Source organism: Schistocerca serialis, chromosome 5 (genome assembly GCF_023864345.2).
Source record: "Schistocerca serialis cubense isolate TAMUIC-IGC-003099 chromosome 5, iqSchSeri2.2, whole genome shotgun sequence".
Taxonomy (NCBI): Eukaryota; Metazoa; Arthropoda; class Insecta; order Orthoptera; family Acrididae; genus Schistocerca; species Schistocerca serialis.
The window spans coordinates 89,909,893-90,486,608 of record NC_064642.1 but is presented as its reverse complement, the minus strand read 5'-3'; the positions used below and the strand labels follow the sequence as shown (position 1 = coordinate 90,486,608).

Below are 576,716 nucleotides of genomic sequence, written 5' to 3'. Positions count from 1 at the left end.
CTGTAAGTTCCAAAAGCATTCGTAAAGCGAATATAAAATTATTCAATAATCGCACCGATACTTATCAACAGAAACAAATCTTCACTCAGTTATCGATTGCCGTAGATAAATTTCGTGTGAGAATATGCTATGCGCACAGCACTAGCGGTTTTCTTGGGGATTATGTCGACGATTCCAGACATCCTGTATCAACCCGCTATAGAAGGAAATTCTGTTATTTAGTACACTCCCCAGTTTTTGAAATCTGTAAGTTCCAAAAGTATTCGTAAAAGGAGTATAAAACATTCAATAATCGCACTGATACTTACCAACAGAAACAAATCTTCACTCACATACCGATTGCCGTATACAAATTTGGTGTGAGAATATGCTATGTGCGCAGGACTAGCGATTTTCTTGGGGAATATATCAACGATTGCAGACACCTGTATCAACCTGCTAAAGAAGGAAATGCTGTTAATTAGTACACTTCCCAGTTTTGGATATCTGTAAGTTCCATATGCATATATAATGGGAATTTAAAAATGTTCAATCATCGCACTGATACTTACCAACAGAAACAAATCTTCACTCAGTTATCGATTACCGTAGATAAGTTAGGTGTGAGAATATGCTATGTGCGCAGCACTAGCCATTTTCTTGGGGAATATGTCGACGATTCCAGACATCCTGTATCAACCTGTTGAAGAAGGAAATGCTGTTAATTAGTACACTTCCCAGTTTTTGAAATCTGTAAGTTCCAAAAGCATTCGTAAAGCGAATATAAAAATATTCAATAACCGCACTGATACTTACCAACAGAAACAAATCTTCACTCACATATCGATTGCCGTAAATAAATTTGGTGTGAGAATATGCTATGTGCGCAGGACTAGCGATTTTCTTGGGGAAATGTCAACGGTTCCAGACATCCTGTATGAACCTGCCAAAGAAGGAAATGCTGTTAATTAGTGCACTTCCCAGTTTTGGAAATCTGTAAGTTCCATATGCATTTATAAAGGGAATTTAAAAATATTCAATCATTGCACAGATACTTACCAACAGAAGCAAATTTTCACTCAGTTATCGATTACCGTATATAAGTTAGGTGTGAGAATATGCTATGAGCGCAGCACTAGCGATTTTCTTGGGGAATATGTCGACGATTCCAGACATCCTGTATCAAGCTGCAAAAGAAGGAAATGCTGTTAATTTTTACACTTCCCACTTTTAGAAATCTGTAAGTTCCAAAAGCATTCGTAAAGGGAGTATAAAAATATGCAATCATCGCACTGATACTTACCAACAGGAAAAAATATCTCAGTTATCGAATACCGTAGATAAGTTAGGTGTGAAAATATGATATGTGCACAGCACTAGCGATTTTCTTGGGGAATATGTCGACGATTCCAGACATCCTGTATCAACCTGCTAAAGAACGAAATGCTGTTAATTAGTACTCTTCCCAGTTTTTCTAATCTGTAAGTACCCAAACCATTCGGAAAGGGAATATTACAATATTCAATAATCGCACTGATACTTACTAACGGAAACGAATCTTCACTCACATATCGATTGCCGTAGATAAATTTGGTGTGAGAATATGCTAAGTGCGTAGGACTAGAGATTTTCTTGGGGAAATGTCAACGATTGCAGACATCCTATATGAACCTGCCAAACAAGGAAATGCTGTTAATTAGTACACTTCCCAGTTTTGGAAATCTGTAAGTTCCATATGCATTTATGAGGGGAATTTAAAAATAATCAATCATCGCACTACTACTTGCCAACAGAAACAAATCTTCACTCAGTAATCGATTACCGTAGATAAGTTAGGTGTGAGAATATGCTATGTGCATAGCACTAGCGATTTTCTTGGGGAATATGTCGACGATTCCAGACATCCTGTATCAACCTGCTAAAGAAGAAAATCCTATTAATTAGTACACATCCCAGTTTTTGAAATCTGTAAGTTCCAAAAGCATTCGTAAAGGGAGTATAAAAATATTCAATAATCGCACTGATACTTACCAACAGAAACAAGTCTTCACTCACATATCGATTGCCGTAGAAAAATTTGGTGTGAGAATATGCTATGTGCGCAGGACTAGCGATTTTCTTGGGGAAATGTCAACGATTGCAGACATCCTGTACCAACCTGCCAAAGAAGGAAATGCTGTTAATTAAACCACTTCGCAATTTTTGAAATCTGTAAGTTCCATATGCATTTATAAAGGGAATTTAAAAATATTCAATCATCGCACTAATAGTTGCCAACAGAAAGGAATCTTCATTCACTTATCCATTGCCGTTGTTAAATTGGGTGATAGAATATGCTATGTCAACAGCACTAGCGATTTTCTTGTAGATTATATCGACGCTACCACACAGCCTGTATGTTCCTGATAAAGAAGGAAATGCTACTAATTAGTACACTTCACTGTTTCTAAATCTGTAAGTTTCATAAGAATTCGTAAAGCAAAATAAAGAAATATTCAATCATCGCACTGATACTTACCGACAGAAACAAATCTACCCTCAGTTATCGATTACCGTAGATAAGTTAGGTGTGAGAATACGCTATGTGCGCAGCACTAGCGATTTTCTTGGGGAATATGTCAGCGATTCCGGACATCCTGTATCAACCTGCTAAAGAAGGAAATGCTGTTAAATAGTACACTTCTCTGTTTTTGAAATCTGTAAGTTCCAAAAGCATTCGTAAAGGGAATATAAAAATATTCAATAATCGCACTGATACTTACCAAAAGAAACAAATCTCCACTCACATATCGATTGCCGTAGATAAATTTGGTGTGAGAATATGTTATGTGCGCAGGACTAGCGATTTTCTTGGGGAAATGTCAACGATTGCAGACATCCTGTATCAATCTGCCAAAGAAGGAAATGCTGTTAATTAGTACACTTCCCAGTTTTTGAAATCTGTAAGTTCCATATGCATTTATAAACGGAATATAAAAATATTCAATCATCGCACTGATACTTACCAACAGAAACAAAATCTTCACTCAGTCATCAATTACCGTAGATAAGTTAGGTGTTAGAATATGCTATGTGCACAGCACTAGCGATTTTCTTGGGGAATATGTCGACGATTCCAGACATCCTGTATCAACCTGCTAAAGAAGGAAATGCTGTTAATTAGTACACTTCCCAGTTCTTGAAATCTGTAAGTTCCAAAAGCATTCGTAAAGGGAATATAAAATTATTCAATAATCGCACCGATACTTATCAACAGAAACAAATCTTCACTCAGTTATCGATTGCCGTAGATAAATTTCGTGTGAGAATATGCTATGTGCACAGCACTAGCGATTTTCTTGGGGATTATGTCGACGATTCCAGACATCCCGTATCAACCCGCTATAGAAGGAAATTCTGTTAATTAGTACATTCCCCAGTTTTTGAAATCTGTAAGTTCCAAAAGCATTCGTAAAGGAAATATAAAAATATTGAACCATCGGACTGATACTTGGCAACAGAAAGGAGTCTTCATTCACTTATCCATTGCCGTTGATAAATTGGGTGATAGAATATGCAATGTGCACATCACTAGTGATTTTCCTTTAGATTATATCGACGCTAACACACAGCCTGTATGTACCTGACAAAGAAGGAAATGCTACTAATTAGTACACTTCACTGTTTCTAAATCTGTAAGTTTCATAAGAATTCGTAAAGCTAAATATAAAAATATTCAATAATCGCACTGATACTTACCGACAGAAACAAAACTACACTCACATATCGATTGCCGTAGATAAATTTGGTGTGAGAATATGCTATGTGCGCAGGACTAGCGATTTTCTTGGGGAAATGTCAACGATTCCAGACATCCTGTATGAACCTGACAAAGAAGGAAATGCTGTTAATTAGTACACGTCCCAGTTTTGGAAATCTGTAAGTTCCATATGCATTTATAAAGGGAATTTAAAAATATTCAATCATTTCACAGATACTTACCAACAGAAGCAAATCTTCACTCAGTTATCGATTACCGTATATAAGTTAGGTGTGAGAATATGCTATGAGCGCAGCACTAGCGATTTTCTTGGGGAATATGTCGACGATTCCAGACATCCTGTATCAACCTGCTAAAGAAGGAATTGCTGTTAATTAGTACACTTCCCAGTTTTTGAAATCTGTAAGTTCCAAAAGCATTCGTAAAGGGAATATAAAAATATTGAATCATCGGACTGATACTTACCAACAGAAACAAATTCTCACTCAGTTATCCATTGCCGTAGATAAATTAGGTGTGAGAATATGCTATGTGCACAGCACTAGCGACTTTCCTGGGAAATATGTCGACAATTCCAGGCATCCTGTATGAACCTGCTAAAGAAGGAAATACTGTTAATTAGTACACTTCCCAGTTTTTGATATCTGTAAGTTCCAAATGCATTCTTAAAGGGAATATAAAAATATAGAATCATCGGACTGATACTTGCCAACAGAAAGAAATCTCCATTCACTTATCCATTGCCATTGATAAATTTGATGATAGAATGTGCTATGTGCACAGCACTAGCGATCTTGTTGTAGATTATACCGACGCTACCACGCAGCCTGTACGAACCTGATAAAGAAGGAAATGCTATTAATTAGTACACTTCACTGTTTCTAAATCTGTAAGTTTCATAAGAATTCGTAAAGCAAAATATAAAAATATTCAATCATCGCACTGATACTTACCGACAGAAACTAATCTACACTCAGTTATCGATTGACATAGATAAATTTGGTGTGAGAATATGCTACTTGCACAGCACTAGCCATTTTCTTGGGGAATATGTCGACGATTCCAGACATCCTGTATCAACCTGCTAAAGAAGGAAATGCTGTTAATTTTTACACTTTACAGTTTTAGAAATCTGTAAGTTCCAAAAGCATTCGTAAAGGGAATATAAAAATATTGAATCATCGGACTGATACTTACCAATAGAAACAAATTTCCACTCAGTTATCCATTGCTGTAGATAAATTAGGTGTGAGAATATGCTATGTGCAAAGCACTAGCGATTTTCTTGGGAAGTACGTCGACGATTCCAGACATCCTGTATCAACTTGCTAAAGAAATAAATGCTGTTAATTTATACACTTTCCAGTTTTAGAAATCTATAAGTTCCAAAAGCATTCGTAAAGGGAATATAAAAATATGCAATCATTGCACTGATACTTACCAACAGAACCAAATCTTCACTCAGTTATCGATTGCCGTAGATAAATTTGGTGTGTGAATATCCTATGTGCACATCACTAGCGATTTTCTTAAGGAACATGTCGACGACTCCAGACATCCTGTATCAACCTGCTAAAGAAGGATATGCTGTTAATTAGTACACTTCCCAGTTTTTGAAATCTGTAAGTTCCAAATGCATTCGTAAAGGGAATATAAAAATGTTGAATCATTGGACTGATACTTGCCAACAGAAAGGAATCTCCATTCACTTATCCATTGCCATTGATAAATTTGATGATAGAATATGCTATGTGCACAGCACTAGCGATTTTCTTGTAGAATATATCGACGCTACCACACAGCCTGTACGAACCTGATAAAGAAGGAAATGCTATTAATTAGTACAATTCACTGTTTCTAAATCTGAAAGTATCATACGATTTCGTATAGCAAAATATAAAAATATCCAACCATCGCACTGATACTTATCGACAGAAACAAATCTACATTCAGTTATCGATTGCCGTAGATAAATTTAGTGTGAGCATATGCTACTTGCACAGCACTAGCGATTTTCTTGGGGAATATGTCGACAATTCTAGACATTCTGTATCAACCTGCCAAATAAGGAAATGCTGTAAATTTGTACACTTCCCAGTTTTAGAGATCTATAAGTTCCAAAAGCATTCATAAAGGGAATATAAAAATATGCAATCATTGTACTGATACTTACCAACAGAAACAAATCTTCTTTCAGTTATCGAATATCTTGGATACGTTAGGTGTGAGAATATGCTATGTGCACAGCACTAACAATTTTCTTGGGGAATATGTCGATGATTCCAGACATCCTACATCAACCTCCTAAAGAAGGAAATGCTGTTAATTCTTACACTTCCCAGTTTTAGAAATATGTAAGTTCCAAAAGCATTCGTAAAAAGAAAACAAAAATATTCAATGATTGCACTGATACTTACCAACACAAACAAATCTTCACTCAGTTATCGATTGCCATAGATAAATTTGGTATGCGAATATGCTATGTGCACAGCACTAGCGATTTTCTTAAGGAACATGTCGACGATTCCATACATCCTGTGTCAACCTGCTGAAGAAGGAAATGCTGTTAATTAGTACACTTCCCAGTTTTTGAAATCTGTAAGTTCCCAAACCATTCGTAAAGGGAATATAATAATATTCAATCATTGCACTGATACTTACCAACAGAAACAAATCTTCACTCAGTTATCAATTGCCGTGGATAAATTTGGTGTGAGAATATGCTATGTGTACAGCACTAGCGATTTTCTTTGGGAATACGTCGACGATTCCAGACATCCTGTATCAACCTGCTAAAGATGGTAATGCTGTTAATTTTTACACTTCCCAGTTTTAGAAATCTGTAAGTTCCAAACGCATTCGTAAAGGGAATATAATAATATGCAATCATTGCACTGATACTTACCAACAGAAACAAATCTTCATTCAGTTATCGATTGCCGTAGATAAATTTGGTGTGAGAATATGCTATGTAAAGAGCACTAGCGATTTTCTTGGGGAATATGTCGATGATTCCAGACATCCTTTATCAACCTGCTAAAGAAGGAAATGCTGTTAATTTTTACACTTCCCAGTTTTAGAAATCTGTAAGTTCCAATAGCATTCGTAAAGGGAATATAAAAATATGCAATCATTGCACTGATACATACCGACAGAAACATATCTTCACTCAGTTCTCGATTGCCTTAGATAAATTTGGTGTGAGAATATGCTATGTGCACAGCACTAGCGATTTTCTTGGAGAATATGTCGATGATTCCAGACATCCTGTATCAACCTGCTAAAGAAGGAAATGCTGTTAATTAGTACACTTCTCAGTTTTAGAAATCTGTAAGCTCCAAAAGCATTCGTAAAGGGAATATAAAAATATGCAATCATTGCACTGATACTTACCGACAGAAACAAATCTTTACTCAGTTATCGATTGCCGTGGATAAATTTCGTGTGAAATATGCTACTTGCACAGCAGTAGCGTTTTTCTTGGGAAATATGTCGACGATTCCAGACATCCTGTATGAACTTGCATAAGAAGGAAATGCTGTTAATTTTTACACCTCCCACTTTTAGAAATCTGTAAGTTCCAAAAGCATTCGTAAAAGGAATATAAAATAATGCAATCATTGCATCGATACTTACCAACAGAAACAAATCTTCACTCAGTTATCGATTGCCGTAGATAAATTTGGTGTGAGAATATCCTATGTGCGCAGCACTAGCGATTTTCTTGGGGAATATGTCGACGATTCCAGACATCCTGTATCAACCTGCTAAAGAAGGAAATGCTGTTAATTAGTACACTTCCCAGTTTTTGAAATCTGTAAGTTCCCAAACCATTCGTAAAGGGAATATAAAAATATTCAATCATTGCACTGATACGTACCAACAGAAACAAATCTTCACTCAGTTATCGATTGCCGTGGATAAATCTGGTGTGAGAATATGCTATGTGTACAGCACTAGCGATTTTCTTGGGGAATATGTCGACGATTCCAGACATCCTGTATCAACCTGCTAAAGAAGGAATTGCTGTTAATTTTTACACATCCCAGTTTTAGAAATCTGTAAGTTCCAAACGCATTCGTAATGGGAATATAATAATATGCAATCATTGCACTGATACTTACCAACAGAAACAAATCTTCACTCAGTTATCGATTGCCGTAGATAAATTTGGTGTGAGAATATGCTATGTAAAAAGCACTAGCGATTTTCTTGGGGAATATGTCGATGATTCCAGACATCCTTTATCAACCTGCTAAAGAAGGAAATGCTGTTAATTTTTACACTTCCCAGTTTTAGAAATCTGTAAGTTCCAAAAGCATTCGTAAATGGAATATAAAAATATGCAATCATTGCACTGATACGTACCGACAGAAACATACCTTCACTCAGTTTTCGATTGCCTTAGATAAATTTGGTGTGAGAATATGCTATGTGCACAGCACTAGCGATTTTCTTGGGGAATATGTCGATGATTCCAGACATCCTGTATCAACCTGCTAAAGAAGGAAATGCTGTTAATTAGTACACTTCTAAGTTTTAGAAATCTGTAAGTTCCAAAATCATTCGTAAAGGGAATATAAAAATATGCAATCATTGCACTGATACCTACCGACAGAAACAAATCTTCACTCAGTTATCGATTGCCGTGGATAAATTTCGTGTGAGAATATGCTACTTGCACAGCAGTAGCGTTTTTCTTGGGAAGTATGTCGACGATTCCAGACATCCTGTATGAACCTGCCAAAGAAGGAAATACTGTTAATTAGTACACTTCCCAGTTTTTGAAATCTGTAAGTTCCAAATGCATTCGTAAAAGGAATATAAAAATATTGAATCATCGGACTGATACTTGCCAACAGAAACGAATCTCCATTCACTTATCCATTGCCGTTGATAAATTTGGTGATAGAATAAGCTATGTGTGCAGCACTAGCGATTTTCTTGTAGATTATATCGACGCTACCACACAGCCTGTACGATTCTGATAAAGAAGGAAATGCTATTATTAAGTACAATTCACTGTTTCTAAATCTGTAAGTTTCATAAGAATTCGTAAAGCAAAATATAAAAATATTCAATCATCGCACTGATACTTACCTACAGAAACTAATCTACACTCAGTTATCGATTGCCGTAGATAAATTTTGTGTGAGAATATGCTACTTGCACGGCACTAGCGATTTTCTTGGGGAATATGTCGACGATTCCAGACATCCTGTATCAACCTGCTAAAGAAGGAATTGCTGTTAATTTTTACACTTTCCAGTTTTAGAAATCTGTAAGTTCCAAAAGCATTCGTAAAGGGAGTATAATAATATTGAGTCATTGGACTGATACTTACCAATGGAAACAAATTTCCACTCAGTTATCCATTGCCGTAGATAAATTAGGTGTGAGAATATGCTATGTGCACAGCACTAGCGATTTTCTTGGGAAATATGTCGACGATTCCGGACATCCTGTATCAACCTGCTAAAGAAGGAAATGCTGTTAATTACTATACTGCCCAGTTCTTGAAATCTGTAAGTTCCAATGCATTTGTAAAGGGAATATAATAATATTCAACCATCACACTGATACTTGCCAACAGAGAGGAATCTTCATTTACTTATCCATTACCGGAGATAAATTTGGTGATAGAGTATGCTATGTGCACACCACTAGCGTTCTTCTTGTAGATTATATCGATGTTACCACACAGCCTGTATGTACCTGCTAAAGAAGAAAATTCTATTAATTAGTACACTTCACTGTTTCTAAATCTGTAAGTTTCATAAGAATTCGTAAGGCAATGTATAAAATTATTCAATCATCGCACTAATACTTAGCAACAGAAACAAATCTTCACTCACATATCGATTGCCGTAGATAAATTTGGTGTGAGAATATGCTATGTGCACAGCACTAACGATTTTCTTGGGGAATATGTCGATGATTCCAGAGATCCTGTATCAACCTGCTAAAGAAGGAAATGCTGTTAATTTTTACACTTCCCAGTTTTAGTAATCTGTAAGTTCCAAAAGCATTCGTAAAGGGAATATAAAAGTATTCAATCACTGCACTGATACTTACCAACAGAAACAAATCTACACTCAGTTATCGATTGCCATAGATAAATTTGGTGTGAGAATATGCTACTTGCACAGCACTAGCGATTTTCTTGTGGAATATGTCGACGATTCCAGACATCCTGTATCAACCTGCTAAAGAAGGAAATGCTGTTAATTTTTTCACTTCCCAGTTTCATAAATCTGTAAGTTCCAAAAGCATTCGTAAAGGTAATATAGAAATATGCAATCATTGCACTGACACTTACCATCAGCAACAAATCTTCACTCAGTTATCGATTACCGTAGATAAGTTAGGTGTGAGATTATGCTATGTGCACAGCACTAGCGATTTTCTTGGGGAATATGTCGATGATTCCAGACATCCTGTATCAACCTGCTAAAGAAGGAAATTCTGTTAAATTTTACACTTCCCAGTTTTAGAAATCTGTAAGTTCCAAAAGCATTCGTAAAAGGGAAACAAAAATATTCAATGATTGCACTGATACTTACCAACAGAAACAAATCTTCACTCAGTTATCGATTGCCGTAGATAAATTTGGAGTGCAAATATGCTATGTGCACAGCACTAGCGATTTTCTGAAGGAATATGTCGACGATTCCAGACATCCTGTATCAACCTGCTAAAGAAGGAAATGCTGTTAATTAGTACACTTCCCAGTTTTTGAAATCTGTAAGTTCCAAAAGCAATTGTAAAGGGAATATAAAAATATTGAATCATCGGACTGATACTTACCAATAGAAACAAATTTCCACTCAGTTATCCATTGCCGTAGATAGATTAGGTGTGAGAATATGCTATGTGCACAGCACTAGCGATTTTCTTGGGAAATATGTCGACGATTCTAGACATCCTGTATGAACCTGCTATAGAAGGAATTGCTGTTAATTACTATACTGCCCAGTTTTTGAACTCTGTAAGTTCCAAAAGCATTTGTAAAGGGAATATAATAATATTCATTCATCACACTGATACTTGCCAACAGAGAGGAATCTTCATTTACTTATCCATTACCGGAGATAAATTTGGTGATAGAGTATGCTATGTGCACACCACTAGCGTTTTTCTTGTAGATTATATCGATGCTACCACACAGCCTGTATGAACCTGCTAAAGAAGAAAATTCTATTAATTAGTACACTTCACTGTTTCTATATCTGTAAGTTTCATAAGAATTCGTAAGGCAATGTATAAAATTATTCAATCATCGCACTGATACTTAGCAACAGAAACAAATCTTCAATCAGTTATCCATTGCCAAAGATAAATTTGGAGTCAGAATATGCTATGGGCACCACACTAACAATTTATCTTGTAGAATATGTCGAAGCTTCCACACATCCTGTATGAATCTGCTATGTATGGAAGTGCTATTAATTAGTACTCTTCACAGTTTTTTGAAATCTGGATGTTCCAAAATAATTCGTAAATACTGAATCATTGCACTGATACATACCAACAGAATGAAATATTCACTCATTTAACCATTGCCGTTTATAAAGTTCGTGTGTGTATATGCAATGTGCACAGTGCTTGCCATTTTCTTGTAGAATATGTCGCCGCATCCACAGATGCCTTACAAGGTTGCTAACGATAGAAGTCATATTAATTAGTACAATTCACAGTTTCTCAATTCTGTAATTTTTAACAGAATTCCTATAGCAATCTATATAAAAATAATCATGCATCGCACTGATACTTACCAAAGGAAAGAAATATGCTCTCAGTTATCCATTGCCGTAGACATGTTTGTTGTGGGAATATGCTATGTGTAGAACATTTTCGATTGTCTTGTAGAATGTCTTGCTGCCTCCACACATCCCTTATGAACCTGCTAACGATGGAAACGATATTAATTAGTACTCTTCAAATTTTCTCAAATCTGTAAATTTCAGTAAATGAGTAAATCACAAAAAAGTTTTAGAAATCGATCTGTTACTTACCAAAGGAATGAAATATTCACTCAGTTATCCATTGCCGTAGTTAATTTTGGTGTGGGAATATGCTATGTGCACAGCACAATCGTTTTTCTTGTAGAATTATTTTGGAAACTACAGATTTCAGAAACTGTGAAGTGTACTAATTAATATCATTTTCTTCGCCGCTTCTACACATCCCTTATGAACCTGCTCACAAAGGAAATGATATTAATTAGTACACCCTACAATGTCTTAGATCTGTAAGTTTCAACAGAAATCGTAAAGCCTAATATAAAAATATTCAAAAATCGCACTGATACTTACCAAAAGAAAGAAATATTCAGTCACTTATCCATTGCCGTTGATAAATTGCGTGTGGGTATTTGCTATGTGCACAGCACTAGCGATTTTCTTGTAGAAGATGTCGCTGCTTCCACACACCCCTTATGAACCCGCTAACGAAGGAAATGAAATTAATTAGTACTCTCCACACTTTCTGGAATCTGTAATTTTTAACTGAATTCGTAAAGCCTTATATAAAAATATAGAAACATCGAGCTGTTATGTACCGTAAGAAAGATATATTCACTCAGTCATCGATTGCTGTAGATAAATTAGGTGTGGGAATATTCTTCTACAGTATGTCGCCGCTTCCACCCATCCTTTATTAACCTGGTAACAAAGAAATGATTCTATTTAGTACTGTCCACAGTTTCGTGAATCTGTAATTTTCAACTGAATTTGTAAGGCATAATGCATAATTATTCAAACATCGTGCTGTTACTTACCAAAATAAATAAATATTCACTCATTTATCGTTTGCACCGTGAAAAATTTGATGTGGGGAACATGCTCTCTGCGCATATAAGGATTCGCTATTTGAATATATTTCCATTTAACAACTCCCGTCATAATCTTCTAGTGATAAGAACGACATGTTTTAGTGTTTGCAGAGTATCGAAAATTGTAATTTTCATCCGATTACGCAAAGCGGAATATCAGATATTCGCACATCGAGCTATCACTTACGAAACGAAAGAAATTTTCACTCAGTTGTCAGTTACAAGTAGATAAATTTGTTGCGGCGAATATGCTTTCAGCAAAGCGAATTGGCTTAGCCATTATAATATACGCCTGCTTTAACGGATGCTATTTGAGCTGGGTGATGAGGGTAAAGACAAAATTAGCACTACGTAGATTTTCTGAAATGTGTAGTTTTTCATCTGACTACATAAAGCATAATATCAAATATTTAAACAACGTGATATTACTTACAATAGAATGAAATGTAGACTCAGTTCCCTACACTATGAAGCTAAATTTGGTGTGGGGAATATGCTTTGTGCAGAGAAACCTGATTCACTGGTAGAATATATCCTCGCTTTCAGACATGTAGTGTGAACCTGTCAATGTAAGAAAAGACAAAAATTAGTACTTTGCGGAGTATTGAAACCTGTTATTTTCGTCTGGATACGTAAAGTATAGTGCCAAATATTCCACCACAACGAGCTATTACTTTCCAAAAGAAAGAAATATGCACTCAGTTATCCATTGCACGTTGATAAATTTGGTGTGGTGAACATGCTTTCTGCACAGCATAAGGATTAGCCTGTAGAATATATCCCCGCTTAATGCATGCTATGTGAGCCCTCTAACGAAAGGAAAGACATATATTAGTCAATGTAGGGTTTCCGTAATCTGTAATCTGTGTTTGAATACGTCATGTATAATATCAAATATTCATTACTTACCAAATGGTAGAAATATAGACTCAGTTCGCTACTTTGCGATGCTAAATGTAAATTCCTACGTGGCAAACGTAAATTTGTAGTGGGAGACGTCTTATACACAGAACAAGTGGGATTTGATAGCAGAATAAATCGTAGTTTCAGTAATTCCCTTATGGACCGGCTAACGAAAGAAAAGAGAAAATTTTTTCATATGTTCAGTAGATAAAATCTGTAACTTTCAACGGAATAAGCAAACTCTGATTTCCAGTAATCAATCCATAAGCAGTTTCTTATCAAGACAAAGGCATATAATTTCAGTTTTCAATACCCAATTTTAAATCTGGCGTGGGGGATTTCTTATATGCAATGGAAAATGAATTCGATGGCAGAATGACTCGTCGCTTTAACACATCTCACACTAACGTCCTAATGAAGGAGAATAGAAAAGACCTGCTATTTCGTTCATTGCACGGAATCTGTAATCTTTATCTGAATAGGAAAACGTAATTTCAGATATTCGAACCGCATGTATTTTCTTACCGAACAAATATATGTCAGCTTTTGACATTCAGGGAGAACCTTCACATGGGGTGTAGTAGTGAGGAATTGGAAGTTCCCCCCACCTCTGGGCGGGTGTTTCCCCCCTTTTCTAGCCATCAGAAGTCAACTTTTACCGATATATAGACTTTTGCACAAAATGGATCGTTTTTGAAAAGCATTGTACTAACAAGAAACATTCATCGTGTAATCTACCCAAAAGTGTTCTTGTGCATATGTTAGGTCTGACATTAGTTTTAGAGATATAAAAGTTGTAAGAATAATATAGTAATAAATTTTTGCAGCCTTTTATGTAAATGAAAAGAATAAATAAGTCCATGTAAGTGTGTCGTATATTTTCATACTGATCTATGTTCTTGTGTGTTCAGTTTAGTTGATATCAGGATTATTTGCCCAACAATGAAAATGACACGTTCGTCTTGGCTCTCACTCACCGTTCCCTGCGACTGTCACTGGCATTTCTGCCTACACGTGTCCAGTTTAGTTGAGGTTATGTCGTTAACTTAATAAAGCCATACGGGACAGTTCAGTCTGCTGTGCTGTGTAGTGTTTCTGCTTACAATGTTTTCTCTTCCGTAGCACGAGAGAAGAATAATGCTGGATCCATCCACCTGTTCTATTTACTGTACGTCTGCTTCGAAACGAAAGACATCAAAAGTAAGGAAAAGGTTGGAAATTTTGAATCTTGGCAGCAAGGAACGGGAAAGTAAGTGTCGTACTCTTCTACAAAATATTCAAAAGACTGAAGTGCATAATGTATGTCGACGTAAATATAATAAGCAACGTAACGCAAACATACTAATTAACTGGAAAACTGCACAGGTATGTGATAGAAGCTTAAGATCGATTTTATATTATTCATTCAGTTTGAAAAAAGATAATTTTATTGTTGTTGTTGTGGTCTTCAGTCCTGAGACTGGTTTGATGCAGCTCTCCATGCTACTCTATCCTGTGCAAGCTTTTTCATCTCCCAGTACCTACTGCAACCTACATCCTTCTGAATCTGCTTAGTGTATTCATCTCTTGGTCTCCCCCAACGATTTTTACCCTCCACGCTGCCCTCCAATACTAAATTGGCGATCCCTTGATGCCTCAGAACATGTCCTACCAACCGATCCCTTCTTCTGGTCAAGTTGTGCCACAAACTTCTCTTCTCCCCAATCCTATTCAATACTTCTTCATTAGTTATGTGATCTACCCATCTAATCTTCAGCATTCTTCTGTAGCACCACATTTCGAAAGCTTCTATTCTCTTCTTGTCCAAACTATTTATCGTCCATGTTTCACTTCCATACATGGCTACACTCCATACAAATACTTTCAGAAATGACTTCCTGACACTCAAATCAATACTGGATGTTAACAAATTTTTCTTCTTCAGAAACGCTTTCCTTGCCATTGCCAGCCTACATTTTATATCCTCTCTACTTCGACCATCATCAGTTATTTTGCTCTCCAAATAGCAAAACTCCTTTACTACTTTAAGTGTCTCATTTCCTAATCTAATTCCCTCAGCATCACCCGACATAATTAGACTACATTCCATTATCCTTGTTTTGCTTTTGTTGATGTTCATCTTATATCCTCCTTTCAAGACACTGTCCATTCCATTCAACTGCTCTTCCAAGTCCTTTGCTGTCTCTGACAGAATTACAATGTCATCGGCGAACCTCAATGTTTTTATTACTTCTCCATGAATTTTAATACCTACTCCGAATTTTTCTTTTGTTTCCTTTACTGCTTGCTCAATATACAGATTGAACAACATCGGGGAGAGGCTACAACCCTGTCTTACTCCCTTCCCAACCACTGCTTCCCTTTCATGTCCCTCGACTCTTATAACTGCCATCTGGTTTCTGTACAAATTGTAAATAGCCTTTCGCTCCCTGTATTTTACCCCTGCCACCTTCAGAATTTGAAAGAGAGTATTCCAGTCAACATTGTCAAAAGCTTTCTCTAAGTCTACAAATGCTAGAAACGTAGGTTTGCCTTTCCTTAATCTTTCTTCTAAGATAAGTCGTAAGGTCAGTATTGCCTCACGTGTTCCAGTGTTTCTACGGAATCCAAACTGATCTTCCCCGAGGTTGGCTTCTACTAGTTTTTCCATTCGTCTGTAAAGAATTCGTGTTAGTATTTTGCAGCTGTGACTTATTAAGCTGATAGTTCGGTAATTTTCACATCTGTCAACACCTGCTTTCTTTGGGATTGGAATTATTATATTCTTCTTGAAGTCTGAGGGTATTTCGCCTGTTTCATACATCTTGCTCACCAGATGGTAGAGTTTTGTCAGGACTGGCTCTCCCACGGCCGTCAGTAGTTCCAATGGAATATTGTCTACTCCGGGGGCCTTGTTTCGACTCAGGTCTTTCAGTGCTCTGTCAAACTCTTCACGCAGTATCGTATCTCCCATTTCATCTTCATCTACATCCTCTTCCATTTCCATAATATTGTCCTCAAGTACATCGCCCTTGTATAGACCCTCTATATACTCCTTCCACCTTTCTGCTTTCCCTTCTTTGCTTAGAACTGGGTTTCCATCTGAGCTCTTGATATTCATACAAGTCGTTCTCTTATCTCCAAAGGTCTCTTTAATTTTCCTGTAGGCTGTATCTATCTTACCCCTAGTGAGATAGGCCTCTACATCCTTACATTTGTCCTCTAGCCATCCCTGCTTAGCCACTTTGCACTTCCTGTCGATCTCATTTTTGAGACGCTGGTATTCCTTTTTGCCTGTTTCACTTACTGCATTTTTATATTTTCTCCTTTCATCAATTAAATTCAATATTTCTTCTGTTACCCAAGGATTTCTACTAGCCCTCGTCTTTTTACCTACTTGATCCTCTGCTGCCTTCACTACTTCATCCCTCAAAGCTACCCATTCTTCTTCTACTGTATTTATTTCCCCCATTCCTGTCAATTGCTCCCTTATGCTCTCCCTGAATCTCTGTACAACCTCTGGTTCTTTTAGTTTATCCAGGTCCCATCTCCTTAAATTCCCACCTTTTTGCAATTTCTTCAGTTTTAATCTACAGGTCATAACCAATAGATTGTGGTCAGAGTCCACACCTGCCCCTGGAAATGTCTTACAATTTAAAACCTGGTTCCTAAATCTCTGTCTTACCATTATATAATCTATCTGATACCTTTTAGTATCTCCAGGGTTCTTCCATGTATACAACCTTCTTTCATGATTCTTAAACCAAGTGTTAGTTATGATTATGTTGTGCTCTGTGCAAAATTCTACCAGGCGGCTTCCTCTTTCATTTCTGTCCCCCAATCCATATTCACCTACTATGTTTCCTTCTCTCCCTTTTCCTACACTCGAATTCCAGTCACCCATGACTATTAAATTTTCGTCTCCCTTCACAATCTGAATAATTTCTTTTATTTCATCATACATTTCTTCAATTTCTTCGTCATCTGCAGAGCTAGTTGGCATATAAACTTGTACTACTGTAGTAGGTGCGGGCTTCGTATCTATCTTGGCCACAATAATGCGTTCACTATGCTGTTTGTAATTTTATATGTGCTGAAATATGTGATTTAGAGGTAGGAAACAAACACTCCAAAAGCGTCGCGAAATGTTTGAAGTTCGTTTTTAACTCTGAAACACACACTGCTTGAGAAACTAGAGAAACGGGATGATGATTTCGTTAGTAAGGTTGCAGAACACAAGAACAGTACTGTAGTTTGAGTTTAGTAGCTACCGAAATCCGTTATCACCAACACTGCTACGGTGAAGTAGCGTTGAACTGCTCCTCTGTTCCGAAAAGAGGCTGTCCTCATGGTGCCAACGTTGAGATTGTTTTCCACGAAGTATGCACTTTTATAGATTCTTCAGAGGAATGTCTATTTTTACTGATCGATTTACTGCAGAAAATCAGTGTATGTCTTCCAGAAGGAGATACACTGAAGATAAAAAATTTAAAAGAAAATTGGTGATGGAGTCCTGTCTGACACAATGACAATTCGACAATTCCTTCCTCCCCCCCCCCCCACACACACACAATTCCCCCCACCGCTATTCGTTTCCATGGTAGTGACCACAAACTGGTGAACCAACGGTACGGTGGACGGTGGTGGTGGTGGTGGTGGTTAGTGTTTAACGTCCCGTCGACAACGAGGTCATTAGAGACGGAGCGCAAGCTCGGGTTCAGGAAGGATTGGGAAGGAAATCGGCCGTGCCCTTTCAAAGGAACCATCCCGGCATTTGCCTGAAACGATTTAGGGAAATCACGGAAAACCTAAATCAGGATGGCCGGAGACGGGATTGAACCGTCGTCCTCCCGAATGCGAGTCCAGTGTGCTAACCACTGCGCCACCTCGCTCGGTACAGTGGACGAGAGGTGAATGAAAAAAGATGAGCGAATGAGGATACTGGAAGCCACTGGAGCCATCATTCGTGAAGGTATAAGAATGACTCCTCATCATACTCATGGTTACACAGATGCCACTGACTTCACTGAGAATGCTGACGTTACGGTTTCTGGAATTTTACAGGAATTTATAACGGTTCTGGTTGTCTCGAAAAAGAAACATAGTGAACAATCGCACTTGAGGAAACCTACAGCAGTATCCCAAAAGCTTGTGTCAGCTTCGAGGCTTCGTTCATTCACCTCCTCATTGCAACATGGGGCTTGCAGTGTACTTGTTTTGTAAAGTGGGATCAAAAAATATTGTTGAAACTGTCTAGAATATGGGTTTCTGCTCTTCCTATAATAGTGTGAATATCAGATTTCAGCATCTAAATGTTCTTGTGTTTCAGGCAAGCAATGCTGTCATAGTTTCTCGTTTGTCATACACTGCTGACGCAGTGTGCTTCCATTTCTGCTGAGTACATCTTCAATTGTAGCTGCGGTTGCAGAACAGCTTGGACCCAGAAAATGGGTTTGGCGGGAATCAAACTAGTCCCCCTGTGCAATTCACGTGAAACAACTGCCGCTCCGCACAGGATACGAGTATTACTACTGATTTCACACGGAACAATGTGGAAGAAAATGCAAGTGTGTGAGGGCTGACTTAAAAATGGTTCAAATGGCTCTGAGCACTATGGGACTTCACTTCTGAGGTCATCAGTCCCCTAGAACTTAGAACTACTTAAACCTAACTAACCTAAGGACATCACACACATCGATGTCCGAGGCAGGATTCGAACCTGCGACCGTAGCGGTCTCGTGGTTCCAGACTGTAGCGCCTAGAACCGCTCGGCCATTCCGGCCGGCAGGGCTGATTTACGCTGTGCAACAATGTGTAAAAGCTGCCGAGGGCGAACTCCATTTACGCACTCTCAGCGATTTGCCAGAAAATTTGGAGTGTGGTTTTCAGTAAATAACTGTACAATGTTCAATTTATATTGTGGCGTTTTAGTTGTGTAGTTGTTGTAAATATGATGATTTTAAACGTCTTATAAAGACTGTTACTGTTGATTAATTCTTCACTAATTCTTCATTCTCACGACCAGTGATTTAGATCGCAATATAAATACTTAGGTGCCACCATTGCTGAGTGGATAGTGCTGCTGACTACTATTCAGAGGACGCTGGCTCGATTCCCGCCTGGGTTCAGAGGTTGTTTCCGGTTAGAGACTGGGTGTTGAATTGTCGTTATTTTTTTTTTTTTTAGTATGAAACTGAACAAAGCCTTAAACGGAAACGCCAGCACGGTACTGTCGGCCTTTCTTTCACCGATGTCGAAACCGTTCCATTTTGATGAAATTATATCGAGTAACTGGCATCCGCTTACCAACGGAACTGTTTTTTGTACGACTGAGATTGTTTCTCGAACTTCTTCTATCTGTATAAATACATTTGTTTGTCGTTTTCAATCACTCACGTTTTACTGCGGACAAAAAAAAACGAAACGACAAGTTTAGCGGACCCGAGACAAGCACGTGTTATCGCACTGTTTACCATAAACGAAGAGAAGTCATTTTGAGAATAGTATTTTAGTTGATACTAATGCCCTCTGCGACACTACGTGAAACTAAGTGGACACGTCAGTAACTAATACAACATTGCATCGGTTGCATTCGAGCGCTCGGATTCGCCAGATCCTCACGCAGTAAATCGTTGTTTTGATATATTTTCGCATTTATGGAACACTCCACTTCGAATGAATATTAAAAATAGACTCTCTATGGAATATTTTTGGTAACTATAAATTAGGCTAAAAATTTTTTGCCCTAGTCTACCACCTCAATCGATGATAAAACAAGCATGTCATGTTTACGTATGACGAAAGGCATTTTGTGATCTGAACGCACAGCCTGACATAACATATACGTACACTGGGGTGACAAAAGTTATGGGATACGTCCTAACATCCTCTCAGGTTTCCTTTTGCTCGGCGTAGTGCAGCAACTCGGCGTGGCATGGACTCAAAAAGTCATTGACAAAAAAGTCATTGACAGTCGCCCGCAGAAGTACTGTAGCACGCTGCCTCTATAGCCGTCCATAACAGTGAAACTGTTGCCGGTATAAGATTTTGTGCACGAACTGACCTCTGGATCATGTCCCGCAAATGTTCGATGGTCGGGCGACCTGGGTGCCAAATCATTGGTTCAAATGGCTCTGAGCACTATGGCACTTAACTCCTGAGGTCATCAGTCCCCTAGAATTTAAGCCTAACTAACCTAAAGACAACACGCACATCCACGCCCGAGGCAGGATTCGAACCTGCGACCGTAGCGGTCACGCGGTTCCAGACTAAAGCGCCTAGAATCGCACGGCCACAACAGCCTGCGCCAAATAATTCCTGAATGTTCTTCAAAGCAGTCGTGAACAACTGTGGCCCAGTGACACGTATTATGTTCGACATAATGACTTCTCTGGAGACTAGAAATCTACTCTGTAGGAATCAGCATGGGTTTTGAAAAAAACGATCGTGGGAAACCCAGCTCGCGCTATTCGTCCACGAGACTCAGAGGGCCATAGACACGGGTTCCCAGGTAGATGCCGTGTTTCTTGACTTCCGCAAGGCGTTCGATACAGTTCCCCACAGTCGTTTAATGAACAAAGTAAGGGCATGTGGACTATCAGACCAATTGTGTGATTGGATTGAAGAGTTCCTAGATATATCAGAACGCAGCATGTCATTCTCAATGGAGAGAAGTCTTCCGAAGTGAGAGTGATTTCAGGTGTGCCGCAGGGGAGTGTCATAGGACCGTTGCTATTCACAATATATATAAATGACCTTGTGGATAACATAGGAAGTTCACTGAGGCTTTTTGCAGATGATGCTGTAGTATATCGAGAGGTTGTAACAATAGAAAATTGTACTGCAATGCAGGAGGATCTGCAACGAATTGACGCACTGTGCAGGGAATGGCATTTGAATCTCAATGCAGACAAGTGTAATGTGCTGCGAATACATAGAAAGAAAGATCCTTTATCGTTTAGCTACAATATAGCAGGTCAGCAACTGGAAGCGATTAATGCCATAAATTATCTGGGAGTAGGCATTAGGAGTGATTTAAAATGGAATGACCATATAAAATTAAACGTCGGTAAAGCAGATGCCAGACCGAGATTCATTGGAAGAATCCTAAGGAAATGCAATCCGAAAACAAAAGAAGTAGGTTACAGTACACTTGTTCACCCACTGCTTGAATTTTGCTCACCGGTGTGGGATCCGTACCAGATAGGGTTGATAGATAGAGGAGATCCAACGGAGAGCAGCGCGCTTCGTTAGAGGATCATTTAGTAATCGCGAAAGCGTTACGGAGATGATAAACCCCAGTGGAAGACTTTGCAAGAGAGACGCTCAGTAGCTCGGTACGGGCTTTTGTTAAAGTTTTGAGAACAGACCTTCACCGGGGAGTCAAGCAGTATATTGCTCCCTCCTACGTATATCTCGCGAAGAGACCATGAGGGTAAAATCAGAGAGATTAGAGCCCACACAGAGACATACCGACAATCTTTCTTTCCACGAACAATACGAGACTGGAACAGAAGGGAGAACCGATAGAGGTACTCAAAGTACCCTCCGCCACACACCGTCAGGTGGCTTGCGGAGTATGGATATAGATGTAGATGTAGATGCAGATGGCGCACTGTCATCAATAAAAATTCCACGATTGTTTGAGAACGTGAAGTCCATGAAGGTCTGCAAGTGGTCCCCAAGTAGCCGAACGTAACCATGTCCTGTCAATGATCAGTTCAGTTGAACCAGATGACCCTGTCTGAACCACGTAAACTCAACCCGCACCGTTAAGGAGCCACCACCAGCTTGCAGACCGCCTTGTTTACAACCTGGGTCCATGGCTTCGTGTGGCCTGCGCCACACTCTAAATCTACCATCAGCTCTTAAAAACTGAAATCGAAACTCATCTGACCCGGTCACAGTTTTCCAGTCGTCTGGAGTCCAACCGATTTGATCACGAGCCCAGAAGGGGCGCTGCAGGCGATGTTGTGATGCTAGCAAACGCACTCGTGTCGGTCGTCCGCCGTACTTCCCTGAAAGATATGGTAGTCGTACGTGCCACAGTGATTTCTGGGGTTATTTCACGCTCTGTCGCTTGTCTGTTAGCACTGACAAATCTACGCTTTCGATTGTTAGGTGAGGGCCGTCGGCAGCTATGTAGCCTGTGGCGAGAGTTAATGCCTGAAATTTGGTCTTCTCGCCACTCTCTTGACACTGTGGATTGCATGGGGGCTTAATTAAATATTGTTGAAAATACTTTTAGTTTTTTAGTAGCTGTTATGTCCGATTACGCAAGTCTCGTAAACGGTGGCCCTGACTAGTATTATTACGCTATCTGACTGCAAAGAACAACAACAAATAATGAAATGAAATTTTTCGTTAACACAGTTAATTAATTAAGTCCCCAGCAACTATGAAACCTACGAAACCAAAGCATAACTGTTCTGTATGTGGAAGTATGACTCAACGGACATCTGGCACGGTTCTTCTTCAACAAGACAAGAATTTTTAAATACCAATTTTACTGACGTGATAAAAGAAAATTAGAAATACGATAATTGCGTAAGGAAAGCAGAATTACACTCCAATACAAGAACACACGCCAGATGCTTTGTTGACTGAACCTGCAATGACGCATTATTTAGGACACTAAAATAAAAACAAACTGAGTTAATTACCTCATTTATATTGATGAAAATCATTCTAATCCTTACATTATATCTCAACCAGAACTCTCCAATATCACATCTCAGCAAGCACTGCCTAATAGCACATCTCAACAAACACTCTCTGCTACAACATCTCAGCACAGACTACCCCGAGTCCTCGACAGGCACTGACTACTACGAGCTCTCTCCAAGCACTGTGGAGGCGGCTTAATAATACTCTTTGGCGCAATCTCTGGCGCAGTGGCTCAGTGTAGCCACCTTTCAGGATCTCAGAAACTGAATTCCCTAACGGTTCCCAAAACGAAATGTCCCGTGCTTCTAGCTCCAACTGCCGTTCCGCGCTCAAAATCTGTTAATGCGGCCAATAATCAACTCAGAAACTTTTTCATATGAATAACTTGAGTAAAAATCGCTGCTCCTCCGTTGCACTGTCCTTTTATACCTTGTGTACGCGATACTACCGGCATCTGCGTATGTTCACATTGCTACCCTATGACTTTTGTCTCCTCAGGGTATATCGTGCAGAGAGTTTTCGCGCCATGGTGAACGTTGTAACACACGTGCACTATAGGACTGGTATTTCATAATGTCCTAAACTGCACGAAGTTCACTCACCAAAGGTCCCGCAGCAGTCTTCTTCACAGCCACCAGGAGCTGCCCCCACAAGGTGGCGACTGTTCTGTTTCCTCCCCACTAGCAGCGAGCGGGGCGGTCAGCATAACAGGGATGGGGCCCATCCCCTAAGGCACCGGCATCTCGGTCTCTAGGGCGGCTCCCGTAGCCCTGTTTCAGACAATTATCCCCCGTACAGTAAGTTAGATTTTACGATTGCGTAAGGTTATACAGGGTGGTCCATTGATAGTGACCGGGCCAAATATCTCATGAAATAAGCATCAGACGAAAAAACTACAAAGAACGAAACTCGTCTAGCTTGAAGGGGGAAACCAGATGGCGCTATGGTTGGCCCGCTAGATGCCGCTGCCATAGGTCAAACGGATATCAACTGCGTTTTTTTTAATAGGAACACCCATTTTTATTACATAGTCGTGTATAATGTAGTCAAATTAAATCGGGTGATGCTGAGGGGATTAGATTAGGAAATGAGACACTTAAAGTAGTAAAGGAGTTTTGCTATTTATGTAGTAAAGTAACTGATGATGGTCGAAGTAGGGAGGATATAAAATGTAGACTGGCAATGGCAAGGAAATCGTTTCTGAAGAAGAGAAATTTGTTAACATCGAGTATAGATTTAAGTGTCAGGAAGTCGTTTCTGAAAGTATTTGTATGGAGTGTAGCCATGTATGGAAGTGAAACATGGACGATAACCAGTTTGGACAAGAAGAGAATAGAAGCTTTCGAAATGTGGTGCTACAGAAGAATGCTGAAGATAAGGTGGGTAGATCACGTAACTAATGAGGAGGTATTGAATAGGATTGGGGAGAAGAGAAGTTTGTGGCACAACTTGACTAGAAGAAGGGATCGGTTGGTAGGACATGTTTTGAGGCATCAAGGGATCACAAATTTAGCATTGGAGGGCAGCGTGGAGGGTAAAAATCGTAGAGGGAGACCAAGAGATCAATACACTAAGCAGATTCAGAAGGATGTAGGTTGCAGTAGGTACTGGGAGATGAAGAAGCTTGCACAGGATAGAGTAGCATGGAGAGCTGCATCAAACCAGTCACAGGACTGAAGACCACAACAACAACAACAGTCGTGTAGTACACAAAGAAACGCTTATTTTGTGAGATATTTGGCCCGGTCACGATCCATAGACCACCCTATATAGCGGAAAGTGTTCTGTGATTGTACACCCGTGGGGACGTATTCGTTCCTGAAAGATCGCTGTTTCTTACACCGTCCCTTTCTTTTCTGCGATCTTGATTTACTTGGCTGCTTTTCACTCCGTCTGCTGTAAAGATGGGCGCTTCCATGTTTTCTGATAGCCTGCACAATACAGGTGATATTAAGAAACTCTTCTATGTACGTCAGGTCACATACAAGAAGGTTTGCTAGGATTGTGATCGACAAATATTGCGAACGGACGTCTTGCACTGTCTAGTAACTATCAGCGAACAGCAGCGCTCTGAACAGACTAAGAACTACTACTTGTTTTGGAAAGTTCAGGTATGGACTCTGCTGTGTCTGCATTAAAAGATTCAGTCTGGAATTTGGATATATATTTGAGTACCTTCTAAGAACGATTGTATGTGTCAGTGGGAAACTGCCAAGGAAAAGCGATCACTGAATCAGAATGATTAAACAGAGCAAGCAGAGTAGGCAGGTCTGGTGGAGCTAACGGAGATTTTGGGGGACAATGCTTCTTACCATGCGTTCTACAACTCGGCGTAAAAGAACTCACCTGCATATACACATTAACACACGTCGTCACATGAATGTTCGCAAAAAAGAAGTCGTGTACTATTTCTTACATTATGACACGAATTTATGCAACTGATGAAAACAAGCGTTATATTTGTGAGGCGAAACTTGCCATAAAGATAACCTAATATTTTATTTACGTGCCGCAGAAGATAAAGGCTATCTTACACTGAGAAGTGCGGAGTCACAAAATTAATATTCCGATCTCGAGAGAAACACACAAACACATACACTCTCTCCCTCTCTCTCTCTCTCTCTCTCTCTCTCTCTCTCTCTCTCTCTCCCTCTCTCTCTCTCTCACACACACACACACACACACACACACACACACACACACACACACACAAAGCGCACGCACGCGCGCTAATACACACTGCGAAAAATGCGGGCATGAGACATTACGCAACCTACTAACAAATATTTTAGATTTACTGCAGGTAGTGTCAAGGCAATGGAGGTCATGAGTACCAAGCAATTCTTTTACAGTTTTCAGTAAAATATACTAGTATTATTAATAACAACGATCAACGGTATATCCAAAACATAAAGTGAGTAGTAATCGGATTGATTAAACTCGTTCTATATAAAGTTGATTTAACGCATTCCATATAAAATGGTTCACAGATCTACTGCGCTAGTTAAGTGTTACTACATGGGGATAAGGCCTTTACTTCGGTCACCAGAATGTTTAGAAATTACAATCATAAGCTTGTCGCACAATAAATTATAAATGTAAAACTGACAGGAAACTTACTATGACTTTACTGCATTAATGACAGACAGCTAGCTTGTTATGTGTCACATGGCACTACCAACAAACATAAATACTATGAGTATTTCAGTTACCGTGTGGTTGCTGCCCATGGGCGATCAAGATGGAAATCACTATCGTGAAAGCGATATAGCACGAAAAATTGCATGCACATTGAGCACATAGTTGTTGACACATCCAGTACACTTAGCATAAGCGTTTCTTCATATTGCCGAAGAAGACACATCACAAACTTTCGCGACTACCTCTGAGCACAAACACTACTGACTACGCGTCAATCCCATACTGCGCCATGAAAGTTGAATTTGTCGTGCCTTTTGAAAGGGAAAACTTTCTGCTGGACGCTGGGAACCGAAAATAAAATCCTCTGCTGCTGATCTCTAACTGGATAAAATCCTCTGCTGCTGATCTCTAACTGGGAGTGTCGAACTCGCCTTGAATGTAACTGTCGAAGGCATATCAAATGTATCGTAAAGTGACAACCGTTCGTTTATACTCGTATATGCCATTCAGAGAGCGGTAATTTCCAAGAATGATTGCCTATCGAAGTCCATGGGTCCAAACGATACATATCGAGCGTGCGATCGTAAATCGATCATGTGACTCTGGTGGCGGGCGTTATGAGTACGTTTACGTTGGTCACTAGTGTAACGACAAAAGAAAAGCGTTACAAAAATACTTGTCACTGTAAAGGAGACGACTTACCTTACTCGTCGTCGGTGTTTTCGTCATGTGAAAGTCCATTACGGTGATCTGGATGGATAATTTGGATGAGTCGAACCATGTATTCTTCCTGAAACTCGTTTGTTTTCCGCACTGTCCGCAATGAAAGTGTAACGGTATTTCAGAATCGAAACTGTTCTTAAGAAGTTTTATACACTTCGCACCACCACAGTCTACACAGTCTCTTCTTTCCTCGTCTGGTAGTATTCCATATTAGCCACAAAAAGACGAACAATTTTCTACGCTGGATAAACACGGAATTAGATTCTTCCATGTGAGAGGATCCGCCTAAGAAACGTCAAGTACACCAGACATTCAACTCACTAACGACATAAATCGTCTCGGTTTCCCTAGCGACTCACGAATAAATCGCGGAGGCATGTAATTTAGAGCAACTAAGGGAATGATGCAAAACAGATTAAAATGACGATCACAAATAACTGATCAAAACGCCCGCCAGCGGAATCGCATGATCGATTTACGATCGCACGCTCGATATGTATCGTTCAGACCGCTGGACTTCGATAGGCAATCATTCTTGAAAATTACCCAAAGAACAATCATTTTTGTCACGGGAAAACAATCAGAGAGTAAATAATACGTGACGGGAAAAACAATCTCGCAGCGAAAGTATTAGTCGACCAGAATTTTGAGACGAGCTCAAAATAAAATATATAAACTGATATAATGTATTGTTCTACAAATAGCAGCTCCCATTGCCCAAGTCCTCTGTAAACCTGTATGTTTACAAAAAAATTCCGCAATTTTTTCCAGCCATTGATAAGACGCTTTTTAGAAATATCTGTTATTCAGTATTCTAACTTGTGATTCCTACGGAGGTTAAATTACGTACAACGTTTCACGTGCTGTGTTTCGTATACTGGCATAAGTAGTGTTTCAGCCGACCCACAACTGGAAAGCAAACAACGTTGATTCACATATACTGAACACACATGCTGCAGATTCTGACACCTACTTTTTTGAGTACGGAGTCGCTCTTTCATTTGCTCTATGGAGTTGATCTCCGCGTTAATACATCACACATGAGAGAGCAGCAAACTCTGCCTCTTCGTTGCCGCTATTCAGTTGCTTTTACGTTCAGCTTATTCAGTCCATTTGGTGACTGCTTCATGCTTGTGTGCCCTGTAAACATTTTACCGATAACAGGGGACTCGACACGAGAATACAGAATAAAGAACTTGACGGTGCTGTAGCTTAAAATTTGCAGCTTTACCTTTGTTGCAGTCCACATTTTTTCTGATTCGTTTACCCAGCTGCACCTCGATAAATTTACATGACACCATAGTGGCGGTCTAGTAATTGCTCTTATTGATTTCCTGTCCTTCATACTCAGAATATGTGCTCTGTTGCAGTCAGCTGACGTCTAAATCTATATCTACATCTGCAGACATAATCCACAAGCCACCGTTTCAGGGGTCCCACATCACCCCAACTGCACGCGCCCCACACCGTTACAGAGCTTCCACCAGCTTGAACAGTCCTCTAGTAATGGCTCTTACTGATTTCCCGTCCTTCATACTCAGAGTATGTGCTCTGTTGCAGCCAGCTGACGTCTAAATCTATATCTACATCTGCAGACATAACCCGCAAGCCACCGTATCAGGGGTCCCGTATCACTCCAACTGCACACGCCCCACACCATTACAGAGCGTCCAGCAGCTTGAACAGTCCCCTGCTGGCAAGCAGGGCCCATGGATTCATGGGGCTGTCTCCATACCCGTACACGCCCATCCGCACGATACAGTTTGAAACGAGACTCGTCCGACCAGGCAACATGTTTCCAGTCTTCAACGCTCCAGTATCGGTGTTGACGGGCCCAAGTGAGGCGTAAAGCTTTGTGTCGTGTAGTCATCAAGGGTACACGAGTAGGCCTTCGGCTCCGAAAACCCGTATCGATGATGTTTCGTTGAATGGTTCGTACACTGACACTTGCCGATGGCCCAGCATTGAAATCTGCAGCAAGGTTTGCACTTCTGTCACGTTAAACGATTCTCTTCAGTCGTCGTTGATCCCGTTCTTGCAGGATCTCTTTCCGGCCGCTGCGATGTCGGTTCGAGCTCACTTAAATCTTGATAATCTGTCATTGTAACAGCAGTAACCGACCTAACAACTGCGCCAGACACTTGTCCTGTGTAGGCGTTGCCGACCGCAGCGCCGTATTCTGCCTGTTTACATACCTCTGCATTTTAATATGCATGCCTTTACCAGTTTCTTTGGGGCTTCAGGTAATTAGACGAGTATTATTTTAAATTTCCGGTGCCTACTTTTTCCAGTGAGTTCAAAAACATTTCCATGCGGGATGGCGAACGCCGTCCCTGCCGAAATTAAGCACTGCATGAGAAGCGTGTGTTTCTGCCACTGTGAGTTCTTATTAAAATAGCCACTTCCCTGACACCAAAATTTTGTACGGAGTCCAATGATTCGCACTTTCTACACTACACTCGTCTTTCTAATATACGAATATTATCTAAATGTAATTATTTTTTCCTCAAAATATGACTGTGTTGAAGATTCTTGCCGTTTGTGGCCACAGAGACAGCAACAATTGCAATATAGGTTTCTTCTGTATTGGGGGAAACAGTTTGACTGCTTTTGACATTTTATTATCACGTCTGTATGGTTTCTTCTATATCAGTTGTGGTGGATGATTTGGTGGTTATTGCATTCCATACAAATTTCCTATGTTCCACATTCACTGATTTGGTTGGAAGTGTAGCGAACAAGATCATAAGAGGTTTTCTGCGCAAGGTCAGTTCTTCTGCTGTTTGGTGGCCATGTTATTCTTCAAAAAAGGCGTCTAACTATATAATATGTAAGTATCTGTACGTTACTAGAGATCGTAAATAAACCGGCCTCTGATGTACCGTTTCAAACTTCCCAGGATACTTAGAAAACTAAAGAAAGACAAATGCGGTCTAATTGTTTTGGTTAATGTCAGTTTCTATTCTACTATATTCGCTATCTTCTGAAAAAACTATGTTGCAAATCAGTATAGACGATACTGTTCGCGTTCATCCGATATCGTATTCAAAAGTGTAGCTTGCTGCCAGCTTGGAGCACTGCTGTGGCGGTGTGTATCAACAATGAGCACCGTGTCGTGACTGAATTTACCGTACAGACTAGACGTGAATTAGACTGTGGACAAACACATAGTAATTCTAGCTACGCCTTTTCGGCATAAGAGGTGAAGCCGAAGTTTCTAGTTTCCTTTTAAAGTGATCAGTAACATGAAATTTGAATTCCCGATTTCAGTGTCGACGAGGTAGTTTCCTTGGCGTAAAGGTAAGAATAACATACATTAGTCAGTAAGAGAGCAGTTATGATTGTGACCAGCAGCAGGTGCGAATCTTTGCGATGTGTTTTACCTCCTTCCAGATAAGTTGCGAAATGTGATTAAATGCCCACACCCAGTTAGTGGGACTTACATTACACTAGTTAATGTGTATGAATGAAACTTGTGCTGGAAATACAAACAGTTTTTACCGGTTTCTTTCTTTCACGGCAGTTGTTATGTACTAGAATGGCCCATAAGCTTAACCGAGAAAGTAACTGGAAGTGTGTTTCTGTTTATTAATTGTGCTTCACAACAGGTAAAATTTTGAAGCATTGCCATTAATGTCGTAAAAGCGTGGCCCTCCATTCATTTTGAAAAACTTCCGGTTTGCCAATGTGAGTCATGAAATACATGGAAAGATTTTAATTGTATCCACTTTGACGTTGACGTCAGTTCTATGATCACTATACACTACGTGACATGCTAATTAACTGAATTTGAAAACGCTGTGGTAAATGAAATGACTGTCTAGGAGTTTTACTGGTGATATCGAAGTGGTGCAATAGTACTGTGAACTATATTCTGTAGTGTGAATTTAGTCCGGCATGCTATTATTTGCGTTAGTTCTCTATACTAGAATATAACTCACCTATGCAAATGAATAGGCCAGTGCAATTAGTGACCTTCGATCGGAATTACTGCGATAGTTCTAGTCTTTTAAACTGTTATATGAACTTGTCCCCTGTTGTAAAATCGATGTTCTCGTCATTGGAGCCCATGTGTGTCCCCATGTCAAAGAAACCAGGCGAAATCACGGCAATCATTTGTCCCCCGTGTATCCCTTTCCTGATGGAAATTTCGGCTAAAGTAGCTTGAATACATTTTGAGGACCATAAAATTTGCCAAAAACCTCTGTTTATAATGTTTCTTCTACCTCTTATTTTGCACGGATAGGTTTGATTTGTCTGAAATAACTCGTCCCCAGCCCACGTTTGAGAAAAATTAACAAACAATTGACATAGCTTAAAAATTTGACGTAAGACTTGCATGTTCTGCATTTTATTGACCCTGTTCAAGCCGTACTGAGGTAATCCTGCGCGCTTGTCAGAACTGCTGTAGCTACTTCCTGTGTCTCCCCACCCCAAAAGAGAAAAGAGGGTCACGGGACAAGTGGGGTGGGGGTGGGGGGGGGGGAGCATGGTGACAGGAAATCCATCCGGCTATCTTATACCACTATCATCGAAATGCACATTAACATGCCGACCCCTCGAGATATGAGGTAACGGTCAGGAAAAAGAAGAGGAGATAATTTAATCTGAACACCACGTTAATTAATACGTTACAGTTTCCAACTGAAAACATTCCAAAACAAGGTTAATGCACTTCAGTGTTTGCTTTTTACGAGTATGTCAATATACGAAGTATTGCTAAACGTAGCAGATAATTTTTGAAAACATAAATTCCTGACATAGTGTCGTTAGAAAAACTATATGAAACTGCCATCTAATAACTAGCGCATTGTCGCCGACTGCAGACGATTATTGCTCGCGACAATGTCAGCGATATATCGCTCGTGAATGGGCAATTCATGAGCTCGTTGTCGACAGAACTACTAAAGCCAGATCACGAGTTATACAGATTCGTAGGAGGTCACGTATGAATCATGCTCACTGTTATAAGTTACGTATCACCGAAATGAAACACAAGCAACGACGACCGAAGTTGGCAGAGAAATGAATCAATGCATTACAGCTCAAATTCGAGCGACCTTTACCAATTTAGTACTACGGAGCTGAAAAGCAAAGAAAATGTGGGAGCACTGAACTGGTACTGAGGATATGAACTGACCTGACACAAAGATGACAATACAGACGAACCTTATTTGATGATACCCACGTAAGCAGAAAAATACATTTGCAAAACCCATTTCATTCCATAAACAACGCGCTTATGGTATAAAAGTCAGATCAGTCTCTTGTCAAAAGCAGAACTTAATGCTTGAAATCCATCTACAATCCGTTATAAATTCTTAGAAAAATGTATTATTTCTTACGATAAGGCTACGGAAAACATGTTTCAAGACACCATTTTGTTGTACTAAACTTGTCGAAAGAATATGGAAAGCACGAATAAGTTCTTTTGTCCGATTCCACCCGCCGGCTTTGATCAGTGACCTCATACCTAAGTCAAAGAAGGTACATGCAGGCGATATGAGGACAACGAGCGCAGTCGAAGCACAGTATTCAGACTCTGGCAACGAGGCTTATTCATAGACAAGAGGTTGTACCACCAGAAAAAAGACAGTACACATACATTTGGTAAAATACCATCGCAGTCCACCCGATTAATTACTAAGTCACAAGTTGTATAGTGGATAAATCTGAGGTAACGAAAAAGAAAGTAACAGCAGAAAAAAAAGAAATATACATGTGTGAAATAAATTATTATCATAGTTTGCTCGAGTAAGTGAAAGAACAACCGACGATTTTTAAAGTCCATTACAATATTACGCATGGTAAACTCGTAATATTATAGAATAGCGGTAATTCTTAATAATAAAACAGAATCTATATGATTAACCATTCGGCCGAAAGCTACAATTGTGAGAATCTTTTTGTTGTGCCTATCTGCCACTCAGCATCTCCTCTGATGAGTAACAACTTTCCTTCTCATAATATTGTTACATTCCATCCTGGATTTTCCATTGTTTGAATCTATAGGACTACCGCAGAAAAGTGGGGGTTTTGGGCGGGACCAAACTAAAATCTAAGACAACTACCCCAAAATTAAATAAAGAATAAGATATAGGAAACTTAAGAAGGACTTAAGCAGGAAATAAGGAGAAAGCAACGCAAAATTCTTAAAAGGAAATGCACTGTACAAGTAAGGAAAATTCACGAGAAAATAATAAATCTTGGAATCGATAACTGGAGTTGACTATATGGATCAATTATAGTTATCGATTTCAAGGTTCATAATTTTCAATGTTTTTGCTGTGGTGTGTGCAGTTCTTTGTTACAGGATTTCTATTTTGTTTTGCCTTCTGTACTACTGCGGTGAATAACAAATCTCGGAATGGATAACTACAATTGACTTATATACGTGACTTCTAGTTGTTGATTCCAATGTTAGTTATTTATCGCGTTTTTGCAGCAATAGAGGAAGCGATACCACACAGTTAAATCCTTACGGAATTAGCAACCCACACCTGATGAAAATGACATCATAAAAGAATGAGGAGTCGACAATTAGGGTGATACCACACCTGAAAATTCTAAAAGAAGGCAGAGTAGGTTCGTGCAGTGGTTTGTTACAGCAGTCGTGTTTTTGATGTTACTTTACGTACTATGCAGCGGTGTGTACTTGCGTTCTTTGCTAACTGTCATGCATGGAACCAATCTACTAATTGATTCCTAGTTCCGTTATTTTTCGCGATTTTTACTGGCTGTGAATTATATCGTTAAGTATTTAATTTTTTCGTATCGTTCTCTATGCTACTGCAAAAATATGAAAAATAACAAAACCTGGAAGTGACTTACAGGGCTCAAGTACAAAGATAAGAACCAACAAAATAAATCCTAGAAGTAATAAGAACATAAAATTAATGGAAAGTCGCAAAAAATAGTGAACCGTGGGATGGAGAACTGAAACTGACCTACATAGCTATCCTCTTAATTTCCTGCCTAACCTCGCTATCGGAAATCGTACCATATGCGAAAAAAAATTGCGAGCACCTAGATTATAAATATCATTGCAGATCGTCTAACATCCCCGTAAGCTGTGCTCTTAGGTTCCTGCTCAGCCTCATTTTCGAAAATAAGTAGCCAAATATTTTTGAGAAGCTATATGGTAAATACGAAAAATGGTTCAAATGGCCCTGAGCACTATGGGACTTAATATCTGAGGTCATCAGTCTCCTAGAACGTAGAACTACTTAAACCTAACTAACCTAAGGACATCACACACATCCATGCCCGAGGCAGGATTCGAACCTGCGACCGTAGCGGTCGCGCGGTTCCAGACTGTAGCGCTTAGAACCGCTCGGTCACACATGCCGGCGGTAAATACGACTGCTAATAGCTCTAGTCGCCGCGATTTAGGCTGCCCTCTCAAATTCTCAGTAACCGCGACATATTTGTAATAAGGAGCATAGTTTATATCAGTTACTAAGAAAACCACAGATGATATTTAGTAACAGGCCACTTACATCCTTCGCATCGTAAACTTGTGACGTTACACAGGACGTCACTCGTTAAAGCTGACAGGCGGAATCCGGATTGGCAGAAATCAGATGCTGGTTAGCAGTTTACCAAAGACCTCCATCGTTGCTGCGTGCAGCTCACGGTTTCTTACAATGTTGCTGAAAGGGGCACGAACATTCGTGTTGCTCGCCTTTCGACTCGATTCAGACTGTTTCTAAGCAACGGCACAGGGCGTTGAACAACAACTCCCGCAAATGTGACGTCATTTTGACGTCACGCGCAACATCGATGACCGCATGATCGGCTATCGACTTTGTTTCAACGAAGAATATGAATATTATTGCGCCTCGATTCACTCGCAGCAATTTAAGTTGCCCTATTAGGTTCCTGTCTAACCACACACTCGGAAGTCGCTACATATTCCGAAATAGACAAATATTTGTGAGGAAAAAAAGATAAAAATTATATTGCGGCTCGTTTTAGTCACGCCATTTAAAGCTGCACTCTTAGGTTCCAGACCAACCACTCGGAAATCGCCAAATATTCGGAAATAAAGTGCCAAATTTTAGAGGAAAGGCAGAATATGAATTTTACTTACTGCTAATTCCAGTCGCAGCAATCTAAGCTGTCCCCCTAGAGTCCTGCCTAACCACATGCTCGGAAATAGCTAAATATTTATTTCATCCTTCGTTCTCAAATCAAACTCAATGTGAATAACATCCAGTATTGCAGAACACACTTTTATTACGTTCATAAGAAAGTAATAGAACGCGTTAACAACGCCAACAAGAAAAAAATTGCATGTGACGGGATGCGAAACAACTTTCGGCTCCAGAAACCACGACGTTATTCATGTGATGTTTAATGTTTCCTTATTTCTTTCCTTTGGCCGCCAAGCCCATCTTATTCTCACCGTCATTGTCCCGGGCACCACAGCCTATTCACTTTTCGGTTATTATCAGCAGTGGATAGTTTCTTTAATTGTACGGCGATAATTGTCCGCATTTCCTCTTAGAGTAAACAACACAAATGACGACGTGACGCAACTTTTAACGAACAATACAGTGGTTCTCTACATCGGTAACACTCGGTTCACTAGCATTCCCCTCAAACGTAGCGTCATTTTGACATCGCAGACAATATCGACTCCCACATGATTGGCTATCGTCTTTCGTTAGCATTCGACACGGGCCTCTCACAAGATTTCCTGACCGCAGACCGCAGATTCACAAAAACGTCATTCTTGGAATGATTTATTACAATTATTGCTATAATCAGATGCCCTGTAATGATTTATCGACGGTTAATGTCTTCATATAAGAGTGCTCTCTTACGAGTGAGTTATTATCGGCAATAGTTTACAAATTAAGAATGAAACATACTTGTTTTATAATTTGCAGCCGGCCACGGTGGCCGAGCGGTTCTAGGCGCCTCGGTCCGGAACCGCGCAACTGCTACGGTCGCAGGTTCGAATCCTGCCTCGGGCATGGATGTGTGTGATATCCTTAGGTTATTTAGGTTTAAGTAGTTCTAAGTTCTAGGGGACTGATGACCGCCGATGTTAAGTCCCATAGTGCTCAGAGCCATTTGAACCATTTTATAATTTGCAGTATGTCATTTCAGCGTAATGGAGCATCGAAAATTTATCACAAACACATTATCATTAAATGTCACTTAATAATGCATCAACGATACAAGCCTTCAAGAAAGAATATGTTGACCAAGACCGTAGTTAAAATACGAAGGAAAAACAGTAAAATCTATCAGTCGAGACAAATCTTTCGGTATGTGAATGTAACCAAAGCTATTTATTTATTTTTATTTTATATGATAAGTCTAGTTCCATAGGACCAAATTGAGGAGCAAATCTCCCTAACCTTGGAGCGAGTCAGTACATGAAATTAACATCAGAAACGGTAGTAAAACATAAGAAAAAATTTACACGAAATGCGTGCAGATGACAAGATGCTGAGTAAAACTACAGCAATCGACAATATATTACGTGAACTTTCTTAATTTTTGTCCTGGAACTTTCCAGTAGTAAAGAAGGAGTGAGCCATGAGGAAATTCTTCAGTTTGGATTTGAAAGTACGTGGGTTATTGTTAAGATGTTTTAATTCTTGTGGCACCATATTGAAAATCGACCCAAAGGAATACTGCACGTTTTTCTGCACAAGAGTCAAGCAGGTGCTATTCAAACGCAGATTGGATTTCTGTCTAGTATTAACTGTCGGAAAGCTGCTAATACTCCGGAATAAGCTTTTATTGTTAACAATTAACGACACCAAACAAAATATAATTCGAGAGACTCATGTCAGAATTCCCAGACTCCTGGACAAAGGTCGAAAAGAGGCTCGCGATGTTACACCACATATTGCTGGAACCACATTTTTCTGAGTCAAAAATAGCCTTTGGTAATGGATGTAGTTACCTCAAAACATAATACCGTATGTGATAGGCGAATGAAAATAAGCAAAGTAAACTAGTTTCGGTATTGGGCTATCACTTACTTCAGGTATTGTTCTGACAGCAGTTACAGTAGCATTACGTTTCTGAAAAAGGTCCTGAACATGGTCTTCCCATTATAGTTTACCATCTACCTGAGCACCTAGGAATTTGAATTGCTCGGATTCACTAGTCACAGGCCCATTCTGTGTACTCAAAATGGCAGTTTTAGTTGAATTGTGTGTTAGAAATTATGAACAGTTAATATTATCGTGATTTAACATCAGTTCCTCCCCCTCCCCATATAACTTACCTGTGCTCCAGTCACTACGTTGTAGCCGATCTCATTGCTGTGGAGGAAGTCCAACTTCTGCAGTAATACTTTATGATCAACAAAACAAACGTCTTTGTTAAACCAAATACGAGGCGTGTTTTTTAAGTAAGTACCGTTTTGAAATTAAAAATAGACGTGCTAAGATATCTCAATAATTTTACTTTTACATGAAAGCCTGTACCTTGATCTACGCACTGACGCCATTACTGTCTGATTCTTCCTTGTTTACGGAGTGTACTGAGTGTTTACGATGCCTCCGATAATTGTGAGTCCCGCCGACTGTGAAGTAAGATTTCTTAGTGCTAAAGGCCTAAAAGCGATCGATATTCATCGTGAGATCTGTGCAGGTTACGGAGAAAACATTATGAGCGATGGAATGGTAAGAAAGTGGGTCAGAGCATTCAAAGATGGCCGCACAGATGTGCGTGATGAACAACGGAGCGGGCGTCCTTCGGTCATTAAAGAAAGTTTGATACAGGAAGTGGACGATAAGGTGAGAGAAAACAGTCGCTTTACGATTTCCTCCTTGCGGGATGACTTTCCTAATGTTTCATGTAATGTTTTTTATGGCATTGTGACCGAGCACTTGAATTACCGAAAATTGGTCGCACGTTAGGTACCGAAAATGTTGACGGATGTGCACAAAACCAAACGTTTACTCAGTGAATTGACTTTCCTTGAGCGGTACCACAACGATCGTGATGATTTCTTAAGCCAAATTGTTACGGGTGATGAAACATGAGTGGCCTACGACACACCAGAATCAAAGCAACAGTCCATGGAAGCTGAGCAAGAGCATCGTTTTACTGCAAGGCAATACCCGTCCGCATGTGGCGAATCAGACCAAAGATCTCATCACAACTGTTCGATGGGAAACTCTAGATCATCCCCCGTACAGCCCCGATCTTGCGCCCAGTGACTACCATCTGTTCCTGCACTTGAAGAAACACCTGGGCGGTCAGCATCTTCAAGACGATGACGAAGTCAAAACAGTGGTGATGCAGTGGGTAACAAGTCAGGCGGCAGACTTCTATGAGTTGGGTATTCAGAAACTGGTACAATGTTATGACAAGTGCCTCAATATTGACAGATCTATGTGGAAAAGTAGATTAAGGTACAGGCTTTCATGTAAAAATAAAATTATCGAGATATCTTAGCACGTCTTTTTTTAATTTCAAAACAGTACTTACTTAAAGAAACACGCCTCGTAATACATGTACTGCTCGACAGTTTTTATTTAATCCGTCCAGTGCCTCGCGGAGTAGAGAGAATATAGCATTTTCAGTTGTTAAACAATGTCTCAAAACAAACTGTATGTTGACAGCAATTTATGTAGATGAAGTGATCAATTACCTTTATATACACAGCCTTTTCAATAATTTTAGCAAACACCGATGGCGTAGAAATAAGTCTAAAATTTTGTACCATCTCCCTTCTCCTTTTTTACAAAGCCGTTTCACTATTGAGTACTTTAATCCTTCCATTCCTAAACGAAAAAGTACAAATATGGCTAAGTACTGAGCTAACAAACGCAGCACCGAGCTTTAGTGTTCTGCTACATACCCCGTCATCTCCATGATTCCCTTGGTCTTCAGTGACTGTAATTCAGTTTTCTACGCGTCATTATCACGGAAGTTCATTTCAGATAGCAGTCTTGTAACGCTATTTTCTAAGATTCCCTGTAGAACGAAGTTTGTTTTTTAATTCACCTCCTATATCGAGAAAGTGGTTGTTAAATTCTGTTCAAATACCTGACTTATCAATAACAAAAAGATTTTACTACGTATAGACTCGTTCTAGTGCTGCCGATTGGACTTCCTTCACTGTTGACATATGGTTTTTAATCTTATCTTGAGAATAGCTGTTCTGTTTCTATACCACATGCTTCTTGCGTTTCTTGCAACATTTTCAAGTCCCTTACAGTACCGTCTATAATGGGACACTGATGCTCGATTGTGACTACCTAAGTTACAGAATTCCCACCTCGCTCTACATGATATACTTACCCACTAACCAGCTACCAAGGTTACCTATTAGTGCCAGTAGCCTGTTTTGAACGTTCTAATGGAAAGCAGCTGTCAAAGGGCGTGTTCAGTGTGTTGAGGAAAGCAGGGCATTTATCGTCTACGTTATCAGCACTGTAAATATCATTCCACTCTTGTTCTGTAATGAGGTTTAAAAAATCTCGGTTGCCACAGGATTAATCTTTCGAAATACACTCACGGAGAAAAAATCGCAACACCGAAAAGGAGTTCAAAATGGTTCAAATGGTTCAAATGGCTCTGAGCACTATGGGACTTATCATCTGAGGTCATCAGCCCCCTAGACGTTAGAACTACTGAAACATAACTAACCTAAGGACATCACACACATCCATGCCCGAGGCAGGATTCGAACCTGCGACCGTAGCGGTCGCGCTCTTCCGGACTGAAGCGCCTAGAACCGCTCGGCCACAACGGCCGGGGAAAAGGAGTTGTGTGACTTAAACTAAAGTTGGTAGGCGCGTTCCTAAACCTGAAAACGATATCTATTCAACATTTCACTCCAGTTTCACATGGGTGGCCCTTGTAGCGCCAGTAGGAGCACGTGAATCAGGTTTGCTTTAAATACACGCTGTAACGGCCGTGAGCGTTAGTTACCTTTGATACTGGACGTGGTGAATTGATGTTAGTGAAGATTGATTTTAAGACGACAAGGACGACGTTATCAAAACGTCAGTGAGTTTGAATGAGGCCGTGTAAATAGGGTTACGATAAGCTGCTATAATGCTGGCAGCGGTGGTTACTAGAGTGTACAGTCGCAGGAAGACCGGGCTCCGGACGGGCACGTGGTACCACCGAGAGGGAAGATCATAGTGTTCGGTGTATGGCCGTGGGCATCGTACTGCATCTGCAGCGGCAATCTGAGCAGCAGTTGGCACCACAGTGACACAACAAACTGTTACTAATCGGTTATTTCAAGGACATCTCCGAGCCAGATGCTGTGTAGCGCGCATTCCACTGACCACAAAGTATGGCCATTTTTGACTTCAATGGTGTCAAGCGAGAGTTCATTGGAGGGCGCAGTGGAGGTATGCTTTGTTTTCTGATGAAAACCGGTTTTGCCTCGGTGTCAGTGATGGGCGTGTGTTGGTTAGAAGGAGGCCAGTTGACGGCATGAAACCAACTTGTCTGCGTGCTAGACACATAGGAACTACGTCTGGAGTTATGGTCTGGCGTGCGATTTCGTATAACAGCAAGGGCACTCTCTTGGTTATCCCACGCACGCTAGCTGCGAGATTGTGATTCGACCTGTTGTGCTGCCATTCATGAACAACATTACAGGGGATGTTTTCCAACAGGATAACGGTCGTCCATACACCACTGTTGTAACCCAAAAAAATCGGTTACTTGGTCTTCCTGGGAGTCTCTTGCCGATGTAAAGGTCCCATGTGGTAGCTCATGCCGTCCATCTGTCATCTTGCAGCCTCGCCATGTGGCCGCCCCGTTTCAAAAAAAGAAAATTAAAAAAAATGGTTCAAATGGCTCTGAGCACTATGGGACTTAACAGCTGAGGTCATCAGTCCCCTAGACTTAGAACTACTTAAACCTAAGGACATCATACACATCCATGCCCGAGGCAGGATTCGAACCAGCGACCGTAGCGGTTGCGCGGTTCCAGACTGAAGCGCCTAGAACCGCTCCACTCCGGCCGGCCCCTTTTTCCATTTGGTCTTCGTACCTTGTTGTGCTATGTCTATTGTTGCTGACATCTTGTTTATCAAGGTGTTCGATATTCTGTCTTTCAGAGAGATGCCAAGGACCTTCCTCTGCATTTTCCAAGGGCGTTCCTATATCGTGTTTCTCTCTTTGGCTTTGAGAACCCATGTCTCACATCCATATAATAACACTGGAAAAACGCAGCTTTCGAGTGCCTCCATTTTGAGCCTTCTATTCAGGTTTCTTTCTAGCAATATGAACTTTATGGGCCAGAAAGTTTTCCAAGCTAAAGAAACTCTTCGTTTTATTTTTTTCCATTATGTTGTCAAAGGAAATTATTTGGCCTACGTGTATGTAGTGTGATACATACATTAGTTCTGTTCCTTCAAGATATATTCGGGTTTCTAATCCATTTGTGATTACTTGCGTTCTAGATTTGTTCATTGTGAGTTCTGCCATCTTGTTTTGTATGTTAAGCTCCTGGAGCATGGATTGCTGTTCCTTTGCAGTTTTGGCGAAGAGGACTATGTCGTCAACGAACCTCAAATTTGTTAGTCTCTTGCCGTTAAGGCATATTCCGTCTTTCTTATTCCATTTTAGTTTCCTGAATATGTCCTCCAGTATGCAGGTAAATACACTCCTGGAAATTGAAATAAGAACACCGTGAATTCATTGTCCCAGGAAGGGGAAACTTTATTGACACATTCCTGGGGTCAGATACATCACATGATCACACTGACAGAACCACAGGCACATAGACACAGGCAACAGAGCATGCACAATGTCGGCACTAGTACAGTGTATATCCACCTTTCGCAGCAATGCAGGCTGCTATTCTCCCATGGAGACGATCGTAGAGATGCTGGATGTAGTCCTGTGGAACGGCTCGCCATGCCATTTCCACCTGGCGCCTCAGTTGGACCAGTGTTCGTGCTGGACGTGCAGACCGCGTGAGACGACGCTTCATCCAGTCCCAAACATGCTCAATGGGGGACAGATCCGGAGATCTTGCTGGCCAGGGTAGTTGACTTACACCTTCTAGAGCACGTTGGGTGGCACGGGATACATGCGGACGTGCATTGTCCTGTTGGAACAGCAAGTTCCCTTGCCGGTCTAGGAATGGTAGAACGATGGGTTCGATGACGGTTTGGATGTACCGTGCACTATTCAGTGTCCCCTCGACGATCACCAGTAGTGTACGGCCAGTGTAGCAGATCGCTCCCCGCACCATGATGCCGGGTGTTGGCCCTGTGTGCCTCGGTCGTATGCAGTCCTGATTGTGGCGCTCACCTGCACGGCGCCAAACACGCATACGACCATCATTGGCACCAAGGCAGAAGCGACTCTCATCGCTGAAGACGACACGTCTCCATTCGTCCCTCCATTCACGCCTGTCGCGACACCACTGGAGGCGGGCTGCACGATGTTGGGGCGTGAGCGGAAGACGGCCTAACGGTGTGCGGGACCGTAGCCCAGCTTCATGGAGACGGTTGCGAATGGTCCTCGCCGATACCCCAGGAGCAACAGTGTCCCTAATTTGCTGGGAAGTGGCGGTGCGGTCCCCTACGGCACTGCGTAGGATCCTACGGTCTTGGCGTGCATCCGTGCGTCGCTGCGGTCCGGTCCCAGGTCGACGGGCACGTGCACCTTCCGCCGACCACTGGCGACAACACCGATGTACTGTGGAGACCTCACGCCCCACGTGTTGAGCAATTCGGCGGTACGTCCACCCGGCCTCCCGCATGCCCACTATACGCCCTCGCTCAAAGTCCGTCAACTGCACATACGGTTCACGTCCACGCTGTCGCGGCATGCTACCAGTGTTAAAGACTGCGATGGAGATCCGTATGCCACGGCAAACTGGCTGACACTGACGGCGGCGGTGCACAAATGCTGCGCAGCTAGCGCCATTCGACGGCCAACACCGCGGTTCCTGGTGTGTCCGCTGTGTCGTGCGTGTGATCATTGCTTGTACAGCCCTCTCGCAGTGTCCGGAGCAAGTATGGTGGGTCTGACACACCGGTGTCAATGTGTTCTTTTTTCCATTTCCAGGAGTGTAGTTTTGTGGAGATGGGAGCCCCTTGTCTAACTCCTCTTTTCACACACGGAAAGATTGGCCTGTCGTTTCGGTTTTAACTGTAGCGAAGCTGTGGTTTTCAATGTTTCTTAGTAATTGGATGTATTTTGCTTCTACTTCTTGATTTCTTAGTGCTTGAAGTATTTTGCGTGTTCGATGGTATCGGATGCTTTGCTGTAATCAACAAAAGCAAGGTATATTTTGAGGTGGCGATCTTCCGACTTTTCTATTATCTGATTAATGGTTTGAATATGGTCTACTGTTCTAAATCCTTTGTGGATCCTGCCTCCTCTCAGGGTTGGTTCTCATCTAGTGTTTTTGTTAATCGCCTTGTTAGTACTTTCGTGAATAGTTCACATAGGTTGAATGTCAGGCTTATTAGGTCTATAATTGTTCATGTCATCTTTCGTACCTTTTTTGTGCAAAAGTACAATCGTACATGTTTTCCACTGATCGGGAATATCTCCAGTTGGTATGATTTTGTTGAACACTTCTGTGATGATTGGTGTTCGGAGATATTGGGCGTCTTGTAACTGCTCATTGTACGTGTTGTCTTCTCCAGGTGACTATCTATTTTTCAATTCAGTGATGGTTGTTCTAACCTCGCTGTGTATGATAGTGGGTATTATTTCAGTGGTGTTTGGGTCTGGATCGTCAGGGTTTCGGTCTGTGGCTTTGTTTGGTAGAGAACTCGTGTGTATTGCTTTGTAGAATTCCGTTGCTGATTTGTTTGTATCCTCTTTTGTGTTTAAATGTTCTCCCCCCTGATTCTTCGTTCCTAGTATCCATTTTTTTCCTCTCTGGGCGCTTATCCTCGCTTTTTTAATTGATTTGTTTGTTTCTAGTGTTTGTCTCGTTGTTGCTGATCGGTGCTTGGGGATATCTTTCCGTATTTCCCTTTTCGTTATTTTGTCTTGTTTTGCGTATTCTTCTTTATTCCTGTCTGAAATATCTCTAGTTTTTCACATTATCGATCTGTGGCTATATGGTACTCTGACTTAATTTGCTTCTACTTTTATTCATTTGCTCGTCTTTGCTTGTGTCCTTGTGAGCTTGGTATATGCATTTTTCTAGTGCATTTACATTTCTTGAGTGTTTTGTTTTGTATTGACATTTGCTTGATGTAGTTGCTTCTGTAGTTCTTATTTGAATTTGTCTCTGTTCAGTTTTTCTATTTCTGGTTTGCTTACTGTTCCTACGTTTCCTCGTTTCTTCGGAATTTTTATTTTTGTCCCCACCATTCTATGGTCTGTGCTAAATTTTAATTCTGAGATTACTTGTACGTTCTTTATTATGTTTTGTTCCTCCATTAGAATGTAATCTATTTCGTTTTTCGTCCTGCCACCTGGCGAGCGCCAAGTCCATCTTTGATTTTGATTTTTACTGAAGACGTGTTGGTTATTTTCAGTTTGTGTTCTTGAGCAAATTGTACCATTCTTTCCCCTCTCCTGTTTCTTGTTCCAAAGCCGTGTGATCCGACTGGGTTTTCGTCATCTTCCTTGTTCCAAAGCCATGTGGTCCGACTGGGTCTAAGTCATCGTTACTGAGGGGGGCGACTTTACTGTTGAAATCTCCAGTTATTAGGTTTATTGGTTAATGATGTCTCTCTAAGGTGTAACCTAGTTTCTCATACAAATCTTCTAATTCTTCGTAGGTACTCGTTCCTGTTGTGGTGTATATTTGTATGATGGTTATCTGATGCCTTTGTGTGGCAAGTTTCAAAGCTGATATTCATTCTGACACTCCCACTGCCTCTTGTATGGATGATTTAAGGTCGCTTTTGGAATAATTTCTTAAAATTTTCGTTTTACAGGTTTGATAAAGTTAAAATCATTATCGTTATTAATTTCACCTTCACATTTCTTGATAAGATCGATCGATTTACATTTTCTAAATTTAATGAAATATTTTATTTTTTCACTTTAGAGATTTGATGAAGTTCTTTTACAGAATTTTTACTCAATTCATTGTCTTTATGACATTTATTAATGTTGTCAACAGATTTACAATAAGATCAACTAATTGACTTTTTCAAAGTTTATGATAATTCTTCAGTTTTTCTGTTTTAGCAATTCATCAAAGATTCTTTAAAGTTTTGGATTTTAGTTTGCTCTTCTTTATTTCTTTGTTCATTTCTTCCCTACGAAAATAATCAATAAATTCAAACAGATCTTCTCTAGTTACATTTGAGTAACCATTTTCTTTATAATAATTTTCTAAATCTCAACAGCTCAATCCATACTTTCCTTTGCAATAAATAGCTCAGCTTTCTTTGCCATTTTTCCCATTGTATTTGTAAAGAAGGAAATTTAATTTTTAATTTTATTAAAATGTTTACTGTTATAGTACAACTTTGAGATTTTAGATTTTGAGGTTTTTATTTATAAATAATAAAATTTATTAGATTTTAAAATTTTAAAATAAGAAAACGATAATTTGGTTATTTTCTATATAGGCAAAGGCGATTTTTTGATTCTTATTTATAAAGAATAAAATTTATTACTTTTGAAGTTCTTTAAATGAGAAAATGAGAATTTGATTTTTTCCATGTAGGCAAATGAGATTTTTCATTTCTTATTTATGAAGAATAAAATTCATTAGGTTTGAAAATTTTTAAATGTGAAAATAAGAATTTCGTTTTTTGATAAAGGCAAATAAGATTTTTAAAATTTTTATATGTTTTTCTTTTAATTATATTAAGACCTCCTTTACTATAATTTTCTAAGTTATTTTAAGTAGCTCAGCTTTGTTCTCCATTTTTGTTTTCATTGTATTTATGCAAAATTTAATTTCTCAAAATTGGAAAATGAGATTTTTTGGTTTGGGGAAACTGACAAATTAGATTTTTGGGTGTCATCCTGGAAATTTAGACTTTTTGGTATAGGCAAATTAGATTTCTTGGGACCTGCTTCTCAAGTGGGTTAGATTTGAAAATTTTAACTGTGAAATTAGATTCTTGGTTGGCATCCTGTAACTCTGACTCGGAAATGCTCTTTGAGCCAGAAACGGCATGACATAACCAATAACGAAGCACTCGCTTTAAGAACAGTATAAGACAGAGATGTAGTCTTTCACTGCCACTATTCGTCTCTACATCAAAGGAACAATGACGGAAATCAAATTAAAGGGTATTAATGATAAAATTCACAGATGATGTTGCTACCCCCAGTGAAAGTGTGGAAAAACTGCAGGATCTATTGGATAGAATAAACAGTCTAATGAGTACAGAATATGGACTGAGAGTAAATCGGAGAAAGACGGAAGTAGCAGAATCGGGAACGGAGAGGAACCTAACATCAGAATTAGGGATAATGAAGTAGTAGAAGAAATTCTGTTACCTAGGTAGCAAAATCAATTGTGACGGGCAAAGCAAGCAGGATATAAAAAGCAGAACAGCACAAGCGAAGAGGTTGTTATTTCGCAGTGACACTTGAAACGGAGCGCGCATTCAACTACATTTGCGTCAGCCAGCAGCAGTACCAGCGAACTACGAAATATTCGCCTCATAGAAGGAAGGTTGAACGCCATTCATTAGAAAACGCCTTCCGTATCACTTAGCTTAACGCGTCTGTTCCTGGCGAGGTGCCAAGAGACTCTACACACAGGTTTCGTCTATCATAATCTTTGGCTACATAGCGCAAGTACGTCTATATGCTGCAGTTTGGACGTGGTAGCTGACTAATCAATTCTGTTTCAATGCGGTTGAGAATTAAACTAGCCGGCCAATGGACTGAGAGGCAAGGCGTCTTCTTTCCGGGATCGCCTGGGTTAGATACATTGCGCGGACGCTGACTGCTCTTTCATGATTCCTTGGTTCAAATTCTACGACTGTTTTTAATATTCCGTTTAGGTGGCCTTTTTTGCGCTACAACGTACAAGAATTTGTGCTGAGAGAGTTGCCTGCGTTTTGACGTAATATTCCAATTATTCTTCAGCATTATAAACGTACTGTCTTCCTAACCAAACCTAAATCCATTTTTCAAAGCAAGAGACTTTGTTCCATGTTCGAGGATCAATACTGGTCTTTCATTAACTACTCTGTGAATATGGATCATGGCTCACGTTACTATCCCACTTATGTAGGATTACTATAGGGATTAGGAAATAGTGTTCCTTTTCTTCTATTTTTGGTAATTTATGCCACTGTATTCCACGAGCCATTGTATTCCACGAAGGACTTAGGTAAATTCGTTGCTGAGATACCCTTTAATTTTTCTTGATAAACAATCAGCTGTTATTCCTAGTTCTCTTTAACTATTCATCATCCAGAAACCATTCACAATTTATCATGGTTTCTTGGTCAGCGTCCACGTGCTGATTCACTCTTTGTCCAAAGTCATGTTTACCCCAGCTGTCCACACGTAGATCATACAGTTATTTCTTTGCATCCAAATTACAGCGAGAATAAGGTAAGTATGAGATACATGGAAGCTCGAGACATGTGCTGATTCTGAATGTGTTGAGAATAATTTACTTGCTTAATGCTTGTTGTGAATAGGCGTTAATTTATGTAGTGTTAAATCTATATCTCCATCACGTGCATCTACATCAACATCTACATCCATACTCCGCAAGCCACCTGACGGTGTGTGGAGGAGGGTACCCTGAGTACCTCTATGGGTTCTCCCTTCTATTCCAGTCTCGTATTGTTCGTGAAAAGAAGGATTGTCGGTATGCTTCTGTGTGGGCTCTAATCTCTCTGATTTTATCCTCATGGTCCCTTCGCGAGATATACGTAGGAGGGAACAATATACTGCTTGACTCTTCGGTGAAGGTATGTTCTCGAAACTTTAACAAAAGCCCATACCGAGCTACTGAGCGTCTCTCCTGCAGGGTCTTCCACTGGAGTTTATCTATCATCCCCGTAACGCTTTCACGATTATTAAATGATCCTGTAACGAAGCGCGCTGCTCTCCTTTGGATCTTCTCTATCTCTTCTATCGACCCTATCTGTTACGGATCCCACACTGCTGAGCAGTATTCAAGCAGTGGGCGAGCAAGCGTACTGTAACCTCCTTCCTTTGTTTTCGGATTGCATTTCCTTAGGATTCTTCCAATGAATCTCCGTCTGGCATCTGCTTTACCGACGATCAACTTTATATGATCATTCCGTTTTAAATCACTCCTAATGCGTACTCCCAGATAATTTATGGAATTAACTGCTTCCAGTTGGTGACCTGGTATTTTGTAGCTAAATGATAAGGGATCTATCTTTCTATGTATTCGCAGCACATTACACTTGTCTACATTGAGATTGAATTGCCATTCCCTGCACCATGCGTCAATTCGCTGCAGATCTTCCTGCATTTCAATACAATTTTCCATTGTTACAACCTCTCGATACACCACAGCATCATCTGCAAAAAGCCTCAGTGAACTTCCGATGTCATCCACAAGGTCATTTATGTATATTGTGAATAGCAACGGTCCTATGGCACTCCCCTGCGGCACACCTGAAATCACTCTTACTTCGGAAGACTTCTCTCCATTGAGAATGACATGCTGCGTTCTGTTGTCTAGGAACTCTTCAATCCAATCACACAATTGGTCTGATAGTCCATATGCTCTTACTTTGTTCATTAAACGACTTGGGGAACTGTATCGAACGCCTTGCGGAAGTCAAGAAACACGGCATCTACCTGTGAACCCGTGTCTATGGCCCTCTGAGTCTCGTGGACGAATAGCGCGAGCTGGGTTTCACACGACCGTCTTTTTCGAAACCCATGCTGATTCCTACAGAGTAGATTTCTAGTCTCCAGAAAAGTCATTATACTCGAACATAATACGTGTTCCAAAATTCTACAACTGATCGACGTTAGAAATATAGGTCTATAGTTCTGCACATCTGTTCGACGTCCCTTCTTGAAAACGGGATAACCTGTGCCCTTTTCCAATCCTTTGGAATGCTACGCTCTTCTAGAGACCTACGGTACACCGCTGCAAGAAGGGGGGCAAGTTCCTTCGCGTACTCTGTGTAAAATCGAACTGGTATCCCATCAGGTCCAGCGGTCTTTCCTCTGTTGAGCGATTTTAATTGTTTCTCTGTTCCTCTGTCGTCTATTTCGATATCTACCATTTTGTAATCTGTGCGACAATCTAGAGAAGGAACTACAGTGCAGTCTTCCTCTGTGAAACAGCTTTGGAAAAAGACATTTAGCATTTCGGCCTTTAAGCATGATGCTTATAAGGGAGAATCCTATACACTTCAGATCGTGTTAGTAATGCTGCGACACAGAAAGATAAACTGGGCGAATCTAAAAATTTTTAAACTTTTCCCCAGTCAGCGTCGAGCCACACTAAGACAGGCTCAAGAGCCGTGTCATATCTGTAGTGACAAACAGGCAGGGGAGCTAACACTGCAATATCAAGGAACACAACCCAGGCCGTTGCCAAACATCACACAAGCGAGATGTCTGAATTGCCAGTTCAGCAAGATGGCATCCCTTTGGAAGGAACATAACGCCATTCTTATAGTGCGGCAAGACGCCATAAAGTACTAAATCTTGCACATGAACGCCTTTCAGCCCACTGATATTGCAGAAAAGCGCAGGCTGAAGAGTTGAAATCCAAAGTTGAGACACCGAAGCACGCTGAAGATTACTGGCGAGCTCAGAAAACCAGGTCACATTCAGTCATCCGCACCACGGCATAACGTAACTATTCTGACAGAGAATTATACATACTCGGGTTCCCGAGCCCTTATATCTTCCAGTTGCCTGATGCATTGTCACATTCTTGCTGTACTCGGGAGGTGTACTATTTGCTGTTGCCCCTGTTTCGAACCATTAAGCAGATATTGGCGTCCACAGGCTTCCTCCGGTGGAGAAGCCATGCCATAACTCTGTCTACCATCGCTGTCCATGTAGAGTAGCTGAAAGTTTACTGGGGCCCTCCTACGAGGTCCGAAAGGGTGGCGTGGTCAAAAGTGGCGACGAGCTGTTGGGTGTCATCGCCAGAGGAGTAACACCTGCTGCCAGGCGGGGCGCCTATCCTGCACGACATCATTCATGCTGAGTGAGCTGCCTTGATCTCACCGAAGACCTCAAGAGACTAACGAGCGAGCATGTCGGCGCATTTCATTCCATTTGTTGCGTCTGTAGCCCTCCTCGTTGCTGCCACAGAGAAGACGATTCAGTTGTAACCTAAAACTAATGGATGTATAGTTCAATAATACTGTCTCATGAGGGCTCAAGGCGATTGACTGGACCTCACCACTGTGCTCCATGCTTCGTCATGCTGTATACATAAGGATCACAGGCAACCGATCCTTACACTTGTAATAAGCTTAGAATACATTGCATATACTTTTGCTTGCTTAAATACGTTTTCAAAATCCTCCATATTTATCGCTGCGCTATTTAAGACTTTCCTGCCTCTGAATATCTCAGTAAAAAGTCAAATCGCATTAATATTAATTTGTAGGCCAAACTCTTGTTTACGAGGGGGATATTTTCAATGCATTGATACGGAAGTCACGCCAGTTACATACTCAGATTAAATTTTAAAAGGTGTGTACACAGTGTACAGAAGTGACGTACATCTAATCAAAGCAGAGTATCTTCAAAGAAATTCATCGTCTCTCTGAAGAACAAAAGAAAGTGCCAAGCAATGATTACAGTGATAACTTCCAAAACGTGTGGTGTTGGGCTAGTTCCCTGACCAACAGGTTCTCCAGATCCCTTACTCAGTGAAAACAACACGTTATGTGTTGCCAAAAGACATTGCCATGGAGCGACGATGGAGCAATAAACATAAGGCAGCAGCAGTGGATTCCAGGGACACTCAGCAAGTGGTGCTGCTAGCTGCCCCTCTTTCATTGCCTACCAGCAGGTTTCCCCTACATGGTTGGCCACAGCTTGAAATGTACCTAGTGGTTACAATTAACGTCAACGTTAATACCCATGTGAAATCCCAACTTCTGCAGGAAATGATTTGGGCTTCTGACTTTGACGTCTCACTGATTCAGGTGTTCCTGGGTACCATGCCAGATGTGACCAGTTACGCCCTTACGCCTCTTTTGGTGATGACAATGGACGCTCAGCAGACATGCATATTCGTAAGGGCATATCAGTTGAAGACATCATGTACCTGCCATCTGTGAGGGGTATCGCACTTCCTCTGATGGGTACCCACATTGGGTTAAGTGTGTTCGCCATACCAGGTTCTGGCAAGGCTCGATTTCACTCTGACGAGGTCACTCCCCTGTTTCTTCACTGCTGCGAATATTGTCTGCTTGGCAGCGTCTTCAATTGCGTTTTACATCGGAATGACCAACAGTCACATTTCAACTCCTACTAGGAACTAGGCTTTGTCATCCGCGACCTTTCTCTCTGTGACACATGGGAGATGGTTCTGCAAGACTAATGTACCAGATGGGCCACTCTGCGAGTCAACTGGATAGTATTTATTCTCCCTCTCAGACCACTGTGCATACATCAGCAGCATCCTGCTTCCACAGTAGGTGGTATGGCACAGTCACGTGTTGTGGAAATTAAATGCCAACACCTTACCAGTCCTGACTGCCAGCGGCATGTAGCAGAGGTTTGAACAGTGTACAGATGGCAGTGTCCAGCATAAATGACAACAATAGCTTGGTGGCTGAGTGCTCCAAGCCTGTGATATGGAGAGTCTTGATGCAGTTTGCCTGGACAGTGCCTGGGTGGAATCGCCATACAAAAGACTTCTACTTTGCATTACTTCGTTACCCTGATATGCAACCACCCGCTCCAACCATCCAGATGGATCGCAGCAGGATCAAGGCTCACCTAGTTGTGCTGACCCATTGTAGATTTCAGGGAGTGTTTGTGAGGACTCGCTGTTCAGATACAGTGTGGCAGGAAGGTCCCTCAGTGCACCATGTTGTGACTGACAGGAAGCACCAGCAGCAACAAATTGTCTCTGCACTCTCACTCGTGGGGGACATCTGGCCACCAATCAAGAGCTTTCATGGCTAGCTTAATAGAGAACTTTCGTCACATCTACCAGTACGAGCAACATGAAGTTCGTAATTTGGAGCCGGTGTTATCCTAAATCACTCGCACCATCTCAGGCATCGAAGTGGAAACTCTGATGGAGAACATCATCTGTGATGAGGTCAAGGATGCAATAGCGAAGGGTGCTCCAAGCAAGTGCCTGACTTCGATGGTATCCCTATGGGGTACCAGACCTTCCAGAATTTGGTGGTACCAAGGCTGACTGAGCTGTACCATGAACAGTTGACAACAGCCGCAGTGGTTCCGCGCCCATTTGTCGAAGGCATTATCATCCCAATCCACTAGCCATCAGAAAGGAATACAGTTGTCCATTACTACCCCCTAATCTTACTCAATGCTGACTTCAGGGTATTTGTACATATTTTGGCGACACAGTGCTGTTGGATCCTTCCGAGTGTAATATCCACACAAGAAACGACACCAGGTGAATCCATCAATGCTCAAATGGCCACTGGGGAATGTAGAAATGTGGTTGCTCTAGCAGCTACGTGCAATCTCCGTGCAGCACTGGTGGCCATTGAGTCTGATCAGGCGCAACTTCGTTCCCTCTTTGCTGTCATGGAGAAGATGGGCTTACCAGCCTTCTTCACTGGTACCTAGGTAGAAAAACAACACATGATGCACAGAGCAAGAGAACATGAAAAGCGAACTAGCGCTGACAAAGAAAGCATTCCTAGCCAAGAGAAGTCTACTAGTATCATCAAATGTTGGCCTTAATTTGACGATGACGTTTCTGAGAATGTGCATTTGGTGTACTGCATTGTATGGTAGTGAGAGGTGGACGATGAGGAAACCGGGACAAAGGAGAATCGAAGCATTTACGATATGATGCTACAGAAAATGCTGAAAATTAGGTGGACTGATAAGGAAAGAAATGAGGGAAGTTCTCTACAGAATCGTCGAGGAAAGGAATATATGGAAAACACTGACAAGAAGAAGGGGTAGGTTGACAGAACATCTTTTAAGATTCAGGGAATCACTTCCATCGTACTGGAGGGAGCTGTTAAGAGTAAAAACTGTAGAGGAAGACAGAGACACATCCAGCAAATAATCGAGGATGTAGGTTGCAATTGCTACTTCTAGATGAAAAGGTTGGCACAGTTGAGGAATTCTCGGTGGGTCACATCAAACCAGTCCAAAGACTGATGGCTCAAGGAAAACCGCTACTGTCAACAACAGCAGCGAAAAATTTCCGAAAGTGGAAAATTTTGCAGACTATTGGCTGCTATTAGGGATCAAACCAGTGACCTTGGATGCAGAACTACCTGTAGGCTGCAGTGATGAACCACTTGCGATGGGGTCAAACCTGTGGAATCAAGATCCTTTCAGTCTTGAGTCAATACACAAAGGTTGTATCCACCATCTGATTTAAGGGTTATGGGTTGGTTATAGAATATTTCCAAAGAATGAAAAAAATTATTGAAAACTGAAAAACTCCCATGTCTGAACTCCATCCCAGAATCTTCAAGGTATAATCCCTTTGTGAGGGGTGAGATAAATGAACTATTTTGAGATATCTGATGTTAGGAGGAGAAAATGAAGATAGGAGGTAGAGGTGAAAATGGGTGGTGGAGGGGAAACGTCACAAATTAAAAAAGGAAAGTAACTGTAAGGACCTGGCCTGAGATTGTTGCGCTTGCAGGTTGGATAAATATCAAGTGCACTGGTGTAGGTCAGTTGGTGCACTGTGTGCTAATGAAGTAGTATTAGCAACACATGCATACATTTATTCGATTTAAGTGTTACAGTTTAATCATCTTCTTTGTGGCCATAGGGAAGGCAGCGGACGCAACGTGCAGCCTTGGAATACACTGTCGTGTACTCCTCAGCAGATTCTCGAAACCATTCTTTGTGTCACGCCTGTTACATAACACATGGCACCATGCAGAGTGTAGGCGGCGGGTGTATCCCTTACAGTAGCGTCGGCCACCAGATCATTGACTGTTTTTTACTAGTAGATTCCTGTGGCCACAGAAGGGAAGTACCTGTGTAAACTCCAGCAGGTCTGTACCTGATGTAGATGGTCGTGCAGATTTATGGTGTGGCCTTTCCACCAAAGGATACAATGACAGTTTGGCAGAAGTCCCCAAGTATTCACATCAATGGACGATGTTGGCAGCTCACTGTGATGAGATTTGGTAACCAACTGGGCAACAGTCTCACAGGTAGAAGTCAACTGGCAAATGGCAGGCAGCACATCACAGCTACATTCTACATCTACATCTACATCCATACTCCGCAAGCCACCTTCTATTCCAGTCTCGTATTGTTCGTGGAAAGAAGGATTGTCGGTATGCTTCTGTGTGGGCTCTAATCTCTCTGATTTTATCCTCATGGTCTCTTCGCGAGATATACGTAGGAGGGAGCAATATACTGCTTGACTCTTTGGTGAAGGTATGTTCTCGAAACTTTAACAAAAGCCCGTACCGAGCTACTGAGCGTCTCTCCAGCAGAGTCTTCCACTGGAGTTTATCTATCAACTCCGTAACGCTTTCGCGATTACTAAATGATCCTGTAACGAAGCGCGCTGCTCTCCATTGGATCTTCTCTATCTCTTCTATCAACCCTATCCGGTATGGATCCCACACTGCTGAGCAGTATTCAAGCAACGGGCGAACAAGCGTACTGTAACTTACTTCCTTTGTTTTCGGATTGCATTTCCTTAGGATTCTTTCAATGAATCACAGTCTGGCATCTGCTTTACCGACGATCAACTTTATATGATCATTCCATTTTAAATCACTCTTAATGCCTACTCCCAGATAATTTATGGAATTAACTGCTTCCAGTTGCTGACCTGCTATATTGTAGCTAAATGATAAGGGATCTTTCTTTCTGTGTATTCGCAGCACATTAAACTGTAGCTAAATTACATTGTAGCTTGCTCACTGTAACTGAATCACGTATGGCTCGGAAGTCTGAGCATTTATTGCTGTCCATCTGAGGCGATAACATTATGTCTCGCTCAGGACAACTACATGTGTCCTCGTTTTCTGGGCTCATCAATGTTCTTCATCGGACTTTGGTGTCACAATAGTTGCTTTTAAGGCTTCAGTTTATGACTTTCTGCCATGGCAGTGGTTTGATAGGTGCACTTGTGGACCATTTACTCATTCTTGTAGCATTGTGCTGTGCTGTCAGAATGACGTTATTGTCCCTCTTCAGTGAGGTCATGTTACTGGATTAACGACTCAGACCGCTTGCTCAAGTGAGGTGGAGCAAAAGTTTCTGGTGTGTGTCATGTTGTTTGCAGTATCAGCTCTCTGCCTATTTATCATTGTGATTTCTACACAACGTTTTGGCCTGGTCTGACTTAACTTGGTGCTGGCTGGAGAAAACTCTCACAAAATTTTGCATTCGACCGTGATATCTTTTCGCAAAGCAACATAACCCTCTTCTTTAAAAAGAATTAGTGCTGAATTTTCCCTTAGTTTTCCTCTGGAACAATCTCATGACATGTATGTTACATGGATAATTACACATTCTACAATTTCTTGTTATTCAAATGTTTGTAAAAGCTTATTCAGAAAGGCTTTTTTTGTTTCTTAACATGTTGTCTCTGTTGAATTCTTATGCACTAACACAAGCTTGCAATCTTACTTTATGCTACACTTTTTTGTTTCTTATTAAGACAACGAGAGCATGCCGGAGAATAACGCCTCTGAATTTTTTAATCTGTAGTCAGTATCAGTTCAGATACTACAGTATGTAACGCGTATTACTCAGTTGACTCTCTTACTTCGCTGAAGCAAATTGCAACGCTCTGCTGATAGAGGGCTCCGAAATGTAGTATATAACATAACTGTGTTTAACATAACTTTGTGTCTGTGGAACAGCGTGCTGCTATGGAGATTCGAATCTGAAGAGTTTGTTCACACATGGAGCACACTTTACTTTAGCATGACAGTTCCAGACCACACACAAGTGCTGCTAAATCTGCAAAAATCTGACATCATAGGTTTGCAAAACTTAAAGAACACCTTCGAGGACTTTACTTTGATGGTGATGAAGCAGTGCAAGCAGAGGTGAAGTTGTGGCTCCATCAACAGGTCAAACGTCTACAGTGACAATATCAACAAACTGGTCTCTCGCAGAGAGAATGTGTTCATCACCAGGGTGACTCTGTTGAGAAATAAATATGTAGACATTGTTTTATTTAAAAAGCGTTCAGAATTTTCACATTAAAATTTCGGAGGATTTACTTTTCAGCACATCCTTGTATTTAACGACTCGACACGTAGGGTCCCATTTAATTTACTCGTATTGGTGATTCAGAGGGATGAGTGGTTTTACGTCTCAAGCAAAAGTAGAATACACAAACTGTTAGTAGAACCATGGCAGCAATGGTAGTGACCATGCCTGTAGCAGCGACGTCATACTGTTGTGTATGTCTGTAATGCTGAATATGATGAAATGCTTTTTCTCGAGGTAAATTCGTCAATTTTTTGACGCTGTCAGTTCGTCCAATGACAATAACAGGTCGGGGAGTAAGGTGTTGTTGAGGAACGAGGAACGTTGGGTTTTATGCTGGTTTTTCCGGTCAGTACAACGTAGGTTTTCGCAAGTTGATTGTGATCGTCCCGTTAATGGTAGTTGGAAGGCCAAATTGTGCTCCTGCTATATCGTAAGTTGTACCATTTATCAATATAACACTGTTTCATAGTTAGTTTTGATCATGTCCGTGGGTTTTCCAATTTTGTAATAGTTTATAATTACAACTTCTGGTGAAAAAAACTGAATAAATCTAATGTGCTCCCACACTTCGGAAACGTGGTTGTGGGGTCAACACTTCTCTTCATCCCTCTGATATACCGATTACCCTAAGAAAAACGGTATCTCAAATGCGTGTGCGTTAGTCTGCATCATTCTGGCTAGACAAATTGTGATGCTTGGTTACAGTTATTCTCCCGTCTAATGCTCTGAATGAGTCTTAATTCTTTATAAGTTGACATTTATTATCTACATAGTACTTCTAGTACCCTGCGCCAATTTCGAAATCAGTTCTCTTACCATTCTCGTGTTATTTAATACATTCTGTTCCACGTTTGATAGCTCCGTAATATAGTATTCTACTGTGGATTTATTAGTGCCCACTATTATCTGTATTTGCTCTACTATATTACTTATATTTTGTATATCTTCATTGCTTACCGTGCCAAATACAGTTTTCACTAACTTACCTCCAGCATCCAGCCATCCTCTTTTTCTTCGTATCAATACCTGTGGCATTATTTCCGTTAACTGATCCAGTTACACTCTTAATTTCTCGTATGACAGTCTCAGCTCCTGATATTCGTTTTGTACTTCTCGTAGGACTTTCTCTGTCTGCGCTTTTATCACTTCCCTCCCCCATCCCGCAAAGTGTGCACACACAAAAAATGAAAATAAAATAAACTTTACCCTATCTATTGACCAGTAACACCTAGTAAAAGCCTGTATCGTACATGGCACACCAATAAATTCATAGCACTACTTAAAGATAACGAATGTACAACTAACTCTTAAAGCAATATAAAAAAATTTGATCATAACTATATTTCTTGCGACTTGAGTTCATAAGGACATTTTGCATATCTGTTGATCGTCGTTAGCAATCCGTTTTCTAACTTCCTTAAGTGCTCTTTTCGATACTGGTGTAGCTGATGGGACTTACAGTAATGCATCAGTGGCTCCTTTGAGTGGTTTAACCTACTCACATGAGTAACTGATGTTCTTGCCAGCAACTGTAATTTAACATTTACTGGCGAAGTCATTTCAATGACTTGGTATGGACCATGGTATCTGATTTAAAACTTCTTGGTTTTACCTTTAGGTGTATATGTGTTTTCTAACAATACCCACTGGCGAACTCTGTATTGTGGTAGTTTCCCTACGCATAGCCCCGTCTGTTCCTGACACTCTAAGGCTCCAATGTTGGCTCGTTTCATTCTTTGCCAAAGGTCCTTAAACGTTTCGCAAGTTATTTTACTGATTCACTGTCAGCTCCAAGGTTAGATCTCATCATGTTAAAATGAGATGGTATCTTTCTGTCATGGACCATCTCGTATGGCGAAAGATTGGTACTGGCGTGGAATTTAGAGTCGTATATTGAAATTATGAATGCTAGGTACATGTTCTACTCATTGTGTATGCTACTGACATACTGGCTTACAAGTTTGGTAACCGTCCTTTGCACTCTCTCTGTACGCTCATTTTCTTGTGAAGAGGACTTGTTCATAACTGTCAAATGCGAATAAAATAACACAACTGCTTCATTAGGTCCGAAATGAAATTTGTACCCTGATCTGTAATTATGGTACCCAGTACTCCAAATACTGATGCGCTGAATAAAATAGATCAAATATTATTCAGTAAAGCATTTAGGGCAATGTAAAGATGTACCAACTACTCAAAAGATCGATTATCAATATCTCACTGAGGTTAACATTATACATGATAAAAAACTCCAAATGCATATGTTGCAGCTTTTCAGTAACATACCATGTAACTATAATTAAGTGCTACGTTAAACAGGCAAGGTACTAAAATAATTGTCAGATTTAACGATTTTATTCTTTAATATTTATTATTAAAATATGTGTCATATCTGGAAATGCAGTCATGGGAAAAAAGAAAAAAAATATGTAGTTTTCAGATGACAGTGCATGACATGACGATGTTATCTATATGATTAGTACCTACATTACTTTCAGAGTTGGTTAGACTGAAGCGTGCCCATCTGTATTTGCATTAATGTCATATAGTAACCATAAACTGCAAACGGTTTGTAATTGAGTTATTGGGGTGTAAAATACGCATTTGGAGTTGTGTAACGTTAACGTCACTGAGATATTCAGTAGTTTGTACATTTTTGATTTGTCCTAAATGCTTCATTGAATAATCTTTGACCTACATTGTTCAGTTCATGAATATCCAACACAAATATATCTATAAGGTTAGATGGACATAATGTTACCTGTTTACGACTAATATCAATGATGGAATAATGTACATCTGCTAACTATTATTCCAATTACGCAGATGCATAGCGAAGATGGTTTTGTAAGTACTTTGTTACAGTCAAGTAAAATGTGATGCAATTCTCCCCATAGTTGTGCAACCCTCAAGATCTGTTAACACATGGTCGTAGCCTTGTTGCAAAACTTCGTCCCTGAACGCTGCCGAAACCACTACATATGGTCTGCACTTTTCGATCTGCAGGAAAAGCCACCATACGTCATAAACTGTGGCTGCAGTCCAAATGCCTGTCAGTTCTTGCACTTTCTATCATTGAGCAACACTCCTACCCAGTGTTTGCAGTACTACGCTTTTTATGCTTAATGTATCCACATTTTCCACATTTGTATGCTCTTTCCCTGGTTTATGGACTACCTCATAATCAATACACTCAGTCTGAGTGTCCATCTTTGAGTCTATTAGAAGGATTCTTTAATCCCAACAACCATTTTAGCAATCTGTGGTCTGTTACTTCTTTAAATGTCTGATCATAAGTAAATAAGTCCATAAATGAATGCTATCAACTACTTTTCTATCATAGAGTTACTTTGTTCTGCTTTATGAAGTTGCTGAGAGTTATATGTCACTGGACATTCTTTATCATCTACAATTTGACTGAGAAAGCACCTACCACACTGTTACTGGCACCACAAGAATGAAAATCGCTGAAAGGGAATAACTGCGTTAGGTACATATATACTAACTACTAATGACATATGAAAATTTGTGCCAGTCTGGGACTCAAACCAGAATTTCTCACTTATCACAAGCAATCACATTAACAAACTAGGCTGCCTGTTAACAAATTAGGCTGTCTGTATATACATCCAGGCTGACCTAAACCTTCATATGTCTCACTGTTACATCCCTATAGCATCGTCTCCTACATTGTTCACTAAATTGTCGCAACTGTTACTAGCACCACAAGAATGAAAATCGCTGAATGGGAAAACTGCGTTAGGTACAGACATACTAACTACTAGTGACATATGAAAATTTGTGCCAGTCTCGGACTCGAACCACAATTTCTCACTTAGCACGAGCAATCACATTAACAAACTAGGCTGTCTGTTAACAAATTAGGCTGTCTGTATATAAACCCAGGCCTACCTAAATCTTCATATGTCACACTGTTACATCCCTATACCATCGTCTCCTACACTGTTCACTAAATTCCCGCAACTTCTACTTTGTACAAGGTCTGTTATAAGTATCCTACCTTTGGCTGAAAAAGAAAATGGCTTGCCTGCAGTGTTGGACAGCTAATATTGTGACTCCACGCACTTCTCCCAGCGGTGGCGCCATTGTTGGAAGCATGCTAAAAGAGCCTCTTTCGGAACGGAGTTTTGCTCGGTTGTCATTGCTGCCTCTCTTATCCGAAATAGCGTTCCTTTCAATGGCCTCTTGAGTTTGTGAAACAGTCAGAAGTCGCAGCGGGCTATATCAGGAGAGTAAGGAACCTGTTGAAGCACATAAATGTAGTTTTTTACCAAAAAAGTCTGAATCAAGTGGAAGAAATGTGCTGAAGCGTTGTCGTGATGGAGTCGCTAATTTCCTGTTGACCACAAGTCCCGTCGTATAGGCGACGGACGACATTCATAGAGTTCTCTCTTGTGATTGTTGGACCCTGTGGTATGTACTCGTGGTGTATCACACTGCGGAGTCAAAGAAAGCACTTTTACATTCCTCAGAACTTTGTTGGTCTTTGTTGTTGTTGTTATTGTGGTCTTCAGTCCTGAGACTGGTTTGATGCAGCTCTCCATGCTAATCTATCCTGTGCAAACTCCTTCACCTCCCAGTACCTACTGCAACCTACAGTCTTCTGAATCTGCTTAGTGTATTCATCTCTTGGTCTCGCTCTACGATTTTTACCCTCCACACTGCCCTCCAATGCTAAATTTGTGATCCCTTGATGCCTCAAAACATGTCCTACCAACCGATCCCTTCTTCTAGTCAAGTTGTGCCACAAACTTCTCTTCTCCCCAATCCTATTCAATACCTCCTCATTAGTTACGTGATCTACTCACCTAATCTTCAACATTCTTCTGTAGCACCACATTTCAAAAGCTTCTATTCTCTTCTTGTCAAAACTATTTATTGTCCATGTTTCACTTCCATACATGGCTACACTCCATACAAATACTTTCAGAAACGACTTCCTGACACTTAAATCTATACTCGATGTTAACAAATTTCTCTTCTTCATAAACGCTTTCCTTGCCATTGCCAGTCTACATTTTATATCCTCTCTACTTCGACCATCATCAGTTATTTTGCTCCCCAAATAGCAAAACTACTTTACTACTTTAACTGTCTCATTTCCTAATCTAATTCCCTCAGCATCACCCGACTTAATTGGACTACATTCCATTATCCTCGTTTTGCTTTTGTTGATGTTCATCTTATATCCTCCTTTCAAGACACTGTCCATTCCGTTCAACTGCTCTTCCAAGTCCTTTGTTGTCTCTGACAGAATTACAATGTCATCGGCGGACCTCAAAGTTTTTAATTCTTCTCCCTGGATTTTAATACCTACTCCAAATTTTTCTTTTGTTTCCCTTACTGCTTGCTCAATATACAGATTGAATAACATTGGGGAGAGGCTACAACCCTGTCTCACAAGTCTTAGTGACAAGGAATGCTTCCACTGTGACGACTGACATCTAGTTTCTGTGTTGTACCCGTACACCTATGACTCGTCACGAGTGATTTTGGTGTTCAGAAAATTGGGGTAGCTGTCTGTGGAATCCAGCATGTCCTGTGAGACTTCATCACGAAGTTGCTTTTGCTCCGCTGTCAGCAGCTTCGGCACGAATTTCGCCACCACTCTCTTCATGACCAAATCTTCGGTCACAATGGGATGTGTCGAAACAGTGCTAATGCCCGGACGCCGACTTATAAAAAATACTGGGCGGGGAGGGGGGCATACTCACAGTCCTGCTCTGAGAAATTTTCTAAATTTTAGATGAAAAATTGTGAGTTTTAAAGTTTTTTAAGCATTTTAGAGTCATATGATCAACATTAGAACCCCGAAAACTGGATTCTCGATAATTCGACACTCCAGGAAACTTGACAAGCCTGACCCATTTTTTGGCTTTGAAAAAAGAAACAAAGCATAAACATGCATGGTACTTTCATAAAAAGGTAGTTTAATTTACAATAATAATCATGCTTATAGACTATTACAGAGCAGTGAATATATAGCTCTGGAAAGACTGGAATTATATTTAAATAAATCCTAAACTATCAGTAAATGAATAAAACATAAAATATTGCTGTCGCACACTAACAGCACGTTGATTAATAAGTGAAATAGTTAATTTAAGCTTACTTTGAATAAGGCTCAGGGTTCATTAAATAAAAACAATATCTCAATATTAATACTTTAATACAGTTAATAAAATTAATACATTATGCCTAATACTTTCAGTCAAAAAGTATGTAAATAGCGGCTTTTAATTGGGTCTCACACCCTAAAAATATTTAAGTATTTGAAAATAACTAATATAGGACTATAGTAATATGGTAATACAGTACTAAACTAGCTGTAATATTTCGAAACGGAAAATGTAACATTATGTATGTATTTAATTCTCTATTTTATAAAGATTTTTAATATTGTCATTATTAGGGCTAGAGTGTCTTTAGAAAGGTGCAAATGGCGACCGTCTGTCTGGATTACTGAATATGAAGTCGTTGATGACTGGTCGGATATCCAATTCATCCAAAACATCTCGATGGGCATAAAAAACAGCCAAGTTGTTCAATCGCTTCTGTCCCATTGTTGATCGGAGATATAACTTCAGACGTCTAAGGGCGCTAAATCGCCGTTCTGCTGTTGCTGTCGTGATTGGAACTACTTGGAGAAGCTTAACGCACTTCACTACTTCACATAACATTTTTCCAACTGCAGGCTCTTGTGTAATGTATTTTCTTACATCACGCATGTTTTTTAAGACCAGTTGTTTTTTGTTAGCAATAATGGCTAACATATTCAAGTGTAAGCGCAGTTTCTCAATGTCTAGGTCATTTTTTAAAACCTCAGTCGATTTTTCCAAATTTGTTTCACCTCTGTTTACTAAATGCAAGCACTCTTGTTCAACTGCAATGACCTGTGTGAGCCCAGTTGAAGTAAACCGCTCAGCAATGCAAGATTGCACCGTTTCACTAACTTCAATGTAAATAGCTTAGTAGTATTCCTTTGGGGTTTTGAAAGTGTGCGGTGAGCTGGCTTCGTTGTTTTCATACTTCTTTAGTATACTTCGATTCCGAGGAAGCGAAGGATCATCAGCTTGTGAAGGTTTCTCTTCTAAACACAATTCCCAGAAGTGTTCAAAACTATCACGCCTACCATTCAATATACAAATCAAGCCCTCATATATTTTTTTCCAGATCAGCAACACTTAGATGAGGGCATTGGATTTTTTCATTGACTTCTCTACTGGGCAGCATGGCAATAAAGAAATAAGTCTGGAATTGTAACATTGGCTCAAGGTAGCCTGCGCATTTGTAACCTGCCTATGTTTTGTCCTCTGCAGAAAATGTTTCAAAAAAACTCTGGAAGTCCTTCAATGTTTTTCAGTATTCTCAAGATACTAGAAGCTCGCATAGTCCATCGAGTCGGGCAAAGGGGTCGTAGACCAGCTTGGTCCTTAGCGCTCTAACAACATATGTTTCTGAAAAGTCCCATCCTCTTGTTGTATTCCCCTACATCATTCATTAAGTCCTTGGCTAAAGCCATAATATCCCTCATAGACGTAAGATGGTGGAGACTGTCTACAACCGCCAAGTCTAAACTGTGAGCAGTGCAGTGCATAAAACGTGCTTTTGATTGTATATCCAAAACTAACTTTTTTAGTCCTTTGAACTCACCTCTCATATTCGAGGCACCATCATAGCACTGTCCTCAAGTTATTCAATGACAAATCAAGAGGAGCAAAAACGTCTTTTAAAATATTAAACAGAGTCTGTGATTCAGTGTTGTGGGTATCATATAAGCCAATAAAGTCTTCGTTGATGATTAAGGAATCATCGACAGTACGAACACAAAATGAGATTTGTTCGTGAATCGAAGAATCACTTGTTTCGTCAACCATAATAGAAAAATGTTCAGTCTTCTTGATTGAAGCCAATACCTTTCTCAACACAGACTTTCCTAGTAGATCAATGATCTCGTTTTGAATATCGTGGGACGTCCATTTATACCCCGAACGCCCTAACCAATCTTTAAACTCAGGTATGTCATTCTTTCGGAGTTCCAACAATTGAAAAACATTTGAGTTTACGTCTTCGTGCCTTCTAATTGCTAGTCCTCGTCGGCATGGAAATTGCACCGTAGTAAAAATTGTCTCAAGAGCTAAACGGCCTTTCCCTCATATCACTATCTAACTGTTAATTCAATTGGGAGGCCACACTTCGGTTAGTGATGGAAATTAGTTTCAGAACACCTTCTTTATGCGTAAACGTATTTTCATGAAAAGGGAATTTTGCCAAGCCTTTTTCCAGTTAGAAAACCCTACAGAAGTAAATGCATCTTCTTTTTTTGAAGAAAATTGTAATAAATTTTTTATCATCTGCCTATTTGCAGGTTTTGCAAAAAACTTTTTCGGTAGATGCTTCATATTCAAGCCATGCATATTTGATCAACCAAGACTTCTGAAATGATCTTCTCTTACCGGATTGTCCAAGTTTTGGCTGTGAATGGTTCTCGCCTGAAGACGACGAGCAACTGACGACACAATAATTGTTAGAGGTTTACTTGCAGTATCATCAACTTCCAAGCGCGCCTTTTTGGTAACAAATTTATCCATTGCAAACTTAATTCACAATACACTAAGAGACTAAAGTAAACGAATAAAATACACTCATATAAAACAGTCCACTAGACACTAAAGTCAGAACACTAAACACGTCTGCAGCATGCACTGAATGAAACTATCCACACTGAATGACTGCGACAGTAGGGTGGGCTTTCTATAGCCGCGGTGTCGTAATGTCTCGAAGCGTCCAGGCTACGCGAGGCGGAGGGTTCCAGGCTCTTCTGCTCCAGTCCTTTTAAGTAGCCGTGGCCGTACTGCTGGCTCTTCGGCGCCAGACTTTACCCGAAGGTTCGCACACCGAGACAAATTTTAAGTTTGTCCGCAGCACTATCATGATTCACACCAATCGTTTTCAGTTAGCCTGCTTACTACCGCAATAATTATTTGTTCTAACTTCTTACTGAATGTATTTTAAAAGGTAACTATCGTCAAACAAGGAAAATAGAAAATTCCAACATAATTTAGTGATTTTACGAAGCATAATACAGGGTGATTCAAAAAGAATACCACAACTTTAAAAATGTGTATTTGATGAAAGAAACATAATATAACCTTCTGTTCTACATCATTACAAAGAGTATTTAAAAAGGTTTTTTTTCACTCAAAAATAAGTTCAGAGATGTTCAATATGGCCCCCTCCAGACACACGAGCAATATCAACCCGATACTCCAACTCGTTCCACACTCTCTGTAGCATATCAGGCGTAACAGTTTGGATAGCTGCTGTTATTTCTCGTTTCAAATCATCAATGGTGGCTGGGAGAGGTGGCCGAAACACCATATCCTTGACATACCCCCATAAGAAAAAATCGCAGGAGGTAAGATCAGGGCTTCTTGGAGGCCAGTGATGAAGTGCTCTGTCACGGGCTGCCTGGCGGCCGATCCATAGCCTCGGGTAGTTGACGTTCAGGTTTCATAACTAACCTTTTTCGTAGGACTCTCCATACAGTTGATTGTGGAATTTGCAGCTCTCTGCTAGCTCTGCGAGTCGATTTTCCTGGGCTGCGAACAAATGCTTGCTGGATGCGTGCTACATTTTCATCACTCGTTCTCGGCCGTCCAGAACTTTTCCCTTTGCACAAACACCCATTCTCTGTAAACTGTTTATACCAACGTTTAATACACCACCTATCAGGAGGTTTAACACCATACTTCGTTCGAAATGCACGCTGAACAACTGTCGTCGATTCACTTCTGCCGTACTCAATAACACAAAAAGCTTTCTGTTGAGCGGTCGCCATCTTAGCATCAACTGACGCTGACGCCTAGTCAACAGCGCCTCAAGCGAACAAATGTACAACTAAATGAAACTTTATAGCTCCCTTAATTCGCCGACAGATAGTGCTTAGTTCTGCCTTTTGTCGTTGCAGAGTTTTAAATTCCTAAAGTTGTGGTATTCTTTTTGAATCACCCTGTATAACTAATAACTTTCTTATATTATTTGGGAGGGGGATCCGCCCCCCCAAACGAATTTTTGAGGGGTCTCGGACCCCCATGAGGCCCCAAGGGGTGGGGTCGGCGCCTGTGGCTAACGGCCACCTCTTCTGCAATTTCTCTGATAGTCACGTGATGGTCCCGCATGACCACAGTGTTCACTTTGGCAATGACCTGATCATTTTGTCATGTTGATTGCCGACTGCAGCGTGGCTAGCTCTCCACTAATGTGCAGCCATCTTTAAACTAGTTGTTCCACTCCTTAATGTGTGAGATGCCCATTGCATCATCACTGAAAGCTATCTGAATTTTGCGAATGGTTTCAACCTGCCTGTTGCCCGTTTTCTGGCAAAATTTGATGCAGCAATGCAGCTTCAGTCGTTCTGTCGTTTCCCTTGCAATGAAAAACCGATGCAGGCACTACTCACTACCTAACTCAACTGCTGCACTAACATTCAAATCCAGCAGGTGTAGGCAAAGAAAAAGGGGGAAAGGTCAGATACTGTTCCAGCAGACCTCATATTCCCACACCAGTGAGAATGAGACTATGAGAAATCGAGAGCTAAGGTATTATCATATTTTGTATACCATGACATATAATATTTACTTGCCTGTTTGGATGAAAAGACATTGTCGACAATAATTCGAACTAATTTTGGAGGGTTGTTTGTCGTCATCAATTTCTGTTCATCCAAACGGGCAAGTGAATATTATATGCCGTGGTTTGCAAAAGATGATAATATCATAGCTCTCCATATCTCACAGTCTAATTCATACTGGAGTGGGAATAGACAGCCATCCGAAATTAATTCGAATTAATTTTGGAGGGCTCTCTGCCGTCATCAGTATCTCTTCATCCAGACATGTAAATATATCACAAGAAAGGATGAATTCTTTTTCGTAATCGTGAGGGATCAGTACTGGATCTGATATCAACATTTTCTTCAACACCTCAAATGCTGTGACTCTTCAAGCTTTCCCGGCGGATGCGTTAAAAATAGTCTTGACGAGTTTGCAACTGCCTAAATGGCGGCAGCAGAAAGACTTGCACCTTACTGCTATAGATATGAAACGGAACAGCAAGCATACGCAAGAAATATATACTGGAGCTCCTGTTTAAGTAATATTTTGTATAGTATTCATGATTTATCATTAGAAACGAAAATGCAAAACCGTTCCGATGTGGTTCTGCGGTTTTGGCGGCTATGTCAAAGCTGCGCCCCCGTCCCTCCACCCGGCCCCAAGTCCTCCAATCGTAAAAATAACATTCGACAACTTTTAATACAGATTTAACAAATTATCATTTTATAAACAGATTTAATGAAAACTGAGCATTATTGAAAATTCTTGCTGGCATCACTTCCCATGCACAACAGTCTCTCGTTTCTGTTGTGCATTAACAATGATTAGATGTTCATCTGTCGAAATGCCGTGGTCGTCAAAGACATTACCCAGTTGTATTCGAGTACGCTATCTGAACGTCAGATACGGAAGGAGCTCACTTTTCAGAGTAATAGTACTGGCCGGAGGGACATATACACCCTCCGCCTTTTCTACATGCATCCTCCACTGTTGCGACTCGCTTCAGACATCACTCGGCAGAAATCGGGAAAAAAACTAGTAGCCTTCGGACATATAGTCTATGTTTCGACACCTGGACGCCAACCTTTGGAAACGTAATATATCGTTGCGAAGTAGCAGCAAGACCTCCACTGTCTAACAAAAGCGAGCTGTGTAGGTGGTAGTTGTATGAACTGACCGCAGTTTTTGCACTTAAACCAAGTTTGACGAAATGACACTGTAGAAGTGACACTGTAAAAATGACAATGTCACAACAGTGTGCGTTTACAGTCGCGCGCCGGGGGAAAGGCTTTCTCTCATAGCCAGAAGACAGGAACGTGAGATATGAAGATGGACTAACATAGCTCTCTTGGTTACTTCTTAATTCGTCTTTCTGTATTAGATTTCTTTCCCGTCAGTTATTTGCCCTCTCTTCGCCTGCGCATTTGGCACGAAGTCTATCTTAATGTGTCTACGGTTGGGCCCTGCAAGAATGTCTCAGGAAAAGGAATGTATATCTTTTATTTTGTTTTGAATTTAACCTATATTTAGCACGTATGATACGAAAACGTCGTATTCCAAAAATTATCCGCTCGGGGTAACCGCGGTCTGAGGTGTCTTGTCACGGTCCGTGAGGCGCCCCCCGACGGAGGTTCGAGTCCTCCCTTGGGAATGGGTGTGTGCCTTTGTCCTTAGCGTAAGTTATATTAAGTAGTGAGTATGCTTAGGGACCGATGACCTCAACAGTTTGATCCCATAAGACCTTACCACAAATTTTGAAAACATTTTCCAAAAATTAACAGTGAACAAAGGGTGATAATGCAAACAGAATTTGCAGGGTCCAATGTATCCACCCAAAACTGTAAATGATGTACACTGTCTGACAAAAAATATAAAGTACCCAGAATACATGGTTAGACGTCAATGTACACTACTGGCCATTAAAATTGCTACACCATGAAGATGACGTGCTACACACGCGAAATTTAACCGACAGGACGAAGATGCTGTGATATGCAAATGATTAGCTTTTCAGAGCATTCACACAAGGTTGGCGCCGGTGGCGACACCTACGACGTGATGACACCAGGAAAGTTTCCAACCGATTTCTCATACACAAGCAGCAGTTGACTAGCGTTGCCTGGTGAAACGTTGTTGTGATGCCTCGTGTAAGGAGGAGAAATGCGTACGATCACGTTTTCGACTTTGATAAAGGTCGGATTGTAGCCTATCGCGATTGCGGTTTATCGCATCGCGACACTGGTGCTTGCGTTGGTCGAGATCCAATGACTGTTAGCAGAATATGGAATCGGTGGGTTCAGGAGGTTAATACGCAACGCCGTGCTGGATCCCAATGGTCTCGTATCACTACCAGTCGAGATGACAGGCATCTTATCTGCATGGCTGTAACGGGTCGTGCAGTCACGTCTCGATCCCTGAGTCAACAAATGGGGACGTTTGCAACACAACAACCATCTGCGAGAACAGTTCGACGACGTTTGCAGCAGAGCATGGACTATCAGCTCGGAGACCATGGCTGCGGTTACCCTTGACGCTGCATCACAGACAGGAGCGCCTGCGATGGTGTACTCGACGACGAACCTAGGTGCACGAATGACAGAACGTCATTTTTTCGGAAGAATCCAGGTTCTGTTTACAGCATCATGATGGTCTCATCCGTGTTTGGCGACATCGCGGTGAACGCACATTGGAAGCGTGTAATCGTCATCGCCATATTGGCGTATCACCCGGCGTGATGGTATGGGGTGCCATTGGTTACACGTCTCGGTCACCTCTTGTTCGCATTGACGGCACTTTGAACAGTGGACGTTACATTTCAGATGTGTTACGACCCGTGGCTCTACCCTTCATTCGATCCCTGCGAAACCATACATTTCAGCAGGATAATGCACGACCGCATATTGCAGGTCCTGTACGGGCCTTTCTGGATACAGAAAATGTTCGACTGCTGCCGTGGCCAGCACATTCTCCAGATCTCTCACCAAAAGAAAACGTCTGGTCAATGGTGGCCGAGCAACTGGCTTGTTACAATACGCCAGTCACTACTCTTGATGAAGCTGCATGAGCAGCTGTACCTGTACACCCCATCCAAGCTCTGTTCGACTCAATGCCCAGGCGTATCAAGGCCGTTATTACGGACAGAGGTGGTTGCTCAGGGTACTGAGTTCTCAGGATCTATGCACCCAAACTGCGTAGAAATGTAATCACATGTCAGTTCTAGTATAATATATTTGTCCAATGAATACCCGTTTATCGTCTGCATTTCTTCTTGGTGTAGCAGTTTTAATGGCCAGTAGTGTACCTTCGTACACGTACACCATCGGCAGGTACGTAAATTATTAGAGCTGCATTTCTCTGTGAAAGGTTGAACACCACTCGAGTGTATTACCTTTTTCCGTGTTTAGTGTTGTCACCAGGACTGGTAGGGTATATAAGGGAAGTGAACAGTGTCAGGTGTTAATTGATCACTGCAAAGGACACGGAGATGTTAAGCACTCGTGTGAGACAGCGTTATCAGCATCTGTCAGAGCCTGAAAGGAGACTGATGGGGGGCTCCATTAGGCCAGTTGGCCGACTCGTGCAATACCCAGATTTGTGGGGCATTCAGGGATGGCAGTGGCCCAGTGTTGGGCTACATGGGCGTGTCAAAGCAGGCATACTCGTCGGCAAGGTTCCAGTCGATCACGTCTGACCACCTAAAGGGAGGATCGACGTGTTGTGCACCGAGCATGTCGTACCCTGCTTCACGTCGGCGACAGATAACACACTGCCTTCAACATTGTGTTTCATCCCACACCACTGGTTGGAGACTGCGACAGCCAAATTATCGTCCCATGTGTTAGCTCCAGTTAACAAATACACAAACGGCTGCGTTTGGAGTGGTGCCGTCACTGGGAAGCGTGGAATGCTGATTAATCGCGTCGCATCGTGTTTAGCGATGAATCGCGGTTCTACACTATCCCAGACTACCAACGTCAGCGACTATGGCGGCGACCTAGGGTGAGGTCCCATTCTTCCAACAATTTGTAGAAGCACAGCGTTGTTAATACTGGCGTCATGGTGTGGAAAGCCATCGGGTATGGCTTTAGGTCACAGCTGGTAGTGAATGAGGGAACTCTTGGCGGCACAAAAGTATGTCACGGATGTCTTGTGCCCTCACGTGTTAACCCTCATGCGACGGAATAGAGGGGCCAGGAGAATGCTGGTTCATAAATGGCAGTTGTTTCTGTGAGTGTGAGCTGTCTGCGTGATGATCTATCCCCGCGGCCTCAGATCACCTGATTTGCCCTTTGTAGACATATTGGGACCAACGCCAACTCCGTCACTGTGCCGGTATCAAAGCTATAGTCTTGTCGGTAAACTGAAAAGCGAGCGAGCGAGTCCCCACTCTGCCAACCCAGTTACGTCACAAGGCGCTTCTATAGGCTGTTTCACAACGTAGTACCGGCCCTGCCGCGGAGCGCGCTTCAAATCTGTGGTGAAGCCGTGTACTGATATGTCTCGGCTGCGTTTATTTTTAGACAAGTGCATTAAGCCCATAAGGAATGCAAAAATCGATAGCTTCTTCCGAAACACAACATTATAGAGCAAATAATATTAACATAAGAACGGAAGTAAGGATTCTACTACAAACATAGAACCGAATGCCTGTTCATGTGAATGTGTGTTCCTCTTTTGCTATTCGCAAAACAACGCCATATAATGCAATCAGTCTGTAGAATTTAAGGCTTGTTCTTTTTTTGTGTTTCTACTAAAAGGCAGAAGTTTTCTTTGAAGGACTGCATTGAAACTTAACAGTTCTTGCAACACAAAGAGTGTTTAAAAAGTAAGCAGAAATTCATAATTTTGTGTGTTGTATTAATCCGATTCGCACTACTTTTTTGTCACTGTCTTTGTAAACATGCCTCAAAAGTATGTGTTCAATGCTATGCATATTGGGTACTTACTCTGTTGTCACCTGTCAGAAAGGTTACATGTGCTTTGGTAGCAATCACGACTATTCGTTTTGCATAAAAATAAATTAGAGAATCTGTATTAAATTTTGTTATAAGAATGGAATAAAGTGTATGAAATTTTTAGAAATGGTAAATATTGCTTTTGGTGAGCCTGTTATGACTAAACCAAGAGCAGACAAGTGGTATAAACATTTCAAAGCAAGCCTTAAAGGACAGCGGTTTTACAAGCATGGATGAGATTAAAAATGCACAGTTCAGAGACCTATAAACTATCCAGAAGAAACAGTTCCTAAAGTGTTTTGGGAATTGGCATTAGTGTATAGTATGTAATGCGGAATATTTTTAAGAGGATAACATTGCTCTAGATTAACAAATAAAGTTCTTACCAAAAAATTAAAAGTAATATGTGAACGTACCTCGTATGTCAAGCTTTTTGCTTAGAAGTCCAGAATCGGTGTACATGTTTCGAAGGAAATTTCAGCAGTATTTAGCACAGCTATTGCGCACATATTTTAAGCAATATGTCTTAGAATCAGATCAACAGTAACCGAGATGGAGATTTTGTGTTCCATAAGCATCAAAGGTTGTACGTGATTTTGAAAGTATCTGTAACGATGGGTTTCCTCCCAAAATTATTAGTTTGCGTTCTTGGCGATTCCAGTAAACCACGCGGCTTATTTTTCCATTCCTTACTTATGCATCCTGCTAGGTGAGGCTGACGTTTGCATATATTGCAGCCCTTTGATTGGGACTGGTAATATTAGCCAACAGTTCTTTTTGGATCGCCTCTTTAATACACGCTGCAATAACATCAGAGACGATCGAACGCTCATTACTCCCCAAATACCTCCTCTTCTTCGTATTCTGCACATTTTCTTGCATTGCTAGACGATAATACATCACTTCCGGATATCGAAGTACATCAACAAGCATACAAAGTTAACTCACTGACACCGGCAACTAAGATCCCACGAACAGAAACGACCTATATCACTGCACGCCGATCTACACCGCTAGACAGATAACAGGCAACAGATTTTGGGTGACCCAGTAGGCCGGTGGCAGCGTTCTACCGGGAAAGACCACTTCCCCCACAAAAAGCGCTGCTCGCTCTTGAGTTTACAGACAGACTATACCACGCATCCAGCTGCTGCTGGTTGGAGAACGCAGTTGGACGCCGTCCCCCACCCCCCGCCACCCGTCCATTTTTTTTTTTTTTTTTTTTTTTTTCAGAGGGACCCCGCTGTACCATTTCTACTCTACATGGTGATCACTTTTTCATTTTCATTGTCTCTCTCTTAATTAAATTATTCTCAATGCTGAGTTGTAACTCACAGAACATATTAACTGTGAAGTTGAACGACCAATGATGGCTCAGACATACAACACAATAAAAAAAGAACAATGAACATGAGGTATGTGGGGTCGGGCATTGCCACTTCAGATACTCACATCGTGTAACATGTTCCGCGAAAATAAAATCTGACAACACTTATTCCCTTCTTCCTCACGATGATGTTATATTCTTTACTGCTGCAACCAAACTTGACTCCCGCCTGAAAACTAAGCTGTAAGACAAGATATTAATAAAAGAAAAACTTTTCGGCTTCCTCATACTGACATTGCATTCTTAAATGACGCAACAGCAAACTTCGGCGTTGCCTCTTGACTTGCCCCTCCACTTTGATATTATTATTATTATTATGATGCAGCAAACAGTAGACTTACTTATTATTTTCAGTCATTGTCGTGCCTTTCGTTTGTTCGTTTACAGTCCGACCGTTAAAAGCTTTAATCGTTAGATCAGGGCACGGCCTGCCGGGTATTTCGACTCAGTTGTCTTCTCGGTGAAGCTGTAGACGTTGTAGCCAACAACTATATTGGCTTATAAGATTCCGCGTATTAAATTTCTGCTTTAAAGCCTGGCATATTACTTTTGTAAGTGATAAGTGTATAAATTATTCTAGTAATTGGAAGATGTCATTTTTCAGTATGAAACTCAGTATAGACCCTAGCAGATTATTGCAGTAAATTTAGTTCCAATTTTCAACTACAGATGATAGTCTGGGTGGTTCAAAAGAACGTGAAACTGTTAGTGGCCTTTCTACGGTATATAGCGAATAGCAGCACTGGAACAGGAACTGTTCAAGATGCCAATCATGTGAAGTAATTCTCTTGTTATTCGGAATCCCAAATACATCTAATTATCTAGTTTGTTGAAACAACAGAACGTGGGGAAAATTTAAGATAAAATACGAGTGGTTGCTGTGTAGGAAAGGCACATTGTGGTGTTCAGGGCGTAAAGATGCGCAGGATATGAGTTAGTAAATCACAGGGAGTGTACATTTCTGAAGAATGAATAGTGGTCAAGTTCCTGAATGTTAACAGTCTCTGTTAACACCAATGAGAAGAAAGATGCATAAAAATAGTAATTCCGAGGCCCATTTAACTGCATGCAAACAAGGAAAAAAATACAAGACAATGTTCTAGAAAAAATTGTAGTTGAACAGCGGAAGCACATTGCTGGAAGTACAAGGAAAGTGTTTCAAATAGCTTATTTTGTAGTAAAAGATAACGAAACATATTTAGGCTTGCATAAGCTTGTGGATTTGCAAATTCAATGTGGTCTCCACGTAGGCAGAATACTGCATAGTAAACTCAGTTGTGCTAACATTATATACTGCATAACTAACACTATGAGGAACTGGCTCCGTTCACCCATTATATCCAAGAATTCCGAGATCTCTGTATTCATTCACAAGTCTACATCCGTGGCTTCATGGAAATGGAAACGAAATCCCACGCTTCTTGACATAACGTAGGGGAAAGATGCGGGAGACCCGCACCGCCGTACTAGGTAAGGTCCTAATGGAGGTGGTTTTCCGTTGCCTACCTCCGACCGTAATGGCGATGAATGACGGTGACGAAGACGACACAACAACGTCCAGTCATCTGGGGGCAGGTGAAAATCCCTGACCCCGCCAGGAATCGAACACGGGAAGCGAGAACGCTACCGCGAGACCACGAGCTGCGGACCGTGGCTTCATAGTCAATTTCAATAGCATATTTAGTTTTGAAATTAGTGATGATAATGTAAATATCGATCAACTTCAAAAAACAAATTTAAAATGTCTGTCGAAGCATGGTTTTTCTTCAAGTTATTTGAATGACAGTATCATTGGAACATGCAGTGATGGCGCTAGTTCAATGCTAGGTAGGAATTCAGGTGGTTTGGAACGACTTAGCAACAAGTACAACAAACTATTCAAATGGCATTTTTGTGTCACCTAACTGAATTAGCAGTTGCTGATGTAATTGTGAAATGTTCCTGGTGTTAATCATATGATCATTTATTAAGACGTAAACCCACATGGTGTTTGTAACGTATAGTGTATGTATGTGTGGTTGTTTAATGTTGTCTCTACAATGATTAAAACGACCCTCCCATTGACAACCTACACCTAGGGATGTCCATAAAACTAAGTATCATGTTGTGGTTTCATTTTAGCTTAACAAATCAAACCAATCATCCCTATCAGACTGGTACTGGAATGAATTGCACTTTGGATACCATAAATGATTTATTCTCAAAAAACATACAGAGTGCCAAAATCGTATAAATGTGAAGTGCATAATGTCAGATTCTATACTGAATGTAACTTTGAAATTGGCAGGATGTATGTTTGACTTTCCTTAAACCACGCCCCCCTTCATTAGATGTACACAAAGTTGGCTGTAACTGGTTAGCGATGAGAAACGGAAGATGTACATCATGGCTGGCAATTTCAGAAAGAATTCGGTAGACAAGCAAATGGAACTCAATGCATTTACTGAGAGTGTTTCCCCATCCGCCGAACCTTAGTGTGGATATCATCTACTGAAGTATGGACAGCAGCTACACTACATTGATGATCTGTTCGTTGGGGCACCGGCCACTGTGCAGATGATGTACGTGGCGTACTTGTGATTCTACTTCTACACAGTGGACACAATACGCTGTCCGCAAACTTCTAGAGCTGTAATTGCCTCAGTCAGAGACAGACTACGGATCGAGATTTGTGTTTGCACACTAACCAGGAACAGAAATTCGACTCAGATATTCTTCTGTAAATAAGCAACTCAGTGTGTGTCACACGCCATAGACAGGTAAACAATCGTAGCTTTAGCATACAGAATAACATCTCTGTTCACATACAAACGACTTCACGCACTCTTTGTGGCCAAATCAATACTCCTCAACATCTAAACGCCAGATTCTCCGCTGTGGGTCTCCCCTGCAAAGTCCCTAGGTCAATCCCAGGGGGGAAGTGTCTTCAGTCAATCCCCACAGAGAAGTGTGTCTCCATGCCATACTCCCCCTCTCTCCTGGACAAGCGACGTCTATGTTTGCGCTCAGCTGACGAATCACAGCTGCCATTACAAAAACATTACCTCCTCTACATGGTTCATAAATCTGCCAGTCAGTAGCCTGAAACTCATACTCGTTTCAGAAGATTTCCTGGAAATTTCCACTTCCCCTCCTACGTCTTTAGCACTCCACCAATGAAATACATATCTGTGCTACTTGATAGGAAGTGTGCCACGGCCCTTCGTTTGAAAATATTCCTCGAAGATCAGCTCATGATCATCGTTTGTAACCTTGCGCATTCCTTTACATTAAAAAGCATGTATTTTCATCTTGTTCCACCTCAACACTTCTCCGCAAAGTACACCATTCTGATTTTTTTTTCTCCCACAGAGTGCAATTTCAATACTGCACTGTCCGCATTAAGTGGGCTCTGTGGCCTCCAGCCTTGTAAACTGTCGCCTCCTTGCTCTGCTCCCTCTCAGGGCAGTAACTACCTGTCCTGCAGAACGCGAGAATGCTCTTTCCAGTCCCTCTTTAGCTAGTAGCGGCTTCTGGGGAACGCATTGTCCACCGCCCTTTCTGTCAGCGTTCAACTCTAATTAACTCCCAGACAAGCGTTACTACAGAAATTGTTACCACGTGACGCTAACCAATATCAACCAATGATATGATTAATGTCCACTGTAAACAGTGCTCTAATGTAAATATAAATCGAAAAGAATTTACAGATTATTAAATGTATGGTGGCAATATTTTGTCACCTTATAAATTAGCTGTCAGTGCTGTGCTGTAAGGGTCAGGGGTTCGGATCCTTACAGTTGTAGGATGATGAAGTGTGGAGTACAATGGTGAAGGCCAGCCAAGTGCTCTGTGTGCTAATGAAACAGCATTACCGAATCACACATTTATCAGCTCAGGTTATGCAATTAAATCATCTTCTCTGTGGCAGAGGTGAGGCAAGTGGACACAACATGCAAACTCTTCCTCGTCAGCAGTCTCTCGAAGCATCAGCCAGGCCCCAGTAGTTTATGTAGGAAGAGCGGTGCCATGCAGATAGGCGGTCCAGCAGACAGCAGGCATTCCTCCACCAGGCTGACGACTCCTCTTTATTAGGGCGCAGTCGTGGACGTCAGAGGAAGTACCCAAGTAAGCTCCCAGTAAGTCTGCATGGGACAGAGAGGTGGTGCACAGTTACACCATGGTTTCTCCAACAGACGAAAGCTCCAGACACCAGTGTCTGTTCACAGATGCAAGTTAGAGTCAGCAGCAGTTAGCACACCTCTCCATTACAGAGACAGATTGATGGTGTGCCAAACACAATCAGTTCAGCTCGCAGTAAGCAAGTGGTGAAAAACTCCAAGCCTTCACAGCCTGGATGAGAGGTCAGCAGCTCATGGTGGCGAAGTTCAGCAGACCAGACAAACTGCAGTCTTGAAGGTTGACGTCACCTGGCGAATGATAGGCAGCACATATTGGGCGCTGCATTCTGCTGGTTTGCCCAATTGAATACAAGAACTCAGAGGCCTTAGTATTCGTAGCTGTCCTTGCTGGCAACACTAGGCTTCCTACCTCTAGACCAAGTAGTAAGAAAGAGAGGTGTACGATATTGGCTCAAGAAGAGCAGATATGAGAAGGTAAATGAGAAACTGGGCACAGGAACCACATGAAATAATTAAATAAAGGTTTGAATCCATAGATAACAGCAACACATACGAGACAGGACAGAAACTGGGAGGAGAACTTACCAGTTGATTCCTGAAATAAAAGAAAGATCAAGAATGTCATACTTTCTTCTGAGACCTCAGATGTTAAGTCCCATAGTGCTCAGAGCCATCTGAACCCTTTCTTCTGACAAAGGGAGCTATACACTACCTGTTGGGACATGGTCCATATCCCAGATACTTACTGAAAATATGACGATGCACCACAAGACACTTTTGAATGTGGAGCAATCAGCACCATGAACCACATCATCTGGAAATGTGCCATTATACAAGATGTTATAGAACAGGATAGGGATGTTTTGATAATAAACAGTCTTTAACATAATAAGGAATGTGGAACTGTGGCGTAAGCAGAATCTGCCGACTAAAATATGAACTGGAAGCCTACATGGCGGAAAGAGCAGCAAGAAGAGGCCATCATGACAAAATCGCAGCAGAACATCCACCTGCCACAACCTATAGAAGCATGGGGGAGATGAGTCTCAGGGAGGACGAACAATGGTTTCCAGAGACCCTGACAGCCATCTTACAATCTCTACACCTTGGATAGCACAGCACTGTGAATCCTGAGTTGTTCCTCAGCACACAGCGGGGCTAATTATCAAGACAAATGAGAAATCTAGCTTGGTTCTGATACAAAGTACAGTAGTGTAGTGTAGTTTAGTGCTGTGCAGTGTATTCTTGTATAGTACTGTAGTTCAGAGTTGTAAATTACAACATTTGTGATCCTGAAATGCAGACCAGTAGCAGTGGGTTCCAGATGATGATTATACAGGGTGATTCAAAAAGAATACCACAACTTTAGGAATTTAAAACTCTGCAACGACAAAAGGCAGAGCTAAGCACTATCTGTTGGCGAATTAAGGGAGCTATAAAGTTTCATTTAGTTGTACATTTGTTCGCTTGAGGCGCTGTTGACTAGGCGTCAGCGTCAGTTGATGCTAAGATGGCGACCACTCAACAGAAAGCTTTTTGTGTTATTGAATACGGCAGAAGTGAATCGACGACAGTTGTTCAGCGTGTTTATACCAACGTTTAATATACCACCTATCAGGAGGTTTAACACCATACTTCGTTCGAAATGCACGCATCCAGCAAGCATTTGTTCGCAGCCCGTGACAGAGCACTTCATCACTGGCCTCCAAGAAGCCCTGATCTTAACCCCTGCGATTTTTTCTTATGGGGGTATGTTAAGGATATGGTGTTTCGGCCACCTCTCCCAGCCACCATTGATGATTTGAAACGAGAAATAACAGCAGCTATCCAAACTGTTACGCCTGATATGCTACAGAGAGTGTGGAACGAGTTGGAGCATCGGGTTGATATAGCTCGTGTGTCTGGAGGGGGCCATATTGAACATCTCTGAACTTGTTTTTGAGTGAAAAAAAACCTTTTTAAATACTCTTTGTAATGATGTATAACAGAAGGTTATATTATGTTTCTTTCATTAAATACACATTTTTAAAGTTGTGGTATTCTTTTTGAATCACCCTGTATATGTATGTGTGCCAGATCGGCAAATGGAGTAAATAGACATTTTTAATTACGTTTTTTTTTTCTTTAATGTAGATTTTTCCTTTAAACGCCACAATGCTGAGTTATACTAACATACTTGCAATTAAATTAAAATCTTATGTACTATATTCATGCTAATTCATGTGCAATATTTGGTCTATTCTTGTGTCTAAATAACAGACTAAAGGAAAAAGCAATTAAATAAATTTATCTGTCCTACAGAAGCAATGATGTTATGCCATGCCAGAGATGGGCAAATGTCACCCAGTTTTCTGGACTCATCAGCATTCTTCCCTGCAGCTCGGTGTCGCAGCTGTGGCGTTTATCACTGCAGCTTGGCACCTTCCACCATGTCAGCGAGCTGATAAGCGTTCTTGAGTGAGATTTACTCATAATTGCGGCGTCTTGCGGTTCTGGCGGAATGACTTTATGCACCATCACCAGTGAGGTCACGTTGCTGAATTGGCGATTCAGGCTTCTCACTCAAACAAGCTACAGTTGTGTACAACGTGGTTTGCAATGTCGGCCGTCTGCCTGCTTGTCATACCAATTGCAACATGGCGCTTGAACCAGCCTTGGCTTGGCTCAACGCTGGCTGGAGAAAACTTAAAAAAAAAATCAATTTGCCCAGGATAGCTTCCTGCGGCGCAAGGGTACCATCAGACCCCAAAGAATCAACATTAACAGTCAGCTGTTGCGTAATAGTTAGAGAGGAAGAACTTAAGAAGACATATTCTCTATGCCTAGAACTACCTCAAGCTTTAGAGCAGCACAGACAGTACGGAAGTCCTATCAGTCTTCGAGTGCTCTGTTTAATATGAATGACACGACTAGAAAATTCAAGGGGAGAGTTCAAGGGACTGGAGAAAATACTATCACGCCCTGGATTCGTGTGCAACAATGCACCGTTTTCTGACGTTCTTGAAGAGATTAGTATGCTCTCACAGTAGCTCCAAATGAACAACGCTAATGTTCCCTCATCATAAAAGGCAATTACGAGATCAATAAAACCATTGAACAATTAATGGAAATGCCTGATCGAAGGAAGTAGAGATAGCTATTTCAGAAGGGGGATTCAAAGACGTTTCACTGGTCCCCAGAAGAGAAACAAGCAGATTGACTACCCAAATTAACAGGAGACAATTCTGTCAGAGCGTTAGTGACAATAAGAGGCAAAGGACAATTTCGAACAACTATTCTGGGCAGTAACAAATGACACGATGACCCCATGGACAGAAAAGCGACAAAATCTAAAAAAAATGTGTGGTCGTTTTCTTCTTTCTTTTCCAAATGTAAGAGTAAGTTTCAGAGATTGCATAGACAGCAGTGGACAGAGCATTCCTGAAAACCTTAAAATTATTGTTTGTGTTGATACACTCCCAGTGAGCACATCAGACCGTGGAAGAGCCTTCAGCACAATGAATTTAGTTACGACAACACTCGCGGAATTCGCTTTCTGTTTGCCATCTCTCATCTTGAATGTTTATTTCAATTGTGGTACTTCCACTAAATCCATGGAACCCCGAGGATCAGATCAAAATATAAATCGAAACACATAGGCATCCTCGGGACAACCAGTGCAAGAAGATTACTCTACAGCAGTCTGAGCGATACTCCAACTGCTAAATGTAACATATTGCGCCTACATAGGAAAAGAAATTCATCACTGTACAGCTACGTCATTGATGACAAGTTGCTGGAAGCAGTATCTAACGTAAAATATCTAGGATTAGATATCCAGAGCGACCTTAAGGGGAGTGACCACATAAAACGAACAGTAGGACTGAAATTCACAGGCAGAATCTTAAGGAAACGTAACTCAGCCACGAAAGAAGTGGCGTATAAGACGATTGTTCGACCGATTCTTGAGTATGGTTTATCTGTCTGGGATCCTTACCAGATAGGGCTGATGGAAGGGAGAGAGAAGATCCAATGAAGAGAGGTGTGTTTCGTCACGGGTTCGTTTAGTTGGCGCTAGGGCGTTACAGAGATGGTCAACAAACTCCAGACGCAATAAGAGAGGCGTTAAACATTACGGAGAGGTTTACTACTGAGATTTCGGGAGGAACTTTCCGAGAAGAGTCGGACAACGTAGTTCTTCCATATTCGTCTCATAAAATGACCACGACGATATAATTCGATAAATTAGAGCTAACAGAGAGGCTTACCGAAAATCATTCTTCCCACGCGCCTTTCGCGAGTGGAACAGGGAAGGAGGCAGCGGTTAGTGATACCACAAGCACCCTCCGCCACAAACCGTTTGGTCACTTGCGGAGTACTGATGCAGATGGGACCTTCTTTACGTGAGCCCCCCAATATTTTTCTTAGGAATACGGCACTGCGTGGACAAGTAGCAACAGCTGTCTCGGGGAGGGTACAACGGCTTTATGACACCCTTCCAACCGAATCATTGCAAGCACCCAAGACAGAGGAGGTACAAAGTCATAGTGCTAAGACAAGTTATTTGTAAATTTGACTTAATTTTCTAATTGCTGAAGTGAAGTTACATTTCGTTTCCTCTTCTCTTCTGGAGCTAAGCTTTTTTTTTTCAGGCATTGTATTTTATAAACGAATTAGTTTCAAAACAACACCCATAATTTGCTTACAAACGAAATCAGTAATTTGTACGCAGATGTAAGGTGTTGTTTCAAAAACTTTCGTGTCTGGAACAGTGTGAGATATAAGAGAGACTATCTGCGACGTGGAGTGCCTTGTCACGCGATTACGGAGTCCCGTGTTACAAAATGAATCAACAAACACCGACTTTCGTCCAAAATACACTACTGGGAATTAAAATTGCTACAACAAGAAGAAACGCTGATGATAAACAAGTATTCATTGGACAAATATATTATACTAGAACTGACATGTGATTACATTTTCACGCAATTTGGGTGCATAGATCCTGAGAAATCAGTACCCAGAACAACCACCTCTGGCCGCAATAACGGCCTTGATACGCCTAGGCATTGAGTCAAACAGAGCTTGGATGGCGTGTACAGGTACAGCTGCCCATGCAGCTTCAACACGATACCACAGTTCATCAAGAGTAGTGACGCGTATTGTGACCAGCCAGTTGCTCGGCCACCATTGACCAGACGCTTTCAATTGGTGAGATATCTGGAGAATGTGCTGGCCAGGGCAGCAGTCGAACATTTTCTGTATCTACAAAGGCCCATACAGGACCTGCAACATGCGATCGTGCATTATCCTGCTGAAATATAGGGTTTCGCAGAGATCGAATAAAGGGTAGAGACACGGGTCGCAACACATCTGAAATGTTACGTTCACTGTTCAAAGTGCCGTCAATGCCAACAAGAGGCGACCGGGACGTGTTGTAAGTAGTCTGTTTAGGTTCTTATTGGTAACGCCACGTAGCGCTCTGTATGAAAATCACTGGCTGTGCTGTGTGCAGTCTGTGGCTAGTTTGCATTGTTGTCCGCCATTGTAGTGTTAGGCAGCTGAATGTGAACAGCGCGTAGCGTTGCGCAGTTGGAGGTGAGCCGCCAGCAGTGGTGGATGTGGGAAGAGAGATGGCAGAGTTTTGAAATTTGTAACACTGGATATCATGAACTGCTATATACGTTATGACTTTTGAACACTATTGAGGTAAATACATTGTTTGTTCTCTATCAAAATCTTTCATTTGCTAACTATGCCTATCAGTAGTTAGTGCCTTCCGTAGTTTGAATCTTTTATTTAGCTGGCAGTAGTGGCGTTTGCTGTATTGCAGTAGTTCGAGTAGCGAACATTTTTGTGAGGTAAGTGATTTGTGAAAGGTATAGGTTAATGTTAGTCAGGGCCATTCTTTTGTAGGGATTATTGAAAGTCAGATTGCGCTGCGCTAAAAAATATTGTGTGTCAGTTTAAGCACAGTCATGTATAATTCTTCTAAGGGGACGTTTCATATGTCGACCCTTAGCCGAGGATACCTCACTGGAATCTTCTGATTTTTTCTTGTAGTTTGTGTAATTAGTGTAGTTTTTGTTTATTGCTAGCGCGTAATTGTAGAGAGAATCTCCTTTGTAGCTGCAGTCTTTCATTGTTGTACAGTAAAACAGTTGTGGCATGCATGTAGATTTGCACCAAGTATTTCGCAGCTGCGCTTGCAATTAACTAGATATTATTTTCAGCGCTATGTTAATGCGTTTTCTTATTTTGTTCTTCAAATTGTGCTTTTCTGTGTTATCGTGTGAAATATTGTGACAATAATGGCGTGTGGAAAACGTAACACTAGGCTCCAAAGTAAACTGAGAAATAATAGTGACGAAGACCGTAGCTTACCAGCACCGCTGTGTAATGAATTAACAGACATTCAAAGTAGTAATTTGGTAACTGTGCATAGGGAAATGGAGCGGACGTCAAATAATGGTGTAGACAGTGAAACAGGTAGTGAACAGGGAAGCATTATCGATCGATCGGTCGGCAACAGCTCGCCTCAGGACTCCGAAATGACAGGACACAATCTTGCAAATACTGTAGATTCAGGTTTTGGGTCCTCACCTTTTTCTCAAATAAGTCAAGACACATTTTCTGCTGGTCAAAATGTGAATGTTGGCGGTGCAAATGCACTACCGAAAAGCATAGAGGAACAGATTCCAGACACAAATACATTATTATTGCAATTAATGCAACAAATGAAACAAAATCAGAGATAAACACTGCAACAGTTAGACACATTGGAGCAAAATCTTAAAAAGTTAGACACAATGGAACAAAATCTTCAAAAGTTAGACACCACGCTTGAACAAACACGTGAAGATTTAACTACTGAGTTACATAACATCGAATCGAAATGTCAAAAAGTCTGTAATGATGTAAAAACACAAATTTGTGAGCATTTCCAACCTATTTTTTCGCGGCATGAAAATGCATTACAGAATCACGAAGCAGCCATAAAAGAACTGCAAACTATTGTTCATGAAAATCATGAGACCTTGCAAGCTAAAATTGACTCAGTTGCATCTACCGATTCGGTTACGCAACTTGCGAAAACTCAGGAAAACTTAAAGGACACAGTAGATACTCTGAAAACTGGTTCAGAAAGACTCATGGAGGAAATTAGTTCATTATCAGAGAAAGTAGTTGAACTTTCAGATCAGCTAAATAATTTATCTACGAAGGTAGATGATAAATTGAATGACACAAAACCGGTAGTCTTTAATGACATAGAAGAGTGTGAACAAATTAGGAAATTCAAACAAAATCAGAATCAAATTAATACGCAACACCAAAGAGAAATCCGGGAAATACAAGATCAGTTGACACAAGTAATACAAGAATTACGTATTTCAGAGGACACTCGCGCTCCAATACGGGAAGAGGGACATAGAAATACGGAACAGCCACAAAATAATAACACAGCGCTTTTCGGAAATTATGAAAGAAATTGGCAAGGTGCAACGAATTTTGAAATGGAACCGCCGAAACGACGTAACAGTGACCGATATGCGACTCGCCGACATGATGATTTTGACTATAAGCTGTACATTACTACACGTAAATTCAAAACATTTAAGAATCTGACAACGACATTCATCCACAAGCATGGCTTCATCAATTCTCTCATTGTTTTCCTCCCAACTGGTCATTGGAGCACAGGTTAGAATTTATGTGTGGTTACTTGGAGAATGAACCAGCTGTAAGAATGCGATCGGTCATTCACGATTGTCACAGTGAAGGAGAATTTTATCATGCCTTCCTCTCAGCGTATTGGTCTCAAGCTACACAAGACCGAGTAAAACATAGCATCATAATGATGAAACGTTTCGAACAATCTGAATTTTCTAGTCTTATGAAATATTTTGAAGACATGTTGCATAAGAATCAGTATCTTTCAAACCCATACAACACCTCAGAACTCATCCGCATTTGCTTAATCAAACGGCCTGAACATTTACGACATATTATTTTAGCAGGACGTTGCAAAGACGACACTGAAGCTTTTCAGGGACTGTTACAAGAATTGGAAATTAACACTGACAATCGTGGAACGCGAAAACAGGAACACAACAATTGCAGGTCACATCCGTCGCAATTCCGCAATGAAAGAAATAGTAACTGGACACGACAAGGCTATTCTTACAATGCAAATCGTGGCCAAAACAGACACCACCCGCATGCCAACCGGTGGCAGAATAGTAGTTACAGAGAAAGATCGCATTTCCGTAGTAACGAATATGACAGAGATAAACATAGAAACAGACAATATGGGAACCAAAACAATTATTATCAAGGGAGACAGAATAACTTCAGACGCAACAGTTCATCGCGCAGTTACGATTCAGGGAGAAATTCTCCACCACGTGACCAACAAGAAAGAAATTATGGAACCTACCGACATGCCGACAGACGATATAATCGTAACGACAGACCTGAATTGCATCAGAACTGGCAGGATTCTAACAGAGCAGGGCACTCTCGACAAGGTGAATTTGTAGAAATTAGGTCTCCTAATCCTAACGATGCGCGCCAACAAGGAGACAGACAATGATCCGCACCGCAAGCAGCCACGTGCGCCAGCTGACTCAGAGAAAAATAACAAAGACGCTAATCTTGAGAAAAATTTTAGCATTCCTTACCGACGTACACAACATGATAATTGCCTTGCAATGAAACTCTGCGCTCTAGAAAGGGTAAAAGATTGCATCACATTTCACATGTAAAACCGTTTATTGAAAGATAATCTGCTTTTTAACTTTGTCTTTGCCATATAACTTTTCACTTTACATTACTAGTATGCTTTGTCAGACTTAGAATCTGTTAACATGCAACAATGTTTGAAGTTAAATATCCAGTCAAGAACCAAGAGAACTTATTTAAACAGAAATTACGAATGCATTGTTATTGTGAACAGATGACACAGTGTTATCGTGTGTGTACATTCTTGCTTGTTAGTTGCACGATTACGTAACGACTATGAGGCACACATACTTACAACATTTACCAGTACTGCTAATGAGATTTTAATGCAACATTTTGGTTTACTTGAAAATACATTCTGGATTTAAAGTACTTTCTGTGAGATACCAGATGACACAGTGGTTATTTCATGTTACAGCTACACGATTTTATCATGACGCTCCTAATGAGTGACAATTTACAGTGTTGCTTTTGCGGTGTTTCTGTTTCATACCTGCACAGTTTTTCTGAATTATTCTGGAAAGTAAAACATGTTTTAGTAGTAACTTTTGTGGTATAGCTACAATGAGACAGCCTTTTCCGTAGCACAACAATACGTTACAGCACAGTACTTTCTTCATAACGGCAATAAGCGTAATAACTAAGATATCTATACGCAAAGCATTTCACTTTTGTTTATCATGAGGTAAGTACATTGACTTCTGCAGAACTTAGCTTTCGGAGGACGATAACTACGACACTTCCACAGAGATTATCTTACAACAAGACGCACAGTTTAGCGCTACAGTACACGTATTTGAGTGATTAATTTTGTACTTAAAACATTTATTTTTAAAGATATTTGAAGTACAATGATACAAAGGTTTTCCGTGATACATTTCATTCCATTGCTGTAATCTGTAACACCTGAGGGTATTATTCATTAATCCTCAGCGGGGTACACGCCTACTATGTGTACCATGTGTTTGGCAAGCACAAGAAACCCTAGCTAATATGGTATTTGCTTATACAACTTTACACATTGGTACCATATTCGTCTAACGCATAAATTACACAGCTATCTGATCATTTAACTGAGAGATAAACTTTTTTTTACTACATCAGTGACACATGTTTACACAATTACACAGTTGGATAACTTCACAATTATGAAACTGTATTTTGTCTGTACTGTGTGAACTGTTCATATTTTTTCGGAACCATTGTGATACTGTGAGAGCTTTGAATGATGTATTTGGTATGAGATCATGATTTTTAAAGTACGTTTGAGGTAGATGACACTAATGAAATGAGCAGAGAATTTTCTTCAGGTTTTGAAATTATTGCAGAAAGCTACGACGTTTTTGAGATTTGACTGAGGTGTTACGATGTTATTATTACGACGACGATGTGTATTATGCTGCTGAAGTATGTTTATGATTAATAAGCTGATGCTATATGAGTTATTTGATTATGCTACGTATCTGTTATGATAAAATATTGAAGAAGTGTCGACGAATATGTATTTGTGTAATAAGGTAAGGAATAATGAGTAGTGGTTAGGGACTCTGACTTGTGAAAAAGGATGTTGGAAACCAAGAATCGTACTTTAAGAGTTATGAAATGTATGTATATGCGTAAATGTATCACAACGCCGACGAAAATTTTTTGGACAATGTTATATATATAGGATTTTGTTTCTATACATTTGTAACGCAAATTCTCGACCTGTGAAATATTTTATATGAGACTGCCACTGTAGCAGAAACTGCTGTCGTAAATATTTCAGTAAGAAAGGTAAGTGACCTTGACGTAATGCGTTTTGGGCGCCCAGCTGAGAGGTAGTCGTCTGACAAAAGAAAGCCATTAGGTGGAGAAAAAAAAGAGGCCATTATCCTCGCCATTGACATTCCTTTAGAGAAAGCATCGCAAATACGACACGTTCATTACTTGGAAAGATACTTACATCTGCACACCCGATTATGACAAGCGTCTTTCTATGAGAGTTGAGAGAATTTCTACTAACTGATGAAATGTCACATGACTATTGAATGATATTTTTATGCTTTGCCTTTCATAGTTGCTTATTTCATTTGATATCTACACTCCTGGAAATGGAAAAAAGAACACATTGACACCGGTGTGTCAGACCCACCATACTTGCTCCGGACACTGCGAGAGGGCTGTACAAGCAATGATCACACGCACGGCACAGCAGACACACCAGGAACCGCGGTGTTGGCCGTCGAATGGCGCTAGCTGCGCAGCATTTGTGCACCGCCGCCGTCAGGGTCAGCCAGTTTGCCATGGTATACGGAGCTCCATCGCAGTCTTTAACACTGGTAGCATGCCGCGACAACATGGACGTGAACCGTATGTGCAGTTGACGGACTTTGAGCGAGGGCGTATAGTGGGCATGCGGGAGGCCGGGTGGACGTACCGCCGAATTGCTCAACACGTGGGGCGTGAGGTCTCCACAGTACATCGATGTTGTCGCCAGTGGTCGGCGGAAGGTGCATGTGCCCGTCGACCTGGGACTGGACTGCAGCGACGCACGGATGCACGCCAAGACCGTAGGATCCTACGCAGTGCCGTAGGGGACCGCACCGCCACTTCCCAGCAAATTAGGGACACTGTTGCTCCTGGGGTATCGGCGAGGACCATTCGCAACCGTCTCCATGAAGCTGGGCTACGGTCCCGCACACCGTTAGGCCGTCTTCCGCTCACGCCCCAACATCGTGCAGCCCGCCTCCAGTGGTGTCGCGACAGGCGTGAATGGAGGGACGAATGGAGACGTGTCGTCTTCAGCGATGAGAGTCGCTTCTGCCTTGGTGCCAATGATGGTCGTATGCGTGTTTGGCGCCGTGCAGGTGAGCGCCACAATCAGGACTGCATACGACCGAGGCACACAGGGCCAACACCCGGCATCATGGTGTGGGGAGCGATCTCCTACACTGGCCGTACACCACTGGTGATCGTCGAGGGGACACTGAATAGTGCACGGTACATCCAAACCGTCATCGAACCCATCGTTCTACCATTCCTAGACCGGCAAGGGAACTTGCTGTTCCAACAGGACAATGCACGTCCGCATGTATCCCGTGCCACCCAACGTGCTCTAGAAGGTGTAAGTCAACTACCCTGGCCAGCAAGATCTCCGGATCTGTCCCCCATTGAGCATGTTTGGGACTGGATGAAGCGTCGTCTCACACGGTCTGCACGTCCAGCACGAACGCTGGTCCAACTGAGGCGCCAGGTGGAAATGGCATGGCAAGCCGTTCCACAGGACTACATCCAGCATCTCTACGATCGTCTCCATGGGAGAATAGCAGCCTGCATTGCTGCGAAAGGTGGATATACACTGTACTAGTGCCGACATTGTGCATGCTCTGTTGCCTGTGTCTATGTGCCTGTGGTTCTGTCAGTGTGATCATGTGATGTATCTGACCCCAGGAATGTGTCAATAAAGTTTCCCCTTCCTGGGACAATGAATTCACGGTGTTCTTATTTCAATTTCCAGGAGTGTAGTTTCCAGCTGTGTTGCAGCATTGGTTTTATAAAATAAAATAAAATGCATTTGCTAATGTGAACACTTTCTGGCAACAGATCTATTAAATAATAATTTAGTGATACACATTCTTCAAAAAAGGAGCACTTGGAAAGGAAAGAACAATAAGAAGGGACTAGTAACAGTAACTGCATACATAATTTTCTTTTCAAGTACATGGTAATATTTTTTTTTACAATAAGTTGTTATGGTGCACCACTTTAATTACATAGACACTAAGATGTGACATAGGTATTAGACATGGCTATCTTTACTGTGATATTTTTTCTGCTTGAGCTTTGTCATGTTTAGATATAAGTTATTGCACTTGCTGCTGCTCTTTGCCAGGCATAATGTTACTGAATTTGACTTTGTATTACTCTGTTAAGCCAGTTTTACTACTGATTTATTTTTATTGTTTGCTGCACATTGCCTTATATTAGTTGTAATATTGCAATTGCTTTGCTAATTTCTATAATGCTGCTTGCTTCGCCTGTTTCCATTTTTTTTGTCATTGCTGTTTGTGTTAATTGTTTTGTGCTGCTGCATTGCCTCGTTCCTTAGTTTAGCATCTAAGCTCAGTAGATTTAAGTTAGCTTAAGATGGGGTAGGCTATATAAGAGAACGAACTGTGATGAATTGGAACAAATGCATTGAGAAGCTATAGTAAAATGGTTTGGCCAAAAAAGTATTTTGAAAGAGGATATGAACAAAAAAGTAGGGTTTAGGGACAACAGGTTTAGGTAGGATTTTCTTGGAAATAAATGATGAGTTAAGATAATAAAAAATAATTAATGAGGTAAGAAATATGTGAACATATAAATACAGGAAGCATGCTTGGATGGGATTTTTTTGTTGGAAACAAATGTTGAAATAAGAGGAAAGATCTACAGAATGAAGTTTTCAGTTGGACTGCAGTACCAAATGTCACACTGAAAACAAACGCTGTCCTGTATTTTTTTGTTATTACACTATGTATATTTGTGTTTTTCCCATCTTTATGTGTTTAGCTGATATGAGTTATGTTGTGGAATTTTTCTAATAATATGTTATTTACTTTGTAAAGATGCTTAGACATTATTTATTCTGTTTTAATGCTCATGTGTGAAGTTGATGTTTCGAAAGTTATTCTGATCTTTTATGTATGTGCTCATGTCATAATTCCTGTAACACTGATGTATATGTTATTTCGATTCTTTTGTAAAGCCTGTACTACAAATTTTATCTGTATTGTTATATCCTTTAATGATGTATTTTGTACCTTTGTAATTGTATTCTTATGATATAAAATTGTAATTGACACCAGTTCATCATATTATTAACTTGTAAGTTACATTTCGCTGCTCACGTTTCTGTTGGTCACAGTATATGGACAATATGTGAGAAGTAGGGACTGTTAGTGTTTGCACGTGTGTTAATAATTCAGCAAGGGACTGGATAACAACATTGCTGGTTCTAAGGACAGTTCCAAAAACTTTGTGAATGCACAAGTGGTGGTTATGGACTTGCTACATTATCTGCAAAACTCTTCAGTGGTGATTGTGCACCTGCACAGTCACAACAGATGGCTGCTGGCCATCTCTACAAGGATTACAGTGGGTCTGCATCTTTGATGAGCCACCAATACCATTATTTCTACAAGGACTACAGTGGGTCTACACCTTTGCTGACTCACCAGTACCATTATTTCTACAAGGACTGCAGTGGGTCTGCACCTCTGGTGGCCCACCAATACCACAATCTCTACTGGGACTACAGTGGGTCTACTCTGTGATGACCTACCTACCAATATTCTTCAAAACTTCGAATGACTCTGCTGTGGGTTTGCTCTGTTGTGGCCCATTACCTGTCTGCATGTCGAGAGTCAGCACTGTCTTTCCGTTGGAAGGACAACACTACTTCTTCAGGACTGCATGGAAATCCACTACTTCTGTGTGCATTTTCTTTTACTGCTCAGACTTTGAGAAAAACACTGCAATTTTACTGTGATGAATGATCAGGACTGTCTTTATGGACTGTGAGAAAATTTTAGCTTTTGACCAACATTGTATCAATAAGTGTGTGCATTTGATTTCTTGGTTATTGTAATTATGAAAAAATTTTTCAAATCTGTATTGGCCACTGCCCAAAACAATTTGTAAAATTTTTTGTGAGGAGCATGGGGGCTATGTGAGTAGGCTGTTTAGGTTCTTATTGGTAACGCCACGTAGCGCTCTGTATGAAAATCACTGGCTGTGCTGTGTGCAGTCTGTAGCTAGTTTGCATTGTTGTCCGCCATTGTAGTGTTGGGCAGCTGGATGTGACCAGCGCGTAGCGTTGCGCAGTTGGAGGTGAGCCGCCAGCAGTGGTGGATGTGGGGAGAGAGATGGCGGAGTTTTGAAATTTGTAACACTGGATATCATGAACTGCTATATACATTATGACTTTTGAACACTATTGAGGTAAATACATTGTTTGTTCTCTATCAAAATCTTTCATTTGCTAACTATGCCTATCAGTAGTTAGTGCCTTCCGTAGTTTGAATCTTTTATTTAGCTGGCAGTAGTGGCGTTTGCTGTATTGCAGTAGTTCGAGTAACGAACATTTTTGTGAGGTAAGTGATTTGTGAAAGGTATAGGTTAATGTTAGTCAGGGCCATTCTTTTGTAGGGATTATTGAAAGTCAGATTGCGTTGCGCTAAAAAATATTGTGTGTCAGTTTAAGCACAGTCATGTATAATTGTTCAAAGGGGACGTTTCAGTGTAACCAGTGGCACCCCATACCATGACGCCGGTTGATAGTATGGCGATGACGAATACACGCTTCCAATGCGCGTTCACCGCGATGTCGCCAAACACGGATGCGACCATCATGATGCTGTAAACAGAACCTGGATTCATCCGAAAAAGTGACGTTTTGCCATTCGTTTACCCAGGTTCGTCGTTGAGTACACCATCGCAGACGCTCTTGTCTGTGATGCAGCGTAAAGGGTAACCGCAGCCATGCTCTCCGAGCTGATAGTCCATGCTGCTGCAAACGTCCTCGAACTGTTCGTGCAGATGGTTGTTGTCTTGGAAATGTCCCTATCTGTGGACTCAGGGATCGAGACGTGGCTGCACGATCCGTTACAGCCATGTGGATAAGATGCTTGTCATCTCGACTGCTAGTGATACGAGGCCGTTGGGATCCAGCACGGCTTTCCGTATTACCCACCTGAACCCACCGATTCCATATTCTGCTAACAGTCATTGGATCTCGACCAACGCGAGCAGCAATGTCGCGATACGATAAACCGCAGTCGCGATAGGATTCAATCCGACCTTAATCAAAGTCGGAAACGTGATGGTACGCATTTCTCCTCCGTACATGAGGCATCACAACAACGTTTAACCAGTCAACGCCGGTGAACTCCTGTTTGTGTACGAGAAATCGGTTGGAAACTTTCCTCATGTCAGCACGTTGTAGGTGTCGCCAGCGGTGCCTACCTTGTATGAATGCTCTGAAAAGCTAATCACTTGCATATCACAGCATCTTCTTCCTGTCGGTTAAATTTCGCGTCTGTAGCACGTCATCTTCATGGTGTAGCAGTTTTAATGGCCAGTAGCGTATATTTCGCGAAACGACCAGGGTGTGAAAAGTAGAAGAAATTCGGGTTCATACGGAGTAGTACCGACACTCTTTCTTCCGCCTTACTGTCTGTGAAACGAACAGAAAGGGACGAACTGAGGCTGGCGTCACCATGTACCCGTCTGCAGCGCACCGTACGTTGGTTTGCACAGCGCAGATGTAGATGTAGACGAAGGGCATTCCGGAGAATGGAAGCGTAAATTGTAATGCTGTATCCGCGTTAAAATGTCCCCGCAACTGCATCCGCCGTGTTCCTCGTAAGGACTAGGGGTCTGGAACGCGAGCCTCCCAGTGGTAATGCCGGTGCGTTACCAGCGCGACCAGGTTTTAATGCGTGTCGTAAACCTGCTGCCTGTTTACTGCGTCATAAAAGCCGTCACAGGTCGCAGCCGCCACCTCTGCCTCTATCACCATCAGCAGCGGACTCAGCTGACTAGGCCAGGTATCCTCCCACCATCTGTTGCTACTCATTTCATTTCTGTCCAGGTCGAGCCGGTAGCTCACACAGTTCGTTATTATTACACTCTAAGACAAAAAAAGACATCGCACGACCAAGGAATTATCCGAATGGGACGGATATCGGTAGAGGTGATGTACATGTACAGACAGATGTACATGTACATGTACTTCAGAAAAAATTGGATAGTTTATTAAAGAGAAAGATCTTCACTAATAGAGGAAATCAGTAATGCAGTGGTCCACCTCTGGCCGTGATGCATGAAATTATTCGGCTTCTCATTGACTGATACAGTTGTTGGATGCCTTCCTAAGGGATATTGTGCCAAATTCTATCCAATTGGCGAGTTAGATCGTCAAAATCCCGAGTTGGTTGGAGTGCCCTGCTCTTAATACTCCAAATGTTCTCAGTTGGGGAGGGGTGCGGTGACCTTGCTGATCAAGGTAGGATCTGGCAAGCACGAAGACTTTAGCCGTGTGCATGTGGTCACTGTTTTGCTAAAATGTAAGCCCAGGACGGCTTGGCATGAAGGGCAACAAAACGGACGTAGAATATCGTTAACGCACCGCTGTCCTGTAAGTGTGCTGCAGATGACAACCCAAGGGGTCCTGCTTCGAAAAGGAATCCCAGACCATCACACCTGGCTGTCGGGCCGTATTGCGTATTGCGGGCGACAGTCACGTTGGTATCAAACAGTTTCCTAGGGCATCTCCACACACGTCTTTGGCCTGGAATGTTGTGGCAGAAGTAGAACTGTCTTCAGTGATGAGTCCAGTTTCGAATAGAGCCAAGATGACCGGCTCGGATTTTTTTACCTTAGAGTGTATTATTTGAACCATTTCTTTGGCTGCTGTGATGATAGCCCTAATCCTGTCCAATCATGACTCGAGCTTTTATCTGTACATACCTACAACACCCAACATTGTCAATAAATTAGCTTGTATTTCAATTCTTTTCCTTTCACTCTTTCCTCTAAGCAAACTTTTCCTAATAGCCTGTTAACCTGTCGCTTCCTTTGCCAAGTATTTTCCCAGCGCCTTCTTTCTTCCCACGATAGTTTTAGAGTCTTCCGACCATATTAAATTCCTACTGTAGTGCGAATTCTTGCATTAAGATGGACACTGTATTTCTTTTAGAAGTCTCGAAGAGGCTCTTATCCAGCAGTGATGATGATGATGATGATGATGTCAGTTGGCCTTGAGAATTCCGTAACCCTTCGCGTCGCAAACAGTAATCTTCTCGAAGCCTTTCGATCGCCATTCCGTAACACTTTGAGTCCCAACAACACGAAAAAATTGGCCAGGTGCGAGTAGGACTGTCACTCTGAGAGTTCCGTGCAAATTCAGTTATATATGTAGGCAGTTCATCCATCGTAGGTATCGCGAATATCGGTGATTTTTGCCTGTTATCGACAGTGATACTGGCAAGATATAAGTCCCAGAATTCCAAGGCTTTCATGAATGTTTTAAGTTTAGAGTCGGACAGCAAATGACAAAAGAAATATTTTTTGTGATATAACTGCAAATTCACAATTTTCCGACTTTTTCTTTACCTTTAGTGAGAAACCTTACTTCTTGGAAAGTTTCACGTTTCTGGGTCAACAGGGAGTACCCTGCAGGTCTCAATTACGAGTTCGCGAATATCAAAATATGTGACATAAGTGGCCATATCTTTTGATTTCATTGACTTAGAAGCTTAACTTTTTACACCGTTGAAGAATCAGAAACCTTAGTACGTGACATAAATTTCAACTTGGTACGTCTACTCATTCCTGAGGAAAAGTGGTCTTAACAGACAGACAGACAGTCATATAATAAATGACAACTTTTTTGTGTGTGATGTACTGTGAAATCTTGCTTCTTGCTAAATTTCATAATTGCAGGTCAACGGGAAGTACTGTACAGGTTTTGATGAGTGAGTTTGCGAGTATGAAAATACGTGACGTAAATGTCCATATCTTTTGATTGCATTTACTTAGATGCTTAAATCTTTTACACTACCAAGGTATCGTAGGTCTTAGCATGTGGAATAAATTTCCGTTTATAGGTCTACCAGTTCCTGAGATAAATCGTTTTTAACTGTCGGAAAGACAGGCAAACAGACAGACGGATGGACAACAAAGTGGCCGGCCGGAGTGGCCGAGCGGTTCTAGGCACTTCAGTCTGGAACCACTCGACCGCTACGGTTGCAGGTTCGACTCCTGCCTCGGGCATGGATGTCTGTGCTGTCCTTAGGTTAGTTAGGTTTAAGTAGTTCTACGTTCTAGGGGACTGATGACCTCAGATGTTATGTCCTATAGTGCTTAGAGCCATTTGAGCCATTTTTGACAACAAAGAGGTCCTATAAGAGTTCCGTTTTTACCGACTGAGGTACGGAATTCTAAAAACATATGACTTTCAAAATTTTCATAAAATTTACTTTTACTATCAGAGTAAGCAACGAATACAAGAAGAAACTAGCAAAAAGTAAACAATCAATTGTTTTAAGGAGGTGGTTTCACATAGGAACCACTGAGACGTACAGTTTTACATAAAATACATTAGCAGGTGCGAATATGCACTATCATCGGCTGTATAACTGAATGACGACATTGAAAATTTGTGCCGGACCAGGAATCAAACCAGGATTTTCCTCTTATCGTGAGCGGTCTCAGTACCATTTTTTTGTAATTTTTTTTGTTTCTATTTTTTTCATGGCCTTTCGTGGGCAGTTACTCTACCGCCCTTTTAAAGAAAATAAAGGACAATGCTTCCTTGTGGAGAACAAAAACATAAATATCTACTGTATGAGAAAAATGTTGCAGGTAATGGGAAAACAAAAAAAAATCTCTATTGTCTGAAAATCAAAGACGACGCTCTTAATAAAATAAACAATATTTCTTGAACACGGAGATAAGCATACTTTCTGAACATATATATATATATTGCAGAGCGCATGAGAAAGAAAACAAATAAGCCTGCAGATGCAGAGCCATCCTTGATAAATATGTGTAAGGAAACAAAGAAAGGAAAGATGAAAAGGGAAGTTAAAGAAATTAGGAAGACTTGCTGCACCATACTCCACATCGTCGAGCCATCAAATCACCGTCCATTCTTTTTTGGATAACATGGTTGTGGAGATGAAGCAGCGATTAGTTTGATTAATCAATTATTCAAAAACAGTCTTGATCGCATTTATTATTATTATACCGCCAACCGGTTTCAACCCGACGTAGGGGATATCTTCTAGGCGTTTACACCATTGGTCGACTGCTGGTGGTATCACTTCCGTCTACATAACGGCAGGAAACTATGATAGTGTCCTGCCTTTATGTAGACAGGAGTGACACCACCAGCACTCGACCAATGGTGTAAACTGTCATAGTTTCCTGGCGTTATGTAGACAGGAGTGACACCACCAGCAGTCGACCAATGGTGTAAACGCCCAGAAGATGACCCCTTCGTCGGGTTGAAACCGGTTGGCGGTATAATAATAATAAATGCGATCATGACTGTTTTTGAATAACCGTCCATTCCATCGTTGGAAGGGGGACGTGGGATCGTCCTATCTTGGTTGGGTTAGCACGTTTCGTCGAGATTCCAGCTCCCAGGCGGGTTGACGAAAATGCTGGGTAAACAGTTCGCGAAAGTGGCCCGATAGTGTCAATGTCGGTGCAAGGTGTGGTGTTGTACTTAGAGACGTGACCAGCAGTCCACCGGATGGACGATGTCATCCCCGAAGGCATGTGATGGCCTGCCACTTACATGATCGAAAGTAGGTCGTGTCAGAGTATACCAGCTTGCTAGGAGAGACGTGATGTGGGGATACTTGGTGGTAGAAAGCCACGATCTTCTGTACAAGGGTCCAGACAGCTGCTGCTGGCCCACACTCAAAACGGTGTAAATCTGTAATTTCGACAGTGCACTTGAGGCACAGGGGTGAATCCACTGAAGCGATGCAATGCAATTTCTATCTTGTAACATATTTGCAGTTGACGAGAAGGTACCACGTCACGGTAGTGTCAGTGGTGTGATATGGTTGATGGATCATTTTCCAAACTGTATGCCATGAAACCTGGGGGTGACATGCTTCAACGGGGTTTCGGGGTGAGTGCGGTGAAAGAAGGCAGTAGATGTCGCGGGTGGTCGTCTTCCTGGTCCTGGAGAGTTCGATGCATATATAGGTATATTCCGAAAAGAACAGACCGATGTGAAACATCGAAGATGAGATATGTCCCAAAGACATCGGCGGGCGTCTCGAAACAGGCGCGAACTCGGTGGTCAACACTCCGATGAAACTCCCACAACCGGACCAGTATTGGTGTGAATTACTGTGGTCCTAGCTCTCATGTTAACCAGATTGAGGCCACCATCCCGCTTCGGTAAGGCGATGGCATCACACCGGACTTTGAAGATGTGTCTGGAACATATACTTGAAAGCCGCCTGTAGTCTGGCCGCCATCGTCGCAATGATTTGGAGAATCTGCACGATGTGGGGTATACGGGCTGCCAGATGGGTATTGGCGAAGGTGACTCTCTGGCACATATTCAGCGGACGTAGTAGGTAATTCTGCATGTTTGTCCGTATGCGTTGCAGTAGCACCCGAAAATTGATTGCCGAGATGCGGCCAATGTCTCGTGTGTACACCAATCCGAAACAGCGGAGGTTGTCTACCATTTGAAAGTTGAAAGGGGGCCACACTGTCTGTAGGAAGGCCACGGTCGATCTTCAAGGCGCATGATTTTGCGACGTTCATAGCGCTCTCTGCCCTGCACTGTAACAGGTAAGCCATTGCATCGTAGCTTGTACTTCGGCCGTTGAACGTACAACGAGGGCCAAGTCTTCCGTGTAGGCTCGGCAACAGAACACGTGGTCCCGGAGTAGAATACCCATCAAGCGTCGCCTTGGTGCCATCACAATAGCATAAAGCACGGTAGACTGTGGGAATTCCTGCCATACCGACCATTCGATCCGTATAGGTTCTGTAAGTCTGCCGTTGACGAGAAGTCTGGACATTGCCCCTCAAAGAAGCCCCATAATCACCTGCTTGAATGTCGGGGGAATCGCCTTCCAATCCTTCACGGCGTTGAAGAATACATCATTGACACTGTCAAAAGCTTGGCTGAAGTCGGCGGAGATTAAAACGCCTGGCAGTCGCGAGTGTGTTGTCACAGTGATCACATTTCGATATTCACTGAGGACAGTCTGGATGTTATTGTCACCGCCTAAGGATGTTTGTTCATGGGAAACAATTTCTCGTAATACGTGTTTAAGTCGCATAGCTAGAAGGCGTGTGAAAATCTTGAAACCGGAATTGAGTAACGTGCTCAGCCGATAACTATCAAGTTGTGTTCCTCCTGCAGGTTTCGGGATTGGTATGAGTAAGCCTACCATGAACGTTGGTGGCGGGAGTGCCATGCCAGACAAAAGTTCCCAGTACATGTCTCTCCATCGTGGCAATATCAAATCCTAGACGGTACTGTAAAACTCGATCGATAAACCATCCACACCAGGCCACAGCGCCAAGGACATCGTCGATGATCATTTCCACAGTAAGGAGGGTTGCTGCTGTGGCATCTAGTGTATGGTGGATATCCTGGGGAACCTCGACAAGAGCTTCTGTACTGGCTGGTACTTATTGGTACAGACGTATGTAGTGCACTGTGGAGGCATTAGAAATGGGAGATTGTGATGTCAGCCATCATCTGTTACGTAGGTCTAAAGCTGAAATTAAGGGCTGTCGGTGTCGAACATGTGAACGATGTGATCGACAGAAAACCAACACCGACAATGATAGTTCTGGGATACATGCCGACGTCGCAAGCTGAAGATGAAGACATAGAGAGAGTCATGAGAATATTGAAAGGGTAATGCAGTACGTAATGAGAGATGAAAATCTAATAGTCATGGGGGCTGGAATGCAGTTGTAGGAAAAGGAGTAGGAGGAAGGGTTACAGGAGAATATGGGCTTGGGACGAGGAATAATGAGAGAGGAGAAAGACTAATGGAGTCCTGTAATAAATTTCAGCTAGTAATAACGAATACTCTGTTCAAGAATCACAAGAGCAGGAGGTACACTTGGAAATGTCCGGGCGATACGGAAAGATTTCAGTTACATTATACCAAGGTCGACAAAGATTCCAAAATCAGATACTGGATTGTAAGGCGTACCCAGGTGCAGATGTAGACTCAGATCACAATATCGTAGTGCTGAAGAGTTGGCTGAAGTTTAAGACATTAGTCAGGAAGAATCAATACGAAAAGTAGTGGGATACGGAAGTACTAAGGAATGACGAAATATGCTTGAAGTTCTGTAAGGTTATAGATACAGCAATAAGGAATAGCTCAGTAGGCAGTAGGCTACAGTTGAAGAGGAATGGACATCTCTAAAAAGGGCAATCACGGAAGTTGGAAAGAAAAACATAGGTACAAAGAAGGTAACTGCGAAGAAATCATGAATAACAGAAGAAATACTTTAGTTGATAGATGAAAGGAGGAAGTACGAAAATATTCCGCGAAACTCAGGAATACAGAAATATAAGCCGCTGAGGAATGAAATAAATAGGAAGTGCAGGGCAGCTAACATCAAATGGCTGCATGAAGAATGTGAAGAAATCGAAAAAGAAATGATTGTCGCAAGGACTGACTCAGCATAAAGGAAAGTCAGTGACATAAAAGCAAGGGTGGTAACATCAAGAGTGCATCGGGAATTCCACTGTTAAATGCAGAGGAGAGAGCGGATAGGTGGAGAGAATACGTTGAAAGCCTCAATGAGGGGGAAGTTTTGTCTGATGTGATAGAAGAAGAGACAGGAGTCGATTTAGAAGAGATAAAGGATACAGCATTAAAATCAGTGTTTAAAAGAACTTTGGAGGACTTAAAATCAAATAAGGCAGAAGGTATGGATAACATTCCATCAGAATTTCTAAGATCATTGGGGGAAGTGGTGACAAAACGGGTATTCACGTTGGTGTGTAGAATGTATGAGTCTATTGACATACCATTTGACTTTCGAAAAAACATCATCCACACAATTCCGAAGACTGAAAGGGCTGACAAGTGCGAGAATTATCTCACAATCAGCTTAACAGCTCGTGCATCCAAGTTGCTGACAAGAATAATACACAGAAGCATAGAAAAGAAAAGAGAGGATGTGCTAGATGACGATCAGTTTGGCTTTAGGAAAGGTAAAGGCACCAGAGAGGCACTTCTGACATTGCGGTTGATAACGGAAGCAAGGCTAAAGACAAATCAGGACACGTTCATAGGATCTGTCGACCTGGAAAAAGCGTTCTATAATGTAAAATGGTGCAAGACATTCTAAATTCTGAGAAAAATAGGGGTAAGCTATAGTGAGAGACGGGTAATATACAATGTGTACAAGAGCCAATAGGGAATAATAAGGGTTGAAAGAGGTCCATGACTAAGGATTTTATTGCTAGTGCACTCGAGTAGATGTAACTTCGATGGATTGCTCACGCGCTGCCTGCGATATGTAAGCTACAATAGAATCGCAGACCAGAGAGCAGTGTCGGCAGCACTAAGAAGAGTAGCTCGCAGTCGAGCGGTTGGGTCAGGTCGCTCTTAGAGAGCAGTTGTCAAGTTGTATAGCGTATAGAGAACACTTGTGCCTTGTATGGAGTTGCGGGGCCACTCGTGGAGAGCGGCGGCGGTGCCTGAGCGATGTAGTATAAGGTAAAACCAAAAATTACTATTTATAGCCGCAAGCATGTGTAATTTGTAACAACTGATTCTGTACTATTGTTATATCAAATCCCATGTAAATGTTTTTTAAAAAATCTTTTAATAATAATCTTTCTTATAAAAATAACTTTTGACGATCATTCATGTGAATTTAAAGATTTTACTAATTTCTCCTATACATGGTCATCCCAATTATCGTAAAGAAAAATCAGTTGTTTCTTTTTATACATGACAAATCTAGCGGCCAGCATCCCACTGGGCTGTTCCACAAAAATTTCTTATAGGAGCAGATATATCCGCGTTATCCGGCGACTTAATTGAGGTAAGAATTCTCAGTTTATTCTGAATGACTTTTCAGGCCCATGACGCAGCATTGCTGACGTCCAGATTTACCAATTCAGGTTCCCAGTCACTTAATTATTGAAAGGTTATATATGAGTCACATTTTCATTGGGAGATTAGTCAGATTTTTTTATTCCGAGGTTAAGAGATTTAATGCGTTGGGAGGTTACAGGGTGGATGACCAACAACGAAGCGCTCGGATTAAGAAGGGTGTAAGACAGGGATGTAGTGTTTCACCCCTACTGTTCAACCTGTACATTGAACAAGCAATGATGGAAATAAAAGAAAACTTCAAGAGTGGAATTAAAATTCAAGGCGAAAGGATGTCAATGATACGGTTTGCTGGTGACATTACTATCCTGAGTGAAAGCGTAGGAGGATTAGATGATCTGCTGAATGGAAAGAACAATCTAATGAGTGCAGAATATGGATTGAGACTAAACCGAAAAAAGACGAAAGTAATGAGAAGTGGCAAAATTGAGAACAGAGAGAAACTTAACATCAGTATTGATGGTCACGAAGTAAATTAAGTTAACGGTTTCTGCTCTCTAGGCAGTAAAATAACCAATGACGGAGGACATCAAAAGCAGATTAGCACTGACATAAAGGGCATTCCTGGCCAAGAGAAGTCTACTAGTATCAAACATAGGCCTTAATGCGAGGAAGAAATTTCTGACAATGTACGTCTGGAGTTCAGCATTGTATGGGAAAACCGGAACAGAGGAGAATCGAAGCATTTGAGATGTAGTGCTACAGACGAATGCTGGAAATTAGGTGGACTCACAAGGTAAGGAATGAGGAGTTCTGCACAGAATCGGAAAGGAAATCACTGATAAGTAGATGATAGGACATCTGTTAAGGTATGAGGGAATGACTTCCATGGTACTGTAGAGGGAGCTGTAGAGGGCAAAAACTGTAGAGGAAGACAGAGATTCGGATACATCTAGCAAACAATGGAGGACGTAGGTTGCAAGTGCTACTCTGAGCTGAAGAGGTCGGCGCAGGAAAGGAATTCGTGGAGGGCCGCATCAAACCAATCATTAGACTGCTGACGCAAAAAAAAAAAAAAAAAAAAAAAAAAAAAAAAAAAAAAAAAAAAAAAAAATGCATAGGAAGTTCTTCACCGTTAATCCTCTCTTGGCCGCATACTCAGATAATTATTCCTTCCAGACAGCACCTTGATGCGTTGAGCTTCTTTTTTATGGTCTGGGGATGGGCGATGGTCCATGATCTCACATAGAGTGCTACAGCATAAATCTGGTGTGTGGCGACTCCACCTGGCTTTGTCTCTACCATATTGTGTCAAGGTGCGTCAGATGGCCGGCTTGGCGCACAGTATCAACCATTGCAGTGTGGTCTTGTAACACACGCTGCGTTTAACACAAGCGTGCCGTGTTATTAAAGAATACGCTAACTAGAATCGATTTGACAATGAAAATTTCAAGTTCAAGAAATCGTTCACACAGGAGAATCGTATAAGCGTACCGTCATTTGACCATTGGACCGACTCCCGTATGGACTATATGGTAATAAGCGTACCTGGCGTAGAGAAACAACTGAAGAATTTGAAATCAAATAAATCACCAGGTCCGGATGGAAACCCAGTTCGATTTTAGAAAGGATACTCTAATTCAGTGCCCCCTTACCTAGCCTGCATTTATCGTGAATCTCTCGCCCAGCGTAAAGTCCCACGTGACTGGAAAAAAGCGCAGGTGACTCCAGTATAAAAGAAAAGTAAAAGAACGGACCAGCAAAATTATAGACCAATATCCCTGACTTCTATTTGCTGCAGAACCCTTGAACATATTCTCACTTCGAATTTAATAAACTTATTGATACTGAGAAGCTTATATACACGAATCAGCGCGGTTTTGGAGAGCATGGCTTGTGCGAAACTCAGCTTGCCCTTTTCTCGCATGATATACTGAAAACTATGAGTGAAGCGCAACATGCAGATCCCAAATTTCTAGATCTCCGGAAACATTTGACACGGTACCCCATTGGAGCCTGTTAACGAAGGTACGAGCATATGGAATAAGTTCAGACTTATGTGAGTGGCTCGAAGACTTCTTAAATAATAGAGCCCAGTATGTCGTCATCGAAGGCGAGTGTTCATCAGAGACAAGGGTATCGTCAGGAGTGCACCAGAGAAGTGCGATAGGACCTCTGTTGTTCTCTATATACATAAACGATTTGGCTTACAGGGTGGGCAGCAATCTGCGGTTGTTTGCTGATGGTGTACGGCAAGGTGTCGAGATTGAGTGACTGTAGGAAGATACAAGACGATTTAGACAAAATTTCCAATTTGTGTGATGAATGGCAGCTAGCCCTAAATGTGGAAAAATGTAAGTTAATGCGGATGAGTGGAAAGATCAAACCTTGTAAAGTTCGGGTGCAGTATTACTAATGTCCTGTTTGACACAGTCAAGTCGTTTAAATATCTTGGCATGATGTTGCAAAGCGATATGAGATGGAACGAACATGCGAGAACCGTGGTAGGGAAGGTGAAAGGCCGACTTCGGTTTACTGGGAGAATTTTAGGAAAGAGTGGTTCACCTGCAAAGGAGACCACATCTAGGACGCTGGTGCGAACTATTCTTGAGCACTGCGAGTTCGAGTCTCAGTCGGGCTCACAGTTTTAATCTGCCAGGAAGTTTCATATCAGCGCACACTCCGCTGCAGATTGATAATCTCATTCTGGAAACATCCCCCAGGCTGTGGCTAAGCCATGTCTCCGCAATATCCTTTCTTTCAGGAGTGCTAGTTCTGCAAGGTTCGCAGGAGAGCTTCTGTAAAGTTTGGAAGGTAGGAGACGAGGTACTGGCAGAAGTGAAGCTGTGAGTACCGGGCCTGAGTCGTGCTTCGGTAACTCAGTTGGTAGAGCACTTGCCCGCGAAAGGCAAAGGTCCCGAGTTCGAGTCTCGGTCGGGCACACAGTTTTAATCCGCCAGGAAGTTTCATATCAGCGCACACTCCGCTGCAGATTGATAATCTCATTCTGGATACATCCCCCAGGCTGTGGCTAAGCCATGTCTCCGCAATATCCTTTCTTTCAGGTGTGCTAGTTCTGCAAGGTTCGCAGGAGAGCTTCTGTAAAGTTTGGAAGGTAGGAGACGAGGTACTGGCAGAAGTAAAGCTGTGAGTACCGGGCGTGAGTCGTGCTTCGGTAGCTCAGTTGGTAGAGCACTTGCCCGCGAAAGGCAAAGGTCCCGAGTTCGAGTCTCGGTCGGACACACAGTTTTAATCTGCCAGGAAGTTTCATATCAGCGCACACTCCGCTGCAGATTGAAAATCTCATTCTGGAAACATCCCCCAGGCTGTGGCTAAGCCATGTCTCCGCAATATCCTTTCTTTCAGGAGTGCTAGTTCTGCAAGGTTCGCAGGAGAGCTTCTGTAAAGTTTGGAAGGTAGGAGACGAGGTACTGGCAGAAGTAAAGCTGTGAGTACCGGGCGCGAGTCGTGCTTCGGTAGCTCAGTTGGTAGAGCACTTGCCCGCGAAAGGCAAAGGTCCCGAGTTCGAGTCTCGGTCGGACACACAGTTTTAATCTCCCAGGAAGTTTCATATCAGCACACACTCCGCTGCAGAGTGAAAATCTCATTCTGGGAACTGCTCAGATGTTTGGGATCTGTACCAAGTCGGATTGAGGGAAGACATCGAAGCAATTCAGGCTCGGGCCGCTAGATTTGTTACCGGTAGGTTCGAACAACATGTAAGTGTTACGGAGATGCTTCGGGAATTCAAATGGTAATCCCTGGAGGGAAGGCGATGTTCCTTTACAGAAACATTATTGAGAAAAGTTATAGGACCTGCATTATATGCTCATTGCCGAACGATTCTGTTGCCGCCAACATGCGTTCCGCATGAGGACCACGACGATAAGATACGAGAAATTAGCGCTCATACGGAGGCATACGGACAATCGTTTACCGCTCGCTCTATTTACGAGTGGAACAGGAAAGGAAGTGACAATTAGTGGTATAGGGTACCCTGTGCTACGCATCGTTCTGTGGCTTTTGGAGTATCTATTATTAAAATTGCTACACCACGAAGATGACGTGCTACAGACGCGAAATTTAACCGACTGGAAGAAGATGCTGTGGTATGCAAATGATTAGCTTTTCAGAGCATTCACACAAGGTTGGCGCCGGTGGCGACACCTACAACCTGCTGACATGAGGAAAGTTTACAACCGATTTCTCAAACACAAACAGCAGTTGACCGGCGTTGCCTGGCGAAACGTTGTTGTGATGCCTCGTGTAAGGAGGAGAAATGTGTACCATCACGTTTCCGGCTTTGATAAAGGTCAGATTGCAGCCGATCGCGATTGCGGTTTATCGTATCGCGACATTGCTGCTCGCGTTGGTCGAGATCCAATGACTGTCAAAAGAATATGGAATCGGTGGGTTCAGGACAGTAATACGGAACGCCGTGCTGGATCCCAACGGCCTCGTATCACTAGCAGTCGAAATGACAGGCATCTTATCCGCATGGCTGTAACGGATCATGCACCCACGTCTCGATCCCTGAGTCAACAGATAGGGACGTTTGCAAGACAACAACCATCTGCACGAACAGGTCGACGACGACTGCAGCAGCATGGACTATCAGCTCGGAGACCATGGCTGCGGTTACCCTTGACGCTGCATCACAGACAGGAGCGCCTCCGATTGTGTACTCATCGACGAACCTGGGTGCACGAATGGCGAAACGTCATTTTTCCGGATGAATCCAGGTTCTGTTTACAGCATCATGATGGACGCATCCGTTTTTGGCCACATCGCGGTGAACGCACATTGGAAGCGTGTATTCGTCATTCCCATACAGGCGCATCACCCGGCGTGATGGTATGGGGTGCCATTGGTTACACGTCTCGGTCACCTCTTGTTCGCAATTACGGCACTTTGAACAGTGGACGTTACATTTCAGATGTGTTACGACCCGTGGCTCTACCCTTCATTCGATCCCTCCGAAACCCTACATTTCAGCAGGATAATACACAACCGCATGTTGCAGGTCCTTCACGGGCCTCTCTGGATACAGAAAATGTTCGACTGCTGCCCTGGCCAGCACATTCTCTAGATCTCTCACCAACTGAAAAGGTCTGGTCAATGGTGGCCGAGCAACTGGCTCGTCACAATACGCCAGTCACTGCTCTTGATGAACTGTGGTATCGTGTTGAAGCTGCATGGGCTGCTGTACCTGTACACGCCATCCAAGCTCTGTTTGACTCAATGCCCAGGCGTATCAAGGCCGTTATTACGGCCAGAGGTGGTTGTTCTGAGTACTGATTTCTCAGGATCTATGCACCCAAATTGCGTGTAAATGTAATCACATGCCGGCCGAAGTGGCCGTGCGGTTAAAGGCGCTGCAGTCTGGAACCGCAAGACCGCTACGGTCGCAGGTTCGAATCCTGCCTCGGGCATGGATGTTTGTGATGTCCTTAGGTTAGTTAGGTTTAACTAGGGGACTAATGACCTCAGCAGTTGAGTCCCATAGTGCTCAGAGCCATTTGAACCATTTTTGTTATCACATGTCAGTTCTAGTATAAATATTTGTCCAATGAATACCCGTTTATCATCTGCGTATCTTTTTGGTGTAGCAATTTTAATGGCCAGTAGTGTATGTAGATGTAGTCGAAGCTGAGTTGTAATAGTCGGAATGACATGATTTTTATAGGTCACCGCCAACACGCTTGTATAGGCGTTCAGTGGTATGCGTTGCGTCGCCCGGCGGCACATTCGACGCTATGTGATCGATGGGCGGACCGTAACGAGTTTTCCGCCCGCCAGGAGACCTGTAGCGCGATCCTAGTTTTCGTTAGGCGTGAGTAACGGCTGGCCGTTGGGAAGCGGACGGAGTAAACACATCAGAAGCAGGCAAGACGGAGCAGGCGGCAGGGTCGCGCTGACGTTATGGCCGGTAAACACTTCATCTCCGGAGTAACGGCGGACGCGCTTGCTCCTGCTCTGGGGGCGAGCGCGCATATTTCCTCGGCAGATGCCGACCTGCGTGGGCAGTACCTGCTGTCCGTAATATATCGTGCTGAAGTGGTCGCCGGTCCCTTTGCGTTGACAAGTGGACGGTGATGGGTTCGCTAGTTATTGATAAAAATTCCATTCTGGCCGCGTGGCTCTAACAATCAACCAGACCCTGTGCAAAGGTTCGAGGAAAACAGCTCATAGTTATTTAAATAAAAACGAATTTTTATATGCCATTTCTTTATATCGGCTCAAAGGATATAAGAATTTCTCCTAGCCCCAGAGAGACTCCTAACCCCACACATATAGTCCTGAACACTGTGATTGTGGATTTTAAATAACTATGAAAACACCTTTAAGACTCAAAACGAGAAACGTGGGGTGCAAGCGAGAGATGATAGTAAGGAGATGAAGTGCTCATGCATCAATTATGCATTGTAAGCACCACATCTTACAAGTACTTCCATAGCTATCAAAAATTTCAGGGGATTAGGAATCTGCTTAGGGCTAGGAGAAATTATTTTATACTTTTTAACCCACTGAAGAAAGCTTAGTACATTAAAAATTCATTTTTATCGAAACAATTATTTTCTGTTGAATACATTGTGGGAGTGAACAGTGATCAATGTGTTACAAATATTTAGTATCAAAAAACAGTCTTGATCACAATTTATTTATTTTGGTGACTGGTTTCGACCACTACTGTGGTCATCTTCAGACCTACAAGGCTTTAATTAGAGGGCTACACACATTAAAGAAAATACATAAAGTTATAAAGCTATAAAACGAATGAATTACCAATGAATAAGAACCTCCTTCTGGTGGTAAATCACTACTGGAGAAACCAGTGCGCATCTTACTGTATATAATGGAGACTCCGCCCACTTCTGACGGAATGATGTCATCACTAACCAATGGGTTATAGGTCGAATAACAATTTAAAATAACTTAGTTAAAAGAACATTGTCAAGAAAGAAAATAAACACACACTAAACTTAGCTTGTTTAACAGCTATTGTCAATTAAGAAGCATTAAAATATTTAAACATGTAGGATAAATGAACTTAGTTTTGACAGTACATGGTTTGCCCTCTCAAGGCCTGTTAGTGAACCATTTGGAACTACTGGTTGCCACGCTGAAGTTGGACGCCATCCCAAAGATGTGGCAGCACGCTTCTTTCCGCTGAAGTTGTTGTAATGTCGATAGGCAACCTAGTGGTTGCCATGGTGAGGATAAACGCCAGTTCAAAGATGTTGCAGCAGGCTTCCTTCTAACGAAGTTGTTGCGAAAGTGGCAAAGACTGTCACGTAAGACGATGTACTATTCAGCAGCAACATGTCTTTATTGAAACGATTTTCAATGAGTAGGCTACAATAATCGTTAACTGACATGTATAGTACATGCTGCACGGATACGGTTTGCCGGTGTAATAAGATACTTCCATTTACATAGATTACATAATAATTCTTACAGATCAGTACTAAGAGAAAAAAAAAGAAAAAAATTCGAGAGGGCACAGTAGCTGTGCATATTTATGAAATATTGTCTATGATTGTCTATGAAGTTCATACGTAACATGTGACAATTTCTAAAACGCATTGCTATGTCTTATCTTGCATGCCAGTCTTATAAACAAATAAAAATAATGAAAATGGAAGGACTTTAAAATTATAATACTACGAGCAGTAGCGTAAAAAAAAAAAAGGATGTGAATTGGGCAATATGCAGTCTTAAATTGTATACGACTTGTAGGTCTGAAGATTACCACAGTAGTGGTCGAAACCGGTCCCCGTAATAAATAAATTGTGATCAAGATTGTTTTTTGATAGTAAATTATTTTCTGCTTTTTAATCTTGTATGTGAAATTTATCAATCGATTCCAAACATTTTGATGAGATTACAACAGAGACACGTGGTAAATTTCAGTTTCTCTTCAAAAGACCTCTAGAAGCAAAAAACTACAATAAACGTGGGCCCTAAGATGCATACCTCGAGAGGTATGAACACTTACTCATCTTCACTACTTCGCGTGCTAAAAAGTTATGCCCCGAATTTTGTATGTGAGTACTTTTCAAGCTTTCTTAATATACAAACGATGTTAACATTCCACACCTTTATTCTCCGTGTCTACATATTTATTTCTCAAAGTAATCAACCTGGCGACGAATGCATTTCTCCCAAAGAGAAATTTGTTGATACCGTCGCTGTAGAATGTTTAACTTTGTTGACGGAGCCACAATCTCACCTCTGCTTCCATCGCTTTACGACCATCAAAGTGAAGTCCTCGAAAATGTTCTTGAAGTTTTGGAAACAAATGAAAACGGGATGGCGCCAAATCGAGACTGTATGGGGAACGATCGATGACAGTGAACCCAAGGCAGACGAACTCTTCGAATTCGAAACTCGATTACAGCACGCCGTTCCTCATAGTGACGTTACACACCGCCATGGTACACGCTGTAATACGGGTCCCTCTAGCGGCAGAGAGTCGTAATTTGGCGTCAGTGAAGCGGGAAAGGCGACCGAGTAATATGCATGATATATAATACATCTACCGGTATCAAGAAAGGAAAAAAAAGAATTGGAAGCAAGATTCAACTTTATCCTGTCATTCGTCATATACATCTTACTTCGCTTGAAAAACCCAATATACGATGAAGATTCTCTAGCAGTTTCGAACAAGAACCTAATACTGAAGCTGGAACAGATAACCGCTCCCGTTACGTGATCGGTAGAGAGGTCTAGCGGAAAAAGTAAAATTTCAACCTACTGATTACGGAGCGGGGCCGTTTTTATCTTGGACATACTGTATAATAACTGGTAAGGTATACTGAACAGGAGCAGAGCAACTATTATGCTGCTACGAGTTGACTATGGTGCTTTGTTCATCTGAAGTAACACGTGCACATTACTCAAGAAAGATAACCTGAAAAGGTTATGTTCATTAATGTTGTTGCTGCGGTCTTCAATCCGAAGACCGGCACGATGCATCTCTCTATGTTAACCTATCCTGTGCAAGCCTCTTCATTACCGAATAACTGCTGTAACCTACTTTCCTCTGAATTCTCTCCCTCTACCGAACCCCCCCCCCCCCTCCCCTCTTCACACAACACTACGCTGGTGATTCCTTCATGTCTCTCCAGTTCAATACAGTACCTCCTCATTAGTTACGCGGTCTACCCATCTAATTTTCAGCATTCTTCTGTAGCTCCATATTTCAAAACCTACTGTTCTCTTCTTGTGTAAACCGTTTATCGTTCATGTTTTATTACTCTTAATGATAGAAAAATTATCCTCTGCGTGTGACCTATTGTCTCTTTAAAGCTTGTCGAAGAAGTCATTAATTATGCTGTCCACTAGAAAACGTTTTGTGAAGTGTGCCAAAGCAAACCATGTCTTCTCTCACACAGCAAGCTAAACCAGGACTTACTGTCGAAAACCACTATCATCCATTGATATGAGTTTATGAATTGGTGGTATGTCCGCTGCATTCTCCCCTCCTGCCGCCCCCACTTTGTGACGAGCAATGAACCATTAGTGCACGCCGCTTTCATTAAGTCTTCTGCATGCAGTAGACAAGAATACCGCCCTCTTTCTGATGAAAAAATGGTTCAAATGGCTCTGAGCACTATGGGACTTAACATCTGAGGTCATCAGTCCCCTAGAACTTAGAACTACTTAAACCTAACTAACCTAAGGACATCACACACATCCATGCCCGAGGCAGGATTCGAACCTGCGACCGTAGAGGTCGCGTGGTTCCAGACTGAAGCGCCTAGAACCGCTCGGCCACTCCGGCCAGCTCCTTCCGATGACACCAGTGACCTTTACTCGGAACCGTTCGCTGCTCTTCTAGAAAAGTAATGAAGTGCTGAATAAAAAAAAAATACCAGTACTTTCCTTTTGATTGTAATTTTTTGAAGTTCTGCTCAAAAACCAGGCTCTAACCACTATTTAGGCATTACAAATAATCAGTGCTGAAGGGTGAAAAGTCAGGTTGGGCAGCTCCTATTTGTCGTGTTAAATTGTCCACTTCGAAGGGCTACAAGCAGATCAGGCATATTACGTAGACATAGCAAATAAGCTACTTGTTATTTTCATTACAAACTATGAAAGAAAAGTTTTTAATTTATTTCTGTTGCCTATTTACTTTCTGTTTTATTATTTCAGAGAAATGGCATAGAAAAAATAAGTTTCTGTGTAAATGTTTTTTTTCACTTTAACGATTTAGAATGACGTTTTAACCAGGTGTGGGCAAGTCTCGCACACAACACTTGTACAAGCATCGTCTAACAGCCCACACTACACAGCAATAGGTACATCATTGTCTAAGCATTCCTTTACAGATTCTTACGTTTCGAGTTAGTCGCACGTTACTGTTGGGGTTGTTATTGGAAATGTCGTATGGCTAGGGCCTCCTGTCGGGTAGACCGTTCGCCTGGTGCAGGTCTTTCGATTTGACGCCACTTCGGCGACCTGCGCGTCGATGAGGATGAAATGATGATGATTAGGACAACACAACACCCAGTCCCTGAGCGGAGAAAATCTCCGACCCAGCCGGGAATCGAACCCGGGCCCTTAGGATTGACAGTCTGTCACGCTGACCACTCTGCTACCGGGGCGGACAGGGGGGGGGGGGGTTGTTACTGAAATAGGACTGATCGCTTTTTGCAATTTTATGAATAACGCAATATTTCAGTGCAATGCAAACTTTCGGAATAGACACCACTCGTTTCTAAAGAATGCTTTATTTTAAAACTAAAAATTCTAGCACTGCTACTATGGCAAATTGACGTACTGGTATTTCATTCGTTTTAGTAAAAAATAAAAACCTGTTACAACCTAGACCAAACAAACACCGCGAAAAGCCGGCTTTTCAGAACCAAAATCTCGGTATCTGTTTTCCCTATCCCTTGTTCAGCCGCCTAGCCCGGAAGGATTTTCTACTCCCAATAGCCGCTTTCCTTTCGGATATTCGAGCGCCCCAGGAGTAGACAGCATCCCATTAGAACTACTGACAGCCTTGAGAGAACCAGCCCTGACAAAACTCTACCAACTGGTGAGCAAGATGTATGAGACAGACGAAATACCCTCGGACTTCAGGAAGAATATAATAATTCCAATCCCAAAGAAAGCAGGTGTTGATAGATGTGAAAATTACCGAACTATCAGTTTAATAAGCCACGGGTCGCAAAATACTAACACGAATTCTTCACAGACGAATGGAAACACTGGTAGAAGACGACCTCGAGGAAGATCAGTTAGCCGGCCGAAGTAGCCGTGCGGATAAAGGCGCTGCAGTCAGGACCGCACGACCGCTTCGGTCGCAGGTTCGAATCCTGCCTCGGGCATGGATGTTTGTGATGTCCTTAGGTTAGTTAGGTTTAACTAGTTCTAAGTTCTAGGGGACTAATGACCTCAGCAGTTGAGTCCCATAGTGCTCAGAGCCATTTGAACCATTTTGAAGATCAGTTTGGATTACGTAGAAATGTGGGAACACGTGAGGCAATACTGACCTTACGACTTATCTTATAAAATAGATTAAGGAAAAGCAAACCTACGTTTCTGGCATTTGTAGACTTAGAGAAAACTTTTGACAGCGTTGACTGGAATACTCTCTTTCAAATTGTGGAGGTGGCAGGGGTAAAATACATGGAGTAAAACGCTATTTACAATTTGTACAGAAACCAGATGGCATTTCATAAGAGTCGAGGGACATGAAAGGGAAGCAGTGGTTGGGAAGGGAGTGAGACAGGGTTATAGCCTATCCCCGATGTTATTCAATCTGTATATTGAGCAAGCAGTAAAGGAAACAAAAGAAAAGTTCGGAGTAGGTATTAAAATCCAGGGAGAAGAAATAAAAACTTTGAGGTTCGCCGATGACATTGTAATTCTGTCAGAGACAGCAAAGGACCTGGAAGAGCAGCTGAACGGAATGGACTGTGTCTTGAAAGGACGATATAAGATGAACATCAACAAAATCAAAACGAGGATAATGGAATGTAGACGAATTAAGTCGGGTGATGCTGAGGGTATTAGATTAGGAAATGAAACATTTAAAGTAGTAAAGGAGTTTTGCTATTTGGGGAGCAAAATAACTGATGATGGTCGAAGTAGAGAGGATATAAAATGTAGGCTGGCAATGGCAAGGAAAGCGTTTCAGAAGAAGAGAAATTTGTTAACATCCAGTATTGTTTTAAGTGTCAGGAAGTCATTTCTGAAAGTATTTGTATGGAGTGTAGCCATGTATAGAAATGAAACATGGACGATAAATAGTTTGGACAAGAAGAGAATAGAAGCTTTCGAAATGTGGTGCTACAGAAGAATGTTGAAGATTAGATGGGTAGATCATATAACTAATGAGGAGGTATTGAATAGAATTGGGTAGAATAGGAGTTTGTGGCACAACTTGACTAGATGAAGGGATCGGTTGGTAGGACATGTTCTGAGGCATCAAGGGATCACCAATTTAGTATTGGAGGGCAGCGTGGAGGGTAAAAATCGTAGAGGGAGACCAAGAGATGAATACACTAAACAGATTCAGAAGGGTGTAGGTTGCAGTAGGTACTGGGAGATGAAGAAGCTTGCGCATGATAGAGTAGCATGGAGAGCTGCATCAAACCAGCCTCTGGACTGAAGACCACAACAACAATGTGAGAGTTGTGGCTTACCTCTATTTGTTGAAGGTAGCTGCGTATAATAGATATGTGTATAGCGTGGCATTATGTTTGTGTTGTATGACGATGATGAAGATGACCATAGAAGGGAAAGGGTTATACCCAGTGACGGCACATAGTCTAGTCCTCTCAGATAGCACCAAGCGGCTACCGAGCTTAACATCCCTATCCAACGGACGGAGAGGAATGGAATTTAACCCATGAGATTGGCTCAAAGACTGGTGAACATGAACTTTGCGTCATTAACTCTCCTCATCTTTTCAACCAAATACTGGCAGTGAAAATTACATCCACAACCCGGGTTCGAAACGGCTTACCTCGGAGTAGAACGCCACAGCACGGACACGCATTAGCGGTCTCCCCTACGGAGGTTGGTACCACCTCGTTATCTATGGATGACAATTTTTCAGGGCTAACGAGCTTACTTTCTATCGCACAACCACCTCAAAAAGCGGTCGTAAGCTTACCACTAGCAGAGCTTTAAAGAGCTTCTCTGCAAAACCGTGGTAATAGGCGCCACCAAGTGCAATGACATGATCGCCCGTCTAGCCGCGCGACTTCCGCCAGGTGCACCGGATTCTTCGCAGGGTACCAGCAGAAGGCTCTCGTCCGCCTGCGGCTCTTAAATCAGCCCTCCCCCACAGCCAAGCTCCCCCCCCCCCTCCCTCCTAACTCCCCTACCTGCACCATTCGTCACCACGAGCCCGCCACAAACTTCAACCGAGATGCCGCGCCACCTGAAATTTATTCATGGAAACTCGTAAACGGAATGGAAGAAATAATAACTCACATGGCCCATTCGTTTTGGCGCGCAAACGCACGCCGTCGGGTCGGCCATACAGCCACCAAGGCACGGGCGTATTTGATTACCGGTTCCGGCGTCCGCGGACGGCCTTACCATTTGAAGCCTTAAAGCGTTGTCACAACACGCCGCGTGGCGAGATTACACGCATCGTTAAGAGGGATGACGAGTGGGAGGACGGAATAGGGGGAGTGGAGGGGGCAAGGATGGTACTGGGGGAAGCGGGTTGCATGTATCAGGCTAATAACTTGACGCATACAAGTGAGACTTCTTAACAGTGTCGATGACACACGTGCTTCGCAAGTGCGATTCTTCCTTCCTGCCTAAGGAACGAACAGTATGTAGTGGGAAAGAGCGAAGCTGGCATTATTACTACTCTGCTGGAGACAGGGAGATTCTGAATGAAATGCAATTGACTGTCAAGTGGGCACTGCATGAAGCCGTTAAAGACTACCGTAGCAGAATTTCAAAAATGGCTCTGAGCACTATGGGACTCAACTGCTGAGGTCATTAGTCCCCTAGAACTTAGAACTAGTTAAACCTAACTAACCTAAGGACATCACAAACATCCACGCCCGAGGCAGGATTCGAACCTGCGACCGTAGCGGTCTTGCGGTTCCAGACTGCAGCGCCTTTAACCGCACGGCCACTTCGGCCGGCGTAGCAGAATTTCATCAAAGGATGGTTCACAACACACAAGGAAAATTGGAAGTCTGTGGTAAGGTCTTATGGTCTTATGGGACCAAACTGCTGAGGTCATCGGTCCCTAAGCCTACACACACACCTATACCCGAGGGAGGACTCGAACCTCCGACGGGGGGGGGGGGGGGGGGGGGGGGAGCCGTATGGACTGTGACAGAGCGCCTTAGACAGCGCGGCTACCCCGCGCGGCAAACAACACACAAAGAAATTCTGGACATATGTAAAGGCTGTCAGTAATATCGAAGGTAGCGATTTAGCGATAATGCATCCATGTAGGAGACAGGGACTGATGTTAGGGGCAGCAAAGCAAAAGCAGAAATGCTGAACTCTGTTTTCAAATTTATATTAAAAATGAAGAAATTCCTCCAGCTGTATTTGCACGTCCGTATCTCACCACTGACTTTTAGTATCAGACGCACGCAGTTGACGTCAATAAGTGTATGGGCCTGAAGATGACTTTGTTACAACGTTGGCCGGGGACTGATGACCTCAGATGTTAAGTCCCATAGTGCTTAGAGCCTTTTGAACCATTTGTGACACATGTGGGGATATGGAATGGAACGACCTCGCAGGCCCACTCGTAGGTAAAGCGGGTAGCAGCCTTCGGATTATTCGTAGAATAGTAGGTAAGTGCAATCAGTCTATAAAAGAGACTGCTTGTGAATCACTCGTGTGACCCATCCTACAATATTGCTCAAATATATGGGACCCATATCAGATAGGACCAACAGGGGATATTGAACGTATACAGAGGAGAACAGCACGACTGGTCACAGGTTTCTTTTTTACCTCTGAAAGAGTGTCACAAAGATGCTGAAGAAACTGAACTGACAGACACTTGAAGACAGGTGTAAACTGTCCCGAGACAGCCTACTCATATACACACATCAAAAAAAAGTTTTGCGTCACCCCAGTTCACTGAACTCCTGAAGATAAATGTTGACTGTTGTATCAGAGACGCAGTCCCTTTGATTGTTCAGAGGTGTCACTAAACCCGCCAAAGGATGTAAACAACCATGCATGAGCAGCGCCCATTAGACGGAGGGGGTGCGCAGCCGATCAGTTCCAGTCGTCTCACCAGGAAGGAGGTACATGGCTCATGTTGTCTGTAATTCAGCCATGTCTAGACGGTCAATATCGCGGTTAGATCGCGTCCGCATTGTTACTTTGTGCCAGGAAGAGCTCCCAAAAATGGAAGTGTCCAGGCGTCTCGGTGTGAACCAAAGCGATATTGTTCGGACATGGAGGAGATGCAGAGAGACAGGATCTGTCGATTACACGCCTCGCTCAGGCCGCCCAAGTGCTGCTACTGCAGTGGATGACCGCTACCTACGGATTATGGCTCGGAGGAACTCTGACAGCAACGCCAACATGTTGAACAATGCTTTTCGTGCAGCCACAGAACGACGTGTTAAGACTCAAACTGCCCGCAATAGGCTGCATATGCACAACTTCACTCACGACGTCCATGACGATCTTTGTAGCTACGACACTATGCAGCGCGGTACAGATGGACCCAACAACGTGCCGAATGGACCACTCAGGATTGGCATCACGTTCTCTTCACCGATGAGTGTCGCATAAGCCTTCAACCAGAAAATCGTTGGAGACGTGTTCCAAGGCAACCCGGTGAGGCTGAACGCCTTAGACACACTGTCCAGCGAGTGCAGCAAGGTGGAGGTTCTCCGCTGTTTTGGGGTGGCACTACGTGAGGCCGACGTACGCCGCTGGTGGTCATAGAAGGCGCCATAACGGCTGCACGATACGTGAATGCCATCCTCCGACCGATAGCGCAACCATATCAGCAGCATATTGTGGAGACATTGTCTTCATGGACGACAATTCGCGTCCCCACAGTGCACATCTTGTGAATGACTTCCTTCAGGATAATGACAGCCGGCCTGTGTGGCCGTGCGGTTCTAGGTGCTTTAGTTTGGAACCGCAAGACCGCTACGGTCGCAGCTTCGAATCCTGCCTCGGGCATGGATGTGTGTGATGTCCTTAGGTTAGTTAGGTTTAAGTATTTCTATGTTTTAGGGGACTGATGACCTCAGATGTTAAGTCCCATAGTGCTCAGAGCCATTTGAACCATTTTTTTGATAATAACATCGCTCGACTAGAGTGGCCAGCATGCTGTCCAGACATGAACTCTATCGAACATGCCTGGGATATGGAACTTCCTGGCAGATTAAAACTGTGTACCCAACCGAGACTCGAACTCTGGAACTTTGCCTTTCGCGGGCAAGTGCTCTACCTTCTGAGCTACCGAAGCACGACTCGCGCCCGGTCCTCACAGCTTTACTGCTTTACTGCTGCCAGTATCTCGTCTCCCACCTTCCAAACTTTACAGAAGCTCTCCTGCGAACCTTGCAGAACTAGCACTCCTGAAAGAAAGGATACTGTGGAGACATGGCTTAGCCACAGCCTGGGGGATGTTTCCAGAATGAGATTTTCATTCTGCAGCGGAGTGTGCGCTGATATGAAACTTCCTGGCAGATTAAAACTGTGTGCCCGACCGAGACTCGAACTCGGGACCTTCGCCTTTCTCGGTCCGGCACACAGTTTTAATCTTCCAGGAAGTTTCATATCAGCGCACACTCCGCTGTAGAGTGAAAATTTCATTCTTGTTCTACTTTGCTGCAAGTAGCAAAAAGTGGATGAAAAATTAGTTAAGGGAGCAGCAAAGATCAAATTCGAAAACTTATTGAGAGGATAGAGGTTGAACGAACTATAGATCATAACGTTTTATATGTTGACGGCACTTCAAAGAGGAATGCACTATTTCGCCTACGTTCTTCCGCCAGTGTGACCTGCCAGAATCATGGGGCTAAACCTACTACTGGCATCAATTTAACTTTCTCGAAGTTCTGTAGACATTTAACCATGTTACCAACTTGACTATCACTTTGTTTAATTTCCAAATGTCAAGCACTATCCTCACCAAACTGTTCTTTTTCTTTACTATGACTATCTGATTGTAATAGTTACTTCCACTTTGTTCTACGACATCCCATTTCAACATCTGATTCAGTCTCACCATTACTGCTTCCCTATCAGCAGTTGCTTTGTATGTATCGGTTCGTGCGATTTTACTTTGATAGCATTTTCCTGTCAGAGATGGTATTCTCCTACTGCCCCAGTGACTTGAAAAACTCGTCTTTCTTCTCACTAGTGGACTTTCTATCGGTTCCACCATATCTCTAATTTGTTCAATCATAGGTCCTGCTTTACTCCAACCACCCATTCTTTCCGTACGTGCAATTCGTAGCTCACCAGTGTGCATATTCTTGAGCCATACTCTATGTCTTGTATCCTCCAAAACAAACTCGAAAAACTTGCCCTCGTAGTTTCGCGACGACTTATACTTACGGTGAAAACCTGTACCTAAAACTACATTTTTCGTCAACCCATTTACAATGAAGCACGTCATCTTAATCTTATAAATGTTACAATTAAATTATAAAAGCATATCGTATTTCACTGGCTTACTGAACCCATCTAATACGGTTTTGATTTTCACTCCCGTCACTGGAAAAATTGTCAGTTTCTCGTTCTTGATTTCCTCTACAAAACTTTCCGCCATCGACGACATGTTACTCCATGAGTCTAAAAGAGTGCATACTATTTCTATATCCACTTCTATTCCTATAACACGCTGAACACTTTCAGTCCTTTCATTTTTTAAGCGCTTTCCCGACAATAAAATCAGTTTCAACATGTCTTCCCATCTCTCTCGCATCTGACACACAAGCTTCGCCTTCCACCCAGTCGTTACTATTTTCTACTCTTAATTCCTCAATTAAATCGCTAGCCCCTGGTTCGTCTTTCCTACTCTCCCACATAAATCAAAACTTCCTATACGCATGGCTACGGAATCTCCAATCATCCATAGCATAATTGTTCAAACATCTCGCCTTGTCATCACTAGCATCATCGTCAATATCTTCGGTTTCATTCTCATTACGGGTAGAAGCAACGCGAATAGCTTTCTTCACAGCGTCAGTACTACACCTGTTTACTCCTGACAACTCTTCTACCTGGCAGTCATCATTAAATAATTCATAAAATGCCTCTTCCGCTCCTAAATCATTTCTGCTTCTTTTAGCACTCTCGCCACTTTGATTTTCTCGCACTTTCCGAAATCAGGTAACTAGGTTTTTGTCACTAAGCGATATGATCTCCAGTCTTTACTATTTAATCACCTCGATCTTTAATGTAGCACTTCTTGTCCATATCCTTACCCAAAACCGAAGGTTTCTTAATGCAAGCACCTCTATTTTCATCATTTACCTCCAACATATTCATTATATCCTCATCCTCATCAGTTATCATTGGTTCACCTCCCTTAAAGGAATCAAATTTATAGATATCTTCCTCAAATGCATCATCTTCAGCCGTCACGTTATTTTCAGAATGAAAATCGCTGTCAACATCTCAATTTATAACTGAATCATCTACTTCCGCCACCACATTAATTCATAGCTCTCCAGCTGAAAAGTCAGTCGCAACATCACCTTCACAGACACAAATATTTACATTAACGTCCTCTACTTCCACCTAATTATTGCAATAGAGTGATTTTTCCTCTGAGTTCTCTACAAATTCACCTCCCAGCAAGACTGGTTCTACCGCTGACTGATATTGGCTCTACCATCTTTTCTACGTGATTTTCATTAAAATCATCTTTCTCTTCTGTGCGAAATAGATTATTTAGCCCCACATCACCTATGTCAATCACCTTGTTACTTGTAGGCTTTCCTCCTTTCCTCCTGTATTGCCTTCCGTTACCCCATGCCTTGAAACTTCCTGCCAGATTAAAACTGTGTGCCGGTCCGAAACTCGAACTCGGGACCTTTGTCTTTCCCGTGCAAGTGCTCTACCATCTGAGATACCCACGACCCGTCCTCACAGCTTTAATTCTGCCAGTGCCTCGTCCCCCACGTTCCAAACTTCACAGAAGCTCTCCTGCAAACGTTGCAAAACTAGCACTCCCGGAAAAAAGGAGTGCTAGTTCCCGGAGTGCTAGTTCTGCAAGGTTTGCATGAGAGCTTCTGTGAAGTTTGGCAGGTAGGAGACGAGGTGCTAGCAGAATTAAAGCTAAGAGGACGGGTCGTGAGTCGTGCCTGGGTAGCTCAGATGGACAGTCCAGCTCTCGCAGCCGAGCGAAGCAGACGTGCAGTGAGTGCTTTCCGCCGGCAGCGCGGGCCCGCGCGCCTCGTTTACTTCCTTCGGCCGACACTACGTGACGCCGTAGCGCTACAAGATCATGGCAAACCAATACAGAAGACCAACCTTGAAATTCTCCTTTCGGAACGACTTTACCACACCAAAGGCGCTCGAAGTCGAACGCTTTCTAAGACAGGAACCGAAAATCCCGGCTGCCGACATTGTCGGCGTCCACTTTTCGATCGTCAGTAGCACGGTTTGTGTAAAACTCATAGACGAAGCTACATGAGCCAAGGTGCTTCGTGAGATGAAACAAGAACTTCGTTTCTGCCACGCAGACGGAAATGTTGGCAACGTCGAGGTCGGCCATGTCGCACTGGGACTCTGGACTATCCGCATATTCGAACTACCATTTGAACTCCCTGCGGCAGACGTTGTAGCGGCGCTCCGCCCCTACGGCACGGTACACGAACACGTGCCTGAAAAGTGGACCCACTTTAAGACGTATCCAGTGCTCAATGGAGTACGCCAAGTGCGCATTGACCTCTAGCGACATGTACCGTCCTACCTACAAATAGGAAGGTGCCGGGCGATAGTTATTTACGACGGTCAGCCGAAAACATGTTCTCGATACGGAAAGGAAGGTCACCTTCGGTCCGAGTGCCTCCAGCTTCGGATCTTACAACTCCCACCGACTGACGTTGCACCTCCACCGACGAAGACTATTCACCCCGTGATTTACGCGGCGGCGCTCACGACGTTCTCAACAAGACAGACACAATCGACCGATTTAGCGGTACAGGAATCACCTTCCACGGACTAAAAAAATAAGTAGTTCTCGTAACATGCAAAGATCAGCACATTCCTCAAACTGGGGAACTATCAAGAATGGGGTTCCACAAGGGTCAGTCTTGGGTCCTTTGTTGTTCTTATTATATATTAATGACTTGCCATTCTATATTCATGAAGAGGCAAAGTTAGTTCTCTTTGCTGATGATACAAGTATAGTAATCACACCTGAGAAACAAGAATTAACTGATGAAATTGTCAATACTGTCTTTCAGAAAATTACTAAGTGGTTCCTTGTAAACGGACTCTCACTGAATTTTGATAAGACACAGTACATACAGTTCCGTACAGTGAATGGTATGACGCCATTAATAAATATAGACCTTAATCAGAAGCATATAGCTAAGGTAGAATATTCCAAATTTTTAGGTATGTCCATTGATGAGAGATTAAATTGGAAGAAACACATTGATGATCTGCTGAAACGTTTGAGTTCAGCTACTTATGCAATAAGGGTCATTGCAAATTTTGGTGATAAACATCTTAGTAAATTAGCTTACTACGCCTATTTTCACTCATTGCTTTCATATGGCATCATATTTTGGGGTAATTCATCACTGAGGAATAAAGTATTCATTGCACAGAAGCGTGTAATCAGAATAATAGCTGGAGTCCACCCAAGATCATCCTGCAGACATTTATTTAAGGATCTAGGAATATTCACAGTAGCTTCTCAGTATATATACTCTCTTATGAAATTTGTTATTAACAACCAAACCCAATTCAAAAGTAATAGCAGTGTGCATAACTACAATACTAGGAGAAAGGACGATCTTCACTATTCAAGATTAAATCTAACTTTGGCACAGAAAGGGGTGAATTATACTGGCACTAAAGTCTTTGGTCACTTACCAAATAGTATCAAAAGTCTGACAGATAACCAACAAGTATTTAAGAAGAAATTAAAAGAATTTCTGAATGACAACTCCTTCTACTCCATAGAGGAATTTTTAGATATAAATTAAGAAAAAAAAATATTAAAAAAATAAAAAAATAAATAAAAAAATAAAAATAAAAAACACAAAAAAAAATAAAGTTGTTATATTAACTTAAGTATGTTGTTAAATTAACCTAATTATATCATGTATTGGAAAATTCGACTCGTTCCACATCATTACGAAATATCGTATTCATGATCCATGGAACTAGTATTAATCTAATCTAATCTAATGATCAACCGGCCTGGTCAGTGGTGGAAAATAGTACGATGACGCTGGAGCTACCGAAGACGACAGACATTGACGACAGCAAGATGGCCGGACAGGGTGGCCGAGCGGTTCTAGGCGCTAGAGTCTGGAACCGCGCGACCGCTACGGTCGCAGGTACGAATCCTGCCTCGGGCATGGATGTGTGTGATGTCCTTAGGTTAGTTAGGGTTAAATAGTTCTAAGTTCTCGGGGACTGATGGCCTCAGAACCTAAGTCCCATAGTGCTCAGAGCCATTTTGAACAGCAAGATGGCAATTCCTTCACTTATCATACTGACCAAAGCATTTGTCCCAGCGAGGCGTGAGTCAGTGCCGTCTTCCGACAATGAAGGCCACGTACGGGAACACGGGAACAGCTATCACCGAAATGCCGAAAGCGCCGTCGTAGGACTGTGTCGGGACACGGCTGTTCCCGTTCGGCCGGGGAAGGACGACTGGCCACTCAAGAAGCCAACCGCGAGGCGGAGGCCGTTTCCACTGACTCCATCCTTGCTGAACAGAGAGAGAACATGCAGCGTTCGACTACCAGCCCCTTGAAATAAACAGTGAGCAGCAGGAACGTACCAGTGCAGGCAGCGAAGTCGCTCGGTCCCTTACTATCAAACATTCCGAGGCTATGGAACATGAACAGACATCCGCGCCCGCTTTGTGGACCGGGGACGTCGAGACACAAGGTGCCGATCCGGGGCCAGATGCGGCGCCGCCGGACCATGCAGCATAAGCAGCACAGGGAGGACCGCGTTCGGCAGGGGGTGACATCACTTCCGATTTTCGCTTCTCTCCAACATCGACATGGATAACCTCGCCCAACCAACGCGTCGCCAGGCTTACCGCCTGGCGACAATGAATATCAACATGATAAGTTCTCCTGTCAAGATCCATCTTCTGAAAGAAACAATACGAGCCACTGGAGTTGATTTCGCTTTCCTGCAAGAAGTGAAAACTACCGCACTCCCGAACTTTTATTGTTACGCAACATATGTGACGCCCAGTGGCCCTTCAGACACTCGAGTGGCGATGTTAGTGTGTGATGGTATTGAAGTTACTGACGTCACGTATTTCCCTCTGCTCGAGGAATAGCACTTACGGCCCTCAATACCCGATTCATTAGTGTTTACGCGCCGTCGCGTACCACCAGTCGTCACGACCGCGCCAGATTCTACTCCACGGTTGTCGCCCCCCTTATCCTCGGACGGTACGAAACCAATGTCTTCGCTGGCAATTTTAATTGCATACTTCACCCCAAGGACCAAATCCCACAGTACATGCCCTGTCCGGAACTGGGTGCGATGATCCAAGAACTTCACTTGTGCAACAGATGGGAAAAAGTCCACGGTAATCGCACTGGCCATCCTCATCTTCCCGGGTTCCCGGGTTCGATTCCCGGCGGGGTCAGGGATTTTCTCTGCCTCGTGATGACTGGGTGTTGTGTGATGTCCTTAGGTTAGTTAGGTTTAAGTAGTTCTAAGTTCTAGGGGACTGATGACCATAGATGTTAAGTCCCATAGTGCTCAGAGCCATTTGAACCATTTTGAACCCTCATCTTACCACTCATTCGCCCAACCGGCTAGATCGCTATATGTGTCGCAAGGCCTCACACAAGGAGTGGTGGCCGCCGAACTATGGCCTCAGCCCTTTACCGATCATAGTGCCTATATCTTGCGGGCTTTCCAACTATGATGAAATGAGGTGGCCCTCAACTACGTACCCTCCGACTCAGAGTTGCGATATTAAAAGTTTTGGCTGGTTTCGTTGTCTAGGGGCTGGGATTCGTAGTTGCCGCATTACAAGCCAAATACTGGCGAGTCTACAGTATACAATATGAATAGACACATGAATCGAATGGTCGAAGGTTCCTGTTACTCTGCAATTGCGAATTAATCTAGAAATTTATAAATGAAAGATTGCAATTAAATATAATCTGCAGGTACTATCTTAAAGACTTTAAATGATGAGTACGATAGTAGGTGAGAATGCGGTATATTTCTGCAAAACACTTATTGGTGTCGATGGTCCAGCAATTAAATAAAATATAAGTTGAATAACAGGGAAACAATAGATTCCTACTGCACGTAATTAGTTATGAACAACAACACAGCTCGCGAGATATTCACTTCTAAATGCACACTACGTCTTCACTGCAGAAGCCACGGAAATCACACAAGAGCACAGGTCGGCACTCGGAAATACTTCTATCCTCCGCGACCACGCGCAAACTGCTCCACTCCCAAGTCTTTCCCGCGACTGTGCGTCCGCCGCGCCACCCAGCACTTCCCGTGTCCTGTTCCGTCCTCTCCAGCACTGCATCGTATCCTCTCTCCCGAACTCGCTTCCATCCAGTCTCCCCATTTACGAGCGCTGTGATCGGCTAGAGCGCTCGCGCTGTCTTCAAGCCAACGCACCCACACACATACTTAAACACAAACGAATTATTGGAGTTACATTTAAATAACTTGAAATTAAATAAATATTACTACGACTGGACCATAAACACGCTCTAACACACATTATTAAATACATAAACAATTAAATAAACATATATCAAAAGAAAGGAAGCAAAAGGTAGCCCAGGAGCCTAATGGCTCTGGGCTTTCTAAAACACAGTAAATAATTGACCAGTTTCTTCATGAATAGCATATATCGGATATAAACAAAGACATAGATGAATAAATATATTTATAAGCATGCTGCTACCGTTTTATCGCGTAACTGTGGAGTACTTATGGCCTGACGCGATCGATGGTAATCGGCCACTTTCACCTCCAATAACACATGTACTATTCAAGTTACATGCCTGTAATTCATACCAATTTAGGTTTACACTAATAGCTTTCTAAAGACACGGTGATCTACAAAATCGGATTAAGCGTATAAATTTTGGAAATTTGTTGCTGGGTGTTACTTGCATAATTTACCGTCAGATACTAAACTTTAAACTAATAAAGATACTGAAAATATGATTACACCATTAGAATCAAATGGCTCAAATGGCTCTGAGCACTATGGGACTTAACTACTGTGGTCATCAGTCCCCTAGAACTTAGAACTACTTAAACCTAACTAACCTAAGGACATCACACACATCCATGCCCGAGGCAGGATTCGAACCTGCGACCGTAGCAGTCGCGCGGTTCCGGACTGCACGCCTAGAACCGCTAGACCAGCGCGGCCGGCCCATCAGAATCGTCGTGCAAATAATAGTAATGTACATGTTTCTTTCTGAGGTATCATGATTCATCTGGCTACTATTAATTTCTATACGAACTGTGAAATGTCTGCTATTATGGTTCACAAAGTCCGCCATCTTTGGCTCTTCCGGCATAGACATCTCCTACGACACAAAGTGCCGCACTCGTCACAGTGTCAACATGGAATTCCCAGCCACGTGGCCGATGGACCACGTGCTGCGGCCACCCCTCTCGTCCTGCTAACGTTAGCACCACGTGGTCGCCCAGCCGACCGGCCCGTGCGGTCACTACTTCCTCAGAATATTTTCAGGGCGCTTCGACTGGCCCGTCTCCTCACAATCTGCATTATACATCTCCTCCCCCGACAAGTCTGGGCAGCAATGGCTTCTGGAAGCTTAATGTAACTCACCTCCAGGACCTGAATTGCCGTCGGACAGTTGAAGCAACGTGGATTGCCTGTGAACGCCGTCACTCCCGATACACCTCAACTCTGTAATGGTGGCTCCTCTGTGCCAAACCGGCGATCCACAGGACACTTATGTAATTTGGCAAAGATGTGGCTGCATGGCATTGGCAGACCCTAGATTTTTACTACGCAGCACTCAGGGACCTCGATACCTTACCCCCTTCACCGGAGAGACAACATGACCAATGCAGAATCAAGGCTGACATATTATCATTGACGAAGCGCCGACTAGAAGGTGTCGTAGTCCGCTCACGACGACATGACCGAACGGGAGCAGAAGAACCCACTATGCACCACGTTGTGGCGGATATGCGCCGACATCGCCAACACTTCGTCACACAACATAGGACACAATACGGTCGCTCCTGTGAGACCCAATCAACCATAGTAAAGGTGGTGGAGGATCATTTTCGTCATCTCTACCTGGAAAGAACCGTAGATGACGAGACCACTACAGAAGTGAGACATCAGGGAACACGTACTATCGATGAGGCTACAGTGAATGCACTAGCGGAGGAAGTCTCACTCGAAGAAGTCGAAGACGCCCTGGACAAAGGTGCGGCCAATAAGTCTCCAGGGCCTGATGGATTGCCCATCGAATTGTACCGGACCTTCCGTGCCATCATGGTGCCTCGCTGGATTATAATGTCCCGCGAACTTATGTCCTCAGACTGTGTTGTGCCGCCAACGTTTGCAGAAGGACTTCTCATACCGGTACACAAGCCAGGTGGAGGGCGATCAATTAACGACTATCGCCCACTAACAATGCTGAACTCCGAGTACAAGATTTTCGCCAGGCTTATGGCGGGCCGTATTAAGACGACTTTGCCGTTGATTCTCGCCCCAGAACAGACGTCTCAGGGGGAAGAAGCCAGCATACACATGGCCACCGGTGACTGCAGGAACTTAATAGCGATCGCCTCTGCGTGCCGTCTGAGAGCGGCGATCGTCTCCGTCGATTTCAACCGCGCCTTCGATAGAGTGCACCATAACTACCTCCTACGAGTATGGGATTTCATCTGGCCCTCATTGACACTCTCTGGCGTCTTGGACCTCGACCAACACACAAGTCCAGGTCAATGGAAGGTCGGTAGGACCAGTACCCATTAAGAGGTCTCTACGACAAGGTTTTCCACTTTTACCCACCATTATGTAATCGCACTCGAGCCACTCCTCGGGGACCTTAACCACAGGCTATCAGGCATCACTCTGCGGGACGTCACCTTTCCCTATAGGGCATACGCCGACGACCTGCTACTGCTGGTTCGTTCCAATGACGGAGTTCGAAGCGTACTAACCTGGATCGAGCGATACGGAAAGGCTGCAGGCAGTCTTCTGAATATCAAGAAATCAGCGGCGTTGGATACTGGACGTGGTCTCGGACCGGAAGACCTCGCTCCCCTCCTACCAGTTTCTGATCTGCGATATTTGGGAATCACGTTCACGAAGGATATACGCAAAACAACTGCAGCAAACTATCGACGATTACTACAGATCATACGCGTGATGGTACTCTAGAACCTGCTCCATGACTTGAATCAGCTACAACGTGTCGAATACCTGAACCTCTACGCGGCATCAAAACTCAACCACGTGGCACAGGTCCTCCCACTACCGATGCAGATAGGTCGCCGGCTTCAGGCGGCCTTCAGTTACTACGTTTCCGCAGGTCATATATTTAAAGTACGATACGACACTCTTACCTTCCCAGTTCACAAGGGGGGGGGGGGGGGGGGCTGGGATTGGTCAACGTCAGGGCAAGAGCAGCTGACCTTTACATGAGAAACATGTGGAAACGATGGAAAAGGCAACATCCTTCTCTCACGTGTCGTTTACTGCAGGTTCTGATGCCAGTCTCTCCCGTCCCGCCGGTGTTGGTTGCCCACGTCGCCCGACAGCTCTCCTATGTGTCGACCTTCATTCTTGAATACAGCTATGTAAGCTCGAACCTCCCCGCTACGCGTCCACCACCACCACCACCGCAAACTTGACGGGACTTTCGTCCACTGAAATAGTGAAGGATCGCTCTGGGCCTGCCTTCAGAATGTAGAATAGGTTCGAAATGGCGTTTTTATAGGACAAGAACGATAGAAATAGGATAATGGACAGATCAAAATATCAGCAGAGACCCAACGGCGGTGAGACACGTCCACCAAAGGCGAAAGATTTTTCTACCAACCTTCTGCGGGCTGTTCCACATAACGTGGTGGAAACCAAGAATCCTACGGTTTATTGGTCAATAAGTCTCCTGGGCTTGATGGATTTCCCATCGAATTCTACCGGAGCTTCCGTGCCATTATGATGTGGAAAACGATACACCACAACTTTCTGTCGACCACCGTGCGTTCGAAGTGGTATCAGATCGTCAACAAAAAATATGCGACACGACAGCGGCTTCACGCTATTGGACTAACAAACTCCCCTTATTGCCCAGATTGTCACCTCTTGGACACCGAGGAACATCGTTTTACATGCGTGTCGTCGTCCGGAGTTTGTCGACTCCCACAGAAGATATTAGCTTGTTACCTCCGGATCATGCCTGATATGATTGACCCTCAGACCCTCCTCTGTCCAGATGCATCTTACTTTCCCGCCGCAACATATCATGCGCTGCTTACACGGATCAAAGGACTTACCGTAGCCTACATCTTTAGAAACGGAGAGAAAGACCAGCTTGATTACTGGTGGTTCCTACAAAATTCTCACAATGCCCTCGAACGCACACCGAGATACCGTACGCTCTTCGAAAATTATTACGCAGTGTTCTGTTAACCCCCACTCAACTGAGGAGTGCAAAAATATGTTCAACTGTATGTGAATTCCTAAGGAAGCAAACCGCTTAGGTCATCGGTCCCTAGACTTACACACTACTTAAACTAACTTAAACTAACCTATGCTAAGAACAACACACACAGCCATGCCCGAGGGAGGACTCGAACCTCCGGCGGGAGGGGCCGCGCAGTCCGCGACATGACGCCCCAAACCGCGCGGCCACTCCGCGCTGCTTGAGGAGTGCCAAGCTGCGGTTAATGTTCTTCAGTGCCGCATCACACTTACGGCTGAACGTCCTGCCTTGTCAGCAATGCGAGAAGAACGAGACGGGCTAATTCATGGATTGCTGTTTTCCTTGATGCACTAGCGAAGCAGAATGCCTCCGTTGCAGCTACTCTTCAACGGCGCTGTTGAAGATATCAGATACCGATGGCGATGTACCAAATGGAACCGGTTACATTAGTTGAAGAACTTTTTTTCGCTGGAATTGCATCAGTGAGTTTCATTTTTTTTGTTTATTCTTTGAATGCCACTTTTGTTGTTGTTACATTCTTTTTTCTAGAATTATCATTTGTACACATTTCCTAAATTTAAAAAAATCTAAAGCTCGTGGTTTCGATCCCCACAAGGGACGGGCAATTTTTAAAAATGTCTACCAATCACAACATATGGCATATAGGTAAAAAAAAAAAAGATGGTAGAGCACTTGCCCACGAAAGGCAAAAGCCCCAAGTTCGAATCTCGGTCCGCCACACAGTTTTAATCTGCCAGCAGGTTTCATATCAGCGCACACTCCACTGTAGAATGAAAATTTGACGCTGGACAGCATTCCTTATTTATACCTTTATTTAAATCCATCTGCATGACTCGAGCCCCGTTTCCCATTCTCCCAAACGCCCACTGATTTCCGTATCATTGCGCCTTCTTTCTCGCCCATTCAGACCGCCATCCCCAAACCTGAGATGTGGCGCTTCTATTTTTCTTTTTAATTTATGTCCAGAGTTTGTGGTCCATGCTGATTCGCCTTCTCAAATCCCTCCTCTCTTACATGATTTCGCATGTTCTCACCTTGGAACTTTCTCCTTTGAAAATCATTCCTACTCTTCCTATTAAGATTTTTATTCGTACTATTCTGCTTTTGTCCCTGAAAATCGACAAACCGCACCTCTCGGTATCCATCTCCCTGCCAATTATTGGAATTCTGCTGCGGCTTGTATCTGAATGTCTGCTCCAGCTTTTCAACAAAATCTAAAGACTCGTTGATGGATTTTGCAGTGTTATGTACCAGATTCCATTGCAACTATTCTGGTAACCTTCACTTAAGAGTAGTTATCTCTTTTAAGGTACCCAACAGCCTGTTTACGTGAACTTTTTTTCCATTTCCCATACACATAATTTCCGTATGGATAAACTTATAATATGGGCCAGTCAAGAATTCATTCTGTAGCTGGGTTTGTTTGTTTCGCTACAAAATTTACTCACGAACGCCTTTTCAGACACCTCATAATTAGTAAAAGTACTAATCTTAAGATTCGCCTAGGACTGTGCTCCCCCTTCTAAGAGTCTTTCCACAATTTTGATCTTTGCATTATCCGACATACCCGGCACGAAACCATCCTTACGTGCAGCATCAAAGTTCACCAGATCACATTTCCCATCTTTAGCGAAGCACTTGACATTACCTGCTCCGCCCTGTGGCACATTTTATGTATGTGCAACTAGGCCTGTTGCCACAGCATTTTTTAATGTGTTGTTCATACTGCTCTACCGCTGCTGTAATAACCTGAGCGACCGTGTTTTTACATTCGCTAACTCTCCCTGATAAAATGTTGAAAGCATTGCTACTCGCGACCTCAAGGTTGTTCTCCATTTTTACGCACTCCGCCACATTGCCTCCCAATTCATTCTGCAATTGACCTATTCTTGTATATATTGAACTAGCTATTGATTCCACTTTGCTTTGTACGGCATGCATTTCATCTGAAACTTTTCACATTTCCATTTCTTCAACAGTTTCTTTTCCATCGCGTTCTCCATCTCCGATCTAAGTTTTCCTAACTCATCTTTTAATTTAGACTGTCCCATCCCTACCTACATCTTGACACCATTGATGCAAGCACTCATATCCGTTCTTACATTTGAAATATTAACGTTCATATTAATCATTTCTGTCTTTAGATTTGAAAGGCTAGAGTTTAAATCCATGAATGCTTGCTTCAACCTTGACATCGTGTTTTCCCCACTTACAATTTCCCTGACAGATTTCGAACTTCCTGACGCACTTGCGTTCTCCAACCCACACAAGCTCGGCGATTGCTTAATCATTATAATCTCCAGTTCCGACGTTAGCCCTGCAAAGTCATACATGGTTGCACTAACGGCGTCATTCCACCTGTTGCTGCGATGCTGCTGTAGCCATAGGTATAAGTGCCAAAGTTGCTGCCATCGAATTCTGAAGCTGATGCCCCTACCAGCTGCTGGTTGCCGTCGGCGCTTGCGTACCACAACCGCGGTACCGCCTGTGAATATTTTGCAACGAGCCCCCACGCAATACTGCCAGCCACTTACTGGCTTCCGGATCTAGATTACTTCAATATCAGTCTCATTTGCGGTTGCAAATGGAGAAAACTGGTTTCGACGTCCCAGATGAGAAACCCCTACTTGCGACGTACTGTATCGTCCCAGCCTCTAACTTCTTGAAGTAATAATTGTTCTCCGCTCATTTCATCTGACAAGTATTGCTTAATAAAATCATTATTAATTTTTTTTATTGGGACTGGACAGTACGGTGAAAAGAGTGTAATGAATGTGAAAAGTTAAGGTTAAATGGTTCAAATGGCTCTGAGCACTATGGGACTCAACATCTGAGGTCATCAGTCCCCTAGAACTTAGAACTACTTAAACCTAACTAACCTAAGGACATCACACACATCCATGCCCGAGGCAGGATTCGAACTTGCGACCGTAGCGGTCACGCGATTCCAGACAGCAGATCCTAGAACCGCTCGGTCACACTGGCCGGCTGAAAAGTTAAGATCGCATTCGATTACTCCAGGTGAGACAAACCATTTGTGACTTACCCAGAAAGAAAATGATGAAGACCGATACCGGGCAATGTGTGGCTCAGATTAGATTTTTTGGCTCACTGTTGTCGTAGAGGTCGAGCCACACACGTCAGCTTTAACGCCCTGCAGTACCTTGATCGCGTAATATATGTCAACTGCCTGCGATCTCTCAACCTAATTTATCAGACATTGGCTAGTCATCGCGAATAATAACTACATAAAGTGCAACAGGTTGCATTAAATAAAATAAATATCACAGTTAAATTATGTAGTCGACCAAGAAATTGATAAATGAAATGATTGTTTTTTTTTTTCATTCAGTAGCTTTCTGAAATTATTGAAGGTGGTGGTCCTACATAAATTATCTAACTAATTAATAACAAAATAAATCACACAGTGAACCTTTCTGTAGTGCATTAATATAAACATATATCAGATTCTACAAGACTAACTTTTCCTAAAGCTCAACATAACAACACGTCTAAACTGCTGAATTTTTACTACGCGCCACATCACACGAATATTTTCAGAGTCCCTGTAATTGTTGATGTATCTAGCGCAGCCACATGCTACACAAGATAAATCATCACGTGTACACTCTTCTTACGACTCCCTGAACCTAACTTCTTCTTCGCTTGCGTAACGTGAACTCTCCTTTCCACCTTACACTGGCTACCAGCTAACCTCTGGACGCCCCACCAGCGCTTCTAAGAGCCAATCACTCGCGCGACTGCATATAGGTCCGTGCCAACGTGCTAGTCTGTCTCCCTTCCAGCTTACAATCTTACTTAAAACTAACGCTTAATAAAATAGAATGCTCAATAAATTGCCTTATACCATTAAAATAGAAGTATTTACGTTATATTAAAGTTCAATTCTTTTTTGTTCTGCCGGCCGTTGTGACCGAACGGTTCTAGGCACTTCAGTCCGGAACCTCGCAGCTGCTACGGTTGGAGGTTCGAATCCTGCCTCGGTCATGGATGTATGTGCTGTCCTTACGTTCGTTAGGTTTAAGTCGTTCTAGGTCTAGGGGACTGATGACCTCAGATGGTAAGTCCCATAGTGCTCAGAGCCATTTGAACCACTTTTTTCTTGTTCTGATGGTACCAGATTACATACTGAGCCGTGTCGGCTCGTTCTATGTACTTACATCTTTGCCTAATGGCGCGATCCGTTTCTGTCTGGTCGCCGGATGGCACTTCTGTCTCCTGTTAGTTGACTATTTGGTTGTAGTTTCTTGGAGCGGGTTGTTGACCACATGGGCAGGCAGTCGGCCGCTGTCAGTGAAAGAGAGAGAGGTAGAGAGAGAGAGAGAGAAGAGGTACATGTGACGTACGGTGAGCCTTTCGCGGAGTACGGGCGCACGATTGTCTAAGCAGCCGGTGGTCGGTAGAGTTTTGCTGGTCGGCAGTACTTACACCTAATGTCTCGACGCGGCCGGTTTACCCTTTATTAAGGAGGAATAATTGCAGATGTTGGTGCTGGAGTGCTGTCCATTTCCTGGTGCCATCTGCTCTGCTCTTTGGGTGTAAGGTGCTCGTTACTCGATTGACATATGTTCTCCCGTGTTGAAGTTGCTCCCGCTGCGCTGGGCTGCCTGTGGTCCTCCGTCACTCTGTCTCAAGTATTAAATTTACTTAGAAAGCATCGCTTCTGCGAAACGCAACTCGCCCTTTTTTCACATGATATCTTGCAAACCATGGATGAAGGGTATCAGACGGATGCCATATTCCCTGACTCCCGGAAAGCGTTTGATTCGGTGCCCCACTGCAGACTCCTAACTAAGGTACGAGCATATGGGATTGGTTCCCAAGTATGTGAGTGACTCGAAGACTTCTTAAGTAATAGAACCCAGTACGTTGTCCTCGGTGGTGAGTGTTCATCGGAGGTGAGGGTATCATCTGGAGTGCCCCAGGGAAGTGTGGTAGGTCCGCTGTTGTTTTCTATCTACATAAATGATCTTTTGGATAGGGTGGATAGCAATGTGCGGCTGTTTGCTGATGACGCTGTGGTGTACGGGAAGGTGTCGTCGTTGAGTGACTGTAGGATGATACAAGATGACTTGGACAGGATTTGTGATTGGTGTAAAGAATGGCAGCTAACTCTAAATATAGATAAATGTAAATTAATGCAGATGAATAGGAAAAATAATCCTGTAATGTTTGAATACTCCATTAGTGGTGTAGCGCTTGACACAGTCACGTCGATTAAATATTTGGGCGTAACATTGCAGAGCGATATGAAGTGGGACAAGCATGTAATGGCAATTGTGGGGAAGGCGGATAGTCGTCTTCGGTTCACTGGTAGAATTTTGGGAAGATGTGGTTCATCTGTAAAGGAGACCGCTTATAGAACGCTGCTGCGACCTATTCTTGAGTACTGCTCGAGCGTTTGGGATCCCTATCAGGTCGGATTGAGGGAGGACATAGAAGCAATTCAGAGGCGGGCTGCTAGATTTGTTACTGGTAGGTTTGATCATCACGCGAGTATTACGGAAATGCTTCAGGAACTCGGGTGGGAGTCTCTAGAGGAAAGGAGGCGTTTTTTTCGTGAATCGCTACTGAGGAAATTTAGAGAACCAGCATTTGAGGCTGACTGCAGTACAATTTTACTGCCGCCAACTTACATTTCGCGGAAAGACCACAAAGATAAGATAAGAGAGATTAGGGCTCGTACGGAGGCATATAGGCAGTCATTTTTCCCTCGTTCTGTTTGGGAGTGGAACAGGGAGAGAAGATGCTAGTTGTGGTACGAGGTAACCCTCCGCTACGCACCGTATGGTGGATTGCGGAGTATGTATGTAGGTGTAGATGTAGATGTACTTTCTTGTCCCTCTGTTTGAAATTATCAGAGTGCAATATTAGATGTTTTTTTTTAATTTCTTTTAATTGTAACTTGTTGAGTGTCTACCTATCTTGTCACTCGGGACTGAAGTTAATTGTCGTATGTTCTAGGCCGCCACGTGTATTAGTGACCGCTGAGGTCGAAACTGAGTCTTGACTTGTACTGGAAGCTGTTGCTTCCGTGGTCGAGTTAACGACTATAAAACTGTCTACGGCCGTGGTAAACAAATGCTAGCGGCCCAGTGAATCTTGGCTCAGTTGGGTAATTATGTTCCATAACAGTGGTGTGATTTTACCCCTTTCAAAAAAAAAAAATGATTTATTGTTCTAAATCAGGGTTGCCACAAGTTCCCCAAAGTGAAATTCCCTGATTTCCAGACGAGTTTTAGCATCTTTCCCTGACAAATTTTGAGATATCAAGGGTAAGTTAAGACGTTAGTTGCCAATCTGACTTTGCAGCTACGGTACAAGAGTCAAAAGGAAATATCTAAAAAAAACTTGCAAGCATATGGCGTTTCCTGATGTGAGCAAAAATCTTAAGTACTTACATCAACATGTTTTGTAATGAACTGTCTATTGATGGAGAAAGCAAGCCAAATAGTATATGTGTTTGACGAAGACCAGTGATGTTATTTTATTTCAATGAAACGAAAGACATCATTTGGTGAGAAAAGTACGCATTTCCTTGGAGTTTTGAAATACCTTCACTGATTTCAGAAATAAACCCAGGGAAAAGAAGGCGTCTTGAAAGAAGTGTATAAGGCGGGGAAGAATTGTTAAACCAACACTGTAGGTGACTGTTAAAAAAAAAAAAAAAAAAAGTTGGCCGCTCGGGATTTGCCGAGCGGTCTATGGCGCTGCAGTCACGGACTGTGCGGCTGGTCCCGGCGGAGGTTCGAGTTCTCCCTCGGGCATGGGTGTGTGTGCTTGTCCGTAGGATAATTTAGGTTAAGTAGTGTGTAAGCTTAGTGGGACTGATGACCTTAGCAGTTAAGTCCCATAAGATTTCACACACATTTGAACAAAAAAAAAAATGTTCGCTATTGTCGGTAATTACTCCTAGTGTTATATCTGTTTTTTTACAGGTATTGTATGATTTTTCTTTCGAGAAATGTATGAGTACATTGCGTACAAACTGCCAGTGACTGACAATTCCTTCTTCTTATCAGCCATACATTCTAACACATAAACTACTTTTGAAGTGTCAAAATGTACTAGAACGAATGAAATGTCTATAAAAGCCACATTGTACGATGTGCTTGTGATGAGATAGTCGCGATTCCTGAAATCCATCTCCCAGGGTCTCTGCCCTGCTGAGGCGCACTGCAGTCCTGGTTCCATGGATAACCTATGAAAATCCGCCGCATTACGCCACACACAAACAGACCTGGCCTGCGGGCTGGTCGGTGAGACTATTGATCCGATGGGCTGGGCCTGCACATCAGTGGGAACCGAATGGATTCAGATCGGCAGGTCCAATCCATTAGAGATACTCGCAGAAATGGCCTTTGGTTTTGGCCCGTCGTGAAAATACACTCGTGTGGACAGCTATTCACGAGCCACAGACAGTATGTTGATGAAATGAGACCATCGTGATCAATCCATGCAACAGATAACGTGTTCAGATACTCTGAGAATCAATAATATTGAGGATAGGTAGCAACTCACCGTAAAGATGATTGCTGAGCCGCAGACAGGCAAGTGGAAAAGACAATCACACTCACCACCAAATTTTCAGCCACAGCTTTTGTCAGAAAACGGGAGCACACACGCACATTCACACAATCACTCAGACACAATTCATGCACACATGACCACCGTCTCTGGGCGCTGCGTCTACAGCCTCTGAGAATCATATCCAGAAAAACCACTCCTCACGCCTCCTTGCCTCTCACCGGCAGCTGCTAGGCTGGTGGCAGAAAGCGGCAGCAGCACTGACAGCAATCTGAGAGGAGTGGTAGGAAGTGGAGAAGCAGTACGAATGAGGGAGTAGGAAAGCGCCGCACGTACTCAGCTGCAGCCAGCCAGCGATGATACATGGCGCCGCAGTAAACAAACCATTTCGTCTACTGAGACAAAAATGAGATTTTTCCAGTGATTTTTTTTCAAATTTCCCTGATATTTCTCTGATTTTCCCGACGCGTTTGAAGCTCCCTGATATTCCCTGATTTCCAGAACCTGTGGCAACCCTGTAAATACAATTACTATTGTAGTTGTCTGAGCGTTAGCCCTCAACATTTGTCTGTTGCCTTTTAAATCACTTAAGTTAACGTGTTTGAGTAGCTCTGTGATTTTCTGGTTATTAAATTAACTTGTTGTTATATTTCATTGTAAGATTAACCGGTCAATCGTCTGCTTGCTTGTTCTCAGCTTTCCGAGCTGTTCGTAGCGTTTTGAGGCGCTGCCCCGGGGTGTTATCTACACTACTGGCCATTAAAATTGCTACACCACGAAGATGTCGTGCTACAGAAGTGAAATGTAACCGACAGGAAGTGATGCTGTGGTACGCGAATGATTAGCTTTTCAGAACATTCACACAAGGTTGGCGCCGGTGGCGACACCTACAACGTGCTGACATGAAGAAAGTTTCAACCCGATTTCTCATACACAAACAGCAGTTGACCGGCGTTGCATGGTGAAACGTTGTTGTGATGCCTCGTGTAAGGAGAAGAAATGCGTACCATCACGTTTCCGACTTTGATAAATGTCAGATTGTAGCCTATCGCGATTGCGGGTAATCGTATCGCGACATTGGTACTCGCGTTGGTCGAGATACAATGACTGTTAGCAGAATATAGAACAGGTGAGTTCAGGACGGTAATACGCATCTTCGGCGGTAATCCGGTAGGATACCGCCCTTCGATTGACCATTCAGTTTAATCGAAGCGTTAGGTATTGCAGGTGCCAGCCAGCCAGCCAGCAGTCCAGCCAGCCAGCAGTCCAGTCAGCCAGCAGTCCAGCCAGCAGCAGCAGCAGCAGCAGCGGTCCCGGTCCCGGTCTGCAGCAGCGGTCCAGCCAGCAGCAGCCCACCAGTCCTCCTGCAGCAGCAGCAGCAGCAGCAGCAGCAGCGGTCCAGCCGGCAGCAGCCCACCAGTCCTCCTGCAGCAGCAGCAGCAGCAGCGGTCCAGCCAGCGGCAGCGGTCCAGCCAGCAGCAGCAGCAGCCGCCCCGGCCCCCTCCGCGGCAGCAGCAGCAGCAGCAGCTGCGGCGTTCCTGCCCCCCGCCGTCGCCGTCGCCGTCGCCGTCTCCGTCGCCGTCCGACCCTGGTCTTCGGCCGTCTTCGTCTTCCTCCGTCTTTGTCTGCGTCTGTCCTCAGTTTGTGTCCTTTCCTTTTCGTTCTGTGCGTTATTGTTTCTCCCTGTCGTCATGTCCGCCCCCACCACCACGGTCACTACTACCACAACCGCCATAGTTTACACTTCCCCTTCCGCCGCCTCCACCACTATAACGTGGTGTGCCCAGTCCCATCCCCCTCCTTCCATACCACCTCTTCTCACTCTCCCTTCGCCCTCGCTCTTTGTCGCCCCCTCTCCGGCTTCTTCCTCCTGATCCTTTCCCCCCCACTCCCCCAGCCTGTCACTGCAGCTCCGGCTAGGGTGGTGGCCCGTCGGGCCACTGTCCATGCCCAGCTCTCCCCGTCGCCTTCGCCATCACCGCCGTCACCGTCATCGTCATCGTCGCCGTCGCCTTCACCGTCACCGTCACCATCTCCGGCGCCGACTGCTGCGTCCACGCCGGGACCTGTTCCTTCCCACCACCTCCCTATAGCTCCCGTCCCTCATATCACCACCCGCCCTTCTGCCGCCATAAAACGCCCTAGTGGCAACACCACCTCCTCCGCCCCGCCCATCTTCACCCCCCCAGGGTGCCATGGATGTCTCCCCACCTGGCCCTGCTCCCTCCGCCTCCTCCTCCTCCTCCTCCTCCTCCTCCCCCCCCCTCTTTATACAAATACCTCCTCTCCCGTCCCGATCCTTCCCTTCTCGAGGCCCGGAATCTCTCCCTCCTCCTCCACCAACACTTCCCTGGTGCCCCCACCTCTCTCCTCACTCCCAGATGGGATTCTGTTCTCATCTCATCCCCCAGCCCAACCCTTCATACTGACATCCTCTCCCACCTCCCCATCACCTGTTTTGGCCCCAACCCCTCCCTCACCCCTGCTCCTTCTCCATCTCCTACCCGCCAACCCCAACCCCTGCGTCGCCCGCCGACCCTCACCGCCGATCACGGAAGAGGAGGTGTTGGCGGAGCTCAAGGCGCATCCCACGCTGGAGGTGCGGGCGGTCCGCCGCATTTTCAACTTGGCCGGCCCCACTCGCCTTATGCGGGTTTTCTCCGAGGACGCCCCCTCCATTGACCGTCTCCTGAAGGAGGGTGCCCTCCTCTTCTACCAGCGCTACAAGGTCGACCACTCCCGTTCCCCTCCTCAATCCCTGCGCTGCCAGAGGTGTCTGCGCTATAATGCACACCCAACAGCTGAGTGCCGCGAGGCCCCCACCTGCCCGCATTGTAGGAAAGCGCACTTCCTCCGGCAGTGCCCTAACCTTCAATCCCCACCCTCCTGCAATACCTGCAATCTCCCCCATCCCACCTACTCCCAAAAGTGTAAAGCCCGACCCCCTCTGACCACTCCTGAACTCACCGTCCCTGTCCGTCCCCTGGACGCCCCCACCCCTCATGGCAATTCCCTTCGTCCCCCCCCCCCCACTGAGGACATCATCAGGTTCCTCACCATCATCCTCCAAAATGTTCATCTCTTTCAGCGCCCCCACACCCTCCAGTAGATCTCCCTCGCCGCCCGTTCCATATTCCAACTCAAGATGTACGCCACCTACTCCAACAACCAGGCCCATTTCACCTTCTCCCATCTTGGTACCCTCATCTAAATCCCTGTCATGGCGTGACAGCAATGTATCCTTTTCAACAATATCCGCTCCCTCTCCGCCAACAAGAACCTCTTCCTGCACAGCCTTGCCACCCACCGCGTGGATGCCTTCCTCCTCAATGAAACCTTCCTCCAACCCCACCACTCCATCCACACCTCACCCTATCTCCTCCACCGCTCTGATAACCCCCTCCCAATTGTGCGTGGTGGAGTTGCCATTGGTCACCACCGCCAGATCCCCGTTCGTCTCCAACCTCTCCTTCCCGACCCCACCGAACACCTGATCCTTAGTCTCTTCTTCCCCGGCCTTACCGTTACTTGCGCCACTATCTATGGCTTCCCTAACGCCCCTATTCCCTTCGACTTCCTCTCCCACATTGACCATACCTTCTCCTCCTACGTGATCGCCGCCGACCTCAACATCCATAGTCGTTCCGCCGCCCAGTTACGGCGGTGGCATCGGTTCCTCTCCTCCCTTCAAGACGACCTCATCCCCATCCCCCAGCACACCCGTCCCGAATCCAATTCCACTCCTGATGTTATCCTCTCCTCCCCCAACCTCCTTGGCCGCATAATGGTGGATGTCCTGGAGCCTATTGGTAGCGACCATCTCCCTGTCACCGTTTCAGACGGTCGTCGCCCCCGCCCCAACCCTTGTAATGACCCTCCCCCTAAGTATGTCCATGACTGTTCCCGTGCTGACTGGAATGCCTACCGGGATACCCTTTCCACCCAGGTCGATAGCCACCCCTTCACCTACCACCACCCTGACGATGTCACCCATGCCGCCTCCTTTCTCCAGCAGACCTTGTCTGAGGCCGTGGAGGCCCACGTCCCTACTGTCACCATCCACCCCCACCGTCCTACCTTACCCCCACAGGCCATGCTCCTCCTCCGTGAATCCCGTCGTCTCTACCGTGCCTTCCTCCGCACGCATGACCCGGACACACTACGACGCCACCGGCAACTCCAGCAACACATTCGTAATTTGCTCGCGGCTAAGAAACGCCGGGACTGGAGACAGACATGCACCCGTTTAAATGCTACCCTACCAATCAACTCGTCCAAGTACTGGTCAGCCTTCCGTTGCCTTACCGGAACTAAACCCTCCCCCTATTATCCTCTTCTCCATGATGATCACCCTTTCCCTGACACCCTTAGTAAGGCCAATCACTTTGCCTCCTACCTCTCCGATGTATTTTCCATCCCCGATGATCCCCAGTTCGATTACTCCCTCTTCCCGGATATCCGCGATCGAACTGACACCTCTGTCCCTCCCCTCGCTCCTGGTTTCCAGTACTTGGACAACATTGCACACACGGAACTCAATGCCCCTATCACTACGCAGGATCTCATTGATACACTCCGCACAAAACGCAACACCGCTCCTGGTCAAGACCGTGTCACCTACCGTCACCTTCGTGAAGCTCCCGTCTCTTTCCTCTCCACCCTGGCCAGGCTCAACAATAGTCCTGTCCACCGGTTACTACCCCGACCTGTGGAAAACCTCCCGTATCCTCATGTTCCTTAAACCTGGCAAACCGCCGTCCGCCGTCTCCTCCTACCGTCCCATCAGCCTTACCTCGGTCTTCAGCAAGGTCCTGGAATCTATCCTCACCCGACGCCTCCACCAGCATCTCCGCCAGCACCGCCTCCTTCCCGTTACCCAGTGTGGCTTTCGGCCGTCCTTCTCTTCCGACGACCTTCTCCTTCACCTCACTCATCTCCTTTCCGAACAGCTTAATTCCCGTCGCTCCGCAATCTTCCTCTCCCTGGACCTCGAACGTGCATATGACCGCGTATGGCATTCCGGTCTCCTCTTCAAGCTCCAAACCTTCGCCCTTCCCATTAACTGCGTCCGTCTGATCGGCTCCTTTCTCTCCCGCCGTCCTTCCTATGTCACCATCCATAACACCGATTCCTACACCTTTTTCCCCTCTGCTGGTGTGCCCCAAGGCTCCGTCCTCTCCCCCCTTCTGTACCTTTTGTACACGGCGGACATGCTGCCGCCGTCAGCCCCCGTCCACCTTCTCCAGTTTGCCGATGACACCGCCTTCCTTGCCCTTGCCCCCACCCTACAGCGCTCCCAACACCTTCTCCAATCCCATCTTGACCGGTTCACCGCTTGGTGCAACCAGTGGTTGCTCAAGGTCAATCCCTCCAAAACCCAGGCGATCATTGTAGGCAAAGCCACCCCTTCCTTCCGCCTCCTTGATTTCTATCTCACCATCTATGGTTGTCCTATCGCCCTCACTCCCACCCTTACGTACCTTGGCGTCACCCTCGACCGTCGCCACTCCTGGACTCCCCACCTCTGGACAATCCAAGCCAAGGCACGCTCCCGCCTCAGTCTCCTCAAGCTCCTCTCCTGCCGTACGTGGGGTCTGGACCCCTCCACCATCCTCCACACCTATAAGTCCCTCATCCACCCTATCCTTTGTTATGCCCATCCGGCTTGGATCTCCGCCCCCCCTACCTTTTATAAATCCCTCCAAATCCTTGTACGTCATGCTCTCCGCCTTGCCTTTCGCATCCGTCTCCCCTCCCCCACGCGGCTCCTGTACGGTCTCATCCCCTTCCCCCACCTCCTCCTTTTCCTTGAAAGGCTACGGCTCCTGTACACCCCCCGCAAACTCGATCCTCCTCACCCACTCGTCTCCCCGATCCTCTCCCACCCCCGCCCGCTGCCGGGCCTGTATTCGCACATCCCACCCGGTCTCCATCTCTCCACCCTCCTTACCCTCTCCCAAGGTGGCTTCCGCCAGCTCCCCCTCCCTGATGATGCCCTCCTCCCCTCCATCTACCCCTCCTACCAACTTTGATCCTCCCGCCCTCCTCCTGTGCTTGCTCCTCTGGGCGCCCTCCCTCCCTTCTCTCCCTTTTCCCTCCCTCCTCCTTTTCTCCCCCCTCCTCCCCCAGGCCTCCCCTCCCCTGTCCCTCTCCTCCTGCCCCTGTCTCCTCAGCCATTGGCATCCTTTTTCTCCCCTCTCCCCCACCTCACCCCTGTTCCCCTCTTGGCAGGTCCCCGGACTCACACACGCTAAGTGGACATTCGCGCGCCGGAGATCACCGCCATCAGTGTTTCGTGTGTGCCGTCGTGTTTAGTGTTCAGTGTTCACCGTCACACTCCATCGTTCACCAGTGCCATCGTCATCTTCAGTGTTTGTGCGTCGTCTCATCAGTTAGCAGTGTGGATTATCGAAAAGTGTGAACGGCTCCGTGTTTGTCTCTATGTGTCTCCTGTTTTATTGCCCACCGTTCTGTAACTTATGTGTCTTCTCACTGTTTTTGCTCCTTGTCTATTCTATGGCTGAAGAGCAGCGTAGTGTGCTGCTGACAGCCTGCCTGTTGTACAGGTTTTAAAATAACAATAAAGTAAAAAAAAAAACGGTAATACGGAACGCCGTGCTGGATCCCAACGGCCTCGTATCACTAGCAGTCGAGATGACAGGTATCTTATCCACATGGCTGTAACGGATCGTGCAGCCACGTCTCGATCCCTGAGTCAGCAAATGGGGACGTTTGTAAGACAACAACCATCTGCACGACGTTTGCAGCAGCATGGACTATCAGCACGGAGACCATGGCTGCGGTTACCCTTGACGCTGCATCACAGACAGGGGCGCCTGTGATGGTGTACTCAACGACGAACCTGGGTGCGCGAATGGCAAAACGTCATTTTTTCGGATGAATCCAGATTCTGTTTACAGCATCATGATGGTCGCATCCATGTTTGGCGACATCGCGGTGAATGCACATTGGAAGCGTGTAATCGTCATTGTCATACTGGCATATAATCCGGCGTGATGGTATGGGGTGTCATTGGTTGCACGTCTCGGTCACCTCTTGTTCGCATTGACGGCACTTTGAAGAGTGGACGTTACATTTCAGATATGTTACGACCCGTGGCTCTACCCTTCATTCAATCCCTGCGAAACCCTACATTTCAGCAGGATAATGCACGACCGCATGTTGCAGGTCCTGTACGGACCTTTGTGGATACAGAAAACGATCGACTGCTGCCCTGCCCAGCACATTCTCCAGATCTATCACCAATTGAAAACGTCTGGTCAATGGTGGCGGAGCAACTGGCTTGTCACAATGCGCCAGTCACTACTCTTGATGAACTGTGGTATCGTGTTGAAGCTGCATGGGCAGCTGTGCCTGTACACGCCATCCAAGCTCTGTTTGACTCAATGTCCAGGCGTATCAAGGCCGTTATTACGGCCAGAGGTGGTTGTTCTGTGTACTGATTTCTCAGGATCTACGCACCCAAATTGCGTGAAAATGTAATAACATGTCAGTTCTAGTATAATATATTTCTCCTATGAGTACCCGTTTATCATCTGCATTTCTTCTTGGTGTAGGAATTTTAATGGCCAGTAGTGTATTGCCGTCCATCGTGCGTAGCCTGTCCCGTCGGCTGTGTGCTTGCGCGCCGCTGCCCGTCTCACCGTCGCCTCTGAGGCGTTGCGGCCTCCTGGCTTGCAACGACATCCTTCATAATTTGAGTTTCTGTCTCGTAGCAATCGGCCATTTATTTAATCTGAAGTGCCCGTTATTATAAACCATGTTACTAGGATATGGCCGGCCGTACCTGATCCTTCCATGTTTTCCCGTTTTGAAGTTTGGTTTAACGTAATAGTTTTATTGTTGATGTAAGACTCAATTTGTTAAATGTTATTTTATGATTTTTCCAAGTCAGTATCTTAATTATTCCCAAGGGCTTCTCTGATTATCAAATATTGCATATTTTGGTTGATAATTATTCCTGTGTTCGTTGCACAAAATATTAATACTTAACGGGCCTCAGTTCGTCAGATACCAGGCTTGTGAGCTATATTCTTTGATGTCAAGCACCCCCTTTGATCAGCGAAATGTTGGAATTGTAATCTTTAGCGTTACTGCTGGCATTGTATGCCCAGCGCTAAGCGCGTGTTTGAGTTATATTTGATTGTACTATTCGCTTATTAGTCGTTCCTAAATTGGTGCATTTTATTTGTTTAAATTAACTAATTAATTATCGATTGGTTTACCTGAAAAAATTTTCGAGTAGCTGCCTGAATGCCTTTCCTTAATTATTTCATCTAATATTCAGCCGGCCGGAGTGGCCGAGCGGTTAAAGGCGCTACAGTCTAGAACCGCACGACCACTGCTGTCGCAGGTTCGAATCCTGCCTCGGGCATGGATGTGTGTGATGTCCTTAGGTTAGTTAGGTTTAAGTAGTTCTAAGTTCTAGGGGACTTATGACCACAGCAGTTGAGTCCCATAGTGCTCAGAGCCAGCCAATCATCTAATATTCTGCTGAAATCTGAGCTGCTGCTAGCATTTCAAATCTGTTGCTAGCGCTGATTGTCACTCATTAGCTGCAGTTTCTTAGTTACGTTCATAACAAACAGCTATTATCATCTGTATTTTATTAGTGTTGTTTATATCTGTGCAATAAAATATTTTTAGACTCTTGGGAAGTAACAAATGACTTGTGATAAATGACCTGCACCTTTCCCATGCCCGTTTAGTTGTTTCTTTATCCTGGGGCGTCCACTGATATTTTACATATATTACAATCAATAATTTCATATAAATAATTAATAATGTTCTTATGCACAATGCAATATTAAAGAAATAATTAACAACCAGAAAATGTGGATGATTGATGATGAAAGTATCATGCTGGATTCACTGATTGTGTTCATGTGGAGAACATGAAGATCTGATCCTCATAGGCACTAAATCTATGTTCTAATTAAATACTAGATTGACTGTGTAGCTTTCATGACCGATATCTGCAGTGCAGTGCTGCAGTCTGATACAATATCTGTCGAGATACCGTGTAAAGATAGCGTGTGACGCTTACTCGTGATTATACTTTACATAATTCTCAACTGATTTGCTTGCATTTGCAGATATCAATGTTTCAATAGGAGCGTTATGACTGCCTGGTGATTCTGGTGTACTCAGATTAGTTCTACGATGATCAGTTGAATTATTTTTGAGCCTTTAATATTTGGATATTCCTTCACATTTAAAAGTAACAGAAGTATCAGTTCGTAGCACTGGCCGAGTATGCCATCCGTTGCTGCCGGTGCCACTCAAGCTGGTGGTCGGCCGTTGCCCATTACTTTTCTCTTTAGACGTTCATGCTATGTCGACTATTACCTCCCATTTCAAACATCACTTACATGCTGATCAATTTCAGTTATACCTAAGTGCTAGCCCAACAAATCTGTGCGCAGCTACCCAGAACGTAAATGCTTGACATGCTTGCTTTATCAGAATGGGCGCAGTAAGTAGGTTTGGAACTTGACCCATCTAAAACGCATCCAATCCTAGACGCTCACAAAAGATTTATAACTCCTCAGTTCAGAAAATCTCTTCCGCACTTAATCCTAAACAGCACACAAATCACCCTTTCTTCTTCTGCAAAGAGTATGGGGTAATTCTGTACTATCACCTAGACCAGTGAGGATGACCGGTTAAAATTCCTGGGATCTCTGAATGCCTTCTCCCTATTAAATTTCACATGATCGTATTCCGAATCCTGTGCCACTTTCCTTGATGTTGATCATGCCCTCATCGAAGGCCAGCTACACACATCTGTCCATATAAAACCTACTAACAAACAGCAGTACTTACATTTTGACAGTTGTCGTCCTTTCCATGAGAAACGTTCCCTTCCATACAGCCTTGGCATTCGAGACAAATGTATTCGTTAGGGTGAAGATAATCAGTCTTTCCTTCTCATTCCGTCCGCTAAGTCTTCCTTGACCCGCAGTTCTGGGTGACTTTCCCGTAATCTACCCCTTTTCCTAGACCTCTCCAGTCTTTTTCCTTCATCCCTCTTCCTTCCCCTCCTGCCTGAAGGAGCCATTGGCTCCGAAAGTTTGCCTAATTATAACTTTCATGAGTGTGTTCTGCCTCTGCTTTGTGAGTAGACTTTTTATCTATCCAGTTACCTTATTTTGCCAAAAATTGATTGTTTTCCTTGTTATATTTTATCATAATACGTCATAGTTCGGACAACTTTTGCCAAAAATGCACATATTTATCATATCTTAAGGACACAAGAATAAAAACATGAAAATGTTGCTCTCATGACAATGCTTCAAGTTATATTGTCACAAAGAGACCCAACAATCAATACTAGGCTTTATTTGTCAGGAGTGTAGGAAATAAGCAGGTAACACACTAGTCGGTTCACTGACATAAGACATTGTTGCACAGGGTCGGCAGAACGTCCTCGAGCCAACAAAGGCGGCTTCCGACACAATAAACATCGCACGTGTTGTCACACCCTTAATTTCCAATACAAACTCAGTCTGGCCCAACCTACTGTAAGTAAAATGCTTCGACAGTGCGAAGCAGCGAGGTTTTATTTTAGAGAAAAGTTCTTCCGCACTGAAATTGCTTTGAAAAGAACCTGAAGTTAAAGTTAGTATAGAATAGTGCTTTAATGTGAGACAACACTGTAATACTGCCAAACGCAGTAGCTGTGTGAAGATAAGTGCTGAAAATTACAGCAGACAATGATAAGATTCAGTGATGACATTGCTATCTTCAGCGAAAGTGAAGAAAAGGACCTGTTGAATGGAATGAACAGTCTGATAAATACAGAATATGGACTGAGAGTAAACTGTAAAAAAACAAACATAATGAGATGTAGCAGAAATGAGAATAGCGAGAAAATCAACACCAAAATTGGTGGTCACAAAGGAGATGAAGTTAAGGAGTTCTGCTACCTTGGAAGCGAGATTACCCATGACGGACGAAGCAAGGGGGACATAAAAAGCAGACTAGCACCGGGCAAGAGGACATTCCTGACCAAGGTAAGTCTACTGGTTTCAAACATAACCCTTAATTTGAGGAAGTAACTTCCAAGAATATACCTTTGGAGGCCAGCATTGTATGGTTGTGAAACGTCACTGTGGGAAAACCAGAATAGAAGAGAATCTAACCCAATGGCGGATTTAAAAATTTTGCGCCCCTAGGTACACAATATTATATGCCCCCCAAAAAAGATGTTTTAAATGATAACTATTACCCGATCACTTCACAATTGTCGTCTTGGGTGGGAGCACTGTGAGCTGTTTCCGTTCTCCGCTATTCGTTGTTCTAAAGGACGTGTCAGCGGTCTAGTCGCGCTCAGTCAAAATGTAATATGGTTCCTGAACTTGGTGTATGGCAGCGGATGAAAAAAACTTACAAGTCCATTGTGTTAGCACATTCTACTGTAGAAAGACAACAGAAACGAACACAAGGAAAATAACTTTTCTTTTATGGCTTAAAAGTTTAGCAGAGCCGGCCGTTGTGGCCGAGCGGTTCTAGGCGCTTCAGTCCGGAATAGCGCTGCTGCAACGGTCGCAGGTTCGAATCTTAGGTTTAAGTAGGTTTAAGTCTATGGGACTGATGACCTCAGTTGTTAAGTCCCATAGTGATTGGAGCCATTTTTTTAATTCACCAGAGCATATCGGAGACAACGGATTTTTGTTATACATTCACTTTTAATGTGTTCTTTTACACGAAACCGTTGAAAATGAAAAAAAGTTGTGTCACGATCTAAAAATTGAAGCGAACGTCTATAACATTAGAAATTAATATGTTTTTTTACGGAGATGCGTTCAAAATTAAAATTAAACTGTCGTTTTACGATCTAATAACTTGAATGTGTAACAACCAAAAAAAAAAAAAAAAAAAAAAAAAAAAAAAAAACACGTACGGTATTAATACGTGAATCTATAGGAAAGCGTAAGAAATGAAAATGAAATAGAGATTTCGGTGCACGAACTAATAACTAAATACAGACGCACAAACACAGAACTGGATTTGCTATTACATAATTTTACAGACTAGTGTGGAAAAATCTAATTTGTTTTATAATCTAATAGTTAACGTGTAAAGCATTAGGGTCTGTGTAGCTAGGTGCTGCATAATAGGTGCACACAACAACTTTAATCCATGTAAGGGCTTAACAGTTTTGTATTGCAGCTACTGCTCTCACCATAGCTCTTTCTAACGGTATTAGTAAAGCTTTTACGTGTTTATCGACAGAACTGAACTACGTTATCTATTAACACTTTTTCATCTGAGCATACTCTCCGATAACGTGTATTTCCGTAATAGCTACACATTTCAGCAGACATCAAGAATATGCATCAGCTGTAATATACTACAGTATCGGTACGACTTGACTGTATAGCGCCGAGCGGCCTGGGTCATTCGGCTATTGTTTCGTATTGTCGGGCGCCTTCGGTCACGTTGCACGTAAACGAGGTTTAGCTCCCAGTTCTGCCAAAGGCAATTGTAAAATAAACAGTTAATACGTACTTTGTAAATCCAATGAATGTGCTTTAAGTTATAATAAAAATCACATTATAATCTTAAATTTTTAAAACTAATATGAAAAAATAAGCAAACTCACCACTCGGCGAAGTTTGCGTCTGGTTTTGATGGCAGAAAACTCTTTGATCGTATCTTCATAGTTCAGACTGTTATCAGTTAGGAAGTCGGCTTCGATGTGAAGAATGGACAAGGCGTTCAATCCTTCCTCAGACAACGTAGAGCGTAGGTACTATTTCAGTCTTTTAAGAGCCGAAAACGAGCGTTCTTCTGAATAAGTGCCATACATAGACATATTCTAAGAGCAATGTCAACATTCGGAAACACGGACTGTAACCTCTCTTTTCGTAAAAATTTACTCGTTTCGACTGGTACGTCACTAATCTCAGATTTCAAAAGTTCCACGAAATGTACACATTCACTAGGGAAGGAAGGCTCAAAATCTGTGTCATATGACGCTTGGAGTTCTGCTGCACGTTAAGCAATATCGTCAGGTGGATTGTTCTTAAGGTTACTAAAAACTGTGAAGGAATCCAACAGTGTTCTATAGCTTTCCTTCCTCCTCACTAATTCGGCGTACAAGTTGTCAAGTACTGAGAGAAATGTTTTGACTCTAAATTTTTCCCTTCCAGTCAAAAAAACTTCTTCAGAGTTCGCTTCTTCGTCATCATGAAGTTTGCGTTTTACGTGATCTTTTACAGGCGCATTCATTGTCTATATCAGTCACAATCTCCATGGATCTATTTTCATAATATTCAAAAATACCTCAAATAGATGCAATAAATCCTGCAAGTGATCCATATAATTCATGCACTATTTTAGTATCAATATTTACACTTTGCAATTTCAGATTTACACTATTAAATCTCTGGAGTATGTCCTTCCAAACTGTCATCGTGAATACTGTTTTTAGTCTGCTGGGCTGATTCAATAAAGCTGAAGTTCATTTCGCACAAGTTGTTTTTCAAACGTATTATTGGCAATGTGTGTGAGGGCATTGATAACGCCCTCCCAGTGTTCATACAGACTTACACACGCATCCTCTCTTGCTGACCAACGTGTTTTTCATAAACTTTTTACCGTTTTGCTTCCTGGTTTCATGAAAGAAAGAAGTTCATCCCAGCACCGTGTAGAAACAGAGAAAAAATTACAAAGGTTTTGCACTACACTGAAAAATGAACATGCTTCCCGACAACAGCTTGCAGCACTAGTGCAGACTAAATTCAAAGAATGTGCTGCACAAGGCACATAATGCGCTTTCGGATTTCGTTCTTTAATGCATGCCTGCAAACCAGTGTAGGTTCCAAACATAATGCTTGTGTTGTCATATGACTGGCCTCTATAGTCAGTAATATCAATGGAATTTGTAGACAGGACTTTTAGTACGGGCTCAGCTGAGTTTTCGGACTTGTGTCCTGAGTTTGGTAAAAACAGAAGGAAACGTTAACAGGCTCACCATTCTCGTTCACATATCTTAATATGAAAGATAACTGATCAATATGTGAAATGTCCACACTTGTTGTTGTTGTTGTGGTCTTCAGTCCTGAGACTGGTTTGATGCAGCTCTCCATGCTAATCTATCCTGTGCAAGCTTCTTCATCTCCCAGTACCTACTGCAACCTACATCCTTCTGAATCTGCTTAGTGTATTCATCTCTTGGTCTCCCCCTACGATTTTTAATCTCCACGCTGCCATCCAATACTAAATTGGTGATCACTTGATGCCTCAGAACAAGTCCTACCAATCGATCCCTTCTTATAATCAGGTTGTGCCACAAACTCCTCTTCTCCCCAATTCTATTCAATACCTCCTCATTACTTATGTGATCTACCCATCTAATCCTCAGCATTCTTCTGTAGCACCACATTTCAAAAGCTTCTCTTCTCTTCTTGTCCAAACTATTTATCATCCATGTTTCACTTCCATACGTGGCTACACTCCATGCAGATACTTTCAGAAACGACACTCTGACACTTAAATCTATACTTGATGTTAACAAATTTCTCTCCTTTAGAGTCGATTTCCGTGCCATTGCCATTGCCATATCCTCTCTACTTCGACTATCATCAGTTATTTTGCTCCCCAAATAGCAAAATTCCTTTACTACTTTAAGTGTCTCATTTCCTAATCTAATTACCTCAGCATCAGCTCACTTAATTCGACTATATTCCATTATCCTCGTTTTGCTTTTGTTGATGTTCACCGTATATCCTCCTTTCAAGACACAGTCCATTCCGTTCAACTGCTCTTCCAAGTCCTTTGCTCTCTCTGACAGAATTACAATGTCATCGGCGAACCTCAAAGTTTTTATTTCTTCTCCATGAATTTTAATGCCTACTCCGAATTTTTTTTATTTCCTTTACTGCTTGCTCAATATACAGATTGAATAACATCGGGAAGAGGTTATAACCCTGTCTCACTCCCTTCCCAACCACTGCTTCCCTTTCATGCCCCTCGACTCTTATAACTCCCATTTGGTTTCTGTACAAATTGTAAATAGCCTTTCACTCCCTGTGTTTTACCCCTGCCACCTTTAGAATTTGAAAGAGAGTATTCCAGTAAACATTGTCAAAAGCTTTCTCTAAGTCTACAAATGCTGGAAATGTAGGTTTGCTTTCCTTAATCTTTCTTCTAAGATAAGTCGTAGGGTCAGTATTGCCTCACGTGTTCCCATATATCTACGGAATCCAAACTGATCTTCCCTGAGGTCGGCTTCTACCAGTTTTTCCATTCGTCTGTAAAGAGTTCGCGTTAGTATTTTGCAGGTGTGACTTATTAAACTAATAGTTCGGTAATTTTCACATCTGTCAACACCTGCTTTCTTTGGGTTTGGAATTATTATATTCTTCTTGAAGTCTGAGGGTATTTCGCCTGTCTCATACATCTTTCTCACCAGATGGTAGAGTTTTGTCAGGACTGGCTCTCCCAAGGATGTCAGTAGTTCTAATGGGATGTTGTCTACTCCTGGGGCCTTGTTTCGACTTAGATCTTTCAGTGCTGTGTCAAACTCTTCACGCAGTATCGTATCTCCCATTTCATCTTCATCTACATCCTCTTCCACTCCCATAATATTGTCCTCAAGAACATCGCCCCTGTATAGACCCTCTGTCTACCCCTTCCACCTTTCTGCTTTCCCTTCTTTGCTTAGAACTGGGTTTCCATCTGAGCTCTTGATAGTCATGCAAGTGGTTCTCTTTTCTCCAAAGGTCTCTTTGATTTTCCTGTAGGTAGTATCTATCTTACTCCTCGTGAGATAAGCCTCTACATCCTTACATTTGTCCTCTAGCCATCCCTGCGTAGCCATTTTGCACTTCCTGTCGATCTCATTTTTGAGACGTTTGTATGCCTTTTTGCCTGCTTCATTTACTGCATTTTTATATTTTCTCCCTTCATCAATTAAATTCAGTATTTCTTCTGTTACCCAAGGATTTCTACTATTCCTCGTCTTTTTAGCTACTTGATCCTCTGCTGCCTTCAGTATTTCATTCCTCAATGCTACCCATTCTTCTTCTACTGTATTTCTTTCCCCCATTCCTGTCAGTTGTTCCCTTATGCTCTCCCTGAAACTCTGTACAACCTCTGGTTCTTTCAGTTTATCCAGGTCCCATCTCCTTAAATTCCCACCTTTTTGCAGTTTCTTCAGTTTTAATCTACAGTTCATAACCAATAGATTGTGGTCAGAGTCCACATCTGCCCCTGGAACTGTCTTACAATTTAAAACCTGGTTCCTAAATCTCTGTCTTGCCATTATGTAATCTATCTGATACCTTCTAGTATCTCCAGGCTTCTTCCATGTACACAACCTTCTTTCATGATTCTTGAACCAAGTGTTAGCTATGATTACGTTATGCTCTGTGCAAAATTCTACCAGTCGGCTTCCTCTTTCATTTCTTACCCCCCAATCCATATTCACCTACTACGTTGCCTTCTCTTCCTTTTCCTACTATCGAATTCCAGTCACCCATGACTACTAAATTTTCGTCTCCCTTCACTATCTGAATAATTTCTTTTATCTCATCATACATTTCATCAATTTCTTCGTCATCTGCAGAGCTAGTTGGCAAATAAACTTGTGCTACTGTTGTAGGCGTGGGCTTCGTGTCTATTTTGGCCACAATAATACGTTCACTGTGCTGTTTGTAGTAGCTTACCCGCACTCCTATTTTTTTATTCATTATTAAACCTACTCCTGCATTACCCCTATTTGATTTTGTATTTATAACCCTGTATTCGCCTGACCAAAAGTCTGCCAACGAACTTCACTAATTCCCACTATATCTAAGTTTAACCTATCCATTTCCCTTTTTAAATCTTGTAACCTACCTACCCTATTAAGGGATTCGACATTCCAAACTCCGATCCGTAGAACGCCAGTTTACTTTATCCTGATAATGACGTCCTCTTGAGTAGTCCCCGCCCAAAGATCCGAATGGGGGACTATTTTACCTCCAGAATACTTTACCCAAGAGGACGCAATCATCGTTTAACCATACAACAAAGCTGCATGCCCTCGGGAAAAATTACAGCTGTAGTTTCCCCTTGCTTTCAGCCGCTCGCAGTACCAGCACAGCAAGGCTGTTTTCGGTTAGTGTTACAAGGCCAGATCAGTCAATCATCCAGACTGTTGCCCCTGCAACTACTGAAAAGGCTGCTGCCCGTCTTCAGGAACCACACATTTGTCTGGCCTCTCAACAGATACCCCTCCGTTGTGGTTGCACCTATGGTACGGCTGTCTGTATCGCTGAGGCACGCAAGCCTCCCCACCAGTGGCAAGGTCCATGGTTCATGGGGGGAATGTCCACAGTAGAATTTACTATTATAGGGAAATATTTGGTCCCTGCCCTGGATATCCATATCGTTCAATGTGCTCTGCGAGAAAAGGATCAAACTAGGTTATAAGTTCAAGAGACATCATAAATTGACCATTATGTAATGAATGGGATTTTTCAACATGTCCACGAAGGGAAGTCCACGACTTGTTAGCTTCTTCACTACTGCAAACACCCTTTTCAACACACTGCGCCAGTACATTTTTTCTGTCTCAACATATGACCCGAAATGGTTATCTATTGATCCAAGTGCGTTTTTTTTTCTTGTTAAGAGTGATATCTGTCCGCCCCCGGTAGCTGAGTGGTCAGCGCGACAGAATGTCAATCCTCAGGGCCCGGGTTCGATTGCCGGCTGGGTCGGATTCTTGCTCCGCTCACGGACTGGGTGTTGTGTTGTCCTAATCATCATCATTTCATCCCCATCGACGCGCAAGTCGCCGAAGTGGCGTCAAATCGAAAGACTTGCACACAGTGAACAGTCTACCCGACGGGAGGCCCCAGTCACACGACATTTATTTAAGAGTGATAACTCAGAATTTTTGTGTTCAAATAAATTCTCATAAGATAAAATATTAGAAATATTTTTCCAATCTGCAGCCTTATTTCCAAAAAATTTACATGGTGCACAAAAGACAACACCAGTGCTACTGGAGTATACTAGAATATTACGCAAAGTTGAGTCACCATTTAAAAGTTAGCGGTAAAATATAATTTTGTTCAAATATTTGGTTTTATCGCCTATTGAGTTTCTTGAATTAGAAATATCAACGTTACAATTTTGATTAATGCCACGTTGTAAGAGAATGTCGACTGTTGATTCATTGACACACCATTCTGCAGGATCAGCACTAACGAGGTTATTTCAGATTGTAATGTCTGACTCGACACTTAGTTTTTCGTGAGACTCGAAATCAGTAACTATTTGCTTTTCTTCATTTTTAACTTTTGTTTCTTCTGTATTTACTTCTTTTACAACAGCTGCAGTGCCAGAAATATCATCTGTACGACTTGAACTCGGAGTCGAACCAGCAACATTTTTTGCGAAAAATTTATCTACTCTGCCAAGCGTTTTTACAACATTGGCTTCTCGTTCTTGTCTTTCCTTATAATTTCCGAAATGCCGTCCCACTTAATATTGCACGTTTCCTTTTTTTCACTGTTATTCATGTTAAGGCACTCACAAAATTGTCAATCAATAGTCAAAACAAAAGAAAAAAATTTGTAAAAGGAGAGAAAGAAAGACAGTATCCAGTTACAATCGTACTACACCGCACATGAGCACAAAGATTTTTACTTTAAACACAGCACAAACACAAAGATTTTCCCTTTAAACACGTAGTGATCAACTGACCATCTCGGATTACTCGACGTCACTTTGCTATGAAAGAACGACAATTCAGAATAATTTAATTTCATTGTCGCCGGTTTCTCTGTTCTCAGTGAACAGAGTGAACAGTAGAAGCACACCTTCCGGCTGGAATTCGTCTCGTAAAGAAAACGGGACAGTCCCGTTTTTAGCTTCTGTTTCCCGCGTTGTCGGAATTTTAGCTGGGACGCAAATATGTTCTGAATATTCTTGACACTGTCTTTCTAATTTAAAAAGTAAATATTTTTTGCAATTTCTTGCAGTGAGTTGTGCTGGACCAACTCTTATCCCAATTATTCTTGTAACATTTTAGCGGTTTCTGTGGGCAGAGAAGACACCAGACTACAAAGTTTAAGTAGTCTTGTTGGCAGTTGGTGTGGTGTGTTGTTATTTGTATGAACAATGCTGTTAGGTCTATACGCAAATGCACCTTTTGTTCCAACATAAAATAAAAATAACCTTTCCTCAAAGAAAAAAAGCTTAGTTAAGAAGTTTAATATAAAATTTGCAATGCCACATACTATTCGATTGCACAGAGTGGGAACTTTGATATCGTGCAGTCTGTAGCACAATGAATGAGACAAACGAAAGTCGGTTTCTTCTTATTTTTTCGCCAAAAAAAGTAACTAAGTAAATAAATAAATAAAATTTTTAAACCGTTGTGAAGTGTATTTCACACATTATTAGATATTCTGCTTACGTTCTTTTTGTACATACGTGTGTTTAAGAATGTAAAACATTCCCAGTATCAACATGTATTGTTAAAAGGGTGTCATTAAATCAAAGCTCAGATATTGAAGACCGCAGAGCTTTCACATTAATTACAGTTATGGAGGGTTGACTTGATACTGCCCTGTAATTTCTACAAGATATTTAAGTAGAGTTGGGTTTTAAATACTGAGTTCCACACATCTTAAAGTACTTAAGAAACTGCTGATTAGTGTATCACAGCTTTTCAGGGGTCTCAGTATTTTCACGTGGAAAATACGGTAGGGTTAAGTATAGGCCGACAATATTCTCGGAATAACAACGTTTCAAACATTGTATTGTAGATTGCCGTCCTGACAGCTTACTTCAAAATATTTTGAGCACTCATGAAGATGATACCAGACAGAAACCCAATGTTAAATTTCCATTCAGTCACCAAGCAACCTATGTATATTTCCAAGCTTGTATTGTCGAATTTCATTCTTAAGGCTTATTTAAACTAGCAAGTTGTTTAACAATAGTAAAAATTTTGGTCGTTTGTAAGTGCAGTTATTTTAAAACGTAAAAGGTTAAAATGAGTACAGAGCAAAATATTCCGCCCCCCCTTATGATGCCACCCCTAGGCCCGTGCCTAGTGGGCCTATATGTAAATCCGCCACTGATCTAACCATTTGACATATGGTGCTATAGAAGTTGGAAACTGGGCGGCCTGATTAAGTATGGAATTAGGAGGTTCTCTGCAAAATCCGTTCAGAAAGGAACATATGGAAAAGAAGGAACAGAATTATAGGACATGTGTTAAAGCACCAAGGAATAACCTCCATGGTACTAGAGAGAACTGTAGAGGGTAAAAACTGTATGAGAAGACAGAAATAGGAATTCATCCAGCAGATAATTGAAGATTAAGGGTGCAAGTGCTACTCTGAGATGAAGAGGTTAGCGCAGGAGAGGAATTCGTGGTGGGTCACATCGAACCAGTTAGTCAGTATTGAGCAATTGGAGGGTGGGTGGGTGTTAGCACGTGTATTCACTACTCCAGTACTCACACACAAAGAGAAGCAATGTCAGCTTCAGTATATATATATACTGGCGGACTTTGCACCTTCCTTCGAGTAATTCGCCATGTTGCTCAGTGTTGGCCTGGCAGCCGTCAGAGATGGAAGTGTTGATCGCCGCTCCTGCCAAGTGTGAGGTTCGAGCAGTGATCCGGTTTTTCCATGCAAGGAAGTTACCGCCTGTGGAGAGTCATTGGAAACTCACTGAGGTTTATTGTGAAGAGTGCATGTCCGTTCAGCACGTCCGCAAATGGTGCAGGGCTCTTGCTGAGGGTCGCACATATATATTCTGTGCGACCCTCAGCAAGAGCCCTGCACCATTTGCGGACGTGCTGAACGGACATGCACTCTTCACAATAAACCCCAGTGAATTGCCAATGAATCTCCACAGGCGGTAACTTCCTTGCATGGAAAAACCGGATCACTGCTCGAACCTCACACTTGGCAGGAGCGGCGATCAACACTTCCATCTCTGACAGCTGCCAGGCCAACACTGAGCAACATGGCGAATTACTCGAAGGAAGGTGCTAAGTCCGCCAACAGTGCCATGTGCAGTGGTTCCCCCAGTCTCGAGCCCGCCCGTCCACGATTCGCTATGTCGCTCAGTGTTGGCTTGGCAGCTGTCAGAGATGGAAGTGTTGATCGCTGCTCCCGCCAAGTGCGCAGTTCGAGCAGTAATCCAGTTTCTCCATGGAAGAAGTTACCCCCCATGGAGATTCATGGGCAACTGACTGAGGTTTATGGTGAAGAGAGCATGTCCGTTCAGTACGTCCACAAATGGTGCAGAGCTTTTGCTAATGGTCACATGGACATTCACGATGAAGAACGGAGTGGAAGACCACTGGTTTCGGATGCGATTGTCCAGATGATCAACAGTGAGCTGCTCAAAGATCAGAGGCTCACTGTCTGTGAACTTGTTGAACGCATTTCTGAAGCTTCCCACAGCACAATTGAAAGAACTTTAACTGAAACATTGGGTTATCGCAAGGTGTGTGCTCGCTGGGTCCCCCAGATGCTGACTGACGGACACAAGGAGCAACGTCTTGACTGTGCTCGCAAGTTTCTTCAACAGTGGGGGGGGGGGGGGGGGGGGCAACAAGGAGAAGTTATTGGACTCTATCCTCATGGAAGATGAAACGTGGGTGTTTTATTACATCCCCAAAACAAAACAACAATCTCTTCAGTGGCGTCGCTCCAGTTCACTGCCTCCAAAGAAATTCAGACAAACGCAGTCAGCAGGAAAGATTATGGCGACTGTGTTTTGAGATCGGAAGGGGGTACTCCTCATTAATTGCATGCAACCTGGAACGACAATAAACACGAACAGATATTGTGGAACATTGACCAAACTCCGGCAAGCAATCCAGATTGGCTGGAGAGGACGACCGAAGGAGGGAGTAGGGCTTCTTCATGACAACGCTCGACCGCACATCGCTCGTCAAACACAGAAGCTTCTGAAAAAATTTGGGTGGACTGTTATGCCCCATCCACCATACAGGCCGGACTTAGCCCTTAGCGATTATCACCTCTTCCCCAACCTAAAGGAACACTTAGGTGGCAAACGCTTCAAGAGTGACGATGAAATCCGAGGAGAGGTCACACACGTCCTCAGTGGGTTGGCGGGAGACTTCTTCGACTTAGGAATACAAAAGCTGGAGCACCATCTTCAAAAGTGTGTCGAAAAAAATGGAGACTATGTTGAAAAATAGACAAAAGTGTAAGCTTTTCAACGATGTATAAATTAACCTTTTCAATGATGTATAATTTAACCATTTTGCAGTCAGCCAATTTAGAGTGGTGTGTGCTAAAAATGTTATGCTACATTCTGTTTAAATTGACATATATCACACAGTATTCACTTTAAAAATATGAAGAAATTACCACTTATCGATAAAAGTATGTAGAATATTATGGCTTACACAGATTATCATAATGTTCCAAACGTGTTTTATTGTGGCAGTACAAATAAAATATTTTTTTTAATATTATAAATTTGACTTTGATTTCATATATTCAACACCGTACTTCAATTTAAGAAGCCTAACTACAGTACATAGACTCTACACACATTTCTGAGTAAAATGACATGAGGGATATGCAATTTGTGTTATTATTTAGAAATATAATAATTATTTATTTGAAGAGTACATTACAGAATTTTCATGTCTACAGTATGACTTAGCACTTCTGTTTAGGACAACATTTACCATGCAATCCCTTATTACATCTATTACAAATAGTTCTTGACTTTCTTTTCCTTCTCTCACTGGTACACACACAGCATCTTGACTCTTTCTTCTCTGGAAGTTTTCTCAAACCCGGAGAACCACGAGGATCATCAGTTGCATTTTTTTCTTGCAGCCAGTCATCTGACAAGGCTTCAATTATCATTACAGTATATACAAATCTGGAAACAACTTTCCTTCCTTCATTATGCTCTTTGTATAATGTGTAAGGGTTCAGCACCATTCTTGACATTATGTTAAAAGCTACCTTCTTCCAGTAATGAAGAGTTCGCCTCTCATCCAAATACACATACAGCATCATATTGGATGTGTCTATTCTACCCATATACTGGCTGTACTGGTGCATTATTTCTGGGTTTTTTACTGTTTTATTTTTATTCTGAACTTCAATGTCACCAGCACCAACTTTACTTGACACTAAGAGAATGGTGGTATGCTGGGATTTTTTCTCTCGATATGCACATGCTAGTACCAGACCTGAATTGCAATACATCTTTTTCCATATTCCAAATTTCTTTCTAAATTGCTCTGACAAATATTTCCTGTTTTTTCTTACAGTGCCAGTAATATATGTACCTAATTTATAAAAACTTTTTACAAGTGGTACCGACATGATAAAATTGTCCACAAAGATATGATATCCTTTGTTCAAATAATTGCCCAAATGCAGTAACTTCTGGGCAACACAGTAACCTAAGCCATGTCTTGCAATCTCAGCCTTATCTTCTTGGCTTTTGGCACCTCTGTAGGTATAAAACTCAAGACAATAGTGCATTACAGAGTCACACAGCATCCAGAATTTGATTCCCCATTGGTGGTGGTGTTTGTTTGGCAAATACTGTAATAGGGAAGTGTGACTTTTAGTGCCAACTAGGCTCTTATCAACACTAAGTTGTTCATGAGGTGTGTAATGATGTCTAAATATATTATTAGCATGACCCACCAATTGCTGGTATCTGATACATGGGTCTCAGGATGGCCTATCCACAAGATGAAAGAATTCCATAAGATGCCTAAATTGGTGGGCAGAAAACATTTTACCAAACCACGGAAATGCCTGTGAAGGTTTTGTGCTCCAGTATGAGAACATTGTGGGCCTTTTATTGAGTCCCATATTTAGTAAGCAAGCAATAAAACCTCTTACCTCTTTCTTCCATTTCTTATAGGGTTTGGACAATGTAGCATGTTTAGCTATAAACTGTTTAGCAGAGTGATTTGTTTCAGTTTCCATAAGCTGTAGTAAATAATAGATTGAAATATTCTATCACAAGAGATCCTGCTGGCGGCATATGTTTTGGTACTGGCAGCTCTTGAAACCTATGTGGTAATGCCTGTAGTGCTTCAGTGTATTGTACATCTTCCATTTCGTCTTCACTTTCGTTCACAATATCGCCAAGTACATCACTGTCTCTTTCTGAACTGTTGCTACTTTCGCTAAAACACTCTGTATCACTAGTACATTCTAAAAGTTCACAAATTTCTTGGTCAGTAAGCTCTCGGCTGTGGCCTGGTGTAGGTCGCATTTTTCACAAAAAGCGGAGAAAATAAACAAACTGTAAACTCTTAACGTGAAGAAAAACACTCAGAAACAATGATAAATAACAGTACTGTGCAAAAGCAAGAACATAGAATGCAATAACAGAACGTAAACATGTACTGCGAAACACGACGTCAATAAACAAACGATGCAAAAGCGGAATAATCGAACGCTAATATTTCACCGAAACGATGCTCAATTGTCGATAGCTATCGACCTACACGTAGCTCTAGGCAAAGAGCATCTGCAATCAGCACGCCAACACCATTTAGCGTCCGATTCTGTAAGCTAAACAAGACGAAGCAGAGTACCGACGAATCGGCACCCGGACAATGTTAGCGTCGGTAGGGGGTGACGATAGATCGTTAACTTGACATCCAAAGGGTTAATAACAATAAACAATGTTTTCTATTTGTAAAAAATGGGGACCTTACTTTTGGTACAACGCTTACAAATTTTGAGGACGTGTAGAGGGAAGTGAGTACATAATATTTTGAATAGGAACCCATGTCCAGAAATGTACCGTTTCCGTTCTGTGGCGGTTTCGATTCAGGTGTGCAATACGTTCACATCTACTGAGGGAAGGAGAAAAGTATCAAAGGTGCTTGTCGTGGTATGCACTAGGGTAGACAGGATGATATGTACAATGTCTGTTAATAACATTGCTGGTCACTACATCGAGCCGCTGTTGTAATGAATCAATACTGTTCTGTACGTACAATATGCTTACTTCTTTTTGTTTTGTTTTGAAATAATATAAACACAAAACGTTCAAGTGTTAATACAGTACAAGCAAATGTGATTAAGTGATAAATGGCTGTTTTATTATGTTTCTTTTCGAATTGATGCCTGATCATTCTATTGCGTCACGCCTAATTCCTCAAAGAGAAGTGGATGAGTTAAACATCTGAACTGAAACTGTTGTAGAATGGAAGTGATGCATTTGCGGACTTGGGTTTCTTTTCATAATATTATGTACTCACTCCCTTCTACAAGTCCTTGAAGCCTGTAGCGAGAATTTCCGAGTACACTCATTTACTGAAATTTTTACAATATGGTAACAGAACCATGAAAGCACTGTTCCATTTGCAAGTAATGAGCTTTTAGTTAGGTGAGAGCTTGTCTGAAGTGTAGTGAGATGAAGTGGCTTTTCGGCAGAGACGTTTGTATCTCCTGCTAACATAAATATCCATGACTTTAATTAGATGTTTGTACAGTTCCTACAATTTTTTGAACTGTAGGTGATTTATCCTATTGATATCTGGTTCAGAGTTTTGAAATTGTATAGTGACATTCGTTAGCGGACAGATAATTATCAGTTGAACCCATACTTGTAACTCAAAATGGGACGTGATTATTAGTTGACAGAAAAAATTTTTCAAGACGTAGGGAAGGAAATATAGAGATTGAACAGCACTTGTCATCCTTAATTAATGACTTATGGAACCATCAATGAGACCACATGCCTGACATCAAGTGGTAGCCGGTGGTCACAGCAGAGCCTCACGCCTCACACCATGTGCCTGGCGTAGCCTGACGATGAGACATCCATCACTAACTATGTGGCAGTGAACGTGTTAAATATAAGTTCACGACCAGGCCGGACGTATTGGTTAGACAAAGGCTCACAAGCCCAAATGCTTTATAAGAAAGCTTAAAAATGATCTGTTATGGTATAAAAATCATTGGCTATTAATTTTCCTGTTATTCACCAAGTGTACAAATTTGTTACAAAAATAGTACGATACTGCACAAAGAAAAATGTATCCTACGAAGATGATGTTTCCATCAAAAATAAAAAGGGAGAAAGCTTCCTTAGATAGAAAAAATGGATATATGGAAGAGAGTAAAATCAGTCAGATTGGCAAGAGTTGTATATGGGTCCGGTCCCAGACTCCTACAGTCATCAGGAGAGATCTGGGTTGGATGTGATGGTGAGGTCCTAGTTAAGCTCGAACATCATTCTTCAAAGTAACTCGTTTATTAGGCAGTAACACAGGATTGTCTTCCAAAATGCTGCGCCACAGCTGGGTCAGTGGAGTAGTGCCTTGTCACTGGCGGGAGGCTGGCTTGCGCTCGTCTTGCAGAGTCGCCAGTGTACCTGCTACGTCACACGAGGCTGTCGATCGCGGAATCCGGTGGCCTCCAGCTCTGTGTATCGATCTCCTAAGCGCTCTCATGGACACTGAAGATTTGCACTCAGGAGTCTCGCCCCAGGTCCACCTGAAGTGCTCGTTGGCTCACAGAGTTTGGCTCTCAGCCTGCATTTAGGAAACAGAAGCCAGCAGCAGAGCCTCCTCTCTCGAAGGCAGATGACAGACAGCATCCAGGCCAAACCTCCAGCGGACCTGCAGGGTGACAGTGGTCTCCACGGACCATCAGTATGGCCTTGGAAACTGGTAGTGTAGCTGGCAGCAGCGCACCTTCCAGTTGGACAATGGGTTCCATAGACACTTGGAGACAGCTAGGCACGGCAAGGGTCGACCTTCATAGCTTTAGCTCTCACTGGATAGCTGCAGCTGACACGAGGGCTGAGACTACACACACGGCAGTCGACAATCAGCACTCATCAGATCAGATGTTTGTTAAGAAGGGTGAGGTGTTTACATTAGCATTTCCTGTGTACTCTGCAGTGGTGGTTCAAATGGCTCTGAGCACAATGTGACTTAACATCTGTGGTCATCAGTCCACTAGAACTTAGAACTACTTAAACCTAACTAACCTAAGGACATCATACACATCCACACCCGAGGCAAGATTCGAACCTGCGACCGTGGCAGTCGCGCGGTTCCAGACTGAAGCGCCTAGAACCGCACGGCCACACCGGCCGGCTCTGCAGTGGTGGGGATAGCTATGACATCATGTATCTTGGTTATGTGTCTTGGTTTTCTCTCGCTGTGAGCTCTCCTAGTGACTTCAAACTTTAACAACTTCACCTTTCAGAGGCTCTTTTGTACTGGCTCGACACCTGAATACTTAAAATTCCTTACCAAACTCTTCTTTGTCTCTAATACAACGGTATCTCTCAGCTTCCATGATGTCATTATACTTCTGTGCAGACCCGGGCGCTCGATCTTTCCCCCGTGCTGTGAAAGCTTCTGCTTGTGCTTCAACTCACTCAGCGTTTCTCACTAACTGCTGTCTACTGGTCATTGGTACAGGTGGTTCGCCTTATGGGAGCTGCCAAGGTAAAACTTTTTAGTGTCCACAGGGGATACTATCCTGGGGTGTAACAGTTTAATGGATTTTCATCTGCAGCCAAATTTATTTTAGTTTTGAAAATGCTGCAATACTAAGAAAGATGATTCAGAGATAATAAACAAGGCTAGCTTTGCGAATGTTCAATTTATTAATTATTTATTATTGTATGATCAAAACAAACACATACATACTACATTTGTGGACAAATGGGCACAACCACAATCCCATACAATCTTATATCTCCAGATCTAGTTCCTTGATGTATTTGATTGCTTCGAGCTAAGTGTAGTGAAGGTGCATTATCTTTTGTTTGCTTCCTCTAAGAGGACGTTACCGATATGTTGGGTTGGTTTTTTTTATTTTGTTTTGCTTTAAGTTGCAATAAACAACCGGGATCATAGCGCACCAAAGTCAAAACTATAGAACACGAAGGCAGAGAGGACTTAAGAAACGACAACTGAGAAAATAGAAGACAACTAAAAACAGGATCGTGGAAAAATGGCTAAAAAACACATCATATAGGAACGGAGATCCAAAGCTAAAAATTATATCGCGTTATTGCTTTGGCGGACAAAGAAGGAAAACGCAGTCGACAGCCCACGCGTCATTTGCTAAAACGGCTCAGACGGCAAACCCAAGTGGGAAAGTAAACGGTTAAAAAATGGGCATTCCATCAGGAAGGGGCGGACAGTTAAACCTTGGGCGCAATATGTACAAAGTGATGGGGTAGCACAACTTATCAAACGACGACGGCTAAAAAGGCCCAATACACGTTGTTGTTGTTGTGGTCTTCAGTCCTGAGACTGGTTTGATACAGCTCCCCATGCTACTCTATCCTGTGCAAGCTTCTTCATCTCCCAGTACCTACTGCCGCCTACATCCTTCTGAATCTGCTTAGTGTATTCATCCCTTGGTCTCCCTCTACGATTTTTACCCTCCACGCTGCCCTCCAATACTAAATTGGTGATCCCTCGATGTCTCAGAATGTGTCCTACCAACCGATCCCTTCTTCTAGTCAAGTTGTGCCACAAGCTCCTCTTCTCCCCAATTCTATTCAATACCTCCTCATTAGTTATGTGATCTACCCATCTAATCTTCAGCATTCTTCTGTAGCACCACATTTCGAAAGCTTCTATTCTCTTCTTGTCCAAACTATTTATCGTCCATGTTTCACTTCCATACATGGCTACACTCCATACAAATACTTTCAGAAACGGCTTCCTGGCATTTAAATCTATACTCGATGTTAACAAATTTCTCTTCTTCAGAAACGCTTTCTTTGCCATTGCTAGTCTACATTTTATATCCTCTCTACTTCGACCATTATCAGTTATTTTTCTCCCCAAATAGCAAAACTCATTTACTACTTTAAGTGTCATTTCCTAATCTAATTCCCTCAGCATCACTCGACTTAATTCGACATTTCATTATCCTCGTTTTGTTTTTGTTGATGTTCATCTTACATTCTCCTTTCAAGACACTGTCCATTCCGTTCAACTGCTCTTCCAAGTCCTTTGTTGTCTCTGACCGAATTACAATGTCATCGGCGAACCTCAAAGTTTTTATTTCTTCTCCATGGATTTTAATACCTACTCCGAACTTTTCTTTTGTTTCCTTTATTGCTTGCTCAATATACAGATTGAATAACGTCGGGGATAGGCTACAACTCTGTCTCACTCCCTTCCCAACCACTGCTTCCCTTTCATACCCCTCGACTCTTATAACTGCCATCTGATTTCTGTACAAATTGTAAATAGCCTTTCGCTCCCTGTAGCTTACCCCTGCCACCTTCGGAATTTGAAAGAGAGTATTCCAATCAACATTGTCAAAAGCTTTCTCTAAGTCTACAAATGCTATAAACGTAGGTTTGCCTTTTCTTAATATTTCTTCTAAGATAAGTCGTAGGGTCAGTATTGCCTCACGTGTTCCCACATTTCTACGGAATCCAAACTGATCTTCCCCAAGGCCAGCTTCAACCAGTTTTTCCATTCGTCTGTAAAGAATTCGCGTTAGTATTTTGCAGCTGTGACTTATTAAACTGATAGTTCGGTAATTTTCACATCTGTCAACACCTGCTTTCTTTGGGGTTGGAATTATTATGTTCTTCTTGAAGTCTGAGGGTATTTCGCCTGTCTCGTACATCTTTCTCACCCGATGGTAAAGTTTTGTCGGGACTGGCTCTCCCAAGGCCATCAGTAGTTCTAATGGAATGTTGTCTACTCCCGGAGCCTTGTTTCGACTCAGGTCTTTCAGTGCTCTGTCAAACTCTTCACACAGTATCGTATCTCCCATTTAATCTTCATCTACATCCTCCAATACACAGCCTAGTTAAAATGACCTCCTGCCGGCGGTAGGGCCGAGAGGAGGTCGTCCAAGCCGCTGCGAGAGGCTTAATAAGCCGGACCTTATTCCTGTGAAGGGAGGACCATTGGCGATGCCAAACAGACACCACTTCCTGACAGACGGCAACACAGAGATCATTGGAGGGAATATAGGAACTCGCAGGCTGAGGTATGAGGACCGTAGCCTTGGCAGCAGCCTCGTTTCCTGGCAGACTGACATTACCCACAGAAACATCACACTGGCTCCACCAAGAGTGAGCAGTTGACAGTTTCCCTGGACCTGCTGCACTAAGGGATGGGCGATGTACATTGCACATAGACTTTGAAGGCCGCTGAGTGAATCTGAGCAGAGGACACAATTGAAAAGGCTGTGTCCCCCGATGTATTCCGTGGCCTGATACAAGGTGAAGAGTGTGGCTGTGAATAATGAGCAGTGTGCTGGAAGCCGACATCGAAAGACATGGGTGCCAATGACGAAAGCACACTCGACCCCACGATCATAAGAGAGCCACCAGTGCATACAAAGGTACTATCGTGAAGTTCCATGCGAAGGTCGTGAAACTGAAGGCGATAGACCGAGGCTGGAGTAGTGCCCTTAGGAAGCGAATGATGACCAAGATTAACATGGGCCACTTCACGAAACAAAGGTGGTGAAGGGTTCACACCCACCAGGAAGGAAAGTCGCAGGTAGCGTGAAGTTAAGCTGCTGTAGCAAGTGCCAAAAGCAGACTCCAGGAGAAGAGGGATGTGCCCCATACTGACGATCAAATGAATCATCAAAGAAGGGGGCACATGATTGGTGACCACGCATGGCAGACAAATGGCATGCATACCTGCAGAGGAGAGTCTCGGCGGTAAGACAGTGGTAGTTCAGCAGCTTCAGCATACAGACTCTCAACTGGGCTAGTGTAAAAGGCGCCCATGGCCAAATGGATCCCACGATGGTGGATAGTGTTGAGACGGAGTAAGAGGGATTGACATGCAGACACATAAACAAAGCAGCCATTGTCGAGTTTCAAACGGACAAGGGATCAGTACAAACGGAGGAGGGTGGTTCGATCAGCACCCCAGGAAGTACCATTGAGGACACGTAGAACATTGAGGAACTGCATACAGGGGGGTGCCAGGTAAGACACATGGGAGAACCAAGAAAGTTTCCTATCGATCATGAAACCAGGAATTTCGTGGTTTCAACGAATGGAAGGACAACAGGCCCAAGATAGAAAGATGGTGGGAGAAACCATTTGCGTCGCCAGAAATTCAGATAGACAACTTTGTCAGCGTAAAAGCAAAAGTCACTGTCGATGCTCCTGGAGTAAAGACGATAAGACATTGCTGAAGACGCCGTTCAGTGAGACAGGTCCTTGAAGAACTGCAATAGATGGCAAAATCGTCAACAAAAAGGGAGCCAGAGATGCCCAGCGGGAGAGAGGCCGTTATAGGGTTAATGGCGATAGCAAAGAGGACAACGCTCAGAACAGAACCCTGAGGCACACCGTTTTCCTGGATAAATGTGTGCGACAAGGCAGAACCCACACGAAAAATTGAAAACTCGGTCTTTTAAAAAATGCCTGAAGGAAACAGGGCAGGTGGCCACAGAAGCCCAACATGTAAATAGTATGGAGGATACCAGTTCTCCAGTAGGTGTCATAGGCCTTCTCCTAATCGAAAAACACAGCCACAGTCTGGGATTTCGGAGGAAGCCACTCATGAGTAACGAGATGGTCAACTGGAGAACGCTGTGCTCGAAATCCACACTGTGCATTCGTCAGTAAATTGCGAGACTTGAGCCACCATACCAGCTGGGCATGAATCATATGCTCCATCACCTTGCAAATGCATCTGGTAAGAGAGATGGGGCAGTAGCTAGAAGGAAGGTTATTGTCCTTAGTGGGCTTAGGTATGGGTATGACAGTGGCTTCACGCCAGCATCCGGGATGTGTCCCCCTGCCCAGATGTGGTTGTACATGTTAAGCAGAAAGCGCTTGCCTGCAAGAGAAAGGTGTTGCAACATCTGAATGTGGATGGCGTCTGGCCCAGGGGCAGAGGATCAGGATGAGCTCAGAGCATGATCTAGCTCCCTCATAGTAAAGACAGCATTGTATCACCCGAGCCTCCTCCACTCGTTTCGTGTAGAGGAAGGCAGGGCGAGAATGGGAAGAGCTCGAAATTTCCGCAAAATGGCAGCCCAAGATGTTGGAGATAGCAATAAGGTCCATGATGACATCGTCTGCTACCATCAGGCCGGAAATTGGGGACTGGATCAAGGTCCCAGAAAGCCGTCGGAGGTTGGCCCACATGACAGAGGAAAGAGCGGAACTGTTAAAAGAACTATTGAATGAAATCCAGCTAGCTCTTTTGCTATCCCAGAGAACGTGACAACACTTTGCACGCATCTGTTTACAATAAATGCAGTTTGCCAGCATAGTATGGCTGTTATAAACGTGGAGAGCATGTCTCAATGTGCGAATTGCTTCGTGGCATGCCTCAGTCCACCAAAGGACTGGGATGCGACATGGTAAAGGGGAAGTGGGAGGAATGGAACGTTCTGCAGCAGTAAGGATAACGTTTGTGAGATATTCCACCTGGTCATCAAAACTGGGGATATCTTGCTCTTCGAAGGTCGCCAGGGAGGAGTAAAGCTGCCAGTCAGGTTTAGTAAGCTGCCATTTGGGCGTGCATGCAGATGAGGTAGGCGTCAGCAAACGGATACCACATGGAAAATGGTCACTCAAGTAGGTGTAAGAACGGATCACTCTAGGTGATGGGCAAGCTGGGCAGTGCAGAAGGATAGGTCCAAATGGGAATAGGTGTGCAAAAAGTTGGAAAGGAAAGTGGGTGCTGCGGTGTTAAGGCAGAAGAGGTGAAGTTGGTTAAGAAGGTCAGCCAAGAGGGCACCTCCCTGACAGGTCCTAGGAGAACCCCAGAGGGGATGGTGCACATTGAAGTCAGTGAGTAGCAAAATAAACTGAAGGAGGTCTCCCCGGGTGACATTGAATGACGGAGGGACATAAATGGTACAGAGGGAAAAAGTCAGGTGGGGAGGAAAAGGCGAACTGCAATAGCTTGAAGATGGGTAGTCAGGGAGATGAGCAGCATGACATTCCCATGAGATGGAACGCCGACCTTACAGGGAAGATCAAAACGAATCGGTAAGAAAAGTGAAAGCTCAAAGCAGTCGTGAGGGCGCAATCTCGTTTCCTGAAGGCAGAGTGCAAGGGGACACTGCGATGCTAAAAGCAGCCATAAATCCTCTTTGTGGGACCGAAGGCCATGATCATTCCATTTGAGGAAGAGATGTAGGGGTGTCACCTCGGCGGCTGCTGAGTGAAAGCCAGTGAAGAGTTGCTACTACAGGGCACAGAAGCAGAAGGATTCTGCTCCATGGGGTCCACAGAGGCATCGGCTTTCTTGTGTGGTCGGTCTGCAGAGTCCAATGTTGAAAAATGGTTGGAGTGTGCACCACTGACACAGAGACAGACCGGGCTAAGGTATCACACGGCGACACCATCGAAGAGGATCTTGGAGTTGGTGAAGGAGAAGATAGTTTGCCTTTGGTGGACTTCGAACCATTCTGGTTAGAGGAAGACTAGGGCGTTGTTTGGCTGGAGGGACAGAGGAAGTATTCATGGGCGTGTTCTTTCTGACCTCTTTCTGGGCTACCGGTTGTGCAGCTGGTGGCTTTTCCCCATGAGGTAAGAGTCTGATGGCTTGTTGCACAGCTGGACAGGGAAGGGTGGGGGGGTGGGGGTGGGGGGGATGGCGATGCTACCTTGACGCTGGGCGATTTCATAACCTCAGAGCTGAACTGGAGGTCACATGTCTGCTTGAACATGTCCTTCACGGAACGAGGCATAACAAGATCAGAACTATAGGTGCCATAAGGGAGAAAGCAGGGTTTGCCACTAGCCAGTAACTTGCGAGTGGCTGAGTAAGGCACGTTTCCTTTACCTGGAGCTCTTGGACAGCCCACTCATCAAGATATGCGACAATGCCGAGAGGAGGTGGCATGGCCGCCATTGCAGCTGATACAACAGGGAGAAGGAGGTGGACAATCGCCCTCGTGCCCATCCCTACCACAGGTTACACATTTGGCTGCGTGTCAACAAGACATTCTAGTGTAGTTGAAACAATGACACTGGTAGCAGCACATCGGCTTCGGAATGTATGGCCGGTCTGTGATAATTTCATATCCTGCTTTGATCTTTGACGGAAGCTCCACTCTATCAAAGGTGAGCAAAAGAGTGTGGTTGGGCACTAAGGGGGCATCTACCTTTTTATTACACAGTGGATGGCAATGACACCCTGATCAGAGAGGTGGGATTGGATTTTAGCCTTTGTTAGACTGTCAAGCAGCCTGGTGTAAATTACACCACAGGAAGAATTCAAAGTTCTATGGGCCTCGACATGAACATGATAGCCATGAAGAAGCAAGGCAGCAAGCAGTTGTTGCGCCTGAGAATCAGAAGTAGTCTCCAAAAGCAGAGTGCCATTCCGTAAACGAGAGCAGTATTTCACAGGGCTGGAAGTGCATCAACACCTTTCTGAATAATAAACAAATTTACCGTGGTGAAGGACTGACTATCTTCAGTATGTGAGACCACAAGGAACCGTGGTGCAATAGAAAGGATCTTTGAATCATTAACCTCACTATGCTTACGTTTTTTAGATGTTGATTGTGAAGATGATTGTCTCATTGCTAGGAAATCTCCTATAATTACCAGCATCTCTGATGGCGCTCTCCTTCCAACTGGGGCCCCCCTTCACAAGGGGGCGCTCCCACACTAAGTGATTGTTCACACCCAGGTCACACCTCCTGAACACCTGACAGAGGGACCAATCACGAATTTGGGAAGGTTGCAGCTCAGGCAATCACCCTTCCTTGGGCCTGGCCTATACCAGGGGGTACGTGCGAACCCTACCTGTTGACCTGGGCTGGGAATTCCGTATTACCCGGTCATCTGTCACACGTCTGACATGTGGACCGGCCTTCAGGAGGGCACAGGGAGGAAGAAAAGAAAAGAACCTCAAATGCTGAAGTGGAAGAATGAGAAGACAGGGGAAACAAAGGAACAAGGAACGAAAAACAATGGTGAAACTGTTCCCACGTCAGCGACAAACAATGCAGAACACTTCCAATAACGCCCCAACACCCCAGACATGTTCCCCATGGGAGGGGAAAAGGAATAGCAAGAGGATATATATGCAGTACGGAAGGCAAAAGATGTGGCTAAGGTTGGGGACCCGTGACAGCCAAGCACAAACCCGCCAAAGAGTGGTGAGTCCCCTGGGGGGGATTATGATGGCTTGACTGTAAGGAGGCGCCACAGTCGATTTGCTGAACTAGCCCATTCCCCTTGTGCATTAAGTAACCACATCTGCTTTGCTAGTTCATGATCCTCCAATGACATATGGGGACATCGAAGCCTTTCATCAGCACAGAATGATTCTGAACTAAAAGTTAATTATTTTTGACACTGACAATGGGGAGAGACAGGTGACCTGATGATTTAAAATGTGTGGATAAACATCCTACATCAAAATCGCAAATTTTCCTTACTGATTACTGGTTTTGGCTCATTACCGAGGCATCTTCAGATCAATCTAAAATGTTGTTAAGTGTGTGACACTCATTACACATCTCAGAATTTTTTCAGAGCTATGTCACTATAGTTAAATAAAAGAAAAAACATAGAAAGTGAAAATCTTGATCAGTTATGTAAATTAACAATGTTAGTCACAGATTAAATGTTGCTACAGTGCTCATTTTGCTACACACATCGATGGCAGGCAGTGAAAACCACGTAACTTCATTTTGTTAAATTTTGCAGGAGAAGTTAAAAACGGTTTCTTGAAAAATAATATAAAGCGCATGTGGCACAACTTCACTAGAAGAAGGGATCGGTTGGTAGGGCATGTTCTGAGACATCGAGTGATCACCAATTTAGCATTGGAGGGCAGCGTGGAGGGTAAAAATCATAGAGGGAGACCAAGAGATGAATACACTAAGCAGATTCAGAAGGATGCAGGCTTCAGTAGGTACTGGGAGATGAAGAAGCTTGCACAGGATAGAGTAGCATGGAGAGCTGCTTCAAACCAGTCTCAGGACTGAAGACTACAACAACAACAATATAAAGTGGGACAGAAAGTTGCTGCATGTGTAACATATAGTAGCCTAGTTACCGACAGATTAGAGAAATCCATGCACTTTCAAATCTCTCTTGATAATGGCAGTACTGGTTGGTGGAGTTACAAGGTTTTCATTGCCTATCATTGATATGTACAAATGATCAATAGAAATGATAATTGCATCACCCATGAGTGTATGTAAACACTATATCAATAACATCCACATCAGAAGTAAGGAAGTATCTGTGTGATATAAATATTAGAAATGATATTTTGTTGACATCCACTCATGGGCAAAGCAACTATCATCACTGTGGATCGTTTGTACATATGTGTAGCAAAATGGGCACTGTAACAACATTTGATTAGTCATTAATGTTATCAATTTCCATAACCAATGAAGAGTTTTCACTCTAAAAAAATTAATTACAATGATGTGTAATGAGTATCACACACTGAATGACATTTTAGACTGATCTGAAGATGGAACAGGAATGAGCTGAAACCTGTAATCAGTAAATAAAATATGTGATCTCAACATACGATTTTTATACAACATTTTAAAAGTTTGATGATTGCTGATGACTATTCCCACTGGATTTTGCAGCAAAGGGTGATACTAAGGGGGTCAACAATGTTGGTTGTTGGGCATCATGATGGTTTTCTTGATTTCAAGCATTTGTGTTCTGTTTGTACAATATCTTGATGAATCAGTAGCAGAGGATTGATTTGAGAGTTAATCTCAGAGCTGGCAGTCAGAAACTGCTGAGAATAGAAAGCCACAGGGTGTTGTACTTTGAATACATCTCAATTATTTCCATTGCCTGATTGAGTTACACACCTCTCTTCTTAGTGTCATCTGTTGATCCAGATAGAACAGCAGTATTCAGCAACAGAGTGTGATAAAGCTATGGCAGAGGATCTTAGAACATTAAGCATCACCTCCCCATGAGGTACCAGAAAGTTCCCGAGAATATTTCTAGTTTCAACTTTAGCGGCTACATTTGGCAGGAGCTGTCTGTAAGCTACAACTCTATATCTAATGTTAATTCCAGGTATTTTGGTGTACTGCAGTTTAGGAAGGCTTGACCTCTACATCTGATTTCTGGTTTGTAATTTGCCGGTCTGCTGTGTAGGTGAAATGCAGATATAATTTTGAGAATTTAGGTGGAGGTTCCATTTCTTGAAGTATACCTTCAAGATTTCCATGTCTGTAAATAAAGTGATTTCAGAATCAGAGAAGTTGGAGCTCTGGGTCACCAAATGTCAGCATAACATAAAAGAATTTTCTTGAAGATAATTTTGGTAGAGAGAGAAAGAGAGAAAGAGAGAGAGAGAGAGAGAGAGAGAGAGAGAGAGAGAGAGAGAGAGAGTGTGTGTGTGCATTGTTAAGTAGGTCCGTAAGTTTACAAAATGGGACAACACTCAGGAATGTCAAAAGACGTGTCTCAACAAACAGTGTCACAAACAACCCATAGAAGCTACACTTAAATTTATTATCAGACCCACTTTCAATCTAGAGAGGGAGGGGGAGAACATGACCATTGTAACTTCTGGTCTGAATCCTTCATGTTCTGTGGGGGGGGGGGGGGGGGGGGGGGAGGCTGTGTTGGTTACTTCAAACATTCTATTGTAGGTCAGACACTTAAGGAATTTGTATGTGACAATATATCACGGGATGACAGTTTTCTCCTTTGTTGGATCCAAGTGGTTTCAGTAGGGTTAATACTTTTGCTTCATTCGGAGGTGGAATATTTCGAGTTTGTAGGATATCAGAGAAGCTGGCAAGCCAATTTACTGTAGCTGGTCCACAGTGAGCTAGGAATTCAGAGTATACTCCAGCAAATGTAGCTGCTTCTTCAAGTTTCGTACTTTTTACTGCATCTTTAGTTTCATGTTCTTAAAATGGAATGGACAATTCAGAAATCTGCAGGGAGCTCTTTGTTTGGTGTTCAATTGTAATGTGATATCTTTCGGTTTCTTGACATTTTTATTCTGGAAACTGATACTAAGTGCTTACCAAATTCATTCGAAGTGTTGGCAACTTTTGATGCTTTGGGCACAGCGTTTGATAAATGAATGTTTAATAAAAATATCGAAAGCCAGATGTCTGTGCACAGGTCTTATGCATTCATGGAAGAAAAGGGGGGGGGGGGGGAGGGGGAAGAGTTTGAGAAAGAGATGGACTCACCTGGCAGTCAAGGTAGCCAGCATGGCTGAAGAGAAAACTCATTTCAGTGGTGCACTTGGTAGGAAAGGTGATAAAATAGCCAGGAATTAAATGGTAATAAACCCGCCTGGTACTTCTGGCCCTCATTCAGCTTCACCACGCTAAAGTGCACTACACTAAATGCCGTAATCCAGATGCTGTTAGCAGGGGGTGAACTGGTTGTCCGGCATCAGACTTCGTACAGTTGGAGTCAAGGAAGGTCCCTTGAGGAAACTCGGCTCAGGAAGGTGACATGGAAGAGACAGTAGCATTCCTCTTGTTAAATGGACCATGGAAAATCACAGAAGCAGAACACAGATGCAATATCCTGCTGTTAGCGTGAACTCTGACGAGGTGCAGCAACTGACAACATGAGCCATATGTCGCTGTTCAGGACGAACTACCAAATGCGTGGCCGCGAGTTTTACCTTGTCAAAGCAGCAGCAGAGCCTGGTTGAGCAATGGCTTGGTGTGCATGGCCCCTGGAAAGCATGGCAAGCTAAGGTCTACATCTGGCAGAAGTGACCAGCAAGGCTGCTGGGCAGATGCAATGATACCTTGACTGGCAGTTCACTGGTCGCTGGTTAGCATGTCTTTTTCTACACATGGAGTAGAATGGAAGGAGTTGCCCACAGTTCCCCCCTTCCAACAGGAATATGCTGATGCCAACTGTGCAGAAGGTATTTGTTGCCACAGCTGTGCTTATGCTGAAGTTTCTGGTGAGATGTGGGGCTCCTGTGTGTAGTGTTGAGAGCATGCATGTGCCCTCACTGCTCCAATGGTGGGGTGCTAGTGGCTGTATTGACAGCACTGCGTCAGGAGTAGCAGATGGGGGGGGGGGGGGGGGGGAGATGGGGCGAGCAGGGCAGCATCTGCATGGAATGGCAGCTGCAAAAAGGGGCATGCAATGGTGACATCAGAGTCCCAGACACTGGGAGCTATATTAGTCATGTAGTCAGACAGCGGCAGGCCAGAGGTGGCAGTGGAAGATGGCATCAGTTGGTGATGGGCTGGAGGCAGCATCGGCTGGTGGTGTGTCGGACTCTGCGTCGGGAATTGTAGCGGCTGGTAGCACATAGGGTACAGCAGATATAGTGGTGTTGGCCTGCTTCATATCAAAGGCAGTGCTGGTACCACGACTGGGGCCAGTGATAAGCAAGGCAACTTCACCTTGACAGTGCTGTGCTCGTTGGCTGGATGTGGCTCTAGGACATAGGCGAGATTGAGCCTATCTATGGAGACAGCTGATGTAGCCCCGTTCAGTTGGATGGGGAATGTCTTATCCCTGCATTGCAAAACCAAGTGTGAGCCTAATACTGTGAGCAGTGCGGTGGCTGGTATGCTTCCAGTCAAAGTGAGATGTATTTGCGTGTTGTAAAGTCATAGTGGATGAAGGTATGATTCTCTGCATCACGATGTGGAAACATTGGTCGCAGATGGGCCATGAAGCCTTGGAGCTGTTGCACACAGCTTGGGATGATGCTGTCTGGAGGGTGTAAGGTTGCTTCCAAAAAACTGCAGGGACTGGCAAGTTGTTACCTATATACCAGCTTGGCAGCCAGATATTCACATGTCAGCTTTTTGAGAGATCTGCAGGCCTAGATGTACCAGAAGAAGGGCAGCAGATCAGTGAGAAGAAAGACAGCTTCAAGTGTACAGTGGATCCATTGCACCACGCCATTAGCTGCAGAGTAATACATGATGGTATGGTGAAAATTGGAGCCACAAGTAACTGTTAGGTCAGAAGAGGGCAGAGGTGAACTGGCACCTGCCCTCTGAATTGATGTTGCAGCGCCATCCAAAGCGGGATACCCAGGCCCTAATAAAGACTGCAGCCATAGTTTTAGATGAAATGTCAGGGATCGGGGTGGTCTCTAGCCAGTGAGCAAATCTGTCAATAATTGTCAGCAGATATTGACAGACATTGGAGGAGAGTAATGGGCCAACAATGTCAATGTGTACAAGCATGAACGGATGTTATGTGGGGGTAAAGGTGGTCACAGAAGACTGAGCATACCATCTGACCTTTGAGTCAGGTGTGGATCTTAGCTGGAGACTGAGGCCAGAGTCAGCATTCTGAAGGGCTTAGGTTAGGTACCCGTCACCGTCTTGAGTAGCGGCCAGGGAATTGTACTCTAAGGGTTGGATGATGGCACAGGAGCAGCTAATGCAATCTACCACAATATTATCAATGCTAATAACATGCCAGATGTCAGTAGTGAACTGTGTGATTTACTCCTGTACCCTAAACTGTTGGGATGAGATCTGGTCTGTGTCTTTCCTGCGGAAACTGGAGGCAAGCATAGAGCATGGATAAAAGAAGGTGAGCAGTTGCCAGACACATTGGTGTAGGATGACCCCAATAGCCATATGTCTCACATCCACCACTATCACAAAGGGGGCACTAGGATGAGGGTATGCCAAAAGAGCTGCATTAGTGAGGTCCTGTTTTGTTTTCTCTAAGCTCCTGATCATGGCCTGGGTCCACCATGTAATGTTGTACTAAGGGGCTTCTGGGTGGCAGCAGCATCCATATGACGACAGATAACATTGACCTGGCCAAGGAAATGCTGAAGGCTTTTGGAGGTGGCAGGAAGTGGGATGTCCACTACTGCCTATACTGTCTCGAGTAGGGGTTGGGAGCCGGCAGCAGAGACTAGTGTCCAAGGAATTAGATCCCGCTTGCCCCAAAAATGCATTTTGCAGTGTTAATAATTGCTCCAGATTTCTATAGGCAGGAAAAAATTTATATGTGTTGGTGGTGTTTGGTAGGGCCCCTGGAATAGATGAGTGTATCATTTAGGTAGGCAAAACACCCCAATACACACTGGAGGACATTGTCCAAAAATTGCTGCCAAGTTTGTGTGACATTGTGGAGGCTCAATGCCACCAATGCTTGCTCAAACAGGCAGAAAGCTGTGATTATGGCTGTTTTCTCAATGTCATCTGGGGCAACTGGGATTTGTGTACAGGCTTTAGCGCAATCATATTACTGAATATGGCACTGATATAGGTGCAGAGTGGGATGGGATAGCAGTCAGGGATGGTGCAGGCAACAAGTTTACGGTAATCACTGCAAGGGCACCAGGAACTGTTCCCTTTGGAAGTGTCATTAGCTGAGGAACAAGCCAGAGGTGAGCAGCTCTTCAAACTCCTTTTGTGCAATTTTGCATTAGTGAGGGACGAAGTGGACAGCATAACAGAAAGCTGCGGGGCCAGGGGTAGTGGCGATGCACTGCACAGTGTCATACTGAACATTTCAGGGGGAAATGGGTGGCTGGATGACAAGTGGGGATTTTGCAAGCAGCTGATCATCATATGGGCCTGAAATCGCTAGCTGTTTCACAGACAAACCCATGGTGGAATGGAAGCTGCAGTGGACAGACCTACCAGAGGTGCTGTTGACAAAACAACACTTCCTTATGTCAGCCAGAGGATGGTAATGATTGAGGAAGTCGGCACTCAGAATGGGGTCGATAACTTCTGCGAATATGAAGGCCAATAGGAGTTTTTGCTGGAGGCTGAAATCGAGAGAGCGGGTATTCACACTGTAAATAGGTATGGCTGATTACTTGGTGGTGGTGAGGAGGGGAGAGGGTGCAGAGATTTAGTAGTAGTTTGAGTGGAAATCTGGACAAATTGGACCCAGTGTCGATAAGATAGAGGATAGGGGAACTAACATCCAAACCCCGTATGGATAGGTGCTGTAAAGTGGTACAGCAACTACGAGTTCTGCCTGGGTTTGGAGATCAGGTATGCAGTTGGCGACATTCTTGCCAAACCTCTGGTGGTACCAGCAAGCTGCACCTAGTTTGAGGTGGCCATCATGAGGTTAGTTAGAACCACACTGATGGTTGGGGGGGGGGGGGGCTGTTTTCACCTGGGCTGGCATTGCTTGGCTGAGGGCAGTCAGTACCTGGCAGCAGGTATGTGAATAGGCAGGTGTTGCTGGTGGTAAGGGCTGCCATCTCAGGGCTCAGGAGAGTCAGAATCTGGTAGAGGTTGGGGGGCCTGCACACTAGGCAGCTGCCAGCTAGAGCCACAGAGTGATAGCCAGTGTTCTGCACTGCAGCGACAGCCAGGAAGGAGTTCAGGGTTTCGGCCAAGATCACCGCTACATCTAACAGTAAATAGGTATGCAAGGTCAGGGCAGCCTGTATGGGGGCAGGAAGGCACACAAGCCAGCAATTTAGAAACAAGCCTTTCGTGTGGATGTGCAGTTTGGCGAGTGCTTTGGTGTGATCCGGCAACTGAGACAGGCACATGTCACTGCACTATTTGGATGACAAATTATGTGCCTATTGTAGCTCTGAAGATGCAAAGTGGAATAGGACATACTCTTAGTTTAGTGTAGCTGCTGGAAGACTGTGGGTGTGAAATAACACTCCAAACTTGGGCAGCAGTGGTTGGGTCGATGTGGCTGATTACCATTCGAAATTTCATTGCATTGCTCATGATAGAGCACCCTGTGAAAACTGCCTCCATGGAAGTAAACCACAGATGTGGGTCTCATGGGCTGAAAGGTGGCAAGTGGGCAGCCGTGCAGCTGCGGTAGGCTCAGTCGGCTTGTGCTGGGCACATTGCCCTGTTGGTTGGCAGTTCTGTAGTGCAGACAAATGTGTGTGAAATTTGCTCTTAGGTGTTGCGGAGGGTCGTGCAATGGGCAGCTGCCAGTTACAGAACCCATCGGGCACGGTCACTGCAAGTTTGGGAAAGTGTGACAACAACCTTGTAACTTAACTGTGTGAGCAGCATGTTGCGGTATGCTGGTTGATGTTGGCAGACAGTATTGGGGAAAAGGACGTAAGTGGGATGTGCATGGTGTGGACCACGCAACACAATCTCAAATGTGTGTTGTTGCAGAAAAGGGGGTTCAGTATTCCCCATGGTAAAATGTGACTTATCCATGAGCACGATACTGGAATGTATGATAGTGCACATCACCCACTTGGTGAGCAGTGAAGGTGGGCAGGGAGTTGTGCTGTCAGCTGTGGGTAGGGCACACAGGGGATTGGAGGGAAGTGGGGAGGGCGTGCATGGAGGGGTACAGGGAGGGAGGACATGCATGGAGGGGTACAGGTATTCTGCCAGTGCAGCACAATGTGTGATCTTCAAGCAGTACACAAGCTGTGTCACAATACCTGAAAATTCCATAGTCTAGCACTGTTTCAAGCAGCAGTAAAGCCACCTCAAGTGCAGTTCCAGGCTGTAGTGGATGCAGATGCTCGTCACATTGAGAAACATATGTAACTTTGAACTTAAACACTATACATTCATATGGAAATTAAAATATTTCTTTCAAAGTTTAATCATTATTTCCTCCTATACATGTCTTTGTAAGTGTTACCACAAAGTTTTTTTGTCCTATAATCTCTCTTGGGGAAACCCCTGAGTGTGAGGTAACAATTTCAAACTTCAGTAAGGCTCATTTGAAAGTGTTAATTATGTTAGGAAAAATATTAGCTGTAATGACTCACCATGTGCATCATGAGTACAACAAAATGAGTGTCCGGGAGGTGTCGACATCAACCTCCTTTCTGTAGGATGTATATATTACATATCATGAAATGAAGAACGACATTCAACAAATGTTCAAAACAGACCATTAACTTGCACCACAAACACCAAACAGAAAATGGTGCACCACAATGACCACAAAGGTTTGCATCACCAAGATTGAAGATAACTCCTTGCAAGTTACAAACTTGTTAGGATGTTCAGCTAGGTATTGTGGTGTTTCAAAATTCTAATCAGGAAACATCGTGTTTCTTTACCGCTTGAGCGACGCCAGGTAAGAAAAAATAAATAAATAAATAAAAAAAAGAAGTATATATATATAAAACAAAGATGAAAGCGCTGGCAGGTCGATAGAAAAACAAACAAACAAACACATACATACACACGAAATTCTTTGTTTTTAAATAAATATGTTTTTCCCGCATGGAGTGTTTCCCTAATATATATATATATCCGCTCCCGGGATTGGAATGACTCCATACCCTCTCCCTTAAAACCCACTTCCTTTCGTCTTTCCCTCTCCTTCCCTCTTTCCTGATGAGGCAACAGTTTGTTGCGAAAGCTAGAATTTTGTGTGTATGTATGTGTCTGTTTGTGTTTCTATCGACCAAAATAAGTTTTATGTTTTTTTATAAAAGGAAAGGGAGTTGAATGTGGAAGGATAAAGTTTATAATTGGATGTCACTTGGTTATCAACTGTTAAATAAACTTCAAGTTGGAAGTTTGAACAGTCAGTTGACTCTGTTGTTATGACATGCATCATAAATATTACTTATGTGTGAGATTTGCAAATTTTATTAAAATTCAGACTTCTTGAAGAGGTTCTGGCAGGGTTTTGTTGAGAGTGGACGATCTTCAATGGTTGACTGGTCTGAAGTTTTATTGGTGAGAGGTAGACATGTATTGATATTTTGAAAATAATCGATACTGTGAAGTGTGTTAGGATTCTGTTTTGAAACTTTATCGGAGATTGTGGTCGGGAGGATCGGATTTAAAGTGGAATATTTCATTGAATGAGAACAGGATTGTTTCTGTAGTGACATCAATTAATTATTTAAGGAAAAATCAGGAGAATTTCAATTTATTGTGGCAAAGATATCAAGGAGTGTCAGACCGCACAACGAATAAAACTTGTCTACAACAGGGACTGGTGAATTTTGCTGCGTCTATCCTTATCTTCTAGGTTGAATCTGCTACAGCTTAATGTTTTTCTTTATGGATTTTTCAAGTAACAGGGAAAAGAACTTATAATTTGATCTGCGGCGGACCGTCGATATTGGGTACACGGTTAGGCTGTTGTGAAGCCTGTTGGTTTGCAGATTGCCTTTCTTTCCCCTGCTGCAGACATTGTTGCTGCGACAGGATCGGCAGTTCAGCACAGTATCCACTCTTAAAGAATGCATCAAGAATCATATTGGTATAACGGGGTCATGAGAATTGATGGAATGTGATGGTATGCAACCAAATGCAAAACACTGTTGGGGGAGCTAATTGTGAAATTGGCTATCCTTTGAGGCATAACTAAAACGTCGAGGCTGAATTTGTTTAGTGGTTCCAGGTTGTAGGAATTGCAATGTCCACACATTTCAGGAGAGATAGTTTGCTCTCAAGCACTACAGTTTCTATACACAGATCAGGAATCAAGCCCTTGCAAGATCACACATGTGAGAAAAAAATCGTATGGAGCAGAGCACCCAACTTCTCACAGCACAGTAAATAACTTTCCAGCCAATTTACCACCTGTGTTAACAGTCGGCTTCATTGTAGACAAATGAATTAAAGCAATGATGTTAGTTTCCTCGACAAGTTCTTGGTTCTTCTAATTTCTAGGCTTCCTTTTATATGTATTTCCTCTTCAAATACCAACTGGTGATAGTTAAAAAAAAGTTCCTTACTGAATGACGGGATGGGTTGTTTATCTCATCTACAAATTTTTGGGCCAATTTCTGTCTGCTGCGTTTTGTCAAGTTCATGCTTTGTTTGAAATTTTATTATCTTATGTCTTCCAATTCTGTGGCATTGTTTGTGTTGTGCAATCACCCTCTGCTTCCCTTGAAATCGCTAATCTATTACACACAGTTTGATGCACATCCTGTAAATTGTATTGAGCTTACTTAAAATGTACAGACACCTATCTTTGCAACAAACGTGCCTTCACCTCCTTTGAACACCCATAGTTTTTCTTACACATTAGTCATACTGCTGCAGATTTATTAAAAATCTGTTCACAATTTTTCTTTACTCCGTATGGTTTGAATGATCTTCCATTTACGTAACTATGTTTAGTACCCACTCCTTGGACAACAATTGTTTACTATGTTTCACTGGAGATTGCATTTGTGGCTCCCTATGATGAACTATATGGCTCAACACTTATTTCAATATCACTTGGTAAGCACTTACCGTCATTCATCAGTCTTCCGACTGGTTTGATGCAGCCCACCACGAATTCCTCTCCTGCGCAAATCCTCTTCACCTCAAGAGTAGCATTTACAACCTACATCCTCAATTGTTTGCTGAATGTATTCCAGTCTGTCTTTCTCTACAGTTTTTTTCCATCTTTGTACTCGTGTATACTGTCCACAGTCATGGGTATATGATACCACATTCCACTGACTCATCTTGCAGAAATGCTTATATTATATCTGCCGCTTCGTTCTCACTGTGCGAAATTACTTGTTCCTTTCTGACAAAATGTCAAATCCAGCAACTATTGTAGATATAATGCAATATTTGCTTTGTTCATCATTGCCATTGCTCTGCTTTGTATCAACACCACTAGCACCGAGTTACTCGACTAAGCATTTCAACTACGCTCCCCAGCCTTGTGCTGTGTTCACCACCGGATACCTGAAATCCACCATCTGATACCATTACCAGCCAATATTGAGGTTGTGTGGTATGCAAGAAGTGGAGCATCGAATTCCTTAAACATCATTGGCCTATTGAGACCTTGCACTCAAGAGGTTCCTTGTCAGTCCTGGGGCCTCTTTCATGAAGCGGAGTTGTAACCTAGTCTATTCCAGTGTTACTCACTGCAGATTGCGATATTAGCTAACCAGGATTATTTCAATTTGTTTTCCAAAATACAGTGACCATGCATAAGGATATTCAACATCAATGGATTTTGGATTATCACCTCTACTTTCCTGGAATAATATGTTAAGGAAAGTGAAGCCTTTAATTGCAAGCTAAATAGCTCACCTCCACAAAAGCATAAAACATGTCTCACCTGACTGCAAACTGCACACGGTTTCACAAACGTCAAAGTGCCGAAGTATGTCATCCCATTAGAAACAACCTGAAATGTATAACAGGTTGTTTCTTTGATGTTCTTTTCCTTGGGAACAAACCTTACTGACCAAAATAATAATCTGGACATTCTTTACATGGCACTCCAGGCCTTCATTCCGTGAGATACGACTGCATGCACTTTGTTCTTTTAAATCTAATATGAGTAACATTTTCAAATATGATAAGGCTTACTTTTTCTTTTTTATTCCAGTGGCAGCTTTGCCACTGAAGAAAGGTGAAAAGAACACCTCAGCCATTTCAGCTCCATTACACCACGAGAATAAGCTGCAACTCCACTTACTCATAATCTACCATTTTCCCAGTATCACATTCCACTAATTTATGTATACCTCTTCATGAATTGCACATGTCAACCTGTGCTTCATAGTCTCAACAGTAAATTTAATAAAGATCAGAATTTCCATGTCTGTGAAAGAATTCTGTTTCATATTCCGTGGATCGTTTGCAGGAAAAATCTTGATGCAAACTAGTGTACACATTTGTAAATAGATCTACACGCTGGATTTTTGTTTTTCACACTTCTGCAAAACTGTACATGTAAGCTATAAAATTTCTATTGAAACCATGTAATAATTTGCTTGTCTTATGACTGTGCAGGACCTTTTTTTTTTTAGGAGGGAGATTTTGTCACAGTCGTGTCATTGTTCCTCTGAAATATTTTGTATGGTTTTAACTTGCCTTGTTTTGTCCAGTAATAAATTGGAAGACTGAAGTGGATATTCTGATGGGCAGCTTATGGATGATTCCTCTCAATATATGCCATAAGGTAAGTTCATCCCTTCAATTACGAATACTTCAGAAACGCAAGTAATCACCAGTAGAGCAGTGTCATGCTGTTCTAAAGATGTTACTGAAAAAATTTTAGGGTTTGCCACTGAATGTAGCCATTCTGTAAGTGCACATTCCTCTTTGTGAATCACATCCAGTTCCCAACTTTGTAGATGGTTTCACTGTGGGAATATTCGTTCTCATAACTAACAATTTCACTCCACTTTTCTCAAAAACTTCCTTTCATATGAGACCAGAATGTTCTATGCTATACTTTCAACAGCATAGCTTAGACCGAGTTAAAAACTTTTTTTAAGGCTGTGTTCTCAATTGTGTATCAACTGCTGAACAGCACAGGAAATAGACAATAACTCAAAGAGCATTGGTTACATGTGCTGGTAACTTAAGTATATGTTGCAGGTCCAGTGTGAATTTGCCCTTCTGGCCGTTGGCTATTAAGTAGTGCATGTAGGGGCATTTTAGAGTTGCTGAAAGTTATTTCACTTCACTGACTATTTTCAGCAAAACGTATCACCATTGCAATAACTCATGACATCGGTTTTAATGTCACATACAACATACAACAATCATCTAACAAGGGAAACTCCCATTTTACAACCCCCCTCCCAGATTTAGTGGTAAAATGGCCCCTGTGGATAGCCTGTCAAACAAAGATCAAGCATGATAACTGGAAGAAGTAAAATAGAAACAGTGGACAGGCAAGCTTAAGATGTGCAACATCAAGCAAATTGCAAGAACCATGCTGTGATGGTTGTGTGGTCAGTGTTGGATTACAAAGCAGGAGATCCATGTTCAAATCTCTCTTGTGCCCCAGTTTTTTTTTTCTTTTCACAAAGTTACAAACTTTCTGTTCTGTCACTGACGTGTCTGTTCTCGATCTGTAATCTTGGCAACTGTGATACAATACATTGGTTAAAGAATGAGTCATGTGGGAAGACTATTTTACTGTCTCCAGTAATTGTGATGAATAGCGAGAGCAGGCAAAGTGCCACATAGAGCTCTTGCAGAGATGAAAGCAACAGATGGACAGGTGCAAACTATGTTGTAACAAAGGCATTCAAGAGTAAAAACTTCCACAACTGAACACAAGTCTTAACTTCTGGTACTTATGTAGAACAAAGAGGAGGTATGTATGTCTGTGGGTCCCTTCCTTACCATATGATCATTGCAAACTGATGTTACACCATGTCGCAGACATAAAACCACTGTGGCTATTTAAATTTGCTCAATGTTGTGTATCTTATGCTTTGACTGCTCACTGTTTCTATTTTTCTTCTTGTTTCACAGTTCAATATATTTTCCTAATGTTTTCATGCTTTATCTGTATTCAGTTTTTGGCAGGTTATACACTGGGCCATCTTACCACTAAATCTGAGGGGTTGGGATGAGGAGTTTCCCCTTGAAAGCATCACTTTTGTTTTTTTACAAGCAAAAGGGACAGGAATATGGTCATCTAAGACTACTTTACTCAGCACATCAGCTGTTACTGCAGGAAATGACGAACTTCCAATTAAATTAGAATGAAAAAGCGGCGCTCAAGCCAAAACAAGGTAGAAAAAAGGTGCAAGGTGCAATGAAATACCATTTAACTTGGACACTTTGACAAAAACTTCTTTCAAACACAGATTCATAAGAAGCTATTACAATGTGCAATGGCTGCAAGTAATTTTGCATTTACATGGCAAATCGACTAACTCAGACGGAGGCTGGGCTTATTTGCTCTGCTCCTTTCTCTTCACACACACACACACACACACACACACACACACACACACACACACCCCTATTGATAACAAATCTCTTGTAATGAGTCCCACTTGTTAACAATGAATTATAACACAAACAATCTTTCGAAAATATTTATTGGATCAGCAGACTATTGGTCCATTAACAACTGACTGAAAAGGGGAAAATACTAATTTCAATTAATGCTTTAGGCACAATTTCTTCACTGCTCTGCATACAATGCAATATAGTATAAGAGTATCATTAAAATACTTATTGTAATCAAAATATTTTTCATGTCCAAACAAAGCTAAACTAGTTAACTACGAAAAATCAGTCAAGCCAACAAGTTCCAGAGAATATATATATATGATATGTTATGAAATACTATAATTTTAATAAAGTAGCAATTAAGTAGTTATTGTTGGCTGTAGATCATTATGTTTCACATCACATTTATTGTTTCAAAATCTTTGGTGTAACATTTTATAATAATCTGAGCACAACTAGCATGAAGCATTTTTAAGCTAGTCAACAAAGTTGAAAACCTATACACTTTCCGTTTATTTGGAACTGCCCTAAACACAGCAGCAAATAAAATTAACTTCGAAAGACAAATATTGAGACAGATACTTGCACAAAAATAAAAATAGAACACTGAAGACAAAAATGGTCACATCACTGCACTATTAGTGCAAGTGTTAGAGAAGCCTGCAAAACACTTATTCTGCAGCAGTAAGTGCTACTACTGTGAAATGGAGCTCATCAGGATCTCTTGCCATATATTGTTGGCACACTTTGGCAGCATCCTGTGGAAAAAATATTAGCATGTTAAAATAGTTATTTTAAGCTGCAGCAATCAACACCTCTTCTGCAGAAAATAAACTGAAAGCATATAATCAATATAAACTATACTAATTAAATAAAAAGCCAAATACAAACCTCCAAGAATGAGTCCTCAGTTGTTGGTCCATGGTTTATTGGAAATGACTTCCTTCCATCTGAAACCCAAAAAAATCAATCATTAACAGCAGGAGTTAAAAGCAAGGCATAGAATTCTTATCGTCTGAACTCGTGCACACCTGTTTCCAACCTAAACGACTGTTTTGATTTATTATGTTCGTATGTCAGGACAGTAACATGTACTTATTATTAAGAGTATGTACCAAGCCAATATTTACAGAAAATCACAAAACTCAGTACAACACCATACGTAACTGCCAACCCACTTTTGATGAACAGAGTAACTAAGACATACCGAAGGGATTAACCAAAAGCCTCTGAATATGGAGACAATAACACCAGTGAACTTCACTGTCTTGTTCTTTGGATGTCAAATAATGGTAACTGTGAGACAACACTGAATATAAGATTGACCTCCTTGAAGAGGCTCCAGACATTTGTATTTCTAACATTCTGACTAATCAAATTTATGAACTATTTTACTGACATGGAGTAACTTGAGATTTGAGGAAAAATATTAACACTATCATGAAGAACTGTAGTGTCTTCTTAGATTATGTGACATGTGACACTGATTTGCAAGCAGTTTTTCCTCTTCCTCAAAAGCAATCACAAAGCTATCAGTGTTCTGCATCTTAACATAAGCCCCACCCTCTCCATTACTGTCACACAACAGCTCCTACTTTTTCTGAATTTCAATAACACATGCTGTTTGGAAAATCTTATTACCTCCAGTGGCTTCACTCTAATAATTTGAGTAATAATGAAACCTTCAAGTGTGTCACATACTGAACCAATTTTCTGTTCCAATTCATGAAATCTCCCCCAAAAATCTGGTCCCCCGACAGTTTTACATGTAGAACTGGAGATCTGTAATTTATTTTGCATCTGACACTACCTAAAAACATTCACATCTGTGACAATTTTCTTCCCACACAGCATAGTTGTTTGTGGCTTCTGCATCATCAATAACCACTAACTTAAAACTAGTTTTTGCATTGGCAATTTAGGGCTATTTTTGCAAACCTGCCTTTAAAAACATGCATTAATTTACAGGAATTTTTAAATGACTGACTAGCAAATTTCACAGTTTTGGACGTTTCACTATAGTCTTTGCATATACATAAAATTTGGTAGTTTATAAACTGTTGGGAGTAAAAACACCTTTTCTTTTTCAGAACTCACTTTATGCTAAACCCAAATCACTGATAATTGAATATTTAATGCCTTTTTACATAAAAGTTTTAAAATATTATTTCTCTCTTCTACACGACTTCAGGCAACTCTTCAACCTCACAATCTTCATACTCCAACACTTTTAAGACAGTATATTGTTACATAAACTTGCAGCTTCATTTGGAATGGTAAAGTGCATTGGTTTCATTACAGCCTCTTCTGCACTCTCATTGTTTTTACTGTGAACAACAGCAGCATGTTTCATGGCTTTGAAAGAAGTAATGTTCTTCAAAACATCACAACATACTTCTCATTCAGAAAACTGCCCTTTTTAACAGCATATTTACTCTTATTATTGGTTTGGCTGTAAGTTGCTCATACATTCATAATTTTGAAGGCAATGCTGACTTAAACGAATTTCTAAAAAAATTTAGCAGTCCTACAAAAACATCTCCCCACACCAGCACCTTTTTAAACTTCAATAAAATATTTGTGTGTTCACAATGTAATATCTCTTCTGTCTTCTGATATTCCTTAACTAATGAATGCATGATTCAGTGGCACAAAACTATGTCCAAAAATGGGAAAATTATGGGTAGGTTCAGAGAACAGTAATGCCTTTCATAAAATGTGTCAGTATACAGGTCATATAGAATTCTTATTCAGCATCAGTCTGGAAAAGGCTCAATTTTCAATCTTCTCTTACCAACATATCTAGTCTCCTCCACAAAATGTGGAGGTGGTGTGATTTCATTTGCACCTCTTACAGATTCTCTTGCACACCAAATATAATGAAATAAATTATCAGTATCATTTTGGGTCATGTTATTACTGTAAGGTTATACAACCATAGATGTCATGTGAAAAACACTTCTCCAATAGAGAGCTTTAACAGATTGATTTTGTGGCATGTATGAGGCAACTTTCACAGTGTCTTGAAGAATAAGTTTTTATAATGCTGCAACCTTTATTTTCAGTTCAAGCTCCTGCACATTGGGCAGGTGTCACTGTGAGGGTTAGTAAGGGTGAGATCGAATATCTTATAAAACACTGTCAAATTTTGAAACAACAGCTTTCACCGATTGCTTGCCTTTGTTCTTTTCAAAAATTTTCCCACATTAAATGTAAATATAATGTGTTCCGTAATTTAAATTCTATTGTTGACTAGGACAAATGTAAATTCTGTAATAATGACACACATTTGGAAAAAGAGTCACTAGGATTCCTAAAGTATTTACTTGGCTCTATTTGAAAACATGTTATCAAATTAATTACAAAGTAATTACCAGTTTTGTCAGAAGTATTGTTTATGTAACTATATCTGTTAATTTCATCATTTAAACAAAAAATTCGGCTTAACCTTCCTAGTAGAAGAAAATGTTAAAAAGAACGAATTTTTTTATGCATTAAGTTAATTTAACGAGTTATGTTTTAGTTGTAATTTCTGTAAATTAAACATCACACAATGTATAGTTTCAGTACCTGTTATTGTGATGATATATAAATGCCTGGAATTTGGTCCAGAGACAGTCCATGGCTGAGTTTTAGAAACAACAACAACAACGCATCAACTTAACCGTGAAATAAGTAACACAAATAGGCCGTGTGTTAAAACAATGAATGTCTGTTCAATGCGCACTGTATTATTCTGCAAGAACTGTGTGGTTAGGTTTTTACTGCTCACAGATGTTCGACAGTGAACTATTGTAGCAGTATGCTGATGTTTACCTGCAAATTATTAATGAGACTTATTGTTGATGTTTACCTGCAAACTATTAATGAGACATTTATGTTTACCTGCAAACTATTAATGAGACTTATCAGAAGTTAACCAATAATGAACTAGCCTTATAACTCTGTGTTATTGAAGGGGGTTGTGAAAGTAAAGAACTATGAAATGCAAATGTGCAACTGTCAGCTACATCATTTAACATAGTGTTTAACTTCCCCCTATTTTCAGCCAGTATAACAATGCAGTATCTCAACCCCAAGGACCATCAGCAAAGAAATAAAGCAGGCAAATGTCACAAGCTCTACTGGCTTTCATGAGCACTTCAAACTCTGGCACTTTGTTGTGAATTCTTCGGTAGTTTACGATTAGTACTTTAATACTCTCGTTGGAGGTGCTCTTTTGATCTTACACTGACAGTCCCAGGTTTCTCTTACAGCTATGATTATCTGGATTGGATAGACATTAGGCTAATCTAAAAAACAACCTTGTGTGCTCCCCACACACAGTCAGCTACCTGCGTAGCAGCCTCTGAAGTGTAGTGCACACCCGATACATTTAGGGGGACCACACAGTTCTTAACCCTATGGCCCAAGTCCAGGAAGTCGCAGCCTGGCTTATCACAGAACTTTCGAAGTCTGATTCAGTGCCTCCACTCGACTGAGTCAAACTGCCATGATCAAATTGTGAGCTTAACTGAAACTCCATGCGCAGGGCTGGTCTTCTCAATCTTCTCTGGCAATTGCTGGAAAGACCCAAGAATGATCACTGAGCCCATACAGACATTTGTTCCAAAGTAGGCCACAACAATCTGCAGTTGGTTGCAACCTCCCCTCAATAGCTGCTGGAATAGCCTCTAACATGCTGAATGAAGCCCTGAGGCATACACACTGAGTACAGCTTGTGTCCTTTCCCATCCCTTGCTGCCATTTCCTTGAGGGGAATCTTATGGTATGTATGGTTGTTAGCAAAGACTCAGCATATTTCCTGAAGGAGGGGAATGGTTTATCAAGTTAAATGGAGGAAGACTTGTGTGGGACAGACTTTCAGTCCACATTATACTGAAAGAAAGGGGAAAAATGTGTGTGCATTAGCAGACAACACGTGTTCACTGCCATTTGCTTATCTGTGAAGATCTTTTACATTAGAGGGAACTGAAGAGAACACGAGACCATGGATGCAGCCCGCGATTGCTGCATTCTTGTTCTTGCTTTTCTGTGGTAACAATTGGCATGAAGCATGCAACACCTTAGTTACAGCTACAATGAAAAATTTTTATATTTAGAGGATTTACTTTGCACCAGTGAGCACATGGCTTTTGCAAAATCAAGTGAAAAATGGCATATAAAAGGAAGAATTTTGGGTGTCAATTTGTACACAAGTACACACTCTACACAAATCACACTTAACATTTAACTGTAACTCCAGCATTCCTTAGCATTAACCCAAAACTTAGCACATAGGTCAGCTGACAGTTTTCACTGGCTTCTCATTACAAATCAGGAAATTGAAAAGCAGAATATTACCCAGGACCATCATAATCTGAAGAGAGAGCAGTATTTGCACTATTACCAACTGTGAAGATTTATGTTAGTAATGGCTTCACATTTTAACAGCTGCTATAATGAAGACAGCATCAGTAACATATGATTAATGAAGTGTGAAATCTACATGTGACTGTTCACATAATGTAACATAAGAAATTATTACGAGTTATCTTGCATTGAAAGTGCAGCCTGCCATGGAGCCGGGAGGAGAGTAGATTTGGTTCTCAGACTGGCACAGCTGACAATGGCTACTGGGCCATGCAAACAGTGAGCTTGCTTAATGCTGCGTGCAACACACACACACACACACACACACACACACACACACACACACACACACAATGAATCTGAAGAAGCACTGTTCATTTCTAGAACACAACCTACGACCATCTCACAGACAGAAGTGATGACACTTTCTGCAAGACCTGACCATTTTGCAGGACAATGCTCAAGCACATACAGTGCAAGCTGTTACTGATTTGTTTGACTGATGGGGGTGCTAAGTGCTATACCACCTACTGCACTCCCCTGACTCAAGCCCTCTTGAGTTCAACTCTATTTCTAAACTGAAGGAAACGCTTCACATCATTCGCTTCAGAACTGCTACAAACTCGTCAGGCAATAGACTGCGCTGCTTAGACTGTCAACACAACTGGCACTGCTAAGAGTATCCTACGACTTCCACATCGCTGGCAACGGGTTATACACAATGCTGGTGAATACTTTGAAGGTCAGTAAAAGTGACACACACATATCTATTTTGTACGAGCTTAAATAGTTGCCACTATTAAACTTCCAACCCTCATATAAAGGTTGTTTCAGTGAAGTAATTTAGTAGGATTTTTCCATTATGAAATTTCTTTTTACAATGAAATTGGGGAAAGTCAAGTCTTAAGGTGAAGGTACATTGCAGAAAAATTTTAATAATTTTTGTCAAATGGATGTGTTTTGTTGAAAAGAATTAAAAACTAATTTTTTAGAAAACATTTTTGTAAATAATTTTGATGTATTGACATCAAGCTAAGCTGTAAAAATTCAATGTACTATTGCAACAGAGTTAAATGTTTAAATTTTCATTTTGCAATAGGCTTTTTGTAATTCAAAACTTTGGAAAATGTCTGAAGGTAATTTTTTTCATCTGTTTATTGGAAATTACGTTGTGGTAATAATTTGGCCATCATACGAACTACAAGTGTACTTTAAAGTAGTTCTTTGTTAATACAGGGTGTGTAACATAGCAAATTATTATGACTTTCATCTTGCATTGAAAGCATAGCCTGCCATGGAGCTGGGATGAGAGCAGATCTCGTTCTCAGACTGGCGCAGATGACTGGCTACTGGGCCGTGCGAGCAGTGTGCTTGCTTACTGCTACTTGCATTACATTGCACATACACTATAAATCTGAAGCATCACTAATAAATATAAATTTATCTTTTTCATACTTTGTATAAGAAGTTCTATGGATAACAACCATATTGTTCAAATTTCAAATCAATAACTTCAATACTTTTGGAGATATAAATTTTTATGTAAAACACACACCAACCATACTGGCATTGTTAAATTGAGTTAGGGATGCAATGTATTCATTTACAATATCAACTGAAACTGCAGCCAAGAGGATAGGTTCATACAATCTAATTTCCTGGAATTTTCTTTAGTTTCATTGCCAACAATTTTCTGACAAAGTACTTTGGAAAATAATTATTTCATCGCGTTTTTGGAGGGGGGGAGGGGGGGGGGGAAGAGAGAGAGAGAGAGAGAGAGAGAGAATGAATTCTAGTCTAACTTGTGGTAATCTGACTGGCTGACATCAGAAATCCCACAAGTATAGGTCGCCTCTGAGCTGATCTGCACTGTGCCTCAGACCTATGAGTCTGAGAAGTCTCAGGAATTGTCTTCTAGTAAACACCTAAGTCCAGATGCTAAAATTTGTACCTAAATGAAGAAACTTGTGTACCTGATCGGTTCTTGCGTTGGTGAAGAATGACTACAGCACTGAGTATTTCGTGAAATTTTGAGTGTTGCGAGCGGTTTACTTAAGGAGATATTTGATTGTGAGCACTTCATGTTGTCCATGAGCTCTGTGCGGCATGTTTCATGCAGATCACAAGACATTATGGCGAGCACATCTTTACAAGAGTATACTGAACTACTAAGTGTTAACTTATAGGTAGTCTTGGGTCAGTAACTAATAAATGTTTGTTGTTGTGGTCTTCAATCCTGAGACTGGTTTGATGCAGCTCTCCATGCTACACTATCCTGTACAAGCTTCTTCATCTCCCAGTACTTACTGCAACCTACATCCTTCTGAATCTGTTTAGTGTATCCATCTCTTGGTCTCCCTCTACGATTTTTACCCTCCACACTGCCCTCCAATGCTAAATTTATGATCTCTTGATGCTTCAGAACATGTCCTACCAACCGGTCCCCCCCTCCTCCTCAAGTTGTGCCACAAACTCCTCCCCAATTTTATTCAATACCTCCTCATTAGTTATGTGATCTACCCATCTAATCTTCAGCATTCTTCTGTAGCACCACATTTCGAAAGCTTCTATTCTCTTCTTGTCGAAACTATTTATCGTCCATGTTTCACTTCCATACATGGCTACACTCCATACAAATACTTTCAGAAACAACTTTCCAACACTTAAATCTATACTCTATGTTAAATTTTTCTTCAGAAACACTTTCCTTGCCATTGCCAGTCTACATTTTATATTCTCTCTACTTCGACCATCAGTTATTTTGCTCCCCAAATAGCAAAACTCCTTTACTACTTTTAGCGTTTCATTTCTTAATCTAATACCCTCAGCATCACCCGACGTAATTCGACTACATTCCATTACCATCGTTTTCCTTTTGTTGATGTTCATTTTATATTCTCCTTTCAAGAGACTGTCCATTCCGTTCAACTGCTCTTCCAAGTCCTTTGCTGTCTGACAGAATTACAATGTCATCGGTGAACCTCAAAGTTTTTATTTTTTCACCATGGATTTTAAAACCTACTCCGAATTTTTCTTTTGTTTCCTCTACTGCTTGCTCAATATACAGATTGAATAACATTGGGGAGATGCTACAACCCTGTCTCCCTCCCTCCCCAACCACTGCTTCCCTTGCATGTCCCTCGACTCTTAACTGCCATCTGGTTTCTGTACAAATTGTAAATAGGCTTTTGCTCCCTGTATTTTACCCCTACCACCTTTAGAATTTGAATGAGTATTCTGGTCAACATTGTCAAAAGCTTTCTCTAAGTCTACAAATGCTAGAAATATAGGTTTGTCTTTCCTTAGTCTTTCTTCTAAGATAAGTCGTAGAGTCAGTATTGCCTCACGTGTTCCAATATTTCTACAGAATCCAAACTGATCTTCCCCAAGGTCAGCTCCTACCAGTTTTTCCATTCGTCTGTAAAGAATTCGCGTTAGTATATTGCAGTCGTGACTTATTAAACTGATAGTTCGGTAATTTTCACATCTGTCAACACCTGCTTTCTTTGGGATTGGAATTATTATATTCTTCTTGAAGTCTGAGGGTATTTCGCCTGTCTCATACATCTTGCTCACCAGATGGTAGAGTTTTGTCAGGACTGGCTCTCACAAGGTCATCAGTAGTTCTAATGGAATGTTGTCTACTCGTGGGGCCTTGTTTCGACTCAGGTCTTTCAGTGCTCTCTCAATCTCTTCACGCAGTATTGTATCTCCCATTTCACCTTCATTTACGTCCTCTTCCATTTCCATAATATTGTCCTCGAGTACATCGCCCTTGTATAGACCCTCTATATACTCCTTCCACCTTTCTGTTTTCCCTTCTTTGCTTAGAACTGGGTTTCCATCTGAGCTCTTGATATTCATACAAGTGGCTCTCTTTTCTCCAAAGGTCTCTTTAATTTTCCTGTAGGCAGTATGTATCTTACCCCTAGTGAGATAAGCCTCTACAGCCTTACATTTGTCCTCTAGCCATCCCTGCTAGGCCATTTTACACTTCCTGTCTATCTCATTTTTGAGACGTCTGTATTCCTTTTTGACTGCTTCATTTACTGCATTTTTATATTTTCTCCTTTCATCAATTAAATTCAATATTTCTTCAGTTACCCAAGGATTTCTACTAGCCCTCGTCATATCTACTTGATACTCTGCTGCCTTCACTACTTCATTCCTCAGAGCTACCTATTCTTCTTCTACTGTATTTCTTTCCCCCATTCGTGACATTCTCCTTGAAACTCTGTACAACCTCTGGTTTAGGCAGTTTATCCAGGTCCCATCTCCATAAATACGAAGACAGTAACTTGTTCTCGAAAGAACAGTTACTGTTGATGACCGTGCAGCTTTTTCCTGGAATAAATGATAACTATGACAACCTCAGCTGCCGACAGGTGGTGGTGTTATACCTCGATGTGGGCAGCTGAAAATGTGTGCCCCGACCAGGACTCGAACCCGGGATCTCCTGCTTACATGGCAGACGCTCTATCCATCTGAGCTTCCCGTGAGACTCACATTCCCAACTGTCCACAATTCTACATATGTATTGTACCTTATAGACATTTGCCCATGAGTTTTAATCTACAGTTCATAATCAATAGATTGTCGTCAGAGTCAACATCTGCCCCCTGGAACTGTCTTAAAATTTAATACCTGGTTCCTAAATCTGTCTCTTACCACTATATATGTGATACCTTATAGTATCTCCAGGATTCTTCGATGTGTACAACCTTCTTTTATAATTCTTTAACCAAGTGTTAGCAGTAAGTTAGTAACTGTTTAGGATGTTTAAAATACTGGGTCGGATTAAATATTTTCTGGCTCTTTTTGTGTGTGAACTTGTTACAGAGAAAGAGAGACAGTCAGTAATAAATGTTGCGATATTAAAATACAGACTTGATAGCCATTTTCCTTGTTCTAGAGACAAACCAACTGAAAGGAAATTTTTCACGTTTTCAAGAAGTCCTACAATAATAGCTTAACTAACTTTCAGCTACTGCCCATGGAATGGGGTTATGTGACCTTTGCATGGTGGATATTTAGTTGAATTTTCTTCAAAGCTGCTTTTGTTGGCTAAAATAGTATCTGCCATCACAGAGAAAATGAGGGGGGGGGGCAGAGGGCAGCATACAACCTGAGGCCTATCCCAGTACATGGGCAGACTACTTAAAGGATAGTGTGAGTCCAACTCATCCCACTGTGATAGGCTACTTGAAGAAATCATCTATATACTCCGTATCAACAAAAATAATTTTTGAAAATATTATTGGATAGATACAAAATTTACTTATCAAGCAACAGTATGAGGAGAAAAACCCATATGAAAGCTATGGAGATGTGCAAACTTCCAGAGCCAGAGTGTCCTGGGAGATGGTTGAAGGGAAAGAAAGTGGGATGAAGGGGAAGAGCTGGCGAGATTTAAGAAATGAGAAGTTACAGGAAAGTCACTCAAAACTTAAGTGTCACTGGAGACATTCCTCATCACCCCTTTTTGGAGTGTCTCCCCTGACCCAGGGTATTGAGTTACTTTTCTCCAACTCCTCCCACTTTCTAAATGCAACCAATAATTTTCCTTCATTCCTATTCCTTTCTCTTCAACCCTTCAGCCACAATGAATGGATGGCTCAAACCTTTCACATTTCTGTAACTTGTGTGCATTTTCTCCTGCTGCCCCTTGGCTAGTGGATTTTTTTATCTATCTGCTATGTTGTTTTTATGAGGGCAGACAGTGCCATCTCAGGTAAACCATTTTATCATAAAAATCTAATGTAACAGAACCACATCAGCCCTTTAATTACAGCTATCACGAAAATAAATTATGATAATGATCAGGCTAACATATTTTCAATTTTAAACAGCAAATTAGGTACATGTATACTTTACTTTCAGGGGAATTTACAGTGCTTTCCATTTTTAATAAACTAATAACTTTAATAAGATTGTGCTTACTCATCCTGTCCCCACATGACAATCATTTAATTTGTTTTTCTCGCATCCTCAGGAGGACCTTTGAGTACTCCAACAATTTACCAATCTTGTTTATTTTCCTTTGGCATCTACACTGTTTATGGGAGTTCCGTACCAGGTATGATACTAGAATTATTCTGTCAGCAGTATACTCTTCAGACCACTCCATTACTCAGCCAACTTGACAGTGACAATGACAGACAAGACAGTACATGAAAGCTTTCTGTATTGCAAGTGCCTAAGCAGGGAGGATGCATACTTCCTTTGATGGTTCACAAATCTGACGACCAGCTGAACATGAGTGAACAAAAGCAAATATGAACTGAATGCTACCAAATACCATTTGCTCACCCACACCTAATGTGTATACCAGAGAGTTCTGTTTTACAGTCACCTGTGTTTACTATGGCTTGAAGGAGGCTTAACAGAATTGAGAATGTCATTAGCTTTTGAGCTGTAACACTGGGTTTGTACATATGCATTGAGGTGTACCATATACCAGAAGACTCAACTGACTTCTGTCTTACAGTGACTGGAGTGAGTAAGCATTAATAAAATGGCCCCTTATTAATGAATAATTTATGATTGATGAAGAGGATATAACTCATACATAATTCAAGGTTCCTATTTTGCAAATGGCTTGCAATAAGCATTTGAAAAAGGAAGGCAGGGTGAAAAAAGGGACGTGGACAAGGTGATGGTGGGAGCTTTAAATGGTTGACAGTATGTGCATTTATGTTTAGTTCTCTCTTTCGAAAGAACTTTCAGATTATCTACGCTCCAATCAGCATTAATAGCAAAAAGTGGATAGAAATTCATAAATTTATGTCACCTGAACCAACAAAATACGTAAAAATGTGGTTTTTAGTTTAGTGTACACCTTGTGGACATTATATAGAATGAATTGTTTTGCACTTTTGAAGTACATTCTAGAAAATTACAGCCAATATAATTAGTTCACTGAGATCACAAAGTAGGCTCGAATTCTGGACATACCAATGATAATATTAACACTAAAATTTGCGTCAAACTGAAATTTCTCCTACTCACATATGATGTTGCTTTATCAGGCTACAGAAAAGACAGATTAATTGTGTGTGTGTGTGTGTGTGTGTGTGTGTGTGTGTGTTTGTGTGTGTGTGTGTGTGTGTGTGTGTGTGTGTGTGTGTGTGTGTGGGGGGGGGGACCCTAAACAAATTCTCATTCACTAAGGCATGAACTATTTTTATGGTTCGCAGCATGAAAATGTGAACAACAGTTATGAAGTCAAAGTTTTTTTGTAAAACTAACAAGTACAGTTAATCTCTTCCAAACTGGAAGATTTGTTTCATTTCATAAATTGTGTGAAAATGTAATTTGTTTCAAAGATCAAAAACATCTCTGAAAAAATACAGTGCTCTTGTTAATACACTGATCCAATATGACAACTTTCAGTACTTTAATACAATAGCAAAGGTAACTATTTGTAACTGACATGGAGGCAACTTCTGAACAAAACTACTACATTACCTAATTCATAGAGACTCCCATCCTTGTGGATAAATGCCACGAAGTGGTAATTCACAGGTGTGCTGGAGTCTGGGGCCTGTGAATAATAAAAACTTCAATATTTCTGTTTCAAATATAAGACATGGAAACAAAAAGTAAAGAAAAATAATACCATGACTAGGTCAAGTTTTATTTCAATGTAACATGTGTGCTCTATGACAGTATTCTTGCCATTTAACTTAAAAACATTCAAATATACTTGTATCTAGAGTCACTTGTAGTTTTCAACACTTACACTAACTAGTCAGTTTTACAATTTTTACACTTACAAATGGCTTTCAATTATTGCAGCCAGCCAATTACTGTATACAGTTTGATCATCTAATCATGTGCACAAATAATGAACAAAGTTTTTAAATAAAAAATGATAAAGTAAAATTACGCAAGTATGAAGTAATATTTTGCAGCACCAATAAAAAGTCACTAGTTTCGAATGAGATCTATACTTTAATTAGGCAAAACATTTGAGTAAGTATCTATTATATTTGGCACCAAACAGGTCAATAACCTAAGTGAATTTGTATTCATTTACTAATGATCCAGGGAGTACTACACTACACTATCATGTTCCATGAAGAACACACTTCCAATAAGAATCTAAGTGGTGATCATTTCATGATACCTGAAACAACCTTTTCTATCTACTATATATCCAGATCCCACTCCAGCTACTGCTGGGTCTGGGTGCTGACTAGTCTTCTCCATTTGGCTCGGTCCTCCCACCACTTCCTCCACTTGCTGCCAGGTCACACCTCCTTTCCACAGATATTTTCACTCTTTTTCCACCATGTTCTTGGGCTCCCTGTAGGTCTCTTTCCACCTATCTTTAGTTCCTCCATAATTTTGGGGAGTCTCTGCCCATGCCACCTTAATCTCTTTTGATTCTCTCATACTTTCTTGTTTAAGGTCCTTTCTAATATCTACATTCCTTACTCTGTCCACTATTGTTTTTCCCATAACTTTTTTGCTCTGAGAAAATTAATTTCTCCTGACTGCAGTCTGCTCCAGTCCCTTTCTGTCACTGTTTCTCCTCCATAGATGACAATAGGAAAGTAGTAACTCATGTATAAGGAGTTTTGCTTTTTCTGAAACCACCTTATTCCAAATCAGGTGTTTTATTGTTTGGTAGAAATTGCTTCCCTTCTGTAACCTATTAATTTCATTGGTTATTCTTCCATCACTAAATATTTCACTCCCTACGTAAGTGAAACTGTCTATTGAGGGGTTCTCCATTCAAAGTAATATTCCCATTGATCCTTTTGTCTCTTCCAAATACCATTACTTCACTCTTATCTTTATTTTTAATCCATACCATCTATCTACTAAATTCCGCAAATGGTGTCTGAAGTCCATACTATACAGTCTCCCTTTGTAAATATGAGTAAGGATGGCACAATGTTCTATGCAATATGAAACCTTACAACTGTTGACAACTCACACAAAAATACAGGATTTTACAGAATCCTAAACTCAAGAAAATCTTGCTACCAGCACTATGAAAAGCAGATAAGTGAACAGCTGACTTAACTTGTCAAATTGAAACAGGTGACAACTCAAAGTTTATGAAATGAGTAACAGTGACAAGCTGCTATTTTTAGTTTCAGAAAAAATCTATTGTATATTCACATCCCATTGTCTCCAGCTTTGACATGAAGTCCTGTGCAGACCACTCCAATTGGCATTTTGTAGTTCATGAAAATTCTTTGCTTTTTCTTACTTTATTTTCTGTAATTTATCTGTGATAGTGAAGACTAGACTTACAACAAAGAGAGCAGCACACAGTTCCTGAACAAAAGCTCTTATCTGATCCCACAAATTTCATCTTTAGTTCTAAAATTGTTATCTAATCATGTAAGAAGGATAAAATTCTGTCCACAAGTTCATTGCAGTTTATTGTATTCAGCCAGACCAGTTTGATGCTGCTCTCCACACTTGCCTATGTTGAGCATGTTTCTTCATCTCTGCACAACTGTTACCATGTACATCTCAAGCCTTTGTGTTCTACAGATTTACACACAAGTTTTCCTCCATTACCAAACTGACAATGTCTTAATGCCAACTAGTTATGACATACATTCTTTTTTCTCCACTACAGAGTGCCTCTAATTAATAATCAGACCTACCCATCCAAACTTCAACGATCTCCCAAAACACCAAGACAAAAGCTTCTGTTCTCTCCTTCCTTAAGGGCAGATGTAGAGCAAAATAAAGTTTTTTATTGTGTATTTATTAGATCGATTCTTTATGAGTAACACTGCAAAGTCTCATAATCAACTTCTGGCTAGAAATAGTTTTTAAAATTTAGTTTGGGTGTCTGCACATGCCATACCCCCTCTTTCTACGCTGTGACCCACCTCTATGATAGAAATTTTTTGTGCATTAATTTTTCATTCACACAACCTAAATACACTGCAGTCAAGTCTAGAAGGTTGTGAGAAAGGTTATCTTTTTTCCTTTGTTTACATTTTTTAATAGTACGTGCTACAAACTTATTTCAGTTTTTAGTTTTGCATATATCAAGCTGCTTTGCTCGAAACAGGTCATAGTAGACGACACATAGTCAAAACGTGAGGAAATTTTGACTTTCTGAAAGGTACAGGAAATTTAAATAACTCTGTCAGAGAAGCGGCTTGTTAAGTGTGAAGGTCAAATTTTCAACAAAGTCACAGAGTTCTCCAAAGAAGAAAATTAGTGAAGGAAATGATGATGCTATGTACAGTGCCAAAGATGAGTTGTCCTGTGGATTTAGGTTAACTGATTAGAAACATTTGTACACTATTAATGTCATGTGCATGTCTGATTTTAGGTCAAAGGGGCTTAGACTGCATGAGACATCTGGTCCCTTGGGCTTTGTGGAAATTAGAATCAGATGAAGAGATCACTAGCCAGGTCTCTACCAAGCCATTAAACACTATTTAAGCCACTTAATCCTTAAATGACTGGAGATACTAGGCTTCCATCCAGGTGCACTCACACTGAAGATACTAAGACGCATTGGAACATGACTGGACAAAGCTCAGCTAACAGAAGAAAAAATGCAGAAGTTGTCTAGGCAAAGTAGACAGGGGAGGAGATTACAACAGGAAGACACAGAAGGGAAAGATTATGGATGTGGACAGCATTAATCAGTAGAGGTATAGCAGTACACTTAAAAATTGAAATAAAAACTGAATGCAAATTGCTGTAAACTGACTTTTTTGAGCTATTATGTAGCTTTTCTCAGGAACTATGAAAGCTAACATGCTAACATACCAAAATTTGGCATAGTTCTTAAGAATTATTGAATAAGCTTGTGCAGCACTTTTCCATTATCTATTCTCTGAGAAAAATTCCCCTTTAAAATATATGAGAAAAATAGAGCAGTCCCAGGTAACACAAAACTGAAAAATTAATTTCACAGCAACTATGACCTTAAAAAATCTGTTCCACACATTTTACTAGCCTCCTACACATATGTAAACTGTGAAATTCCAGTTTTATTGCTAGATTTGTTTCTATAAACAATGTAAACAATGGTAATTAAAAATTCAAAAATCGTTAAATGTATGTTGACACATTTTCAAACAAAAATTGCACAGAATATCAAGCATTATTTTGCACATAGTAGCCAAGTTTTACTGTTTCAGCTGTAATATCAGAAAAACATGTTTAAGTACTAGAATGCATGTGGCCTACATTTGTCCTTAAATGTTTATTATCTTTCATTTCCACACTCATTTACACTCAAATACTTTCAGGAAAGACTTCCTAAAATGTCTTGTCTGTGTTATTCCCTTTTCATGACAGTTTCCAAACTATTTCTTCCACCTTTCAGCATTCCTCCTTTTCACAATACTGGATTGCTATTCGAGCTCTTCATATTAACACGGCTTGCTTCTCTATCCAAAAAGTTCCATCAATAATGGTTAGTAACCACAATGAGACATGTGCTAATTCATGTGATTAATGTACAGTGTACAGTGTGCCAATGATAGTTCTTGAACAATGGAGAATGCGGGATGGAATGTAACAATATTTGTCATGCCTACCTGTGACTCGGCACCACTATATGGCGAGTGGCAAATATCCTTTTCATAATACAGTTCTTGATTAGAAATTGCTGTCTGACTTAGTCACGCAAGATCCTGTTTCAGAAATTTCAAGTCCATATTGAAATTTCTTTTTCAGTGATTCAGTTACTACCTCTTTCAAAGATGTATTTTTTTAAATAAAAATCTATCATGAACTGAGAAAAAGAACAAAAATGGTCGAGTGCCTCCGAAGCTTTGTCATTAATCACTTAATATTTGAGAGAATGACTTACACTCCCATTTAGGAAGATGAGACAGGTAGTGTATGTAGGCAGGAAGAAACCAGACAGATTAATACTACTTACATGAAGTAACAGTAAATTGGCGGGTGCATTTTGGTTCACCAACAGTTACAAGTTGATGAGATTGTTTTAGGGCACAAAAACTGAGGAAGTGTCATGTAAGTTGGTTCAGAATGCACAGAAAATTGTAACTGATAATTTTCTAAGACAACTAATGAACACACACAATAGTAAGTGCCAAAAAATTTGAACAGCAAGTGTATTAGCAGAGGCTGCTTTTATTAAGCACAAAAGGTCTAATAGTTATGAGCCTGTAACACACAATACATAAAGTACATGCATTTTCTAATGTGCTTTTGACTTCTGCAGATAAGTAAGACAATCTACAGTTAAGTGTGTCAACAGTTTAGTGAATTTTGGAAAGGAAAGTTGAAGTACATTCAAGTTTCCAAGTCAGATCAATGTCAGCACTGAGCCACAGACAGCTTCATTGAAAGGTACAACTTACGAATAAACTGCCAAAGAGTGATTAATATGTGGGCATACAAGTCAGAAACTAACATTTCCATTATGCGTTAGGAAGGCCGACGTATTCTATGTCTGCACCTATTTGAGGGATCAAGCTTTGAAAACTGCCTCCTGAGCACTGGTAGCTCTGACATGTTTCTGTAGGTCTAGAACAAGGGAAATTTAGGACTGTCTTTCTCAGAGTCAGCTAAAGACCGATGGAAACCACATATCCCACTTCTTATACTGATGTTCTATGAATCTTTATTATTAACAATATTATGGAAAGGATTGACTGCTTCTCACCATAGAAAGATGGTGTGTTGCAAACAGGCACAAAAAGACTACCATACATTTGACATTTTCCTGGCAGGAAATAATAGTGAGACTGGTTCTGGAACCAAGAACTTAAATTATTTTAACTGTTACTGCTCCCAGAAACACACAAGAGTTGCCACAAATTTCATGGGGCCAAATGAGTGCAGATACTGGACTGTATTGTTAGCTGTCAAATCAAGGGAATATACTGATGTCGTAGTATTGTGTGATACTATTTCATCTTACCGCAATTTTAATGGCTTTCACAAAAGACCTGGACCACACATGAACCACTACATCAATGACATACTGCCACTTAGGCCAAGCATTCTCAGTTGCTGAGTGATGTTTAAGTAAAGCAAGAATCCTCAAGATTTGACTATATGCTCCTTGCTGTTTCCCTCTCACTGACGACTCCAATTCCTAATTCTGATACATTCAGTTTCTTACATGTTTTACCCTCGCTTACTACTAAACCCACACAAAATTTACAACTGCAGTAGGGTATGAAAGCAAACATTTTGTACTTATACGATGGTTTAATAGCAATGTAACATCCCCACCCCCAGTGTTCTAGGGTTAAAAAAGGTAAGCAGTACGTAAAATTTTTCAGACAATACATGGAAAATTAATTAACAGGAAGTAATGAAGTAGAATTTAACTCCACAAATGAAAGAGTTGTTCAACATTTTCCTTTAAGTTCTTTGTTTTGTTCTTTGCCAAAGAAATTTTTTCAATCCTTTGTTTATCAAGAAAGGATCTTCAAGCTTTGTGATTAAAAGTTACCATACAGCGTCAGTTGCCATCAAATGGCAATTAATAAGTATTATCTACACATTTGTAAGCATTGACACATTTAACAGCTACACAAATTAATGTAGTCTACTTCCTCTACCTCAGTCTGGCCTTCCAAAGCAAGCTGCTTGTGTGTGTTAATTATTCCATCTGCCTTCTGCAAGAGTTCACCACGTTCATCAGGATTAAGGGCTTGAGCATCTTCCAAGAATTGTTTCAGATGGCCATCACCCAACTGGATCCTGCACGATAACATAGCATAAGTTTACACTGTCAGAAAATTTAGAGCTTCATGTATTACAAAAAATTGTACTTACTTATCAGTGTTGTTTGCAACACTGTGGATGAGAGCAATTGTACCACATGCATTTTCAACAACTTGTTTCAAATAAAATACATTTTCAGAAACAGTTTGTCCCTTCTCCTTAACTTCTTCCTCCTGCTGAGTCTTATGTTCTTCATACTAGAAACAAAAAGAATCTGATGAAACCACCTATAGCTATTTACTATACAAGGAAAAATCACATTTTACTCAACTGTAATTATTAACAATGTACACTTTATTAGAAGGAAGATCCATTGAAATGCCAATGACTTAATACTAAATCAGTACATGAAGAATGAAGGAAAATGTATATACGTCACAGTTGTTCGATACACATTTGGGCCATTACAGACAACCTAAAATGGGATTAAACACCATTCTTAGCAAAAGATTAAAACACTAATCACATCACCACCTCACTATAGTGGAATACTTATACAAAGAATATCACTTGTCAGTTAAAGTTATCAAGTCCATTCCGAACTACAGTTGAGAGTGCTTTGGCAGGTGAAGAATTATTGATAGACTTCATGATTTCAACAACAAATTTTCAAAATAAAAGCATACAGATGGTTAAGAACATTGTCCTGTCCTTCGTGAGAAATTATTAGTTAATCCAGAAGACTCCGCAATGTCCAATGGCAATATAAAAACTCTGAAGCAAATCTAAAAGGATATACTTTAGTTTTATTGTATTTTTAAAGAATCCAAAACCACTATAGTCCCCTAAAAACTTTCAATAATACCCATTCTAATTAGTTATCACTCAGCAGAGGCATGACAGGAGAAAAATTGTGAAAGCGGTCAGTCCACCAATCGGTGTGGAAATTTTTCAATTTGCAGACAATATTAATAGTAAAATCAAGGCCTTTTGCAGATAATTCAGTTGTCCATAATGAAGTACTACCTGAAAGAAGCTGCATAAATATCCAGTCAGATATTGGTAAGATTTCAACATGATGCAGAGAAATACCTTGGGGTAACACTTTGTAGGATTATGAAATGGAATTATCACATAGGCTCAGTCATGGGTAAAGCAGGTGTAGACACAACATTACTGGTAGAATACTGGGGACATGCCATCAGTTTACAAAGGTCATTACTTCCAAATCACTTCTGCAACTATTTCTAGAATATTGCTCAAGAGTGTGGGACCTGTACCAGATAGGACTAGCAGAAGATATTTAATGTATACAGAGAAGGGCAGCACAAGTTTCTTTGGTTCATGGGAGACGGATGCTGAAGAAATTGAACTGGAAGACAGACTGATGTCAATTATCATAAGAAAGTAATTAACAAAGTTTCAATAATTCAATCACATAGGGATTGTGAGAATAAGATTAATTACTGTGCACGCACACATGCATTCAAATATACATTAGCTAAGTGTGACTCTTCTTCCGTTCTCAATTCTGAGAACAAACAAAAGTCCCATGCCCAAGTCCCAGTCTGGCTCAAAGTTGGAAGTTTTTATCTTTATCTTCTTTAACAGTTTTACAACCACAATGTTTCGTTTTCCATTCCTCTGACTCACTGTTAGGCTATTCGAAGCATTTAATTAGCCCTATTTCACAACTGTGTTAGCCACAGTGTTTTTCAGTTGCTTCTTCACCCGCTGTGTATGTTTGAATTAAGTCATATTTCTTATTGTTGGTCCCAGTCACTTCCTGTAATAGTACAGTCTCACACTTTCCCTGCTCAGTCACTAGGATCCAAAACAATTACAGGTTAATATTTTTGGTGCCATTATTTCTAAAGATTTTTGAGAATGTGTGATAATGACGTTTCATTACACATTTTGCTGTTAGGCCTGCAGTCTGGCTTCACAGAATGAGCATTAAACATGCAATTCTTGAGCATAAGTCACTGTCAGTGCTAAATCTTCAGTTTGTGGCAGCAGTTATCTTTTAATTTAACAAATGCACTTAATTTGTTGACAACAATACTCTTGTGCAAGTTGGAACTTTACAGAATTAGCGTAACAGCCGAAGATCAGTTAATTTCATACATGGAAAACACAAAACAAAGTTGTCCACAAGCAAGAAAGATCAGGGAACAAACTTACATCTAATTGGAAAATGGCAGAACATGGGTGTTTTGGATCAGTTACTTATCTTAATACGTATGCAAGATCTGTCACTAAGCAATCAAGGTGATCCAAAGTCATTGCAGAAGAAGTGAAATAATGTAGTGAGGAGGACGGCATTAATTTGTGTATTACAGAAAACTCAGTGCAAGAACTGTAACCAACTACAGTGTGCATAGTTTCCGACACAAAGAACTAGTAAATGACTTCTCACATTGAGCACACCAGTGAGATGACAATTTTAAAAATAAATTTTGACAGTGAGAGATGAAAGCTCTTTGAAATATCACATTCAGGGCCTTTTGTGAGAACTATGCACTGTTCTCTTCACCATAAGAACAATACCTGGCACATGGCACTCAGAGGGTTTTTTACTCTACATGCTCTCCCATTTTCTGCAGTATATTTCAGAATAACTAAGAATAATAATACGTAAAAAAGAATAGTCAAGCCGTTCTGCAGTGTCAGTTCACAAACTTTATGTAAGTTCTTGTTCAAGCATATCTCAAATCTGACTGCTATACAGTAACTACCTCACAGGACTTCTTGTTACTATGGGTCCTCACAACACAAACTTCCACATTCATTCAGCAAATACTAAGCACAAAAATAATTGTCACTTTAATAAAACCAGATAACCTAGGTGTGCATTACTTACAGGTTTAACCAAAAGGACTGGAAAATTAGATATAGGCCTACTTGAAAAACCTGGGATTTTAAGAGCAAAGGCTAACCTGTGCCAAATTCCCTTTCAATCCATACACAAATTTCTTGCATTATTTTAGGGCCTTGCCCTGTATTTGTTCATGTTTCTGAAAATCTAATTTTTGTGACTACAGATTTTATCAGCAGTCTCCAGATCATGTAGTGACTATTTTTAACACTAAGTAGCTTAGCTCCAATTGCCCTCCAGAGAACCTGACTAATTTCATTTGACACTACCCATCTGCTTTAATACCATTTAAGTACCATCCATTCCTTTTGTTCAATTTTGATGATTAACAGCTAATAATTCTTAGTCAAATTTGAAATTCAGCAACTGGATAAACTCTGAAATTTTATTCTTTGCTGTCCATCCGTCAACACCACAGTCCCTGTATCCATCACCTCTTCAGCTGTCAAACCACCAACTTCAAAGCTGCAACTATTCAGCCAATAGCACCCCAAGGGTTAAGAGTTATGGCTTTCAGGTAGATCTATCTCATTTTTGTTAGGTTATGAATTCCCTTTCATGTTTTATAAATGCAGGTAATACAAGGGAACTAAGTAGGAAACATACTTAAAAGGCATGAAGGAAGTATCTTACTGGTACAAGATGAGAACAGGTTAAGAGTGTCACAAAATGACAGCCCAGCATTATTGCCTTTGGAAGTTTAATTTAAATTTAATTGCTCCAGGCAAATGCCAGGGTGGTTCCTTTGAAATGAGCAGGGTCAGTTTCCTTCCCCATCCTAAATTAAGTCAAGCTTCTGCTCTATCTAAAGACATTGTTGTCGATAGGACATTAAAACTAATGCTTCCTTGCTTCTTTTCTTCCAGTTTCAGTGGTGTCTCCTATTACACTAAATATGTTATACCCCAAGATAGCTGGCTTTATTGTGGGTGTGGACAAAGGCCACTGACCCACAATCAACATTTGTTAACGTTGAATAGTAGATGTGGCTGAATAACCAGATTTACAACTTTGAAGAAGACAGGAAAGTAAATCTTATGATCTGAAATGTAATTTTTGATAACTAATGCAAATTCACATTGATGTACTTTTTTGAGTAAAAAAGTTCTTAAAAAGGTACCACTAAATCAAATTTTAATGTAGCAGTGAAACCCAAGGCCCAACAGTAGCATTTATAATGAAGTAGCAATATTAGTTCTATAAAAACTTAGAAATATTTTGGAAACAATGTATTAATCAGGTAGCTGTACTTTAATCTATTTCAGCCTGATATGTTCATACCTAAACATCAGAAAAACCATTGAACAATTTAACTTATTCTAATTACCTTTGGTGATGTAGGAAACAGTAGAATAATTGCAAGAGCAGGGCGTGGCACAGAGGGTAGCAACTCTGGATCCAACCCAAGTACATCAACCATCTGCCATTTTGAAGGCATGCCCAGTTTCTGCAAATACTGAAACAAGAAGATGATTAATATCTAGTATTTCCAGATCCCCTCCCTATGAAAGAACTTTGGCCAAGCAAATTTGTCAGCTAACTTAGCTAAATAATTCAGCATTCCGGCCCAAGACGCTGGAATTTGTAGTAGTATTTTGCAACCATAACTTAGTAAACTGATCATCCAGTAATATTGACACACCTGCTTACTTTGGAATGGGAATTATTACATTCTTCTTGAATGTCTGAGGGTATTTAACTTGTCTCTCATCTCACACACCAGACTGAACAGTTGACAGGGCCATGTTTCTATTATATCTTTCAAGTGTTCTGTCTAATTCTTCACACAGTATCACATCTCCCATTTCATCTACATCCACCTCCATTTCCATAATATTGCCCCCAAGTGCATCTCCCTTGTATAGAAACAATTCCTTCCACATTTCTGCTTTCCCTTCTTGGCTTAGGTCTGGTTTTTCATCTGTGCACTTGTTACTCATACAGGTAGTTCCCTTTTCTCCAAGAGTAATTTTTCTGTAGGTAGCATCTATCTTCCACATAGAATAATATGTTTTGAAGTCCTTACACTTGTCCTCTAGCCATTCCTGCTTATCCATTGGGCAATTCTTATCAATCTTGTTTTAGAGATTTGTATTCCCTTTTGCCTGCTTCATTCGTTGCATTTTTATATTTCTGTCTTCCATCAATTAAATTCAGTATCTCCCGTGGTATCTATTGACTTCTACTAGGCCTCGTCTTTTCAGTTTTATGTTGCCTTTACTGTTTCTTCTCTCAAAAACCGATTTGTCTTCTGTATTCCTTTCCCCTGTTCTCACCAATTGTTCCCTGATGCTCCCACAAAAGCACACTGTAACCTCTGGTTCTATCAGTTTACCACAGTCTCATCTCAATTTCCTACCTTTTTGTGATTGCTTCAGTTTTAATCTACAGTCTATAACCAATAGACGTTTGCAGGGTCGACATCTGACACAGCAAATGTGTTGTGCTCTGTGGAAAATTCTACAGGACAGCTTTCACTTTCATACCATTTCCCCATTCTATACTCACCTACAAGTTTTCCTTCTATTCCTATTGCCAAATTATGGTCACCCATCACAATTTATCTTCTATCTGAACTACTCAAGCAGTTCTTATCTCTCTACATTATCTTAAACTACTGCTAATGTAGTGTGGGTTGTTGTGCAGGACAAAAACAACACTCGCACCGCAAACAGTAGTTGAATTAAATGGAAACTAGAGTAGTGTCTTATGCATTGTCCATGTCGGGTCAACATGGAAGTGAACTTCAACGGAGCAGACTGATTGGTTACTGGTTTCAGATTGCGTCGCTGCAGCACATTAATCCTAAGTAAACCTTTAAGCAGACGTCAGAAATTCATTAAAATGCATCGGCATGTATTACATAAACACAATACTGGAATGTAGTACCCTCTACAACAAAATGTGTTGCGCACTGCAGTTATTCCTTAAAGCAATTTGATTTATTACTATTCGAAAGCTAACATTTCTGAAAAACACGAACATTTAGTGGGCACCCGCATAATAGATTTGTACGTTACAAATGATTCACTAACTATACACTACCGCACACACATCTTTGTTTATTTCCAATTTCATACTATTCCCACAGAAAATTATTAGGCACAGCAGAAAATAGGAGTTTAGATGTATGGTATTAATGATTTATTACACAAACTTTCACTATACTTTACAAGCAATTATGATGTGAAATACTTCTTCCTGTCACGCAACAGTAGGCCTAATCGATTTTCCTATTCCGAACATAGTTGTGAAGAACTAACATTTTCAGTACTCAAGTATTTGCTGGCCGGCAGAACTTTTCGTGATACCACCATTTTTCGTAAATACCGGTACTGTTAAAGCAACTGGTTTCGAACTTAACCCAATCTACATGAACTTACCAGATCAGCAACAGTCGACATGCGCAATTTACTTACAACAGTGCGGGGGTTGGAAACTCACCTTATTCATCACCTAGAACAAAAAAAATTCTCCATAAGTGAAAAGTGTATGAAATAATTTGTTATCAGACAGATGCTGATATACTTACATCAGGATTTGATTCTAAGGGAACCCACGCCATTATTAATAACAGCTCGCAACAAACGACACCAGCACACAGAACAAACGCTGCAACTTCTAGGCGAACCTGTTCAATACTGACTCCGAGCCGGTGACAAACAACTTACGAACAGCGTCCTCTCACTGCATTGGTGGCTTTCGTTGGGGTTGACGTCACACATTGTCATTGATCCAACGTCCAAAGAGGAGTCAATAGCACAAGGAGATTCACGAAATTTACGTAAAGACAATTATGACGCATTATTTGTCAAAATTGGTCATCTGTTCTTTGATTCGAAATTAACCGAAGAAAAATTAATCACACTAAAATACAACGAAAAGTTACTATCAACAATATGTTGACCTTTGTTACCATAAAACTTTAGCCGTCAAGTATTTATGTCTGTGGAAATAGATCCGTCACACAGTTAACATACATGGAATTGCGAATTACTTTTGTAGTAGTAAATAGTTTAAAATTGTTGTAATCTCGGCATGTACTTAAATCGCGACCAAATTTCCAATGCGGCCCTATCAACAGACATATTTCTTGGTCAATAGCGCATGAAGCGTGTTTCAGACGCTCTACATAAAAAAATAAAATGACGTAGTTGTTATGAAAAGGCTCACATAAATCTGACATCTAATTTTTAAATTTCGCGCTTCTTGCCCAGCTGACAGAGTGGTCTGTTTCAACTTATAATGGCGTATTAGCAGTAGTTATGTGCACGCGTTATTTGTGATAGATGTGTGATCACCAACCCACTATTGCAGTTTTTCTGATTTTTGACAGAAGATCCCATGACCCGCTCTCACCTTTCATTGAAGGTATCATAGGGCTGCTTAAAAAAATTGGTTTCCATTAATGTATTGGAATTGCGCTTGGTGGCACACAGTTCGGTGGACTGTTTTGTACATTTCTCAGGCTCACAGTCATCGCGATGCGTTTCAACAAACAGGAGCTGACCACATTAGCCACGCAGCCTTCACAGAAATTTGACAAAGAAGGTGTTTTGTTCCTGCGCGAAAGGCAGGAAGGTTTCTTTCGGCGTTCCGAAAGTAAGTTCAGTTTTCCTTGTAATTTTGATACATTAGAGGTTACTTCATTGTTACAGTATCAATTACTAGAGCTAGCCTTATAACGAAAATAGAGCTAAAATTTCGTACCGTGTTTTTGGCACGTATTGTTTAATGTGTTATGACATTGTTTCCTATCAGTTTGCCCATAATTGTAATCACAAGGTGAACTAATTGAAAAATAAATTCTTTCGTCTTAATGTTGTAAATATGAAAAAATAAACATATTTTCCATCTGTTAATGGCGTGTTTTCACTAGTAAAGAAATTGTTATCGTCCGTAGTGGACACACAAAAAAGTGTGTAAAAATGGAAAAAGGAAATATACACATCACTTTGTCTGTTCGCTTCTTGATATACTAGTTATGTTGAGGTATCTGTCATTCAGTGAAGTGGGAAAAAGCACGTTATCTGTGACGTAAATCCGTATTGTTCTTGTCCTGCAGATTTTGCAATAGATTCACTGTCCGTTTGATTACACATAACGGGAATTTGTTTCACAGCACAGACAACCTATTTTCATAGTTTTCAACATTAAAATCTGCAGTTTTGCCACTTTTAGTGGCAACATTGGACAGCGGTGAATCTCATTCATTCTGATGGTACTGGACTCCAATCAGGTGTTGAAGCATCACAATGTTATTGGCAGAAAAACTGTGAAAGGATTAAAATTTATGAGACAATTACAGGTACAGTACCAGAGGCCAGGACAGGCTCGTGATTTAATTTCACTAAGAGGAAAGGTGTTGCATCTGAAAGGGAGTGATAGCGTAGATAAGGAGAAAAGTTATTGGAGAAGTATGTGGGGTTATATAAACCAACTGGACCATTGCCACCTACACCTCTGCTGTAGCACGGAATTTCCACTGGGAACAAGCCACGTGTGCACAAAAAACCATACATAGTGCCACATTATTTACAATGTGTGATGATCAACAACTTTGGGATGGAACTATAGAAGAAAGTACTGTTCTGCTCAGCACTGATAATAATTTTGTCAAAGAAGCCCTCAGATGGGAAAAGTGCTTCTAGGTTCTATTGTGATTAAAGATTTCTAAACCAATGAACAGTTTGACACCTACCTCATGCTCAGTATCACAGACACAGACCTTTGGTTTGCATAGCGGGTGTCACCAATTGGAAATAGCAGTGGAAGATCAGCCTAAAAGAGTGGTGTTGGTCCCACTTGGTCGCTTTCAGTAATATTGGATACCTTTCAGTTTAAAAAATGCATTGGTGGCTTTCCAACACTTGTCAGACACGATGCTGCAGTGCCTGAAACCAAAGCAATGCTCGCTGTACGTGAAGGACATAACAGTATTCTCCAAGGACATACAGGAGCACATAGTGGGTCTGAAAGAAGTATTTGAATGGTTGCATGCAGAAGGACTGACTCTCAAAAAATTGTCACTTCACATTGCAGTAGGTACACTTTTTAAACCACATTATTGGTCAGGATAGGGTGCATACCAAACTACAACTTGTGCAAGCCATAAAGGATTTTCCAATGCCTAATACAGTAAACGTAGTGCGCCATATCTTGGGATCGCCAATTTATGTTGAAAATGCATTCCAAAATTTGCGGAGGTAGCAACACCCCCTAAAACATTTGCTAACAAAAAGGAATAAAATCTCACTGGACTTGGGATCGTGATGAAGCTTTTATTATTGATCACTGATCCTGTCCTTATTTTTCCTGATTATTGAAAATAGTTTAACTTGTGTGACTGGAGCAGTCAGACTCTAGGCTATGTCCTAAGACCAGAGGTGGATGGGGTAGAACACACTATAGCATATGCTCCAGACAGATGAATAAAGCAGGAAGAAATTATTTAACTACAGAAAAAGAAATTCTAGTGCTAGCTTTTGGCATCACCTATTTCCCGTGCTATCTTATGGGGGGGGGGTCATTTTGTCAGAACAGACCACACAGCACTAAAGTGGCTTTAGGAACTAGAAGATCCAATGAGCCTTTTAACCTCCTGCTAAATGAATTTGATTTAGAGGTAGTGCATTATCCAATTAAAATTTCATAGCAATGGTTCAAATGGCTCTTGGGCACTATGCGACTTAACTTAGAACTAATTAAACCTAACTAACCTAAGGACATCACACACATCCATGCCCGAGGCAGGATTCGAACCTGCGACCGTAGCGGTCGCTCGGCTCCGGACTGTAGCACCTAGAACCGCACGGCCACTCCGGCCGGCTTCATAGCAATGCAGATAGGTTAAGTATCAAAGTATGTGCCATAGAATGCACTGGAGTAAGCACGGAAGAGTGGTGCAGAGCTCATGCTGCCATTCCCTATTGTCAGTGGCCTGCAAAACAAGCATAGTTCAACTCTGATGATGGAGTGCTTAACAAGCAAATATCATGTGGTCGCTGCATAGTTGTACCAGCCTGATTACGGGGTGAAATATTGAGGCAAGCCTATGATTCCATTGTAGCTGGACTTGAGCACTGGATTGCCTCATTGCAACAATTACTGATGGCCACAGAGGTTTGTGTAGTCTGGCATTGTCATGCTGCTGAAGGAGAGGGTGTTTCGTGTGTGGATGAACTCTTTGAATTCATGCTTTCTCTTTTCTGAGGATGTCTCAGTACCTTTCAGAGTTTATGGTGGTGCATTTAGGTGTGAATTCCAAATGCACCCAACTTTGAACAACCCAGAACACCGTGAACTTGACTTTGCTTGCTGATAGCATAGCCTGAACTTTTTTGGCATTGGCGATCCTTTCTAAAGGAATTATATTGTTGCTCACTTCTTTTTAAGGTCAAAATGGTGAACCAAAAATTCATCACTTGTCAGATCGTTGTTAAGAAAACTGTTGCCCTCACACTCAAAATGCAAAAAAATTGACGAGAGATGTCCAGTATCCTCTATTTCATGTTAGGATTGAACATTCAATGCACTTGCCATGCACACGGTTTCCTGTACCGCAGTTCTGCAGTGATGGCATATATGTGCAATTATGATATTCCCCACTTACATGGGAGCTGTGCTTTTTGTTATCCACCAGTTTTTTGTGGTAAGTTCCTCAACTCAGTTCTGATGAGTCTCATCGGATGCTGTCTGCGATCGCGATCATCCACTCTGAGGTCTGTCACACGTGTTGAGATTAACACCACTGTTTCTTTCATTAAAAGCCCAGACAATCCAATGTTACACATTACTGATGTTGATACAATTGTAATCGTACACAGCTTTCATTCGTCTCTTGTTTGTGTGGTGAGAAACTAGATTACAGCAAGCTGTTTCTCGTGAACTGCCTAGTTGCACAAAAAAATTCAGAGCCCTCTAGCATTGAGGCTGCAATTTGGATCAGCGAAGTGGAAAAGTTGATGGAGCCATATGCAAAACATACAATACCACAACTGATAGTGAGAGCAGAAAACAAATTGGGAGCCATTACTTTCCAGCACACTGTTTTACTGACCATAATTAATCATTTGTCACATTAATTGGCCTTGAACACTATACCAAACCAACAAGCAGAAAAAGTTGTGCGAGCTTTGACAAACCAATGGTTATCTAAATTTGGCATGCTATAACAACTGACCGGGGCATGAACTTCGTCAGAGCTATTGAAGTAGTTATGTCGACCATTACGCGTGAAGACGCTATGTACTAGTGTCCTGCGTGCACAAGCAAATGACAGAATGGAGAGTGTTCACAGGACATTGTGTAAAATACTAAGTTATTACATTAATAGTAGCCATAATTGGGATACCCTCCTCCAATTTGTTGTGTGCATACACAACTCAAAAATTCACTAAAAACACAGGCCTTTAGCCCTATGAAGTTATTTTTGGTTGGAAAATGCTCTCACCTTTTGAATTATGTCAACCTACTCTGGGTGAGGATACATTATCTGTCTGAACTTTGCTAAAAGGTTGTAAAAAGTATCTGGCATCAGATGAAAAAAGTGAATACAAAGGCTTTAGAACAAGAGGAAAGCACCCACATTAAAAAAAGCCACATTGCATAGCTGTCACATGGGGCCGTGGTTAATGCTAATTAAACTTCAAGTTCCAAAGGGAAAACTAAGAAATTTACTCCATGGTACCAAGTTCCTTGTCAGGTAGTCGAATCAACATTCTCAGTTAATGTTCAAATACAATTGCAGGCCCAAACCACAGTTGTTCATATAGGAAGATTTTGTTCATTCCTGGGTGAACTGTATGCACTGCCTCGATTACGGGCAGCCCTTCTGAAGGTGGATGGGATTCAGTCAGAGAGAACACGAGAAAGAAAGGTAGGACTTAACCATTGAATCAGGGTGTACCTACAATTTTTCGAACACCTCCATATGCCTTAAGATCATGAGGTAACTTTGCAGTTGGGCCATTCCATGTCAAGTCATCCAGGCCATGACACCCATTATCTAGTTTTGAACAGAGATTTTGTGTACTGCTTTTGTATCTAATATCATGAACTTTTGCCAATTTTTATTGCTTTATATACACTCTGTTGCTAGCAATTGCTGCAGGTTTGATGCAATGCATTACTTCAAAGCAAACTGTAAAAATTTGAAAATTGGATGCTGACAGTTTTTTCCATGACTATCCTTTTGGACATGTAGTTTCTGAAAACATGTTAGAATTATCCAATTAAATTTTTGTAAATTGATTTTATTTAATTTTCTTGTTAAATCTGGAAAAAAATATTTTGGACAATTGCCCCCCCCCCCTCTTGAAAACACTGAAAAAATTAAAGTGATCTACAAATAATAAACTTTTATCCAAATTGAACAAAAATTGCAATATATGAAACAAAATTACTCATTATGAAATAAAGGGCAACTTGTACATTACATGACGTATGAACACTTTTTTACCTTTGCCATAACTAAATTAACTCAATGTACAAACGCGTAGTATTTTGTCAAAAGCAAATATTGTCAACACTTCACAAAATGCTGGTGCTGCAATCTGCATTCAAGTTGATTCGGGACTACACATACGACAAGACACTTTGATGCTTAGGTAATATTTTTTTAGATGAAAACCATTTTCTTCCACCAACTTTGAGGTCTCTTTGTTCAGGGAATAAGTACGGCCTGTTACTGTGGTGATAGCAGCTTCACACAGAATATGAGAGAAAGAAACATCACAAACATCATTATCAGGCCAATAGAAGGATGAGGATGGTCTGTGAGGATGCATGAACCTTACTGTAACATCTCCTTCTTCACAATTCACCTTCTCAACAATTCCCAAATATCAAGAAGAGTCATTGCACATGCAGCATAGCATTTGGGCTGCTCAGTGCATTCTGGTATTAATGGTGGAAGTACACCTGAGAAATCGTGCGCGATACTAAAATCCGTATAACAGCTCAGCCTTTTTGCTCCAATTTTGGTTTGTGATATTGGTACAATGTGATGCATAGATCATGTTCCAAGGATTGTTTTTGCACCTGTGAAGCACTGAGAAAGATAATGTCTGACTTGTACCATTTCATCTTTTGAAACAAAGGGAACTGAAATGCCTTGTAGGTTCTCACGACAGAATTCAAGTACCTGTGAAGCTGTAAGTATTTGATCTGTATAAACTCTTTGTAAACTTGTTTTTGTGACAAATCTTTTAACAGTGCCACCAATACCATGACAGGGAGATTTGCCATGGCTGGTAGCAAAAAGGACCAGCTGCACTTTATGATGAAGTTGTGTTCATGGTAGCGAATATTTCTGAACTTGTTAGTTTTTATATTGTGCAGCACAGCCATCAGTGAAATATTCAACATGTGCAAGATGAATTTCTGGATATTCACACTTCAAAAAATTCAGTACAGTCTTCTGAGTCTGGTACACCAAGGCAACATCATGTTCTAGATCATCAGAAACAATACAAAGACTTTTGCATGTAACTGGTTTTTCCAATTTGTAATATATATGGACAGTGTGAAGAGTGCAGCTGCTGTTTTTCCAGTGGTACCCTGTACTTTATCATGAACAACAAAATTAAGATTTTCACTGAAGTCCATTAAAATTAACACAGATCATCAAGTGTTTCCTTCTTCATTTCAGATAATCAAATTGTGATTGAGAAATAAGAGTGTGGAGTAAGTTTTTCAATTTTCTTAATTAATGTCTCACAGAATTCTGATAGAGAAGTGATTTGAACACTTAGTCACTCTATCAGTTGATACCCATTCACCATACTGAAAACCATCTCATCAGGATCATAGTCTTCTATTTCATTTTCTAAGTGGGGTTTAAGCAATCAACTGGTGGGGCATTTTTCACACAGATGAAGCATACAGGCTCAGTTTTTTATATCACATGTTATTATTTTAATTAGATCTTGGTATGTTTCTTTAATAGAAATGGAATTTAGAAGCAATATAACGTTTTGGTGGCAAAAGCACAGACATACGGTATATGTTCCTGATGATCCTGCAACTTTCCGCTGTTTTGGTCGAAGAGAAGCAAATTTTGAGAATCCTACTTTTTCAGAATACTTATTTTTATAGAGAGAATACAGTTCAGTTAAATTACTTAAAACAAGACGCTTTTGTTCATTGGTATTTTTGCTGGTGCTCACTTTGTCTTTTTTCCCAGGCATTATTCTTGTGTTGTCATCATCCAAATAAAAACTCTTTACTTTTTACACTGTATCATGTGGCAATGTCTTTCCTCTTTTCTCCTCAGACATCAATAAAATACCCTTCTCCATTAAAAGAGCTCTTGCTTGTCATACCAAATATTCAGAAACCTGAAATTCGTAACTGACTTTCTGTCAAGACCAAGTTGGCGGAACAAGAGTAAGTAACTGAATTTTTTCTCGATTATTTGCATGTTCAATTTTCGGTTTGATTTTGTCCACGAGTTCATCATGATGTTTTGCCTTTTCTTCCAGTTCTGTTAAATCACTTTCAGGGATAGTGCTTGCATCAGCAGCCAGCTCAACTTGATATGTATGTGAAATTTTAGTTTTCAGAGCCCCAGCTCCTGATTCCAATTTTCATTTGGCTGCTGCATACAGACTATGCCAAGCAACTGAATGCAGCTTTGCAGGAGATACTCCTAAGCTAGTTAAGCTAGTATTGAGCACAGATTTTTCAGGAGTCTGTACCTTCACATTACTGTCATTTATATAGTCTGGTGATGAGTCGTCACTTGATTGTTCTCATTAATAAATTTGATACAGGTTGGACACATTTTCTCCCCAGGAATAACACTAAAGTCTCTAATTTTGAAGGTCTTTGCCTTTTCTAAGTTAATTTCACGCAATCCCGAAGAAACAGATCGTTTATGGGACTTGAAGGAATCACAGCAAATTTTCTTATGTAGAGAGAGGTGCCTATCTTTGCGTTTAACACACACAAAACAATTAAATCACTTTATGAGTGACTGTCACTTCACCATAATAAAAGTTTTTGTTCTTCACTGGTCGTTTCATTCACACAAGTCAGGTTATCACATATATCTTACAGATACTGTCCAAGAAAACACTGCCTACTTGTTCTTTCCATACTGCTTCAGTCATAAAACCAATATTTGTCATAAATAATTCAAAAGATGATTGGTGTAAACTAAAAAATAATTAAATAATGAAAAAATCATTCTATCCCGTTGTTTCATTACAAAAGTATTTCACATTATCATTGTAACATTAGGGGACTTACATTTGTTTTGGAATGAATAGTTAAAAACTGCAACAATTGAATTTTTAACCAATAATTGACTCTGGGTACAACTCAGTACAAGAGCGGAGAACTGCATGCTCAGTGAACACATGACTCAAAACAAAGAAACTGGATGATATAATACATGTAGTGGCAATAAAACAGTCATGAATTAGCAATTTCAATATTTCTTTTATAATAATGTTGTTTTTCACACTTAGCATTATTTCTACAAACTGATTCTTTTTGTGTGACATAATGGAATAGGCTGTTTTTAATAATATTGTAAATTTTTTAAATAAATCATTATGTCCATGCATGGATTTTGTTTAAAAGAAGTTATTTACAGTTGTTTCTGAGATGTAGATGATGGATATTCACTACAAGAAGCATGACTATAAAAATATAAAACTTCCTCTTTAACTAAAAAAAAATTCAGGCTTACATTGCAAAAAATGTAGGAATTATTGCACTTTTAAATTATAAAGGAGCTTGTGTATGAAAGCCTGAATTCCTGAATATATACAACATCTTTTTATCAGAAGAGAAAAAGTAATTGACCTGCAAGATTTACATTTTGGAAATGTGAATACATCTAGGTAAACTTCCACTATCCAAAATTTCAAGGATTTGCGTGACGATGGGTGTCATTTCCTTAAATTTCTGGATGATTTGATGTGGAATGACCCAACTGGATTTTTGTGTTTACTCAGTCATTATTGGGAATACTTGTAAGTAGGCTACAGAATATGGTTAAGCCTGTGGTTGTGTTGTTTAGTTAAGAAAGTCTCACAAGAAACATTTGTGTTAGGTTATAGAAGACTTTCCAGGTGAAATTTTACTTATAACATTAGTAGAACATTAGTGTGTCTAATTTTTAAGGGAAACATAAGTACTACATAGTGCAGTACATTTTTAGTTTGTTAAATATATGATTTCTGTAGAAGAATATAAGCAGATAGGAAGTACAGGGTGAGTCAAAACAGACTTTATACCTTGGAATGACATATAAATTTATGGAGAAAACATACAAAATTGGTAGATGTGACATTTTGTAGCAAACAACCTCAAGTTGCACATAAAAATGCCAAGTGTCATTTTAGTTCGATGTCACTACCATTTATGATGCCGCAAACATCCCACCGGTATTCACTTTCTTCCCACACTTGTAGCAGCAAATTCGGCATAATTTGTGCAATGGCAGGGTAGATTCGATTTTACATGTTTACTAAGTGGTTTGGTAGGGGAGGAACATACACATGGTCTTTAATGAAACCCCAGAGAAAGAAATGCAGTGGTGTCAAATCTGGGGAATGTGCTGGCCATGCAATTAGTCCGTCACAGCCTGAGAAGCAGTTATCGAGGAAACCTCGAACTTCCATGAGGAAATATGAGGTGGTCACCTTTTTGCTGGTAATAAACCATCCCATCTCAGTCACTTTCATTGATCTGTGGAATTAAAGAGTTTTCAAAGATATCTAGGTACACAATAACAATGACACTTTTCACCACGAAGAAGAAAGGACTGTACACTTTCAATTTGCTAAGGGCACAAAACACATTAACTCTGGGGCTGCTACGAATGTGTTCCAGGATTGCATCTGGATTTTCGCTGCCCCATTCTATGCAGTTGTGGCTGTTCATCATGCCACTGATACGAAATGTTGACTTATCGCTGAAGATTATTGTGTTCAAGAATGCCTCTTCAGCCTCTATCCGATGTAATATGTCCGCACTAAATTCCCCACAAGCAAACTAATTTGCATCACAGATGTTCTGTGCCATTTTGAATCTGTATGGTTTCAAGTACGTAAATGTCTAGGCAGTACCCACCAAACGTCTTTTGTGGAATGCTGGTCTTGCGAGACGCATGTCGTGTTTATTTTTGTGGACTGTGGGTAAAGCTTTACCTAACCTATTCGACATAATCATCAACATGTGGATGACCGGGTGATTCATCGTGTCTGAGTGAACAACTCGTCTCAGCAAAGTTCGTGTGCCAAGAGTAAATTGAAGGCATGCTTAGAGATTGTTTAGTGCAATTTACGCTGAACAGTTGTTGCAGAGTTCATTTCATGAAATCAAAAGCACAGCGAGCATGCTCTGCACCAGTGAAAGTAGTCATTTTAACAGTGCACTACTCTGGCACTCCAGGTTGCAGAATGGAGTAATGGTGCTCTAAGTGAATCAAACTTGAGGTCAGTTACTACACAGTGACAGATCTACTGATTATGTAAGTTCTTTCAATAAATTTCTACATCATTCCAAAGTTGTAAAGTTCTTTTTGTCTCACCTTCTTTGACAATAACCGAGTGAGTGTATGAGTGTCACACTTTGGCCTTTTACAGATATTTTATAGGTCAGTGTGGTCATTTGAGATGAGGGATTTGAGGAAGTATTAAGAACCTCTGATTTGACATGAAATTAATGTGGCTTGTGCACCTGAAAGACATGCAAACGAAGAGCATAAAATCATTGAATATTTTGAAATGCATCAGCAGAGAGGTGTGAATAGTTGACAGGTCCCGCTCTCTGCAGTTTTAGAAACATTTCTCAAATCATAATTAAAGTATGGCAGCAAGATTTCTGTTTTTGGGCCAACACATACCTCCTATCTTAAGATGTTAGAAGCTGTCCACCATGAGAGCATTTGGATCATACTAGACCAACCCAATTCAGGGCCTGTGAGCAGAGACTGGTGAACCTCCACTCAGAATTCATCGGTGCCCCTCCTTCTGGCTCAACAGGCACTCAAAATTTCGGAATTGCCCGTTATTAGCATTTGGTGCTTTGAGCTGCTGTTTAGGAATCGGCTCCAAGTGGGCGAAGCTGGTTGGGTACGTGTGGATCTGAATATATAAGTCTTCAGAATTTCCACCTTGGGCATCGACAGTGGCTCTAAGTGACCTAAGCTGGATGCAGCAGAAAGAACTTGTACTGCAGAATTCATGTTTACCGATCGGTTTTCTTCAGTTTTAGGTACATACCACAGTTTTATTGTTCCATATATGGGTGGCTTCTAGCAAAGGAATGCACTTCGTTGCTCAGCTGTTTTCCCTCATAGGGTTTTCCAAGTATCCCTTCCAGAACACGTTACAAATTATGATGTAGAGCTATATGGCATTATGAGGACACTGGAGTGGATTCAAAGGTAACACAGTTTGAAGTTTCTTGTCTGCCCTGATTCGCTCAGTGTGGTACAAGCAGTCCATCGCATGTACCCAGTAGACCAGTTGATTCAGATCATCCAGGACACCTTACAGCAGATTCAACACCAAGGCAAGGAGGTGGTCTTTTGCTGAATACTTGAAAACATCAAGATACAGGGAAGTGCGACAGTCAGTAAAACAGCCAAAGAAATGTGTAGAGATGGTGGTGAGAGCTGATGGGCCATCGTCTTGCATGCAGTCATCTCATTGTCCAACAGGTGAATTGTGTGTCAGTGTGAAACAAAATTGTATGAAGTGATGAACAACAAACAAACTGCAGTCACCCAAATCAACCATGCATGCATGCATGGGGAACTTCATGCCAACCACACCGCTAGAAGGAAGTGCTGCTTACCAGACTGTGCATAGAATCTTGCCAGTAGTACGTGACTTCCTCCTCCAGTGGGAGCATCCCTCTCTCTGTGACGTTTGTGACGTGCCGTTTTCAGTTCAGAATGTTTTGGCTACATGTATTTTATGTACTGATGTTAGGGCAACTATCATTTTGTCCACCAACTTCACGTAACACACTTCTGGCTTAATAGCTTATCCAGGCAGTTCAACAGTTTTATTAATCGGTTTTCATAGTAATAGCTTGATATATCGTGGTGGCAGCTTTTTCATAATTGTTAGGTGGAATTTCGTGCATAATAAGCAACTCCACCTGTGGAGACAGCCTTGCTGCTCCCCATCCCCCGTTCTCCTTTGCCTCCCTTCCCTCCTCCCCATCTTCACCAAATAAATGCCATGATGGTGTTTCCAAGGGAGCTGATGACCATGCCCCTTCCCCATATCCAACATCACCGTATTATCGTCATCAAACGTTTAATATGTTGTGTTGTTTAATGTTTTCTCAGTGTAGTAAATGTTGGCAATGCTTATGCTTGTTGACTGTAGGTGGAAGTCCCGAGGACACTAATTGTGGTGTGCGGCACCAAACGTATCTGGATACATTCTGCTAACAACCTCTGTTTGAATACAAAATGTAGCACAGGCACTGAACTATCCATATCTCGCTACTGCACCATCTTTCATGGACAGTGTTATCAAAGATTCCCTCAACGTTTGTACCGTTCATAATTTAGTTAGCAGAGACACTTAATATACCCTCATAGTTGTATCCAACACTGTCCATACTAAATTTTTTATTACAAATAACACGATAACACAATAGATCGAGAACTCTTCAGTTTGGGCCCCTTGTGTTTAACAGCATATCCTGTGACTTATTTTCACAACCAACCAACAGAACACACTGTACTCAGGTGCCAGGGTTAGTTGTTATTGAAGAGTGGGTATATTGTTCATTTAGGATTAGAGTTGGGCAATACACTGGTGTTAGCGACATGCAATAAGTCCACTGTCTGTATGCCCATGTTTCACCTTACACGAGTAATGTTTTGTAACTGATTGTACCTGCAACCCTCAAACTCTCAGTGATGACACAGTCTGTATGCTATCAGTCATGATTGTGTCTCACCTAAAGTTAAAACCTGAGATTAGTAGACAGCCCAATACTGCACTAGTAGACTGATGACATCACTAACATGGCAGATATATAAATATCAAATGACATAATTTACGATACAAAAACATTAGCAAAACTACACTTACATAGGACTGCATGGTTGTAACCATCTCCCCCCCTCACTGGATCACCATCTCCTCTAGACCTGTATAGGTCTAGTAAACAATGTAATCTAAGCTGCCACATGCAAAGCTTAAGGGATAAATTTAAGCAAAACACATTAATGATCTCTACAGCTGACGTATACACCACCGATCATTAAATTTGCAACACATCGAATTGGTATGAAGGACACTACATGCATGGATATGCAAATGGTTAGAATTTCAGCACAAACACAAAAAGTAGGTATGTATGATGCCATTTACATTCTGTAGCCAAAGAAAATTATTCAGAATTACATTTGGACTCGTGAAAGACATAGAAATGTGTACCGGGAAGGAACACGGTTTGTAGAGACAGCGGTTAATTGTTCCATGGTGTTGCCACTTGCATTGGTCGGGATCGCATGATTGTTGTCTGAATATGGAATCATTAGATTGAAGAGGGCTGTACTCAGTACCACACAGGAACTCAATGCTCCAAGCGACTGGAGCCTGAGATGACAGATACATTGTTTGTGCCTTGAGTTAAGAAATGCCCTCATTTGCAGTAAGACAATTACCGTACATAAAATATGATGATGTCTGAAGCAGCACATATGACAAAATCATTGTGTGGCTACTGTTGCTGGGGCTTTCCATAATGATGAAGGCAAAGACAGGCTTCCTGACAGTACTGTGCCCAATGACGGCACTGGATGCAGGAGTGATTCCACACATCTTTGCAGACAAGTCCCACTTCAGTACCGAGCGAGGTGGCGCAGTGGTTAGCACACTGGACTCGCATTCGGGAGGATGACGGTTCAATCCCGCGTCCGGCCATCCTGATTTAGGTTTTCCGTGATTTCCCTAAATCGCTCCAGGCAAATGCCGGGATGGTTCCTCTGAAAGGGCACGGCCGACTTCCTTCCCTGTCCTTCCCTAATCCGATGAGACCAATGACCTCGCTGTTTGGTCTCTTTCCCCAAAACCAACCAACCAACCAACCACTTCAGTATGCAACATCATATTGTAGGTATCCACTTCTGGAGGCTCAGAGGAGAACAAATGTAGCTATATTGCATTCGTCATTGTCATTCTGGCCCAGTACCTGGTGTGATAGTATGGAGTGCCATTGGCTACACAGTATGGTTACCTCATTTTGATAGCTGGTAATTTGGACCATATCTATTACATTTCTGATGTGTTATGGCTGTCGGCTGTGTCATATCTTTGGGTTTCCATTATTATATCTTCCAACATGATAACACAAAAGACTGCAGTTTGCCTGTGCCATCCTGACTTACCTCTGTGCGGAGTCCTGTTTGACTGTTGCCCTGGCCAGCAGGCTGTCGAGATCTCTTACCTACTGAAAACGTTCCGTCATAGTTTCCCGAGAAACTGGCATGTCACCTTCATGAGCCATTACATTTGATGATCTCTGACATATATTTGAAATATCTGGCACTCAAGCTCAGTTTGACTCAGTCCCCAGCTTGGTGAAAACCGGAAGTGGCAGCTCTTGTTCTCTAAATTTTTCACCATTTAGACCCCAAATCACCTAAGAATTTGTGTTCTTCTTACAATACTGCGTGTACATAAGAAGTAAAATTTAGTTATTTATTACTCTTGCTATTGTTGCAATTTTAATGGCAAACAGTGGAAAATAACGCTATCTGTGTACACATGATATTGTACTTCAAAGCATATATTGTTGGCTCACATAGTTTACTTTAAACCCTATATTTACAGTTTCTCAGTTACATTATAATGGCAATCCTTTCTGTGTTACCAGGAAAGTATAATAGTCAGTCACTACAGCATCAGATCAAAAATAGTATTGCACAAAAATTTTTGAATGATACACCACTTTTGAAAGGGTTACTTTCTCAGAAAAAATTTAATATAGTTTTCTTCTTGATGAAATTGATTTTTCGAATTATTATGGGTGCACAATATTGTTTTTATTGCCACTGACAGCACCAGGAAAAATATGACTTGCTCTTTCTCAAAGAAGTAAAATGGGGATTTTGGGGGGGGGGGGGGGGGGTATGAATTGCAAACACTCTCTGACATTAACTGCAATTTCTCAGCATATTTTTGGACATATTGTGCGCATGATTTATGATTGCCTAGTGGATCATTTATAATGCTGAACAGTGTTGTCTTTAAAATGCCCAGAGATTCTGATCTTAGAGAAATGGTCTCTGTGATCAGCACTGAGTGCCTGGTCTCCTACTCCGCACCTCGTTACAAGCAATTATCAAACATTCCCTAAGTTGATGACGAAATGCCTCACTTTTATGCATAATCTATTGAAGTAATTGTTTAATGCTTGTTCAGATGTCAGGAAAGAATACCTTAATGAGGCAATGGGTTGCTAAACAGTTGTTCCTCATCCCACATATAGGCTGAAATAGTCGTTATTTGGAAATTTGTATAGTTTTTCCATACATGTATTTTCTTCTTTCTAGATGACATTTCTAAAGTAACTCATTTACGCACTTACACGGATCAGCTAGTACATTATGACCACCTACCTAAGAGCCTTTATGTCCACCTTTGGCACAAATAACAGTGGTGATGCATCATGGCATGGAAGCAATGAGGCCTTGGTAGGTCGTTGGAGGGACGCAAGTCACTTAACTCTCGTAAATTCTGGGGAGGGGGAAATGAGCTCGTAAATTCTGGGGAGGGGGAAATGAGCTCTGATGTCACGTTCAATCACATCCCAGATGTGTTCGATCAGTTTTAAATCTGGTGAGTGGGAGAAGGAGGCAGCATGTCAATTGAAACTCACCACTGTCTTCCTCGAACCACTCCCTCACATTCCTATCCTGACATGGTGCATTATCTTGTGAAAAATGCCACTGCCATCAGGAAACATGATTGGCATGAAGGGGGGTGTATGTGGTCTGCAACCAGTGTATGATACTCCTTGGTCATCATGGTGCCTCGCACGAGCTGCACTGGACCAGTGAATGCCCCAGAGTATAATGGAGCTGCTGCCAGCTTGTCTCCATCCTGGAGTACAGGTGTCAAGAAACTGTTCCTCTGGAAGATAACAGATTCACACTCTCCCATTGGCATGTCAACGAAGGTGTCAGGATTCATCACACCGTGCAAAACTCTGCCACAACCCCAACATCCAGTGCTGATGGTCTTGTGCTCATTTCAGTTGTAGTTGCCGCTGTCGTGGTGTTAACATTGGCACATGCCCGGGTTTTTGCCTGTGGAGGCCCATTGTTAGGAGTGTTTGATGCACTGCTTGACTGTTCAGACATACTTGTACTGTGTCTAGCATTAACGTCCGATGACTGTGCCCAGCATTAACGCCTGATGTTAGTTCTGCCACAGTATAGTGCCTGTATTGTTTTATCATTCTGCCCAACTTCCAACATTTGACATCTGTGATGAGGAAATTTATTTTATTTTATTTATTTATTTTTTGTAAGGGCACAAGAAAATGTATAGATCTCCATAACTACTATAATTGATTCATCTATGCTTTGCACAGGATTTGATAGCATAATTCAGTTCATTCATTTCCCTTGACTCCAAAGAGTTTAGGATTATCATGTTCTGAAATTGTGAGTTAGGCACAAGGCTTACTTTCATATATACTCATTGGTGTGTGACACACAGAAACAAGCAATAGTCAGTGGGTAACCTCTTAGGAGATACTTCTCAGTGGACTATTATAGCTGATGATTATACATACTGTTCTTAGTGTTTCCAGTCAATCTGTTCAATTATCATCTGACTGGAAAATGCATGGTGTGCCATGTCATAACCATTTATGATAACTATCCTGGGTGGTGGTTTAAGAGATGTTTTCATATAGCAAAACTGCTTAGATTTTCAAAAATATATTTTAAGATGCTTCGTTGTGCCTTGAATCTGGTTCATCACTAGCTAATATTTTTGAGACCTCACGGAATGCAAGGTTTCTTCAGTTCCTTGAGAAGGAACTGCAGATTTTTGTGCCAGTGGTTACATTTGTGCCACCAAGTATTGTTTCAAATTAAACGGATTACTAGTACAAACAACATTTAAAGACAGTCATTGTGTTACATTGTGGGTAAAAAGTGATACTTCAAGAATTTAGATGTACTGTGAATGAATAGAAGGAAACAGGAGTTTAGTGTACAATTTTGCAAATCAGAACATATTACTAGGAGAACTTAAGATGAATGGAACAGGTCTTACAAGTGACAGTAGTTGTTCTTGTTGCTTTTTTAACTATTAAAAACCATATATTACATATGATACCCACATATCTTTCAGTAACAGTGCAAGCGGGAAGCATCCTATAATAAATCTATCTGCTTTGTAATGGCAGCTACTTCATCTATTTTTTTTTTTTATTTTTTTTTTTAAGACAAAGATCTATCAGAACAAACATTGTGTCCGTTTCCAGTCTAAATGCTGTGAAGGTGCTGTGAAACCTCTTGCCTTGCCTTTATGAAGTCAGTGTGTTGGTAAGAGCTAAAAGTTCCATTCGTAACTTACAGTTGCATGAGTGATTAATAGTAGACAAGGACTGGGTGATTTTGCCGTGGTATTTGGTATATTAACAATTTTACATCCGTAATACTGTGGGTTAGTGTAATAGAGAAGTTAATGATTTATGTTAGAAGGGTAACAAAATTTTTGAACATATTTTGCTGGCTAATTCCAGTAACAGTAATGTGTCTTTTTTGTTAATTGTTATTAATATTTTAGCATATAACCACTAATATTAGGAATATAATCCACAGCAATGCATTTCAGGAGTCAATGCAATTTAAAACCACTTGAATATAAAAGCAGGTAAAAGTGTTTGGACATTACATCCTCCTCTTACTATAAAAACAGCATTACCTGTGCACTGCTGACACACTACTCGGCGGCAGAAGGCTAACTGTGTAGATGCAGATGTAAAAACAGCATTACCAGATTCCCTGCTCCACTTATCAATGTTACTGCATATAGCACAAAGTGTTGCTTCTGTAAGGTGCTAAACACCCGTCACATCAGCTGCCTCTTCATGCATCATTAGTTTGTAAACACACGTACAGGTCTGACAGACTGCAGCTGGTGTGACCGGTGTTTATCGCCTTACAGAAGCAACACTTTTGGAGGATGTGCAGTAATACGGATAAGCAGAACAGTGAATCTGGTGTTGCCATTTTTATAGTGAGCCAAGGACTTCATGTCTGAATAATTTTATTTGTTTTTATATTTTGACCTTAAGTGCTCTTGAAGTTCATTTTACATAGGATTAACTTAGACAGCCGATGACAGGAGCTGGACTCCTGAAACACACTGCTAGTCAGTTACGTTCCTGATATTAATGGTTGTATGCTAAAATATTTATGATGATTACCCTAAAAAGTGCTCCCTCTGGCCCTTAAGATGGAAAATAGTAGAATGTGTCTTTTTTAATTTTTTGATTTTATGTTATTTTTTCATGGTTTACACAAAGTGGTATTAATAATCTTTTATTAGAACTAGTTTCAGTATTGCACCATCTTTGCAGTATGAAAAGATTTCAATTACTGACATGGAAAACCATATGGTAGGCCCTACATATAAGATCATTACAGCTGCGCACACACAGAAAGGCAGCAAGTGTCTTTTCACAGAAGGGGGTGTGACCCATTAGAACAACAGGTGATAACTGCAATTTACAGTTGTCTACTGTTTTAATAGGTCACGAACACTTATGTGTTAAAACACTTAGTGCCTTTTTGTTTGTGAGTAATTTTAATGGTTTTGTATGTTCATGGTTTCCTGTGTCAGTAATTGATATGACATATGAGAACTATTAATCTTTTTGTACCAAGATGATTGGTACAATACTGAAACCAGTTACAATAAAAGAATATTAATACAGCTCTGTCTTGTATTTCAAAAAATAATAAATTCTATTATACCACAAGAGGTACTTTAAAACACCACGGAACAGATGTAATGTGTAAAATTATTATGTAAAATTTCCTCTTTTTGCATCGAACCCATATAAGAAAGCGTGTATAAATGTGTTGCCCAGTATGCGAAGGGATATGGAAAAAAAGTATTCAGCATATTTAAATGTTAATGAATTTTAGTATACAGTCTCTTCTTTATTATGCTTTTAACATACAATCTAATGACTGTTACTGTATTTCACACAATATTTTCCCAAATTGTTTGATGTATATGACTAGTGACTTTTTATTGTCTTTTTTTGTCAAAATGTTCTTTTTTTGCTACATGAAGCCATAAGCGAAATAACAATAACAGCAATGCTCTCCTTAATGTTAAGTGGCCCATGCACTTTTGAAAGATCACTGTAAACTATATTTATACAAACAGTGGAAAGTCCAGGTTGAAATAACAATAATATTAGGAAAAGGATAGTGATACTCACCTCGTAGAGGTGGTGTTGAGTTCCAGGTATGTGTAGTGAAAAGACTGCCAAACATTTAGGCTTTCGAACAAAAAATTCTTTGAAAATTTCCGAAGGAGGACAGGGGTCAGAGACAGTGGTCATTTGTGTATGAATTGTGCTTGTGTAAATGTTACATGTGTTGTCTACTTTAGAAGAAAGCCTTTTCCCCGAAAGCTTAAATGTTTAGCAATCTTTTCATAGTGCCTGTCTGTGGTTCAGTGCCTCCTCTATGTGATGAGTAGCTATCTAACCTTTTTGTAATAGTGTTACTGTATTTATACTATATACTTGACAGGCTATTTCATGCATTTAGGACATTTCATATCAGATTTATGAATTGCATTTGATTGAATTTGTCTTATGGAACGTCTATTTGTTACAGCATGAAGTAATGAAAATTCTGAGTGTAGTTCAAATTTTATGACAAAAGATGATGATTATTCCCCATATATGAAGCCACTAACTAATATTATTGTGATGTACAAATGTAGTAATTTGCATGATAACTGTTATTAAAGATTTTTGCATGCATAATAAGCATTTGAAGTAATACTGCCTGTAATAGAATTTGTGTTAAAAGTACAATTCCTGTCCTTAGCTGCCTGTGGTTAATTATGCAGAAATTGTATTGAAATGAAAGAATGATTGTAGCATTTTTTTTATTTTTTATGCAGACTCATTAGCTTGCTTGTAATACAAATGAAACGTAACAGCTTATAAAAAAAATTACATAATCAAGTGTGGTGTGACTGACATACTCGGAAAACAAAATTCTTTTGGGATGTCCTTTCCACCATCTGGAGATAATAAGTCTAGGATAAACAAAAAGCATGGAAGAGTGACTCTTCCATGTGTTGTTATACATATTTACATCTACATCTAAACTCTGCAAACCACCATGAGGTGCATGACAGAGGGTAAATATCAGACATTTTGTGTTGGCTTGTCTTGTGCATACCACAGAAGTGAATAAAACTGACACAAGACATTGCTGTGGTTTGAAAATTCAGAACTGTATAACAAAAACAGGAAACATTAACAGCTGTTGACAGTATTCATAAACTGAAATATACCAATATAATTTGTGGGATAATTCACAGGTTTATGTTCCAAAATTTTGCATGATGATAAACATTTTAGTAAAGCAGAGAAAAGAGCGTCATTAAGTAATGAAATTGAGGACCATTCTACAGCTCCGAATTTATCAGTGAAAATATTATTTTTATTTTCAGGGGGGTAAATATTGTTTGTACATTTTTTACTTTATGCTTTGGATTTCCCATTGTTAAATAGATCTAACAGTTTGTAAAGTAAGTGTTAGTATCCAAAACATTCAAAATATATACCTTGCTAAGTTGCCTTGTTAAAAGATTCTGTGTAAGTGATCTATAAACTGTTTTCACCAAGACAAATTTTTTTTAAAATTCCTAAAACGTAAACCACGGCATTAATAACAAGAAAAAATTCAGATGCATTTCTAACAATGGGTAACAGGAAATAAGCAAACTGGAGATGGATAACTGTGTATCATTCAGCAAGCTGGCATGATGGTAACACAGGACTCTCATCTGAAAGGATTAGAGCTCAGTTTCCACATCAGAAGCCCTGCTATAGGTTTCTCAAGATTGCTTGAGGCAAGTGTTGAGATGGTATCTTTGAATAGAAAGCAGCTGATTTTCTTTCCTATCCCTCTCCAAATCAAGTTTTGTGCTCCATTTCGAATGACCTTGTCATTGATGGGATTTTAAACCCTAATCATTCAGTTGCCAGTCTTGACATTTCATTTTGAAAATGTTCCAGTGAAGACACACTGCAGATTGTTGTGTATCTTGTGTGTGTGTGGGCGCGCGCGCACGTGCACATGCGTGTGTGTGTGTGTGTGTGTGTGTGTGTGTGTGTGTGTGTGTGTGTGTGTGTGTGTGTGTGTGTGTGTGTGTGTGCGTGCGTGCGTGCGTGCGCAATTACCTGCAGTTTTTTTCCTTCTTTGAAGCATCTTCAAAATGAAATACAATGTAGAACAATCAGCTACACCCAGAAAAGAAATTCTCATGTAATTCACCAATTCCCCTGAAGATAAGGGTGTAAGCTCTTGAAATTAAATGTGTTGTTGAAGTGAATGAAACTGACTGATATAAATAATTGTTCCAATTTGTCTTTTATGTTCATAATCATCCTTTGTGCCTTTCAAGTAAGTGTGTTTACAACAGGGTACGTAACCATAAATTTAAATTACCATTACAATAATTTTGTTTTGACAATGAAGTCCTTAAACCATTTCAGATAACCATATTACACTCTTTTACCTTTTAATATTAACTAATTTTTAGTCAGAGAAAATTTATGCTGAAAAAGTAACTACTCACTTAAAGTGCTGAAACCAAAATGTTATTACTGTATCAAGTACAAATTATTGTATGTAAAGTCAAAAAGTGTCAGTCATAGAGTTTCACCTTTTTAATTGAAAAATGGAAATGTCGTGTGGCTAGGGCCTCCCGTCGGGTAGACCGTTCGCCTGGTGCAGGTCTTTCGATTTGACGCCACTTCGGCGACCTGCGCGTCGATTTAATTGAGAAAAACATAGAACCATTTACTGAGCAAGCAAACAACTTGGTGATCTCCTGTCCAAATCATAGGGGAGCTCCAAATAGATCACGTCAAGATCTCTGGGAGAAACAATCCAGAAATTATGAATGTTAAAGATAGAAAAGACATGATTGTGGCCTCAGATCGCCACATGTCAATAACAGAATTCAAGCTGATCCCCAAAAGGTCCTGAAACAAATCATGCCTTTTTGATAATGATAAACTTTGACCGAAAAGGCTAGACCAAGTGATTGCAACTGTAATAATGCTGAAAGGTGCCCTATTGAGGCGACCAAAGAAGTTGCAGAAGTCAAAAGAAACAAAAAATATGCCTGCTGGAATGACACTTGCAAATCAGTCCCCAAGGAGAAGCTGACTGCATGGAAACAGTATTATGCAAAAAAATGGGAAACTGATTAGGAAACCTACAAAATCCAAAAGGCCCAAACAGCTAGAGTAATCACAGCTGAGAAAAGTTAGTATGAAAAACCACCAGTTGAAAAGATAGACTAAAATCTTTTGAGAAATGAAACCAGAGAGTATTATAGAACCTGTAAATACGAACTCATGGGCTATAAGTTGCCATCATTATGGTTTCTGCAGGAGAACACTACATTAGTGACTTCAGATTAGGAAAATTGTAACATTCCACAAGATTATATTAAAAAAAACTACGGAACTGTTATAAACCAAAAAGCCCAGTTGAGATCAGCAGACACATTTTCTGGTGCCCAGAGTAGAGTACATCTAACAAAGACAAAACACAGTGTCACATCGCCCATCTCAAAAATAATAAAGCAGCTGGAGAATGCTCAATAGTTGCAGAACTGAGGGAATCTTGCAATGGGGGAGAGAGAGAGAGAGAGAGAGAGAGAGAGAGAGAGAGAGAGAGAGAGAGAGAGAGAGAGAGAGAGGGGGGGGGGGGGGGAAGGGAAGGAGGGAGGGAGGAAACTACCCAAAAACTGCAAAACAGCCCTAATATCCATTGCACCATAAAGGTGGCATGAAAAGCACCTACCACTATAGAGGAACATATCTGCCACCAAGAACCAACCCAATTCTGCATTCGGGAGGACGATGGTTCAATCCCACGTCCGGCCATCCTGAGTTAGGTTTTCCGTGATTTCCCTAAATCGCTCCAGGCAAATGCCGGGATGGTTCCTTTCAAAGGGCACGGCCGACTTCCTTCCCCGTCCTTCCCTAATCCAATGAGACCGATGACCTTGCTGTCTGGTCTCCTTCCCCAAACAACCAACCAACCCAATTCTCTCACTTTGTTCTGGAGCATTTAGAAGCCCAAGTCAAACACAAAATAGGGGAATACCCAAGGGGCTTCAGGAGAGGTTGTTCAATTGCCAAAGAGATCCACAATCTCAAAAGCATCATCAGATATTGTACTCTAAGGTCTAGGCAGTATGTGTCTGTTTTTGTGGACTTCAAGAAAGGCTACAATTCAGTAGACCATGAAGGCTTGTTAAGCACGCTTAATGAATTTAGGGCTGACCTTAAACTTGAGTGTTAATTAGAGCCACCCTGGTTAGGATGCCTTTCAGATAAATTGAGATAAAAACAGACGTCAGAAAGGCAATGGGCTGTCTCAAATGCTTTTCAGCTGTGTTTGTGAAAAATTTGTTAGGACAAGTCCAACAAGATAGATGGAAACAGAGTATAGAATTGGAACTAAATCCAAGGGAATCAGATCAATATGAAAAGGGGGCTGAGCAAGGAGGCATGTAAGGAACGAATGTACAAACTTGAAATTGCCTATCAGATGTCTTGCATGATGTACAACAAACAATGCATTCCACAAAATGCTAAGATACATCAATATGAAATAGTTCTGAAGCCAGTAATTATGTACGAGACCAAAACCCTTTCTATGAATTTAAATAAAGGTGTCCTCAAGAAACTGGAGAAAGAAAGAGTGCAGAATCATTAGGGCAGTCACGGACTCCAGTTAGAAGAATGATAACCACCAAAGAAGATCAAACTAGAAAGTTTATGATAAAATAAAAAAAATAAAAATTCAATCTCAATCTGCAAACAATGTGTTCAATTTTATGACCACCTCAAATGAAAGGATGGGAACAGTTTGCCCAAGAAAACCTTTCCCATTTTTATATTCAGACACCAAAACCACCATACCCTGGTATAGTAATGCCAAAGAAGACCTAAGCCTCCTACAAATCAGATCAAAAGATGCTTGTGACAGGGATGTCTTCCATAAGTATCCAGTGATGAATGAATGGGCTACACTGAGGTGAACAACTGAAAGAAGAGGCGGTGCACTTTGGATGGAGGAGTGGAAGCAAGCCCACTCACAAAGAATGCAGAAAATGTGGGCTTCAAAGAAAGCAAATTTTGCTGCCAAATGTTACATTATTATTATTATTATTATTATTATTATTCTCCAGATGGGATAAGGGAGCAAAGCTGTGGCAGGCTTTGGTTAAGCAAGTTACATTCACTCTGCTGATATTATTTAGCACAGCCATTACTTGCAAACAGAAAAACAGGTCAAAAGAAGCAGAACCTATTAGAGCTGATGCGCAAGCTGTCAACTAACCTATTTGTGTACGAAAGACCAGTAGTCACTGTGAATAGTCACAGACATAACCCACACCATCAGCACAACATCATGCTAAGTGCCTGCTTTGGAAAATATTGAGAACTTGAAGATATTGAAACTTGTTCCACTATTTCATTGATGGTATATTTTTCAACATTTGCTAAACCTTGCTAACCACCTGTTCCTGAATTAATAATCCACGTCTAGTTTTTCTTCTCTCTTACTTAGCCTTCCCCTCTCTCTCTATTTGACGTTTGAACTCTCTCCTCACTTCTATAGCTGTTATTTAATTATATTTTATCTTAAATTTCAACTGTCTTGACACAGGGTTTGTGGTGAAACACTGCAAATACTATATAAGAAAACACCTTTCTTTTTCTTTTAAGTTGTATGTCTGCAACTCAGAGTCAGATAGTTTCTGTTTCAATAGATGGAAACTGTGCAGGCACTCACCTCTAAGTGGTGTCTCCAATTTCTGCTCACAACTCCATTTTAGATTTACACCGGTTCTTGTTGGTAATTTAACAGTTGGGTGATATTTCTTAGAGACATGGGAATTCTTTTAATGTTGCAGAGACATTGACTGGTTCAATAAAGACTATGATAAAATGCTGGCATAATAAAAACTGTAGGATCTCAGCTGTGCATGTGTCCTTCACTGGACAGTTGCTAATAATGTGATACTTGCTGATAATGTAACCAAAATTATTATAAATGTGTAAAAGATACTTAATTTGTTTCTGTTTTAAGTATTATTTAATAAATTGTGTGAAAAACTGAGAGATTTCTGCTTACAGATGTTGTACATATTTTTGTACTGAAATTCATATAGCTATTTCAGAAACATATAACCAGATAAATTAAACTATAATTGTTATGGTTTTATTAATTTCATTTTAATATAGTTAATTGTTTGCTGTCTTGGTCTTTCCTCCACTGTTCAATATTCAGGTCATCTTCATGTTATTTAAATAACATGGTGAAGGAATGAATAATCTGTATTTGGTTGATTGGTTTACTAAACTCTTGCATATCCCTGGAAAAGAGAAGACTCATGTCAAATACTTTTTAAAGAACAGTTAGATTCTTGGGTCTTGTAAACTTTCCAGGGAAAGACAACAAAAGAGGGAAAAGATCAAAGAGTCTTCGAGAACTGAGCTGCTATAGTGGACCAAGCAAAGGTACTGGCAAAATAATAAGCACAAATAAGTCACTAGCACTTACTTTGGATTTCCCAGTTGGATTACACTAATTCGCTTATGTTGCAGGTTTAAGAGGAAGTCATTGGCATAGTTGGGTGCTTTCGGTAATAATCTTAGTGGTACATTGTATGTGCTATTCTGAATATTCCAAAGAGCATAGAGGGCTTGTTATTTCTCTATATACAGTGCTCTTCTTGTCTTTTGAACTACATTGGTGGGAGAAGGAAATGGAAACTTATGCTTTATCTGTGGCTTTCACATATGACAATTCTACCTTTCCATAGAGAGAGCCTATATGCCAATGACATTAACACACTTTACACACTGCACATGAAAACTAAATTTTCTGGTGTAATGGCTTTTCTTTCCTGTTCACTTGTTAATAATTTACTCTATTTCTAAGTAAGGAGCTTTTTGTGTCATAATGCATGCTCACTGTTCCGCAAAAATTTTTAATTTTCAGTTTTTTGTTATTAAGGAATATTCTTGAGCATCTAGTTTTCTTTCTGTGTTGTAAAGAATTTCAGAAGACCTATTGCAAAGATTTAATGACATAGCTTTTGCACTTAGCATATTTATAAATGACAGTCTGTTATCAGGGTAGAGTGATGATTTAAATGAATTTATATTAAGTGCTTTTTAAAGTCACTATGACTTTGTTCTTGCATGTATTTAAGTCTTTAGTTTGATTTAGAAGCAGCTAAAAGTGTTATAAGACCATAGCAAGGATTTTTCTTCTTTAATGTAGGTAATGCATGATTCTGAAGAAAACTGTTATTTGGGTAGAGAAGCATTAGTTTCTAATTGTTTGTTTGTTTTCTTAATTAGCTTTCAACTTTTTAAGTGTTAATACTGTGTATAAAGTATTTTTGTAAAGCATCACAATTTAAGTTCTTAAATTTTACTCTGAACTTGACTTCAGATGGCACTAGATTACTTAATTTTACGAGATAAGCATTACTTTTGTGGTACAAAATCTCATGAACTTGTAAAGTTTTAATGTGATGTTGTTAACAGTCAGCTTGGAACGCTGGTGTAGACTCCGTGGCAATCTTCTGTTTTACTTCAAATCCAGAGAACAGTGGTCCGAACCGCTTGGCGTTATAATTCTTGAACAGTGTTCCATAAAGGTTGATTCACCATCTGTTGAAGGGCCATATGGGTTCCACCTAGGTAAGTTATGCAGTCTCTCTCTCTCTCTCTCTCTCTCTCTCTCTGTCTCTCTCTGTGTGTGTGTGTGTGTGTGTGTGTGTGTGTGTGTGTGTGTGTGTGTGTGTGTAGTTGTTTGGTTCATATTCCATTAAATTGTTAAAATCGAAAAAAAAAAAATAAATAAATAAAAAACAAAATGACCTTATTCAGAATAAAATTACAGTATAATCTTAAAAAATAAAGCAGACATCAAACTTGAGGGTTGAATACCTTGGCATTTCATGTGGCCTTATAATATTTTAGGTATCACTCCCTTCACCTACCACCTTGAGAAACACATCACAGTTTACACATTGTCTTCCAGAGAAGCAACTACTGAGTATTCTTACACAAGAGGAAGTTAATCTGCAATATTATAAGATAGTCTGCAGTATCCTAAGTGCTGGTTTTATTTTATAGCCACACAGCCAGTGTGTCAGGTGTATTGAGAAAAGCAGCATCTTAGGTGATGACAGTATTTGGAGCTTTTTTGGGGGAAAAAATATGAGTGAAGAACAATAGTGAGTAAGAAGCAAGGCCAGATCACCAACTTTGTCAAATGTTTAAATTACAATAGAAAAAAAATGTTACTATGGAACTATTGTGATATAGATTACACCAGAACTTTTTTCATATCTTGAGGAAACAGTCTTTACAACATAGCATAAAGCAGCTGCACAAATCTGAACAGCCTTCAAACTCGGACCATCACTGAGAACCTTTTCATAAAATGGAAATGGTGCTTCAACTGTGTCATCTGAGCTGTGTTATTGAGGTACTCACAGAGTCATCCTGCATCTGTTGTTTTGACAGATATACAAAAAAGGCTATGCATTAAAATGCCGTGCTTAAACTGGTTAATTAAGAAGGGACAGAATGGCTGGCCAGTACTTAGCTACAGGAGATGAAGTTACAGAACTGTCATTACACATTTAAAAGTAAAAATGCCAGTACTAACTGTTGGGGCTATATATCCCGACCTCGGTAAGGAAAGAGGGATGTGTTGTGGAAGAATAGAAAGTAGTGGTAGTTCAATTCACTCCCAGAACAGGATGAGGGAAAAGAAAGATTTGTTAAACAGAAATTTCAAGAGTCTCGAAGTATAGGGACAGCCCCATTACTCAAGTGTTTGGTGGAGCAGTGGCTACAGTGTTTGCTTGCAGTTGTTTGAAAGTACCCAGAGGGGAAGGCACCAAGCAGGCAATGTGTTTCATAGCAATTAATTATTCTTAGCACTTGTCATCAATGCAGCTACTGAGGTAAGAGGCACTCTGGAAAGTTTGCAGACTTCCAGGCTTGCAGGTGAAAAGCTCTCGGGTTTCCAGTCAGGTGGTAGTGTTAAAATACCACGACATTTTGATGAGTGCTGTACTCATTATCTTTCAGTGAAGTGTTGAGATATGCATATGCTATGATATTTATGCTGCTGGAGTGCACCCCTCCACCTGGCTACAGGTGGCCATGTACTGATCAGCCAGTGGGGTGGAGGAGAGGGGGGGGGGGGGGGGGCAGGATGAAGCTGCAGTGATGGAGGTAGCCGATGCTCCTTTTGGATCTCTGTGTCAGCATTCCGGATATGTCTTGTAAGTTGGATGGTGCTTGTTGCGCTCTGTCACATTCCTGTTAATGTTGGATTCTATGCCACACTTAGTTGGTGTCCTTTGTCTCTGTTGACAAGATTTTTGTGTACCCATATATCAGTGGATTCCTTTATGATGCTATATCAGTTGCCTATTGCTTGACAAAGCACTTTGGTGCTCTGGAAGTCGAAGATGTGATCTTCCTGGAGGCTAGGCTTTGCTATTGCTGATTTTTTTCCATCTGTCCGTTCCACATGGCTGATGTGTTCCTTGCAGCATTTTGAAATATAGTGCTGCATTTGCTCAATGTTCGGTCAACGGTATTCACATGCGATACTGTATATTTCTGGTACATTCAGTTTTAGTGGGTCTTTCACATAGCTAAGCCACTCTTTTGTCTTTGGCAGTGGTCGGAAGACAGTTAAAATGTTGAATTTTTCGAGTGGAATGGGGCATGAAGGGTAGTGGGCACACTGCTAGGATAAATATTACAGCAGCCACATATCTTGATATTTTGCCAGAAGATGCTGAGTGTGACACTCATTAAAACATTGCAGTATTATAATACTGCCACCTGACTGAAAACCAGTGAGATCAATAACAGTAGATTCCGGGAGAGCCTATATTCACATTTCCTGGCTTACTGTTGGTGATATTTCATTTCAAAGAAGGGTCATCAGTTGTAGCATACATTATTAATAACTCACACAAGTTTTTCCCAGCATAATGGGAGGGTCTTAGCCCATCATTTGTTTCACTGTGTGCTTGATGTAGACTGAGCCAGCAATGGAGCTGAAATGAGATCGTGTCTGCATGCTGATCGTTTTATGGTCGTAGAGTAGACCATTTAAAATCAGTATTTCTAACATACACAGAAGGCTTTTGGTAACTCTTTGCCTTCGAAAAATGTGATTAGACACATGAGAAACTTGTGAAGACAAAAGTTGTCACAACAGCCGAGAGCAACTGCTTATCAAAACATCGGCTGCAGTATTGGGATCAGACTGGGAACAGTTCATAAGATCCTCGTTGAGGACCTTCAGATTGAAAAGATTTATAGTATTTGGATACAGCGCCTTTTAAATGCAGAGCTGAAATCTCTGGCTCTTGACTTCTGCCTGTACATTCTAGAAAAATGTGATTCTGGATGATCAAAAGCTGTAGTTAATACAATAGTTGGTGCAACTTGGCTGTACCGATTCTGCTCTGAAACAATCATCACGTGTTTGGCTCGTCCCAGAAGCATCCTGTCTAGCAAATGTGGAAAGAGCATGAAGTGTGGGAAAAAGGTTGCTTTGCATTTGCTTGTGGCATCACTACTGTCATTGTAACAAGATAGTAACTTAAGATTGCTGTTCTGGAGTTTACCTGCACATACACTTAAGTGTGCGGAAATGAGGAATATTCAAAATAAGGTACGTACAGGCTGTTGTTTTATCATGATAATATATCAGCTCACTGCACAATAAAAACAAGGTATCTGCTCGAGGAGCCTTAGGTCCAACAACTTCGTTATCCACCCTATGGAATTGATCAAGCTCTTTGTAGTTCCATACTGTTTCCCAAAGTGAAATAAATCAACTGCAGTCATTTTAGTCTGGAGAAGCAGTTGTGTCTGCATAAGGGGCCTACATATGAGCCTTGCAGAGGCAACCTACCTAGAAGTTTTCTCAGAAAATATATATATCTGACATTGTCAGAATAGGAAAAAGCTGTCTTAAGCAGGTAATCAATTATAAAATTATAACAGTTGTAAAAACTTTCTGTAAGACTTTATAAAATTTTCTGTATATTGTTTCAGTTGCATATAACATCAAAATTTTTTACAAAGTGATGAGCAGTTTTGGTAGCTTTACTACCATCTTCAGAGCTGAGAACAGACAAGCCAAAAGAAAAATTGCCTTAAACAACAAGTTGTGTAAAAATTGCTGTTGGTTTACTTCCAAAAAATTTAATTTACAAGGAATTAACATACTACACCCAGTTTTATAAATGCAACAAGCAGTGTGCAACACCATTGCATCACCCAGAACATTCTTATTTTAAAATCTTAACGTAAAACCTTTTATGTACAACCGAAAACTAACATAAGGGCAAATATATTAGGTCATGGCAAATACATAAGAATAAGAAATAATTATATAGAAGAAAGAAGGGTTCATCGAATGTACCATGCTATCTGTGACAGCAAATGAAACAAAGAGCCTATATAGCATCATAATTTCTTTACATTGAAATGTCTGTGTAATTATTTTCTTTACAATCAGTAACTGCACACACAGATATGTCTACAGAAAAGAAGCAACAGGCAGCAAATGTTTGGTTTAACATAGCATAAAAGTAATATGATTATCCAAAATAGTAAAATATTCATAGTGAAAATTCATGTATGCTGTACTTGAAGTAAAAAAGTGAAACATAAAATATATATACGACGTCACACTGAGTATCTTGTCCAGACAGTAAAGATACATATACTCTGGGGTGATACATGACCCCCACATACTCGTAGTTACAGCCATTCTAGACATTGTCTACATGAAAACGGCAAGTTAAGAGTTACAGAAATAGCAATATTTTGCATTTTTGTGTTAATTTTTTTTCTCATTTATGTACCAAAACACCAACTACCAGCACTTTCTATGACTGTTAACTTGCCATTTTTATGTAAACACAACCCTCACTATTGCTGTAACTGTGAGTACATGGGTGGTGGTGTAAAGGTCACCTGGTATAAATATATCTTTACTGTTTGGAGAAGTTACCCAGTGTGAGATATATATATTTATCAAAAAACAAAGATGATGTGACTTACCAGACGAAAGCGCTGGCAGCACTTTCGTTTGGTAAGTCATCATCATCATCTTTGTTTTTTGATAAATTTTTCCCACGTGGAATGTTTCCCTCTATTGTGTGTGTGTGTGTGTGTGTGTGTGTGTGTCTATATATATATATATATATATATATATATATATATATATATATATATATATATATATATATATATATATATATGTCTGCTTGTGTCTGTATATGTGTGGATGGATATGTGTGTGTGTGCGCGAGTGTATACCCGTCCTTTTTTCCCCCTAAGGTAAGTCTTTCCGCTCCCGGGATTGGAATGACTCCTTACCCTCTCCCTTAAAACCCACATCCTTTCGTCTTTCCCTCTCCTTCCCTCTTTCCTGATGAGGCAACAGTTTGTTGCGAAAGCTTGAATTTTGTGTGTATGTTTGTGTTTGTTTGTGTGTCTATCGACCTGCCAGCGCTTTTGTTCGGTAAGTCATCTCATCTTTGTTTTTATATATAATTTTTCCCACGTGGAATGTTTCCTTCCATTATATTGATATCATTAATTTGAATCCAACAATTACGTTTGTTATTGTCACTGTTGCATTTCGAAATCTTTTCTGTCGTCTTATTTTCCTCTTTCTGGTCTTTAAATATGTCTGCCTGTGTCTGTATGTGTGGATGGATATGTGCGTGTGTGCGAGTGTATACCTGTCCTTTTTTCCCCCTAAGGTAAGTCTTTCCGCTCCCGGGATTGGAATGACTCCTTACCCTCTCCCTTAAAACCCACTTCCTTTCGTCTTCCCCTCTCCTTCCCTCTTTCCTGATGAGGCAACAGTTTGTTGCGAAAGCTTGAATTTTGTGTGTATGTTTGTGTTTGTTTGTGTGTCTGTCGACCTGCCAGCACTTTCATTTGGTAAGTCACATCATCTTTGTTTTTAGATATATATATGTATATATATATATATATATATATATATATATATATATACGTGTGTGTGTGTGTGTGTGTGTGTGTGTGTGTGTGTGTGTGTGTGTGTGTGTGTGTATTTAATGCTTCAAGTACAGTTTACATGGTATGGTTCACTATGAATATTTTACTAGTTTGAATAATCATATTACTTTTCTGCTCTGTTAACTAAAAGCAAGCCTTTGCTGCTTGTGTCTTCTTTTCTGTAGGTAAAGCCAGTGTGCAGTTAATGACTGCAATGAAAATAATAGTGCAGGCATTTCAATGTAACAACATGTGATGTTGTTCAGGGTCTTCGTTTCAGTTGGTGTTACAGGTAGGTGGTACATCCAACAAACTCTTCTTTCTTCTAGAAAATTAGTTCTTACTCTTATTTGTTTGCAGTATGCAATATATTTGCTCTTACATTAGTTTTAGACTATACATACCAGATTTTACCTGAAGATTTTAAAATATTAGGTTAATGCATAAGTTTGTAGCATTTTTACATATGTTTAATAAAGACAACATATAGACGTAACAAAGGCTTTAGTCGTCAATAATGCATTCTCCTTCACTATTTATAACAGGCTGCCAGCGCAGGGGCTAACTTCTTGATTCTGTGATGTAGGTATCACATAGTTTTGAGGCAAAGAAATTGTCGAGTCATGTTTGGAGCGCTTTTTCATCTGGAAAGGAAGTCCCTTGTAGGTTGTCCAATAGAGAGCAGAGAAAGTTAAAATCTGAGGGAGCAAAATCAGGTGAATAATTTTGGTGAGGAATTACTTCCCAACCCATTGTTGTGTCCAGCAAGCCGTCTAGACTGGAGAAGATCCAATCATTCAGCTAAAGTGGAGATGGTTAACTGGAAGTTTGAAAGAGTTGCAGAACTCGGTTGGGAACTAATCAAACAAAGACAAGACTTGAATAACTACAATTGTTAATTGCTTGTCTGAGCAAAAAATTGGATGATGACTTAACTGAAAGTACACTACTCCTGATTGCAAAATTTCGTGGAGGGAGGTATTCACTTAGAGTGAATGCGAGTAGATCCAGAGGGAATACTAAAAGTCCAGGCCCCAGGCCGAACCTACGTGGGCATTCCTCCCGGGCCGCTATTTGTACTAAACTCTCTTGTGGGTTACGCCGCTGCTGCTGCCTTTTGTTTGTGTGGTAGACTGTGTCGCCCCTTCCCTGTTGGTGCTTCTTGCAATCACTCTTTGGTGCCTTGTATGTGACCATATATGGTACCCACCAGCACCTTGCCACACCTCATGGCTTCTCCACATGAGCTCACGTAACAGCTTTTGAATCCACATAACATTCGTCGGCCAATGCTAAAGCCACTGCCTTTCCTATGGCGCCACCTTTGTACTCTGAGTACTTTCTAGAAAAACAATGTTTCTGGCTTCTGTTCATTGAATTTTCTAAGCATGCGACACCTCACCTCCCTCTGCCTCCCTGAGGGAAAAATTTGTAGGTGCTTTATGTTTTCATTGGGGAGAGAGATATACGCGGGAATTATAGGTAAACCACGCCAAAAATTGTCTTCCCAGAAATGCATGCAGGTATAGTTGTATGCATGTTAAGAACGTTGCGGCAATCCTCAAACATTACTTGAATGTTAATTCCCATAGTTTTTGGTGTTTGGCTTGCAGGCTTTCACAAAAATAATGTGGCCCTCAACTATGTACCCTCAGACTCGGAGTTGAAATATTAAAAGTACTGGCTGGTTTCATTGTCTAGGGGCTCGGATATGTAATTGCCGCATTACAGGCCAAATACTGCTGAGTTTACAGTATACAATATGAATATACACATGAATCGAATGGTCGAAGGTTCCTATCACTCGGAAATTGCGAATTTTGAATGCAGCATAGAAATTTATAAATGAAAGATTGCAGTTTAAATAAAATCTGCAGTTACTATTTTTAACGACTTTAAATGATGAGTATGAGAGCAGAAGTATCTTTAAGAATGCCGTTTATTACTGCAAAACACTTATTGGTGTCGATGGTCCAGCAAATAACCAAACTACAAATTGAATAAGAGGAAAACAATAGATTCCTACTTCACGTAATTAGTTACGAGCAACAACAAAGCTCGTGAGATATTCGCTTCTAAATGCATACTACATCTTCACTGCAGAAGGTACGGAAATCTCACAAGTGCACAAGTCGGCACTACGAAATATTTCTATCTCCTGCGATAATGCGTAAACTGCTCAACACTCTTCAAGTATTTCCTGCAACCGTCCGTCTTGCCTTCGTGTCCAGCACCACCCACCCTCACCCCCGCCCCCTGCACCGTGTCCTGTCTACCCGATGCTCCTCCCCCACTTCCATACAGTCTCTCCATTGACTTCCGTAGTAACTAGTGCTGTGATTGGCTATAACGCTCACTCACAAACATATTGAAACACAAACGAAATACTGGCTTTACATTTTAATAACTTCGAATTAAATAGATATTCCCATGGCTGGATCATAAACACACTCGAACACACATTATTAAATACATAAACAAATTAAATAAATATATATCAAAGGAATAGAAACGGAAGTAGGCCAGTAGCCCAATGTCTCTGTGCTTTCTAAAACCCAGCAAATATTAGACCAACTTCTTCATGAATAGTATATATCGGATATAAACCAAAACTTAGCCAAATAAATACAATTATAAGCATGCTGCTATTGTTTTTTCGTGTAACTGTGGAGTACCTACAGCCTGATGCAATCAATAGTAATCAGCCACTTGGACCTCCAATAACTTGTGTACTGTTAAAGTTACATTCCTGTAATTCATACCAATTTAGGTTTACACTAATAGCTTTCTAAAGACACATCAATTGACAAATTCAGATGAACCGTTTACATTTTGGAAATTCATTGCTGGGTGTTATTTGTATAACGCTATACGCAGATACTAAACTTTAAACTAATAAACATATTGAAAATCTGATTACACCAGCAGAATCGTCGTGCAAATAATTGTAATGTACATGTTTCATTTTAAGGTATCATGATTCCTCTGGCTATTATTAATTTCTACATGAACTGAGAAATGTGTGCCATTATGGTTTCGCAAAGTCTCTCATCTTTGGCACTCCTGGCATACAAATCTACTTCGACACAAAGCCCATTCCTCGCCACAGTGTCAACACGGAATCCCCAGCCACACGGTTTGCCTGGACCACGTGCTGGGGCTACCCCTGTTGCTCCGGCTAACGTTCAGCAATACACAGTTGCTGATGAGCCACAGCTTGCCAAGCGGCCCATGCGGCCACACCAACTCCGAACTTAAAATATTTTCAGGGCGCCACAACTCGCCCGTTACCTCACACACCTCCACTTATTAACATTCTGGCGAGCCAGAATGTTTAGAAGTAACACCCTTCAGTTCATACAAATACATATAAAACAAATTACAAAGAACAGAGTTAAATGATTAAAACGCCAGGCCAATAGTGTTTACAAAATTTTTGTAGTGGTGCAGGAACAGCATGAATTTCGAAATAAACTTAAACCAATCCAAATTATTAACATAACGGCATATCAAATAAATGCCTGCATTTCAGTTATGCATAAACAATTTTTTGGACAAGAAATAATTTTTGTAAAATGCACTTTCACTAATGTGCGATTTTGTGCCACTCACTCAGCGCTGAAGTGCCTTCTTGCACTAATTTTTCCATCGCGCTACACATGCCCACACAGATTTTAGCACAGAGTATTGATCAACTCACATCCGTCTTTTGACCAAATGCCTCGCAGAAATCGTGTCTGCCCCTGAATTATGAGCTCCACCCTTTATCGTGACAGATCAAAACCAAAAGTAGAAACCTGTCAACAAACCATTTCCCAGACCCAACCAGGATCCTCACTAAAGATTTCCTCCAGTGGAAGACAATACTATAGGAACAAAGTCACAAGGCAAACGACTGAGTAACAGTAAACTCAAATTCCTACAAGTTCTATTTAATTGACTTTAATATATCCTTCCTACTGCCACGCACCAAAAAATGCATGCACATACAATTACAATTTTAATACCCTTCAAATTGACCACTAAATTCTTTCCACACTCTTATGCAAAGCATAAATCAATACATATTTTACTTAAATCCACACGGTCACCGACCTCCATGCACCGTCAGTGCATAAACTACCCCCTCTTGCACACATACATTGCCACAATAAACTAACAAATTACTAATGAATCCCCAAGTAAAACATATAAAACCACCCCTCCAAATCACTACCACTAATTACAAATTAGAACAGCTTTTCATTTCTCCCCTTTCTCTATATACAGCCTCAACTCCGTCATGTTTCTTAGACCCAAGACCCAAAGGTTTTCCTGAGACAGGGTATTTTAAACGGTATGCATTTGGGTCAGGCCACTCTGCCACAACAAATGGTCCATAATATACCTCTAATAATTTCGTAATCTCCCCGTCCACGTTGCTGGAATGCTCTTTGGTGCGTTCAAGCACTTTGTTCCCCACTTTGTACTTCATCGGTTTGTATCGTCCATGGTGTCGCATTTTCCTTTTAGCAGCTAAATAATTCTCCTTTAATAAATCATTTTCTACATCTTGCCCTTCTCTTCCAATTCTAGCGTACACACATCCTGTTCTATCCATCCCTCAATCTCATGTTCATCCCAAAATAATTCATTCAATATTTCCTTCGCCCCAAATTAATTCCTTCCCTTTTCTAAACCTTTAGCAATTTTAAACTTCTCCCGTTTCCACATATGCCATATGCCAATCAGTCACAGTAAAATCACACGCCTCCTTCGTATACCAATTCGTACAAACTTCATTACCCAAACTGTCCCCATGCACACTATTTACTTCAACCCCCTCTAAATTTTCTGTTAGTTCTTCCACACATTTTGCCGATTCACTACCCACAGCATGCACAACTTTACTGTTTTTCCCCTCCAAAATATCAACACTTGCAGCTTGAACAAAATTACACATCAATTCACTGTTAGACACTTTATCTTCCTGAAATAATGCATCGATGCCTAAGCCATCATCACCATAAATATTCATGTCAGCAACCTTATCTGCTTGTATGCCATTTAAATCACTACATAAATTCACATCAGAAACCTTACTTTCCTCCATCGACAAATTAATTTTACATGAATCATACACAACTTCATCCTTCGCTGCTACATTACACAAATTGCTACTACCTTGTTGTACAATTTTGGTACTTCCAGACTTGCTACATTCCTCTGTGATCGGACAAAGATCAGCACACACTGCCATTTCTACACACTTTTCATCCAGATTAATCCCCAATCATACTTTACACATGCATACTGTGACAAACATTCTAGATCCACATATTCATTAATAAGTTTTGTTTTGCCTTCATTCATGACTAGGAATGCGTAGATTCCTTCATCTGAAGTTTCAATACCAGTGGCTTTTACATCATTACATAAATTACGATTACTCTGTTCCTTCATCTGAAGTTTCAATACCAGTGGCTTTTACATCATTACATAAATTACGATTACTCTGTTCCTTCATCTGAAGTTTCAATACCAGTGGCTTTTACATCATTACATAAATTACGATTACTCTGTTCCTTTAAACAGAAATCATCTAACTCCGCTGATACATTTTAACTTCAGCTGCTGGCAAGACCAATGCTAAGCCTCCCTTAGTAACATTGACGTTTTCCACTGAAACACAATCACCCTCACTTACAGCTGTCAAGACCAAAGCTACGCCGCCTTCACTAACATCGATGCTTTTCGCCGACTCACAAATACTTGCTACTACAACACCTTCCTTACTGCAATTGCTACTGTTTGCTAATATCTCATCAGAACTCTCCACACAATTTGCTTTCTCAAAATGCATCTCCTCTTTAACTTCTTTTTGAACCCCTAAATCTTTCCATTCATCACCATTCACGCACTCATTCATTACACATCCATAACTTACATCATTCCCCGCAAATTTATTCCCATTACTTTAACTTAAATCTCTCACAAATCTATGCTTCCGCTGTTCATGCCTGCTTTTATTCAAAGAGCCACCGAGACAGCTTCCTCTTTAACGTGCTCCATATTACATATTTGTTGCCGTTCTCCAAACTTATCAACACTTGTACCATACCATTATCTCCAGTCCTTTTCATCGCCTGTTCAGATCGCCATCCCCAGACCTGAGATGTGGCGAACATCAGTTTCCCGACTGGTTGTTACGCTATTGCACTTCGCGCAAATTTCCCCCGTCAAATATGCGTTCTTTAGGCCGGTATTACACTATCAAAATTCTTTGTCAAAGATTCGATCAAAGATGTGATCCAATATTCCGTCCAATATATTTGACAAAGATTTCTGACGTAGCGCTACAAAGGGTATTACACTGTCATCAAATTTTTCGTCAAAGTTCAATATGGCTGACAACAACTTGTTATTAACCGCAGCAGTTCTACGTACTCCAATTGCATTGTGTGCACATGCGGAAAAGAAGTGGGGGGAAAAAATGGAACCATACATACGAGGTTGACAGTCTTAAAAGTCCTGGGATTACAACTTGATAGTAAATTCAATTGGGAGGAGCACACCACAGAACTGCAGAAAGGCCTTAACAAATCTGTATTTGCAATTCGAGTGTTAGCAGACATAGGCAACATAAAAATGAAAAAGCTTGCGTACTTTCATTCCATAATGTCATATGGGATAATATTTTGGGGTAAATCTTGAAGTCAAACAAAAGTTTTCAAGGTCCAAAAGCGTGTAATACGTATTATTTGTGGAGTAAATTCACGGACCTCCTGCAGAAACCTCTTCAAAGAACTGGGTATACTAACTACTGCTGCTCAGTATATTTACTTCTTAATGAAATTTGTCGTAAATAATATATCTCTTTTTCCAACAAACAACTCAGTTCATACATACAATACCAGGAACAAAAATGATCTGCACAAGGACTTAAAAGCACTTACTTTAGTTCAAAAAGGGGTCCACTACTCAGGAACACTCATCTTCAATAATTTGCCAGGAAACAAAAAATTTAGTTAGAAATAAAGATCAGTTTAAAAGGAGCCTGAAAGACTTACTACTGGCCAACTCCTACTCCATTGGCGAAATTTTTAATAGAAACAAATGATGTATTGTATTTATTCATACTATTAGTATTGTTATTTCAGCTTTAAAAAAATCGACATGTTCCACATCCACGAGGATCTCCTCAGCACGGATCTATGGAACGAAAAACTAATCTAATCTGGGTGAAGCCGTGGGTTTTACGACGACACGATAAAAGCATTCAACAAAACTTGTTACGTTAGCTTACAGTGGAAGACGTCAAGTCCTACATCAATTACTTAAGAATGGATGAGCATACATTTCTGTATGTGCTCAATGAAGTGTATCCTCATATCACAAAGCACAATATTCACTTAAGAACTGCTACATCTTCAGAAGACAGGCTCACTATAACACTCTGATTCCTTGCTACAGGAACGGATTATGTTAGGTTAGGTTAGGTTAGGTTAGGTCAGATCAGGTCAGGTCTGGTCAGGTCAGGTCAGGTCAGATTACGTCTCCAATCTTCTTAATCTATTTTTGTATTCAGAGTGCCTCACGTAGTAAAGCGCCTCACCAGCTTCAGGCATCTCTATTAATTTTGTAGTTGTCGGCACACACCAATTGTATTTACCGGCAATGGTTATAACAGAGTGCCTCACGTAGTAAAGCGCCTCATCAGCTTCAGGCATCTCTATTAATTTTGTAGTTGTCGGCACACACCAATTGTATTTACCGGCAATGGTTATAAAAACAATACAGAAGACAGAACGCTGCAGCGATGCTAGCGCTCCATGTGGTAACATGTCACATTGCAGTGAACAGAAGACAAGCGGTTTCTTTGATCAAATATACAGCGAGGCCCTAGATTTGATCAAATATTGGACGACATTTGACAAAGTCCCTATTACACTATCAAATATCTTTGACAAAGATATTGGACAAAGAAATTTGATAGTGTAATACCGGCCTTACTTGGGTCCCGTTCACGGAAGTTATCACTCCCGTTCATTCTCCGACCATTCTGCTCATTCCAACTACTATCTCCCTGAGAATTACTTTGATTTTTCTCATGATTATTATTTTGGTGATGATTATTTGGATTCCCATTTTGATAACTACCACCTGGTTTGCTCTGAGGTTTGAACTTCAAAGTCCTCTCTAATTTTTCTACAAATTTTAGAAATTTGTCCATGGAATCACATGGACTATGGACAAGACCCCACTGCAAATTTTTGGGTAATCGCCTTTGAAACTTTTCCATTAAAACCCCCAATGGATGTTTCACACGCATAGGCTTGCCAAGTTAGCACTTGCAAAATTCTCTCATCGTCCCATTACCATACCTGTAACTTGGTCCATTTAAAAATTCATATTAGATCCACGTCTGTTTTGCCTCACTCCAAAATTTAATCAAAATACACTTTTCGAACTCTTCGGACGATTTGCACAAACTACATTTAACATTTGCCCAGACTGTGGGTCTATCTCCAAATGCTGTGTAAGGCAATTTGCTTTGTCCGACATGCCGTGAACAAAAGCGTCCCTACATGCAGCCAAGAACTTTACTGGGTGTTATATTCCGTCATCTGTGTAACATTTCACAGATCCGGTATTTGCCCAAGGGTTCTTTTTAACCGGCTTGGCCTGTTGGGAGGCCAACGAATTTAAATCACTTTTTACCTCTTGCATTTGTTTTTTAAATTCATTTTCACTAGTGATACTGGGCTCTATTTTATCTTTAATTTCTTTCTCTCCCTTACCTAAACAATTGGCAGTGTCACTAATTGCTAAATTTATATCCCTTTTATGAGCATCTTGCACTTTTATACAGTCGCTTACCTTGCCCCCAAGCTCCGTCTGTATGTTATCTATTTTTTCCCCAAGATCTTTTTCCACTGATTCAATTTTAGATCTTACTATTACAACTTCGTCTGTAATTTTCCCCATATCCACTTGGACATATTTTAACTTATCATCAATTGATTTTTCAAGGTTACCCATGATTTTTTCAACTTCCTCTTTCATAACGGAACCTATTTCAGTTTGCATTGTACCCATATCAGTCCGAATTGTATCCGTAACTGTTTGTTTGCAATGTGCCCATATCTGTTCATGATGTACCCATATCTGTTCGAATTGTACTGATATTATTTGCCATTGTATTCATATTATTTCCCAATCGCTGGATCATTTGCATTAGCTGAGACATCGTATCTGCCCCACATTCATTCCCCTTGCCTGAATTCCTGCTAGTTACACTTTCGTGCTCTGATTTCAGACTAACTGGCTCACTTCCATTTTCAGAATTACACATACTAGGTGACTGTTCTATATTCCCGAGATCTATAAGTGGAGCTTGAACTTCAGAGTTAAACACTATCTCACTATATGCGTAAGCACTTATCTGATCTGAGATGGTTCCCTCTGCCATGGTAAAGCTGTTGGTTGTAGTAGAAGTCAACATTGAAGACTGCCCTGGAGTACTCAAAGACACTGCCGTCGTCCTGCTGTTGAACTGCGGGTGCCACTGGAGAAGTCGCCTGATGTTACTGTAGCTACATCCAGTTACCACGTGTTCCAACCGTTTCTGATACTGCTGTCCATTAAACACGCTAACTGCTACCGTTCCCTGCACTCAACTTATTTGGACTCTGAGCCCCCACGCAAATTGCCTTTAACATGATAGATTAGGACCGCTATCGATAGCATGTGTTAGTTTTGAAAATTACTGCATAATTTCACTATTTCCAGAAACCTACTATAGGAAGAAAAAGGATCTCACACTGTGGTTTGTGAGAGGTTGTCCACAGAAATCTCTACTGGCTTTGCAAAGGGTTTTACATTTTGCATAGTACACTGAATAACAGAGAGCAAAGGGATTACCACTTTGCAGGACACATATCCTGAACAAGCCCCCAGTTGCGGGCTTTCAAAAAAATAATGTGGCGCTCAGGTACGTACCCTCAGACTCGGAGTCGAAATATTAAAAGTTTTGGCTGGTTTCATAGTCTAGGTGTGCTGGGATACGTAGTTGCTGCATTACAGGCCAAATACTGCTGAGTCTACAGTATGCAATATGAATATACACATGAATCGAATGATGAGTATGATAGCAGAAGTACCTTTAAGAATGCCGTTTATTACTGCTAAACACTTATTGGTGTCGATGGTCCAGCAATTAAATAAAATATAAGTTGAATAACAGGGAAACAATAGATTCCTACTTCACGTAATTAGTTACGAGCAACAACATAGCTCGCAAGACATTCACTTCTAAACGCATACTACGTCTTCACTGCAGAAGGTACGGAAATCTCACAAGTGCACAAGTCGGCACTACGAAATATTCCTATCTCCCGCGACAATGCGCAAACTGCTCGACACTCTCCAAGTATTTCCTGCGACAGTCCATCGTGCCTTCTTGTCCAGCACCCCCCGTGTCCTGTCGACCCAGTGCTCCTCCCCACTTCCATACACTCTCTCCATTGACTTCGGTAATCGCCTATCATAGTAACAAGTGCTGTGATTGGCTAGAACGCTCCTGCCATGTCTCCAAGCCAACGCCCACTCACAAACATATTGAAACACATATGAAATACTGGATTTACATTTAACTAACCTAAAATTAAATAAATATTCCTATGGCTGGACCATAAACACACTCTTAACACACATGTTGCTCACGTTTTTTCATGTAGCTTTGGAGTAATTATGGCCTGACACGCAGTAGTAATTGGCTACTTTGATCTCCAATAACTCGTATACTATTAAAGTTTACATGCCTGTAATTCATACCAGTTTAGGTTTACACTAATAGCTTCTAAATACATGTCGATCGCCAAAATCGGATGAACCATTTAGATTTTGGAAATTCATTGCTGGGTGTTACTTGTACAATTTACAGTCAAGTACTAAACTTTAAACTAATAACGATATTTGCCGTGCAAATAATTGTAACATACGTGGTTCCTCTTGCTATTATTAATTTCTACATGAACTGTGAAATGCCTGCCATTATGGTTGCACAAAGTCCGCCATCTTTGGCACTCCTGGCATACAAATATCCTTCATTGACACACAGCCTGTTCCTCGACACGGCACCAACGTGGAATTCCCAGCCACGTGGTCGGCCTGGACCATGCGCTGGGGCTACCCCTCTTGCTCCGGTTAATATTCGGCACCACACAGTTGCTGACAAGCCCCAGCTTGCCTAGCGGCACGTGCAGCCACGCCAGCTCCGAACTTAGAATATTTTCAGGGCACCACACAACTCGCCCGTTACCTCACAGGCTTGGTATTTACCTTTACTTCCTGATGATGTTCAACAATGCCGGCATGGCTGCAGCAGCTATTCTTTCTTTAAGTTGGCTGCCTCTCCAAAGAGCTGAATTTTAAAATGCAAGTCCTCGTCACATCGGGAAAAGGAAGTTATGACATAGCTTGGTAGTAGAACGAAAAACTTGTGACTCCTGCATATTAGAACTTCTACTTAACACAGAACTGAGACCACTTGATTACATATGTTTTTCTTGCACCAGGTCAGTAGACTTACAGACGCCAAGATCGGTGAAAAAAGAAAACACAAAAGATGTACATAAAATAATTGCTATTTTTGTTCTTCAATTTTCTGTCAATGTACGTATAATCATACAACTCTATGGTGTCTTTGCCGTACAGAGACGGTGCGAATATTTATTTATGTATGTAGGCCATTTAAAGAATCTACACATGTCCTCAGTGACTACAGTTTTTGTACAAGATTTTTCACAAATTTTATTCCTTTTATGGGAAACAAACACATTTGCCTTACAATAATGTTCAAAAGACACACACAATTGCTTTACAATTGTCTGCGACAGAAATGCGTGTACTTGTACATCAGTCTTTTTCGTGCAAGGGAAATATTTATGTTTTTGCATTTCACACTTAATAATGTTATACCTGGAATAAAGATACATTTTATTTTAAAATACGAGACATTTCATATTAGCCCACCAATTCTCTTTTCTGGTAGGGTGGGTAGATATACTATTTTACCATCAACTTTGTGATGAATTAATGATATGAATATAATAGAGAGAAACATTCCACGTGGGAAAAATATATCTAAAAACAAAGATGATGTAACTTACCAAACGAAAGCGTTGGTATGTTGATAGAGACACTAACAAACAAAAACACACACACAAAATTCAAGCCTTCGCAACCCACGGTTGCTTCATCAGGAAAGAGGGAAGGAGAGGGAAAGACGAAAGGATGTGGGTTTTAAGGGAGAGGGTAAGGAGTCATTCCAATCCCAGGAGTGGAAAGACTTACCTTAGGGGGAAAAAAGGACAGGTATACACTCGCGCGCACACACACGTATCCATCCACATATATACAGGCACAAGCTTGTGTTGACAGATGTGAAAATTACCAAACAATCAGTTTAATAAGTCACAAATGCAAAATACTAATCCGAATTCTTTACAGACGAATGGAAAAACTGGTAGAAGCCGACCTCGGGGAAGATCAGTTTGGATTCAGTAGAAATATTGGAACACGTGAGACAATACTGACTCTACGACTTATCTTAGAAGCTAGATTAAGCAAAGGCAAACCTACGTTTCTAGCATTTGTAGACTTAGAGAAAGCTTTTGACAATGTTGACTGGAATACTCTCTTTCAAATTCTGAAGGTGGCAGGTGTAAAATACAGGGAGCGAAAGGCAATTTACAATTTATACATAAACCAGATGGCAGTTATAAGAGTAGAGGGACATGAAAGGGAAGCAGTGGTTGGGAAGGGAGTGAGACAGGATTGTAACCTCTCCCCGATGTTATTCAATCTGTATATTGAGCAAGCAGTGAAGGAAACAAAAGAAAAATTCGGAATAGGTATTAAAATCCATGGAGAAGAAATAAAAACTTTGAGGTTCGCCGATGACATTGTAAAATCTGTCAGAGACAGCAAAGGACTTGGAAGAGCAGTTGAACGGAATGGATAGTGTCTTGAAAGGAGGGTATAAGGTGAACATCAACAAAAGCAAAACAAGGATAATGGAATGTAGTCGAATTAAGTCGGGTGATGCTGAGGGAATTAGATTAGGAAATGAGACACTTGAAGTAGTAAAGGAGTTTTGCTATTTGGGGAGATAAATGTAGACTGGCAATGGTAAGGGAAGCGTTTCTGAAGAAGAGAAATTTGTTAACATCGAGTGTAGATTTAAGTGTCAGGAAGTCGTTTCTGAAAGTATTTGTATGGAGCGTAGCCATGTATGGAAGTGAAACATGGACGATAACTAGTTTGGACAAGAAGAGAATAGAAGCTTTCGAAAAGTGGTGCTACAGAAGAATGCTGAAGATAAGATGGGTAGATCATATAACTAATGAGGAGGTATTGAATAGGATTGGGGAGAAGATAAGTTTGTGGCATAACTTGACAAGAAGAAGGGATCGGTTGGTAGGACATGTTCTGAGGCATCAAGGGATCACCAGTTTAGGATTGGAGGGCAGCGTGGAGGGTAAAAATTGTAGAGGGAGACCAAGAGATGAATATACTAAACAGATTCAGAAGGATGTAGGCTGCAGTAGGTACTGGGAGATGAAGAAGCTTGCACAGGATAGAGTAGCATGGAGAGCTGCATCAAACCAGTCTCAGGACTGAAGATCACAACAACTTCTTAACATAGTTACAGTTTTAGTACTTGAAAGAGAAAACACTTCACACTAGTTTTTTAATTTTTTCTCACTTTCTAACAGTGTTATCATTCCTCAATATTTGTCAGTTTTTGTCTTAACACTTTGATAAACACCACTTCTAACTCACTTCTAACGAGTCTAGTAGGCACTAGAGATCTGTCAAAAATTCTCTCTTCACTATCTATAGATGTTCTTCTTGTAGAATGGTACATGACTGTATCTCTCTCATGGCACTGATTTACGATAGTGTTTTTAACGCACATTTTTCTACAGTATTTGCATGTTCATAGACATAATATTACTGTAAGTACTGCACCAGAGCCCTTGAAACTCCAGAAAGAGAAATGACTTAACGAGAAGTCGCTGAAGGCACTTCTCTCCTGGCATTCAATCTCACTTTGTAGCTCATCCAACTTATGTCCTGATGCTATTAGGTCATCTAACTGCCTAATTGCAGGTTGTATTGGCTGTTTCTGCATAATTTTGCTTTTCCTCTCATTATTTACTATTTCCATACTTGAGTTCAGCACAATATCACAACTGGGGACATTTGTTTGTATTACGGTATATGTTCAGACTGTATCATCATCTGAGCTGTATACCCACAACATTTAGCTAAAAATTTTATCTTCCCTGTGCCTCAGAGCATGATATCTGTGAGACTTCAATCATGACAGATGTACAGCTATTCATTATTGCTTAAAGTGGCCAATGACTTTTGTTTAACACTGTTAGCTTCTGCACACAGTCCTTCAGAACTTCTCACAGTGGTTTCTGCATCTTAGCCTCACACTATTCATGATGATCTGTGGACAAAAGTATAAATACTTGCTTGCTTATTGTGAGGCTCTGATCTGCCATCTTACACTAAAACTACTCGTTTAACTTCGCAGGCTGATGTTTCACATCACCAATTAGCAGTAGCTCTTTCTATGGGACAATATACATAAATAAATGTCTCTTTCCATCCACTTCTGATGGGAACAGTAGTATTTTGTAGAGGTTATACGTGTTGTCCTCTAGTAGTGGGAAATTTAACGTATAACTTAAGATGTTTCCAGCAATGAAAACCTTTCTAAGCATTGACAATCGCTGATATTAACGTACTGTTTTCGCATTCTAGCTCATCAAAAATGCCTGTCAGTTGTATCAGCTGTTTGTTAACGATGATCAAAATTACGGCTGTCTGTAACTTTTTGTCAGTACTGTCCTCAAATTCTACTATGTGCCGTCTTAATTGCTTCATTCCATTCATGATAATTTCTTCATTTTTCACTATGGAACTTACTATCTGATTGAAACTAGTCAAGATTGCTTTAACTATTACTGCTTGCTCCTTTGAAAGTCTACGTAGCTGTTTCTGTTTTGCTTCTAAGACATCTATCTTCGCCGTGAAGTACGTGGTGCCACCTTTTTCTAGTGTTCCAATCAGAATCTTAATGACCTCACCCATAAAGTTTAAGATTCTTCATTTCTTTATATGGGGTTCATGCCATGCTAATAGTCCAGTCACACCCAGTGCGTTTTCAATTTTTTGTAAATGCCTTTTTAATGCAAGTTTGGCACTGTTGCACTCGGTTGATTTCATATTCATTAATGCCAAACTGTCTTTACAATATGTGATTGCTCTCCTCACGAGAACCTCTGTGCGTTCAGATTTCTACCTCACTTCCATGAAGTTAAAATAACTCACAATTTTCCACGTTACATTCTAAATTTTTACTTGACCCATATTGTCATAATACGGTCCCAGTGATGACTGGGACTTTGTTACTTGCATGTACAATTCTTTTCTGGTGTGCTCAATCCTAATGAGCAGTAGGATAACACCAATGAAGCAGTACGACACTGGCATCTGGAATTAGAAAAATTCCTTCAATCTGTTTTGCATGAGATGTGAGATATTTATGTCATTCCAGACAGATTACAACAATATGCCCCTTTGTTCGTACCATCGAGTATGGTCTTCAGCATTATGTATCTAACTTATGTGATGTGCATCATTGTACGGTCTCGTCAAACAACAGAACCTTATCCCCACAATTCCCAATTCCTTTGTATTGTCAGTCCTATCATAGTATTCTGTATTTTTTATCTTATACTGTGCACTCTGTGTTCTTGCACATTGGTGCATTTCTTGCATGCACTCCTTTAGCTCTGCCACGTAATCATCAAAATTATACCTCAGTGCAGCCAGATCTTTCTGTAGTATCCCTGAAATGTTACACGTTCTTCCAAAGAGCAATTCATGTGGTGTATAGCCTGCTGCGCTACGTGGTGTTGTATTATACATAAAAACTGCAAATGTGTTCTATTTACATAGTGTTGCCACATCTCCATTAATGTTTGATGTGACTTCTGTAATGCTCCATTTGTTTGAGGGTGGTAACTTCTTGTCTGTATCTTCTCAATATGCAATAGTTTACACATTCTTTCTGTAGTCTTACTCATGAAATTACTTCCCACATAATTTAATGATACTGACTGTACTCCATACATCAGTATCATGTTCTCAACTAACAATCTCGCTACTGTGTCAGCATCTTGCCTTTCAGTGGGTTCATCTGCCATAAACCTAAGTATATGCGTGTTCCTTCTGTCCATCTGTTTTAATGGACCTACTATGTCAATGTTACACCTTTTGAAAACCTGCTTAGGCATGTTCCTGATGTCTAGAGGCATCTTTGTGTTTCCTAGTGAGCTTATTTTTTTGACAACTTTCGCATTTCCAGATATCTTCTTCTGTATCTTTCTTAACACCGTTCTGTACTCAGTATTTCTTTATTCATTCATAGGTTCTTCCTACACTCTGGTGTCCTCCAGTGGGAGAACCTTGAAACTGTTTTGATATTGAGCTTCTTCAGTCGCTCTTATTTCTTCTGTCCTTCACGACTCGGCTGTCTCTTGTTTCTGGATATGCTTTTCTGTTTCCTTGATGCAGTTTTTGCATTCCTGAATAATATCTTTTACTGTTCTCGGATCGGCTGTTTTGTGTCTTATGTCTTTGTCGGCTGCACCTGTTCACAAGCACCAACAGCCCTCTTGTCATCGCCTGCCAGTGGGTCCCTGACCTGTGTCACAGCTTCCATTTCCACCATGTCTTGACCTAGGCTAGTGTCACCTTCCAGTTACACACCAGCCACCGTGGCCTCTCTCACTAGCGAGAGTGCCTTGGTGCCTTCATTTCGTTTGCCACTGTTGTACAGGATATATTCCTCCATCTTTAACCCAAATTTCATCAATGTGAATGATGGATCTGATCTACTTAGTACCGACGTTAGGGGTTTATGATCAATACATATTAGGGACTTTCTTCCAAATACATATGATCTAAAATATTTCACTGCCCAGCTAATGGCCAATGTCTCCCTCTCAATCATGTATCCTCTTTATACCTTGTTCAATGTCCTTGAGGCGTACATGACAGGTAATGCACTTCTGATTTTTTCCTGAGTTCAAACCATTCCAACACTTGACTGGCTAGAGTCTCTGGTTATTATGAAGTGCTTTTCAAAGTCGGGGTACTGAAATATAGACGGACTGATCGGCTTGTGTTCCTATGGTGAAAGCATTCTCTTGCTCGACACCCCAGGTGTAAGGCATTTTTTTCTTTAATAATTCATGTAATGGCTTCATGATTTTGTTGAAGTTGCTTATAAAATGCCAATAGTATCCCACAAAGCCTAAGTACACCTTTAATTGCTTCATTGTTTCAGGCTGTGGATACAGCTTTTTTATCACCATGACCTTCTGTGGATCTGACCTCAAGCTCTAGGTTGATAAAATATGACACAGTTAGCACACTTCCTTTCGCAAAAGATCGCACTTGTCCACTTATAGCATTAAATTGTGGGTTCTAAGCCTTTCGAATACCTCCATCAGCCGCACATTATGTCCCTCTAAGGAGGAGCCAAATTACCACGTCATCCAAATAAATGAACAGTTTTTCACCTTGAAGCTCTGTCAAAACAGAGTTCATTTACTTCTGCAATTTACTAGGAGCTCTTTTAAGACCCATGGGCATTTGTTCGTACTTGTAATGCCCATATGGCATACTGAAAGCCATCTGTTCTCGAACCTGTTTGTCTAACAAGACTTCGTAATAGCCATTCACTAAGTCAGGAGTTGAGAAGTACTTTGCCTATCCTAGATCATCAAGAATTTTATCTGTTCTTGGCAGTGGATACACTGAATTTAGGAAGATGTCATTGAGACACCTATAGTCCACAACTATTTGCCACTTTTGCTTTCCACTGGCATCCACCGTTTTCAGAATTAAAATGAAAGGAAAATTCCAACCACTTTCATTTGGTACTGTAATGCCATCTAAAATGTTTTCAGTTTCCCGCTGGAGCACCTCGTTTTGTGTTTGCGGTATTCTGTACAGTCAAGAACATATCAGCCTACCTTCTGCTTCCAGAACCAGTTTAATTTTATGCCACTGTCTGTTGTCGCTGTTGCCATTACAACACCCCCATGGTGTCAGTGACCCCACACTGCCTGCTGCAGCTCTGCTGCTACTGGGTACCCTTGTGCTGTCTGCAGCCTGTGCCACTATCTCTAACTGTATCTGTCAGCTTATAAGGAGATGGTTAACTGGAAGTTTGAAAGAGTTGTAGAACTTGGTCAGGAATAATCGAACAAAGACAACACTTGAATAACTACAATCTTTAATTGCTCATCTCAGCAAGAATTTGATGATGACTTGAATGAAAGTACAACACTCCTGCTTGAAAAATCCCATGGAGGGAGGTATGCGGCCAAGAGCGAGTGCGAGCAGAGCCAGAGCGAATACTAAAAGTCCAGGCCCTGGGCCTGGCCTACACAGACATCCCTCCTGGACTGCTGTCAGCACTGTACTCTCTTGTGGGCTACATTTCCAATGCCTGTTGTCTGTGGAGCAAGCTGTGTTGCCCTTTCCACGTTGGTGCCTCTGACCATTGCCCTTCAGGGCTTCGTATGTGACCATATGTGATCCCTACCAATGGCTTGCCACTTCTTGTGGATTGTCCAAGTGAGATCATGTGGTATCTTGTTAGTCCACATAACATCGCCAGCCAACGCCCAAGCCACCGCCCTTTTTGTGGCGCTGTCTTTGTACTCCAAGAACTTTCTAGAAAAACTTTTTCTTTCTGGCTTAAGGTGTTTTCAGAGGAGGAATGGGTGGTTATATCGTGCAGCAGCAGCACTTCACACAGTCATCTTGGTCATTGTTCTTGCATTTTGTCTACAAGATGTCTCAGTTGTTGACAGTTAACTGTTAGTAGTGATGGTTACACCCCAGGGAAGCAATTCATAGTACATCATAATCATACCATAGTTGTTCCACCAGATGCATAACATTATTTTATATGGATGTATGCATGTCTTTGTGTGGGGAGTTGCTGCTGTGTTTGGGCTCAGCCATTCCTTTCTCTTCCTTAAGCTAGCACAAAGATACCATATCTCATTACCAGAATGGTACAGGATAGGAATGATTGGTGTTGACCCTGAGCCAATTGATGATGAACAAGCAAAGTTGCAGATATGGGCATCTGCTGATTTTTTGTGATTTTGGCTTAGAGCGTATGGTACCCACAAACCCAATTTCTGAACCTTCCCCGATGCATTCAGACATCGCATGATGGTGGAATGATCACAGTTCATCATGTTTGCCTGTTCTTGATTTTCATTAAACCCTGAAGCCTTTCATGAATGTGGATATTTATTTATTTATTAATTTTTTTTCGCCACAATGAATTCTTCTCCTGTGCCAATCTCTTCATCTCAGAGTAGCACTTGCAACATACTTTCTAAATTATGCACTGGATGTGTTCCAATCTCTGTCTTCCTTTACAGTATTTACTCTCTACAGCTGCATCTAGTATCATGGAAGTCATTCCTTGATGTTTTAACTGATGTCCTTTCATCCTCTCCCTTCTTCTTGTTAGTGTTTTCCTTGTATTCCTTTCCGATTCTTTGTAGAACCCCCTCATTCCTTATCTCCTCAGTCCACCTATCTTTCAACAACCTTCTGTAGCACCACATCTGAAATGCTTGGAGTCTGTTCTTTTCCAAGATATATGTTTGATACTAGTGTACTTTGTTTGCACAGGAATGCTTTTTTTTGCCAGTGGTAGTCAGCTTTTTATGTCCTCCTTGCTATGTCCATGATGGGTTGTTTTACTGCCATTAACTTCATTTACTTCTTGATCACCAATCCTGATGTTTAGTTTGCCAGTATTCTCGTTTCTGCTACTTCTCATTACTTTTGTCTTTCTTCGATTTACTCTCAGTCCATATTTATATGCCTTAGACTGATCGTTCCATTAAGCAGATCCTGTAATTCTTCATTTTCATTGAGGATAGCAATGTCATCTGTGAATCTTATCATTGATATCCTTTCACCTTGGATTCAACCCCACAAACCAACCAACCATCACCTGGGATTTCAGTTCCACTATTGAACCTTTCTTTCATTTCTGTCTTCAATGTATAGAGTCAACAGTTGGGCGGAAGGCTACATCCCTGCCTTACACCCTCTTTAATCCGAGCACTTTGTTCTTGGTCTTCCACTCTTCTTATTCCCTCGTGGTTTTTACGTTTGTTTATCTATGCTACCCATCTTTCCCTATAGCTTACACCAATTTTTCTCAAAATTTTTAACATCTCGCACCATTTTACAATGTTGAACACTTTTTCAAAGTTGAACATGTCTTGATTTTTCTCTAGTCCTCTCTGGTGTACCCTTCCTGAAGTCAAACTTTTCATCATCCAACACATCCTCAATTTCCTTTTCCACTCTTCTGTATATTATTCTTGTCAGCAAGACAAGACTTGTAGTCCAATTATGAGATAATTCTTGCACCTGTCAGCTCTTGCATTTTCAGAATTGTGTGGATGATATTTTTCCGGAAGTCAGTTGATATATTGCTAGACTTACACATTCAACATACCAGTGTGAATAGTCGTTTTGTTGCCACTTCCCCCAATGATTTTAGGAATTCTTGGGGGAATGTTGTATGTCCCTTCTGCCTTATTTGATTTTAAGTCTTCCAGAGGTCTTTTAAATCTTGATTCTAGTACTGGATCCCCTGTCTCTTCTATGTTGACTCCTGTTTCTTCTGCTGTCATGTTGTCAGACAATTCGTACCACTCCTAGAGTCCGTCAGTGTATTCTCTTTCCACTTACCTGTGCTCTCCTCTGCATTTAACAGTGCAGTTCGCATTTCACTGTTAATGTTATCGTCTTCGCTTTTAGTTTCAGCAAATGTTGTTTTGACTGTCCTATATACCAAGTCAGTCCTTCAGACACTCAATACCTTTTTGATTTTTTTACATTTTTCATGCAGCCATTCCACCTTAGCTTCTCCGAACTTCCTGTTTATTTCATTCCTAAGCGACTTGCATTTCTGTATTCATGAATTTCTGTGAACATATTCATACTTACTTCTTTAGTTGAACAACTGAAGTATTTCTTCTGTTACCCATGGCTTCTTTGCTGTTACCTTCTCTGTATCAGCAGTTTTCTTTCCAACTTCCATGGTTGCGTTTTTTAGAGATGCCCACTGCTCTTCAACTGAACTTCCTACTGCGTTATTCCTTACCACATTATCTATAGCCTCAGAGAACTTAAAGCATACTCTTCATTCATTAGTACTTCTGTGTCCCACTTCTTTGCACATTGATTCTTCCTGACTAGTCTCTTAAACTTCAGCCTACTCTTCATCACTGCTGAATTGTGATCTGAGTCTATATCTGCTCCTGGGTGTGCAGTACAATCCAGCATTTAATTTCAGGATTTCTGCCTGACTGTGATGTAATTTAATTGAAATCTTCCCGCATCTCCCAGCCTTTTCCAAGCATACCTTCTCATGTGGTTCTTGAACAGAGGATTCGTTGTCACAAGCTGAAATTAATTGCAGAATGCAATTAATCTTTCCCCTCTCATTCTTAGCACCAACCCCATATTCTCCCGTAACCCTTTCTTCTGCTCTTTCCCCTACAACACTACTAGATTTTCATCTCCCTTTACGTACTGAATTACCCATTCAATATTCTCATAAACTTTCTCTATCTCTTCATCCTTGGCTGGCAACATTGGCATGTATACCTGAACTATCGTTGTCAGTGTTGGTTTGCTGTTGATTGTGATGAGACCCTTCCTATGACTGAACTGTTCACAGTAACTCACTCTGTGTCCTACCTTCACGTTCACTGAACATCCTACTCCTTTTGTACCATTTTCTGCTGCTGTTAATATTCCTCTCCACTCATTTGGCAAGAAAAACTTGTCTTGTTTCCATTTAATTTCACTGACCTCCAGTATATCTACATTGAGCCATAGAATTTCTCTTTTCAGACTTCCTAGTTGCGTACCATGTTCAAACTTCTGACATTCCATGTCCCAACTGGTGGAACATTCTCCTTTCATTGGTCATTCAATCTGTTTTCACACAGTCACGTCCCTCTGGGCATTCCCGTCCTGGAGATCCAAAAGGGAGACTAGTCTGGAATCTTTTGCCCATGGCACTTTTTCATTTACAGGCCATATGTCCTGTGGATGCATATGATGTGTGTTTAATGCAATGGTTTCCATTGCCTTCTGCATCCTCATGCCGTTGATCATTGCTGATTCTTCCACCCTTAGAGGCTGTTTCACATTCCAAGACAAGGGAGTGCCCTGAACCTCTGTCCGCTCTTCCCCCCACTTTGACAAGGCTGTTGGCTGAATGAGGGGTTAATTATTGTGCTGGAAATCTTTGGCCAATACTGCTGATGATCTTTGTTGAAAATTCAAGCGATATTGGGGTTTGAATCCAGGACTGAGGACATTTTGATCACTAATCTCAGATGCTCCCCCTAGACCACAGGTGCTATGGAAAACAGTCCTCCTTAAAACAAGAAAACTGTTTTCCTGTTGTGCTCTGTACATTGGCATTATCCCCATATACAATGCTGATGTTTCTGGCCGCCTCCGTTGATGATGTTCTCTCTATTAAACTCAAAACGGAAGAATATGTCAGAAGTGTTTTGTTTTCCCAATGGGGTACTCCATTTTCTAGCATCCATAGCTTAACTATCTATCTCCAAATGACAAACTGACAATATATAAACTCAAATAGCAATGGTGAAGTATAAATAATAAATGACAGTCGATAAATAAACCCATAGCAAGTGGAATACCAATATGCAAAACAAAAACTCATCGAACTTATGCACTAATCCAGTAAGAATATTCTGGGCCATGCATTGATGTTGTACACTGCTAGTTGCACTTGTAATACTGTGTGTTGCATGTTGATTCACTGCCATTTTAATAGTAAGCCAATAGCAATATTTTTTATAAAAAAATCTGGGATGGAATGTAACAATATTATGCAAAGGAAAGTTGCCACTCACCATATAGCAGAGAGGCTCGTGGCAGATAGGCACAACAAAAAGACTGTCACAAATAAAGCTTTCGGCCCATAAGGCCTTCATCAAAAATAGACAACAGACACCAGCACACACTCGTGCAAATGCAACTCACACACACATGACCGCAGTCTCAGACAACTGTAGCTAATGTGGTCATGTGTATGTGAGAGTTGCATTTGCACGAGTGTGTGTGCATATGTCTGCTGACTATTTTTGACGAAGGCCTTATGGGCTGAAAGCTTTATTCGTGACAGTTTTTGTTGTGCCTGTCAAGACTCAGCATCTCCGCTATGTGGTGAGTGGCAACTTTTCCTTCTTTTCATAATATTGAAAAGGATGGATTGCTACTCACCATGTAGCAGAGATTCTGAGTTGCAGATAGGCACAACAAAAAGACTGTTGGAAAGTAAACTTTTGTCCAGCAATGCCTTCGTCAGAAATAAAAAAAAAAAAAAAAAAAAAAAAAAAAAAAAAAAAAAAAAAAAAAAACACACACACACACACACACACACACACACACACACACACACACACACACACAAGTATGTCCTAATTTGAGTCTCAGTCTGGCACACTGTTTTAATCTGCCAAAAAGTTTCATATCAGCTCTGCACCTCCACTGCAGAGTGAAAATTTCATTCTGGAAACTTCCTCTAGGCTGTGGCAAAGCCGTATCTCCACAGTATCCTCTCTTACAGAAGTACTAGTTTTGCATGGTTTGCAAGAGAGCTTCTGGGAAGTTTGGAAGGCAGGAGACAAGGTGCTGACAGAACTGAAGCTGGGAAGGCAGGTTGTGAGTTGTGCTTGTGTAGCTCAGTCGGTAGAGCACTTTCCTGCGAAAGGCAAAGGTCCCGAATTTTTTAATCTGCCAGGGAGCTTCAATTTTATGTACAATCTCAATACTTTCAAGAGTATCTCCCATATGGGATTAGTTTTTAAATTTCTTACCCTGAAGATCTATTTCTGCTTTGTGTTTCTGTTATTGTACATTGTTGCCATTTGCTGAACAGTAAGAACTGTGTTTGTCTGTATCTTTCACTGGACTGCAGCTATACCTCTAAGCAGTAGAGCTTCAGATACTGCTAGACTGATGAATGGTATGGAGAGAGAATGTGCCCAGAAAGATAGTGACTCCAGTTTTAATCATGTAATAAGCTTGCTGATTGAAATATTGGTCACCCCCTTAGAAGAGCACATTGGTTGTTTCGGAGCACTGTAGATGCTGTAGGAATGCTACTAGGCAGTCATAGGAGTGTATTGTAGTTTGTCAAGACACAGTTTTACCATTTTTCAAAGAGGGCAAAATGTTGAGTGCATTTAGAGCCCAATCAGGTGTTTACCCACAGTGTGTGAAATGTAAGGTTCAGTCTGGAGGCAGCTCTGTGATATTTCGGGGGTGTTTTCTAAACAGTGAATGGTGCCCACTCATTGAAATTGCCATGAACATGAACCAGGAAGTCTATTTCAACAATCGTGGTGGCCAGATATAGCTCTTACTTCATGATGAGTATGCTGATGAATTCTCCTGCGCAGCAGCCCTGTTCCATAGATGATCTCTGATATTATTTTGAACACTGAGTGAAACGCAGCAGTCAACATCATTGCAGTTTGGTAGCTCTACGAGATCTCATAAACAATGAGTGGCTTCAGCTGGTTCTCGTATACCTTAAGAAACTTGTGGACCCTCTTCTTCACTCACCTGGGGTCACTGTTAAGGTTAGAAGTGGTTTTATGTGGTATAAACATAATGTCTTCGGGTACTTAAGGTGTCTTCCAAGGAGGATTCTCCTGATGCGTCACTGGTCTCCACAGGTTTTGTACAAAAGTTAGTCGATGGCAGTCATTCCCATGATGAGTTCTTTCTTAGTAACTTTATAAATCAGTTACACATTCATATTTTCAAATTTACATCAAAGTTAGTTGTTTAGGTTATGCACCATTGTCATTGACTTTCATCTCCTGACCTTGGTAAATGCAACTGACATGTAAAGTACATAGGTGTGAAATATTGTGTTGAATCTGCCTTATATATCTGCAGCTCCTTTCATAATGCATATTTTAGCCACATGGCATACCCAATCTTGGGATTCTTTATTTAATGGAATAGGTCTCCTATCGTCTGTGATCAGCAAAATATCTGATCTAGCCAGATAGTGGCCAACATTAAAGGCATTCTGATGTCCTGTTTTTTCTTTCCTTGTTTAACTTCATCATGGTTTATCTTCCTTCTTAATACATTTTTGGTTTGCGTTTTGAAATTCTGTTTCTGCAGAATACTTCTCTCAAATTATGCAATTTGGTAGCCAGGTCATTTTTGTCATATATGGACTGGAATTTGATTTTGATTTGATTTGCACAGGGAGCCAAAACCAACAGTGGTCTTACCCCACTATTGCCCATACCAAAACTAAGTGTGTTGTGTAGTTTTGCTCCCTGTGATTCTAGTAAAACCAAGCAATACCCTTGAAGAGTATTAGGAGGTCATTCACTGGTTCCTTATTAGACATTATTTCTTCAAGAATTCATATCCCGAATATTCGTTCTTTTCACTTTCAGTGCTTCACATTGGAAAATTAGATGTGTTCTGGTTTCATCCCCCTCCCCTCACCACATTGTTTACACATATGGGTTCCTTTCTGCATACGCATTGTGTGTACATGTTTCTTAAAGGAACCATTGTCAGTCATTAGTCCTACTATTAGTTTAATCTGTCTCCTATCCAAGATTACAGAACTTACAGAACTTCTCTTGAAACATGGCTTTGGCATCATTAACTTGCCATATTTTTTTATTTTGGATCATAGTCTAATATTCTACATGCTGCCTCCTGATCCAGCTATGTAGTTTTGATTTCACCATCTCCATGTAACAGTTAGGACAGGTTCTGCTCCAGTGAATGGAGATTTCACTCCTGTCCTGGCCATCTTGTCAGCTTGTTCATTGTCATTAATTCACTGGTGACCGGGCATGGACACCAGGTTTACACTGTTGCTTTGCTCTAGTCTCACGGGGTCATTGTGGCATTCTGCTATGATCTCTGATCTCGTTGCAGGAGCTGATAGAGATTTCAGTGCTGCTTGGGTGTCTGAATAGATGTAGATGCTACAGTACTTGTAGCACCCATGCAAATTATCCTTTGTTCACTCTTTGATAGCAGGCACTTCTGCCGGGAATTCCATGGGCAACTTCCCAAGAGAGGTTGCTCTCTTTAGTTTACCGTAGGCTGTCTCCCATATGACCCGGCCCCAGTGCTTTCCTATCTTTTCTATCTGTCTGTAAATCAGACTTTGTCTCCTGAATGGTATTGTGGTTTGTTTTCCCACTGCTTCCTTCTTCCAGCTGTTGCATTGGAAGGTTTATTGAAGCAGCTGGAAGTTATTTTGGGTCAGCCAGCAGTTCTCTGACCGTTTCTGTATTTACAATACTCAGTATATTGGTGTGAGATTCTGGATATTCTAAAAGTATCCAGTTACTTCCAGTTTTTAACCTGTATGTTCCTGCCACCATCTCCACTGTAAATCAAAGGTGTAATGGGCGCATGTCCAGCAAAGTCTCTGTCCCAGCAGTAGGTGTGCTGCTAATTCCACCTGTTGCAGTTGTTCCTTGCGAAGTTCCTTAGCAGCCACCTTCTGTTTTACTTTATTCCACCATACTGTTGGCCTGCAACTTATCAAAGCTCTTATTACAGTGGTATATATCCAGTACTTAGTCCTGGAGTTTAGACCCCAGTTTTTAACACAGGCCCTTGTAGTTCTCATAAGAGTACCTTTTGCTTTGCCTTTTGTGAGGGATACGTGAAAGTTTTGTTACTGATAGTTTTTTTGAGAAGCTTGTGACACCAGTTTTTGTGAGACTGACCCTTAGATCCAATTTCCTGTGCCAGTTTTGCATAATGTTCAGTGCACATTGTGCCACTGTTCTAACAGCACTAGCAAATTTGCTTAGTATTACTTTGAGTAAATTGTCTGTTTATCCTTGGCAAAAGTAGCCTCTAGAATTTTCCTCTTCAATGAGTCCAGTCACCACTAGTTTCACAGTTCTATGGACAAAACTGCTTTTTGCGAGACATCCTCTGGTGGTGTTGATCACCATTTTCCTATTCATCGTGGTGGCGTCTACCTTTCTTCTATACAACATGGTATTAATCCACCTGCGTGTGGTTGTCTCAGTGCTGTGCCCTTCTGTAGCTCTAACCATGCATTTGAAAGTTGTATTGCTAAAAGCCCCTGCAATATCTAGGAAGACACGGAGAGCAATTTCCTGAAAATGTAGAGATTTTTCTCCACAAGTTGGTGCGACACTGGTTCATGTGATTTGCTTGGTCGATATACATATTGCTTTACATGTAGAGGAAACTCAGTTAAATTCTTTTCCCTAGTGTGCATTTAACCGGTTTTGTAATTTCTTTAGATGAAAGGTGGACAGACTAATCAGTCTCATATCCTTAGCCTTGATATGCTTACCGGTAGTTCTCCCTGGATTTGGGCAGAAAACAATCCTCACTGTTCTCCAAGCATTAAGAATGGTTTCTGGTGCTAATCTGACCATAAACAAGCTACACAGGAATCTAATCAATCCATCTCCTGCTTTTTGCAGTTGAGCTGGAAAGGGTCCATCTGGGCTTGGTGACTTGAATGGTTGAAACATTCCCACCGCTCACTGGAATTATTATTATTATTATTATTTTTTTAAGTTAACAGATTCTGCAACAGATTCCCCATTTCTCCCTTTAATTACTTGTAAACCAGTGTCTATCAGGGACTGACTCTTGGGCTCTGTTATCTGCCAGAGTACATTAAAGGAAGTGAGTCTTTAGGAGCACATCTAGCATCTCAATCGCTCTCCTTGTATACTTACCATACTTCTTCCTTTGAGTACCACTTCAATTAGTTGGGATTGCAGAAAGAACTTCACTTTGTCTGCCATTCCCTCAAGATCTACCAGATTTCATATCGAAGTTCTGATTCATGTAAGTGTGAGTTCTTTCCTATATGAATCCCAGTCTGTTTACCTAAGACTCCAATTTCAAACTCAGACTTAATATACACATGGTCTGGTAAGGATAGTGCCAACGCAGTGTGCTGTTGTTCGACACAACTATCAATTAGAATGGACCCAAAAGTTATGTAATTTTTCCCTTCTGTTCTTGAAAAATAGGTTTTCTATCCATATTCAAAATTTCCAAGTTACTTTCAATGTTGTGGGTATTGGCATGACAGTCAACTAACAGTTGTACAGTCAGCTGTTAGCAGGTGTCTACCAGTGTCCATTCTTGTAAGGAAGGTAAGCTGAGGCCAATACAGATTCTTCCTCACGCTGTTTCATCCTGATTGTCACCAAGTCCCTGTAACAAATGTCCACAGTCAGCATGAATGAAATTCCGTTGTTGACACAAATGCAAGTTTCTGTAGTTCTTTAGATTTCTAGCGCAAATCAATTTGCCTCAGTTCCTCCACGGCCTGAAACGCACCCTTCATACAGGTAGGGCTCCTGGATTAGTGCCACGTCCACCTCCTGTCTTACCAGAAGACAACTTGAAATGGCAATTGCCTGCTTACTTTGTTGTAGGTTTATCTGGAACACTAGACGTTTCTAAAATACCAACACGGTCATTTCTGATGTGTATGATTATCCTGATAGTAATCTGCGAGAACCCTAAGTACAATTGTAGACCCCGTTCTTGCATTGCTCTCAGGGATTTTTCACTGACTTCCACTGCAAGGGTTTGGCCATCAGATGCAGTCTCTTGGTTGATTATCTTACAGTTCTCTGTCAAGACCTTCTGGTTCTGCATCTGTACTTTCTTGAGCAGAATCATTGGAGGAGTATCTTTAATAGGTTTCAATGTGTTGCTGTTGTCTGCAGTTTTAAGACTAATTTGATGCAGCCCTCCAAGCAACTCTATTCTGTGCAAGCCTCTTCATCTTGGAATAACTACTGCAACCTACATCCTTTAGAATCTGTTTACTGTATTCATCTCTCAGTTCCCTCAGTCTAAACTGGTGATCACTTGATGTCTCAGAATGTGTCCTATTAACCAAACCCTTCTTTTAATCAAGTTATATACAAATTTCTTTTCTCCCCAATTCTATTCAATACCTCCTCTTTAGTTATACAATCTCCAGACAAATACCTCCAGAAAAGACTTCTAACACCTAAATATATATTTGATGTTAACAGAATTTCTGCTATTCAGAAATGCTTTTTCTTGCCATTAGCAGTCTACATTCTATATCCTCTCTACTTTGTCCAAATAACAAAAGTCATCCATTACTTTGTGTCTCATTCCTAAACTGCCTGCTTTAATTCACCTGCATTCCATTACCCTTGCTTATATCCTTTCCAGTTTCAGTGGCCAAATTGATATCTTTGCAGTCGTGAAGAGCAGGGCTGTTGTCTTGACCAGCAACTTTGCCTCGTTCCAGTGAGCTATCTGGGACACCATTTTCCTAAGCCAGTTCTCTCTTCCCATTCCATCACAGGCAAAGATAAGAGCACCTTTGTCCAGACCAACCCTCCTGAATTTGGGCCTGGAGTCCTCCCCAGTCTTCTCAAAGAAAAGAGTGAACTCCACCTTCTGTGAGGTTGTGTTGACCACTGGATATCCCTGTTGGCTAAGCTACATTCTGAAAACTGATATGATACTACAATAAGTCTGGTTTCCCGTTTCTTGCCTTTCCTTTTTCTGGATCCGATTACTGTGAGAAGTATGAGTATTAGACTCCTTCCTTGTCCCCTTGTTCTCTGTCTTAGAGGTAGGAGGGGTCTGTTTATCCCCTTTACTTTGGGAAAGTTGGTTTTTTGGAGGTCTTAGATTCAAGTTCTCCCTCTGTTTATGTTAGGAAGTCCCTCTGTTTGTGTTTAGGAATTCCCTCCATTTAGAATTTAGGGAGCCATTCTTTACCTTTCTTTTCTTTTTGTTCCTTGAGAAGTTTTTTTTTCTTCTAAACCACAGAAAAATATTTAATCATGACCTGGTCCAACTTCTCAGTGACAATTTCTACTTCTTGAACTGGTCTGTCATCCAATCCAGTTATGGAAATAGCTTCCATCGGTTCCAACCCCAATTTTTGGGTGTTTGAGGTTTAATCATGACCCTCAGTTTTTGTTGTATTTTGTTCTGTGCTTTCCTTTTTGGTCCCATGAGAGTTGGGGATTTATTTGGTTGACACCACAGTCCACCAAGCAGCACAAGACTTATTACTCAGGGAGGTTGCCCGATATCCCTAAGGTTTCATTAATGACATCATCCCTTGTACCACACACTTCTTGGCATGGATCGCATTCACACCTTGGGCTGGGTACCTGGGGGAACTGGAGGAGGACTATGGAAGTTGATATGCAAGAGATGGGGCATTGTAGGGCACTTCTCATGTGATTTGTCTGCTGAGACCAGTCTGACATGGGAGACCTCACCAGCAGTTGCAGTAAAGCTGGCATAGCCTTCAGCTTCTTGTGAACACCTAAGCCCCTTCACCTGCATGGTCAGTGCTACAACAAGGCGGTATCCACAAGAGAGGATGGTCTAGAATATTCACTAGTAGTGTGGTGAAGGGAATCTTGAATGCATTTAAAAGTAGATGTTTGTTTGATGTCCTATGTGATGCACCAACTGGTGATGTTCTGTTGTTCACTGTGTGCAGTTAATCCACCAGATTTATCAATAATATGTCCCTCCGTTAATACATCTAGCAGGATTACAATATCCCCCCCACCTTTAATGACCACACAGCGCTGAAAAAACACCTGCCTGATGCAGTGGGAGGATTGCCTGGCAGCAGCAAGCTAGTACCAAATGAAGTCCAAGCTGGTAGCTGGTACTTCAGGGGCATTGATGCTCTGGCCCATGACTGGAGGTGAACTAAACTAACAGGCTGGCTACTGAGGTTAAGTGCCAGAAGCACTGGTGACTCCACCAGTGGAATGTGGTTGAGCTCTATGAGAGCCTCCAGTGTTAGGCACAGAGGAGATGGAGAAACCAGATGGAAATATGCTGGAGGTCACAGTGCAGAGTAGCCTCTACTGCAGTAGCTTCTTGGATGGTACCGAGCGAGGTGGCGCAGTGGTTAGCACACTGGACTCGCATTCGGGAGGACGATGGTTCAATCCCGTCTCCGGCCATCCTGATTTAGGTTTTCCGTGATTTCCCTAAATCGCTGCAGGCAAATGCCGGGATGGTTCCTTTGAAAGGGCACGGCCGATTTCCTTCCCCATCCTTCCCTCACCCGAGCTTGCGCTCCGTCTCTAATGACCTCGTTGTCGACGGGACGTTAAACACTAATCTCCTCCTCCTCCTCTTGGATGGTGAGTTTGTCTAGCCTGGATGCTGCAACCAAAGCTGATTCCAATGCTTGTGGAGCAACGACCACACGCCCACAACCAGAACTAGTTGATGACCTTGTCGTTCCAAAATCGTCCCCCAAATCCAATCCAGAGTCTGCTCAGAGATACATGTCCAGACAAGAGGGCACACATCCAGCAAACTCTGCATGCAGATGGCACCATGGTTGAGTGGATTCTAGCAATTGGGGATAAGACTTTTGGAGATGCTGGTTGGTGTACCTGACAGGCTAACCAATCATCCAACATCTGTGTGATGTCATAGTCCATTCGTGGCCAGTACACATAATGGTGAAAGAGCTGTTGCATGTGGGAGGCTCCTAGACTGATGGTCTGATGGTCGAGCTGGAGCACCCAATTCGACAGTCTTGAACATCAGAAGCACAGTGCCTTGGTGAACCTGTGGAGGCCTGGGGATGCTAAGGCTGCATTATGCCTGGCCATCCTCTTCGTATATGTTGGAAAACGCCCTACATTACAGGATGCTGCCATGATGCCACTGTGACATTGCTAGAATTTATTGGATAGTTTTCCAAAGGCTTTTTAATGTGGGAAGCAACCTGAAAACATTCAGTTTCCTGTCTCTCAGATTCCAAGTCTTGACTCATAGGGATTCTGGAGAAGACATATGCTTCATGATGTTGATAAGGCAATAATTCGTGAAGTATTGGCCGTTGGATAAGTGTAAAGCTCAGCAATGAAGAGTGTGAGATGTTTATTTTGGTGGTCTAACTTCGGGCTCAGACAGAAACATTAAAGGCTAGTCGTTGGTAACCAAATGAAACATATTTCTGTAAATCTATGTACTCAGAAAATGATAGCCAGCTATTCCTCTCTATTTACAAATAATGACCTTGATCCTGATTTAAGGTAAGGAAATGAACACTATATGCTTTTCGCAGCTGTCAGGAAGTTTATGGAAAACGGCAGTTCCGATGCCAGGAGGGAAGCCATCAGTTGCCAAAACTGGTGTAACCTAGGCTGATGATACATAGTCAAATGGACTGCCTGCAGGCGAGTTTTCAGAGTTTGAAATGCTTGCTGTTAAGCTGTAGACCATTGGAAGCCAACATCATTGTGACGTAGTTGATTCTAAAGGTAGACAGTAGAAGTTGCCTGAGGTATAAAATGATCTCAATAGGTAATCTTATCAAGAAGCATGTGGAAGTCCTTTGGGAACTGTCATGTTTTCGATCTCCTTGATGTAGTCCCATGTGGGCTGTAACCCAGCTTTATGAAAGATGTTTCCTAGGTAAATTATTTGAGATTAAAAAAAAAAAAAAAATGAACATTTTATAAAATTGTACCCAAGATGCTATCCAGACAGTGTGTTTTATCAACTGCTCTAAAACCCTACGAAATATAGCAGTTGCACATGCAGTGCCAAACGGCAACTTATTATACTCGTAAAGACCAAAAGGAGTATTCAGGCCCAAGATTTTTCTCAACTCTTCCACCAATAGAACTCTTCCACCACACAGAGCTAAAGTGCTCCCAGGCCACTAAGGAAGAGACCCAGTGACAAAAGGGAACAAAGTGAAAGCACCTGTTATTGTTCCATACCTGTATAATTCCAGTTTCACTAAGGACCAATGGAATCTGGCTGGATTTAAAAAACGTGGCACTGTGGAAAGTTTTAAAACAGTGTGTGCCAGGAAAGTTCAAGGCTGGACTTAGACCAGTATGAAATAATTGGGTAAAATGGAAACCTAAGATGTCTTAAGTTTTTCACACGGCATTGAAGGCAGGGTAGTATTAACAGTATGCTGAATAGAAAAACCAAAAGCCAAATTGGTGTCAATTCCAAAAATATTTTCTGCAGACAAATTGACTAACATAAGGAAAGACAGTGTCCTGTTAACTTGGTTCTACTTCACAAAGAGCTTTGCTTGGCCTTAACAGTGGATTTTTATGATGCCCATAAGCCTAAAATTTGGGATACACCTTGTTCAAAAGTGGATGAACTGTTCTAAATTACGTTGATTCTCTCTCTCTCTCTCTCTCTCCCTCTCCCTCTCCCTCTCTCCCTCTCCCTCTCTCTCTTTACACACACACACACACACACACACACACACACACACACACACACACCTGTGTCAATAAGAATATAACATACATTCCTGATTTCTGCATATATAGTATTTTCCGAGAAGCCACTGCACAAGCACTATCCGCATTGTTGTTGATCTGGGTCATAGAAAAATCCAGCTGGCTGTGTGTTGCACTCTGATATTCTTCCACTGTGTCCCCTCTTAAAACACTGTCAGCACTTGGCATCATAATGACGGCAATCCCACTGCAGATATAATGTGAAACTAGTCAAGAAAACTTGGCAGTGACCGAAAAAAAAAAAAAAAAATGGGTTGGGCACCTATGGACCACATGAGGTGGAGCAGAATGGGGCTGGCGGGCCCTCACTGAATGGGTCACATTTACCGTCTTAGGCTCAGAAGAAAAGTCCTGTTGCACTTTGTTGATCCTTCTCAGGACCATCATGGACAATTGGAAAATGTTTGATGGGCAGCTTGAGAAATTTCAAAAATCTGACAGGCAAAAGGTCTTTGTTCATAGATTTGTAGTAGTGGCAAGAGGAATTGTAATGTCCGTAGTTAAACTTCCTGCAAACAATACACACAGGAACACACAAATTTGTGCTTCCTACTCAAAACTTGAAGATATGTGATCTGTGAAGCACAGCTGCGCGTGTCTGATTTACAGTGTAGCAAAATTTTTAGTTTAGCGGCAACCACAAGCATTTGAGTACAAAACCTTTGTGTTAGCAAAGCATAAATCTCCGAAAGAAGTAACACTGAAGTTTACAACATTGGGATCAATTTCTGCTCAGGTTAATACGACTGGGGGTTGGCAAATAGCAAAAGAGCCCACTGCCATTGTGGGCACTGAATGTCGTTTGATTGGAAATGTAGTGCTAACTCTGTGTGGTAAAAATCTCAGCCGTCTTGTGTGTTAATACCTGACTGGAAAGCCCAAATAGCTGGTAATGGTTGTGATTGCTGGTGAACCAAACTGGTCAGACATTTAACCAACTCATTGTATTGATTAACCTGCTGTTACCAAAGTAAAAAAATATCACAACCATGTTAGCTGTGCTCTCAGATTTCATTGGAAATTCCTTTTCATCAGTTTTGTTGTCCCCAGTTTAACTCACAAAAGCCATTTATTAAACACTTTGTGGCATATACTGAAGCAAAATAAATGACACATAGTTCATCTCAATTTTTCTGGACCACAAATGAAGAAAATTGGTAGTTAACACAACTTGAGTTATAGTGATGGAAACTTTTCATAGGTGAGACTAATAGCAATCGCTTGGTCCAGTGATAACACAAACCGCTGAAGTACAGCTTAACCCTTCGACTGCGGCTGACTGCTACAGCAGTCGGAGTGCGCCGTGCCCTGGGTGCGGCTGACTACCACAGCAGGTCAGCGCTGCTGTGCCCCAGGTGCTGCCGACTGCTGTAGAAGTTCTGAGATGTTCGCTCGCCTGTTGTTTAGCTTCACTTGAATAAGACGTCTGTTTGTTTGCAGCGCTACTAGCGGACTCTCGCCACATCTTATTGTTTGCTCTAACCGCAACAGATGGTGTTTCAGTATGCGAAAAACGACTACATTTGAAGTTGATGTCAGCACTTTTGGCAGGCCCTCACAGCTCTTGTACGAATGATTTGCTTTAGACACAACAGATAATGCTACTGAGATTTTTGGTGAACTGTAGTTTTGTGCCTTTCTGTGAGACTCTATTCTTGGTTCAAACATCAGTTGCCTATTATTCGCTTGTGTTTGTGTAGTGAAGTTATGGAATTTGATGGAATGTAAAAAGCTCCCCACCTTCGAAGAGATAATACAGATGTTGATGGAGAGTGACTCTGAAGAATCGCTGTGCTCACCAATAGACGGAGATTCAGATGAAGAAGATTCTCTTACAAATAGTTTACAATCTACAGATGTTTTTGATTTTCATTCATCTCCATGTGTAATTACTAGTGCAAAGCCTATGACATCGAGAGGAAGTCCACTACAGGTACTTCAATTCAGTGCTCATCATCTTCAAATAAAGACGCAAAGCGACCCACAAGGATGACAGAAAACAAAGGGAGTTGTGAAAACATAAATCCAAAGAAGCACAGTGAAAGTGAGAGCTGCCTCTCTTTCTTTAGACTTTTTGTAAATACAGGCATTGTTGAAATGATTTGCCAGAAAACAAATAAGTATTATATGTATTGATCAGCCAGCTGCAAACCAAAGACAAATTCTAGAATAAAAAAAGTGGAGTGACACAGACGTGTCAGAAATGTATGTTTTTACAGTGTCTTCCTTTCTGATGGCTGGAGTGAAAAAGGTAAAACTGAGTTAATATTGGTCTACAGATCCTTTGATGTTGAATTTACTGCAACACTTTGTCCCTAAATGGGGATTACTTGTCAAAAATTCAGCCTATTATAGAACATTTTCCGAAAATATTCAAGGAAACTTTCTATCCTTATGAGAAACTCTCTATAGACAAATCTCTGATGCTGTTCAAAGGACGTCTGAAAGTAAAGCAATATATTCCAGCAAAGAGAAGTAGGTTTGGAATTAAAATTCTCGTAATTCGTGATTGCGAGACAAATTATGTACTGGATTTTATCGTTTATGTTGGCACACAGACAGACAGTGATAATCATGGTATGGGAGGGTCTAGAAATACAGTAGCCAAATTACTCCAACCTTACCTGGAGAAAGGACATACACTGTTTGTCGGCAATTGGTCTACCAGCCCAGATCTGTTGTTGGTTGTATGATAGAGCTCCAAACTCATGTGGTACAGTTAGGCGAACACGGAAGGAAATGCGAGTAATGGAGGAGAAACGGAAGAAAGGAGAAATAACTTTCCAGTCTTCAGAATCAGGAAAGCTAATCACCCTGAAGTGGCATGACAAGAAGGAAGTCTGGAAGCTGTCAATGTACCACAAAGGTGAAATGCATCCAACTTCAGAAAGAGATCGGAAGAGTGATGATCCGAAAATGAAACCATGTGTGGTAATAGATTACAATAAATCAATGGGACTAGTCAACTGAAGCGACATGCTAATAAAAACAGTGGAAAATATGCGGAAGTCATCTAAGTGGTACAGTGTTCACTGCCTTTTGCTTATACCGGAAAGTGAAGTACTAAAAGTTTCATCTCAGTGTAATTAGAGAAAGTTTTGCAACTTTTTACGTAGATCGCAAGAGAGCAGGTGATGCTAAATGTCAAGAGTACCCTACAAGACTAAACGTGTCGACACATTTATCAGATCAGTGGGAAAAGTAAAAGACATGCATGGTCTGTGCTCGAAATGGTGTTGGGAAACAGACTAAGTTGTGCTGTAAGAAATGCAATGCAACTCTTTGTGCTTATCAGTGCTTCAAAACTTTTCACAAACAAATTAGCAATAAAAAACTGTTAAACCTAGTTTTGAGAGAATGTAGAAGTGTATCACCATTGCAAACATTTTTATTTTTATATACATTAAGAGGTGCATTCAAGTTCTAAGGCATCCGATTTTTTTTCTCCGGACTGGAAAGAGATAGGAACATGTAGAAACATGTGCATTGTTTTAAAATGAGGCCGTGTTCATTGTCAATACGTCCCAGAGATGGCAGCACCGTACGGCAGATGGAATTTTACCGCCAGCAGCGAGAATGCAGACTATTTTAAATACTTAAAATGGCGACGTTTTCCTTAGTTGAACAGCGTGCAATCATTCGTTTTCTGAGTGTGTGGTGTGAAACCAATTGAAATTCATCGACAGTTGAAGGAGACATGTGGTGATGGAGTTATGGATGTGCTGAAAGTGTGTTCGTGGGTGCGACAGTTTAATGAAGGCAGAACATCGTGTGACAACAAACCAAAACAACCTCGGGCTCGCACGAGCTGGTCTGACGACATGATTGAGAAAGTGGAGAGAATTGTTTGGGGGATCGCAGAATGACTGTTGAACATATCGGCTCCAGAGTTGGCATTTCTGTGGGTTCTGTGCACACAATCCTGCATGACGACCTGAAAATGCGAACAGTGTCATCCAGGTGGGTGCCACAAATGCTGACGGATGACCACATGGCTGCCCATGTGACATGTTGCCAAGCAATGTTGACGTGCAACGACAGCATGAATGGGACTTTTTTTTCGTCGGTTGTGACAATGGATGAGACATGGATGCCATTTTTCAATCCAGAAACAAAGCGCCAGTCAGCTCAATGGAAGCACACAGATTCACCGCCACCAAAAAAATTTCGGGTAATCGCCAGTGCTGAAAAAATGATGGTGTCCATGTTCTGGGACAGCGAGGGCGTAATCCTTATCCATTGCGTTCCAAAGGGCACTATGGTAACAGGTGCATCCTACGAAAAATGTTTTGAAGAACAAATTCCTTCCTGCATTGCAACAAAAACGTCCGGGAAGGTCTGCGCGTGTGCTGTTTCACCAAGACAACGCACCCGCACATCGAGCTAACGTTACGCAACAGTTTCTTCGTGATAACAACTTTGAAGTGATTCCTCATGCTCCCTACTCACCTGACCTGGCTCCTAGTCACTGTTGGCTTTTTCCAACAATAAAAGACACTCTCCGTGGCCGCACATTCACCAGCCGTGCTGCTATTGCCTCAGCGATTTTCCAGTGGTCAAAACAGACACCTAAAGAAGCCTTCGCCGCTGCCATGGAATCATGGCGTCAGCGTTGTGAAAAATGTGTACATCTGCAGGGCGATTACGTCAAGAAGTAACGCCAGTTTCATCGATTTCTGGTAAGTAGTTAATTAGAAAAAAAATCGGAGGCCTTAGAACTTGAATGCACCTCGTATGATAAAAATGCACCACCCAAGAAAATGAAGTGTAAATATTGTAAATAAATATCCCCAATTCTTCCAAAGACCAGAAAAAAATAGAAGGCTGAAAATCAGCGAGTGTGTTGTAAGCGTTGCGCGTGGTGAGTGTGCCAGAAGCATTCAGCACCCAGCACACGACGAGCGGCACAACAATGCAGCAAACGAGGTGTGACCGCCAGTGTTGCACATAGCAGTCAAAGGGTTAATAGGGGTAGACAGAAGTTACTATATTCAGACCCCAAGCAGCCCCTGTTGTAATACTATCAATCCAAAGAGTAACTACCCTAGTGCTGAATCTTCATCAATACTTCAGTCAGCTGTGGAGAGGAATGTAATAGCTACCAAACAGAAGTGAGCATCAAACTGAGGCTGCTTCACATTAAATTGCTCGGTTGATGGGCCATCACCCTGTGGCCAGAGCTGCTGTCTTTTTCGTAGCTTGCAGTAATCCCACCGAGCGTGTGTGTAATGAGATTTATTGACAGTGTGGTGTCTCCCATTGATACATCTCATAGGATTACAAGATCCATGGGAGAGGTCATTACCAGTCTTATTCAAAAGGTAGTGCTGAGAGTAGGGTGCCAAATAGTTAGGTTTTTAAGACAAACTTCATCACGTGTAAACTGCATCTTTCTTATGCAATGTTATCAGGAATGTATTACAGGTTATCAGGTTAAAGGTGCCCAGGCACATTTAAAGAGCTGCTGAGTCAACGTCTCTAATCAAATTCTTGTAATCATGTACAATACCACCCTAAGCTTTGATTACTTTCTTTCTGTACATCTGTTAAGTGAGTCAATATAATGGTTGTGTGAAAGTAATACCCATATTGTAGTGAAAGTATATCAAGTCCTAATCCTAGGGAACAATTTATACTGAGTGTTCAGCATCACTGTATTCCATACAAATATTCTTTAATATGTAATAATCTGCATGAAGAATTCACTTTTAAATATACTTATTAATCACAACTTCGCAGTGCTTCAAAACTAGGGATCCACCTCACTTTGTTACTATTCTTTGACACTCACAACTTTGACTTTTCATTCTTGCACATATTACTGATGTAGCAGTAAAGTATATCACCTTACCTTAATCACTTGGAACGCTGGTTGTTGTGCATATGGTACTTCTTGAATGTACTATCTGTATTACATTAGTGTATTAAAAAAATGCTCTTTCCACTATACAATGTTGTGTCTCAATGTTGACTGTGTTATATGCTCTCACAGAAGATAAAGAACCCTTTTATTGTTGTAGTATGACAACTTTCTGAGGTATGAAGTATTTGCCATTGAAAGTGAAGATTTATTTTTATATCCAGCAGCTACAAAAGATTCTGTATTATCCATGTCAAAGTAACCTCATCATCTAAGTAAGTTAACACTTACTGAAGGAAACAACAAAACTGATGTACTCTTGGCCATAGCCACTCCCCAACTTCTAATTGTTCCAAAACAACTGTTCAGTCATGAAAGGCAAGCCCCATGTAAATCCCCTGCTATTTCTTTGAAATCACTGCTACCCACTGCTGACATAATGTAAGTAACTTTATTGGGCTTACTGAAATGGCCTGAAAAAAGCATCACTGAAAAATGTTGTGTCATTGTATTGTACTTCCCTTATTAGCATCAATGAGAGGTTACATCATATTTTAGGAGAAACACATTAACCCTCACACCGTCTTCTTGTTCCTACCAGCACGTAACACCACTGTCGATATTAAATGTGTGAGGAGGAAGAAGTCATTATTGTGCGCTCGTAATGCACGTGTGATAAGCATATTTTCTGAGAAAGTTATAGGTAAAGAACTTTTAAATCTCTCCATGTATAACAAGGTGTTGTTATTATTATAATGAATCCTGTTGACAAAAGAAAAGATTTTACTGCTATGAGAGTCCTACAATTATGGTTCTTTACCTTTTGCAGCATGGGCTGCACATACTGACCTTTCTGAGTGAGTCAGATCTACTGTGCTAAAAAACTTCTAAAAACTTAACAAAGGAGTTGTGCCTGCGTCTGAGAATTATCCAATATGAGAGAGGAGATAATGTGGGAGATAATCACTTCCAACAACAGGAGTGTGTACTAAAATGAATACACCACACAAATTAACACTTTGAAGGACAGAGACACAAAAATAAGAATTTTCTTTCATAGTCCAGTGTACTAATTAAGTCTTTCCGCAGTAACTTTATCTCTGAAGGCTGTACTGTCGGGTTATTGTAACCAGCACAGTACATTTTCATTTGTTCCAATAGTCATTTTCTCAGTTCATCTGCAGACTCTATAGACTTTGTGTCTGTCATTTCCACCAAAAATTTTTGCTTCCTAAAGAATATGTTAATTTCCTCTTTGCTTTCTGTATCTGCTATCTTGGGTTGAGCTACTTTGAGATATTTTTGGACTTTGTAGATATATTGTCCTCCCATCTCCTTTCCAAGTTTCCTAATCACTGCTTGTTGTAAGATCCTGATTTTCAGCTGATGAAAGATGTGATATAATTACTACCTTTTTTTTTTTCCTTTGTACTAGTGACTGGGTCAACATTTCTGTAGACGCATTCATTGGGGAAGTTTCTTCAAACGTCATCAAACTATTTTTTTTATTTATGTAAGTTGTGGTATTCCTCCTTCCACTTTTGAGGAGTTGATCAGTTATTCTTCTTAAAAAAAAAAAAAATTGGAACAGTTTTGAAAGTGTAAGTAGCTTTGGGAAAGTGAAAGTTTTACAGAGTTGAATCTTAATATTTACTGACTGACAACCTTTCCTTGTTTTATGTTGACCGAATTAAAAATTGCCTGATGATTTCTCCCAAGTATTTAAATTGACAGAAGGAAAATGTAAAAAATTGCAACAAATTAAGCAGGCAAAAGGGAATAAAGTCATTCAAGAAATGAGACCTACAGAAAGTATAAAATTGCTAAGCAGGAATGGTTAGGTGACAAATGTGACACTGTAGGAACTGTAAAGTGGGATGACTTTGAACATTTTAAATTCATTTTTGGAAATTCAACAGAAACTTCTGAAGATATTGACATGAAACTTTTTGGGAAGTTGCAAGAGGTGTTGCGGAATATTATAAAACAGATTATACATTTTTATCCCCCATGCATAGTTTATTTTATTTTATTTTTTAAAATTTTTCGATGTTCAATTTCACACCATGGGTTGGGGTCACTTTGAATATGGAAACATTTGCCTATTCTGTGGGAGTCATGTCAATTACTGTTAAATGACATGACTATCATATGAAACAGCATAATATTTTGTATATAAATATAGTTTTGAAAGTAACTTATTTAGAAAAATTTGAGCATTTTTATGAGTTTTCTTTAATCACCTGAAACTGTTCATATGATTACGGTTAATGTTTCTAGTAATTGAAATGGGTACTGAGCTAGTTATGAAATAAGAAACTTAAAAACAATCTTTTCAAATCAGTCTGTATGACTTTAATAAAAGAAATGAAAAAAAAAAGTTATCACATTTTAAAGAATTGCATCTGTGAACACACTACAGCAAAGGAAGTTACCACAAAAGAGTGTCCACTCTAACAGATGTCATAGACATCAAATTGAAGCTCAAAATGAAGCCTTCCCCTTCTATCTACCTTAGAATCAGGTAGAATCCTACAAATGTCGTCTTTCTTAATATCTGTTACATTGGAAACATTAGGCCAGACAAAAAAACTCCATCTGATTCCATCTTGGAATGCCATTTCCTCATAAGTGTAATGTCATCATCAGTGATAATATGTCCAACACTAATTCACACTTTTCTTTGAAAAAAACTTCACTAACACATGTTTTCCATGGAGCTGATGTGTCAAAGAATAGGGAAGGTGCTGTTCAAAGTCACCCCTTGAAAGACAAGCCTTCATATCTTATTTTTTTATGTCACTAAAGAATAAATTTAACATTTTATGCTTTCCGTACATGTTCATTCAAGTGTAAACCTTGTCCATAAAAACTCGTTTCAAATTATAACCTCAAAAATGCTTCTAATAATAGGCAATTGTTTTTGCAGTTGTGAAGGAACTTACATTTCCAGAAAATTATTTCATTTTCTGGGATTGGTATACAATGTTATTTCATATCGACTGTCATATCATCTGAGAGTATCAGTTATTGGCAATATTTAACAACTCTGGCCTCAGTTCCATATTTACACACTAGAGTGCAGCATTTATTTTAAAAAAAGACGCTAAATTGCTGTTGTAAGTCGTCTCGCCGTTCAAAGTCACCCCGCTTTACGGTAACTGTATGAATGTCAAGAGCTCAGATGACAAGCCAGCACTGAGGTAAGAAGTGAAAGCTTAAAGTTGGAAGAAGGGCAATAAAAGGGAAATGAACTTTTAAGTCAGTATTATAGAAAGGGAAACGAACGTAGATGAATATGTGGTATTGTGAGGGGAATTTGACAGAGCAGTCAAAGGCCTAACCCAAAATAAGGTCTCTTTAGTAGACAACATTCTCTCAGATCTATTGAGGTCATTGAGAAAGCCAGCTATGAAAGAACATCCAACTGGTGTGCAAGATGTATGATACACAAAATACTTTCAAGCTTTGGGAATACAGTAATAATTGCAATGCAGAAAAGAGAAGTTTGTTAACATAGAACATAAATTTAAATATTAGGAAGTCTTTTTCCGGAGGTATTTGTATGGAGTATTTCATTGCACTAAAGTCAAATGACAATCGACACTTTACGCAGAAGAGCATAGATTATTTTGAAATTTGGACCTACAGAAGTATGCCAAAGATCAGATGGGTACAGAAGTATGCCAAAGATCAGATGGGTATATCTTTTAACTAGGTTCTGAATCAAATATGAGAGAAAAAAAGTAATTTATGGCCCAATTTGACTTAAGGAGGGATCAATTGATATGACATATACTGAAGCATCAAGAAGTGTCAGTTTGGTAATGGAACAAAGTGGGTGGGTGGGGGGTTAAATTGTAGAGGAAGATAAAGGCTTGAATATAATAAATAGATGCAGGCTGCAGTAGTTATTCGTAGATGAAGAGGCTTGCAAGGATAGATTAGTATGGAGAGACCACAACAAAAACACATTTAAATTGCAGTGCAATGTTTTTTTTTTGCTATTTATGGAGAATTGTTTCTACACTGGTGTTTCGTGGGCATAATCTCAGTTTTCTTGCAGTTTTTCTTATTCAGGGCTTTATTCCAGGTTTTACTTTCAGTGGATTTTCCTGTTCCTAAATCTTCACAAAGTAATTGATGGCTACATAGAAAAACAGTGAGGATAATCCATCACCCTTATCTGAGGGGTGTGTGTGTGTGTGTGTGTGTGTGTGTGTGTGTGTGTGTGTGTGTGTGAAGAAAGAACAGAGAAGGTTTTGAAATTAATATTTTCTACATTACGTGATTATATCAGCAGTACTAATAATTTCACTTATTGAAGGTAAATCATGGCTAACCATTCTCTCTCCTTGTAATATTTAGTTTTTCTTAGTCGACTTTTTGATTTCTTATACTCTGCATTCATTTTTATTGCAGTGTTTGACGGTGGCCTGAGTCAGCATCTAGCAGCATATTCTCAGGGAGAGAGAGATGCTTGGCTGCAAGCTATACAATTGGCCAGCTACGAGTGCATGCGTTCACAGTTGTTGGCTCTGCAACAACGAATGGAGCTGAGACGAGGACATGATCCTCACCTAGATATTCATATGTGGCGCATTCGACATGGTCATTCTGTAGGTGAGTATATGATGTTCGTTTTGTTTTGTCTTGTCTTGTCTTGTCTTGTCTTGTCTTGTTTGGCTTGAGTCTGTGAAAGGGACAAAACAGTAGGATATTCTCCTGTATCGGTATCACAAAAGATAAAGAATGCAGTTATAACATATTGTATGCTGCCGGCTAGAAGATTCATACAAGCAATAAGTCACTGGCTTGTGGGTAAGCATTTTTCCACAGTGTCCTTAGTCTAGGTGTGCTAATGACTACAGAACGACTTATGTGGAGTTTATAAAGCATCAGTGAGGCACTACAGATTAAAATTTTGAATTTGTCTGTGTGATAACTCAGTCATAATAGTGTATACACCTTTGGAATATTGTCTCAGTTTTTTTACTCGATTCTTGGTTTCCTGTGTGAAAGATAAAGATCACTGTTTGTATTAATTGTTCAGATAGTCCACCCCATGTAGGACAATCCACTTGTGCATGGAATGTGGTACACACCCAGCTTTTGGAGACCTAAACTTCCTTTAACATTGCAAAGAAAACCTTCTGTCTAAACAGAAGGGAGCAATACACAGTGGATTTCAAGTTTCCATAGGAGTCTACTAATCTTTCTGGACATTGGGCTTGCATAGGGTAGGTAAGTGATTTGTGGCCCCCCTTCCTCTGTCTCAGTCTCGACCTCTTTTCCCGATGTTCTTGATTTAGACTGCAGTGCCCTTTCAATTTGACAATCTTAGCACCCAGTCCTTTATAACACTGTTGACTGGTGTTGTAATTCTTCAGTGAGGCTTTCCTTTTTGGAAGTGGTAGAGCTCTATGGACCAGCCCTTAGCACCAAATTTTTTGTGATGAATGATGAAGGCTTGTGGTACGGAGGTGAGAGGTCAGAGGATGTAGGTTTTCTATGGGGTCCACCAGAATGAATATTAGGATTCAATTTACATAGTGTGGTGTCGCTGTTGCATTTGTGCAAACTGCTGATGTGGGGGCTGCATTGAAAATGGACAGCTATTTGTAATTATGACCTTGCGGAGATCACGGCATGGAGCATTCTCCTTGGAGGCATATTCCAAAAATTAATAAGCCTCACATCACAATTCAGTGACTCTTTCATTGCCGCTTCAAGTTGAGACAACATGAGAAAGTCCCTGATCATCAGACAATTGTGTGTTGGATACAAAAATTCATGAATAATGGATCTTGTGCAAAGAAAAAGTCGGGGGCAATGAAGGACACAGCTGACAGTGCAGCGAGTAGAGGAGGGGTATCAACCACTCATCCAAAGTCCTCAGCATTCTGCTGCCAGAGACACCTTGGTGGTAACAATGCCAGATCATTCCTTGCAGTGCATCCTCAATAAGAACCTGCACTTCCATCCATATGAATTGCAGGTTGTACAGGAACTAAACAGACAAGGTAAAGTTGCCCAGCAAACCCTCACCTTGCCACAGATGTGGCACAACTCATTGATGTCAGGTGAGTCCCATTTTCATCTAGCCGTGGTGTAGATAAACAGAATTAAGGTACAGGAAGCTATGTAACCAAAGTAACCCTTATTGGCTGTATGATAAATCTCTTCACTAAGAATATGCGACTGTGTGCTGCAGCACGGCATTGTTTGGCATCATTGATCCTTGTTATTTTGAGGACCTTCATGGTCGTACAGTTAGGGTTATTAGTGATCATTGTATCCAAATGTTAAATAACTTCCTCTTTCCAAGGTTGAACAACAGCAACATGATTCTTTTAACAGGGCAGTGCAACAGCTCATCTGCCCCACCAGTCAATGAATGTCTTGTGGCGTTATTTTCCTGGTTGATTGGTTTCCAATTTGGAGACATTTGTTGGCCTGCATGGGCACCCAATTTGACTTACTCTGACAACTTCTTGTGAGAATACTTGAGGACTCGCGTGTTTGCTACATGTCCTTACAGTGTGACTGAACTCGAGGAAAGCATTCGTATAGTTGCAGAGGAGATCCCATTGAACATGCAGAATTGAGTGATGGAAACTTTTGTGTGCTACTTGGAGAAATGCATGGTCATCTGTAAGGTGTTATGTTCAAAACCAAGAAAAGGGCATACGGTAAATGATATGTAATAGTGTGTATATTTTTTGGTTTTTTTGTTTTCAATGTGTTTTTCAATGAATTTGTCAGTTTGTTTTGATGTTTTGTCCTTTCTGTAACCTACTATTCATTATGCTGGATCATGTATGTACACTGTGACCCCAGGATCCATACATTCTTTTATCAACTAACACATCGAGGAAAGATAACTGGTGTGCTTTTTTAAGTTCTGTCATGAATTGTATAATGTGAGGGACAGAAGTTAAAATTCCAGGAACTCTTAAAGTTTTTCCGCTCTATGTAGCCGCACTACAAATGTGTCACCCACGTACCAAAAGAAATATGTTGGTTTCAACTTTGCAAATTGTAGTACCTTTGCTTCAAAGTGTTCCGTGTAGAGGTTCATTATGACAAGCGATTATGGACTGGCCAGTACCACGGTGTCGGTTTGATCATAATACTTTCTGTTCGACAAGAAATAAGTTAATGTCATAATGTGTCAAGAAAGTTCTATGAAACAATTGTCAGTCTTCTCTGCAATTAGTTTCAAGGAATCAGGAAATGGGAATCTTGTATAGAGGGAGATTATATCGAAACTGACCAAATTCCATATCCTGGATCCGCAGTCAACTGGAGTTGCGAATGTGGTGTTAGCACTTCTGCTCAGAATGCGATGTATTTTATCAGCCGCACCAATATTACTTACTATGGATTCTTAAAAGAATTCATTCCTTTTGTATCTTAGGCCATATAGTCATGATTGCATCAGCACTTGTGTTCTATGACCCTTAACCATGTTAAATGGCAAACCTGATTCATTGAGAAGTTTCATCATTTTCCTCTTGATTTTATTCTTATGATTGGCATCTGTCTGTCTGCAAGCAATGTCATTCAAAAGATAAATCATCTTATTGTAGTCCATGCATTACATTAGGACCATAGTGTTGCCCTTGTCGGCTAACAGAACTACAGTTCCTTGTCCTGTCACAGATTTCTCACTGTTTCACTTTCTTCCTTGGAGATACTGGATCTTAGCTGTGGGACCTCACAAGGGAAACTGCCCCTCAGATTTAGTGATAAAATGGCCCAGTGGGTAGCTCATTAAAAACTCAACATAGACACGGCATGAAAACAGGAAGTGCAAGTGTAGAACATAAAGGAGATATGTACATCTGGAGGTCCCTTCTTTACACATTGCTGTTGCAAGTGGACGTTACACCATGAAACAGACATAAATTTGAATACAGTGAGCAGATTCGTGAGTGCCGGGACGGACAGGTCATAATTTTAATTTTGTGGTGGTGGTGGTGGGGGGAATACAGAGCACAGGGGAGATTTGAACATGGATCTCCCTATCTACAGTCCAACACCGTGAACAGATAACCACAACGCCACAGCTATTTAAATGCATTCGATGTTCCACATCTTGAGCTTGGACTGTTTACTGTTCCGATTTTGCTGCTTTTTTCACAGGTCAGCACACCTTCCTGTTTTCATGTTTGATCTGTGTTCAGTTATTGATGGGCTATCCACTGGTTCCTCTTACCACTAAACCTGAGTGGGTGATATGGGGAGTTTCCTTTCTCAGTAAGTGCTCTATAGGTTTTGCAGTGAACCTCTTCTGCTGCTCCTGGTGCGAAAGACTTCAACAGTTCCATGCTCCATGGTGCTGATGTGTAATCTGTTACTGGTAGCATTTTCGGAGTGGGAACAAAATTTAGCCATTTAGCAAGGATCTTAACTGTATCCTCATACAGATATCTGTCGGTGAGATTAATTACAGTGTGGCTCCCTTCATCTTGTCTTGGCTTTTCATACAAGTGATCAAATTTCGCTTCCTGGCGTGCAAACATTTTCAACTGCAATGGTTTTGTTTGTGACCATGGTACATTGTCAACCCATTCTGAAGATTCTGCAGAGTGTAGCAGGTATGTAAAGACAGAGCTGAAGGACCTCTTTTTAAAGATGACTAGTACTTGTTGGGTGCCATAAATTCTGTCTCAGACTAACATTGGGTTTGCACAGCACATAATCCTATTCGCTGTTGGTGTGTTTATGGGATGTTTGATTTTGGCGCACATAGGTGCAGCTTGTTCATCTCGATATAACAGCAAAACTTGTAGCACTTGAAGAAGGTGGCTGGGGTGCTTGTTGAAATATTGTGCATAAAATGGAAACAACAACTCACCAGAACACCTGGAAGCACCATTAATCAAACACTCCAAGTTAACCTGAGAGAGCTCACATATTTTATCTTTCTTTTAGTCATGTGCACTTAAATAGCTTTCATTTCTCTTGTAGCCATTACTGTTTAGCCATTCAGCAGTTTGTGTTAATCTGTTCCCTTTTTTAATCTTTTCTTTCTGTTTCTTTTGCTACATTTTTATGGTTTGTTTTTGTCAATTAAATTCAATATCTAAGTGTTATGAAAGGATTTCTGTTGAGCTGTGCCTTTTTCAGGATTTCTGTTGAGCTGTGCCTTTTTCAGGATTTCTGTTGAGCTGTGCCTTTTTCAGGATTTCTGTTGAGCTGTGCCTTTTTCAGGATTTCTGTTGAGCTGTGCCTTTTTCAGGATTTCTGTTGAGCTGTGCCTTTTTCAGGATTTCTGTTGAGCTGTGCCTTTTTCAGGATTTCTGTTGAGCTGTGCCTTTTTCAGGATTTCTGTTGAGCTGTGCCTTTTTCAGGATTTCTGTTGAGCTGTACCTTGTTCAGGATTTCTGTTGAGCTGTGCCTTTTTCCTAGTTTTCCTCTGCTGATCTCATTGTTTCATCTTTCAAACCTACACATGTGCACATGTGTCTCCAAATTTATTCCTTTCCAAAGTTTCGCTCAGTATTTGCCTAATGCTCCCTTTGGAACACTCTACACTGATTTACCCTGGTCTCATCTCCTTAATTTCCTACTTTTCTGTGTTTTCTTAATTAATCTGCAGTTCATAACCTATAAATTGTGGCCAGAGTTCACATCTGTTCCCAGAAAGATTTTTCGGTTCAAATATCTGGTTTCAAAATCTCATCTTACCATTATAAGATCTGTATGAGACCAGAATTGGCTCCAGGTATCTTCTGTTTGTACAGTCTTCTTTCGTTAGTCTTCAACAAAGTGTTTACACTGATTAAATTGTGCTTTGTTCAGAATTCTACCAGACATCTTCCAGCCCCCGCGCCCCTCTCCACACAGTCTGTGTTGACCTACTGTACTATATTTCCTTCTCTTTCTTTTTCTACTGTTGAATTCCAGTCCCCCATAATAATTAAATTTTTGCCTCCTGTAACAAACTGGATAATTTCTTTTTTCCCCATCACACATACTCTCAATCTTCTTATTGTCTGTGGAGCTAGTGGGTATATATATTTATATTATTGTTGTGTCTCTTGATATTGTGTCTATCTCTGCTAAGATAAGTTCACTGTGCTGTTCATAGTAATTCACGTGTGTTAATATTTTCTTATTCATTACTAGTCCTACTTTTGCATTAACTCTATTTGGTTTTGTGTTTGTAACCTTGTTCTCACTGGACCAAAAATCCTGTTCTTCCTGCCACTGCTCTTCACAAAGCCTCATTATATCAAACTTCAGCCTATTGATTTCTTTTTTTTAAATTTTATAAACACCTACTCTGTAAAGGCATCTTAACATTCCGCATTTTCACTCATATAACACCAGATTTGTTTCATCTGATGACATTTTCCAATATAGAACTGTGTGATATTTCGCCCAAGATGATGATGTCATTTTTGAACAATACAGTAGAGCTGCATGTCTTTGGGGAAACATAACGGCACAAATTCCCCCATGTTTTCAGTCGTGCTGCAGTACAAACATAAGAAGACCATATTGGTTAATGTTTAAAGTCAGATCAGCCAGCAATCCTGGCTGTCACCTCTGCAACTTCTGAAAAGGAGGCTGACCTCCCAACAGACACCCTTCTGATGTAGTTGTACCAGAGGCACAGTTATCTGTGTAACTTAGGCCCGCAAGTCACCTCTTAAGGACATGGTAAGTGGTGTCTGAGGCTTACATATTTATTGTCACATAAAGGTAATATGGTAAAGGTAAGGAAAAATCATTATTTTATATACAAAAAGATAATGTGACAGTGTTCCTCCATGAACCATGGACCTTGTCAAGGTGGGGTGGCTGGCATGCCGGCACGCTTCAACAACTCATATTGCCGTACAGTAGTTCCATCCACAGTGGAGGGGTATCTGTGAAGAGCACAGACTAACCCATTGTTCCTCCATAGCCAACAATCAGGATGATTGACTGATTTGGTCTTGTAACATTAGTGAACATGAACTTGCTGTGCTGGTTCTGTGAATGGCTGAAAGCAAAGAAAAACTACAGCCATGTAATAATCCTCCTCCCCTCCTCCACTCCACATCCCAAAGCATGCATCTCTACTGTGCGGCTTAAGGTGGTGATGGCAAACTCTCGGGTAAAATATTCCGGAGGGGACTACTCTAGATGAGGTTGTCATCAGGAAAGGAAAATTGGTAATTTGTGGATTGTGACGTGAATGTTATCCCTTAATCAGGTCGGTAGGTTAGAAGATTTAAAGAGGGAAATGGATAGATTGAAGTTAGATATCATGGGAATTAATGAAGTGCATTGGGAGGAAGAACAGGACTTTAGCTCACGTCAGGTCAGTACATGGAAATCAAAATAAAATCAAATAGGGCTCATGCAGGAGTAGGCCCAACAATGAATAAGAAAATAGTGCTGTGGGTAAGCTATAATGAACAATGTAGTGAATGCATTATCATAGCCAAGCTAGGCATGAAGCAAACATCCATCATGGTATGACAAGATTATATGCCAATTAGTTCTGAAGATTATAAAGATATTAAAGGAATGTATAATGTATGATTAGATGATTTGGATAGTTAAGGCAGATGAAAACTGGTAAAGGCTGACTAGAATTTGATCTTAGGAACAGGAAGTGAAAGAAAAATAGTATGACATGGTGGACCGGGGGAAAGGAATGACAGAAGAATATTGTAGAGGTAGACCAAGGCTTTGCTACAGTAAGGAGGTGTAATGGACGTAGGTGCCATAATTACAAACATATGGAGAGGCTTGCACAGGAGTGACTAGCATGGAGACTTGCAACAAAACTGTCTTGGGACTGAAGACTGTGACAACAATGGTGTTGCCGTGTAGCCAAGGTACTACAGGCCAGCAAACATGGAGATTATCCTATTTCTGTAAAAAACATCCCTCAGTCAGAAAAGGAGTAGTCATATAGTGAGACCTCTCTCTGAAAATGGTCAAAAGATTGACTGCAGAGCACCTTAAACCGCTCGCTATTCATTAGCTTCCATTCCTTTGTAACTGTAACCTCTTTACAGGCTTCAGCGACTATAACACTGTGAGACAGTGGAATTTTGTGTATCACAGTGAGCCTGGATTGTGGGGTTGATGCAGACATTTATATAGAAAGACTAAACCTTGAGGTGTGCTATGTGCCAATGGGGAGCATGTTGTTGAGGTGAAATGGTCATTAGTACACTACCACTGTGGCACTTCTCCTAGCTGCTTGTGTAATGGCAATGGAACCAATTACAAAATTAAGAAATAGAACACAACTCCCATGGATTGACTGGACCAATGTTGAGCACTCACACCCAAAGAACAAAGAACAGACTAACCCTTCTTGCGTCAAAATATGTACTTAGTAATAAAAATAGAAAAGAAATTTGAGAAACTGTCCTTATTTTACATTTAGAAAGCATTTGAGCCATTGTTGAAAGACCTTAAGTATGTAAAAGGAATGGAACCCTTCTCATTAAAATATCAACATCCCTGCATGTTAACATCATACAGGGGGGGAGGGGGAGGGGGGGGATAATACATCTGTAAAGACGTTGATTTTAATCCGGTGACAACATATGCCACTTGAAGGTAGTAGTAAAATGTTGGAGCACAGCTGTGCTGGAAGCTGGATTTGTTGATGTTTTTGGTTGGCCAGACCTTTTCTTATGCACATACTGAGCAGTACCGTCGGCTTCAAATTTATCCCGAATCCGATAAATTGTTGTACATGTTGGTGGCTGATTTCCATACACACTACACCTTTGTTGTAGTCCCTACATCATATTCTCGTACTTCCAGTATGTCTTCAATATGACCTTGCTTTGCTGAAAAGACAATCTTATTTCATTCATTGCTGCAATGTCATCTGCTGGAAAATGTGCACCAAGATCTGTTAAGAAAATAGTGGAATACTCTACAGCACAAAATTGCAACTATTTGTCACTTTGTTCCAAAGATATTAACCATCAAAGAGTGTCTACATTTTTCTGGTCCCCCCTGTAGAAAAAGTGCTAAGGTGATTAACCACCAGATGGGCCGAATATATCATAATATCAACAGTAGCGGGAAATGATCTTGACATGGCATGAATTTGTCTCCTTTGTGACAACCTGTCATTTTAGGCTAGTACTTGCACCCAACATCCTCATTTAAATGTTTGATATGTTCCAGTCTCTGTCGTGCCCTTCAGTTTTTACCCTCTGCAGCTCCCACAAGTATCATGGAAGTTATTGAATGATGCATTAACACATACCATATCATTCCTGCCTCTTATTTGTGGCAATGTTTGCCACGTGTTTGTGTCCTCACAGATTCTCTGAAAAACCATCTCATTACTAATCTTATCAGTCCACTTAATTTTCACCATCCTACAACAGCAGCACATCTTAGACTTCAACAAAATCTTGGTTTACAAGCCACGTCCTTTCGAATAAAACACTCGAGCTTTTGGCAGCTGTCTCAGCCATTGGCATCAGGAGTTGAAATCACTGGCTGCCAGGGATGGCGTGCTGTTCTGCTTATATAGATGGAAGGGTAGTGTCTGCAATCTTCCAGAGAGGTCTGGAGTTGAGCACGCATGGAAGACAGGTTGGGCAGCTCCTAGCCACTCTGTTCTGCGGTTGGTAGAGTTGATAGGAGCTACCCAGCTTGCCTTCTGTGCATGTGTGACTCCAGGCCTCTCTGGATGGTTGCAGACACTGCCATTTAAGCCTAACATCATGCCAGCCCCGGCTGTCAGTGATTTCAACTCCTCATGATGATGGCGGAGACTGCTGTCAAAAGCTAGAGTTTTATTTGAAATGATGTGGATTGCGAACAGAGAAGATTTTGTTGAAGCTGAAGCATGCCGCTGCGAAAAACTCTGAGGAACAGATCTCAACTCTTAGATTCTCTTCTTATCCAGTTTTCCATTGCCAATGATTCACTTGCTGTGCTCCAAAAGGACATTCTCAGAAATCACTTCCTCAAATTAAGGCTGACCTTTGACACTGTTCAACTTCTTTTGGCCAGAAATACCCTCATTTCCTGAGGTATTCTACCTTCTTTTCTTCATATCCTCCTTGTTTCATCCATCAGCATTATTTCGTTTCAAGGTAGGGGAATTCCTTAACTTCACCTACTTCATGGTCCTCATTTCTGATGTTAAGTTTATCGATAATTTTGTTCCTGCTATCCTCATCACTAATGTTTTTCTTCAGTTTATGCTCAATATACATTCTGCACTTCTGAGACAGTTCATTCTGTTCATTTTTGCTGAGATTAGCTATATCATCAGAGAACCTTATCAGTGATGTCCTTTCACCCTGAATTGTAATCACACTTTTTAACATTCCTTTTATTTTCATCATTCTCCCAGAACTGATCATGGCCCTTTGGTTTCGAGTTGAGTGGAAGGGCTGAACCAGAGACTTCGAAACTGCTGTGACAAACTAGGCTGTGACTTCCTGGATTTGCGTCATAGGGTTGAGAATCGTAAGGACCCTGTAAAAGCGTCGGGCGTGCATTACACATCCGAGACTGCTATTCAGGTAGCTGACTGTGTGTGGGGTGCGCACAAGGTCTTTTTTAGATTGGGTGACTCTCAATTCAGTCCAGACAATGACAGCTGTAGGAAACCCAAAAGTATCAGTGTAAGATTGAAAGATATATCTCCCACAAGTGAGAGTATTAAAATCCTAATGTAAACTGCTAAAGTATTCACAACAAAGTGCCAGAGTTTGAAGTGCTCATACAAAGCAGTGAAGCTCGCATAATACCAGGTACAGTTAGCTGGCTGAAAGCTGAAATTGGTATCAGTGAGATTTTTGGGGAAAATTTAAGTGTATATTGAAAGGATAGGCAAATGGGAAATTGAGGTTGTGTATTTGTTGCAGTAGACAAGAAACTCAAATCCACAAAGGTAGAAATTGAAGCTACATGTGAGATTGTTTGGGCAACACTCACTGTCAGGAGTGGGCATAAAATGATAATTGGATCCTTGTATTGCCCACCAGCCCCATCTCCTGATGTAACCTAAAACTTTAGAGAAAATGTCGGTTCATTTGTATGTAAGTTCCCCATTCATACTGTAATCGTTGCTGGAGACTTTAATCACCCAACAATTAATGGGAAAATTACAGTTTTATTAGTGGTGGGTATAATAAGACATCCTGTGAAACTGTAGTAAATTCCTTCTCTGAGAACTACCTAGAACATATAGTTAGGAACCCCGCTCATGATAGAAATAAATTCGATCTAATGGCAATGAATAGACCTGACCTCATTGAGGATGTCCACATCAAAACTTGTATCAGCCATGACGTGGCTGTGGCAACAGTGACTGCCAAAGTACAAAGGACAACTAAAACAAACATAAAGATATATTTGTTCAGTAAATAGATAGAAAAATCAGTAGCATCATATCTCTATGAGGAACTTGAAACTTTCAGCACAGGGCAGGAACTTGTAGAGGAACTCTGGCTCAGTTTAAAAGAATAGTTGACTATGCAGTTGCTACATATGTACCCTGTAGAACAGCTCATAATGGGAGGGAACCTCCATGGTATACAGGCACTGTAAGAAAACGTCTAAAGGAACACAGGTTACTGCATAATAGGTTTAAAACAAAGCATAGGGCTATAGATAGAGAGATACAGAATGAATGGCTGTCTAGAGAGCAGTGCATAATGCCTTCAAAGACTAACATAGCAGAATATTGTCAAGTGATGTTTCACAGAATCCGAGGAATTATTGTCTAATGTAAAGGCTGTTAGTGAATGAGACAGGAACTGGAATTCAGGGTAGTACAGCAAAAGCTGAAATGCTTAACTCCATTTTCAAATGTTCCTTTACAAAGGAGAACTCAGGAGAATTGCCCCAATTTAATTGTTGTACTTCTGAAAAGATGAATGAAATAAGTATTAATGTCAGTGGTGTTGAGAAACAGCTGAAATTGTTAAAATTGTACAAAGCTCCAGGGCCTAGTGCATTCCTGTCAGATTCTATGCTGAATTTGTGACTGAGTTAGCCCCTCTTCTAGCTATAATCTTTTGTAGATCCTTCGAACAAAAAACCTTGCCCAGTTCTTCAAAAAAGGCAAAGGTCACGCCCGTCTACAAGAAGGACAGTAGATATGAGCCACTAACTACTGTGCAATGTCCTTGACATTGATTTGTTGTAGAATTTTAGAACATTTCCTGAGCTCAAACATAATGAGGTATCTTCAACAGAATGACCTCCTCAGTGCCAACAGCATGGATTCCAAAAACATTAATCGTGTAACCCAACTTGCACTTTTCTCACATGATGTACTGAAAGCTTTGGATCAAGGCAGCCAGGTAGATGCAGTATTTCTTGAGTTCTGAAAAGCATTTGACTCAGTACGACACCTATCCTTGTTGTCAAAATCTTTGTATGGGTATCACGTGAAATTTGTGATTGGACTGAGGACTTTTTGTGACTGGATTGAGGACTTTTTGTGACTGGATTGAGGACTTTTTGTGACTGGATTGAGGACTTTTTGTGACTGGATTGAGGACTTTTTGTGACTGGATTGAGGACTTTTTGTGACTGGATTGAGGACTTTTTGTGACTGGATTGAGGACTTTTTGTGACTGGATTGAGGACTTTTTGTGACTGGATTGAGGACTTTTTGTGACTGGATTGAGGACTTTTTGTGACTGGATTGAGGACTTTTTGTGACTGGATTGAGGACTTTTTGTGACTGGATTGAGGACTTTTTGTGACTGGATTGAGGACTTTTTGTGACTGGATTGAGGACTTTTTGTGACTGGATTGAGGACTTTTTGTGACTGGATTGAGGACTTTTTGTGACTGGATTGAGGACTTTTTGTGACTGGATTGAGGACTTTTTGTGACTGGATTGAGGACTTTTTGTGACTGGATTGAGGAATTTTTGGTAGGGAGCAGAGTCATTGTCAGATGTAGAAGTAACTTGAGGTATGCCTCAGGGAAGTGTGTTGGGACCGTTGCTATTCATGTTGTGTATGAAAAACCTTGCATACAATATTAATAGTAAAATCAGGCTTTTTGCAGATGACACAGTTATCCATAATGAAATACTATCTGAAAGAAGCTGCATAGATATTGTCAGATCTTTATAAGATTCCAAAGTGGTGCAGAGATTGGCAACTTGCTTTAAATGTTCAGAAATGTAAAATTTTGCACCTCGCAAAATGAAAAAAACATAATATCCTATGACCATAATATCATTGAGTCACTGTTGAGTTCGGCCAACTCATACAAATACCTGGGCGTAACACTTTGTGGGGATATGAAATGGAACAATCACTTAGGTTCAGTTGGGGGTAAAGCAGATGGTAGACTTTGATTTATTGGCAGAATATTGAGGAAGTTGAAACTCTCCCTATTAAATCCACCGTCATTGACTAGTGGATTATAGCCTAACAGTTTAGTGTGCAACTGATACAGGTTCATCGGTTAATATGTGCACGGGAATTGTTTCATATAGTATCCAACAAAGCTAATTAGGATGTCAGGTAGCAATAATCGGTACATACTTTGTTATTAATGTTCCATATTTTTTGTCTAAACAGCACGAATGAGGCAGTTACTCTCTTCGTCTGACAAAGTAATAATGGTTAACTCATCACAGGTCACCTGTAAATGTCGTTACATGCCAATATTCTTTGTGTGGCACTGAATACACAATCCTCACTGAATCCAAATTGTGGGTGTCCAGCATGTTCTCGCATAATCACAGTCCACAAAGGAACATGTAAACACATCAAACAAATCACTCAGTTAACGCCATTTACAAATTTGCTGGAGGTCAGTCCCATGGCTTTGTGTGACACGCTGAAATCTGCGCTGCTCACTTGGCAGCCAACAAATTACTTGCTCGGTGTTTCAACACTGACTACTCTGTGGTGCAATGTGTGCTCAACTATCAATAGTACCTACTGCGACCTGCATGAGGCAAAGGTATAGTGTTCTCAATACATAAGGGACAGTTGACCCTTTACAAAGTGCAATCAGTCTAAAAAGGAGATTACTTACAAATCACTCACGCGACCAGTTCTAGAATATTGCTCAACTAGATAGGACAAATGGGAATATTGAATGTATACAGAGAAGGGCACCACGAATGGTCACATGTTTGTTTAATCCCTGGGAGTGTGTCACAGAGGTACTGAAGGAACTGAACTGGAAGACTCTTGAAGACAGACGTAAACTATCACAAGAAAGTCTATTAATAAGTTTCAAGAGCTGGCTTTAAATGATTATTCTAGGATTATACTACAATCCTCTAATGGTCATTGAGATAAGATAAACTTAATTACTGCACACACACACACACACATAGGCATTCAAACAAACATTCTTCCCATGTTCCTTACGTGAATGGAACAGGAAGAAAACCTAATAACAGGTACAATGGGGCATACCCTCTGTCATGCACCTCATGGTGGTTTGCAGATTATAGTTGTAAATGTAGATTGCTTATTCGATGTATGGATTGTGAAAAGTAGGGGCAAAAAACTGCATCTGTATCTTATACTTTTTTTTAATCTGAGCGCGAACAGTCTTGAATATGTCGCACTTTTTGTATTGTTCAATGCAGTTTCTAGATTGCCAAATCTTATGATTGTGACTTGCTTCCATCATAAAGTGCAACATCAGAACTGCCCCTCTGGTGCCTTTATCTTTCCTAAAACCAAACTAATCATCACCTAACAATTACTCATTTTTTTCATTTCTTCTGTCTATTATCCTGGAGATACTAGAAGGTATCAGATAGATTATATTATGGTAAGACAGAGATTTAGGAACCAGGTTTTAAATTGTAAGGCATTTCCAGGGGCACATGTGGACTCTGACCACAATCTATTATTGGTTATGAACTGTAGATTAAAACTGATGAAACTGCAAATAGGTGGGAATTTAAGGAGATGGGACTTGGATAAACTGAAAGAACCAGAGGTTGTACAGAGTTTCAGGGAGAGCATAAGGGAACAATTGACAGGAATGGGGGAAAGAAATAAAGTAGAAGAAGAATGGGTAGCTTTGAGGGATGAAGTAGTGAAGGCCGCAGAGGATCAAGTAGGTAAAAAAACGAGGGCTAGTAGAAATCCTTGGGTAACAGAAGATATATTGAATTTAATTGATTAAAGGAGAAAATATAAAAATGCAGTGAATGAAGAAGGCAAAAAGGAATTCAAACGTCTCAGAAATGAGATCGACAGGAAGTGCAAAATGGCTAAGCAGGGATGGCTAGAGGACAAATGTAAGGATGTAGAGGCTGATCTCATGGGGGGGCAAGATAGATACTGCGTACAGGAAAATTAAAGAGACCTTTGGAGAAAAGAGAACCACTTGCATGAATATCAAGAGCTCAGATGGAAACCCAGTTCTAAGCAAAGAAGGGAAAGCAGAAAGGTGGAAGGAGAATATAGAGGGTCTATACAGGGGCGATGTTCTTGAGGACAATATCATGGAGATGGAAGAGGATGTAGATGAATATGAAATGGGAGATTTGATACTGTGTGAAGAGTTTGACAGAGCACTGAAAGACCTAAGTTGACAAAGGCCCCGGGAATAGACAACATTCCATTAGAACTACTGACAGCCTTGGGAGAGCCAGTCCTTACAGAACTCTACCGTCTGGTGAGCAAGATGTATGAAACAGGCGAAATTCCCTCAGACTTCAAGAAGAATATAATAATTCCAGTCCCAATGAAAGCAGGTGTTGACAGATGTGAAAATTACCAAACTATCAGTTTAATAAGTCACAGCTGCAAAATACTAATGTGAATTCTTTACAGACGAATGGAAAAACTAGTAGAAGCCGACCTCGGGGAAGATCAGTTTGGATTCTGTAGAAATGTTGGAACACGTGAGGCAATACTGACCCTACGACTTATCTTAGAAGAAAGATTAAGGAAAGGTAAACCTACATTTCTAGCATTTGTAGACTTAGAGAAAGCTTTTGACAATGTTGACTGGAATACTCTCTTTCAAATTCTGAAGGTGACAGGGGTAAAATACAGGGAGCGAAAGGCTATTTACAATTTGTACAGAAACCAGATGGCAGTTATAAGAGTCGAGGGACATGAAAGGGAAGCAGTGGTTGGGAAGGGAGTGAGACAGGGTTGTAGCCTCTCCCCGATGCTATTCAATCTGTATATTGAGCAAGCAGTAAAGGCAACAAAAGAAATGTCCAGATTAGGTATTAAAATCCATGGAGAAGAAATAAAAACTTTGATGTTCACCAATGACATTGTAATTCTGTCAGAAACAGCAAAGGACTTGGAAGAGCAGTTGAACGGAATGAATAGTGTCTTGAAAGGAGGGTATAAGATGAACATCAACAAAAGCAAAACAAGTATAATGGAATGTAGTCGAATTAAGTCGGGTGATGCTGAGGGAATTAGATTAGGAAATAAGACACTTAAAGTAGTAAACGAGTTTTGCTATTTGCGGGAGCAAAATAACTGATGATGGTCGAAGTAGAGAGGATATAAAATGTAGACTGGCAATGGAAACGAAAGTGTTTCTGAAGAAGAAAAATTTATTAACATCTAGTATAGATTTTAGTGTCAGGAAGTCGTTTCTGAATTGGGGAGAAGAGGAGTTTGTGGCACAACTTGACAAGAAGAAGGGACCGGTTGGTAGGACATGTTCTGAGGCACCAAGGGATCACCAATTTAGTACTGGAGGACAGCGTGGAGGGTAAAAATCGTAGAGGGAGACCAAGAGATGACTATACTAAACAGATTCAGAAGGATGTAGGCTGCAGTAGGTACTGGGAGATGAAGAAGCTTGCACAGGATAGAGTACCATGGAGAGCTGCATCAAACCAGTCTCAGGACTGAAGACCACAACAACAACAGTCTTTCAGAGATCTGTTTGACTTAATATTGAATCTGATGTCTCTTCCATATGAACTCCTATTTCTTCTTCTGTCACGTCATCAGACAAGCCCTCCCCCTTGTAGAGGCCTTTAGTGTACTCTTTCCACCTATCCACCCTCTCCTTTGCATTTAACAGTGGAATTCCCAAGGATTCATGGTATTGCTTCCCTTGCTTTTAATTTCACCAAAAACTGTTTTGATTTTTCCATATGTCTGAATCAATCCTTCAAATGATCACTTTCTTCTTTTGCCCAAGGTGCAACCTTAGAGAACTTAAAACACACATCAACATTCCTTAGTAATTCAGTGTCCTTCCCACACTGATTCCTTGGTATGACTCTATTAAACTTCTGTCTACTCTCCATCATTACTAAATTATGATCCGAGTTTATATCAGATTTCAGATTTCCGTCTGACAATGCTATAACCCGTCTGAAATCTTCCAGTGTCTCCTTTTCCAACTATACTTTCTTCTCTTGTTATTTTTGAACAGTGTATTCACTAGCAACAGCTGAAATTTGTTGCAGAACTTGGTTAGTATTTCTCCTCTTTCATTTCCACTACCGATCCCATTTTCTACCATAACTGTCTTCTGTTATTCTTTCCTCTACTAAAACATTCCAATCACTCATAATTGTTAGATTTTCACCTCCCTTTACCTACTGAAGTACACATTCGTCCACACATGTACTTTCTCTCTCTGTCCACCTTGCGTGTGTGACATCGGCATGCAAAACTGAACTATTGCTGTTCACATTGAGTAGCTGCTGATTCTGATGAAAATAACTCTGTCACTGAACTGTTGACAGTAAATCATTGTCTGTCCTGCCTTCCTGTTTGTGATGAATCCCATTCCCGTAATATCAATTTCTGCTGCTGTTGAACTTCAGGTATATTGGTTTGATGAGAAATCCCTATGAACATTTCCTATTTCAGTTCACTGCTGCCCACTACATCTAGACTGAGACTTTGTGCTTCCCTTCTCAGATTTTCTATTTTCCATACCAGTTGAGAATTCTGATATGTCATGCTCCAACTCATAGAATGTTACCATTTCATTGGTTATTCAGTCTTTTTTCTCATGGTCACCTCTTCCTTGCCAATTCTCTCCCAGAGCTCTGATTGGAGAACTAATCCAGAATCTTCTTCCAATGGAGAAATCATTGTGATACTTTTTCTGTTATAGTCTACCTGTCTTGTGGATACACATGATTTGCCTTTAATGTGATGGTTTTCCAGTAACTGGCTGTTTCTTATGTCAAGAGCATAGGGCGCCCCCCAAACCTCTTTGTGATCTCCTGCCCTCTTTGACAAACTGTTGACAGAGTAAATGCGATTTCTGATACCAGAAGCCTATGACTGCCATTGCTGATGATTTTTATTCAAAATTTAAGCATTGGTTGGGGTTGAACTCGGGATCCAGGACATTTTGATGACTAATCAGAAGTAATACCCCTGGGCTACAATAATGAAGTGTCGAATTTTTAAGGAAAGTAAAAGGACATTTTGTTTACCTCCAGCCAGTGTACAGTCTTTCAGGATAGAACCATTGTTGAGAGGAGTAGGTGGCTCTTTTGATCTAACATTGAGGAACTTTACAACTGCCCCTTATCCACGTGGGAACTGGATCCAACAACAAAGACATATATAATATGTGTGACAGCAGTGCTCATCACGCTAAATGTGTATGAAATATCATTCCTTCCCCTTGTCATTGGTCCTGACTGTTGTTAATCCCCAGTATTATTTTAAAACTACAGTGGAGGACTTCTCCAAATTACATTTTTAAAACCCTCCTTAATAATATTTTATAGCAATCTTGCAAATGTGCACAGCTACACTAGGGGTCTAACCAGGGAGAAAATATGGGCAGCACTGTGGTTGCCCTGATCATGTTCTCTAGGCACACTAACCAAATTATTTACTGTGTATGATGTAGAGGTACAAGAGCAGATGAGATGTACTCAACCTCTGACTCCATAAGGATACTGCCAAGGTGTCTACTGCATGTACTATGCAGAGGAAGCACTCCAGCATTTCCAGAACATATTCTTTCACTTACAAAACCCAGAGAAGGAGTTGATATTCTTCTGGGCACAACCCCCCCCCCCCCCCCCCAACCCATATCTTGCTACCCCCCCCCCCCCCCTCCCTGCCCCAGCCTGGTTGCCTCTCCCATAATACACTGCTGCTCGCATTTTGTGTCCAGCTGCAAGAGACTGTAGCTGCACATGTGCGTGTGCCTGCCTGCGTGCGTGCGTGCGTGCGTGCGTGCGTGCTGTCTATTGTTGACAAAGGCCTTGCTGGCCGAAAGCTAACTTTCCATGAGTCTTTTTGTTGTGCCTTTAACTCAGCATCTCCACTATATGGTGAGTAGCAACTACCCTTTTCATTCTATTATTAGTATGTTCTGTTTTCATAGATCATAGTTTATTTGCTGACAAGAAAGGAGCCCTACAGTTGAGGCTTTGTCGGGAACGATGACTTAACTGAAATATATTAAGATCAGGATACAGAGCATCAAATGTTATAAATAGTTTTTATTAATTTCAAACTTTTGTACGTGGACTAAATTTCAGTCAGATATAATGAAATATTCTGGTTTCAGAATGTATGATGTGCTAGTGCAATAAGTAAGAACCACAGACTGATTTGGATTTCAGTTAAAATGTTGTTCCAGAGGATGCCTCTATTGCCCATGAACCTGCTGTCTGTTATAGAGGATGACTGGAGGAGCATAACAAGGATTTTATGATTTTGTGAAAAAGCAGGTGTATAGATTTTAACAACATAGGATTTTTATTGCAGTCAGCAACAAGCATTTAAAAAAAATTTAAATGGTTTAATTTCACTACGTACTTCACTTTTTAGTATTTCAGCTTTTGACTAATACAGAGGATTTAAAACTGAGGTCATCTGTCTTTCATCTAATTTAATGTGTGTGTGTGTGTGTGTGTGTGTGTGTGTGTGTGTGTGTGTGTGTGGCATGAAGGGGGAGTGAGGGGACACCTTATTAATTAAAAGACATCTTGCTGTACATTGTGAGTTGCATTTAAAATATTTAATTGCTAGATTGGTATTCGGGCTTAAAGATTTCATACTCGATACAACCTTATTTGATATAGTCATACACAATATAAGCCACTGTTCAGCTATATGTCCAAATACCATTCTAATATATCAATTTTTCACAACATAATGTAATTGGATAGATAAAAAAACCTGTTCACCAAGTGATGGCAGGTGAGCACACATATAAAAGGTTTAACAATTTGCAGGATTTCGGAACCAGTGGCTCCTTCTTCTGGCAGAAGGCTCGGAGAGGAGGGAAGATGGGTGAAGGTAGACTGGTGAGGTTTAGGAATATCGTTAAAGTTCAAAAAACTCGCTCAGAACCGTGGGTCAGGGGAGATTTACTAGACGGGATTGGAAGGAAAACAGTTTAAATATCTTTACATGGAGCTCATGGTGTACAGCAAGGAGCCTTTTTTTAGTAGGATTAGTAGTAGTAGTAGTAGTAGTTGTTGTTGTTGTTGCTGCAGCTGCAGCTGCAGCAGCAGCTGCTGTTGTTGTTTTAATAAATGTGTAAGTAAGGTTTTACTAAGGTGTTTTTTTTTCTGCAGAGATGGGAAACTGTTGGGTTGACCGAAGTATAACGTAGTAGGAAGTGAGCACACAGAGAACTTCAAAATATGTTCTGTCGTGATGATTCTCAGTTTCAGTATGATAGAGTTGCCTCAGTATGTAAAAGCATATGTCCGCACTATAAACTCAAGTTTCAGTGCAGGCAATAGTGGGCGAAGAACATGGTTGTTTTTATCTCCCTGCTTGAATCATTGTAGAAGAATGGTATCTCTGCCTAAAAGAATGCCCCTCTGTTCCTAATGTGTTGCGCTATTTTCAGTGACAAGTGGTGTATCCTGTAAGTGAAAGGCTTTGTATCAATTTTATGGAAAGAACTCCCATAATCCTGGATCAAAATGTGTAACCCAGCTGCGCTGCTGAGTCGTTCAGGCGCACACCTGTTCTGCAGCAAAGATTGGTTTTTACATATGAATTACATGCTAAAGGCACTTTCCAGTATTTGCAGCTTCATTTGCTACGATTTTCCAGTAAACACCATTGACTGAAGTTAATTCGAAAATCTGTGACTGCGGCTCTTAGTGAAAAATTATATCTCTAAATACCAAATAAAGTGATACGATGCTACCAAATAACCTATGTGAAAAAATGAAAGCTAATACACAGAATAAATCCAACGCATCTTTCACATAATCACAAACAAATTCCTAAGACATGTAATTTAAGTAGAACTATGCCTGGTTGAAGTGGAGGTGGACATATTGCTGGATGACCCTTTAATTTTTTTTCAACCATTCCTTCATCATAACCATTGTGGTAAAGCTCTGACTGTGCTTCTGATTCAGTGCGAAATAAACTGTCTTCGGTCAGTTCTTTAATATGAAAATGCATTTTGAATCCTGTGATTTCATCTTGGGTTAGTTGCCGTTTGTATTCATAGCGTAATGTTACATTATATTTTGTTTATTTTGTTCTGTAAATATTTACAGGCACTGTTTTGTATGTGCTTATTTTCAGAAAAATTAAAATAATTCTTCTGAACACCATTTATCTGTTCATGACTGGCAGAGGAAACATATCACACTGCTTTCGGAATGTGATTATTCTGCCTATCTTCTTCTAATTTTATTTTTATCTAGATATCATCTTCCTTCTGTTTTGCTTTCACCTATGTCAACATAGTAAAACACCCTCGATGGAATGAAAAAGTCACATTACTCCTCTTCTCATCCCCAGTTCCCATCCAAGCGTGCTTATGTCCAGACTGTGGCTCAGAACTCTTAGTTGCTGTGTAACACTAATTATGGTTAACAAAATTTATTTTTTCATTTATTACACAAACACCAATAGTCAAAGGATGCACATTATTCTGGAAAATGCCTGTGTTCCACGGTATTCATTAAATACTTTCACACAGACATTTTAGATCACCAAAAAACTTAAGGCAGAGTATAAGTTTAATCTTTTGTGTTCTGTCAGAATTAATAATGACTTTGATGATTTAACATGGTGCACAACAACTCCAACAACACTGTATGAGAACTCACAACTAACACATCACATTCACAGTATAACATACAATGTTCACACTGTCCAAACAGCCGTGTAGTTTCACAAAGCATTGTTGTCAGACAAGGGCTCGCTTTTTTGGTTCCATGAACTACCAGAATAATTTAAGCATCTGTTGCATGGTGACTATAATATTTTACATCTTAATGTTCAGCCATATAAAACAATAAATAAATAAAAATATTAAAATTGACAACATACTAGGACAACAACAACAAAATTTCAGACTGGACATTTAGAGCAACCTAAAATTCCATTGTGAAACTGAGAAGGAAAAGGCAGGGGGCTTAAAACTACACAACAAAATAGTAAAATAATCAACTGAAATGTGTGAAGAAGTATGTGGGTACATGCAAGGCATTGTTCCACACCATACATGATCACAAATTAAAAGTTACACAAAAAATATTTATTGAAAGAAGAAATGAATACCCAGAAAATAAAAAATTCTTTTAAAAACTTGCAGTAAAACCTTGCAACTATTCAATAACAACACACCAATACTAAGTGAAATCTTCATAGTAAATTTACATGGAAAATAACTTGGATTAGTTTGTTATTTGCTTATTACATGGATCACAATTGTGACATCATACTGTGATATGGAATGAGTCATTTTTAAAATTGTAGTACACCTTCTCGGCAGAAAATATAGCAACTGTTGACCATTTACATGATTATGTACCAAGAGAATATTTAAAGATCCTTAGCTGTGTCACTTTTCAGAAAAGCATGTTATTATTTCACTAGTGTATTACTGAAGACAGATAAGTAAATATGAAATGAAGCAATTTATTAATGGGAGAACAGGTAAGAAATCACATTATGCCAAATTAATTTTCATGTTGATTACTCACAAAACACTCATATGACAGAATATTATGAACATAAAATATTCTTAATGCTTTCGTCATGTAAATAAACAGATGTACAGTATTTGCTGTACAGAAGAATAGGTGTCAGTCACGTAGTAACTATGGATCAGTAACTGAAAAGTTATTATCATGTAAATTTATGAACTTTAGAAAACATCTGTATCTGAGGAATATGTCTGTAGCCCATGAAAATTATATGTACATTAACCTAACAAAAAGTATGTTGTGACACAATAAATATTCTAAATGTGAATGTACATACATGTCTGAAGGTTAATTATGTATGCCAATATATTCAGAAAATGTTTGGATTGCATAGTTACATCATAAAAATTATTATATCAGATAGTATACTAAAAATGTGTGTCAAATAAATAATGTAATGATACATGTTGTTTATTATTAACCAACAAAAATTACATTAATCTTTGAAAAAGTAAACATTGTACAAAGAATGATATGGAGAAGATTTTGTGGCATATAATTCATGTAATGTAGTAGGTACAGACATAAATACAAGAGTGTGCAAAAAAGTTATGCCTCATAATTTTTTATTCTGTTCTGTGTGTCAGTTGAGGTATTATAAATTATTCATATTACTCAGTCGACTTTTCCACTTCACTGATTCAAGTTGCAACCCTCTGCCGCTAGAAGGTTCAGAATTGTAGTGGGTAAAGTGACTGTGGGTGTGTGAGAAATGGCATGCTGTTATCAGGTTTTTAATCACAGAAATCTTGCCTCCAATTAAAATCCACAGAAGAATGAAAGCTGTCTACGGTGATGATTGTATTAACATCAGCAATGTGATACATTGGGTTGTTATTGCTCATAAGGAAGAAAACTAAGCTTCTAACATCAGTATGTGTGACAGAGCTTGGAGTGGACAACCACATACAGCAATCGACAAGGCTCAGCGGTATCATGTTGATGCACTCATCAGAGAAAATATTCGAAAAACACAGACACAGCTCTCATGCAAGCTTAGCATATCTCGAGAGTGTGTACAAGCCATCATTACAGAGCTGTGGCACAGAAAACTGTTTGTATGGTGAGTGTGTCGAATGCTCACTCCTGACTTGAAACGGAGCGGATTGGACATCTGTCAAGAATTTCTTTTGTGTTTTGAGTGTGAGGGTGATGGACTCCTTAGCAACAATGTGACGTGTGATGAAAGCTAGTTTCACCATTTTGAGCCCAAAAACAAGAGGGCATCAGTGGAGTTTTGTTACAAAGGATCATTGATGCCAAAAAAATTAAAGATCATGACATCATTAGGCTATGTTATGCTCAGTGTTCTGGTTCAAGATGTGGTGCATTTAGAATTAATGCCTAAAGGCACCACCAGAAATGCAAGGTAGTGCAAGACCCTTGGAAGACTGAAAGCATGAATTTGAAGGGTTTGTCCACACATGGTGCATCCTTTCCTTCAGCATAACAATGCCAGACAGCACATGAGCAGTGTGACATCTGCAACAATCAGATCCCTGGGGTTCACTGTCATTGATCATCTTCCATACAGTTCTGACTTGGCCCCTTCTGATTATCATCTATTTCCAAAAATTAAAGAACACCTTCAAGGACTTCACTTTGATTGTGTTGAAGTGGTGCAAGCAGAGGTGAGGTTGTGGCTCTGTCAGCAAAGTCAAACTTTCTACAGTGATGATCAACAGACAGACACTCATGGGGAGAAATTTCTTCGCCGCCAGGTAACTGTGGTGATAAATAAATATGTAGACGTGAAGAATAAAGATGTGGAATGTTAATAAAGTTTGTTTTATTTTAAAAGCCTTAAGAGTTTTCACATAAAAAAATTGGAGGCATTACTTTCCTGCATGCCCTTTGTACAACATAATGATTTGTGATATCCCAAAATCAAATGATGATGATTTTTGTTTTCTCACACTTCATTATTTTACATTTCACCATGTCACTTCCGAGTACATTTGGCATTTGATTATTGACTCACTGCAGTGCAAGCACTCTAATCTCCCATCATGCATGCTCATATTTATCATCTGGCGATGTAGGCATAATGTTAACGAATACAAAGTACACTCCACACATCCTGACTTAAGGTGATGTATGTTGGCATGCCCAGATTGTTGTGGCTGATGGGACAGTACAGTGCTGCTCACATAATTGTTTTGCACCAATTCAGGACAGCGTCTGTTAGTACATCAAGACTGCAGTGGTTATTGATACTGCATCTGGTCCACATGTCAAGCAGGCTCGTGATGTAAATTTGACATACATTTACAAAAGGTCTCTGAATCACACCCTCATTGCTGCATTGCTTATTTGTCTAGACTCACAAATAGGTGCACACATTATTTCATTGCAATAAAACTGGGGTTGAGCAGGCTGTCGAACCTTTGTCTTGTAACTATATATTGAAATGGTTCTCACAAATACAATTTCAGATTGGCCTTTATATGGTACTGTTCTTTATTATCTAGTTTCTTCATTCGGTTCTGTCTCTTGTACAGTAGCACTTTTTCATTTTGACCTCCATTCTCACCAAGTGTCGTTCTTTACTCATGTTCTTAATATCAGAACCAGATAGTTCAGGGTTTGCCTGCATTGCCGGACCACATTCACCTCAAGATCCAGATTCACCTCTTTTATCGTCATGATTGGGGATTTTTTAAAATTTCTCTTTACTGCATTGGTTGGAAAACTCATCTTAGCAGCTCCTTTGACAGTTTTGCATTCTCGACCTGTATGATCAGTTACATCCAAAACTTCTCAATACATTTCCAGTTTGTTTATTACCCATCCTGTAAGACTCTCCAGTATTACTTTTGCCAATTGTTGTACAGCAACTGACAATGAAATTTCTTTTCTTAGTGGCCAGTATAAGTAACCATTCATGGAACATTAAATTTTTATAATAATTCTTATTGTCGTGTCATTCCCATGATACTTAGATACATTCAAGTAATTGAAAATGTATTTTGATTTTTGTCGTTGCTGGAAATGCTTGCTTGGACTGCTGGTGATTATTCATTTCATTTTATGCATGCACATTCCAATTTATTGCTTTACCACTCCAATGCTTCATTACAAAACTGATTTTATCTTCTTTTTTATTAATGTTTTTGGTCATTGCTGTGGTCAGCCAATTGTGCCCACAGTTTTACTGGCAACAGAATCAGTTCTTCCAGAACCCGTTTCTGCAAGTTCGTCAATTCTCTCCGTTACTGTTTCTTACTGACTAAGGTGACAAAATGGTTAATACACTGAATTTGTGTTTGGTAGGATCAGAGTGCAATATTTTTCTTGTCATACAAATTTAGGTTTCTTTGTTTTGCCTAATTCAATCAAGATCAACCATGAGATGAATCCTTCAACAGTGACATAACTAATTTCTTTTCCTATTCTTATTGTATCTGAGCATGTGCTTCATTTGCAGTTATCTCATGGATGTGATGTGGAAACCTAATATTCCTTCCTCCAACTTTTATTTCTTTAATTTACCCTCAGCAGCATTGAGACACAGTTCTAATTTCCTGTGCCTTTCTCCATATTTTTCATCATCCCTCATGACTGACATCCTCTATTTTTGCAGCCTTGTCTTTTCTTATGTTTGGATACCATTGTATTATATTCCTCTGCTGATTTTCTTTGTAAAATAGTTTCTGCTCTTCTAGCTTCTTGCATAATTGTGAATCTCATTTCACACTATTAGTTGCTGTGAAGAATTTCATTCCACCAATTCTCTCCCATTCCTTTTCTTTTTAAGCTGCTTCTTCCTCCAAATTCCATTCTTCTTTGCCGTGTGCCAATTTTTCTCTTGTTTTTGGGTTCAGATTTTGTACCTCTTGGATAATGCTTTAGTCTCACACCCTTATTAGAAATATGTAATTCTTCACACTCAGAAAGCATTTTCCCTGATCTTCTGGAAACTGTTAAAGTAATAAGTCTAGATAAGAAAGGAGACTCTCAGGAAATGTGAAGTTATATACTTGAAGCAGTATTATCTGGCTTTTCAAAAAATATTGAACATCTCTTTCTAGCTTGCCTAACAAAATTTTTCAGTCAGAATATATAGGGTGGTCCATTGATCGTGACCAGGCCAAATATCTCACGAAATAAGCGTCAAACGAAAAAACTATAAAGAACTAAACTTGTCTAGCTTGAAGGGGGAAACCAGATGGCGCTATGGTTTGCCCGCTAGATGGCGCTGCCATAGGTCAAACGGATATCAACTGCATTTTTTAAAATGGGAACCCCCATTTTTTTTATTACATATTCGTGTACTACATAAAGAAATACGAATGTTTCAGTTGGACCACTTTCTTCACTTTGTGATAGATGGCGCTGTAATAGTCACAAACCTATAAGTACGTGGCATCACGTAACATTCCGCCAGTGCGGATGGTATTTGCTTCGTGATACATTACCCGTGTTAAAATGGACCGTTTACCAATTGCGGAAAAAGTCGATATCGTGTTGATGTACGGCTGTTGTGATCAAAATGCCCAACGGGCGTGTGCTATGTATGCTGCTCGGTATCGTGGACATCATCATCCAAGTGTCAGGACCATTTGCCGGATAGTTCAGTTATTTAAGGAAACAGGAAGTGTTCAGCCATATGTGAAACTCAACCACAACCTGCAACAAATGATGATGCCCAAGTAAGTGTTTTAGCTGCTATCGCGGCTAATCCACACATCAGTAGCAGACAAACTGCATGACAATCGGGAATCTAAAAAAAGTTGGTGTTGAGAATGCTACATTAACATCAATTGCACCTGTACCATATTTCTATGCACCAGGAATTGCATGGCAACGACTTTGAACATCGTGTACAGTTCTGCCACTGGGCACAAGAGAAATTACGGGTCGATGACAGATTGTTTGGCGCTTATGTAGCAACGAAGCGTCATTCACCAACGTAAACTGGCATAATATGCACTATTGGGCAACAGAAAATCCACGATGGCTGCGACAAGTGGAACATCAGCGACCATGGCAAGTTAATGTATGGTGTGGCTTTATGGGAGGAAGGATAATTGGCCCCCATTTTATTGATGGCAATCTAAATGGTGCATTGTATGCTGATTTCCTACATAATGTTCTACTGATGTTACTACAAGATGTTTCACTGCATGACAGAATTGCGATGTACTTCCAACATGATGGATGTCCGGCACATAGCTCGCGTGAGGTTGAAGCGGTATTGAATAGCATATTTCATGAAAGGTGGATTGGTCATCGAAGCACCATACCATGGCCCACACGTTCACCGGATCTGACGTCCCCGGATTTCTTTCTGTGGGGAAAGTTGAAGGATATTTGCTATCGTGATCCACCGACAATGCCTGACAAAATGCGTCAGCGCATTGCCAATGCACGTGCGAACATTACGGGAGACAAACTGCTCACTGTTGAGAGGAATGTTGTTCCACGTATTGCCAAATGCGTTGAGGTTTACGGACATCATTTTGAGCATTTATTGCATTAATGTGGTATTTACAGGTAATCACACTGTAACAGCATGCGTTCTCAGAAATGGTAAGTTCACAAAGGTACATGTATCACATTGGAACAACCGAAATAAAATGTTCAAATGTACCTACATTCTGTACTTTAATTTAAAAAACCTACCTGTTACCAACTGTTCGTCTAAAATTGTGAGCCATATGTTAGTGACTATTACAGTGTCATCTATCACAAAGTGAAAAAAGTGGTCTAACTAAAAAATTCATATTTCTTTACGTATGACACGAATATGTAATAAAAAATGGGGGTTCCTGTTTAAAAAAACGCAGCTGATATCTGTTGACCTATGGCAGCATCTAGCAGGCCAACCAGAGCGCCATCTGGTTTACCCATTCAAGCTAGACAAGTTTCGTTCTTTGTAGTTTTTTTGTTTGGCGCTTATTTTGTGAGCTATTTGGCCCGGTCACGATCAATGGGCCACCCTGTATATCACTCTGTCAGCATGGTTTCAAAGTATTCCAGTGAGATTACTGCTTTTAATGTTATCAACCACATCTTAAATTCGGTCAACAAACATTTCAAAATTTGAGATATTTTCTTAGATCTGACAAAGACGTTTGATGTTACAGATAATTCAGTTCTCTTAATCAAAATTTACTGTTATGGTGCACGAGGTGTGCCAAATGAGTGGCTGAAGTAACAGATTTCAGATTAATGCAATAGCGCTACACAGAATTACCTTTCAGAGCCATCCTTAATTAGTCATGATGTACTACAGGACCTTTTTTTTGTAGTGTACGTTAATGACCTGCCCTCATACATAAAGAATACAGAAGCAGTACTATTTGCAGATGATACCAGTAGTCTGCTTAAAAAAACGAAACGAGGTCATCTTACCGTTCCTGTAGGTTCATTGCAGACGAATAGTTTCCTAATGGCTCTACAGAAAGAGGCTCATTTTAAACCAACAAAAACTGTAACTTCACAGTTTCAGGCCCAACAAAATGAAAATACAGAAGAGTCAGTAATTCACGTGAACAACCATGAAATTCAAAATGTCTCGCTGAACCAAGCTATCTAGGGTTTTACTGCAAAAAATCTAAAATCGAACTCTCTCACATATCAGCCTTAAATTCAGAAAGTGCCGAGTTAATTTATGTGCTCAGAGTGCTATAAAGCAATGTGACTCACGAAATTGAAAAAAAAAAAAAAAAAAAAAAAAAAATCCCCCCCCCCACACACTAAATGGTTATTAATGGGTGAATGGTTATCTGGAAAGTGATTTACAAACAGAAACTGGGGGACATTAGTCAAAGTGGAACTCTGCAGTCTACTGTAAGTTTTGTGCGCCACAAAATTTTTCTGTGTTGCCATCCAATTTAATTAAAATTGAGAAAATTTAATACAGGAACTGAATTAATCACTGAACTGGTAAGCATAAGTAATGTGCTAATGTTAATAAAAAAAAAATCAAAGCGAATATCTTAGGTACAAACAATAAATCAAATAATTCAGAACAAGCAGGACCTTAAAACATTAACAAAAAGTATTAGTTGATCAGACAAAAGTCAACAAATATAAGGCCTGCCTTTTGTGCTTTAGAAACGCCACTTGGGATGTATTAAAAATAATCTGAAAAAGAGGGACAGGTTTGTCTGAGAAACAGCCATCACAATTTAACATAGTTTATTAAAATAAAACATGTTAAAAATACATAAATTAATTCTAAACTTCGATCTGTCATTGCCTTTTATGTAACTAACTCACTTATTATTATATTGAGAACTGATGTACATTGTGGTGATAAATGTAAAGGAAATCTTAGGCGCAGATGGGAAAAATTCAAACAAACCTACCATATTCACACACTCAAGAATAGCTATAAAAAGAGTTTTTCCCATCACTGTAAGTCAAAGGCTCAGATGTTCATCCCTATCACTGTGATGGAATTATTGTGAATATGAATACTATGGAGCACTTTGGACAAATAATTTATCTGCATCACCTTGCACATGGAACAGCTACAGTGCCATGAAACACCCGCAGAATTACTAAAACTCATGAAAACTTCAAGAATGTAAATGTAAACCATATAGCAGCAATAAAATATCCCGCAGAATTAAGAAGAAAATGTCTCCAAGAGGGACCTGAAATTACACACATTGAAATTACCACCACATGGCATGAACAAAGCCACACAATCATAAAACTGAAATGAAATTAAAAGTAGAAGAAATAAAACAAGTACTGATGAGAAAAGTTCACATATACATTCCAATTTAAAAAAAGTCAAACAATTGAATTTTAATAAAGTAAGGATTGGAAAAAATTACTAAATACAGAAATTATACTTGTGATTACACTATAAAAATATAAGAATTCGATTATTGTACGTGAAAGTGAAAGTGAACTAGCAGATCAGTTGTGCACATCACTTGCAATAGCTCACACTATCACACATTAATACTCTCACCAGTGTCAAGTCGCACTGCAGAGTACTGTCTTCACTCACCATAGGTCCAGTCTCGAGTGGCGAGAGCATGCTCTCCCTGAAATGAACTTTCCCCAGTTAGCCACAGTATACCAAAGGGGTCCTTTCCACTACCATCTTAACTCCTGTTGAATGACTATTGAAATGGTGCAAATCTCTCTGCCTTGACTGAGAAAGCTACGTTGGCTTCACTGTTGCTACCGCATCAGACAGCCAGATGCTGCACTGCTACTGTATGTAAGACAGATTGAACGTACAAACTTACTAACTCATTCATACAGATGATAAAGAGAGAAAGGAAATTCGGTAGCAAAAAGTGCAGATAATGTACATGGGATTAGACGCTACTGGAAAAATTGATACTTTAATGTAATTGTGTACCACTGAATGAAGACAAACATGAAGTACAAAACTAAACTACAAATATGAATTAAATAGTATGGAACAAATCTAACAGAGATGTTTCATAAGCCTTATGTCCTGTGAAAAAGACTGTGCAGAGAATGTACTTGCCATGGTTGGGCATTATCAACCAGTCTTTCAAAAGAAAGGAGAAATAGAAAGAAAAAAATGAAAGAAAATAAAGGAACAAAATAACAGCCCTAAATGTAGACAAGTTATGAGTACATTAGTGAAACAGGCAACAAACATTAAAAAAAATAACAAACTACAAATACATATGTGTAAAATGAATCTACTCTGTGACACTGCAATATACTGATTTAAACAGGTACTTCATTTGGTCACCTAGATTAACATAATGTTCAGTTGACGATTTTAAAATCCGGAAAGGTGGATGTGATTTTCATGTCATGCCCAATCCAAGAGCCAACCCAAAATAGAACTATTTTATATGTGCAACTTGGGAACACAATGAGTTAAAAGTGAATGTGAAAGAATCACTGACAAAAAATTGAGTTTAGATATAACATGAATGGCAATTATAGTACATTACAGAATGCCACACATCAGAGTAAAAGTTTAGGCTAAGCAAACACATACGCAGATTGGTTATGAAAGATATCAATAAATTACAAAAAAATTTGACAAGTTCAAAGATTATTGAGAGTATTATAAAAATATGAATGAGAAAGAAATTTGTTTGTGGCACCATTGTGCACACTTCCATATTTCACATAGGTAATACATTATACATGAGAGATGATTGTAGCATGAATCATATCTTGGCCATACCCAAAGTGTCAATAAATCGACAAAGATGGAAAACATAATTATTTCAGTGATTCATTAAGTGTGATGTCTGTGGTCATCACTTTTAATGAAAATTTGTACATAGGTTTTGTTTAAGTCACACAGAAATGAGCAATACATATGCACTGTTTTCACACACAGTCATTGCACTTGCTGAAGTCCGAAGCAAGAGGATTGCATTGTTCTGGCAGTTTGTGAAGTATACATTAAGTTGCATCAATCATGCAACTCATGGTCACATGGTGTACCGCCTTCACACGTCATCAGTGACATCGAATTGTAATCTGCCTTCGATCATTTATGGTATCTCTTCGCAAGGGACACATGAACTGGCTCTGGCTCCCCTGTGTGTCATCCTCAGCAGCAGGGACACCTATCAAGATGCCGTCACCTGATGACGTAAGTCGCTGTTGAGCGGCACACCCCCTTGGCACAGAGCACGTTGAATTTGGATGGGCGCGTCTGACAGTTGACATCGCCTCCTGCGGACAAAGGCTTAGCCTTAGGCCTTTGCTTGTCAGGTAGACACAACCCTTTTGTCTGCCACCTTCATTTGATACTGTGAAGCAGGGGGTTGGGCTGAGTGCCCCCTTCTTGCAGATCTGCTTTTGTCGCTACTGGACGGAGCCGACCTGTTACTAGCACACCTGGGAAATCCATCATTAGGCGCAGATGGCATGCTCTTAACCACAGAATCTCTAGCAGATGCTGCCGGTTCACAAAGTTAATCTCAAATTGCGCGGAGAAACATCTGGCGATAACATCATATAGGTGTTACAGAATTTACAAAGGAAATTTCTACTGTTGACTTAAAACTAATACATGGAAAAACTGCCCCAAAAATTGCTTTACAGTGTGAACCTTAATAAAATGAAATGAAAGGAACAAGAAAAGTTATATGAATAAATTATAAAGATTTCAAAAATTTTTAAACGTGAAAAAGAAATGAATTTACTTCTCACAAGGTTACTTGTATGAGCAAAATGTTACCAAGATTCACACATAAGCTCTTTTAACATTATTGGAATGAGACTTAAAATTTAGACAATAAACTTAAGTCCTACACAGTAAAGATAAAGCATATTATTTATATTGAGAATTTGGTCAGGATATGTCTTGTACAAGGTATGGTAAGAAAATGGAGTGGATTCCGTGTTACTTCTACCTACAGAGACTGAGTGTTATTTACCACTAACTTTATTCCCATACACAAAGATCTACAGAGTTGGACAAATCTACTACAAACAGATGTAACTACTATAATACCCACATGCAAACAAAGATTTATTTTCATACCTAATAACAATGCTACCATGATTTGTTTGACTGTTCCTCTATGGTGTCCACATCTGCTGGTTTAAATGGAGGCCTTGCTACTTTTGTGTCTGGAGCATCTCCTTTTCCAGTGCATTTCCTTGTGGAGTGTGTTTAATACAATATGGACCACTGTACAAATTCAAAAATTTCTTGCACAGGGCAAATTGTTTGTTGGACAGTTTATGGTTCTGGATCCAAACCTTTTGACCAATATGAAACTGAATCTTTCAAATGTTCTTTTTGTGAGCTTTGATTCTTGTCTCAGCTGCATTTTTAATGTTTCACATTGCAAAGTCCACAATTTCAGTACGCTTAAATCCCGATTCAGCAAGCCAAGGAACCATGTCCTTTACTTTACTTGGCCCTCTTTGTTTTTGAGTACCAAAACAGGAGGAAGCGTAGTTGTCCCATTCAGCAACTCATTCAGTATGTCCTGAAATTGGTTTATATGTGTGTCTCACTACCGGTGGTCACGATTGCAGTATATTTAAAAGAGTTTCCCAATTTTCTTCATCCAGCGTTCGCTAGGGTTAGAGGAAGCGTGGTATAGTGAGATATACACTGGTTTAATTTTTCTGCTAGGTAGCATACGCTCCCAGAACTTCAACCTAAATAGTGGTCCATTAGCAGAGATGACTTTCTTCACTGAACCCACTGAATTGGAGAATGCACTTGCAACTGCCTTCCCCCATGGCTTTGCCCTAGTAGCATCAGGCACACACATTTCGATTTGAGCTCCACTGCAACAAAGACACATTTAAAACCTGTCTTAGAGCATACTAGAGGACCAAAAATATCTACTTCAGCTCAGAATAATGGGATGCAGTGATGCACCATATGACTCCATGGTCGATTGCTCTTGCTGGCAGTGCCTGCATGCGCTTAATTACTTTCTAAATACGACAAAGCATATTGTTAAAGTAGCAGGTTTCCACAGCCACAGGAAACATTTACATGCACCAAAGTGCCCATAGCTTAAATGCACATACCAGACCAGTTTTTTCACGAGTTCCTCTGGGATTACTAGCAGCCACTGGGGCTTGTCGTTTGAACAAGATCCCGTTCCAAACTAAATAAAGCAGGCGAATTGCCACATTATCTTCGTTGTGCCATTTCTCCTTTAAGTTTTTCAGTACATTGTCCTTATCCTGCTCCTGTCTGATGTTACTTAAGGATGTGAATGTGATGTTTTCCAAAGCAACATTTTTAAGGAAAAAACGCTGGAGTTGTTTTCTCCAAACTTCTCCTCTCCCGCATGGTCTAATCTTAATGGTGTGTGCAACAGTACATCTGTGATCCCATTCTTTTCTCTAGGAATGTATTTGATAGTAAATTTCTGGGAGAAATAAAAACCTGCGGGACAATCTTCCATACCCCAGTTTTGTGCTCATTAAAAACTGCAGAGTGCAGTGGTCCCTGAACATGCTAGTCATTTTACCAAACAAAAAACTCCGGAATTTCTTGCATGCCCAGATGATTGCAAGTGCCTTAAGTTCCATGACAGAATGGTTTTTCTCTGAATGCAAGAGCACTCTACTGCCACAGGAAATTGTCTTCCAAGAAAATGGGTCATCCTCACCATCTGCTTGAAAGAGAACTGCACCTAAGCCAGACAAAGAACTGTCTGTTGTGAGACAAAACTCCTTCATCAGATCATAAGTGACAGAAGGGATGCATTGGTTAGTGCATTCTTCATCTTGTTAAATTCCTTGTGTGTCTCCTGGTCCCAATTCCACAAGTTGTTTTTGCCTGTCAAGGTGCAAAGCTGAGGTGTGGAAAGTACACTCGTGTTTACAAACCACATATAGAAGTTGCAGAGGCATAAATATGCTGTCAACTGCTTCTTATTTGTCAGTGGTGCACACTCCGCTATTGCTGCAATTTTCTCAGCATCCAGTCGTATTCCATCGGCCAATACTGTATACCCTAGGAAGCAGTCATATTTGACTGGCCAATACTGTATACCCTAGGAACTTTATTTCTTTCTGTCCAAATTGAGACTTTCCTAAATTCATAGTAACACTTGCATTTTCTAAAACCTCCAACAGTCTACGTAACATTTCATTATGTTGTTCTCACGACTTTTCTGTGATGAGAATATCATAGACTTAAAGTGTTAGCTATGCCTGTAAATTGTCCAGCAAAATGCTGTTTAGCCCACTAATAAATGCTGCTGAAGATATGTTCAGCCTGAACGGAAGGTGCCGGAACTGGTAGCAATTACCGTAACAGAGTAGGGCGGCGTACTGTCTACATGATGGCTACAAAGCAATGTGCTAGAAGCTGGTGCAGATATTGATTGATGACAAAACTTTTACACCATGGTAACACTGCAACAACTCGTTAGCACTCTTCATTATTCTTGCTGTTTCTTTCCTTTGCATTCTAAATTGATCATGGTGTTCAGGTTTCCCAGAACATTTCCATTTCTTCCACTCTTTTGTTCTTTCTGTTACTGCTTCTTCATAGATTTCATTCTACCAGACTTTCATCTTCATTTTTGTTGTTCCAAATACATGTTTTGCTGCCTTGTTGATTTCTTTCGATATTTCTTCCCATTTCCCTTATTTAGTTACTTTAACTTCTTCCTGAAAATTTTTTATTATCCCTCTGATGATTTTGAGCCTGTCTGTATTATATTTAATTAATTTATTTAATTAATTTTTGCTGTCTCTTTTGGTTTTTATTAGGGAGAAGTTTAATTTTAATTTTAGTCAGGTAATGATCAGAATCAAATTCCCTGTTTCTTGCTACTTTTACATTCGTAATTTCTTTAAAATTGTATTTCGAAATAGCATTACTTTTAGCTGAAATGTTCTACAAAGACTGATTAGTCTTGTGCCATTTTTGTTTGTTCTTTTATGGGTTGGATAATATCATACTATTTTTTGAAATGATTTTTCCCTCCCTATTTGTGCATTAAAATCCCCCATTAGTATAACAACATTTGATTTTGGAATTTTTGATATTTCTTCCTCTAGAAGTTCCCAGAATGCTTCTACTTTACTTGGATTTTTCTTGTTGCCATCATTGATTGGGGCATGACAATTAACAAAGGTATGCTGTTTATTCTTGCATTTAACTGTGCGAAGGGATAGTCTTTCAGAACTGGATTTGAATTCTGTAATGTTATCTACTAAATTTTTATGAACATCGAAAGTGGTACCAAGTATTGGCATGCCTTTCGTGGTTTTTGTTGTTGGTTTACCCTAAAAAATTCTATGGTTTTTGCTTTCTGTAACATTTTCATACAAAAACCTTGTTCCTTGAACTGCTAAAATTTGCGTTTCATGCTTATCTAAGAGAATTTCAAGTTCTTTTTGTTTACCAATTTTTAATAATGAGTTTACGTTCAAGGTGCCTGCAAAGAATTTCCTTTTGAACTTGAGTTTGGAAGAATACCAAGGATGCTCCGACTCCTCCTTAAGGCAGACGTTGGGTCTCCCCAGAACCCTAGGTCCCGATGCATTGCATAAAGCAATGGTGGATTCCTCTTTCGAGTTGCCACCTGGGGTATTGCTTTCTTTTAGTGGGCTTTCCATTCTGCAGTTGAAATTGTACATTGTACATGGTAGGAAATAAATTCTAAAATAACATCGGATTGTTAGCCCGAAATGATTATTTTGCATGGTTTTCTCCATTAGGTTCTTCCGCTCTCTTTGCCATTGGGAGTTAGGATTCCTCTTCCACCTTTGAGACTGTTGACCGGGCTTCAACTGTAACTCTAGGCAGAGGCCCTCACAGGGTGCTACCATCTGGAGCCAGATAGACCCTGGTTTTTTTATGAGGTGTGACTCCTCCCCCTTCTCCTTCCTCATTGCTTGTGATTATTATTATTATTATTATTATTATTATTACATATTATTAAGCCAGTTCTGATATGGCTGATGTGTTTCATCCTCATATCGGTCTCACCTCCATGTGTGGTCCTGTCTCCTGTTTTCACTGCGGCCCCGACTATGGTCACAACCCATCTGTCTATCCGAATCTGATCCACGATGCTGTGCGCCATCACCTGCATTGTAGTGAAGTTCCTGTAGCATGGTTCTAAATCCCTCTGTTTCATCTTTGCGATAATAGTGTGGTGCAAGTTCATTGGTAAATTCGTATTGAAAATGTGATTCAGTTCTGCTGGTCTTTAAGGATCGTAAAAGAACTGACTTTTGTATAGCATATCTTTGAATATCTGAGCTGGGCTTGAAAAGCCTGGATGATGCAACTTTGGCATCATAATTATCCCATGTTTAATGCAGTCCTGGGCTGCCTCAGACCAGTCAACTGATAGAAAAATCTGTTGGAACTCCTTAACTGAGTTGCAGTTGCCTGACTGAGTTGCAGTAGCCTGCTGCCCCCCTCATGCATACAACTGGCTCACTTCCGAGGCACCCACACATCTATTCAATCCTGTGTGAGTTCAGCAAGATTGGAGGAAGGGAAAATTGGAAATGTTGTAACCAAGGCCTGGGATGAGTCCCATCTGGAGCATTCCAAAGCACTTCTAACTTTCTCACCAAGGGGAAATATTTAAAATCAAATCTGTGCATTTACTCTCATGGCGATCTCTCGCGAGTGCTCCCATTTCGCTTTATTCTCCCCTAGCCTCGTCCAGATCAGTACTGTGCCTGATCTGTACTCTCCCACCTGTGTTTACAGACACATTCACTGGCCTCTGCATTGTACCTAAGGTTCTCTAAGTGTGCTACACACTCACAAAATTCTGTCACAATGTCCCTATGTTGTATGTTTGCTACCCACTGACCACGTTGAGCTTTCAGTGGTGATCTCCTCCCTACCCTCTCAACTAAGCTGATCGGTGCATTCGTGTCACAAATGTTGCTAATGAACAAATCCCCTAACCTTCCGGCCTTGCTTGCAACCTCGGCTTCCAATATGTGGATCGCTTTGCTATTAGCATCCACTCGGTCACTAAAGCATTCCAGTACCTGTGCCGCTGGACTTTTCACAAGTGTATGCAGCTCCACATGTTCATGCTTACATGACTCAGCTGACACAGAAATCCTCCGTAAGACTCTCTTCCTGCAGCTTAAGTTGTTTACTAGTGTGCAGCTGCCCCTCTTCCAAATTGCAAACATGCTGTTTGAGAATTTGAATCTGCTCCTTAAATTCCTGCAACTATATCATTTTTCATCTTTACTGCAAAACCTGCCAGCTCCTGGTCCACTTCCTTAGATAATTTTTATGACTTTCTTCTACCACCTTATGATTCTCCTCAGATAACTTTTATTACTTTCTTCTGACGCCTTATGATTCTCCTCAGATAATTTTTATTACTTTCTTCTACCACCTTATGATTCTCCTCAGATAACTTTTATTACTTTCTTCTGACGCCTTATGATTCTCCTCAGATAATTTTTATTACTTTCTTCTGACGCCTTATGATTCTCCTCAGATAATTTTTTATTACTTTCTTCTGACGCCTTATGATTCTCCTCAGATAATTTTTTATTACTTTCTTCTGACGCCTTATGATTCTCCTCAGATAATTTTATATTTCTTTCTTCTATCACCTTATGATTCTCCTCGGATAATTTTTTATTACTTTCTTCTAATGCCTATGATTCTCTTCAGATAATATTCTTACTAGCTCTCTCATATCAAATTGATAGTTTACTACAGGGTTGATCAGGGATTGAGCTGTACTTTCACTGCTATTACTTAAGGTCTTCCCTGTACGTTCTGACATGAAAGTGGGTATTTTCTGTTTATTTTCAAAACTTACATGTGTGGTATTGTTGCTAACGTTTCCAGTCGAAAACTGTTCATTACCCTGCACTACATTAGAGAGGTACGGAGTCCCTGCTACTATACTTCTGGGTTTGCTCGACCTCTGCAGCTGAACAATTACTGTGTTCCATTGTGTCAACATTTTTGCTATTGTTATTGCTTTTGGACCAGGTACGAGACGCCATATGTAAAGCCTACTTCTGTAAAATGTCGCTATAAAAAATCTGCAGCCACAGAAATAAAAAAAAATATGGATGTCTAATTTCCTAAACAAGCAGTCAGAATATAAGTTTCGCACACAGTCTAAATACAAGTATCACACACAATCTGACACGTAGAATTGACACATGCAATATGTACCCACACACAATTAAACAAAAGAGTTCCAAAACTTACAAAATACATACATAAACGATACAGAACAGTGCAACTCTGAGTCAAGAACGAAGCTGTAAAATCATGAGAAGAAATGGTCTTGGAAAAATGCGTAAGTTGCAATTAATACATCCTACCTTCCGACTCTTTCTCTACAGCTTCAGTCATTGTTGCATACAGGGTTGCCATATAAATGGTTAGTAATGAGTGAATGGTTATCTGGAAAATGATTTGCAAACAGAAATTGGGGGAAATTAGCCAACATGGAACTCTGCAGTCTACTGTAAGATTCGTGTGCCACAATATTTTTCTAGGTCACCACCCAATTTAATTAAAATTGGGAAAATTTGATACAAGAACTGAATCAGTCACTGAATTGGTAAGCATAACTAACATGTTAATGTTAATAAAAAGATCCTAGTGAATATCTGGAAATAGGTTAAGTACAAATGATAAATCAAATAATTCAGAGCAAGCAGGAGCTTAAGCCTTGTCAAAAAGAATAAGATGAGCAGATAAAAATCTACAAATATAAGGTCTGCCTTTTGTGCTTCAGGAATGCCAGGTGGGATGTATTAAAAGTAATCTTACAAAAGGGGACAGGTTTGTCTGGGAAACTGTCATCACAGTTTAACATAGTTTATTAAAATAAAACATCATATTAAAAATATACAAATTAATTCTAAACTCTGATCTGATCTGAGGTGCATTGTGGTGATAAAAGTAAAGGAAATCTTAGGTGCTGATGGGAAAAAGTCAGACAAACCTATTATATTCACACACGCATTTTACCCGTCGCAGTAAGTCAAAGGCTCAGAGGTTCATCCACATCGCTGTGATGTTATTATTGTGAATATGCATACTATGGAACACTTTCCAAAAAGAAATTTATCTGCATCGCCTCGCACATGAGAATAAGCTACAGAGATGTGAAACACCTGCAAATACTGTTGAATATTCATGAACAAAGCAAAATTACAAAGATTCGTGAAAGTTAAAAGAAGACAAACATACACATCATAGACATAAATAGCAATAAAGTATCATATGCCATTAAGAATAAAACGTATCCAAGTTTCAGTAATTAAAACAGTAATTAATACTTCTCCCTGACGTTTCGTTGCCAGCTGCGGGCAACGAAACGTCAGGGAGAAGTATTTCTACTATTGGACCACGGCCTCTTAGCCCGGAAGTTTTAATTACTGAAGACGCCGGCCGTGAAAGCCTACACACTATGAGTATCCAAGTTTGTCCTGAATTAACACATGGTGAAATTACTACCACATTGCTTGAACAAAGCTACATAATCATAAAACTGAAACGAAATGAAAGGTGGAAGAAATGAAACACATACATACGAGCTGTGTGGCTGGATTGAAGAGTTTTTAGCAAACAGAACACAGCATGTTGTTATCAATGGAGAGACGTCTACAGACGTTAAAGTAACCTCTGGCGTGCCACAGGGGAGTGTTATGGGACCATTGCTTTTCACAATATATATAAATGACTTAGTAGATAGTGTCGGAAGTTCCATGCGGCTTTTCGCGGATGATGCTGTAGTATACAGAGAAGTTGCAGCATTAGAAAATTGTAGCGAAATGCAGGAAGATCTGCAGCGGATAGGCACTTGGTGCAGGGAGTGGCAACTGACCCTTAACATAGACAAATGTAATGTATTGCGAATACATAGAAAGAAGGATCCTTTATTGTATGATTATATGATAGCGGAACAAACACTGGTAGCAGTTACGTCTGTAAAATATCTGGGAGTATGCGTGCGGAACGATTTGAAGTGGAATGATCATATAAAATTAATTGTTGGTAAGGCGGGTACCAGGTTGAGATTCATTGGGAGAGTGCTTAGAAAATGTAGTCCATCAACAAAGGAGGTGGCTTACAAAACACTCGTTCGACCTATACTTGAGTATTGCTCATCAGTGTGGGATCCGTACCAGGTCGGGTTGACGGAAGAGATAGAGAAGATCCAAAGAAGAGCGGCGCGTTTCGTTACCGGGTTATTTGGTAACCGTGATAGCGTTACGGAGATGTTTAATAAACTCAAGTGGCAGACTCTGCAAGAGAGGCGCTCTGCATCGCGGTGTAACTTGCTCGCCAGGTTTCGAGAGGGTGCGTTTCTGGATGAGGTATCGAATATATTGCTTCCCCCTACTTATACCTCCCGAGGAGATCACGAATGTAAAATTAGAGAGATTAGAGCGCGCACGGAGGCTTTCAGACAGTCGTTCTTCCCGCGAACCATACGCGACTGGAACAGGAAAGGGAGGTAATGACAGTGGCACGTAAAGTGCCCTCCGCCACACACCGTTGGGTGGCTTGCGGAGTATCAATGTAGATGTAGATGAGGAAAGTTCACACATACATTCCAATTAAAAATCAGACAACTGAATTTTAAATCTGTGCTGGAGTAATGAACTACCTACATTGTGTATCTGGTTACATGAAACAAGGATCAGAAAAACTTACTAAATACAGAAAATATACTCGTGATTTCACTCTGAGAAATATGAGAGTTTGATTACCAAAATTTAGTAATGTCCTCAAATGCGTAAGCAAGCATGTTCTCTGCCAAAATTGAGACTAATTTAGACAAATGTGTAATGGAATTTCGGAAGTCAGTGTTGGCCACTAATCAGAACATGGGGATAAAAAACACTAAAAAGAAACCTTAAATTGGAAGGAGCAGAGGTAACAACTTGCTATGTGGTTGAGGAATTGAGTGGGCAACAGGCACCTAAATCTGATTGACAGTGTCAGTATGGTTTATGTGCCTGACCATTACTCATTTCCTCAACTGTATATTTATCTTTGCTCCTTCCATTTGGAGTGAGTGAGTGAGTGAGTGAGTTGCTTGCCGGTTAATTATATCTGCAGAGCAACATTGCTCTGCATTCTCACACAATTGAGACTCATGTAAGAAAATTACAGCTTAGTAGAATAATTATTGGTCTGATATTTTGTCGAGAAATGTCGCTGCCATAAATCTAGGTGCTGGTGTAGAGCTTTTTCTGTTGTATAAGTACTTCGATCTTATAAATGTGCCTGTACATTTGTACCATTTTACTTGACATGCAGACTTATCCTGCTAACATTTGTTTTCTTTTGTTTGCAGATCCTTCAGAATTGCCACTTTGCGAGATATCATTGGCCTGTGATAATTTGCTTTGTGATGGTCATGGGCGCTCACCTAACCCTGTGCTTGCTGTGCATGTTTTCATACCATCAGAAAGAGTCTGGATGAAATATGGGAAAACAGAAGTGGTTGAGAGGAGCAGTAATCCATGCTTCCTTAACACCATCAGCTTCCGTGCTAGTGACGGCTTGGGTACAGACACGAGAGTCCGTTTGACTGCTTTTGATGTTCGTGAACATGTGTCTCAAACAGCAATTCCCATTGGTTCAGCAATCGTCACTCTAGGGAAAATACAAGAAGCAGATCGTCTACGTATACCCCTACAATCAGCATCTGGTACTACTGTCGGTTTCCTGTCAATCAGTGTGTGGAACCTCGAACCTGAAGATAAGGGTGGGAGCACGGAGTCTACACCATGCCGTAGTGTGCCAGAGCATGAGGTTTCTGCGGTAAAGCATCTCATATTGCTTTATTTAATTAAAAAGTTGCAAGTGAAATGCAAGTTGAAATTAATGTTTACAGAAATAGCATGTAGCAGAAATCTAAGAAAAATTTTTCAGACTCACTACTTTTTACAACTAGAGTATCCAAAGAGAGAATTTCTAAAGCTCCCAGAAAAGAAAAGGGATTGTTGAGAACCAATAATGATTTATGACTGTTCGTCTGCTGTGTGATTTCTCTTCTTTTGTACTGTCTTTTGTTTATACTGCCCTTCCACTTTCAAGTTCTCTCTCTCTCTCTCTCTCTCTCTCTCTCTCTCTCTCTCTCTCTATCTATCTCTCTCTCTCCCTCCCTCCCCCCTCCCACCCTCTCGCCACTCCCTCCCTCTCCCCCCTCTCGCTCATCCCTCCCTCTCCCCCCTCCCGCCCCTCCCTCCCTCTCCCCCTCCCTCTCCCCCCTCCCGCCCCTCCCTCCCTCTCCCCCTCCCTCCCTCTCCCCCCTCCCTCCCTCTCCCCCCTCTCTCCCTCCCTCTCCCCATCCCCCTCCCTTCCCTACTACTACCTCTCTCCCTTCCTCCTCCTCCTCCTCCTCCTCCTCCTCCTCTCCTCCTGCCCCCTCCAAACATGACAACACTGTCTCCTAGATAAGTAATCTAAAATGTTCAGGATGCCTACTTCATTTTACAGAGGCAGCAAAATTTAATTTACTTCTGCTCCTCACTGGAGCAGGAATTTGGAAGGATTGATTAGGAGATGCTACATCCAAGGAGTAATATACGTTATATCATTTTATAACATGCTCGACACCAAAATCTTCTTGCATCTGCAGGAGTTACATGGTGGATGAAGAGCTGTAGTGCATAGCATTACTCAGTGAGCCATGTTGTTCCTTTCCATATCAGTCACTATTGTGTTGCATTTAACTATCTTCTTCAACATGAGATCATACTAGTGTGCAACACCGGTTTATTAAAAGTGATTGAAATTCTTTTGCTGATGTACAGCTGTATTTTTTGACATACTGTTGTTAAGCTTTTCATACATATATAAAAGTCTTTGTTGTTTCGCAGTACTATGTTTAAGAATTTATTAACGTCAAGTTCGAAGCCAGATTGAACACCATTTTGTTGGTAAGTGAAGCCCATCCTGTCTGTCTCTGACAGCAACACGATCCAATTTTTCTGCATGTCTAGATAAATGTGCCCCTCAATAGTCAGTTCGATTAAGCAAAAGTGGCCATAAATTGTAAGATGTCACAGAACATATTCACTTTCGTCAAGTCCAGAAGATACTGCATGATAGTGCACGTTTTCTTCATGCCAGTTTCCCACATAGAGACCATTCAGAAAAAGAGCTGTATCTTTCCCACTACACACAAGGTCCTTATGGTTATTGTAGTCTTATGTATAATGTTGGATACAAACTCAAGGCAATTTATTTTTTTTTCTTAGGCATCAAAACTTGTAGCAGTATTTAATTGAGAGTGCCAAGGTCCTCCAAATGGATTGATAGTGAGATATTCAGCTCTCTGCTTTCTCTGTTCACTAATTTGTATGAGATTCAAGTACGTTCTAGATGATCTGTTGATTCACCTTACAGAGACACTGTGAACTGGGCATAATGACTGAAGCTGCACTCAGGGCATTTAAAACTTTGTTATTATGTGTTGTTACAATATTTGTTTATTTGCTACATTGTTGCCAGTTTCCTGCAATTTAAACGCAGTTTGAGTTCATTCTCACTCAAATTATACTATCAACAGTTAATATTGTTTCCTATACATTGGCAGCTAATGGAAGTGCTTTTACTCCGACAATTAACATAACTTGGTTTACCATCACCATAAATATTTCTACAATCAATTAAGACCATCTACCTACCATACCTGACTATATCTACCACTCATATATTGCACTACAAACATTTTTCCTTTCTCTATCACATCTATTCACTATATCTATTTGAACTACTTTATGAATGGTAATATTGTAGTAGGATTTTTAACATACAATGTGTCCAAGCGTTATCAATCACTCCGAGGGAAATGATCTCTTGACACACAGTCAGCATGTACTCAAAAAACGTTGTTCCTGTGAAACACAACTTGCTCTTTATTCTCGCAATGTAATGAGTGCTATCGACAGGGGATCTTAAATTGATTCCGTATTTGTAGATGCCCAGAAGGCTTTTGACACAGTTCCTCACAAGTGACTTCTAATGAAATTGTGTGTCCATGGAGTATCTTCTCAGTTATACTACTGGATTTGTGATTTCCTGTCAGGAAGATCACAGTTTGTAGTAATTGATGGAAAGTCATCAAGTAAAATGGAAGTGAGATCTGGCGTTCCACAAGGAAGTGTTATCGGCACTCTGCTGTCCCTAATCTATGTGTAGCATTTAGGAGACAATCTGAGCAGCCACCCTGGATTACTTGCAGATGAAGCTGTCGTTTATCAACTAGTAAGATCACAAAAAGATCAAAATCAATTGCAAAATGATTTAGACAAGGTACCTGTATGGTGTAAAAAGTGGTAATTGGTCCTAAATAATGAAAAGTGTGAGATCATCCACATGGGTTCTAAAAAGAATCTATTAAACTTTGGTTACATGATAAATCACACAATTCTACAGGCTGTCAATTTGACTAACCACATAGGAATTACAATTACAAACAATTTAAATTGGAACAAACACATCAGTAATGTTGTGGGAAAGGCAAAACAAAGACTGTGTTTTATTCGCAATACACTTCAGAGATGCAACTGGTCTACTAAAGAGACTACCTACACTATGCTTGTCCATCCTCCGCCAGAGTACTGCTGTGCAGTATTGGATCATTACCAAATAGAATTGATGGAGGTCATTGAAAAAGCTCAAAAGTAGACAGCTCATCATTAAGCACGAGAGAGTGTCACTTGATGTGATACGCTAGCAGGAGTGACAGTAATTAAAACAAAGGTGTATTTTGTTGTGGCAAGATTTTTTGCAAAATTTCAATCTCCATTGTTCTCCTCTGAACATGAAAATATTTACATGACTGCTCTGCAGTTCACACTTAACATGCCTGGCAGAGGGTTCACTGAACCACTTTTACATTATTTTTCTATCGTTCCACTTTCTAGCAGTGCACGGAAAAATGAACTCTTCAAACCTTCCATGGAAGCTCTGACTTCTCTAATTTTATTACAATGATCACTTTTCCCTATGGTGGTACACCTATCACTTTTCCCTGTGTAGGTGGTACACCTACATAGGACGAAGTGATCATTGTAACAAAATTAGAGAAATCAGAGCTTGCATGGAAGGATTTAAGTGTTCATTTTTCCCGTGCACTGCTAGAAAGTGGAACGACAGAGAAATAATGTAAAAGTGGTTCAGTGAACCCTCTGCCAGGCACATTAAGTGTGAACTTCAGAGTAGTCATGTAAATGTAGATGTAGATCACCAGTTTTTGCCTGTAAGGCATTCAGTCGCTTCCCTGTCAGTAAGGCAACACTGCTGGTTCATTGGGCACTTATTGGCTTTTGTGATGGACTCTGCCTCTGTTTTTGTCTCTTGGCTCAATTGTTGTAGCAGTCTACTTCCATGATCAGAGGGGGGGGGGGGGGGGGGGGCATTGTTGTTAGCAATAGTGAGTAATGTTGCACATCCCAACCCACATCTCTTTGGTCCCAGTTCCTTGAATGATGAAAGCTGGGCCCATGATTGCACTACTGCTCTGATTTTGCAGCTATGTTAATTGTGTGTGTGCTGTTGCTTGTCTGTTTGCTGCAGCTGTTGACTTTTCTGTCTTTGAGGGAGTGCCTTCTGTGACAACCGTCCTTAGTGCAGCAGATGCAGTTGATAGTTGAGGTGTCATTCTACTAAAGCCTTTCATGAGATGGCAGTGGGAGAGTTGTTCATGATCTGCAATGTACATAGGTACCTCATCTCATTCCCAGGATCTCTTTTATGTTTGGAGGGAAACCATAGGTGCATCACACTGTGTGGGCATTGTCCCATAATTTCTGCAACAGGATGAGAGTCTCATTATGAACTTACTCTTTTTTCTTGTGATTTAATGCACATATCCCAAGTATTACCTACAATGCCTCAACTTAGCACCAAGTGCTCTTGTCAACTGAAAAAAGTGTTCTGCATTGCACCTGGTTAACTGTGGGCAGAAGTCTGTGTGACCAAGTACCTTCACAGTATACCATGATCACAGTTAGGGTTGGGTTATGATATATATTGTTTTTTTGCAATGGCAGTTTATAATCATAACTTGCAAGGGTACCTTTGTTGGTCTTTTCTTCTATACAAGCTTTAAAACTTTTTTCACTGATCTGAAAAGATGCCTACGTTTTTGGTTCTGAACTTTCTCTTTATGGACCTGTTGCTCAGTTTCATGATCAAATCTCTTAAAACATTTTCTTTTAATAACTTATATGTTCTTCTTTCAGGCACAACAAACCACTTATGTATGGTAATTATTGAGCAACTGTGTTACATCCTTTATCCAAGTAACTTGTCAGAGTTTCTTTTCATAAGAATCATCATGTCATTGACTATGAAAGTTTTGTTGTCTTGAAGCTTTTCTAATATCAGATACCAAGAGACAGGGCCACTTATGAATCCCTGTGAGCAGTTTTCTGAATTTTTTATAATGTCTCTAGACATCAAAGCATCGCTTCTATTTTTGGCAAAAGCTCCTAAAACGATTGTATAATACTTGTAGGCAGTCGAAGTCACCTCAGAATGGCATAAATTGATGGCCACCATAGGTTACTGAATGCCTGGTGATCACGGCAGCAATATAGTTATAAGTAGCAATTTTCTCTGGTTTTATTGCGTAATTTAAGGTGTGTTCCATTGACTTCCCACTAATGAGCTCATAGTGTAGGAAATTTACTATGAAGAAGTTGTTCCTTCTATTGTCTGTTACATAGCAGCTACTCTAGCTGTTTCCCCTAAGGTATCGAGAAGGAAAATTTGCCCATACAACTTTGGTTGCAAGGATTTCCGCTTCTGTTTGATGCCTCTCTGTTTAATTCCATGATTGTGTCGTATAGTACTGTGCCTCTTCCATGCTGCACTGAACTAAACTGTAATACAGTAGTAACATGACATTTGCACCCATGGTGGTAGAATAATGGCTCTCTTTGACTAAGATAACTTACATCTTTAAATTACTCTGCATAGCAGTCTATAGCATTATCTACGATATTGTGAGTTAGGATGATTTTGTTGAATACTGCAAACTGCCCCAGCTTCACATGGGTAGTACTAAGTATATACGATTGGACAACTTGGCTGCCATACCAGTAAATTTGTTTATAAGCCACTGCTCAGAGTTATCTATAAAGTGCTGAGAACAACGAGTCCGAACGAGTCCGGCCTCAGTGGCCGTGTGTGTGTGTGTGTGTGTGTGTGTGTGTGTGTGTGTGTGTGTGTGTGTGTGTGTGTGGCCACAAATAAAATAAAATGAAACAGAAAGAAACATGCCTGATCTAGATGTTTTGTCCATGACAAACCTTTGTACACAGTGATTCATTACTGAGATCCATTGCCGCAGTTCTTTGTGGCAGACGTATTTGCCCTACCATGTAAAGAACCATGTCTGCGTCTAGGTTTGATTCAAGGGAAGCAGAATGCCAAATGCTGAGTCATCTTCACTCTTGATAAAACTTTCTTTATGTAAACAAATCAGAGGTGCAGCCCTTGCTGATGTAGTTCTTCAGAAAGTGTTTTACTTTTTGCAATAAAATTAAAAGTCAATGATTTTTTATTCACATGTGTTTTTGTTGGGCAGTTTTTCTCAAGTGGTAGTTTATGATACTTCAAAGTTAAGTAACTGCTGCCCGTCGTTTGAGGAATTTACAATGAATTGGGCGAATTGCAATTGAAAATGTGAGGTAAGCAGAAATTGACAGACTGAAATTGTCATCTTTTTTCAAAATGCGTCATCTAACCATCTGTAGAAATGCTTCAAAATTTTGTACAGTCATCCACTGGGAGTTTCGGAATGCCATTCAATCATCTGTCTTTAAGGTGACAAGAAGATTATATCCATGTCTATTTCTTTCTTTAAGAAGCTCAAAAACTGGTTGGTACACTGTAGGTTATAGGTTGGTACACTTTAGGTTATAAAGTTATATATAAAATCAAAGATGAGGTGACTTACCGAACGAAAGCACTGGCAGGTCGATAGACACACAAACAAACACAAACATACACACAAAATTCAAGCTTTCGCAACAAACTGTTGCCTCATCAGGAAAGAGGGAAGGAGAGGGGAAGACGAAAGGAAGTGGGTTTTAAGGGAGAGGGTAAGGAGTCATTCCAATCCCGGGAGCGGAAAGACTTACCTTAGGGGGAAAAAAGGACAGGTATACACTCGCACACACGCACATATCCATCCACATGTAAGTCTTTCCGCTCCCGGGATTGGAATGACTCCTTACCCTCTCCCTTAAAACCCACTTCCTTTCGTCTTCCCCTCTCCTTCCCTCTTTCCTGATGAGGCAACAGTTTGTTGCGAAAGCTTGAATTTTGTGTGTGTGTTTTTGTTTGTTAGTGTCTCTATCAACATACCAACGCTTTCGTTCGGTAAGTCACCTCATCTTTGATTTTATATATAATTTTTCCCACGTGGAATGTTTCCTTCTATTATATTAGGTTATAAAGTGATGCACGTGAAATATATTTTGATTTCAAAGTGTCCAAACAAGTAATAACTGAATATGTTAAGTCGCAGCCACATTTACTGTGCCGTGCTTAACACGTTATGTCTATTGTTGGTACATCAAATGAAGCAGATCATTTTCACACACTCAGTTTGACCATATCTGCAGTGTGCTGCACAGAGCTGTCAATTGAAGTAGTGCTGCCATTGATCACAAGGAAACAGTAGCATTGTTTTCACACTGGCAGTTGATAAATTCATCATAGTTCAGCCAATTAACTTGAAACGCATTGCCGTAAAAGAAAATGATCAGTACACTTGGAAAGATGGTATCGATTTTGATTCAGTGATGGGTTATGCCGTCTGGAGGATAGTAGATGTACTGATGATGGTTTCAACATAGTCTGCCAATAGATAACATAGTGGCATAGCTACCAAGCACCATCTGTATCTACCCTTTAATGTTCAGAGCCAGAAGGTGTAGTATGGTCCCAACATGTGAAGCGAGCAGGCAACCATGCCGTGGAGATGCACTCATGTGTCCTGCAACCAACTGAGTGAGTTTGAAAATGGTCAAATTGTGGCCTTCCGAGTGGCAGGATGGTCCCCTTGGAGAACTGCTACACAAGTTAGATGTTCTACGTAAATTGTGCAGTGGTGCTGTTATCGGTTACCACATAATATTATCAGACTCGTAGGTGAGGCTCTGGATGTCCACCCACACAGGTGGCTGCCAGACCATCATATTTTAAGAGCAGCAGTGGTAGATCGTACAGCTACTGCATCATATATAAGAGGGCTTGTGAGCCCAAACGCGTCAACACAAACTGTTACAAGAGGGTTATTAGCAGTGGACTATGGGTATGCATAGCTCTAGCCCATCTTCCAGTCACACCACAGCATCAACGTGCACAGCTAGACTGGTCCCATCAGAGGATCACTTGGAAGATGGAACGGTGCACCACAGACTTCAGTAATGGAAGCAGATTTTGCCTGCACATAAGTGATGGTTGTTTGCGTGTACGACGTAGATCTGGTGAGTGCTGTCTTGTAGACTGCATTTGTCCGACAAGCTGGCCCTACCCTAGGCCTTATGGCCAGGGGTGCAATAAGCTGCAGGTCATGTACACTTGCGGTGTTTATGGAGGGGATGCTAACCAGTGCCCCAGTATCTGCAGAATGTTGTTAGAACCATTTTCTCGTTCTTGCAACAGGAAGGTGATGGTTTGTTCCAACACAATAATGCTCGCCCACACACTGTCAGTGAAACTCAACATGCTCTGCAAGATGTGCAGCAACTTCCTTGGCTAGCATGATCTATGAATTTGTCTCGAATCTTGCATGTTCGGGATATGATGAGACAAGAAGTGGCCCGTGCAACTCGTCGAGCAATAACTCTTACAGAACTATGTGAACAGGTTGTGCAGACGTGGCACAATGTATCTCAGGACAGAATTTGCCACTAATATAATTGACTGGAATCCAGAGTTAGTGCCAGCATTGTCAGCCATAGAGGCCACACCACATACTAATATTGGTATTGCAGCACTGGTTGATACCGCTTGTACTATTGATCTGTAAATGTAATCATTTCACGTGCTCCATATACACTGTGGCAACAATAAAACTTGAGTAAATTGGAAACTTCTAAAAAGGTCTTGTATTTTTTTCCAGCAGTGTATTTATAACCTACATACAAAAACCTTTCTCCTAAATTGGCTGGCATATTAGTAAAAACCATATCAAAATCCCTATGATAGTTCCTGAAAATAGCCGGGATATACAGAAAGAGGTGAGTAGGGAATTTGAATTTATGTGTGTAGAGATGACTATCACTGTCATTGGTTTTCAAACCTGTGTGATAACTTGCAGTGTGACAGCATTCCATGGATTTTCATGGGCTGAGGCAGGAGTCTCCAAAATGCAGCCTGTGGGCTGCACCTGTCTTGCGAAGGCATTTAATCCAGCTCACACTTGAGTGAAAGTTTTTTAAAGTAACACCTGATTCTTCCCACTTTTTTAAACTCTAATAGAGACCTCTAGGAGCCTTCCAGCTCTCAAAGCATGTCAAAATCAACCTCAGGAGTGCTCTGCCTGCAGGTGACTGTGACTTCTTGTTCCTGGCTGTGATTTGCTCAGATCACTGGTTTGTTTTCCCACCCTGTTTTATGTGTTAGTAGTCTGTTATTTCAAGTTTTTATTTGGAATCATGAGCGGTATGTCCATTGAAGCTAAAAAGAGAAAAATGGAAGCTAAAAAGAGAAAAATGGATAGTGAGTGTTGTATCTTCAATGAAATATGGACTGGGAAATTGCCACTAAAAAGGAAAGAGAGAGAGAGAGAGAGAGAGAGAGAGAGAGAGAAAATCATGGACAAGGTACGTGAAAGTGAATTGAAAATGAATTCGAAACATTGAAACGTAGACTTAGTTGTCAACAGAACATTTTTAGTAAGTATTTTCAGGAAAGTGAAGCCGTTATGAAAGTAAGTGTATAAATAGCACAAGAAATCACCAAACACGTGAGGATGTTCGTTGACGGTGCTTGCCTGAAGAACTGTCTAGTATAAATAGCACAAGAAATCACCAAACACGTGAGGATGTTCGTTGACGGTGCTTGCCAGAAGAACTGTTTTGTGACAAAACCAAACAATGTAAAGTGGTTCCTCTTTTAGCAAACACAGTGGTGCATCGAGTTGAAGATGAAGATTCTAATTTATCAAATCAATTGCAAGAAAAGGCATCAAAGTTTGCTTGGTACTTAATATCCCTGGACTAAAATATATATATATATATATATATATGCTGAAATGTATTACAACAGAACTTGTGAAAATACACTGCATTCTTCATCAGGAAACGTTTGTGCAAAGTCAGTTGATATGTCTTGTATGATGGAACTTGTAATTTCCATTGTCAATTTTATTTGAAGTCATAGCTCCAAATATCACCAACCCAAGTCTTGCCTAGAAGACATGGAAATGTCAAGTTACCTCCCATCCCACATAGCAGTAAGATGGTTAACCTGTGGCAGAATTTTGTCAAGCTTCTTTTCTTTTTGCTCAGAGAAAAGAAAAACAATCCTTTGGAAATGATTCACACAAAGAATGGCTATGGAAACTAGCTTGCATAACTTGCATATACATTCCTGGAAATTGAAATAAGAACACCGTGAATTCATTGTCCCAGGAAGGGGAAACTTTATTGACACATTCCTGGGGTCAGATACATCACATGATCACACTGACAGAACCACAGGCACATAGACACAGGCAACAGAGCATGCACAATGTCGGCACTAGTACAGTGGATATCCACCTTTCGCAGCAATGCAGGCTGCTATTCTCCCATGGAGACGATCGTAGAGATGCTGGATGTAGTCCTGTGGAACGGCTTGCCATGCCATTTCCACCTGGCGCCTCAGTTGAACCAGCGTTCGTGCTGGACGTGCAGACCGCGTGAGACGACGCTTCATCCAGTCCCAAACATGCTCAATGGGGGACAGATCTGGAGATCTTGCTGGCCAGGATAGTTGACCTACACCTTCTAGAGCACGTTGGGTGGCACGGGATACATGCGGACGTGCATTGTCCTGTTGGAACAGCAAGTTCCCTTGCCGGTCTAGGAATGGTAGAATGATGGGTTCGATGACGGTTTGGATGTACCGTGCACTATTCAGTGTCCCCTCGATGATCACCAGTGGTGTACGGCCAGTGTAGGAGATCGCTCCCCACACCATGATGCCGGGTGTTGGCCCTGTGTGCCTCGGTGGTATGCAGTCCTGATTGTGGCACTCACCTGCACGGCGCCAAACACGCATACGACCATCGTTGGCACCAAGGCAGAAGCGACTCTCATCGCTGAAGATGACACGTCTCCATTCGTCCCTCCATTCACGCCTGTCGCGACACCACTGGAGGCGGGCTGCACGATGTTGGGGCGTGAGCGGAAGACGGCCTAATGGTGTGCAGGACCGTAGCCCAGCTTCATGGAGACGGTTGCGAATGGTCCTCGCCGATACCCCAGGAGCAACAGTGTCCCTAATTTGCTGGGAAGTGGCGGTGCGGTCCCCTACGGCACTGCGTAGGATTCTACGGTCTTGGCGTGCATCCGTGCGTCGCTGCGGTCCGGTCCCAGGTCGACGGGCACGTGCTCCTTCCACCGACCACTGGCGACAACATCAATGTACTGTGGAGACCTCACGCCCCACGTGTTGAGCAATTCGGCGGTACGTCCACCCGGCCTCCCGCATGCCCACTATACGCCCTCGCTCAAAGTCCGTCAACTGCACATACGGTTCACGTCCACGCTGTCACGGCATGCTACCAGTGTTAAAGACCGCGATGGAGCTCCGTATGCCACGGCAAACTGGCTGACACTGACGGCGGCGGTGCACAAATGCTGCGCAGCTAGCGCCATTCGATGGCCAACACCGCGGTTCCTGGTGTGTCCGCTGTGCCGTGCGTGTGATCATTGCTTGTACAGCCCTCTCGCAGTGTCTGGAGCAAGTATGGTGGGTCTGACACACCAGTGTCAATGTGCTCTTTTTTCCATTTCCAGGAGTGTATATTGCACTCCATTTGAATGAAAAACTTCAAGAGGAGGACAATATTATCTGTGACTTTTACACACACGTTAAAGCTTTCAGACAGAAACCGATACTCTCTGAACAAAATGTCAGACAGGAAATTTTCTCACGCTTTGCCAATTGCCAGTCATTGAAGGGTGAATACGGTTCAGGTTTTCCACTGTCTTTTGCCATGGGATTACGTGGTGATGCAAAGAAAGAGTTCTCTTCCAAATTCTCAGATTGAGATGCTCATTCTGAGGAAATCTAGATTTACCAGAATTCGTTTTCATGTGAAGTGGAAGATGTTCAGGCAACACTGCAAATGGAAAACATTGATCTACAAGCTTACAGCACCATAAAGGACTAATTTAATGTGAGGTTCTGATCAAGACCAATGAGAAAATGGATTTTTTGTTTTACATAATTCATATTCATGAAGCATATAGATTATGCTTGCAAAAGAATTTTATGATTTTGAAAGTATTTTAGAATTTATAGCATGTTGAATGGAACTTTGCACCAGCCGAAATATAGGTGGTGGTGGTAGTAGGCACTCGATGAGTTAGTCCAAGAAAAGATTCAACCGGTATATGAATTCCTGTACGATGAAGATTTGTTTTGGAAATGCACTGTTGCCATTGCACGGAATGATAATGAGAACTTCAATGTGTGTGTTGGGTAACTGGTACCAAAACATCTTCATCGTGGGGCAAAAACTGCTGAAATAATGATATATTCAGTGAAGGTTATTCATCTATTCTGAAGACTGTGAATGTGTTAGAGATTGTCATGGAGATGCACAGATAAAATTTTGCAGAGTTGTCCGACAGGAAACGCATGTTTGCCGCATGTCAAGGAATCTCTCAGATTGTTAACTGAACCCAGGAATACAGCACCAAATTCAGAAGCAGGTCATGTTTGAGAAGGAAGAATGATGACTCAGTGGTCCTGGGATTGGAGATTCACTCGTCTCTCTTTTTCTCCTTTTTTTTTCCAAACTTAAAAACAGATTTTTCAGAGTGTGAAGTGCTCTAGAGCCTTGACAAATTAATCGATTCAATTGACATTTTTTTAAATGAAAGATAATTAAATTTAGATGCCCTTAGCGATGAGAAGTTTTTTAAAATTTGAATTATTATTATTATTATTGTTATTATTATTATTTTCATCATGTGAACCTAGGAAAACATGGCAAGAAATTGACATGTTTTTCAAATAGCTGCCCACTCACCCTTTTTCTTTTTGAGGTAGTTTTCAAAACCTCATTGTGATGCTCTCCCAGAATTCATTCAGATTTAAGAATTTTCTATTTCTATGGGTTTCAGTGATAGCCACGAGTCTGTAAAATGCTTCTTGCAAACCTGGACACGCTGGATGGTGCATACTTTGGGAAAGAGCCGCAACTGCTGTTTTTAATTTGTTATGGGTGTTTCCTTTTTCCTTCATACATGAAATATATGAGACGACAAAAGTCATGGAATAGTAGTATGTACGTATACAGATGGCAGTAGTATTGCGCACACAAAGTATAAAAGGGCAATGCATTGGCAGAGCTGTAATTTGTATTCAGATGATTCATATGACAAGATGTCTAATGGAATTATGGCCATGCAGTGGAAATTAACAGACTTTGAACCCAGAATTGTAGTTGGCGCTAGACACATGGGACATTCCATTTTGGAAATCGTTAGGTAAGTCATTATGCTAAGATCCACTGTGTGGAGGGTGACCGAGAATTCCAAATTTCAGGCATTAGCGCTCACCACTGATACTGCTGTAGCCAACAGCCTTCAGTTAATAACTGAGAACAGGGGTGTTTGCATAAAGTTGTCAGTGCTAACAAACAACACTGTGTGAAATAACAACCACAGAAATCGATGTGGGACGTATGACAAATGTATCCGTTTGGGACGTATGACAAATGTATCTGTTAGGACTGGGTGGCAAAATTTGGTATTAATGGCTATGGCAGCAGACAACTGACATGAGTGCCTTTGCTAACAGCATGACATCTCCTGCAGCACCTGTCCTCAACTTATGACCACATCGGTTGGACAGTAGATGATTGGAAAACTGAGGCCTTGTAAGATGAGTCATGATTTCAGTTGGTAAGAGGTGAAAGTAGGGTTCGTAGGTGGTGCAGACTTCATGAAACCATGGACCCAAGTTGTCAACAGGGCACTGTGCAAACTGGTGGCGGCTCCATAATGGTGTGGGCTGTGTTGACACAGAATGGACTGGTTCTTCTGGTCTAAATGAACAGCTCATTAATTGGAGATGGTTATGTTCAATTTCTTGAAGACTGTTTGCGGCCATTCAAGGACCTCATGTTCCTAAACAACAATTAAATTTTTATGGATGACAGTGCTCCATGTCACTGGCCCACAGCTGTTTGCACTTGCTTTGAAGGACATTCTGGACAGTTCAAATGATTAGTTTGGCCACCCTGATCATCCGACACGAATCCCATCGAACATTTATGGGATATAACCGTGAGATTGGTTCTTGCACAGAATCCTGCAGTGGCAACACTTTCACAATTATGGATGGTTATAGTGGCAGCGTGGCTCAGTATTTATGCAGGGGACTTCTAATGACTTACCAAGTCCATACCACATCGAGTTGCTGCAAAAGGAGGTCCAGCATGATATGAGGAGGTACCCCAAGACTTTCGTTGCCTCAGTGTACAGTAGTAAATTGCCCATTTAATAAAAGCAATGCCTGTATGAAAAAAAGTTCTAAACTTCACTTATTTTTTGAGTCTCTCAACCAGAACCTTCCTATAAGGAAGAAAGCCTTGTTCTGTTTTACAGGTTTCTTCCAGAAGAAAGCTGCTCCAAGATGAAAGACTTGGCATGAATTTTGTTGTCTTTATTTGGCACTACCCGTAGGTAGTTTACAAGATATTTGACTTACACAACAGACGAAGTTGGAGCCACAATTTGAGCAAATTTTGAATTCGAAATACAAATTTCATATCTCTCCCTAAGTTTACTAAAAAGTAGTTCCTGTGTTTGGTTAAACAACAATAATTTTTGTTACAGTTTCCTTCTTTATGATTCCACCCATCTGTTTTGACTCTAGATTTAACTGTGTTGTATGATACCATGGCGGTGTGATGTTTTTGAGTTATTTTATGTTTGTTGATGGTGTGTTGTAGTATTTGTTGGAGTTAAACATTTCAGATGTTATTTATGGTTTTTCCTTGAATGTAAATAGGGGTATCATGGTCACCATATTGTGTACGTTTGATATAGGTGTGTCTGCCATCTTGATGATGTCGCAAGTTGAAATAGATTGTTGGAATCACAACTTCGGTAATCCTGGTCATCGGTTGTTTCTACGATCACGTTCTTACAGTATCTGGAGGGACTGTGGAGTATATTGTGTGTGGATATGTATGTGTTTATGTGTGTGGCCTGCGAACCTAGATTTATGTGACGTTTGCTTTGGTTGGTAATTTTTTTGGTGGTTTTATTTATTTATAATTGTGTATGTATGGTATGCATGTTTATGTTTATTTGTTGATCTGTAGCAAAATTGGCAACGATGCAAGTTTTCATGAATCTTGGTTTTTTTCTCTTGTTGGTGTTTGGTAACTGTGTTGGATTGTGGTATTTTTGACTATCATGGATGTTGGTTTACGGTTGTTAGTTAGGTTACTTTTTCAGTATTAGTTAGGTGATGAGCTTTCGGTCGTACTGTGGTTTTTTTTTGATAGAGAGGGTAAGTGAAGATTTGGATTATGGATTTGATGACTTGAGTATGTTGGCTTTTTGTACTGTTGGCTTCATTTTAGCTACCGTATAGGACAAGTAAAATATATGATGTAGGGTTTTCAAGTTGGTTACGGTTTCATGGCATCGAAGGCTCATTTGAGCTGTGTGGGTCAATGGAGATTCGTGATACCAAGTTTTTCAGTCATGTGAGGATTCCTTGTTTTGAGGGCTTTTTTTGAACTATATTGGTCAGTCAAAATATGCAATACCACAACTTTTCATTTTTTCATTTTCTGGTTATGTTGAACGAGAAGAATTTAATGTGCTTGATTTTTTTTTTTTTTTTTAGCTTAATATTTTGTTTTCTAACGGTGTCGTTATTCTTATTGTTGTATATTTAATTTTACCCATCCAAAATCCCCTACTTCTTGTGGATACCCCATTAGTTTTATTCTGTTGCTGGAGTTAAATAATGTAGATCGTTATTTATGTTTGTTCATTGGTGTAATGAGTGACATCATGCTCACCATTTTGTATACGATTAAAATACGCATATGAAGATAGTAACTGTTCTCGAAAGAACAGATACCATTGATGACCGTGCAGCTTCTCTAGAATAAATGATAATTAATTGAAATCCTCACCTGCTGACAGGTGTTGTTGACATACCTTGATGGGGACAGCTGAAAATGTGTGCCCCGGCTGGGACTCGAGTCCGGAGGTCCCGGGTTCGAGTCCCGGTCGGGGCACACGTTTTCAGCTGCCCCCTTCAAGGTATGTCAACAACACCTGCCAGCAGCTGACGGTTTCAATTAATTATCATTTAAAATATGGGTATCCACCATCTTGATAATGTCATGGGTCAAAGCAGATGGGTGGAATCACAACTTTTGGCAAGCCCAAAATGTATTACTGGCCTCCCACTGAGATTCGAAACTTGACATGGGACCCTCATGGTTTAGTAATTTGGAGTTCCTTGTCCGAGGGCATCTTCACACCATTTATAGAGTTACTGCAAGTTTTTGCTGCATTGTAGGTAAGTTTCTCAGCTGTTACTTAATAGTTTTGCATCTGTCCCTTCACTGTCCATTTCACTCTCTGTTAAAGTTGTGCAGTGCTGTTTGTCCTGTCTGTAAGCTTATATACAAAGTCTTAACTGTACTGACTTGTATTTCAGTTTGTGGGTGACTCCTTTCCTTTTCCAGTATACGGCTACATTGGGATTGTGGTGTGTGATGTTCTCCACCTTCACTCGTTCTCCATGACTCATTACCAAATGTCGATACCTAATTTGGCTCAATGTTATTGTTTCTCATTATAAGATGCAATGCACGCGTCAGGATTAGGTAGAAGTTATACAGACTTCAGTCCTGTTTATGGTTCAGTTGTTACTGACTCTCCTTCATTTGATACCCATTTTTCAGCAACAAATGACATACCTCATCCACACTTCAGTTTCTCCACAGTGAAGCTTTATGCTGGCTACACATTCAGTAAGTTGCTTCTACCCCTGTGCTTTGTCATCAGGTATTATCAGCCTTTTACCCTAAATGATGTATTGGATTAGTCTGTCCAGAAGTATCTGATGTGTTAATCAGTCATTTCAATTTGCATTACATGACTTTCCTCTTGAGGTAAGAAGGAAATGACAAGTATTTTGGACAGGTCAGGAAAACTGCCGGTGAATCCTGTTGATGCCGTGGGCAAATGGAGGGAATATTTTGAAGAGTTGCTCAATGTAGGTGAAAATACAATCAGTAATGTTTCAGATTTCGATGTACAATGGGATAGGAATGATGATGGAGTTAGGATCACATTTGAGGAAGTGGAGAAAATGTTCAATAGATTTCAGTGCAATAAAATGGCTGGGGTGGATGAAATTAAGTCGGAACTCATCAAATAGAGTGGAATGTCAGGTCTTAAATGGCTACACAGGATAATTGAAATGGCGTGGGAGTCAGGACAGGTTCCATCAGACTGGACGAAAGCAGTAATCACACCAATCTTCAAACATGGAAACAGAAAAGATTGTAACAACTACAGGGGTATCTCTTTAATCAGCGTTGTGGGTTAAATCTTCTCAGGTATTGTTGAAAGGAAAGTGCGAGTAATAGTTGAGGACAAATTGGATGAATATCAGTGTGGGTTTAGGCCTCTTAGAGGTTGTCGGGACCAAATCTTTAGCTTACAGCAAATAATGAAATGTTACGAGTGGAACAGGGAATTGTATCTATGCTTTATAGATCTAGAAAAGGCATATGACCGGGTTCCTAGGAGGAAGTTATTGTCTGTTCTATGGGATTATGGAATAGGAGGCAAACTTTTGCAAGCAATTAAAGGTCTTTACATAGATAGTCGGGCAGCAGTTAGAGTTGACAGTAAATTGAGTTCATGGTTCAGAGTAGTTTCAGGGGTAAGACAAGGCTGCAACCTGTCTCCACTGTTGTTCATATTATTTACGGATCATATGTTGAAAACAATAGACTGGCTGGGTGAGATTAAGATATGTGAACACAAAATAAGCAGTCTCGCATATGCGGATGACTTAGTAGTGATGGCAGATTCGATCGAAAGTTTGCAAAGTAATATTTCAGAGCTAGATCAGAAATGTAAGGACTATGGTTTGAAGATTAGCATCTCCAAAATGAAAGTAACGTCAGTGGGAAAGAGATATAAACAGATTGAGTGCCAAATAGGAGGAACAAAGTTAGAATAGGTGGACGGTTTCAAGTACTTAGGATGCATATTCTCACAGGATGGCAACATAGTGAAAGAACTGGAAGCGAGGTGTAGCAAAGCTAATGCAGTGAGCACTCAGCTACGATCTACTCTCTTCTGCAAGAAGGAAGTCAGTACCAAGACTAAGTTATCTGTGCACTGTTCAATCTTTCGACCAACTTTGTTGTATGGGAGCGAAATTTGGGTGGATTCAGGTTACCTTATCAATAAGGTTGAGGTTACGGATATGAAAGTAGCTAGGATGATTGCAGGTAGTAGTAGATGGGAACAGTGGCAGGAGGGTGTCCACAATGAGGAAATCAAAGAAAAACTGTCAATGAACTCTATAGATGTAGCAGTCAGGGTGAACAGGCTTAGATGGTGGGGTCATGTTACACACATGGGAGAAGCAAGGTTACCCAAGAGATTCATGGGTTCAGCAGTAGAGGGTAGGAGTTGGGGTAGACCAAGGAGAAGGTACCTGGATTCGCTTAAGAATGATTTTGAAGTAATAGGCTTAACATCAGAAGAGGCACCAATGTTAGCACTGAATAGGGGATCGTAGAGGAATTTTATAACGGGGACTATGCTCCAGACTGAACGCTGAAAGGCATAATCACTCTTAAATGATGATGATGATGATGATGATGATGATGACGACTTTCCTCTTCTTGAACATGGTACACACATTAATCTCATTTTCCTCTGTCCACAATCTGTCTTTTTATGCCAACTTTGTTGTAGCATGCAAAAGTAATTTTGACTTTGATTTTTTCCCACACTGCCATAATCCTGACATTTATGGTCACAGGTTCCTACGTGGTAAACCTTCATTACTATAGCTTTGAAGCCAATGAAATGATTGAGAAGCTTTTCCTCGTGGCAGGTCCTTCTGTCACAATATGATTAACTGTTTTTCTTTCTTTCAGTTGAGTGTTAAACTGCAGAATAATCTCTTAAGTCAGAATGTTTCTTTTCATTTTCCGCTTTATCTTCCTCAAACAAAATCTCATTGAAATTATGTACCATCATGTCAGATGTGACCTTGTACATTATGAGCTGTTTCCACTTTCACATTAGTTTGTAAGGGAAGTTCTGCTGCAGGTTAGTATTATTCATTAATTTTGCAGTGTCAAAGTTTTGCTGCAGATTGGTATTATTCATTAATTTTGCAGTGTCATCTTCTGAAGCTGTTTCCACAATAACTGTGTTTTTCATTTTACACATGTTCCTTGTGCAGATTTTCTCATTTATAGTGCTGACAGTAACAGTTAATATCTATTGAATTACTTCTGCATTCCTAATTTGTATGAGACCATGTAAAAATAATTTCACTTTGTTTTTCAATTGCTGTATTAATTGTTTTGGCTACATTTGTTCATTTCCCCAATGAATTAATATGACTAGCCATTACACTTACTCAAGGAAGTGTCCTCATGTTTCTTTGTTTCCCTTTCAGGCTCTTATCCTCCCTTTCAAGTTGTTTCATTCTCCTTATTATCACAGTTTCTTGAATTGTCCAGTGCAACTTATTCCTCATTTGTGCTGCCTCGGCTGTCTTCTTAGGTCCAGAAAATTCCGTACCAACAAAGTTAGTTATTTTCTAAATTTTTTCTACTACACTTGGTATGTTAACTCTGTCTTACTCTTCTACCATGTTTCCAGATAGAAATCTCAGAATAGTGACTTTGCAGATTCGTCGGAAACAGTACAAAGCAAGTCGCAGGTCACATCAGCAGGGTCAAGCACTAGAGGCCTGAAGCAGAACGAGTTCGAGTATGATGTTCAGGTTGCATACTTCACAAATCGAAGTGCCTCTGTTACATCAGTGCTAACAGGCTTCCTTCATTCCCACTGTAGTTCCACGAGTATGATGAGTCTGAGATCTTTGGTGCTGAGGCCACTTCATACTCGTCAACTCATTCTCTCTTATGAAGTGTGCAGGAGTGTAAGGCTAGTCTTGACTTACTGTTCGTATGGAAGAGAGTACATGATCTTGCTGCTGTAAAGCAGCACTGACAAGGCAAAATGGATGATTGTTGAGATCAGATGGCCTTTAACGAAGCTGTTTTCTGTGAGCTTATGTAAGGTGTTAGATGAAAATTAATTAATACAAAGTATGTAACTGGAATTGTGTTCCAATAGAGGAGGAGTGATATGTAGAGTAAGTTTCACTCTACAGCCCACACTTCAGATAAGAAACATACAAATTTTGTCCAGTGCAGCCACAGTGGTTGTATCCTTGTTAATTATACCTCCATTTTAAGAAAATATATGTACCATGTCAAATGTAAACTGAGGATAGATCAATGTCACTGTTATACTTCTGTGATGAAAAAGTGTGCTGTTTCGATATTCATTCAGTTATGGAAATTTTCTTTTATGGGTTGTTATTGAGTTGCGAAGCTAATCATTCATTTCTGTAATTTATTTTAATAATTAGTCACCATTTAGAGATTACACTTCAACCTCATGTCGTGTTTTCCATTACCATCATTACAGAAATGGTAAGATCTTAAAATTGTGTGAATACATCAACATAATTGTTAAACAATGGAAAACCCAGGATGGAATGTAACTGTACTATGAAATGGAAAGTTGCTACTCACCATATAGCGGAGATGCTGAGTCGCAGATAGGCACAACAAAAAGACTGTCACAAAATAATGCTTTTGGCCATTAAGGCCTTCATCAACAATAGACCTAGACACACACACACACACACACACACACACACACACACACACACACAAAAAACTGCAGTCTCGGACAACTGAAACCACACTCAGTTATTTTGTTGTGCCTATCTGCGGCTAAGCATCTCCACTATATGGTGAGTAGCAACTTACCTTTTCATAATACTGCAACATAATTGTTAGACATTCTCTGAATAGATATTAAATATTAAAATAATTTTACAACAGTATTCGAAAAGATTTTGTTTATGTAAATGCGTGTATAAACAGAACAATATTCACTGCTATTATACTGGTATATAACTTGCTTCTGTCCTTTAGGCAGGTCAGACATTTTGAGACGTTTCAACTTGCACTCGAGAATGGCTATAAAGCTGAAATCATGATTCTGTGAAATAAATGAATAGTAGTGTAGTTTATGGTTTAATGGCATAAATTTCTTTCAGAATAATTCCTTATGTAGCAGGAATGCCGGGACTCCATGGTTATGGTTGCGAACTCAGGTGTTCACTCTCCTTTCTGAGAGAGCAGAATGCACTTGTACCCAACAACAGACTCAGTGACCAGTGGGCTGTGACTGAGGCTCATGAGTGGAGTCCATGGGCACATGAAGAGGCATGTTCAGAGATGTTGTCACAGGACTTGCTGGCGGATTTAAAGCGAGTATATGGAGCTCATTTCCGGTCTCTGCCAGGCACTGCCAGTGGCCAGGATGCTGCAGTCCAAACCAATGAAACAACTGGTGCTGTTGGCAAATGGAGACCATTTAGCTGTTGCTGATGCTGGACTCTGCTCCACAGTATTCTTAGCTTGAGGCACAGGTGCTTCCACAGCCACCAGTCATTTCTTAGAAGGTGCTATTACTTTAATTTTCATCTTCACTCTATTGTCTGTGTGTCACCAATCATAATTCAGTGGCTCCATAGCACTGATTCACTCTTAGCACTGAAAATATGTTATAACATTACTTTCAATCACCTATGTCAGAACTGATGTTACAGTGCAGCCGACCTAGCTGCCTTATTATATGTAGGTAGAATGCTGAGAATCATTGCGGCTGATCTGGCAGCCTTCAGTGTGACCACGTGCCTTCAGGCAAAAGGCCACACTGCAACTGACGCCCAATGAGGATAAGCCTACAGTGATAACCTTCATACCTTCATCCCATATGCCTGCAGGGGCAGTAGCAAGGAGAGGGGGGGCTAAGGGGGCTATAGCCCCCCACCCCTCCCAATGGAGTATTATATTACACTAGATAGAATGACTTCATAAATCAGCGAATATATTACTCCGACAGATTCAATCATTTTTTTTTATAATTATGTAGCAGTATAGGCTGCAATGTATTTCGAACACATTTTAACAAAAGAATAAGAGCAGCAAATAGCTTACTATCTAAACAAATAAATATCATTTAACTTAAAATGGGCGCCTTATTATTTATTAATGTACATTTTTTACCCTGAACTCCAGAACAGTTACCAAAAACTACTTTAAGCTAAACCAAATTTTACCAATTCATCAGTGGAGGACCCCAACACTCCCTTTGTTAAGCAATATTCCGTTCCTCCAAACCCATCCCCATTAGCCCCTGCCCCGCCTTGACAGACTTCTAGAATCGCACCTGTATGAAAGCAAGATGTCAGGAAAAATTTGCAGGATTGTACTCTGATATAGTAACAGATGCATGTACAGTCTGCTGGCCAAGGTGTAATCCCTTCTTGGGTTGGTAAAAATGAGCTGGGTTCAAAATGACTCTGAGCACTATGGGACTTAACATCTGAGGTCATCAGTCCCATAGAACTTAGAACTACTTAAACCTAACTAACCTAAGGACATCACACACATCCATGCCCAAGGCAGGATTCGAACCTGCGACCGTAGCGGTCTTGTGGTTCCAGACTGAAGCGCCTAGATCGGCCCGGCCACTCCAGCCGGCGAAAATGAGCTAGGACTTAGAAATCTGGTACATACAACATACCATGCAAATGTTAAAAGTATTTGTTGGGTAAACCATTCACCAAGTTCCATGGCTCAAAATCACAATAAACCTTATGATGTAGAAGATGTTAGCAGAACAAACATAAGAAGCTTATACAAACAACTTATGGCTGTAAAAAAGGAAAATAATTATAATAATATGTCTACATGCTGGTCATTTACAGGTTTTATTTTTAATGTCTAATTACCTTTATTCATGAGTTGCTCTGCATTGTCGAAGGAATTGTGATGAAGAAACATGTTTAATTTATATTTAAAACTGCCATCTGTCAGACATTTTATTTCTGTGTGTATATTTCAAAGAGTTTTGTAGCTGCGTGTTTCATCCCTTTCTGTGCCAAAGTGAAGATTCATCAGTGGTTAATACAGATCATTTTTCCTTTTGGTGTTGTACTTGTGAATATCTCTGTTGCTCACAAACTTAGTTGGATTGCTAAGGTCTGTGAGGTTGTCGTTAATATTTCCAGAAGCTTAATAAGATACTTGCAAGATGTACATGTGTGAACTCCCCTCGTTAACTTATTATTCCAGTTACTTTCTTCTGTAGTATGAATACTGTGCTTTTTGCCCAAGCAAGGAGTTACCCAAGAATATTATCCCATAGGACATCAGTGAATGAGAATATGCAAAATACGGAAACTTATTGACTTCTATACCCGTAAAGTTGACAATTATCCTTATACTGGAAGTAGCTGAATTTAAACAGTGTAGTAGTTCTACTATATGTTTTTTCCAGTTTGTTTTCATCAATATGCACTCATAAGAACTTACAATTTTCTACCTTGTTTATTATTTGTTGTTGGTATACTCGGTTAATTTGAGGTGGTATATTTTTGAAAGCACAAAACTGGATGAACTGCACTTTTTCAAAGTTTGAAGTTAGTCAGTTTGTGCAAAACTCTTCAGTAACTTTGATAAAAACATCATTTATTGTTTTTTCTGTTGATGCTTCTTTGCTGAACTTCACAGAACTGCTTGCATCATCTGCAAACAGGACTAATTCTTCTTCCTTATTCAGATAGATGGCTGATTGTTAACGTAAAACAAGAACAGTAGTGGGCCAGTGGCAAACCCTGTAGGACTCCCATTGTAAATTCTATCCGTGGAAGGGTCTAGGGTAACTTTCTACATTCAGTTTCTGAACTAAGAACTAAACCAGCATTGAATAACCCTCTGGCTGCACAGAGGATTTATTCCAAAAACTAGAAAATTTTCTCTCTCTTTTAACAGTAGTTCACTACTGATTTTATTTTATTATCTGATCTGTCAATATCAGACAAAATATGTGTACTGTTGGATTTTGTACAAATTTTCTTAATGTGGTAAAGTACTGTTCATAATGCGAAAGTATTTCTCGGTCATTACTTGTTTTAGTTACTTTGCAAAAGTGTTTTTTTGTTGTGAAGATACTCTGATACCTGTAATGATCCAAGGTTCTTTTAATGACTTACCATTACTACATTTAATTATCCTTTTAGGAAAACTACTTTCAAAAATTGATACAAACACATTAAGAAATATGTTGAATTTATATTTACCGTTAGGTTTATTGTAAACTTCAAGGCACACTAACCTCCAGCAGGCAAAGAAATCAGGTCAACCAAAACATATGGTACTGAGTCTCAGCCTTGACTTGTGATGTAATGATGTACATGTACACACATACTCCTCAAGCCAGTATATGGTGCATGGTAGAGGATACCTTGTACCATTATGAGTTGTTCCCTTTCCTGTTCCACTCACCAATGGAGCAGCTGTCTGTATACATCCATACAATCCCTAATTTGTCTTATCTTGTTTTGTGATCCTTACACAAAATGTTCATTGATGGTGGTAGAATTGTTCTACAATGAGCTGTAGATGCTGATTGTCCAAATTTTCTTAATAGTGTTCTGTGAAAAGTACATCATCTTTCCTCCAGGAATTCACAATTGAGTTCACAGAGCATTTCCATAATACGTGTTGATCAAGCCTACCAATAACAAATCTAGCATCATGCCTTTGAATTGATTCAATGTCTTCCTTTAATCCGACCAGGTGGAGATCCCAAACACTTGAGCTGTACTTAAAAATGAGTCACACCAGTGCTCTATAACCAGATTCTTTTATAGATGTGCTACACTTACGTAGAATTCTCCCAATAAACCAAAGACAACCATTTTTCTTCCCTACTACTGACCTCATATGCGTGTTCCATTTCATATTTCTGTGTAACATTTATTTATTTATTTTACATGTCCAGGAAATGAAATTATTACAATGCTGGTATATCATTAATACCAAACATACAGAGATTAACAACATACAGTGAATCAGTTACAGAGGAATTCCAATGAAATACAGGCACAAAAGAGTAATAACAAAAAAATACAGGGATTAATATGTACAACAAGAATTTGCAAAATACAGCAAGGATGATAAAAAAATTAACAAACAAGGTCCCGGTGTTCAGCGATGTTAACTGCCATTTTGTTAGTTGTAGCAAGATCGCTAGTAGTGCATGTATCCAGCAGAATCCCACAGACTAGCAGATTTTGTTGATCCTGTAGGTCACCACATTGTCAAACTTGATCATCACTGTTGAGGCCTCATTTCCTGAGGTTGACTTTGCATTGTGATGCCCCTTGTGTCTCCCATGTAACTTTATGCCTAGATATTTAACAGTGTGACTGTGTCAAGCAGTATATCAATAATATTGTATTCAAACATTTCAGTTTTTTATTCAGCTACAGGAACTTACATTTTTCTACATTTAGAGCAAGCTGCCATTTGTTGCACCAAATAAAATTTTTTTCTTAAGCCATCCTGTATCCTCCTACAGTCACTCAACAACACTTTCCAGTACACTACAGCACTGTCAGCAAACAGCGAAGATTGCGACTAATGTTATCTGTCTGGTAGTTTATGTAGATAGAGAACAAGAGTGGTCCTGTCACACTTCTCGCGAGCACTGCTCGTGATACCCCTGTGTCTGATGAACGCCCACCATCCAGGATAATATACTGTGTGCTTTTATTTAAGAAGTCTTAGAGGCACTTGCTTATTTGAGGACCTATGCTGTATGCTCAAACCTTTGTTACCTCTCTACAGTGGGGCACTGTGGCAAACACTTTCCGGAAATCTAGGCATATTGAATCTGCCTGGTGGCCTTCATTCAGGATTTGCAGGATATTCTAAGAGAAAGTGGCAAAGTGAGTTTCACATGAGTAATGCTTTCTAAATCTGTGCTGATTCATGGACAGAAGCTTTTCTGTCTCAAGGAAATTAATTATGTTCAAACTTAGAATATGCCCACAAATTTTGCAGAAAACCAGTGTTAAGGATAGTGGTTTGTATTTTGCAGGTCCTTTGTTTTACCCTTCTTATGTATAGGGGTCACTTACACTTTCTTTTTTTTCCCCAGCTGCATGGGGCTTTGTGCTGGGAGAGAGATTTGCAATAATTACAAGATAAGTAATGAACCAGTGCTAATAGGTAGTCTCTGTAAAGGCGAATTGGGATTCCATCCAGATCTGGTGACTTATTGGTTAGCAACACTTTCAGTTGCTTCTCAACACAGAAATGCCTATTTCTGTGTCCTCCATACAGCAATCTTTGTAACAGTTAAACAATGGTATGTCTGTACACTCCTCCTGTGTTAAGTATTTTTAAACGCAAAATTTAAAACTACAGCTTTCCTTTTGCTGTCTTCTATGACGTCTCCAGACTGATTTATGAGTGACTGAATAGAAGTCTTCAACTAACTTAGTGATTTTATATAGGACCAGAATTTTCTTGGGATCTCGGCAAGATCTTTTGCTAACATGACAGTGGAGGTAGTTGTTTGCATTGCACATCAGTCTTTTTATGGACACATAAATCTCTACTGGCTTTTGCGGTTTACATTTCTGTGTTCTTTTCTGAACCAAGGGTGCAGTAATCTCTGACATCAGCATTTTTTGAATTTTGTTATTAAAATGCTGTAGATCTTTTCCACACTTCGTCCAGTTACTCAGCACATTCTTCCCCAGAGCATGGTTTACAGTCAGTTTAAACTTCCCTCTTAATTCCTTATGTCCATCATATTGAAACCAAATGATGCCATTTATTGTCTAAGTGGGATGCTAACAACTGCTTATCTACTCATACCACGATGTTGTATTATTTTACATCATGCCTGGGTGCCGTATTTGAAATATGGCATGTTTGAAGGGGACTGAAAGACCTAAGTCGAAGCAAGACCCCGGGAATAGACAACATTCCATTAGAACTACTGACAGGCTTGGGAGAGCCAGGCCTAACAAAACTCTACCATCTAGTGAGCAAGATGTATGAGACAGGCGAAATACCCTCACACTTCAAGAAGAATACAATAATTCCAATCCCAAAGAAAGCTGGTGTTGACAAATATGAAAATTACCGAACTATCAGTTTAATAAGCCACGGCTGCAAAATACTAACACGAATTCTTTACAGATGAATGGAAAAACTGGTAGAAGCCGACCTCGGGGAAGATCAGTTTGGATTCCATAGAAATGTTAGAACATGTGAGGCAATACTGCCCTACGACTTATTTTAGAAGCTAGATTAAGAAAAGGCATACCTACGTTTCTAGCATTTGTAGACTTAGAGAAAGCTTTTGACAATGTTGACTGGAATACTCTCTTTCAAATTCTGAAGGTGGCAGGGGTAAAATACAGGGAGCGAAAGGCTATTTACAATTTGTACAGAAACCAGACTGCAATTATAAGAGTCGAGGGGCAGGAAAGGGAAGCAGTGGTTCGGAAGGGAGTGAAACAGGGTTGTAATCTCTCCCCGATGTTATTCGATCTGTGTATTGAGCAGGCAGTAAAGGAAACAAAAGAAAAATTCGGAATAGGAATTAAACTCCATGGAAAAGAAATAAAAACTTTGAGGTTCGCCAATGACATTGTAATTCTGTCAGAGATAGCAAAGGACCTGGAAGTGCAGTTGAACGGAATGGACAGTGTGTTGAAAGGAGGATATAAGATGAACATCAACAAAAGCAAAACGAGGATAATGGAATGTAGTCGAATTAAATTGGGTGATGCTGCGGGAATTAGATTAGGAAATGAGACGCTTAAAGTAGTAAATGAGTCTTGCTATTTGGGGAGCAAAATAACTGATGATGGTCGAAGTAGAGAGGATATAAAATGTAGACTGGCAATGGCAAGGAAAGTGTTTCTGAAGAAGAGGAAGTTGTTAACATCGAGTATAGATTTAAGTATCAGGCAGTCGTTTCTGAAAGTATTTGTATGGAGTGTAGCCATGTATGGAAGTGAAACTTGGACGATAAATAGTTTAGATAAAAAGAGAATAGAAGCTTTCCAAATGTGGTGCTACAGAAGAATGCTGAAAATTAGATGGGTAGATCACATACATAACTAATGAGGAGGTATTGAATAGAATTGGAGAGAAGAGAAACTTGTAGCAGAACTTGACTAGAAGAAGGGATCGGTTGGTGGGGCATATTCTGAGAGATCAAGGGATCACCAATTTAGTATTGGAGGGCAGTGTGGAGGGTAAAAACCGTAGAGGGAGACCAAGAGATGAATACACTAAACAGATTCAGAAGGATGTAGGTTGCAGTAGGTACTGGGAGATGAAGAAGCTTGCACAGGATAGAGTAGCATGGAGAGCTGCATCAAACCAGTCTCTGGACTGAAGACCACCACCACCACAAAAACAACAACAACAACAACAATGAAGGGGAAATTAAGTAATATGTGGTGGCCCTGTCAAGTGTTGAATTTCAGTGTTCTGAAACTTACTCGTCATGGTATTAGTGACTGGTTGCAATTGAAGGTATTGGTGGGTTCTTTGTTTTGTGGTCAGAATTGTTAATTGCTATGGATATGGCAAAGAAATTCAGTAGCTGTTCATTGACTGTTGCTGTGAATGAAGATATGGCCAGTACAATGAAATTTTTGCTGCTATATGGCTTCATGGCCAAATTTTTATAGGTTCACGAGTGTCAAGCACATATAAAGTTGACTGAAGTTGGTGCTTCATGTTATTTTATTCTTGTTCATTTCAAAAGAGTGTATGATGTAATGTGTGTTTGTTAATGAATCATGGTATTTTGTCTAAACTTAAGTGTTAGTCTGCATTGAAGGAAAGTCAGTTACACTAACTGGGGCCTGTAATAGGGAGTATTGCAAAGTCTGTACAAACAGGTGCCACAGACTCACAGACGTTGTGCCTCTGTTGGTAAATGTGTGAATTAACATCGAAGAAAAGTGGTTGTGCTGACGGACTGATCTGTAGTGTAGGCCATTGTCAAGATTAGGTAGGAATGTTAACAGTTTGGTTCTGAATTTACAAAGCTAATGAATGTGAATGGAGAAGAAATTAGCTGTGATGACAGACTGTTCTGCAATGTAGCCTCAGGTCTAGGTTGTGGAATGAGAAGTTAAGTCATTTTCTGGCTCCAGCCACATTTAAAATGATGTTATCAAAAACTTTGTGGGCTATTTTCAGAATGTCTTGTTTTCCGAAGTTGTTGGGGAGGGGTGATGTTCTGATAATCTTCATGAATACATAGAGGGCAGGCTGATCGTATACTGCCTGCGTCTACATCGCCCCCCCCCTCCCCCGTTGCCTTTAAATAAACAGTCCACAGTTCTGTTGCAGTTTCTTCAGGATACCCATGAGCTGTAATTTGTAGGTGGCAGTCATCAGGTGGTATTGTTGACTATGGATCGAAACTACAAGGCAGATCTTTGGTGTTTAATTTCACACGATATTAAATTTTTGTATGATGTTACCGTGGTGAATGCCAGTTTTGTGGGCAACTTTCTATGCGGACAACCCCCTCTTGCTGTAAACCGACTACACCTGCACAGTATAAACTTGATATGATCCTTCAAGGTATGTTGACAGACTGAGTGTACATAAGCCTTTTTGTATTGTTCACAATTGGATACACAGTGTGCTCTGCCGAACTGTACTGGGAATACAGGTGTACATTTACCTCCATTAACGCATCACAATGTGTAACGATTTCCTTTAAGCAATGTGCATAGACTATTTAACATTTTTTCAACATTAAATAGTACATATCACATGGCTTATGGGATAGCAATGCTTTTTTAAATTTTACGTAAAGAGTGAAACTTTATTATTATTGTTCATACTTTAACTGTTTTTACATAATTATTTATTAGTAAAAGAACCAGTGAATAACTGTTGCTGCTAAGGATACGAATTGAAATATGTGACAGGAGAAACAGTTTATTTTCACAGGTAAGCATCATTAAGTCATGCGACTTTTAGAGGCATTGTGTGTTGGTGACAAAAATTCAGTACTGCACATCAGAGTGGCTTACCCGATAGCTATTCCTAGTCTGTGGTCAGAAGTGGAGTGCAAAACCTTTTTAAAAGCTGTCTGTCTAGTATTTATTTTATCTGCTAGTTTTTTTATATCATTTGAATAAAATGTTTTTCCTACTGCACTGAAATCATCCAATTCTTCTTAATTTCTCACTGTTCTGTTATTTTAAATCTCATAAATTACTGTGTGTGAACGTTTCATTTTCATGAACAAGGTATGGAAGATTAAATTCTTGTGTTTTTTGGTGGAGCATACACTGAATTACTAATGTGGGACAGGTTAAAACTAAATTAACCAAACCTAGTTACCAGCTTTCCACAAGCTGTGTTCCACCAGCTATGCTCAACAGGCACACACCTTGGTTTCTGTTCCTATTCCATTCATTTAAAATGTTCTCTTGGAGTATTGAGGAACAGGAAAACTGACATTTGATAGAGCTTGACATTATTACATTCTCAACATGAAATTCATTCAAATTATTCGTGTCATTTAAATACACAATTGTAGCACATGAACACTTGCATGCACAAGAAGCAACATAATGTCAGAACTGGACTTCACAGTTTGAATGTCAGCATGAGATGACTGAAGTGTAGTTGACATGACAATGACAGATTGTAAACCCTGGAACATTGGAACACTGCTACAGCTGTGCTAATCCCATTGTTTTGTTAGAATTTACTCCTACTTTAACATAGACTGTGTGTGTGTGTGTGTGTACTTCCTATAGGCTTGTCAATATGGAGTATGGCATTGTGGCTTTTAATTTTTATTTTTCCCCACATCTGTCTTATTTTGGCGTAATCTGCTTGAACATTTATCAAGTATAATTGGGACAGTAGATCTGAATGCATCAGCCATTATCAAACATCATATCACATGAATGCCCAATGTGATGATGTAAAATTTTGGTAATGCGCTCCAAATTGTGACTGTTTCCTACAGGGATTACTACTGATTTGGCAAAGCTGTAGAGATTGGTTTGGTGTCATTTCTTCTGTACATACATGGAGTTGTATTTCATAAACACAGTATTCATCCATATAGTGCAAGGAATATTTAACACTTATATATAAAACAGGCACTGTTTCTTTTCTATTCTGCTGATCCATCTAACCTGTTGCTAATTGAATGAATGTGTGAGGTGTCCCTAGTCATTTACTAGCCCATGATAATCTTTCAGTTACCAGAGTGTTGACATCTGAACTTGGATGAAAACTGAATAGAATGAACTACTGCATGCATCTATTCGAATACGATGGATTCATCGTTGTGACATATTGATATACATAATAGCAAAGAATTTTTTCTTTGTATGTTCTTCTTTTTCATTACTCCTTCCAAGAGCCTTTACTGCTTTAAATCTGCCGTTCCATTGAGATGTCTGAAATAAAAAATTTTATTACACTTTTTTTTTTTTAATTTAATTTACCTCTTCACTCATTTCACAATCTAGCATCACTTACATATTAATTAATCTGTGAAAAATTAGATGATTGAAATAAAAATAGAGATGCTGTTATTGTAGTACATGGCACCTGCATTGAATATGTAATTTCGTTCTTTCTGTTGTTATTGGTCCTGTGTCAATAAAATTTAATTAATTTCTGGATGTTCCTTGATAATGTAGTACACTTCTAGTCAACTAATGTGTGAATACATCATCAAGATAATTAATAATTATTTCAGCTGCACATCGTTTAAATCTTAAATTACTTTTTAAAACTATATTAAGCCTCATATAAAGTGAAACAGGAAAAAGCTAACATGCAGAAGACAGCAGTGATGTATCATTGGAAGATCACTACTCATGAATGTAAATGTAGATAGTAAACAATTGTGCTTAGGTAGACAAAATGGAAGAGTAGCAAGAAATGACTTAGTATTATTCAGCACGTGAAGAATGGTGTGTGTCTTTCTGCCTCTCTCTCAGTGAGCATTCAGTAAATTCATGTGATGACAATATAATAAACAATTTTGGGAAAGTGTCTCACATTTCTGGTTGATTTCTTTGTTTTGTGCACCTCAGCCTTAACACACCTGTGAGAACTATATGTGTTTAGACTATGAGCAATTGTATAAACAGTATTACCTGTTACGTGTTTGGACATTGTGTCCATTTATGGCCATGCCATGTTAAAGTTCCATGGCCTGTGGTGTTTGTTGTGTATCTAGTCCTTGTATTATTGTGTGTTTAAGACGTTTAAGGGCACACAATTGATAATCATATGTTAAGATAGTAGCTGGAGAAAATTCAAAGTGAAGGAGGTAAGAGCAGTAATTTCAGTACCAAGTTTTTAGAAGACTAACCAATTTTAAGTTCAGGGTGATTCTTCACTTGCATTATCCCACATTTAATTTCAGTACATTTGTTCTACTGTCAATATAATTTACAAAACATCTCTGACTGGAGAGAAACATTTGAGGCTTCACAATAATAATAATAGAGAAAAATATTGAAGGATTATTAAGTATATACACTCAGAGGTGTAAAACAAATTATCGTAATTTGGTCAGTTACCACGCTAAGCAAGGACATTGAAAAACATTTCCTGTTTTTTAACAATTTACATTCTGACATTTACTCTTTTAGGAGGAGTATACACAGCACTGAATGTTTGTGACAGGTTGAAACAGTGTGCAAGTTTTTGACTCTAACACAGATAACTGGCACTTGCAGGTAGTGCAATTGATAGCACACTGTCCAGAAAGGCAGGTGTCAGGGTTTGTGTCTTGGTGCAATATGCAGTTTTAATATGTCACAAATGTTCAGTTTGCTTCATATTTTTTTCTTACTGTGATAAGCTTCAATTTCCAAACTGTTTGTATCTTAGTACCTTTGATTTTTTTTCTTCTATGAGTTGATAACACTTCTAACTTAAGCCTTTTATAAATATTTATATAGAGTTTACCAACTATATATTCACTGAATTGACACAATAAGGAACAATCACAATTCTTTCTCAGGCGGTTGCAGTACCAGTTTGTAGAATGGTTGAGAGATACTGAAAGTGATACCCACCACATAGTGAGGATTGCTTTGAGAAGAATCGTATCGTCTTTATAAGTAACGGAGAAGGAAAAGTTGTCGTCACATACTGATGTACCAAATGAACAGCCATCTCATATATGATTTTAGTTGTACATCTACCCCAAAATGCATCATGGGGTGTAAGTAACTGGGGGATACCTATCATTTATTTGATGTGTCATGTTATGTGTCACCTGAATCTGATTTTCATAATGTACGGCTGCTTCTTTTAATGGATTGTCCTTGTTTTCTGTCTGTATACAACAAGAAACAGCATACTTAATTCTTCTTTGAATCACATTGTTATAGATCTGCAAATTGAATTACGCTGGATTTTTCCCCTTTGAAAATTTGAGTTGTGATAAGAAATCCACACTCATATTTTCATTTCATTAATAAATTATTAAGACTATAAACAGTACAAACATTGCACTTGTGACTGATCTTAGAAACTTAAGAACATGTATCTATCTGCTGTGGTTAATGAGCAATGAGCCCCAATATTGCATGTGTAACAATTTTTCTGTACGATTGTTGCATATTTTTTCAATGAGTAGTGGAGGTAGCATTAAGGAATTTTTGTAGATGTATGTGTGAAAACTTTATCTGTAGAAAACTACTAAGTTGTGTCATTCTGTGTGTACTTTTAGTCCCATATACTTAAAACATTAAAAAGTGAGAAATGATTATGTAATTTGATATAATAATCAGATACTGAATTAGACATATTAACTTAAAATTCACTCGTGTTACATCGTCATGTGTTTTGTAAGACTACTCACAGTTAATTGTTACCTCCAAGCAACAGAATACATCATTCGATGCTATGCTGGAAGGTGATACCCAGTGATTTAATATGATTAATATAGACATTGTAAATCACTGTTCAGCATCAATTAGTTGTTAGTGATGGGTTTTGATTAATAGGTGGAGCTATGTTTCATTTTGTGACCTGTTTTGTGTGATATAAGAAGAAAAGGCAAGACAAAATTAGGGAAGTATCACACATGCAGCAGATTGTGGTAGAGAGCATCCTGCCTCTTATCTTATCAGCTCCGTTTCAGGTTCTGCCTACCAGTGAAGGAGAAAGTAATGTAAACAAATATTACCAGCCTGAGGCAAAGTGTAGTTGGTGTTGAAAGTTACTGTGCTAGGAGACCTCACTAACTTTTTCTCTTCATACTTTTATGTTCAGGATATTCATAGCTTTTATGTACAGGATATTCATAGCTGGGGATGTGTGGTCACATTATCATAACAGTTCCAAAAGCTTTCACAAATGCAGAGTCAGTTATTCAGTGTGAAATCTGTTAAATTTTTAATAATATTGTACTAGTAACCACATTTATTTTTGTCATACTTCAGTTGATCTGTGGCGTAGTGTCCTTTGGAAACCCCTTTCACCACCACCACCACCACCACCACCACCACCACGCCATTCTAGCTGACATGTTTTGAGTCCACTTATGAATGTATGGTAACCACAATACCTTATTTGTATTGTGTACATATTAAAAAAGCGTTCCATCCATGAAACTGATAATTTTGTGATGAGGAAAAAAGAGCTCTGATATACTATAAATGAAAAATATTAAGGCACAGATATGACATTACAAAAGAAGTAATAACTCCACAATGCTGTACTTGTGTCAGAGGAAGTTTTCATTTTAATAATTATGCTACTTTATTTCCTTTTTGTTTCCTTTATCTAGCAGAGCATTTAATGTGGCAAACAGATGTTGAATAAGAAGTTCCTTTTTTAAAAACTGTTTCAATAAATTATGTACTATGAATGGTTTTATCTCATGTGCATGCACAACACTTACTTTTCTTATTTGGTGTGTAGATAAAAATATAAAATACTTATTTTCTCATGTACTGCATGCAGAAGCTATTATTATTGTGTTCATGCTACTTTTGTTGCCCTTCAGTCACCACTGATTGTTGATGTAACATATAATAAGTTTCCTTGCGAACACTACAGATGTATTGGAAACTTGGGCATGTGGAAAGGAATTTCATATTCAGCAAAGATTATTTGATTAATATATTAATTAGTAATAAACCTTCTGCATTGCAATCACAATAAATAATGTTTTAACAGCCTAAGCCAAATGATTTCATAAAAAAAATGTCCAGTTGCTACAATATATTTATTGCTCTTATGTTGTCTGGGATATTTGAAAGATAAACTCCATTTTCAAGCCAAAATTAAAGTTTGAGCATTACATCTGTTTCAGTTTTTCGTCTTTTATTTGATTGCATTGTGCATCTCAGTATACTCAAATATAAAATACAACTTTTGAATTTTACATCATATGATTGACAGAAGCTGTGAGATTTCATTGTTTCATTCATTTCAGTTATATCTGCAGTCATCTATAATCTACTTTCCAAATTCAGACAGTGTCACTCTAGAAACATCATTTGTTAATCAAGACAACCTCAATAATTTTTGTCAGCACTTTCTGACAAACCATGATAGTAATTACTCTTTAAGAAGCATTAGGTGATACTCCATTGCTGTTGAAGATGTCTTAATGGTACCAGGAAAATTTATTGTTGTTTCATTTATTTAGCAGGTGTACTCACATAGACGGTCACAGTCACTGCCTCCTCGCCTTGGCACCAGAATGAAGCTGCCCAATCAGGGTCACCTTCCTCAACTCTTTGCTTCACCATATGTTCAGACATACCGATTCCATTCTGGACTTGGTGGTGACATTTGTGTACATGAATTAATGGCTGAGAGTCGTTTGTGCTTCCAGTTCCCTCAGCAACTGCTGTAAGTTACAAATTATTTTAATACAAGAATTTTTGTTCTTGGGGTATTTTTATACTTTATAACGAAGGGAAAAAAGGCCAACTAAAGCTATCAGTACCAGATATTACCTGTGCCCTGTAACATAATGATGATGTTGTGTATGGCAACATACATATACAAACAGAAAAGGAACAGAACAACAAACTGGCAATATCTCTTTTTGCATCTATACTATTTTTTGGAATGGAGGTTGTGGTGACAGATTGTTCTGTAGCATAGCCCGATGTGTAGGTGGTTGGAAAATGAGCGACTGGTAGTGAGTTGGTGGCATCAAACGCTGCAGTTAACCTGGAAGAAAAAGAGGACGTTCTAAAATTGTGGAAAGTGGATGAGACAAATAAAATGATAAACATTTCTAATAGATAAATTCAAGTCCTCTGCACTTCTTTCTGCATATTTGGGTTAATCTCAGGAGCTGCTTTAGGGATTTTGATAGGGTTTTTACTAATAGATGGACTGACTTATGAGGAAGGTTTGTGTATATAATTTATAAATATTTCAAACCAGTTGACTGAACTGTGTTGAATTTGTCAAACACAACCGTGAAAATGGTGCCATTGCCATCTATCAGTGAATGACAGAACTCCTTGGATCTACATTTTTCCACAACACAATAAAGCCACAGCCAAACTGAGTGCACATGAGCCCTCTGCTTTGTTTGATGTACCAGCAACAGGAAGTGTTTTGTGCTATGTGGTCAGTGTGGACGCAGCTTAACATATTCAGATATTTGTGACAGGGGCACAGTCTTCTTGACACCTTTGAACTGGAGAACTGAAAAACATTCAGGAATGAATAACTAAATTTTTGGGTGCTTCCATACATGTCTGGGAGATGCACTTCAAAAAAAGATGAAAATTTCTGCCTCCCTTCCATCTGCCATCGTAATTCATACAATTCACTGTAAATTCATTGAACTATGGGCAGTGAGTTACTTATCTTCGAAGTATTGTAAGCAGTGATTTTAGAACAGTTGCATAGCACAAAATAATGTGAATCCAAAACCTATAGTTTTTAATTTTTTTATGCAGAAAATAAAACATTTTCCGAAAAACTACTTCAGCAAGGGATGCACCTGTGAGTCATTTACATATAAGTTTTTTCAGCAGTGAAGCAGACGACTCAAATTTAAGTTTTCTGCTTCCCTTGAATCAAACCCAGATGTGGATGTGATTCCTTGCATGGCAGGGCATATAAGTCTGCCACGAAGAATTGTAGCAATGAGTATGAACAATAAATCAATGTGTACTAAGGTGTACAAGAGAAACACAGGTTATACATCTAGATCAAGAGTGTTTCTTTCTGTTTCATTTCCCTCTAATTGTGGCCTTCAGTCATGATCCAGTCAGCCAGCCTTCAGTGCATGATATGCTACAAGTTAAAGACATACCTAATCACACACAAAGATGCATCCACGGTTTGTATAGAATATGTGCATTGGTTGTAAACGTATTAATTAACTCATGATGTGCTCTCATCGTTGCCACGAGGCATCATTCCAGACACGGGTAGCATTCATGCCTCCTAGGTAATTTCATGGCGTGCACTATTTAAATCATTTCAGTTATATGACACTGATATTTTAAATACCAAACATTGTTCTCGGCATTTTATGGGTATCTCAATGTAATGGTCCATAAACAAATTTGCTGCTGCGCCAAACAGGTCATCTGACCTTAGATACTTACTGTTTAGTGGTGACTAGACGGCATTCAGTGCTGTAATTGATATGGAAAAAAGAGGACATGCAAAAATTGTGGAAAGTAAAGAAGACAAAGCCAGGGCAAGTTATCAGCAGACTTGGTGTTAGTTGTGCATTGTCTGAATTATAAAAGAAGGGCTATACCTCTTTCTCTTTTTGTAAATAGTTCTTTTCATCTCTTTGAATCACATGTGATAGGATGTTATGATTCCTCCAGCAAGCAGTGAGGCTATGTACTGAAGCATACGTTATCAAAGTGAGTCAATGGCCTGGTGTGAGGTGCACGAGGCACAGTCCCGGTGTTTCAACTGTTTGATGGTCTGTTTGCATTGTGGGATCCAGGTAAATGAAGTTGGTTTTATAGAATTCATTCAGTACTACTAAAATTGTGACTGTGTCGAGGATGAAGCACAGATTTTAATTTGTCACTGTGGCTTTGTGGTGGGAATTAATGGTGTATTTTAGAGAACAACACAGGCCGTACCCCATCCTTTCTGAGAATATGTCACAAGTACTCATCATCTTGGTGGAAGAACTAGCACTTTCCTGGGTTTCACTGCAGACTCACCTACCTTATTATCAAGAATATCTGTCACCAGTTGTGCATATTGTTGATTTGGTTTCTTCCCATGATTATGACCTTATTGAGGTGTACACAAATTGGTGTAGGACGTGAAAGCTGTTCTTCTATAAATTGTGAATATTAGCTAGTATGTTAGTGATACCAAAAATCATTGTACAAATATTGGTACAAGCCAGAAAGAGTATAGATCATTCTGAACATGTATGATCCCATTGAGTGGTAGCTGAAATTATTCTTCCATGAGTTGAATATTTGAGGAAAATGACCAGCTGCTTGCCAGGAAAATAACTCCTCCAGGAATCTCAGCAGGTAAATAACATATTAATGATGGATTTTGCATTGGTCACTGTCTTTTAGTTTCTGTAAATTTGCAGGGACCCATCAGATGTGAGGGCAGTAATGTGGGGATGTCAGAAGTGTTAGATGAAATGTGGTGGAGAACTGCTGTTCAGGCCTTTCAGTTGAACTCCTAGCACATCATTTGTGACAGTATATAGTGCAAGCTGTGCCTGTGAAAACTGAAGGGTGCTGTCAGCATGAAGAGGGATGTGGCCTTCGAAATTCTTGCTGGATCAGTGATGTATGACTATGGACATGACACTACTTATAGGACCTCAGACAAATCAGTTCATGAAAATCCAAAAGCATTAAAGAAATTCAGTCCATATATATTCATGACTCATTTTGAGTTATCTTCATGAACTTCAGCAGACACATGACTGATGTACACCTATCAGGTGCCCAAAGTCAGCTCTAGTGACTACCAGTGTGTGGCATATGTTACGCTGCATTTTGAAAGCAGTGCATCTCACATGCTGGTCGGTTGAGGCTACAAGGAATGTTGTTGTTGCTCTGGTGTCCAGCCAAAAATGTAATTAATGTCCGGCAGTGGTGCGGCTGTGACGTAACTTTCTGTCTGTGGGTATAACTGGTGGATGCACCTTGTGTGTGCGTATTCCATTCAGCCAAACACATGACATTATTCATTCTGTTACAGAATGTTGGTATGTGCTCAACACAGTGTTAATAAAGGCATGGCAAAATGGGTATTCTATTCCTTGATGCATTCTGGGAAATATAGCGGAGCATGGTAATATTGGGGATGCAGATAAGTGTGTATAGTTTGGTAAATAGGTGCTGTGGTAAGTGCACTGTCCTTTGTATTACATTTTCACAAGCCATTATGAACAATCAGGAAACTTCAAAGATGTCCTTAACTGATGAAGTATTCAAGTTGAGGGCTTTAACACATGATTGCAAAAGCCATATATTCTGCATTACACAATTTCATATGAGGCTGTGTGCATATGAGTAGCTACACCCCAAATTGAATCAGATGAAATGGCAACAATAATTTATGCCTTGTAATTCACAGACTGATTGCATATCAGATTATCCAGGTTGTTTCTTGCAATTTAATAAATCCAAGCACTTCGATACTACATGTATCATGTGTTAAAGGTACATACCTCTGTATGGTCTACAAGGTCCTGTGAGGAATGTTCCATTCAGATAAGAAACTTTCATGACAGTCAAAATATTTATGGATTGCACCAGGTCAGGCAGTAATTACCTTAATGCTTGGTCCGTGAAATGAGTTACCCCAGTCTCTCACAAAGTCTTTCCTGTCTTCACAGACACTATCAAATGCTGGGAATGTAACGAAGGCTGATGAGATCAAATATAGTTATCAGTTCTGCAGTTGCTACACCAGTTGCTTCTGTTGCTGCTGTAATTTTTAAAGTTGATGCTGTATGAGTTTCAAAGCGTCCTCTTTCATAAGAAAACTGGAATTCTTCTACATCCATTAGGATAGAAATAATAATACTACGTCATTCCAAAATCCTTATCACCATTTTTTCCCCTCTCAAAAACTGACCATACATAAAAGTTCAAGACACATTACGTGTTACAAGTTATATAAATAACATAGTTATATAAATAACATAGTGAATAAAACAGGTTTCAGCTATACAGTTAAAAAAAATAGTATCAGCCTGGGGCTCAGTGGAATTTAGTCAGTGCTAAAAGATCCTGCAAAACAACACAACAGAGTAAGTTCATGAACAATCTTATTAGCATACAGTACATAGCATGCAGGACATAGAAGCAATTCAGAGGCGGGCTGCTAGATTTGTTACTGGTAGGTTTGATCATCACGCGAGTGTTACGCAAATGCTTCAGGAACTTGGGTGGGAGTCTCTAGAGGAAAGGAGGCGTTCTTTTTGTGAATCGCTACTGAGGAAATTTAGAGAACCAGCATTTGAGGCTGACTGCAGTACAATTTTACTGCCGCTAACTTACATTTCACGGAAAGAACACAAAAATAAGATAAGAGAGATTAGGGCTCGTACAGAGGCATATAGGCAGTCATTTTTCCCTCGTTCTGTTTGGGAGTGGAACAGGGAGAGAAGATGCTACTTGTGGTACGAGGTACCCTCTGCCACACACCGTATGGTGGATTGCGGAGTATGTATGTAGATGTAGATGTGGACTAGACTACCAGTTACAGTTAATTGGCTCTGGGCAAATGGCCACCAGCTTATATTTACATTGAGGAAGAAGAGACTGCTCACAGTTCGAAATATAGAGTACTTGTATTGATTGACATTCTAGGCCAGTGACTCTTCTAGTGATTGAAGGTCGTGATATTAGAGCTTTGAATTAATTAGGCCTGAACAAAACTGCATCAGCCTTACAAAAAGTTTTGTTTTACTTTGTGCTGGGTAATATACATATATTACATGTGTAATCATTTTGACATTTTTGTATTATGTGTGTAATCATTTTGACAGTTTTATGTTACTGTATTCCTATACACACTATAAAACCTATACTTAAATTTGGGATATTTGCAACACCCAGGAAGAGTGGCCTAAATAAATGAAAACTTTGGAGATGTGTAAACAGTGCACCAAGAATAAGCAGTTGTAGATTGTAGAGAGGTATCATACACTTAGGCTGGGCAGCACCTTCACTTGTGTGATTGTAAAGACCTTTGAAGAACTGTCAAATGAAGTTGAAAAGCCAGTACCATCATCTCACGTTAATGTCAGAGGTTGCAATATCAGCATGTGTCAAATTAGGCAGAAGGATTGTAGTTGTGCTGCTGAAAGAATGTCTGTGGCAGTTGGCAACGCTGCTATGCATCTGTGATAAGTGCGTGAAATCAATGGATAGAAACTGTCCTGGCTGCCTGACTACGAATATCACACCAGAAAGTTGTAGAACCATTACAGTGCCATAGTGTTGAAGTGTGAATAAAACTAATAACCTCAGGGGATCAAAACATACTCTTTTCATAATGAAAAAGAAAAGTTTACTATCGTGTTGCTGTGTGAGCATCCATGGAGCCACCAGCAGCAGACAGATGGTGCTCTTTTCCTGAAGATGACTTCTACATGAAGTCGAAACTGGTCATTAATAAAATATTATTACACTGTTGACTGTTGTTTTAACCCAGTAAAAAGAAAAGGTTTGGAAATATATGTTGAGATAAAGTAAAGGTCATGATGTTTCAGTATTTCAATACGTATTTTAATACTTAGATGCGTTTCTTACCCAGATCTTATGGAAGAGGGTAGATGCCACAGTATTCAGTTTGTGTCATCATTAGCCACATCTCCTACATCACTATCACTGTCTTGGCAACTGCTGCTATCATCCCCTAATCTTGTCATCAACTCTTCCACTCTGTGTTCCAGTGCACTTCCTCATTGCCGTGCCTTTTGTAAAAGACATGCCTTGTGTGTGTGTGACTATTTTTCTATTTTATGAGAGTAATACTGCCTGAGCCCCACACTCTAAAAACGCAATGTCTTTTAATTATTCATGTGTGCAACATATGATTTCACCTGAGCCCACACTAGTTCTATTGCAATGCAATTGCAAAGGTACTCTGTGACAGACTCTTCTGCAATTTTGTCAATTTTGTAAATGATATGTGATTTCTGGTCTGCAGTGTGATTTTTTTTTAAAAAGGTATGTGTTATTCAACATCAGTTTGACAGATGAAATGGTCAGCTAGATACAGGAAACAAAAAAAGTAAAATAAGTATTTAAATGAAAAATATTCTAATAAATTATATACTGTGAATGGTTTTATGGTATATACATACACAAACATTCACTTTTCTTATTTGGTGTGTGAAAGTCATGAGTGGGTAGAGGACTTATGCAATATGCTCATAGCATGGCATGACCTCTATCTTGTCTTAGCAGCTCTGTGAGCTTCATCTACAATCTTGACTCAATGGTGAAGCCCACAGGTGTGAACCTGTCTGTGTCATTGGTTAAATATTGTCTGCTGTGTGCTGATCTGTTGCCATTAATGCCATTGTATTGATGTTCATTGTCCAGAAAACATAAAAAAAAGCCTCTAGACACAATGGTCAGGTAAACACCATCTTTGGCAAGCTGAGTTGCAAAAATAATGGTTTTGATGAGTCTTGCTACAAGCTGTTCTACAGTGATGGCTGCATACATGTTTGATCCTTCTGTAATGATAAATTTCTGGAAGACTTTGTTGTTGAACATCATAGCCATCAACAGTAAAGTTTAAGAGCTCAGTGCATCATTTTATGCAATTAACTGAAAATAATCAATTTTTGACAATACAGTGTAATTGAATAGATAAAAATCTACTCACCAAGTGGTGGCAGGAGAATATACACATAAAAAAGGTTTAGTTTATGGAAGCTTTCAGAGCCAGGGGCTCCTCCTTCCGGCAGATCGGTTGAGGGGGAAGGAAGAGGGGGTGAAGGGAAACAGACTGGAGAGGTTTAGGAAAAAGTGGTAGAGTTTGGAAAAGTCATCCAGAACCCCAGGTCAGGGGATACTTACCGAACAGGATGAGAAGGAAAGACTGATTGTTGGGTGCTGCACCAGGCAAGATTTGTAAACTTGAGATCTTAAACATGGAAGGCAGGGTAATATGCAAGATATAGATTACTGGTAAAGCATCATGCATGAGGTAATAAAAGTGAAAAGCTAAGAGGGATGGTGAAAAATAGAAAGATCAGAGAATGAAAGATATAGAAAATTAAAACAGAGTGACGAAAGGAGTAGTTACTATGAAGAAATGCTGTTATGGAAGACATTATCATAAATTAAGGCCAGATGGGTGGTGAGAACCAAGGACATGTCGTAGTGCTAGTTCCCACCTGCAGAGGTCTGAGAAACTGGTGTCTGGGAGATGAATCCAGATGGCACATGCGGTGAAACAGGCACTGAGGTCACGACTAGTGTTGTAGAGCATTCCCTGTAACAGGGTGTTCTGTGTTGCCAGTATACTCCCTCTGTTTATGCCAACCTTCTTAAAATCCCCTAGGCTTCACTGCTGCCTCCCAGTGCAATAATAGCTCATGGTTACAAGAACTAGTCACAGCAGTATAGTATTCTCAAACTCTCATCTAAGCCTTTCTTCCCTCCTAAATTATCCGTATTATCCAAGGGTCTCACTTGCTTCATCAGTAACATTTTAGAGCTCTTCTTCAGACAACTCCATGTGCCGTATTTTACCAGGACATTGACAGGCCACATATTCCTAGGAATGTGCAAGTGTTCACCTGAAATTGACAGGTACCACTAGCATGGCTTGCATGTTTGAGTGACATGTCACCCACCAAACAAGCATGGAACATGGTTGGCTGCTCCTTGATCTCTTCATTCCTGTCTCCATTTGCTCTGGTGCAGCAATGATTTTTCTAATAAATAAATAAATAATGAATCTTGTCACAGTGATGTGATTTGTATGCCTCAGACATATAGGTAGCTGCACCGTAAGTACAAACACATCGAAGATCTATCTGTGGAGAGGCTAGACTAATATCTGGTTCCTGAAAATGGGCAGCTGCCTTTTCAGTAGTTGAAGAGACAACAATTTGGATGATTGACTGATCTGGCATTGTAACATTACCCAACACAGCCTTGCTATGCTGGTACTGCAGCAAAGCTGAAAGTGAGGTGAAGCTACAGCCATTTATATATTCATGTGCTGGTCTTCATTTGCCTGGTGTAGCAATTGTACTCACTGCTGGTGACATGCAGGCATTGGTTTCATTCCTGCCTCCTGCAGTCATTTATTTTTTAATGTTTTGCATTTCTGATATGTTCTAAGACTTATGTTTTTACAAACCGTTGTAATTTTCTGTAAATTTTATGTACGAATAGAAGCATTCTCTGCTGATACAGCCAGTCCAGATCCAAGTGTATTCAGTGAATCTGCTTTCATTGTGTAGTGTTAGTTTTGTTGATGACCCAGTCTTGTAACTGACTCCAGATTCTACATTCTGCGTGACATAGTCTACTGGAGGGCACTGGGTGCTTTGGATATTGGTAACACCATGGCTCCAATAAGGTTACACAAAAGCCATTACCTCCATAGGCAGAAACCGGAATACAAACAGTACATTCCACTGATGGTACACATTGTCAAGGTATAAATGGATACAAAAGCTTTTGTTAGATGTAAGTCAGGCATCCAACGGTATTTTTGGGAGGCACTAGCCAGCATCTGACATAGTGGCTAAAGGAATTTGACCGTATCGCGAATATAACAGATGAATGCCATGTATTTCCAGTGTCTACTTTTACTTGGATGGTACAGCCAAGTTGTGGGATGAAAAACAAATAAGGAAATAACCAACAGGTGGCACAAATTTCAGGTGGAAATTAAGAACACCTTTGGCAACAACTAGAGCATGCCCTCATAGCCAGATAACTGGAAAATGAAAACCAATGCATGGGGGAGATGACATATTTGTACATGCAGAGTGATTTGGAGCTGTGTTAAACACCACACAGTGAACCCAAATATGATGTAACGTGACACATCTAATGAAGGGTGTGCCAGAGGACTTATGTCAGGTGCTCATTTTGGAGGGTGTAACCCCATCAGAGGAGTTATCAGTTGGTGCCAACACACTGAAGCAGTACACCATGAAAACAGTAAGTCGAAACACTTCTGACAGACTGTTAAATGTTATAATGATGGCCATCAGGACCTTGCATCAGAAATATGGGAAGCAGTGAGAGAATAAGTATGAGGGTTTATGACATCTGTTGATGTTAAACTCGGACAGCCAGGGGTAGGAGCATTGAATGTTTAATCCAGTCAAGAGGAGGTAATATCACCAATTCAAGATGATGTTCACTAATCATTGGTGCCAGTCTGTACAAGGCATACCAACTAGAAGGAGTGAAGCAAATATAGGACAAGATACAATTTTCTTGATGACAGAGATACAGCCAGTTGCAGACCAACCATAAGACAACATACTTGTTTCCTGATGACATAGATACAACCACGTGCTTCATTAACAACACGAGAGTGGGGGGAGAACAGAACAAAAATAAAGAGAATGTTTAATGACACATAGGTATATTTCCCCTGTGGATATGCTGGACATGTTAAACTATTATGCCACAAGACACTGAAAGAGTGCCATGCATGCCAAAGCTTTGAAAATGACTACAGCTGGCCTGTTATGACGTTCGCCTACTTTATTTCTTCATTGATTGTCCTTGGTGTCGACGTACTATGTTGCTACACTGGCTGAAAAATGGTGTAATTTCGACACTGACTACTGTAAATAAAGTAGCTGACAGGTGCCCAGTTGCGTTTCACATTTCTTTACTTTCACTGTTTACAACCCCCCCCCCTCTCCCCCCAATAATACACAGTTATATATGGCCAGTGCTCTATTGTTTAACTTTCGATAAGCCTCATTAATAAGTTGCAGGCGAACATCCTCATACTGCTACAATAGTTTACTGTTGAACATCTACGAGCAGTAAAAGCCTAACCGCACAGTTCACTGTTCTTGTAGAATAATAAGGTACGTATGGAACAGATACTATCATTGTTTTAACACACAGCCTATTGGTGTAACACTTACTTCACAGTTAAGTGGATGCATTGTTGTTGATCTAACCAGTACGGGTTCTCCATCTGAAAATTGGCCATGGACCCACTGTCTCGGGACCAAAAATTAGTGCCTTATACATCCTCACAATAATAGGTACTGAAACTACACATTGTTTGATGTTTAATTTACAGAAATTGCAATTAAAACATAACTCATTCGATCAACCGTATACATCGAAAAATTGATTCTTTTTAACAGTTTCCTTTACTACAAGAGTTAGGCCGAATTATTTGTTTAAATCATGAAATTGACGTATATATATATATAATAGAGGGAAACATTCCACGTGGGAAAAATATATCTAAAAACACAGAACATGTGACTTACCGAACGAAAGTGCTGGCAGGTCGATAGACGCACAAACAAACACAAACACACACATGAAATTCAAGCTTTCGCAACAAACTGTTGCCTCATCAGGAAAGAGGGAAGGAGAGGGAAAGACAAAAGGATGTGGGTTTTAAGGGAGAGGGTAAGGAGTCATTCCAATCCCGGGAGCGGAAAGACTTACCTTAGGGGGAAAAAAGGGGTATACACTCGCACATATTCATCCGCACATACACAGACATCATCGTGTCTGTGTATGTGCGGATGAATATGTGTGTGTGTGCAAGTGTATACCCCTTTTTTCCCCCTAAGGTAAGTCTTTCCGCTCTCAGGATTGGAATGACTCCTTACCCTCTCCCTTAAAACCCACAGCCTTTCGTCTTTCCCTCTCCTTCCCTCTTTCCTGATGAGGCAACAGTTTGTTGCGAAAGCTTGAATTTCATGTGTATGTTTGTGTTTGTTTGTGTGTCTATCAACCTGCCAGCACTTTCATTCGGTAAGTCACATCATCTGTGTTTTTAAATTAACATATATAGTTACACAAACAATACTTTTGATGAAACTGTTAATTAATCTGGAGTTAATTAAGGGCTGGCTTTGCTAACATGTTTTCGAATAGAGCCAAATAAATCTTTTAAAATACTATTAGTTGTTCCTCCAAATGTTTATAATTATTATAGAATTTATATTTGTTTATATGTCAACATTAGAATTTAAGTTACGAAACAATTACTGATTTTGCCCTATAATAAAAGATACTAAATAGGAATAGTCGAAATAAATTAGAAAATCAATTACATACATAAAATTAAGCACAAAATTAGATCTGGTGTTATATTCTTTAAAACTTAGGGCCAACGTTTCTCTTTTATGAAAGTGCAGATTATGCTCACTTATGTTAATGGTGATTAATTCAAAAATGAAAAAAAAAAGAGTTTTAAAGAGGAAGATGGCAAAACAAGATGGGAAGTAAAAGTATCCCAGCTGCTTCGTCACACTGAGTGACAAAGCCCCCTGCAGTATCCTGGTTGAGGTCACTCTCCAATGTTCCACAGTCATTCCTTGTCATCATACAGAGGTACCATCTGCCCATTCAGCTGCAAAATCTCAATAAAACTAAGTTAAGTGACCATCAAAGGAGAGGCTTTGGCAGACAAAAATCCTCAATGGATGACAGTTGCCAATTTACTAGAAAAGCTGTCGACATCATCACCTACAAGCAACATCTCCAGGCATTAGTCAACGTTCAGTTATATCAGATGCTTATAACCGAGAACTAAAGAAGATTATGCTAAGAGATTTTAAGGCCAATGTGCTGAATGCTGCAAATGGAAAATATTTCGAGCCTACAGTATTTTCTTTTGCAAGAATAACTGCTGAAGCCATTCACATATGTTGTTTTACCAGAATGCAGTTATAGTGTTATTCTTGGATGGACATCATTACAGGTGGCACAAATGGATTGTAGGTACAGATTGTCAAAGCTACCACAACAGGATGGTGCAACAATTTTTCTGGGTAGTTGTATATTTGTTTACCAGCGAAGACACACTTGTGTGACAGGTTCTTTGAGGGGCATAAAATAGTGAAAGAGTATATATATGTGTGTGTGTGTGTGTGTGTGTGTGTGTGTGTGAGAGAGAGAGAGAGAGAGAGAGAGAGAGAGAGAGAGACCTGTAAACTTGTGCCTTTATTTCAAAAGTATTTCCCAGCATCATTGACGCATCTTGTCCCACTGTGAAACCACGTGGTGAATGACTACCTTGAAAACTCCCTGTTGCCGTATTGTGAACTCTTTCCATATGGCTTGATTTCCTTGTCCAAGGTGAACTGTTTACTTCTCAGATCCTTCTTTAGCTCACCAAAAATGGCGTAATCCAAGGGAGACAGCTCTGGACCGTATGAAGCATAATTGAGGATCTTCCATTTGAATGCGTGCTAGAACTTCTTGGCTGCTTTTACTGTATGAGGCTTTGCATTTTTGTGGATCAGAATGACCCCACGGGGGATGTCAGTACAAGGAATCCCTTTTCATCGAAGAAGAAGGTGAGCATAACCTTTCATGCACTTGTGTGAATGTCATGGATAATGTGACCCTCCATGCTTCCACTGGAGACTTTGTGTTGACTCAACTTTAAAGTGATGAATTATTGTCTCATCTTTTGCGATCTCTCATGCCAGGACCTCATTCCTTTCCTTGGCATGGCACTGGAGATGTGAAAAGATAGAGTCCCGTTACACAAGCTTCCGGTGCTGTTTGAAGACTACAAGAAACCTGCCGGGTGCACACTTTGTGTGGAATTTCAATCTTTCCTTTCTGCTTAATGATGGTGGGAATACTTCTGATGTATAATGCAACCTCTGTGGCAATGGTTGCTACTGAAACTTGCTGGTCTTGGATAATGAGGATATCCACCTGCTGGACAAGGGGCACTCCAGACCATGCATCATCAGTCAACAACATCTGCCTGTCCTATGAATCTCTTGTGCATGGCTTGACCCTTGCAACAGACATGAAGTGCTCTCTGTATGCTAGTGCCATCCTTCTATGTATTTCCATTCCTTGCACTCTTTTTTGCTGTCAAAAAATACACTACACCCCTTTGCTCTGCTTTAGAAATGTCTGTTTTACTATTTCCATCACAACCAAATATAGTAAACAGTCAACATGTGTACCCATTCACTCTTTTGTCATGTGGGTGTGTGCTCTTATGTCTCTAGCAGTGAGTTTAGGACCTCAGCACTCTTACAGGGACTGCACATCCTTCCCCAGACAACAACAGTATGACCTTTTCAGCGATTTTTGTTTTGCAACCCTCAACTCATGTCTTTTTGAAAAGCAGCTTACAATCAGTAGTCTGGAAACTCAGTTAAACAGTGAAGCTGTGGTCGAATGAAAAATAGTACTCAGTTTTACCAAAGAATCTATGTGTCGGCAATGATCATATGATCCATCAGAAATGGACAATCAGAGATTTAATTCACCAGTTGTCAACAGCAACTCATCTTAAGGAAATGTGCATATGGACAACCAGACCAGTCCAGGAAGGTCACCTCTGTGCCATCAATAGAGAACCAAGTTGCACTACCATTACTGATTACACAGCGGAGGAATCTACTATCCAGCCACCAGCAGGCCACAGATTCACCGAGGAACAATGTTGGCCTTTCTGTGTCGGTTTGTGGCCGAATTAATGCAGCTAAATGACAGATAATTCAGGAAGACCTGGAGAAGATTCTATGAGACATCATTAGACTGTCAGAGAAATGTTAGTCCTTGTGGAGAAGAAAGATGGCATCTGGTATTTCTTCATCAGTTATAGGCGGCTGAAAAAACTACCAAAAATGGATTTATACCCATTCCTGTGAATTGATGACACCTTGACGTGTCTCGAGTGAGTGAAAGTATTTTAGCACTATGGATATGGAGCAGGTTACTGGCAGATCAAGGTTGACAAACTGAATGGGAAAAGACTGCTTTCATAACACCTGATGGCTTCTATGAGTTTGGATGTACGCTACTCAATATATGCAGCACTAGTGTTGCCTGCGAAAACTTGGACAACAGCATAATTCCTCATGACACAGAACTATCATATTGCCCTCAGCACAATTTCTTCCAATTGTTTCACCCCACAAACTCAAACTTTGTTATCCAGTTCAACCATTTAATTCTTACATTCTTCCTTCTCTTGTGACGTTTCACATCTTCTTAGCACCACCCCAGCCCAAATGGACCCGTGCTTCATTTGTCTGCATTAGTTCGGAAAAGTATCCCTGTCCGTAGCTAAAACCGAGTCCTACATCTGTTCCTTAAATGCTGCCAAAGCCATGGAATCTCCCCCAGCAGCTGAACAACAAAAATTCCTTTTTCTGGATCCTATCTCTCATTTAGTAACAACCTTCACCTTTTCAGATTCCTCCAGTTCCTAACCCTGAAAACCTTGTGCTGCAGAAACCCATCTCCAAGGCACAGGCAGCCCAGAACCATCCCTGCTTCCTCCACAAGATATTGTTACTGTGTAGCCCAAACTATACACACCACGTCTCCAAAAATCAAACCTCTTTGTTCTCAAACACCTGGAAGAGAATTCCAGACATCACCTCCATAAATTATCCAACCTTTTGGTATGCTACTCCCACCTTGTAGCTCCGCTACCCATTAACAGCTATCGTACTCACGGTGAACCCCCTACCCCTATCCCCACCCCTCCACCCTCCCGTCAACCACTCATAGCACCCTGACCCTGTCTAACTGACCTTTTCAATTTGCCACATCTTCCAGAACACCATGAAATCCAGAACGCAAACAAAACCAGAAACACCATTGTTAAGCTTCCATAAAACACCTCAATCCCACAGAAGTTTCATTTCTATCCAAAGGTCTCACCTTCAGCTGTACACCTAAGTTTAACCGTTTTGGACTTATCAAAGACTTACTTTCCTGCTCCCAATCCCTACAGTGAAACACTTCTTCACTACCATTCCCTTAAACAATAGCCAGTCTAATCCCAACATTGCCGGCCGCAGTGGCCGTGCGGTTAAAGGCGCTACAGTCTGGAACCGCAAGACCGCTACGGTCGCAGGTTCGAATCCTGCCTCGGGCGTGGATGTTTGTGATGACCTTAGGTTAGTTAGGTTTAACTAGTTCTAAGTTCTAGGGGACTAATGACCTCAGCAGTTGAGTCCCATAGTGCTCAGAGCCATTTGAACCAATCCCAACATTGAATCTTGTCTCTCACAGCTCATATCGTCATCTAAACATAACGTGTTCTCCCCATCCTACCATGCCAACCCCTGGCCATGCTCCAGGAATTCCTTACCTCCAGCTTGGCCTCACCACCCATACCCAGGTCCCTTCCTAAGAAAAACTAACTTCTCAACACAATAAAGGACAGCCAATCATAACCTCAAGCCAGATCCTGATCTTATCATCACTGCCATGATGGGTCACAGTGACTACCTGATAGATCTGAAGTGAGGTGGCTGATCAATTGAGTAGAGAGTTATCATTAACAAAAAGTCAAGTAAGGATAATGCAGGAGTGAATGTGATAATGAATAAGAAAATAGTAAAGTCTAGCAAACTAGTTTGTCAACACATTATCACAATACCAAAAGCCACCATAGTAGAAGTAGTATATAAGCCTAGTAGTTCTGTAGATAAAACAATATTCAATTCATTAAGGGAGATGAAAATTTAATTGTTATGTGGCACTGGAATTCAATAATAGGAAAATTAAGAGACGGAAAATAGTAGGCAAACAAAGTAGTGGACCAGAAAAATAAAAGGGGAAGCTTCCTGGTAGAATTTTGCACAGAGTACAATTTAATCATATTATTGTGGCAAGAATGTAAATAATTTAGGAGTAATGGCAGCGATTCACTAAATAACAGAAACAGTGAGTCATCACACACACACACACACACACAAAGTGAAAGTGCTGGTGTGTGGGAAATGCCGGATTGCATTTCAACAAGTGCACTAGGGTGGCATGGGGGCTGTGCAGGTGGTTTGGGAAGAAGGGGGGGAGAGGCTGGTGGCAGAAAGAGGGGTTAAGGTGAATAGGTAGTGGCTCGGAGGGAGGCTGCAGGTTAGGAACATTGAAGGGAGAGGTTAGCAGGTGCACAGGCTAAGCATGATATACATGGGTACCAGAGCCGGTGAGTTGCGGCACACGATAAATATGATGTGAAAGTGTGAATTGGTAGGGGGTGACAGGACAAAGGAAGGAGAGACTATTGTGTTGAGCTTTATGGGAGTGAAGAATGTAGTAATATTTGAGAACATTTCTTGCAAAGAAACAGCAGTCTGGCTAAAAGTACTTTAAAAATTGATTACAGCAGTCTCGGCCACAAAAACATTTATTTCAGTGGTAACCAGTTTCGGTCAGTATTTGACCACTCTCAGATTCATACCATGATGGTAGGAGGTATTGGTGAATGGAGTGAGTGTAGTGACTCCATGAATGTCAACCGACATTAGGAGGGTTGGGGAAGGATCTTGGGTAAAATGTCCCTTGTTTCTGGGCATGATGATATATAATCAAAACTTTGGTGAAGGATATAGTTTTGTTCCACCAGTCCAGAATGATAGTGGGATGTGTTTGGGGGATTATTTGTGTGTTATGGCACAGACTAGTTTTGGGGAGGGGGGAGTGTGTTTCTGTGAAGACCTTAGTGAGACCTTCAGGATACTGAGCAAAGGAGTTCTTGTCACTGCAGATACACTGTCTCCAGGGTCTTTGCTCTGTGGGAGTGGTATTTTGGTGTGGAAGGGGTGACTGCTGTCAAAGTGCATGTACCGTCAGTGATTAGTTGATTTAACATGGAAAGAGGTGTGGATGGAGCCATCAGAAACGTTGAGATCAGCATAGAGGGTGGTGGCACATTGAATTGGAGAAGTGGATGGAAGAAAAGATGTTGAGGTCATGGAGGAATAAGAATGTAATGTCTTGGCCCTGAGTTGTTATCAGTGAACGGTTTTGAAAATCTAGGAATGTTTCGTTTAGATGGTCCATAAAAAGGTTGGCTTAGGAGGGTGTGATGCATGTTCCCATGGCTGTGCTGCAGATTTGTTTATATACCTTCTTCTTAAAGGAGAAGTAGTTGTGTGCAAGGATATAATTGGTAATGTGTATGAGGAATGAAGTAGTGGTTCTGGAATTGGAAGGACTTCGGGAGAGGTAGTGTTCCATAGCGGCAAGGCCATGGGCTTGAGAGGTGTTTGTGTATAGAGAAGTGGTATCTACAGTGATTAATTGTGAAGTAACTTGACAACTTTGACACCACCAACTGCAGATGGTATGGATTTCAGAAAGGTATGTCCACAATTAAAGCTATATTCTCATTTACAACTGATACACAATAGACTCCTTAGACAGAGAGATGGTGTCAGTTGGCATATTTTGTGATCTAGCATGGAGATTTCAACTGTGTGAAACAAAATACTGCTTGACAAAGTGTATCACTAAAGAATCACAGCAACAGTGGTAACCTGGCTAAAATCCTATTTGTAAAATCTAAATTATCCAGTTCCATGCTGATCATTGAATACCACAGAAGATCCCTATTATACAATGTAGTAATCAGACAAACAAAAGTGTGTAACAAAGTTCATAGGCTTTCAAATAAATAGTAGTTTTGCCTGGGAATGTGGCATCCTCTAGACTTTAAATAGGTTAAGATGCAAAGGAATCATAGACATTGGCTGTGAGTGGACATTGAATGAAATCAATGAGGAAAGTTGAAAGTTTGTGCCAGATCGGGATTCGAATCCAGGTGTCCTGCTTACTAGGCAGATGCTCTGACCACTAAGCCATCCAGACACAATGGTCACTGCAACTGCATGGACTACCCAAGCACACCTTCTGTCTGACCCAAATTCCCAATTTATCCACAGACTATTAATGTAGTGCCCCTGTTATCCTTAATACTTGTGGCATTTTGCCAATTCCGATAAGAGTTTGAGCCTTGTGCAACTGCACTCAAAAGAACATTGGCCAAAACACACACACACACACACACACACACACATATGCACGGGGGGGGGGGGGGGGGGGGGGGGTATAAGATGAACGCCCCCCCCCCTTTTTTAAGAGACTTCTTGAGAAAAATTTATTTTCAACATATTCTGATTAATCAAAATTATAAACTTCTGTTGATGTAAGGTTGGTTGGTTGGTTTGTGGGATTAAAGGAACCAGACTGCTACGGTCATCGGTCCCTATTGATGTAAGGCATGTGCCTAAAATGTTACCATTACGCCAATCCTTAACTTAGGCCCTTTATTGGTTGTCTATGTTTTGATAATACAAGGAAAAATAAAATAAACAAAATGAAAGTGTTTACATTAATTTTTATCTTCACTACCTCTGTTGTTTAGCTTGTGTTTGTGGTACCACTGGTTTTAATCATCATCGTCATAAATCCTAACAGAGCACCAGTGAAACATATTGTCACAAATATTTGGCTGTTTCTGCCGAATATATAGCGATATTTTGAACACACAGCAGATTTTGCTTCTGTACTGTCATGAGAATGTTGCAATGTCTTTTACTACAAAAACATATCATCTGCCCATCACTCTCTCATTGATTGTGTGATTCCAGCAGTTGACACACCCCGTATTGTTTGTGTTGTACCTCATGGTGAACATGACAACAATGCTGCATGAACCACCAAAGTGTCCCCAGTCTAGACTTTTATCATCTCTTGCAGAAATGTATACTATTGTTGAATATTTGTCCAATTTTAAAGTCAATTTGATTCCTAGTACAAAATGATTTGTACAAACTGTAGTTTGTACTGGTATATGTTTATAAAAAGCCAAAGTATGCAACATATATTACCATTGTTAGCAGCAAGCTGAAATTTACTGCCTGCTCACCACTCCCCTACCCACACTTTTTATAGTTCTCAGCTAAGCTTGTACCGCTATTCCCCTTCCAAGCCTTCTTTAGTGCTGTGCTTGTCACAAGTGAATCAGGGACAGCTATATCTTCTAGGGTGCAGGTCATGTGTAAGAAGAGCAGCTAATATATAAATAAAAGATCACAATCCAGTCCAATTCTTGAACTTCCGCTCATGCCGTGATCTAGCGTTGTTTGTTGGTACTACCTCCACGATGGGTCTTTCTGCTGTAATTCTTTCTTTCAATAACGATTGCAGTCAGTTTAATGTGATCTGTTTCATTTGTTATGCATTTAAATTTGGATGAATTTCCTTCCTCATTTCATCTGAATGTCACCTCCTTCTTCTAAAGCTGACTGAAAGCTGGCAGCATTTTCCCCTGGTCTCTAATACATAAACAGCTACCAAACTTACATTTTCAACACACTTCGTAAATTATTAGTTTATCATAATCAAATAAAATACTGGCTTGGGTTCACAATAATGTGATGGTTTTAGAAGGACAAGATTTTCGCCTTTGAATGTGTACAATATCCATATATTAATATTTTTATACAATATCCATAATGTATGTATATGGTATCCATACATGTATGAGAACTTCTATTGCAAACCTACTCAAAGACAACAAAAGGTTGTGAGTTGATTGAATTTAATGCTATTTTCTCCTGTGTTTCACAAAATTGTCAATTTTTTATGAAGAGTATGAGATTGCTGTAGTGCCTAGTTCATAGTTTCTCATGTATCCATCTATTGCACTAGCATCGCAATTCAATTGTCATGTGATTGTTTGTGGAAGATCGATATCACTGTCTAAAATGTAAGACCGTGATCAATACTGTATAGAGAGATTATGCGTATCAGCAAATCTCGACTCTGGTTGAAATAAAGTAGAGGGTGAGCACAAAGTCTTGCCCTGATTATAAAAATTTGTAACAGAGTAACCGTTTGACATAATAAGTTACATGTGATGCCGTTACGTAGGTTAGTGTTACTAGTTGTTGTGACCAATAGATGGCGCTAGTGCTCCACAACATCAATGCGCTCTGTTAGGTCACGTTAGTTGCTGCCGAAATGGTGTCGAAGCAGGAGAATGCGCAATGTGTGCTTTGCTTTCACGAAACGAAACCGCCCATCAGTGTTCAGTGTAAATTTTGGGCCTCTTATGGACGCAGCCCTCCTGACGTTAAATCAATAAAAGCAATTGTATGCAAAGTTTAACAAAACAGGCAGCGTTGAAGATTGTCCTCAAAGTGGCAGGCCTCGTGTGAGTGATGCAACTGTTGATCATGTTCAGCAATTGTTTCAATGGAGTCCGTCTAAATTAACTTGTCAAGCATAACATGAACTTCAAATACTGCAAGCGAGTGTGGTGAAGATTCTCCATGAAAGGCTTAGGTTGCATGCTTACAAAGTGCAAATCATGCAGGTCTTGCAACCGAATGATTTGCTGACACGTGCTGAATTTGCAACTGAGATTCCCAACAGGATTGATGGCACTAATGAGTACTTAAATTGCATATACTTTACTGATGAATCCACCTTTCATGTCAGTGGAATGGTAAATAGACATAATGTCCATATATGAGGTTCAGAGTCTCCACATGATACTGTACAGTTACAGGGAGACAGCGAAAAAGTGAATGTTTGGTGCGGCCTCATGCATAACACGGTTTTTGGATCGTTTTTCTTCACGGAAAAAATCCATTTCCGCTAACATTTACTTAGACGTTTTGCAGTAGTTCATTGTCCCACAGTTAGAAGAATATCAGCCGTGGATAATTTTCCAGCATGATGGAGCGCCCCCCCTCCCCTCTGGGCTTTGAGAGTGCATGATTTCCTGGATGAAACATTTCCGAATCGGTGGATTGGAATGAATGGTCCAACACCCAAAACCCTGGACACCATTCTTTCCAGACATTACATCCCATGACCCCTTTTTCTGGGGCTATATCAAGGACAGAGTGTTCGTCACACCAGTTGCTGACGTCGACGAACTGAAGGCTAGGATACAAGCTGCTGTGAGTACTGTGACAGAACACATGTTACAAAACACCTGGCGGGAAATGGAATACCGCCTCAACATTCTCCGAGCTACCAAGGGAGCACATGTTGAGGTTTACTAACGTAAGTGGTTATAAAAAAAAACTAGTAACACTAACTTATGTAACTGCATCAAACGTAAATTATTATGTGAAACAGTTAGTCTGTAATAAATTGTTATAATCAGGCAAGACTTTGTGCTCTCCCTGTATTGTTTAAACTCAATAGCCAAAGTTTCATCTGTAAATGTAAGAGAACCCCCAATTAATTTATTAAATACTGTAAAAATGTTTACTTCAGCAGCAGTAGTTTAATCTGTGAATATAAGACAATCCAATATTTTCCGATTGCCAAATTTGCGAAAAACCTCATCTTACAGTCGAGTAAATATGTTACGCCCAAAAGAACAGACACTGCATATATACACTGAACAACCAGAACCTTATATGACCACCAATCTAATAGCCAGTATGTCCACCTTTGGCATGGATAACAGTGGTGATGTCATTGCAATTAAGCAACAAAGCCTTTGTAGGTCACTGGAGGGAGTGGGAACCACATCTGCACACTCAAATCACCTAGTTATGGAGGGAGAGTGATAAACTCTGGTGCAACACTCAATCACATCCCAGATGTGTTCGATCAGGTTCAGATCTGGCAAGTTGTAGGGGGGCAGCACATTAATTGGAACTCGCCACTGTGTTCCTTGAACTACTCCATCACACTCCTGGCCTTGTGATATGGTGCATTATCTCGCTGAAAAATACCACTGCCATCAAGAAATATGATAGTCATGAAGGCATGTACATGGTCTGCAACCAATTTACAGTACTACTTTGCCATCATATTGCCTTGCACGAGCTCCACTGGACCAGGAATGCCCACATGAATGTTCCCTGAAGTGTAATGGAGCCGCCGCCAGCTTCCCTCCATCCCGCAGTACAGGTGTCAAGGAGCTGTTCTCCTGTAAAGACAATGGATTCGTGCCCTCCCATCGGTATGCCGAAGAAGGTATTGAGTTTCATCGGACTGTGCAATAATCTGCCACTGTGCCAACATCCATTGCTGCTGGTGACGTTCCCATTTCAGTCGTAATCACCAATGTCGTGATGTTAACATTGGCACATGCATGGGTTGTCGTTTGCAGAAGCCTATTGTTAGTGTTCAGTACGCTGTGTGTTCAAGCACACGTGTCTTCCCCCCAGCATTAAAGTCAGATTTTAGTTCTGCCACAGTTTGCTGCCTATCCTGTTCGACATGGCTGCTCAACCTATAACATCCGACATCTGTAATAAGGGGTGGCCACCCAACTCCATGATGTCTGGACGTGGTTTCACCTTGGTTTCCCCATGTGGTGACGATGCTCACCAGAGCACTCCTTAAACACATGACAGGTCTTGCAGTTTCCAAAAGGCTCGTGGTGAGCCTTCGAGCCATTACAATCTCTTCTCAGTCCAAGTCAGATATTTAATGCACTTTCCCCATTCTACACAAAGACAGCACACTCAGTGATACTACATGCACCATACATTTGTCTAACTGGCAGTCATTCCTTGCCAGGTGATGCTGCTGTCAACTGGATTGGTTTATATAGATAGTAGTTCGGTGGGCATAATGTCCCGGCTGATTAGTGTATATAATTAAGGTGAGACAGCCAATAATCTTTTCAGTGTAGGTGCAGACTAGGCTTGAACTCTTACAGGAATCGGTGGTATGCTGCGATTAATGAGTGTAATCGGCAAGAGCCACTACATTAGTAGTATGTGGATAAGTTGAGAATGAGGGTTGGATGGGTGGCATATAGGTTAGTCAGTGCAGTTGCAATGACCACTGTGTCCAGATGACTTAGTGGTCAGAGCATCTGCCTAATAAGCAGGAGACCCAGGTTCAAATCCCAGTCCAGCACAAATTTTCAACTTTCCCCATTGATTTCAATTGATGCCCCACTTGCAGCCAGCCAACGTTTGCAACTCCTTTGTGTCTCAATTCATAATGAGTTTGAACGTGATATTATAGTTGGCACACGAGTGATGGGACACAGCATCTCTGAGGTAGCAATGAAGTGGGAATTTTCCCATATGATGATTTCACGAGTGTACCGTGAATATCAGGAATCCGGTAAAACATCAAACCTCCAACATCACTGCGGCCAGAAAAAGATCCTGCAAGAACAGGACAACAAACACTGAAGAGAATCGTTCAGCGTGACAGAAGTGCAACCCTTCCGCACATTGACGCAGATTTCAATGCTGGGTCGTCAACAAGTGTCAGTGTGCAAACCAATCAATGAAACATCATCAGTATGAGCTTTCGGAGCCGAAGGCCCACTCATGTATCCTTGATGGCTGCATGTCACAAAGCCTTACACCTAGTCTGGGCCCGTCGACACTGACATTGGACTGTTGATGACTGGAAACTTGTTGCCTGGTTGAACAAGTCTCATTTCAAATTATATCAAGTAGATGGACGTGTGCAGATATGGAGACAACTTCATGAATGCATGTCAGCAGGGGACTGTTCAAGCTGGTGGAGGCTCTGTAATGGCATGGTCTGTGTGCAGTTGGAGTGGTGTGCGACCCCTGACACATCTAGATACGACTCTGACAGGTGACACATATGTAAGCATCCTGTCTGATCACCTGCATCCACTCATGTCTGTTGTGCATTCCGACAGACTTGGGCAATTCCAGCAGGACAGTGCGACACCTCACACATCCAGAATTGCTACAGAGAGGTTCCAGAAATACTCTTCTGAGTTTGAATACTTCCACTGGCCACCAAACTACCCAGACATGAACGTTATTGAGCATATCTGGGATGCCTTGTAATGTGCTGTTCACAAGAGATCTCCACCCCCTCATGCACGTAAGGATTTATGGACAGTCCTGCAGGATTCATGGTGTCAGTTCCCTCCAGCACTACTTCAGACATTCGTCAAATCCATGCCACATCATGTTGCAGCACTTCTGCGTGCTCATAGGGGCCATATAGGATATTAGTCAGATGTACCAGTTTCTTTGGGTCTTCAGTGTGTGTGTGTGTGTGTGTGTGTGTGTGTGTGTAGATGTTATCCTGAGCCTCATTTACTGTTACAGTTAGCAGATCTCAAATATTGGAGACATAAGTGCTTGCTTTGAGTATTTCCAGCTGCCGTGTTTCATGAGATTTTACTATGGGGTTATTGGCGTTTGCCACGAGGTTCGTGGCTCTGGACTATGAAGTTAACGAAGTGTGCCATGATTATAAAACAAGAAGTTCAGCGGATCTGGATTGCAATGAGCGGATCTGAATTGCAATGCACATGCACATGCACTCTCATCAACAGAATATGTATCTAAATGAAATAAAATAATAACAAGAAATAAGTATCTGCAATTCAGTGGTTGAGTTGTTTTTGGGAACAGGTTGCATTTAAAACCGTAAATACTCAGTATGTTTTTGGTGAACTGTATGCTTTGAGAAATTTAGAAGATAGATGTTAATTTACTTTTTTTTTCTTTTTTTCTCAGATTCAGTTTGTTGAGAAGAACTGATGATAAAATTGAAATAAATGGTTCCCTGTAATACCTGTGCTGATTTACTCTTAGTAAATTAGAAATAACATTTTTATTTTTGCAGAGCGCTTTGGATCCAGGAAGAAAAAGAACTGCTCCAGGAGGTAGCGGGCATGGGAGAGTTACGTGAACCTTGGCACTCAAGACAAGTTGAACTGCTTGACAGGCATCTACAGCTGTTGCACCTTTACTCTCAAGCGAAGGAGAATCTGGCAGTCCATCGTGGTATTTATCTTTTTTTTTTCCGTGTGTTTGTTTTCATGATCAATGTAAATAGTACCTAGATTCTGACAGTTATTAAAGACCATTCTGTAATTGATTGTGCATTAACCGAGTGTGACAGGAAACTCTTGTTTTATTGTGTGTATATGGAACTACCTTTTATGCAGCTACTGTTAGTTCATTTATGTTTAGCTATGTTCTATAACTTTGCAAAAGGTATAAACAATACACCATAATCATCCTGATACAAGCCATAATTCCACTTTTTATCTGAGCTGCCTTAACACTGTGGTATCATATTTTGTTTTCCCTTTGTATTGTAATATAGCTGACATTGTTTTGAGTCTTGAGTAAGTTTGTGATCATTGTAATGTCATGTTGTTCTACTCTTATATAATATTTTGTAGACTTTCTATGAGAGCTAATTGTCAGTATACGCTTTGGCACGAATCTACCAGTTAGTTATGTGCAGTGTCATGATATCATTCAGTCTTCATGAAGAAAATTTGTCTGCTAAATACAATAGTGAAAGAAACTGTACACTTACTGTTAAAATCAGGTGATATTAATGAGGATAGCTTTTTCTAACAAGAAACTACTAACATGAAAGTGAGTGTTGTGCTTAAAGCACAGTGCCATTGAAAGAAGTGCAGTTTATCTATATAAATGAAAAATTATTGATAGAACTGCTGTTGATAAATCTCTTGTAAACCATTCAAATACAAAGAAGATGCTTCAGTGGTCCAAGAAGCACAGAACATGGATTACTGGCTAACAAGTAATGTGGTCTTACTGAGTCCATTGCTGCTTCACATACTAAAGTATGGAGAATGTCTAGGGGAGCATACAGATGAGACTGTTTTCTTCCAACTATAGAGCAAGAATGTTCTATATTGGTTTTAGGTGGTCATACCATGAGTTTCAGTGAATCCTATGTAACACTGTAAGCAAAAGTAACTGGTAAAGTTTATTACGCTATACAGGATGGCTACTGGGCACTGTGCACTGTTTTCTTTTAACCAACTGTCCAGAGTCTTTTGCACCATCCTGTGGAATGGACTGTTGCTCAGACGCACAGGCATTTATTTCAGCTTGTAATTGTGTCTTCAAACATAATTCCCCTTGTCAAAATACTGTAAATGTCCAAGATTGGTTTGATGAGCATTATGCTGATCTACATCTACATCTATATCTACATCCACATCCATACTCCGCAAGCCACCTGACGGTGTGTGGCGGAGGTTACCTTGAGTACCTCTATCGGTTTTCCTTTCTATTCCAGTCTCGTATTGTTCGTGGAAAGAAAGTTAGTCGGTATGCCTCTGTGTGGGCTCTAATCTCTCTGATTTTATCCTCATGGTCTCTTCGCGAGATATACGTAGGAGGGAGCAATATACTGCTTGACTCCTCGGTGAAGGTATGTTCTGGAAACTTCAACAAAAGCCCGTACCAAGCTACTGAGCGTCTCTCTTGCAGAGTCTTCCACTGTAGTTTATGTGTCATCTCTGTAATGCTTTCGCGATTTCTAAATGATCCTGTAATGAAGTGCGCTGATCTCCATTGGATCTTCTCTAACTCTTCTATCAACCCTATCTGGTACAGATACCACACCAGTGAGCAGTATTCAAGCAGTGGGCGAACAAGTGTACTGTAACCTACTTCCTTTGTTTTCGGACTACATTTCCTTAGGATTCTTCCAATGAATCTCAGTCTGGCATCTGCTTTACCGATGATTAATTTTATATGGTCATTCCATTTTAAATCACTCCTAATGCCTACTCCCAGATAATTTATGGAATTAACTGCTTCCAGTTGCTGACCCGCTATATTGTAGCTAAATGATAAATGATCTTTATTTCTGTGTATTTGCAGCACATTACACTTGTCTACATTGAGATTCAATTGCCATTCCCTGCACCATGCGTCAATTCGTTGCAGATCCTCCTGCATTTCAGTACAATTTTCCATTGTTACAACCTCTCGATATACTACAGCATCATCCGCAAAAAGCCTCAGTGAACTTCCAATGTTATCCACAAGGTCATTTATATGTATTGTGAGTAGCATCGGTCCTACAATACTCCCCTGCGGCACATCTGAAATCACTCTTAGTTCGGAAGACTTCTCTCCATTGAGAATGACATGCTGCGTTCTGATCTAATAGGTTTTGCCTGACCTTATTCCCTGACCTCCACAATCACTCGATGAGAATCCTGCAAAATATGTTATTACATTTCAACAGTTCCTTGTGCGGAATGGTATAATATCTCATTAACCAACATTCAGGATATATGTGTTTTGGTCCTTAGAAAAATTCAGGTTCTATTCGATGCCAAAGAGTGCCTACACCATAAGTGAGGGTTCATGTTATACTGTCCTGTTTTTTTACATTATTTTGTACAACATTATCAGGGTAGACATCTTAGTAAACATTGTGTTCCTTGATTTTATTGAATAGACCAATAGATGAAAAATACTAAAAAGGCGAACTACCCACAGACTTCCATCTTAGAAAATCTATTATCTATTTGAGGAAGTTTGTCATCTATTTGAGCAATAATTGAATGTTTCCTTCCTTTTGAGAAAATCTACAATTTGTTGGTGTGAAGCCTTGCAAAATTGATTCAGATGCTTCACTTCCTTGTGTGAGAACCATGTGACAATCTCCTAATGGATATTAATTTGCAAAGTCACAAAAAATTGGTATAGTAAACTAACTTAACTATAAGTGTTCACTTTTGTTTTGTTTTGCATCTTTTGTTAATCAGCTGTATTCCCTCAACTAGTTTTCTTCCCAAGTTGAACAGTTGCTGGCAAGTTGACTTCCTATCTAAATATTCACTTAACTATTTCACTTGATCCAGCGACAAAATTGATTGAAATTGAAAAAATGAATTCACAGTATATTTTGTTCTAATAGATCAGAACCCACCGGATTTTAATGTGATAGACTGTTTTTGGCAAAAACAACTGTAATAAAAAAAGTGACAGAGAAACAAGTTGCTTGCACTAGAGATGAACTTTAGGAGAAAAATTTGTGACATCTCCAAGCTGGACCAAGTACCAAACATCAACATAAGAGTCGCCATGGGTGTCGGCAAATCAATGATGGACACTATAGAGGTGAAACTGGTGTGTAAAGGTTGTCTGGGTAGAGTGGCTTGCACCTGTCATATTAGGTTTAGATGCCCCGAGGTGGATGGAGGAACTATGACGTTGTTGTTGTTATCTTCAGTCCTGAGACTGGTTTGTTGCAGCTCTTCATCCTACTCTATCCTGTGCAAGCTTCTTCATCTCCCAGTACTTGCTGCAACCTACATCCTTCTGAATCTGCTTAGTGTATTCATCTCTACGATTTTTACCCTCCACGCTGCCCTCCAATGCTAAATTTGTGATCCCTTGATGCCTCAGAACATGCCTACCAACCGGTCCCTTCTTCTTGTCAGGTTGTGCCACAAACTCCTCTTCTCCCCAATTCTATTCAATATCTCCTCATTAGTTATGTGATCTACCCATCTAATCTTCACAGAGTGCATACGACCCGGGACAACCGGGAGATCCGGGAAAAACCCGGGAATTTTTTCATCTGGGAGAAAACCGGGAAAAACCCAGGATATTTTTATAATTCTGGGAATTTTTCATTGTTTTCGTTTTCAGTTAAATTTTTGTAATTTTGACTGGATATTACTGCATCCCGCTACTGCAGAATAATACTTTAATGAGAGAAAAAAACGAAAATAACTTAAATTGCAAAGGAAACGCGCCATATACAACAACGACACACATTGCTCATGCAAGCGTCTGCCAGTTGAAAATGTGTCAAAGCCTTTAGGAAGACTATTCAGTGCTTCATAACAACAAATTGCCTCCAATGAGCGTGAAGCTGCAACTGTTTACATTCGATTTGTTTTAGCAGTTACGCGCAGGCTCATGTACATTTACAGTTGAGTCACGTTTGAGTAGTAGATTCTCCCGCTTCTGGCAACAGGAATGTGGCTGTTGGCTGTACAAGCAGTCGCAGCAAGCAGCTAGATGCTACCGGGAATTCGTATTCTTGAGGAAAAAAACTTGTTTCACAAAGCACCTAGCATCCAGCGCACGTTTGCCTATCGATTATTCATATGATTTTGAAATGCTTCCCTGTTGGTTTTTGAACATATTTTGATTTCAGCATGAATCAGGAGAGGCACCACGGGATATTTCAATTTCCACTCTCCTGAATATAGTTTGGACGTGGGGTAGAAAAACGCTTTATGAAGAGGCGTGGTGCTACACTTTGGCATACTTAAGACCAAATAATATGTCTTACATTTCCTCAAATATATATGTTTTATGTTTCAGACTTTTCAGAAAGATGTGCGCTACAAGATAAACATATTTTGAAAATTCGATGTTTTTTGGTATTGACCCGGTTCGCAAATGTCGTAGATCTGGGGCTGATGCGCAGAGCAGTCTGAGTTATAGTGGGTAGTCTCCACGTGACCCATGTTTACATTTAGTGATTTTGCTGTTTCTCCTTCGTTTACTCTCACGTCAAATGAAAACAAAACGGATATATGTGGCAGGGAGCTATCAAGTGAATTAAAACACATTCACATAATTACAGAAGGCTGAAATATATCATAAGTTTCAGATCTTATTTTATTTCCACCTTTCTGACAGTCAAGCATTAATAGCCTTGCGGAACAATGAAGCTATTTTTGTTTGTTTGCTAACGAAATTTGACTTTCGTTAACCTTTTCCATAGAGGCAGTCAATGTATTTGAAACGAAATGTTTAATTCCACAGTACTGGTTTGTTTCAACTGTTCGCTGCATTTCAAGTGCATGTTTTCATCTTCTAGCACTTATGGCATTATGCCATAATAAAGAACCAAACATGATATAATACAGTACTGGTGCTCCAAGAAAATTTGCATCCCAATAACCACACTGAAAAGCTTAATATCAGGTTGAGGTCTACTTAATTGGGAATCTGGACATACGAATGTGCCCTTTAAGTATGCACTTTAAATGTGAACATTTTAATATGGTTCACGAAGTTCCGATGCTTTTTCAGTATCCTCTGATGTGTTGTTTCTTTTATGACATAATGTATGATCTTTCAATGTCTTACACGTATGTACATACGGGCTTCCTACATCATGGTAGCTGCGCAAGCCCGCAGTGTCGCCTGTTACCTGCGCTCTCTGGCAACTGCTGAAACGAACCTATTTCTAACATTTTGCGGGAAAATATCGCAAATAGTGGTTTGAAAAGCGTTACTTTCAAACTAAATATCCTTTTACGAAAGTTATGTACAAGAATCTACCATGAATTTATTAAATCACAGAGCGCTTGACTCTCAATTAAAAATCAACTCTTTGATGACGAGCCATTTAGAAGAATTTCGAACCCTGAAGATAAGACATTTATGTCATCATTAAAAATTTTACTGGCACATTTATGTGATATAACTTAAAGTGTAACACGCGCAAAAAAAGATCAACATATATGTGAAAGCTTTGCTTTTCTTGTAGCAACACTATGTATATTAATTTAAACTATTAACTTTCCCTGTTTGTGTGTTCATGCTACTTAACAGTGATGTTGCCGTTGGCTGACTACATCACATGCCCTATGCTCTGAATATCCGCTGTCATTGACTGGCGAGGTCATGTGACATGAGCTACGAACGGCTTACAAAAGCGCATCGAAATCCCAGTTTCAATGATTCAGAAAGTAACATGCGGTGTTTGGTGGAATTCCAGTGTATGCTTTCGTAATACGAAAATACGCAGCGTACTTGTTGCTGCACATCAAAGATATTTCCAAATCGTGCCTTTTACCCTGAGTTTCGTTTTCTAAAGTAAATTGTACGCCCGTGTATAAAACCCCATTCAAAGGATTGATAAAGGAAAATATACTGTCACCCAGGAGAAAGTGTATTTTTAACCGGGAAATCCGGGAATTTTTTTTCCTTGTCCACGTATACACCCTGCTTCAGCATTCTTCTGTAGAACCACATTTAGAAAGCTTCTACTCTCTTCTTGTCCAAACTATTTAACGTCCAACTTTCACTTCCATACATGGCTACACTCCATACAAATACTTTCAGAAACGATTTCCTGACACTTAAATCTGTACTCGATGTTAACAAATATCTCTTCTTCAGAAACGCTTTCCTTGCCATTGCCAGTCTACATTTTATATCCTCTCTACTTCGACCATCATCAGTTATTTTGCTCCCCAAATAGCAAAACTACTTTAAGTGTCTCATTTCCTAATCTAATTCCCTCAGCATCACCTGACTTAATTTGACTACATTCCATTATCCTCGTTTTGCTTTTGTTGAGTTTCATCTTACATCCTCCTTTCAAGACACTGTCCATTCCGTTCAACTGCTCTTCCAAGTCCTTTGCTGTCACTGACAGAATTACAATGTCATCGGCGAACCTCAACGTTTTTATTTCTTCTCCATGGATTTTAATACCTACTCCAAATTTTTCTTTTGTTTCCTTTATTGCTTGCTCAATATACAGATTGAATAACATCGGGGAAAGGCTACAAACCTGTCTCACTCCCTTCCCAACTGCTGCTTCCCTTTCATGGCCCTCGACTCTTATAACTGCAGTTTGGTTTCTGTACAAATTGTAAATAGCCTTTCGCTCCCTGTATTTTACCCCTGCCACCTTCAGAATTTGAAAAAGAGTATTCCAGTCAACATTGCCAAAAGTTTTCTCTAAGTCTACAAATGCTAGAAATGTAGGTTTGCCTTTCCTTAATCTATTTTCTAAGATAAGTCGTAGGGTCAGTATTGCCTCATGTGTTCCAATATTTCTGCGGAATCCAAACTGATCTTTGCCGACATCGGCTTCTACCAGTTTGTCCATTCATCTGTAAAGAAATCGCGTTAGTATTTTGCAGCTGTGACTTATTAAACTGATAGTTCGGTAATTTTCACATCTGTCAACATCTGCTTTCTTTGGGATTGGAATTATTATATTCTTCTTGAAGTCTGTGGGTATTTCACCTGTCTCATACATCTTGCTCACCAGACGGCAGATTTCTGTAAGGACTGGCTCTCCCAAGGCTGTCAGTAGTTCTAATGGAATGTTGTCTATTCCCGGGGCCTTGTGTCAACTTAGGTCTTTCAGTGCTCTGTCAAACTCTTCACGCAGTATCATATCTCCCATTTCATCTTCATCTACATCCTCTTCCATTTCCATGATATAGTCCTCAAGAACATCGCCCCTGTATAGACCCTCTATATTCTCCTTCCACCTTTCTGCTTTCCCTTCTTTGCTTAGAACTGGGTTTCCATCTGAGCTCTTGATATTCATGCAAGTGGTTCTCTTTTCTCCAAAGGTCTCTTTAATTTCCCTGTGCGCAGTATCTATCTTACCCCTCGTGAGATAAGCCTCTACATCCTTACATTTGTCCTCTAGCCATCCCTGCTTAGCCATTTTGCACTTCCTGTCGATCTCATTTCTGAGACGTTTGTATTCCTTTTTGCCTGCTTCAATTACTGCATTTTTGTATTTTCTCCTTTCATCAATTAAATTCAGTATCTCTTCTGTTACCCAAGGATTTCTACTAGCCCTCGTCTTTTTACCTACTTGATCCTCTGCGGCCTTCACTACTTCATCCCTCAAAGCTATCCATTCTTTTTCTACTTTATTTCTTTCCCCCATTTCTGTCAATTGTTCCCTTATGCTCTCCCTGAAACTCTGTACAACCTCTGGTTCTTTCAGTTTATCCAGGTCCCATCTTCTTAAATTCCCACCTTTTTGCAGTTTCTTCAGTTTTAATCTACAGTTCATAACCAATAGACTGTGGTCAGAGTCCACATCTGCCCCTGGAAATGTCTTACAATTTAGAATCTGGTTCCTAAATCTCTGTCTTACCATTATATAATCTATCTGATACCTTCTAGTATCTCCAGGATTCTTCCATGTATACAACCTTCTTTTATGATTCTTGAACCAAGTGTTAGCTATGATTAAGTTATGCTCTGTGCAAAATTCTACGAGACGGCTTCCTCTTTCATTTCTCTCCCCGAATCCATATTCACCCCTTTTCCTACTCTCGAATTCCAGTCACCCATGACTATTAAATTTTCGTCTCCCTTCACTACCTAAATAATTTCTTTTATCTCATCATACATTTCATCAATTTCTTCATCATCTGCAGAACTAGTTGGCATATAAACTTGTACTACTGTAGTAGGCGTGGGCTTCGTGTCTATCTTGGCCACAATAATGCGTTCACTATGCTGTTGGTAGTAGCTTACCCGCACTCCTATTTTTTTATTCATTATTAAACCTACTCCTGCATTACCACTATTTGATTTTGTATTTATAACCCTGTATTCACCTGACAAAAAGTCTTGTTCCTCCTGCCACCGAACTTCACTAATTACCACTATATCTAACTCCAACCTATCCATTCCCTTTTTAAATTTTCTAACCTACCTGCCCGATTAAGGGATCTGACATTCCACTCTCCGATCCGTAGAACGCCAGTTTTCTTTCTCCTGATAACGATGTCCTCTTGAGTAGTCCCCGCCCTGAGATCCGAATGGGGGACTATTTTACCTCTAGAATATTTTACCCAAGAGGATGCCATCATCATTTAACCATACAGTAAAGCTGCATGCCCTTGTTAAAAATTACGGCTGTAGTTTCCCCTTGCTTTCAGCCGTTCGCAGTACCCACACATCAAGGCCGTTTTGGTTAGTGGTGCAAGGCCAGATCAGTCAATCATCCAGACTGTTGCCCCTGCAACTACTGAAAAGGCTGCTGCCCCTCTTCAGGAACCACACGATTGTCTGGCCTCTCAACAGATACCCCCCCGTTGTGGTTGCACCTACGGTACAGCCATCTGTATCGCTGAGGCATGCAAGCCTCCCCACCAACGGCAAGGTCCATGGTTCATGGGGGCAAAGTGCAAACAAATTAGTGACATACAAATATACACCTCATTGCACTGCGATATTTAACGTAAGTTCAACAGCATCTCACTGGATGTCCTTCGGGCAGATACAACTAAGTAGTGACCTGTCAAGAGCATGAAGCCCATTGCTGTCAGTGGCCGCTGCTTATCACAACACAGAAGTCCATCTCACTGGCAGCGGTGCGTAGATTGCGGATTGCGCCGCACTTGCGGTTGGCGGGGACCTTCAAAGTGCCATCCGGGGTGCCAGTCAGAAACTGTCTCAGTGTGCCAGCTTCAGTTGTGTCCATTGGCAAGGACACAACAGAAACATTTAAAATGGTATGGACATCTGGAAAGGATGATGGTAGCCAATGGCCAGAGAGAGTGTAGCACTGGACCTCAGCAGAAAGAAGAAAGCTTGGGCAACCAAGAGGAGCTGGAGTTGAGAGGTCAGGGACACACTGGGTGCCAGAGGACTACAAGAAGGAGATTGTCAGGATTGGAAGAAGGGGAAAAGAGAAAGTGGGAAGCAGTACCAGATATAGAATACTTAGAAGATGTTGATGATGATGATGATGATGATGATGATGATGGACTCTGAATTGATACATCATAATTGGCAGCTGTGTACTGTCCACTGCTGATGCCTCGCACCCCTGGTGGTAGCTGCTGCATGTCATCTGTGTTGCTGACTCACCCCTGGTTCCCATTGCTGTTTGTTGGCTCATTGCTCATAATTTAGCTGATGGGTGTTGCCTGACTGTGCCATGTGAAAATTGTTTATTGTGGGTTGCAGGCTGCCAGTCTTAGTCAAACTACTGTGTACTGTACCGTTTCTTCTTTGAACTAATCTTACCCCACATTCAGCTCGTGTCCGAAGAACTTTTAATGCATGTAAATCTTTTGTATTTCCTTGTCACGTGTAATGTACGAATAAAATCTTCTTGAGAAAAATGTAAAATTGTGGTCTTATATTTTAAATATTATTTATAATTCTTGTTTGTTGCCACAAGTCATTTGATAATGTATAGTGGAATATTAGTATTCTTGTGTATTTCCATGACAATAGCTTGTTAGTTTATGTTACGAAGAAAAATATACTTTTATATTGTAGATAATAAGTAATACTTAAAAATTATTTTTGGTTCAAATACGCAGCACATAATAACTTCTTGAAGTGTGGATTAAATATTTATAAAGCAGTAGCTGGGGTACCCGGCTTTGCTCAGGGTGCTCCTATGAAATTATATGAGAGTTGAAATTTTATAAAAAGTAAAAAAAAATTATTGAAAACATATTCTAACTATTTACAACACTTGTTCATAAATAACATTGTTCATTTTGTTATCTGGGGTATATTGTACAAATTTGTCCAATTTCCTACTTAGAGCAAGGTACATATAGTTGACCGTGTGAGGAGCGGCAGTCTTAGAGGATGGTGCCACAATATTTTAAAGTTTGTCCTTGCGCTATGTTAACGGTAAAACTGTAGGCTAATATGTTTGGAAATTGCAGTCTTCTAAACTGGAATGGCAATTCAGTGGAGATCAGTGGTATTCCTAGGATATATGGAGTATGTCCTTTGTACTTTCCAGTCATAAGTTCGGCCTCGATGATGTTATTCGATAGCTGTTTGGCGATCATCCTTGTTCCATCACATAGTTTTGGTGAGTTGAGATTTTTGAATAGTATTATTGGAGATCCAATTTTAAGTTGAAGGCAGTGTAAGGGCATTCCTGATACATGCAAAAAGTTTAGAAATTCTTCAACATTTACCATAATGTGAAGCGACTTCTATATTCTCTCTTCACCGGTGATATCATTGGCATTATTATTTTTAGTTGCCAAAGTTTCCTTTCAAATAGCCAGTCCAGATTGGTATGATTGTGAACAATGTTTGATGTATTTGGTTGATGAATTCATTTTCAGCAGTGGCTATGTTGCAGAAATCACTGTTGAATTTAATGAGGTTGGTCATTCTGGTCAGTAGGATATGTACCTTCATGTATTTGTAAAAGTTGTTGAGCAAAATGTACTGTTATTCCATCTTTCGATAGTTCAACTCTCATATATTTTGTTAGTCGCAGCATTTGTATGTGTGAGCAGAGATGTGATTTTTGTAGGGCAGAATGAGCAGTTTGCCATCGTTCCATAAGTGTGGCTGCAATGCCGGGTGATGCTGGTGCAAGTGCGATGTGTAGTTTAGCATGTATTTCTGCAAGCAATAGATATATGAGAAACATTTTCCCAGTACCAGCTGGTGCATCCAAGTAAGTAATCCCACCATTGTTGTTGTCGATCTGGTCCATGATAATGTTGTGAATTTCCTTTTGATTGTCATTGAGGAGTGGTTTTATTGTGAGCAGCAGTGTATTGAAGTAGTTCATTGATGTAGCTTTTCTCCTTTGTAATTTACCAGTTTATCACACTGGTAGCATCTTTTCAAGGTTCTTGAATCCCAAGCTGTACAAAGGTATGGTTGTTGATTGCTAAACATTTATCTTCTAGACGAATCAGTGTTTCATTGAAGATTTCATTGTTGAATTTGATGGTCAGTTGAGGGTCAGCTTGTTGGATTTACAGTATGTCATCACTCATCCTCTCTTTGAAGGAGTTGCATAGTTGTTTCAGATTCAATGGGTTATTTGTTGTTAGAATTATGGTGAATAAGTCTCTCATTTGTTCCCAGCTGAGGCTGTGAATGAGGCTTCTTGTAGTGTTAATTCCCAGTGGTTGTCATTTTCCAGTAGTCCTAAGCATTGGCATGCTTCTCTTTTTGTCTGACATAGGTAACAGTCAACAGTCTTGAGATCTGTGAAACTTGTTGGTCCTCATATTTCATGTAGCAACATCCGGGGAGAGAAACATTTGGCATTGTTTGGATGTGCAGAGTATACTCAGCCTTGTGCACCAATTTCCATGATTCCTTGGTGATCTTTTATTAGAATTCCTTGTTTTTGTCATTGAAAGATTTTTCTTGTTGTGTTCCACGTATAATACGTCGAGACATCGACATACACTAATATTTTCACAAGTGGATCCTTTTGGCACAGTTAGTAGAAAGCTGTTAATGTTGTGTTGTGAGGTGGTTCACTTTCAATTTTTCTGGTGGTGTTTTTTGTGAAGTAAACTCCCTATCCATTCTCCAGATGTACTGCTAGATGTTGCACAGTTGGTTCGCATTTGAGTTCAGGAAAACCAAAAATTCGCTTTGCATCTTCATTACCATTGAGTTTTTTTTTTTTTGACTAAAGTTCAGTCTTGATCACATGTTTTAATGATATAGATAACCGGTTTCGGTTCTTTCTACAAAACCATCATCAGACCCATGGCTCCCTTAGGATGGTAGGCGGAGCTCTCCTCGCTGCTACGCAGTTGATCAGTTGACTGCTTAGCAGCGAGGAGAGCTCCGCCTACCATCCTAAGGGAGCCATGGGTCTGATGATGGTTTTGTAGAAAGAACCGAAACCGGTTATCTATATCATTAAAACATGTGATCAAGACTGAACTTTAGTCAAAAATATAACAATTAATTGATCACTGCTTTCCAAAAATGTTTACCAAAATTACCATTGAGGTTTCTTCCCATTTGGTACATGACGATATCGTCATTTGTGTTTTGTTGTTCACTGTCTGTGGCTATTTGAAATATTGCCATGTCACTGCCTTTCTTCACATGGTTACAGACATATTTGATGGATTTCACTGAATTACAGTATTCTGTATTCATGTGTGCTTGGAACATTTTGGAAAGTAGTGTGTTATATGGTATTACCCACTGATTATCTATTTCCAATTTGGCACTGTCTTGTATTCGTATTTTTGATGCGAAGCCACCGTTTTTGGGTGATTGCCTCCTGTAATTGGGATAGCCATCAACTACAATTTGTGTATCATCTGAGCATGGTGTTGGGTAGTTTTTGTACAGTTTCTGTCACTCATTCATAGTGAATTGGAGTTTAATGGCCTGCATTGTCAATGAATCATGTTTTTTCACTACTACATCTTACAGTTTTGGTCTTATTGTGGATTGGGAAATTCAGCTTGGATGATTTTGTTGCTATCCGTGGGATGAATTCTGTCGTGCAGCTGTAGGAAATTTTGTGAGCGAGGCAGTTCTCATTTTTGCCATTTGATTGTGTACATCCAGCATCGAATTGTTTCAAAGAGCAGTATTTTGTGATGACTTCAATAAATGTCATTTATTTTTGTCGGAAAACTTGGGCTGTTATGCTGTGTCGATGCATGGAGGCTTGTCTGTAACTTTGTTGTTCTTCAATTTCTGGCCATGATGAGTTGCATGTGAACGTTATGAAGAGGCCAGGTCATCCATATGTGCTTACGTAGGTTATGGCATCTTTAGTGTATTCGTACATGTGTCTCGGACTTTCTATGTGTGTTGACTGTAAGGTTACCAGTGTTTCAATGTCGTCAGTGGTTCCGTCATTTATGATTGTGTCCCTAAGGTGGATGTATTCTTCCGTGTGTAGTTTTTTCTGATTCAGTCTTATGTAAGGCACCCATTCCACTTCTGTTTTTGCATACATATCTACCAGGAATTGTTGGAATAAACGGTGAGTGTTGAGAATGTGATTGTATGTTTCATTGTCTCTAATCATTAAGTGGTAAGCATAGAACTACTTGGAAGTGACTTTTTTGTTTGTTCATGTGCCTGTTTTGGGTTGGATTTGTTTCGCATTTAAATGATATCTGACCTCTCTGTGCACAAATATTAATGGATATTGGAGGGCATCATATGAACAGTGTGTCTCTTTAATGTGTTGTAGCCCTTCTCTTCTTTGTTGTACAATTATGTAACGGCATGTGTTTTCATTGTCCACAACTATGATGGTGACTTCATCTATCTGAGGAGCATCAAATCGATGTTCGTGTTCTCCAAGTGGTCTTTTGTCAGCTTGAATTATAACTTTATAGCATACTGGAGCCTCCTTATTATTCTTCATAAACATTATGAAATTTCCCAGTGGAGATCTGTTTACACTTACAATTTAAAGTTAACTATTTTTCGTTATTAATTCACACACACACGCACACACACACACACACACACACACACACACACACACACACACACTTCTATGTGCTGATCATTACAAAATCTACTTATCTCAAAATTTTTGAACTTTTGTTATGTCCTCCTTTTCCGTATTAATTCTACATGATTAAGATGCTAGAGTGTGCTGTTTTATATTTAATTTTTCTAACCATGTGGTTATACAGTTCTCACATTAGCACAGGATGTCTATCTTTTTAGAGCTGTCTAAGTTTTCTGAATGTATGGGAATCTCTTCTACCTCTTCTGTGCATTCTTAAGTATTAAGTGTGGCTTGTGATTGAACTATTCATCATTTCTTTAGGCCTATCTGTACTTACATATCCAGTCCACGCGGCTCCCCCTGTTGGAGATTCGAGTTCTCCCTCGGGCATGGATGTGTGTGTGTTGTCCTTAGTGTATGTTAATTCAAGTTAGATTAAGTAGTGTGTAAGCTTAGGGACCAATGACCTCAGCAGTTTGGTCCCATAAGACCTTACCATAAATTTCCAATTTTTTTCCTACAAATCACTTTGTGAACTAATGTGTGAAAGGTTAAAATTTTGCATTCATGGAAGAGGGAATTTTCCTTGTACGGTTGCTGATTCTAACTATGAAATATTATAGCTTACACACCTGTGCCTTATTGCCACATTCATTAATAGGATTGTAATAAGTGAAGAATTCATCCCTGCCTTCGAGGAAATTGACAGACTCTACTGCCTTGGCCAACTTGGTCGATGCGTCCGTCTATCTTTCCTCACTATGACTGGTCATTCAAATGCCACAAAAAAATAGCTGCCTGGCCTATATCTTCCACCTTTATTTGCCCAGTTGAGCCTATACATATTTCTACACTTAGCAAAACAGAATCTTTCTCACGTTTTCCACTAAAAAGCATTTGTTCAACTTTTGAACAGTGTTCCTAATGTATTTTCTTAATTTGGATACTATCAATCCTCTTCACCAAAATGCAGAGCTGATTGGACATTTCAGTCTATGATACAACAAAGCTTTAATGATTACATGAAATAAGTCACTGCCTACCTTATGCACTTCTTCATTGCTTTGTGGTTCCAATCAGCTTCCGCAACAACAGATGTCCTCTGTGAGACTCAGCAAGAGTGATGGTCAAAGTACCCTCCGCCACACACCGTCAGGTGGCTTGCGGAGTATGGATGTAGATGTAGATGTAGATGTAGATGGTCACTAAAGCCACTGAAAATCCAACTATAACTGTGAAGATTGGTTGCCAGCTCTGGTGGATCAAATGGTATTCAAAGTTTTTGAATAAAATGTGAATGTAATTACATTTTGAACTTGAACTTTTTTTAAATTCTTTGTCTTAAAGAAAATAACTTTACTTTTAGTGAAATGTTTGCATAATTTTATGTTAACTTTCTACAGACTGAGACACAAGATGGATAAGCTGACTTAAATTTAATTGTAGCACACTGGCAACCAATGCAAAGTTTCTAATGTTCAGTGGCCAAAAAAGTTATCATGTAAATAAACTCTTCAAAACAGTCCGCCATGAAAATTTACTGTAACTGAAACACATCCTCAGCAAATTTAAACAAGAAAGGCAACCAATGAATTTGTTCATTGTTCTCTAGCTCTTAGTGACAGTTCAGTGTCATATTCTTAGGATGTTTATGATGAGAAGAATTTGTCGTGATTGTAAACTTCTTAAAAGCACATTGATACAGTCAGATCATTACTTGAAGTTAGTAGAATAGTGGAAGCAGGAACTTGTTTAAGAAATATATTTGAAACCATTAGTTTGAATTACTCTAGTGTTCAATTCTGGATCATGTATTTGACGATACTGAATGAGCTCTTTGCACTTCTGATAGTGTGAAGAAATGGAAGATATTCCTTGCTTATTGAATTTGTAGACAGTGAGTTGTTGCTGTTGAGATGAGGTGGCAGATGAATGATATGTTCACGTCTCAGTGTGGGTACCCATTATTGCAAGAAGCCATTGTTTATTTATTTATTTATTTATTTCTTGTTCCGTAGATCCAGTTAGTGAGTCAATCACAAGGATATGGAACGTGAGAAATTGTACAGGTTTCAATTTAAACTTACAATAAATACAAGGGCAATTCAATGGCAAATTGTACATAGTTTAAGTAAGACATACTATAAATACAGTAACAGATACAATGCCAGCGAGATAACATAACAACCATTTAACAGAAAAAGGAGTTTCAAATAAAGGTTAAAGATAAGAGCACAAAGTTAAACCAGATATTAGGCCTACAAGAGTAAATACACGTACAGCCAATCTGTTGTTACAAAAAGTGTGCTAATGCCCAAATGCATAATAAAATCAATTGAACTACTTCTAGACACAATAAGTTTAGTGATGGTATACATTTTCTTTCAGATATTCATCCACAGTATAATAAGATTTCTCTGTCAGGTAATCTTTGAGAACTTGTTTAAATTTTGGCTCGCCGTCATTTTACCCTCTGTAGCTGCATCCAATGTTGCCATTAATATTAGTTCAGAAACTCTTGCATTCTTCAATTATAGAGATGATTTTTCCCAACATCTGCTACTGCCACTTCAGAATATTAGCAATGTATGCACTGATTCATGATTTTCAACATCACTGAAAATATGGAAAATTAATTTGCACCCACATCTTGTGCCCATCTGTCAGCAACTTTCTTTTCCTTCACTTTGTACATGGCTTGGCCATGCAAGGACGGCTTGTTTGCTGAAAGGAAAACCCAAAACGGATCCCCATTATAACTGCATCTGTTGCACACTATTAACTGAAAACTATTAAGCCTGAGATAGTATCAGTCAGTTTCTTTTATAAAATGACAATTAATAAACAATTTAAAACTACTAACAATTGTTGCATACCGTGTATCATTTAAATGTGTTGCATAATGTCACTTCCTAAGAGTCATGGCTTCACATGATAAAAGCATATTATTGGGTATAAGAAATTTCTCTCATGAAATATGATAATTTATGAAAAATACTGCACATAGATTCGAGTTATGTTATTTTACCACCTCCACTGTCAGCTTCGGTTCACTTGTAATTTGTACCAGAATTGTATCCTGCTCCACATTTCAAATTGGGGTAGATTCGCTCAACGGATTCTCTAAGCCACTTGCACTATGTATAGTTACTGTTAATGACATGTTCTCTATTTCTCATACTTTTTGAAGCAGACCGGAACTAGCTGCTAAAGTGTAATTCTGCCCTAATTTATATTCAGCCATCTTATGATTCATAGGTAAAGTCCCATCATGTACATTATGATGTGACGCCATTTCGTACTCTTCTTTATTATACATAACTGAAATTTTCATACAGTCAAGTATTACTTACTGAAATATTCTAAATGATTGTTTATTTACTGTTCTACAGGATTTGAACTATCTGCTTATCTCGATTCAGGTTTTCCATGCTTTCACTAAATAATTTCAGGTGAATAATGGGAACCTTAACTTCTTTTCCTTCAGGTGAGAACCACATGGAGAGGGTGGAGTGCCACACAATCATTTATACCTGACCATATTTGGAGGTATATTAACAAAATTAGTACCAAACAATGGTATACATTACTCTTTTACCATGCACTGAATGGTGCATTACAGACAGTAAACATCATGGAGCTTCCTGGCAGATTAAAACTGTGTATCGGACCGAGACTCAAACTCAGGACCTTTGCCTTCCGTGGGCAAGTACTCTACCGACCGAGCTACCCAAGCACTACTCACAACCCATCCTCACAGCTTTGATAAACATCATGTTTACCAGTACAGTCATTTCACTTATTTGGTGCAATAAACATTCATAGGCCTAATGATTTTTTGAGATGTGCTAAGTGCCATGAGAAAAACAGTAGCTGTTATGATGTGAGGAGTTGGACTTGAATACTTGTTAAACCATTTAAGTTTATGTGTATATTGAAAAAGTTGGAAGAAAGACAGCTCGTTTTGTATTATTGTGAAATAGGGAACAGAGTATCATGGGTAAGACACATGAGCTGCCATGGCAGTCATTAAACCAAAGGTATTTTTGATTATGGTGAGATCTTTTCACAAAATTTTGATCTTCAATGTTCCAAATTAGAAAATGTTTTGTTGACATGCACTTACCTAGGGAAAAATGATCGTCAGGCAAAAATAAGAGAAATTGGAACTTGCAACGAAAAATTTAAGTTTTCATTTTCCCTGCACGCTGTTTGGGAGTGGAACAATGGAGTAGTAATCTGAAGGTAGTTCGATGAGCCCTCTGCCAGGCATATAAATATGAATTGGAAAGTAGTCATGTAGATATTGATGTAGACACAATGATTTTCATAAATTCCTCCAGGCAAATGTTAATGCACGAGGGTGATTCAAATGAAAACCTTAAAAATGCTAAATATTTTTAATTGTAACAATGAACAAGCAACTTACATGTCACTTTTTGACGAGTCTCCCTGACATTAAAGGCACGTATCTCAACTGTCTTACTGGCTATGTGGGGTTGGTGTTTTCATGCTGTAGCAATACTCTTGAAGTCAGAATTCCTCATTGTTTTCTCCTGGTTGTAGGGGAAAGTTGATTTTTCAGCATCTCTGAATAAGAAACGTCAATGCAACACTCCAAAATTACTTCATTTGCATGCCAGAAGAGAATGAGCATGACTTCTCCAGCAGATGGTTGAGTTCGATATTTTTTTGATTTCATCAATGAGCTGTGGTGCCTTTCTTTGCTTGACATTTTAGTTTCTACTTGGTGATAGTGGACCCAAGTCTCATCGCCTGTAACACTTTCTCCTGCAAATGCATCATCTTCAATTTGAAAATAATGCACAAGTTCTTCACAGGCGTTGATGCGATGTTCTTCCAATTCAGCAGTCAAGTGTCGTGGCACCCGTCTCGCAGACACCTTATTGAATTGCAGTACCTTGCGAACAATATTCTGTGCTGAACCAATACTAATCTTCACATTTGTGCCCATTTTGTTCAGAGTTATGTCTTTGTTCTTCTCTACAAGCTTCTCCACTAATGCAATGTTCACGTCCGATACTATGCTGTGAGCCTGTCCTTGTCTTGGGGCATCCTCCACAGACATGAGACAGCTTTTAAACTCCCTACCTCACTTGTATGCTTGCTGAAATGACAAACATTAATCACTGTACCATGCTGTCATTCTGCAATGAATTTTGATTGGTTTGACACCTTCACTACACAAAAAATGCATCACAGATCGCTGCTCAGTCATGGCGCATGTTAACGGCAGGACGGCCTTCTTCTTGTGGATGCAGCTGCCTTCTCTGCATTGTAGCATTGCTCTGGCACCTGTTGGTCACCTTCTGAACCTCAACGAACACTAATGCCACCTACCAACTCTATCACACAACTATCAAGCAAAGGAGAAGCTGCTTGACAGTTTAGCCCCAATATTGTGCTAAAATTACAGCGTTTTATTTATTTTCATGTTTCATTAGGGACAGAATTTATGTAACAAAAGTGTTGCTGTGAATTTAGGCCCAGATTGACTGAATGTACTATAGTGGCAGTCCTACCACAAAGCACAACCGCTGTACACTGCCCTATCATTCGCCAATGAGTTAGTGCTTATTCTGTTGCAACTTTGACATCTAACCTTCTTTTTACACGTGGTGATTATTTCTTTTTTGCTGTCAGTTGTTACAGACTCATTGTGTTGCACTATGCATCTCTGAATAAACTGACAATTTGTTTATTGTGTGCTTCATAAAAACAAAATTAAATTTGAGTGTTTCATTTGAAACTCCATTTATAGCTGTCAGTGGTCATTACATCTGAAGTAACTTCCACTTCGGCTTCTTAGTAATTTGCTCTATTTGCTTTGGAAGTAGATTCCCCATGTTACAAGTCTACAACTAAGTTGTTACTCTTTTATCCGCCAATGAGAAGTTGTTGTTGCCACCAGTTACAGTTAACATAGTTCAGAAATGAGTGTAACAATGTGTGGAACATTCTTGGATATTACCAGCAGCTTTAGTGGTGATAGTGGAAAAAATAAGAAATTTCTGTTAATACTGTTAATGCAAAGTGGGAACCCCATCGACAGATCTTTCTTTCCATTTCATTATATTTAAGAATAATATCCAAAACTGTTTTGAAATCTGTAAACAATGTAGTGCACATGGTTAGAGATAAAGCCACAAAAATTACTCAGAGTATTACTACTACTACTACTACTATTATTATTATTATTATTATTATTATTATTATTATACATAGAACATGTTATATTTCATGACACAACAGTTACCCGTCAACAGGATTTGTGATATACAAACAAAAAACAGCAGCACTCAAACTGATCCAGAAATCAAGGGATATAAAGAATTCCATTATTTTACCGTCCAAAATGCAATGATAGAAGTGTTATGATGTTTTGCTGCACCAAAACTTAATATTATCATCAGACCATAGCAACTCTTTCATAAAGTGAGCAACATATGTAAAAACTCTTGTCTTTTGTTTCACAGAAACATTTATTCTGCATCTTGGAAAAATAAAATTCATGTTATATACCAGTAAATCGTGGCCAAAAACTTTGATTCTCTTTGCAAAAATAGTAGTCACTGCAATATATTGGCAAAATTACATTCAGTGTTAAGGATTCTGAACTAATGTTTCTGAGAAAGAAGCAGCAACCAAGTTGATCACAAGGAGCTGCATTATGCTTACTATGCTTGTTTGACTTAATTCTTCATCAAGGCACTTGCAATAGTGTGCCTCAAGTATTTATGCGCCTTCCTCATACAGTGTTGTTATGTGTGTTGTCAACTATGTGAGTAAAAGTTCTTTGAGCATGTCGCTGTTGTTGAATTTTAGGTCGCCAGGGAATGGTTTCAGTTGTTAAAAGAGGTGGAAGTAGGGTATGATCAGGGCTGTAAGGAGGGTGGTCAAACTGGCTCTAGCCAAAGTCCTGTAAGAGTTGTTGTGCTTTGTTCACAGTGTGATGTCAGGTATTGTAGAATGCCATTTTTATCTCCAAAGATTGTACACACAAATTTTTGAGGTGTCACAATTTGCTTGGCTTTAGCTTTTACTGATGATGCAGCATGCCTCCATTCTATTGGGTCCGCAGCTTGTGGTCTAGTGGCTAGCGTTGCTGTCTCTGGATCACGGTGTCCCAGGTTTGATTCGTGGCCAGGTTGGGGGTTTTCTCCACCCGGGTACTGGGTGTTTGTGTTGTCCTCATGATTTCATCATCATTCGTGAAAGTGTTGAGACTGGACTGTGTAAAGATTGGGAATTTGTACTGGTGCTAATAACCGCACAGTTGAGCACCCCACAAACCATTCATCATCCATTTCATTGCTAGTAACTTTGATTGAAAGGGTTTCATAAGTGACCCAAGTCTCATTTGCAGTTAGTGTCTTGCTTAGAGGATCTGCACTGTCATAACTATTTCATGAAGAGGTGATCTTAAAATTTGCAGAAAGTACGTAGAAAGATCCAGTATTGTAAATTAACAGTTTTCCTTTATGAGTTCTTCAGCTATACAAACCAATTCTTCATTTGATCACATCCTTCATTGAGGTGTCAGACCCATCTCCTTAACCAGTGAATCAGTCACTCATTGTATTTTCTTCATAAATCTCACAAATCTTTTGGTGAATGTCGGCTGGTTTAGTGTTCTTTTTATTCACAAAACAGATTGCAGATCTGATCTCACAAGCACCAGGATTTCCAATCAGTTGTTTCATTGTAAATAAGCAGAATAAACAACAAAAAGGGAACTTAAGTGGTGGCATCTTCTTCTCCTTGACTCAGAGCAACTATTGTGCATGAGCTGAACAAAAAGAAATTCACGCAGAACTATTTTCTGGGTGCACCTAATACTCATAACCTGGTAGGTGATATTAACAGTAACCCTAGATTTTTCACAGATCTATAGTGAAGTAACACCAGAAAAAAAATCTGCATGGGCATCATGGTTGCTTTTGAGAAGATTTCAGAATGGTGCAATTATTGGCAAGTTGCTCCAGATGTACAGAAATGTAAAATTATGTGCATCACAAATTGCAGTAAATTAATATCCTATGACTACAAAGATTTCCTAGAAACAATCACAGTATCAGTGAGCCAGGGTCAGAATCCATCAAATCCTTCAAGTATCTGGGTGTAACAGTTTGTACAGATCTGAAATGAAATAATCACATAGTCTTAGACTTGGGTAAAACAGGTAGCAAACTTTGGTTAATTGCCATAATGTTGAGAGAATGCAGTTAATCTGCAAAGGAAATTGTTTACAAAACGTTTGTGTGTCATATCTTTAAATATTGTTTAAGTGTTGTAGGCGTATACCATATCAGATTAACAGGGAATTTTGAACATTTTCAAAGTAAAGCATTATGAATGACCACAGGTGTGTTTGACTCACTGGAGAGTGTCACCAAAATACTGTCAAACCTGAATTGGCAGACACTGGACGACAGTGCAAACTACCTCACAACAGCATACCACCCAAGTTTCAGCAAACAGTATTAAGTAAAGAATCTTGAAATATACATCACCTTTTTAACCACACTCCTGTAGGGACCACGAAGAGAATAGTAGACTAATTACAGTGCACATAGTGGCATTTAAGCTAAACAGTCAATCTCCCCAGATTTTTGCAGAACATATAAGCAGATGTAGCTAGTGCTTTACTTCGTTATTGTTGTCAGCTTCCAACTACAGTTCTTCTTTGTTTTGCAGGAAGTTTCTTCAAGCCAAGTTCACGTAAAAATGATAGGACCCTGGAATTTGCACCAGTCAATCTACACTTGCAACGCATGTGGGTACAGAATGACACACTTCGGAAAAGTGGTTTCTATGACATCATCACAGTTGGCGCTTTCACTGCACATTCTCACAAATCAAAAAATGGAGGTCTCATTAAGTATGTATTGTAATTATGTCTTTATTTTTTAAAAATGTGTAGTTAATTTAATGTATTGAGATTGATGTGATTTTCTCCTTTAGGTTGTTACAGCAACTTAAGGAGTCACCTTCAAAACAGAATAGTAATTTACAAGGCCCCACTAAAATTTCCATGGCACATGATGCTATTCAGGTACAGTATTTCTTCTCTTTTTGCATCATGTTCCACCACTTTATACATTGAATTTTGTGTGTTTATGCAAAAGATTCACATGTTAAAATTAACTTCACTCTTTGCCATAACATAGGCGATTAAGCAACTGAGAAGAGAGGTTGTTGATGGGATGCGAGCTTTAATGAAACTGGCAAAAGAGAAACAGACTGCTGGTATGCTTCCTATATGTGAAGATATGATCACAAAGGTATGAAACATCTGTGTGAACATGTGATGATAATCCTCTACCACTCTGGAATTATAGATTTTGCTTAAAAAATGGCATTGATATGAGATATCATTTGTAACTGAGGCAGTAAGATTTTGAATAACTTTGAAGATGTGTTTGTAAATGCTTTTGTAGTTCAGAAGTTATCAAATGAAATTTGCGTACGTATGACTGCATTATATCTTCATTCTGGTGTTTGAATGTTAACAGCTATATCAAGTTCTTCATGGCATTTCACTGTTTTATATTATATGTAGACACCTTTTTTTTTGTAAAGGTCCTACCAGTTTTTGACAGACTATTTTAATTACAGAGTTTGACATGATAAAGAGAAAAATGCATTACAGTAAATATGTTGATGTTGCAATCATTGTAAGCTGTTTATCAGTAACACGAAGAATTTCACACACAGTTTGAAGTCAAATTTTAATTAATCATATTAAAATCAGTTTAAGTGTGTTTCAGTAATAAACTGAAGACAATTGTTGCAGATGTTGACATATTGGTGAAAAATGTGTTTGTTGATAATATAAGTGCTGCAACACTGTTTTCACCAATTTATAAAGTATTTAGATGTCCAGTGACTTTGCAGTTCATTATAATATGCAATTCTAATACGTAACTATTATTTTTCAGACCCGAATTCTCCTGAGCTTGTGGGATCCAGGTCTGGTTGAAGAAGCTCTGTCATTTATAGAGGAACATAAAGTGGCCCAACCTATTGTTAATGAATCTGCAGAAGGCGAAGATGGTCTCTGTAGTTTAGAGCTTCACCAGCAGCAACAGCAGACATTATCGCCATACCGACGAATTACTCAACAACTAAATTTTGATCTGAAATCACCGGATATAGATGATCTTGTGACACCTGATACTCCACAGTGTACAAGAACTTTCTGGAATATCCCTACTAGTAATAGTTCTGCTAAAATGTGCTCTACAAATTCCGCTGACAAAGAAGGTGGAACATCACAGAGCAATAGGGATTCTCAATTCATTATTTTTCCCGATGCAGAAGAGGACATTGATAGGGAAGCTAATGAACTGAAGGAGAAAGAAAATGATGACAGTGGTGTAGAAAATGAAGAGAACATTCATAGTAATGAAGCTTCAGGCACAGACGAAACTAAACAAATGATTCTTCCAAATGGGTATGATTCAGATATTGGGCGAAGATTCCTGGATACACAAGTGATGTGCAGTTCTCCATCTGCAAATTACTATAAACCAACTGATGAACCTGAGCCGTGGGATCTCACACAACTTAACATTGAAGCCAGTGTTATGTGCCTTGTCAGTAAAGTGAAATTTCTCTGTGGCCGTTGTGGAAGCCCAGCTGTACGTCTGAGATCTTCGCAACGTGGTGTTGGAAGATCTAGGAGCTTCAGAAGTGGGCTTTCAACAAAAGAAGTCAAAGACAGTGAAACTACCAAAACTGAGTCTGTCGTCACGGTCCAGCCAACAAGCAATACACCTCTGAGCAACGGGAAAGATGGTAATAGCCAAACTGAGAGCATCTGTTCTTCTTCCAAAGCAAAAAGTGAAAGTGACAAAGTAAACTCAGAAGACTCTTTAGGCTTTAATGCCAGTATGAGCAGTGACGATGTTCTAAACAAAACTGTGGACACAGTTCAGAAGGCTGTCAATGGGGCTACAAACAGAAACGGTGCCACCGTTCGAAATAAGTTCACTGAAGGTCTGGATTTTGCTTCCATTGTAGACTGGACATGTGAACTGAGGCCTAGTATGAGAAAACTAAGGCAAGCAATGGATGGACTTCTAAAGACTGCTCGTCTTACTCATAGTGTTTTTCGTGTGCAAGAAGATAGTAGGATTGCACAACGTGCATGTAACGTTCGTTACCGCAGGGATGTGTGTTTTTCACAGTCTGTAAGTTAATTTTAATTCTATTATTCTACATTCATTTGTGTCATTCGGACTTTTGTGCTCAGATTACTTTTAACACATCATTATATGTAGTATTTAGTCAAGTAATATTCTACCTTTAAATACTGTGTCTTAGAATAATAGTAAAAGTGTAGTTGTCTTGATTACCCTCTACAGAAACTGAACAAAACAATAGAAACATCATGATATAAAACTAGAAGTTTTCATGCTCATAAACTGGGGGGAAAAAAATCAAGATGTGTTGATGGAACGTATGTAAACCTCCTCCATATTACTGATGACATTGTAAAGTTAACCTCTAGTGCAGGAAGTTGTCCTGATGACATTGTAAAGTTAGCCTCTAGTGCAGGAAGTTGTCAACATCTAATGCAAGGACTTGATCAAGTAGAAGTGAAAGCAGGCCTGAAAATCGATTATCTACATTATTAAAACGCTGTCCCAGAACCAGGAAACAGTTGCAGTGTAGGAGCAACAAAAATTTGATTTTCAGTATCTCGTGTGATTATTGACTGAATTTAAAAAAATTAATATGCTGCCATAATTTATTGATTAAGAGGTATAATTTGATGTTTACACTTCAACACAATAAGACAATCGTTACAGTTAGAAACTGTGTGTTTGTGTTGAATTAATGTAACTGACAACGGGCAAATGTACAGGCGTCATTCACCCAGTATTTGAGAATGAGAGCACTTAGCAGCTTCTAACAAAATTTACACATAATTTCAACACCCCCTCCCCATTGCACTTACTACATTTTCGCTTTTTATGCAGTCAAACTTCAACATCAGACATGACACGTTAATTTACTACTTCTTTATTATTAACTCTATTTGTAACACACTTTGTTGACAGTATCTACATACATCACTGAAGGTACCTGCAAAATAATATCATTGTATGACACACTGCTCGCATTAGATTTGAACAGGGAGAGTAAAACAACAACGGTTTCAGCCCACAATTGCCCACACTGAAACAAGGCGTATTGTGCCGCTTCACTCTCTGTGATTCTAGCAACACCAACCAATACCCATAAAGAATCGTAGAAGACTCTTCTCTATTTCTTTATTAGACACAGTTTGTTCTAGACTTGATGACCTGAATATAAAAATTCTGATTCTTTTCATCTCCAGCACTTCACGTTGGAGGATTAGGTGGGGTGCAGTTTCATCATCCTTACCACACAGCCTATACTTATGGGTTTCTTTATCTATACCCGTAGGTGTTGTATGACGCACAGTTCAGGAAATGGCGATGTTGTAAACATTTAGAAGAGTGAAAAATTATCATTTGCTGAAAAATTATCATTTGCTTAAAATGGAGCATAAATTAACCAGTTTATATTCATCCAGTGTTTCATAAGAGCACTTGAAGCATATTTTCAAGCCTTTCCTAAACTTTTTTGTGCTTACACTCTTGAGGGCAAATATTTAGTACATTAAATCATTTATAAAGTAATCAGATGTTTAAATCTGTTTTATATACAGGAGTTTAATTCTTTAAAGAATTATGGGTTTACTGGTAATAAGAGGAATTTAATGTATAGCAATGATATTGAAAAAAAAAAATGAATGAATTAACAACGATGTCATAGGACCTGTTGATGAGTTTTTCTATCAAGTTAGTTGAAGACAATGACAGGTTGCCAAAAAGAAAAAAAAAAATATTTTCAAACCAAGTTTCCAATGTGTATATGACGGTCAATTTTGCGACAAGCAAGAATTTCCTGCTTTTACTTATGGCATGAGAAATGGACTTTCAGTTACACTGGAGAGCCAGAGAAACTGGTACATCTGCCTAATATCTTGTAGAGCCCCTGCGAGCATGCAGAAGTGCCATAACACGACGTGGAATGGACTTGACTAATATCTGAGGTAGTGCTGGAGGGAACTGACACCATGAAATCTGGACGCTGTTCATATATAGTATGAGGGAGTGGGGATCTCTTGTGAAAAGCACGTTGCAAGGCATCACAGATATGCTCAAAGATGTTCATGTCTGGAGAGTTTGGTGGCCAGCGGAAGTGTTTAAACTCAGAAGAGTGTTCCTGAAACTACTCTGTAGCAATTCTGGATGGGGGGGGGGGGTGTCACATTGTCCTGCTGGAATTGCCCAAGTCCATCGGAATGGGCTTGAATGGATGCAGGTGACCAGACAGGATGCTTACATATCTGTCACCTGTCAGAGTCATATCTAGACATATCAGGGGTCCCATATCACACCAACTGCGCACCATTACATAGCCTTCACCAGCTTGAACAGTCCCCTGCTGACATGCGGGGTCCACAGATTCATGAGGTTGTCTCCATACCTTTACACGTCCATCAGTTCAATACAATTTAAACCAGACTCATCTGACCAGGCAACATGTTTACAGTCATCAATAGTCTAATGTTGGTGTTGATGGGCCTAGGCGGGAGTAAAGTTTTGTGTTGTGCAGTCATCAAGGGTACATGAGTGGACCTTCGTCTCCGAAAGCCCATGTTGATAGTGTTACATTGAATGTTTCTTATGCTAACACTTGTTGATGGCCTAGGATTGAAATGTGCAGCATTATGCAGAAGGGTTGCACTTCTGTCACGTTGAACTATTCTCTTCAGCTGTCATTGGTCCCTTTGCTGCAGGATCTTTCTCCGGCCACAGCAATGTCAGAGATTTGATGTTTTATTGTTTTCCTGATATTCACAGTAAGCTCTTGAAATGGTCACACAGGAAAAGCCCCACTTCATTGCTACCTCAGAGATGCTGTGTCCCATTGCTGGTGTGCTGACTATAACATCATGTTCAAACTCATTTAAATCGTGGTAACCTACCATTGTAGTAGCTGTAGCTGATCTAACAACTGCACCAGATACTTGTCGTATAAAGGCATTGCCAACCACAGTGCCGTATTCTGCCTGTTTACACATCTCTGCATTTGAATATGCATGCCTGTGCCAGTTTCTTTGGTGCTTCAGCATAGAAACTATATTCAGACATAATTGTTGTAAGGAGTGTGACTAAATACAAGTTAATGTTTATTTGACACTACAACAGTGAAACCTTAGTCAGAGTACATAATTTTTTTTTCCTTAAAAAAGAGGGGTTACATTACCGATTTCAACGAACTACTTCGTCATTTTCAAATTTAAAACATCAGTTGGAGAATATATTATGGGATTTACGACCATACATCTGACAACAAATACAAGAAATAATGAGACCCCCACCGAGGCAATGGTGGCACAACTAAGTCACTACAAGTTATGCCCATGCTTGCCCAACTGTTCATTCCATTTCCTAATGTAGAATAGATAAAAACCAACCAGGGTAAAAATTGCCAAGGATTCTTGCAATGTGTCCTACTATGACACAACAGTCGTATGGCTGATACAGATTCATAAGCCATATGATCTTTGTGTCACAGCAGGACACACTGCAAGAATACTTGGCAATTTTACCCTGGTGTCACTTTTATCTATTCTACATTAGGACATGGAATGAATGGTTGGGCAAGTATGGCATAACTTGTAGTGTCTTGGTTGTGCCACCATTGCTCGGTTGTCTGGTCTCATTACGTCTTGTAATTGTTGTCAGATGTATGGTCATAATCCCCATTATACATTCTCTAACTGATGTTTTACATTTGAAAATGATGGCATAGTTCACTGAAACCGGTAATGTACCCCTCTTAAAAAAAAAAAAAAAAAAAAAAAAATACTGTGACAATGGTTTAACTGTTGTAGTGTAAAATAATCATTTAAATCCGTGTAGAAACCATTAAAAAACTGAGAGATACAGCGTAGAAATTACCATTAGAGACAGAAAACAAACAAAATTATCAAAGAACAACAAAATGATCAAGGAACGGACTATTGTGAGAGACATAATAATTATTGTAATGAAAATTAAATAACATTGGGTAGGACATGTAGCCAGGCGAGTAAATGGTAGATAAATGTAGGAAGTTCTTCGCTTGATTCCAGGGTACAGAAAAAGAAAAAGATGGTGGTGTAATGATATGTGACATTAGAAAGCATGCAAGAGAAACATGGCTGGAGCCTAATGTTTGGATAATACGAGAAAAGGAATTTATCTAATATGGACGTGGACCAACTGATCGCGATAATGAAGACCATCCCATTTTCAGAGCTTGGTTTCTGAATATGTTCTGAGCCTTTATTGTATCTGCTAGTGTTGTGATTTAAAGCTGATTTACTGTCATTTCTGACCTGGTAGGCATCCAAAAAGCACAAATTGTCAGTGCCAACTTAATATGTGACAGCAGTTGCTAATTTATAAGGGGTACATAGCTTTTTCTCATTTTTTGAGGGGGGAAATTCATTGTAAATACAACAGTGGAAGAAGCACTAAATCAACTGATAAAGACAAAAAGGCATCTGACAAGAAAACGCTGTCGTAAAAGTGACTCCTGAGGTTAGCGTGTGTGTAGAAGATGTAGTTGAAATGGAATTTTATGATAGAAACTGCATAATCAAAACATTTGTGGTGGAGTTGATATCACCAAAAATATTGTAACAGACCTAGAAGCTCACTTGCAGCAGTTGTGATATTACTGATATTCGAGAAAGTTCTGGACAGTAGAGCTTCGTGGCAATACCCAGGGATTCCCTAGTAGACTGCCAGCACTTTTAGCTAGTGGAGAGAGACAGTAGGTGGTCAGGTGTGATGGTGAGATTGCAGCTTCATTTCTGGCGCCCCCCCCCCCCCCCCACCCCATACATTTGCTAAATAACAAGATGTTTGAAATGAGTTATTGCATATTTTGTTCTGCACAAAAGTAGATTTCATCTATCTTGAAGCATTTCAGTGTGGCACTTAAGATGGGCACAATGAAAAGACTGTTACACATTAAGCTTTCAGTCACAGCCTTCATCAGAAAGGAAAACCACATGCATTCACACATACACAGGCCAGAGCAGAGATAGCAGTTGTGTGTGTGTGTGTGTGTGTGTGTGTGTGTGTGTGTGTGTGTGGGTGGGTGGGTGTGTGTGTGGGTGGCTGGGTGGTTGGTTTTTTTTCCCTGATGAAGGCTTTGGCTGAAAGCTTAATGTGTAACAGTCTGTCTGCTGTACTTTCCATTGATTGAAATATTCTAAAGAGGTAGCTAAATTAACTTATCCCTCGAGATCATTGTTATAATATACTACTGTGCTTTTAGAATGTGTGTTTATGAATGCATTTGTGTGTGTGTGTGTGTGTGTGTGTGTGTGTGTGTGTGTGTGTGTGTGTGTGTGTGTGTGAGACTTTATTTATATTGTGTCTGATTTATTGTTACAGCTCACGTCACTCGTTACTGGACTGATGGCAAAATTATGGTGCCAGAAGCCTGATCCAACATTTCTTCTAGTTCTCACTACACTCGGGCCGTTGGTATCATTTGAAGGCCTGCTCAGCTACTATGGTGATGAAATAGACATGTGGGGTGACATGACAGTGGCTGTGGAAGACCTTGTGACTGTGAAATTTACACTGACACGTTCTCCCAATAACTGTCGGTTAGTAATTATTTTATTCTCATTCAATTGTTTTCCCAAACACACTTGTGTGTGTGTGTGTGTGTGTGTGTGTGTGTGTGTGTGTGTGTGTGGGACACAACCATTTCTGCTCCTTTAAAATCTATGCCTGTCCCACTCCCTATCACACACCTTGAGTGTTACAATTGACGCCACCTCCCTCTGTACCGACATCCCCCATTTACAGGATTTGCATGGGTCGCTGAGAGGAGACTGTCCTGGGATCTGTAAGCCTTCAGCCCTTGGTTTGACTTAGATACCATTATCACATCTTTGTCATATGGATTCTTGGTGAGGCTGACCTGTTAAAAATTTTGGAATCTCTTCTCCCACATGGTCCTATTCTGAATTCCAAGCCACTTTCATTGATGCTGATCTCATCCTCATTGAAAGTCAGCTACACACTTCTGTTCACATTAAATGTACTAACAAACAACCCATTTTCCTACCACATGGCTATAAGTCTTGCCCTATGCACCCTCCTACCACCACCTATATCACCCCTATAACTGCCAAAATAAACTATCAAACGGAGAGCCACCTGTGAAATGACAACGTGATGTACCATCTGTTACATGAACACTGTTCAGCCTTCTGTATAGGTATGACTACCACAAAGTTAATAGTTAGGATGATTAGGCAAAGACAGAGGGTATATACTGGCAGCACACAATATCCATCAGTCGTGATGTTGGTGCTTGTTTCGCGACAAGTGCCATCTGGTTTCGTCTTCCAGACGCCAGTTTCTCAGAACTCTGCAGATGAGAACTGGGATTACAACATTTCCTTGGTTCTCACCATCCATTTCACCATAATTTATGTTAATTATTTTCTCTAATTTCCTTGGTCTCAACATTTCTTCTCAGTAACTATTCCTAGTTCTCTATGTCTTTTATTTTATGACCTATCTGTTTTCCCCCCACCTCTACCACACTTAATGCACTTAGCTTTCCACAGTTATTAACTCTTACATGATGTTTTGTGATCTCTGTAACGTTTATTACCTTATCTTCCACCTTTAAGCTCCAGGGTTTCAAATCTTGTACAGTGCAGCCCCCAACAATCATTCTTTCCCTTTCAACCCATTCACCAAGTCTCCTCTGACCTGGGATTCTGGGTGACTTTTGTGAACCCTCCATATTTCCTAAACGTCACCAGTCTTTTACTTAATCCGTCTTCCTTTCCCAGCAACCTTTCTGCCAGAAGAAGAGCTGCACATTTCTTTAACCTTTATGTAGGGTGTCAGAAAAAGTCTGAAAAAGATATAAAGGTGTTGCAGTGGAGGTTGTGCTGAGAAATGATTGCTAAGAAAAAAATTTGACACATTGTGCCACTTCCGAGTTGTTTAGCATTGAAGTTAGCCAGTCAGGTCTTTGTGTGTGCAAATTCAAGCAGCACTGCCGGAGACAGTATCACCAAATTTGTTCTTTGTTCGGTTTCCTTAAACTGAACCAACATAGCTTTTGCTCATCTAGCTTAAATTTATCACTTCTGAAAAAAAGCCACATTTTAACTATAGCCCGCGTCACATAGGACGGCGCTTCCGTGCATAGAGGCAAAGTGGTAAGAAAGCATGGGTGGATGAGAACTACGCATGTGCAGCAGCAGAGAGCAGGCAAATAAAGTCCACATTTCCGAACTGCATTGCTGCAGACAACAGTCAGGCTCATTTGCGTACGGTACATCGTGTTATACATTCAAATGTATGAGGGGAATTGTAAATATTAAAGACAATTTCAATCAGTCATCATGGGAGAAATATTAATTCACATCTTGGTGATGTTGCGTCCATTACTCCACAGATTTACTCTGTGCGAAGTCAGCAGGCAAGAATAGCTGACACAGCTTTGTGAAGATATGAAGTACAATTTTTCTTAAAATGACAGTTGTCTAATGAAAAGATCATTGGAACTGCTTGCAACAATTATTGCGATCTGAAGTGTATTATAAGTAAAAATGCAATACACAACAAAATTTAACTTCAAGCACAAACTGAAGTAATTATATTTGCTTGACAAGTGCTTCTACTCAATAGAATTTTTAAAAATGTGTATAACGTGTATGTCTTGTCTCTCTCTCTCTCTCTCTCTCTCTCTCTCTCTCTCTCTCTCTCTGTGTGTGTGTGTGTGTGTGTGTGTGTGTGTGTGTGTGTGTGTGTGTGTGTCACTGCGCGTAAAAAAGTATTAGTAGTAGAAAAGACTAATGTAAAAGTCAGTAAGTTGTCGTATTGTTCGCTGTTAACGGGCCCTGTGAGTGTAAACTAACTCATTCAAAATTATAGTGAGAGAAGTTTAAAATCCATTGAACAAGCAAACAATTAACCATCACCTATGAATAATTCCAGGGAATGCTGACCGATAACATTGGAAATCACTGATTTGTCAACTTCAGTTACAATGTCATTTTAGGACCTTATGCAGTTCATGCCTTGAAAATGACAGGGGTTTACACATGGAAATATCGGACTTTTGATGAATTTATCCAGCTGCCTTCTCGCATTTTATTAGAGCAAGCAACGTAGTGACAGAAGCTCAATTTCTCCTTGGGTAATATGTTGAACATCATAGTCTGCATTATTCAAATGATACAAAGTCCTAATCAAAAAGGCTAGGAAGTTCTCATTATTATGTATGCAACTGATATGTTGACAAACACATTTTTTAAACTACAGGTCTTTACAACTAAGAAATATTATTACTTTGTTCCAAAGTCTACATCATAATACCATCGTCATTTCTATTTGAGTGTGTTTCTGAACAATCTGATTGTAAATTCACAGTGATAGCTTCAAGGCTTGTATCCATCATCAGTTCCCTGTTAAATTCCTCTTTCTGTAGCTTTTCAGCATGAAACACAGACTGTGCCCGTGCTACAGGTGGGATGTTGTCTATTGTCTCATGCACAAGTGATTCGCTGTATGTCATCTTGAATGTTTTGTTTTTTCTTCCACATAGCGTTAACCTTTTGCCCAAATTAATTCCATGGGGCTACACTGACAGTGACATGTGGCTAATCACAAAACTGTGTGACCCCATTCACATGCAAGGAAGTCAAGTTTGTACATTCTGTCATGTGACTAGTATAAATTAGTGAGCTATAGGAAATCGACACAAGTCTGGTTTATACTGTGCTTAATAGTTTCATGTGTAAGCCAGATATAAATATCCACTTTTCTGTTGTTTGTACTTGTTGTTTTCTCTGTAACAGTTGCATTATAATTGGCAATGACCAACTTCGAAACAAGGCATGACAAAATTTGTCGATCATGTCAAGAAACTGACAGTGTTCATTTGCGAGTGGTAGTCACTGCTGTTTTTCTTACATGTAAATACAAGTTTATTCTCAGAAACAAAACCCGAAGAAGAGTCAGCACTGCAGAATACTTATCCAAGAACCTATTCCTATGAGAATTTTAAAACAGCCAGTACCATCACTCATTTTCCAGCAGATCTTCCTGGAATGATTCTAATTGGCTCATGTTTCATAAAAGTGATACACTATTGAACTACCTCCTCTTATATCATGAATCTTTATATGGGATTAGTTTTTGCTGCACCTATGTCACTTCTTTGAACTGAAAACTCTCTTCTTAACATATCTGGAACCAACATCTTTCAAAATTCTTTACATTGACAAAGTGCTTATCATTGAAGCCAGTTTTCTCTTGCATAACTGTAACACATTTTTGTGGATGTCGGGCATCCATCATTCACATGGAGCACTTTAAAACATCATTGTTAAAACCATCCATTTGTGTTACAGGTTTGTTGCAATTTCAATGCTTTCCAGGCGACACAAAACCATCTTTTTCTATGGTTTCTACAGTTCTGAATCTTTCATTTACAATTCTCTTTACAGTTCTTGTGTCTTCAAATGTCAACAGTAGGAGGCCCGCTTTCAAATTCATGTTTAAAAAATTTATTAATGTGGTAAGTAATTCACCTTAATGCCATCACCTGACCTTTTTTTTTTTTTTTAAAAATCACACTTGAAATGTTTACAGATACACATTCACTGCTATACTGCTACAAGGAAAAAAAGAAAACAAAAACAAACTGAAAGTTGAATAAGTAACTCAGCTGCCAGGAAGTATGGCAACAGTGCAGCATGTAGGAGCGAGATTCTCGTTGTCTAGTGTAACTCGCTGCTAGCCACTCGGAAAGAGAATGCACATTATTGGCTACCAGTAGATAGTGGACGGGGATGCGCAAAACGGCTGAAAATTGGGTCGCCATCCTACATGACGTGGACTTAAGTAATGACCATTTGAACAAATGGTAATACCCTGACCCACAGCTGTTTGTGCATTTCTGCATTTTAGCTTGTGTTGTGCAAGCGCTTGAATTTGAGTGTGCAGTGACAGGATCAGATAACTTCAGTGCTAAATAACCCAAAAACGGCACAATTTATTGAATTTTTTTCATAACAGTTTCTCAACACAACCTCTCATGCCACAAACACCCTGACAAGCATTTCAGACCGTTTAGGGCCACTCTCTGTATGTTTCCTCATACAACCCCATGATGGGTAGATTTTTTTTTTTTCCAATACAGTTACATGTATGATTTTCAGAAGCCAACGAATCTGGATTTTGTTACAACTGCAGAAACTATTGGGGGGGGGGGGACGACAGAAGTATGGAAACACCAAAAATGCAATGCATTACCATGCCTAATATGGTGTACAAAAACTATTGGCATTCAAAACAGCTTCCCGTCATTTCAAAGTGGATAAATACAGATGCTGTGTGGTTTTCAAGGGGATGTTAAACCATCATTCCTGCAAAATAATGGCAAGTTAAGTTAACTATGATCAAGTGAGAGAGTGAGCACTTATCCTTCCCTCCAAAGTAGACCACAAAGGCTTAATAATATTGAGATCTGATTTGATTATTGGAGGTGGAACACTCTATCCTCATGCTCCTGGACAATGTGATGAGTGTGAACAGGAGCGCTGTTGTCCTGGAACACAGCATCGCCATTGGGGAAAAAAATGGTACCAAGGGATGAACGTGATCAGCCACAATGGTCAGAAAATGCTTGACAGTAATGCAACCTTGCAGAGTAATCATGGGCCCTTGGAATTGAGGCGCCCATACTCGGCTGGCCCAGCTCTTAGAGAAAGGGGAAAAAAATAGTATAGCTAGGTGGTTTTCTTTCAAGAAAATGATCTAAAAGTTAGTATTGTGCAGGTTATAACAGAGTCTGAACTGTAAATTTTTTATGGCACTTACAAATCACTGTGTGTCCACCAAAATATTGAAAATACTCCATACTTCCAGGGGTTAGTCCCCCCCCCCCCCCCTCCGCCACCCCCCTTCCCGGCTAGGTCAGAAAATGGAAACAGTAACTTGGCAGAACACCTGGAAGCTCACTGTTAGTCAGTTGCACTGAGAAAACATGAGAGACCACAGAGTAAAAGTTGTCTTTGTATCAAAAGGAAAATTCTGTTTAGAAAACCATAAAATTATGAGTCAGAATTGCTGGCCGGTACTTTTCTCTTTTTTCACTGCTATCTTTCTGTTATTTCCTTTCCTCAGTAATTAAATACCCGCTAACCCCATTATCCACTTCTGTAGTTTAGTGGTCAGTGCCCGCCGACTGCTATGTGGATCTGGGGTGCTTTCACAGTACTACCAAGAGGCGAGAGGACTGGGAAGGGGGTATGCTCAGTCTAGTGTGACCAGTTGAGAAGGAGTGGGTCTGAGGTTTGGATAACCAACAATGGCTGGGAGAGCAATTTGCTAACCCCATGGACCTCCATATTTCATCCAAACCAATGCTGTAATGTAGAGGATGAAGTGGTGGCTGGGCAGAATCACATGCTTCTTGGACCCTGATCATGGAGTTACTTTGATAAATAAACTTTGTGATGTCTCTTTTACTGATACTTCATGAAAGTTGAAATTCATTCTGTCCCTTTTCAGCAGTATTGTAGATCATCATAAATCTATTGTTTGTTACAGCAGTAACCAGGCAGAGATGATAACTGAAATATGATTTGATATTCAGTTGTACTCATAAAACGGGAGGTGTGAGAGTAATAATACCCTGTTTTCTTCACTTACCTGTCACCTTATGCTCAACGTGCAGCAGGATATAAATTTTAATTATACATGGCATTATGGTGGGCATTAGGGATTTGATCTTTGGAATGTATTACCAAACAACCCCAACAGGCCACAAATTTTAAAATGTGTTGGAACTTTTATCTTAGTTATATATTTGTATTTGTAATAATTTTATTCTGTCAGTGATACTTTTGTCTTATAGGAATTAGGCTATGGTCCAAAGCATATTTCCCTGCCTAATGTCCATAAAACAAAAACCATTGACAGAAGTACCACACAGGAAAGCCTGCATTGTACGATAACTTTCATTGTTTATGTTCACCATATCATTCAGTTTAAACTAAGCTAGAAAGTTATGCTTACTTTTATAAAATAAGTGATCACTTAAAATAATGTAGTTATTTTTTGGAGATGTGGGTACTTATTAAACAATTTGTCATGTAAATATACTGCTTGACATGACAGAATATTTAAGGTTTCTTGTTGTGGATAAGTAAAGTAACATATGTGAGACCATGTCACAATGAAGGAAGGATTATTACTGTGTTCAGATCAGGTAGCCAGCAGCAAGAAGCAGGACAGCCACAGCTGCCAGCTCCCCGTGTGACAGGTTCCCGGACTGCTCTGACTGTGCTACTTCCTGTCCCCGATGCCGTCTATTCCATGCTACCACTGTCACACCCAGGGGCTGACACTGTTTCATTTAACATCACACCGGTTTATTTCAACATTGGAATTAATGAGATGGCAACTTTGGCTGAAAGCCTGGGCAGCACTCGGCCACAGGAGAAGAGCAATGTTGATAATTTTGACCGTTTAAATGAGTATTACCATCGTTTCCGCAAGTTAAATATACCAGCCGACATGGCAGGTCATAGAGGTAAGATTAGTATGAGGAATGCATGCTAGCTATAATTCTGTTATTTACTTATTCAAAACCAAATTAGTTTAGTAAACTACGTATGTTCATTGTATTGTTGGCTGGCTATACAAAAAAGTAAACTTCCTGTCTAATGTCCCAGTTGCTGATTAGACATGAAAACATAATAACTCTCTTTCTCTCTTCCTTGGGCTAGTAACAATAAGGATAATATTCTGCAAAAATAGTTGTCTGACACATAGAAGGATACAGTTATTAGAATTTTGTTTATTTCATGAGTGTTGGAAATTCGAGGATGGAATAAGAATAATATGAAAAAGAACACCCAGGTGTTGAGCTGCAGACAGGCAAAGTGAAAAAGACTGCTAAACACTTAAGATGTCAGACAAAAATCTTTCTTCCAAAATGGAAAATACTCATACAAACACAACTCACTCACTCATCAGGGGACTGAGGACCAGTGCCTAGAGATAGCAGTCATGTGCTTGTGTGTATGTGTTTTCTGTGTGAGACTTTTTAGTCTGAAAGCTGAAATGTGTGGCAGTCTTCTTCATTGTGTGTGTTAGCGAATCAACAGCCTCTATGTGGTAATGATTTTTCCTTTTCATAATGTTGTTATAAATGAAAATAATGATTTAATGTATATACTCACAACATTTGCAGCCGATCTTATTCATTATTCATTTTCAGGCCAGTCTTGTGCTCCATTACAAATGAATCTTGGAGATCTGGTGGAGAAACTTCGTCAAGCTGTTCATACGAGACAGAGCAAGAATGTTCAAGTCCTGCATTTATCATCTCACATCTGCCGAAGGATGAAAGGTAATGGCCATGTAAGAGATCATAGGGTTGGTTGCCTCATATTGTATGTTCAGATACTCTAAGCAGACAGCAATACAAACCAGAAACAAAAGCCACTTAAATGATAGCTTTCAGAAGAGGTGGTTTTTTTCATCACACAACAGAAGAGAGGAAAGGTTTGGAGGAAACATAACTGCTTGATAATAAATTAGGAAAGTCAACCATTAACCTAGGTTGTGGAAAATGCAGCAGGAAAGTGCAAGAGGCAGTTTAAATTCTCGTTGTGTCTGTTCTTCATTTTATCATGTCTTTTCCAGGATTTGCTTCTTTTTTCCTTCTATTCTTTATCTTTTTCATCTGTCTTGTAGACTGTCCTGTTTTCCATTTCTGTAGCTTTCAAACTTGTTTATTGTTAGTTCTACTCTTATCATGATTCACTTGATTCAAATTTGGGATTACTTTGCTTCGTTATCCTGGAATTGCCTTATTTCTCCATCTTGTCCTCTCTTTGTGATATGGAGGACAATCTATTTAGAAAGATTTTATGATTTAAATAATGAAAAGTGGGCCAGTTACTTATTTTTTCATGCTTAGCACAATGTATTTGAGAATTTATTCTCATTTTTAATTGCGTTTGTTTATATAAATATTTTATGTTACGTTTGCATGGAGACTATCTGCTTCTCTTGCACTGTGTCTTTTTTAGGTTATACTGCAATCAGAAAATCAGACAAAATAAATCTTGGAGTACTTTCTATATTCTAATGTTAGGGATAGTATTTTGTGATTTTTGAAATTTTCCCGGTGTAAAGAGTTTTTCATAAAGGTCTGGGACTGCAGCCAGATATTGTCGACTTTTTGCCATAACATTTCAACTGACAAACATTCAGCCACCTTAAGGTGAGTTTTTTGCACTGCAGATTGCTAGTTCACCTCACTAATTTTATCCCAGAAATTGTCACAAACACATGTGCAAAGGCAGCTGCTCATGAGTGACCTCTGTTGAATTGGCGTCACACATTCAGAAATCAGATAAGTTACGTAGTAAGTGAGTGAGATTGTTAGTTTCATTCTATTTTTTACTGAAATGCTGGAACAATGGCCTCACTCCGAAGTTTGCCAGAGTGACACATTTTATCAAGACCAGACAATCTTCAGAGTATGACTGCATGTCAGGAATTATTGCGAGAAGATGCTTTTTGATGCTCCATTGTTAATTTAATAGATAAGGTTTTGGACAATGTGTTGCTATCAGTGCACACGAATGGCAGGAACTTGCACCTACACCTACAACCTTGCCTTTAACTGATTTCATTAGTGTGGTGGAAGAAGCCTTTAGACCTCTTCCAGTGATGCTGCAGAAGAATTAAGATGTGAAATATGTCTTGCCCTTACAAGTACCCCACCTTAGAACCGTAATGTTTCCTAGAAGAGTAATGTCTGCTCCATGGAAAGGGTTACACCATGCAAACTGTGAGATGATTCTCACTTGATAGACCTTCCTGCAGATAAGAGAAACGTCATTGTGCTGTTGCCACTTGAGATATCTGACCAGAAACTTCATAACTTGTTAAGTGAACCAGTGTACCGGAAGACTGATAAAGACCCTACAGGTTGAGTAGAAAGAAAAATGACAGTGTTGCTGAATTCTTCTTCCCTTCTGCAAGAAGTTGTGAAAGGCATACAACCCCACAGCTCTGTTCCACCACAGTAATGTGGTCTTCCAAAGATACACAAAGGAGGTCTTCTATTACATCCTATTGTGAACAATATCAATGCTCCAACTTATGACTTAGCTGGACATCTAGCATCTTTACTGAGATATTTTGTGCTCACATCATGTTTGTACCTCCAGTGACTTTGTTAATAGACCAAAGTCATTTTGACTCAGTGAGTCACACTTACTGGTACCATTGATGTTGTCTCACTCTTCACTAGGATTCCTCATGTGGATTCACCGTCACTATCAGTAGTAAGTTGAAAACTGGTATAACAGCACTAGTCCACATACCCTTTCCTCAACCTACTTTTTATTCAACATTTAACATTTTGAGCAAATTGATGAGGTAGGCATGGGTAGTCCTCCCTCCCCTCCAGTAGCAAATTTTTTTAAGACTGAGGAGAGGGCACTTGATTTGATAGAACTTAAACCAAAAGTGTTCTGGTGGTGGATGATATGTTTGTAGTGGGGCCCCACAACATCATGCTTTTTGCAGCGTCAGAAGTCTACCGACGAGAATATCAAGTTTACAATGGAAGTGGAGAAGGGCAGCTGTTTATAATTTTTGAATGTTTTGGTCAGTCCAAAAATGGATGGATCATTAGGGCATTCCCTTCACCATATGCCTAACATATTGATCTGTATTTGCAGGCATTTAGCTGCCACCACCCATCACAAATTATGGGCATCCTTCAAACATTAGTGCACCAGACACATGCTGTGTCTGATTGAGGCAGAAGAAAGAAGCTGGAACACCTATAGCCAATGTGAAAATATAATGGATATTCTCCACATTAGATTAGCACAGCTTTAAGCAAGAAGAAACATGATCACCCACAAGACCAAGAGGAGAAGGGCCGCTTCAGATCCAGGGCATTCCTCCCTTACATTGGCAATATTTCATCAAAATTAGGCAGAACATTAAGGAAATGTCATGTCAGAGTAGTCTTCCACCCAACTACAGATACCAGTGCTCTTCTTGGTTTGGCAAAGAATGATCTGGGATTGTGGAGGGCTGGAATCTACAGTATACCTTGCCAGTGCAGCAAAGCCTATATTGGTCAGACAGTGTGCACAGTGCATGAAAGATGTGTTGAACATGGTTGTCACACTTGCCTTTCGCAGCCAAGTAAGTCAGCCATAGCTAAGAATTTTATCTTTACATTCTCTGGATTATTCTGCCATGGATATTTTGGCCTCAAAGAGATCCTTCTGGGATTCAATTAATAAGGAATTGGTGAAAATCCATTTATGGCAAGACCTTATTAATCATGACGATGGCTTTCAACTGGATAAGGCATGGGACCTGGTGATTTCTGTATCTTCAGAAAGAAAACATTTTGTGACCAATGACACTGCTAGCAGGAGAAACATTTTTAAAAAAATTAAATGATTTGTTATCTAGTTTGTCAGGAAATTTTTCTTCCTTGCCTTATGTGGTGTACAAAATTTCCAACTCTTCATTAAATCCATTGTAAGTGATTTGTGGAAGTGGTGGAATATCTTAATATCTTCCAGCAGTCAATAACGGTAAAGTAATTTTATAATTGACAACAGTGGAAAATTTAGGATGTAATAATGACAGTATTGTGAATCTGAACCAAAACAGAAAAGTTTCCTTATCCCTATCCAGAACCCAGTACTGTTCTTACATTGTTGCCTAGCTCATGGAATCCCCACAAATGGCTGTACCATCACCAGAAGCAACTCCTCCTTCCACAGTGTTCTCTGTCTGTTCAAATTCTGCCAGTCCATAGCCCTCAGCTACCAAGTCCTCCAAAACCATGTAAATCAGGCCCAAACCTCCTAGCAGTATGTTCTCTCCACCTGTAAAATCTCCTGCTGTGCAATCCCTAATTCCTGCATCCCATCTCTCATACTGAAACTCTTGCCCTCCAGGAGCTAGAGCAGCAAGCACAGTGCTACCTCAAAAAACTCCAACCGGTTCACCACCTTGGACTACCACTATCTGTGACCTATACAACAACCTCCAAATGTCTCCAGCATCCCCTGATAGCAACAAACCCAACCTCACTGACCTACTATTATATCACACCCTTAGAACCTCCTACTCACCACCATACAGAACCCAAACCATAAACAGACCCAAAAACAGTAATAAATCTTCCTCCAAAAGCCTTAGACCGACTGGAGTATCAGACCTTACAAAAGGCCCTTACCTTTTCCCCACTTACAAATTCAATCATTCTGAACGTGTTAAAGACCTCTTCATCAGCCGGTTCCTACAATGGAAAACTTTTTGCCACCACCCCTACCAATTAAACTCAACCTAGTGCCAATATTGATCCATGACCTACTCTGTTCACTCCTCCATCCAGCTGTGATCACCCCCACCGCCATCCAAATCACTCCCTGTTAACTTTCCAGAATTTCTTAACCTCAAACCTTGCCTCACCACCATTTCACATATCCCTTAACATGCAAACTAACCTTTCATCCACTGAAAGAACCACTATCCACCATCTTAAAACTGATCCCAATTTCATAATCCTACCTGCTGACAAAGGCTCCACCGCTGTTGTTTTAAACTGCAGATATTACCTGATGGAGGGGCTCGCCAGCTGTCAGATTCGTCCACCTACAACTGGCTACAGTGACCCCATTTCAGAAAGCCAACAGGATCTCCAGTCTCTCCTTAATAGGCCATTCCAGAATGTGTCCCCTGAGTCCCTCTCCCTCTTACCTATTACCACTTACCTCTACCTCCACCTGTACCTCTCCCCTCTTCCCTCTTCACTCTCCCCTCCCCCTCCCCTCTTCCCTCTTCACTCTCCCCTCCCCCTCCCCTCTTCCCTCTCCCCTCTTCCCTCTCCCCTCTCCCCTCTCCCTCTTTCCTCTACCTCTCCCTCTCCAGCCCCTCCCCTCACTCCTACCACTCGCTACACTCCTACCTTCTGCATGCTTCCTAGTTCTTAAACCCAATCGATTACAATGCCCCATTGTGGCTGGCTACTGTGACCCCACTGAGAGAATCTCTGCTCTGACCCACACCTTCAGCCTATTACCCTCCCCATTTGAGAGAATCTCTGCTCTGACCAACACCTTCAGCCTATTACCCTCCTGTATAAAAGACAGAAACCATTTCTTCCTCTGACTCTCTGGAGTTTCTATTCTTTTACCACACAACATCTTGCTTGTCACTACACCAATCCTTAATGCCCATGATCATGCCATTATTGAGCACCAACTTTCCCAATGCCTGACTCTCTTCAAACTTACAAGCTCCTTTCTGGTCATCATGACCAAATATATCCTCACTCACAATTACTTTGCATTTGCAGGCGTGATGTACAAACAAATCTGTGGTAACCATCATATGCCAACTTATCCATAAGTCATCTTGAGGAATCCTTCCTAACCACCCAGAGTCCCAAACCCATCATCTGTTTCAGTTAGTGAAGACATCTTCATGAACCGAATTGAGGGTGAGGACACCTATCCACATTCCTCGAAAATCTCAAACCCTCTCCCAAATTTGCTTCACCTGGTCCTCCTCAACCCATCAAACCACCTTTCTCTGTGTTAACCTTCACCTCAGATATGGCCAAATCAGTACCTCCATCCATATCAAACCTACCTCCACTTTGACAGCTGCCAGACATTCCATACCATGAAGTCCCTTCCTATAGCCATCCATAGCCATTGCATTTGTAGTACAAACAGTCCCTCCCCAAATATAACAAGGGTCTCATTGAGGCATTCACAGATCAAAATTACCCTCCAGACCTTGTACAGAAGCAGATCGCCAGTGCCTTGTCTCTCCAGTCATCACCTCCCACATTCCCACCATCCAGACACAAAGGAGTACTCCACTTGTGACTCAGTACCCCCGGGACTGGAGCAACTGAGTCACGTTCTCCACCAGGGTTTCGACTACCACTCATTGTGCACTGAAATGAGGAATATCCTACCCTGTATGCTTGCCGCCCCTCTCACAATGGTATTCTGGTGCCCACCAAACCTATGCAATATCCTTGTCCATCAGTACTCCAATCCTGCTCGTAATCCCATGCCTCGTGGCTCATATCCCAGCAATAGATCTAGATGTAATACCTGTCCCATACATCCTCCCACCACCACCTACTCTAGTCTGGTCAGAGGCATCACCTGTCCCATCAAAGGTAGAGCTACCTGTGAAAGCAGTCATGTGGTCTAAAAACTAATCTACAACCACTGCACTGCTTTCTGCATGGGCATGACGTCCTGTATCCACATGAATGGCTACTGACAAACTGTGGGCAAGAGACAGCTGGACCACCCAGTTGCTGAACATGTAAACAACAAAATTTGCTTCACGTCAGTGACTGCTTCACAGCCTGCACCATCTGGATCCTTTCTGCCAACACCACCTTTTCTGAATTGAGCAGGTGGGAACTCTCCCCGCAGTATATCATATATTCCCATAACTCCTTTGGTGCCAACCTTTGTTAGTCTCTGCCTTTCACCCACCTATCCCTTTCCCAACTCCCATTCCATCACTACACAGCCTTCTCTTCTACCAATACACCTGCTGGTCTTTTTCTCTTCCTCTACTTCTTCCCCTCCCCTGCCCCGAGTGCACCCAGCAGCTGTACCCTGACCCCACCACTTCCCTGCATTCCATAAGCATCACTACACCTTCCCCCATCGCTGTGCTATTATCCCCTCCCCCATCCCAGCCTTCTCCTTATTCCCATCAGGCACAGTTGCTGTTCACAGTCAGACCTCAGCAGTGAGAGACAGTGGTCAGGTCCATGAGTTGTGTGTGTGTGTGTGTGTGTGTGTGTGTGTGTGTGTGTGTGTGTGTTTTCCCCGTTTGAAGAAGGCCTTTTGGCAAAAAGTTCAAATGTATAGCTGTTTTTTTGTCATACCCCTCTGCAGCTCGACGTCTCTTTTATAACTAACAGCTTTATGTCAATGTAATCCAAAGAAAAGTAACACTTCAACTGCATACAAACTCTCTGCAAAATCATACTGTCATAATATCTCTTTAGAACATTGATTATAAAAACAAACAGTATGAATGATGATAGGCATGTGTGAGATATTCTGTGTAATGGAGGAGGCACAATCCTTGTAAGTAGACATCAGCATATCAAACAAAAAAGTACAAGATTTAATTTGTCTGATTCCAATTCCATTATGACCTCAAAAAGACAGTGAAATGAAAGATAGGCAGAAAATCCTATATCCAAATGTCACAAAAAATATTTATGTGAAGAAATCTGCTATGCTCTTGAAAATGAGAATAAATACTTCAAATGTATTGTGCTGAGCATGAAAAAATCAGTAACTGGTGCTATTTTTCATTATTTAAATCATGAATGACACACTTACAGGCTTTGCGAAAACATCATTTATGCTGAATGAAGTTAAATGTGTGACTTTTGTTAATGCATGTGTCTGCCAACACTTGGTAAGTAAAAGTACTTTTTATCTCTGTTGATATTTCACCTAGTAATACAAGTTGAATTGGGGGCATCCTAGGAGAGTTACACAAAATACCTGAGAACAGCCAGAGCAGTTACTTTTAAAATTTCACAATCATATTCATTTTTCAGTGTTTTATCTGGTAGTGCCATAGTTCTCTGGTTATTATTGCACCATGAAAGATATTTGTGTATTCTCAGACATTTGATGAGTAATATTTCATTAGATTACAGCATTCGAGAAAAATGCAATAATGATGATGGGCAGGTAACATTGTCAAACTCATTTTAGGGAAGTCTTTAAGCAACATACAAAACATTTCATTCTATTTACACCACAGTGAATCAAATAATGACAACCTTATGACCATGATGTTTGGAACCTGCAGCAAGCTATACATTTGACACAAGACACAAGATGAACATCCAAAAACATCCACTTCAGGCCTTTCATCCTATCAATGGTACCTGGAATAGGTGAGCCAGTATTATCCGTAGGATAGTAGGGCCATGGTTGATTGCTTGCAACACAATCAAATTTATTCTCATATGATAACTAAAGCAAAAACAAACTCATCAACCACTATACAGATAGCCACTGATCATCCAAAAAGTGATGACTATACACAAAATGCCATGTTGGTACACCTTTGGCATGAAAAACAGCTGCAAGTCATTATGATATAGATCCTAAAAGTTGTGGTGCGCAGTCAAAAAAAGATGCTGCAAAATGACCACACAAAAATAATATAATTTCTGTAGATTATAACCAGATGGTTAGTATGTTCATGACCTTGCACTTTCGATATTCGATATGGGTTTGAAGTCATTGGTACCACATCAGTTAGAATTCATTGTAAAGCTCCTTAAATTCAGCATAGTGATTTTTCAGTTTCTCTTTGTGTATTTCATAAGTAAATAATCCACAGGTGTACTGCCAGTTATTAATATCCAAATAGCACAATATTACAGCAATTGATCCCATCCATTCCCACAGAGGCACATCGACGAGTCAACTGACACAGTATCCGGGATTTGGAGACCATCCCCACTCCATGACATGAGTCACTGTGGTGGCAGCAATGGCTTCATTAATCCTAGGATTCAGTTCCCTGTGTTTGTTGAAAATTTTGCTCTTGGTCCTAATTAAATCGAGAGCAAAGTTTTCTTTGAGGGGACATTGTACAAGCTGTTAGTAGGGATTGCAATGGGCGGCCTCAACTTGCTGCTTCGGAGTATGTCAACAACACATTCATAATAGGGTACATGGAACAGAAGAGCTGCACAGATTCCTTGTGAATCTCAGCTCCATTCACCTGAATGTCAGATTGATGATAGAGATGCAATTGGATGGTGATCTGAATGTATTGGTGAAGAGGAAGGCAGATGGACCTTTGGGTCACAATATAAATACATCAAAAAAAGTTTTGCATCATCCCGGCTTCCAGAACTCCTGAAGATAGATGTTGACTATGGATATTGTATCACAGACACAGTTCATTTGACCGTTCAGAGATGTCACTAAACCCACCCAAAGATGTAAACAACCATGCATGAGTATTGCCTGTTAGATGGAGGAGGTCCGACAGCTGATCAGTTCCAGTCATTACACCAGGAAGGAGGTACACGGCTCTTGATATCTGTAGTTCAACCATGCCTAGACGGTCAGTCCGCAGTTCGATCGCATCCACTTTGTTACTTTGTGGCAGGAAGGGCTCTCAACAAGGGAAATGTTCAGGCATATCGGAGTGAACCAAAGCGATGTTGTTCGGACATGGAGGAGATATAGAGAGACAGGAACAGTCGATGACATGCCTCGCTCAGGCCACCCAAGGGCTACTACTGAAGTGGATGACCGCTGCCTACGGATTATGACTCGGGGGAACCCTGACAGCAATGCCACCATGTTGAATAATGCTTTTCGTGCAGCCACAGGATGTTGTGTTACGATTCAAACTGTGCGGAATGGGCTGCATGATGCGCTACTTCACTCCCAACATCCATTGCGAGGTCCATTTTTGCAACCATGACACCATGTAGCACCGTACAGATGGGCTCAACAACATGCCGAATGGACTGCTCAGGATTGGCATCACATTCTCTTCACCGATGAGTGTCGCATATGCCTTCAACCAGACAATCGTCGGAGACGTGTTCGGGGGCAACCCGGTCAGGCTGAACACCTTAGACACATTGTCCAGCAATTGTAGCAAGATGGAGGTTCCTTGCTGTTTTTGGGTGGCATTATGTGGGGCTGATGTATACCACTGGTGGTCATGGAAGGCGCCATAACGGCTGTACGATACGTGAATGCCATCCTCCGACAGATAGTGCAACCATATCAGCCGCATATTGATGAGGCATTCATCTTCATGGGTGACAATTCACACCCCCATTGTGCACGTCTTGTGAATGGCTTCCTCCAGGATAATGACATCACTCAACTAGAGTGGCCAGTATGTTCTCCAGACATGAACTCTATTGAACATTCCTGGGATAGATTGAAAGGGCTTTTTAAGGACGATGTGACTCACCAACCACTCTGAAGGATCTACGCCGAATTGCCGTTGAGGAGTGGGACAATCTGGACCAACAGTGTCTTGACGAATTAGTGGATAGTATGCCATGACAAATACAGGCATGCATTAATGCAAGGGGACATGCTACTAGGTATTAGCGGTACCGGTGTGTACAGCAGTTTCGATCACCACCTCTGAAGGGCTCACTCTATGGTGGTACAACATGCAGTGTGTGGTTTTCATGAGCAGTAAAAAAGGCAGAAATGATGTTTATGTTGATCTCTATACCAATTTTTTGAACAGGTCGCGGAACTCTCAGAACTGAGGCGATGCAAAACTTTTTTTGATGTGTGTGTCTTGCAATAAGACTCTCACAGATTGTACCTGTATGTTCAGAGCTGCGATCAGCTGGCACAGAAAACTGGTGTACTTAAAAACATAGTACATTCTGTGTACCAAAAAAAATCTCGACTAAAAATTAGAACACTTGAAGACAGCCTACAAGAAAGTGGCTACATTGGAAGGCAAATTCAGTGGTCACTACATATAACACCTACTTCACTATTGTCAAAGACTGTGGAGGAACAGGAACTAAGTGATGCCACTATATTTGTGCCATACACTGGGCATTATCGAGTGAAGCAGGATGCCTTGTCCAGAAACAAAATATTAAGACTATGTTCTGCCCACCCACTAAGGCATGAGCACTACAACAGAGTGTCATGGACGATCTTCCATTTCACAAAACTAGAGTATATGAAATGCTATCCAGTGTGCCAAATCATACATTGGATAGATCATGTGTACTATGAAAGATCACCACCAAGATCATCAGTGGTGTCATCATATGATACAGGGCAGTGGTTCACTTCTCTCAGAACATTGCCCTTCCAAAATACATGATGTGGGTTATGAATGCATCAGTCCTGGCTTCCACATCTCATTACTTGAACTGCATTGTTAAGGAATCTATTGAAATGTGAACCAGGGACTAACTTATCAACAATGACATTGGTTAGAACTTCAGTAAAGCTTGAAACCATGCTCCTCTTTTAATTGGGACCAGTAACAAAAAATTTTCAACAAACGTGGGAACTGACTCTTTGAACAAGCCGAGCTTCTGCTGCCACCGTGCAATGCATGTCATAGTGAGCAGGCTGCATGCAGAATTCCGGATACTACAGCAGTCAAATTAGATTAGATTAGATTAATACTAGTTCCATGGATCATAAATACGATATTTCGTAATGATGTGGAACGAGTCAAATTTTCCAATACATGACATAATTAAGTTAATTTAACAACATACTTAAGTTAATATAACAACTTTTTTATGTTATTTTATTTTATTTTTTTATTTTTTTTATATATATATTTTTTCTTAATTTATATCTAAAAATTCCTCTATGGAGTAGAAGGAGTCGTCATTCAGAAATTCTTTTAATTTCTTCTTAAATACTTGTTGGTTATCTGTCAGACTTTTGATACTATTTCGTAAGTGACCAAAGACTTTAGTGGCAGTATAATTCACCCCTTTCTGTGCCAAAGTTAGATTTAATCTTGAATAGTGAAGATCATCCTTTCTCCTAGTATTGTAGTTATGCACACTGCTATTACTTTTGAATTGGATTTGGTTGTTAATAACAAATTTCATAAGAGAGTATATATACTGAGACGCTACTGTGAATATCCCTAGATCCTTTAATAAATGTCTGCAGGATGATCTTGGGTGGACTCCAGCTATTATTCTGATTACACGCTTTTGTGCAATAAATACTTTATTCCTCAGTGATGAATTACCCCAAAATATGATGCCATACGAAAGCAATGAGTGAAAATAGGCGTAGTAAGCTAATTTACTAAGATGTTTATCACCAAAATTTGCAATGACCCTTATTGCATAAGTAGCTGAACTCAAACGTTTCAGCAGATCATCAATGTGTTTCTTCCAATTTAATCTCTCATCAATGGACACACAAAATTTGGAATATTCTACCTTAGCTATATGCTTCTGATTAAGGTCTATATGTATTAATGGCGTCATACCATTCACTGTATGGAACTGTATGTACAGTGTCTTATCAAAATTCAGTGAGACTCCATTTACAAGGAACCACTTAGTAATTTTCTGAAAGACAGTATTGACAATTTCATCAGTTAATTCTTGTTTGTCAGGTGTGATTACTATACTTGTATCATCAGCAAAGAGAACTAACTTTGCCTCTTCATGAATATAGAATGGCAAGTCATTAATATATATTAAGAACAACAAAGGACCCAAGACTAACCCTTGTGGAACCTCATTCTTGATAGTTCCCCAGTTTGAGGAATGTGCTGATCTTTGCATATTATGAGAACTGCTTATTTCAACTTTCTGCACTTGTCCAGTTAGGTACGAATTGAACCATTTGTGCACTGTCCCACTCGTGCCACAATATTTGAGCTTGTCTAGCAGAATTTCATGATTTACACAATCAAAAGCCTTTGAGAGATCACAAAAAATCCCAATGGGTGGTGTTTGGTTATTCAGATCATTCAAAATTTGATTGGTGAAGGCATATATGGCATTTTCTGTTGAAAAACCTTTCTGGAAACCAAACTGACATTTTGTTAGTACTTAATTTTTACAGATATGTGAAGCTACTCTTGAATGCATTACTTTCTCAAAAATTTTGGATAAAGCTGTTAGAAGGGAGATTGGACGGTAATTGTTGACATCAGATCTATCCCCCTTTTTATGCAAAGGTATAACAATAGCATATTTCAGTCTATCAGGGAAAATGCCCTGTTCCAGAGAGCTATTACACAGGTGGCTGAGAATCTTACTTATCTGTTGAGAACAAGCTTTTAGTATTTTGCTGGAAATGCCATCAATTCCATGTGAGTTTTTACTTTTAAGCAAGTTTATTATTTTCCTAATTTCAGAGGGAGAAGTGGGTGAGATTTCAATTGTATCAAATTGCATAGGTATGGCCTCTTCCATTAACAGCCTAGCATCTTCTAATGAACACCTGGATCCTACTATATCCACAACATTTAGAAAATGATTATTGAAAATATTTTCAACTTCTGACTTTTTGTTCGTAAAGTTTTCATTCAATTTGATGGTAATACTTTCTTCCTGTGCTCTTGGTTGACCTGTTTCTCTTTTAATAATATTCCAAATTGTTTTAATTTTATTATCAGAGTTGCTGATTTCAGACATGATATGCATACTTCAGGATTTTTTAATAACTTTTCTTAATATAACACAGTAGTTTTTATAATGTTTGATAGTTTCTGGGTCACTACTCTTTCTTGCTGTCAGATACATTTCCCTTTTCCGGTTACAAGATATTTTTATACCCTTAGTAAGCCATGGTTTGTTACAAGATTCCTTAAGAGTATATTTAACTATTTTCTTGGGGAAGCAGTTTTCAAATGCATTTACAAAAATGTCATGAAATAAATTATATTTTAAATTGGCATCAGGTTCACGGTACACCTCATCCCAGTCTAACTGCTGTAGGCTTTCCCTGAAATTTGCAATTGTTAAATTGTTGACTGAACGTACTACTTTGGAGGACTGTTTAGTATTGCTGAATGGAGCTATGTCATATATTGTAACTAGCTGTGCACCATGATCAGAAAGACCATTCTCAACAGGCTGAGCATTTATCTGGTTAAACTTATCTTGGTCTATAAAGAAATTATCTATCAGTGAGCTGCTATCCTTTACCACCCGAGTAGGAAAATCAATAACGGGTGTCAAATTGAAAGAACCAAGTAATACTTCAAGGTCATTTTTCCTATTACCCTCTTTCAGAGAATCTACATTGAAGTCCCCACAAATAATAATTTGATTCCCCCTGTCTGACAGATAGCACAACAAGGAGTCCAAATTTTTCAGAAATAGATGAAAATTTCCTGATGGGGACCGATATACAGTTACAATTATAAATGTGCCTTTATTTAATTTAAGCTCACAGGCACATGCTTCTATATGTTTCTCTACACAAAACTTTTTTGTTTCTATACTTTTTGCACAATGATAACTTTTGACATATATGGCAACTCCTCCTTACTCCATATTTTCTCTCATTACATGTGCAGAGAGCTTATATCCACTTACATTTACCTTATCCATATCAGTAACAATGTGATGCTCAGACAGGCATAGTATATCTATTTCATCCTCAGCTTCTAAATCTTCTAAACAAACCAGAAGCTCATCTATTTTATTTTTTAAACTCAAAATATTTTGATGAAATATACTTACATTATTTTTAATTATACTTTTATGAGAACCTTTCCTTATTCTAACATTTGCAGTACTCTCCTGTCTGAGTTTCTCATTGTGCTTAGGCCTAGTTCCTATACCAGTAGTCACATGGTGTTCACAGAGGCAGATTATGTCAGCTGGGTTGGGTGACTTTAATTCATCAATGCAATTACCCAGGACTGAGATACAACTTGGTGGAGATAAAATTTCTGGTGATTGGTGAAAATTTATAATTGACAGCTGTGATTGGTGATCCAATGTGCTAGAATTGTGCTGTTTAATTTCTTTCCTAAACTGAAGATTTGATTCAATCCTGACCTCTCGTAGAACTTGGCATCTTTCTGTCTTACCTATCCTAAAAAAGGTGCTGCTCCAACACCTGTAACCACTGGTATTTTACCATTCATGGCAGTGCCTCCCCCCTTTAAATTTCCTGCTATTACCCCAGCCAGTTTCCCCTTCCCTTTCCTGTTGAGATGTAGGCCGTGCCTGGTATAGTCCTACCTACTGAGAGAATCAACAGGAACCACACCAATATGAGCCCCCACACCTGACCCAAGCAGCCGTTCCAACTCCAAATTAACTCTCCCAACAGAAGAGTTCAAATGAGGCCGGTCATGGCGTCTCAGGACAGATACAAATTCAACATTGGTGTGTCTCGATGCCGACGCAATCTTTACCAGGTCACACTCTATACTGTACCCAGGATCTCTGTCGATGCTGTTCCCTGGCCCTCCCACAATAACCACGGTGTCTTCCCTGGTAAATCCTTTACAGAGTGAACCTAAATCCTCTGTCACCTGATCCAGACTAGCACTTGGTTTGAAAAAAATTGTGACCTGGTATTCTGGTCCTAATTCCTCCTGCAGAAGTTGGCCTACACCTCTGGCATGAGAACTGCCTAACAACAAAACTTTCTTCCTTTTCGATGACTTTCCTACATTCTTTTTCAAATTCCTATTAAAAGTTTGTTGTGTCCTGTCTACAGCTACCTCTGCTTGAGGCTCATCAGTTTCTAACTGAAGCAACAGGTCAAACTTATTTTTGACATTCACCACAAAACTGTCAGACTTAGTTCTAGGCCTGTTCCTTCTGTTACCTGCTGCCACTTCCCACCTCTCTTTGCCATTCTCCCTCCTTAACCTGTCCAGATCTTCCCTAGCCTGATCTAGCTCAGCCTGAAGGGCAGAAAATTTCCCCTCCTGTTCCACTATCTTCCTATCTCTGCTGCAAATCCTACATAACCACTGATGAGCCTGATCCACTTTCCCAACACTCACACCACTGCAGCGCCCCCCAGTGAAAAAAACTACTGCATCCATCACAACAAACCCCGGAACTAACAATTCTACGGCAAGTCAGGCACTTCTCGCTCATGGCAAAAATAATACTTTAGCTAGAATAAATCAATTAAATTATCGAAAATCAAAAAAGACGTTACAAGGATTAAGCCTATTCACAAATGTATATAAGCAAGTTTCTGATTTGAAACTCTGCTGTTTTTCTGAGATCTGTATTAAAACAATGAAGGTATACACTATTTATTATATATTTCACTCGATGGAAGGAAAGAAGGACAATTAAACGAGATACTTTAAGTTTGATTCTCCAAAAACGTTACGAGAATTAAGCCTATAAACAAATGTATATAAGCAAGTTTCTGATATAAAGTTATGCTGTTTTTCTGAAATCTGTATTAACACAATGAAGTTATACGCTATTTACGGTAGTTTACTTATTTGTTACCGAGAAACTAGTTAAATTACCGTGAAACAAGAAACAAACACGTTTACAAAATTTAAGCCTAAGCGCGACTTCACGAAGTTACGATCTTTTCGTGTTTTCTAAAAAAATACGCAAAGAAAAGTCAAACCTTTAACGGCAAGACTAAACGATACACTAATGCACGTATTTAATTTGTTGTTGGCGTTAAACTAAATTATATTCCTGTCTAAATCACTTAACTTTCTGGAACTAGTTTCTGGCGTCACTTACTCGGCGGCCATCTTGGAAACACTTGCTGCCACGCCTGTAGGAAGACTTGCAGATGGGACACAGGGTGGGAGTTACGTGGCATAGGGGTATAAGAACCCTCGAACCACAAGGTGTTCAGTTCATCAGCCACCTGATGTAATAAGTATAATTTTGCCACCACCTGCCTATTTACATTGTTCAGTGAATATAGGTATTAAACACTCTCTGTAAAGATGAGTTGTCATCACCATCTTCAGGCATTTGACACACACCCACATACCTAGATAAATCCCATTTCTAGACATTCCATCATCAACTCTGTGAATCTCTGCTTAGGAGATGCGTAATGATGACGAAGTCAAAAATCATCTTAAAACAACTAAGTTCAGTTATGTAGTCAAGAACAACAACAACAATAATAATAATAATAAATAAAAGTATGGCGAGATCAACAGGGTCACACACTTTAAGTACCCAGGTGAAGTTCCCGAACTGACGTGAAAGGAGAAAATTGCCCAGAACACTAGGTTATTGAAAATGAAGAGAGCTTTATCCAAAACTTGGGTATTTATAACAAAGAAATGTCTCTCCACCTGCACCAAAATTCGCCACTACAACACTATAATCAAACCTTAGGTGCTCTACGCCAGTGAGACACTGATGTTACACACAAAGGCCGACCTTGAGAACATTCTCACACAGGAAAGAAAAACCATTAGGAAAATTATTGGGCCAAGACTCACAGATGATGGATATAGGCTTCACTCCAGGGACACTACAGAAAAGTTCAACATTAGAAAGAAGCGACTAAAATTTTATGACGTATAAGCAGACTCCCACAGACCAGACTCACCAACAGAATCCTCAGGTACATCCAGAGAATCAAGACCACCATCCCTTGGATGACACAAGTCAAAATTGATCTGGAAAGAGCTCAGATAGATTCAGCGGACGTCATGGACAAAGACGTCTGTAGACACAAGGTGAACAAGTGGGAAGTGATGTCAGTTAAAACAGCACCTAAAGCCCAAAGGCCAAAGTGGACGGAAGTAAGGAAGAGAGCCTTTAGTGAACGAATGAAGGAGTACTGGAAGAACAGGAAGAACAAATAGTCATGAATTTTTCGTGTGGTCTGATAAAAGGCCTGTAACGTGTGTAATAATAATAATAATTATTATTATTATTATTGCTGCTTGTGGTAGGGACAAATCTTCCCAGTGACATATAAAAAGAGAATATTTATTGTTAAAATCTTATTTTAATCTACATTTCCTTCAGTGCACTCTCTCCAGCATTCACACCTTTGTGCTAACATTAGTCTAAACATTTCTGTAACCCTATGTGAGAAATTGCCTTCATCTGTTGCCTCACATTGTGGATCAGTTCTCTAAATGTTGTCCTTTCTGTCTTGTTTTTAGCCGTAAGAGCCAGTAGAAGTTGATAGTATGTTGAATCTTAAACTTAAGTAAAAGTGTTGGTAAAACAATTTTAAATCATTTTCAGTGGTTACTGACTAATGAGCAGGGATGTTTCCTTAAAATTCGTGGTTGCTTCCGTGTAATAGCATCTTGTAGGCAGCTGAAGACATTCTTATAGATATCTGGCCTTTGAACATGAATATCAAAATATATTTGTGTCTTCTGTAATACTCTTGTCTTGTTCATTGTCTTACCTGGGGAATTTTAAAAATAAAAGTAAGCTGATATTATTTCTTCTTAATGTCTTTTTCTGTACCACAGGCCACTATTTCAATAGTACCAAAAGTTCCAAACCTTAAGGGACACTATTTACTATTCACTGCTTTCAATTTAGTTTCATTTCTGCGGAGTTGTTTGTTAATGTGGCTGGCTATTCTCCATTGTGAAGATGCTCACATGCCTTTAACACCATAATATTTTGATTTCTCTGATAGAATTCAGCTATTACCACATTCAAAGGCATTAGCAAGGTCACTGAAACTGCCAACAGGATAACTTTTCTTGTTTAGTTCTACCAAAACAGAGTAGAACCATATATTGCTTTCTACAGATAGAACTGTACTGAGCAGTTGAACACCTGCTTTTTCTTACTATGTTCTTGTTACTCTTGTTGGGAATATTATTGGGGGAACAAAACAGGGTGGTACATCAGTATGCCTGTGTGTCCCAAATCACTGTTATCTAAGCTGGAGTCACCACATACAAAAACTTCCAGTGTTGGTGTTGTTGTGGTCTTAAGTCCATGCTAGTCTGTCCTGTGCAATGCTCTTCAGTACTTGAGAGCACTTCCTTTAATTGCATTTGAGGTTTAAGAAAACTTCTCATTCAGGCCTGTACACAATGGGAACTTGAGTCTTTTACATGATCTCCCAGGTTTTCTCAGTGCAATTGATTAATAGTGTGCTTCTGGGTGTTCTGCCAAGTTGTTGTTTACATTTTAGGCATAATGTTTTGATGATTGATTGAGCTATCTTCTTCAGGTGCTGCGAGTTTTGCTGTTATAAGTACTTGCTGCCTGGGCTCCAACCAGACTGTGAGCTGTTGCTGCTCACAGGCCACTATTTATAGCAGCGTTCAATCCTTGATGCCCATTACACCATTTCATGTAATGTTAAAGAAAATCTAGGTCTCTCAAAGTTAGGTGTGCATCACATTCCACATGAACGTGGCATGTTTGACATATGGCAGCCTATCAGAATAGTCAAGGAGAAATGCTAGGAACATCGATGTCGTACCTCACTAAAACAACGAAGCAAATCATCTGTTGCAAAGCACTGCCTTGAATATAATCATGAAATGAAATATGTTGAGACCAGTACCATAGTGCAAATGCCAAGTTTCTGGGACTGCATAATTAAGGTGTGCATCAAAATAAAAATCTCAGAAAATGTAATAAACAGGGCTGGCAGTTTCAATTTAAATAATGCTTGTGGTTCATCACTCAGTTTATTAAAATCTGACCTGCCATCACATCCGCCAAAGTTGGAAAACTCGGAGAGAATTTGAATTTCAAGGAATACCAGTGCAAGCTCTGAAAAGCAAAGGAGCATCAACAATGCTTCACCCAGAGCATGTCTTTATTACTCAAAGAGTGACACATCTTCACATTTGTTTTGAGGAATTTCTCAGTTATGTGCCCTATGATGCCATTCTCAGTTGTAGTGTTGAGTTTACAGTCACCCTCTCCTCCCCAATAATCACTGCACGATCTTTATCAACATATTTCCCCAGGAAGCTTAAATTACAGGTTAAAAATGCCATTTGCTTTGTATCACTACCAATGGAGTTATGTATTGGTTCTGACATTCTCCTCATGACTGCGCGCTAACATAAGGACTGCCTAGGTATTTTTAATTACTTCTGGTTTACTCCTGCTGAAACAGCCCTTTTAAACAAAGGCCTAAAATGTAATTTAAAGCTTACTCTAAATGATGTAAACATCAAATGCATAATAGCCGATGTTGAAATTGCAATGAAATGTTCCCATTTGAATATCAGTTGTTCGCAAAATTGGCTTAGAAACACAAAAGTAAAAGAGGTAATGAATCCCAAATAGTTAAAAAAATGTTAATGTCAAGCTTACAATTAATAAAGCAATTGTAACAATGCCAGATAAATGTAATATGTTGGTCCTTGTTAATGAAAGTGATGATATATCAAAGGCTTTAATGTTTTTCAGTGGAAATGGCACTTCCGAAATTAACAAAGATCCAACTCCAAAATTTCAAAATACAGTTAAAAGACTGATTGATGATAATAGTCTCCTTGTTTTACCGATAGAAAAATCTTCATTGAAGACAATGAATCAGCAGTTACCTAAATTAAGATCCCAATTAAAGCTATATAAGCCTAATATGTCAATTTGTCCAATTGTTAGCAATATGAACTATCCATTGAACAACCTAAAGAAAAAACTGAATGATATTTTGAAAGCTTTTTAGGTTTTTAAAGAGAATTTTATAATAAAGAACAGCTATGAATTGGCACAGTAAATCTACAACGTTGAAATTCCCGACAATGCACGATTTGTCTCATTAGGCAGTACGAACCTGTAAACTAACATACCAGTTAGTCAGTTAGTTCGTGTTCCATTGATTAATCTCATGGCAACCTTTATGATGTGGAACGTGTCAAGTGCATAAGAAATGCACACATGAACGAAGGCTTTTTTATTCTTTTTTTCTTTTTTTTTAAGTCTTAAAATTTTTATTACCTACCCCATTTCCTTAAATGGCACAAAATGCATATATTATACCTATAGATTTATTTATTCCTGTTCAAGAATTTGTCTGTGGTATAGAAGGAGTTGTCAAGAGGTATGATTTCAGTTTATTTTTAAAACTGTTACTGCTATCTGTCAGATGTTTTACATCATTTGGTAATTTATGGAAAAGTTTTACAGCTACGTATTTTACCCCTTTCTTTGCCAAAGATAGGTTAAGTAGGGGAAAGTGTAAGTCTTCCTTTCTTCTGGTATTATAATCATGAATGTCACTGTTGTTTTTAAACTGGTCCTTGTTGTTGAGAACAAATTTCATTATTGAGTAAATGTACTGTGGGGCTGTTCTAAGAATTCCTAATCTTTTAAAGAGATGCCTACAAGATGTGCGACTATGAGCCCCATACATTATTCTAACCACTTTCTTTTGAGCAGTGAATACTTTTTGGCTAAGTGTTGAGTTACCCCAAAATATTATTCCGTATGACATCAGAGAGTGAAAGTATGCAAAGTATGTTTGCTTGCTAATTTCTATCCCCTCAAAATTCACAATTATTCTGATTGCAAAAATTGCTGAACCTAGTCACTTCAGGAGATCCAAAATATAAATTTTCCAGTTCATGTTCCAGTCACTGAAACAATAGCCATTATTAAAAATAATTTACTTCAAAATAAGATTATTAGTACAGAAGAAATAACAGAGGTCATTGAGTTACTTGAATGTGCTGTTGCTTTCAACTACGTGTCATTCAATGGCAAAATCTATTACCAGAAAGATGGATTAGCAGTGGGCAATTCACTATCAGGCACCATAGTTGACATCTTTGTTAATCATGCAGAATTGCAATTTTTCAAAGATAATCCACAGATCATGAATAAAATTTTACATTATAAGAGATACATTGATGATACTCCATTGCTATATAAAAGTTCCACAGAGGGGCTGGACTCACTGACATTTTAAATAATGTTCAGTCTGATATGGCTTGTACAATAGAACATGAAAACAACAGAACCATTAATTTGTTAGGTCTAACTGTTTCACATTGCAGTATAACTTTTGTTTTACCATTTACAGGAAGCCGAGTGCCACTGATGTAATTATTAGAGCAAATTCATGTCATACAGCTAAATACAGAAAAGCCTTTATAAGATCAATAAGTTACAGAATAGTTAAATTATGTCTGGAACCAGATGCTATCCAAAACAAACTAAATACTGTAAAGCAGTTTGCCGAAGCTAGCTGTTGTAACCCCAGTGAAGTTGATAATTTGCTTCATAAATTGCAAAAATCTTATAACAGTCATACAACTCCCAATAGCAAATTTACCAGAATTACATACATGAGCTTAATTTCTGGCAAAATTAATAACTTGTTCAAGAACACTGATTTGACAATAGCCGTTACTACCAGTTACCTTTTGCAGAATCGGCTGAAGCATATAATTCGAAACTGCAATAATAACTATCTAAATTCTGGTGTTTGTGTTTAAATATTATGTAAAGATTGCGACAACCAATACATTGGCCAGATAGGTAGAAACTTCACTACTCATTATAAGGAACACACTTCAGGTACGTCTCGTAATAAGCCAGTATTGGGCCAATACCTAATGCATCACAATCACGCAGAAGGATGTATAACAAATAGTTTAAAAGTTAAAGAATTGTTGCTTAACACATTAGAAGAGATAAAAATTTATACTCACTACAAAAATAAACCCTCATGCATACTCAATGAGCAACTAGACTTCAGAGAAAAATATTTCCATAATATAGAATGGTTCTGCCCTTGTGTTCCTCTTTTATTCTTTCTTTTATTTTTTATGGCATCGTTTCATGTTAGTAATAAACTGTGTGCAATTAATTTTAATTTCCTTTTTTTAAAAAAAAAAAAAATCAAAAAATTCCTGACTCTTAATAGGCCCAGTTTGTCTTAAGTGCCACCCTTCATGCTGCATGATGATTTTGCTGTATGCTAACTAAAGAACCCTATTTTACTTCTGTTCATATTTATTCCACTTTTATTTCTCTAAGTAACAATTGTTACATCGTGATCACTGCTATTTTACGGACGTTTTGTGAGTATTGACAACTGCAGTCACAGTATCTTTTAACTTTTGACTGATTATGTATTTGTTTTACATTTATGAGTGCTTAGATGGGTCCTTAGTGTATTGTATCATAATGACAATAACTTGTGTTTCTATACTTCCAACATTTTGCATGCCTATTTCGTGGAGTAATTGTAAACAGACATGTTCAGTCTTGGTTCAAACTTCAGTTTTCTTATGCTCATTGTTTTATGTGTGTGATTGCCTCGATGCGTTGGTGAGATTTTGTGCTGTTGTTCTTTTGATGTAACTAATAAACACATCAAAAAAAGTTTTGCATCACCTTGTTTCCCAGAATGCCTCCGTCGTCGTTTTCTTGCGCTCCTCGAATCGTTTACGGGCTGTGAGCCTGTCTACACTAATGGTTCCCTGGTTGATGGTCGCACTGCCTACGCTTTTGCTCACGCTGCCCATGTTGAGCAACGCTCCTTGCCGGCTGGCTGCAGTATTTTTACTGCAGAGCTGGTGGCCATCTTGCGCGCTCTTGAGCATATGCGTTTCTGCTCAGGTAGGTCCATCGTCATCTGCAGTGACTCCCTGAGCAGCCTTCAGGCCATCGACCGCTGCTATCCCTCTTCTCCTCTGGTGTCCTCTATTCAGGAGTCTGTTTCCGCCATTGCCCGTTCTGGACGTTCGGTGGTCTTGGTTTGGACGCCAGGTCATGTTGGCATCCCGGGGAACGAACGTGTTGACAGGCTGGCCAAAGGGGCGCTCGATGCCCCAGCTTTGGAGATCGGCCTCACGGCTCCCGATCAGCAGCTGGTGTTGCGCCGTAAGGTGCTTGGGATGTGGTCTGCTGAGTGGCGAGGCTTGACAATGCCTAATAAACTGCGGGCTGTCAAGGAGACGACCGATGTGTGGCGCTCCTCCCTGCGGTCTTCTCGCAGGGACTCTGTTATCCTGTGTCGGCTCCGCATCGACCATACATACCTGACGCACGGCCATCTTTTGCGTCAGGAGGATCCCCCCCTGTGTCGGTGTGGGTCCCGGCTGACGGTCGCCCACATTTTATTGGAGTGTCCCCGACTGCGCACCCTTCGGCAGTCTTTTAATTTCCCGGGCACCTTGCCTTTGATTTTATGCGACGATGCCTCCATGGCTGACAATGTTTTACATTTTATCCGTGCTAGTCCTTTTTATGGATCAATTTAGGGGGTTCCTGCACTTTTCAGTTTCTGTGTCTTTTGTCCTCACGTCTCTCCATATTTGTTGCTGTTTTGGTGTCTCATCGGATGGTTGACTCTTTCCCTTTTTTGTTGTCGTGGTCAGTCAACCAGTCTCCGGCTATCTTCTTTTCTTCTATTTCTTTCTGTCTGGTGTTCGTCTGTACTCTTCTTTTCTGTAGTGTTCGTTGCCTAATTTGTGTTCTTTAGCACCTGGGGGGGGGGGGGGGGGCGGCAGTCTCCTTCCCCTTGGGGTTTTATCTGCTCTGCAACTTTGTCTCGCTTGTTTTTGGAATGGGGGACTGATGACCTTAGCTGTTTAGTCCCCCTTAAACATCCCAACAACCACCACCAGAATGCCTGAAGATAGACATTGACTGTGGATATTATATCACAGATGCAGTCCCTTTGACTGTTCAGAGATGCCACTAAATCCACCCAAAGATGTAAACAACCATGCATGAGCAGCGCCTATTTGATGGAGGGGGTCCGATAGCTGATCAGTTCCAGTCATTCCACTAGGAAGGATGTACATGGCTCGTGTTGTCTGTAGTTCAACCATGCCTAGACAGTAAACACCGCGGTTTGGTTGCATCTGCATTGTTACTTTGTGCCAGAAAGGGGTCTCAACAAGGGTAGTGTCCAAGTGTCTCAGAGTGAACCAAAGTGATGTCGATAACATGCCTCACTCAGGCCACCCAAGGGCTACTACTGAAGTGGATGACTGCTACCTATGGATTATGGCTCGGAGGAACCCTGACAGCACTGCCACCATTTTGCATAATCCTTTCGTGCTGCCACAGGATGTCATGTTACAACTCAAACTGTGCGGAATGGGCTGCATGATGCGCAACTTCACTCCCGACGTCCATTGCGAGGTCCATCTTCGAAACAACGACACCATGCAGCGCGGTATAGATAAGCCCAGCAGTATGCCGAATGGACTGCTCAGGATTGGCATCATGTTCTCTTCACTGATGAGTGTCGCATATCCCTTCAACCAGACAATCATCACAGACATGTTTGGAGGCAACCCGGTCAGTCTGAATGCCTTAGACACACTGTACAGCGAGTGCAGCTAGGTGGAGGTTCCCTGCTGTTTTGGGGTGGCATTATGTGGGGCTGACGTACGCCGCTGGTGGTCAAGGTAGGCACCATAACGGCTGTACGATTCGTGAATGCCATTCTCTGACTGATAGTTAAACCATATCGGCAGCACATTGACGAGGCATTTGTCGTCATGGATGACAATTTGTGCCCCCATCGTGCACATCTAGTGAATGACATCCTCTAGGATAATGACTTCGCTCGTCTAGAGTGGCCAGCGTGTTCTCCAGACATGAAACCTATTGAAGATGCATGGGATAGATTGAAAAGAGCTTTTTGTGGACGACATTACCCACAAAATATTCTGAGGGTTCTAAGCCGAATCACCATTGAGGAGTGGAACAATCTGGACCCACAGTGCCTTGATGAACTGGTGGATAATATGCCACAACGAATACAGGCATGCATCAATGCAAGAAGATATGCCATTGGGTATTAGAGGTACCAGTGTGTATAGCAATCTGGACCACCACCTCTGAAGGTCTTGCTGTATGGTCGTGCAACATGCAATGTGTGGTTTAAATGAGCAATAAATTTCCTGTACAGGTTCGGGAACTCTTGGAACCGAGGTAAAGCAAAACTTTTTTTGATGTGTGTATTTTTTCATGCTTTAGGTATCATGTATCCTACTTTACTTGTTACCATGTTGTTTACTTGGTGAAAGTCATCTAGAGGATCTGACACATAGCACGACACTAATCATACTTGCACAACAATATTTTGTAAAAACAAGTCACTGTTGCAACTTTGCAATCTGCATCTGTGAAACGTGAATTCCGTGTGTTGATGATAAGCAACGGTGTCAGTCAAGCTGTATTTCCACTGCCACTATGATCTAGGAGGAATATGCAATACCTGGCATGCATTTCTACATGTCGATCTGCATGCAGTATGTTTTTGACATCCAGCTGTGGTCACAGCTCTGAAATCCACTTCTGCTGGAAGGTGCACATCAATATGGCCATGCCATCTCCATGGGGGCCAGTATCATTGCTTAACCACAATTTTTACTGCTATACAATGTATAAGTGTGCAGTAAATCCCCACAGATGGCTGTCGGTGTTCTCACAACTGATTATGATTGGTTCCCTCTTTTTAACACATATTTTTATCACAGACTGATGAAATACTGTTTATAGCAGTTACTTTATATAATATAAGGGGGCCAGCCGGTGTGGCCGAGCGGTTCTAGGCCCTTCAGTCTGGAACCACACGACTGCAATGGTCGCAGTTTCAAATCCTGCCTTGGGCAAGGCTGTGTGTGATGTCCTTAGGTTAGTTAGGTTTAAGTAGTTTTAAGTTCTAGGGGACTGGTGACCTCAGATGTCCCATAGTGCTCAGAGCCATTTGAACCATTTTATAACATAAGGAACCTATTTCTTATAATATAAGACACCTATTTCTTCACTTGTTATTAGTTTTTTGTGTAATCATTCTGTATAAACCTTATTGTAAAAACTGTTTTACATCCTGTATGCCTGATTGGCTATCGATGATGTGATTCAGTGTAGAGCGGGTGGAGCATCATGTATTTAAATAACAGCTGCATTGCTCCCCTTAACAGTTGACATTCGTGGAATTCATAACATCTGATCCATTCACCGCCACTGCCCCCCACCATGGGTATAATTTACTTTTTTTATTATTTATTATATAAGATCTGTTTTATTTGTTACTACTGTTTGTACACATCCCTCTTAATTCTTTGCATGTTCATATTTCAATATGATGTCTGAAGATGGTCAGTAACTGACTTTGTAATTTTTATAAAAGCATGATTTTAGGTTTGCAGTTCATGTACCCACACATTATGCAAACTTAAATAAATATTTGTTCTTCAAGTCAGGGGAAGTGGGGGGGGGGGGGGGGGCAGCAGCAGAGATATTTTCTTTTTTTCCCCAAAAGCATCAGGAGTCCTAAATATGACCTGATTATAACTGAGGCATTTCATGTAAGCTCGTGTTATGCTTGCATGCTATATGATAATGTACAAAATTGTTAATACTTCTGTATTCATGATATTTTTAGATTTTTCTTTCATGGTACTTACTGAATATTACTGTGTTGTTAAACACAGGTTTACGCTTCACTAGCTGCAAGAGTGCCAAAGATCGCACTGGAATGTCTGTAACTTTAGAACAATGCCAGATTCTTGTCACGGAGTATGATTTGGCAGAACATGAATTCCGCAGAGCTTTGGACTGCATGAGGAGGTCAGTATGTATGCATATATAGTGTTTTCTGTAATTGCAGTAATGATTCAAAAGAAAGTAATAGGAAGTGACTTAGTAAAGATGGTAGTATGAATCTGTGCTAATTGACACTGTTTGATTACCACAAATTCATACAGTTCATGTGAATTTCAGTCACATTATGTCATTTTACAATGAAAATCCGTACCATAGGTAGTACTTCGAACATATCAAGATTTTTATGTAAGGAAAAGTTGTGCTGTACATATATTGAAACTGTATGAATGTGCAAAACAAGAAGAGAAATAACAGGCCTAGCATTCAGGAAAAGAGACTATTTGTAGCACATGGATAGAAGTCAGCTGGGAAATTTTCATTTTTCAGTTATTCACAGCTACTCGCAATAACTGAAGAATAATATCCGTAGATTTGATTATTATACAGGCACTTGGAGTATTGAAAGGAATTATTTTCTCAAATGATGATTTGTGATTATGTTCAGTTTCGTACACTATTAATGCATCCAAGTGCTAATCCATGCAGTGGCCTCATTCAGGTTTAAAAACCAGAAAATTTCAACCTATCACAATCAACACGGAATATCGTGGCAACTGTGTTTTCAGCCAAAAATATGTTTATGATGGTTTCCATGGAGCTAGTAACTTCAGAAGTATATCAGCTCTCACTTTTGAAATGTACTATCCAGTGCAAATAATACAACATGCTGAGTTATTGACTTGCCTTGTGCCACTGTAATTAATATCTGTGCATTATTGTGAACATTGCCCAACTTCAGCTGCGTATTTCTTGAATGCCTGATCTCACACTTCATTTTATCATCTTCTCTTACATCTCATCAGATTAGTTACTTATCATTTTGAGGTTTCTGTTGTTAATTTTTGACACAAAGGCAAAAGAATTCCATGCAGAAGCTTAAAAAAGCGTTTTCTATTATATCAAAACAGCTTGTACAATGAAGGTGCTTACAAATAAAAATGATTATTAGTACATAAGTATATGTATAAGTCACAGAACAAATTATTAGCATACATCTTTTGAAATCCTAACAAAGTGTTTTTCAAGCACTTTCAATACACTATATCTCATAGCTATAGTTTGGATTAAATGACTTTTCCTTATGGAAGTCTTCTGAAAGGTAATCTATTTTTCTGTGCCCTTTTTAAGGCAGCCATTGGTGTTATATGTTAGGCACCATAATTCATATAGTAACACAATGCACTGAAATCTTTCTGCCTCTGACAACATACAGAATATGACCTACCAAAATCAGTTGTTTACATGTTGATAGTATATGGCCCAAGAATATTTGTGGGTTTCCTGGATTTGTAGAACCAACTTAATCATTAACTCACACAATAACGAGGAAGAGGGGGATGGGTGAAGGGAAATTTGTGCACACGTTTTTGAAGTATTGTAATCTGGTCTGGTACTTTATGTTTTAAAATTTTGAAAAATTGTTTTGTTTTTAACTACTTCTTATATCAGGTTCTGCAACTGTTTTAAATTTCTAAGTAAAACTTAATGCTACAATTTAAGTCTTAGTGGTGAAAGTGACTTTAACAAGAGCAGGAATTGTCTGCTGGGGGAGCGACTCTTAAAACAAAGTTTTTGGAAACAAACAATGGAAAACCCAGGATGGAATAATGACAGTATTATGAAAAGGATAGATTGCTACTCACCATATAGCGGATATGTGGAGTCGCAGATAGGAACAACAAAAGGACTGTCAAACAATAAGTGTTGTGTGTGTGTGTGTGTGTGTGTGTGAGAGAGAGAGAGAGAGAGAGAGAGAGAGAGAGAGAGAGAGAGGGAGAGAGAGAGAGTGCTAATTCAGATGGAGATAATACGGAAAACTTATATTGGCGTGACGTAAAGTACATATTCTATTTCCGATATGGTATGTTACACTCATATAGAAAGGCCCTATAACAGACCATATTGCAAGACGTTTCCCAAGACAGAAAGTTAAATATGTGTTTTGAACTAGCTAGAAGTGGACTAATACACAAAGTAAGTGCATGTAAGGACAAGTGCAGTAATGCAGAAGTATATAAAATGAATTTCCAAAATTGTCAAAACACGTACACTGACCAAATTGGGAGAGCGTTTAAAATATGTTACAAGGAACATTGCAGTTTAAATTCAAATCGCACAGCATTGGATGAACAGTTGAGAACAAATAAACATACACTAGGTGAGATTTAAGATAGCATGAAAATTATCCACACTGTGGATAAAGGCCCTCCCTTAAATGTTTTGAAAGAGTTGGAAATTTTTGCTGAAAACTAGAAAAGTCCACAAAATTTATTAAACGAACAAAACTAATTTAAGTTAAATGGGTTATTTGACAAAGTACTGTAGATAAGCAACCAAAATATAATGCCTGCCATATTATCCTAACAGTGATATTTTTATAAACGATAATTTTGGACACACATTTGTAAAGACATTTTAAGCATGTATATTTTTTATTTATTTATTGTTCCGTGAGACCACATTAAGGAGAAGTCTCCATGGTCATGGAATGAGTCAATACATTAAATTATAACACGATTGTAGAAACAGATAAAATGAAATATAAGAAACATATTCAGTTGTAGATTGTAGAAACAGATAAAATGAAATATAAGAAACATATTCAGGCGACACGTCGTTAGTTTAAATAAAGAAAATCAAGAATGTAACACTGGAATTTGCTTAATTTTTTAGCTCTTCCAGGAGCTCCTCGACAGAATAGAAGGAGTGAGCCATGAGGCAACTCTTCAGTTTAGACTTAAAAGCGTTTGGGCTACTGCTAAGATTTTTGAGTTCTTGTGGTAGCTTATTGAAAATGGATGCAGCAGAATACTGCACTCCTTTCTGCACAAGAGTCAAGGAAGTGCATTCCACATGCAGATTTGATTTCTGCCTAGTATTAACTGAGTGAAAGCTGCTAACTCTTGGGAATAAGCTAATATTGCTAACAACAAACGACATTAAAGAAAATATATATAATATATATTTGAAAATGTCTGCTTGTGTCTGTGTATGTGCGGATGGATGTGTGTGTGTGTGTGTGTGTGTGTGTGTGTGTGTGTGTGTGTGTGTGTGTGTGCGCGAGTGTATACCCGTCCTTTTTTCCCCCTAAGGTAAGTCTTTCCACTCCCGGGATTGGAATGACTCCTTACCCTCTCCCTTAAAACCCACATCCTTTCGTCTTTCCCTCTCCTTCCCTCTTTCCTGACAAAGCAACAGTTGGTTGCGAAAGCTAGAATTTTGTGTGTATGTTTGTGTGCCTATTGACCTGCCAGCGCTTTTGTTTGGTAAGTCTCATCATCTTTGTTTATATATATATATATATATATATATATATATATATATATATATATGTCTAAAAAGAAAGATGATGAAACTTACCAAACAAAAGCGCTGGCAGGTCGATAGACACACAAACAAACACAAACATACACACAAAATTCAAGCTTTCGCAACAAACTGTTGCCTCATCAGGAAAGAGGGAAGGAGAGGGAAAGACGAAAGGAAGTGGGTTTTAAGGGAGAGGGTAAGGAGTCATTCCAATCCCGGGAGCGGAAAGACTTACCTTAGGGGGAAAAAAGGACAGGTATACACTCGCACACACACACATATCCATCCACACATACACAGACACAAGCAGACATTTGTAAATATATATATAAATATATATATATATAAATATATATATATATATATATAAAACAAAGATGAGGTGACTTACCGAACAAAAGCGCTGGCAGGTCGATAGACACACAAACAAACACAAACATACACACAAAATTCAAGCTTTCGCAACATACTGTTGCCTCATCAGGAAAGAGGGAAGGAGAGGGAAAGACGAAAGGAAGTGGGTTTTAAGGGAGAGGGTAAGGAGTCATTCCAATCCCGGGAGCGGAAAGACTTACCTTAGGGGGAAAAAAGGACAGGTATACACTTGCACACACACACACACACACACATATCCATCCACACATACAGACGCAAGTAGACATATTTAAAGACATGGACATCTTTAAATATGTCTGCTTGTGTCTGTATGTGTGGATGGATATGTGTGTGTGCGAGTGTATACCTGTCCTTTTTTCCCCCTAAGGTAAGTCTTTCCACTCCCGGGATTGGAATGACTCCTTACCCTCTCCCTTAAAACCCACTTCCTTTCGTCTTTCCCTCTCCTTCTCTCTTTCCTGATGAGGCAACAGTTTGTTGCAAAAGCTTGAATTTTGTGTGTATGTTTGTGTTTGTTTGTGTGTCTATCGACATTGAAAGATACTTTAACTTTTACAGATGTGTTTTTTGAAAGATCAGCAATATGTACAGATATGAGATGTCTATACACACATCTGTAAAAGTGGCAATTAAAATGTAAATTTCATTTTCTATAGTTGTAAATTATATTTGGATACACTATACCATGGACATTACAAATACTGTTTTATAGTCAATTTAACCTGTGTCGCTGTCAGTGTCATCATGTAATTACTATAGTGCTGCCAGTTTAATCTTTAGTGCTGTCAGCTAACTTTAAAAATAAGTCACCATACTGGAAATGAATATGTACTTTATGCAACGTAAGTGTAAGTTTTCCATTTTATCTCAATTTGTATCTTTTACAGCGTATATTCTGATGATGCTCTTATTCATTTAAAGAGTGTAATTGGTAAATAAAAAATTGTAACAGCGACTCGTGGCTGTTTACAAAAACTTAGTGAATATGACTTTTCGCAACAAATTTCATATTCATAATTTCAGGTTCAGGACCCTTCTTACACATCCATATAATTTTAAAAAGTGTGTTCTGAATGAAAATCATTGACAGTTAATGAAATTTGTATTTTTTTAAAAATTTTTTCAGTGTTCATAAAGTATCCCTCCACTTGCTGTAAACATTACTGAAAATGCGTTGATGTTGATAAGATTGTGCTAAAAGATAATTTCAGGTTCTTTACCCCACTTATATATCAGAACCTATTTAAAATGTATGGTGTTAATAAAATTTAAAGACATTTAATGATTTTTTGTGGGCACAAAAGTACACTCCTCTCTCCCAATGGTATTATGTGTTATGGAAAATGCATTGGTATTCTAGGATCAGTGGTGTAGGAAAGTTCTTGTAGAATGTAATTACTTCATCATTAAAGGAGACCACTCACCAAAAAGCAGAAACATTGGGCTGCCAATAAACTTTCCTCCCGAACAGGCCAGAAGGCCCAAAGGTACTGACCAGCCGCCGTGTCATCCTCAACCCACAGGCACCACTGGATTAGGATATGGAGGGTCATGTGGTCAGCACACCGCTCTCCCGGCCATATGTCAGTTTCTGAGATGGGAGCCACAACTTCTCAATCAAGTAACTCCTCAGTTTGCCTCACAAGGGCTGAGTGCACCCCGCTTGCCAACAGCGCTCGGCAGACCAGATGGTCTGTGCTAGCTCACCCCAGCACTTAACTTCGGTGATCTGACAGGAACCAGTGTTATCCCTGCAGCAAGGCCGTTGGCAGGCTGTCAGTAGGCACACACAAAAGAAGAAAAATTTTGCTATCATTTGACAAGTTGGGGCACACACACACACACACACACACACACACCTATTATACCAATACATGGTGCTGCACTGTGTGTGTGTGTGTGTGTGTGTGTGTGTGTGTGTGTGTGTGTGAGAGAGAGAGAGAGAGAGAGAGAGAGAGAGAGAATTTGTGTAATCCAGCACATCAAAGGATAACTGTAAAAGCTGGTAAGTTTTCTCCCTTTTGTGTGTGCTTATCGACAAATCAGACTTTTTGGTGAGTGGTCTCTTTTAATCCTAAAAAAAATTTGCAACTTTATCATTATTATTATTATTCAAAGCAAGGCTTTATAACTTTAATGTCTAAAAATGTTTGAAGTACCAATATTAACAGAAATGGTTTTGTTGTGTTTTAGTGAAGGTAGCCGTAGAGAGAATACTAACAAGAACACAGGTGTTCGCAAATATGCTTTCAATAGCCTTCAATTGCTCACTCTGCCTAAGGAGTACAGGCCACCTGCTGGTACTTATGGATCTGCACAAACGTGATGTGACTGTTGTGTCTTCCAGTCAAGTTCCTATATAGTGTTGTTGGTGCTCTTTGGTTCTCATGAACTTCAACCAGAAAATTACAAGAAGTGTTAGTGAGCTGCAGTTACCTGATTCTTAAATGTCCCAAAATTCATTAAAATTTATGTGGCGTGTGTTTGCTCTAAGAGCTTATTGATGATACAGTGATGCTTTGTAAAAGATTACTCAGCATCTGATACATTTACTGAATCTACATAAAGTAGCTTCATAAGCTGTTCAGCTTCAGAAAACAATAAACAAATGAAATCTGCAAAATATATACAGCCAAGTGATGTCTGTTCCTGCCTTTAGCAGGCAGCTTTAATAAGTACATTGTTGACAGAAATCTGTGTGCACTAAGAAAATATTCACCTTACCTAGACAGTACAAATTTTACACTGGGTGATTTCTGTACATAGCAAAAGTATTATGTAATACTTCAAATTCTAAACACATATTTATCTTTTATTTGCTACTTATTCTGCACAAAATGTAACAATATAAGAAAATCAGTATTAATGGTAACACTATACTGGAATCACAATTTTTTGTTGATCTGGAAATGAGGGTGATAGATTTGTTTTGTAAAGATGTTGAAGTTTATTGATTATTGTAATGGTTGTTACTGAATTATTATTTTTGTGTAAATATATGTTTTTCATTTTTATAGTAATATTTATTTTTACTTGTTTTGTTATTTGTATTATTCAGCTGATAATGCTACAGATTTGAAATGCTCTAAAAGCATTTTTTTTTTTTTTTTTTTTTTTTTTTTTTTTTTTTTTTTTTTTTTTCAAATCTTACCTTGATAGCACAATTTCCACTCTGGTATGAGAGGCAAGATTTGAAGTACTGAATCACTGTAATGCTGTCTTGATGAGAGACTTCAGTGTCATTTTAATCTTGTACCATTTGCAGTTTTTAGATCTGAGGTATACTTTCTACATGTAACTACTGAACTGTACAGAATGGTGCCTGGCGACCAGTGCCAGTACTGAAACACTGCTTTATGTCATACCTCTGCAAGCAGAAGTATTCCGACAATAGGGCTTACAGCTGAAGTAAAATATTTGTTTTGATGTTTAACACAGTGAGTGAACAGCTTGTGTGAAATTAAAATTCTGGTTAAATTCTGTAAGACAAGTACTCCTCCCAGTAGATACCTATGAAAGTAAAAGTGATGACGTTACCCTAGCTTTTTGAACTATTAGTTCCTTCCCATGGGTGGAGAGATGGGTAGATTGGAGAAGGGTGAAGAGGGAGGACAGGTCACTCACACATCAGGATGAGAGAGGCCCGCCTGTAATGAGGACAGTAGCATTAACAGTTTGAGTGATGTCCTCAGTATTGAAGTTAAGCTCGTGCTGCTTGTGGTTGTTTCTATATTTGCTGAAATCGATCACATACCTTGATCTTCTTCATACTCACAATCTTTCAGTGTACTAACAGTCCTAACGTACAAGTAAATTTCAGTCCAAGACCCAATGCTTCCTTCTTTAACTGTGATAATCTCACTGCCTGTAGGACATAACATAATTGTGATTGGTAACTATCAGTTGCTCTAATGACTGCTATATTACCAAGCTATGTGTGATCCTCCATCTGGTCTACAGTTGTAAAATCACATTCAGGAGGGCGATGGTTGAGACCCACATCCTGACATCTAGGCTTAGGTTTTTCGTGATTTCCCTAAATCACTCCAGGAAAATGCTAGGATGTTTCCTTTGAAGAGAACAAAGCTGATTTCCTGCCTCATCCTTTCGTAGTCCCAACTTGTGCTCTGTCTCTAATGATCTCACTGCTGACAGGATGTCAATGTTTAAATCTTCCATAATGTAGGAAAAGACAGCTTTCGACCACAGCCTTCGTAAGAGAGAGATAAGTACGATTCATACACACAAGCAAGCACATCTCATACACGCTGTCTCTCTCTTACTGATGAAGGCTGTGGCCAAAGCTTTATGTAAGTGTCTTTTAATTGTGCCTGCAGCTTCACATGTCATCTTTACAGTAAGTAGCTATCTGTCTTACCGTACATGGTTGATGTTGCTACTGGGGTTCCCATTGTTTAAATCTGCCATCCTTTTTACAGCTTTAAATCAACATTTACTTATCCTGTTTGAAGTGTCAGCATTTTTCAATCCATTTTTCCCTTTCTGCTTGTTTCTAATACCACACTGTTTCATACTTTAAGTGAAAGATTATATTTATGTCTTCTTGCACCACATTTCAGATGCTTACAGTTTCTTCTTAGATTTTCCATTGTTGTGCTGTTGAAAGACTAGGCAGTTCTATGCCCCAAATGTACAATTTGATGAAACCTTATTTTTATTTAGAGAATGGGTGAATTTTAATAGATTTCACTCACATAATTATAAAATAAAAATGATTTATTCTTTGATGTCCTCATCTTGTGTAATCATACTTCTTAAATGGCAGAACTCTTTCACTTATTTTACAATGACTTTTCCAGTTTACATGTTCAGAAATTCATTCTCTCTTTCTTTCACAAATCATTTTAATATTTTTTACAATGCAAATTTTCTACAGGTTGCACTTTACTTTCCCATACAGCCTCCCCACTTTCAGCCTAATGAATTGTTGTGTCACTCAGTCTTAAACATGGTATGCATTCTCCTCTCGCTCTCATTCCTGCTTTACGTTACTCTTTTACCCGTTTCAGTGATTTTTTGTGTCAGTTGTAATGATAGGAACATGAAGACAATACAACACCCAGTCCTCAAGTGGAGATGATCTCTAACCCGGCCTGGAATCAAATCCAGGCGGCCTCGGTTTGCAATCTGTTACGCTGACTGCACAGCTACTGAAGCTGACTAGACTTTTTAGTTTCACAATTTTTGTATTGTTTGCTACTGGTGGGATTATCATGGCAGAATTAAGATACACAGAATATATTGTAAATGGCATCAGGTATTGTGCTGCAATGATTGACTTCTGGATCAAAGCGAAGTTAACTGTCATTGAAAAGGAATTCCTGATATGTACAACAGTAATCGATAGACGAGATTTTTAAATCCAAATGCATTCACTTGTATTTCATTTTGAAGTGACAGCTGTCTCCATTTTATATTGCACTAACATATGTTAGTCACTGTTACATTGTAAATTATGAAAGGTATCAGGTTAATTTCTTTTTAATCATTTACTCTAGGTGCAGGTAGAGAATTACAAAAATGATACATTTAATATTTAACATTCTGGTACCAACATGATTGTTGGAGATGGTACTGCAGTGTTTGTCTTGAATATATTTTGATTTATGTCATGAATAACTTTGTCTTTTATTACCAGTGTGCTAGTTGTGCATTCATATGTAACTAATATGGGAGACAATTTGGGAAGACCATCAGTGTGTTACAGTCTAAGTGCTTTGCTGGAGGCAGTCCAACTACTTAAACACTTTATTGAAGCATCAAGCATTCTCTGTGATAATCATATAGCTGAGACATTCTCCACAACAGGTAAAGAAGTCATGTTGTTAAACTGTTACCATTGCAACAAAGATTATTTCTACGTACAACAATAGTACTAAATATAAATGTACCGGTGAACAAAAGAATAAATGTTATTTAAAAGATAATCTGTTCTGATCTTAGTAAATAAAACTTGTGTTTATTAACCAACAAGTGGAATGTGCAATTACACATAGCTTTTACTTCTAGGGAGAAGAATATAACATGTACAGTGCACTTATTTTGTCTTTTTATTTATTGCTAAATCTTTCTTGTTTCAACCATTTAGATGAACTGGTATGGAATCTCTATTATGACGTACAGTGTACATACCAACTTCTAAATTTAAAGTTGTATATATATTGTTATGTGATTTAATATTGAGATGTTAATTCACATGCAGTAGCCTCGGTGTTATGAAACCTAAGAACTTTCATAAATTTAAAGAAAATCTCAAGTTTTTTGTTACTTACAGGTATTTGTAGCCATTAACTATAACCAAAGATTATATGATGCCCATAGATGCACTTTGCCTGTTATGTACAGTGTAGAATGTAGTTAAAAGTACAGTGTACATATAAATGTTATTTTAGATAGTGCCTCATGTGATACATTTAGTGAACAACTTATTTTAATGTATTGTACCTAATAACTAAATGTTTTAAAATGCAAACATTCCTAAGGTGCTGGTGACCAGGTTTGTTTTATGATACTGGTGGGATATTTAATAATATTTATTGTATTTATTTTTAGTTAAAATACAATGTATGAAGCATCTGAGTGGTTGTCTGTGACAGCATCATAGTTACTTTTAGAAAAGAAATGGGGAGGGATTGATTGTATACAGTCACATCTGAAATCTATCATGTTGGATAGTAAAAGCACATAAACAAATTATATCCTACCACTAGACACATTTTTATGAATGAAATTCATATTGTGTGTTCTAAGGTTTAAAATATTGTCTAGTACAAACAAAAATATCTCCTTGTAAGATGGTGTTGAGTGATGGAGTACACTGTATCAAAGCATTGTAATGTATGTAATTCACTATCTTTGTTCTGCAACTTCTGTAGTCAGATAGGCATCTCTGTTTTAAAAGTGACAAGTAATGACAAGGAACTGAATTTATCAGCAAAGGGTAAAGAAATGGTTTGGGGAGGAGGGATGGGGAATGGGGACTTGGACAAGTAAAGAGGTTAGCAAGAATCTTATACAGTGGATGCTACCTCAGGAATTACCTACTGCAATTTCAACAAACAGTAGTGAGATTTGGTATCTATAACAATAAAAATCATCTTATCCACAGCAAAATGTAAGAGGAGAAGAGATTTTTCAGTTTCTTCTTACATCACATCTCTGGTGATTTGGAGGCCTAGATCTGTGTGTTATTGTTACTGATAACAATATTCTTTGTTTGTGCTGCTAGTACTTTCATATATTGTTTTTTAGCTCTCATATTTTTTGTTGTCCTTGCTTTTATTTATCCTCCAAGGCATGTGCCAGTCTTTTTCCTATTTTACTTAACTGCCTTTCATCTTTTCATTACCCATTTTCCTCTTGCTCACAGAATATGTTAATCAAATCAAATTGATAATATTAGAAGAGAAAAGGAATTAAAGTTGAAAACAACATGGATAAGAAGTTGGGTATCTCAAAAGAGAGAACCTGCAGGTAATTTTAGCACAACACTTTGGAGTGGGTTTGCAATGCATGAATGTAAATTAAGCTGTAGGGAGCAGAAGATAAAAAGTGTCACGGTACTGTTTGTCCTGCTTTCGGATGGTATTTCAGTAACTAACCAGATTCATGAGAACTGGTGCATAATGCTGCTTCAACTGTATGTGTTTTTCAAAAGAAGTTTTATTTTATGTGCTTATATGACTGCCTGGACTTGGTTATTAATTGTGGTTTTCTGCCTTTTAGATAGATATTATTCATTTCCTGGGTCTTCATTTAATTATACCTTTTAACCTGTCACTTTCTACACACTACAATGTGAAAGTAGCAGATCACACAACTTCAGTAAAGATCAGGTGATCAAACTAGAATCATGGATATTACTCAGCATGAACGTGAACACTTTCCATGGTGGTGTTGTATACGGAATGCTTCCATAAATGTTATGTCTGAAAGTAAGTAGTCGAAGGAAGAAGCAGAAACCAAATTGTAGTGCAGTTATTTTTGAGCATTTCATAGCATACACGGAGGACATTAGTTGTGTTATTCATAGTTATATTTCTTTGAAATTAACTTTGCACTCACAAATTATGATGCAAGTGTTTGTAACATAATTTTCACACTTCATGCATTCAAAGAGTCTACACCCAGAGGTTCTTCCTTTTTATGGACTAACTTTACAACAGTGGCACAGTTGACAACATTTTTCATACTTAATGTAGACTGAGTATTATGCGTAAGCGGTGTACCTTTTCTTTTTTGCATCATAACCAAATTTGGCTAAATGTTCAAAAGGTGACTGGTTAAATTATTTTAAAGCATTCAGATATAATGCCAAAAAGTTAATGCCTCTGTAACATACACATATACTTAAATTTTAGAGATGAAGAGGTATATAATTTTGACTCATATAAATAAAATTTTGTATTGACATTCTTGTTGTGTGTTCAGAATAAGTATTATATTACCATTTAAACAATTTTTATGTAGTAGTTCTTTGTCTTTCTCAAAAACTGTTGTAATCATCAAATAATCGTATTATATTCATGCATTCCCTAAAAGGGAAAAACACTGTTGTAAAACCTGTTGTTACAAATCTTAAAGTATTGTACTCAAAAAGATATTTTAATGATGACAATCCAAACAGATTGCTGCAAAAGCAGATGTATTGTATTCTGAAGCAGTAAAAAAGTCTGAAACATTGTGGAATTTCATTTAATTATGCACGCACATACTAAAAATCTTTATACGGGGCTCAAAATCCACTTTTTTAAAACCCATAAAATAGATGGAAAGGGAAAAAAACATCTAAATTACTACAGATTTGGAAGTTATGCTGTAGCTGATAGTAAAAAGTGCGGGAGACTTTCAGAATTCAGTGCGTACAAAACTGAAACAGAGAGAAGGAAATGGGATAGAAAATCAAGTGTGTACAATGGCGGAAATACATTCCACTTCAAGATATGGGGTATGAAAGATAAAATTGGTGCAACAATTTAAACACAAATTTGGAAAGTTCAAAATCATGGAAGACTATGCCATTGAAGCACAAAATGATTGCTCACTCATTTTAGTTTACCAGATTGTGTTTAAGATGCAGACTGGTGGTGAAGGCAAACTTATGGTGTCCAATTATGAAGTCAAAAGACCTCTCATTCTACTTCTCTTTTCAGTATAGTGCAAGACAATATAAATAGTCATTTGTTTTGCCTAATTTAAAATGGGCCCTTGCATTGAGATTGATCATCGTACTAAATATGCTGTGCATGTTTAATTTGTGGTGTTTGCAAACAAGCTACATGTATTTGTCATATTTTATTTTATTTGCAGAGATATCTGGTTTCAGCTTTACAGTTATCATTGTATCTGAAACCAATTATCAGTGTAAATAAAATCAGATGTATGAAAACTGATTCCACAATTTATCTAGATTTGAAAGTCACCAGCATCCTCCAAAAGTCAGATTCAGTTCTGTCCATATAGCAGTATTCCTTTTGGGATATGTGAGGACTAAATGGTGGAAACTTGGGGGGGCGGATACAACCAGTGAAAAACTTTAAACCTTTGTACGAAATTCTTTTGGGTTGTAAAATGCATCATGCTGCAAAATTTTGAACCATTTAAGCCATTTACAGTAGTGTCCACAATCTTGGTTTGGTACTTTATGATATGATATGTTCCACAAGAGAGGATAATTTTGTGGAATCTGACTGCAGCTGTGAAAACCAGAAACATGCAACTGTAAATCTGTCCACAGTACTTGCTACCAGACCACAGGAAATTAACTTTATAAAAATTTAAATGCACAAAAAGAAAGGATCATTTATGTGAAAAGCGGAATAAAATAAAGTTTTCAGAAGAAATAATGGGGAAAAAGAAAACAAGGGAACTGCTAGTGACATTCATTTTCCAGAATCATCTGTTTTAAGAATTGCCTGCCTAGATAGAATATTTAACTTTGTGTCCAGTGTTTGAGGGTGTTTTTTTTCCCTCCATAGGAACAGGAAGATGTGTACAACAAGATTTCACATTGTTTCTCACTCTGTTAAAGAGGAGAAACTTTCATACATTTGCTATTAAGTGAGCAGCATTTGAATGATTAATTGAATTTGTAACAAGTGATGAATAGGGGCCAGTGAAGAAAGTTGGCAGTTTTTAAGATCCCTTGTTCAAATGCTGGAGGGACAGTAGAATGGAATGTGGGCATATGTAAATTTTGTAATGACCAGTTAATAGATATGCTAATCCTGATGATTACTCATTTTCATAAAAGAACCAACAAAACAAGAATGTCTTTTCAGATCCAAGTCATCTGTTAGTTGCTTCTGACTTTGATGTGAGGTAAGCATTAATTCACATCTTTAAAACATATTTTGTAATATTTAAAAGTAGACTTTGCTCTTGTAAATATGTGACTAGTACCAAACACAATTCTATTCTTCTGCTGACTGAGACCAATTTGGTAAGCACAGCAGATGGCCTGGTTACATGTTTATCTGTTGACTGTACAGCAGTACATAATAATTACACAATTAAAGTGGTTATAATAAACATATAAAATATTTCAGCCATTACATAGATATAGAAAAGAGGCTATATTATCATTAGGGATTGTATACCTTGGATTTGTAAAACACAAATAATAGTTACAACACTTGTTAAGCATTCTCTACAAAGCTCTACATTTATAAAACACAATAGTGTAGACCTAAAAACTATCAACATAAGGTTCATAAATGGTTAACTATTAATGCAATTACCAGTCATAACAACTTAGATCTGCCTCTACATTTTTTAATTCAGTATAAAAAATAATCTGTAGCAAATATATTATATTAGAAGTAAATAAGGAAGCATTTACATAAGATGGCAGAAAATTACCCACATATGTCTAAGTGACAGAAATATTATTATTTGTTTTTTGAAAGATAAATATCACAATAGAAAATTCATTTCACAAGCAATGTTAATGATGAGAGGTAGAAGGATCATTAAGAATAACTTTTGTTTCTTATTCTGATAACTACTTTGTGGTGTATATGTCAGTGAATAACATTTGTGGGATTTGTGCTTAGTCACAACCAAGTCTCCCAGTATTTCAGTGCACTGATCATCACTTTTGTTACTGAAAGTCAAATTCAGCTGTTTACTTATTCTGTGAGTGACTATTACAAATTAATTTCACTGTCAGAAACTCCTTGTTGACTATTTCCTTTCTCTCTCCATTGCCCTTTCTGACATTTTACTTTCAAGACTTACTTATATCTAGAAATAAATTGGTGCTTTTTCCTACCGTTCCATATTGGTTCCACGAAAAATGTCTGTCTGAATTTTGTACATTCGCAACCACAGTGGTGCTGCAGACACTTAGAACCCTTGTCTATGCAACTAAATTCCACCTTCATTGCCCCCAAAAGCTGTGAGATGTGGCTTGTCTACTTTCTTATCAGACCATACAGCATTCTTTTTAAATTGGCAGAATTAAGTTTTATTGGTTAAATTGCTTTGAAGTGAGCTGTTGTGATAACGATTCCCATCAGTAGATACGATGCTTCAGCTCACAGTTTGCAATTTGAAAATTTGAACTGCAAAACATGAATAAAGCGTTCTGATTGCTCTGCTGATCAGAATTTTTTAAAAAAGAAAATAAATCATTTCTTTGTGTTCATAGAAATAGTCCAACACCAGTGAAAACGTGAGATCTCTTTTTTACATAAATTAACCGTGAAAACTTATTCCAGCAACTCCTGCTCACAGAAAAAAGCATGTTTCATGTAGCACGAAATGTCATTCAAGCCACCATTGCGATGAACAGAACCACAGTCTTCACCTGCACTTACGCTGCTATAGCCCAGGTTGTCAGGACTGCTCACAGACCACCAACGATGGTAGCCTGTAGTTGATAATGGCTCACCTGTTAATTTATTAGCACATATAAAATTTAAAATGTCATTTAAAAGTTATCTTATAGAGAACTTAGATATAAATGACAGTAAAGTACTTTGACATGATGGTGACCTCTTTTGCTTAGCAGTTAGAGATAAGTGAATTATGAAAATTAGTAGTAATAGTTATCAAAATTTATTTTAAGATGTATAATAAAAACATGTATAAAACATCTATTTTATAACAATGGCTGTATGCCATGCCACATATTTGTATAAACTGTGAATTTATTTATTTGGAGAATGTCGTGAAGTTATTTGGCAATACTTGTTATATCATTGAACTATAGAAGAAATGAATTCTGCAGATCACTTATGTTTGAGATAACGATGGGTGCACATTGGCTGCTTTGTATTTTTGTACTTTGGCTGCATGGGCTTATTCTCCAGTGACTTCAAAGTTCAAAATACAATTCAGTAATATAAATTAAATGAATGATGTGGTGTGTTAAATGCTCTGAGAACACATTAGGCAATTGTAGGAGTCAAATCCTATTATGGCCATCCTGATTCCCATTTCCTGTATATTAAATAAAACTGTAAACAAAACAAAATATGATGTGTCTTGCATGACAGTATTGATTTGAATATAACCAGACAAATACTTGGTCTTGGAGTCATGTCTGACACATGTTTTTGTTTAAAATCCATCATATGTTTCAGTGTCAACGTCTTTAAATGTGACAAGAATTACTCTGTCCAAAATGACATGTAAATGTGAACTGTTTACATCTAGACTGTAAGTCATTGTTAATAATTGTTCAACTAGAATCATTATTTTGCTGAAGAATAGCATGTAAATTTCAATCAACTTTTTTATTGTATGATCCATAGCCATCAGAGATAGAGCAAATATGAGTCTACTGTTGAGGTTTGCTTACATTAGAAATAAAGGCACTGCTTTTATGTCAGAGGTATATTGGCTTCCTTTCTACCACTAGAGTTCTGTGAGTATGTCATATCTCAATGAGGTACTTAAAACTTTCAACAAAGTGCAGGAGCATGTAGGGGAACTATGGCCCAAGTTTAAAATGATAGCTGGCCACGCACTGGATAGTGTACAGTCACCATAAAGAAACTTCTAAAGAAACAGAGTCTACTGCATAATAGGTGCAAAACAAAGCATCATGCTATAGTAGATAAAAGAGGCTGAATTAAATGGTTTTGGCTGTCAATAGAGCAATGTGTGATGACTTCAATGACTACCATAACAGAATATTACCAAATGATCTTTCACAGATCCCAAAGAAATTCTGGTTGTATTTAAAGGCTTCTTAGTGACATCAAAGTGAGTGATCAGTTGTTCATGATTGAAAATTGAAATCGAGGTTAGCAAAGCAAAAGCGGAAGTGCTTAATTCCATTTTCAAATGTTCCTTTACAAAAGAAAACCCTAGAAACTGCCCCAACTTAATCCTCATACCACTGAAAAGATGAGTGAAATAAGTGTTAATGTCAGTGGTCTTGAGAAACAGCTGAAATTATTAAAATGTAACAAAGCTCTGAGGCCCAATGGAATCCCAATCAGATTCTATACTGAATTTATGATGTGAGTTACCCCTCTTCTAACTGTAATCTATTGCAGATCCCACAAAGAAAAAATTATGCCCAGTAGTTCAAAGAAAGCACAGGTGACACCAGTTTGCTAGCAGAAGGGATCCACAAAACTACTGCCCAATATCCTTGACATCAATTTATTGTAGAATCTTAGGACATATTCTCAACTCAAACATAATAAGGTATCATTCCATGTAGGCTTTCACGGCTGGCGTCTTTATCAGTAAACTCTTCCGGGCTAAGTTGCCGTGGTCGATCTGTAGAACTTCTTCTCCCTGACGTTTCGTTCTCAACTGCGGAGAACATCTTCCGAGGTGAGTCGACGACTGGCTGCTAGGAGCTGGGGCCGCTGCTTATATAGAGATCGTAGGGGGCGCCACCACACGTCACATGGCGTCGATGTGCAGCTATCTCTGGCTATCGTCTGTTCTCTCGATTGCAGGCAATCGATTGTCACGTGATTGATGCAACGTCGATCGCCATATCTTATCCAATTTTAATCCTTCTTCTTTACGATTAAAATTGTATTGATGTTTGTGGATTTCAATTGCCTCTCTATACATACGTGTATAATAGTGCGACGTCCTCGCTAGCACGCTTGTTTCACCAAATTTTATGTCGTGATCTCCATCCTTAAAAACATGTTCCGCTACTGCCGATTTGTCGATATGTCCCAAGCGACAGTTTCTTTTGTGCTCCGTCAACCGTGTATTGATGCTTCTTTTGGTAGTTCCTATGTAAACCCTGCCGCAACTACACGGAATTTTATATACCCCTGGGGTGGCTAGGGGGTGACGAGCATCTTTTGTTGATCTTAGGCATTCACTAATTTTCTTAGTAGGCCTAAAAATGGTCTCTACCTGAAACTTGGCTAGTACTTTTCCAATGCGATCCGTGATATTATGGATGAACGGAAGAAATACTTTTCCAGCTGATGGTTGTTGCTGTCTCCCATTTTAAAATTGGATAAGATATGGCGGTCGACGTTGCATCAATCACGTGACAATCGATTGCCTGCAATCGAGAGAACAGACGATAGCCAGAGATAGCTGCACATCGACGCCATGTGACGTGTGGTGGCGCCCCCTACGATCTCTATATAAGCGGCGGCCCCAGCTCCTAGCAGCCAGTCGTCGACTCACCTCGGAAGATGTTCTCCGCAGTTGAGAACGAAACGTCAGGGAGAAGAAGTTCTACAGATCGACCACGGCAACTTAGCCCGGAAGAGTTTACTGATAAAGACGCCGGCCGTGAAAGCCTACATGGAATGATTCGACGCCTCTACGGGGAGGAAATGTCAACTAGGGTACGACGACTGGAGAACCTACGCAAGAAGAAAGGTCAACAACTTTGCTCACTCACCTTTCTGCTACGCTGTCGTGATACCGGTATAGTTCCCAAGTTTTTAAAAGTGAGAAGAATGTTTCATTCGCCACAAGCTAACCGTATTTATTCTCGTATGGAACTGGCATTACTACGTGAGCGGATACATCAGACACGACGAGGACTGGCGGTATGTGATGGCCAACTGCTAAATCTTCATTTACTTATTAGCAATACTATGCAGTTTTGTCATTGGAAAAAAGTGGACAGTTTAACATTTAGATCTATGGAGATTAGTGTAGAAGTGTCTTCCAATAGGCAGAAGGACAAGTTTGATCGTCTACAAGAGGGTCGACAGGAAACAGCGATTCCAAACAATTCCAAAACGGTTATTAATTTATCGGAAAAAGAATTGTCTAAGGAAGAACTTTCTGTTCTGTCTAAAGGAGGGAATTTTGCAATAACTCCATCCAAGATTCCTGTGGAGGACATTATTGCTAATATAGAGGCAGGAATTCGTCAGTTACCATCATATTCTGCTGATGAAATTAGAATGGAAACCTCCAGGATATTACGCAAAGCTAAGCCACCCAGCAGCAATCTGTCTCAAGGGGAAAGGAAGGCATTGCGGGAGATCAATGCAGACAAGAATGTTATTATAGTTGCCGCTGACAAGGGAAATGTTACTGTTTTAATGAATACTGAGGATTATCACAAGAAGATCAGTGATCTCCTGGAACCCAGCACATACAAGAAGTTGAAAAAGGATCCCACAACGAATGTGCTGAATGCCACCAAGCGTCTGATAAAACAGTCTTCAATTCCTACAGAAGTTAAAAAGTATCTTTGTGAAACGGAGGCTTATCCTCCGAGATTATATGGATTACCAAAGATACATAAACCTGATGTTCCTTTGAGACCAATAGTCAGCGCAATTGGAGCTCCTACCCAAGAACTAGCCAGACACCTTGCCTCTTTGTTACAACCTCACATAGGCAAAACTGAGAGTCATATTAAAAACTCTCTACACTTCATTGAGAAATTGAGGGAAATTACTGTCGGTCCTAATGACATACTTGTCAGTTTTGATATAGTGTCTTTGTTCACGATGGTTCCAGTTGATGAAGCTCTCTCCCATATAGCCAATATGTTCCCTACTGATATAGTAGCCTTGTTCCAACACTGTCTATCCTCAACCTATTTTCAGTATAATGGTGAATTTTATGAACAGATCGATGGGGTAGCCATGGGAAGCCCCCTAAGTCCCGCAATTGCGAATTTATTCATGGAATATTTTGAACATCAAGCATTGCAGTCGGCCAAAAAAAGCCCCTCGAAGTGGTATCGGTATGTGGATGATACCTTTGTAATATGGAATCATGAGGGAGAAGACTTGAATGATTTTCTGGTACACTTAAATAGCATCAATCCAAAGATTAAATTTACTATGGAGAAGGAGAAGAATGGACAACTTAACTTCTTGGATGTATCAGTTATCAAACGGGCGGATGGGACCTTAGGCCATAAGGTCTACAGGAAAGGTACACATACCGATCGCTACCTCCATAAGAACTCAAACCACCACCCTAGGCAAAAGAGGGGGGTCATAAAAACACTGGTGGATAGGGCCAATAATATTTGTGAACCAGGCTACTTACAAGAAGAACTAAATCATTTACGAATGGCCTTTGCGAAAAATGGTTATACAAAAAACGAGATTAATCGAGCACTTCACCCAAATAGAAAAATGCCCAAAAAATGGGAGACAGCAACAACCATCAGCTGGAAAAGTATTACTTCCGTTCATCCATAATATCACGGATCGCATTGGAAAAGTACTAGCCAAGTTTCAGGTAGAGACCATTTTTAGGCCTACTAAGAAAATTAGTGAATGCCTAAGATCAACAAAAGATGCTCGTCACCCCCTAGCCACCCCAGGGGTATATAAAATTCCGTGTAGTTGCGGCAGGGTTTACATAGGAACTACCAAAAGAAGCATCAATACACGGTTGACGGAGCACAAAAGAAACTGTCGCTTGGGACATATCGACAAATCGGCAGTAGCGGAACATGTTTTTAAGGATGGAGATCACGACATAAAATTTGGTGAAACAAGCGTGCTAGCGAGGACGTCGCACTATTATACACGTATGTATAGAGAGGCAATTGAAATCCACAAACATCAATACAATTTTAATCGTAAAGAAGAAGGATTAAAATTGGATAAGATATGGCGGTCGACGTTGCATCAATCACGTGACAATCGATTGCCTGCAATCGAGAGAACAGACGATAGCCAGAGATAGCTGCACATCGACGCCATGTGACGTGTGGTGGCGCCCCCTACGATCTCTATATAAGCGGCGGCCCCAGCTCCTAGCAGCCAGTCGTCGACTCACCTCGGAAGATGTTCTCCGCAGTTGAGAACGAAACGTCAGGGAGAAGAAGTTCTACAGATCGACCACGGCAACTTAGCCCGGAAGAGTTTACTGATAAATAATAAGGTATGTCAAGCAGAAAGACATCCTCCATGTCAACCAGCATGAATTCCAAAAGCATTGATCATGTAAAACCCAATTCACAGTTTTCTCACATGACACAAAAGTTTCTGAAGAAGACAGTCAGGTAGATGCAGTACTACCTGATTTCTGAAAATTATTTGACTCAGTACCACATCTACACTTATTGACAAAAGTATGATCATATGAGGTATCAAACAAAATTTATGACTGGATTGAGGATCTTAAGGTAGGGAGGGTGCAGTATGTTGTCGTGGATGGAGAATTGTCTTCAGATGTAGAAACAGCTTCGGATGTGCCCCAGAGAGGTGTGTTGGTACCCTTAGTGTTCATATTCTTTATTAATGATCTTGAGGATAATATTAAGAGTAACCTCAGAGTTTTTGCAAATGACAGTTATCTGTTGTGAAATATTGTCCCAAAGAAGCTGTGTGTGTATTCAATCTGATCTTGAAAAGATTTCAAAGTGGTCCAAGGATTTACAAGTTGTTTCAAATTTTTAGAAATATAAAATGGGGCACTTAACAAAATTAAAAAATGCAGTGTCGTATGACTATAATATCAATGAGTCACAGCCAGAATTGTCCAACTTCCACAAATACCTGGGTGTAATACTTTGTAGGGTGACAAAATAGAATGATTGAATGATCGCATATGCTCAGTTGTGGCAAAAGCAGGTGGTAGACTTCATTTCATTGTTAGAATACTGGGGAAATTCAATTTGTCTACAAAGGTGATTGTTTACAAATCATTCATGCAACCCGTTCTGGAATATGGCTCAGGTGTGTAGAGCCCATACCAAGTAGGAATAGCAGGGGATACTGAATGTATACAGAGAAGTGCAACACACATGGTCACAGGTTTGTTTGATGTGTGTGTGAGTGCCACAGTGACGCTGAAGAAACTGAACTGGCAGACTCTTGGAGTCAGACATATGCTCTCCTGAGAAAGCCTACTTACAAAGTTATTCTTGGAATGTAATACAATCCCATACTCAATGCTCACTTAGGGATTGTGAGGACAAGATTAATTACAGTACACACAGAAGCATTTAAATAATCGTTCTTCCCATGCTGAGTATGTGAATGGTATGGGAGGAAATCCTAATAACTAGTGCAAGGAAGATATCCTCAACCATGCACTTCACAGTGGCTTCAGAGTATAGATGTAGATTTCGATGTATATGTAGGTATATGAAGAGACAGAGATTGCTTTCTACTTGTTGATCTGTTCTCTCTTACTAAAGTGTGCAAGAGTGTAAGGCTCGCTGTGACTTAGCAGGAAATATGAGTGCTCAGTCTTGCTGTTGTGAAGTAGCATTGACAGGACAAAAATGATGAATTGTTGGGATCGGATGGCCTCTAACAAAGCTGTGTTTTCAGGGACTGTGAAGGGTGTATCACAAAAAGTAAGTGATGCTATGTATACAACTGCAAATGTGCTCCATAAGAGGAAGAGTAATGTCTGAACAAAAAGAGCACTATTTGTATATTTTTTTGGTCAAAGCAATTTCTGTTTATGGGCTAATAGTGAGCTGTGTAGGTAATGAGCCATTTCTGTAACGTTTTCAAAGACTGCTGCAAATTTATTTAATAATAATTTAATTTAATAATAATAATAATAATTAATCACACTTTGTCCTCATGTCCTGTTTTCTTGTTCTTTCACCAGACACACAGTAATGTGTGAAAAGTGTGTGTATGACCATAATTGTTAGACATTCTGTGAATAGAGATTAAATATTGAAATAAATTTACAGCAGGACTTTATGACCACTGACCTACTACCGATATAAACACATCCAGGCAACAGCAGCATCACCTGGCTAGGAATGACTGCTAGTCAAGACACACACATGGTGCATGTAGTATCAGTGACCATGCCATCTGTGTTTAGAATGGGGAAGTCACGTGATCCTTCTGAGTTTGACCGAGGGAAACTTGTGATGGCCTGGAGTTTTGGCGCAAGTGTTTTTGGAAACTGCATGACTTGTCTGGTATTAAAGAATTGCTGAGGTGAGTGTATTTAACACGTGGTGAAACCATATCCAGACTTCATGGGGTTGGGTGGCCACCCCTCATTATGGGCGTCAGACATCATAGGCTGGGCAGACTGGTAAAACAGAACAGGCAGTGCGCTGTGGCAGAACTAACATCAGACTTTAATGCTGGGGAGAATACAACTGTGTCTAAACACACAGTGCACTGAACACTCCTAACAATGAGCTTCCACAGCCAACGACCCATGAATGTGCCAGTGTTAACATAACGACTTTGGCAACTACAACTGGAATGGACCCGTGACCATTGTCATGGTCTGATGATTCCTGATGCTTTCTTCATCACGCTGATAGGAGGGGACACACCCGTTGTCTTCCAGGGGAGCAGCTCCTTGACACCTGCACTGCAGGACAAAGGCTAGGTGGTGGTGACTCCATTATGCTCTGGTGAAAATTAACATGAGCATCCATGAGTCCAGTGGAGCTTGCGCAAGGCGTCATGAGGGCCAAGGAGTATCATACACGGGTTGCAGACTACAAACACCACTTCATGGTGATCATGTTTCCTGATGGCAGTGGCATTTTTCAGCAGGGTCCGGAATTTACAAGAATTAGGTGACTTGTGTGTGCAGAAATAGTGTCAACTCCCTCCAGCGACCCACGAAGGCCTCATTGCTTCCAAGCCACGATGTGTTGCTTCTGTTGTTGTTGTTGTTGTGGTCTTCAGTCCTGAGACTGGTTTGATGCAGCTCTCCATGCTACTCTATCCTGTGCAAGCTTCTTCATCTCCCAGTACCTACTGCAACCTACATCCTTCTTAATCTGCTTAGTGTATTCATCTGTTGATCTCCCTCTACGATTTTTACCCTCCACGCTGCCCTCCAATGCTAAATTTGTGATCCCTTGATGCCTCAAAACATGTCCTACCAACCGATCCCTTCTTCTAGTCAAGTTGTGCCACAAACTTCTCTTCTCCCCAATCCTATTCAATACCTCCTCATTAGTTACGTGATCTACCCACCTTATCTTCAGCATTCTTCTGTAGCACCACATTTCGAAAGCTTCTATTCTCTTCTTGTCCAAACTGGTTATCGTCCATGTTTCACTTCCATACATGGCTACACTCCATACAAATACTTTCAGAAACGACTTTCTGACACTTAAATCTATACTCGATGTTAACAAATTTCTCTTCTTCTTCTGTTATCCATGCCAAAGGTGGAGGTACTGGCTATTAGGTAGGTGGTCATAATGTTCGGGTTGATAATTGTATGTACAAATACACACTTCTGCATATATCTACACACATATGAATAATACACACATACAGATATTCACAGTATGTCTGCCCTAAGTCATCAGGCGCATTTTATCTGGTGTTTTGGTAGATATCTGTGATTTTGTTTTTGCAGTGTGTTGCTGGAGTCAGCCCAAACAAATACGGCCCATCACGTCTTTCATGTGACACCTAGCATCTACAGAAAGTGACAGTTTGTTTCCCAGTACAAACAGAATTATCTTTAATGCAAAATTTTACGAGCTCATTTGATAGAGCGGTACCAAATTAGTCTAGTGTAATATTCATTTTGCCGATATGTATTAACAGGGACAGTAAAATGTGAAGAATAACCTCCGTGACAGAGCAGCTATACAGTATTATGTTAGCAGTCAGCATGGGCCGGGGTGGCGGTATCGCTGCTAGAGTACTGGTTATTCTTTATGTTTTACTGGCCCCATTAATACATATTGATAAAAAGAAAATCACACTAGACTAATTTGAGATGCTCTATCAAATCAGCCTGTAAAATTTTGATTGAAAAATCTTTTTGTTTGCAACGAAGACAAACCAGTGCTTTATGTCAACAGTGGCTGTTGCATGAAAGACTTGATAATCAGTATTTGTTTTTGCTGGCTCCAGCAACATATTGCAACAAAGCAAAATTGCAAATACATGCTGAAACACTAGTAAAAATTTCCCTGGCAAGTTGTGGGAGATATATCTGGTATATAGTAACCAGAGTCACCACAAGTTCTGGAAATCAGGGAATTTCAAATGTATCAGGGAAATTTGAAAAAAAAAGAAACACTGGAAAAAATCTCATTTTTTGTCTCAGTAGCACGAAACTGTTTGTTTACTGAGTTTCCATGCTTTGTCACTGGCTAGGCATAGCTGAGTAAGTGCGCCTCTTCCCTACACTCTCATTCTTACTGCTTCTCTCCTTCCCACCCCTCCCCTTAGCTTGCAGTCAGAGCTGCCACTACTACTTGCTGCTAGCCTGGCAGCTGCTGATGAGAGACAGGGAGGTGTCCAGAGATTGTTGATGAAGCGGCCAGGTACAGCGGTTGTGTGTGCATGAGTTGCGTCCAGTGATTGTGCGAATGTGGGTGCGCTTTTGTTTTCTGACAAAGGCTATGGCCAAAAATTGTGAGTGTGTGATAGTCTTCTATATGTGCCTGTCTGTGTCTGAGCAACCCTCTTTACCATGAGTTGCTACTTATCTTCATTGGTGTTGATTCTCAGAGTATTTGTGCAAGTTATCTGTTGCCTGGGTGATCACCGCAGTCTCATTTCATCAACATGGTGTCTGTGACATGTGAATAGCTGGCCACACGAATGGACTACCGTGACATGCCAAATCTGCAGGCCATTTCTGTGGGCATCTAATGGATCGGGTCTGCCAATCTGAAGCCCGTAGTTTCCCACTAATGTGCCAGCCTTGCCTGTTGGATCTAATCTCACTGATCTGCCCACAGGCAGAGTCTGTCTGTGTGTGGTACAATGTGGCGGATTTTCATGGTTTATCCATGGACCCAGGACTGTGGTGCTCCTCAGCAGGCCGCAGACCAAAGGCAATGGATTTCAGGAATTGCAACTGTGTCACCACAAGTACATTGTACAGTGCAGTGTTTTATAGAAATTTTATTTATTCTACACTCCTGGAAATTGAAATAAGAACGTGAATTCATTGTCCCAGGAAGGGGAAACTTTATTGACACATTCCTGGGGTCAGATACATCACATGATCACACTGACAGAACCACAGGCACATAGACACAGGCAACAGAACATGCACAATGTCGGCACTAGTACAGTGTATATCCACCTTTCGCAGCAATGCAGGCTGCTATTCTCCCATGGAGACGATCGTAGAGATGCTGGATGTAGTCCTGTGGAACGGCTTGCCATGCCATTTCCACCTGGCGCCTCAGTTGGACCAGCGTTCGTGCTGGACGTGCAGACCGCATGAGACGACGCTTCATCCAGTCCCAAACATGCTCAATGGGGGACAGATCCGGAGATCTTGCTGGCCAGGGTAGTTGACTTACACCTTCTAGAGCACGTTGGGTGGCACGGGATACATGCGGACGTGCATTGTCCTGTTGGAACAGCAAGTTCCCTTGCCAGTCTAGGAATGGTAGAACGATGGGTTCGATGACGGTTTGGATGTACCGTGCACTATTCAGTGTCCCCTCGACGATCACCAGTGGTGTACGGCCAGTGTAGGAGATCGCTCCCCACACCATGATGCCGGGTGTTGGCCCTGTGTGCCTCGGTCGTATGCAGTCCTGATTGTGGCGCTCACCTGCATGGCGCCAAACATGCATACGACCATCATTAGCACCAAGGCAGAAGCGACTCTCATCGCTGAAGACGACACGTCTCCATTCGTCCCTCCATTCACGCCTGTCGCGACACCACTGGAGGCGGGCTGCATGATGTTGGGGCGTGAGCGGAAGACGGCCTAACGGTGTGCGGGACCGTAGCCCAGCTTCATGGAGACGGTTGCGAATGGTCCTCGCCGATACCCCAGGAGCAACAGTGTCCCTAATTTGCTGGGAAGTGGCGGTGCGGTCCCCTACGGCACTGCGTAGGATCCTACGGTATTGGCGTGCATTCGTGCGTCGCTGCGGTCCAGTCCCAGGTCGACAGGCACGTGCACCTTCCGCCGACCACTGGCGACAACATCGATGTACTGTGGAGACCTCACGCCCCACATGTTGAGCAATTCGGCGGTACGTCCACCCGGCCTCCCGCATGCCCACTATACGCCCTCGCTCAAAGTCCGTCAACTGCACATACGGTTCACGTCCATGCTGTCGCGACATGCTACCAGTGTTAAAGACTGCGATGGAGCATTTTATTGGTGGTCACCTATAGTGTCAGTTTACACAACTCTTCCCCACCTTATACATTTCTTTCAAGAGGCCTACTTTTTCCTGAGGTTATTTCTGAAAGCAGTGAAGGTGTTTTAAAACAGTCTTGTGATCGAATGAAATGCATATTTTTGTCACCAAATGGGTTTCACTTTATTGAAATAAAATAACATCAGTGGTGTTAATGAAACATATATACCATTTTATAGCATTTCGGCCATTAAGGTCTTTGTCAGCAGTAGACACACACACACACACACACACACACACACACACACACACACACACACACACACACACACACACACACAGATATAAATGCAACTTGCACACACATCTGCAGTCTCAGAGAGCTGAGACCACACTGCGAACAGCAGCACCAGTACATGATGGGAGTGGCGACTGGGTGGGGGTAAGGGGGAGGCTGGGGCGGGGAGGGGGAGGGATAGTATGTTTGGAGTGGTGGACAGTCAAGTGTTGCAGTTTAGACGGAGGGCAGGAGAGAAGGAATGGAGGGGGGAGGGAGTAAGTAGCAGAAAGGAGAGAAATAAAAGAAATTAAAAGACTGGGTGTCGCGGTGAAATGACGGCTGTGTAGTGCTGGAATGGGAACAGGGAGGGGGCTGGATGGGTGTGGACAGTGACTTAATGAAGGTTGAGGCCAGGAGGGTTACGGGAACGTAGGATGTATTGCAGGGAAAGTTCCCACCTGCACAATTCAGAAAAGCTGGTGTTGGTGGGAAGGATCCATATGGCACAGGCTGTGAAGCAGTCATTAAGATGAGGGATATCATGTTTGGCAGCGTGTTCAGCAACCGGGTAGTCCACTTGTTTCTTGGCCACAGTTTGTCGGTGGCCGTTCATGCCGACAGACAGTTTGTTGGTTGCCATGCCTACATAGAATGCAGCACAGAGGTTGAAGCTTAGCTTGTAAATCACATGACTGGTTTCACAGGTAGCCTTGCCTTTGATGGGATAGGTGACGTTAGTGACCGGACTGGAGTGGGTGGTGGTAGGAGGATGTATGGGACAGGTCTTGCATCTAGGTCTATTACAGGGGTATGAGCCATGAGGTAAGGGATTGGGGGGTTGTGTAAGGATGGACGAGTATATTGTGTAGGTTGGGTGGACGGTGGAATACCACGGTAGGAGGGATGGGAAGGATAGTGGGCAGGACATTTCTCATTTCAGGACATGATGAGAGGTAATCCAAACCCTGGCGGAGAATGTAATTCAGTTGGGAATGCTCCTCTGTGGCTGGACTTTGGGAGGTGGTGGGAGACTGGAAAGATAAGGCACGGGAGATTTGTTTTTGTACAAGGTTGGGAGGATAATTACGGTCAGTGAAGGCTTCAGTGAGACCCTCGATATATTTTGAGAGGGACTGCTCATTACTGCAGATGCGACGACCATGGGTGGCTAGGCTTCCCTACCAAGCAGTCCCTTCCATACAGCCTACTATGCGAAATCTGGATTTGCTTTAATGAAGCTAGAATGGAAATGATGTCTGATAGCTGCTCTCTATCATCTTGAAAGATATAAAATAGTTTTCTGAAAACAACATGAATTAAGGATTCTCTGAACTAACAGATTTCTGTGTACCACATAGAGCTAGAGAATTTCATTTTACCATAACAAATCGAAGGTAATGTAGAGAAATATATTAAATAAATTCCACCTGATATTTGGCGCTATAAACAGAACTCTTAAAAATAAAACATGAAGTGTTCTCCTTTGGTATGCTTGTGTAGAAGTTGTCACTAAATTGTCTAGGTTAGTGGAAACTTCATGCACGTTGCAGACATTTAAGCTGACTTCATGGTTCTCATATGTGAATGATTAGAACCCTGTGCGTTATATAAATTTGTGCCAAAATTCCAGGTTGTATTGTCTTTGTGACATTCTCCCATTATCTTTCACATATTAATTCAAAATTTGTGTCTGTCATTTGAGCCTTTTTTAAATGTCCACAGGTGACACAGAAAATTAAAACTATACTGTCAGCTGAAAACTACATTGGGACTATCTCCAATTGCCATCAGTAACAACCTCATTCAGACAGCCTTTCTCCCCAATTTCAATATATACCTACTGATGTGTGATTGTCATATTTCATAGTAAATTGATAACTGCGAACTACAGTGTATACTGTACTCCACAAACATGGCCAGCAATGTCTTGTTCAGAAAATAGTTTCCTCTTAATTGCAGTACATATGGTTAGTGCTACAATTACACTTTTTTCCCAGTCATCAACCAGTTTGTTCTTAGAAAAGTTTGACAGTTTACAATTGTGATAGAGACATAACTCATACGAAGTCAACTGCTGTAGCATGATGTTGTGTTAGTGTATAGTCTGTGATACTGTGTTCCAATTACTTTCTTTACACATCCTTCAGTGAGCATACCTGTACAGAACTAAAGTTGTACATACAAACTTCCAGGTAGCTTTAGGGGCTGTAGCGATCCTGTACAGGGGAGGCATGGGCTTGGGAGAATTCAAGATACTACACTTACTCCATACCAACAAGTTTGTAGTTTATCTTCCATTGATTCTGAAACTGATCCCGTGTGGCACACATCACATGTTGAGGAGCCTGCTGTGACCCATGTCAAGAGGAAGTAAATGCAAAAGACTAGGAGTCTGTTAATCAACATCAGTACACAACTCATAATAATTGAAGTCACAGAATACCAAGTACAGAAAGCTGGCTAAACTCTGAAATTGTCAGCAGTAAGATTATAAATATAAATCTAAGCAGGGCAGGTTTAAAGCTCAAGTGGCTGCTTGTGAATGCAAAATGTGTATATAATGTGTACAAATCTTCAAACATCTCATTATCTGACAAAATAGCATTTATCACTCTGTTATCAACATGTATTCCAGATTACACTTCAAAATAACTTAACTAATCAATCATTTTATACTTTATTCCTAATGTGAAACACACAGAATAAATTTTAATGGTCATTTGTTTGTTAGACAGAGCATGCCAAAGAAATAATCATCAATGAACACTCCCTTGGCTTTATTCCAGGTGCAGATACTACTGACAAATATCTGACCAATGTTCTCTTGAACAAGAATATAAAATGGACAATTCCTTTGAAAAACTAAGCGAGACTAGGGATAGGACAATGGTTCAGGTATGACAGGAAAAGGGTAGAAGTTCAAAAAAGACTTGAAGACTCTAACTCCTGAGCATTTCTGTTCCATATGAAGGTCATTTGTTACACCTTGTCATGAGTGATACTGTGCTATTACGTCCTGTTGCTGTCAACTTTTTCAATACATTTTAAGGAGTTTTCAATTTCTTTTCTGTATCTACCTATCAATGGGGCATTCTGAAGAAGCATTTATCTAATAAGATTGTATGATTTATTGGTGGTATCTGTTGGGGAAGCTGAATAAATGCCTAGGAGCCTCTTAAGCTACTACACTGAATAAGTGTGTGATGCTGTTTAAGAAGCTAGCGAAGAGTCCAAAGTAGATGCTTTTGGAGGGAACAGTACCACTAGTATTGCAAGAGAGGTACAAAAATTCTGATTTCATTGTTGATATGAAATAATGTTGGAATCAACCACGCCAACAGAGTTCTCTAAAGAGTTGCTGTAAACTTACTGAGTGCTTTGGATCTAGTTGAAAGTGTCGGCAGTTTTTGATGATGGTGATGATGTAAGAAGAGGACTTTAATAGTGCAAAATTGCTTGCTGATGAACTTGAAAAAAGGATAGAAATCTCATCCCAAGAGAGTGAAGAAAAGATTTACCTGTGGGACTAATAATGAACCTATGGTGAAGAGGAAACACAACGTTTCTTTAAACTAAGTTTTACTGTCTTACTGTTGACATGACTATCTGCCCACTAAAAGATAGATGTGCGTTTGCAGTCAGTCATAGTAAGAGCTTCAAACTTTCAATATGATATTCATGATTTGCAGAAGTGGGATGGTGGATACATAAAAGACACACACACATAGCTCTGAGGCTGTTAAGTGATGGTGATGAATGTAACATCAGTCAAAAAGAACTAAATTATAAAGTTTTGATCTTAGAGCCCTTTTCTTCCAGCTGTTAAGTCCTGCATGATATTCATTAAATTATATTACCAAAAGCAAGTTTACTGACATTTTTTCCCAATAGTTTTGTAAGTTCATGAATCCTCCAGTTTTAGCCCACATCTGTTGCAAGCGCTGAAAGGAGTTACCAAAACTCCGGTTGATATACACATCTTAGGACAAAATGTTCTCAAGAAGATTGCGTGGACTGTCAACTTTAGCCACTGGAAGCAATACCTCAAAATCAATAGATTTAGATATGAATTTGAAAGATTTTTGTAAGTAAAAATCTAGAAAAGTCACAGTACAATGTTTTTATCCATAGGAAAAACATTCAGTACATGTACTGATTAACTGTGGCAATTTCAGATGGAAGAATGGAAATAATATTATTATCAGTAATAGAATATTTCTTTTTTGTATTCTATGCAAATTTACATTTTCCTTTTCATACCAATAATGGAAATTCTTGGATGGGACAACATGTAAAATAAGGAAAGGGCAACCACTCACCTATCAAGGACTGGTGTGTGGAGTATAGAAACATGTAACAGAGAACAGTATTCACCCTAGCTTTCTTCTCTTGCAAGAGCTCAAAAACTAGTGTGAAGACTGTTTCCTTTTAAGTGTTTCTATATTCATTACACCAGTCCTCTGTAGGTGAGTGGTTGCCTTTTCTTATTTTATATCTTTCCTTTTCAGTTGCATGCATAATAATGTTTACTTACTACTTTTATGTACAACAAATCTAAAATTTAATATCTTATTGGTGAGTTTTCTGCACATGCAACATTCTGGTTACACAGTAAACAGTGTAACATCTTTAACATATCAATATAAAATTAGATACCGTTTTTTAATCCAAATTTTTTTGTTGGAAAGTGAAATAATTTGTAAACTGCAGAATGAAAAAGTTCTGCTATTAAAGTAAAAAAGTAACAGAAATTTTGTTTCCACTTAGTTTAATAGGTGGTGCGTTTTTTACAATACAACAGGCTTAGTCTTTTCTGCTTTCACTAAAAGCTTTTAAACACATCAGAAATGATCTTAAATGGACATGATTGTTTCTTTCAATTTTTAGCGCTGGAATAAAATTCAGAAATTTGCTTCTGTCACAGCGGAATGTCTTTGTAGACTTATTTTAAAAGAAAATGCAAACCATTTGTGTAATCCCTAGATGTATATTTGTTTTTAAATGTCTTACCAAAAGTCAAAGGAAAGGAAAGTGACGTCTGCGAGGGGAGAGGGATGGATGGAGGGTTTGTCGCTTGTGTGGAAAAGTGTTCTTGAACTGACTTTGAATCTAAGTGTATTTCAAAAGGATAGTCTAACAGGAAATGTAATTGCTGTATTTGTTGCAGAAGACAAGGAACTCAAATCCAACTAGATTTCACTGAATAGCACACAAACACAAAATGTAAACGGAAACAATTCAGAGATCATACAGGTATACAAATTCCTGTACAATCAGTGAACTGTTCTTAGTTTTGTTTTGTGTTTGTGTTATTCAGTGATGCTAATGTGTATTTATAATGACCCTCAGTGTTCATCTTGCAGGAACATCTTTTAAATGAAGATAAAGCTGTACAAATGGCTACATCCAGAAAAGGAAGTTCTAAGTAATCCACTGATTCCTCACTTAATATTTATTCTTGACATTTTGTTAATAGGCTTTCACGGGACAGTTGTCTGAATCTTCAGCTGTCTGCCAATTGCCAGCCGGTGTGGCCGTGCGGTTCTAGGTGCTTCAGTCTGGAACCGCGTGACCGCTATGGTCACAGGTTCGAATCCTGCCTCGGGCATGGATGTGTGTGATGTCCTTAGGTTAGTTAGGTTTAATTAGTTCAAAGTTCTAGGCGACTGATGACCTCAGAAGTTAAGTCGCATAGTGCTCAGAGCCATTTGAACCTTTTTTGTCTACCAATTCCATTTTTTCAGCATTTGTGTGATGTTCTGCCCTGGGGGGGACTGGAGACTGTGGTCATTCGTGATTCCCTTCTTTGTGGTGATCATTACCCTTGCTATCTGACTTTCTCCTGGCTCCCTCACACTTAAGAAATATTCTACTGTGGATCACATTTACCATTTGTGCCACCCTTCTTTGTACAGAGTGTGACGAAGCAAGCTGGGATAATTTTTACTTCCCCTCTTGTTTTGCCATCTGCTTTCTTAAAAATTCGTTTCTATCTTGAACTAATTACCATTAACATACAAGAGTATAATCTGCATTTTCATAAAAGAGAAAGGTTGGCTCTCAGTTTTAAAAAATATAACACCATATCTAATTTTGTTCTTAGTTTTATGTATGTAATTGATTTCCTAATTTATTTTGACTATTACTAGTTAGTACCTTTCATTATAGGGCAAAATCAGTAATTGTTTCATAACTTAAATTCTATTGTTGACTTAAAAACAAATATAAATTCTGCAATAATTGTAAACATTTGGAAGATGAAATACTAGTAATCTTAAAGTATATATTTGGCTCTTTTCGAAAACATGTTAGCAAAGCTGGCTTTTAATTAATTCCAAAGTAATTAACAGTTTTGTCCAAGTATTGTTTGTGTAACGATATTTGTTAATTTCATGATGTAAACAAATAATTCGGCCTAACTCTTGCAGTAGAGGAAACTGTTAAAAAGAACAAATATTTCGATGTATTCAGTTAATCAAATGAGTTAAGTTTTGATTGTAATTTCTGTAAATTAAATATTAAACAATGTGAAGTTTCAGTATCTATTATTGTGAGGATGTATAAGGGCCTGATTTTTGGTCCTGAGACAGTCAGTCCATGGCTGAGTTTCAGACGAGGAACCTTTGTTGGCTAGAACAACAACAATGCATCAACTTAACAGTGAAATACGTGTTACACTGATAGTCCGTGTGTTAAAGCAAAGACAGTGTCTATTCAATTGATTTGAAAGACTGTGAACTATTAGTCTTTTACTGCTCGTAAATGTTTAACAGTAAACTATTGTGGTAGTATCTTGATGTTCGCCTGCAAACTATTAATGGGGCTTATGGAAAGTTAAAACAATAGTGCACTGGCCATATAACTGTGTAATATTGTGGGGTTGTGAACAGTGAAAGTAAAAGACTGTGAAATGCATCTGTGCATCTGTCAGTTACATCATTTACAGTTGACAGTAGTTGCACATCCAACCCCAATTTTTTCAGCCAGTACGTCGACACCGGGGACAATCAACGAAGAAATAAAGCAGGTGAGTGTCATCACATGTGGTGCCCTGACATGAGGACTATTGTACGTGGGCGCAATAAACTAGAACTAATGAAATTTCACAGTAAAGTGTGAACTCAAGTGGTTTATGGTACTGTTTTAAATGGAAGAGATGATACAGCTGATCAGTGCTGGGGTTTCATAATGAAGAAGGTGCAGCAGCCAATCAGCAAGCAGGTTCTATGGAAGCAGCCATTGAGTACAGGAGCAACCAATCAGCACCCATGTGGACACAGCTGATCGAAGATAAACAAGACGCCTTGCTGAGAGAATTGCAACTCACCATAGCCATGCAGATCCAGATGACAACTGCAAGAACCACAGCAGAGCAGCAGCAGATGAGTGATTGAAAAATAAGGTATTTCACAGCAAAATCCATTGATACATAATGAGTGGCTTTAACAAATGAGACAGTGTGAAAGGAAAACAGGAGACTAGTTCTGTAGATGATAGAGATTATAAATCAGACATGAATGCAACTCTGAATGATGGGGACAAAAGGCCTTATGTAGATGAAATGATTAAAGCATCATCTACATTGTGTGGTGATGTGAGCAAAATGGACGAAAACAGTTATGAAGTGGGTGAAATTGTTAGGGTTAAGGAGGCGGAACCTAGTAGTGAAACTCAACAAGGGCAACAGTTTATGGCAGATGGAAATTTGGAAGTGATGTTAAAGCAATTTATGAGTAGTTTGAGTTGTTTGAGTAATATGAGTACAAAAGAAGACATTAGTAGGGTGGAAAAAAGACATTAATAGGGTGGAAAAGAAAACTGATACATTAGAATTGACATGGTTAGCTTAAAGGATGAACTGAAGAAAGAAATTAAAAAGGACATTCAGATAGTCAGCTCTAATAATTCAGAATTAAATAAGAAGGCTGAGGCAGTAGTGGAAGATTGTGATGAAAAGAATAAGAAAGTAGAGCAAAATACTAATGAGAAATTAATATTAATGAATAGTAAATGTGTAGAAGAGAGAAAGAAACTTTGTGATGACTATAATAGGAGGGTGGAGGCTTCCGAAAAACAGTCTAAAGATGAAGTCAAAGCTGTCAGGAAATTTTGTGCTGAAAACAAGGTTAAACTTGAGAACCAAATTGATCAGATTAAAAATGATTTAGAAACAGAGGTAGAAACCAAATGTGCAGTAGTGGTAGAGGAAAAACTGGTAAAAGTAAATAAAAATGTAAATTCAAAATTGGCTGAAATAGAGAAAAAGATGGAAGTGGTACAAAATCCAAAGCATAGAGTATGTATGTCCCAAACAGTCCTTCATTTGTTAGTTGTAAGAAACTCAATAATTTTGAACCATACGGGGAAGTGCATCTGCTGGATTTCATTAGGGAATGTAATGATCTGCCTGAAATGTGGAATGACAAAGAGAAGATGTTATTTCTGAGAGGCTTTTAGAAAGGTGATGCTTATGGATGGGCAGCTCAGGTAGCTGTCAGTTGTACTTCATGACAAAGCTTTGAGAAAGCATTTTTAGATGAATGTTGGTCCAAAGAGAATCAGCACAGAATTTTGAGTGAATTTTGGAGAGGAGAGAGATTTGACTCTAGGAAGGGGTCTGTGAAAGGTTTCTGTCAGCTTTAGATAAACAAACTGAAATATTTGATAAACAAACTGAAATATTTGGACAAAGAGCTGGGTAGTCAATCAATAATTATGGGTTTAGAAACTAAGTTGCCTCATAAAGTTAGAGATTTGCTTGTACCTGCTCCTAGGGCTAATATTAGTGATTTCTTGAATTATGTTGATAAAGTGGAGAGGGTGAAGCCCTCAGTGGAAGATCACAGGAGGAATTTGGATGACAATAATCAGTCAGGGAGACAATTTCAGGTAAATAGGATGAACAGGACTAATTACAGAAGAAATTCAAGAGATGGTTGGGTGGAGGATCACTAGAATGGGCACAGAAATGGTAGAAAAAATTAAAGTAAAAGAAATGGAGGAGATGACTTTAATTTTGGATCAAACCATTTAAGCAAGATAATGCTCCAGTTTTGGCTCACACTCAAGCAGGTAGTGATGAAGAGATACTTGAATATAAATGTGCTGTAAACACAGGTAAGGGTAATGTAAATGATAGTAGTAAGATGAGTTTAATTTCTAATTCTAATGAGATGTTGAATGATGGTGTGGGTAGCAATGTTTATCCCATAGAAGGAGAGGAGGTACATATTATAATAAAATTAAGTGATAAAACAGTGTGTGCTGATGTTGCTCAGGATGTCCAAAGTGTCAAAGCGGATGTTAAATTTTTAAGAGAACATAAGGAATTCAGGTGTTTTTCTTTGTGGTCTAATACTGGAAACAAGGATCAACTAATTAGCCAAATATTTGAAGACAGTGAAAGTGACAGTGGGTATGATTCTGACAGTAGTGGCAATGATGATAGCAGTGACAAATCCATTAGTGATGAGGATGAGGTATTTGAATTTATAATTTATAATGATGGGCATGTGGTAAGTAAAGAAGGGATAAAGGTGGATAATATTGGGCCTAATGTAAAGCTATAGTGTGAGAGTGATAATGAGGACAAGGACCATGATATCTGTCATTTGACTGTGTCTGATAGTCATATAGACAAGCAGGATAATAGTTTTTTGAGAGAAAGGATTAATGAGGATTTGTTGTATGAAGAAGATCATATGGTAAGTAAAAAGGAAGAGTGGCAACTTGTTATAACAGCAAGGGTACAAGGGATATGTATTAAGTGTTTACTAGACAGTGGTAGTGACTTGAATGGCATTTCACTGGCATTTTTTGAATCTATGAAGAACACAGAGGGTACAGCAGTGATGCATGTTTCTGGAATAAAAATTATTGGTGCCACTGGTAAGCTATCACAGAGTGTGAAACGAGAGGTACTATTAACTGTGAAATTTGCAGGACAGCTGTTGGAGTGCAATTTCTTGGTAGTTCAAAATCTCAGCATTGATGTAATATTTGGTTCTAATTTCTTGTGTAGGGGGTTCAACAATCTGTGTTGGATTCATTTTGTGGTGATAATGCTTACCCCAGCTGTCTGTCTCAGTTTTCATGTTTCCTGACGCAGTCAAACTCTCCTCGTATCCTATCTGTAGTTCATAAGTGAATCAGTAACATTCTTTCTTTGACTGTCATGTGATTTGGTTTAGTAAAGCTCTTTAGTATATATATATTGTAGAAAAGATTTCTTGTGTGTGTGTGTGTGTGTGTGTGTGTGTGTGTGTGTGCGTGTGTCTAGTATGTTGTGTTAGTTATAAGAAATGCAGTCATAAGAGGATGGAAGAAAGTAAATCGGTACCATGATCAAAGAATTCCTGTCAAACAAAGAGGTAAGGTAAACGCAAAATGAAAGGTGTCAGCTTATGTGGAGGAGAAGGTACATTATCCGAAAACATTACCATCTGAAGTAATCAGCTCATTGGTGTAGCAGCAGAGGCAATATGCAGTAAAAATCATCTTAAATATGATATATTAATATTAATTGTGATATAATAGAAGTGTTTGAGTTCAGTGCAATCAGTATATGGAGATAACTATCTACCTATAGAAGTGTGTCACAGTACAGCCTTTTCTAACATTAAGGAATTACAGCTTTAAACATAGTTGCCTGGAGTAATATGTGGAAAGAATAAGCAAGGTTTGTGTGTATATCACCCTTCCGGCTAGAATGTCAAGCAAATAATAGTCTTTCTAAGTTATAATTTTGTCTGATCAGTAACGAGAGTTAAGTTTGCCTTAACACAAAAATCTGTTACTGTGGAGTGCTTTTTTGTGGAGTCAATTTTGCATTAGATAAGCAGAGCAGGTGTTTATTTATCAGATAGTGAAACAATAATGAAATAATAAAGCAGTGAATAATATTAGAGTCTTAATGGTTAGGGAGCCTGTCACTGCAATAGGGATATGTTTTGAGAATGCACTTCACTAGTTAACAAAGTAAGAAATGAAAGTGAAATAATGGTGCTGACAGACATGATTAATGCAAAAGATAACTGTATAAAAACTAATGTGAGTAAATTGTATTGATGATCTGATTTTTGAACTAGGCAACATCAGGTACTGTTTATATTGTGCAATTCATGACACTACAGCAAGGAATGAGATATTAACAGAAAGAGCGATATTTTAGTGAGGTATAAGTCATATAATGCTGAATCACCAGATCTATAGGTTATCTGAAAACTTCTGTTTGTGTTTTGAGGAATTATGAGCTTAAAGTGGTCATACTGGATTGAAGAACAATTATTTTGCTGATTAACTGATAACAATGGTGCTAGACTGATGTGATATCCTGATAGGTCAACTATTTGATAACATTTTGTGGTTTTGTGAGGACTCAATATTCTGTCTGAATGAGAGTAGTGCTCAGTTGAGTAGAGAAGGGGGGCAATGATTAGGTATAACTTCCATCCCCTTAATTTTGATTTGAATAGTAATTGAGTTAGATGATGGTGACTCCATTCCTTTTTTCATAACGTAATGATTAGTGAATCTATGCTACTGCACATCTTGAGTTTTTGCTACTTTGCAAATGGGAAAGGAAAAAAATCTTTCATTTTTAACCACTTTCAGATAGAGTTATGACCTAGGGTAATGTTGTGTATTACAATGTGTACTTGATTTTGAATTTTTGCTAGTCACCACCTTTCATACTATAGTCAATTTTAATGCTAATTATTGTAACGTTATGAGGACTATGTAATGTACCTATTTATGAAGTAATGGCTATCAATTTTAGTGTGAAACATTTTGTCTTAGACTTAAGTGATATGCAATATGGCGGCAAGTGTACACGTAACTTTAAACCGCTCTGCAGTTTTTGAGGACTTAATTTCAATCAAGTGTATTGTTTGTGACGAAACAGTGCTAAATGGAGTTAGAATATGCGTGTTTGAACATAAATGGTGCCATTCACGCTGTTATGCTCAAGAAGATTTACAAAGACAGTGTAAATGTGACATAGAGTGTAACGGCCGCGAGATCGCGAGTGAAAAGTGCTACGCGGGAATAGAAGACAGCATGCATGACGAACTTCAAAAAGAACTTGACATTATAAAAAAATATATAAAAACAATGGAAAATTTGGTACTAACCACACGGGAACTGTCTGAATCGTCAAGGCAACAAGATCTCATTAATGCTAGCCATAAAATTCGTGGGTATGCACAACCAAATGTACAAAGTGTAAACAGTACGACTGTAACTAGAAATATGAACGAACTGATCACTCTAAAAGACACAAGTGAATTAAACGCAAGAAAAGAAAGTGTTAATAGTGCATCTATGGATAAAAATATGAACAAACTATCCACACAAAAATATACAAGTGGATTAAACGGAGAAAAACACAAGGTAAATATTCGTAAGGAAAAAAAGTAAACAACCACGTTATGCATAAGCAAGGATACAAGCAACAGACATATATTTTTGCAGATAGTCATGGGAGAGGAGTTACGGAAATTATGAGAAGAAATCACCCAGACCTTAATACAGGCATCATCAAACCAGGCGCGCCATTACGCGAAATTCTGAAAAACAGTGACAACATATTAACGACGGGTAACAGCTGCATCATAATAGGAGGCGCAAATGATGTTTACTGTAATGAAACTTGGCGTGCAACGAGAATCCTAAAGGAAACAATCAAAAGGATGCGTCGACTGCATTTCTACATTGTTAGTATCCCCAGGAGGCACGATCTGACAGAAAACTCGTGCGTAAACATCGAGATTGTTACAGCAAACAGGCTATTTGAGAAAATATGTAGAGGTTTCCAGAATACGACTTTCGTAGAGATAAACAGTGTTCAAAGAGAGCACTTCACAAGACATGGTCTCCACATGAACGTAAAAGGGAAAAAGATTATTAGTGTCGAAATACTTAAATTTATTAATGAGTCATCTGTAATGGAAGTGTCTCCAATCCCAATCCCGCCAAAACAAGAGTTGTCTGTAACAGTGGAACCATCATTATCTGCAGTAGAGCTACAACAAACACCAGTAGCAGCAGCAAAGGCTCAGATATTCTCAGCAGCAGTGTCAGATAAACCAATAGCAGCAGAATCACCACAATCATCAGCAGAGCTGTCGTCATCAGCAACAGCATCCAGAACAGCAGACCCCATAATACTACCTCAAGGCAATGAAAATGCATGTGAGGAAAACATACAAAGGTCATTAGCCGCAGCAGCTAACAAAGAAGGGCAGTCACCAAGTCGGGGAGCACAGGAGCCACCAGCAACAGCAACCACACAGAAGAGGTGCCTGAGGCCTGGGAGATCAACAGCAGAAGCAGCTTCCAATCAAGACAGATGCCTGAGAACTAGGAGACCTGCTACACTAAGTGAGGATTTTTTATGGTACCGAGTAAGCAGAAAGAGAACATGGAAAAAGATGTAAGTAAAACTGTCCATCTTAAATACCAGTGTGACAATAGTGAGAGGAATATAAACACCGGACAAAGATACGATCCAGGTTTAATGACACAAACTGAAAAAAATCACTGCATAGTACCAGAAGCAAAGGGAGCAAGTGAAGCGCTTAGTATATTACAGGAAGGGGAACTATTACATTTAAAGCCAACTGTTAGAATACTTCACCAAAATGTTCAATACATAAACAATAAAACAGAGGAACTAGAGGTAATATTACAGGAGTATAGGCCAAACATTCTAGTAGTTACAGAACATGGGCTAAAAGAAAATCACATAGGAATTTACAACTTGAAGAATTATGTGAAAGTAGCCAGTTTTTGCAGAACTTCCTATAAAGGTGGTGGGGTTGCCATTTTTTCTAACTATAAATCAACTAAAGCCATAAATATAACAAAATATGCTATAGAATTGAGCTTTGAAGCTACAGCACTGGAAACTAAAATTGCTGGGAATTTATGTTGTGTATTAGGTTTGTATCGATCACCAAATGGTATAATTAAAACCTTCTTTGAACAGCTGGAAGATATAATCCAACACCTCTCAAAAACATATGCTTATTTGATCATTATAGGAGATCTGAACATAGACACGAGTAAAAATACAGACAATACTAAGACCCTACTGGACTTATTGTGCATATACAATCTAAAAATAAAAATAGATAAACCAACCAGAGTAACAAAGCATAGTGAAACTATTATTGATCATGTAATAACAAATATTCCTACATGCTATTGTGACACACAGGTAATAAACTCCACATTAGCAGACCATTTTGCAATCATGATAGGCATAAATATAAAGACTAGTGATTCAGTGCAGAAGATATGGGAGATGAGAAGACAGAACTACCCACATAACATAAATCTGCTAAAAAAGATGTTAGAGGCAGAAAACTGGGAAACAATATATGCAGCTAAAGATGCAAACACCAAATGGAACCAGTTTTATTCTTTATTCAATTATTATTATGATGTTACATGTCCTGTTAGTAAAAGGCTTGTCAAACAGCAACAAAAAAAGAAAAGCTGGGTGACTGGAGAAGTAATCCATGCCAGAAATAATCTGAGAGTGTATTATGACCTCTCCAAACAAAAAAATAATGAGGCCTACAACACACTGTATAAAATAAAAAAGAAAGAGTACTGTAGTTTTATCAGAGAAACTAAAGCATCATTCATCAGGATGTCTATAGATAAGGGAAAGAACTACTCAAAAGGTTTATGGTCGTTCATTAATGGAGAGAGAGGAAAAGTAACAAATCGGGCAGAGGACATCTGCCCACTGATGAGTGGGAAAAGCAACGCAAACCCTCTAGAAGTAGCCAATACTTTTAACAGATATTATATTACTGTAGCAGACGAATTAATAAGTCAAAATAAAACAAATGCAGTAAGTAAATTGTTAAACCCCCCACATACAAATCGTACTATGGTTTTTATACCTACAACAGATGCAGAAGTGTCAAACCTAATAAAACAACTTAAAATTAAACACTCTTCTGGCCTGGATGGTGTTACATCACATCTCATAAAGGAATGCAGAGAATGTATATTAAAACCATTGACACACATGCTGAATGCTGTGATAGAAGAAGGTATATTTCCAGATTCACTGAAAGTAAGTAAAGTGAAGCCAATATTTAAGAAAGGGAACAGGGATGAATTAGGAAATTACAGGCCAATATCATTGATCTCAACATTTGCTAAAATCTATGAAATGATAATAAAGAATAGAATTGTAAGTTTTATAACAAAGTACAGTATACTGCATTCATCACAACATGGTTTCAGAGAAGGGAAGTCAACAAAAACAGCATCAACAGATATAATTGAGCACATTCTTAATTTACTTGACAGGCAACAAAAGACTTGCGGTATTTTTATGGACCTATCTAAGGCATTTGATTGTGTGAACCACTCAAAATTAATGATGAAATTATATCAGTATGGAATTAGAGGAAAATGCTATGACATACTTAAATCATACATTACAAATAGGAAACAATGCACAGAAATCAGACATACTAGTGGGGGAAATATAACAAACTACATATCAGAATTACAAACAGTTAAACACGGTGTGCCGCAAGGATCTGTGCTTGGGCCAATACTATTTGTACTCTACGTAAATGACTTCCCTAGCTATACAAATCAGAAACTTATAATGTATGCTGATGACACAACAATCATTTGCACAGCTGACACAAAGGAGGAGCTTGAGAAGGAAGCACTCCTGACTATTGAAAATGCAAATAAATATTTAACACAAAACAACCTGTTTATGAATCAGTCTAAAACAATGAATGTAGTATTTCAGACCAAGCATAGTGAAAATTATAATATAAATGTTAATATAAATGGAAAGACTATTAAAGAAGTAACCAGCACAAATTTTCTAGGAACTATAATAGACAAACATTTGGCATGGGGGGAACACATAGATGCACTGTGTAAAAAGATAAACAAACAGATCTTAATCATGCATAAAACAGCTAAGACTGTGGATGATAAAGTCCTCAGATCAATGTATTATGGACTTGTCTTCCCACATTTGTCTTATTCAGTTCATATATGGGGAAATGCACAAGCTGGCTACCTAAAAAGAATATTCACAATTCAGAAAAGGGCAGTGAGATGGATTGCAAAAATACCACCAAGACAGACCTGTAGGCAAGCTTTTGTACACTATCATATTATGACAGTATATTCACTGTATATATACCAAAGCATAATGGTGGTAAGGTCAAGTGATAAACACCACCTAAATAAAGATGTACACAAACACGGTACAAGAGGAAATGAAGATTACTACATGATAAACAGAAATCTAAAACTGTCTATGACTGCCCCAGAAGAAGCAGGCAAAAGGTTTTTTAATAAACTCCCCAAAATCATTAAAAAAGAAACAGATCTAAAATGTTTTAAAAATCGTTTGAAACTATATCTCACAGAGAAATGTATATACAGTTTGAGTGAATACTAAGATGGTGTTTAAATATATCATTACTGAAATGTACCTGTAAAAATTATCATTTCTGTATGTTTTTTTGATTTGTGTGTACGTATAATGTGAAACATATAAAACCTTTGTATGATTATGGACTATTTCTGTTTAATCATTTGTTTCATTTATATATATATATTGAAATCAAGTTTGATGTTAATAGGCTATTGTATGACACACCCAATACTCTCAGCTGGATTTTCAGCTGGAGTCCATGGGCAAAGAATAAATAAATAAATAAATAAATAAAATAAGTTAGAAGTAAAAGTAAGTGTACTAAATTAGGGTATTTTGCCTCATTTTCTCATGTTCTGCAATGGAGGAGAACCACCTCCAAGGGAACTGATAGCAGTACATTTCCTTACTAACTGCCACTTGGACCTGTTGAAGGCATGGAGAGTTTGGTGAGAAAATGTGAAAAAAAGTATGAAAGTGCTTGTGAAAAATACTAAACATTGAACAAGTGAAATTTTCTGTCTATTGTAACCCATGAGGATTTATTATTTGAAGCAAGACAGGACTAGTATCAAATGATATGAATCTTTAAATGTAATCTTCGCTTACCCAAAAAGGACATCACTTATGATGAAGGTGCCTAATTTTTGGTAAATGTATAACTTGTGGATATTTTGTGCAAATGTACAGTACACTGTATGTAAATATTTTAGATGGGGATTTTCATATGGCAAGTTCATATAAGTATAAATTTGAAAAAAAAAAAAACATATGTAGTGTAGTTTTGATAAGATTTCTTATGTAATATTTTTCGTGTGTATATCTCTAACCCAATTTCTGGGGTGACTTGTGGTCATTGAATTACCCAGTTAACTATTTGCAATATCTAGCTTGTCCATCCAATGAGGGGGTGATGTGACAAAACAAGCTGGGATAATTTTTACTTCTCCTCTTGTTTTGCCATCTGCTTCTTTAAAAATTCATTTTTTCACCTTGAACTAATTACCATTAACATACATGAGTATAATCTGCATTTTCATAAAAGAGAAAGGTTGGCCCTCAGTTTTAAAGAATATAACACCATATCTAATTTAGTGCTTAGTTTTATGTATGTAATTGATTTCCTAATTTATTTTGACTATTACTAGTTAGTACCTTTCATTATAGGGCAAAATCAGTAATTGTTTCATAACTTAAATTCTATTGTTGACTTAAAAACAAGTATAAATTCTGTAATAATTGTATACATTTGGAAGATGAAATACTAGTAATCTTAAAGTATGTATTTGGCTCTATTCGAAAACATGTTAGCAAGGCTGGCTCTTAATTAATTCCAAAGTAATTATCAGTTTTGTCCAAGTCTTGTTTGTGTAACGATATTTGTTTATTTCATGATGTAAACAAATAATTCAGCCTAACTCTTGCAATAGAAGAAACTGTTAAAAGGACCAAATTTTTTGATGTATACAGTTAATCGAATGAGTTAAGTTTTAATTGTTATTTCTGTAAATTAAACATCAAACAATGTGAAGTTTCAGTATCTATTATTTTGAGGATATATAAGGGCCCAATTCTTGGTCCTGAGACAGTCAGTCCACGGCCAAGTAACAGATGAGGAACCTGTGTTGGTTAGAATGACAACAATGCATCAAATTAACAGTGAAATACGTGTTACACCAATAGGCCATGTGTTAAAGCAATGATAGTGTTCAATAAAGACTGTGAAACGCAACTGTGCATCTGTCAGCTACATCATTTACAGTAGACAGTAGTTGCACATCCAGCCCCAATTTTTTCAGCCAGTATGTCAACACTAAGGACAATCAACAAAGAAATAAAGCAGGTGAGCTTTGTCATGAGGGTGTTGCCGTAGTTTTAATTACTACTATAAAAAAAGAAAGTTATGTAATTAATATGTTTTTGTTTGCGATATATGCCTGCAGTCCTAATATCGTAGGAAATACTTGGACCATAGTACTCTAGCATGCCACTAGAGGATCCAAAACAAAACAGCACAGCCCATTGGTAATGTGTAGTATTATGTGATAACTCTGCAAATGAACGAGAATCGTACTGCAACAATTTCTCGTAATTATGTTTCCATTGTGGTTAAATAAGTCTGAATGGTGACAAATGAAGTGGTAAACCATCTCTCTTTGAAGAAATGGGTATCACAAGAGAAGTGTAGGGACTAGTGAAAAAGGTGAAAATCAGTCACAGATCTGGTCTCAGCATCTTGCATGGAATTTTGAACGCGACAAAATTCACCAACCACTGGGTTCTGTGACTGCTCAAACCCATTCAGAAAGACTGACAAACTGGGTTGGCAGCATCATAAATGTTGCACCTAAATGACTTTGTAAGCCGGCTCATCATTAAGGACTAGTGCTGAGTGTATCAATACAACCCTAAGACGAAAGAACAAGCAAGTTGTGGAAATGTGTATTCACCACTGTCAGCCATCATTGAACATAGTAGTGACGACTGATCTTCGGGTCATCTGTTATGTTTTGTTAATAGATTATGCTCATATGGCATGAACCATCACAGGAGCATACTGCTGAACTTCCTGATGAGGTTAACGAAGGCTGTCAAGATATAGTGTCATGGAAAACTGTCCAAGGGAGTGGTTTACTCCACGACAGTGCCTATTGTATCTCTGCAAAGTAACAACGAGGATTTCCCACCAGTGAGTAGTGATACAGAGGTGGAACTGACTGGTCATCTCAACAGAAAGCATAACATGGACATTCTGCCATGTGACAGCAGAGACATCAGGCATTGCTGACTTGTATTTCATTTTGGTTATAACTGAGACTGTTTGTTTATTACTTATGACGGACTTGGCATCCTTTCTGGAATTTACTGGCTTGCAAATTTCTGGGTGAGATCACATGTCAATGTCTCTCAACTTGTACTGTTTCTGCACCAGTTCCAAATTTGTGTTTGTATCCCGTGGGATACAATAATAGCGACAAGTTAATTCCACAATGAAAGAATTTATGGAATTATGGAAGCAGTAGTTGTTACAACAAAGATACCAGCAGCACTGGGAAGAGCTGTAGCAGCTCTGTGCTCAGTTGCAGCAGCAGCAGCAGCAGCACCAACAGAAAAATGAACTACTTGTGGAATTGAAGGAGCAAGGGCTGTTGCTGACCACCCTGACTCCGACATCATCTTTGACTAGTTTTGTCAGGACATATGAGCAGGGGTAAGTGTATCTGCATCATTTTCTGCTGTAATATCAAGCAGAAAACCTTGTTGAGCCAGCAAATCAAGTGCTACTGCCTTCTTCAAGAAGTGCTATTTATGAAGCAGTGCAAAATCTCACCCACTAGATGCTAGTAGAACCTGCAGAGCTCAATTTCTCTGCCATTTGTGATTTGTTGCCCAGCTACTATGGACAGCAAAAACACTTTGCAATAACCAAATACAGTTCAATCAGTGCCAGAAGTGCCCTTATCAGTTTTGTACAGCCTGTATCACTGATCTGCAGGGCCCCAGTGGAAATGACATTATTCTGTTCTAACTGTAAGGTTTCACTTTTGAATTTGATGATTTGAGGTGTTCTGGTGCTGCTAGCTCTGGATCAGGAAATCCACACTAAATCCTTACACACTTCTAACACTGGCCTGGACGACATCACTACAATTGCTACATCATTTAAAGTTGTGTCCATCAGCACATCAGGCATTTGATAAAGAGGTTATGCAAAGCTAGTTGCAGTCACAATCCACAACCACCTGCAGACAGTCACTCCTCTCTGACTTACATTGTTACATAGATCAGTAGTTTGTAGGCAAACCCCAACATCATTGGCAGCGGCTCCAGTTAAGCAATGGATAGAACAAGGTCGCTACCATTTCAGTGAGGCTTCTTTGAATTGGAGTCACACTTCTTCATTGTCATCAAAGACTGGTAGTTTAAATGAAATAAGTCTTGTGCTAATTGCTACCTACAGCACACCTGAAGTAAGGACACGCTATGCTACACATACAGCAAGCCGAGTCACCCACTGCACCACATCATCATCTGGCAATACACTGGTCCACAACATATCACGAAGGGTTCATGCCAGCAGAAATGTCACCACCTAAGCTTCTGCTCTACCTCACTACTCATGGTATGTGTGAGCTGTTAAAACTCAACAATGAGATCACACTATCACTGATAAACAAGGACACTTACTGGCATATAAGGGTGGGTGCTGCCACTGCAAATATCCATGCGACATGTTAAAGTTCCCTCAGAGTTCCAGGTTGCTTCTAGTAAAGGAGCCATAATGCTATAAGAGGATGCATCAATCAAAGTTTACAGATGTAGCTCACGTTCTAATATGTTTAGTAACAGATAAATGGTGGCTAATAACATTTATGTTCTGGACACCTCACTGGTTACAGATTCATGATCCAAGACAATATTAACCTGGTATCTTGAGTTAGAACAGTTATGCTACAACAGCAGCCAGTTATTTTAATCAGAACTAGGTAGTGAAACTGCCTGCCATAGGAAATTTTCACGTAAGAAATCAGCTAGTCCACATTTCTGAGGAGCTCGTCTGGTTGCACTTGCTGTGATAGAAGCAGTAAAATCTAAACTTGACAATTTACAGGAGCTAGGAGTAATCACTCCAGTCACGTCAAGCAAAGACCAATGCTAATTATGACTGTTTGCAATATGTGGTGATTTTAAGGCCACCAACAATGCTTGATGGCATTGATCAATATCCAATACTGTGCACTGCTGGAAAATTAAGCAAGTTGTCACTCTTTTCTCAAATATAATTCTCTGACACACCTTTTGATGTGGAAAGGCTGAGTATCCTTGTGTTAAAAACATCATTCAGATTATACTGTTACAATCAGTTACCATTTTTGGCAATGTAAGTGGGTCCACAATTTGTCAGTGGTATTCAGAAAAGCTACTGCATGGTAAGACATGGTTGGATACCAGTGCTACTTCATACACCAACACACCTTCAGTGGATATGTAAATACTCAAGTACAATTCTCCATGACAGCTAGAATGACCACCAGAGTGCATTAATGTTGTTCATTCTCAGTGTTACTACCAGGCATGGTAGGATATACAAAAGGTGTGAATAGTGCCAGGTGTTGAGGTGATCATAATCAATGACACCGTGATACCACATACTTATGTGAGACAATGTTATCAGCACCTGACAGTTCAAAGTGGCCTCATTGTGGGTCTCCATTTGGTCGACTGGTCAAATCACATGTTATCTACATTTGTGAGGTGTTCAAATGAGACAGTGGCCTGATGTTGGACTGTATGGCAATGTGAGGGCAGGCATTCTTGCTATTAAGGTTCCTGTAGATGATGTCTGCCATTGAATGTGGCATCATACACAATCATTAACTTGGCTCCAGGGAGGTAGCATCCCCTTCCCTATTCCTCCACTTGGGTAATTCCTGATTCCTGTCTGGTGCGTCCACGTCGCGGGGATGGGCATCCTACACCTTAGTAGGCTGGAGTGATAGGATGGCTGAGTTCAGGCAGGGACCCAATCCCATGGCGTATAATACGGAAGCCATGCCCAGGGTTACGGGTGAAGACCTTAATGATAGCAACGGCGGAGAAGAAAGACTTTTGAATGGTGTATCTGGCAGATGAGGCAACCCTCTTTCTGGGGATTAAATGAGAAGGGAACCACTGCCTTGTGGTGGAGAAGAATCTCCAAAGGCTAAGGGAGACAAGCCCTACAGAAAATCCTTTATTGCATTAGGCCTAACAAGCCAGTAGGAAAGTCTTCATGTATTGCTTTAAGAACACAGATGAGCCTTGGAACAAACCACTCAGGATTTGACTCCACTGCTCCTTTAAGTACTGGTGTGAATGATGGGAGACCTGATGATATTCATCAGTAGAAGAAGATGAAACCAAATGGCCTAAAAAATAACCTAAATATTGGCACCCTTAATACATTAACCCTCAATGGAATAATGGAAGAAATGACAGGTGTATTTACAGAGAGAAAGTTAGATATTTTGAGATTAAGCAAAATGAAGTGGAAGGGAAAAGGTGAGAAGAATTTGAGAGGAAGAGGAAAACTGTACTGGAGTGGGAATAACAGGTTTGGAAGAAATGACGTGGCAGTAATGGTGAATAAGAATGTACATAGCTGTATTGAAAGTGTGAGATATATATCAGATAGGATCATAATCTTAAACCTGAGATTTCAAAAAGAAACACTAAAAGTTATCCAGATTTATGCACCTCAAGTGGGATGTAGTGAAGAAGAGAAGATGGAGTTTGAAAATGAGTTAGAGAACCATGTAGAGAGTGCTAATATAGTGATGGGAAATTTTAATGCACAGGTAGGCAAAGACAGAAATGGATTTGAGCAAGTGTTGGGATGTTTGGATATGGAGGCACAAATGAAGAAGGGGAAAGACTCCTGGATTTGTGCCAGAGGAATGGGATAAAAATAGCAAACAGCTGGTTTATGAAAAGAGAAAGTCATATTATCACCAGATACAGTTGGCATGGAAGAACCAAGAGTGTAATTGATTATATTCTAGTAGATAGGGAATGGGGAGAGAAGGTAACAAATGTGAAGGTAATTCCAAGAGCGAGTACAGATGGAGACCGTAGATTACTGGTGGGACAATGGTAAATGAATCAGTGTGTGAAAAATAGAAAACAGAAGAAAGTGATGAGGATATGGGATTGGAAACTGAAGGAGAGTGAAAGTGTTGAGAAGTATGGAGAATTAATCACACAAAAATTTCCAAAACAAGTTTTCTGCAATGTAGAAAAAGAATGGAGTTTATTCAGACACTTTAGTCGAAGCAGCACAAAAAGTATGTGGTAGAACAACTGGAAAGGAAAAAGTAAGACAGACAAGTTGGTAGGATGATACCACAATCCAAGCAGTTAGAAGAAAAAATGGAGCATGGGGAAAGTGGTGGAATACTAAAAATAATGAGGACCATGAAAGATACATAGAGGAAAAGAAGAAGTGGAAAAAAAGAGTCATGGGAAGAGTTTACAAAAAAAACTTGAAGATGATGATGTGGTGTTACCGCCAGACACCACACCTGCTAGGTGGTAGCCTTTAAATCGGCCACGGTCCATTAGTATATGTCGGACCCGCATGTCGCCACTATCAGTGATTGCAGACCGAGCACTGCCACATGGCAAGTCTAGTCTAGAGAGACTCCCTAGCACTCGCCCCAGTTGTACAGCTGACTTTGCTAGTGATGGTCCACTGTCTACATACGCTCTCATTTGCAGAGATGACAGTTTAGCATAGCCTTCAGCTACATCATTTGCTATGACCTAGCAAGGCGCCATATTCAGTTACTAGAAGTCATATTTTGAAGAATGTATTCTGAACAGATAGTATTGTGACTCCTGTACTGTCAAGAGCCACTTTCATCATTAATGGATTAAAGTTAAGTATCAAACTAATTACGTTCACTTTCTGAATACTCATTCCTTGTCATGTTCCAGACCTCACGTCAGTATAGTTCTTCCCTCCTCACGCCAGCCTGCGTGAGCTAAGACGCGTGAATTTCGGCCTCCTTTCATAACACGGTGTTGGCTCTTCTGCCAACACAACAGATGTGAAGAGCAATAAGAAAATGTTCTATAAAATAATGAAAAATAAAAGGAAGGCTTCTGAAGTACCAGTAAAGATGGAAACAGAGGATGGTACTGTGATTGAAGATCTAGGGAGTACAAAAGATCTCTGGAAATAACATTTTAAGAATCTGTTAATCGCTGAGGAGCAGGTACATGAGGAAACAACAAATAATGGAGAAATTGAGAGCAGTTGGGAAGCAGAATTGGGACAAATTACATGGGAAGAAATGGAAATAGCTGTGAAGAAGATGAATGGAGGGAAAGCCCCCAGGACCTGATGAAGTATCAGTGGACATGATAAGAGCAGCAGGTCCAGTGGGAATTCAGTGGCTGTATAGCATACTATAAAGTGTGTGGAGAAGTAGTACAATACCTGGCAATAGGAGAAGAGGAGACATTGTGCCCATCTTCAAAAAAGGCAATAAAAGACTTTGTAAAAACTACAGAGGAATAACCCTTACGAATCATACAGCCAAGATTTTTGAAAGAATTTTACTAAATTAAATAAGTGAAAAGAGAGAAAAGGAGCTGAGTGAAGAACAACATGGGTTTAGGAAAGGAAGAAGCATGATCGAGATGATATTTTCTATCCATCAACTGATGGAAAAAAGTTGGGAGTGTAACAAAAGGGTGATAATGGTTTTTATCGACATAGAAAAGGGGTATGACTCATTTAACAGGGAAAGACTGGTGGAGGAAATGAAGAAGATAGATATAGAAGATGGATACATTAATGTAATAAAGACAATGTACAGAGGATGCAATTGTAGAATTAGAACACCATTGGGGAACTCTGAATACTTAGAAATAAGACATGGACTTAAACAAGGAAGTATTCTATCTCCTGCACTTTTTAATGTTGTGATGGAGGGAATGAATAGGGCAGTTAAAGATATAGTAAAAGAAAAAGACAAAAAGATAATTTTTGCAGATGGTGTGGTAATATGGGACGATAAAGAGGTAGATGTACAGTTACAACTTGATGCGTGGAAGGAAAATAATGAAAAGGTATGGGTTAAAAATAAATAAAGATAAGAATGAAGTAATGGTATTTCGAAGAGACAAAGGGATCAACAGAAATATTACTTTGAATGGAGAACCCCTCAAAGTGGTAAACAGTTTGACCTATTTAGGGAGTGAAATGTCTAGTGGTGGAAGAATATCCAACGAAATCAACAGGTTACAGAAGGAAGGAAATTCTGCCAAACACCTGACTTAGGATAAGGAGGTTTCAGAAAAAGCAAAACTCCTTATGTATAGGAGTTATTACTTCCCTATTGCTGCCTATGGAGGAGAAACATGGACAATGACAGAAAGGGACTGGAGCAGACTGCAAGCAGGTGAAATGAAATTTCTCAGAGCAGTTAAGGGAAAAACAAGAATGGACAGAGTAAGGAATGTAGATATTAGAAAGGACCTTAAACAAGAAAGTATGAGAGAAGAAATTGAAGAAAAGAGATTAAGATGGTACAGGCAGAGCGGGCATGGACAGAGACTCCCCAAAATTATGGAAGAACTAAAGATGGATGGAAAAAGACCTAGAGGATGCCCAAGAACACGGTGGAAAATGGGAGTGAGAATATCTGTGCAAAGGAGAGGTGTGACCTGGCAGCAAGTGGAGGAAGGAAAGTGGTGGGAGGACCAAGCCAAATGGAGAGGACTCATCAGCACCCAGACCCGGCAGTATCTGGAGCGGGATCCACATATAGATAGATAGATAGATGATGTCTGACCATCAAAAGGAAAGATTGCCGTATTGTGTACCAAGCACATTGTAACCACTTCACACCTGCACTTACCATCTGAGAACAAGTGAGGAACTCCCTGCAACATTGTGTTTCATCCTACACCATTGTGCTACCCCAGATGAATATTATCAGCAAAACAGTGGTGACTTCGGGAAGGTCACACTCTTCCAATGTTTTGGAAAAGTTTGATGGTGTTACTCCTGACGTCATGGTATGGGCTGTCAGCAGTAGTGGGACAAGGAGAATTCTATGCAACTGTTAATTTACTCAAGATCGCAGGACCTTCCCCCCTCCCCACCCCTTTCCCTGATGTAGAATTGACAACAATGCACTGATGACAATCATGGGTTTTTCACCCCTCTACCCTACCATCCCCCTCCTCTCCCTCTCACTTCCCACCTCCACCACTTCCCCCTCCCTCACCGGGAAAATGGCAGGAAACGCTCAGTCTGTGCTGAGCTGTTGGTTTGGGAGGACATAGGATAGTTTATTTTCTTTATTTTGGGTGTTATCCTGTTGGAAATTGGTGGGAAAAGTGTTGATGAGGTGTTGGTGTCAGACAGAGAGCGGTTTAATAACTGTATTACCTGTAAGTATGCAGCCAAGGACTATGTCCATAGTGCCCTACGTGAGGATTGGAAAGGAAAGACAATGGAGGAGCATAATTAGAAGAATAATACTTTTCAGAAAATAATGGTGATGCCATGGGAGGGTTTGAAGATGCAATTCACAACTCATGCAGATGATTGCTTGTGCTGGAACTGTCTACCTTTTTCGAAATTGCTGGTCAATATGGCTAAGTGATAAATGTATGCTCTTCAACAGCCCCAAGCAATTGACTTAGTTCACAATATTGTCAGCACAGTGTGCTCAAAATTGTGACATCATGGGTAAAAAATTGGCTGTCACCAATGGCAACGCAGCATCTCGTCATGTGATTGTGGTATTATGGATGCAAGACGAGTGTGGTAGCATGCCTGCCTGACTGTCAGTGGAGGGATCATGAGCCATCTACAGAAGCAGCAGCAGCAGCGAGGTCCTCCAGTGACTCCCAGCAGAATAGGAAGAAGCAAAAGTAAATGTGTATTACATGTCTTTGCTGTTGTTGCTTCTTTTTAGTCCAGCTCCATATCTTTGTTCCACATGTAACAGTTCTTCTTCTTCTTCTTCTTCTTTGTTAAACAGCTGAGGTGATCTCCAGCTTGTTAGGATCTACAGAGGCAACCTCTGGCTTGTCGGTACCTGCAGCAACAGACAGCATGTGGGATCTTGTAGCACACCTGGCTGGCATATTGGAGCAGGACAAGCAGCTGCTATTGTCTGTGCCACTCATCGATGAATACACCTAACCTGTTTCCGATTTGCAGAAGTGCACTGGGGTATTCAAACAGCATGGTGCAGTTCAGTACTGGACTCCACAAATGCACCATGGACGAAACCACGCAACATTCTACTGATACTGCAAGGACAGAGAGTGGATGTGGTGGATGAGAAAAATGCCAGTTGCCCCCTGTGCACTACTACTATTCAGTTCCATGTATAATTTAAATGTTAGTGGATCTTAGCGTCTCAATATAGGCCTAGAATCAGCACACAGAGACTGGCATGTGGTAATGGAGATCAAAAATGCAGTGAGGAGTGTTAAAGTGTGGTTTACTGAACTTGAATGAAAAGAACTATGTTGTGCAATACCCTGTGTCAGTGTTCAGATGACTGTAAGTATAATCCATTTCTGTCTCCCTGGTCATTTACTCTGCTTGCCTGATGCTATCTATCACATCAATGTATGATGAAGTAATGCTCAGAATGAAATCTCCAGACCAATCCATTTATTTACAGAACCCCCCCCCCCCCTCCCCCCCTCCCCCGCCCTCCCCAATAGAGAACTTCTTTGGATTAAGGTTGGCGATATCTCTTGTGTAGGAGAGATTGAAGTGACGGCTACTGGGTATTCAAGCTGTGTACAATACCACTGTGGACTATTTCTCGACTCTGATAGCTGTTGAGTCCTTCCATGCTAAATTGACAGGTGGAATACCTGAGTTTTGTATTGCCCCCATCAGTTTGAGGAAAATACATGCTGAATTCAGTGCATACAAGAAACAGTTATTTGGGAAATGCTGTGAAGAATAAACTGCTGGATTTTTTGTTAATGTAATGCATTATACATACCACTTCTGAAGGGTAAATAAAATGTTTATATTGCTGCAAATTTTGTGTTATTTCTTACTTCATAAACATCTCATTATAATAAAGGCATTGTAGCTGTCAGTAAGGTAATGGAACTATAGTGGCTGCATATAATAAATTATTATTATTATTATTATTATTATTACAAGTGTTTTTTCTATAAAATCCCATTGCATGATAACACCTGATGTACTCAGTATCATGGGAGGGTGGGTGAAGTGTCCTTCTTAGAGGGGCTTTGTTGTAAGCAATGGGTACTGTGATGGTGCAGAAGACCAAAAGAAGAAGAGGAAGAAGAAGAAGAATGGGATACTACTTCCCAGTAACATGTAAGTGATAACTGTAGTTCCATCCAGCTGCAGGAAGATAAATGTTCTCATGTCACTGCTAACACACCCAGATGGTGTCATTTGAGCATATATGTGTGTTCTCAAAAACACTGTCTAAACCCAAGTTCAAACTAGTACTGGAGATGTTGCAATGTGTCGATGATGTGACATTTACACCATTCAGTGAAAGCAGCGATGTCCCTGTGAAACACTGTGTTCATATTTGTCGACATTGCTGTGAAAAACCAGGATCAAATTCGAAGATATTTCTGTTTTGGTTGCCATGTGGGTGTTGATATATTTTATTTGAATCAGACATATTCCAGAATCCCAAAACAGTTGGTGAGGGCTAATGCAAACCTAATTGCAGACTTCAAATAAGACAATTGGAATTTAAAGTACACGTACCAAGCATGTGTAGAAACTGATATGTCATTCAATGTATTTGTAAAGATATGTGGAGATTGCTGGAATCACATGCGGTATGGGTTTCTTGTTATTGATAAAACAAGAAAACTCAGTGATGGTAGGTATAGAAGAAACTTTCAACAGTAATTATGTTTATAGCTATGAACAGAGATGACTACTTCAGTAGAGATCACACCAAGGACAAGTTCACACAAATGTTGAATACTCAATGTGAGAGGATGAGTAAACATAGACAGGAGAGTCACTTGTACAGGAAGGAAAATTCAGGCTCTCAACCATAAGATGGGAATGTATGCAGAGAACTACTGATGTGCTATCATACCTTATGAGATTGATCAATACATTAAATGTTACAGTTAATGTAATTGAAAAGAAAGTATACAACTTAACTGTAAAAACAATGTATATAAGGTGTACCCCTCGCAGAGCTCTGCTTAGTATACAACAAGATGTTGACTAAGTCATTGAGTGATAAGGGATTTAATCTGCTTGATGAGATGCATATGGAACATGACATTGCAAATGCAGCAAATAAAGACCTCCCAGGATATCATGCTGCTGATCAAATTTTAGTGATAAAGCCAAGGCAATATGTGTGAACAGGGATACTGGTATAGTCAATCCATTGTGGCATTTGCAGTTGAAAAAGCCATGCAAGGTAAAATTAAGTTGGGTTTGGGGATGAATTTCAAGCAAGTTATGAAAGCAGCATGTTACACTTTGAAGAAGATGAAGAAGAAGAAGATGAAGATGATGATGATGACAGAGCAGGGTTGTTTAAAAAACGGTATCCTGATAGTGATGTATGCAGCTGAAAGCACTCTGAAGCATAAAGGAGTGAGAAGACTGATTAAAGCGCCCAGGGTTCTGCCAATGCCCAAGATTTCAGGTGGAATTATTCCCTTCTGGCTCTCACAGGTTTCTCAGCAGTGAGTTCTCTGTCTGGTGGTGCTGCAGCTGTTGCAGGAAACTCCCAGGAGCAACTAGAGGAAGCAAGAAACATAACTGCATGAAGGAAGCAGCAGCCACTGGGAAAGGACTGTACCTGAAACCATACAAGAAAAGACTAGGTCTCTTCATAGATAAAGAAAGAGCCCCGTAGGCACCCTACTGGTATAGAAAACTTACAAATACAAATCTGCTTAAGTATGTTAGAAAAAAATTCAACATTCCAAGACTCCGCAGTGTGTTCATGCTGGATATATTACTGAAGACTATGTGGAACCATGAAGTTATATGTTGCTGGAGGACCTGGCACCCACTGGATGGTGTCTCAAAAAAAAAAAAAAAAAAAAAAAAAATTACAAATAACGTTTACTATTTTGACTTATTTCATGAACTGCAACCCCCAGAAGGATTACAATGATGCTTTTCCAGCAGAAGACAAGTGTTCTACAATCTTCAATGCTACAAAGACTTTAATGATTACCTGTGTGGTCATCCATGCATCAAGTACCTCCTGGTGTTTATGAAGGAGATTATAAAAGGAGGTGCATTAAACATCCATTCAGCAGTTGAGGTTCAGATGCAGTGGCATATACTCCGACTTTAGAAGAACAGTCATTAGTATTACACGCAAATTATTCACCACCAACTGACTTAACCATTGGAGAACAGAGTATTACACTGATTGAGCTGGAGACATACAACACCATCCCAAATATCATAGAGGCTAATGATAACCTGTATCTGGAAATGAATGGTAGAAAAGAAACTGTGGAAACACAACCTGATGCATATGATACTGATGATTTAAATGAAATTGTAGAACAGTCTGGAACAAGGATTGAACTACAGGCAAACATCAATAATCTTAAATCTGAAATACGTCGATGAATGCAATGATTAACTTTAAGCAAAAAGATTCAGTAGGATGACTACTGGGTTTCACAAAAGGATGGGTTTTGGAGAAGGATTCTAATAAATTTTATATATCCAATCAGACTGTGGATGTACTCCCCACCAGTACAATCCGTGTTGAGTGTAACATTGCAATGAACTCGTATCTCAGTGATAGATTGGTTCATACAATTTACAGATTCTTCCAGTCATTTGTATCAGAGTATATAAGATTTTTGAGACTCCCACCATTGCTATATACACTATGTGATCAAAAGTATCCAGACACCCCCAAAAACATTCTTGCTTCCTACTGTTGGAGAGCAATTCAGGGATGGTGATTGCACCTTTCAACATGGTTGAGCACCTATTCATAATGCACAGCATGAGGCAGAGTGGTTACATGGCAATAACATCCATGTAATGGACTGGCCTGCACAGAGTCCTGACCTGAATCCTGTAGAACACCTTTGGGATGTTTTGGAATGCCAACTTCATACCAGACCTCACCGACCGACATCAATACCTCTCCTCCGTGCGGTACTCCATGAAGAATGGGCTGCTATTACCAAGGAACCTTCCAGCATTTGACTGAACGTATGCCTGTGAGAGTGGAAGCTGTCATCAAGGCTCATACCTCTTGATGCAGCCTTGTCTAGTACTAATTTTATCTTATTTTATTAGTTTTGTTTATTAATAGAAACTGTTATGTAGGCATGCTATTCCTATTTTGTGCTAAAGGTTTTCCTGTCAACTCCATTGTTATTTATGTACTGTTCAGTTTTTACTATTTCATTGCAATGATGTTACTTGTTGTATGTTTCTACTTCACTCCAGATGTGTTATTCGTCTTCCAATGTTGTCTGCTAACATTTAACTTCTTTGGTGATAACACTCAGTAAATGTCTGAAGATGGCCTTGTTAGCCGAAAACCAGTTAGCAATAAAAGTAATATTGTAGAACAAAAGCAAACTTGTAAGTCATTTTCAGCCAGGTGTCTGGATACCTTTGATCACATAGTGTACCTCTTAGTACCAGTTCAGATGTTGGACTGTTGGAACTGGGTATTGTTAACCAGAATAATTAGCCTGGTAACTTCCATGGTGAGGAAATCATTGTGTGACTACTTCTAAGACACAATGTATGTAGCTGGCCGGAGAGGCCAAGTGGTTCTAGGTGCTTCAGTCTGGAACCACGCGACCGCTACAGTCGCAGGTTCGAATCCTGCCTCGGGCATGGATGTGTGTGATGTCCTTAGGTTGGTTAGGCTTAAGTAGTTCTAAGTTCTAGGGGACTGATGACCTCAGATGTTAAGTCCCACAGTGCTCAGAGCAATTTGAACAGTGGATGTAAGGTATAAAACCAGTGCACAGAACCCATAACACAGCATTTCACAGCAGAACCACAATGTGACAATGTGTGCAAACTAAGTGTTTCTTAAATCAGTGGGTCTGAAACCCTGCAGTGACGCCGCTCAGTAAAACATTTCCAGTAGAATATGACGAGAGAGTTATACACCGGGAATATTTCTTACAGAAACTTTATGGTTCAGCCACATTTAACAATAATGATGAAATTAGGATTGTCATCCAGCACCAAGGTGCTCTAACACTCCCATGTAAGAGTTTCATATATTTGGAACGGGTATTGGTGAAAAAAGATGGTTCTCCCACAGTGGTTTCAAAGCTTACATGTAATCCTTTAGCATTCCTGTTTCAGGGATGCAATATTAACTTAACAGGTTTGAGATTGACCGTACACATAATGTATGTATGGCATTAACCCATAAAACATATGTCTGTACCTCACCCTTGGCTTTGGGAAGTTTAAAAAATGCAGGATGGTTCATACACAAGCCAGTGGGTAGAACAGTGGAAGAGTACAAGAGATTTACTGCCTGCCTATCTCTAAAACTGCGTACGGGGTACTTTGAGGACATGCGGCAAATTATTACAAATGCTAAACAGGAACTTATTCTGATATGGAATGCGACAGATAACACCTCATACATTTAAGGACCCCAAGAGGAGAATGACATCATCATCAATAAAATAATATGGAAAATGCTTAACATCACTGTAGCAGATGAGGAGTGTTCGAAGTTTTTAAGAGTTCTGAATGCTGGTGTATATCTGCCTTGCTCACACTTTGATAGTTATATAGTAAGCAACTTCATCCGGATATGATATTTCTGGTTCTCCTCATGCACAGGTGATATAATTTTAGATGTGTCTGCTATATTTCTATGGAAGTGGACACCCACACTGCTCCCATAACTCAATACATGCAGCACAATAGGCAAAATACCATGCAGCCAACACATATATTTTGTTATTCTCCATCTTGAACTTCACCACCTTAATAGCATTCACATTGAACACTAATGTCATATGTGTATCTTGCACATTCTTTATACATACAATGTAATGGGGGACAGGTTTTCTGTAAATAACAACAACAAAGACATATGGTAACGAAATTCATTTATTGTGTTCTCACAGATATATAGGTACAGTTTGGTTCTTGAGAAACAAATTCCTTTTTCTTCCTTCACAAGACTGACATAATTTGGTTGTTCAGACACCATTTTGTTCTTATTCACAACACTGATACAATTTGCTTCTTTAATGCAGAGATACTATTTTTTATTTAAGCACTATTATTAATACTAATAATTACAACTTGAAAAATTCCACACAGTTCACAGTTTTTGGGGCACGCAAGCATTGGCCAAAAATATGCAAAATTTTTTCGACGGGTAGCACTGCTTGAAAATATTCATAACATTTTTGATGGATTGGGTGTTTAATATATCTGCACTACAGACTAACCGGACATGGATGGCTAGTGGCAGGTGAAACTTAGAAGGCATTCTATTTACCTCATGTACAGGGACTGTCTACAAGTGTACACTTTTTTTAACCTAAAGGGCTATTTAGAAGCATGCATTCTGTCGGCACACATGGTGAACATATATTTCACACAATTTTTGATCAGTTTACAATATAACTGCACATATGTTGTGCATATGTTTACAAATGCACATAGTGCCAACTATGTCAGCACAAATGGTACGCATAAATATTCACACTAAAGAAGTATTTGCATTATGATAAACACATAATACCATTCCACATACAACCACTATTCACATGCACTCTCATTCCTTCCCATTCACACCACTCTCATCAACTGAATAGTGTGAGAATTAGTGAGTTTCAATCCTGTGCTCACAAATGACCTGCTTATTGTCATGAGGTGACAGACTGCTCTTATATTACAGCACAGTGTGCACCTCATACCCTTGCAAATGAATACTAGTTTTCAGTACCATATGTTCCTGCTGTGGTGGAGCACCACAAGCACCACTTTGTGTGCACTACAAGTAATTTTCAGCAGTGAGGGATCTTGATGCCTCATGATGCACATCCATTGCCTGCCTCTAGATGGCGCCTCCCAGTGTGCAATACATATACATTTTGGATCTAAGACCCACAAACTCCACAGTGGGCTATCCCTTCATCTCATCTTTCATAAGGCTGATAACCTTCTTGTTCCGTGGAACAATAATGTAAGGACTATCAGTCACATAGGAAGACATGTTGAATGCATTGCTGTGGCACCTTTTTGCTTCATATGGATTACAACCCTTCATCCAATAGATGAAACTAACTGTAATCACATAAAATAACTTTGGATCAGCAAAATGAATTTTTGAAAACTTATAATGGAATCAGTACATGTGGAGTTTGGACAGGTCTAATGTGCACATCCCCACATAGACAGATTTCATGATCTCTACTGCAGTCTTTGCCACCTCCACAACAACAAAGTTCTTACTGAAAATAGTGACCCATTAAAAATTTGGTCTGGTGATACATTTCATTATGCCATGATGCGCATCCCATTGTGCTTTCTCAAATTTTCCAATGTCTTGGCGAAAATTGCATTATTTATTAATTTAAAAATGTCTCTTTCAAAATCATTCTTCACACAAGCCCTCATTCAATATTTACATCAATACACTCCTTCATCCAATGTGACTGCTTGAAAGAGATAGTGTTTCTATACTGCATGATGTATCTCCACTTGTTCCCCACTGTTGTCATCAGTTTGGGGATGGAGCCTCATCATGCAAACTAATAGGGTATTTGAGATATTTTTCCACAACATACCCTTCACAGGATCAGCCACCACACACTATTTGCACCCAAACTGATGCATTTGTCTTCATACAGCCAGTTGGCAAGGATTGTTGCACAACATGCCCATACAAGTTATTCATATTCAAGTACATAACATCACTTGAATCGTGGGGTGCATTGAACCTCTCATCCATCCATGGGTTATTTACCTTGACATACCTATGGACACATTGGCAAAGTCCCCTATAGATCCCTCACGTCAAGAAAAGAAGCATGTCAACACTGTTCAGTAATTCGATGTTGACTTTCATTATCTTGAGCATGGGGTCCCAAGACAGCCCAAGTGCTGTATGACAAAAAGTAGGATCCAGAGCACATGTGGTCATGCACACTCTGGAATTTCTCAGAAACATCCTCAAGCAAATGTTCATCCACCTGTGTCTAAAGTTTTGCATACTCTTCTAAAGTGGAGGTGTTAAAAACTCACAGCATGCTCATACTCTCCATCTGATATAGCTTAACCTGTAAGGTTACCGGTGAATGCATTTATGTTGGGTAGCCTGACTTCATTGAGTTTTCCCATAAAATTCAGTTACTCATGTGGGAAAACCCCCTTCCTCATCACAAGGTGCAACTTTGTTTAATTGGAATATGTACCTCGAGTACCTGAGGCAGAGTTTCAGGAAGTTTCTGGAATGGTGCCTGGATAAAACATAATAAGTTCAGGAAGTAGAGCATGATTATCGACATCATTAAATTGGAGAATGATATTTATTTCTCAATGTTCTCAGGCAGGACACTGACCCAGTCCTTCTTCATACCAAACTCAGCGAAGTGCTCAACAAGAAAGTAAGCATCATATCCACTCAAATTGTGGAAGAAGACGGATGTGTGTCATGGTAATTTGTCCTTCAGGTTGCCTGTGTTATGGGTGGCACCATAGAACTTCCCTGTTAGATGACCCATGGTCCTATGAGGTGTTTCTGATTTCATATCAAATGACTGCTAAAAAGAAATATGACAATCAATCGCCTTCTTGCACAAATCATCATTCTCCTTTGATCGGGTAATGGGAAAATTGGTGCTGTAAAACTTATCAACCTCCTATGAAAGTTTTTAAAGTTTATTGAACAGCTAAACTGCAAGATTATCCCCAACAAATGATTTATGATGGCTAAGACTTCATTCATGCGAACATACAGCTTGGAACGCAGCCACATATAGTATGTGTTTTTCTGTGAAGGTGATATATGAGACTGTAGATGTGGCCATCACAGCTTGTGACAGGAGTGAGGAGGCACTCAAAGTCAGCATACTCTACAAAAGGGCAACACTTCTGGTGGTGGACGTACTTAAACCTTAAGATTTTGTTTTCCTCAGTAGGCATGGCAACACATGCCATTTTCCTGGTAGAGCAATCCACAATATGCTTTGCTAATGAGTCGCTTGTGGAAAATGCATTGTGGCACTGAAGGCAAATATTCTGTTTACCATAATGCTTACTCAGTTTGAATGAAAGGAGTCAAGACATATCTCTGACTCACATGTAATGATTTTTACTAGCCCCAAGCAAAATAGCAGCAGGTTCACATGCAGCTTACACTGATCGGAAAATTCAGGGAACTCAATATTGTCAAAGTTATAAAATCCACAAGTGTCAGTATCTCTGCCATATTGAGATGGACGATGTGGATGATCCTTGTAATTGTAATTTTCCTCACAAGCCAGGATTGACCATGCACAAAAATAGTTGTCTTTAATATTTTGGACATTAATACATGACTTCTTACCAGCTGTATCTTTAGGCAGCTTAATATAGCTGGACCCCTCATTTATCAGACTAAAGATGTGTATGGATGCTGAAGTATAGTACTTGGCTGAGTGCTTTATATGAGCCTCAAACTTCCATCTTGGAAAGCTTGGCCTGTGTAGCACTCAAGGTGGAATCATGGAACCACTTAGCAAATGAAGTGCTCCGTGATACCATGCCACATTTTTCCTAAATGTAGAGACTGCTTGTCTCCTCAACACTGGCGGCCTGTTTGGGAGAATGAGTGAGTTCACAGCACTGCACTTAATGGTGGAGTAGTGTGGATCATTAATGATTTTGAGGAGCTCTGTTTCCAGAACAGGAAGGTATACTTTCAGAAAACTGATCAGCTCTCTGTGCTCTCCTGCTGCATTCTCTATACGAGAAAATGAGATGCAGTACTCAAATTCATCCTCAGTCACTTTGTAGTGTAGCTGTGGCATCTCATTATTAATCTGGTGTCCATCTATAAGTGTTGGAACCTTAATAGTGACAACTATTTATTTACAGCTCATACAAAATATATACCTGTTTCAAAGTTTTACTGACATTCAAAGTTGTCACCAGCATTGTGTATAACCCATTGCCAGTGATGTGGAAGTCGTAGGATACCCTTAGCAGTGCCAATTGTGTTGACAGTTCGAGCAGTGCAATCTATTGCCCGACGAATTTGAAGCAGTTCTGAAGCGAATGACGTGAAGTGTTTCCTTCAGTTCAGAAATCGAGTTGAACTCATGAGGGCTGAAGTCAGGGGAGTGCAGTAGGTGGTATAGCACTTAGCAGCCCCATCAGTCAAACAAATCAGTAACAGCTTGTACCATACGTGCTTGAGCATTGTCCTGCAAAATGATGGTCAGGTCCTGCAGAAAGTGTCATTATTTCTGTCTCTATGCTGTTCATTTTTGGAACACAACCTATGACCAGCTTAGAGACAGAAGTGATGACACTTTCTGCAGGACCTGACCATCATTTTGCAGGACAATGCTCAAGTACATACAGTGCAAGCTGTTACTGATTTGTTTGAATGATGGGGCCGATAAGTGCTATACCACCTACTGCACTCCCCTGACTTAAGCTCTCAGGAATTCAACTCGATTTCTGAACTGAGGGAAACACTTCACAGCATTCGCTTCAGAACTGCTACCAATTTGTCATGCAATAGACCGCACTGCTCAAATTGTCAACACAACTGGTACTGCTAAGAGTATCCTATGACTTCCACATCGCTGCCAACGGGCTATACACAATGCTGGTGACTACTTTGAAGGTCAGTAAAACTTTGAAACATGTATCTACTTTTTATGAGCTGGAAATAAATAGTTGCCACTATTAAAGTTCCAACCCTCATATAATAGGATGGGAGAGAGAACTGTGGCTAACCACAGGATCACTATTACTACCACTATGACTAGCAGCCAAGGACTGCAGCCATCCTATGAGTGCAGCTGGCTGTGGGGTGGAGCAACAGGTATGTAGTGTGGTGGCACATCCCTATGAGGGCACCAATTCAGACGAGGAGGAACAGATGCTGCATCGTGCCGGGAGGAGCACCTGGGTTGCTGTGATGGCTACTGTGAGCTGCCCGCAACCCACAGTCCTGATCTGGTTGCCAGCAATAGCGGTGACATAGTGGCCTGAGAGGAAGAAATCCATGGCCGCCAGAGGGATGTCGCGGTGGTGTGAGCAGATGGGGAGGGGTGGCAGTGACAGTGGTGACAATTCAGGGATGGCGGTGGCTGAGAGGGCGACTGCTCATGTGGATGCAAGCATCATTCTGGTGGGCAAAGCATGCCACACAGGTTCACATTTTGGCAATGCCATCTTCCTGTGCCCCAGCACCTGTGCCACAGCATACTGTGTGGATGACAGAGTGAATCACACCCCCAGCAGTGTCAGCTCGTCAGATGCAGAGAAAGAGTAACAAAAAATGGCTACACATGTTAAAAACCTGCCGTCGGCTGCTGTAAAGAAAGAAAGAACGTTGATTATATGTCCTAAAAAAAAGAAAGATGCATGCATAAATTACCTGAAGCAGGGGTGATGGTTACCCTGACTCCACAATGACACCACATCCCTAAGATCAGTAGCGGCTGCGTCCACACAGTCAGACATCTCTGGCTCAAATTCTCAAAGCAGCAGTTGCCACTGTGGCATGGTTGCACCAACCCTGCTCGTCAATATCGGTTACAACAACAACAGCATACTGATTTGAAAAACAAATTACATTATAAAAACAATTTAATGAAAGGAATATGTACTTACACGACATCTGTGATAGGTTTATTGGGGGTAGTGCATTGCACCCCTTAACCTCTTGAAATCACCTACAACAGCAAGACTATATACACACACGGAAAATACAACACTATGAAAAGTGGAATTGCGACTGGAGGATGCTCTAGGGGTTGTACAGGACCACCCCCATGCTCGCTGGCTAGCTCTCTATCAGCATCCAGATGCTAGCCAAGCTCAGTCAGCATTTCTCGATTAAATACAGCTACAATAATTGGAAAATTTTTCTAACAAACATATACAATGTAATTCGTTTTAACAAAAATATACTACGAAATTCGAACATACGAAAACATACTACGAAATAATGAAAATATGTACTTACATGGAAATTCCTCCTCAGAGTGCCTCAAGACATTTGCTGCTGCTGGTGCTGCCACTGTCATTGCTGCTGTTTGCTGCTGCTGATCGCTTCTTGGTGTTAGACATACTATAGGCAACTCGACAAAAGAGTTGGACGGATGCACTAGTGACAGTGCCAACTGAATAGCAGAATGGAGATGAGTGTGGAGGAGTTAGGGCTTATGTAGACTCGAGCTCTGCCGACTAATTTGATGGGTACCAATAGGAACACACTAGGTGTTGCTGTGCCACAGAACGCAGGTGATGCATCAACCATTTCTTCTTCTTTGAGGAATTTCTTTGTCAGTGTTCACCAGTCCTCTCTGGAGAACTTGTTGTTGGCTACACCAAAGCGGGGGTCAGCATCTTGATGTGTGCGACATAACTTTTCTGGACGACTTTGAAGCATGCGCACGCGCTCACGTGTGTGTGTGGGTGTGTGTGTGTGTGTGTGTGGAGAGAGGAAACGCACTGTCCTTGCAGGAACCACTTCGTGCTTTTGTGTGTGTCTTTCAGGTGTGCAGGTGGTCACCATCCTCCCAAGAACAATAGGACAAGCTGAGGAATTCCTCAGAGTACTCACTTGTGTGTGACGACAGGAAATGCGGCGTTCTGCGTCGGTCTTTCCAGGAAGGCCTTTGAAACTGCTGTTACAGGTCTGCCGGTTCAAACAAGCTTGAGTGTTGCAGACAGGATGCAGGAAGTACTGTTGTATTGTTAAGTGAGCACTCCTTCCATTCCTCTTTGATGCAACCGTTACAACTCAACCGACCACATTAAAGTGAGAGTGTTACACTAATCTGGTCTGTGCTGACTGCTACAGCCATGCAGAAGAGGGCTGCTCAGTTGCTGCTGGGATACTGGCAGTTCTTCGTATTGTACTGTCCCTATTAACACACACCGATAAAACGAATATCGCACTAGACTAATGTCGGATCGTTCTGTCGAATGGACACATAAAATTCCATTTTAAAAATCATCTGATGAAAAATTGACCTGATGTAGCACAATCATTTGCGACCGCGCCATGCCAGCGATGAAGCCAGGGTGAAATATCCACACAATTCCTCATATTTCATAAACGGTTACGGATATCGAAATGAGATTTTGGCAAATGATAGCACGCAAAGAGGAGAGTATTTTACCATATCGTTATTACGTAAAACTTCATTACCCACCGTTTTATTTGAGTAACTGCAGACTTTTTCGGTGAAAGAATGTAATTTTGAAGGGCCATTAACACCTGGTGAAACGAGAAATGCTGTTCCTTTTGCACTAACGTATGTGAAGACATTACACGTTTTTTTGTACTAAAGTTTTCCACAGTTTCTCACTTAAGAAACCACTGTTTCAGAACTCTCATGCAGCTGTGTCTGCACAACATGTTAGGACAATGTAAACTCCCCTCTGTTTTGGCAAAAGAGGCAAGTTTTCGTATGGCAACCAGAAAAATGTGTAGGTTTTACTCAAAATTCGCCACTCATAACACTTCTTCGAAAGTTGCAAAGGTTAACAAGCCAGGCGAAAATAAATCGCTGCGTTTTCGGCAGAATTCTTTTTAGATACTAATGAAAGCAGAGGTGACAGTAGATCTTTTTGAATGGTCATCATGCAAGTGTGGGCATGGAGGGGCCCCACTTAATATTTTTTAAAAATGTGAGCATAGGCTTCACCTTAGAACGGAACTTTTCCCTCAAGCACTCGACATTTCCCCTACAGCACTCTGAGCGGCGACCCACCGCTGCCGCTCTCCCCGCGATTCCCCAGCCGACTGTGCATCTGGCGGTGACGGCATTTTCACTAACTCGCAACTTCAGATTATAACCACATGCACACAACAACAAATACGTATCATACACAAATATAACACATGCATTAGCAACATCACTTCAAAACCACCTAGCTCAGACAGAAAGCGTAATGGGAAAGTCCAATGGCCTTTCAAATAATACATGGGCAATTGCCCACCATGAGAATAGCAACGTCACTGGCAATGGCAACGGCATTTTGCGCGCTCTATATAGTGAGACTGACTGACACATGGTATGTCCTCAACATCTGGGATTATAAACTCAGTGTAGTTGAACCTATGATAGCAGATCACTGTGCGCTAGTAATGGAAACCAGTATGAGGAGCAAACTGCAGATAAGTACATGGCATTCAGACTACGCATTCAAAAGAAAATTTGTTAAAGAAGAGAGACTAAATGATCTCAAAGCAGCTCTGTCTTGTGTAAACCGGCAGCAGCAAATTGCAGAGTTAGTAGGCAGTGATTCTTTCTTACGTCTGTTCCAAACCTTAAAAGCAATATTTAATGACATGTTTCCGGTAAGACCAGTGAAGAATCCTGTGGACAAATCACAAGGCAGGCAGAAAGTTATCAATGTGAAACAATGATATACACCCGAGCTCAATAAATTGAAGTGTATTGTAACAATGTGCAAGGACCGAATGAAATCAGCTTTAGACATTCCAGCTTAAGAATTACATAACAACAACTACCTAAAAGCCAAAAAGGTATAGGAAGGCAGTAGAGGAAGCAAAAAAGAAATATAATGATACATACATTAAAGAGGCCCAAAATCCTTGTAAAGCTGCCTGGAATCTTGTAAATGAGAACAAAAAGAAGACTAACTCCTGCTTAAATTCATGAAGCCCTGATGACTTCAATGAATATTTTGTCAGAATAGTGGAAAAGACAGTGAGTGAAATTCCACACTCTGACCTAGATCCGACTGCAAACATAAGAAATGCAGACAGTTGCAGTATTCAATACTGGAAGGAAGTACACCCTGAAGACATGATAAAAATTGTGAACTCCTACAAACACTCAGAAAGTGTAGACATCTATGGCATGTCCTGCACACTGCTAAAGAAAATTATTGCAGAATTAGCTCAGCCACTAGCCATAGCAATAAACAAATGTCTGTCTTCTGGTGTTTTCCCAGACTTCCTTAAACTGGCGCGCACAGTAGCAATACATAAGAAGGGGGATCCATGCGAGGTGTCCAGCTTTATACCAATCTCAGTGGTATCAGTACTAGCCAAAGTTACTGAGTTTGTGATGCACTGCCTGGTACTGAATTACTTTGTGGAAAACAACTTATTCCAAAACACACAGCCCGGATTCCGCAAAGGGAGATCAACAGTGACAGTCACACTGGACTTATTAAAAAGATTCGACAGAGTTTTGAAGAGAGAGAGAGTGTGACACTGACACTCTGTGACCTCAGCAAAGCCTTTGACTGCATCTCGCACACAACACTAACAGCCAAGTTAAGATGCTATGGTGTTGGAGGTGTTGTTCTATCAACACTCCAATCTTATTTGGAAAACCGAAAGCAGGTAGTATCAGTGCACAGAGCAACTTCTCTTGAACAAAAACTGAAACATGGAGCACCCCAAGGATCAGTCTTAGGACCTCTCCTATTCCTCATATATGTCAATGATACGAGCTGTAATAGTCAAATGTTGCAGTTTGCAGATGACACTACCCTTGTTGCCAAAGGACATACAGCCGCAGAAGCTGTTGGTGCATCAAATTTGATGTTTGAAGAAATAAAAGAATGGTTCATCATAAATAAAATGAAGATCAATGAAGAAAAAACCCAACATTTGATATGCAGTCTAACCAACATTGAAGAGCAAGAAAACATGAAGACTGTCAGACTACTGGGCTTCAAGATTGACAGCAAACTCTCCATGAACGATCACACTGCATATGTATGCACCAAACTTTCTCATGTGATATACCTCCTGAGGAAGCTGAAGAGGGTAATAACTGACCAGTTTCTCACAATAGCCTACCATGCACTCTTCCACAGCCACATTAGCTATAGACTGTTGTTGTGGGGACACTCCTCAGGCTGCAAAGATGTGTTGCTATTAAAAAAAAAAAAAAGCCATCAGGATTGTATCCTCTATCAAAAGACTGGACCACTGTCAGCCTATTTTCACCAGGCTAGGCATAATGACTGTTTTTAGCCAGTATGTGTTTTTCTGCCGCATTTATATAGAAGAAAATCAAAGGAATTTTAGTATAAGATAAGAAATACATAATCATGACACTCGCTGTAAGAGGAACATTGAAGTGCCAAGGTGTCGCCTATCAAGTAAACAAGACAGCTTTCCAACAGTCACCCTAAAAATGTACAATCAACTGCCTCCAGAATTGAAATCGCTGCCACCTGAACTATTTCGGAAAAAAAATTGCTCAGGTCTTGAAACAACATCCACTATATTCCTTGGAAGAGTTTTTCAACAGTGGTTCTAATGTATGGACAAAATAATAAATATTGTTATGTTTTATATATACTTTTGCCTAAATTTAATCTTCTTTTTATGTTCTCAGTTAACTGCACATTTAATTTTGTGTTTTACTTAAAGTTCATATTTTGCCGAAACGAAACTTTATGTGTGTAATCTACATGGTTTTGTAAACATTTTGCTTTATGGTATTTTCATTTGCTGCTATGAAGTTTTACTTTCCTGTTTGGTTATATTTCATTTTCTCTATGTTCTATGTGCTCTGCATAAATATTTTCTTTTATTTCTAATATAAATTTTGTATATGGTGTTGCATAAATGTTAGTTGATAAACATTGTATTTGTGACGCAGTCTGTCCAGCCATGGCTGGTAAACGACGAAGATACAGTAATAATGTAATAAAGGGCCCCGCAGAACACGCAAGATCGTTGCTAACCCCATTTCAGCAGCGCGGAGAGAAACATCGCCAGTGGACAGACACAGTAACAGACTTTCCAAATAAACACTGATCTACTTTGCCAGACAACATGTGACAGTGTTCCACCAATCATAACTCATATGACTGCTGTAGCGCTCCGCCGACCTGACTTATAAGCACGCTTAGACTGTCAGGCAGTGGTTACCAACTGCTAGGAGCAGCTCCGGCCAGTACTTATGCTGGCTCTAGCCTTGTATTCACTCGCCATAGTCTCAGTAGCACATTGTATTTTGTAGACTAGTTTTTGTCAGTATTTTCTTCCATTGTCTTGTTTTTCTTATCTGTTTTGCTATAGTTGTGGCGTTTCTTTTTGTTTGTTCGGCGTTTAAAACTTAGTGTATGCCAAGAAGGCTTTTTTCTTTCTTTAATTGTGATAAAGTGTGTACAAATTGACTGTTAGTTCTTTCCTGCCGACCGCAAGACACTACGGTTATTGATAAGGAGAATGAGATTTTCAATTTCGAACGGAATGGCCTCCTCTGAGGAACTTCTTCTGTCCTTGGTGGAAACTCTACAGCAGATTCAGGCAATGTTCACTCGTCCAGAAATTCGCTCCCACTCGCCAGCGTTGCAAGAAGTAGCCCATAGGGTCGATTCCATCGCAGGTAAATTGAACTTGTTGCTCGTGGCTCCACTGACATTTCCAGTTTCGATAGGTCTGTTGAACCATGGTCAAATTATGTCTAACAGTAGGAACAACATTTACTGGCACATGGGATCCACGACGAAAATCGAAGTTGGGATTTTTTTTAGCGACATTCGGTCCACAGGTGTATCGTTTAATTCAACAATTGAACCCTGAACAGTCCCCAAGAGATCTCTATTTTACTCACATTAAGGACTGCCTTTTTGAGTACTTTGATGCTCAAATACACGTCACCTCCTCCCGTCAGACTTTCTTTTATTGTCAAATGTCTCCAGGTCAGACTTATTGGGAATGGATTACGATTCTCCAGGGTCTCTCCCACAATTGTAAATTCTGGTGGGCCAACGTCGCCCGCAAGTAGTCTTATGCCTCTTCATTGATTCGTGATATGGTGGTGTTTCATGCACCAGACGAGGGCCTTCGGGCTGATATTTTGAAGTTACAGGACCTGTCCCTCGGCACCTGTCTGCTGATCATTCATGCATTTGAACAGTCTCACTGACTACAACCACTGCGTCTTGATCCAGCTGTTTTTGTGGCTCGCTAGTGCCGAGAGGGAGCCTCGTCGATCCTTTGGCCCACTCCATAACAGGGAGTCTTTCACCCGGCTTCCATCCTGTCCAGACTTTTTCTGGATTCACTAACGGTCAGAGTGCCCCCAGCGGTGAGCAAGTTGCATGGCTTGCAGCTGAGCGGGCTATATCGCCGTGGTGTGTAAGGCTGCACAGAAACATCACATCTATGCCACGCTTCCTGCAGATGCAGAGGCTCACCACAAATCGTCACCTCAGGACTTGAAAGCCTCACATTCCACTGATGACCAAATATTCTCCATCATTCCTCAGTCGGGTGCCCATTTTCTCATTGCCTTGGAGGTCACACATATTCTGGTGGTCTTCCAAATTGACCCGGCATCATCCGTCTCTCTTGTGGATGGTGCCACTTACCAATGTTTGGGCTCACCGGCTTTATCCACATACACCCACATGTTGTACAGTTCAGTAATCACTCTATACCCATTGACGGCATTTTCTCCACACACATCTCTTACAACAACCATTCCTTCATCACTCAGTTTTTGGTGGACAGATCCCCTGGAGATACTAATTTTCTGGGTGTGGACATTTTTGGTCATCTGGTGTTATCAGTGCAGGATATGGTACAAGCGGTGTCAAAGCTTTGGCGCTGGTTTTTGCCCTTACAAAGTTCTACGATTTCATGTATGGTCATCATTTCACACTGCAGACCAGTCACAAACCTTTGGTTTCTTTGTTTCACCTGAGTGCTGCAGTGCCCACCCGGACGGCACGCCGCCTCCAGCGTTGGGCACTCTTGCTGGCGATGTTCAACTATGATATTGCCTACCGCACCTCTGAACAGCACACAAACGCAGATTTTCTGTTCCGGCTGCCTGCTAGGTCAGACCGTGAGTTTGACACTTCCCCCTAGATTGTTTCCATGTGGACCCAGACATGGACACAGCTCTGGATGCGCTTCCATTGGATGCCAATGTGGTCCAGAGGGCCACGCTCAGGATCAGACACTGCAAGCTCTCTGCCACCAAATCACTGTGGGTTGGCTGACCAGCCATCATAGCGTCCACAATGCAGAAGTCCAGCACTTTCGGGATCATTGGCACAATCTCTGTTTCTGCAGTGGCGTTATCCTTTTACATAGAGATTCCGATGTTCCCCAGGTGGTCACCTGCATGCGTTGCGCCGCCATTTCCTCGACCTTCTCCACGCTGATCATTGAGGCATCGTCCTCACCAAAAATCTGGCCCGCCAACACCTTCATTGGCGCCGTATGGATAAAGACATTGCCTCCCTCGTGTCAGCCTGCACCACATGCCAAACATGTCAGGCAGCACCCCTGCACCAGTATTTTTCATGGCCGGATGCTGCTGCTTCATGGGAATGTCTCCATTTGGATTTTGCAGCGCCATTTCATGGTTCCCATTGGCTCATACTGATCGACTCCAGGTCGGGATACGTTTATGTCTCCCGTATGATGAACACCACTTCTACTGAGACTATTAAAATTCTCCAGTGCCTCTTTGCTGTCAAGGGACTCCCCAAAACGACTGTTACGGATAATGGTCGGCAGTTTACTTTGACCGAGATGAAGCAATTCTGTACTGCCAATGGAATTTCCCTCGTCCATACTGCCCCATTTCACCCTACGTCAAATGGCCGGGCGGGACGTTTTGTGTGGACATTCAAGACCCAGCTGGATAAGCTGCTGAGCCATCTCCCGCTGGAGGAGGCCGTGCTTCTTTTCTTGACTACGTACTGTGCCGTCCCCCATGCTGGTAAAAGTCCAGCGGAGATACTTAACGGTCAAACATTCTGCTCCCCCCTTATCTGTCCTGGTTCCCGAGGCTTCTCACCCTCCCACCTGGATGGCAACGCACTACTTTCACGTCGTGCAGGAGGTCTGGGCATGGACGTTCTCTCATCTACGAATCGGCATGGCTTTAGAAGGCGTCGCTCGTGTGCAAACCAGCTTGCTCTTTTCTCACATACCTCGAACTATAGGAGAAGTGCAACAGAATCCACTATGTTATCCTCGACGGCTTTTGTTCATCGGAGGCAGGAGTAACATTAGGAGTGCCCCAGGGAAGTGTGATAGGACTGTTGGTTTTTTCTGTACACATAAATGATCTGGCACACAGGGTGGGCAGCAACCTGCGGTTGTTCACTCATGATGGAAAATTTTTGGAAATTTGTGGTAAGTTCCTATGGGACCAAACTGCTGAGGTCATCAGTCCCTAGGTTTACACACCGCTTAATCTAACTTAAACTAACTTACGCTAAGGACAACACACACCCATGCCTGAGGGAGGACTCAAACCTCTGGAGAGGGAAGCCGCGCGACCCGTGACAAGGCGCCCAAGATCGAGTGGCTACCCCGCGCGGCTTGCTAATAATGCTGTGGTGTACAGGAAGGCGTCGAAATTAGTGACTATATGTTGATACAAGATGATCTAGACAAAATTTGTAGTTCATGTGATGAATGGCAGCTGGCTCTTAATGTACAAAAACGTCAGTTAATGGGGATGAATAGGAAAAACAAGTCCGTAATGTTCGGATACAGCATTAGTAGTGTCCTGCTTGACACAGTCATGTCGTGGTTGTAGATTTAATTTCAGTATTGACATTAATGATACATTCTCTCGTGGTAATGGTTGGCTCACTGTAGCCATAGTACGTGGTGGTACGGGAGTTTCTAATGTACCTGGACTTGAAAGTTTTGTTGATAGAGACATTATTGCCTATCGTACCTACCATATGGCAGAACTTGCTAGTAAAGACTTTGGTAAATCTGCTTACATGTCGCCTTCAGCATTGTCTTTGTATACTCGTAATAAGAGAAAAATATCTGTAAATGAGTCTGTATTCATTTGGGTTAAAGGCAAAGGAGTATGTGAATATGTAAAGTTTGTTGGTGACTGTACTTTGTATTTTCATAAATAAATTGATCATTATGCAAACCAATCTGTGGCGTCAGCCATACACCGGACATGTGTACATCACGAACCGGGGGCTCAAGGAGGCAACGGTTTTGTTTTTTTATACACTTGTCGCTTGACCTTGATGACGTCACGCAGCCGCGGCCGGCTGACGCAATCGTGGCGGCGCGCCAGCGGGCGTAGCGTTGCGAAGCGGTATGAAATGCAACAAGCATGTGAGGATTGTGGTAGGAAAGGTGAATGGTCGAGTTTCGTTCATAGGGAGAATTTTAGGAAAGTGTGGTTCATGTACAAAAGAGACAGCATAAAGGACACTAGTGCGACCTATTCTTGAGTACCACTCGAGTGTTTGGGATCTGCAGCAGGTCGGATTGAAGGAAGATATTGAAACAATTCAGAAGCAAGTTGCTAGATGTGTTACTGGTAGGTTCGATCAGCATGCAAGTCTTACAGATATGCTACAGGAGTTCAAGTGGGAATCCCCGGAGGGAAGAGAACGATCACTTCGAAGAACACTACCGAGAAGGTTTAGAGAGCCGACATTTGAAGCTGACTGCAGAACAATCCTCCTGCTGCCAACATACGTTTCGCGTAGGGGCCACTAAGATACAAGAAATTAGGGCTCTTACGGAGGCATATAGACAGTCGTTTTTCCGTCACTCTATCTGCGAGTGGAACCGGAAAGGAATCGTCTGGTTGTGATAAAGGGTACTGTCCACCATGCACCATACGTTGGCTTACGGAGTATCTATGTAGATGTAGCTGTAGACGTCATCCATATCGATACTTAGGTTAGGCGGGGAATCTGAATCGCTCTCGGATACTAAAATAAATTGGTTCGGATAGAGAAGGAGACTGCTATAAACTGCTGTTTACGCATGAGGGATTCCTGTGCTGCATTATCTGACAATGTGAGTTTGTCAAGTAGGGAGTGGTATCTTCTGAACCCACATTGGGGACTTGCTGCACAGCTTCCTTGACTCTATAAATACTCAACAATGTGTAATACTAATATTTTGAAGAATGTTTCATACTAACCGTATACAGTGACATACTGCCCCTCATTAAACTGATCGTGGAATCCAACCAGTGCGAAGTCATTCCATACTGTGTCATGTATGACAGGATGCCTCTTGAATATGGCCTGCAGCGTTGAAGCTTCCATTTCAGAATTGATGATGGCTAAGTGGCCGCCTTCTGCTTCGCACTTGCGACGTGCATTTTCCCACGTATCCGTTGTAGTATGGAGCTTGTAGAAACCCACTCCTGGGAACAACTCGTAACCCGGCCCAGGTCTTTTCCGCTGAACTGTAGACACAAAAACGAATACACACTTAACATAAGACTAACAAAACTGAGGTGCATTACTATGGTACAAATATTGCAGATACTTTGGAAACAGATGCCAAGAACTGACCTCGTCCAGGAAGTGGTTTCGCTACGGCCTCGACCCCAACGTATGCTCCAGCGCTGTAGTCGATGCCAGCAGGTGATAGATACTCGCTGTAAAAACAAGTGCCTTACAGTTGCTGTAAAAACAAGTAGCTTACAGATTCTCAGTGTAAAAACAAGTGGCTTACTCCATCCTGAATAGTACATTCATTATGTGGTCAAATACCAGCACACGCGCAGTGGTTTTTGTTCCAGACTCCAGACTTCTCACTAATAACGCGGTTAGCCAGTTTTTGCTGCTCTTGCGGTGTTTAATATTTGGGGCACATTTTCACGAAGCTATGATTTCCCGAAACAATATTTTGTTTCCAGTCTTACTCAGTAATGTTAAATAATTGTCGCGTCGTGGGTTTTTATTTTTTTTTAGACAAGCCAGCAACTTTCCCGGATTTTCTTCGAACCGCGATGCAATGTTTGTTTTCTTATGGACAGGACCATTACCATGTTCATGCAGAGACGGCCAAACAGGTGCTAAAAAGAAGGTACCACGGTAGTGTAATACATTTTCATTGACTTGTGCACAAAAGAAGACTATATATATATAGAAGCGACCCAGAGACACAAAAAGGTTTCAGATAGATTGTATACTAGTCGGACAGGTATCCATAAACCAGGTTCTAAACTGTAAAACGTTCCCAGGAGCAGATGCTGACTCGGACCATAATTTATTGGTGATCAAATACAGACTAAAGCTGAAGAAACAGCACAAAAGAGAACGGATCTGGATAATCTGAAAGAGCAAGATATAGTTGGAAGTTTGAAAATGAATATTAGTCAAATAATGACTGAAAGGGAAAAGGAATACAACAGAAGATGAGTGGGCAGCTCTGACAGACGAAATAGTGGTGGCAACAGAGGAAAAAACCGATGAAAAAGACAAGCCACAAAAATAATAATTGGATAACGAACGAATCATTGAGTTAAACTGATGAAAGAAGAAAAACAAAAATGAAGCAGGTAACAGGCAACACTGTCTAAAAAAATAAGATATAATAATTTAAAATAAGGGGATATTTTAAACCAAGTAACGACAATCAACGCTGCAGGCTACTACCATTCACACAATTTCTCTCGGCTGTGGACCCCGTTGAAACTAAAATAATCTTCGTAGTTCAGAAGAAAAACAAAAGACTCAAAATAGAACCCTCTGGTTTAACATGTCTGCTACAGATACGGAATGCCTGTTGTCATCTGATCCACATAGAACTGATATCCTCTGCTCTCTGTCATGCAGTTAAGGCATAACTATAACATACGAATACGGCTAATGAACCTCCCGCTCAAACTACACACTGAGCTGACGAAAAAACGCGAACTCTTTATCTTTCGAACTAAATAATATAAGAATTTTCTAGGGATGGCATCAGCCATGCACAGCGATGAACTGCACTTTATTTTTGTAGCAATGACTGATTGAAAAAATGTCCAGTTATCGTAATTTTATGCAGCTGCTACTCGCTTTGGATATAATTGACGCTCCTATGTCTTATTTACACAGGGTATCGTAAAAAAACTCATATTTTAGCAACGTTAGATCTTACTGTTAAATTACAGAAAAAAATTATGTCCAATTTACCTCCTAAGTACTCCCTTTTAGCAAAGATCTTGGGACTCATTTTCAGTACAGCCAGGCCATCAGTTGTTGAGCAGCAACTGAGTCGTCAAAAGCAAGCATTTGCAAAAAACTATAGCGCTTGGACGTATCACCATGAAAAGATAGATTTTTTTATATAAGTGTAACTTGATTTACCCCTTCACCAAGTAACTGTAGGCGCGGCACATCTCTCTAAATGTCCCGTCTGGATAGCAGGAAATGTTGGAAACCAATCCTGGTTGAATAACATAAAGTTGAACTAATATATATAACTTTTTGCAAACATATCACGAAGATCCTACTTCAGTTTAGTCAGAGAATTCATTTTTCCATTTTAGAAAGTTCTTACGAACTAGTATAGTCTTCGTTCTTTTCTTGTAATTTACGTGATCTAAAGTACATGATTTATGATGAATACTTTTTTCAAAATTTGGATCTATAATAGTCACACCAAAACAAGTAGAAACTCCATTTAATATGCATCAGAAAGTCTTTCGGTTCTCACTAACGAAAATATCTTCGGTCTTTTTTTTTTATAGACGAGTTAACGATTAGAACAAATGGAATAGCAGGATTATTACAACCATTATTTGCGAGCTGACAAAAGGCGTCGCGGTACGATTCAACCTGGACACCAACAATAGTTACAGAATTTTAGGCGTCTGTCTGGTAGATCTAGACAGTTATCCTAAAACCTCTTGCAGGCGTTGTGCGTAAGTACTTTATTTACAATGCTTATTCAGATTCATCAAAAGATATGACCCTGTGAATACAGGGAAGCATGGTTTTGTGTCATCAATAAATCAAAACATAGGAATTTCGTATGAATTTTTACATCGACGTTTTGGTGTTTGAAATCTCCTTCCAGTGTATGTAAAACTTTTTTCAGGTATGCAAGCCACAAGGGAAACTAAACAGTCGAATTCCTAGAAATAATTACTCATTTGACATATTATAGAACATGTCACTGAAATCGACAACACTCTTTAGAAACCAGATAGAAAAGTACGTGTAATTCGTCTAGCACGTTGTTAGTACTGCAGGTAGAAGTACCATACTTAGTCATTCAGTATGTCATAATGACGCCAAGAGGCAGAGGCTAGTATAACCAAAACCTGACTAATATAAATTCTGAAGACAGTAAAAATCTTATTTTTATGATTCATTGACAAAATGTAGGCAGTACCTGGTTTCCACTTCACAGAAGAATGCATTTTTCTGGCCACACGGGAGATCATTGAGTCCGCCGTCCCTGTGAATGGCCCCACAGTCTTCCCCTGGATTTCCCATGAAATTCTGGCCCACGTTGTCCGGACCCTTCGACCACCAGCGAGAGTAATCCAGCGTGTACAGAGGTTCTCCTAGAGTTGCAGAGAGACATAGGACAGGATGTAATTCACATTGCACGAACTTTATTCTAAGTTGTACAAACAGGCGAAAACAACTAAGGTATTCCGTTCGGTCTGATACTTTGAACGCTGTATATCTCTGAGGAACATATTCAGCCTGCTAACTCTTCTGCGCTACTAGGATAGTCGTAAAGTTTTGATTATTATCTCGAAAAAATACAGTATGAGTAAGGAGGAAAGGTACATTCTTTGAGGGGCAACAGTATAAATGATTCTGGACAAAACACTTCATATGGACACGTGACATATTCCGAATGGTTTCCTAGTTAGAGTATATTTAATGTAGCCTATTTGTATTTATTATCTACGTTATTCAAACATTGTCATTGTTTACAACGTACCGCAATAGTTTAGAGGAAGGCGAGGCGAACAGTTTGATGCATGACACTTGTGGTCTGTCAAGGCGGGGAACTGCCGAAAATTCGGCTTCAAAAACTACCAAAGCGCATGCGCGTCTACAAGTCACAGAGAGAAAATGAATAGGAACTTTCTTTGTAGGAAATTTAACTTAGTTTAACTCTGTACTGCGACACGTTTTCGCTGGAAGTTGAGGTTTACGAGTTATATATGGAAAACGTGCAAATGTGATGCTGAATGTGTTCGATATCGGAAACCATTCGGAACAGAGCATATGTCCATACAAAATTTTTCGTTCAGAATCGCTAATACTATTACCTCTCACAGAATGTACCTTACCTCCTGACCCACCCTGTATAACTTAGATAATTAATATTTCCCTTGTTTGTTGGTACATATCTGCAGTCCCGGTAAGCATTATAGGTCTCGTGCTGCAATACCTTCGCACTCCGATAGAGGAGCCTAAATGAAGTGATACAGCTCACTGGTAAAGCGGAGTGCGCAAGGGGGCTAGTCGCAAGGTTTTAACTGATAAAATGGATGTTGGTTGCTCCGTTTCGTCTTGAAACCTCTAGCGGCGTACCACAGTACTCTGACGTGGGGATTTTAATGTGTACCGAGAATGCGCACATGAACCCACACATATACAAAAAATTTATTACGTACATTTTAGTTTCGATATGGTACTTAAAACTTTATGACCAACGTTCATACAAATAATGATACTTTCAACGTGCCCAAACTCTGAGATACATGAACAGTTTCAGTTATAGAGAATTTAGGGGGTTTCAACTATAGAACCTGGGGATAAATCTCACTTATAGACGATCTTTACTTGTCTACATCTACGTCGAGATACATACTCCACAAGCTGCCACATGTACCTTGTACCACTACTAGTCATTCCTTTCCCTTTGCAAATGCAGCCAGGGAAAAGCTATTGTATGCTGCTGTAGAGACCCTAATTTGTCTAATCTTGTCTTCGCAGTCCTTATGTCAAATGTACGTTGCCGGTAGTAGAATCGTTCTGCAGTCAGCCGCAAACGCCGGTTGTCTAAATTTCCACAAGAGCATATCGCGAAAAGAATGTCGTATTCCCACCAGGGATTTTCATTTGGATGATGAAATCTGTTACAGGTGTAAAATTTATTTACTTCTAAAAAGAAAAGGGCAACGTGGTCTCAGAACTTGTATCCCATCTTCAGGTGCATATTAAAATGTTAACCCATAAGGAATGCATTTTAAACTGAGTTACGCATCCTTTGGGGACTCACATTTTAATATGCACCTGAAGATGGAATAAATGTTCTGAAACCGGTTTGTGTATTCCTTTTTAGAAACAAATAACTTCTGCAGTCATTGATGATGAGCAACAGTTGTGGACGTCGCGTCAAGAGAAACATGATTCCCATGAGAATTCACGAAGGAGCTCCGGAAAACTTCTCTGCTGATAGAACCTCCGAGTAACAAATCTAGCATCACACCTCTAAATTGCTTCGATGTCTTTCTTTAATTCGACCCGACAGAGTTCCCAAATGTTCGAGTAGTACTAATGAATGGATCGAACTAGTGTTCAGTGCACACTCCATTTCCTATGGTTTTGCAACTGACAGCGTAGATATTTAACTGACGTGTCTATGTCAAGCAGTACACCACTAATGCTGTATTGTACTGTATTTGTTTTTCCTACTCATCTGCATTAACTTACACTGATATACATTTAGAGGAAGCTGTCATACATCATACCAAATATAAATTCTGTTTAAGTCGTCTCGTACCCCCCTACATTCACTAAGCTTTCCTGTACTCTGTAGCCGCATCAGCTAACAGTCGCAGACTGCTTCTCTCCCTATCGGCCAGATCTTATGTTTATTCGTACACCGGGTGTTTCCGTAAAAGCGTGCAAAAATTTAGCAGGATATAGAGGATGCTCCACTGAACAATTTGAGGTAGGGTATATGGGGTCGGAGAAACCAGCTTAAGGAGATAATAGGAATAAAATCACATTACCGTATACTTTTTTATTTACATTAGTTACAGTGAACTGCAAATACCATCATTGATACAATGAGTGTACTGTTTGTATTCTGTCTTGCAAAATGTGCTGAAACTGATGGCCATCGACCTTAAAGCAAAAATGACATCGGCGAACAAGAGTCTGACGCACCCTGACCATATCCCTGGTGTGTTTCAAATCACATCACAGGCAGCTACAATTCTGGCAACTAATTCCAACTGCGTATCCACTGCAGTCTCATACACAAGTGACTTCAGATATCCCCATACGAAATAATTAGGGGATTCAGGTCAGGTGACCTCGCAGGCCATGGAATAGGACCTCCCCTTCCAACAGTAAATGTCAGCAATGGGAATTTTCTGTGACTTGTCCAAAGCATTTGATTATGTGAACCATGACATTATGTTACAGAAATTACAATTCCATGGTATAAATGGCATAGCATATGAGTGGTTTAAGTCTTACCTACAGAACAGGAAGCAAAGAGTTTCCTTATACAGGTCAAGTGATTTAAATAAGTTTGCCACTTCATCTAACTGGGATGAAATTACATTAGGTGTTCCACAGGGTTCAAACATGGGTCCCCTTCTGTTCTTGATACATGTGAAAGCATTCCCTTCCTGTCTGAAACAGGAAGGTGAACTGACACTGTTTGCTGATGATACAAGCATCATTATTAACCCAGTAAAAGGAACTACAATTGAAAATGATACAAATAAGGTCTTTGGAAAAGTCATTAATTGATTTTCTACAAGTAGGCTTGCTGTAAACTTTCAAAAAATACAATACATCCAATTTTCTGCTGCAAAAAGTACAGTTCCTTCAATAAATAGAATACATCAACAGAAGTCAGTAGAAAGGGTAGAGAATACTAAGTTTTTGGGTGTACATATACATGGGAACCTTAATTGGCAAATTCATATTTTGGATCTTCTAAAGCGACTAGGTTTAGCAACTTTTGCAATCAGAATAATTATCAATTTTGAGGATATAGAAATTAGTAAGTCAACATATTTTGCATAATTTCACTCTCTGATGTCATACAGAGTAACATTTTGGGCTAACTCAACATTTAGACAAAAAGTATTAACTGCTCAAAAGAAAGTGGTTAGAATAATGTGTGGAGTTCATAGTCGCACATCTGGTAGGCATCTTTTTAAAAAATTGGGAATTCTTACAACAGCCTCAGAGTATATTTACTCACTAATGAAATTTGTTCTCAGCAACATGGACCAGTTTAAAAACAACAGTGACATTCATGATTATAATACCAGAAAAAAGAAAGATTTACACTATCCTTTACTCAAACTATCTTTGGCACAGAGAGAGGTAAAATATGCTGCTATAAAATTTTCGACAAATTACCAGATGAAATAAAATGTCTGACAGACAGCAGTAATAGGTTAAAAATTAAATAGAAGTCGTATCTCCTTGACAACTCCTTCTATACCATAGATGAATTCTTGAATAGGAATAAATAAATCTATAAATATTATGTATGCATTTTGTGCCATTTAAGGGAATGGGGTAAATAATAGAAATATTAATCTTTAACTCTGTATTGTAATATATATATATATATATATATATATATATATATATATATATATATATATATATATATATATATATCAAAAAACTTGATTCACATGTGCATTTCTTGTGCGCTAGACACATTTCGCATCATAACGGCTACCGTACCGTGCGATTGATCAATGGAACACGTAACCAACTAACTAACTAACAACCCAGTGACCAGGAAATACAGTGTTGGTATGGTTGCGGGCATCAGAACTGAAGTGAGGCGGTGCACCGTCATGTTGTATCCATATCCTCTCACGAGCAACCAAGGGTACGTTCTCCAACTAGTCAGGTAGGACAGAGACACCTTAGAGATAAGTAAAGTACACAAAAACTGCATAATGACTTCCTAGTAACCAGGCTCGTCCTCCTCGTTTCCTTGCAGGAAATAAAGGAAGTACATGTAAATGAACACCAAAGAGCGTGTAAACTTATACGAATGTTAGTCGTAAATAAGCTGGAAAACACTAATGCTAGACAAAACGGTAGACAAAACACTAATGCTAGACAAAGCAGTAGACAAGTTTACTTCCATATCTCCTTAAGTTGGCTTCTCCGACCCCAGGCTCCCCACCTCAAATTGTTCAGTGGAGCATTCTCTATGTTACATTTTTGCACGCTCTTGCGGAAACACCCTGGACAGAGAAGAAGAGCGGTCCTATCACCTTCCCTGGGGCACTCCTAGTGATACACTTGTCTCCGATGAACACTCGCCGTCCAGGACAACGCACTGAGTTCTATTAGTCATGAAGTCTTGAAGCCACGGATACAGCTGAGCAGCTATTTAGTATGTTCGACCTTCGTTAAGAGTCTGCATTGCGGCACTGTCAAACACTTCCTAGAAATCTAGGAATAATGGATCGTCTGTTGCCCTTCATTCACGGTTCGCAGTATTCGCCTCCTATAGTACTGAAAAGTATGTAAGATACGTCTATTGCTTAACTTATATGTCGAAATTGCAATGAAGACAGTAAAAGAAAACGGAGAAGAGTAATACAATCGCAAGCGGAACAGCCTCCTGGATAAAGTAAAGTACGGCTGTGAGTAGAAATGACAGCATCGTTAGAGTAGAATGTGGATGGAGGAAAAAAAGGTTAAAACGAAAGTGATTATACACGCAGGCTAAACTAAGTTTGTTATGATGTCGACGAACGAATCGTCGCCAATGTGAATGACTGGTGGCCAGTGCTAAATAGAAACATACAAATATCTTCTTTGCATATACAGCAGGTTTGTCAGTCGATAAGGAGCTGGCTGCATGGTCTGGGTCTACAACGACTAAAATAATTAGAAGTCGTTGGTAAAAAAATAATATATTGTACTTAACTGGTGGTACAGGAGTCTTCATAGTCAGGAGGAATATAATTACAAACAGAAAGCTATAGAGGCATCACATAGGCCATACTTTAACTAAGCTCCTTGTTAGAGGTTGCTTCCCATCAGCTCAAGGCTATACTACTTTCCTACTTGACGTCCCGAGGTAGAGCGGCCGCGCGCTCGCTAGACACTTGTTACATGCCGCGGCGCGGTTCTAGCCGCGACTCGCGGGTGCAGCGATACAGCACTACTGGCCATTGAAATTGCTACACCAAGAAGAAATGCAGATGATAAACGGGTATTCATTGGACAAATATATTATACTAGAACTGATATGTGATTACATTTTCACGCAATTTGGGTGCATAGATCCTGAGAAATCAGTGCCCAGAACAACCGCGTCTGGCCGTAGTAACTGCCTTGATACGCCTGGGCACTGAGTCAAACAGAGCTTGGATGCCGTGTACAGCTACGGCTGCACATGCAGCTTCAACACGATACCACAGCTCATCAAGAGTAGTGACTGGCGTATTGTGACGAGCTAGTTGCTCGGCCACCATTCACGAGACCTTTTCAGTTGGTGAGAGATCTGGAGAATGTGCTGGCCAGGGCAGCTGTCGAACATTTTCTGTATCCAGAAAGGTCCGTACAGGACCTGCAACATGCGGTCATGCATTATCCTACTGAAATGTAGGGTTTCGCAAGGATCGAATGAAAGGTAGAGCCACGGGTCGTAACACATCTGAAATGTAACGTCCACTGTTCAAAGTGTCGTCAATGCGAACAAGAGGTGACCGAGACGTGTAACCAGTGGCACCCCCTACTATCGCGCCGGGTGATACGCCAGTATGGCGATGACGAATACACGCTTCCAACGTGCGTTCACCACGATGTCGCCAAACACGGATGCGACCATCATGATGCTGTAAACAGATCCTGGTTTCATCCGAAAAAATGACGTTTTGCCATTCTTGCACCCAGGTTCGTCGCTGAGTACACCATCGCAGGCGCTCCTGCCTGTGATGCAGCGTCAAGGGTAACCACAGCCATGGTCTCCGAGCTGATAGTTCCTGCTAATGCAAACGTCGTCGAACTGTTCGTGCAGATGGTTGTCTTGCAAACGTCCCCATCTGTTGACTCAGGGATCGAGACGTGGCTGCACGATCCGTTACAGCCATGCGGATAAGATGCCTGTCATCTCGACTGCTAGTGATACGGCCGGCGAGTGTGGCCGAGCGGTTCTAGCCGTTTCAGTCTGGAACCGCGCGACCGCTACGGTTGCAGGTTCGAATCCTGCCTCGGGCATGGATGTGAGTGATGTCCTGAGGTTAGTTGGGTTTAAGTAGTTCTAAGTGCCAGCGGACTGATGACCTCCGATGTTAAGTCCCATAGTGCTCAGAGCCATTTGAACCATTTGCTAGTGATACGAGGCCGTTGGGCTCCAGCACGGCGTTCCATATTACCCTCCTCAACCCACCGATTCCATATTCTGCTAACAGTCATTGGATCTCGACCAACGCGAGCAGCAATGTCGCGATACGATAAACCGCAATCGCGATAGGCTACAATCTGACCTTTATCAAAATCGGAAACGTGATGGTACCCATTTCTCCTCCTTACACGAGGCATCACAACAACGTTTCACCATGCAACGCCGGTCAACTGCTGTTTGTGTATGAGAAATCGGTTGGAAACTTTCCTCATGTCAGCACGTTGCAGGTGTCGCCACCGGCGCCTACCTTGTGTGAATGCTCTGAAAAGCTAATCATTTGCATATCACAGCATCTTCTTCCTGTCGGTAAAATTTCGCGTCTGCAGCACGTCATCTTCGTGGTGTAGCAGTTTTAATGGCCAGTAGTGTGATTACAAACAGAGAGCTACAGAGGCATCACATAGGCCATACTTTGACTAACCGCCTTGTTATAGGTTTCTTGCTATCAGCTGAAGGCTGTACTACTTTCCTACGTGACGTCCCGAGCAAGAGTGGACGACCGCTCGATAGTGACTTGTTACAAGCCTCGTCGCGGCTCTAGTCTCGACTTGCGGGTCCAGCGATACTAGTACGGATCGCGGTCGATAACTGCAACACCTAACAAGTGTGGTATCGAACGTTGATACCACAGAGTTGCTTAACGTAAAGCAGGAGGAAGGAACAGGAGAAAAAGAAACGAAGAATTTTTCGCATCTACGACGACAGATTACACAGTAGTGGCGGAGGTACTGCAGCTTAGTTGGTGCAGACCAAGAAAATTATCTATGGTAAAAATTTTCTTGTAGTATCTGTTGTGTCTCAGCACTGGAGAAGTTCCTGTAAATGTATGGAAGGAAAATGAAGTGGAACTCTGCTGCTGCATCCAGGTGTACAGGGTGTTACAAAAAGGTACGGCCAAACTTACAGGAAACATTCCTCACACACAAATAAAGAAAATATGTTATGTGGACATGTGTCCGGAAACGCTTAATTTCCATGTTAGAGCTCATTTCAGTTTCGTCAGTATGTACTGTACTTTCTCGATTCACTGCCAGTTGGCCCAATTGAAGGAAGGTAATGTTGACTTCGGTGCTTGTGTTGACATGCGACTCATTGCTCTACAGTACTAGCATCAAGCACATCAGTACGTAGAATCAACAGGTTAGTGTTCATCACGAACGTGGTTTTGCAGTCAGTGCAATGTTTACAAATGCGGAGTTGGCAGATGCCCGTTTGATGTATGGATTAGCACGGGGCAATAGCCGTGGCGCGGTACGTTTGTATCGAGACAGATTTCCAGAACGAAGGTGTCCCGACAGAGAGACGTTCGAAGCAATTGATCGGCGTCTTAGGGAGCACGGGACATTCCAGCCTATGACTCGCGACTGGGGAAGACCTAGAACGACCGAGGACACTTGCAATGGACGAGGCAATTCTTCGTGCAGTTGACGATAACCGTAATGTCAGCGCCAGAGAAGTTGCTGCTGTACAAGGTAACGTTGACCACGTCACTGTATGGAGAGTGCTACGGGAGAACCAGTTGTTTTCGTACCATGTACAGCGTGTGCAGGCACTATCAGCAGCTGATTGGCCTCCACGGGTACACTTCTGCGAATGGTTCATCCAACAACGTATCAATCCTCATTTCAGTGCAAATGTTCTCTTTAAGGATGAGGCTTCATTCCAACGGGATCAAATTGTAAATTTTCACAATCAACACGTGTGGGCTGACGAGAATCCGCACGCAATTGTGCAATCACGTAATCAACACAGATTTTCTGTGAACGTTTGGGCAGGCATTGTTGGTGATGTCTTGATTGGGCCCCATGTTCTTCCACCTACGCTATATGGAGCACGTTATCATGATTTCATACGGGGTACTCTACCTGTGCTGCTAGAACATGTGCCTTTACAAGTACGACACAACATGTGGTTCATGCACGATGGAGCTCCTGCACATTTCAGTCGAAGTGTTCGTACGCTTCTCAACAACAGATTCGGTGACCGATGGATTGGTAGAGGCGGACCAATTCCATGGCCTCCACGCTCTCCTGACCTCAACCCTCTTGACTTTCATTTATGGGGGCATTTGAAAGCTCTTGTCTACGCAACCCCGGTACCAAATGTAGAGACTCTTCATGCTCGTATTGTGGACGGCTGTGATACAATACGCCATTCTCCAGGGCTGCATCAGCGCATCAGAGATTTCATGCGACTGAGGGTGGATGCATGTATCCTCGCTAACGGAGGAGATTTTGAACATTTCCTGTAACAAAGTGTTTGAAGTCACTCTAGTACGTTCTGTTGCTGTGTGTTTCCATTCCATGATTAATGTGATTTGAAGAGAAGTAATAAAATGAGCTCTAACATGGAAAGTAAGCGTTTCCGGACACATATCCACATAACATATTTTATTTCTTTGTGTGTGAGGAATGTTTCATGAAAGTTTGGCCGTACCTTTTTGTAACACCCTGTATATCTCGGTTAAGTAGTAGAGAGTAAAGAGTCCATAAACTTTCAAAGATTAGAAAATACAAAAGGAGTTACCATGGATGTTGGGCGGCAGTAGATAGGAACCATTATAAAATTAGTTCCAGACAGCAAGAGATGGAGGACGGGATTAAAACACCGGAGAAAGTGGTGATTTAAAAACAGTATAATGGTAGAGAGAGAAGCACATTGTCTGCCTGAAGCGGAACTTCACCATCTGACGGAGGCATCACACCGTCCAGCGTCTTACACCTCCCTTCTGTAATACTTTTACCCTTGTTGATGGTCGTACTGTCTGGTAATAAAGACGCCTACATCGCCACCTCAGATACTCCGTTCAGGCCAATGTGGGCATGAAATTTCTTCCTACATAAAATAACGAACTGGCTGCGTCCAGGTTGAGTATTAATATATCATCACTAATCAGGCCAACTGACCAATGCCTAACAAACTTTAGTGATTGTTACCTCAGATCACAAAAGAAATGCGTTCTTTGATTCCGTTCGGGAGATAAAGATAATTCTTTCCATTGAAATTCATACTGTCCAGTGTAATACTGTTTTGACTTCAGGAGTTCATGTTGAGAATGTGCCCCAGATAAGGATGGTGTAAGTTATATTGCCTATCTTAAGGTCCATCAAATATTTTGCAGGCCATTTTTCCTTTACCCACCCTGTATTAATTGTACAGTGTATAGCTCCGTGATTATTAGTCTCTCACGGAGGTAGGTGGTAGAAAAGGAGGAAGAGAAAGACTGCTGAATAAAAAGTTCTCGAGCTTCCAGCCGAGTAAAGTGATTAAAATTACAAGAGGTTGCGGCCAAGCACACCTTGGCCATTGTCAGGTGGTATGACTGCCAGCACGCTGCTGGTGCGCCCTTTAAACAGCTCGCTATGACGTCACTGGTGCCCTCGACATTGCCATACATGGCCATACGTTCACTCGGCGTTCGATGCGCCCGCTTCAAAAACGCGGTTGCTGCATTCCACGCCGTGTTGGGCTGCGTGTCACCGTCCCTATTTAGGGTGTTACAGTGACTTTTATGCCAAGAGATTCTTTAATTACACAATCCCAGAAGCCGTTAGTGCGACCCACGACAAATGTTTCGTCAGATTTTGTCCGGTGTCCGGTTTCTAAAGTATGCTCAGCTAAAGCAGATTCCTCGGGGTAACGTAGGCGATGAAACCTCTCCTACTCTTTCTTACGTTGTTCCACAGTGACACTGATTTCCGACGTGAGCCTGGTCACACTCGCAAAGTACCAGGTATTCTGAGGCCTACTGCGGCTTTAACTGGTCTCAGTAAGTGACGGATTTTGTTGGAGGCCTGAAAATCGGTTTGACCCTGTGTCGTTTCAGCAGGCGATTTACCTTGCCCGACACGGAGCCACAGAATGGGAAAAATGCAAGTTTCTCCGTTCCTTGAAATCACTTAATTTACTTGACGGTCGCTATAGCTGTCGTTCCTGGAGACCTTGCGTGGGTGGTTCAGTTCCCGGGGCAGGTTATCGTCGTCTGATATCTTTCTTGCACAATGCATCATGTTTGTAAAGCAGTGCGCTTCTGTGCCAGGTGGTGATGGCTGTTGGCGTGCAAGTACAGATCGATGTGGGTGGGTTTTCTATAGTTGCTGTGGCCAAGGCATCGATTTCGTTAGCGGCGGACGAGGGCGTTGACGAAGGGTAATGCATCGTCTTTTTCTACTTCCATGGTAAACTGGATGTTACTGTTAATGTCGTTGCGGTGACCCAAGAACTCGTCAAGTTCCTTATGTCCGTGGGGCCAAATGACGAAAGTGCTGTCATCGTATCGAAAGAAACGACTAGGCTTTAATGGCGCCGTGCTTAAGGCAACATTCTGAAAATTTTGCCGGCCGAAGTGGCCGAGCGGTTCTAGGCGCTACAGTCTGGAACCGCGCGGCCGCTACGGTCGCAGGTTCGAATCCTGCCTCGGGCATGGATGTGTGTGATGTCCTTAGGTTAGTTAGGTTTAAGTAGTTCTAAGTTCTAGGGGACTGATGACCTCAGAAGTTAAGTCCCATAGTGCTCAGAGCCATTTTTTTGAAAATTTTCCATGAAGAGGTTTGCAACAGCTGGAGCTAACGGGCTACCCATTGCAACGCCGTCCGTCTAATGGTAACACAGAAAACAAGAAGACGTGGGACTGCCTAAAAAACTGGACCACTTCACTTACAAAGAACTGGGATACCAGGTCGAAAAAGTCGATGACAGGCACATCAGCAAATAGCGCCACCACATCATAATTGACCATAATGTTACCCTTACTAAGACCGAGACGGTTAATTCGGTTGATAAAATCTGCTGAATTTTTAATATGATGTTCGCAGTGTCCTGCATACCGAGCGACCAGGTTGGCCAAGTACTTTGCCAGCTTGTATGTTGGTGAATCAATGGGGGATACGGTGAGGCAAAATGGCACCCCGTCCTTGTGGATCTTCTGTATAGCATAAGCAGTAGGTGGTCCACGTGCCCGTGAGAGAAGATTCTTGACCACACTGTCTTCCACCGAAGAGCGCTTCAATTCAGCGTCTTTCTTATCATTCTCGATGTTGGGTTGCGTGGGAGTTTTCGATGACAATCTTCTTCCAATAGTGAACAAGTTGTCGTACCATAGTCCGCGTATTCCATAATTACGTCTATATTCCCACTGTCAGCAGGAAGGGACACAATGCTGTCATCATTTCGCAGTGTTCGCAGGCCATTGCGCTCAGCCCTGGTCATGTTGGGTTCTGGTAACATTTGGTTTCGTGAGAATACGGCTCCTTTCACGCCGTAGATCATCCGCTGTTTCATTTGGGAGCTTGCGGACTGCCTGTTCGACGCCACTTACTACGTCACAGGCAGGAATGTCCCGCGGCGAAGGTGCGAAATTAAGTCCTTTCTTAAGTGCCGACATTGCACCCTTGTCTATACCTCTCGCCGTCAAGTTGATGATGGTGCGTTCTGAAGGGTCTGTGGTCCACACCGCGTTGTTGTTGCGAAAAGCGGCTGAACTTTCATTTCTGCCTCTCTGTAGTTCGTTTCTGTGAGGAGATTTGTTGTGAAACCGTAGCTGCGTCGATACATTCCCAGTCCAAAGGCCGGCCGCGGTGAGCTAGCGGTTCTAGGCGCGCAGTCCGGAACCGCGCGACTGCTACGGTCGCAGGTTCGAGTCCTGCCTCGGGCATGGATGTGTGTGATGTCCTTAGGTTAGTTAGGTTTAAGTAGTTCTAAGTTCTAGGGGACTGATGACCACAGTAGTTAAGTCCCATAGTGCTCAGAGCCATTTGAAGCATTTGAACCCAGTCGAAAGCTGTGAGTGTCCTCGATAGTTGTATATGCGAGGCCATCAGAGCACGTCCACTCGAATCGAGCTTATGTCTGGTGTTGTGTATCCTTTCTCGTAGTAATGCGAAGCTGTCACCACGAAATATCCCCCTGGTGGTGAGGGGTATTGATAAGATGGGATACCACAGCAAATCGTGCAATAGTCTTCTCGTCACGGCAGTGCAGCAGAAAGACTAGCGAACTGAATAAATTAGCCTTCTTGACGCACAGTTTCCCCAAATGTTTAACGCGGCGTCAAGTATCCTTCCCGTACAGGTACGTGATGTACGAATGCAGAGTCTCGCTGCGGAAACACTGAATAAAAAGTTCTCGAGTTCCAGCCGCGTCAAGTGCTTAAAATCACACGAGCTTTCGGCCAAGCGCTCCTTGGCCACTGTAAAGTGCTATGGCTGCCAATGGACTGCTAGTACGCACCTTATGTACACTAGCTGCCGGTTGTGACGTCATTGAAGCCTGCGGCATCGCCGTATATGGGCTTACGTTGATGCGGCGTTCGATGCGCCCGCTTCAACCGCGCGATCGCTGGATCCCACGCCGTGAAGAGCTTCAGGCCAAAGTCTCTACTTAAGGCGTTACCAGTGATTTTTGTTTCAATAGCTTCTCTAATTACATATTTCCAGAAGCCGTTAGTGTGAACCAAGGCGGATGTTTCATCAAATTTCATCCGGTATAAGTTTTCTAAACCATCTACTTCTACATCTATACTCTCCAAACCATCGTGAGGTGCATGGCAGAGGGTACGTCCAATTGTACCAGTTACTAGGCTTTCTTCCCATTCCATTCACGTATGGAGCGCCGGAGGAATGATTGTCTGAATGCCTGTGTGAGTGCAGTAATTATTCTAATCTTATCCTCACAATCCCTATTAATCGATACACAGGGGGTTGTAGTATATTCATAGAGTCATCACTATAAGCCGATTCATAAAACATTGTTGACAGAATTTCTCGGGATAGTTTACGTCTGTCTTCAAGAGCCTTCCAGTTCAGTTCCTTCAGTAACTCTGTGACACTCTCCCAGCGATAAAAAAAAACCCTGTGACCATTCGTGCTATCCCTCTCTGTATACGTTCAATATCCCCAGTTAGTACTGTTGAGTACGGGTCTCACTCACTTGAACAATATTCTAGAACCGGTGGCACGACTGATTTGTAAGCAGTCTCCCTTGCAGACTGGTTGCACTTCTCCAGTGTTCTGCCACTAAAGCGAAGTCTACAAACTCATTTACCCACAACTGAGCCTATGTGATCATTCCATTTCCATTTCATATCCTTACGAAATGTTATACCCAGGTATTTGTATGAGTTAATCGATTTCAACTGTGACTCACTGACATTATAGTCGTAGGATACTACTTTTTTTCGTTTTGTGAAGTGCATAGTTTTACATTTCTGAACATTTTGAGCAAGTTGCCAATCTCTGCACCACTTTTAAATGTTATCAAGGTGTGGCTGACTATTAAGGCAGCTGCTTTCAGAGAGTACTTCATCCTAGGTAACTGCATCGTCTGCAAAAATTCTGGCGTTACTATTAATGTTGGTGCAAGGTCATTAATATACAGCATGAACAATAAGGGTCCCAACACACTTCTCTGGTGCAGAGCTCAAGATAATTCTACATCTGACGACGACTCTGCATCCAAGATAACCACGCTGCGTCCTCCCGACTGAAAAGTCCTCATCCAATCACAGATTTCTCTTGATACCGCATATGATAGTACTTTAAACAATAAGCGTAGGTGTGGTAATGAGTCAAATGCTCTTCGGAAATTAAGAAATACTGCATCTACTTGACTGTCTTGATCCAAAGCTTTCAGTATGTCATGTGAGAAAAGTACGAGTTGGATTTCACATGGTCGATGTTTTCGGAATCCATGCTGGCTGGCATTGAGGACGTCATTCTGTTCAAGATACCTCGTTATGTTTGAGCTCAGAATATGTTCTATGTATCTACAACAATTCGATGTCAAGCATATTGGACGGTACGCCCACATACAGCGATGCCTTGGGTGGCAGTGACGTCACCGCCGGCTGTATAAGGGGTTACTCAGTGCTACCGCCGGGATACTCAGCATTCTTACAGGAAGACTGCTGCTTCAAAGGAGAGTCTCATTCCGTTATAAGGGCGAACGACTGTGTAGAGTTTAAGATGCTTTTTTTTTTTTTTTTTTTTGGAAAGTGCATAGATTGAGGTATCAGTCGCTTGCGTTTTCACGAGATAACGAACCAGAACTATATGTCATTTCATTCATTGTACAATTTTCCAAAAAATAACACACTGTAATAGCATTTAAAATGTCCATCGCTCTTTTTGTTCGGGTGGTGTTTCTTAATGGAGACCTATACTTCACTCAATATGGTACAAATCTCTTTCATCTTAGCACTTGAAACAAGCAGTAACTCTCCCTGCTCCCCTCCAGAAATTTCCTAAAGATTAACTCTGGTCTGTCACCTTGCAAGTCAACAAATTCCTCTTTGTTCGTTTTTGTCTGTGGTTCAAATGGCTCTGAGCACTATGGGACTTAACATCTGTGGTCATCAGTCCCCTAGAACTCAGAACTACTTAAACCTAACTAACCTAAGGACATCACACACATCCATGCCCGAGGCAGGATTCGAACCTGCGACCGTAGCAGTCGCGCGGTTCCACACTGAAGCCCCTACAACCGCTAGACCACCGCGGCCGGCTAGAATTTACCATTTACCACCATCATCAGCAATGGCAACTCGCAACAAATGAAATGAAGGTCAAAAGAATTTTGCAAATTTGTTCATTTTGTTGAAGAAAATTTTGTGGTTAAATGCTTCGATTATCCGTAAAACACAGTTTATATATCGTTAAATAAACAGGTGTGTGAAAAGAAAGTTATATTGGTGGGTCTCCCTGCCACGTTTTCCTTAATTCCAGTATCATGTGGTAAGACATATCTGCTAAAGTAACAATAAAGATTACAACTGTCCTTGTACGCACCCTTTACCCTTGTGCATGTTTCTTTCCAAACTGATCTTCCTCATTTTCTCGTATTCTAAACCGATGTAGTCTTCTTAAATTTCCTTTCCTCACAAGTCGCTCTATCAGAAAACATCTCTGCCGCTTCCGGTACTGAAATCATTTCAGTACTATTCGTCGTATTACAACTGTTCTTTCTTAGGGATATGATGTAAAAAAGGTACTATATGCGAGAAACCCTGGTCCGATGATAGAGAGGGCCTGATGGCCTTAATCACATCAGGTGAAATAAATAAACAAATAAATAAATAAAATATTATGGGCTATGATCGCTTGGTGATGTAAGAAATGGAAGGTTTCAACTCAATGGAATCAAAAGAAACAGACGTTTGTGTCACATATTTTGATAGCGTAAACTCACTCATTAAAACCTATAGATTACTTCCTGTCGTCCTAGAATCATAAAATTTAGCAAGAAGTAAGGTTTCACAGTACAAGCAAAGGGGAAAAACGGAAAATTATTAATTTGTCATTATATCACACGAAAAAATATTTCTCTTGTCATTTGTTATCTGACTTCGACTTAAAACATACACGAAAAAGTCTTGTAAATCCATTATCGAAGTCGATAACAGATAAAAACCGTCGAGGTTATCGACTGTCAGGCTGGATGAACTGTTGCTATACGTTTGAACGGAACCCTCAGATTCAGAGTCATACCCGCACCTGAACAATATTTTTAAATAGCTTCCAATATGTTTCATTCAGTGAGATAATTCGTCTCCTCAAGAATAGTTTGAAAACTACTATAGTGTAGCATTCACGTAAATATGATATCATTAAAAGCATAACACAAAATTAACTTTGACTCTCCTGTAGCAACTCAGTGCAGGAACCCGGGGTTACGTAACTTGTCCACTTGCTGGAGCTGACATTACATAAATGAAAAAGAAGAAAAATACACCCTGTTCATTCAGTCAACTGCCTCGCTTTGAAGGTTTATTGGAGTGCTATGTACACCAACGAAGAAAAGGTAAAAATGCTACTCATCTATGGAGAATGTAAATTACTATACTACATGTACCCGTACTGTAAAAAAGAAAACTTTATTGCAGATTACTGTTTTGCCAACTTATATTATCCAAACATGAGCACCATTTCTACCTTCTCTTCGTTGGTGCAGATTGTACTCACATTAACTTTCCACTGAAGATGTTTGACTGAATAATCAGTGTGCGTTTTCCTTGTTTCCATTTCTTTACTGTCTACTTCAGCAAGTGGATGAGTTACCTTAACCGGAGTTCCTGCTGTGTGTGCTAATATACGAGAGTCAAAGTCAAGTTCATAATGTCATGTTTATGTGAATTGTACTTTGTGATACGTTTTTGGAAAAAGTTTTGATGACATGACTGTGGGGTATCGAATGAAAAATATACAGGGTGCTATTCTTATCTTCATGATGAACATACCAGGATTGAAACTTAGATAGTGGCTACTATTTGTTCACAACCGATACAAAAGAGTTACATGTTTGCACCTGTTACTATCCTTCAAAGTAATCACCAGCGTTGTGTAGAACCCGTTACCAGCGATATGGAAGGCGTGGTATACCGTTAGCAGAGCCTGTTCTGTTGATGGTGCGAATGGAGCGGTCTACTGCCTGTCGAATCTCTGGAACAGTTCTGAATCGAATGCCACGAAGTGGTTCCTTCATCTTCGGAATCAAATCAAAGTCACAAGGACTTAAGTCCGGGGAGTATGGTGGATGGTACAGTACTTTCCAGTCCCATCGACCTAACAGAGCAGCTACAGCTTGCGCTGTATGCGCCCACGCATTGTCGTGCAAAATGATGGGTGGGTTGCGCAGAAAGTGTCGCAGCTTCTTTCGCAAAGCTGGTGGCGGGTGATGCTCCAAAAACGAACAGTAATACTGTGCACTGACGGTCTGCCGTGGAGGAACGTCATGCGTTAGGATAACACCACCACAGTTGTACACGAAAATCACCATAACTTTAGACCGCTCCGTTCTCACCATCGACATAACAGGCTCTGCTAACTGTATACTACGCCCTCCACATCGCTGGCAACGAGTTCTACACAACGCTGGTGACTACTTTGAAGGACAGTTACAGGTGCTAACTTGTAACTCTTTTGTATCGGTTGTGAATAAATACACTACTGGCCATTAAAACTGCTACACCAAGAGGAAATGCGGATGATAAACGGGTGTTCATTGGACAAATATATTATACTAGAACTGACATTTGATTACATTTTCACGCGATTTGGGTGCATAGATCCTGAGAAATCAGTACCCAGAACAACCATCTCCGGCCGTAATAACGGCCTTGATACGCCTGGGCATTGAGTCAAACAGAGCTTGGATGGCGTGTACAGGTAGAGATGCCCATGCAGCTTCAACACGATACTACAGTTCATCAAGAGTAGTGGCTGGCGTATTGTGACCAGCCAGTTGCTCGGTCACCATTGACCAGACGTTTTCAGTTGGTGAGAGATCTGGAGAATGTGCTGGCCAGGGCAGCAGTCGAACATTTTCTGTATCCAGAAAGGCCCGTACAGGACCTGCAACATGCGGTCGTGCATTATCCTGCTGAAATGTAGGTTTTCGCAGGGATCGAATGAAGGGTAGAGCCACGGGTCGTAACACATCTGAAATGTAGCGTCCACTGTTCAAAGTGCCGTCAATGCGAACAAGAGGTGACCGTGACGTGTAACCAATGGCACCCCATACCATCACGCCAGGTGATACGCTAGTATGGCGATGACGAATACACGCTTCCAATGTGCGTTCACCGCGATGTCGCCAAACACGGATGCGACCATCATGATGCTGTAAACAGAACCTGGAGTCATCCGAAAAAATGACGTTTTGGCATTCGTGCACCCAGCTTCGTTGTTGAGTACACCATCGCAGGCGCTCCCGTCTGCGATACAGCGGAAGAGTAACCGCAGCCATGGTCTCCGAGCTGATAGTCCATGCTGCTGCAAACAACGTTGTCGAACTGTTCGTGCAGGTGGTTGTTGTTTTGCAAATGTCCCCATCTGTTGACTCAGGGATCGAGACGTGGCTGCACGATCCGTTACAGCCATGCGGATAAGATGCCTGTCATCTCGACTGCTAGTGATACGAGGCCGTTGGGATCCAGCACGGCGTTCCGTATTACCCTCCTGAACCCACCGATTCCATATTCTGCTTACAGTCACTGAGTCTGGAGCAACGCGAGCAGCAATGTGGCGATACGATAAACTGCAATCGCGATAGGCTACAATCGGACCTTTATCAAAGTCGGAAACGTGATGGTACGCAGTTCTCCTCCTTACACGAGTCATCACAACAGCGTTTCACTGGGCAACGCCGGTCAACTGCTGTTTGTGTATGAGAAATCTGATGGAAACTTTCCTCATGTCAGCATGTCGCCACCGGCGCTAACCTTGTGTGAATGCTCTGAAAAGCTAATCATTTGCATATCACAGCATCTTTTTCCTGTCGGTTAAATTTCACGTCTGTAGCACGTCATCTTTTCGGTGTAGCAATTTTAATGGCCAGTAGTGTAGTTGCCACTATGCAAGTTCGAACCCTCGTAGATGGAAGAAAGATGTTGGTTGATGTCCCCCTGGTAGCTAAACTATATTTGTTTAGTACTGCTACTTTTCTGCTTCTTTACGAAAAGTGATTTCGGGTGGTCAAAGTAAATGGGTGGCTCTGTATAACAAAAGCCGGAATGGTGTCAATACTGAACCCTGTGGAACACCAAAAGTAATGTATACTCATTAAGAAGAAAATTCATTATGAAATCTTGCTACCTTTCGGTTAAAATGCTTGGTTGCAATAATCGAGTGTAGGGAGTGGCATTTTCCAGTTTCTGTGATAAAGATCATGCCAAAGCGAGCGAGAAATAATAGTGAAGAATGTGCATGAAAAAGTGAACAAACCGTAAATTGTGAGGTACTGGCCCTCGTTAAACTGGTCGTGGAATCCGATGAAGGCGAAGTCGGCGCGCGGCGAGTCCTTGTAGAGCAGGCGCGCCCCGAACAGCCGCTGGAGAACGGAGGCCTCGTAGCTGGAGTGGACGACGGCCAGGTGGGCGCCCTCGCTGGCGCACGCCCTGCGCGCCCCCTCCCAGTCCAGAGCCTCCGAGTGCAGCTTGTACAGGCTGGCGCCGAAGCGCGCGTAGCCCAGGCGCAGCGCGTGCGACTCCACGGCTGTACTCGCCGCAGGGCCTGTGGGCCAGTTCCAAGGGCTTAAACCAGTCAACTGGTGACGTACGTCCTGATACCTATTACAATGTAAACAGCATCGGGAAACATACCGCACCTAACTGTTCTAACTTTCTGAAAGTAAGTGACACAGTTTTAAAGTAGAAAATGGTACACTCATTGAAAAAAATAATAAAATAAAAAAAAAAAATAAAAACAGTTCACCACGAAGGAATTATCCGAATGGAGCTGGAAACGATAGATGCGACGTACATATGCAGACAAACCAATATTCAAGAAACGTAGCAGGAGTAATCTATTAAATTACAGGCCCATATCGTTAACGTCGATATACAACAGGATTTTGGAACATACAAGGTGAAAAGTATTTAAACCGACAAACTCTGTGAGGTTGTAGGGGACATCAAAACAAATATTTTTCCCTAATGTCATTTTTTCATATGAGGAATATTTAAACCGGTAGAAGAAGGTTTCTTTGGCGGCAAATTAATTAAGCCAACAAACACTTTTCCATTTTTTTATGACCAAGAGGTATCACATTAACACAACCCAATTTCAGTTACAGTAGATTTTCAGAAATGCCTGTATTGACACGGATCATGTTCGTCTGACACGGGCAAAAACCCCAGGAGTATCCTGAATTGTTCCTGCTGCTGCTACTATACGGGCAATCAGATCCTCTTCTGATGCAACAGAATTTGAGTAAACAAGGTTGCGCATCTCTCCCCACACAAAACGTCCAGAGGGGACATACCTGGGGATCGAGCAGGCCATGGTACAGAACCACCTTTGCCAATCCACGTTTCTGGGAACCGTCGGTTCAGGAATCTCGCACGTGACGACTGAAATGTGCCGGCGCCCCATCATGTTGGAGCCACATGCGTTGTCTTGTAGGGAACGGGACGTCTTCCAGCAATTCTGGCAAGGCTCTGGCGAGAAGATTGTAATAGTGCCTGCCATTTAATGCCCTAGGTAGCAGACACGGCCCAATTAAACAGTCCCCAACAACACCGACCCATATATTAACGAAGAACCGCAGTTGATGAGCGGTAGTAACTGTGGCATGTGCGGCATCCTCACTTCAGACATGCGAACTGTGCATGTTGAAGGCTCCATCAAGCCCGAACATTGCTTCATCGGTAAACAACACAGAGGATGGAAATGTAGGATACATTTCACACTGTTCCAGGTACCACTGCGAAAAAAAATGGTTCAAATGGCTCTGAGCACTATGGGACTCAACATCTGTGGTCATAAGTCCCCTAGAACGTAGAACTACTTAAACCTAACTAACCTAAGGACATCACACACATCCATGCCCGAGGCAGGATTCGAACCTGCGACCGTAGCAGTCGCGCGGTTCCTGAGGTACCACTGCGAAAACTGTGCTCTGGGTGGATAATCAACTGGTTCCAGGTTGTGGACACGCTGTAAGTGAAATGGACGTAACAACTGCTCTCGAAGGATTGTTCTTACATTCGTCTGATTCGTCCCCATGTTACGTGCAATTGCACGAGTGCTGACTGAAGGATCCCGCTCCGAATGCTGGAAGACAGGTTCCTCAAATTGCAGCGTTCTTACCGTGCGACGGCGTCCCTGTCCAGGTAATCTGCTAAATGACCCGGTCTCACGCAGACGTTGGTACACAGCAGCAAAGGTCGTATGATGCGGGATACGGCGATTAGGATATTGTTGTTGATAAACCCGCTGTGCATCTCGTCCGTTGTGGTGCGCTACGTAGTACGCACCAACCATATCAGTGTACTCACTCCAGGTGTGTCGCTCCATTAGTAAACTGAGTCAATGCACTACTACAATGGTGGACGGCAGTTGCCTACAACCGAAGAGCGTAATGCGCCCTCTAACAACTGAAGAGCGTAATACGGCCTCCACCGGTTTAAATAATCCTCGTAGGAGAAAATGACATTAGGGAAAAATATTTGTTTTGATGTCCCTACAACCTCCCAGAGTTTGTCGGTTTAAATACTTTTCGCCCTGTATTTTGTGTTCAAACATTATGAATTATCTCGAAGAAAACTGTCTACTGATACACAGTCAACATTGGTTTAGAAAACATAGTTCCTGTGAAACACAACTAGTTATTTATTCACATGAAGTGTTGAGTGCTACTGACAAGGGATTTCAGATCGATTCCGTATTTCTGGATTTCCGGAAGGCTTTTGAGACAGTACCACACAAGCGGCTCGTAGTGAAGTTGCGTGCTTATGTAATATCGTTTCAGTTATGTGACTGGACCTGTGACTTCCTGTCAGAGAGGTCACAGTTTGTAGTAACTGACGGAAAGTCATTGAGTAAAACAGAAGTGATTTCTGGCAGTCCCCAAGGTAATGATATGCGCTCTCTGCTGTTCCTTATCTATACAAACGATTTGGGAGACAATCTGAGCAGCAGTCTTAGGTTGTTTGCAAATGACGCTATCGTTTATCGACTAATAAAGTCATCAGAAGATCAAAACAAATTGCAAAACGATTTAGAAAAGATATCTGAATGGTGCAAAAATTGGCAGTTGACCCTAAATAATGAAAATGTGAGGGCATCCACATGAGCGCTAAAAGGAATTCGTTAAACTTCGGTTACACGATAAATCAGTCTAACCTAAAAGCCGTAAATTCAACTAAATACCTAGGTATTACAATTACGAACAACTTAAATTGGAAGGAACACATAGAAAACGTTGTGGGGAAGGCTAACCGAAGACTGCGTTTTATTGGCAAGACACTTAGAAAATGTAACAGATCTACTAAGAAGACTCCCTACACTACGCTTGTCCGTCCTCTTTTAGAATACAGGATTTGGGATGTACATCATTAACAGAAAGGCGTTTTTCGTTGCGACGGAATCTTCTCACGAAATTCCAATCACCAACTTTCTCCTCTGAATGGGAAAATATTTTGTTGACACCGACCTACATAGAGAGAAACAATCATCACGATAAAATAAGGGAAATCAGAGGTCATACGGAAAAATATAGGTGTTCGTTCTTTACGAGATTGGAATCATAGAGAATTGTGAAGGTGGTTCGATGAACCCTCTGCTAGGCACTTAAATATGATTTGTAGAGTATCCATGTAGATGTAGATGTAGTTTCAGAAAAATTGGGTGATTGGCAAGTCAATAGCGCGTTGGTCCACCTCTGACCCTTGTGCAAGCAGTTACTCGGCTTGACATTCATTGGTAGAGTTTTTGGATGTCCTCCTGAGGAATATCGTCCCAAATTGTGTCCAACTGGCGCGCTATATCGCCAAACTCCCGAGCTGGTTGGAGAGCCCTGCCTATAACGCTCCAGACGTTCTCAACTGGGGAGAGATCCGGCGACCTTGCTGGCCAAGGAAGGATTAGACAAGCACGAACATAAGCTTTTACAAAATGCTGTCTGTGATATTGTTATTTAGCCTTCTACCGGATTTGGTTCTAAACCATCATCAACGGCAGAAAAATTATCACAGCTGTATCACTGTCATACGTCGTCTGACATAAATTACCACTAAAAACCATAATTGCCAATACAAGATGAAAAAATGATGGCACACTGACAAAAGAATAACATGTGATGTACATCACATGTATTGAAGTGATCGCGGTCTGAGGCGCCTTTCCACGGTTCGCGCGACTCCCCCCGTCGGAGGTTCGAGCCCTCCCTCGGGCATGGGTGTGTGTCATTAGTGTAAGTTAAAGTTAGATTAAGTAGTGTGTAAGCCTAGGGACCGATGACCTCGGCAGTTCGGTCCCATAGGAACTTACCACAAATTTCCAAATTTATTGAAGTAATCCCAAGTTTCACCCCTATCTGCTGAGGACATCTTCATTACAGGTTGTAGCTTTTATGAAGGTCCGATTCACTCCCTGACGAGTTACTGTATACTGATTTATGTAACCTCGAAATTTCACCTGTGAATGAAATTAACATATGTTTTTTATATTTGATATGCTTTTGTAAACACTCTTTAACATCCTTGAATTTTTTTGCAAACTATTATTATACTGGGTCATTGTAAGTAGGGAAACTTTAGTAACAGATAGATGGTTTATATTCGTCAGAGAGTGTGGTAGTAGCAACGCTTCTCGGTGTTGCCTTGTTACATCAGAGAGTGTCGAGCGTTGGGCACCCCAATACCAGCCGTGGAGAGAGAGAGAGAGAGAGAGAGAGAGAGAGAGAGAGAGAGAGTACTAGTGTGTGTATCTCATGCAAGACGATAAGTCGGTCAGTGTGAAGTCTGTGAGACATAATGGGAGCGAAGTATGGGGGCAGATGATTTAAGCTCCAAATACCATCAGGATCTTGCCCCAAAATCGTCTGCATTTAATCAGAATACTCTAACGCTGATTGGAACTAACGGAGTATATTCGCAGATGCTGACACCATGGTCTCTACAGTATCAACAACCTGTAAGACGGTTCACATCAAACTGGTTCAGAACTTTTGTAGAGCTAACCCATTTATTGTCCGTGACAACTGAATAATAATGTTAGTCATGTAAAATTCTCACTTCCCAGTTTCTTCATTAACCCTAGTCCCTGTTCACAGACTAGGGTTCTTCATCTTTCCTACTGTAATAGAACTGAATGTCGTTAATCTGTCAAATAAATTTTATATTTCAAAAGTTATACCACTTTTATTTTGTTGGCTCCGACTTTGACCAGTAGAGTGGTTCCTTGCCTTCCCAGTAAGGTGGAGTAAGGCCGTCTCTGAATGGAGATTATATTGAAAAATAATGTTTTGTACCCAAAAGAGTGGGGAATAATAAGGTGTATTGAAATCCTGAACAAAACCAACCTGCTTTCAGGTGAAAAATATGTTGCTTTAATTACTGAACGCCCCTCAGAATTAAACTTACGCTACTTGAGAGTGTCCTTATAAAAAACAAGTGATCTTATGTCAATGAAGCTCTGTGGAAACATGTGGAAGAGAAATAACGAATAAATCATTGGAAGAAACACATTACGATTTCCATATGAGAGGGTTGACATCTAGTTATCTTCGTGATTACGCAGTTTGGAACGATCGGCCAGTAATTCGACTTGCTGCTGTGGGGCGCCGAAGGCCAGTTGCACCACAAATTGTTCAAGAAGTTACTGTTGCCATGGCTGAGAACGTTGGACGCAGTATGCGAGCTGCAAGCAGTGCACAAGCTCTGTCGAGACTGCTGAACATTCCGTGGACCACTGTTCGCAAAGTGCTGCGAACAATTGCGACATTGTACAAACTTCACATTACTCGTTATCATTTGCCACTGACGCAGACCGTCGCGTAGAGTTTGCTCTTACGTTTCTTGCAAGTGTTGAAGTTGATGACATGTGGCCTTGGAACGTTTTGTGGAATAATGAAGCACACTGTACGCTCATTGGGGCAGTCAACACTCACAATTGTTGCATTTGGGGATCGTGACCACCATCGCACATTCATGAAGTTCGCCTGCACAGTGAATGTGACAATGTGGCTTGATGGCAGAGTTCATTACTGATCAATTTGCTTTGAGGAATTCGGACTCCAAGGACTGAGAATATGCAACGTGAACGGGACACGTTATTGTGATCTGCATCGCCAACATGTGGTTCCTGCTCTTCGGGAGAGAGGTGCTTTGGACTCAACTGTTTTGATGCACGAAGGAGTTCCGCCTCACTTTACTAGTGAGGTCAAACGCTTACTCCGTAACACATATGGAGAAAACAGAATCCTTGGCCGATCGTTCCACACTGCGTAACCACCAAGATCAGCAGTTTTCAACCCTCTGATGTGGAAATTAAAATATGTTTCTTTCAGTGGCTTATTCGTTATTTCTCTTCCGCGTGTCCTTACAAATGTTTCTACAAAATTTCATTTTCCTACTTAAAGATGTACGTTTGCAGTGACGTAACTGACAGCAGCCTGCAACACATCAGTTAGAATGGGAATGGCATGCGAACATGTATTTTATCTCGCCGCTTATGCGCTTTCCCCTGTACTGAACTTTTCTGACTGCGAGAATGTAAATTGTCAGTAACTTTAAACGAAACCAAAACTGCATGAATTTACGTAACACAAACACTAAATCTGATGTGACACTATTGATTTCAAATTGGTCCTGGTAATAAAACAAAGCTTGATCTATTTGAAAAAAATGTTTCCTGTGCTTAGCGACAACTATCCCTGAAATAATAAAATTTCTTACCTTTATCTGCACAATGGTAACGCTCTTCGCACTGGTCTCTGTTAGTATTTTAAATTGTACAGTTAGCATACAGCTATTGTGCAAGGCTGTTGCTTAGCATACATTTTAATTAAATCAAATATGACTGAGAGAATAATTTCTTGAGAAAAATAGCTAATCAAAAACGACATGGATCTGGGAACAATTATTGTCTTGATTGACTTGCGGTAAGCAACAATAGGGCACTAACTTTAAAACTTGTATTTCGACTCTTTGAAAATTAATAATGCTCACAATTAACACACAATAAACTGATTGTACATTAACAATTACCTTTACAAAATCATTGGATGTGAGTGCTGTAGATTGTCTCAGTCATCACGTATGAATAGGCCATTGCATTGGTAAACAAACAGCTATTTTTACCTTAATTATTTCCGGTATGGTATCTCGCAAATAAAATCATTACTGCCCGTAGCGAGTAGGTATATATCCAGCACACAACAGACATAACTCGTCTTTACACGCGAGAGTCCTCCGTACATCACTTTATGTAAAGTTACTCTAACACATTACCCATAATACCTTGAACCAGCGATCGCTGTTGAGCAGTGACGCTACTACATAATCGATACTACATTTGACCATCTCTGGTTCAATATAAAATTTTCTTACAAAATTTTACCCTGTGTATTCAGGGTGGTCCATTGATCGTGACCGGACCAAATATCTCACGAAATAAGCGTCAAACGAAAAAACTACAAAGAACGAAACTTGTCTAGCTTGAAGGGGGAAACCAGATGGCGCTATGGTTGGCCCACTAGATGGCGCTGCCATAGGTCAAACGGATATCAACTGCGTTTTTTTAAAAATAGGAACCCCATTTTTATTACATATTCGTGTAGTACGTAAAGAAATATGAATGTTTTAGTTGGACCACTTTTTTCGCTTTTTGATAGATGGCGCTGTAATAGTCACAAACATATGGCTCACAATTTTAGACGAACAGTTGGTAACAGGTGAGTTTTTTAAATTAAAATACAGAACGTAGGTACGTTTGAACATTTTATTTCGATTGTTCCAATGTGATACATGTATCTTTGTGAACTTATCATTTCTGAGAACGCATGCTGTTACAGCGTGATTACCTGTAAATACCACATTAATGCAGTAAATCCTCAAAATGATGTCCGTCAACCTTACTGCATTTGGCAATACGTGTAACAACATTCCTTTCAACAGCGAGTAGTTCGCCTTCCGTAATATTCGCACATGCATTGACAATGCGCTGACGCGTGTTGTCAGCTGTTGTCGGTGGATCACGATAGCAAATATCCTTCAACTTTTCCCACAGAAAGCAATCCGGGGACGTCAGATCTGGTGAACGTGCGGGTCCATATAGTATGGTGCTTCGACGGCCAATCCACCTGTCATGAAATATGCTATTCAATACCGCTTCAACCGCACGCGAGCTATGTGCCGGACATCCATCATGTTGGAAGTACATTCCAATTCTGTCATGCAGTGAAACATCTTGTAGTAACATCGGTAGAACATTACGTAGGAAATCAGCATACATTGCACCATTTAGATTGCAATCGATAAAATGGGGACCAATTATCCTTCCTCCCATAATGCCGCAACCATACATTAACCCGCCAAGGTCGCTGATGTTCCACTTGTCGCAGCCATCGTGGATTTTCCGTTGCCCAATAGTGCATATTAGTCCGTTTACGTTACCACTGTTGGTGAATGACGCTCGTCGCTAAATAGAACGCGTGCAAAAATTCTGCCATCGTCCCGTAATTTCTCTTGTATCCAGTAGCAGAACTGTACATGTCGTTCAAAGTCGTCTCCATACAGTTCCTGGTGCATAGAAATATGGTACGGGTGCAATCGATGTTGATGTAGCATTCTCAACACCGACGTTTTTGAGATTCCCGATTCTCGCGCAGTTTGTCTGCTACTGATGTGCGGATTAGCCGCGACAGCAGCTAAAACACCTACTTGGGCATCATCATTTGTTGCAGGCCGTGGTTGACGTTTGACATGTGGCGGGACACTTCCTGTTTCCTTCAATAACGTAATTATCCGGCGAACGGTCCGGACACTTGGATCATGTCGTCCAGGATACCGAGCAGCATACATAGCACACGCTCGTTGGGCATTTTGATCACAATAGCCATACATCAAGACGATATCGACCTTTTCCGCAATTGGTAAACGGACCATTTTAGCACGGGTAATGTATCACGAAGAAAATACCGTCCGCACTGGCTGAATGTTACGTGATACCACGTACTTATACGTTTGTGACTATTATAGCGCCATCTATCACAAAGCGAAAAAAGTGGTCCAACTAAAACATTCATATTTCTTTACGTACTACACGAATATGTAATAAAAATGGGGGTTCCTATTTTAAAAAACGCAGTTGATATCCGTTTGACCTATGGCAGCGCCATCTAGCGGGCCAACCATAGCGCCATCTGGTTTCCCCCTTCAAGCTAGACGAGTTTCGTTCTTTGTAGTTTTTTTCGTTTGACGCTTATTTCGTGAGATATTTGGTCCGGTCACTAACAATGGACCACCATGTATATCTTTCACTACGGTCATTTGTTTTTAATGAGCGCCCTCTAAAGTAGGGCAGTTTAATTATGACCACCCTGTATGTAACGTAGGGACAAATAAGCCACAAGTTCAGTAGTTTCAGATGGATACCTCCTGCCCATCTGGTCAGCCGTCGCTCTCGTCCTGGTGTCACATTTCCGCTGTCAGTGGTTGCTCACGGAATTTCCACCAATTATAGACACGCCGTCTCGTGCTGTCCTAATGGCTGAGTTCTCCGCGACACGCCGATGGCAGTGCAGTGGTTGTGCGTCAAGTGGGAATTCGAAATGAGCCAGACGTGTACGAAAAATGGAGATGTGTGTGTGTGTGTGTGTGTGTGTGTGTGTGTAGGGGGCGGGGGGAGGGAATGGATTTACTGATTGTACGCTATGTAAGTCGTGAAGCCTGCATACAAAATTCTTAGAACTGGCTTTTGGCATGGAGTTTCGGAATGTGCTTCAGCTCCCTACTCAACGCCCTCCCCCAGACACTGTGGAGATAAAGAAGAGAGTCTCATAGAGCTATATCAGCAGTTATTTTTCCTGCACAGCATCTACCAATGAAAAGCAACCTTCATAAAATCAGCAGTAAACAGTATCTTTGTCACGCACTTTATAGTGATTTTTCGAGTGTAGACGAATATTTCTTTCTGATGTTCACCTTCAAAAGTATTACCGATTCGAAAAACTTAATCCACATACAGACTTACCACCTCAGGCCAAAGACGATAACGCCTTAAGAAGGCTGCATCTCGTAGGTCTACATCTACATCTACATCTACATTCAAACTCCGCAAGCAACCTGACGGTGTGTGGCGGAGGGTACCCTGAGTACCTCTATCGGTTCTCCCTTCTATTCCAGTCTCGTATTTTTCGTGGAAAGAAGGATTGTCGGTATGCTTCTGTGTGGGCTCTAATCTCTCTGATTTTATCCTCATGGTCTCTTCGCGAGATATAAGTAGGAGGGAGCAATATACTGCTTGACTCTTCGGTGAAGGTATGTTCTCGAAACTTCAACAAAAGCCCGTACCGAGCTACTGAGCGTCTCTCCTGCAGAGTCTTCCACTGGAGTTTATCTATCATCTCCGTAAGCCTTTCGCGATTACTAAATGATCCTGTAACGAAGCGCGCTGCTCTCCGTTGGATCTTCTCTATCTCTTCTATCAATCCTATCTGGTACGGATTCCACACTGTTGAGCAGTATTCAAGCAGTGGGTGAACAAGAGTACTGTAACCTACTACCTTTGTTTTCGGATTGCATTTCCTTAGGATTCTTCCAATGAATCACAGTCTGGCATCTGCTTTACCGACGATCAACTTTATATGATCATTCCATTTTAAATCACTCCTAATGCGTACTCCCAGATAATTTATGGAATGAACTGCTTCCAGTTGCTGACCTGCTATTTTGTAGTTAAATGATAAGGGAACTATCTTTCTATGTATTCGCAGCACATTACACTTGTCTACGTTGAGATTCAATTGCCATTCCCTGCACCATGCGTCTATTCGCTGCAGATCCTTCTGCATTTCAGTACAATTTTCCATTGTTACAACCTCTCGATACACCACAGCATCATCTGCAAAAAGCCTCAGTGAACTTCCGATGTCATCCACAAGGTCATTTATGTATATTGTGAATAGCAACGGTCCTATGTCACTCCCCTGCGGCACACCTGAAATCACTCTTACTTCGGAAGACTTCTCTCCATTGAGAATGACATGCTACGTTCTGTTATGTAGGAACTCTTCAATCCAATCACACAATTGGTCTGATAGTCCATATGCTCTTACTTTCTTCATTAAACGACTATGGGGAACTGTACCGAACGCCTTGCGAAAGTCAAGAAACACGGCATCTACCTGTGAACCCGTGTCTATGGATCTCTGAGTCTCGTGGACGAATAGCGCTTTGCCCCTAGTGTATGCATGTCTTCGAAACTTCAGTGTATGAACGAACGCAAGTAGACTCCGTACCCTCATAAATGCAAAGGTACTATGAAAAAGTGGATTATATACATAGATCGGCCTACTATCGTAATAAGCCCGCACAGACTATGCCAGCGTCACCTGGCGAGGAATGACTGTTCGTCAGACACACGAACGGTGTATACAGTATCAGTGTGCGTGCAGTAAATGTGTACAATGGGGAAGGCGCGCGATCTATCTGTATTTGGCAAAGGGCAGATTGTTATCGTCCGGAGGCTTGGCACGAGCATTTAGGAAACAGTACTACTTGTCGGGCGTTCGAAGAGTACTGTGGCGAGTGTCTTCAACACGCGGCTAAACCAAAGTGAAACCACATCCAGACATTATTACAGATGTCGGACGTCGTAGCCTGAGCAGACTGGTAAAACACGACAGGCGGCATACTGAGGCGGAACTATCACACTTAAACGCTTGGTAGAGTGCAAGTGTGTCTGAACACAAAGTGCACCAAACACTCCTAACGATGGGCCTCCGCAGCCGATGACCCACACATGTGCCAATGTTAACACCACGACAGCTTCAACTACCACTGGAATGGCCCCGTGACGATCGGCACTGGACGTAGGCGCAGTGGCAGAGCGTTGTATGGTAGGATGAATCCAGATACCATCTCCCTCATGCCGATAGAAGGGCGCGAATCTGTCATCTTCCAGGGGAACATTTCGTTGACACCTGTACTGCGGGATGCTGGCAAGCTGGCGACGGAGCCATTATACTCTAGGGAACTTTCTCGTGGACCGAGCGAGATGGCGCAGTGGGGAGGACGACGGTTCAATCCCGCGTTCGGCCATCCTGATTTAGGTTTTCCGTGATTTCCCTAAATCGCTCCAGGCAAATGCCGGGATGGTTCCTCTGAAAGAGCACGGCCGACTTCCTTTCCCGTCCTTCCCTAATCCGATGAGACCGATGACCTCGCTGTCTGGTCTCCTCCCCCAAAATCAACCCAACCCAACTTTGACGTGGACACCCACGGGTCCAGTGGAGCAAGGCACCATGGCGGCCATGGAGTATCGTACACTGGTTGCAAATCACGCACACCCCTTCATGACGATCATATTTCCCTACGGCAGTGGCATTTTTCAGCAAGATAATGCGCCATGTCACAAAGCCAAGAGTATCATGTGGTTCGACGAACACAGTGACGTGTTCCAATTGATGTGCTGCCCCCCAACTCATCAGATCTGAACTCAATCGAACACATCTGGGATGTAATTGAACGTGGCGTCAGAGCTCATCGCCCCCTCCCCGGAATCTACGAGAATCAGGTGACGTCTGTGCAGATGTGATGCCAACCCCTTCCAGCGACCTACCAAGGCCTCATGGATTCCACGCTATGTCGCGTCGACGCTGTCACCCGTGCCAAAAGTGGACATACAGGCTATTAGGTTGGATGGTCTTCATGTTCTGGCTGATCAGTGTGTGGTAGATAACTTCGGCAGCTCCCTGAAACTATTCCTAAGTGCTGATGTTGTACTCGTAAATGAAAAAAATTGCAACGCCAGAAATATGTGATAGCAAAATGGATGAAGATACGCGCAGCATCGACGCTTTGAGCAGATATTGTTAATTAACTAATATATCCAGATGTAAAATATTACGCATAAATTGGCGGGAAGACCCAGTATTGTTGGATTACACAAAAACAGTCGTAAATGCAAAATATGTAGAGGCAAACGTCTAGAGCCACCAGAATTGAAAGGGACACTTAAAGCTGGTTGTAAAAAACAAGCAGGTGTCAGGTGAACCAGAAGAATAACACCAACGAAATGTGTTTCATACGCGCTAGAGGTAACTTACAAAATCCTTACTTTACGGGTTCCTTAGTGCTGCCCGTCAGCCTGTTAGCCTTACCAAGCACGGTTGATGGATGAGACAGAGAAAAATCCAGAGACCGGCCAGTTTCCTTATGAGATGAAAAGTAAGTGCCACAGAGATGCTAAAACTCCAGAACGTTCGGCTTTCGTTTTAATTTAAACTTGAAGAAAGATGTCATCGATACGTTATTATTATTGTACTAGCCCCGTCAAACACTAAGAAGCTTAAAACATATAGTGTTCGTTCAATCTTACAGACATGTTGTATGTACATAGCTTGTAAGTGTACATGTGATACAACGTTCGGTTTTTTGAACTGTACACCACCATATCTGTAGTTATTGCTACTCCTTGTGACCAGCTATTCAAATTCTTGTCTGGAATCAGTATGTGCCTTTCTACCTGAGGTCAGTTCAGTTCTGTCAACCCTGTTGCTTTCAAGAAGACGGTCAGCCCCAATACTTAGCTTTTATTTCGTATGGTCTTTCAAATCAGCCGCCGATTATTATGAATCAGTGTTAACTCCCCAAAGCTAATACAATCTAACGGGCTGCCATCACATCTATTGCAACGGGAAGTGTAAATACACCCAAAGACATACGTTCTATTAATGCAGAGAATTAGAAAGAGAAAGAGTTCATATGAAGTTATTTTTAGTAAAGATTAGTTAATGCACTAAATCCTAAGTAACAGTGCCACTTTTCGTATTACAGAGATTTAGTTAGCTCTACATTGTCTTCAGACCATACAAGCTACCAGTAGTTCACAGATACTAACGTCGGGGAAGCGGTGCGTAGAACGGCGGTGAGCGATAGCGACCATTCACAGTGTCCCACAGCATCAGGGCCTCCCTGATGCTGCACACGCCAGGGGCAACCTCCACCTGAAACACGCAGAATGGTTTCATCCCCCTATGAATCAAATTGAGGTGCGCACGTTTCCTTAGGTAGGGAAGACAAAATCATCACACAGACATACTAACACAAATACGCACACGCATGTGATGAAACAACGTTAATATCTCACCAATGGTTCGAGATAAAGTGTCCAACGACTGATTGAATGTAATGGGCGAGGTTTTGCTGCTTGATTAATATTCGTGGTCAATTTTTGTTATCTTTCCCGTTGGAATTATCAAACAAATATATCACAAAAGACTGTGGTTGTTCCTGTTTCTTACTAGTAGTCTAGGAAGCCTGAAAACATAAATGCTATGATATGGTATTGACTGTAGGAATCGTGGGGAAGTCTATCAACACTAAGCAAAATTTACTAAATGTTACACAATTAAATTCTCACTTTTAAAACACATTGTAACATGGAAAAGTCAGGTGTCCTAAGTCTTTCAGACACACACTTAACGGCACGTTTGATGCATACTTCTGTTCACACTGTCCAGTAATCATCTACTTTTAAATTTCAGAGTCTTTCCGAGTTCCTTCAGTCCATCCATTACCTTATAGCCGAGTTCTAATTGTTGTGAATGTTCAGTGGCACTTGCTATTAAAAGAGCCAGTACAATCAAAAGTCATACCACCGATCGATTGTTTAAGGCGTGACTACGAATGTGATGGTAGATTATACCCCTTCCCAGACCTGCATTTTATCTGTCGTCCATCTATCATAAACATTCCTACATGGTAATTGCCACCAGTCTAGACGATTTTGCAGAAAACCTCGAATTGAATATTGCGATCTTAAAAGATCCAGGAGGATCAGCAAGAAAATTCGCATTCGTTGACAGGGGCACACATCATACTGCTTCACGAAGGTGTTTCGGATTAATATAACGACTCCAAAAATATTTATTTGCGAAATATGTCGGCCGTGATGGTCTGCTGGTAAAGCACATGCATAGATACTGGAAGATCGCGGGAGCGAATCCCGCTCGGACCACAGAGTATTTAGTCTGCCTTTAACATAGCCTTCACTACTAACTCATGAGATGAGGATTCGCCACCTGCTTCGGATTCCACGTTAAGCTGTAGTTCACCCTCCCCTGTTAGGGCTGCAGAGGCAGTTTGCAACATACAAGTCGCCGAAGTGACGTTCGACTGAAAGACTTGATATATCCCGTTGAACCACACAGAATTACTATTATTTAAGAAATGTCAACAAGATTATGTGCCAAAGATGTTTTAAAAACGATAAATAATGATGCTTTACCAGTCAAGCGAAAGTGTATTTTTGTGTATGCTTAGCACGGGTAAAACAAATTAATAAAATGTTTATTTCTGATTAATTTCGGTCATAACGCCATTGGCAACGCGACGTAAATACGCAGAGAACCTATTGTTTAATTCACTGTAGTTAAATATGGTCTGGCCTGAGCTGAATGCAATGATTGCAATTGCTAACATGTTAGGTAGGTCCATCCGTGACGAGTCATGAATATCAATTGAAATACACAAACAAGTGTAGCCTGTCACTTTCATTAAACCTCTGCGCGTCTCGGAGGATTGTACCTTCATCATCAGGTGGATTTATATACATTAACAAAACATTGTTTTGTAGGAGACGAGATACTGGCAGAAGTAAAGCTGCGAGTAGCGGGCGTGAGTCGTGCTTCGGTAGCTCAGATGGTGGAGCACTTGCCCGCGAAAGGCAAAGGTCCCGAGTTCGAGTCTCGGTCGGGCACACAGTTTTAATCTGCCAGGAAGTTTCATTGTACATATAGTTTTTCTCGGCAATTTGTAACCCTGTGTGCCAGTAGAAGACAAAAACAAACTGTTTTAGCACATGACTTCCAAGTTATGTGGATGCTTTCCATTGTACATCTAAGCAATAATATAAATACCACTCAGTGTTCACAGGATGTTTCTGAAAATGGTATTCACATTTACACGTTTTCTGTACAACCAAATAAACACAAAATGTGTACGAGAAGTTACCGAATTCAAAAAACGTGTAATACACTGACGTCTCCAAAAGTTGTGGATTTTATATAACAATTTCTTGAGCTCATTGTGCTTTGTTAATTTAAGCCGACTGGGCGATATTGAGCAAATATCGTGCCTCAAGAATTAAATTTGGTCGAAAGTTCACAGGAATTACACGATCAGTATCCACACAATGTTTCTAAGGTTTAAAGATCGGTTTCTTACCTAAAGTGTAAGCATATTTCATTATGATGTACAAAGAACAACGTTTTATTTTGTTGATGTGAATAAGAATGACATATTATTGACTCAACGATCCAGACTTACATACTTTTTACGATAAAATACAGGGACTCCAATGAGCTATTCAGAGAAATATTTTTATTCATATAACAATAACTTTAGGTTAACTCAGAAAATTAAAAATATAATACTCAAATAAAGTCATGGAGAAAATAGTGTCGGCTAGGAACAATAATAATCTGCAAAAAATACCACGTTAATACTCCTAAAAGTGGAATCCAGTGCAGCGCCAAACTCACCGCCGCACTAAGAAAAGTGCAATTTCCCGTGAACGGAGAAACAAACACGTTACACAGTGACAATATATCACAAAGCGTTTCAAAATGCTAGGTCTGTAGGTTAGTACAATCACGGACAGTCCCTGCTAGAAACAAGTGAGAAGTCCATAAATCTAGATTCCAAAGAGTGTATGTGTGTGTGTGGGGGGCGGGGGGGGGGGGGGGGAGAGGAGGGGAATGAGGGGTGCGAGCGCGAGTGCGTCTCTCACTCCCCTCCCCCCAGTTTACGGTCGCTTATGCTCACCAACCATATTCATCAACCACCAAGTTCATCACCATTTCTGAGGATACAGAATGTAAACAAATACCTCGTCAGAGGAAGGCTGAACTTCCTTCGGTACAGGGCCCAAGTACCCGCCTCCAAAGGTGATGCTGACGCACACCTTCGTTGTGTATATCGATACGGAAGTATTTGGCTCGAATCTCGTGGGGGGTGGGGGGGGGGTTAGGGGGGAAATTTACAGCGTAGTATTTCGCCGACTAAGGGAGGAGATGAGGTGATGGGAAGTTCCTGCTCTTGCACCAATGTCCTAAATTAAATTTCAGACCACTGAATAGTGTCTCATGGAGTGAAGGTATATGCCACTGTTGATAGCTCTCTCGTATGCACACCTTAAGCTCAGCATCCACCTTGGAAACATTTGAAAGGGGTAGGCTACGTGCCAGCATCGAGTTTCACCCTCTCCTTTCCTCCTCATCATACAATACCGTGGAGTAGCTCACCTTGGTGGACCAGGCGCGCAGATCGTTGAGCGCGTGCGTGGTCGTGAAGATGGCGCTGCCGTCTTGCGTGGCGCACTGGCAACGCCACCAGCGCAGGTAGGGCTGCGACAGCGGCACGCAGCGCTGCCCCCGCACCGTGGTCACCGCCCCCACCAGCGCCACCAGCGCCAACCACGCCAGACTCATCTCAGCCTGAGCGACGAATCACACGGTAAGCCGACATAAACAAAGTATCACTTAGAGGTTGCAAACACACCACAGCCCATGACTAGTACCATGATACTTCTAAGAGTAATACACACTTTGTGAATTTTAATCCTTTTGTTGTCCCCACATACACATCATCGAGTAAAACTGAAGTGATATCAGGTGTTCCCCAGGGAAGCGTCCTGGGACCTCTGCTGTTCCTGATCTACATAAATGACCTGGGTGACAATCTGAGCAGTTCTCTTAGGTTGTTCGCAGATGATGCTGTAATTTACCGTCTAGTAAGGTCATCCGAACATCAGTATCAGTTGCAAAGCGATTTAGAAAAGATTGCTGTATGGTGTGGCAGGTGGTAGTTGACGCTAAATAACGAAAAATGTCAGGTGATCCACATGAGTTCCAAAAGAAATCCGTTGGAATTCGATTACTCGATAAATAGTACAATTCTCAAGGCTGTCAATTCAACTATGTACCTGGGTGTAAAAATTACGAACAACTTCAGTTGGAAAGAGCACATAGATAACATTGTGGGGAAGGCGAGCCAAAGGTTGCGATTCATTGGCAGGACACTTAGAAGATGCAACAAGTCCACTAAAGAAACAGCTTACACTACACTCGTTCGTCCTCTGTTAGAATATTGCTGCGCGGTGTGGGATCCTTACCAGGTGGGATTGACGGAGGATATCGAAAGGGTGCAAAGAAGGGCAGCTCGTTTTGTATTATCACGTAATAGGGGAGAGAGTGTGGCAGATATGATATGCGAGTTGGGATGGAAGTCATTAAAGCAAAGACGTTTTCGTCGCGGCGAGATCTATTTACGAAATTTCAGTCACCAACTTTCTCTTCCGAATGCGAAAATATTTTGTTGAGCCCAACCTACATAGGTAGGAATGATCATCAAAATAAAATAAGAGAAATCAGAGCTCGAACAGAAAGGTTTAGCTGTTGGTTTTTCCCGTGCGCTGTTCGGGAGTGGAATGGTGGAGAGATAGTATGATTGTGGTTCGATGAACCCTCTGCCAAGCACTTAAATGTGAATTTCAGAGTAATCATGTAGATGTAGATGTAGTTCATAAAGTCTGACGGAGTATAGAACTGCAGCTGGGAGGCAGTAAGCGAACGTCCCCTCAGGTGGTCACGCAGCAGAGCCATCTCTCGCAACAGATGGTACAAAGCAGAGCACAATATAGTTGAGTATGATGGTTCTTGTGGAAAGGTCAGCTGAAGTTCGGTAACGCTTGCTGTTTGAGTTCTAGAGTGGAGTAATGTAAAAACAAATAGTAAACAAAGTAGGCAAAACCAAGAGATGTGAATCTGATATATTTATTCCGGTTTCCATTGACTGATAATTGAGGGCCTGCCGAGGTGGCCGAGCGGGTCTAGGCGCTACAGTCTGGAACCGCGCGACCGCTACGACCGCAGGTTCGAATCCTGCCTCGGGCAGGGATGTGTGTGATGTCCTTAGGTTAGTTAGCTTTAAGTAGTTCAATAAAGTTCTAGGGGACTGATGACCTCAGAAGTTAAGTCCCATAGTGCTCAGAGCCATTTTGATAGTTGAGGAGCTGATATAATGGTTCAAATGGCTCTCAGCACTATGGGACTTAACTGCTGTGGTCATCAGTCCCCTAGAACTTAGAACTACTTAAACCTAACTAACCTAAGGACATCACACACATCCATGCCCGGGGCAGGATTCTAACCTGCGAGCGTAGCGGTCGCACGGTTCCAGACTGTAGCGACTAGAACCGCTCGGCCACTCCGGCCGGCGCTGATATAATAATTGAAGGCGAGGTGTCGAACTGGAAACAGCTGAAGGTAGCACGAAGATTTTCGGAATTGTAGTACTGAAATTGAGCGCAGTGGGCAGTAACTAGAGTTGAAAGACTGCCGTACACTTCCAAGGACTTTCACAAGTAAGTGTAAACTACAGTAGCTGTCGTAGTGCTTTGGTCAGCTAAGATCGTAACCACTTAGCCTGTGCATTAGGTGTGTTGCATATCTATCAGGAGTTACCTCATTTTGATCACTTTGTTTGCGTATGCTATCAACGTCTTACTAGATTCCCCTAAAAACTGGAAGTGGTGAACCATCTATAACCTCAATGAGGATATACGAAGGGCCACATAACTAATGGGAAATATATGTTTTACATAGTTATCCTCCTGTCTGTTACTTAAAAATAAACAGTATTTATAGCAAAATTGAAATTTCCAATGTTTAATTCAGGTTTTATTCTAACACTGTGGATTTTTAACGGAAACCGAGGAATTTTGTGCTAACAATACAAAAACAATACAGTTTTATCATATAGCGCTACAAAACTCCTTTTTTCCTTTAAAAAAAGGCAAAATAAAAAAAACTGGAGAACAAAAACATATTAAACATCGCTTCAATACTTCGTCAAGCTTATATAAAACACATTTTTGTTTTTCATAAATAATTTCCACACTTATCAATAATAACAGGAACCCTTTGCCTTTGATGATGATGAAGGAGTTTCTGTTGAGTATAAAAACAACAATGATAGTACAGATTTTTTTATGATTGTGCATGTAAACTGTACTTGCATGTGAAGAATAAGGGCGGAAGTTACGTGATTTCCTAATTTTTATTACCTGTAAAATGCAGTTTATGTTTTGTAAGGCTGTAGAATACACAATGGACTAACACTGAACAATGTGCCATTCTAATTATCTGCAAGAAACAAAATTCAAAGAGACGTCGTAGGCTCCTGCTTTTTCTATCACACATTCATCTATGTTTTTCGCTAACAATGCTACCAATACTACTGGTAATCCGACCATTTACTGCGTCATTGATATACTGTATCGTAGTTTTGGTAGAGCGCAACTTGAGTAATAACTCTTAGCTGCAGTTTGGTCTGGGAAATATTATATGTCACTTGTGACAAAACTGTGATTGTATTTCGATTTTTTCGAATTGGTCAGTATCTCAGACACAGGATAAAGACTTTGGAATAAAATCTCATAGCAAGTGATTTTGTGAAATACAAACCATTGAAGTGATGTATGCGCAGGTCATGTAATGAGAGATTGTCCGAGTTGTTCGGTTTTGGGAGGACAGTACATTTGGCTGCGTCAAATAAATACAGTTCATTGCATCTCTTTTCATTATTCAGAGCTATTACACCTCAGTCCACCAGTCATATTTTCAGTCACG

The 576,716-nt window shown here is 40.5% G+C and overlaps 3 protein-coding genes across 7 annotated transcripts; 1 reads left to right on the top strand and 2 right to left on the bottom strand.

The window, feature by feature from the left end:
- Positions 1-186,677: 186,677 nt before the first annotated feature.
- On the bottom strand, positions 186,678-209,975 carry LOC126481217 (ubiquitin carboxyl-terminal hydrolase isozyme L3). The gene is made up of 6 exons (XM_050104821.1): positions 209,811-209,975; positions 205,717-205,862; positions 205,500-205,641; positions 199,429-199,504; positions 187,501-187,559; positions 186,678-187,367 (listed from the first exon to the last, which is right to left on the bottom strand). Exons 1-6 carry the CDS (start codon positions 209,919-209,921, stop codon positions 187,281-187,283), a joined length of 621 nt encoding a protein of 206 aa, XP_049960778.1. The 5' UTR covers positions 209,922-209,975; the 3' UTR covers positions 186,678-187,280.
- A 2,548-nt stretch (positions 209,976-212,523) lies between these two features.
- On the top strand, positions 212,524-463,514 carry LOC126480847 (inositol polyphosphate-4-phosphatase type I A). 5 transcript variants are annotated; one of them, XM_050104200.1, is made up of 17 exons: positions 212,524-212,854; positions 212,952-213,085; positions 238,229-238,300; positions 239,339-239,494; positions 288,707-288,907; positions 330,890-331,359; positions 366,663-366,865; positions 391,516-391,676; positions 414,364-414,547; positions 414,631-414,721; positions 414,837-414,950; positions 415,608-416,861; positions 422,163-422,380; positions 429,020-429,348; positions 430,039-430,170; positions 456,711-456,846; positions 462,781-463,514. In XM_050104200.1, exons 2-17 carry the CDS (start codon positions 212,968-212,970, stop codon positions 462,911-462,913), a joined length of 3,972 nt encoding a protein of 1,323 aa, XP_049960157.1. In that variant the 5' UTR covers positions 212,524-212,854; positions 212,952-212,967; the 3' UTR covers positions 462,914-463,514. The 5 variants fall into 5 exon arrangements, with proteins under 5 accessions (XP_049960157.1, XP_049960156.1, XP_049960158.1 ...); XM_050104199.1 differs by having other exon boundaries at positions 366,660-366,865; XM_050104201.1 differs by lacking the exon at positions 238,229-238,300 and having other exon boundaries at positions 366,660-366,865.
- An 8,805-nt stretch (positions 463,515-472,319) lies between these two features.
- On the bottom strand, positions 472,320-573,515 carry LOC126481762 (macrophage mannose receptor 1-like). The gene is made up of 7 exons (XM_050105717.1): positions 573,330-573,515; positions 569,924-570,029; positions 556,301-556,588; positions 536,598-536,772; positions 533,783-533,868; positions 533,404-533,673; positions 472,320-472,501 (listed from the first exon to the last, which is right to left on the bottom strand). Exons 1-7 carry the CDS (start codon positions 573,513-573,515, stop codon positions 472,320-472,322), a joined length of 1,293 nt encoding a protein of 430 aa, XP_049961674.1.
- Positions 573,516-576,716: the final 3,201 nt, after the last annotated feature.

Bases quoted from the DNA above. Each gene is read 5' to 3' on its own strand.
- LOC126481217 (XM_050104821.1), bottom strand. From the start codon at position 209,921: ATGCCTTCAAAATGGCAGATGGTTGATGTACTTGGGTTGGATCCAGAG. The intron at 205,863-209,810 runs GTAATTAGAATA...TTTTGTTTCTAG, and splicing joins TGTTTCCTACATCACCAAAG to TATGAAGAACATAAGACTCA. The intron at 199,505-205,499 runs GTAGAGGAAGTA...TATTATTCACAG, and splicing joins CTTTGGAAGGCCAGACTGAG to GCCCCAGACTCCAGCACACC.
- LOC126480847 (XM_050104199.1), top strand. From the start codon at position 212,968: ATGCGTTTCAACAAACAGGAGCTGACCACATTAGCCACGCAGCCTTCA. The intron at 239,495-288,706 runs GTAAGTTATGCA...TTTTTATTGCAG, and splicing joins GCCATATGGGTTCCACCTAG to TGTTTGACGGTGGCCTGAGT. The intron at 414,548-414,630 runs GTATGTATTGTA...TTTCTCCTTTAG, and splicing joins AAAAATGGAGGTCTCATTAA to GTTGTTACAGCAACTTAAGG.
- LOC126481762 (XM_050105717.1), bottom strand. From the start codon at position 573,515: ATGAGTCTGGCGTGGTTGGCGCTGGTGGCGCTGGTGGGGGCGGTGACC. The intron at 533,674-533,782 runs GTCAGTTCTTGG...TTGTGTCTACAG, and splicing joins GAAACCACTTCCTGGACGAG to TTCAGCGGAAAAGACCTGGG. The intron at 472,502-533,403 runs GTTAGTATGAAA...ATAAATTAACAG, and splicing joins GCAGTATGTCACTGTATACG to GTGAGCCATTATCAACTACA.